The following is a 576,716-nucleotide window of genomic DNA, read 5'->3' on the forward strand; positions in this document are numbered from 1 at the left end:
AATGATACACTGGGGCTCATTTTCAAAGCACTTAAATTAGCAAAGTTGCATAGTAACCCTTAGAACTTTGTAAGTCTAAGTGTTTTGAAAATACGCCTCATTGGCACTTATGTGTCTTTATAAAAAGAGCCTCAAAGACTCAAAGACTCCCCACCTAGGTGACCTCAGATCCCAAGCTGATTCTGACTGTCCAGCAATATCAGAGAAGGCCCTCTAGAGATACGTCTGAAGATAAAAATGCACTCTCTAATCCAGTGTTTTTCACATGTTGCATTGCAACTCAGTACTACGTCAGTACTGTGCTGCCCTGCTTCTCCCCACCCGATTATGTTACAGTTTTCATATGACAGCGGGAGCTGTATTCCAACTCAACACTGGAGTCCCGGACCTGTGCAGCTCACTGTTAAATAGCTGATCAGAGCAACAGCAAGCTTGTTGTTTACTAGTATTGCCTTTCCCCGCTCAGCTACTTTGCAGCAATGTCAATGCCTCACCCTAAGTACCCCCAACTTGTATCAACTTGGATCTTTTATCAACCGTCTTGGCTCTAGGATTGGTAGATGGCTCATTTGAATGGCACAGGACCTATACTATTGCCCTGGAGTTTTGCAAAAAGTAGCAGCTCTGAATGGGCCACTAGGAAGAGCACAGCATGGGAACCATAAGAGTGAGAAAAGGTTAAATGGAAAGAGAAAAATAGGATGCTCGGAATACTGAACTTGGAGCATGACTGGGGGGGGGGGGGGGGGGGCTAAAAAAGTGAACTGTGGAGGAAGCTGAGAAGGAAAAGTAAGTAAGGGGAGAGAGTAAGCAAGTAGGATTGCAACTGGAGAGAATGAGCAATGGGAACTGGGCTGATGCACAAGAAGGGCTGGATGAGTGAAAGCATGAGGAAGGAGAGCTGGGGGAAGGAAGGAGACAGTACTGTGAAGAGGCAGAGAAAGGAAGAAAGTGACAAGAGCGGACCTCATACTAGGAGCTGCACTTTCATCTCTTGAACCAGACTGGAAAGAGATCAGAACGTAAATTAATGTGAAATGACCTGATTTTATTTTTTGCCACATTTATATTGAGAGCAATTCTATAAAGGGTGCAAAAAATTAACTGGTCGATATTCAAAAACGTTTAACTGGCCAGAAACGGCCACTGACTGGTTAAATCGCTTGTTTGCAGCTATCCGGCCACTGCCAGTGGCACTTATGTGCTCGTGTCACTTTCTTCCTCTTCACCGTGCTGTCTCCTTCCTTCCTCCAGCTCTCATTCTTTCACCAACGCTTACAAGATGTAAAAGGCAAGTGTAAATGTCAGCACCTAAATGTTGGCACTTAGGTACACAACTTACACTATTCTACAAGTTTGACGCCAAAGTGTATGGCCTGCTCCCTTTGCAGTTAGGCGCTATTCTATAAGTGAGCACTTATGGGCTTTAGCACCTAAATGCCATTTACCCCTTCTTGGGCAGCTAATCTGTGGTGTACTTTATAGAATTAGGGAGATTGGGGCCGATATTCAGACCACGGGAGTTAGACCGGCTAACTCCCATGATCAGCGCTGAACCTGGATATTTAATGCTGGGCTGTTTCCAGTGACTGGCACTGAAGATCCGGTTAATTTCTGGCCGGTTTAAAGATAACTGGCTAAGTCAACATTCGGTCGCTAAACCGACTTTAAAAATCAGCAAATAGCCAGTTATATTAGCCAGTATAACCAGCTATCTGCTAACCATGGATATTCTGCAGAGGATAACCAGTTACCCTCCTCTGAATATCAGCGGATAGCAGGTTAAGCGCTATTTAACCGGTCAGCGGCCATTCTGGTCAGTTAAATAGAACTGAATATCGGGTGGGGGGGGGGGGGGGAGGAATTGTATTTAAAATAGTTTAACTTCTGCATCTAATTCCAGTAATTGCTTGACATGGCTTGGTTATAGCTGGTAAATACTACCCCTTCATCTTTATGGGGAGGCGCTGTCTTCCACTGAGACCCCAGACAAACTGTTGATTTTCCACTGGCCCCAAGAAAACTATTTCTCTAACCTACATACATCCTGTCTATCCCTAGAACATACCATATTTTCCCTACTCTTCTGTAAGGTCACTTTTTTATACCCTTATTTAATTATTGGAGAAGACAATTTATGGAATGTGTTCTTATATGCTGTGGCATCATCAAACCATTACAAATGCCATCAAGGAATATCCAGGTACTGTTATGTTTTGATATGAGAAAGGAATAGCTTCCTTATAGGAAAATGGCATTCCATTGACTGGGCCATAACAGTAATGATGATGGCCATTTTTCTTGGTGTGCTATTAGTATGTGCAGCACAGTAAACGATACTTCAGAAGGTTATAATGTCCTTTTTGTAATCAACTGGAAAACGAGGAGATTATGTGACCTCCCTGAGTCACACAGTGAATGAAGCCAATGTCTTCAGCTTCACAGCTCTATTGCATTATAGTGAGTCAGGCTCACTTGAAATCCAGTGATTTTCCCTGTGTGTACTCAACATTCCCAATTTTGTTTGTTGTTTTCTGTAAATTGTACAACAATGAAACACATTTTAACCTTGATAAACCATTTCTCTGTGCATTAACAGTGTTTAAAAAGGTAACTTTGATGCCTCCATCCAGCTATTTTCAGCCCAGCCTTTCTCAGAATATATGAAGGTCTACAAACACACTGTAAACAGGCTCCACAGAGCAGATTTTCTGCTTCACTGTATAAATTTAAGCCTTGCAACCAGTCTCAAAATAGGTAGTACCATACAGTATGTACAGTAAAGAGACAACAGAAAGTCCAAAGTGTGATCTTCAAGGATCAGAAACTTTACAGCTGTGGCACAAGCAATATGGGAAGAAGGGAAGAGAGGATTCTCACTACTGAAGGGAAGGCCATGTGTGCAAGCAAGTGAAGAAAGACGACTTCAGAGGAGCGCCTTTCAAGGCTTCTCACAGATAACCGTTTCCACCACAAATGTGTTTTCAAAGTGACGGATACGGCTGCAGTTTTCAGTCTGACGTTTGTTCATACCTACAGGAAAGGGACAAAAAAAAAAATGACTGCAGGTGCAATATCTGGGTGCAATGAAAGAAAATTAGAAAGAGGGAAAACTGTTTAGTAGGTCTGAAAGATGAATCTTCAAATTGATACTGGCAAGGAGCCCCTGAGCAACACAGAGAAGATCTGCCAAAATATACCCCCATCCCCCTTACTTCACAAGAATACTTAGATAGGAAGTTATCAATGTGGGCTACTGATAAGACGTGTTATTTTACTGTCAACCCCAATTATTAATAACTAGGTCTCATGACATAAAACGGAACCTGTGCTAAAATGGCACGAGTTAATGGTAAAATAAAATATCTTAAAAGGTAGCTCTCATTGATAAATATGCGCCTTAATTTGGCAGTCAGAGAATATCTTCTCAAATAGTTTAAAAGGAAGATCTCCGTTTACAATCTCTTACCCTGCACATTTTGCTGGATATGCAGAGTAAACCAGCGAAGAGCACGCACAAGGATTTTGAAATAAAATCCTCATGACTGCTACTGTCAGGCCATGGCCCTCACTGACTCACAGAGAGTCCCTCTGAAAAAAGCCTTCTATATTCATATAAAAAGGAGGCCAGAATGTCCATAATGTTCAATTTTCAACTGCCTTTCTAGCAGGGATCAGAGGGCAAAGAGTCAATCTGGCTTCCCTGTGACACTATGAACTATGGAGAACATGTTAACCAGATCCGTGGTTTTAACCACTTCAAGCACTGCATATGACAAGGATCTTCAAACTATGACCCATGGCTAAATTTCACATAGCAGGATAAAGAAAAAGCCAACCAAAAAATAAATTTTCTGTGAGTTATAAATTCTAATGAGTAGATAAAAGAAAAATATCTGTAGCCCTTACGTCTCTTTGTGGTCCTGCGCTTGAGCCTGTAGGTCTCTCTTCCGTTGCACAAGTGGTAGATGAAGAAGCCCAGCTGCTCCTTGTCATTCACTTGTTCTGTGACAATCATCTCCTCCTGGATTATGTAAGTCTGAGGCAGGTATGTTCCCTTCTGTAAATACGTTTATTCAGAAAGGAAATTAGGAAACAGAACAAACTGATCCAAAATTTGAAGCCATATTTTGATCAATTTCATGCATATTCATTGTGGCGATCTTAAAAACCCAACTGGTTTGTGGCCTTCGGACTGTGGTTGCCCACCCCTGGTCTAGAGCAAAATCCTGTGAAAATTTAGATATGACAGAAAATATTCCTACTTCGATCACTTACTATGGACCTTTAGCAAATCACATAACATCCCTTGGACCATACTTACATTATACACTATCCCCTCATTCTATAACATATTACCTAAAGTTAGGCGTTAATTGTACATATTAAGTTATAGTATACTCCAAATATCAAACACAAAGAGACTCCATTGAATCACACTATGTAATGCTTTAAATCCAGTCAAAATATAAATCTTGTATAAAGGAAGGGAAAAGCCTCAGACCCCTCTTCTTAAGTTCTAGACAATAATTCAAAAGTGATTATGTCATCAGCTTAAAAAAGTATCCCTTAAGCATTACTCAATGGAGTCTTTAGTGTGTGATATTTGATATATTTCACTCCATTCCTTCTGGTTTAATTAATACCTTTACAGAATACTAGCACTTCTGCAAGTAAATGTTATGGTTATCCCCTGCATTCTATATATGGCACCCGAAGTTCCACGCTGAAATTCTGGCGCACACCGATTAATGAGCTCTTCACTAGCAATAATTAGGCTCCAACAACCAATCATTTCAACTAATTGGCATTAATTAGGATCTGTGTGTGCAACTAGCTGCACACTATTCTATAAGGCTCAGCGCCTAACTCTAGTGCGTATCTGAAAAGGGGTGTGTGGCCAGGGGGCATATCGGGGACACTCTGAAAAGTTGCACATGGAATTATAGAATATTGCCTTATCGCGTCTAACTTGGGGCTGGCATTTACACCACATTTTAGCAGGTATAAGTTCACCTAGGGTACTGCTTTATATATCCTAGGTGAACCCCATGCTTAAATAGAAAACAGCAGGAAAAGAAAATAAGCAGGACACCTGACTCAAAAGCACACAGCAATTTATTTTTTAAAATAATAATCATATAACCAGAAAGAAACAACTTCTTTACATCAAATTGCATTGATTCTGAAATTTTATACTGATGAACTTCTCAGTCAGAAGCAATTAAAATGAGCTGCTTCATTAAAGTTGTTAGCTAGCAAGGGCTCCATCCTAGTTATTAGAGATTTCATCATACTTCCTTAATGATTTCATGACATCAGTCAGTAAAAACAATGTCATTTCAACAGGGTAGCCCAGTACAGCCACGGTTCAGAAAAAAGGCTTGCTTACTGGCTCACTTCACACCTTTCTAACCCCCCCTCCCAAATCCTGTCATCATGATCACCAACTCAGAACTTAAGATGAGGGGTCTGAGGCTTTTCCCTTCCTTTATACAAGATTTATATTTTGACTGGATTTAAAGCATTACATAAGTGTGATTCAATGGAGTCTCTTTGTGTTTGATATTTGGAGTATACTATAACTTAATATGCACAATTAACACCTAACTTTAGGTAACATAGTATAGTAACATAGTAGGTGACGGCAGAAAAAGACCTGCATGGTCCATCCAGTCTGCCCAACAAGATAAACGGTAATATGTTATAGAATGAGGGGATAGTGTACAATGTAAGTATGGTCCCAGGGATGTTATGTGGTTTGCTAAAGGTCCATAGTAAGTGATCGAAGTAGGAATATTTTCTGTCATATCTAAATTTTCACAGGATTTTGATCTAGACCCAGGGGTGGGCAATCACAGTCTACCTTAAAGCACACTGAAACATCACAGGTCTAATTAAAGTACTCCTGGGCAAAAGAAGCCACAATAAAAACAGAGATAAGCAATGATTAAGTTAACTATGTCCTTTTTTGGATAGTTCAGCAGTTTGGGTAATCGTGCATACTTTAGTTTTTACCATAATCCATTATTGCAAAGCCATGTATATTGGACTTCGAAGTACAATTCTAGGGTCATAGAAGTCGGGATTGTAATAGGTTGGTTAGTGCCAGTCCTTTACTGGCTTAGCTGTATTAGCTTCCTATGTAGCCGGTGTCCAGTTTAAAACACTAACATGGAAATTTTGCATCATAAATTAATAGTAGTGTAAAGTCTGTTCAAAAGACTTCAGTCTAACCACAAGTGAAACTTTAGGATTTAAGCTCACACGTGTGTACTAGCCTACTATATCACCCTGTAAATTCAAATATAAATGTTGGCCTAATAGCTGAATAACTTTTATAAACACTGAATGTAACGCACCTTGAGCTACTACTGAAAAAGGTGTGAGCAAAATCCAAACAAATAAATAAAGCGAAGATACTTACCTGTAGCAGGTATTCTCTGAGGACAGCAGGTTGTTCTTTGTTTGTTTATATGCTTTTTGATTAAATTGAGGAGGCACACTCATGCGATGGGTGGGAAGTCGTCCGCGCATGCGCGGTGCGCGCGGTTCGCACACCAGAAGGCTCTGGCAAAACGTTTTAAAATTTTGCTGGTGAAAATTTTGCCGTTTCCTGGGCCGACGCGGACATCGACCCACATGTGAGAACAAGCAGCCTGCTTGTCCTCAGAGAAATAATGTTACCATCTCTAGTGTGGTTTCCAAGACCTGCCTAAACATGATTTGTACTCTAGTCAAGGCCACCTTCTTGCAGTTTCTGACAGACAGATGCTGCGAAGGCTGAGGCCATGTATTTTGGGACACTTCCATAAATAGGTGCTAACATTTTCACATACATTGTGGGGGAAATTCTATAAATGGCGCCTAAAAAAAATAATTCTATAACTATGCACGTAAATTCGAGTAATGCCCTGACACACCTATACTCTTTCACAGATGAATAAGTGCCACTTTAGATATGTACAGGCACTTGCATGAGATATGTTTTAATTCGATGTTTTAACATTATTTCAATACCAAATCGTTATATTCTTTTTTTCTTCCAATATGTTTTCCCTTATTGTAGCATGCAAGCTCCCCTCCCTTTTTTAATCATCCACACATTTATATTTTCACCGTACACGCCTTTCAGTGCAATCACCCATACTCTCATATTTCCACTTCTCCCGTTAATCCTTTTGTTGTACATCTGGACCTCAAATGCCTTTCGTTGCTTTCTTTTTTATTTGGGCAGCCGCATAAGTATGTTTTATTGAGACACTGACTGCTCTAGGTTATGTCGCCTAAAGTCAACTGTATGGCTGGAATCCCTTCCCCAGCGCTTCTGTAGAATGCCGTCTGTAACGTATCACTTTTGAAAAGTAGTTATATCAATGCCGCTCATAATACAGCCGTACATTTTAATGGTTTTCTCTTTTTTTAAAATTGCATTCTCATTACATGACTTTTACTCAGACGTTTTTGCTGTACTTTTTATATATTTTTTTACATTGAATTCTCATTACTTGACTTTCAATTCAGACGTCTTTCTCGCAATTACACAGTGTAACATATCTAATCGCTCTACTTCCTTTTTAACTGTTTTCTTAGAGTGTACCATGAAATATATGTTTAATAGCTCTTTGTGTCCTTGTATATACATGCATTGGACTACATCACCTTTTTTTACAGAACATTGCTATAAATCTCAGTGCACTGATTAGTAAATACATATCATTATATTTGCCAATAGTGGCTCAGGATAGCCACACTGGTAATAGGAATTTTTCTTCACACACCACTGAAGTCTGCTTGTTTTTAGCACACCATCATACTCTTCTTGTTTTTATCCCATTCGTTTACACTTTATAACCACATTAATTATACATATCCATGATTAGGGTTTTCCTATATTACACTGCATTGTTATTCCTATTTCACTCAACAGATATTCATTCACACTTTATCACCATACCCACTATCACACCATTACAGATATAGATTATCTCATTTTCATTATGCTGGATTGTATATTTACACATTGCTCAACATCACTTTGGTATTATTATCCTTTCCATCACATTTCACACCACTTTACGGCAAGTTAGGTCTCATTTTCCACCTTCTTTTTTCAGACCAGCTCATGTTCTTTTCACAAGACAAATCATCAACGATAAATGTGATTATCAAGCATACGAATCAAGGTTTGTTCATTTTTTTAACACTACATATTGTCTATTCTCTGCTATTCCAAAAAACATGTAATGATTTTTTTTACCTTGTCCTTCAGTAATTCATCGTTATTTGTATTTCATTTATCACATTTCCAATTTGACTGCATATATTTTTTTATATTTCATATACTCTTTACCATCATGCATAATTTCAAGATTGATTCCTCATATATAACTAATTTAATTATATTTTTATATGCTTGTTCTACCATTATGCATGATTTTATGATTTTTTTTACACATATCGAATTTGATTAATTTTTAAATATTTGTATATATTTGTGTATGATTTTATGGTTGATTTTTTATTTATGTATTTATCTTACTATACATTTGTTTTTATCTGTATAGACTCCTGAGGCAGGCACGAAACATGGCACCATGTTGAGTCAGCTTAAATAAACATCTATAATTCCATTTCGGCATCCTGAGTCTGTTTCTGAAGAGCCTGATCTAATTCCCACACTTTTTTTTTTAATTCTATCCATCCCGCGGGATGTCTGTGTTCCTTCCACTTTTTTGGTCTTTTTGCACTCCTACACTCCTCCCACGTCCATGCCCCTTTTCAGCTATGCGCGATGGGATTAACGCACGCCTGTTTTTGGAATACGCCTAAACAGAAGTGTGCATAAATTCCAGTTACTGCCAATTAGTGATAATTAGTTTTCAGCCAATTATCACTGATTGGTTCATTACTCAATTGAGTGGCACGGATAAATTGGCCGTGTGCACAATTTAACATGTGCTACTTGCTATGCCTTATATAGAATCTGGTCCCAAGTACCAGTGTTTAATCATAATGAAGTGGAACCTGTGCAGACTACCAGATTCATCTCTAGACACCTTGTTGGGCAGAATGAATGGACCTATGCAGGTCTTTATCTGATGACAATTACTATGTTAGAATACGAAAAGTGGACACCCTGTGTTCCTTTATAGAACAGACTCCTATTGTGTGCCCTCTAGATGCCTAGTTCTAGGTGCCTGGGTGTAAAAGTGCTCCTGTTCTGTGATCCCCCTTGGGTTCTGGAATAGATTTTTGTGGTTCCAGAAGATGGTCAAAGTTTATCTTTATCCACGTAGTGCTTGAACACGAAGATCCCATGGGAAATACAGCAAGCAACAAAGCAGTGGGAAATGGAAGGAGGCTCAACAGACAATGGGACTTGGAAGATAACATAGTAATCTTTAATTATATGAAATACTCTTGGAGCAAACAGTACAGATAGAGGAGTGGAGCCCTCCCCTGTGTTTTGAGTTTTTTTCCAAGAGTTAGTTCCTTTGACGAATTTGGACTTTCATGTTCTTTTTAATGACCCCTAGATAACGCACTTCCTGTTGGTTAACTCTTCTATTTACTTGACTTTGGATACAATTACTGCCAGACTCCTGAGGAAGGCACTCCGTGCCGAAACACAGTGACATGTCAAGTCTTTTATGTTACAATTTACAATATTGGAAGAAGAATACAGTGCAATCCACTTAAGTGCAAGGGTCTGGGACCAAATAAATGCATGCAGTTAACCGGAGCATGCACTTAACCGTTGTGACCCAAAGAAGCTTGACATCTGATAAACATATGTACAGTATGTTTATTATACGTACAGTATACAGTCTCCATTAACTGACGTTATACAGTCTCCGTTAACTGACGTTAGGCTTACTTGAAGTAAATCAGTCATAGTCCTCTGTACACTCTTGTGTCTGTAAGTTCCATAGACTATGTCTGCCAGCCGGTAAAAACTGTCATAGCACTGACATCCAGCGGCCTCCAGATAGGCCTGCACGGTGTTGAGACTCTCCAGCGCTCTTGCAAAAGTGACAGGAGGTTGTTGAATTTCGTTAGCATGTGCCTCGCTGCTCATTTCATCATCTGCTTCATCATCAGCCATTGCCTGCGTGTAGGCACATATCTCGACATCAGTGCTGTTGTCAGCTGTTTGTAGATCGTAATCAACAGCTTACGTAGTGATGAAACTCCTCTTCAGTAACACAGGCTGGGGTGTCAATAGCCTGTTCATCTGACGCGTTTGCAACAGCTGCATCTGTTTCGTCCCTCTCCACATCCTTAACAAAGCTTGCCCGCTTGTAGCAGTTCACAATGGTTGCCTGTGTAACATGATTCCAGGCTTCTTTCTGCATATGTAGGGAATCCAACAGTGATAGATTACAAGCCAGTTCAACAGCATGTTTATCCTTGCCAGTCTGGTCATCCATAACACTAATCAGACAACTTAGCACAAGAGCCCGATAATGTTGTTTGGATCAGAGAGGTAGTGTTTGGTGGCAGGAAGACCACCTTGACATTAGACAGCCTGACACCATCACTGTGTGCAGCACAATTATCACAAAGCAACAAAATCTGACTCTTTTGTGCACGCATTCTAGTGTCTAACTTCTTTAGCCACTGCTTTCAAATTTCCCCAGTCATCCATGAATTTGCGTTAGCCTCGTATGACACAGGAAGTCGCTTAACATTCTTGAAGCAACAGGGCTGTTTGCTCTTTCCAATGACAAGTAGTTCCAACTTCTCACTCCCATCCATATTGTAGCAAAGGAGGATCGTCAGTCGGTCCTTCGACAAATCAAGGTAAGGTGTACACAAAAAGTAGCACATATGAGTTTATCTTGTTGGGCAGACTGGATGGACCATGCAGGTCTTTTTCTGCCATCATTTACTATGTTACTATATGTTTTACCTCCTGTAGTTTCAGCTTGTTTGAATGCAAGTGTTCCATCAGGAATCGCTCGCCAGTAGAGACCGTTTTCGTTAGCATTGAAAATGTCACGAGATGCAAACTCGTTCAAGATGGTAGGAAGAACTGAAACAACCTAATTTTCAGCACCAAAGTCATCAGCGTCTTGTTTTTCACCATGCTGTTTCTTGAATTTTATGTTGTTCCTCTCCTTCCATCTTTCCAACCATCCAACAGTGGCTTTGAATTCAGTTAGTCCAAGACTTTCAGCTAGTTGATTAGCTTTCTCCATAAGCAGTGGACCACTGACAGGAAACTGTCTGCTCCTGACTTGAGAAAACCACCGAAGAAGAGCATCTTCTACATCCTCAGCTTTTCCCGCCCGTTTTCGTTTCCTGTGTGGATTCGTATTGTTTTGCCAGTCTTCCAGAAGCTGATCTTTCTGCTTCAAGATACATGAAATTTGACTGGGATTGACACCATATTCTTTAGCAATAGATGCTTGACTTTGTTTGTTTTCTAATTTTTTAAGAACTTCTATTCATTCAGCCAGTGTTAAAGTCTTACAGTTGCACGACAACGACTCCACTGTACACTCTAACAACATTCTTTTGCTTATTCTGCCTGTGGCAGTTAACCAACAAGATTTCAAATTTACCGCCCCTTTATCACGTGCCAATTGGCTTCCATATTCCGTGCGTGCGCTTATGCGGAGTCTTTCCTGCAGAGGAGCGGTCTTAAACCATGCATATAAGCGAATCTTGCACTTATCAGTGGTGCGCTAAACTGAAGTTTGTCCCCATAGAAATTGATGGCGCCAAAAACGGGACCGAAGTACGGCATGCAGTTAAACAGAGCATGCGCTTATCCCACGTGCACTTAAATGGAGTGCACTGTATTTCATAAAAGTAAAGTACTATTTTATCTTCAAGTCCCATTGTGTGTTGGGCCTCCTTCTGTTGCCCACTACTTTGTTGCTTGAAGGTTTATCTTTTCCAGAGTCAGTCAGTTAGAGAATAGGAATTTTGGGCAGAATTTGTCTGTTGATGTTTGTATTATCTCTATTGTTTATATGTTTTATATTGTTAAATGTCTCAATAAAGTGTCTCAATAAAGTGGTATTCAAAGTTTTTCAATAAATAAATAAAAGTAAAACCTCTACCCTTACTTCCATGATTCTGGCACCATGCCTTAGATCTTGCAATTACAAGCTTTCACTTTTCTTATACCTGGTTCATGAGGACAATGACCAAATATTTCAGGATGATTGAGCCTTTTACTCACTTTGATTTAAATATGGATTATATTTGAACTACAACAGGGCTCTCCAAACTGTGGGTCACAAAGCCTTGTTTGAGGTCGGAATCTGGTCAGTTTGTCTATACAAATGTTATCAGCCCGCACCTTGTAGCCACAATAATGGGGTTGTGACCACAGAAGGTTTGAAAAGTGCTGAACTACAAGCTCTGGTATTTCTGTTGCTTACATTCTGTGATAAGTAATGACATGCCATGAAGGAAAGAGGAAGTTAAATTGCCAGCCTTTGCAAAGACTAAAGATATCGGAATTTGCCGGAATGTTAATAAACCATTTGCAAATTACTTACAAGGAAATACAAAACCCACAGAATTAACTGATCTTTTCTAAATATCTGTAGACCTGATATTTGAATCCAATTAAGTTTTTACCGGTGACCAGTAAACATATAACTGGTCTGTCTGTATATTTTAATATATAGATAACTTCTGACTGTTTTGATTACTAAACAGCCAGGTATTATCCGTATATTTGTGGCCCAATTAAGGGAGTAGCAAGAAAGGTCAAAAATGTATCTAGATAGCAGCAATATCTGGCTACTGAACTGCAGGCCTGAACTCAACATATAGCGCCAGCATGGTCACCACATTGTGACCATAATTTATAACCAGCTGCCTAGACTGGAAGGGCACTGATAGGTTGAATATCAAATAAATAAACCTGCATCCCCAAACTGCCTCCCAAAGCTGCAGAAATCGAAGCTAAAAGGAATCCACAGGCATGTACTCCTGCTTGGAAGCAAGGTAAATGTCTCCATGTACATTATGAACAAATGCACACAGGACTAGATTCTATATATGACACCGTAAGAATAGGCACTGAAAAAAAAAAACAGAAATAGGCGTATTTTATAAACTACTCCTAAGGTTAGGCACGGTTTATAGAATATGCCTAGTGCCCGTCCATGTGACTAAATTTAGTCACAGGTATTTACGCCAAGTAAAACTTGCTGTAAATACAAGTGACTAAGGCTAAGAACTGTATTCCATATCAGTGCGAACAGATTTTAGAAATGCCCATGAACCACCCATTCCACACCCCCTTTCCGGTTCTGCATCTTAGAATTTACAAGCAAAACTTTACAGAACACGCTTAGCACGTTCTGCACATAAATTCTAATTAATGCCAATTAGTGTCAATAGTTGCCTGTGAAGTGGTGATTATCGACGCTGATTGGCTTGCGTGCGCTAATCAAAATACGACCTGATTTGCTCGTGCAACTGCGGTTGCACTGTATAGAATCTGGAGGATAGCATACAAAATGTGCATGTAAGTTGTGATTCCACCCTCACACCACTGAAAATCCATCCCTGAACATGCCTACTACCAAGTCACATTCAAATATGCATGTTCCTGTTGTGGTTCATGCTTGAACATTTGTATGCATAAGCACATTTTACAAGAATATACTGGCATATACTCGCAAAAGTGCCTTTAATAAATTAATAGATATCGATATTCAGCAGTTTAGACAATGAACTGATCAAGTAAGTTGCATGCGGGAGGAGTATTTAACGTAAGCCGATGATCACACTGGCTGAAAGTTGGTCCATGTACTTTAGAGCATAAATACCAGCCGATACTCAGCCAGCGGCGGTCAGCGGTTTTATGTCTGCCGCTGTCTGTATTTCGAGATGTTCAAAGCCAGGTCACCTCCATCCCCAGAACACCCACAAGTTCACTGGTTTCGGCGAAGGCACTAACTGGTTAAATGCCACTGAACATCGGCAGTTAAGAAGCCCTAGGCAATTTAAGTGGGCAGGAGCCTTTCCCATCCAATCACTTTGAATATTGGCCGGATAATATTTTAAATACTTGCACAATTTGTAGCTTTCTTGATAACTATGCAAAACAAACACAATGGAGCACCAAGGGCTGTGCTCCATTACAATGGATCACCAAACATACCTTCACGTTAACCAGCAGCTCCCACAGATTGCGAGGTGGCATCACGACGGTGGTGTTCAGTTCAATAACATAACATTTATCCAAGGCTATGTCATGGTAGGCTGTCAGCCCCTGCAGTTAAACCAGAGAGATCTAGATGAACCTGAATCTTGTGGTATAAGGTGCTAAAGGTAACTGTACTCAGTGCATAGAGGGCCTGATTTCCTAAGGGGCCCTTCTACTAAGCTGCATAAGCGTCTACGAGCGCCAACGCCAAAATGGAGTTACCGCATGGCTCTTGTGGTAATTTATTTTCTGCTGCATGTATCGGACGCGTGCCAAGTGGCATTTGGCGCGCGTAGGTCATTACCACGAGATACTTTACCGCTAGGTCAATGGCTGGCGGTAAGGTCTCAGACCCAAAATGGACGAACGGCAATTTTCATTTTGCCACACGTCCATTTTCGGCAAAAATTTAAAACAGGCCTTTTTTACAGGTGTGCTGAAAAATGATTCTGTTCGCGCCCAAACCCGCGCCTACACTACCGCAGGCCAATTTTCAGCACACCTTAGTAAAAGGACCCCTTAACCTTTTCTCCACTTCTTTGACTACAGAGGAAAAAGGTTTACTAAATCTGACCCGCAATACAGAGTTGGCATGGCATGCATGGAATTTCAGTGTACGATATCATGTCATATATAGCTTAAGACAAATATGCAATCACTGTGCAGTTCCATCATAACTTACTCTTACAATTGCTCATGAAGGTACATTTTTAAACTGGACAGATAATCTCAACATTTTCTTTTCCATCTCATTATCCTTTCCTTGCCCCAACTAACCCAACCTGAAGTTTAAACATTGGAAACCTGAAGTTTAAACACTGAACATCAACAGGCCATTTTACTACAGCACAATAAAGTTCCACTCGCATGCATTAAGGGCTAGATTCTATATATAGCACCCCCAAAAAAATCGACGCTGATGAAAGCGCTATTCTATAAACCGCGCTTAAAGTTAGGAGCAGTTTATAGAATAGTGCTTATGCATGGGAATTGCGTGCACCAACTGAAACATAGTGCAAATCGTCATGATTAAATTACACATCTATCCCAATTATTCTATAACTACGTGCATAAATTTTAGGAACACCTCTATTACGCCCCTGTTCCGCCCATGACCCTCCCATTTCCACGCTCCCTTTTTGACCTTGCACCTAAATTTGCACGCATATATTGCAATTAAATCTAATTAGTGCCAATAATTACATGTTAAGCCAATTATCAGCGCTAATTAGCTCGTCATTCAATTGTGCATACAATTTTTAGCGACTTACAGGATTCAGGGTAAGTGCCCAAATTGCTATGCTGTAACTGCAGAAACTGCTGGGGGCATATTTTCCCATAGTGTTACCTCTGGAGGGGAAAAGGTAAACTTATGTCTTACCTGATAATTTTCTTTCCATTAGTCCCTCAGATTAATCCAGAGACTTGTGGGTTATGTCCCTCCATTAGCAGGTTAGATAGAGAGAACACCGAAGTTCGCCCACAAGAGGGCATGTGCAGACAGCCTCACTTCAGTATACGATACCAAAGCAGTAAGAAATCATTTGAACCATATTTCACTCTCCTGCCTCTCAAAAAGAGCAAATAATCTGAAGGAAAACCCTCCAGCTGCTTCACAGTAACAACTGTTTTCCAAGAACTTGTTGAATCTAAACTTCCAGACCAACAGAAGAACGCGAACCTAAACCACATGAACTATACCAAACTCTGCCATATATACATCATACAGAATCAGCTAATGCGCACCCCAGGGAGGGCCTCTAGATTGATCTGAGGGACTAATGGAAAGAAAATTATCAGGTAAGACATAATGTTACCTTCCATAGCGTCCCCAGATCAATCCAGAGACTTGTGGGATGTACCAAAGCAGTCCTCAAGAAGGGTGGGACTGCATACTCCCTGATGACAGCACCGAAGCGCTGAAAAACGCATCCTGACACGCCGCGACATAAAGTCGGTAATGTCTAGCAAAAGTGTGTACCGACGGCCAAGTAGCCGCTCTAGAAATCTCGTCCGACACCACCGGGTACTCCGCAACGGACGTGGCCTGAGCTCTAGTCAAATGCGCGCGAATCTGAAGAGGAATCGGCTTCCCCGTGGAAGATACACAGAGCCGATCGATTCCCGTAGCCATAGAAGCTATCTGTCCCTTTTGTGTGTCCCGCAAACAGGACAAAGAGCTGAACTGACTTCCGGAAGGAATTAGTAACCTCTAAATATGCGAGAAGAGCCCGTTGACATCCAAACAACGCAGCTGGTGAAAATCCTCCGGGTAATCTTCCTGCTTGAAGGTTGGTAAATGCACTTCCTGATTAAAGGTGAAAACGCGAAATCACCTTCAGCAGAAACAACGGAACCGTACGGACCAAGACACCAGCTTCCGAAAAACGCAGCAAGGGATCCCCGCACGACAGAGTCTGCAGCTCCGATACCCTTCTGGCCGAAGCCATGGCCACCAAAACCACCGTCATCAACATGAGATCCTTCAAAGACGTCTTACTCAGAGGCTCAAATGGGGCCCACTGTAACGCCCTCAGTACTAGGTTCAAACTCCATTCCAGTACCACCGGCATCTGAGGGGGTCGAACATGACTAATGCCCCGGAGAAAATGAACCACATCCGGATGAGCGGCCAATGATCGACCACCTAACTGGCCTCAGAAACAGGCCAATGCTGCCACCTGTACCTTAGGAGAGCTCAAAGAGAGGGCCTTCTCAAGCCCCTCTTGCAAGAAGGCTAAGATGGATGCGAGAGGAGCCGACTCCGGCAAAATGGCTCAGGACGAGCACCAAGCAACAAAGGTTCGCCAGACCCTAGCGTACGCTGAAGTAGATCGCTTGCGCGCTTGCAGCATCGTCCCAATCACCCTCTGCGTCTTAGCTGCGACCGCTCAATAGCCAAGCCGTAAGACCAAATGGAATGGAATCCTGCATGATCACTGACCCCTGAATCAGAAGATCAGGAATGTCCGACAGCTGCAATGGGTCATCTATCAACAGACGCACCAAATCCGCATACCAAGGACGCCTGGGCCAATCCGGAGCCACCAGAATGACCACTCCTGAATGCTGCGCGATCCTGCTGATCACCCGACCGAGCATGGGCCATGGAGGAAAGACATACAGGAGATCCTGCGGCCACCTTTGCAATAGCGCAACTATTCCTTCGGACCCGAATTCCCTGCCCCTGCTGAAAAAGCGAGGCACTTTGGCACTGGAAAAACGGGCCATTAGATCCAGTACTGGCATCCCCCAACGAGATGTGATCCGGTCGAACACTACTGGAGAGAGCTCCCACTCCCCCACATTCAACTATTTCCGGCTGAGGAAATTCGCCTGCACGTTCAGGACTCCTGCGATGAGAGCCGCTGACAAAATAAATTGCCACGTTTCCGCCCAGCGGCAAAAGGCAAGCGCCCCGTTGACAACTGAGCGCTCCGAGTGCTTCCTTGACAATTGACATAAGCTACCGCTGTCACATTGTCGCAAAGGGCTCGTACCGACTGGTTCAGCACCAAAGTCTCAAAGGCTTGCAGTGCCAGCCAAATCGCCTGCAATTCCAGAAGATTGATTGACAACCGAGCCTCCAATGGACTGTGATGAAGCAGGTTGGAACTACAAAACAAAAAGAACAAATTCCCATTCCCCAATTGCAACTGGGGACAGACTCGACTGTGCCTAAAGGAAGAAACGTTGGCAAGGTGGCAAGAACTGCCTGACAGCGTTTGAGCTTGCATGTAGACTCCAAGAAAAATCTATAGTGAAGTCCAGGTTGTAACTGTGAAATAGAAAAACTAAGACACATCTGAGCTGAGGTAATCTTGGTCCACTCCTCCTGAAACCAGCACAGGAGTCCTGCCTGAGGACTGAACTGAGACTCCAGCATTGAAAGATGCAGCAGGCATAGGCTGACCTGGAGTTGAAACAGAGCTCATTCTATCAGCAGCCAGGTGGCTTGTCGTAGTGGAAGTGGAAACCCTGAAAGTGGTTTTCCTGGCCCCACAAAACTTATGACCAAACCAAGTGGATTAAAAATCAGCCTTAAACTCATTCCCTGGCAATCTCCGAGACTTGGAAGTGCCTCAGGTCTTTACCCAACTGCCCTAGATCTTCTCCTGTCCCAAGATTACTTCCAAAAGGCAGGTTGCCAAATGTGACTTGGAAGCCACATCAGTGGTCTGATGCCTAAGCCAGCGCTAACTTCTTACAGATAGAGACAAGAATTGGCTGGTGTGACTGTGCCGTATAACTGCTGTGCATTGGAGCTAACAATTACGGCTGAGAACCAGACAGATGATGTAGTAGAATATGGCTGTTGCACCATTGCATGCTACAAAAAGCAAGCTGCAGTGGGTCGTGAAACAGCAGCCCTAGAGCTCTGTGCTTACTCTCAGCTGATTGCAACAACTATTAAGCTACCTCTACACTGAAGTAGCTCCTGGACCACTCCCCATGAAATTTAGGTAACCCCATACCATGAAAAGATGCCAAAAACACCATAGAAGCAATTAGAAGTGCCGGGTACGCTGCAGATACCAGGTAGCTGAGGCTAATATGCAAAGGTGTGACCAGTATCAGTGTGCAAAGAGAGAGAGAGAGAGAAGGGCAATCTTTAGTACTGAAGAGTTCTGAAAACTGTTACAGTCATGTAAGAACTACTTGGCCAGGCAAGCAATAAGAGAATGAAATAAAATATGCCCCACTGGAAATCTAGCTGAGTCCACAGTTTCTAATAGGATGGATAAAACCAGCCTTGAACCTGTAACCTTCAGGCTGAAAGGCCAGCCACCCTCCTCAATAAAACTAGTTTGATGTAAACAATACACACACACACACCAAATGCCACCAGGGGAGCACAGAGAGTGCAGGATCACCATGGAAACAAGAGAGAAACCTGAGAGGCCTGCACTAGCCTCAAAATGTAACATTTCTCACAGAAACATGGAGTCAACACTCACAGCCCTAAGCCTGACTAACTAAACAAACTGTACTGCCATGCTCTGAGAAAGGGGAAGAGGGAAAGAGTGAAAAACCTAGAGTAGGATCCCTAATCCTGATCCCTTTGTCCCTTCCATTAATGATGTACACACACCCTGAACCTCATTAAGGAGGGTCCAGAAATATTCTTACTGTAAATTTTTAGATTGTAAGCTCTTTTGAGCAGAGATTGTCTCTCTCTATGTTGGATGTTCAGCGCTGCGTGCGTCTGGTAGCGCTATACAAATGAAAATAACAATAATAATAATCACCTAATGAAGCACAGGCATCTCTACCAGAAGACTTTCAGATAGTCAGTACTTTCCAAGCTGCAGCTAAAGGCTCTCACTGCCACAGCACAGCTGCAGGGGACTAATGAATCTCCAACCTCGCCCCTGGAAAGCTGTGGAAGACTCAAAGCTGTGGGAGACCTGAGTACTCCCACAGGAGTCTGCAAACCTCCCCAGGCCTCCTTTCTTAGAAGCCCTTAAATAACCAATCTGAAGAAACTGGGAGTGATCCACACCAGTTCCCCAGTCACATTTCTGAAAAATCTACATATAAAACTGCCTGAATTGCAAGCACATCAGGGCCCAGGGGAGCACTGGGGCTTCAGCATTGCCATGTGGAGTGGCAAGAAAGATGGTGCCATCACGTGCGCACGCAAACCCAAGAAAACAACTGCCCTGCGCCCCCCAAAATGAGCTGAGAGGGAAGGAGCACACCGCTCCACGGAGTTGGGCTGTACAGTGGAACTCCAGCATGGGAAACTGCAGCAGCTCAGTGGCTCCCACACTGGGAGCCGCTTTTGCTCTGCCAACTGGCGCAGATAGGATAGGGAGTACTCACCCCCTGGGGAATCGCTGTCAAATGCCAAGGCGGTCCTCACACCATCCAGCCGGTACTGCAAGCCAGCATGAGCTTGCCGTGCTGGACAAATCTCAGACTGAGATTTTTTTTTTTTTATAGGTAGGAGAGGACGCCAGAGCAAAAGAAACCTCAGACTCATTTTAAAGTCAGGACAGCGAGAACCCCAAACCCCAATCAGGCAGAGAAGAGGGGTTGAAGGGGGAGGAAGGGAGGGACCTGGCACTACCAGGTGTGCACCCAAGCCCCATAACCGGGACACCTCAGACCCCAGCCACTCAACTAGACCCAGGGGACCAGGCCAGGAGCCAATCAATCCAGAGCTGCACAGATATGACCATCCAACGCGCCCCACAGCGCGAACACCTTTTGACGGACTCTGACGCCAACATCGGCCCTAAGACCGGCTCCCAGCCTAGCGCTCACGTACCTCTGAAGCCTGGAACTCTTAGGACTGAGAAAACACTGCTTAGCCTGCAGGGATCTCTGTTTGTGTCTCTGTGAGGTTTTTTTTTTTTTTTAAGAGGCAGGAGAGAAACACCGACAGACGAATCCCTAAGCAGCAGTAGGCTGGTGGGGGGAGATGGGTAAGGGACCTGGCACCACCAGGTGTAACCCCAACGTGCGCAAAGCACCTCAACCCCAAATCTGCTGCTGGTGGGGGGAGACTAGTAGGGACCTGGCACCACCAGGTGTAACCCCAACGTGCACAAAGCACCTCAACCCCAAATCAAGCTCAACAACCCCCGAGGGAACGGGATAGGAGCCAAATCACTTCAGAGCTGCACAGCATGTCTCTTCACCTGCTAGATAGAGAGAATACTGAAGTGAGGCTGGCTGCACATGCCCTCTTGTGGGCGAACTTCGGTGTTCTCTCTATCTAACCTGCTAGTGGAGGGACATAACCCAAAAGTCTCTGGATTGATCTAGGGACGCTATGGAAAAACCTTTACTGTGCATTATGGGGGTGTTTTTCTAAGGAGATGCCCAGTTTTAGGTACTGGGAATGTACACAAATGCCAGTATTTTAGACATTTGCCCCCAAATTCTATAACCTTAGAGGTCAATATTGAAAGCAATTTAACCAGCCAGATCAGTGCCGCTGAAAATGGCTGCTTAGCGCTTAAAACAAAACCGGCTATTTTGGCAGCATCACTTGACTGGTTAAGTGCCATTATTCAGAACTTAATCAGACAAGGTCACCACATAAATAGGACCACATGAAAGTTAGTCCTACCTTTAAGCGGCAACCCATAGCCAGTTAAGTACTGAATATTGTACTCCGGAAACCTGGAAGTTCTATGTTGAAGCCCGGACTTGGCTGGGCATTCAATTTCTGGGCATAACACCGGTGGTCGGCAAAAGATTAAGCACCACCAGATGAATATCAACCCCTATATACCTAAGTGCAATTTGTATGCTAAGATTATAGAATAGTAACACACACGTAGGAGCCAACTTTTCAAAATGATTGAGGTGCTCAACTCAGCACAAATGACCAAGTCCATAGAAAGGAAATTAAAGCATGGTGGGTTGTCAACACAAATGGCCAAATGATGCATATAAGGGAAAACTTGTGGGTAAAAGCAACTGCAAGTCCCACCAGTTTCTCTTCCTCCCCAACCCCAACTCATCACCACAGTTGACTATCTTACTCCCAAAATCAATCCATCTACACCACACTCAGCTATGTCTTCCAGTCCACCCTGGCCCATCTATGCAACCCATATTTTCCCCCTCCCCGCAGTCCTCAATAGGCCCTCTTCCCTACCTAACCCGTACACACCATACACTTTCTTTTCGTTCCACCCAAGATCCTTCCATTTCTACGCCCCTTTTTTTCCTTGCACCTAAATTTACCCTCGTAAATTCCAACTAAATCTAATTTGTGGCAATAACTGCTTGTTAAAATGCCAATTATTGGCACTAATTAGATTATTCAATTAAATTGCATGCACAAATTGGGCAGCGCCAAAATTTGTGCACGCAATTTTTTGTGAGTTTTATAGACTTAGGGGAATAACATTTAAGTGCAATCACTTATTCCAGACATAAGAATATAAGAATAGTCATACTTGGTCAGACCAACGGTCCATCTAGCCCCCCAGTATTCTGTTGCCAACAGTGGCCAGGCCAGGTCACAAGTACCTGGCAGAAACCCAAATAGTGGCAACATTCCATGCTATCAATCCCAGGGCAAGCAGTGGCTTCCTCATGTCTGTCTCAATAGCAGACTATGGACTTTTCCAACAGGAACTTGTCCAAACCTTTTTTTAAACCCAGATATGCTAACTGCTGATACAGCATCCTCTGGAGATTAACTTATTCGTTGAGTAAAAAAAATATTTCTTATTTGTTTTAAAAGTATTTCCATGTAACTTCCTTGAGTGTCCCCTAGTGTTTGTACTTTTGGAAGGAGTAAAATATCAATTTACTTCTACTCGTTCTACACCACTCAGGATTTTGTAGACCTCAATCATATCTCCCCTCATCCATCTCTTTTCCAAGCTGAAGAGCCCTAATCTCTTTAGCCTTTCCTCATACAGGAGGAGTTCCATCCCCTTTATCATTCTGGTCGCTCTTCTTTGAACCTTTTCTAATTCCGTTATATCTTTTTTTGAGATACGGCGACCAGAACTGAACGTAATACTCAAGTTGAGGTCACACCATGGAGTGCTTTTGTTAGCGCCTAAATGCTGCAGATACATGCGTAACTTACAGTATACTATAATTTACAAGCATAATTTGGGTCCTGCCCATGCTTTACCCCTGTGCACACCCCCTTGCAATCACTTGCTGTGTACATTAAGCAAGGATTTGCAGAATAGTGCTTAAGCGGAACACTGGTGTATAGATATATTGGTGTATAAACACCTAGGTTAAAGAATTGCTCCATTAACTAATGTTTCAACTTAAATAATGCACATAACCCTCTCACTAATCTACTCTAATCTACTACTGAAACAGTAGTTAATAGGCAACAAACCATCAGTAACCTAAACCATCAGTAACCTAAACTATCCATTAACTAATGCCAAGAGCAAAAGTTATTCCGTTCCACCCTCATCTTTCACAGTGCATTTTATAACAACTTTACAACACCATTTCTTCAATCCTGGGCAAAGGAACTGCAGAACTTGGCTCCATTTTGCTTGTTTTAAAACTGAGGAACCATTGATGTCAATTCAAGATTTCAACACAAGTTTAATATAACAAGTCCAGAGTTACTTGCCTTGTACATAAACCGTGTGAGTACTGACATGTAAGATCAGTTCCTGCTAATGGTGCTCAATACTTGTTCATGTGATAAGAGTCTGGGGATGTGGTTACATAAAGAACAGTCCAGAACAGCTGAGTCACATTTCCAGTGAAACTAAAGCAGACACAGAGACCAGAAAACCAGCAGTAAAGTTTTTAATTTGTGGTTAACAGCCAAAAAGAGGTACAAGAAAAGAAAAGGAGACCGTTGTGTTTTCTTTTTTTCATATGCACAACTCCTAAAAATTTGCATTTCAGTTTTGCATGTATTTATTAACAACCTCTGTCCTCCTAATAGGCTGAAGTACAATTCTGGTCCAATCTGAATTTATTTCTGTGAATCATTAGCTTGCATTTTATTTTCTAGCTAGTTTAATGTTTAAACTAGCTAGAAAAAAAATTGCAAGCTGATTCACAGAAGTAAATTCAGACTGGGCAAGAACTGTACTTCCACCTATTACAAGCCAATAAAAATTCCAAGTAGGCATTAGCAACACATTTGATTTAGTACACTAGAATATACGTACACCTCTCCTTTCTCCGCCTTCCCCCCATTGTGATTTATAGCCAAGAAACCATTATTTCTTTCACTCTTACCCTTTGGAAATCATGGATTATATCAGCAGGGTCGCTTCTACCAAACTGAGGCACTGGGACATTGATGTACTCATAGTTCTCATCAATGTAGATTTTGACATTCTCTTCCAACTCCATTTGGCCCCTGAATGGTGAATAGATGGTGTCTTCATAAAGAACACTGCATTCAAACGTGTTTTTCCGAGGTAGCTGCAGAAAACGAAAGAACAACAATTATAATCTAAATAAAACAGAAAAAGACATTGAAATAGAGAAAGTATATTCCTTGAGAACACAACTAAACATCACATAGGTGCTTGAAAGAGGAGTAGCCTAGTTGTTAGTGCAGTGGGTTTGATCCTGGTGAACTGGCTTTGATTCCCACTGCAGCTCCTTGTAACTCTGGGCAAGCCACTTAACCCTCCACTGCCCCAGGTACAAAATAATATGTAAACTGTTTTGATTGTAACCACAGAAAGACGGTATATCAAGCCCCAATCCCTTTGAACTACTGTTCTTCTGAAAATATTCTACAAATATATACAAAATAATTATAAGAGCTCTGTAATCTCAATTGTTGAAACAAAACAGCTTAACCATACATTTTGGAAGCACTCAGGAGCCTGTATTATAAAGCTGGAGGACATCTTTCAGAAAATTCAGGAATTTTACAGGTATATTTCTCCAGAAATAGTTATAAAATAAAGATAATTGAGTTAAAACAAAAAAAGTCTAAATGCTCAGATATAAATAAGATGTCAAAACAAAGAGCTTATTCTAAAACAATACAAATAGACACCGTGATCATTAATACACGATGTAGAAGAATCTTGGACGCCCTTGCTCCACTCAGAGCAAAGTCTACAAAGCGGTCTGCTGATGCACCATGGTTTAATGATGATCTTAAACAACTAAGACCACATGCAGAAGACTCGAAAGGGCCTGGAGAAAGCACCAGGACACTAAAAATTTAAATGCATGGAAGACATCTCACAGAAAATATAAATATGCTATCAGACAATCCAAGAAACTTTACTATAAATCTAAAATAGGCCCAGATTACAAAGATTTAAAACAACTCTACTCTTTAGTTAACAAACTAACGGATACTAAAGCGCTCACATCTGTTAATAAAGGTATTCCACCTGCTGCAATTTTGGCCAAGTTTTTCAAAGACAAGCTCATAAAATTAAAGAATTCCCTAACGCAGAGCAGTTTGTGTGTAAGTGATTTTCTTAGTGCCCTGGAACTGAGTTTAGGCGAGCACCCAGCAGACCGATCATTCTCTCTCTTCGCAGCTCTTACAGTAGATTCTGTCAAACAGGAGGTCCACAGGCTATCCAGTAAATTTTGCAAATTAGATGCTTGTCCAAACTATCTACTCAAATGTGCTCCTTCATAGCTGACTTGACGCTGCATCTTAACTTCATGCTTGGTATTAGCTTGTTCCCTGAAACGTCTGGAAACATCCTACTTACCCCGATTCCCAAAGATGTCAAGAAAAACAGCCAGGATCTTGCAAACTATCGGCCGATTGCATCTATTCCGCTTTTCGTTAAATTAATGGACAGCATGGTTTACAAACAGCTCAAGGAGTACTTGGACAAATTCAATATATTGCATGAGTCACAGTCAGGATTCCGTCCACTCCATAGTACCGAAACCGTGCTTGTCACCCTCCCGACCAACTTTAAAAAGGAAATAGCTGTTGGATAGAGAATTCTGCTTTTATAATTCGACATGTCTAGTGCTTTTGACATGGTGAGCCATGACATCCTGCTTCAGCTCCTTGACTACTTCAGTCTCAGCGGAAATGTATTAGCATGGCTGAAGGGTTTTTTAACCACCAGATCATACCAAGTTAGCTCTAACTCAAGCCTATCGCTTCACTGGAAAGCAGACTGTGGTGTGCCTCAGGGCTCACCGCTTTCCCCAACACTCTTCAACCTAATGTTGGTTCCTTTGGCCACAGCTCTTTCCAAACTAGGTCTCAACCCATTTATTTATGCGGATGATATCACTATCTCTATTCCTTTTAAAACAGACTTGAGCGAAATAGCCAGTGAAATACAGCTTGGGTTGCATACAATGCTGGATTTCCCTAGGGAAGTATTTCTAAGTTTAATTCAGTCTTTCGTTCTTAGCCGCCTTGATTACTGTAATGGGATATATGCAGGGTGCAAGGACATGCTTCTGAAAAAATTACAAACTGCCCAGAACACAGCTGCTAGGCTTATTTATGGTAAATCGAGGTTTGAAAGCTCAAGACCGCTGAGTGAGAAACTGCATTGGCTCCCTGTCAAGGACCGAATAACATTTAAAATTTGCGCTCTGGTGCATAAAATTCTCTATGGTGAGGCCCCAGCGTATATGGACACCCTTGTCGGCTTACCACCTCGTAACTCTCACAGATCAGCTCGCTTGTACCTAAATCTGCATTACCCAATCTACAGAGGCCTCAAGTATAAAATCACATACACTTCCACCTTTTCCTACATTAGCACACAACTGTGGAATGGTCTACCTAAAATTTGTGAAAATCACCCCTGATCATCCAACCTTTAAAAAATACCTTAAGACCTTCTTATTTGGGAAAGCTTATGCTCCTGACCCGCCCCACACCGTTGTCTATTGAATTCCATTTCTCTTTCCAAATTTCCTCACCTCTGCTATTACTTACTAGCCTCTTTCACTACAATGCCATTGACTGTTTGTTGTAGACTTGATGTATGCTTTCTGTAAATTCCTGTAAGCCACATTGGGCCTGCCCTTGGGTGGGAATATGTGGGATGTAAACGCTATAAATAAATAAACACTCCAATATTTAAAGAAGAGAGTCATCATCCAATCAGCATCAACTGCCTACATCAGGATATGGCTCCACAGTTGACTGGGGAGATTATTCTTTCAAAAAAATGATTCTAAGCGGAAAGCAAAACCAACAATGGTGTGGCTCAGTAAGAAGAAAGTGAACGTGTTCCAATGGCCCAGTCAAAGCCCAGATCCAAACCGAACAAAGTCTGCAGCAAAACTTGAAGACTGCAGTGCACAGATCCCCAACCAACCTGAAAGAGCTTGAGCTATTTTTACAAGAAGAATGGGCAAACATTGCTCTATTTCACTGTACAAAGTTGGTACATATGAATTAAATGTCTCATTGCTGTTATTGCTGCAAAAGAGGCTTCCAGCAAGTGCTGCATCATGGGCTGTGAAGAATTAATATTTTGGTTTCTTAAGCACTTTTTGAATATTATAGTCCAGGGCTCTCATCGTGCAGACAATTAGCATGTTGAATCCTACTTCAGCAACAGGTCAGGATGAAGAACTTCTCTAGACCCCCCCCCCCCCCCCCCCCGGCAAAAGCATGTGACAACTTCCTGGCCTGCTGTATGCTCCACAATCTCACCATCGACAGGTAGATACCAAAACAAGAGGCACCAATGCTGACAAATGCAGACAGTAACGAGGAGAGGGAGGCTGTGCAGTTCAAAGACTTCACACCTCCAGAGGCCCACCAGTGTGCAGTGGCAGCAAGGAGTGAACTCATGCAGACATATTTCTTATGCAAAAGTGAAACAATATGTGTGTAAGTGTCATTGTGCTCCCTCCCCTATATTTTACTTATTTATTGGCAATTATGAACTACCTTTATGAAGAGACTCACCCAAGGCAGTGTATAACAGGTACAGTTCAACATAAAAAATTTACAATTTTGTTAACAGCATAACAATAATTAAACTGACCACATATAAACATAAATACATGAAGTACACTTGAAAGCAGCAAATTAAAGCTTAATAATAGGACTACCATGAAACAGTATCAAAAATATACACACTTAACAGCACTGAAATTCAAATAAGAGATATAATACAATGTCAGCATAATACTAATGAAACATCTAATAAACATGAATTAGAACAGGGTTGTCCAACCCTGGTCCTTGAGGGCCACAATCCAAACCTTTTGCTCCCCTATTTTTTGAAACAGAATTTTGAACAAACATAATTTATTTAAAGACTTGTCAAATTTGTCTGTTCTGAGTAAGATATCTGACACTCTATGAAGTTTGATACATTTTTTCTTTTTTACAAACAAGTTTTTCTGTATGGTGAAAAGGTAAAAATTTGCAATTTTCTTGTCAACATGTACATTTTATGTTTTTAACATAAGATATAAACCATTAATGATTTGATTTTCACATACAATTTAAGGTTGATTTAAAAATTAAAAATAGCTACCTTTTCCTTTTAATGTTTTTTTCTAAGGAAAACATTTGTTTCATTTTATACCATCAATATATATTATTCTTAAGGACCTATGGTTACAAAAAAACATTTGATTAATTTTTTTGACTAAGTTTAAAATACTTAACTCTGATTATTTAGCCAAAATGTTTTAGCCAGTTTTTTGTTTTATTCTATCATATTATATTATATAAAATACTATTCTATTGTGAATGGACATGAGGTTTAATTTTTCTATACATTCTAAAGGAATGTTTATATATATCATGTGGTTTTTACTAGACTTTGGATGTCTTACATAAAAAATATTTTCATGTATATTTTCATATTTAAAATCCTATGATTTCTTTGGTGTGGTACATTACAAAATTTGTTTAATGCAATATTTTTCTCTAATTAATTATAATCTGTAAGAATACAGATGGTTCAATTTTTTTGTTACTATGTTTCAACTTACTATATATGTCATGATTGGTTTCTTATATAGACTCCTGATGCAAGCCTGATAGACCAAAACACAGCTGTGTTGAGTGAGTCCTGATCACATTTTTTAATTTTATAATCAATAAACGTTTTTTAAATTGATTTCTACAAGGTCATAATTTTTTTTTTTTTATTTTAGTCGTCTTCGCTGTTTTGTTCTTTGGCCAAGGAGCATACCATCCTGTATGACAGAGCTCAATTTAATGCTCTCTATCTCCACCTGCTGGTAGATGGTCACAACCCACAAGTCTCGGGATTCATCTGCTGCTGACAACAAGGAATTTTTTTTTTTTTTTTTTTAATAATATTCTACCATTTTGCCTGGCACTGAAATCAGGCTCACCAGTCTATAATTTCCTGGGTCAGCACTAGAACCCTTTTTAAAAAGCTGATAGTGCACTGATTCTCTCTAATCTTCCGGTACCATGCTCGACTTTGAAGATAAATTACATATTACTAAAAATAGCTCTGCAAGTTCATAAATTCTATCAGTACTCTGAGACGTATACCATCTGGTCCATTTAATTTGCTACTCTTTAATATATCAAATTGCCCCATTACATCTTAGTTTACAGAGATTTGTTTGAGTTTCTCTGATATCACCATTGAATATCATTTCTGGTACCGATCTCTCTCCCACATCTTCCCTAGTTAAGACCAAAGCAAAGAATTTATTTAGAGGGGCATAATCGAAAGGGACGTCCAAGTTTTGATGAGGACGTCCTCGCAAAACTCCCCGTTGAAACAAGATGAGCGTCCATCTTTCGTTTCGATAATATGGTCAGGGACGTCCAAATCTTGAAATTTTGGTCGTCCTTGGAGATGGTTGTCCCTAGACTTGGTCTAATTTTTGGCGATAATGGAAACCAATGACGTCCATCTCAGAAACGACCAAATGCAAGCCCTTTGGTCGTGGGAGGAGCCAGCATTTCTAGTGCACTGGTCCCCCTCACATGCCAGGACACTAACCGGGCACCCTAGGGGGCACTGCAGTGGACTTCAGAAACTGCTGCCAGGAACATACAGCTCCCTTACCTTGTGTGCTGAGCCCTCCAAAACCCACTACCCACTTCTGTATACACAGCCCTTACAGGTGAAGGGAGGTACCTAGATGTGGGTACAGTGTGTTTTGGAGGGCTCGCTGTTTCCTCCACAAATGTAACAGGTAGGGGTGGGGGGGTGGGGCTGGGTCCGCCTGCCTGAAGTGCACTGCACCCACTACAACTGCTCCAGGGACCTGCATACTGCTGTCATGGACCTGAGCATGACATCTGAAGCTGGCATAGAGGCTGGCAAAAAAATATTTTGAACAATATTAGTGACCACTGGGAGAGTAACGGAAGGTCATCCTCGATTCCCTCTGGTGGTCATTTCGAGCACCTTTTTGTGCCTTGGTCGTGAGAAAAACACAACCAGGTAAAGTCATCCAAGTGCTCTTCAGGGACGTCCTTTTTTTTCCATTATGGGTCGAGGATGTCCTTGTGTTAGGCACGCCCAAGTCCCGCCTTTGCTATGCCCCCTAGAACTTTGGCCGTCCCTGTGATGGAAAGCAGATGGGGACGTCCAAAATCGGCTTTCGATTATACCGATTTGGATGACCCTGTGAGAAGGACATCCATCTTCCGATTTGTGTCGAAAGATGGGCGTCCTTCTCTTTCGAAAATGAACCCGCTAGTCTCTTTGCTATGGCCTTGTCTTCCCTGAGTGCCCTTTATACCCCTCAGTTATCTAAAGGTCCATCTGATTCTTTTACTGGCTTCTTGCTTCTAATATACCTATAAAAGCTTTTATTTTTTTTTTTTGTCTCCAGGGCAATTATCTTTTCAAAAAGTCTTTCTTTGCCTTCCTTATTAGTGTTTTGCATTTGACTTGCCATTCCTTATGCTATTTCCTCTTACTAGCATAAAAGAAGGATGTTCTTTTAGCTCTAATAGTTTCCTTCACCTCACTTTTTAAACATGCTGGCTGTCATTTGGCCTTCCTTCCACTTTTTTTTTTAGTACACCATAGACACGATATAACATGGTAGATGGGGGTCCAAATTTTTAAACCACGTTGCGAGTTCACGCATTATATCGGTTCTCTGTTACATGCACTGGCACCCACACCCCAGTTCAGTAAAAGGCTGCACATTTCATTGATAAATCAAATGGACTTTATTAAACATTGTATCCACACATTAAAAGTGAATTTGGTCACAACACAAAAAACACAGGATAAAATTAACATCCTGAATTAGTAAATGATTCTAGAGTCAACTGTTTTAATGCTTCTTGTTTCTTCCATTTTGCAATTCCAATAATCAACTTCAAATGAAGAATATGAATCATTTCCACATTTTCCAATTGAGGCCATTGAAGAACAGTACCCATGGCCGCTAAAGCCAATATAAAAGTTTTGGGGCTGGAGGTAGAGAATCACCTTGATCACTACTATCCTGAGATTGGTTTTCAGTTTGTGCATGACGACTTAAATGCATTCATTGCAATTGCCTGGTCAATCATGTATACCACCTGGTCATGGTGATTTATCACTCTTTAACTTATCGATTTGGCTCGATAAGTCTTCCAGATTCATTGAGATTTCTTTCAGTTCCTCTGTGTCATCACGCTTGAAAACAATTTCCAGTACATCTTCTACCGTAAAGACTGAAGCAAAGAATTAATTCAATCTCTCCACTATGGCCTTGTCCTCCCTGAGTGCCCCCATGGATTCTCTCACAGGCTTTCTGATTCTGATATACCTGAAAAAGGTGTTACTATGAGTTTTTGTCTCTACTAGGACTGGTCATAACATCTGAGGCTATCATAGAGGCTGGTATGTACTGTTTCTTAAACATGTTTGGGACTGGGAGGGGGCCAGTGACCACTGAGGAAGTAAAGGGGGAGGGGTTATTCCTTTATTCCTCCAGTGGTCATTCAGTGCACTTTTTTATGACTTAGTTGTTATTATAACAAGTCTAGCTCAAAACGTCTTAGTTTTAGTCCTGGACGTTTTTGTTTTGTTCCATTATGGCAGAAAAACATTTAAGTGTTTGCATGCTTTTCTGCCATAATGTAACAAAACAAAACCCCCAAATTCTATATAGCGTGTAAGTGTTTGGAACAGCCAAATTCTACCTTTAACAGGCCCCGACATACCCCCCCCCCCTTGTGATTTGAACACACTGCAGACAAACAGCATAGAAAAGCATTTAGAAAATGTGTTTCAAAAATAGCTATTTGAATGTCTTAGCAAGCAAAATATCCAAATGCTGCTTTAAGCCACTTTAAAACATTTTTTTCTTTTGAAAATGAACCCCATAGTGATCTTCCTTTAAATAAGATGCAGGTATTAGTCTTGTGTGTGATGTTTTTTTTTTCTGCAGTCCATGCATAGTTTGTGGTACTCTGTACAATGCTGTTTAAAATTCTTCTCACACAAATTATTGTACAATATTGTAAAGACATTCAAGAGCAGAGTAGTTACAATTATATTTACAATTACTGTGCTCTTCAGTTACCTAAGACACCATGTAAAACATGGACAAATGGAAACTCTTGAAAATAATTGAGTGCTGTTTGAAGACTCTTGAAAAGTTTCAATCAAGTATTATGCTATGGAACTGTTAAAAAGATAAGGTGGAGACGCACTACAAAAAGACAATGTATTCACTCCACAGTGAGACAAGGCTAGCTAAATTTAGAAAAACATTTGCATAAAAAGGGCATTCCTGTAACAGAGTGCCTGGTAGGAGGAGGCTATTTTATAAAGGAACACAGGCAATTACTTTCCTTTATAGAATCCAAAACCAGTATATATGAGCTTATACTTTAGGCATAGGCACTTGTGCCAGCTACAGACCTGGTGTACTTGCATGCATAGAAGTGCAGCAAAGACACGTTTAACTTACAGGATTCTATAAGTTACAAATGTAACTGGTAGCCCCGCCTATATCCCACCTATTGCAGTTTGTCCAAATAACAAGGCAGAATGTTGGGAGCGGGTAGGAGGTGTGTTTTGAGCAGGACTACGGAGTGCCCAAAAACAGGACGTTCAAAAGCGATAACTGAACAGGAAAGTCTTAGATTTAGGATATCCTACAGTAAATTAGAGCTCTTTCAATCATGTCCAGGGTAAAAGAAAGCTGTTCTGATTGAGCAGCTGACCACTGCAGGGATTAAGGCATGACCCCTCCATAATTCCTCAGTGGTTACTTTCCTCCTACCTTTCCCCTGAAAATGAAACTGGAAAGGAATACCAGGCTCTATGACAGCCTCAGGTATTACAGAGGTTCTGACCAAAGCAGGAAGCAAGTGTGAGGAGCAGTCTAGTGGTTAGTGCAGTAGATTTTACAACAAGGAACCCCCCTCCCCCCCCATTCAAATCCCACTTTAACACAATTTCTTTTTAAACTGTGAGCCCTCCAGAAACAGAAATATAACTACTGTACCTGACAATATAAGCCACCTGGAAGCCTGAAAGCTACTGAAGTGGTATATATTTAGGTGCAGTAGATATTTTTCTGCTCCTGGAGGGCTCACAATTACAAAATAAAAGATTTAATGTGGGATTTGAACTGGGGTCCCTTGTTTTAAAGTCCACTGCACTAACCACTAGGCTATCTCTATGCTCTGCCTGGTCATCTGTGTGGCCATTTTTCTCAAAATGATGCTAGACAAATATCCCTACCTCTTGGTTTTGCCATTCATAAGTTTATTTATTTTACACATGTATAGACTGCTTAAATCAAGTTGGACATTTCAAACTGGAAAATGGCTATTCATTTTGGAAGTTCTCAGCATAAACATGTCCATCTCACAGCCATATTCGAACAGAAAATGTGGACATTTTTCCTGTTTGAAACCGACTGCGAGGTAAACTTTTTTTTTTTTTTTGGACATTATGAGCTGGATGTCCCAATTCTGACTTAAGACAGCTTTTCAAAAATGCCCCTCTTACCTTTCTCTGCCAGTTTTAGGGCACAGACCATAGAAGTCTGTTTAGCACTGGTCCTATTGTCCAACTACTGGAGTTGCTGTTGAAGACCACTCCAGCCTTGATCATATTTTAATCATACTTCCTTTCTACATTTGCCCTTATGTGGACTATTGTAATGTACTGTATTTGGATCTGTCCTCTAAACTGTTGACTAAGTTGCAACTTATTCAGAATACTTCAGTTCTGTTGACCTTTAAGATCAAGAAATTTCATTGTCATCTCATCTGAGATCTCTACATCGGCTTCCCATATGTCAAGAGAATATGTTCCAGGTAGTACATGGTTTTTCTTCAAAACTGTTATATAATTTATTGAATACTATTTTACTGATCACTCGATACGACTACATCACTTCTTAATCTCTCAATCTCCTTGCTCTATGGAATTCTTTAAACTTCTGTAATTAGATTGGAACTTTCTTATTGTATATTTCATAAAAATTGAAAACTTTTCTATTTGATAGAGGTGATTAAGTTGGTTCGTGCTGTTTGACATACTTTTTCTTTTTGCTTTGGTGTACTAGTTTTAGATTTGCTTTTATATTTTGTGTTTTGTCTTTCATATCCTGTAAACCGCCTCAAACCCAAATGGGGATTAAGTGGTATACAAGCATATTTTGATATTGATCTCAATCCTGATCTGTTTTTGCCATTTACGGGACCGAGACCATAGAAGTCTGCCTGCCATTGGTCTTAGTTCCCAACTTCTGAAGCTGGCATCAAAGCTTACTCTAGTTATGAGGTCTTAAGTTTTGTTTAACTGGATTCCACCCCTTTTCTATATAGCGTTCCTCTGTGTTTATTCCACGCATTCTTGAATTCAGTCACCGTTTTTGTCTCCACAACCTCCCGCAGGAGGGCATTCCAGGCATTATAAAATGGGATTCTAACTTTTCTCCTTATGAAGCTATATTTGGCAAAACACAACTTTAGGAATGGCATGTTATGTGTTGACAGCTGGGGCAGCCCATGGGACGTGCGGCCATGTGCAGAGACTCACTGCAGGGCGTCATTTCTTTGCCAGTAGGGGTTGAAAACAGGGCCATGTGCAAAAAATACAGCTTGCTCAGTGATAGGGCCAGCCATGGTCGAGATATTATTCTGCTTACAAAGCTAGTCTGCTCAAGAAAAAAAAAATTAAGGTTTGGCTTTGTCAGTGTTAAAAAGCCCTGTGGCAATTCTATGAATGTATCCATCTTGCTCAAGGAAAGAGAAATTCAGTGTGTTAAGATGGCAGCTGTATCCAGTAATTGCTTGAGACCATGCTTACAGAAAATATTTTCAGATCCCAAAGAGGGAATAACCTTTCTCCTGGAAGATAGATGTGAGGTTCTGGATAAACCAGTGGTTCCAAAACCTTCCTGGAGGCAGTGCATACAAATGTATTTCATGAATATTTGTTGCCGATATCCTGAAAACCTGTCTGGGGTCCCACAGGCCAGGATTGGGAACCACTGGGATAAACTATTAGCAAGTGCTACCCTTTACTACAAAAGCATTTAATCCTTCATAAACACGGGAACAGTGAATTCATTTTTTGTAAAGAAATACTGGGAGTTGTTTTTGTTAAAAATGATTTGTCAATAAATAACATTTACTATTTGCCATTGAAAACTTTTTGCTGTATGCCGTTTTTCCCACATATTAAACCGATACACGAGGGGACCAGACTTAATTCTATAGTATTAAGGGGGTCTATTAACTGTTAACACAGGAATGAACAAACAATAACTGCTGCAGGAAACAACTAAAGACAGAAGGAAGCACGGAATGGGTGGAGACTATATATTAAAGGTAATGCGGCAACAGTTAACTTGCAGTAATTAATAACACAGCAGATAATGTGGCGCAGTTAACACCTAAATAGGTGTAGCTAACTGAACTACATTTTCTGTAATGCCGTTAGGGATAAATCTATAAAGGGAGTGCTAAACTTTACGTGCCAATTACATACATGTTTAGAATAACATACAAGCATATGTGTGCACATAACGATATAAATGTGACAAACATGCTCAAGTTCTATTCTCTAAATACGCAAATCTTACATGTGCGCATTTTACAGGTAACATAAGAACATAAACGCTGCCATACTGGGACAGACCAAAGGTCCATCAAGCCCAGTACCCTGTTTCCAACAGTGGCCAATCCACGTTACAAGTACCTGGAAAGATCCCAGAATAGTAAAACAGATTTTATGCTGCTTATCCTAGAAAGAATAAAAAAATAACCTGTATGGCAATGTTCCACCTATATAATCTGTGACAAACACAGTCTGTGGTTTGTGGAAACATAAACAGCAAGCAGTGCTGATTACTTGTTAAGGGGACGTTTCTTCCAGTCACTAAGGCAATTATAATCACGTGGAGATGACCTTGTTAGAGTAGCCCTTGTCTCTCAATTGCACCCTCTCGATAGCCAGGCCGTAAGATCAAATTGGCAGGGATCCTCCAAAGACACCGGACCCTGAACCAACAGGTTCGGCACCAGGGGCAAATGCACCGGAGCGTCCACCAACATCCGGCGGAGATCCGCATACCACGGACGCCTTGGCCAATCTGAAGCGATGAGAATCACCAGACCTCGGTGCTGTCGAATCCGCAGTAGGACTCGTCCTATCAAGGGCCAAGGAGGGAACACATACAGGAGGCCCGAGGGCCAGGGTTGAGCCGGAGCATCCAACCCCGTCGAGTGAGGATCTCTCTTTCTGCAGAAAAAGCAAGGTACTTTGGAGTTCGCACTTGACGCCATTAGATCCATACCGGGAGTCCCCCCATTTGGCACAAATCTGAAGAAAAACGTCTTCTGCCAGTTCCCATTCCGCCGGGTCGATTTGATGCCTGCTGAGAAAATCGGCTTGCATGTTGCTCTGACCTGCTATGTGAGCTGCTGACAGAAGCTGCAGGTGGAGCTCGGCCCAGTGGCAAATCTAAGCTGCCTCCGCGGCCAGGGCTCTGCACTGAGTGCCGCCCTGACGATTTATGTATGCCACCGCTGTCGTGTTGTCTGACAGAACCCGGACAGCAAGCCCCTTCAAAGTCTTTTGAAAGGCCATAAGAGCCTGGAATATCACTCTCAGTTCCAAGCGATTGATGGACCACCCCGCTTCGACGGGTGTCCACAGACCCTGAGCATAGCTTCCTTGGCAATGCACTCCCCAGCCTAGAAGGCTGGCATCTGTTATCACCAGGCACCAGGAAGGAAGCACCAGAGGCATTCCTTGGCGCAGCATCCTGTCGAAGAGCCACCACTCCAAACTGAGCAGGGAGCAACGTTAGTCTGCGTTGATATTCCTGGGACATCGGAGACCACTGTTGAGGCAGGGCAATCTGCAGAGGCCTCATATGCGCTCTTGCCCAAGGCACCACCTCCAAGGTGGCCGTCATCGACCCCAGCAGCTGGACAAAGTCCCAAGCTCGTGGACGAGGCATCCGCAGGAGCAGACGGACCTGATTCCGAAGCTTGCATCACCTTTGGTCGGGGAGAAAGACCAACCCCGATGCCGTGTCGAACCGGACCCCCAAATACTCGAGAGACTGAGAGGGGGTCAGGTGACTTTTGGTTATATTGACCACCCAGCCTAGCGCCTGCAGGACCGCCACCACTCTGGCTGTGGCAAGATGACTCTCGGTTGCTGAGTCCGCTCTGATGAGCCAGTCGACGAGATAAGGGTGAACTCCGATATCCTCTCGCCTGAGACAGGCAGCTATGACCACCATTACCTTGGAAAAGGTATGGGGAGCTGTGGCTAGGCCGAAAGGCAAGGCCTGAAATTTGAAATGCTTTCCCAACACTGCAAAGCGGAGGACCCGCTGGTGTGGAGGCCAGATAGGAATGTGCAAATAAGCTTCTTTTAGGTCCAGAAACGTGAGAAACTCTCCTGGCTGTACCGCTGCAATGATGGAGCGCAGGGTTTCCATGCGAAAATGTCGTACTCTGAGAGCCTCTTTTACTCTTCGTAAGTCGAGGATTGGCCTGAAAGACCCGCCTTTTCGAGGCACGACAAAATTAATGGAATAGCGGCCGCGTTCGGCAGGAGGAACCGGGATCACCGCTCCGAGGTGCAGCAAGATTTGTAAGGTCTCCTCTACCGCCGCCCGTTTTACGGCAGTGCCGCATCAGGTCTCCACAAACACGTCTCTCACCGGGGCACCAAATTCCAGTCGGTAACCTTCTCTGATCAGGTCCAGGACCCACTGATCTGAGGTAATCTTGGTCCACTCCTCTAGAAAGAGGGAAAGACGTCCTCTATTGCAGGCAAGGAAGAGTGGACCAGCATCTCATCATTGTGGAGGACGCCCCTGAACTCCAGGCCTTGAACTGGCCCCTGCAGAACGTTTGTCCGAGCGAAAGGAGTTCCTCTGCTGAAAACGGGCACGTTGAGAAAACCCAGCAGAGCGCCCCGGGCGATACCTTCGAGCTTCATGGAAGCGAGGTCTGGAAGAGGAGGGAAACGCAGAACCCTTGGAAGAAGGCCTCGGCCTATCCTCAGGTAACCTCTGGGGTTTATATTCCCCCAGGTCTTTCACAATCTTCTCCAATTCCTCTCCAAATAACAGAAGGCCCCGAAAAGTTAGCCTCACCAGTCTTTGCTTAGAAGCCATGTCAGATGCCCAATGCCGCAGCCAAAGAAGGTGGCGGGCGGACACCGCCACAAACATCTGTTTAGCCGAAGCTCTGACCAGATCATACAGGGCGTCAGCCAAAAATGACAAAACCAACTCCATCCACAGGGCAACCTTAGAAAGGGGGCCTGCACCATCGGCGGGCTGTTCCACTGCCTGCTGAAGCCAGGAAAGACATGCCCGGGCTGCATAGGAACTGCAAATAGATGCACTCAAGGCAAGGCCCGCAATTTCAAAGGGCCGCTTCAGCGCGGACTGAAGCAACCGATCCTGCATGTCTTTCAAAGCAACTCCTCTCTCTACTGGGAGTGTTATGGTATAAGCCAATCATCAGAATTAAATGTGTAGCATGATGTTGTGTTGGATCAGATACATATATATACACCAATATATTTGTGCAGCTTTTAAAAATACACTGCAGCAGAACTGGCTTTCATTCCAAAAGCCCTCTTCCCTCTCCCTTTGGGGAATATTTAAAAGACAAAGGTACTGCTGCAGTTGCAGGGACCTCACCTTGCCTTTTCTCATTCCTTAAACAAAAGACTTAAGACTGCTTTAAAGTTTTAAATTGACTCTATTCCTCTGATCAACACAACAAAGATTGGACCTAACCAGTAGAGGCAAGGAGACAAGCAAGTGGGAAAGGTGTGAAATCCAACTTAAAGACAAAGGGCACCTGCTGGCTGCCCCAGACAAATCTTATCTATCACAGAGAATCAAGCAGGAAGCCTTTTTACATCAAAAGACCATTTGTCAGCAAGATCCAGACAGCAAGTCTTGTGATGTCATAAGACATGAGACCAAGATACCACAATGCTTTGCAAATGCCCAAGGGTCGTGTGGAAACCAGGAAAAAGATCCACATGGCATATCCTCCTGCAGCTTGCAAGATATAAAAGCAAAAGCTGTTTCCCCAAGATTCAGTTTCTCTTCAACTGCAAGCAACTCAGATCCACTCACTGCAGAAGCCCTCCTGTCCTGAACATGTGCTTACCTAATGCTGTTCATACTGTGTAACAAGGACTTGTAAGTAACATAACTTTTGATCTAGACCTGCTACCTTGCCTTACTTAAGCACAGATTATCTGTAAAGATCTCTTAAAACCTACCTCTCGTGTGCAATTGTATATTAAATCAACCTTTTTGAAGCTAAAAATACGGTCTCTTTGTGTTCTGAGTATATGGTATCTTTTATATATACTTAATTTATTTAATTTATTGCAATTATCACCTTTGGTGATTGGTGGAGAAATTAATATCCTAAAACTTATAAATACAGCACCTGCTCTTAAATTATAAATAGTAGCGAGTGCTCTAGAGCTCTTTCCCCCAAGATAAATCATTTCTTGTAACAGGAGAGTGGTCTTTTTTGTCACCGCCGTGACCAATGCATCCACTTTAGGCATCCCCAAAGGGGCCAAGTGCTCCTCACGCAGAGGGTAAAGCTGACCCATAGCCCTGGCCACTTTCAAAGGCCCATCGGGATTAGACCAATGAGCAGAAATAAGCTCTTGGATGGAGTCATGCATCGGAAAGGCCCGAGAAGGATATGCGCCACGCTCGGGAGAGGAAATAACCTCCGAAGTCATCCCCGGGGCATCAACACCCGGAGGTAAGCCAAGATGCAACGCAGTGTCAGACACCTGCGGCAGAGCTCTTTTCAGCATTATGCATTAACAGCACAAACTCAGGGGAGAAAAACTCACCCTGACCTTCCGCCTCCGAATTAGGAGAAACGGATGTAGTAGCTCCTCTGGCAGCCTCTAAACGAGGCGTCCCCCTGCACTCAGACTCCTCCGTAACCGCGAGGGTCGAGACATGCGGCGCTTCCAAAATGGCGCCCACTGCCAGCTCCATCGAGCGGGAAGAAACATCGCTCGCCATGCTCATACTAGTGTGAGCGTCTAAGAAGCATGTTTTACACAGCCCCGCTGCTGATCTGCGTTTACCACAACGGGAGCAGCGCTTAACTCCTTCAGCAGCCATTATCCGACAGGACGGGAATCCTGCTGGGAGATACAGAAATATTGAAGGCAGTTGGGGCTAGCCGTCCTAGAGACACTATGGTCTTTTAGTGTTCTCTATCTCCACCTGCTGGTAGGCGGATACAACCCATCAGTTAATGAATTCATCTGCTGCTGATGACAAGGAAATATCTGATAGACTATCCTACACTTCAAACCTCCAGTGATGAAGATTCCAGCTCCCCTTGGGTAAGAATTTACAGTGCCCAGATACCTTTACAGTTAAATCAGTTTCTCACAATAAATCCCCCACTGTAAACTAAAAGCCCAGTACCTCTTGCCATTTCCTCTGGGGAGATAGAGAAAACCAATCTTGGTCCTCAAAGTAACTAATCCTCCACCTCCATCCTAACAATTCCCCTATCTTCTCTATTTCAAGTAAATAAACCCAACACCTTCAACCTCTCTTTCCTATTTAGGCCTACACTCATTTTTACTGTTCTCCCCTCTATATTCTCCAGTTACTTTGCATTCTTCTGCAATTACAATGAACATCTTTAGATACTTCAACTCCAGGGCCTGTATTATGTTTGCTTTCTTCAGTTTTACAATTTGGGAACCTCTTTAACATAATTGTTTGATAAATTATACTATATTATACACTAATTATAGCATTAAGTGTGCATTGAAGATAATCAACAGTACCTTTGAAAGCTAAAGAAAGCAGGCTGGGGCTGACCCAGGGGCTGTACTAAGCACTGCCATCTAAAGATCTGATTCAATTTCCAAGTCTTCTTTTTATCAGGTTGGTTAGGAATGTTGCAGAGACAAAATTCAAAACTACTGGGGGGGAGAATTTGAAGCCATTCACTGCACAACTGCATCACCTAATGGTCCAATTTACGACCACAACTACAGGATTCTAGAAGGACCCATAGTTATAACCCTTGTTTAAGGACTATTGTTACAATGACTGGACTTAAAGTTTGGAGTGGGGGGGGGGGAGATAGAAAATGAGGAAAGAAATCCGGACTAATGTACAAATAAAGACTTCCATCACCTGGTTCTGAATGAACTGGAAACCCAATTGATTTTTAAAAAACAACAAAAATCAAGCAGGTTTATATTCTCAATACAGCTGTTTATAATGAAGAAGTTGTAGTTGAAATTTTCTGTGGTACTGTACCTGGTCAATTAGGATATGTCTGTACACATACATGCATGCAAACACGAGTCCCAGGAGTAAGACAAGCAGGCCCACAATCAGATAGCACAAGACACGGTGTGAAGACTTCCGGGTCTGTACAGGTGGAGGCTGTTCTTCCTATTAAACGAAAGATACAGAAGCAGCATTAGTCATATAAAAGGAAGAGATATTGAACTATTAGAGAAGGGAGTCAGAAAAGTTTGAATAATCATGACAAAGGAATTTAATACCATTTGGGATTTTCATGGGGCCTTCATATATTTTAATTATTATGTATAGCTGTGAAACTGTACATGTTGGACAAAAATAACAGACTGGTCAATATTCAGCCACGGCGGTCAGCATTTGACAACCACAGGCAAATTTAGGCCTCAAAATTCAGTGCCAGGCCATATGTAGCTACTGACACCAAACATCCAGGTCTTCAGTGGATCCCAGAAGTTATCCAGTTAATGCTGATATTCTCTCTTGAATAGTTTATTCAAGCAAATTAAGACAGCTCCTTATGGCTTCCTACTTGCCCAGATAACTATTTGTTTGCCACTACTGAATATCAGCAGTGTCCAGGTAACTTCCAGGACCAGACAGTGTCACAGCAATTTGATCTAATATTCAGTGGAACTTTCCAGTTAAGTGCCGCTGAATATTAGATGGGTGCTATCTAACCAGGAAGGAACCTCTCTTACTCAGTTCAATAGCACTAAAAATTGACCCCCCAAATCTTCTACAATTCAGAAAGCCTTTGCTGGTTATGTACCAGAATCTGCTTAACAGCACAAAGAGAAAACTTCCTTACTGTACAGTTCCTTACAAAATAACACAAAGACATTTGCAAGACATTGCTAAAACACATACAACTTTATTACTTCAAGAGGAATGTCATTTACAGATCTCCAGCAATTATTCAAAGTCTTTTAAGTCTTGAGCAAACTTAAAAGAAAGTACATGACATTTTCTACTGTATTGTGCCTGCTCCCTAATATAGCCACCCCCCCAAGTCCCCCTCCCACTTCTCTGAAGTGAATAGCAGGGGAGGAAGAGATGCAGAAGTAACATAAAAGAGAAAGAGGATGGGACTTGATATACGGCCTTTCTATGGTTACAATCAAAGCGGTTTTCAGATTATATACAGGTACTTATTTTGTACCTGGGGCAATGGAGGGTTAACTGACTTGTTTTGTTTTATTTTAGACCCCTGAGGAAGGCCTGCTGGCCGAAACACGGACCGTGTAGGGTCCTATTAAACTTTTCTGGCGCTCTAACTCCCTTGTTTTTGGTCTGTTTTGGGTTGTCTTCCGCCTTTTTTTGTGTTTTGTTTTGTCTTCACGGGAGATTTGGACTTCTCTTTTTGTATGCTTGGGTTAACTGACTTGCCCAGAATCATAAAGAGCTGCAGTGGGAATTGAACCCAGTTCTCCAGGATCAAAGTCTGCTGCACTAACTACTAGAGTACTCCTCTACAATTTAGGGCCTGATATTCAAAAGATTTTTGCTCTTAACTTTGGAGTTATGCTCTTAAATTGGACTCTGGTCAAAATTTCAGCCAGTGACAGTCAGCAGGTTTTTATGCACCGACTGTCAACAGCTAAATTAGACCCGGTACCAGCATTGACTATCCGGGTCTCACGAGATATCTCCTTGGCTACCTGGACTTATGCGGCAGCCATTTTGACACTGCAGCTGGCCTGTGCAGGAACTACTAGACATGTCTCCTGCCTCAAAGACCACCAGGGAATGGAAAGGTGGGGTGGGTAGTGGCCTACCGGGGGTAGAGTGTTACTGTAGGAGGGCATTGTTCATTTGGATGGTGGGGGCAGGAAGGGGATAGCACAGGCAACTGAAGTTAAGTTGGTGCCAGTGGATATTCAGTACTAGCTAATCAGGAAGAGTTAGGACTGATATTTATTTAAAATATTTATAACCCACATGATCCCATTTTATTTGGCAGTTTACTCCGGTTAGCTAAGTGGGCACTTTCACTCAATATTGCTAGCACCCATGTAACTGACAGCTTCTCCCCGACTCTGCCACTGAAAACCCCCCTCTCCTGCCCTCTTTCAAAATGGCCTGTGGCACTGGCCAGTTAGCAGCTGGTCCCCTGAGTGTGATTTAAGCAGGAAGGAACCTTTCCTGCCTGCTTAAATCACTTTGAATATTGGACCCTGAAAATTTAGGGCCGAGTGCCTAAATTTATAATTAAAATTTCACTAAACTTAAGTTTAGGAACATAAACAGTGGACGACAGGGGCACAATTACAGCAGAGGGGAAAAAAAAGTTAGGCGCTTAGGGACTGATTTTCAGCACAATTATAAATCTAGGCAAATGAATAGCAAGCCTAAATTTACAATTATAACTTTTAAACTCCTAAATGCTGATGAATGTTTTGCTGAAAACTTAGTAGCATAAACAGTAATTTAGGCTCTCAGCTTTTCTTGAATATCAGACCCTCAGCTTTTGCCTGCATATTTCTGATCTGTGATGACATATTCTGTATTTGGTGATGGTTTATGTTCTGCAGGCTCGACGGAGGTCAGATATTCTGGTATCATGCAATTTCTGGACAGGTAGAGATCTGTAAGCAGTCTGGCTCGTTCTGTTTGTTCCATAACATAGTAACATAACATAGTAGATGACGGTACAAAAAGACCTGCATGGTCCATCCAGTCTGCCCAACAAGATAAACTCATATGTGCTACTTTTTGTGTATACCTTACCTTGATTTGTATCTGTCATTTTCAGGGCACAGACCGTATAAGTTTGCTCAGCACTATCCCTGCCTCCCAACCACCGGCCATAGGCGACATACTGATGTTTTAGGTCAGTTCTCAGTGTTTGCTTTTTATTTAGGATTGTTGCTGTTTGAATTGTAGAAGCATAGTATTGCTTCAGTACAGCAAGTTTATTATACACTTTGTGAGTGACTTTTTTTGTAAGGTTTTGTGCTGCATCATCAAATATCTGGAAATGGAGGAAGACTGTGGTCACTATTACTGAAGTGGCAACAGAATTAAAATTTTCTTTTATGACAAATAGTCTTGTGAAAGAAAGGAGCTACTGGACAGGGGGTACAAAGGACAGAAAGGGGCAGCAGGTGGACAAGAGGTAGCTGGGGGACAGAGAAGGAATGTTGGATGGCAAGGAGTGGAGAAGATGAAAAGAGGTAATGGAGGGTAAAGAATCAATGAGAAAGAGGAGATCCAGGGCAAGAAATAGGGAGGGACACAAAAAAGGGGAATGTAGAGTAAAACGATGGGGGAGGGGAGGTAGATGGGCGGGGGAGGACTGACAGGGATCTGGGCCCCTGGGCAATAAAAGGGTCCTGGGGTCCCCCACCCCTGAGTCCCATATCTCTCCCCCTCTACCCTTGGGTCCCACATTTCTCCCCCATTCCCCTCCCCCCGATGCATCTCTCCCTCTCATTCTTTCTCTCTACTCTCGATGCACCAGCACTGCCTACTCCTTCCATTTCCCAGATCCAACATCTCTCCCCCCTCCCAACGCCAATATCTCCCCCCTCTCTAGCTCTCTCTACTCGCGTTTAGATCAAATGTCCCTTTCTTCAAACAGGCCCTGGCTGTCTGCCGCTGATCGGTACCTCTCTCTGCCATGGTCCACTCTTGTGGAAGCAGGAAGTTAAATCAGAAAGGGGCGGGCTGCTGCAGAGAGAAGGTTCTGGTCAGCGGTAAACAGGCACATCCCTGTACAGAGAAAGGAATTTCTGAGGTAAACGGGGGGGGGGGGGGGGGAGTGCTGGACATATGGGGAGGAGGGTACTGTGCTCTACAACTGCACTAGGCCATTGGTCACTGCCCAGTTGCCGAAATGGTCAGCCACACCTGATGATGGGTGGGGGGGGGGGGGGGGAAGAGAGAGAGAGAGAGAGAAATGAAGGTATTGCACGAAGCCCCCATCATCAGATGGATATAAGAACATGAGAGTGGCAATACTGAGTGAGACCAATGGTCCATCTAGCCCAGTATCCTGTCCCCAAACAGTGGCCAAGCCAGGTCAAAGTACCTGGCACAAACCCAAATCGTGGCAACACTCCATGCTACAAATCCCAGGGCAAGCAGTTGCCTTCCAATGTCTGTCTCAATGACTCCTCCTCCAACTTTCCTCAAACCCAGATACGCTAACCACTGTTACCACATCCTCTGACACAGAGTTCCAAAGCTTAACTATTTGTCGAGTGAAAAAATATTTCTTCCTATTTGTTTTAAAAGTATTTCCATGACACACACTTTGTTCGTACAGCACATAACAGAGAGATTTTGAGATTGAGTTCCCAAGTGTGCAAAGTCCGTAAACTTTTTGGGCGGACACATCGGGAGGAACACAGAGTTGGTTTAATGGAGCTGCAGGTGGTGCTCAATGAGCATCAAAGAGCCACTAAATTGCTAGCTTATTATAAGTACAAGTTATATAAGCATGGGAATAAAATGAGATGTCTATTGGCGCGACTGGCGCGGCCTAAGGGGTGGAAAGAAAGGGTGCTTCAGCTGAGTGAGGGTCATGGGGAGATGAGACGAACAGATGAGGCTATTTGCGAGGGTTTCTATAAGTTTTACAGCCAATTGTATGGAAAACCGGTGGACCAAGGGATACCGGGAAGCTTGTTCTTGAATAATATCAATTTACCCTCCCTGCGACAGGAGGACCTAGAGAAGTTAAATCGGCCGGTGCAAGAGGCTGAAGTAGCTTTAGCAGTGGCGAAGAGTCCTTTGTTAAAAGCCCCGGGCCCGGATGGACTACGGATAGAGTTTTATAAAACGCTGGGGATACCACGTTTTCTTTGTTTGCTGTTGTTTAAATTGATCTCCTTGTCTTGTTTCACTCTCCCTATTTATTTTGTGGTCTAAGAAAGAGCAAGATTGTATAAAATCCATTTATCTTGTTGAGATTGTTTTCTTCTAATATTGTTTTAATGTACAATCATCTCTGTTTTACTGTTTTGCAAGTGATCCTTGTAAAATGAAAAAATTATAAATAAATGATTAAAAAAAAAATAAAACGCTGGGGGAGGAGATCGTGCCAACATTGACTAGGTATCTTAATAAGGCGGTCGACTTGGAGGAATTACCACCTAACTTGGCTCTAGCGCAAATAGTAGTCCTGGCAAAACCAGGTAAAGATCCAGAGAAGTCGGAATCGTATCGCCCAATTTCGTTGTTAAACGTAGAGGCGAAAATCTTAGCCACGATCATGGCCAACCATATGGCGGGTGTGTTACCTAGGTTAGTACATGAGGCGCAAGTGGGGTTTGTGGAGGGGAGAACGGTGGCAAAAAAGCTCAGGAAGATCTTGACGGCAGTAGAGTTTAGGAGAAGAACTGAGGTACCATCCCTGCTCATAAGTTTCGACGCGGAAAAGGCATTTGACAGGGTGTAGTGGGACTTCCTGTTTGCAACGTTGGGGGCATATGGCTTTGAAGGCCGGTTCTTGTCAGCGGTTAGGGCCCTTTACCATTCCCCGCAGGCTAGGGTCTTGGTAAATGGTATAGAGTCTCGGAGTTTTCCTATACTTCGGGGAACGAGACAGGGATGCCTGCTGTCCCCTCTATTGTTCGTACTTTCATTAGACCCACTAATTTGAGACATTATAGATAGCCCTTCGGTAAAAGGAATAAAAGTGGGTGCATCTCAGTTTAAGATAGCTGCTTATGCGGACGATCTCCTGGTGATGTTGACAGACCCGACGAGGCCCTAATGGAAATATTGAAGGAATTTGGAGATTTTGCAGGATTGCGACTAAATTTGACTAAATCGGAGGCGCTGGCATCCTCCCCGGAAGTACAGCGAAGGATGGGATTGGATTTTCCATTGAGTTGGGCTAAAGGTGTGTTTAAATACCTAGGCATTTGGTTGACTATGGATCCGAGGATGCTATATACACTTAATATTTTGGCCCTCATGGGTGGCACCAAGAGGCAGTTGGAAAGCTGGGGTGCCCTTCCACTGTCTTTGCGGGGCCGGGTGAATCTGGTGCACATGATTATATTTCCGCGCTGGCTATATGTGCTGCAGACATTGCCGCTCCGCTTGCTACAGAAAGACTTAAAAGGTGTTTATGGGATTTTCAGTAAATTCTGTTGGGCAAAGAAGAAGCCTAAATTGCAGTTCTCACATATGTTGGGGGGGTTGGAGACAGGGAGGTCTAGGGTTGCCGGATTTGTCTCTATACAACCAAGCATGTGTTACGTCATCTAGGAGACTGGTTTAATCAAACTAGTGTTTACACTCCGACAGGCATGGAAAAAGAGTATCTTACCCCTTTTGAGTTTTTCTCGCTGTTGAATCAGACACGTAGGCAGCTCCCGAGCTATCTTACCGCGTTTCCCCGAAAATAAGACACTGTCTTATATTTATTTTTCCTCCCCAAAACGCGCTAGGTCTTATTTTCGGGGGGATGTCTTATTTTCTGGGAAACATCGGTCGCCTGGCCCCCCCTCCGTCGCTCCCGGAACTAACCTGAAGCTCCTTTCACCTTCGCAAGTTCGGATTCGGAGCAGCAAGCAACAGCAGGGCAGACCTCTCCTTCCTTCCGTGCCCCATCCTCGGAATGGGGCCACAGGAATGTCAGTGTCAGCACTCCACAAAGCGTTAGTTCAAAGGTGGCCCTCAAAAAGCTATGTAGCTATTAAAAGCAGATGGGAAAAGGAATCAAGGACCCCTTTAACGGGATAGGATGTCGGGCGCACGTTGCAAAGAATACCAACTCTTAGTTCTGATGAGAGGCTCCGGGAGAGTGGATATCGGACAATAATGAGGGCATATATGTCAGGACAACAACTAGCCCATGCGGACTTTCTGCAGGGGGCTACATGTGTAAAATGCGGCCACTTCCCTCACACACTTTTTCATGCTTTCTGGGAATGCCCATGAGTACAGGCTTTTTGGGGGGGAGATTAGGAGGTTCATGTCTCAATTGAGGGGGTCCCCCGTGACGGGAACTTAGGATCACTTTGTGCTTGACACGTACGGGGCGTTCTGTAACCAACCTAAGGGAACTCGACTCTTGAGTTGAAAGATAAGCCTGGTGGCCCGAAAGTGCATATTGCAGTACTGGACAGTTCCAGAGCCACCGGCCTACTGGCAATGGAGGAATCAGGTACACTTGCTGGCATCATGGGAGGCGAGGGAGGCATGGGGGTCCCCGAGGTGCTTGGTGCGGTTTACAAAGATTTGGGGTTCGTACTTGCAGGTGTGTGCAGGTGTTGAGCCCCAGAGGACTATCCGGTGAATATCTCAGAGATACACATTGCTCCACTGGGGGAGGTTCAATGGGGAGGGTAGATCCCGGGACTATCAGAGTAAAAGTCCTACAGATCATAAGGTAAATGGGGGGGGGGGGGGGGGTGGAATGGGAGAAAACAATTGATGGGAGAATGTGGACTCTTATGTTTTTGCATTTTTGTAAATACGCTTTCCATTGTTTGGGAAGCGCAGTTTATATCTAGCATTGTTGTATGTTAAATGCAATGGTTGTGTTGGTTGTTTGGAACAATCAATAAAAAAGTTGAAACATAAAAGCATTTCCATGTAACTTCCTTGAGTGTCCCCTAGTCTTTGTACTTTTGGAACGAGTAAAAAATTTACTTCTACTTGTTCTACATCACTCAGGATTTTGTAGACCTCAATCACATCTCTCTTCATCCATCTCTTTTCCAAACTGGAGACCTCTAATCTCTTTAGCCTTTCCTCATACGAAAGGAATTCCATTCCTTTATAATTTTGGTCGGTCTTCTTTGAACCTTTTCTGATTCCGCTATATCTTTTTTGAGATACGGTGACCAGAACTGAATGCAATACTCAAGGTATGGTTGCACCATGGAGTGATACAGAAGCATTGTAATATGTTCGATCTTATTCACCATCCCTTTCCTAATAATTCCTAGCAGCAGCCGCTGCACACTGAGCAGAATATGTCAGAGTATTATCTACAATGACACCTAAATCTTTTTCTTGAGTGCTGACCCCCAAGGTGGACTCTAGCATCAGGTAACTATGATTCAGATTATTCTTTCTAATATGCATCACCTTGCATTTGCCCACATTAAATTTCACCTGCCATTTGGATGCCCAGTCTTCCAACCTCCTGAGGTCTTCCTGCAATACTTCACAGTCTGCATGTGTTTCAACAACTTTGAATTGTTTTGTGTCATCTGCAAATTTAATCACCTCACTTGTCATTTCAATTTCCATATCATTTATAAATACGGTAAATAGCACCGGTCCCAGTACTGATCCCTGCCCCTGCAGCACTCCGCTGCTCACCCTCCTCATTGAGAGACATGACCATTTAACCCTACTCTTTGTTTTCTGTTCAATAACCAATTCTTAATCCACACCAGAACCTTGCCTCCAATCCCATGACTTTTTCAGGAGTCTCTCATGAGGTACTTTATTAAAAGCTTTCTAGATACACTACAACCGATTCACCTTTATCCACATGTTTATTGATGCCTTCAAAGAAATGAAGCAAATTGGTGAGGCTGAGGAAAGGAAGAAATACTGTGTCATAGTTGCCACTGGTCAAGGGAAGATGGCATGATTCTATCTGACCTGGGCATAGAAAAGGCTGGTCCTCCAGCACTGTCTGGTGTGAAAGATTACTTGTGGATTAAAGGTCTTGGCTCCTTTCTCTGGCAGCATATTCAAAAGGGTAGCCATCATTTTCCTTCACTCCAAAACAATTTCAGTCAAGATGAACTTCTGCCAGTCATACATCAGAGCATCAGGCTGCAAGGACTTCCAGTAAGAACAGATAACAGAGGCAGAGTAAAGGTCTGCTGGAGGGTAGGGCTGCAGCAGCCTATGATGAGTCAGCAGGTGTATTGCAGATGACAATTCAGCAGCGTGTGTCCGGTATATACACTGCCTAGCTTTTAGATGTTGCTGACTGGGGCTATTTGTGGCAAAACTGCAATCCTTTAATATTGAGAGCATTAACAACTTTAAATTTACTTTTGTAATTACTGTACATGGCAGCAAAAATGCTGGGAATAGAGCAATTTGTGCATTTACAATTCAGTCCTTTCCATCAGTATTCAGTGCTGCTCCTCACAAGGATGAGGAAATGAGGCCACCTGTCACAGTCAGCTTGGCTTACCCGTGCCCTCTTATGGCAAGGAAAAGTGTACAAGCTAATATTCAGTCTCCATGGTTGTCAATTTTTGTTGTTGTTGCTGTCCTAACTTCATCTGGATAGTTATCCAGTTAGCAGACTAAATATGGTTTCTAAATGGATAACTTCTAGCTCCGCTTTTAATCTGCGCCCATAGCTCCAGGGCAGATTATAATGATTTCAGTAGCATCATCCATGTAAGGAATAATTCTTTAACTGTGCACCTATATAGCCACCTAGAGGGCACCTGTTAGAAGCCTATTCTATAAAGGAAAGTAATATAAGGGCTCATTTTCAAAAGAGAAAAACATCCAAAAAGTGTCAAATCACCATTTGGATGGATTTCTTCTCATAATGCCTAAATCGATATTTTTGAAACCGGTTTTGCAGTGCATCCAAATCACAAGGGGATATGTAAGGGGCATTTCAAAGGCAGGTTGGGCTTAGGGCTTGCCTAACACTTGGATGTTTTACAGTCATAATGGAACAAAACGTCTACAGCGAAAACTTCAACGTTTTGGACTAGACCCGTTTTTCTAATGAATAAGACATAAAAAATTGCCCTAAATGACCAGATGACCACTGGAGGGATTCAGGGATGGCCCCCACCTCCTTGTTATTCTCCCAGTAGTCAGCCTCAGATGTTATAGCCAGGTCCATTAAAGCAGCATGCAAGTCCTTGGAGTAATGAAGTGGTGAATGCAGTGCAATGTAGACAGGTGGACCCTGGTCCATACCTCCCCATATCTGTTACACTTGTGGTGGAAACTGTGAGCCCTCCAAAACTCACCAGAAACCCACTGTACCCACATATAAGTGACCCCTTCACCCACAAGGGTTATTGCAGTAGTGCACAGTTGGGGGTAGTGGGTTTTGGGTGGGTTTTGAAGAGCTCAGCAGACAAGATAAAGGAACAAAATGGTAAGAAATGTACCTGGGAGCATTTATATGAAGTCAATAGCACTGCCTCCTAGAGTGCCCCACTGCTCTCCTGGGATGTCTGGGGACCAGTCTGCTAAAAATGCTGGCCCCTCCTACATCCCAATGGCTTGTTTTCTACGTTTTTCAATTGTGTGCTTTTTTTCCTAAAATGGCTTGAAAAAATAAAAACACATAGAGCACAAAACCTTGTTACAAATGGTATTTAAAAAAAAAAAATAAGACGCTTTGCTTTTTCAAAAACAGTTACATTTGCTATTCGGATTTGGGACATTTAGCGCAAAACGTCCAAAGTCTAACTTAGACATATCGACAAGGCCCCTCCACATAACATAGTAGACGATGGCAGATAAAGACCTGTACGGGCCATCCAGACTGCACAACTAGATAAACTCGTACCATAAGGTATGATGTGACACTAACATATCTATACTTGACCTTGATTTGTCCTTGTCATTTTCAGGGCACAGACCGTAGACGTCTGTCTGGAACTGGCCTTGTTCTCAAACTTCTGAAGTTGTCATTGAAGCCCACTCTAGTCCATCCAAATTTGTCCATCCACGATCAGGGCACATACTGTAGAAGTCTGCCCAGCACTAGTCTTGTTCTCCAGCTACTAAAGCTGAATCTGTCCAGCCACGATCTGGATTTGCTTCCAAATTATTGGTTTTGTAATCTAATCACCACTAAGCTTGTTTGGCTCCATGCCTTCTATACAGGATTCCTTTGTGTTTATCCCACATACTTGTGAATTCTGCTACTGTTTTCATCTCCACCACCTCCCGCGGGAAGGCATTCCAGGGACCTACTACCCTCCCTGTGAAAAAGTACTTACATTATTCCTGAGTTGGCCCCCCTGCAACCTCAATTTACGTCCTCTAGTTCTACCACCTTCCCATCTCTAGGCACCTACTTTTCTTTAGAATACTAGCATAACCAGGTATATACAGGCACATGCGGTTAGGCCATAGAGCTGGTGTAAGTGCTCGCATCTAACTGCTGGAAAGGTCTGTGTGACTTGTAAACATTTAATATTTCTTTCACAATAAGAAACAAATCAAGAAATCCAGCATATCACAACAAAAGACCTTATTCTATTAGTTATGTCTGTAAGAGTCCTGTGGGAAAATTAGGTACTTACCATGATTATTTTCCTTCCTTTAGTCATAGCAGATGAAGCCATTACGTATGGGTTGTGTCCATCAACCAACAGGGGGAGATAGAGAGCACTCAACTTTTTACAGTGCCTCATGGCCAGCTAGCTCCACTGCCTCTTCAGTATTTGAAGCTTCCACAGCAGTATGGCAAACCGCAATGGGGATAACATGAACTTTCCTCACAGCGAACGATGGCCCCTTAACAAGGGCATAAACTCAAAAAAGGAGGGAATGAACTCAACTTCCTGGAGGGAATAAACTCGTCCTCCCAAAACATGAACTGGAGGGAATGAACTCATCCTCCTATAACTGTAACAAGAATCCTGAAGACTGTTTTCCGACTCCCCAAGGAAGGAATATAACTTCAGGAAACAAGAACAGCACCTAAAATCAGAATCACTGCAATACAGACAATCATACAGGGAGGGCTCATGGCTTCATCTGTTATGACTAAAGGAAAGAAAATTATCATGGTAAGAACCTAATTTTCCCTTCCTTGTCATCAAGCAGATGAAGCCATTACGTATGGGATGTAACAAAGCAATCCCTAAATAGGGTGGGAACAACCCACACCACGCGCTAGCACCTGTGCTCCAAAACGCGCATCCCTCCTGGCAGCCACAACCAGCCTGTAATGTCGGACGAAAGAGAGCTTAGAAGCCCAGGTTGCAGCACTGCAAATCTCATGAAGAGATAGTGCTCCAGTTTCCGCCCAGGAAGAGGAAATCGCTCTTGTGGAATGTGCCCTAAAGGCTTCAGGCGGAGCCCGGCCAGACAGCAGATATGCTGAAAAGATAGCTTCTTTGAGCCAACGGGCAATAGTGGCTTTAGACTATGAAGACCCTCTGCGAGTACCTGCAAACAGCACAAAAAGATGATCAGAGGTCCTGAAAGAATTTGTAATTCGCAGATACTGCAACAGAGTCCTGCGCACATCCAAAAGGTGCAACTGCCCAAATGAATCTGGAAACTCCACCTCAACAAAGGAGGGAAGAAAAACAGGCTGGTTTAGGTGAAACGCTGAAACCACCTTAGGCATGAAGGAAGGCACAGTCCGAACCGTGACCCCGGACTCTGAGAATTGCAGAAAAGGGTCTCTACAGGACAGCGCCCTTTCTTTCCGAGCACTCTACCAAAACCCTCGTCCACACCCTTGTCACCTCTCGTTTAGACTACTGCAATCTGCTTCTTGCTGGCCTCCCACTTAGTCACCTCTCCCCTCTCCAGTCGGTTCAAAACTCTGCTGCCCGTCTCATCTTCCACCAGGGTCGCTTTACTCATACTACCCCTCTCCTCAAGACCCTTCACTGGCTCCCTATCCGTTTTCGCATCCTGTTCAAACTTCTTCTACTAACCTATAAATGTATTCACTCTGCTGCTCCCCAGTATCTCTCCACACTCGTCCTTCCCTACACCCCTTCCCGTGCACTCCGCTCCATGGATAAATCCTTCTTATCTGTTCCCTTCTCCACTACTGCCAACTCCGGACTTCGCGCCTTTTGTCTCGCTGCACCCTACGCCTGGAATAAACTTCCTGAGCCCCTACGTCTTGCCCCATCCTTGGCCACCTTTAAATCTAGACTGAAAGCCCACCTCTTTAACATTGCTTTTGACTCGTAACCACTTGTAACCACTCGCCTCCACCTACCCTCCTCTCTTCCTTCCCGTTCACATTAATTGATTTGATTTGCTTACTTTATTTATTTTTTGTCTATTAGATTGTAAGCTCTTTGAGCAGGGACTGTCTTTCTTCTATGTTTGTGCAGCGCTGCGTATGCCTTGTAGCGCTATAGAAATGCTAAATAGTAGTAATAGTAGTAGTAGCTCTGACACCCGTCTCGCCGAGGTAATGGCCACTAAAAAGACTGCCTTCAGTGTCAAATCTTTCTCTGAAGCACGCCGAAGCGGTTCAAAAGGAGCCCCCTGTAGGGCCTTCAATACTAACCCCAGGTTCCAAGCTGGACAAGGTGCCCGCACGGGAGGACGGAGCCGAAGCACCCCTCTAAGAAACCGTGCCACATCTGGATGAGCAGCTAAGGACACGCCTTCAACCTTGCCACGCAGGGAGGCCAATGCTGCCACTTGCACCCGCAGGGAATTATAGGCCAAGCCTTTGTGTACACCATCCTGCAAAAAGTCCAGAATCGGCGAGACAGGAGCCCGCAACGGAAAAAGCGCTCTTGAAACACACCAGACTTCAAACTGGCGCCAAATCCTGGCATAAGCCACGGAAGTGGAGTGCTTACGGGCCTGCAGGAGAGTGCAAATTACCTTATTTGAGTAGCCTTTATCTCTCAATTGCGCCCTCTCAATTGCCATGCCATAAGACCAAAGCGACAGGCGTCCTCCATGGCCACCGGACCCTGTGACAACAGGTGCGGAACCAGAGGTAACGGAAAGGGAGCCTCCAACAGCATCTGTCGGAGGTCCGCATACCAAGGCCTCCTGGGCCAACCCGGGGCGATGAGCACCACTTCTCCTGGATGCAGCCGAATCCGCAGGAGCACTCGCCCTATCAAGGGCCACGGAGGGAAGACATACAGCAAACCCAGGGGCCAGGGTTCAGCCAAGGCATCCAACCCGGCAGAGCGAGGATCCCTCCGTCTGCTGAAGAAGCACGGGATTAGAGCTCTGCACTGAGTGCCGCCTTGTCGATTTATGTAGGCCACTGCTATCGTGTTGTCCGACATCACTCGGACAGCCAATCCTTCCAGGGTCACTTGAAAGTCCAGAAGAGCCAGAAACACCGCTTTCAACTCCAGGTGGTTGATAGACCACTCCGACTCGTCGGGCGTCCACAGACCTTGGGCATGCTTCCCCTGGCATTGTGCGCCACTGGCACCAATCGGGGAGTGCCAGTGGCATTCCCCGCCGTAACATGCTGTCCAACAGCCACCACTCCATACTGAGGCGGGCCGCAGGGAGCCAAGAAAGTCTGCACTGATAATCCTGAGATACTGGAGACCATCGTTGAAGTAGAGAATACTGTAGAGGTCTCAGGTGTGCTCTCGCCCATGGCACCACTTCCAAGGTGGCCGTCATCAATCCCAACAGCTGGACAATGTCCCAAGCTCACGGGCGGGGCATCCTCAGGAGCAGACAGACCTGATTCTGAAGCTTGCACCGCCTTTGCTCAGGAAGAAACACATAGCCTGAGGCTGTGTCGAACCTGGCCCCCAAATATTCTAGAGAATGCGAGGGGGTCAAGTAACTTTTGGCCATATTGACGACCCAGCCCAGAGATTGAAGGACTAAAACCACTCTGGCTGTAGCTACATGACTCTCTTTTTCTGAGTCTGCTCTGATGAGCCAGTCGTCTAGGTACGGGTGAACCCGGATACCCTCTCGCCTGAGAAAGGCAGCTACTACTACCATTACCTTGGAGAAGGTTCGGGGAGCTGTGGTGAGGCCAAAAGGCAAGGCCCAAAACTGGAAATGATTTCCCAACACCGCAAACCGCAGAAACTTCTGGTGCAGGGGCCAAATTGGTATGTGCAAGTAAGCTTCTTTCAGGTCCAGAGACGTGAGAAACTCTCCTGGCTGTACCGCCGCAATGACGGAGCGCAGGGTTTCCATGTGAAAATGCCGCACTCTTAAGGACTTGTTTAGCGCTTTTAAGTCCAGGATCGGGCGAAAAGACCCGTCTTTTCGTGGCACCACAAAGTAAATGGAGTAGCGGCCTAGACCTTGTTCGGCGGGAGGCACCGGGGTCACAGCCCCTATCTGGCACAGACTGTGCAAAGTCTCCTCTACCGCCACCCGTTTGGTGGCAGAACTGCATCGGGACTCCACAAACACGTCTCTCGCCGGGGCATCGAATTTTATTTGGTATCCGTCTCTGATCAGGTCCAAGACCCACTGATCTGCGGAGATTTTGGCCCACTCCTCGAAAAAGAGGGAAAGTCTTCCTCCGATGACAGGAAACGAGGAGGGGGCCGGCGCACCATCATTGAGAGGGTCGCCCCTGAACTCCAGGCCTTGAACCGGCAGCTGCGGAACGTTTGTCCGAGCAAAAGGAGTTTCTCTGCTGAAAGCGGGCACGCAAAGTGAACCCAGCAGCACGCCCCGGGCGGTACCTTCTAGCTTCTCGGAAGCGAGGTCTGTAAGAGGAGTGGACCGCCTGACCCTTAGAGGAAAGCTTCGGCCTATCTTCAGGAGAAGGCCTTGAAAGGGCAACTTCACCAACCTTTGCTTAGAGGCCATGTCCGCCGCCCAATGTCGTAGCCAAAGAGTGCGGCGAGCTGCCACTGCTACAGCCATTTGTTTAGTCGAAGCTCTGACCATATCATAAAGGGCGTCAGCCAAAAAGGACAAGGCCGACTCCATCCGCGGAGCCACTTCAGATAAGGTCTCCGCTCCATCACCGGGCAGTAATCAAGCCAGGCAGGCTCTAGCAGCATAACAACTGCATGCAGACGCCCGAACAGTGAGACCTGCCAAATCAAAGGACCGCTTCAGAGCTGAATCAAGCCTGCGGTCTTGAATATCCTTCAGGGCAACACCTCCTTCAACAGGGAGGGTAGTTCTCTTTGTCACAGCCGTGACCAGGGCATCCACTTTAGGCATTGCAAAGCGAGCCAAATGTTCCTCACTCAGAGGGTATAATTGCCCCATAGCCCTGGCAACCTTCAAAGGTCCCTCAGGGTCAGCCCACTGAGCCGAAATAAGCTCTTGGATGGAGTCATGCAAAGGAAAGGCTCAAGCAGGCTTTCTGGTACTAGCCATCCTTGGATTAACAGAGGAGGCTGTGCCACTCCCAGGATCTTCAATCGAGAGGGCTTGTAAGGCTGGCAGCTCCTCGCGGTGGAAAATCCTCACCGCACACGGATCATCAAGCTCCTGTGGCAATTCTGCACCCGACTCCGGCTCCTCAGCCCAAGAAGTTCTGCCAGACCCCTCAGAATCCTCATAGCCCGACCACGGGGAGAAAAAGGGGGGGCGCCACACTCAGAAGGGGAATTAGCCCTTCTGCGTTTATCAGGAGGATAAGAAACAGGCAAAGCCAACTCCAAAAGGCAAGGATCCACCGGGGGGGCAGACAGAGGGTCCGAAGATCCCTGTGGAAGAGCTCTTTTAAGCATGTACGCCCTATTCAGCATTAAAACAAAATCAGGGGAGAAAACAGCTCCCTGACCACCCGGATCCTGCCCAGGGCTATCAGCTCTATTATTAGCCTCACTCAGCGGACCCCCCCCCCCCCCCCGGATTCAGGGCTCTCCGTCGCAACGGAGGCCGCGCCATGTGGAAAATCCAAAATGGCGTCTGGTGCCAGCTCAGAGCGCAAAAGATCGCCGCTCGCCATGCTCGAGCCGGCTCTACCGTCTGTACAGCACGAATTACAGCGCCCAGCTGCTGATTTGCGCTTGCCACATTTAGAACAGCGCTTTACAATCTCCGCAGCCATCGCCGAAAACGGCGGTAAAATTCAAAAATTGCGGTTCGCGCCAAAAACGTCCCGATCGCGGGCCCACTCCAGAGGAGCCAGAAAACACTCTTACCTCACTAGACCGAGTATCACAGCTCCGGACCTGCAGAAGAATCTCAAGAAAAAAAAACTCTTTTCCAAGATCGCTGTGCTAAAGCGCAACGCAATTTTAATTAATTTTTTTTTTTTTTTGAACTCTGTGAGGAAAGCAGAGGCAAAAGAGGTAAATAAAAACACTCCAGAGGCTCAGATAAGTGGGAAAGGCAGGGAAAGGCGAACCAATGTGCCTGCATCCACTGAGTGGGAAAGGCCAGGGAGAAGCAAGCTAATATGTCCACATCCACGGGGGCATGGGTAAGGCAGGGAAAGGGCTGACCTATGTGCCTTCAAAGTGAAGCTGCTATAGCCTCTAACACCCCGGCTAACAACTGGCAAGCCAGGAGCCACCCCCAGGCAGATTTTTGATGGAGCTCGAAGAAGCTGCAGCCACCCTGCTTGGGGCGATAGAGAATACTGAAGAGGCAGTGGAGCTAGCTGGCCATGAGGCACTGTGAAAAGTTGAGTGCTCTCTATCTCCCCCTGCTGGTTGATGGACACAACCCATACGTAATGGCTTCATCTGCTTGATGACAAGGAAAAAGGCATTATAACATCCTTATTTTCATTTACACACTAAATCCTAACTGGAGCCAATTAACTGCAATAATTGGCTAGTGCCCAATTAGTGCTAGTTACCGGCTCATTACTCAATTAAATTGCACGGGCAAATCGGGCACATGTCCAAATTTGCATGTGCAATTTTTGGCGCCATTTATAGAATCCAGGGGTTACTATGAAAGTAATTATATTGTCATTTTTACGCACTACCTGGTGTGTAAATATTAGCACCAGAGTTCTCAGGATTCAAATATGAGTGAAAGAGTAGCTCAATGGTTAGAGCAATGGGACTGAGAACCCGCGAATCCCACTTCAAATCCCATTATGACTCTCTGCAATCTTGAGCAAGTCAGTTAACCGTCCAATGCCTTAGGGACAACATTAGGGGCCCTTTTACTAAAGGGTGTTAAGCTCTAACGCACGTTTACAGCGTTTTGCTGTATTTTGCCTGTTAGTGCATGCTAAGCACACTTTTTTTTTTTTTTTTTTTACTTTTTAGAGGGGAGCATGTCATGGGCAGTAAATGGGCGTAGCAGTGTTAACCAGCTAACACGTTCACATTAGCATGTGCTAACTAGCTCACACTAAATTAACGTGGGTGCATTTAGTGCCTCCTTAAACAGTAAGTGCTGCCACATTAAATTTTTACAAGTCCCACACATTAATGGACAAATTAGCGCAGGACCTGTAAAATAAAAAGAAAGAACAACATAAACCTAAATACTATTGCATTTAATCATGACTTAGAGCAAGGGAAAGTCCTGCGTTAAGATGTGCTAAGGCCAGAGTCTAACGCGCTTTGGTAAAAGGGCCTCTTAGATTGTAATCACTCGGGGACAGGGAAATATCTATTGTACCTAATACAACTGACTTTGAGCTACAACTGAAAAAGGTGTGGGACAAATCCAAAACCTATTTTCAAGCCAGAAACCTCATCTGTAAGCTATGGAAGGGCTCACTTCCCTCCTGTGCTACAGGACTTTTGAAGCACCACAGCAAATCATATTTTATTTATTCAAGCTCATGCTGACAGCTAATAAATTATGAAGAAGAACCTGCTGGCTTACAGTGGGTGGCCCATGTGATATTTTCCCAATTGCTCTCTACCATCTAGTCCCAATTTTAACCCTTGAATTTACTGCTTATGTCTTGATTTTGTTAATCAAGAAAGCCCAAGGTCTAAGACCTCGGACTTGTTCATTTGGAATCCATCAGGAAGAGAGTCTACTCTGTTGTCTGTCCTGCCGAATGGAATAAACTGCCTGTCGTCATAAGGAAACAGAAAAATGTGGCCATATTTAAGAGATTATTGAAACAGCACTTGCTGAAGCAGCCACCAAATTGAACTTGATTTCAGGTGCCAGGATATAATTTGTGAATAGCCTTTTGTGAGCTGCAAGTAGTTATAGTTTATATTTTTATTATTATATGTGTTGTTTTGTACTCTGCTCTGGATAAGAGCAGAATATAAATATTAATAAATGAAATAAGATATACATAAAGCGTAGGCTCTTCAAGTCATGATGTTGTATGGGTAATCGATGGATGAAGATGGTAGAAGCAAACAATGATTTTATTGTGCACTTTAGAAGTATCACTTTAAGCAAACAGCTGGGGAAGGAATCAAGGGAGGAAAGGAGGAGAACTGCATGAGAAAACTAACATGACAAGAGTGCTTGCCATAGAGAAACCTCTAATCAATCACATATCTTGATGGAAGCGTAAGGTAGACCCACAGACTTAAGTTCTGGGACAGCACAGTAGAAAGGCACAAATGTGCCAACTAGGTGGATCAAGTGGTCCTTTTCTGCCAGCATTTTTAGTAGGCTGGTCACACAGACATCCCTTATCTTGTCTGCTGACCCCCCAAAACCCACTACCCCCGACTGTACACCACTACAATAGCACTTATGGGTGAAGGGGGCACCTATATGTGAGTACAGTGGGTTTCTGGTGAGTTTTGGAGGGCTCACAGTTTCCACCATAAATGTAACAAGTAGGGAGAGGTATGGGCCTGGGTCCACCTGTCTACAGTGAACTGCATCCACCACTAGACTACTCCAGGGACCTGCATGCTGCTTTAATGGACGCAAGTATAACATCTAAGGGATGGCATACAGACTGGTAAGTAATGTTTTTATTCACATTTTTGGGGGGTTGGAGGGGGTCAGTGACCACTAGGGGAGTAAGGGGAGGTCATCCCCAATTCCCTCCAGTGGTCATCTGGTCATTTAGTGCACCTTTCTGTGCCTTATTCGTTATAAAAACAGGTCTAGCTCAAAATATCTTAGTTTTAGTCCTGGGCAGTTTTTATTCCATTATGACTCAAAAATGTCCAAGTTTTAGGAACGCCCAAATCCTGTCCTTAACACTCCCGACACGCACCCTTGAGATTTGGACACACTAAACAGCATAGAAAAACATTCGAAAAATAGGTTTCAAAAATACCAATTTGGATGTTTCTGTAAGAAAAACATCCAAATTCTGCTTTATGCCACTTTTTAGATGTTTTTCTTTTTTGAAAATGAGCCCCAAAGTATCTTTCAAGCACCAGTCATCTGGCAACTTATTCCAAACCTTATGAACTTCCCTAAAAAGGCTCTATCCTTCCATTTGACTAAGCACAAAAAATAAGAGGAGAAAACGTCAACAATCAACCCTAAGTAGGGTTACCATATTTGCTCCCCCAAAAAAGAGGGCAAATGCCCCGCCCCACCATACCCCACCCTGCCCCATCACACACCCCTAAGGGTGTACTATCCTCCCCTCCTCTTACTAAACTGCCCTGGTGGTCTAATGACCTCTTCGGGGTAGGAAAGAGCCCCCTCTTTCCTGCCCAGAGCACCTGCATACTGTTCCTTGATGACTCCTGTCTCGGCGCCAATTCAAAATGGCCGCCGAGAGTTGAAGCAGCCTCGCGAGAAACTTCAACTCTCAGCAGCCAATTTGAATCAGCACAGGGACAGTCAGCAAGGAACAGTATGCAGGCACTGGGGGCAGGAAAGAGGGGGCTCTTTCTTGTCTCAAAGAGATCACTAGACCACCAGGGCCATGTCCTTAAAAAGAGGACATGTCCAGGTAAAACCGGACATATGGTAACCCTAACCCAAATGCAGAGGTCTACTAGGTATATAATTTTGTAAAAGTCTAAACAGTATTTGGGAAAGTGCCCAACTTTAATACATTTTATATGTTGTCACATAGGGGCCATGATCACTTGCCAACTTCTGATGTCTACAGCCTTGCAACCTCTTACTCAGCCTTGGAAACTGATTCATGCCCTATTTCAGCTACCTGGAAAACATGAATCTCAGTCCCATGGTGCAAGAGATCCTCCCAGGACAGCAAGGTATGAAATAACAGGAATGATGCAATATCAATGAGGAACCCTGCACCATTTTACTGCAGAAGATCAATCAACGTTAGGCAAGAAAACACACAAAGGGTACAACTGTGAAATGCTTTTGAAAACTTTCGAAATACAAAAATACATCCTTGATATAATTCTCCTCAACTGCCTAAAGACCACAAACAGGATACAGTTTTTAAAATGAAAAGTAGAGGAGTGTGGTAGCCGTGTTAGTCCACTCTTAAGGTTATCAATAGAAATCAAACAAAATAAAACATGGAAAAGAAAATAAGATACCTTTTTTTATTGGACATAACTTAATACATTTCTTGATTAGCTTTTAATAGAACACAGAGGTCCCACGAAGTAGGTACACAACACCAAGGAGTGTGAAGAAGGCGGTTCAACAAACGCAAACAACTTTAATTCAATGCACAAAAAGACAACTTGTTTCGGCACAAATAGTGCTTATTTCAGGAGTCTGCAGGTAAATTTGAGCAGCCACACTGAAAAAAAAAATAGAGGTCTTGAAAAAGACCATGTGTATGGAAAATGCACTCTACAAACAGTACTGGCAGCCACTTGGTGAACCTGCTGAGGTAGGTCTAGTAGTGCACAAGGACCAAATGAACACGATAATCTGTGCAGGGCTGCACAGGGCAGACACTCAACACGTGGGTTCCATGTTACATGCCGTGGCAAGAAAGGGTGAGTGCTCCAGCACTCTGTGCCACGGCATGTAACATGATGTTGGCCCATTCTAAAACATGAGCAGCAAAGTCTAACACACTGCTCACCTTCTTATCCCCCTCTCCCACCAGTATAGCCCCTCCCCCGAAGTAATATCCCCTGCTCTGTCCAATCCCTCTCCCTGTCCACAAAACCAACCCCCTAAAAACAAACCTTAACCCTCCCCAACCCCCACAGGACCTGTCCAGTGGTTGTAATGGTGGTCCAGTGGCCCATGAGGGAAACAGTCCCTCTTGTACTGAGCCAGGATCCAAAATAATGCTAATGCCCCCAAACTGGTACCTTGAGACTGCCACTAGGGAGAATTGGCATCATTTTGTATCCTGGCAGAGGGGAAAAACTCCTGCCATGGGCCACTGGACTATCACTGCAACTCCTGGATTGGGCTCAGGGAAGGATTGATGGTTGGGGAGGGGGATCAGAAGGCAAGGGACGTGTCAAGGGGAGGGGAGAGCCACCACACCACCAAGGCACTTCGTCCTACAGCTGCCACACTGCTGGCCTGTCAACAGCACAGCTACACTTAACACCACCTGTCCTGACAACTAGAGCACAGTACCAGTCCACATACTTGCTGTCACTACCAGTCAATCCCCCCACTCTGCCCTTAACTTGCCCACATACCACCTTTATCCATTTTAAGCAACTAGTGTGGGGATTTTCCATGCTGGTTGTTTTAACACACATTAGCCATCAGCACAGGTATATGTTAACATCTAACACAAGGTAAAACCTGTGCTAGCTACTTAACATTGCTTAGTAAAAAGGCCCTTACATTTCCAGCTGAATGTAGGCCTGAATTCATTTGCCTAGATTTATGAGCCTAATTAAGGCTAGTGATGAAAATCAGGGCTAGGCCCATACCAGGCAATTCTATAGACTGGTGCCTTGAGGTACATGCCACTTACATGCGTCAAAGATGTCATTAATTGTCAGCACGTATTTGTGATATTCTATAAGGTAGCGTCTAAGTGCCATAACACATAACTGCATGGACACCAAGTGCCATAAGGTGTCTAAACTGAGCCACCAATTTATAGAATTGCCCGATAACCATTTTTCCCTACCTTAAGTCCGTTTTTGCTTTCACTCACTCTTTATGCTCCTACATTTAGGAGTTCAGCAAAATTATAAAGTGTAAATTTAGGCACTCAATCCTGTTAAATTTTCAAAAAGGCCAGTTTAGAAGAATAACTTTGAAAGTTAAGAGCATAAATCCTTCAAATATTGGGCCCCAAGTTTACAGCGCAAGTCTGGCCAAGAAAAATAATTATGTAGACAAATCCTGGATGCTTCTGATCAAAACCCAATATCAAGGTTTAAAAAAAAAAAAAACATAAAACAATTACGGTATTGGCCTCATTAGAAGATGACTATCTACATTCTATCTACTGTCATATGACTAGGACTATAAACTTGAACAACCCAGCACTTGATACTAAAACAATGGAATTCTACCAGACCTCAGCATCAATCTTCCTCAGACATTTCAATTTTTTTAAACTTATTTTAAAATTTTCAAAGCAAAAATTGTACTACTTAGCTTTTTCAATAGCTTGTTTAAGCTATAGTAGGACCTTTACCAACTTGGCCCATGTTTCAGCTACTGTGTCAGGATTTGGTCCTAACATATGCCTAAGCTTCTACTTAGGTATATGTTACGACCAAACCCTGATGCAGTAGCTGAAATATGGGCCATGTTGGTAAGGGTCCAACAATTGCTTAAACAAGCTATTGAATAAGCTAAGTAGTCATACAATTTTTTCCCCTTTTTTCCCTTTGTCACCCCCACACTCTAGTTTAAATATCTAGAAACATACCCTCTGAATGTGTCCCCAAGGATCCTTTTTCCCATCACAGAAAGATGTAGCCTATCATTACAGTACAGCCTGTTATTTTTCAACGTATTACCGCATGCTCCTACGTATCTAAAACCTTCTTCTTTACACCAAGACTCAAGCCACTTATTGAATTCCACTGTTTTGCTTAGTCTTTTCTCTCCCTTCCTCCGTGTAGGAATTACTTCAGAAAAAGCCGAGCCGAACCAAAGATTTCAGTCCCTCTCCAAAGCTTCTGGAATGCTCTCTGTGCTGTAAACTTGCTATTGTTGGCTAGGTCATTTGTCCCCAGGTGAATTACAACATCAATATTTGAAGCCTTGCTGTCTTCTCGGATCATTTTCAGTATTTGGTCGGTACATCTGGTAGCTGAGGATCCTGGAAGGCATTTAATTAGGTTGGAAACCTTGAACTCTGTTCCTAAGTTAATGCCTCTGATAATGGAGTCTCCAAGCAGTAAGAATTGTCTGCTTTTCACCCATCTGTCATTGTTTAGGGGATGTTTCTTGGGTTGTGCTACTTTAATTGCCTCTGGTTCCACCATAGTACTTCTTTTTTCAGCATCATAATGATGCAATGCAGCAAAAGAATTAGACAGGGGCAAAGGTTGAGAGGGTGAGTGCTTCTGTGTCACAGAGCTTAGTCTACCAGAGCCTACAAAGGAGCTGAATTAGCACAAGTTTGGTGGCACTGCTCAAAACTATCAATTGACAAGGTTTCAGGTTCAAGGTTCCATGTGCTATGGGACAGCAGGTCTTGTGGCTTAAATCGCTGAAGAATTGTAGCAATTAGCACTATATAATTATTGTTCCTATCTGTACTGTAAAGATCTCTGGCATCTTGTTACACCGAAAAAATGCCAGGATTCTTTTCCTATGGGGGGGTGGGAGTAGAACTGCTGATCTCCAAAATGGAGGAGTGGCCTAGTGGTTAGGGTGGTGGACTTTGGTCCTGGGGAACTGAGGAACCAAGTTCAATTCCCACTTCAGGCACAGGCAGCTCCTTGTGACTGGGCAAGTCACTTAACCCTCCATTGCCCCATGTAAGCCGCATTGAGCCTGCCATGAGTGGGAAAGCGCGGGGTACAAATGTAACAAAATAAACAAGTGGTAAATAAAAACACTCCGGAGGCTCAGATAAGTGGGAAAGGCAGGGAAAGGCGAACCAATGTGCCTGCATCCACTGAGTGGGAAAGGACAGGGAAAAGCAAGCTAATATGTCCACATCCACGGGGGCATGGGTAAGGCAGGGAAAGGGCTAACCTATGTGCCTTCAAAGTGAAGCTGCTATAGCCTCTAACACCCCGGCTAACAACTGGCAAGCCAGGAGCCACCCCCAGGCAGATTTTTGATGGAGCTCGAAGAAGCTGTTGCCACCCTGCTTGGGGAGATAGAGAATACTGAAGAGGCAGTGGAGCTGGCTGGCCATGAGGCACTGTGAAAAGTTGAGTGCTCTCTATCTCCCCCTTCTGGTTGATGGACACAACCCATACATAATGGCTTCATCTGCTTGATGACAAGGAATGCCTTTAACCACTTTTGTCCACTTACATAAGTGCTTGCATAATCATGACAAAGCACAAAGGGCACACGGTCCCTCAAAACAAAATCTCTTTACTTGACAACAGTGGCAAGAAAAAATGTTTATCCAACATTATTTTATTTCTTCTGTTTCAATATCATAACGGACAGATTTCAATCTTTAGACAAACTATTTCAGAATGAAAGTAATTTATTTTCTACAATACTGCTGCTTAATGATGTTTAAATTACAGGCAGTCTTTACAGCAAGGAGAAATTCCAGGGATGTCATTAAAACATTCTTCTGTTCTCCTTCAGCTGAAAGTTGAACAGACTGTATTCATCCCAAAACTGAGGACGAGCCTTCTAAGTCATTTTTTCCCACTGAACATGAAGGTGACCAATGTTTCTCCATGAACTTTCCTATGCCTGGACAAGTTACAGCTCATTAACAGTTTATTTGAACTTCTCTCTGAAACAGCAAATCCCTCTCCCCCAGGGTTCTGTACTTAACCAGGGATCCTTCTCCCCCAGGGATCTGTACTTCTAAACCTAGTGACCAATCAGATCAAGGCTCCCTGTCTCCTTGAAACCTCAAATTCTGACCTCCACTTTACTGCTGCTCTGTTTAACTCTCTCTTTCACAGTGAGTGTAAAGCATGGATATCTTCTTCCAATGTGGTCTATGACTCAGCTCATCCTGTTAACTCTGTCTCCCTCTACTGCCAAAAGCATATTACTCACTTCCAAAAGAAGATGCAAAGCTGGAACATTCCCTGGGTCAAGAAATGTATTTACCTTTTACCAAGACAATTTATGTTATAATATATGTGACATGGTACAGCAGTGCTTATCAAACGTTCTGTGGCTGCAACCCCATTAAAAAGCACAGAACCCTACAAGCCTACCTTTCCATCCATGCTGCTTCTCCTGGCTCTTCTATAGCATTACAAACAATGCCACTGTCATCATCCTTAAAGACCAGACTCTCCCTATTTCAAAGAGCTTAAAACTTCTAGGTGTTGAGCTGGACCCTTACCTTCAACTGGATTTGCAAGTGCGAGCGGTCACCAAGCGGATGTTCTACGCAATGTGGAGACTGCGGCGCATTAGGTTTTGTCTCACCAGAGAGCTCTTCCGCACACTTGTTCACTGGTTAGTTCTCTCTCACCTTGACTACTGCAGCGGGATTTATGCAGGCTGCCAGGAGCAACTACTGCGAAAGTTCCAGACTGCCCAGAACACTGCTGCAAGACTCATCCTGGGCAAATCACACATGGTTCCCACGCAACCTCTACGTCTCAATCTGCACTGGCTCCCAGTTAGAGAGCGAATCGCTTTCAAGATCTGCACCTTAATGCATAAAATTATTTACTGTCTAGCTCCGGAATACATGATTCCTTTAATAGACCTCCCACCTAGAAATGCCATCAACACAGCCCGCACCTATCTCCAACTTCATTATCCGTCTTGCCGGGGTGTCAAATACAAGCTTCTTTTTGCCTCTACTTTTCAGTACTCCAGCCCGAAGACTTGGAATGCTTTACCTCTGAACCTAAAATCTCAATCTGATCATCACCTTTTCAAGAAGATGTTGAAAACGTTCCTTTTTGAAAAAACTTACTCCATTAGTAATTCTGCTTATTAATCACCCTAATTGTTGTTAGTGTTCTCTCCTTATTCTGCTGTAAAATTCATGTGTTGTACTTCTCTACTTTTGTAATTCATGTAAGCCACATTGTGCCTGCATTTGTGGGAAACTGTGGGGTATAAATGAACCATAAATAAATAAATAAATCCTCCAACTTCCTTAGAGCCCATGCATGAGCTTGGGCTCATCTGGAGGCGTGGGGCCCTAGAGGTTTCTTTTTTCAGTCCAATCAGATTGCAACCACAAAAGCAGATTTTGCAACTCTATTTGAAGTCGCAACCCACTGTTTTGAGAAGCCTTGCACTACATTTTGATAAGAAAGTTAAGTCTAGCCAGATAAGATAAGAGACTTCCTAGATGTCAACACAAAAATGTTATCAGTAGAATACAGAATTATCATATTAAATTTTTTTTAAAGTCTATAAAAGAGAAAGCATATACAGAATATGGATGTGTCGTGTCAAGAAGCACAAAAGAGAAGGGAAAGCCTTCACGAATGGTAACTAGCAAGGTCATCCGTTTGAGTGGTGAAATAAGCATCTTCACTTGTATTGCTACTTTTATGTCATTCTCCAAGGAATGTAATAAATAATCAGAGCCAGTACTTGATTGAAGCTACTGTCAATTGACTACAAGATATTCTATTGACCCCTCACAGGCATTTTTATGCCAAAACACAGCTGTGTTGGGTTCACCAGATAGACTGATACTGCCAATAAAGAATCATCTGGTTCCTACATATGACTGTTCTCCACTCTTTGTTCCACCTTTGTGTCTTGTGTCATGCATAGTTAAAATAAATCAACACCAAAAAGGAACTACCAGATCTGAGTAGCTTGATAACAACCTAGAGAACATATTCATACAAGGTTAGAAAAGTTGTACTTGGACAATGCAAACACTAGGGAGTTGAGGAAAACTATAGAAGCAAGGTGCTATTTCAACCCCACTATCTGCATGCGATAAAGGTATAAACGAGAAACTCTGCAGTTTCTGACTTTTCTTGAATATTGTGGTCATCACAACAGTCCACATAAAAGCATAAAAATAAGTGTTAATCAACCCCACCCCCCAAAAAAAAAAAAAAAAAAATCTGTGTTATGTACAGAATTGCACCATCCCCAAAATTCTATAAATGGCGCTTAAAACTGCATATACAGCAACATGCAACATAATTTCTTGATGTTTGGAACCACTGTGGTCATTTACCAATTTTCTGAAGAGAGGACTGCTGTTGTATTAAACTACAATACCTATATCTTGAGCGACAACTCAAGCACATTGTGTTGTCCAAATAGGCATTAGTCATGATGAAACAAGGCCTGTGTTGGGTCATTAATAAAGCACAGCTGTTCCATTCTTGAGAGCCCATTGTGCTTATTATTCTGGACTGCTTAAAACTGTGTTCACAAATTTGGGTGAGAACCCACTTTACACATGCAAATTAAATTGAATGAGCCAATTATCACTAATTGGTTGCTAGTAATTATTGGCACGAACTGGATTTAATTTAAATTTACGTGCGCAGTTTTAGTCGTGCAGCTCCAAAAAGGGGGCATAGCCATGAGAGGGTCATGGGTGGATCTGGGCATTCTTACAATTTATGCATGCAGTTACAAAATAGGGGGGATCTGCGCCTAATTTAGACACAAGGATTTAAACCTGGGTTTACTTGGTGTAAATCCTCGCATCTAAAATTATGCATCGATCCCAGTGCTAAGCATATTCTATAAACAGCATCTAACTTTCAGCTCCATTTATAGAACACTGCTTAGCGTGTTATTTTTTGGCACTATTTATAGAATTTGGTCTTATATGTACGAAGAAAAATATGTGTTGCTACTTTTTTATTGGACCAACGTAATAATCTGCTTCTTCACTAGCTTTCAGAAGCTCACACTCCCTTTCCTCAGGTCTGAAGAGAATGAGCACAAGATGACATTATCAGAAAATATAAGTGAATCATAGAAAGCATTCCAATGACAGTATAAAGGAGAAAGGTGGCGAGAGGTGGGCGTAATAGGTGATCCAAGGGCAACCATTAACAGAATTGTATGGCTCATAATAGCAGCTCCCTAGGCATGCCAGGTTGAAAGGGGTCCTTTCTACTCTGTCCCAGAGTACCTCTGTCTCACAAGCACCCCTTAACCTATGTGGCAGTGTTCCATCAGACACACCCTACTAGAGATACAGGGGCTTTCACAGCACTCTCAACTACAGTCATCGTTAGCCTGCCCCTAAGTCTTTAAAGGGGTGAATCTGATGGGCGTGCTGCTCCTCTGGCTGAGCACTGATTGTGAGCCTACATATAACTAGTGATCTATGAGTAAAGATTCAAAGTACCACAAATTCCAGTAGCAGTCAGAAGCACAAAAAGAGGTCACCATACTAAATAAAGAGAGAGATGTAACTTGCTGAATTTACCAGCTAATTCATGTTTAAAAGGAAGGCTAATTCAGCCCTGGTTTAACCCCTGTGAGGGTAATTTTACAAGGAGCTCCCTGGTTTTACAAGTTAAGAATCTGCATAAACACCGATATTTTAGTCATTTACAGGCTTAAGTGGTCTCTTATAAAAGACTGACTTCTGTGAATGTACACGAGCATACACTGTAGGAATGCACTGGGGCAGAGTTTCAGAAGAGTCCATACTTACACACTTACATGGGGAGAGTATATGCTAGAACTGACACCAATCCATAAGCTGGCGGTGCGTACTTATTTCATAAAATAGGCGTACAAAAGGCATGTGAACTAGGTGTTACTTTATAATTTACATGCATAGACCTATAGCCCTACTTTTCTTAGGCAGTTCTAAACTGGACAAACTGATAACTGTCTTTACCCAGTATTGTGATGGAACAAAACGGTGTGCAAGGAGGATTATTCAGTTTCCATTGGCACAACAAAAACACTGCACCAAAATAAACCAAGCAACAAAGGCTATTCTAAGCTCATGTTCTACATTTGGGATAGTTTGCAGGGTACATTGAAGGTTTCACACAAGTTTGATTTCCAGTGTACGGGAGCATGAAAATTAACCCAGTTCTTAGACCTAATATATAGTAGTTGAGGAATATTCAGTGCAGATATCTTGAAAACAAGATTAAAAACATAAGATACGCCATGCTGGGTCAGACCAACACTTCAATGAACCCAGGATTCGGTTTCAGACAGTGGCTAATTCAGGAAACTAGGAAATACATGGAATCAGTCCTTGTTCACTCTCGCTTTCCCAAGTCTATCTGGTTAATAAACTTTTATGGACTTTACCTCCAAGAGTTTGACCAAATTCCTTCAAACCCACATACCGTTATCACATTCTGTAACAACAGATGTCACAGCTTTGTTCACTGAACTCAAAAAAATAGTTTCTAGAATTTGTTGGTTTCATAGGGTGTCTCCTGTCCTAGTACTATTGTAACCTGCCTAGAATGGTAGGATAGTGTGAGATAGAAAATTTTTAAATAAATACTATGCCATACCACCTACTGTTATTTGAATATTTTTACTGCTATATTTATTTCCTATGATAACAACAGCCATACTGGGTCAGACCAGTGGTCCATCTAGCCCAGTGTCCTGTTTCCAGCAGTGGCCAATACATGTCACAAGTAACTGGCAGAAACCCAAATAGTAGCAACATTCCATTCTACCAATCCAAGGGCAAGCAGTGGCTTCTGCATGTCTATCTCAATAGCAGACTATGGACTTCTCCAGGAACTTGTCCAAACCTTTTTTAAACCCAGATATGCTAACCACTGTTATCACATCCTTCGGCAAATAGTTCCAGAGCTTAACTATTCATTAAGTGAAAATAATATTTCCTCCTATTTGTTTTAAAAGTATTTTCATGTAACTTCATTGAGTCTCCTCTAGTCTTTGTACTTTTTGAAAGAGTAAAAAAAAAAAATCAATTCACTTGTACTCACTGTAAACCACTCAGGATTTTGTAGACCTCAACTGTATCTCTCCCTCAGCCATCTCTTTTCCAAACTGAAGAGCCCTAATCTCTTTACCCTTTTCCTTATATGAGAGATGTTCTATCCCCTTTATCATTCTGGCTGCTCTTCTTAGAACCTTTTCTAATTCCGCTATATCTTTTTTGAGATATGGCGATCAGAATTGAACGCAATGCTCAAGGTAAGGTTGCACCATGGAACAATACAGAGGCATTATAGTATTCTTGATCTTATTTACCATCCCTTTCCTAATAATTCCTAACATCTTGTTTTTTTTGGCCTCCGCCGCACACTGGGAAGGAGATTTCAACATATATGTCGACAGTGACACCTAGATCATTTTCTCGGGTGATAACCTCCAAGTGGACCCTAGCATCAGGAACTATGATTCAGATTATTCCTCCCAATGTGCATCACTTTGCATTTGTCCACATTAAATTTCATCTGCCATTTGGATGCCCAGTTTTCAAGTTTCCTAAAGTCTTCCTGTAATTTCACAGTCTGCATATGTTTTAACATCTTTGAAGAGTTCTATGTCATCTGCAAATTGAATCACCTCACTTGTCTTTATGATTTCCTCATAGTTTATAAATATGTTAAATAGCAGCTTGCTCTTGCTGTACCCCACCTTGGGTAAATTTCTTCAAAAGGTGGAAAATAAATAAATCCTATTCCAAACCACTTATGATTTTATAGACTTCTATCATATCACCTCTCAGTCTTCTCTTCTCCAAGCCAAACAGCACTAACCAGTTTAGCTTCTTTCCATAACAAACAATTCCATCCCTTTCTCATTGTTGTCACCCTTTTCTAGTTGTTCCAGGAGCTCTCCTGATCCCTAGTTCAAAGCTCTAACCACCAAAATAGAGCAAATGGGGCCAAGATCTCTGCACAGATGGTAATGACACAATCTGTAAGCTCCAAAACATCACTTTATCTGCAGAATATGGTATTTAAACTAAGCAGCCTACAATCTGGCCTGGATGCTAAAGACTTCAAAACATTTTCATTGCTTTGATTTAGAAGAGAGAGAAAATATTACCTACAGTTTCCAAGGGAACCAATGTTCCCTTCATGTTTCAAAGCAGAGGACTTTACTAGCAGAATGGGCAAGAGTTTCAATAAACAAACACGCCAAGCTTTTATGACTCTGGCATGCTGGACTCAGGCATATAAACAAGTAGGAAAAGCATGTGGAGTACGGCTCATGTAATTCTTTCCAACCTGACTAAGCTTGTGTGCTTTTATCTGTTCATCGCCACTACTATACACTGAACACCCCATCTAACCTTTTTTCCTTCTTTGCTGTCCTTTCTTCTGACCTTAAGTCTAATGCACCATACTGATTTCTTCACTTTCTATTATCCCCATCGCCTATGTTGCATTTTCAGTAAACGTCTCCATTTTCCATCACCCATTTTCCTATCTACTCATTTCCTTCATGTCACAAAAGGGGTTATGTTTCTCCCTACCAAGTTTCTATGATCACTGAATATGGATGATGCTCCAAGCTGATATTTAAATTTAAGCACCAGCATCTATGAATATGCATATAAGTGGTGATCACACCAGCAACTATTCATTTAGATTTAGGCCTGCTATTCAGCAGACTTAACTCTAGACACAATTTATCCATTCAGGAGCTGAATATTGTAGGTAAACATGTAAGTGCTGCCTTTGTCTTTGCTCCTCCCCAAATGTCAGATTCATCCTATATAATAATTCTCACCTCCAACAGGATGTGCCTGGGACCCTGCCTGCCAGAAGTGGTCTGCTAGGCAGGCACGCACTACTACTACTACTACTTAACATTTCTAGAGCGCTACTAGGGTTATGCAGCGCTGTACAATTTAACAAAGAGAGACAGTCCCTGCTCAAAGAGCTTACAATCTAATAGACAAGTGAACGGTCGGTCCGATAGGGGCAGTCAAATTGGGGCAGTCTGGATTCACTGAACGGTAAGGGTTAGGTGTCAAACGCAGCATTGAAGAGGTGGGCTTTAAGCAAAGACTTGAAGACGGGCAGGGAGGGGGCTTGGCGTAATGGCTCAGGAAGGTTGTTCCAAGCATAGGGTGAGGCGAGGCAGAATGAGCGGAGCCTGGAGTTGGCGGTGGTGGAGAAGGGTACTGAGAGGAGGGATTTATCCTGTGAACGGAGGTTACGGGTGGGAACGTAAGGGGAGATGAGGGTAGAAAGATAGTGAGGGGCAGCAGACTGAGTGCATTTGTAGGTAAGAAGGAGAAGCTTGAATTGAATGCGGTATCTGATCGGAAGCCAGTGAAGTGACCTGAGGAGAGGGGTGATATGAGTATATCGGTTCTGGCGGAATATGAGACGTGCAGCAGAGTTCTGAACAGATTGAAGGGGGGATAGATGGCTAAGTGGGAGGCCGGTGAGAAGTAAGTTGCAGTACTCCAGGCGAGAGGTAATGAGAGCGTGGACGAGAGTTCGGGTGGTGTGTTCAGAGAGGAAAGGGCGAATTTTGCTGATGTTAAAGAGGAAGAAGCGACAGGTCTTGGCTATCTGCTGGATATGCGCAGAGAAGGAGAGAGAGGAGTCAAAGATGACTCCGAGGTTGCGGGCAGATGAGACAGGGAGGATGAGGGTGTTATCAACTGAGATAGAAAGTGGAGGAAGAGGAGAAGTAGGTTTTGGTGGAAAGACGATAAGCTCGGTCTTGGACATGTTCAGTTTCAGGTGGCGGTTGGACATCCAGGCAGCAATGTCGGATAAGCAGGCCGATACCTTTGCCTGGGTCTCCGCGGTGATGTCTGGTGGGGAGAGATACAGTTGGGTGTCATCAGCATAGAGATGATACTGGAAACCATGAGATGAGATCAGGGAGCCCAGGGAAGAGGTGTAGATTGAGAAGAGAAGGGGTCCAAGGACAGATCCCTGGGGAACACCAACAGATAAGGGGATGGGGGTGGAGGAAGATCCATGAGAGTGAACTTTGAAGGTGCGGTGGGAGAGATAGGAGGAGAACCAGGAGAGGACAGAGCCCTGGAACCCAAATGAGGACAGTGTGGCAAGAAGTAAGTCATGACTGACAGTGTCAAAAGCGGCAGATAGATCGAGGAGGATGAGGATGGAGTAGTGGCCTCTGGATTTGGCAAGGAACAGGTCATTACAGACTTTAGAGAGTGCTGTTTCTGTCGAGTGAAGAGGGCGAAAACCAGATTGAAGCGGATCGAGGATGGCATGAGAGGAGAGAAAATCAAGGCAGCGGCTGTGGACTGCGCGCTCAAGTATCTTGGAGAGGAAGGGTAGGAGGGAGATGGGGCGGTAGTTGGAGGGACAGTGATGGTTTTTTGAGGAGTGGCGTGACTACGGCATGCTTGAAGGTGTCAGGGACAGTTGCAGTGGAGAGAGAGAGGTTGAGGATATGACAGATGGAGGGGGTGATAGTAGGAGAGATGGTGTTAAGTAAGTTGGTGGGGAAGGGATCAGAGGAACAAGTGGTGCATTTTGAGGAAGAAAGAAGGCGGGCGGTTTCCTCCTCGGAGATATCAGGAAAGGAGGAGAAGGAGGTCTGGGTTGGTTGGTTGAGGGAGAGGGTTGAAGGGTGAAGAGGAGGAGGTGGCTTGGTAGTGAACTGAAGGTTGATCTTTTGCACCTTGTCGCGGAATTAGTCAGCCAGTGATTGAGGAGAGAGCGAGGGGGGGGGGGAGCGGAGGGCGCTTTGAGGAGGGAGTTAAGGGTGGCGAACAGACGACGAGGGTTAGAGCTGAGAGAATTAGTCAATTGGGTGTAATAGTCCTATTTGGCAAGGAATAGTGAGGACTGGAAGGAGGATAGCATGAATTTGTAGTGAAGGAAATCTGAATGGGTGCGAGATTTCCTCCAGAGGCGTTCAGCAGATCGGACGCAGGAGCGAAGGTAACGGATGCAAGGGGTCAGCCAGGGCTGGGGATTAGTACGCCTTGTGGGACGGGAGGTGGATGGTGCAAGGGTGTCCAGAGCAGAGGAGAGAGTGACATTGTAAGCGGAGACAGCCTCGTCGACAGACTCGGAGGACATGATGGAGGGGAGGAGATTAGAAATACTAGATGATAAGGTGGGAGGGTCAATAGCCTGGAGATTCCTGGAAGTAGTGGTTAATGTTGGGCGGGGCTGAGGGGGAGGGTGAAGAAGTGTGAAGGTGGTCAGGTGATGATCAGAGCGAGGAAGAGCTGAGACGTGGAAATTGGAGGGTGAGCCGGAAGAGGAGAGGACGAGGTCAAGGCAATGGCCATCACGGTGAGTAGGGGTGGTGGAACACAGCTGGAGGTTGAAGGAGGATGTTAGAGTGAGGAACTGAGAAGCGTGAGAGTTGGACGGGTCATCAACGTGTATGTTAAAGTCTCCGAGAATGAGGGATGGAGATGAGGGTTCAGGAAAAACAGAAAGCCAGGCATCGAAGTTGGTGAGGAAGGAAGAGGTGGGATTTATCAGGGGGGCGGTAAATGACTGCCACTCTGAGTGGCAACGGGTAGAACAGACGGATGGAGTGGACTTCAAAGGATGAGAAGCAGTGAGACTGTGGTAGGAGGAGGGGTTGGAAACTACAGGAGGGTGACAGTAGTAACCCGACGCCTCCTCCGCGACCAACTATGCAGGGAGTGTGGGAGAAGAGATAGCCTAGAGATAGCCTCCATGGCATAGAGTCGCAACTGAGGCAGAGTCATCAGGGGAGAGCCAGGTTTCAGTTAGGGCAAGCAGGTGAAGGGAATGAGAGATGAAGAGATCGTGGGTGAAATGTAGAGACAGAGCTGCAGCACAGCCAGTTAATCTGTAAAAAGGTGGATTTCTCAAGAAAAACTGGTATATAAGGCTGCCCCTCTAACAGAGAATCAGGTCACACCCACTAAGTTTGAATTTGTGGGGGAGACTCAGTGACCTCAGTGTCATCAGTAACAGACAATTTGGCAAAGCAAAACAATCTGAATGCTGGCCATTAGGACACAGGGTAGATAGGAGAGTTTTAAAAGACTGAAGGAAACGAAAGTGTTAAACTGGAGAAGGGGGGGGAGTTGTGAATGACTGAAAGACATGCAAATTTGGGACAGGAAAACAATCTCAATGCTGGTCATTAGCACACAGGGTACATAGGAGAGTTTTAAAAGACTGAAGGAACCAAAAGTGTTCGGGGGGGGGGGGGGGGGGGGGGGAGTTCTGAATGAATGAAAGAAATGAAAATTTACGAGAGGAACACAATCTGAATGCCGGGCATTTGTACACAGGGTAGATAGGACACTTTTTTTTTTTTTAAATGAAGGACGTGAAAGTATTACATCTTGGGGGAGGGGTGAGAAGGAAAGCGGTGGGGTATCCGGTTACTGGGCGTTAGGGCCACGGGGGTACATAGACTTTTGAAAGCCTTAAGGAACCCAAAGTCTGGGAAGGAGGAGGAAAAGGAGGGGAGGGAACGGGGTGAGGGGCATTAGGAACGGGAGGGGGCCCTGTCACACACTCTCATTCTCACACACACACTGTCACACAGACAGTCTCACTCTGTCACACACCCGCACATTCACTCTGGCTCTCTCTCTCAAACATACACACTCCCAGGAAAACCTTGCTAGCGCCCATTTCATTCGTTCCAGAAACGGGCCTTTTTTACTAGTCTTATATGATTAAAATCTGGCCATTTAGCAAGTTCAATGGCCCGATTTTTATCCCTATAATGGCTGAAAATATATAGATAAGCAAGATATGCATTCACCACCAGCTGGTGAAATGCATAACTCACTTTGAATATCAGACCCTACGAGTCTTGGATTTAGGTGTTATGGATTTAATACACCACCTTTCTTTCTGTGCTACAACCAAAGTGGTTTACGTCTATTATATTCAGGTACTTCCTCTGCCCCTGGTGGGCTCACAATCTTTTGTACCTGGGCAGTGGAGGGTTAAGTGACCTACCCAGAGTCACAAGAAGCTGCTGTGGAAATCGAGCTTGGTGCCCCAGGTTCTCAGCTCATTACACTAACCATTAAGCTACCCACCACTCCAGTATGCTCAAGGGCTGAACTTGCAAAAACTTTGTATGTGTTTGCCCAAATTCTAAAACAAAACAAACAAACAAAAATACCACTGTATATCCTAATGCTTTGCAATAAAACCCTAGGTATTTTGGCATAGACTTAAAAAAAAAAAAAAAGATTAACTTCAACTCGTTCTACACCTCTCAGGATTTTGTAGACCTCAATCATGTCTCCCCTCAGCCATCTCTTTTTCAAACTGAAGAGCCCTAACCTCTTTAGCCTTTCTTCATATGACAGGAGTGCCATCCCCTTTATAATTTTGGTTGCTCTTCTTTGAACCTTTTCAAATTCCACTATATCTTTTTTGAGATACAGCGACTAGAACTGAACGCACACTAAAAGTGAGGTCACACCAGATATGGCGACTAGAACTGAACACAACACTAAAGGTGAGGTCACACCATGAAGATTTCTTCCATTCTTATGTTTTTGTTCTGACTACAAATAGGTATTTAAAACATTAGAAAGTTCCTGCTACTTATCCATTCTCATGGCTGTGAATTAATATAAATGGTGTGCAATGATGATCCTTATCAGAACCCTGCTATGGCATGTGCCACAGAAATATAGCATGAACAGCAAAATCTGAGCATCAATTTATGACAACAAGGAACATGGTGGCATGCACGTGTATACAGTCATGCAGAAGACCTGTTTTTTATTCCCAGAACAACTTTTGCAGTGCCTAGCAGCAGAGATACCAAGTCACATGTGTTAGGCATGACACACACACAACTGGAGCCCTTCCTCTCATGCTCCAGGGAGCTGAACAGAAACTGAAGCACACGGAGAGGTAGGAGACTGGTTATAGTGCTGGGAGCCATAGAAACAAAAAAGAAAAGACTGAAAAGCAACAGCAAGGGCATGGATACCAAAAGAGCTGAGGGCAGAGCAAGTCACTGGGATGCAGCTGAGGACTGTAGAGGTAAGCAGGTGGAGGCTGGAAAGAATTGCAGAATTGTGTCTGGAGCAGTGGTGTACCAAGGCTGGGGCAGTGGGGGCGGTCAGCCACGGGTGCACGCGGCAAGGGGATGCAGGGAGCAGCCACGCGGCTGTCAGCTCTGCCGGTTCCCTGCTTCCTCTGACGTTACTTCCTGTTCTAAGGCAGGGAACCGGCAGAGCCGACAGACACACGACTGCTCCCTGCACTCCCAGGAGGTGATGCACCAGGGATGATGTGCTGGGGGGTGGGGGGTGCGCAGCAGCGATCCAGCGATCCGCCCCAGGTGGCAGCCGGCATAGGAACGCCTCTGGTCTGGATCTTAGACTACATATCCTGAGGTAATTTCTGTGAGCCTTTACAGGTTATGTTCAAAACCCCGGCGCTGTTTGAAACAGAGCTGCAAAACAGCTCCCCAATGTTCAGCGCTGACATGCAAATATAGGTGTGATGTCAGCACTGAACAGTAGGGAGCTGTTTTCAGTTCTGCGGGAGAACTGTGCCTGGGCATGCGCTCAAGAGCCAAGGCACAATCCTCCTGCAGAAGAGGTTTGACAGGTCTGGAGCTTTTCTTCCGCATGAGAAAAGCCCAGACTTGCAAACCTAAAGCCCTGGTGGTCCAGTGGACCCCAGGCCCCCCACCTCTCCAAACACATAAGGGCCTGGAGGTCTGGTGGAGCACCCCCTCAAACACAAGAGCCTGGAGGTCCAGTGGACCCCCAGTCCCCCTCACCCTTCCAAATGCATAACCACTCCTCCACAACCAATGAAAATATATAAAAACCTGGTGGTCCAGTGGACCCTTACCAGGCCAGGTCAGACCTGACCTCCAACCCACTCACCTGAGGGCTAGCCTGGTAATCCAGCAGTTCCCCCCCCTCCAAAAAACCCATCATAGCTTAAACAGAAGGAGGGACTAGCACTTCCTCCCTCCTCCTGCGGGCGCTGGGCAGGGTGCCCCCATTTTGAGGCGGCGCCCGCAGAAGGGGGGATGGAGTGCTAGCTCCTCCTCCTGCTTTTAAGGTACGAGGGGATATGAGGGGGTTTGGGGAGCGGGCCCACTGTTAGACCACCAGGCTAACCCTCGGGTGGGTGGGAGGTCAGGCCTGGCCTGGTAAGGGTCCCACTGGACCACCAGGCTTTTATGTATTTTCACTGGGGGGAGGGGTCTGAAAGTCCACCAGACCTCCAGGCCCTGCAAAACATGCAAATACATACTAAACAAGGTCACCCCATTCCTTCCCAATGCTGGTATAGGGTTTGCTGCAGGAGCAGTGCCCTTATTTGATGTGCTGCCCGCTGAGCATTGGGGAGGAATACTGATGACTGTTTAGCATGCATTTACATGCAATTAGCATTAAGAGCCAGCAAGCTTGTTGTTTGATGTGCTCACTGGCTCTCAGCATTCCGTGTGAGCAAATGCAGGTGCTAGTCTCGCACTAATGGTCTCTAGCGTCATCATTTGCTTCTAAGCATCAGGGCCTTAGTTAGGGAGGGCACACAAAACGCTAACAAACTGCAGATATGTATTGTATTTAGCGTCATCTGGCAAAAGGCAGACAACATGCCCTCTGCTTCCCCTGGTACAGGGAGCAGACTGAAGAATGTCCAGGAGAACTGCCCCGATTCTAACCACAAGGTTGGGGGAGTGTGGGCAATGCAGAAGACAGCCCCCCCCCCAAAAAAAAAAAGAAAACCACACACACATACCAGCATGCTGAAGGCAGACCATAGACAACCGAAGCAAAAGTGAATTGGACAAGCAACACACCCAACGGCAGCCTATAATTTCAATAAAATCAGAGAAACTTAACTATTATTTTGTATTACTTGTTAAATTGCAAAGAAATACAAAAATTCATGTCTTTACAGATTTATACCCTGGACAAAACACCTAAAAAAATCTTACTCTCTGGAATGGGCCACTCTTGGCATCTCTGGGGGAGGGGGGATTAGCCATCACTCAATGTCAAGACTAGTGCTTTGACTTAGGGTCTATGTTACCCACTTTCTGGAAGAACAGTGGTACATTTTCCCTAGCTGAGAAGTCTTGTGAGGCCGCCGCTGGAAGTCTCGGCAGCCATTTTAAAGAAGATGCAGCAGCAAGGGGGTCAATTCCGGCAGCGGGCAGGAAATACTGGGGATGTTTCCTGCCCTGAAGACTCCACTAGACCATCAGGGTGGCTTTGGATATGTGCCTGGATGGCACCCTGCGGCTCGGGGGAGGGGAGGCAAGGAGTCAGATTGCAATAATGGCGGGGAGCAGGAGAGAGAGGCGTGAGGCCCTGTGCAACCGCCCCTGTTGCCCCTGCCTAAGACCGGTCCTGTATTTCCCTGTCCCTAGAGGGCTCACAATCTAATTTTGTAGGCGTACAGATGGATAGAATTTAGGAGGAGCACGGGCGGAAATCACACTTATGAACATATTTTATAAAATACTATATTTATGTACATATCTCCGGTACTTGGGCATAAGCACTTACACTAGCTCTATGCTTGGCACGAGTCCCACACCTAAATTTTAAGTGTGTATTTCATCCACTAAGCTAGTAGTCTATTAAGGGAAGCAGATGGCTACTTTCCTTTTTTAGCCTAGGATCACAGTTATACAATTACCCCACCGAGCCTAAAATATAAGACTGTGCCCTCAAAGTTAAAAATTAATTTTGAATGGAAAGTTATCTCCATGGTGCTTAAGGGTTTGGAACATGTCAGTAAACTTCTTTCCCATCCCCAACAATACTAGAGTAAGTTCCTGCATGGGCACATATGTAACAGCACCTGCTGACAAAATCCTTTTAATCAGAAATAATTTTCATGTTAAATACCCTTACTTTGGGGGTGGGACTGGGGATTTCCAACATACTACTTCAGTGCTAGACACAAAAATCCCCTTCCCCCCCAACAGTGTGCAACTGCCTTTGAAGTTTCACAATTTCAGGTAGTCTACACCCCAAAGAAAGCAAATTCTTAAGCAAGTCAGACACAAGGAAATATCAAAGTACATCACAGGCAATGCAAATTAATCGGAAAAGCACTGAAATGAGCTCGGAGGTCAAAACAGATGCTTAGAGCAAAGCAAAAATATTAAGAAAATTCAGATGCCCCAATTCTTGCAAATCAAACACTGCAGATTATGAAACGGGTTTTGGTACCACAAACACAATTCACTACAGGGGCAATTCCATAATAGGGCCCCTCTATTTACATAGCTGCCCCAATGATGCACAGTAACAGCATCTGGGCACCCCAATTTCACTATAGAATACTAGCATAAACCCACACTGTAATGTCTAAATATAGGCATTTGCATGCCCTCTTATTAACAACGTTCACATCCTTAAATAAAGAAATAAATAACACGCCACTCTAACTGTGGATTAAATTGTCCGCAGCTTTATTCACCAAATGTAAATGTCCTTTAATTACTTAACACTTACATGATAAATTCAACAATAATGCAATAAACCCCTCTTAGACGGTCTCGTTCTGACATATCAAATTTTCACCAACCCCAAAAGATATGATTTGTGGTTCTGTTGAACCAACACATTCCCCCTCCCAAGTGCTGATAAGAAAAGCTAAGAGGGACTTCGAAAAAAAGATTGCGTTGGAGGCAAACACACATAGTAATTTTTTTTTAGGTATATTAAAAGCAGGAAGCCGGCAAAAGAATCAGTTGTACCACTAGATGACCGAGGAGTAAAAGGGGCGATCAGGGAAGACAAAGCCGTAGCAGAGAGATTAAATGAATTCTTTGCTTCGGTCTTCACCAAGGAAGATTTGGGTGGGATACCGGTGCCGGAAATGGTATTCAAAGCTGACGAGTCGGAGAAACTTAATAAATTCTCTGTAAACCTGGAGGATGTAATGGGGCAGTTCTATAAACTGAAGAGTAGCAAATCTCCTGGACCGGATGGTATCCATCCCAGAGTACTGATAGAACTGAAAAATGAGCTTGCAGAGCTATTGTTAGAAATATGTAATTTATCCTTAAAATCGAGCGTGGTACTGGAAGATTGGAGGGTGGCCAATGTAACGCCGATTTTTAAAAAAGGTTCCAGAGGAGATCCGGGAGATTATAGACTGGTGAGTCTGATGTCGGTGCTGGGCAAAATTAAAGACTATTAAGAACAAAATTACAGAGCATATTCAAAAGCATGGATTAATGAGACAAACAACATGGATTTAGTGAAGGGAAATCTTGCCTCACCAATCTAATACATTTCTTTGAAGGGGTGAACAAACATGTGGATAAAGGGGAGCCAGTTGATATTGTGTATCTGGATTTTCAGAAGGCGTTTGACAACGTACCTCATGAAAGACTCCAGAGGAAATTGGAGAGTCATGGGATAGGAGGTAGTGTTCTATTGTGGATTAAAAACTGGTTAAAAGATAGCAAACAGAGAGAGTAGGGTTAAATGGTCAGTATTCTCAATGGAGAAGGGTAGTTAGTGGGGTTCCTCAGGGGTCTGTGCTAGGACCACTGCTTTTTAACATATTTATTAATGACCTAGAGATGGGAGTAACTAGTGAGGTAATTAAATTTGCTGATGACACAAAGTTATTCAAAGTCGTTAAATCGCGGGAGGATTGTGAAAAATTACAAGCAGACCCTATGAGACTGGGAGACTGGGCGTCTAAATGGCAGATGACGTTTAATGTGAGCAAGTGCAAAGTGATGCATGTGGGAAAGAGGAACCCGAATTATAGCTATGTCATGAAAGGTTCCACGTTAGGAGTCACGGACCAAGAAAGGATCTAGGTGTCGTTGTTGATGATACGTTGAAACCTTCTACTCAGTGTGCTGCTGCAGCTAAGAAAGCAAATAGAATGTTAGGTATTATTAGGAAAGGAATGGAAAACAAAAATGAGGATGTTAAAATGCCTTTGTATCACTCCATGGTGCGACCACACCTCGAATATTGTGTTCAATTCTGGTCGCCGCATCTCAAAAAACAGATATAGTGGTGGACTCGATCCAAGATGGCTGCCTGAGCAGACGTGCGGGAAAGAGCTCCTGACACCCATTGAAAGCTTGCTCAATTGAGTATCCACGGACCGTAATGGGAAAGAGGAAGGGGAAATCCGGTTTGCCTACCTCCACAGGCAGGGTTGAACCCCCTCTCTTGCGGCAGCTGACATTAGAGGAGTCGGGACTCCAAATGCTGGGAGCCGGAGTGATCGCTTCGGGAGGTCAGGGAGAGCAAGTTGACCTGAGCACTGAGGGAGTCTGAGTCCTCCCTCGATAACGGCCCCTCCAAGACCAGGAGGAAAAGCGGCGGGAGTGAGTGAGCAGCACGCTGAGTCCAGAAGTCGGTCCCCAGCGGCTACGTGTGGAAGCCCCGCTGCCGCGTAGATGCCAGTTAGTTTGCCAGCTCAGACAGTACTTCTGTCTAAAAGAAACCTGACGAATCCTCCGTGAGCCTTGGAGTTTTGACTAAACCTGCGACCGTTACATTGGAACTATTGTGGGAGGCAAAACAAGGATTGAATTCCAACCTGCAGCAAATTTCAGGTATTTTGCATGGTGAAGTAGTGGATCTAAAGCGATCGCAAAGTGAGTTAGTAATGAAATTTGCAGAACAATCTACAAAAATGGAGACTTTTGATAAAGAACTTAAAATGGTGAACTCCTCAACGCTTGTCTTGATAAAGGAGAGTAACCTCCAACAGAGAAAGATGGAATATTTAGAAAACCAGATTAGGGGAAACAATTTATGTTTCCTTAATTTTCCTAAATCCCCTCTCACTCCAGCTTTAGATATGTTGAAAAAATACTTTAGTGAAGTACTAGGTATTCCCTCTGAGGGATATCCACCTATTACTAAAGCAGTGTATATTTCAGGAGCTGGAGGGAAAAATTGCCTGTTAATCCCCAATCTGGTTTAAATTTAACAGAATTTCTTGAGACTTCATTGGAGGTTATAACTGAAAGAACTACACTTTTGGTCACCTTTGCTCTGCAATTAGATCGTAATAATATTTTCAAACTTTATTTTCGCCACACGGATTCACCCTTCTTTGGCTCAAAAATTCAGGTTTTTCCAGATTTTGCGCGAGAAACTCAAAGAAAAAGAAAGCAATTTTTATTGTAAAAAGAGAGAGTGCTGCGTATAGGAGGGACCTTTATGTTAAGGTTCCCCTGTAAATGTTGTGTTTCTTTGAATACTATGAATTATATTTTTTTTGAACCAGAGAAGTTAATAGAATTTATTTCACCTAAAGAATAGTACTGCAGTAGTTCTTGATTGCTAGCGCTTAATCCGGCTGCGACACTCTAGGCTCTATCTGCTCGATTATATGTATTAATTTACTTTTATTTTAATTATTTCCTAGTTCTTGAATTAACATTTTGTGGACTAAATTGTAAAAAAAAAAAAAAAAATTCGGTGAATTTTCATGTTAACCTTTCTATAATGTGTAATTTATGTCAATTGCATAAATGCATAATGAATAAATGCATAAATAAAAAAAAGATATAGTGGAATTAGAAAAGGTGCAGAGAAGGGCGACGAAAATGATAAAGGGGATGGGATGACTTCCCTATGAGGAAAGGCTAAAGCAGCTAGGGCTCTTCAGCTTGGAGAAAAGGCGGCTGAGGGAAGATATGATAGAGGTCTATAAAATAATGAGTGGAGTTGAACGGGTAGATGTGAAGCATCTGTTCACGTTCTCCAAAAATACTAAAACTAGGGGGCACGCAATGAAGCTACAATGTAGTAAATTTAAAACGAATTGGACAAAATTTTCCTTCACTCAACGTGTAATTAAACTCTGGAATTCGTTGCCAGAGAATGTGGTAAAGGCGGTTAGCTTAGCGAAGTTTTAAAAAAGTTTGGACAGCTTCCTAAAGTTAAAGTCCATAGACAGTTATTAAATGGACTTGGGGAAAATCCACTATTTTTGCACATTTTTGAGATCTTGCCGGGTATTTGTGACCTGGATTGGCCACTGTTGGAAACAGGAAGCTGGGCTTGATGGACCTTTGGTCTTATCCAGTATGGCAATACTTATGTACTTATGTAAGTCCATGGCGGATACCGCACATGAACCCCCAATTCCTTTTCAATAAACTCCAACTGCTTACTATTGAATTCACACTGATAAAGTCTATGATTGTTCAAATCCCCCACTGCGACAACCAAACCCCCTTTCTCCTCCCAGCCACCTCAACACCACAATAACCTCTCCCAAATCCCATAAAGGAAAAAAAAGGGGGGGCTGGGTGGGTCAGCCAAAAAATTGTCTTTCACCCGCCTGGGCTCATGAAGAACTATGAGCCCGCTCTCAATTCTCCTTGCATTTTCTTTCTTCTCCATTATTGGTTCTCATTCCCCAGCCTTCCCAACCAATCCACTTCCCCTACAATATTAACCCTTCACCACAACTGCTGCCGTTTCCTCCGGGCAGCTCAGCCATGTTTTTTTGCATTGCTATACTGGGACAGATCGAAGGTTCATCAAGCCCAGCATCCTGTTACCAACAGTGGCCAATCCAGGTTACAAGAACTGGCAAGATACCAAAACAGTACAATACATTTGATACTGCTTATCCTAAAAATAAGTAGTGGATTTTCCCCAAGTCCATCTTAATAATGGCTTATGGACTTTTTTTTAGGAAATTAGCCAAACCTTTTTTAAACCCCGCTAAGCTAACTGCTTTTACCACATTCTCTGGCAACGAATTCTAGAATTTAATTACATGTTGAGTGAATAAATATTTTCTCCAATTTGTTTTAAATTTTCTACTTTGTACCTTCATTGAGTTCCCCCAGTGTAAATTCTGCGGTGGATCTAAATATAGACATGACCATTTACAGCAGGTCAGTGGCAGGTGTAAATGGGTGTGCTTCAGTGTGCTATGCATGTAGCCTAAACTGCACACAACTCGGAGACACAGCTATGTGCTGCCACCCTTGCAGACTTGCACATGGCCAGTTACAGAAATGGCTTTCACAGACCCTATATTAAAGATTTGGGTTGAATCGCCCTACTAGTGAGAAAAAAGGAACAAAGTTTTTGGAAAGCTATTCCTAGTTTTACTGTATTGGTTTTATTTGTACATGTTCACTTTGTGACCCACATAGATCTCTTGAAGGGTTGAGTGCAGAACATAAATACTACATTAAATTCAGTCATTTCTATCAATTTCAGGCCAAGTGAACTGTGGTACTATTGTGCTGATCCTCATCAGCAACTCAAGCAAGCAGCAAGCGAATCTCTATATATAAAACGCACTTCCAACGTTCTAATGAAGCCTCAAGCTGGAAACTTGAAGTGGCATGGATATCCGGTTTGCCCATGAGTGTCTGCCCCGCCCTCGCATCAAACATGATGACGTCGAGGGCGGAGCACTGACACTCAACGAAGCCCATTGGTTAATCTCTGTTTCCACTCCACAACGCAGCCGTCATTCACATACACTCAAAACCAAACAAAATCGCCGCTGCACCCCGTCCCCCGCCCACAGTACCCCTCACCCACCCTCCCGCCGCACCCCCTCTCCTCTCCGACTCTGGCCATGCAGCAGGACGATTACTACACACGAGTGGAAGTGACCCAATCAACTACAATGTAAGCAAGGAAGCCAATTGGTTAATCTCTGTTTCCACTCCCCAACTCAGCCATCATTTCCATACACTCAAAACCAAGCACACCTAGGAGCTGCTAATCCATATTGTCGTTTTTTTTTTTCTCTTCTTCCATCTGAAACACGTCTAAAGCTGTTTCTACTGGATAAACTGTGCCTTAACAGGTAAAAGACAAAAGGTTTTTGTTTTTGGTTTCTTACTGCACACCTTTTTAATTTATTTGAAAGCTACCCATCTGTACATATGAATATCATGAAATCTAAATTAAATATCACTAAAACAGCTTTAAAAATTATTCTACCTGGTAGAAACAGCGATTTTAAACTCTGTATTTTCAGATCATTTGTCAACAATACAAAGTTTATCCAGGTAAGTGCCCATGGCTGCGTCAGCCCCGCCGTTGCCTGTCAATGTGTGTCACTGAAAGAGTATGAGGGAGCTCCAGCTGCCTGTGGGTCAGGACAGGACTTAGCTGCTGGATGTCAGTGTCTCCTTAGGTTGACAGCAAATAGCACCCCCCCCCCCCACCAAGCAGAGAGGGGACAGGACCGTGGAACTGGGAGGGAGGGGGAGGGACCCTTGAACTGGTAGGGGGACCTTGGAACTGGGAGGGGGACTATGGAACTGGGAGGGAGGGAGGGAAGGTGATCCTGGAACTGGGAGGGTGGGGACCCTGAAACTCTGAGGGAGGGTGGGGGGGCCCCTGAAACGGGAAGGGACCCTGGAACTCGGAGGGAGGGGGGGATGACCCTGGCACACACTCATTCTCACACACACACACTCTCTCTCACGGACACACTCGCACCCAGTGTCTCACTCTCTCTCTCTCACACACACACACTCGCACATTCACTCTCTCTCACACAGTCAATTTCACAAACACTGTCTCAAACATACACACTCCGAGGAAATCATTGCTAGCGCCCGTTTCATTTCTGTCAGAAAAGGGCCTTTTTCACTAGTATGCACATAACAGGCACAATGGCAAAGCAGACTCAGATAAAGAGATACATATGAAGAGAAGCAAAGTGTGTGCGTGGGGGGGGGGGAGGGGTTAACTTTATAACAGGAAGCCTATGTGAGAACTCCAAAAAAGATGCCTTTTATAAAACAGTAAACCAGAACCAGCCTCAACAGCAAATGCCCAAACGCAAAACCAGACCTCCTCCAATAAAAGGTGTAAATTGTTAAATTTTATACAAGTTTCTACAAAAAAGAAACTCTAAAGCTAAGAATTGAGTAGCACATAAATGAAGCAAAAATCTAGTCCATACTGATAAACACAAATTAATCCCTACCACCCTCAAAATAGATGTAAAATATACAAGTACGTTGCAAGTCTGCCTCTGGTTCTGCTTAAATTATGACCCTTGGGAACACTTATGAACAGACCATGTAAAGCTAGGGGCACTCTTTCTGTCTACATGCTTTTCATATGCATATTATGTGGTCAAGTAATTTTAATAAAGTCCTTTTCTGCATGTAAAATAGGCTTTACATGCTGAAAAAGAGAGAATATGAACCAAAAGGACAGAAAAACAAGGAATAAGCTCAGAAGAGGAAGCAACCGAGCTAAGAGCTGCCTTAAAAGAAAACTTAACTCTCCAGCTCCTTAAAGCAGCAGAATGATAAATGAGTCATAGTTTTAGTCTTCCTGTGTGCTGGGCTGGTATCCAATTTCTGCAACCACAAAAGGGTCTCTCCCTGTTTTCAGAAATCCACCATTACAAAGTAACAATTAATCAGCAACTGAATGCATCTGCAGATGCCCTTACAAACTTACTCAAGAGCCAAGGAAAAGAGCACAATATTTGCTGCCGTCTTCTGCCCAAGGATCCAAAAGACAAGAAACATTTTCAGCTACTTTTTTTTTTTTTGTTACATTTGTCCCCCGCACTTTCCCACTCATGGCAGGCTCAATGCGGCTTACATGGGGCAATGGTGGGTTAAGTGACTTGCCCAGAGTCACAAGGAGCTGCCTGTGCCTGAAGTGGGAATCGAACTCAGTTCCTCAGCTCCCCAGGACCAAAGTCCACCACCCTAACCACTAGGCCACTCCTCCACTTTCTCACCTTCCAATGCAAACCTATCAAAAGAAAGTGGTTAAGTGTGGGATGTGTGTTGGATACACACAATTCTCTAGTGTACGGGGTATTCCTGGACTGACCTCAGCCCTGCATTTCACTTTGCATAGTACTTCTCTACAGTGAAATGTGTGCGTGCAACAAGCCAGCCAGCAGAATTCAGATAAGTAGCTTGTGTTGCTGAACAGACCAGTGATAAGAAAAAAAGCTACTGCAGCCTTTTCACTCTACAGATCTGTGCTTTCCAACCTTTTCGAGCAGCCTAATGACTAGAGCAGAGCTGAGAACCAGGGAAGCCCAAATCAAATCCCACCGTGGCTCCTTGCGATCTTGGGCAAATCACTTAACCACCACCCCCTCCCTCCCCCTCACTGTCTTGCCTCAGGTACAAACAGACCATAAGCTCTCTGGGGACATCTGAATGCAACCTGCCTTGAGCTACAACACAGAGACTTGAGCTAAATCCAAAATCCCTCCAAGTCCAAAGCCATATGCATGTCCAAAATTCTTGTGTGGTACACCAACCTCCACGGAGCAGAGCGTATGCACATGGATGAGGACTCCTTTGGCCAAAATTAAAAATAAAGAAGCCCTGAAGGCCCAATTAGAAACTGAAAGGACTCCAAAAAGGCAGCACAGAACAGGAAGTAGATACTGTGTGCAATGTGTACTGCACAAAGAAAGGCCTGGCCACTTGTGCCCTACATACTGCCTGGTAATTCTCACACTCCATGGCTCATCTAGAAAGAAAAAAAAAAAAGAGGCTCTTACATGGTTTAAGAGCGAAGGTAACTCAATAAAACGATGATGCTGTGTTGATCTAGACTAGGATTTATTGGTCAACAACAATGACTCGGAACGGCCGTGTTTCGGCCCACTGTCCTGCCTCAGAAGTCTTCTTGTGTGGTGTGGACTTGCTGTAGTGAATTATGTTGCAGTTACTTTTCAGATTACTTACAAGTCACAAGTTCTAAAGAAGAGTTCAGAGTGTGATATTTGAGGGCGTGTGGCACAGCACCATTGTTTTATTCAGTCACCTTCGCTGTCTCCTTAGTGATATTATCTCTGCGAGGTTGTTGTTCTTCTGTATTTCTGAGAAGGGAGTATAACATGCAAGCCTAGTACAAGTTACAGTCCATGTTTTCTGACTTAAAACATATTTCTAAAAGTCAGTTTCAGACGGTAAAATTAGTTCTTACCTGGTAATTTTCTTTCCATTAGTCCCATCAGATAATTCCAGAGACTTGTGGGTTATGTCCCTCCACTAGCAGGTTAGATACAGAGAACACCGAAGTTCGCCCCAAGAGGGCATGTGCAGCCAGCCTAACTTCAGTATAAACGATACCAAAGCAGTAAGAAAATCACTTGAAGAATACTCGCGTCTCCTGCCTCTCCAAAAACTGCGCAGATCTAACGGAAACCTGCAAAGCTGCCAACAAACAACAAACTCTTCTTTAAAAACTTGTTTATCTCAAACCCTCCGACTAAAGAGGAACATGAACAGAAGTAACAAGAACAACAGAAAGCATACCAGAATCCCAGGGAGGGCCTCTGGATTGATCTGATGGGACTAATGGAAAGAAAATTATCAGGTAATAACTAATTTTACCTTCCATTGCGTCCCCAGATCAATCTAGAGACTTGTGGGATGTACCAAAGCAGTCCTCAAGAAGGATGGGACCAAACCCCTCCGGAAGCCAAAACAGAAGCACCGAAGAACGCATCCCGACATGACATCTAGCCGGTAATGTTTAGAAAAGGTATGCACCGATGTCCAAGTAGCCGCTTTACAAATGTCCTCCAACGGCACTAGCCGGTACTCTGCAAAGGACGTGGCCTGAGCCCTAGTCGAATGTGCGTGAATCTTAAGAGGGGGGGACTTCCCCATGGATAGGTAAGCCTCCTCGATCGCTTCCCGAAGCCACCGATTGACTGTAGCTTTAGAAGCCATGTCCCCCTTTTTCTGTCCGGCAAACAACACGAACAGATGATCGGACCTCCGGACGGAATTAGTAGCCAGGATCAGACGACCCTCAGGGGGAGGAATGCTGGCTTCGGCCTAACCCCTGGTAAGCCTTTCCTCAGCTGAGAGGTGCCCAGCTCTACCACCGGCTGCCTTTCAGGTGCTGTGGAGGATTTGCAGCTCATCTGCATATCCTTACAGTCTTCTCCGGGGTGACACCCAGGTCCACTCCGATCCACCCAGGGCCTCCGCTCTAGGTGCCCAGCACTCCCACCAGGTGCTGTGGAGGACTTGCAGCCCTTCTGCATTTCCTCACAGCTGTATCCGGGTCCACCCCAAGCTTCCCAGGGCCCTCGCTCCAAGTGCACAGAGTCTCCTAGCTTTTTGACTAGGATTCCTTTAAACACCATCACTCCCTATGCCTTAGTTGCTGCCTGCTGTCCCTGTCCTAGCCTTCCTCCGCTACTCCTATCACCTTAGCCACTTCACATCTACCCGCATCCACCTTAGCCCCTATATATGGCCCCTATACACATTCTCTTCATTGCCCTGTCCCTTCCTAACCTCTTCCCCCCTCCCCTTCCACTGTCTACCTCAGGAACTCACTGCCCACCCTTGTCCCCTCCTGTCCTGCTCATTACTCCCCTACCCTACCTCCCCCCACCCCCTCTTGCCCCCCTCGTCATTCCTAGCTCTAAACCTTCTAAACTTCCTCCCCACCATTAACCCATCCCCTTTCCTCCTTAACACATCCCGTCTTCGTCATCTTCGTCGACCCTCCTCTCCTACCCTCCTCCGCACTCTCTTACTCCTTCTCCTACTTTCCGCAGGTGACATCAATCCCAATTCCAGGTCCCCCACACCTCTCCTCTCCATATCCATGTAACCGATCCCAGAATGCCTCCAATCTCATCTCTATTCCCCTTCTCCTCCCCCCCGCTTCCCTCCCCTTCTCGTGTGCCCTATGGAATGCCCACTCAGTATGCAACAAACTCTCCTTCACCCACGATTTGTTCATCTCCCGTTCCCTTCAACTGCTCGCTTTAACTAAAACTAGGATTACCCCTAACGACACTGCCTCAATCACAGCCCTATGCCATGGAGGATATCTTTTCTCCCACACTCCCCGCCCAGACGCACGCGGTGGAGGCGTTGGGTTTCTTCTCTCACCCTCTTGTAGTTTCCAACCCCTCCCCCTGCCACAGTCTCACTGCTTCTCATCCTTCGAAACTCATGCCATCCGGCTATTCTACCCAACACCACTCAGAGTTGCAGTCATCTACCGCCCCCCTGATAAGCCCCTCTCTTCCTTCCTTACTGACTTTGATGCTTGGCTCACCGTCTTTCTTGATCCCTCATCTCCATCCTTCATTCTTGGTGATTTTAATATTCACATTGACGACCCATCCAACTCCTACGCTTCTAAATTCCTCACTCTGACATCCTCCTTTAACCTCCAACTATGCTCTACCACCCCTACTCACCGTAATGGCCATTGTCTCGACCTCGTTCTCTTCTCTTCCTGCTCACCTTCCAATTTCTGCACCTCAGTCCTTCCTATCTCAGATCATCACCTAATCACCCTCACACTTCATCACCCTCCCCCTCAACCTCGCCCAACTATAGCCACTGCCTTCAGGAATCTCCAGACCGTCGACTCCCCTACCCTATCCTCTCACATCTCCAATCTCTTCCCTTCCATCTCGTCTTCCGAATCTGTCAACACGGCTGTCTCTGCCTACAATGAAATTCTCTCCACTGCTCTGGATACCCTAGCACCATCTGTCTCTCGACCCACTAAGCGCACTAATCCTCAGCCCTGGTTAACCCCTTGCATCCATTACCTTCGCTCCTGCACCCGATCTGCTGAACGACTCTGGAGGAAATCTCGCACCCTGTCAGACTTCACCCATTACAAATTCATGCTATCCTCCTTCCAGTCCTCCCTATTCCTTGCCAAACAGGAATATTATTCTCAATTAACTAATTCTCTTGGCTCCAACCCTCGTCGCCTCTTCGCCACCATCAACTCCCTACTTAAAGTGCCCTCCGCTCCCACCCCCCCCCCCTCACTCTCTCCTCAAACACTAGCTGACTACTTCCGCGATAAGGTGCAGAAGATAAACCTTGAATTCACTTCTAAGACTTCTCCTCCCTGTGACTTCTTAACCCACTCCCCCAACCAACCTAGCCTGGCCTCCTTCTCCGCCTTCCCTGAGATCACCGAAGAGGAAACTGCTCGCCTTCTCTCTTCCTCTAAGTGCACCACCTGTTCCTCTGATCCCATTCCCACCAATCTGCTTAACAACATCTCTCCTACAGTCAACCCCTCAATCTGTCACATCCTCAACCTCTCTCTCTCCACTGCTACTGTCCCTGACACCTTCAAGCACGCTGTAGTCACACCACTTCTCAAAAAACCATCACTAGACCCCACCTGTCCCTCCAACTACCGTCCCATCTCTCTTCTACCCTTCGTCTCCAAATTACTTGAACGCGCTGTCCACAGCCGCTGCCTTGATTTCCTCTCCTCTCAGGCCGTCCTCGATCCGCTCCAATCCGGCATTTGCCCACTACACTTGACAGAAACAGCACTCTCTAAAGACTGTAATGACTTGTTCCTTGCCAAATCCAAAGGTCACTATTCCATCCTCATCCTCCTTGACCTATCTGCCGCCTTTGACACTGTCAATCATAATTTACTTCTTGACACACTGTCCTCATTCGGGTTCCAGGGCTCCGTCCTCTCCTAGTTCTCTTCGTATCTTTCCCAACGCACCTTCAGAGTATATTCTAATGGCTCTTCTTCCACCCCCATCCCGCTCTCTGTTGGGGTTCCTCAAGGTTCTGTCCTTGGACCGCTTCATTTCTTGATCTACACCTCTTCCCTGGGCTCGCTGATCTCATCACATGGTTTCCAGTACCATCTCTATGCTGATGAAACCCAGCTTTATCTCTCCACTCCCGACATCACGGTCGAAACCCAGGTCAAAGTTTCGGCCTGCCTTTCAGACATCGCTGCCTGGATGTCCAACCGGCATCTGAAACTGAACATGGCAAAGACTGAGCTCCTTGTCTTTCCACCCAAACCCTCTTCTCCTCTTCCCCCACTTTCCGTCTCTGTTGACAACGCCCTCATCCTCCCCGTTGCTTCAGCCCGCAATCTCAGAGTCATCTTCGACTCCTCCCTCTCCTTCTCTGCCCATATCCAGCAGACAGCTAAGACCTGTCGCTTCTTCCTCTATAATATTAGCAAAATTCGCCCATTCCTCTCTGAACAGACCACCCGAACCCTCGTCCACTCGCTCATCACCTCTCCTCTTGACTATTGCAACCTTCTTCTCACTGGCCTCCCGCTTAACCATCTATCCCCCCTTCAATCTATCCAAAATTCTGCTGCACGTCTTATCTACCGCGTGAACCGATACTCTCATATCACCCCTCTCCTCAAGTCACTTCACTGGCTCCCAATCCGCTACCGTATACAGTTCAAGCTTCTCCTTTTAACCTTCAAATGCACTCAATCTGCAGCCCCCAAGTACCTCTCTACACTCCTCTCCCCGTATGTTCCCACCCATAACCTCCGCGCTCAGGACAAATCACTCCTATCTGTACCCTTCTCCACCACCGCTAACTTCAGACTCCGCCCCTTCTGCCTCGCATCACCATATGCCTGGAACAGCCTTCCCGAGCCCATACGTCATGCGCCCTCCCTGCCCATCTTCAAGTCCTTACTCAAAGCCCATCTCTTCTCCCTTGCTTTTGGCGCATAACTACCTTCCCCACTCATGATACCTACACTGACTACATAGTTTGTAACCTTTAGATTGTAAGCTCTTTTGAGCAGGGACGGTCCTTCCCCATGTTAAACTTGTACAGCGCTGCGTAACCCTGGCAGCGCTATATAAATGCTAAGTAGTAGTAGTAGCAGCCTCCAAATAGGCCACGAGACCCCGTTTGACATCCAAACACCGCAACCCTCGAAAATCATCTTGAATGTTGGCAAACCAACATCCTGGTTAACATGAAAACGAGACACCGCCTTAGGTAAAAAAGAACGAAACTGTGCAAATCGAGACCCCGGCCTCCGAAAAACGCAGAAATGATGGGAGGGAGAGGGTGGGGGTGTGGCTGGGGGAAATAACATCTATATAAAACCTTTGAAAAATTTTGAAGTTTAATTGGTACTCGTTGTTGTGTGAAAATCTCAGTTTTATGTGTATTGTAAAATGGAACTGTATTATTTTATTCTCTTTGCAAAATTTTGTATTGAACGAATGGCATGCAGATCTATGTGTTATGCTTAAAGTTAAATAAAGACTTCTTGAAATGGGAAAAAAACGCAGAAATGGATCCCTGCACGACAGAGCCTGAAGCTCCGATACCCTTCTGGCCGAAGCCATCGCCACCAAGAACACCGTCTTTAACGTCAGATCCTTCAAAGAGATCTTACTCAGCGGCTCAAAATAGCCCTTGCGTCTGAGCCGAGACCTCCCAATAGCCAAGCCGTAAGCCCAAATGGGACAGGATCCTGCATGATCACTGGGCCCTGACTCAAGAGGTCAGGAATGTCGGACAGCTGCAACGGCTCGTCTATCAGTAGACGAACTAAATCCGCATACCACAGCCGCTTGGGCCAATCCGGAGCCACTAGAATGACTACCCCCGGATGACGCGCTTTTCTGCCAACCACCCGGCCAATCATGGGCCACGAAGGAAAGACGTAGAGAAGATCCTGCTGCCACCGCTGCAACAGCGCGTCTATTCCTTTGGACCCAAATTCTTTGCCCCTGCTGAAAAAATGCCATTAGATCCATGACCGGCATCCCCCAACGGGAAGTAATCTGATCGAAGGCCACCCAGTTGCGGCTGAAGAAATCCGCCTGTACATTCAGAACTCCCGTGATGTGAGCTGCTGACAAAAGCAAGAGATGCTTCTCTGCCCACAAGCAGACGGACGACGCCTCCGTCGCCAATTGCGAGCTCCGAGTTCCCCCCTGGCAATTGACATATGCCACTGCTGTCGCACTGTCGCAGAGAACTCGGACCGACTGGTTCTGTACCAACGCCTCGAAGGCCTGCAGCGCCAGACGAATCGCTCTCACTTCCAGGAGACTGACAATCGAGACTCCATCGGACTCCAAACGCCCTGTGACGTTTGACCAAGACAGTGAGCTCCCCAGCCCGACAGACTGGTATCCGTCGTGACCAATGTAGAAATATGCTAGCCCTTGCTCTCAGTAAAATACAGGCCAATGGCTCAGGCTAAAGAGCTAGGCCTCTGAAAAATCAAAATCATCTCTGATGCAAAATATATTTCACTGTAGCAAGTGCTGAAATGAGGTAATTGAGAACTGGCAAGGGAGGGGGCATTTGCTCTTGACCACCATCCTGAGACTGGCACCTGCAAGAAGTCATGAGCCAAGATGTTTTGATTAAAATGAAAGATAGTAGAGGATCAGATGCAAGTAGAGGGAGGGGGGAGCTGAAGAGAGCAAAATGACCTGTGAAGTCATCTCACAAGATGCACTCTGAGCATATCTTGTTTATACTTAAGCATGAGAACTTGTGAAGTCATTTTGATCAACTGATAAGGGCCAAGAGCCCTGGTGAGAAAGCTGGGGTCCACTGGAATCAATAGGGCCAAAATAGTATAAAAAGGGGAGTCTGAAGACTTCAGAAGACTCCAGAAGGCCAGAGAGAGAGAGGACGTGTCATGTAATGCTGTTTCACCATGTGACTGCCTGATTTGCTTGTACTACATTTGGGTAAGATATCAATGCTAATAAACTATATTTCTTTATCTACTAAATACTGGGTTCCTTTCTAATTACATAGGTTTATACTGCCTTGACTGTGCAACACTGTCATGTGCAGATACAAGGTTGGGGTAATCAGGTATCTAGAGGGGATATGCAATTCTGTCCAGGATAGTAAAGGGGCCATGGCTCCACTGCCCAAATGGAGATGGCAGACCTAATAAATAAACACCACCAGCCACTGCGGGATGGTGAGAGGCATGCCCCGAAGGAGATTCTTCGGCTGGAGCCACCAACGCATGGCAAAACGAGCTCATGCTGTCCACGGGAGTTGAACCACGTAATCCTCTGACAACAGAGACCAACGGCCGCATATGACTCCTGATCCAAGGAACCACGTCCAGGGTCGCAGCCATCGACCCCAGCACCTGAACATAGTCCCAAGCCTTGGGGACTGCAACCTGCAGGAGGGAGGAAATCTGTCGGAGCAGTTTCATCCTGCGCTGTTCCGGAAGGAAAAGTCTGCCCTGCCTGGTATCCAAAAGAACCCCCAGGTACTCCAAAGCCTGGGTCGGCACCAGGTGGCACTTCTGAAAGTTGATCACCCAACCCAATGAACAAAGAAGATCCAGTACTGACTGCGTAGTCCGGGCACATTCTGCCTGAGACGGTGCACGGATAAGCCAGTCATCGAAATACGGGTGTACTTGCACCCCTCTGGCCCTCAAGAAGGCCGCCACTACTACCATTACCTTGGAGAAGGTGCGAGGCGCCGTAGCCAGACCAAAGGGCATGACCCGGAACTGAAAATGCTGCCCCAAAACTGCAAACTATAGAAAGCATTGATGAGGTGGCCAAATGGGAATGTGCAGGTACGCCTCCTTTAGATCGAGGGATGCGAGGTATTCTCCTGGTTGCACGGCCGCCAAGACAGAGCGCAGAGTCTCCATCCTGAAATGATGCACTGAGTGCCCTGTTGACCGCCTTGAGATCTAGCACCAGACGAAACGCTCCACCCTTCTTTGGGACGACAAAGTAAATAGAGTAGCGAACCTGGCCGGCTTCGGATGCAGAAACTGGAACGACTGCCTCTAAGAGCCGTAATTCCGACAGAGTCTCCCACACCGCTGCTCTCTTTAGCGCAGATTTGCAAGGAGACTCTAGAAAACTGTCTGCCAACGGACGGGCAAATTCCAACTTGTATCCGTCCCTTATATTGTCCATTACCCATTCGTCCGCAGTTACCCCAGCCCACTCCTTTCCAAGCTGAGACAGCTGTCCCCCTATTGCAGGAAAGGAATGGACCAAGGCCCCTTCATTGGGCCCCTCTGCCCTCGAGAAGTCGAGGAAAGCTGCCTGCAGTCTGGGCGAAAGGGCTGCTGCTTCTGCTGAAAATGGGACTTCAAAAAACCGCCAGCTCTACCAGGCCTATACCGCTTGGCCTCCTTAAAGCGAGGATGGAAGGGCTTCGCCTGGGACTTACCTCTGTCCTCTGGCAACTGCCCACTAGAGTCCCCTAGTTACTTAACAATCTGAGTAAGCTCCTCACCAAAGAGGAGCCTTCCCTTAAAAGGTAAATGTGCCAAACGGGACTTAGAGGCCACATCTGCAGCCCAGTGCTTCAGCCAAATCCATCTATGGGCTGCCACAGCCAAAGAAACTCCCTTAGTTGAAGCCCGAAGAATGTCATAAAGGACATCCACCAGGTAAGCCAAACCCGACTCTAATGCCGGCAGGCATTCAACTAAATCCTCAGCCGACGTCGCCTTCTGAACCCAGGAAAGACAAGCTCTTGCCGCATAAGATCCGCAAATTGAGGCCTGCAACGCCAATGCCGCCACCTCGAATGACGCCTTCACATAGGCCTCAAGCTTGCTGTCCTGAGGGTCTCTCAGGGCGGTGCCACCTCTACCGGTAAAGTAGTCTTCTTTGTCACTGCAGTAATTAAAGAATCCACCACCGGCAGTCTCAGGGACTCAAAATCCTCCTGCCGTAAGGGATACAACTTAGCTATGGCCTGCACCACCCGAAGGCTGGCCTCTGGAGACTCCCATTGCGCCTTGATGAGGATGTGCATGGCCTCACGAATAAGAAAGGCTCGGGACGGAGTCCTAGTGCCCGACATAATAAAGGGTGCACCACCCAGCTGAGGCGAGTGCTCGGGGGCTGAGATAGTCAATATCTCCATAGCCTGCAAGATAAAGGACGGAAGCTCCTCCTTACAAAACAGCCTAGCCGCGGTAGGGTCATCTCCCTCCCCCGCTGGCAACTCACCATCTTCTAATGCCTCTTGCATGGAATCCCCTGACAATGGCGCCTCATCAGAGTGCCCCGATCCCTCGCCCCCCGGGCCGAAAACCTCCAAAAGGGCCCTTTTAGGTACCCCTTGGCAGAAATCAGGACTATAGCCACCTTGGCTGTCCAAAATGGCGTCCACCGAGCTCCCTCCAGCTGCTTTCAACAGAAACGCTCTATGCATAAGTAACATGAATTCTGGGGAAAACGCCACCTTGTTTGGAGCTCCTGAGAGGAAAGAACCCGAGTCCCCGACCTCTGGAGCTGAAACAGCTGACAGCTGCGATCCTGCTGCTGCGCTTCCTTGCAACTGAGGAGGCATAGAGAAAATGACGCTAGCTGACCCACGCGCCGCAGCCAACAGCGGCTTTCCCGCCAAGCGGGAATCGGCTGGCTCTGCCGCTTCCCCTCCTGACAAGCGGTCTGCCGGTTCTGCCCGCGACTTACTTACGGCCCCGTCACAGCCCTCACAAGCTCTGGATGCCGTCTTACACGCTCCACAGCGCAAACACCTTTTAACAGCCTCTGACACCGACATTGCCCCGAGACCAACTTCCCAGCCTTAACTTGCGCTCACGTACCTCTGAAGCCTGCACCCACAGCAAAGGACCACTGCCTTGAATTTGGGTTTCTCCATTTGTTTTTGTTTTATTTTAAAAGAGGCAGGAGAGAAACACAGGCAGGTACTACTACTACTAAGACAGGCAGACAGACCAACTCCCAAAAGGAAGGAAACAGGCTGGTGGGGGAGAAAGGCAGAGACCTGGCACCACCAGGTGTAGCCCCAAATGTGCCACACGCACCTCAACCCCAAAAGAAGCTCAACAACCCCCGAGGGAACGGGATAGGAGCCATGTCACCACAGAGCTGCACATCATGTCTCTTCACCTGCTAGGTAGAGAGAATACTGAAGTTACGCTTGCTGCACATGCCACTTGGGGCGAACTTCGGTGTTCTCTCTATCTAACCTGCTAGTGGAGGGACATAACCCACAAGTCTCTGGATTGATCTGGGGACGCAAAGGAATTTAGATTTACTCTCATGCTGTGCTGTACTGACTTGGCAAACTGTAGACAGCATTGTGGCTGTATATCTAGAAGGTTATTTAGATACATGATGTGGTGAAACAGGGGGTTTTCAAGCCTGTGAATTGTAATAATATTTTCATGCAGTGTATTTCTCTTCTTTGGCCAGCAGGTGGTGTTTGTTCCGTGTTTTAAAGCTGTTGCAGAGAAAGCTGTTTTCAGTTTAGCCCTGTGGAAAGGCAACCTGCAGTGTCATTGGACAGATGGTGCTCTGGGCTCTGACTGACCCCGGAGTTCAAATCCACCCAGGAGATACTGGATTTTCCCCAGTCACAGATAGGGAGTGCAGAGGGTAAACATCTCTGCCCTGAGGTCCTGATCAGACCTGTGAGCAGTTATTTTCCTGAAACTCCCCAGGTCCAACCCAGATAGTGACAAAGTGTTTAGATAATTTTAATATCGACCCTTATTCAGTTACCCGTTATTGCTTGCTGTTTTTCCACCTGTTTTATATCATCCACTGTTCTATTTCTGTGATAACAAACCCATTAGTTTATTAGCCCTGATATCTTGGACTAAGAATCCTGGTGTTTTCTGTTTTGGGTCTGTGAGTGCTTTCTAGGAACTGTGGGACCCCGGAGAGTGTGACCCCCAGTGTACTAGAAATCACCGGGGAATAACTTGAGAGTGGGAGACTAACCCTGAGGCAAACAGGACCCAGTCTATGCGAGGAGGGTGCAATGTAGAGCACATGCACAGGTGCAGGCGGGCCTAAGCTGTGATGGGAACAGACACTCCAGATGGCTGCAGAGTTAACCCCAGCTGGGTGTTAGGTGTTCCATGACACATTATCTCCTGGATGCAAGTCAATCAGGATTTTGAAAAAATTATAGCACAGAAACATGTTTGATATGTTAATAATTTCCTGAGTTACAGACAGTGGGAGTCTGCCTACATGGACCAGTTTTTAAGGAATCAAATGTTTATCTTCCCTGTCCTTTTAATTAATTTGGCGTTCCTTTCTCACTGTTTTATAAGTAAATTGTAAACCGCTCTGACCTGCATTGTCACAAAGGGCAGTATATCAAGACAATTACTACTACTACTAATCATTTCTATAGCGTTACTAGATGTATGCAGCGCGGTACACGTTATATGCGGGTACTTTCTCTGTCCCTAGAGGACTCACAATCTAAGTTTTTGGTACCTACGGCAATGGAGGGTTAAGTGACTTGCCCAAGGTCACAAAGAGCTGCAGTGGGAATCGAATCCAGTTCCCCAGGATCAAAGTCCGCTGCACTAACCACTAGGCTACTCCTCCACATAAAATATCAGAAAAAATTCCAATAAAGCATCAGGTCAAAGAATTACCATAACCATTTCCTCTGCTCCGAGGAAAGCAGCCACAACTTCATTCAGGACTGGTACACTCATCTAATTTTAGAATGAAGAGGATAAAAAAAGTACCGGGAAAATCTCAGGCTTTCCATCTGCACAGAGCCCATGGTTAATTCTAGAGAGTATAAAATCTGAGGGAAAAAAACTTTTATTTTACCACCCCTTTATCCAGACATCTTCACAGACCTGCCCCTCAGAAAGGCATGCTCAAAGATTGGTAGGGCACCTCCACTAAGACAGCCCCATGCTGGTCACTGTTGAGAGACCACCACTACAATGAGACTTGTGACCAGAGGGAGTGGAAAACATGAAAAGGATATGCAGAAGCTAGAAGAATGGTTTAAGGTTTGGCAATTAAAATTCAATGCGAAGAAATACAAAGTGATGCAATTAGGGAGTAAAAATCCACAGGAGACGTATGTGTTAGGCGGTGAGAGTCTGATATGTACAGAGGGGAGAGGGATCTGAAGGCGACGAAACAGTGTGACAAGGCGGTGTCCGCAGCCAGAAGACTGCTAGGCTGTATAGAGAGAGGTGTGACCAGCAGAAGAAAGGTGTTGATGCCCCTGTATAAGTCATTGGTGAGGCCCCACCTGGAGTACTGTGTTCAGTTTTGGAGGCCGTACCTTGCTAAGGATGTAAAAAGAATTGAAGCGGTGCAAAGAAAAGCTACAAAAATGGTTTGGGATTTGCCTAACAAGCCGTATGAGGAGAGACTTGCTGACCTGAACATGTATACCCTGGAGGAAAGGAGAAACAGGGGTGATATGATACAGACATTCAAATATTTGAAAGGTATTACTCTGCAAACAAACCTTTTCTGGAGATGGGAAGGTGGTAGAACTAGAGGACATGAAATGAGATGGAAGGGGGGGCAGACTCAAGAAAAATGTCAGAAAGTATTTTTTCACAGAGAGAGTGGTGGATACTTGGAATACCCTCCCGCGGGAGGTGGTGGAGATGAAAACGGTAACGGAATTCAAAAATGCATGGGATAAACATAAAGGAATCCTGTTCAGAAGGAATGGATCCTCAGAAGCTTAGCGGAGATTGGATGGCAGCGCTGATGGTGGGAGGCGGGGCTAGTGCTGGGCAGACTCCTACAGTCTGTGCCCTGAAAATGGCAGATACAAATCAAGGTCAGGTATACACAAAGTACCACATATGAGTTTATCTTGTTGGGCAGACTGGATGGACCGTACAGGTCTTTCTCTGCAGTCATCTACTATGTTACTATCTTTGAATGTGATCTCTTTCAACGCTTCCCATCTGTGGATCAGGACCACAAAGAGGTTCGCAAAACTTACATCAGGGATCGTGACCTGGGTGGGCTCTCTATAGGTGCATTATATTCTGAACCTCTGGGGAGTAACACAAATTTTATTTGGCCACATTCATGAGGTCATGAGCATAAAAAGATTGATAAGCACTGTTTTATGTTGTGTAATAATGGCAAACTACCTTGACTGTTGCCTTGTTCAGAGGGGGCGATATATAAGATTTTATAAATAAAAAAATTAAATATGTTCAAATCTTTGATTACAAATAAGGGAAGACGAAGCTGGAGATCAGCAAGAGTCTATACATTTTTAACCAGGGCTGTGGAGTCGGAGTCGGAGTCAGCAGCAATTTTGGGTACACTGAGTCGGAGTTGGAGTCGGCAAAAATGTACCGACTCAGACTCCTCATACATTTGAATAAAGTACTTCTCTGCTGTGAATAAAGCTTAGTACCTAGTTGTTTCACTAGTGTGAAGTCCAGCTAAACTATTTTGCTGGAGAGATTCCCTCTGCATTTACTGACCTGCTGTAGAGCACCTCCTCTCTGACCCCACAGTGAACTTAAGCTCCAACAGAAGCTCATTCAGCACACACAGATAAGGCAGCAGAGAGACTCCACCCAACTTCCTCTCTCTCCGCAAGAAGAGCTTTATATTTTAGTGGAAGTGGCACACCATTCACAATGGCAAAAAGAATGTCAGGAAACATGACAAAGTCTGCTGTTTATGAACACTTTACAATATCAACAGATGGGAAACATTATGTATGTCAATGTATTATAGAAGATGATGATGGTGAAAAAGCATGTAATGCAAAAATTAGCAGTTTCAGTGGTTATGAAAAAAATGCACCTACAAGAGCATCAAATTTAAAAAGACACTTGCAGCGTTTCCATCCTAAAGTGTTAGAAGCTGTGAATGAGAAAGATAGCAATGAAAACATTCCATCTACTTCAGGGTCAATAAAAGATCAGAAATCTACTGGAGGCCAGACACAACTATCAAGATTTTTTACAGCTGACAAAGTTACTATAAGAATGACACCAGAAAAATTCAAAAACCACATCATTGTTTTTTTGTGTGTGTTTTTTTTGTTTAAACTTTAGGATTAATGAATATTTATAGTTTCTTTAATAAATAAAATAAAAAGTCACACTGACATAGATTTTAAACCCAAACATTAACATGCAGCCTTGCATGCTGCACTCTTTCAGTCAACATGCAAAAAAAATACATATTAAAAACTGAGGAGTCGGAGTCGGAGGTACCATAAACTGAGGAGTCAAAGGATTTTTGTACCGACTCCACAGCCCTGTTTTTAACAGAAATAAAACTGAATAGCATAGAAGGAGGGGATTATGGTCTTTTATCTGCTATCACGTTCCAAGTTTTCATTCCAAAAAGGTCAGCAAACTCTGGGTAACAAGACAGCTATATATACACTACAAAGACCCTCACAGTATATACATGGCATATTCAAAATAAAAAAACTGCAATGTTCCTTACATTTCCTTGCAAGTGACGACCTACCTATCACAATCCTATATAATAATTCTCACCTCCAACAGGATGTGCTTGGGACCGTGCCTGCCGGAAGTGGTCTGCAAGGCAGGCACGCACTGACCTCAGTGACAGACAATTTGGCAAAGCAAAACAATCTGTGTGCTGGCCATTAGGACACAGGGTTGATAGGAGAGTTTTAAAAGACTGAAGGAACCGAAAGTGTTAAATGGGGGGCGGGGGGGAGTTCTGAACCACTGAAAGACATGAACATTTGGGAAAGGAAAACAATCTGAATGCTGGCCATTAGGACACAGGGTAGATAGGAGAGTTTTAAAAGACTGAAGGAAACGAAAGTGTTAAACTGGAGAAGGGGGGGGGGGAGTTGTGAATGACTGAAAGACATGCAAATTTGGGACAGGAAAACAATCTCAATGCTGGCCATTAGCACACAGGGTACATAGGACAGTTTTAAAAGACTGAAGGAACCAAAAGTGTTCGGGGGGGGGGGGGGGGGGGGGCAAGTTCTGAATGAATGAAAGAAATGAAAATTTACGAGAGGAACCCAATCTGAATGCCGGGCATTTGTACACAGGGTAGATAGGACACTTTTTTTAAAAAATGAAGGACGTGAAAGTATTACATCTTGGGGGAGGGGTGAGGAGGAAAGCGGTGGGGTATCCGGATACTGGGCGTTAGGGCCACGGGGGTACATAGACTTTTGAAAGCCTTAAGGAACCCAAAGTCTGGGAAGGAGGAGGAAAAGGAGGGGAGGGAACGGGGTGAGGGGCATTAGGAACAGGGGAGGGGGCCCTGTCACACACACTCATTCTCACACACACTGTCACACAGACAGTCTCAATCTGTCACACACCCGCACATTCACTCTGGCTCGCTCTCTCAAACATACACACTCCCAGGAAAACCTTGCTAGCGCCCGTTTCATTCGTTCCAGAAACGGGCCTTTTTTACTAGTACTCAATATATTGATCCTCTGCCAGTTGGGAATGAGGACTGTAAACGTTTACCATCTTAGCTCTATTTCTATCCACTAAAGTATAAATGCCTGCAGTATACCAAATGTGACTGAATCATCCATTATTCATAAGATCATTTGTATATTTGTGGCTCTCTCTCATTTTTACTTGTAAATGTTTAAGCTTGGGTCTCCTGGTAATTGAAGATTTGATCATACATGGATGTCAATGGTGAAATTTAGTCGTATCTGTTAATTTCTTTTCCTCTAGTTGGGCTGCATCACCCTGACTGACAGGTATTATCCCTTCCTGCCAACAAAGGAAGGTACAGAAACTAATCTTTCCCAGTGACATCAGCAGTGTAATGTGATGGTGCTCAAAGGTAAGTTCTAGTACGCCTCAAGTTCCCAGAAAGCACACCCGTGACCCATCAGCTTTAAGGAATTGCAATTTTACTCCATTCTTTTATTTTTTATCTATTTGTTTGTTTGTTTTGGAACAACATTGAAGAGAAAGACAAAGAACCCCAAGAGTCCCAGTAGCCGCAGTCTTCCGTGGGAGGGTCTCAGGATAATGCAGATGGACTAAAAGAAAGGAAATTAACAGTATGACTACATTTCACCCTCCTTATCATCCTAAGCTGCATCATCCTGACTGATGGGATGTACCCAAGCAGAACTCACAGGGCAGGGGAAGACAAGGGAAGGAGGCACATTCAGTCTGTAATGCTTCACAAAAGGAAGGTTGCAACGATCGCATCACTGCCCAACAGATGTCCTATGGAAAGACTGCCTGGGCTTCCGCCCAGGAGGTCGCCAGCAACTGAGTTGAGTGAGCCCTCAACCCAGCAGGCACTCTCTTGTTTCTGCAAATGTAAGCAGCATCAATGTCTGCCTTGATCCAACACACAATGAAAGCCATTGATGTCACCTGACCCTTCCTGGGTCCATGGAAGAGGACAAAAAGATGATCTCCTGCAAGTATCTAAGCAGAATCCTGTGGACGTCCAACATGTGAAGCATCCTGGAAGTAGAATTCAAATTCCCATCCACAAAGGAAGGCAGACTTCCTGATTTACATGGAAGAGGGAGATCACCTTAGGAAGAAAGAAGGAACAGTATGGATGGCCACAGAATCCTCTGAGAAAGATTAAGGTCCCAACTGTTAATATGTGTTCTAGCTTGAGACCTATCTACTGGAATAGTGGTGGGCCAAGCTACATAGCTTTAAACAGCTGAAAAGCACTGACTAGGCCTGATAATCAGCTGATGGCCTTATAGCAGGGAGCCTGCAAGAGCAGGACTGCTTGGTGAGTCTTAATGAAACCTGGTGCAACTTCCAAACTGAGTGTAACACCTACGATGAAGAAATTAAAGACAGAAATGATAGAAGTTTGGTTCATAACATGGAGTCTGTCTTTAGAAGATGACACCCAGATCACAAGATGATATGAGAAAGATTTGCCCATGTTTGGATATTAGTATCCAAGGAGTTGTTGACAAAAAGGGAAATTGCACAATAAATTGCAATAATAAAACGGAAAGGAGAGGTGGGCACCTGACCGGCAGTTGAGTATGATTCAGAGGTTATGCAAGATTAGAGAAAAAAAAGTCCCTTTTCATAGACTTGTATTAGGACCAGATACTATATAAGAGATGGACAGCAGATAGATCGTTGGAGTGTTTCCCCAACGTTTCGTAAGGTGCGGAGCTCTGGCCGGTTGGACCCACAATCTGTCTGCTGAATGTACCTGACTAATACCTGATTTGGTAAGAATAAAAAGACTATTTCTTTAACTGAACTGTCTCTGTCTTCACTTCAATCCATTTTCAACCTTTCATCTGTCTTACAATATAACACACACATAAGTAAGATTTCTAACTGTAACAGCGTTATAGATATTTTATAGATTTAATGCGGGCACATAACTGGCCAAAGATTAACTTAGATCCAAAGAGACAGAAAGCTATGGTCATGGGAATTAGGCTTGAACTGCGCCTTCTGATGCCTCCCCAACAGCGATACCCATGGGAAGGGGTCTCACAGGAATTCAGGGAGGCGGTCCACAAGATCATAGAAGAACAAACTCTCTGTACACCTCCGTGTGGAAGGATCCCACGAGGGTCTATAGAGGGGGGCTTAAAACACAACACAACACAACAGAGCCCGAAGCTCCGACACCCTCCTGGCTGCCGAACTTGCTACCAGGAAAACCATCTTCAGAATGAAGTCCTTAATGAAGGCCAACATTCAGCTCCAAGTTCAAATCCCATGAGGGAACAGAGGGGCACAAAATTCGAGCAATGTCTCCATAAGCAGCAAGGGAGAGACCTAGGATCTTGCCACAAAAACAGCAAAGAGCTGTCTGGTGAACCTTTAAAATGTTCAGTGCCAGCCCTTGGTCAAAATCCTGCTGCAGAAACCAGAGAACCTCAGAAATCTGCAACTTCCAGGGGGAAAGCATGCACTGGGCACAATGATCACCTTAAGCAAGGTGATAATCACAGTGGGTGACAACCCTTCCTTCACTGTGCTGACTCTCAATGGCCAAACGGTAAGCTAGAAGGGATCCAGATCTTCCATCTCCACCAAACCCTGCCTTAGCAATCCCCGACCTCTGGGAAGAAAAAGTGAATCGCACATCAACAGATGAACCAGGTCTGCATATCATGGGATCTGTGAGGCCAATCCGGTGCCACTAGGAGCTCTAGAAAGGAATGACATGCAATCCTGTGAAGTAACTGGCTTGTAAGAGGACGAGGGAAGAAATACAAGAGCTCCTCCCTAGGCCACAGCAGAACCAGGGCATCTATTCCCTGCAAGGCCACTTCCCTCTGGTGGATGAAAAGCGTTCCACTTTGGCATTGCTGCTTGAGGCCATGAGGCTGAAGACCGGCTCCCCCACATGTCCAGAAGTTGCTGAAAGACTGCCTGCCACAGCTCCCATTCCCCTGGATCCAAGAGAGACCAACTGAAGAAGTTTGCCTTAATGTTGTCTTTGCCAGCAATGTAGACTGCTGACAAGGCCAGCAAATTCACCTCCACCCAGCAAGAGGGCAGCAGCATCCAGAGCCACCACTTGACTCCTGGTACCGCCCTGTTTATTGATACAGACCACTGGTGTAGCATTGTCTACCATCACCCAGACCACCTTTCCCTGAAGCAAGGGAAGGAACTCCAAAAGAGTCAATCTGACTGCCTGGGTCTCCACACAGCAGATGAACCAAGAGGCCTCCAACAGGGACCAACAGCTCTGTACCACACAGCCCAAATGGTAAGCTCCACAACTGACTGAGGAGACATATCGGTACTGACCACCACCCAATCCAGCAGGTCCAGAGGAACCCCCTGAAGATGATGACTGGGACTGTCCCACCAGTCTAGAATGCACATCAACCTGGAAGAAGTGGAAGTTGATAATTGAAATCCTGACAGTCCAGCTCCCAGTGAGACAAAAAGCTTTGATAGCAAATTTTGAAAGGTGGTATATCAAAATAAATAAAAGATATGAGTACTGCCCAAGACACCACTTCCAGGGTAACTGCCGTAGACCCCAAGATGGAAGTCCCATGTTTGCATAGGCTGTGCTTCTAGGCCTATAGTTCCGGAAGAAATATACCCCCCATGCAAGCCACTGAGAGGTCCAGCACACCCCTCACTGGGCCCCCCACCTGCACTAGAGGGTCTTGAGTTCCCTGTCCTTTTAGGGCCTCAAAAATAACCTTGTTTGAAGGCACTTCCAGGGCCTGAAACTGAAGCCATTGGATGTCTGTCCAACAAGAAACAACCCCTGCCCCATGAGCTGACCTTAGATGCCAGAAATCACCAGGAGCTCTTCTGGTGCAATTCAGGTAGCCAGAGATGCCATGCCTTTCCCATGTGCTTAACCAACTTCGCCAAATCCAAAGACCCCACTGTCTGTGAGAAGGGAGGCTCCACAGACATCTGGGCACTCCCCCAAAGACCCCCCCCCCCCAACACCACCATTTCCAAAGTTGGAAACAGTCCAACATAGGAGGGGCACAGGAAATTGACAGCTATAGTAAGTTGCCAGCTCCTGCAGATCATGCAGTGCCAACCAGCTGGCATACTTAGCTATGCAGTTGGCGTGCTCAGATCTGCTAGTCCACATGGTCCAACCATGGCCCACGACGCTGGCATTCCTCCCACCCCTTGCTTGCTCCTCTAGATGTGCTGTTTTTCTAAGGCAGCTACAGCTTAACTTCCTATGAAGAGGAAATGCTAAACCAGTCAAATCCAGCCTGTTTGCCTAGAGATGCAGGGGAGGCGGAGGAGCACCAAAGAAGGTGCAAGGACGGATGGAGACCCATTCCCCCCTATGACAGGGACCCAAAGGGCTGAACTGTAAGCCTCACCCAGTGGTTGCACACAGGAGATGACCGGAGGCAGCAGAAACAAGCTCCACGCTCAACTAGGTCTGGTCTATGGATCTGGAAACCTAGGAACCAGCCTGGGTCCATGCACTGCTGGGAACTAACCCAGGGATCAGAAGCACCAGTCTGCACAACCGACCCTCTGCTGGAGGTAAAGAAATACTGGAACTTTCTTATGAGCACCAGCAGCTTATATTAATGATGTCACTGGGAATGATCAGTATATCTGACTGTGATAGCAGGAAGGGATAATACCCGTCAGCCAACATGATGCAGCCTAGCGAGTTAAGGAAGAGTTGATTCTTAACATGTTGCTGTTTTATTCTTTTTTCTGTACACCAGAAAAAGGAAAAAAAAACACCTTAGGCATAACAAGTCAGAAAAAAAGTAGGGATTACTACTACTTAGCATTTCTATAGCGCTACTAGGGTTACGCAGCGCTGTACAAGTTAAAACATGGGGAAGGACAGTCCTTGCTCAAGAGAGCTTACAATCTTGACAAATTACCTTCCAATAGAACCCAATGCGAGGCTTTTAGGTATAAATTAATGTATTTTTTGAAGCACCAACTGTAAAAGGACTCAATGTTCACTGAAGAATTAAAAAACTCGAAACACAGCCATGTTTCAGCATGTAAGAACCTAAATCAGGAGTCATGCAAATCTTATTAAATCTATCTCTCTATGAGTGAATGTTAAAAAAGAACTTGAGAGAAACTGGATATCATGTAGAACGTGTTAGCCAAACTGTTTAGACTAAAAACATGTGTCTCAAACCCACACCAGCGTCTAGGAAAGACCAGTTCTACGATATATTCAGTTGCTGTGATATTTATACCTAGAAGCCTCGAATTGGATTCTACTGGAAGGCTGTTTGTCCATCCCTATTTTTTTTCTGACTTACTCTTTTTTCTTCCATTCTATGGGATTTTCTTGAAATTTACATGTAAAGATTTATAAACTTTTTTTTCTTTTTAATACAGTATTGAATGATTGTATTCTGTTCACTTTCTTCTCTGAATATGAGCATCAAATCTTTTGGCCAAATCAGAAGCTGTGTTTTTTTTCTGATTTATTATACTAGTCTGATTATTTCTGATTATGGTATGATGGAAGAAAAAAATTGGCTTTGCTTCGTGGTGCACTAGTTGTAGAGCAGTTTGCAAGAGCTTTTAACTCGTGGAGAACAAGGAGGTGCCAAGAAGTCTGGAAGCGCACACTCACACAGCACACAACTCTTGTTATTCTCTTTCACGGTCCACAGGCAATTTCATGTTGCAGGACTGATTCAGCAATGTGTAGAAGGTCAAATTTAGTGCTGTCTATTACGGTCTATATTCACACACAGCTGGGATCCAGATTTGTTACTAAATATAAGATAAAACAGCAGGATGACCTTTCTTTGGGTCAATGCAGAAACACCTGAGCACCATGAGCCATGGCATTTACCCATCAACTCAGCCTATCCGTAATACCTGATCTCCAGGGGTAACATCTGTACCTGGTCTACATCCTATAAATTTGTGCCATTATATAGTGAAGTAAGGAAAAGAAACAGGCAATGATTAAGATGTATCACGCTTCTCACAATCCTGTCAAAAAATGTTAAATTACAAAAAATAAATAGGAAAACCTGAACTGTAACCCTATACCTCTTATTACTAACACATTAATATAAAGGTATAAAAATGACTAAGAAAACAACTACAAAAATTATATAGTTATATTTTTACATAAGTATTGCCATACTGGGACAGACCAAAGGTCCATCAAGCCCAGCATCCTGTTTTCAACAGTGGCCAATCCAGGTCACAAATACCTGGCAAGATCCCAAAAAAGTACAAAACATTTTATACTGCTTATCCCAGAAATAGTGGATTTTCCCCAACTCCATTTAATAATGGTCTATGGACTTTTCCTTGAGGAAATAAGAAATAAATTTTAAATTATAAAATTAAACTGAAAAGTGCTCAGTTCACACATCAGTCAATATAAAAGTGACCGGCTGAGTAGAGAACTGAGCACTTTTCAAAAATGTTAAAGGAAAAATTAGGTTCTTACCATGATAATTTTCTTTCCTTTAGTCATAGCAGATGAAGCCATTACGTATGGGTTGTGTCCATCAACCATCAGGGGGAGATAGAGAGCACTCACCTTTCACAGTGCCTCATGGCCAGCTAGCTCCACTGCCTCTTCAGTATTTGAAGCTTCCACAGCAGTATGGCAAACCGCAATGGGAATAACATGAACTTTCCTCACATTGAATGATGGCCCCTTAACAAGGGCATGAACTCAAAAAAGGAGGGAATGAACTTATCCTCCTAGAGGGAATAAACTCGTCCTCCACTTTGTATAAACGGAGGGAATACTTGCATCCTCCTGGAGGGAATAAACTCATCCTCCTATAACTGTAACAAGAATCCTGAAGACTGTTTTCCGACTCCCCAAGGAAGGAATATAACTTCAGGAAACAAGAACAGCACCTAAAATCAGAATCACTGCAATACAGACAATCATACAGGGAGGGCGCATGGCTTCATCTGCTATGACTAAAGGAAAGAAAATTATCATGGTAAGAACCTAATTTTCCCTTCCTTGTCATCAAGCAGATGAAGCCATTACGTATGGGATGTAACAAAGCAATCCCTAAATAGGGTGGGAACAAGCCACACCACGCGTTAGCACCTGTGCTCCAAAACGCGCATCCCTCCTGGCAGCCACATCCAGCCTGTAATGTCGGGCGAAAGAGAGCCCAGGTTGCAGCACTGCAAATGTCATGAAGAGATAGTGCTCCAGTTTCCGCCCAGGAAGAGGAAATCGCTGTTGTGGAATGTGCCTTAAAGGATTCAGGCGGAGCCCGGCCAGACAACAGATATGCTGAAAAGATAGCTTCTTTGAGCCAACAAGCAATAGTAGCTATAGACGCTGAAGACCCTCTGCAAGGACCTGCAAACAGCACAAAAAGATGATCAGAGGTCCTGAAAGAATGTTGCAGTATCTGCGAATTACAAAGAGTCCTGCGCACATCCAAAAGGTGCAACTGCCCAAATGAACCTGGAAATTCCTCCTCAACAAAGGAGGGAAGAAAAACAGGCTAGTTTAGGTGAAACGCTGAAACCACCTTAGGCATGAAGCCTGGAGCTCTGACACCCGTCTCGCCGAGGTAATGGCCACTAAAAAGACGGCTTTCAGTGTCAAATCTTTCTCTGAAGCACGCCGAAGCGGTTCAAAGGAAGCCCCCCTGAAGGGACTTCAATACTAACCCCAGGTTCCAAGCTGGACAAGGTGCCCGCATGGGAGGACGGAGCCGAAGCACCCCTCTAAGAAACCGTGCCACATCTGGATGAGCAGCTAAGGACACGCCTTCAACCTTGCCACGCAGGGAGGCCAATGCTGCCACTTGCACCCGCAGGGAATTATAGGCCAAGCCTTTGTGTACACCATCCTGCAAAAAGTCCAGAATCGGCGAGACAGGAGCCCGCAACGGAGAAAGCGCTTACGAGCCTGCAGGAGAGTGGAAATTACCTTATTTGAGTAGCCTTTATCTCTCAATTGCGCCCTCTCAATCACCAAGACCAAAGCGTCCTCCATGGCCATCGGAACCTGTGACAACAGGTGTGACAACAGGTGCGGAACCAGAGGTAATGGAAAGGGAGCCTCCAACAGCATCTGTCGGAGGTCCGCATACTAAGGCCTCCTGGGCCAATCCGGGGCGATGAGCACCACTTCTCCTGGATGCAGCCGAATCCGCAGGAGCACTCGCCCTATCAAGGGCCACGGAGGGAAGACATACAGCAAGCCCAGGGGCCAGGATTGAGCCAAGGCATCCAACCCGGCAGAGCGAGGATCCCTCCGTCTGCTGAAGAAGCACGGGACTTTGGCATTGGAACTGGTCGCCATAAGATCGATCACTGGCTTGCCCCATTTGGCACATATCTGCAGGAATACATCGTCTGCTAGTTCCCACTCTGCTGGATCGATCTGATGCCTGCTTAGATAGTCGGCTTGCACGTTGCTCTGACCTCCAATGTGAGCTGCTGACAAGGACTGTAGATGCAGCTCGGCCCAGTGGCAAATTTATTCGGCCTGCGCAGCTAGAGCTCTGCACTGAGTGCCACCTTGTCGATTTATGTAGGCCACTGCTGTCGTGTTGTCCGACATCACCCGGACAGCCAATCCTTCCAGGGTCACTTGAAAGGCCAGAAGGGCCAGAAACACCGCTTTCAACTCCAGGCGGTTGATAGACCACTCCGACTCGTCGGCGTCCACAGACCCTGGGCATGCTTCCCCTGGCAATGTGCGCCCCAGTCCTTCAGGCTGGCATCTGTCACCACTAGGCACCAATCGGGGAGCGCCAGCGGCATTCCCCGCCGCAACATGCTGTCCGAGAGCCACCACTCCATGCTGAGTCGGGCCGCAGGGAGCCAAGAAAGTCTGCACTGATAATCCTGAGATACTGGAGACCATCGTTGAAGTAGAGAATACTGTAGATGTCTCAGGTGCGCTCTCACCCATGGCACCACTTCCAAGGTGGCCGTCATCGATCCCAGCAGCTGGACAATGTCCCAAGCTCGCGGGCGGGGCATCCTCAGGAGCAGACGGACCTGATTCTGAAGCTTGCACCGCCTTTGTTCGGGAAGAAACACATAGCCTGAGGCTGTGTCGAACCTGGCTCCCAAATATTCTAGAGATTGCAAGGGGGTCAGGTAACTTTTGGCCATATTGACGACCCAGCCCAGAGATTGAAGGACTGAAACCACTCTGGCTGTAACTAGATGACTCTCTTTTTCTGAGTCTGCTCTGATGAGCCAGTCGTCTAGGTACGGGTGAACCCTGATACCCCCTCTCGCCTGAGAAAGGCAGCTACTACCACCATTACCTTGGAGAAGGTTCGGGGAGCTGTGGCGAGGCCAAAAGGCAAGGCCCGAAAAGGGAAATGTTTTCCCAACACCGCAAACCGCAGAAACTTCTGGTGCGGGGGCCAAATTGGTATGTGCAAGTAAGCTTCTTTCAGGTCCAGAGACGTGAGAAACTCTCCTGGCTGTACCGCCGCAATGACGGAGCGCAGGGTTTCCATGTGAAAATGCCGCACTCTTAAGGACTTGTTTAGCTCTTTTAAGTCCAGGATCGGATGAAAAGACCCGCCTTTTCGTGGCACCACAAAGTAAATGGAGTAGCAGCCTAGACCTTGTTCGGTGGGAGGCACCGGGGTCACAGTCCCTATCTGGCACACACTGTGCAAAGTCTCCTCTACAGCCGCCCGTTTGGCGGCAGAACCGCATCGGGACTCCACAAACACGTCTCTCACTGGGGCATCGAATTCTATTCGGTATCTGTCTCTGATCAGGTCCAAGACCCACTCCTCGAAAAAGAGGGAAAGTCTTCCTCCGATGACAGGAAACGAGGAGGGGGCCGGCGCACCATCATTGAGAGGGTCGCCCCTGAACTCCAGGCCTTGAACTGGCAGCTGCGGAACGTTTGTCCGAGCAAAAGGAGTTTCTCTGCTGAAAGCGGGCACGTGAAGTGAACCCAGCAGCACTTGGGGAGATAGAGAATACTGAAGAGGCAGTGGAGCTAGCTGGCCATGAGACACTGTGAAAAGTTGAGTGCTCTCTATCTCCCCCTGCTGGTTGATGGACACAACCCATACGTAATGGCTTCATCTGCTTGATGACAAGGAATACCATGATGTTGCAGGTAATGCTTAGAACTGTGTGGCAGGGTGCCAATCTTGCAGTAGGTGGCTTGCTGCACACCCCTTGCTGGCCTGCGATCAGACACTACATGTACCCAGACTTTCTACTTGGTACCATTTGGCTGTGCCACTGAAATATCACAGTAGCCTGGGCATTAGTTTAAAGTAGCCAAAAGAATTCCAGTGCCACATCCTTGCATCCTCAGCCAGGAACAACAGGAAAGAATTGTAGCAAGTACTGCTGGTGCTCCGAGGCTACATAATCAAAGGTGTTGATGACTTTTGGGCTACATTTGGACTCATCTCATTAATCAGTCTATTTTATAAAGACATAAGCACCTTTGAGTCTCTATAAAATACTAGGCACAAGCAGCAGAAACTGCAGCAAGACTGATGCTGTAGACACTTATACCTGCTTGGGAGCAAGCCTAAATGCTGTATTTTGCAAGTATGCAGAAACCATTTCACTTCCTGCATTTCACCCCGACTCTGGCCCCAACATGACTACATGCAAGTCACATAACAGTACATGTATTCTTATCCACCCCCCCCCCCCCCAATTTACTTTTATATGCATACTTACTGGAGCAGTAATAGCCCTTTACACATGAGAAATTCCTTATAGAATCACTGTAAATGCACGACCATAGTAAGTTACCAAACAGACCCAGGAAGTTACACATTGACCTAGGCTGATGGAGTGTTTAGGTTTGCACCAACAGGTATTTTATGTCCCTGACGCAGCCTGTATTCTTTGTGAAACATGACCATGTCAGGCATTTGAGTGTGAACCCTGGGAGCATCGACACGATTTATTAAAGACTGCATTTTCTTCATCAAGGTCTGTTTCTTGTCTTTTGTTCCATGGTGGATACTGTGGACCAACTGCCTTCTTATTTTCTTAACAGCATTTAGGAACACCTAAGCCATTATAGAATACTAGTATAAAACCATGTTGGCACATCCATGTATGATGGGTCAATGGCTGGCATAGGTGTCACTTAAAATGGCATTCTGGTTCATATACTCCAATGGAATTTGACCCGGAGCCGCAGCAGCAGATTTAAATCCTGGCTGCAGGCTGCCCACTACAGGAGTGAACGTGCAAGAAGTGCCCCAGCATGCTCTGCAGTAGCAGTCTCATGAGGTTGCTGTCAGCCCCATCCCCAGATCACCTGCCACTGCTGTCACTAACATGGACGGGTGTAAAGCAGAGAGAAGTTGCAGGACCTTCCATCTTGCATGTGCTGCTAAAGGCTCTGCTAGACCCGGTCCCACCCTCTCTGAAATCACATCTTTGAGGGGCAGAACCAAGGCCGGAAAAGCCTTTAACAGTGCACACAAGATGGAAGGCCCTGCAGCTTCTCTCTGCTTTACTGCTGTCTGAGTTAGCAGCAGCAGTGATGGGTGATGTGGGACTGGGGCACAACCAAATGTGACTGTCACTGCAGACTGCCAGAGGAGGCATCTGGTAAAAGACAGGTGTGATACTAGTTTGGGGCCAGCCGGCCAGGGAAGGAAAGGAGAGATGTCGGATTGGGGGAATGGGGATAGAAAGGAGCTATGGTTGTTTGGGGAGGGGAGTGAGAATAGTGTGACAGAAGGGAAATGATTGATCAGGATGAAGGAAGAGAGTTGCTAAAACTGGGTGGGGGTCGGGATGGTGGGGGACAAAGTGGGGTGGGGGAGGGGAGAATAGTGACGAGGAAATAAAGGGGGATGCTGGACCTTGCAGGAAGTAGGGAGGCAGGGAAAATGCTAGACAGTGGAAGGGGGAGCAGAAAGTGAAAAGGAAGATGCTGCACCTGAGGTGAGAAGTAGAACGCCAAAGGGGAGATGCTAGGGATAGAGAGTGGGGGAGGAAGACAGAAGGGATTATGCAGGGCTTAGGAGAGAGTAGGGAGACAAGAAGATGATGTGCTGGATAAAAGATGGAAGGGGGGAAAGAAAGAGGAGATGATGAATCAGGGAATATTCTTGCTCAGGAAAGGGGGACATAGTAGAAATGGGAGAAGTAGGGTAATAGAAAAGGAGATGCTGGATTAGTGTAACCCTATGGGTTAAATTTGAAAAGATTACCTGGCTCCTTCTAGATCTGGTGTAGAGACAGTGAGCAGTGCAGTGAAACTGAGTAGTCTGTGTGCATGCGCTGAGTGTTCCGCATGCTGATGGAACTCTCAGGAGAGTTACAAACAGCTCAAGCTGGCAGTTGGGAGAGAGCTGTATTGGGGAGAACATGTTACTAGGAAAAGACTGGAAGAAAGTTGATGCTGGAGATCATCACCTGAAAGAAAAGGCGCCCACCGTTCAAGAGAGCCAGAGAGAGAAAACAAAGAGGGCAGCTAAGTGACTGGAACTATTTTAAAAAGAGCACATAAGAGAAAATAGTAAAGGAAACCTGAACAATAAGCGAGAGATAACTAGAAGAAGAAAAAAAAGAGTAGAGGAAAACTTCATGTTGGGATCCTTGGGGGTCTCCAGGGGTCTGAGGGACAGGAGAGGGGAGTCTTTGAAGAGTCTAGTGTGTTGCAAAATTGAATGTACTTAAATGATTTGTGTAACTAATATTTCTACTTATCTGAAAATGTTCCCAATGTTTCTAAACTGATTTGTATTGCAAACCTGTAATTGAAATACATATGTTAAATTTGCAAGTTGGTAAGATTTCATTAGCATTTAAATATAATTCAACTAATAAAAAAATATTTTCTTTTTACTGTTAAACTCCCTGGTTGGCGTTGAGTCATTTTGGGGAAACACTGTGACATATTTGGTACCATCATTATAATACCTTGCTCTGCCACCAGGGGGTTTACATTAGGAAGGGGGGAAGTACTACAAAGGAATGGGGAAGATGCTGTCTGAGTAGGGGGAAAGAGGAGATACTACATCAAGTAGAGAGAAAAAAGGAATATGGAAGGATGCAGGACATGGGGGTTGTAAGTGAAGGAAAATAATGGACATGGGGTGAGTAGGAAGACAGAGGAGATGCTTTATATGAAGTGGAGTAAGAAGACAAAGAGGGGTGCTGGACACTGGACAGGGATGGGGACAGAGAGGAGTACAAAGACAGGGGAGATGTTGACACTGAAGGGAGAGAGGGACACAGAGGGATGCTGGATACAAGGACTGAGTAGGGTGATGGGGAGATATGCTAGTTGGAAGAGGGGAGAGAAAAACAGAAAAGAAATACTGGTCAGAGGAGATGCTGTACGAAAGCGAGGAAGGTGCTGGAATGGGAGAAGAGGGGAGAGTTAGCAAAAACAAAATTGGAATAATAGCAGTGAGGAAGATAAGCTGCAGGTATATGCAGTAAGAAAAAAAATAGGAAGACTGAAAACTGGAAAGAATGAATAAAGTCTGCGCAGATAGAGAGGCAGAAAAATAAATGAAGAAAAGTTGAAAGGAAAAGATCAAATTCAGAGATGGGATGTAGGAGAAGACGTGAGAGAAGTGGCAGATGGACTGGAGACCTTGGAAAGTAAGCAAAAAAAAAAAAGGACAGAAAAGGTGAGAAGTGGAGAAATAGCATGTGGCAGGAGGAAGGGGTTAGGGAGGCAGGAAGACCATATTACTCTCTTTGGATCATCAGTCACTCCAGTTTCCGTTACCTTGGGATCATCTGGGACTCCTCTACCCTTTCTTCCTTAAATCTCACATCTCTCCAAGATTTCCTTCTTTCTGTTCCAGCAACTGCATACTGTACACCACCTGTTTCATCATGATCATTTTCATGCTCTTATTATTTCCCTTTTTACTTCTCGTCTTGACTATTGTAAGGTTGTCTATGTAGGTCTACCTCATTCCTCTTTAAAAAATGTGCAATCACTTCAGAACATTGACATAAAACTGCTCTGCCATGCCCGCCTTTAGACCATGCCACCATTACTAAAACTCTATCACTGGCTACCCGTTGAAAAGTGGATTACTTACAAGAGAGCTCTTCTAACATTTAAAGCATTCCAAGTAGGTCTTCCAGATTACCTTGCACGTCTCACCATACTCTATGTTCCAGCAAGGGTCCTTCGCTCCATTAATGACCACTGCCTCATCCTTCCTAGTCCTAAATTTGCTCATTATAAATCTACCATAGTGCTTTTTTTCTTCCTTTCCCCTTTTATTTGGAATTCTCTCCCATTTTCATTACACAGTGATTTATCTCAGAAATCCTTTAAAGCAAATCTGAAAGCCTCTCTCTTTAAGCAGGCTTCAAGGAACCGGGTTGACTGGATTTCCAGCATGAAATTTAATCTTACTCTATCCATCTCTCTGCCTGTCCCTTTCCTCTGCTCTTTGTATGAACAGTTACCTTTACTATTGAAATTGGTGTTCCTTTCTTGAGTTCTCAAGACATAGGTTTGTAAACTGCTCTGCCTTGGAAGCTAGAGAGGTCTAGCAAGTCTAAATAAATAAACTATAAAACTTATCAGTAGGGACAGGGTGAGAAGGAAAGTGGATTCTGAATTTAGCTCACACTTTTTCAGTAAAACACAGAAACACAGAAAAATGTAGGCAGATAAAGACCTTATGGTCTATCCAGTCTCCCCATCCATGCCACCTACTCTCCCGTTCACTCCCTTTGAGATCCTATGTACTTGTCCCAAGCTCTCTTGAATTCAGATATTGTTTTTGTCTCCACCACCTCCACCGAGAGGCTGCTCCATGAATTCACCACCCTTTCAGTGAATAACTATTTCCTCAGGTTACCTTCATCCTATACCCCCTCATTCCAGAGCTTCCTTTTTAACTGAAAGAGACCCTCCCCTCCTAATGTTGAAGCCCAAGTTGCAACGAGTACAGAATGCTGCAATGTGAGTAATATTTGCTACTGACAAGTACGAACATATTGGCCATTTGGGAAAATAGTTCTATTTTTTTTTCTCCTGGCTTAAAAGAATCTATTTGTAATCTCTCGATTTTTCAGCCTTAGTAGCTTTGTGCCGCCTTTCTCTCTCTTGGGAGAACAACATTTTTGGTTTATACAGTTAGTCCTAATATTTCTCTTTTTCTTCTCACTTTACTCTTGTTCACTTTAAGCATTCATTTCTCATATTTTTCTTCACATATATATTCAATTAGTTTTACAATTTATTTTACACATATTTTCATATTCACAACTAAGTAAATGCAACTTTGCACAATTTAAAAAAATTATCAATCTTTTAAGCACTTATTTAGTGCAGTAGCCGCCTAATGGTTAGTGCAGTGGACTTTGATCCTCGGGAACTGAGTTTGATTCCCACTGCAGCTCCTTGAGTCTCTGGGCAAGTCACTTAACCCTCCATTGCACCTGGTACAAAATAAGTACCTGAATATATGTAAACCGCTTTGAATGTAGTTGCAAAAACCTCAGAAAAGCGGTATATCAAGTCCCAAGTTACACTATAGTTTTTTTTTTGTTTTGACTATGTTTTGCATGTGAGCCTAAAACACTCTATATGTTTTTTGTATTATTTTACATCATGTATCATTTTATATTTTTAATATTTTATAAATGTATTTTGTAAATATAAAGACTTTGACTCCTGAAGCAGGCATATTACTGCCGAAACACTGAACTGTTTCAAGTCCACTGAACCTTTTTGTGGCAATAAACAACTTTTACTTCATTAACCTCTGGAATCCTGTTTGGATTGGTTGCCTAATGTCCCTTCCCTATATCCAGTACACAAAATTCAGTATCTTAAGGTGAGTTACATTCAGGCACGGGTGTAGCCAAACACCTAATTCTGGATGGGCCTCAGCCCAACATGGATGGGCATGAGAACCGCAACCATGAATCTCTACCTCCACACCCTCAGGAGACCAACTGTCTCTGAATTCCACCCCCCCCCCCCCCCCCGGTACCCTTTCAATCATTCAGTGCTTTGTTGGCAGTGAGCAGTGATTCATACCAGAGCCTTCCCTCTAACTGTTTCCATGTAAATGGAACCAAGTCAGAGGGAAGGCTCTGGGCTGGTGCAAGCCAGGGGTGTAGCCAGACCTCGAAGTGGGAGGAGGCCAGAGCCCAAGGTGGGGGAGCACATTTTGCTCAATTTCACTAAAGGGAGCATGCCTGACGAGGGGAAGATAGAGCAGGGCAGGCAATGTGGTGGCACCGCTGCAAACCAGCACTGGACGAAGTCTTCAGTTGGCGGGGGTTGGGGACCCCTGCCAGACAACCAGGGGCCCTGAGGAAACTTGGGGGGGGCCAGGCACCACCTAGTTACGCCACTGGTGCAAGCAGAGGGTATAAATCACTGCTTGCTGACAGCGAAGCACTGAAGAGTTGAAAAAGTACGAAGGGGTTTGGAAGCAGAGTAGAGATGCTGGAAGGCCTGATGCTGGAGTCTTCAGCTGGGAGCCCTGCCAGCCACATCAGGGATGACCCACTTATGGGTAGAACTAAAGTCTTTATACTCCTCAATTAGTCAACAAGTGTAGCTAAACAAATTCAAACAAATATCAGCTACCACTCGATTTCTTCACAAGCTGAGCTCACTCAGACAGGCTAACATAGCATCATATATAAACTTAGCCTGTGCCCATCCATATCCGTTAGTGGCTATGTCACTGCATTCACGTGAAGTAGATATTTTTCTGTCCCCAAAGGACTTACAATCTTAAGCTTGTACCTGAGGCAATGGAGGGTTAAGTGACTTGTCCAAAATCACAAGGAGTGTCAATAGGATGTAAATGATGGCTTCCCTGATCAGCTGCTGCTGTATTAGCAAGAAGAGCCTCTAGACAAAGGAAACAAGGAGGGGAGAAGGGAGCAGGTATCATGGAGGAAAAAGAGTGAAGGGGGCAAAAAAATAGAGGAAGAATGTCTGGAGCAGAAAAAAAAAGGACAGTAGCATATGAATTGGGCAAGAATGAAGGCAAAGGTCTCTAGAGATGTAAGGAGAGGAAGAGTATCTGGAGGAAGGGAAAGACAGTGTGAAGGATGAAGGGATATGAAGGGGTTGACAGGAGTGGAAAGAGGTGGAAGACTGGAGTTGAAAGAGGGGGAATGGGGCTGGATTCCAGGAGCAGTGAAGGAGCTGGGGCTAGTGAAGGAATGGCTTAGTGGAAGGCACATGAGGTCATGGGAAATGGTGAGTATGAGAATGGAAATGGACTAGAGAGTGAATATAAAACAGGGGGAATAGGAAGCTGGGAAAGGAGAGGAATTGGGAAGGAGTAAGAATGGGAAATGGAAAGAGCTGGTAGGTAGCTGACAGATAAATAAAGAGATCGAGGACTAGAGGGTGAGAGAAAGTGAGAATGAGGGAGAAAAGTGAGCTATGAAATGGAAAAGAAAAAAAGATGAAAGGTAAGGATTGTGAAAAGTTACAAGAGGACCTTATGAGACTGGGCAACCAAATGGCAGATGACATTTAATGTGAGCAAGTGCAAAGTAATGCATGTGGGAAAGAGGAACCCAAACTATAGCTACGTAATACAAGGTTCCACATTAGGAGTCACCGACCAGGAAAGGGATGTAGGTGTCATAGTTGATGATACGTTGAAACCCTATGCTCAGTGTGCGATGGCGGCTAACAAAGCAAATAGTGTGCAATTCTGGTCACCGCATCTCAAAAAAGATATAGTAGAATTAGAAAAGGTACAGTGATGAGTGAAGAAAATGATAAACAGGATGGGATGATTTCCCTATGAGGAAAGGCTAAAGCGGCTAGGGCTCTTCAGCTTGGAGAAAAGACAGCTGAGGGGAGATATGATAGAGGTCTATAAAGTAATGAGTGGAGTGGAACAGGTATACGTGAATCGGATTACTCTTTCCAAAAATACCAGGATTAGGGGGCATGCAATAAGCTACAAAGCAGTAAATTTAAAAGAAATTGGAGAAAATATTTCTTCACTCTACATGTAATTAAAGTCTGGAATTCGTTGCCAGAGAATGTAGTAAAAACAGTTAGCTTAGCACGATTTTAAAAAAGGTTTGGTTAACTTCCTCAAAGGAAAGTCCATAAACCATTATTAAGATAGACTTGGGGAAAATCCATTGCTTATTTCTAGGATAAGCAGCATAAAATGTATTGTACTGTTTTGGGATCTTGCCAGATACTTGTAACCTGGATTGGACATTGTTTGAAACAGGATGCTAAGCTTGATGGACCTTCGGTCTGTCCCAGTATGGCAATGCTTATGTTCTTATCAGTATCAGACAGATGTAGAGAAGGAAGGAAAATGAGAAAGAAGAAATGAAAAGGAGATTGTGGGAGACAACTTAGGAACAGATCAACACAAAGAAAGCAGAGAAAATGACTGGAATCAATCTGCAATGCCCAGAGAATAAAGGTATAGGTTTTTTTTAGGGAATGGAATGTGCTGCTTTGGGAAATGTACATCCTTTCTGTTGTACTTTTCTAGCATTGCACTGCTGATGGAAACATCAGGAAAGCCAGATTCTATTTTAACTTTTTGTCTATAATTTTCCATATGGCTCCTTACTCTGTATTAGTTGAGGGGCCGGGCTTTGTTTTATGTGATGAGTTATGTATGTACTAGCCGTTAAGCCCGTACCAACGGGCTAGTTTTTTGTTTTCCTATGGCCTCCCCCACCCCACCCCCGTCCACCAACCCTGCTCTCTCCCCTGCCCTCCCCCCAGCGTCTGTTTCCCTCAGTTCCACCCCCCCCCCCCCCGTTTCCCTCCCTGCTCCCTCCTCCTCTGATTTCCATGCCCATGTCCAACCCCTCCTCCCTATTGGGCTGTACTGCTGTTGGAGGCGGGGCTTGGACTTCTACACTCTCAGCGTTCCGACTCTACTGCGCATTTGTAGGTGAGTCGGTCACTTGCCGTTTATATGTTTGATATGTAGCTTTTATCGAGGGATCAATAGCAAAGCAGTTTGTTCAAGATGTATTTGGCAATCAAGGGCACGCTGTAATATTTACAGTGCATTCTTCTCATAGGCAGGGTTGTTGCAGTTTGAGTACTGGGAATTAGAGCTGTTCTGGTTTGAAAAGTTTGCTTTATAGGGTCCAAGTCTCTTTTTGCAGGGTTTTGTGCTATTTCAAAAAGTGTCTGGCAGTGAAAGAAGACTGTGTACCTGTTCCTGAGATTATACCACAATCTAAATAATATTTTTGTATGGCGAGTTGTATGGGGAAAGGTCCTAGCTACACTGTTGGGGACTGTGGAGTATGTTATAAAACTGAAGGTTCAGGATCTATACTGAGATTCTCAGATCTGCCAAGTTACCCAGTTCCAACTGGGAGACTTTAGACCAGTTCTGGCATTCTGAGAGCAGTGCTTTGGGGTGTAATTTTAAACCAGGACTGGCCAAAATGTTACTTAACATCTCTGGATTCTGTCCAGTCTTGTGTGGAATCCAGATTTCACTCCCATATAGAAGAATTTGTGAAATAATGCTATTAGTTACCATGGCAGTTTTCGGGATCGCTGAAACTAACTGACAGGATTCTTTATAAATAAAATATCCTTAGGACTTTCTTACATAGTTTTTTATAGCTTACTTAAAGGTGTGGGAGGGAGGAAATGACTTTGATGTATGGAAATGTCACTTTGGACCCCCCCCCCCCCCCCCACCATCACAAATATTACTGTCTAGAGATGCTACTGATGGCTGGCGTAAGTTGGAACACCTAAGCATTCTATAAGCTGTGCACGTTGCTTGGCAACACGCTCATGCTCTGCCCACAAGTATGCATGCGCTAACCCCCGAATTCTAAAGAAGTCACCAAAATCTGTGTGTGCAAATTTGCACATGCAATTTCATTAAATAAGCTAATTAGCACCAATAATTGACTAACAAGCAACTAACTAATTAGATTTAATTGGCATTTATGTGTGAGTAAAAAAAAAACGGAACATGAAATGGGAGGGTCATGGGCAAAACAGAGGCGTTCCTACCATTTACTACTACTATAAATCATTTGTATAGTGCTACCAGTCGTACGCAGCGCTTCATTATTTAACATGAAGAAAGACAGTCCCTGCTCAAAAGAGCTTACAATCTGAATCAATTTACGTGAGTTGTTAGAGAATAAGGGGGGGATATATGGCTAATTTAGGCACATACATCTGCACCGAGTTTCAATGTGCACCTAAAGTTAGGTGTGATACCCAGGCATAAGCGTTATTCTATAAACCAGGCCTAACTTTAAGTGCAGCTTATAGAATAGCACTTTTTTGGCACCAAATTCACCCCTAAGTAAGTTGTGTACTTCTGTTATAGAATAGCGTTTAGCAATTATTGGCACCAATTACCCACAAAAGTGCTAGCATTCTGTAATATACATTGCCTTAACTTTGCTCTGCACCTCAGCCTTTTCTAACTCCTGAATAACACTCTGTATAACTTCCTTCCTTTTTTCATCATCAACTATAAATTTAATTTTCTCTCCCCCCCCCCCCCCCCCCACTAAATCTCTTGGTATATGGCCATGGAGTGCTTTTTGAGTGGCTGACAGTGCGGGTATGCATTTTTGGTTTGCATACAGTCAAAGTTTCATCAGAGCATGTCCTCCACCTATTTTCAGATGTTGGCGACATTAGCAATTATCAACAAAGGGATAAATATTAACAGTTATACATTTGTAATGTATTACTTCAAGGGTCTAGGTCCCAAAACACTTCCCCCCGGCTCCTAATTTGGGTGCCCAGTTTTGCAGTCTCCCAAACTCCTCCTGCAATTTCTGACAAGAACATGCGATTTAACCACCTTGAATAAATGTGTGTCATCTAAAAATGTGACCACTTTACTCATTGTTGGACCATTTATAAATATGTTAAAAGCACCAGTCCCAGTACAGATATTCCTGTGATATGCCACAGTTCACCCTTCCTCCATTGAGAGAGCTGGCCATTTAACCTTACTGTTATCTATCTTTTAACTAGTTCCCAATTCACAATCCTCCTATTCTATGGATTTTCATTTCTATTGCTATCCATCTTGGTTTTACTTGTAAGTCTTTCTGGTCTATCCTAATATATTGTATTACCCTCTCTTACAAAAACAAATGGGAGAAAACATGCATCTTATATAACCACATCCCTTTTTTGTTAAAAATAAATAGGATTTTTAAAAACTTAACATGAACGGAGAGCTGAAGTGTGATCTGTCTCAACTGCTCTCATAACCTGTCTGCTTTTCATATTCTCTGCAAATGTGGTGGTTAAGAAAATAAAGATTTAAGAAAAGACGCGTATGCTTGCTTTCTTATATTGTCAGGATTCTTTTTACTATGACATGATATTCCTCTGACTACATAAGCAGGAGCAGAAACAAAGGCACCCAATCCCAATGGACATGTGACCCGAAAGTTTAGTTAGACCAAATTTATCATTCATACACTTGCAGATTTAAAATTGTTGTTTTTTTTGTACTCTAAATAAAAATGTGGTTTTGTTGGCATATAGTGTGTAGAATCTGCAGTTTTGCATTTTGCTGTACTGCATATGAAGATAAACATCAGTGCTGAACTGCATATGGAGTTTGTGTACTGTGAAACAGGGCTTTAAGGGGTATCTACAGTAAATTGCTATGAATATAGTACATATGGATGAAACCTACTTGCTAATGTACCAGCAAAATATGCTTGTACTATGTGCACCTTAGCACCCATGTAGTCTTGATAACTCCTTGTGTCATGAATGTGTGCTGCATTTCAGTACAAAGAGTATATATGTAAACATCCATCTTCCATGTGGGTATAAAGTATGACTAATGGTTGAGTTTGAGGGCCTGTCAGAAGATGTTGCCCTAACAGACCACCTGGTCTAATGATTAAGCCAGTTCTGATCATGCCAATGATTCAAAGTGTCCTCCTTTTCTGCTAGAACATCAGAAGTGGAGGAGGACAAGGCCCAAAGGCTCTGTGTTGCCACTATCCTTCTAGCCAGGTAGGGATTGACCCAAATGAAAAGGGAAGGGATATTGTTTGTTCAAGCCAACTTTCCTATTTTTGAATGCATGAAAAGGAAATGTGTCAAAATTTCTCCCAAAGGAAGCGGAAGAAATTGCATAGCTTACAACAATTTCAAGCCGGAGTAAATATATTTGAGTCCAAGACTCCACGAGGAACTAGCGAGTATGTATGTGTTTAAGTGACTGGGTTTGTATGAGCAAGTCTGTGAGCAAAACAAAGGGTACTAAGGGTAGTGTCTTCTTTAGCTCCTCCTCCTGCTGTGATGTGGATTTCAAAGTACTTTTTCAGGATAAGCCATTTTTTTTGCCAAGTATCTCCTGCTTTTCTGATTCTGCTACTGTATTTGGAAGGAGCCCTAAATTAACTGAGATGCTCCAACTATGTATAGTCTTTCCATGCATCTCTATATAATTTGTTTGTAAACCATGAGCCCTTAATTATGAAATTCAGGTTAGCAATTAACAACCAAGAAACAAAGGTAATATTTTCCTCACCTTTTGTCAGCAAAACCTGCTGTCCAACCAGAAAGCAGATGTTATAAGGCAGTTTTGTTACTGCTGGTCACAGGATGCAGTTGCTTTTTGATTGGTTGATTTTTTAATCTGAAGTTTAGCTAAATGAAGGAAAACTAAACTGCTTTCCTGAGCTTTCATTATATCCCCCAAAAGAAAAGAGAACAAAATTACTCACTGCCTTTACAACAAAACTTTGGAAGAACTCAACCTACTTAGATAATATGAAGACCAAAGACAGACCTGTTTTAATCTATGGGCAGAAGGACTTTTCTAGACATGAGCAGATGGAACTGGAATAGAGACTAGGAGCTTCCAGCTACTCCCAGATGTCACCATGGTTGTTCACAGGCCTACAAATTCTCACATATTTGCTCATCCACATGAAAAAAAAAAGCTGTTTTGGAATGGAATGTCCCAACAGAAAACTGAACTGAATTGTCACAAAAAAAAAAAAAAAAATCACCCAGGTAGAGTTTCAGGCTGTATCTCTTTGTAAGTAGCATGTGTGAACTGCAAAGTCTATTGCATAAACCTGTGGCCTCCAAGACTCTGTACCAATTATACTTATCTACAGTTTTTCCAGAGGCCACAGTTTTAAATATTGTTTGAAACATGGCCAAGGAAAATCTGCTAAGCAACAGCACAGCACCTAGATTCATGATATGCAAATACATGCGCCACAGTACTTTGTATTGAACTGACTGTTCCAAATCCAAGTTCAAAAAGGTGAAATAAGGAGACGGTGATTTTGCCTCCATACTAATATGGCAACAAACAACTCATACAGCACAGCAACACTGAAAAGCCCTACAGACAAAAGACAAAGAATGTTCTAAAAAATATGAACAAAAAATTAGTGCAGGGATGAAAACATGACCACAAGTAACACACCTAGCACATAACTGATTACAAGTAGGGAGGTACTTCTGTTTTGGTCATTTTTGCCTCATTTTAGAATGCACCGGTTTTGGCCCATTTACAAAGCACATAGACTTACAAAGTTGCATAGGTTACTATGAGGGGAATTTCATATGATATCTAAATCCAATTTTGGACATCTTGCGGAAAACGCCGGTAGCAAACATGGCTGTTTTCAAAACAGAAAAATGTCCAACTTTTTGTTTTGAAAATGGCCATTTGATAGATGTTTTGTGCTCAGTGTGTCTATCTTTTTGGATCACCTAAAAAAAACCCACAGAAAAACAAGTCATTGAGATGTAGGGGGGGGGGGAGCAGCATTCTTAGTAGACTTGACACAAAGACATCCCAGCAGAGCAGTGGGGCATCCCAGGGGGCACTGCAGATGACTTCATATAAAAGCTCCTAGGTATATATCTCATTATTACCCCTTTATATTGTATGGTGAGCCCTCCAAAGCCCACTAAAAACCTACTGTATCCAACTCTACACCACAATAGCCCTTACGTCTGCAAGTGTCACCTATATGTGGTTACAGTAGGTTTTTTGTGACTTTTGGAGGGCTTACACTTTCCACCACAAGTGTAACAGCGAGAGTGGGATATGGGTCTTAGTCCCCTTCTCTCCAGTGCACTGCACTGACCATTAGATTACTCCAGGGACCTGCTTGCTGCTCTAATAGGACTGACTATAACATCTGACTCTGTCACAGAGGCTGTTATGTACTGTTTATTTCATATCTATGAGGGATGGGAGGGGGTAACTGACCACTGGGGGAGTAAGTGGATCACACTTTAATCCTTCCAGTGGTTACTTAGGGCCCTGTTTACTAAGCCGCGCTGTAGGCGTGCAAACGTTTTTGCGTGCGCTAACGCTAGAGACACCCACAGGAATATAATGAGTGTCTCTATCGTTAGTGCGCCTATAGCGCAGCTTTGTAAACAGGGCCCTTAGTCATGATTGAAACAGATCTAGACCAACCGTCTAACATTTAGCCCCTTATGTTTTTGCTTTGTTCCATTATGGCAGAAAAACATCCAAGTTTTGGGCCCCCCCAACACGCCTCCTTGTGATTTGGATGCACTGCATATTAACTACATAGAAAACCATCTTGAAAATGGATTTTAAAAATAGTGATTTGGATGTTTTGACAAACAAAATGGTCCATCTGACACTTTGTGACGCTTTCTGGACGTTCTTCTGTTTTGAAAATGAGCCCCTATGTAACTTTGTAAGTCTATGTGCTTTAAAAATAAGCACTTTAGCATACAAAACAAAATAGCACATGCTATATTGAAATGAAAATACAAAAATTTTTACCGTGCAAACCTCCAATTATTAAAACCCTCAAGTATAGCAAATTCAACTTACGTAACTCCATCTAACCACCCATCTTATTAAAAAAAAAATATATATATATACACATCAAGTCTCCACTCATTCCAAAACTAAATTAATCCTGCACCTCCTCCCAAAGCCCTCTCCCAGTAGTTCCCAATAGCAAGGGACCAGGACACAACCTTATCTTTGACCAGCCTGGTGTCCAATGTTGCTGTAGTACCACCCACAAACTTCAAATAGTTGCATGTAGTTACTTTGATCAGAAGAGTAACGGGAGCAACCAGAAGATGGAGGATATATTTTCTTCTGATTGGTGGATAGGGCCCTTTTATTCACATGTTGCAAGGAAGGCTGAGGCATAGCCCCCCACCCCTAAGAAGTAAACTGCTAACCTGCTAAATTAGTGTGATGTTTGCTACTGCTTTTTGGCCGAAGCAACTTTTACCAAAAATGCTAAAAGGCAGGGACAACCCTGCTGGTAGATATCTAGGACGGCAAAATCTGGGACTGGCGCCCTGGCTCCATTGCAGTAGGACAATAGTCAATACTGCATCAGCACAGCATTCTACTATTTAGCATTTCTATAGCGCTACAAGGCGTACGCAGCGCTGCACAAACATAGAAGACAGACCGTCCCTGCTCAAAGAGCTTACAATCTAATAGATCAGGCCTTTCAGAACAGGCCCACACTCGAGCGCTGCCCCAGCCTGTCCCTTCAGATTGGAAGTCTGCTTTAGAGGAGATGGGACTAGCAGCGCTTCAGCATGGCCATGTACTGAAAGTTCCACCTCCACAGGTGAGTGCCATTATCACTTTGGGCCCCGGAGAAGGTAGTGTGGCAGTGGCAGTCCAGGCAGAGGGAGGACACAAAGAGATAGGATGGTGGAACCAAGGGATCAGGGGAGATGAGAAGCTGGACACCCTGAGGAGGGGTACAGAGATGTTGAATATCTTAGAGGAGGCAAATAGGGATAGGAAGGGGAAATGCTGGACATCTTAGGGCAGGCAGAGAGGGCAAGGGGAGGCATTAGTCACCTGGTATGTTGGAGGGGAAGGGGAAAAGCTAACCACCAGGATGGGGAAGAGAAACGGAGATGTTGGACTATAGGGGTGCACGGCCGAATGTGTGCCTAGATTATCTGATATTTTGAGGCTGGTCCTGCCTAAAGGAGCTTTCAATTTAGCTTCTTCTCAAGAGGACCCTAGTACACAGCACCCTGGTGACTAATGACATCATTAATATGCTATGCATGTTTAGCATACACCACTGTACAGTTAATGCATTATATTAACTGACTTGCACCTGTTATCTGGAAGTTAGAGCCTTTGTACACAACATATACATTGCATACATAGGCCTCTTTAAATACAATACAAATTGTGGCAGCAGACCACAATATAAAGCAATATAAGGCTAATTACACACTGGAAAGCCCATCTATGAGCTCCATTGCCACAGATGCTACGTAACCTCTGAAATTTCATTTTTCCTGCACCTAGAATATTTCGTAGTTACCCTTATCCCTTTGTGAAGTTCAACACTATTTTTGTTCCCCATGGTAGGGGTCTCCAGCAAACAATAGGCTGCTCCATGTACCCTTCAGGTAAGCAAGCATTCTAAAATGAACAATTAATTTTTCTTCACATATATAAGCATAGGAATTGCATATCCCAATGTTGGCAAATGCCCAAAGCCAGGGGGGTAATACAATGTTGGCAAAATTGCTGTGCCAGAATTGTTATACAATTAGCCACAGTGAACATCCCTGAGAAAATGGAAAATAAATCATAAAGATTTGCACATAGCTTATAATCCACTGCAACTGCCACTGAGAAAATGCAAATGCCAGTAATATAAATGATAAATGTGAATGTGTAAATATCTAATATTCGAAGTATCTATCTCTGGACGGTGTTTTTCTTTCCTTCCGTACAATTCTCTGATTAATGATTACATAAAAAAGACAATGTGATGCTATGGTGGCCATTATTAACTCCAGCGCCTCGAGCATATTTGGATGCTCAAAGAATTTACTCAATCTGTGCTGTTAATGAATGGCCCTAAATGAAATTACTGCCCTTTTAGATAGATCCTGGCATCTCCCTGTAACAAATGCAAAGCTCATTCCAGTGCCAGTCATCCAATTATGTGCTGTGTCTCTGCAAGCAGGAAACCCCTTCTTTGTCCAACATATCAGTTCATTTCATGCCTATGCCCCCGATATGTTTAGTCTTGCTATATTATTCACAAGCCATGGCATTTCAGGGGTCCCCCCAAAAATGATGTACAAGAAAAAACAGGCCGTCTAATATATTATTTACAAGGCAGGGAGCTTCAAGATGAGAAATCTAACGCAACTGCAACATGAATCATTCGGAAGAGTGGACAGTGCAATCTGCAAAAACAAAGAGCGATCAGAACTATCAGACGAATTAAAAAAAATAAGAATCATCATCATAATAACCATATAGCGAAGTAGATACTTCGAGAACAAGCGTTCGTTGGTTCACGCCACATAAGTTGTAAACATGACGATCCGGGCGAGCTCCGACCGGGCTTGCCCTTGAGATCGGCTGCACCTTACCCTGAGCCATCGCCCGAGCGGGGACCTACTGCAGCTGCTACTTTCTCGGGCCACAGCTGGACTCCCGCCAACCCCGACACTCACCGCAACCTCCTGCGGCAGCAGGATCTCCGCGTTGCTCCCATCGCCTGCTCCTTTGTCCGTCTTGAGCCCAGCGGGCGGCTGCTGAAAGCTGATCTTCACCATTGCTGCGTAGCTACTAGCTCTCCTCTCTCAACACAGGCTTTTGTTTTTTCTGCGCCACTGTGCAGCGCCGGAAGTTTCACAGCTGCTCTCGCTCTGACTGTTTTTTTTTTTTCTTCACATCCCTGAAGGAGTTAATGACCCTCTGTGTTGTTCCTGCTCCTTCCTTCCTGCTTTCCCTGGGCTTTGGGTCTCCTGCCACAGGTGGCTGCAGTGCCATCCACAGGTAATTTACCAGATCGGCAGAATAGGGTGCAGGCTGCTGCTGTGCCTTCATTCCCTTTCAGGGAGGTGCTATTTGGTTCAGCCATCTGCCTCATGCCTAACCTGTAGTCTGTCATTTATATTGCGTTGCTCACTTTCCTGCTGATGCTAATAAAGGTTAACCGATAAATTAAATAAATAAAAAGAGATAGTGATATGGATCGTTAGTCCAAATCAAATGTAACAAAGAGGCACAGCACTTGCACTTCGTGAAACAAAAGCAGGGGGTGAGATCTGGACACCCCCACCCCTGGATAAATGGAGTCATGGGCCCCTAGTCATAGGTTAGGGGGAGAGTGGGCCTCTGGGCAAGTCACTTAACCCTCCATTGCCCCGGTACAAAATAAGTACCTGAATATATGTAAACCGCTTTGAATGTAGTTGCAAAAACCTCAGAAAGGTGGTATATCAAGTCCCAGTTCCCTTTCTGCTGTTGGCCCTCAGGCACTGCCCTATTATTCCACTGGTCAGTCTGCCCCTGCACAAAAGAGCAAGCAGGGTGGACTGACAGTGGCTGCCCCCACTCCAAATCCCCTTCCCACACACTACAGACCCCTGAGCTAAAGTGGGCCCTCCCTGGTCCTACCTTTAAGGACCCCGGTGGTCTAGTGGTTTCTTCGGGGACAGGAAAGAACCCCACTATTTCCTGCCTGCTATCACTACGGTAACAGTGCCGCCGTGCTTTTCTACGTTTTGTTTAATTTCTGTTTGTTACCTTTAAAAGTGGAGTAACATGGCTACCACACCACTTAGGATATCAACAAAAGAATATGTGAAAAAGAACTTTGAATGCATTGGAGGTAGTGCATATAACTCTGTCTCTTGAATATTTGTTGTGGATATCCCTGAAAATGTGACTGTCTCGGGGTCCCCCAGGACAGATGTGAGAACTACTAAATGACAGTATAGCTACTTTTTTTATTATTATTATTGCTTAGTACACCTATTTGATATTCAGTGCTACTATCTGGATTGCAAGTGGTGTTGCCACCACGATTTGGACAAAGCTGCTCTCTAGATAACTTCTTAATCTGTCCTTTCACCTCCCCATCGCTATTCAGATAGTGGTGATGAAACAGGTGGGAAATCAGAAGACGAAAGGCAAATTTTTGGTTCCAAACAAGGCAACTTTATTGCTAGCAAGTGAACAGCACCGAGTAGTCTCGGGACACTGTGTGTCATAAACCATCTGACACTTACATTTATACTTCCCTACGGGGCCTGCGCATTTGGCCCCTTACACGTCATAACCGACATGCGCAGTAACCATTTGTAGTTCTTACAGTACAAAATTGTAGTCCCAGTACGTACACACGTCATAACACTGAAATGATACTGGCAAGAAAAACGAGACTTAGCAGCTTATTCTTTACACACACACAATGCTCCTTTCTAGCACAGGAGATAAGGTTCGGCTCAGGAATGCAGGGCGGGGTGTTAACACCCACCAAGGTCGTCTATTCAGATGGCGTTGCTACATGCAAGCTGGTCTTGTATAGGCCTTGCAAACTACTGTTACAAGCTATATGTCTAATAGCCCTGCATTCTGTCTGTACATTAGTAAACAGCAAACTTCTTTTGTTAGTAAACAGTAAAACTGGATAAGGCACGAATGTCCAGTGCAGTAATGAAGTATGGCTAAAAAGGCCAAAAGCAGAGGTAGAGTCCATAAGTATAAGTCCATCAATAGGCACAAAACATGAGGTTGTTCTGTTGGTCAGTAGTATTCAGGTAGTACCGGCGTTCCACTCCTTCATTCCCCCCTTTTGATACTTGAACATCCATTCTGGTGGAGAGTATCACCTCCATGTACCCTGAAAAGGAAAGAAAGGACAAGGATAGTCAGCAAGGGAGGCAACAAGCGAGCCCTAAGCCCTTGCGCAGCCGTTGGTTGCTTCGCCGGGGTTGAGACGGAGGGCCCCTAGTGGAATCCCCCCCCCTTTGTATCCGGTCTTATGCTGACACAAGGGTAATGGCCCCTTAAGTGACTCAGGAGGTGGTGCACGTCAGCCACAAGGTGCGTCATCGTCAGCTTCATCAGACTGGGGAATGGGGGAGTACATCTGGAGAGCCATAAGTTGGGCAGCAGCACGGCGATCAGCGATGCTCTCCATGGTGGAGCGGAGACACCTGAAAACAAAGGGAAGAGATAAAGGAATTAGTAAACAGGACATCAAAAACAGGCCACCCATAACGAGGAGGCCTTGTAGGCTTCCGGAGGTTGGCAACCAGCTGGTTAGGGAGGAAGTCCAGTCCCACGCGCTGTTCCAGGTCTGGACGGGGACGTGGGCTAATTTGACCATCCGGTCAGTTATCTCTTTGATGACCTGGCTCTGGTCATCAATCTGTAAGCAGCAATTACTGAGGTTAAACTTGCCACACACCCCGCCCTCCTGGGCTAGGAGGTAGTCAAGAGCCAAGCGATTTTGGTAAACTGCGGTAATAAGCTTAGTGTTTTGTCGGGCAAGGATATTGAGGGCAAGGGCCGAATCGTTAGTAAGGATTTCGAGCACAGCCTGTAGGCGAATAATGCGATTCAGCATGTAGATAGGGGTCCGGTACCCGTATGTACCATCTTCAGCCCATGTGGCCGGTCCATAGTAATGAATGATGCGTTCTGGCGGCCACTCGTTGTCTTTCCAGTCTCCAATTTGGACTTTGGGCTTGGTGTTTAGAAAAGACCGTTTACGTCTGATAGGGTTATCTGGCCCCTTTTCCACGTATAGGGGGATACCTAAAGTTTCGCCGACTCGCAGGGGCAGAAGGAAAAAGCTAGGTCGGACAGTGCCCAAGAGACAGGTGCCGTACCAGCGGGCCGGGAGCTGTTCGTAGGCCCTGCGCCCGCAGATATAGTAGTAGCCCGCTGGGGCTACCCACTTGAGGGAAGCGTTGCCTCCGTATGTCCATGTCGTGTTCAAGGTGGGTTCTGTCCAGATAGGCTCCGGGGCGGGCAGGTTATCCGTTTGCCACCAGGTCGTCCGGCTTCCATTATACTGAAGAACCCCCGTGCACGCAGAATCTCCCACTGGTACAGAGTAACGCTTCGATGGCGCTCGACTAGCGCAGAGGGAGCCTATGATATTTGTTCTTAGGGCCCATTCGTACGGCTTCGGCCGTTGGGGAAAGGTAATGTTAGTGGTGTTGAGTGCATCCCATGTTTGCTGTCGGATCTCTCTCGCTTCCCAGGGCCATTGTTCACCCATGTCGGTGCCTCCACAGACGAAACAGTTGGCAATTCCCAGGGAGAGGGCAATGTTCTCGGCCAAGTTGAGGAACATATTCCGAGCTTCTGGGGAAATGGGGAATTTAGTCTCTGTTTGCTCCGCACGAGCGATTTCATCGAATACCTCCTGGTAGCCGACGACAGTAGTCTGGTGGTGCGTAGGAGGCTTTGTTTCGAGGCTCTGATATATGGTAATATATGTCAAAGGATCCATTCCTCCACCGTCAATGCCAAGGCCCCACGTCCCTCTCCAAGGCATGTCGTGTCCTCGAATGGGCCAGTCGAGGGATACATAGTTACCAGAACCTCGACGAAACTCGCCCAGACCGGCGCATCCAGCATATCCTCCTCCCGTATAGGCACATACTCGGTCCCAGCCCGAGGCTCGAGTGTCACCGGCGCATGGAAGCCAAACCCAAGGGGAGCAGCATCTCATGTCTGGACTGAAGGGGCAGACATACTTGTGGTCGTTAACGTATGCTTTACGCCAACTCTGGCTGCCACACTTACGAGACCAAGGGTGTTTGTCCATGGCGGCACAGACGTCGAAGGTTAGGGTTGCTATAGTTTGGATGCCACCGACAAGGATGCGAGTGGAATTAATGTAATACAGAATGCCATCTCCTTCGACTCCCGGAGGTCCGGCCACATACGCGGGGAGTCCTACGCTGAGGGTGACATTGTAGTATCTTGGTTTGGTAGGGCTGTGGCAGATAGTGAGATTTCCTTGGAGGCATCTGTGGAACTGTTGGAGGCCGTTCGGAGTGATGAGGGCACAAGTCGGGAGAAGCTGGCAATCGCCTTCCGGGGGCTGCGTCTGGTGAATGAGGGTAGTGACTAGGTGATATCCTCCCTCTATCCGGTGGCGCACGAGGCGCAAGCATTCAGTGCAATTCAGGCTCAAAGTGGCAGGATAGCTCGGGACTGCACACAGGAGAAGGAAGATGGTCAGCATTATATATGTGGTGGGAGGTATCCGAGCTTTTGCAGCAAGAAGATAATGAGGCCCACGATAAAGGCTGCGATGAACAGAGAGCCAAAAACGCAGTGGGTCCAGAAGCTGATTTCCTGTTGTTGAGCAGGCATGAATCTGGTGGTTCACGTCTTTCTCAGAGTCAGCCGTAAGGGAGCGTCAGGATGTTGGTGCGCAGTCCAACGCTTCAGGGTGCTGCTAGAGGGAGCAGCAGGTTTCAGTCGGGTCCAATGTATCCACACTGGGCTTCCTGCAATTTTAACAGCGGTTGAGGTCGTTAGGAGAACAAGGGAGGGCCCCTTCCATTTGGGCTTTAGGCAGTCAGATTCATCCCACTCTTTTACCCAGACCTCGTCTCCCACCCTGAACCTATGCGTAGGACTGGTGAGGACCAAGGGAGCTACTCTTTCAGTGTACTGCTGGATGTCTTGCACTACCTGGTGTAAGGCTCTCATCTGTTTCACTAAGGAACTCTCACCCTGTATCTGCAAGGAGTCGGGAAAAGAGGGTAGGGGTGGTGGCCTAGCATACATCATCTCGTAAGGAGTAAGGCCGGTAGCCTTGGGGGTACACCTAAGATGCAGCAAGGCCAGTGGAAGCAGATCGGGCCATTTGGCTTTTGCTTCTTGGCATAGCTTGGCGAGCTGGTTCTTCAGGGATCGGTTAGCCCTCTCCACCACTCCACTGCTTTGGGGTCTCCAGGCACAATGCAACTTCCAATCGAGGCCTAGTCTGGTACTGAGCTGTTGTGTTACTTCGCTAGCGAAGGCGGGACCGTTGTCAGAGTTTATTTGTTTGGGGAGACCGTATCTGGGTAGAATTTGATGAAGCAGTAGGGAGGTGACTTCTTTAGCCATTTCCGTTCTAGTGGGCTGGGCTTCAATCCATCCGGTGTAGGTACACACGGCGACGAGGATAGCTTTGTAGCCTCGCGCCGGGGGCATATGTGTGAAGTCAATCTGGCACACGTGGAAAGGGCTGGTGCCCCGAAGAACATGTCCTGGCATAGGGCCGGGCCCCGTTCGAGGGTTGTTCCGGGCACAAGTCGCGCATCGGCTGGAAGCGTTTTTTGTCCACAGGGATAGTTTGTTGATGTAGTAGGTCTTCTCAAGTAAGCGCCCCAGCGCGTCCCTTCCCAGGTGGGTACGGTCGTGAGCCTCCTTGGCCACCGTCCAGGCCAAGGCTTCGGGTATCCATATGCGCCCATCCTGCAGTATCCACCAGCCATTGCGTGACTGTAGACCCTCTTGTTGGGCCCATTCCGTTTCTTGGGGGGTGTAGATAGGGGTCTCCGTAGGGAGCTGGACGACGAGTACGGGGTCAGAAGGGTGAGAGGAGTGGGGGAGCTGACTTGCCCTTTTTGCAGCGTCGTCTGCCCGCTGATTTCCCCGGGCGATAGGGTCCGTTCTTCCAGTGTGGGCCCTGCAGTGCATCACAGCCACCTTCTTCGGCTTCCATACTGACTCGAGTAATTGGCAGATCTCAGCGGCATTTGCAAGTCCTTTCCCCTCAGCTGTCAGAAATCCCCTCTCCTTGTACAAGGCTCCATGCACCTGGAGGGTGAGGAAAGCGTATTTGGAGTCGGTGTAAATGTTAACAACTTTTCCTTCAGCCCACAGAAGGGCTTTGGTGAGGGCGATTAGCTCCGCTTTCTGGGCTGACGTTCCGGGCGGCAGGGCCATAGCCTCGATCACATGGTCCTCAGACACGACAGCATAGCCAGCTCTTCGAATTCCCTCTATCACCTGGCTGCTTCCATCGGTAAAAAGGGTAATGCCCCCTTGCCAGGGTTGGTCCTTCAGGTCAGGTCTGCTCGAGTGCACAGTGGCCATTACTTCCTCACAGTCGTGGAGTGGTGATTCAGGGGCCGGAAGAAGGGTGGCGGGATTGAGGTTGGTTGTGTCCAGGATCCGCACCTCCGGATTTTCGCACAGGAGGGCTTGGTATTTAACCAATCAGGAGTTGGTCATCCATCTGGGTCCGTGGCTCTCGAGTAGGCCGCGGATGGTGTGGGGTGTGGTCACAAAAAGGGTTTGGCCAAACGTGAGTTTATGGGCCTCGTGTATCAGCAGGCAGGCCGCTGCAATGCTTCGGAGACAGCCCGGCCATCCTCGTGCCACGTTGTCCATTCCTTTGGAGAGATATGCTACAGGGCGTTGCCAGATGCTGACCAGTTGGGTGAGGACTCCAAGTGCCAGTCCCTTCTTTTCGTCGACGAACAAGTGGAACGGCTTAGTCACATCTGGCAGTCCGAGCGCTGGTGGGGCCACAAGGGCCTCCTTGAGGTCCTGAAGGGCTTTCAGCTCGTGTTTCTCCCACTGGAGGTCTTGGCCCTCGAGTTCAGGCCCCTTCAGTTTGGCATACAAACTGTGGGTCAGGATAGCAAAATTGATGATCCAAATCCGGCAATATCCAGCGGCTCCGAGGAGTGCCCGTAATTCCTTCTTATTTGCAGGAGTGGGTTGGTTGCGGATAGCTTGGGTGCGGGGGGTACCGAGCCTTCGGGTTCCTTCTCGGAGGCGGAAACCCAGGTATTCGACTTCGATCTCGCATATCTGGGCCTTCTTGCGACTGGCCCGGTACCCCTGGGCTTCCAGGGTTTTCAAGAGGTAAAGGGTAGCTTCTGCACAGTCCGTGTACGTTTCACGGGCCACCAACAGGTCATCCACGTATTGGACGACCGGCCCATACTCGTCCTGATACGTCTTCAGGTCCTGAGCGAGTTGGTCGCCGAAGAGGGTGGGGGAGTTCTTGAACCCCTGGGGAAGCCGGGTCCACGTATATTGCTGCTTGGTTCCCGTCTGTAAGTCTTCCCACGTGAAGGCAAACAACTTCTGGCTGTCGGCAGCAAGAGGGATGGAGAAGAAGGCGTCCTTCAGATCAATGACACTGTACCACTTGGTCTGAGATGGCACTTGGGCTAGGATGGAGTAGGGGTTTGGTACGAGGGCAACTATATCGGCTACCTGGTTGTTGACTTTCCTCAGGTCCTGGACGGGTCTGTATTCGGATGTTCCTGGCTTCTTAACGGGCAACAATGGGGTATTCCATGCGGATCTAATTGGTTTAAGGACCCCTTGTTGGAGGAGTTTCTGTAGGTGAGTTTGCATACTATGCCGAGCTGCATAGGGGATGTGGTATTGTCCTTGGTTAACCACTTGAGCATTCGGTTTGAGCTCAATCCAGATGGGGATAGCGTTAACGGCCAGTCCTCCTGGGTTCGCTTCTGCCCATACATCAGGCACCGCATCCATTATGGCTCGCCTCTGCTGGGCGAAAGGGGTGTTCTGGTCGTAATGGCAGTCGCCAGGTCCTACAGTTGGGGGAACGTGTAGTCTCCATTCTTCTCTCACTGGGCAGATAAGTGTTACTGGCCGATCTTCGAAACGAGCTTCCACTTCACCCGTGGTCTTGAACTTCAAGGTGGCCTGGAGCTTACAGAGTAGGTCTCGACCGATCAAGGGGACTGGGCATCCGGGGATGTGTATAAACTGGTGAGACACCATCGTCCCTCCAATCTGGACTTGGCGTTCCTTGAGGAGGGGGGCTGCAAGGGATTTCCCGGAGGCTCCCACAATTGGTATAGTTTCTTTCGTGGCTGGGGCTATGGCAGTGGTGATAACAGATCGCTGGGCCCCCGTGTCTAGTAAGGCCTTCATAGACTCTGTCCCCACCCGAATTTCCACCAGAGGGTCAGTGGGGACTCTGCCCTCCCGGTCTCTTCATGCGGTACTATCTCGGGTAGCCTCCACAGCCATCTGCCATTCCCTCCGGTCATCCCGTCCCCTGTCTCTTCGACCCCGGCTCCGGCCTCGTCTGGGGGCCCCTTCACGGTCGTCCGTCTCCTCCTTTCTGGGCCGGTCCCATGGTTCTTCTTCTCTCGGGTGGTCCCGTAGCTCCTCTGGACAATCAGCCCACCAGTGTCCTTCTTGTCGACAATTTGCACACTGGTTACGTCCTAAGGGGGACCGTGCTCCTCGTGTCTTTCTGCCCCTTCCCCTTGGTCTAGGCCTCAGGCGTTCTTCCAGTACCGTGGCCAACACATCTGCCTTCTCCCGCATCCGCCTGGTCGATTCCTTTCGGGCCTCCGTCTTCTCTTCCTGGTCGCGATATCCGAATACGCGATCAGCTATAGCTTTCAGTTGGCTGAGGCTCATCCCTTCGAACCCCTCCGTTCTCTGTAGCTTTCTTCGTATATCCGGTGCTGACTGGCTAACAAAACTCATAACCACGGTTGGGAGGTTCTTGGGGTCTTCGGGGTTTATCGGGCTGTGCCTTCTAAATGCCTCCATAAGTCGTTCAAGAAAGTCCCCTGGACTCTCGTCCTTTTGTTGGACTACACTGTGGATTTTCCCCATATTTGTAACCTTCTGCTTCCCCTTCTTTAAGGCAGCCAGGTACACCTGCTGGTATCGGCGGATAAAGGTTTGGCCTTCAGCGGTTCGGTAGTCCCACGTAGGAGCAGAGATGGGCGCCTCCGTTTCTATTAGATTCTGTAAGTTGGCATGGGCCGGATTAGCATCCCGGATGGCTTGCTCCATATTTTGTTGTAAAAGGCGGCGTTCTTCAGTGGTCAGGATGTGGGCGCTCAACTGCCTGAGGTCTGCCCAAGTCGGATTATAACTGTATATAATGCCTTCCACCAGCTCTACCAACTGCTCGGGTTTCTGGTCGTAGGACGGCCCATGGAATTTCCAGTTATACAAGTCGGCACTTGAGAAGGGAACGTGGCTATAAACTGTTGATTCAATGGGCTGGCCCCCCCCTTCCGCCGGGTTAGGGGTATAGGTGGTAGACTGTCGAACTGGGAATAAGTGGGAGGTTCCCCCTTTTCGGCTGGACGGGAGGGCCTGATGCGGACTCGATTGGGGGAACCGAGTAATGTTCTTCACAACCCGTTTACTCTTCCGTATGGTTGCGGGGCCAGGTGACTCAGGTGAGTCTGGACGGGACATCTCTCCGGCATCCGACTCTGACCCGGAAGCCTCAGCGTTATCCGGGCCCTCCTCCAGGCTCGCGATGTCGGGGTATATCGGGGCATATGGCGGTGGCGCGATGTCATCTTCGTATGCTTCCGCCGTAGCAAGTATCGGGGCTTTTGGAGGCTTCTTTTCGGGCGAACCCTGAACTTTCCCTACGGTTTTCTTTGGGGGTTTCTTTCTAGAAAGTGTGTTGGTAGTACTGGGCGTGGTTCCTGCCTTGACTATGGTAGCAGGGGGCGTGGTCTCAGTGGCTTCAGCGCTAGGGGCGGTAGGCCGTATGGGGGCGGTCCCTGCGGCCTTCGGAACGGCAGCGGTTGCCGAGCTTTGGAGAGCGAAGGCATGGGTCGGCAGGGTTTTAAGTTTAGTTTTCCGGCCTTTTCTCTGCTTTACCAACATGAGGGCGGCCTTTTCTACCTTTCGTTGGGCCCAAGCCGGCGGATCCCGGACTACATCCAACCACGCTTCTATGTATGGAATGTCCTCGGGACAGCCTGGGTTCCCCTCAACTATAACAATATTCATGACCGCCGCCACTTTTTCATACTCGAATGACCCTTCCGGGGGCCATTCAGCAATTCCTAGCCCTGGCCACATAAATTGACATCTCTGTATCATCCCGGCCCTGCTACATTTATCCAGGTCGAACACTTCGCTAAAGTGTTCCGTCATTAAATCTAACGGTGAAGACCCGCCCCCGCCCATCCTAACCTGAGTGCCAAAGGACAGGTGACGGACAAAGGGGGAAAGGGGAGGTGGAGGAGTAAGGGGTCTCGTTCCACCAGATACAAAAGGGTCAACACTCGGCCTGACCAGGACGCGGTCGCCCGGCCTGGAACTGCAAGCCCATTCACACACTTTCATACACCACAAGAAACCCCCCCGTTCGTTCGCCGCTCGGTTTCGTCGCCAGAGCCTAGTGAGTTTCGGGACCTAGTCATATACCAATAGTCCGTATTAGTCACTGGCTAAAAGAGGGTGATCACGCCTCTTCTTCGGTCCTTACTGGGCCGGTCACTACGTAGAGTATACTCGCCTGTCCGCCGTGTTCGCAGGCCGCGCCGTCGTACGCGCCTCTCCAGAGAGGAAAAAAAGAAAAAGGAAAAGGTGCCTTGCCAGAACCACACAGCCCCCCCTACAGTCGGGCAGAGTTGATCGACCCTCCTCCGGGAGATGGACGCTGAAATCAGCGGTGGCCACTCACCACCTTCTCAGGTGGGGATCGATGACCCGATCCGACCGCAGTGGGGGAGGGGAAGAATATAATCCGATTCCCCTTTCTACTTCCGTCCCATCTGGGTCGCCAATGAAACAGGTGGGAAATCAGAAGACGAAAGGCAAATTTTTGGTTCCAAACAAGGCAACTTTATTGCTAGCAAGTGAACAGCACCGAGTAGTCTCGGGACACTGTGTGTCATAAACCATCTGACACTTACATTTATACTTCCCTACGGGGCCTGCGCATTTGGCCCCTTACACGTCATAACCGACATGCGCAGTAACCATTTGTAGTTCTTACAGTACAAAATTGTAGTCCCAGTACGTACACACGTCATAACACTGAAATGATACTGGCAAGAAAAACGAGACTTAGCAGCTTATTCTTTACACACACACAATGCTCCTTTCTAGCACAGGAGATAAGGTTCGGCTCAGGAATGCAGGGCGGGGTGTTAACACCCACCAAGGTCGTCTATTCAGATGGCGTTGCTACATGCAAGCTGGTCTTGTATAGGCCTTGCAAACTACTGTTACAAGCTATATGTCTAATAGCCCTGCATTCTGTCTGTACATTAGTAAACAGCAAACTTCTTTTGTTAGTAAACAGTAAAACTGGATAAGGCACGAATGTCCAGTGCAGTAATGAAGTATGGCTAAAAAGGCCAAAAGCAGAGGTAGAGTCCATAAGTATAAGTCCATCAATAGGCACAAAACATGAGGTTGTTCTGTTGGTCAGTAGTATTCAGGTAGTACCGGCGTTCCACTCCTTCAGTGAGGCAGTTTGGAAAGATACTACATTTGCTCACCTATAGCAGCTGTTCTCCGAGGATGGCAGGATTAATATTCTTATATGTTGGTGACATCATTCCAACACAACCCACACAGGCATACAGCCCAGCTTTTCTTTTCCTCAAAGCTTTTGGAAGCATTGCACTGTACATGTGCACATCTTCCCACCTGCTGCCATCATGTAGGACCTCGCCAGTCTAATATATAGCCAATAGAATTCAACTACTACGGGAGGTGGGCAAGTATGTGATTATCCTGCTGTTCTCAGAGAACACTTGGTACAGGTGAGTAACTGTGTTTTTTTTCCAAGGACAGTGAAGAATTTAGGAGAGAGGATCTGAAGCACACTCAAAAGAGTGGAAAACCACAAAGCAGGGGCATAGCCAGACTTCGCAGTGGGAGGGGGCCAGAGGGGCACATTTTGTTCTGCTGCCCTGCCACTGTCACTGCCCCCCCCCCCCCCCCCACTGCCTTGCTGTTCCCCATCCACTGCTGCAGCAAATACCTTGGCTGGTGGGGGTCTCCAACCCCCACCAGCTGAAGCGTTGTCCAGCTCTGGTCTCTGGCACTGCCACGTTGCCTGACCTGCTCTGTCTTCCCCTCACGTCCTGCATGCTCCTTTTAGTGAAATTGCTCATTTTCACTAAAAGGAGCATGCCGAAAGTGAGGGGAAGCAGGGCATGCAACATGGCGATGCCGGAGACCGACACTGGACAATGCTTCAGCTGGCAGGAGTTGGGGACCCCCACCAGCAAAACCAAGGGCCCAGAGGAAATTTGGGGGGCCCAGGCCCCCGTTGCCCACGTAGCTGCGCCACTGCCACAAAGAGTACATACTGATGTTGCTGCTGCTTAAATGTTAAGTAGTAGTAGTAGAGAAGCTGTTTAAACCAGTAGGTGAAATTTTCTGACTATACCACTGGGACCCCCGACGCAGGCGGTTTCACTGACACACAGACTGTGTCAGATCAGATTAATACATTTGAGTTGATGCCCCTGCTCTGGAAGGCTCCATGTACACTTTGTGGTTTTCCATATTTTTTCCCAAGGACAAACAGAACGATCCTATTCTTAAATGTAGGAAGCACTAACCAGGTGGCCTTAAACAAAAAACTAGAGAATACAGACATCCACAAGAGGCAAAGCTCATGAATTCTGAACAGGAACCTGATAACTGTATATCTCATTACAACTTCTCTGTATTTTTTTAAGGCATCCTGGAACAGAAAGAAGTGGACCTGGGGGAAAGGGGAGGAGTTGGATTCTAGATCCCCCAAATAGATTCTGAAGGATTGTCTAACCAAACTGTCACAGCAGGAGTCCTGTTCCAAATAGTAGTGAAATGTGAATGTGTGGATCGAAGAGCACATTGTAGCTCTGCAGATTTTCCTATGGAAGCTGATCTCAAATGGATTACCAATGCTGCCATTGCTCCAATATTGTCTGCCCAACCTGGATGTAAGCAAAGGAAATGCAGTCCACTAGCCAATTTGACAGAGTGTGTTTGCCGATGGCAGCCCCAATCCTGTTTGGATCAAAAGAAACAAAAAGCTGGGTGGACTTTCTATGTGCTTTAGTGCATTCTAGATAAAAGCTAAGACTCTTGAAGTCCATAGTGCTCAGTGTGCTTTCACCTTTGTGGACATGAGGTTTTGGGGAAATTGGTGGTAGAAAAATTGACTGGTTAAGATGGAATTCTGACACTAGCTTAGGAAGGAACTTAGGATGACTGCACAAGATCAGTCTATTGAAGGATAGGAAACAGAGAGTGGGGTTAAATGGGCAGTATTCACAATGGAGAAGGGTAGTTAGTGGGGTTCCTCAGGGGTCTGAGCTAGGACCGTTGCTTTTTAATATATTTATAAATGATTTAGAGATGGGAGTAACTAGCGAGGTAATTAAATTTGCTGATGACACAAAGTTATTCAAAGTCGTTAACTCGCGACAGGATTGTGAAAAATTACAAGAGGACCTTACGAGACTGGGAGACTGGGCGGCTAAATGGCAGATGACGTTTAATGTGAGCAAGTGCAAGGTGATGCATGTGGGGAAAAAAGAACCTGAATTATAGCTACGTCATGCAAGGTTCCACTTTAGGAGTTACGGACCAAGAAAGGGATCTGGGTGTCGTCGTTGATAACACACTGAAACCTTCTGCTCAGTGTGCTGCTGCGGCTAGGAAAGCGAATAGAATGTTAGGTATTATTAGGAAAGGTATGGAAAACAGGTGTGAGGATGTTATAATGCCGTTGTATCGCTCCATGGTGCGACCGCACCTTGAGTATTGTGTTCAATTCTGGTCGCTGCATCTCAAGAAAGATATAGTACAATTGGAAAAGGTGCAGCGAAGGGCGACTAAAATGATAGCGGGGATGGGATGACTTCCCTATGAAGAAAGACTAAGGAGGCTAGGACTATTCAGCTTGGAGAAGAGACGGCTGAGGGGAGACATGATAGAGGTATATAAAATAATGAGTGGAGTGGAACAGGTGGATGTGAAGCGTCTGTTCACGCTTTCCAAAAATACTAGGACTAGGGGGCATGCGATTAAACTACAGTGTAGTAAATTTAAAACAAATCGGAGAAAATTTTTCTTCACCCAACGTGTAATTAAACTCTGGAATTCATTGCCGGAAAATGTGGTGAAGGCGGTTAGCTTAGCAGAGTTTAAAAAGGGGTTGGACGGTTTCCTAAAGGACAAGTCCATAAACCGCTACTAATCAGACTTGGAAAAATCCAAAATACCAGGAATAACATGTATAGAATGTTTGTACGTTTGGGAAGCTTGCCAGGTGCCCTTGGCCTGGATTGGCCGCTGTCGTGGACAAGATGCTGGGCTCGATGGACTCTTAGAGGCTCATTTTCAAAGCACTTAGCCTCCCAAAGTTCCATAGAAACCTATGGAACTTAGCCTCCCAAAGTGCTTTGAAAATATGCCTCTTGGTCTTTTCCCAGTATGGCATTACTTATGTACTTATATTGTTGAAAAGCCCTCCTTAAGGTGGATCAGTTACTAGAGCCTGAAGCTCACTGACCCTGTGGGCTGAAGTAACTGCCACCACAAATAGGACCTTCCAGGTACTTCAGGTGACAAGTATCCATTGGCTCAAAGAGAGCTTTCATTAGCTGGGTTAATACAGTTGAGATCCCATGACATTGCAGAGGCTTTGATGGGAGGCTCAACAGAAGTAAGCCCCACATGAAGTGAACATCTAAGAGCTGGGCACAGATTGTTTTACCTTCCATCCGATGATGGTCAGTTGCACTAAGGTGAACCCTAATGAATTTGGTCTGGAGACCTGATTCTGAAATGTGTAAAACGTATTCAAGTAGCTTTTTGTAGGATAGGAAAAGGGATCTAACATACTGCCCTCACACCAGACATCATCCTATATAATTTGCACCATAAACGTTCCATGAAGCTGCCTGGGCCCGTGTCTCCATTCTGATTGGCTGTGCCTGGGTCTGAAGCCTCGGATGACGTAATCCAAAGAGCCCAAGCAACAGCAGCACAAGTCGACCTGCGGCCCGCCACCCCGCACGCCAACACCAGCCCGCCCGCCCAGCAGCACAAGTCGACGTGCAGCCCGCCCCGTCAAAACAAATAGCACAGAAACCGCCAGCTCGCCCACCCACTGCCAGTCAAAAACGGCACCCATAGCAGCCGGAAAGAAAAACAAAGGACAGAGTCCAACAGAAACCACGCCCACTGCCCATCAAATTGAAAGCCAGACCGCCCGCCCAGCAGTGCGAGTCCACCTGCAGCCCGCCCCACCAAACCACATCGCTACGAAACCGCCAGCCAGACCGCCCACCCGCTGCCAGTCAAAAACGGCACCCACAGAAAAATGAATCACAACTGCACACCAGGTAAGAGGAAACACGATCTTTACCCCCACACACACTCCAACAAACCCATCACCTCAACCCCACCCCGTCATTCTGATAGAGAAAAAAAATGTAACCCCCTGTCAGAAAACCTCCCCTGTCTCACACACACACACACGATCTCTCTGTGACACACAACACACACAGTTCCCCCCCACACACACACAATTAATGACTCACACATACACTCATGCACCATCTAATATCATCAAACACACCCCCACCACTGTCAGTGACAGACACAAACACACACAGAACATAAGTCTCACGTACACAGACACTGTCTGTCTCATAGACACACACAATGATGAAGCCTTGAACTTCAGACTCAACTACCGCTCCTCTGTCAATAGAACAGTGATATCCAACAATTCTAAACTCCACTCAAACCCCACCATAACCCCTTACCACTTCACCAACTACATCCCCCCAACCCCCCTCTGTGATTATGACAGACACAAACAATCTGTACAACACACACACATACAGTCACCCCTATCCTCTCCGTTCCCACAATGCCCATCAAATTGGAAGCCAGATAACCTGCCAGCCTGATGTGCCCACAGAAAAACACATTACAACAGCACAACAGGGAAGAGGAAACACAAAAAAAAACCCTCTCAGACATTCTGACACACACACAAAATCTCTCTCATGCACTCACACTCGCACCCACCCTCCCACTAACGCCCCCCACTCTTACTTTCCAAAACACCCACTATCTCTCTTTGAGAAACACACACACACACATTTTCTCTCTGTGAACCCCACTACAAACCCCCAAGCAAAAACTACCACTACAACCCCCCCCAAACCCCCTCTGTCTCATTATGATACACACACACAAAAAATCTGTAACAGACACAAAGAGACACTCACCCCCCACCCTCTCAGTAACCCTCCCCTATCTCAATAACACATACACACACAATCTCTCTCTGTGACACACAATACACACAATTCCCCACCCACATAAAAGCCCCCCCCCCCTACGGTGACTGTCACAGACACACAGAAAACTGACACACACAGAGACTGATGCACCCTCTCAGTTCATCAACCACACCCCCACCACTGGCACTGTCAGACACACACATACACACAATAACTCTGTCACATACACAATCACTGTCTGTCTCATACACACATACACTGACCCCTCCTTGGAGAATACAACACAGATGATGAACACTTCAGAACCCCAATACAAGCCCAACACTAACACAGACCACTTCACCACACCCATCACCCCAACCCCCTCTCTCATTCTGACAGAGAAAAACAAATGTACCACTGTCTTATAAACCCTCCTCTGTCTCACTTACACATAAACACATGATCTCTCTCTGTGACACACAACACACACAGTTCCCCAACCCACCCCCTCACAAGGTAACTGTCACACACACACACACACACACACTCATGCACCATCACAGTTCATCAAACCCACCCCCACCACTGTCACTGTCAGAAACACACAAACCCACACAATCTAGCTATCACATACATAGTTACTGCCTGAACCATAGACACACACACTGAAAAAGCCAAGAACTACACAAACAACTACCCCTCCTCTGTCAATAGAACAATGATGTACAACACTTAGGAACTCCAATCAGACACACCCCGCCACCCCATACCACTTGACCAACCTCATCTCCCAACCCCCTCTATCATTATAACAGACATAAACAATCTGCACACCACACACACATACAGTCGCCCCCATCTTCTCAGTTCCCACCCACATCACTTTCAAACACACACATACAAGATCTCTAACTGTGGCACTCACACTGTCTCTCTCACGCAGCCACACACACAGATCCAAACACACTATCTCTCATACACTCAGACTTACTTTCATACACAGACTGTATCACACACTCAGTCACTCTCTCACATATACACTATCTCTCTACTGTGTTCCACTTTTACAAACTATCAATAAAAAAAAAAAACCCACATACATTAAAACAGTTCAGGTCGAAAGAAACACAAATAGATAAAAACCTTGCTAGCGCCTGTTTCATTAGTTTGAGAAACAGGCCTTTTTTACTAGTAAGTATATAAGTATTGCCATACTGGGACAGACCAAAGGTCCATCAAGCCCAGCATCCTGTTTCCAACAGTGGCCAATCCAGGTTACAAGTACCTGGCAAGATCTTAAAACAGTACAATACATTTTATGCTGCTTATCCTAGAAATACACTATACAACGTTGTCCCAAACAACTATAACATTTTTTGTAATCTTATTTTCTTTTACTCAGTGTATATTTACTACAATCCTATAACCTTCTGTAGCAATAGTTTTCAAACATTATTGTATTTTTTTTATTTAAGGGGATCATCAGATAATAATGCTGCTCCCACCATATGAACACAAGGTTCAATATTTCCAAATCCATCCAAGCAAAAATGGTTGAGGCGCAAATCTTCCTAGATCAACCCACTTCAGTTTTTTATATATATAAATACTTATTCCTTATTTTTCAATAGATATTTTCCAGTCTTTTTTCTTTAAAGTTAAGAGTTCATGTTAACACTTACCTTTCATATTGGCACCATTCTTACAACAGGAGAACCTCCGCCAACATGGCCAAGTTTCGATATCTTCCTCAGGGAAGAGGTTCCCTGAAAAAACAGAAGCAAAATTGTACTTTTCATCTAATCCAATCTTGTACCTTTTTAAACATGATAAACATATCTTTCCCCTATTAAATAATTTTACTCACCGCTACAGAACAGTCCTGCTCCTGCACAAGTTTGAAAAAATGGCTGCGGTTTGTCTGTCGGCCCTAAATCATTAATTTAAATAGTCCACAGCTGATCACAAAGTGTGCATTCTGATTGGATGTACCAAAACATCTCTCATCCAATCATATAAGAGACCACCAGTCGAGCTCCGAATTAAGCCCAGCTGGATACAAAGTCTGTAATTGGAAAATCTACCGTTGCTCTTTGAAATTCAAAAGTTGATGCACATTTCCACCCTCCCATCTCAACTGTATATGATCCAAAATTCTCCATTTGATATCAGTGAGCAAATGTTGATGTTCCGTCCAGTGCTGTACCAACAGTGCTGTTATAACATTATTCTTAATTCTGGATTTGTGCTCGTTCAACTGAGCCTGTGCTGATCTGTTCGATCTGCCAATGTATATTTTCTGGCAGGGACATAGTATTGCATACACTATATTATTTGTCAAGCAGGTGGTGTGAAAGCGAGCCTAGATTGAAATGCCATTCACCGATGTTGTCACATATGGCCTTCAATGGTCAAATCACACCATTGGCAGGATCCACATTAATAATGTCCCAGATCAACCTGTAGATTATCCAAATAATCTAATCATTTATAGGTGAGAATCTCTCCTAGTGTTTTAAATCTGTCCCTGGAAGGCTTACAATTTAAGTTTTGTACCTAAGGCAGTGGACGGTTCTACATGTTGGTGTTCTACCGTTGCTTAGGTTGTTGTCTGTTTGATGGGTTGTGGTGTGTCTGATCAGTCTTTGATGGTTGTGCAGTATTCGTATGGTATACTGTCTGCAAGAGGGATGGTTAGTGTAAGGTGGATCAGTGATAAGGAGTAAATTATTAGGAGTAGTTTGGGGGGTATTCATCTTGGTTTCTGATCACTGTGGATTAGTAGTGGGGTTGTTCCTGATGATTGGGTGTGTGGGAATAGTTTTGTCCTTTGGTATGAGTTCGGTGTTTTGATCTTGTGTGTTATTTCAGTTAGCTAGAATGCAGATCAGTCAACCCAATCTTCAATCAAATAGAGGAACAAATGGTTACACTTAGCATCTCTGTGTGAAATTCCCGGAGCCAGTGCGTAGGCTTCCTTTAGTTCCAAGGAATCCAAACGATTGAGAGTTATAGGATTAGTTCAGTTAGTTAAGGAAAGTTTCTTTACTCACAGATTACAGGTTTGACCTTTAAGGTCCCTGGGTGACCCAACTGATGCAGGTTACTGTAGGCTTTTCACTATTGTCGCATTGGAAGGGTAGATGTAGACAAGGGTCCAGTGTTTCGGATTGAAATCGCCAGCAGATGTTCCCGGTTTCTCCGGTCCGTTTCCCTGCTCCGCAGCTCTCTCCGCTTCAGACTTGTGCTCTGGCAGGAAGACACATCCATCAGGCAGGACACAAAGGGCCAGTGATCATCTGCCAGACTCCCGCATGTCTAGAGCGATGCCTTGCGATCCTCGCGTTCCGCAGCTCCTGGATGAGTCCCGACCAGGCCAACACTGGCTGGGCGATGCAGACGCCCACGGCCTCCGGTCACGAGAGGTCAGGGCAAACGAGGAAAAGACCCCCGCTGGGGATCAGGGAGGTCGCTGGAGACTGGAGCGCCCCGCTGGCTCCGAGCCAGTTCCCCTCCGGCCCTGATCTGCAATAGGACCGTGGGCCTCAGTTAGAGATCTGGAGAGAGGGGCTGCGGGGCTGGAGGCCTCAGTTATAGATCCGGAGAGGGGGGGGTGCGGGTCCATCTCCCCTCCAATCCCAGCCTGGGAGCCCAATGCTGCTGCATGCTCAGTCCTCCACTCCGATCGGGGTTCGGGTGCAACATGGACCTCTGGTCCAGAAAGGGCTAGAAGGCCGGCCGCTCGGCTCCAGACAGCAGCGAGTTCTTCCGCAAAGCCCAGGTGCTACCGTTGCCGTGACCTGGGACTACCCTGCCCTGCCATTCTGCTCCGGTGCTTGTAGTCCCACCGCACGGACAGGTCCTCGGCTGGTCATCCAACAGGTCGCCAACTAGGTCCTCGGAGCTAGCTGCTCCCGTGACCTTTCAGTCAGTGGCCACTTTTTCCAATTTCCAGATCATGTATAAATATGTTAAACAGCATCAGTCCCAGTACAGATCCCCACTGCACTCCACTATTCACCCTCCTCCATTGTGAAAAATGGCCATTTAACCCTACCTTCTGTTTTCTGTCCAATAACCAATTCCTAATCTACAACAGAATTTTGCCTCCCATCCTATGACTTTAATTTCCTTAGGAATCTCTCAAGAGGAACTTTGTCAAAAGCTTTCAGAAAATCAAGATAAACTACATCAACTGGCTCACCTTTATTGGCATGTTTATTCGTGCCTTCAAAGAAATGAAGCAAATTGGTGAGGCAAGATTTCCCTTGGCTGAACCCATGCTAACTCTGTCCAATTAAACCATGTTTTTCTCAGTATTCTGTAATTTTATTCTTTATAATAGTTTCCATTAATTTGCCCGGCACTGAAGTCAGGCTTACCTGTCTGTAATTTCCCAGATCACCCTGGAACCCTTTTTTAAAATTGGTGTTACATTGGCCACCCTCCAATCTTCAGGTACTATGGACGATTTTAATGACAGGTTACAGATCAATAACAGCAGATTAGCAGTTTCACGTTTGAGTTATTTCAGTACTCTAGGGTGCCTGTCATCTGGTCCAGATGATTTACTACTCTTTCATTTATTGATTTGACTCAGTACATCTTTCAGGTTCACCAAGATTTCTTTCAGTTCCTCTTCATCGTCACTCTTGAAAACCATTTCTGGTACAGGTATATCTCTTGCATCTTCTTCTGTAAAGACCAAAGCAAAGAATTAATTCAGTCTCTCTGCTATGGCCTTGCCTTCCCTGAACGCCCCTTTTGCTCCTTCGTGATCTAATGGTCCCACAGATTCCTTCACAGGCTTTCTGTTTTTGATGTACCTGAAAAAGTTGTTACTGTGAGTTTTTGCCTCTGCAGCAAGTTTCTCTTCATACTCTCTTTTAGCCTTCTTTATCAATGCTTTGCATCTAATTTGCCAGTGCTTATGTTGCTTCTTATTTTCTTCATTCGGGTCCTTTTTCCATTCTTTGAAGGATGTTCTTTTGGTTCTAATAGCTCTTTCACTTAACGTTTTAACCATGCTCACTGTCATTTGCTCTTCTTTCCACTTTTGTAAGTATATGGAATGCGTCTGGTCTGGCCTTCCAAGATGGGATTTTTTAAAAATGCCCATGCCTGATTTAAAGCCCTAACCTTTGTTGCCAATCCTTTTAACTTCTTTTTAACCATTATCCTCATTTTATCATAGTCACCCTTTTGAAAATTAAATGCTGCTACAGTAGATTTCCTTTGTGAATTCACTCCAGATATTAGCTCAAATTTAATCCTGTTATGATCACTGTTTCCCAGCAGACCAAACATCTTTACCTCTCATACTATTTATTTATTTATTAGGATTTATTTACTGCCTTTTTGAAGGAATTCACTCAAGGCAGTGTACAGTAAGAATAAATCAAACATGAGCAGCAGACAATTACAGCAGTAAAAATATTCAAATAGCAATACATATGGCATAGTATACTACTTACAATGTCAACACAATACATAATAGAACATTTTAATTGACAGTGTAGGGTACAAGCAAAGATGGATTATATAGATAGGTAAAAGAGTAAGAGGAGTTAGAAAATAAGGTAATTAATTTAAAGAAAGTTGCACATGAGGTCAGAGAGATGGTTAACATATAGATAGGTAGGAGAGTAAGAGGAGTTAGAAAATAAGGTGAATAATTTAAAGAAAGATGCACATGAGGTCAGAGAGATGGTTAATTATCATCTCAGCTAGGGTAGGAGTGGATAAACATATCCTGCTATAGTATGTGCAGCCCCTGACACTCCCTGTGTGTGTGTGAGTGAGACTAACAAGTTAGTTACTTCTTCCATTAAAGGCCTGGTTGAAGAGCCAAGCTTTCACCTGCTTCCTGAAGTAGAGATAGGTTCCACTTAACACAAGACTTTCAGGCAGTGCATTCCAGAGTGTGGGGGCTACTCCGTTGAAGTCTCACTTGCGGGTATCACATCGTGTAATGTCTTTTGGAGAGGGTGTAGTTAGTGATAGTCCTTGAGAGGACTTTCGTTAGGGTTACCATATGTCCGGATTTATCCGGACATGTCCGGGCAACCGGGCAGGTTTAGCCTCCCCTTCCCTTACTATTGCCCTTGTGGTCTAGTGACCTCTTCCGCCTTCGGGGCAGGAAAGAGCCCCCTCTTTCCTGCCCGGAGCACTGCCCTGCATGCATCCTTCCTGTTTGTGATCTTGGCGCCGATTCAAAATGGCCGCAGAGAGTTGAAGTGACCTCGCAAGACTTCAACTCTCGGTGGCCATTTTGAATCGGCGCAGAGATCACAAACAGGAAGGATGCATGCAGGGCAGCGCTCTGGGCAGGAAAGAGGGGGCTCTTTCCTGCACTGAAGAGGTCACTAGACCACCAGGGCAATAGTAAGGTAAGGGGAGGGGGGTGATGGAGAGGGGGAGTGATGGGGTGTGTGACATGGGGGAGGGGAAAATGTGACAGGGGGCGAAGCGAGGGAGTCAAAGGGGTCGGGGTGGGGCGTGAAAGGGGACGGGGCATGTGTCCTCTTTTTTGGGGGACAAAATATAGTAACCCTAACTTTACTGTCCTTGGAGGTGTGTAGAGGATCATTGTATTCTTCAGGTACTCGGGGCCATTTCCTTTAAGGGCCTTGAAGATCAGAGATAGAGTTTTAAATGTAGCCCTGTATTGTACTGGTAGCCAGTGAAGTTTTTGCAAAAATGGTGTGATGTGGTCACATCGCTTGCAACCTTCTATTAGTCTTGCTGCAGCATTCTGAATCAATTGGAGCTGGTGCAGGCCATTTGTAGTCAGACCATTGTAGAATGCATTACAGTAATCCAGTCTTGATATTCTCATAGCATGCACAATTGGGATAAGATTTACCTTCTCATTGTAAGGAGAGGCAGTGTAGCTGTTGCAAATAGTAGATGCATCTCTTAAAGGTTGCTTGGATTTGGGGAGTCAGAGTAAGTGTTGAATCTAACTGTATTCCAAGGTTGCTGACTTGTGATTTGAGGGTGCCTACCACTAAGGTCTAAATCTAAAATATCCCCACCTGTTGTCAGTTCCTGTACCAGTTGTTCCAAGAAGCAGACATTTATTACGTTTAGGAACTTTACCTCCCTAGCATTCCCTAATGTAACATTTATCCAGTCGGTATTTGGGTAATTGAAATCACCCATTATTATACTGTTGTCCAATTTGCCAGCTTTCCTAATTTCTGTAAACATCTGTCTGTTGGTTCGGTCCTGGCGGACAGTAGTACAGTCCTACCAAAATACTCCTTCCCTTCACATGGAATTTCTATGCATAAGGATTCCACGCTGCTATCTGTTTCATGTAGAATATTTATTTTAACTCAATTTCCTCTTTAACATATAGAGCGATCCACTCTGACATTGCTATATAATTTGTACCCTGTTAACACAATTTCCCATTGATAGGCATCTCAAAGACCTGGTGGAAGTAGGACAATTATATCAACCTCTTCATTTTGTGCTGTATATTCTAACTCTCCCATCTTATTTTTTAGGCTTCTAGCACATGTATATAGACACTTCAAATTGTGTTTTTTCCTTGTATCTACAAGCTGCTTTGAAGTTGACAGGGATAATGTGCATCCTTTACTCTGCTCTCTTCTTAAACATTCCTGGCTTTGTTTCACCATTATTGAAACCTCTCGATTGGGATTCCCTAAATGTCCTGTTTCAATAGTATCCTTCAGGGATACTCCACATCGAACCATGCGCCCCTGGGCAACTGTCGGCTCCCCCCCCCCCCCCCCCCCCCCCCCATTTTAGTTTAAAAGCTGCTCTTTCTCCTTTTTAAATGTTAGTGCCAGCAGCCTGGTTCCATCTGGGTTAAGGTGGAGCCCATCCTTTTGGAATAGGCTCCACCTTTTCCAGAATGTTGCCAGTTCCTAATAAATCTAAACCCAACCCCTCATCCCTGCACCATCATCTCAACCACGCATTGAGACTTTGGAGCTCTGCCTGTTTCTTGGGTCCTGCGCATGGAAAAGGGAGCATTTATGAAAATACTATCCTGGAGGATCTGGATTTCTGCTTTCTACATTTTTTAGTAGCGCATTGTTATTTTCCTGCAGCTCATTTGATTTGATCTCAGATCATTCCCAGACAAGTCTGGAGAGGTGCCAGACAAGTAAGAATCATTTAAACTTTTGGAGGCGTGTTAACTCCAAAGTGTCTAGATTTACTAGTATGTTGGGTGGGTTGATCTTGATCCATGACTTAATATTTACTCTCTTACTATGTCCAAGTGTTCTTTAGTTAGGTCTTTCCTATCTATTTTTAGCATTCCTTTTCTGCACTTGTTTTGCATTTATTGTTATTTACCACTCTGATTTGCCTGCAACACGGGTGGTATAGCAAGCTCGATAAATGATAAACGATAAATACTGTGGATTGTCCAGGCCTCTGCCAAGCAGATGGTATTCATGGATATCTTTTTATCGGGAATTCAGGATTTGTTAGAAGACTGTATCCAGTCTCACCGGTTACCAGCTGTGGTGTGGTGACACAGTGACAAGCAGAGCTGTGACCACTAGTGGCAAGGTTCAGTAGCCAAATGTAATTTCAGATTTGATTTGGGAAGTTGTGAAGAAGAAATGGGGTGGGGTTTAAGGGACTGGTTCTTGTTCGGTACATAGACCTTTGGGGGAGGACAAATGCAGGATCTTGAGTTACTGCAGATCACATCATTTAGATTAACTACAATTAATCAGATATGTATTGTTAATTTGCTACCAACTAAATACAAGCGCTGAGATTTGATGAGTTGTTATGTGTTTTACTACATACAAAGAAACAAAGTTAAAACTGTTGAAGCATTATGGTTATTCAATAAATTTGTGACCAGTTTTGCCAATCAATTGGTCTGTCTGGCTTATTTGGCATGTTAGTGGAATGTAGAGGTATGATGTGCGAGTGCCTATATTATGAGTACTCCCCCCGCTGGAATTAAGGGGGGGGCACCATAACATGGTCAAGCCAGGTAACCTATTTAATTAGGATCAGTTAGGTAAGGGGGGAGGGACATGAAAAGGCTGGGATGGAAGGAATTAAGTAAGGGGCCTTGGAAGATAGCAGTAGAAAAAGGGAGCAAAAAAGGAGGTTAGAGACACAGAGAGTGAAAGATATTGGAGCAGGGGAGTGTGATCATGCTGCAATCAGCTCAGTGTGTGGCAGCAGCCAATGCTAGGAATTATTAGGAAAGGGATGGTAAATAAGACAACAAATAATAAAGCTTCTGTATTGCTCCATGATGCAACCTCACCTTGAGTATTTTGGTAGCCGTATCTCAAAAAAGATATAGCAGAAATAGGGTTCAAAGAAGAGCAACCAAAATGATAAAGGGGATGGAACTCCTCTCAAATGAAGAAAGGCTAAAGAGATAAGGGCTCCTTAGCTTGGAAAAGAGACGGCTGAGGGGAGATAAGATTGAGGTCCACAAAATCCTGAGTGGTGTAGAATGGGTAAAAGTGAATTGATTTTTTTACTCTTTCAAAAGGTACAAAGACTAGGGTACAGTCAATGAACTTACATGGAAATACTTTTAAAACAACTAGGAGAAAATATTTTTTTCACTCAAAGAATAGTTAAACTCTGGAAAAGAGACAGCTGAGGGGAGATATGATTGAGGCAGTGGCGTAGCTACGTGGGGCCTGAGGGGGCCTGGGCCCCCGTAGATTCCAGCCTGGACCCCCCCTCCTGGCGAACCCGCCCCCACCGCCGCCTACCTTCACTTTTGCTGGCGGGGGACCCCACTCCTCGCCAGCCGACGTCCTCTCCGTCTTGCTCCTGCTGTTGCATGCATTGCTGACGTCCTGCACGTTGTACGTGCGACGTCAGACTCAGAGAACAGAGTTCTGTTCTCTGAGTCTGACGGACGTCAGCAATGCATGCAGCAGGAGCAGGACGGAGAGGACGTCGGCTGGCGGGGAGTGGGGTCCCCCGCCAGCAAAAGTGAAGGTAGGCGGCGGCGGGGGCGGGTTTGCGGCGGGAGGGGGGTCAGAAAAGACGTGGGGGGCGGCAATGGCGGGGGGGGGGGGGCGGCGCCGGGGGGAGGGCTAAAATGTGCCCCCTCCTCTCGGGCTTTGGACCCCCCCCTCCCACGGAAGTCTGGCTACACCCCTGGATTGAGGTCCACAAAATCCTGAGTGGTGTAGAACAGGTAAAAGTGAATCGATTTTTTACTCTTTCAAAAGGTACAAAGACTAGGGTACAGTCAATTAACTTACATGGAAATACTTTTAAAACAACTAGGAGAAAATATTTTTTCACTCAAAGAATAGTTAAGCTCTGGAACTTGTTGCTGGAGGATGTGGAAAGAGCAGTTAGCATATTTGGGTTTAGAAAAGGTTTGGACAATTTCCTGGAGGAAAAGTTCATAGTCTGTTACTGAGATTACTACTACTACTACTACTATTTAGCATTTCTATAGCGCTACAAGGCGTACGCAGCGCTGCACAAACATAGAAGAAAGACAGTCCCTGCTCAAAGAGCTTACAATCTAATAGACAAAAAAAAAAGAAAATAAACATGAGGGAAGCCACTGCTTGCCTTGGGATTGGTAGCATGGAACGTTGCTCCTGTTTGAGTTTCTGCCAGATACTTGTCTCCTGATTTGGCCACTGTTGGAAACAGGATACTGGGCTAGATGGACTATTGGTCTGACCCAGTGTGGCTATTCTTATGTTCTTATGACGGAGATTCAGGGGTTAGTAATAAATTTTGGCAGGAGGGAGTTCCGTTAGGGATCCAGGGCCTGTGGGGGACTTTTCTTTCTGGCAGGAGGGCTGGCTTGGGCATTGTCTCAGCAGGGTTTGGTAGCCAAATGTAAGTTCAGATTTGATTTAGGAAGTTATGAGGCGGAAATGGGGGTGGGGATTAAGGGACTGGTTTATGTGCAGCACTGTAATGGAGCTTTCAGGGGCGAGGACAAATGCCGTTACTACAAATGCCCACCTCTTCAACATTGCTTTTGACTTGTAACCACTTGCACCTCTCGCTTCTACCTACCCTCCAATCCTCTTTCCTCTACACATTAATTGATTTGCTTACTCTATTATTTTTGTTTATTAGATTGTAAGCTCTTTGAGCAGGGACTGTCTTTCTTCTATGTTTGTGCAGCGCTGCATACGCTTTGTAGCGCTATATAAATGCTAAATAGTAGTAGTACTAGTTTTTCCCAATAAATTGCTTTAGCTGGCTTATTTTGTATGTTAGTGGAATGGAGAGGTGCAGATGTATGAGTGCCTTTGTTATGCATTTGCTGGCAGTCAGCTAACATACCGTAATTGCTTTTGAATATCAACTTGATAGTTTTTGGGGTAACGTGGTGTCACTCATAGCTTTTGCTTTGTGTCCACTGCCAATCCCCATGAAGTCAATGGTCTACATTTGAACTGTCTGGTTCCTTGGAGTATTATTGACAATGTTTAATGAGTCAAGAGTACAGGGTGTGCATTCCTTAGAAACTCTTTGAGAGTTTCAGCATTATTAACACTGCCAGTTGATACACAGCTATGTAAGAGAGCCTTGGCAGCTAAGCCTTCAATTCCACCAGATAGGACCTTCACTGCTTCTTGAGGATTATCACCTAAATTGCATCTCACAGTATGAATTTTATTAATTAAAATATATATAACTTGCTGCAGCATGGCATTTGTGTTTTCTTAATTGCTGTAAGTCCTTATCCTTACTCCAGTCTAATTTCTAGCTCTCCTGAGAATGCAATAAATAGGTTAATTTTGTGGTAGACCCCCCTACAGCATGAAAGAAATAGTAATTAACATGAAATTTGCTTCACTTAAAGCTAAGAATACTTTGCTCACAGTGTATAAAATGTTCTGGTACAGTATTATATGTTCCAAAGCTTTGTGGGTGGATTTATTAGTCTGTTCAAGATTCTGAAGTGATGAAATTAATTAAAGAGTACTGTCAGTATGAATACTTGCAAGTGTGGAACAGTGCAGACCATGGAACAGCTGCTGGTTTGCTAGCACTTGGAAAGACTTCTGTGAAAGAGGATCTTGCTACAACAACATCTTTTGTGCATGGTTCTGGAATATAGTTCTTGGATGTTGCAGTGCCATATTATTCTGTCAGATTTTATTTTGAGAATTTAATGTGTTCGTTATGTCTCAGTTTTATTGTTTTGTTGATTTTATGTTTAAAAATCATTTTAACTAGTAAAGCCACCAACAAGGAATACAAGCATAAATCCTGCAGTTTTTGCAAGAAAGAGCAAACGAAAAAAATAGATGTTACATTAACAATCACTCTCAACAAGAACAGCATCAAGATCCCCCTCCCCCTTTCCCCCCAAATCCCTTTCCACCCTCCCTCTCCTAATCTGAGTGTACCGCAGTGACTCCTCAGGCGGAATTTAAAAAAAAACCATCTCAATTAAGCATTCGGTTGCAAGCAGCTGGTTGTAAGGTGTCCCCAAAACGTTCCCATTCCCGTTGAAAATGAAGCCCTTGGGGATGGACAAATCTGTTGTGGCACAACGTTGCATAAACAACAAAGATATCATTTGAATACGCCAAGAGGCAAATGTGGGGGGGGGTGGGGGGGGGGAAAGATTCCAGTCTAGTAAAATCGCTTTCTTCCCCATTAACAGGGTTCATCAGAGAAAGCCCTGCATCCCAGGCAAAGCGGGTGTTTTGTTGATTTTATCCTATATAATAATTTGCACCATGAACGTTCTATGAAGCTGCCTGGGCCCGCGTCGCCATTCTGATTGGCTGTGCCTGGGTCTGAAGCCTCGGATGACGTCATCCAGAGAGCCCAAGCAAGAGCAGCGCGAATCAACCTGCAGCCCGCCACCCCGAACGCCAGCCCGCCCGCCCAGCAGCACGAGTCGACGTGCAGCCCGCCCCGTCAAAACAAATAGCACAGAAACCGCCAGCTCGCCCGCCCACTGCCAGTCAAAAACGGCACCCACAGCAGCCGGAAAGAAAAACAAAGGACTGACAGTCCAACAGAAACCATGCCCGCTGTCCATCAAATTGAAAGCCAGACCGCCCGCCCAGCAGTGCGAGTCCACCTGCAGCCCGTCACGCCGAACCACATACTATGAAACCGCCAGCCAGACCGCCCGCCCACTGCCAGTCAAAAACGGCACCCATAGAAAAACGAATCACAACTGCACACCGGTAAGAGGAAATGCGATCTTCACCCACACACACACTCCAACAAACCCATCACCCCAACCCCCCCCCCCCCCCCCCGTCATTCTGATAGAGAAAATGTAACACCCTGTCAGGAAACTTCCCCTGTCTCACACATACACACACGATCTCTCTCTGTGACACACAACACACACAGTTCCCCCCCCCCCACACACACACACTCATGCACCATCTAATAACATCAAACACACCCCCACCACTGTCACTGACAGACACACACAGACATTGTCTGTCTCATAGACACACACAATGATGAAGCCTTGAACTTCAGAATCAATTACCGCTCCTCTATTAATAGAACAGTGATATCCAACAATACTAAACTCCACTCAAACACCACCGCAGCCCCATACCACTTCACCAACTAAATCCCCCCAACCCCCCTCTGTGATTATGACAGACACAAACAATCTGTACATCACACATACATAGTCGCCCCTATCCTCTCAGTTCCCACAATGCCCATCAAATTGGAAGCCAGATAACCTGCCAACCTGACGTGCCCACAGAAAAACACATTACAACAGGGAAGAGGAAACACAAAAAAACCCTCTCAGACATTCTGACACACACACAAAATCTCTCATGCACACACACTCGCACCCACCCTCCCACTAATGCCCCCCACTCTTACTTTCCAAAACACCCACTATCTCTCTCTGAGAAACACACACACACACTCTCTCTCTGTGTGAACCCCACTACAAACCCCCAAGCAAAAACTACCAATACAACACGCCCCCCAAACCCCCTCTGTCTCTTTATGATAAACACACACAAAAAATCTGTAACAGACATATAGAGACACTCGCTGCCCACCCTCTCAGTAACCCTCCCCTATCTCAATAACACATACACACACAATCTCTCTCTGTGACACACAACACACACAATTCCCCACCCACATAAAAGCCCCCCCCCCCAACGGTGACTGTCACAGACACACAGAAAAACTGACACACACACAGACTGATGCACCCTCTCAGTTCATCAACCACACCCCCACCTCTGGCACTGTCAGACACACACACACAATAACTCTCTCACATACACAATCACTGTCTGTCTCCTACACACACACACTGACCCCTCCTTGGAGAATACAACACAGATGATGAACACTTCGGAACCCCAGTACAAGCCCAACACCGACACAGACCACTTCACCACACCCATCACCCACCCCCTCTCTCATTCTGACAGAGAAAAAAAGGTACCACCCTCTTATAAACCCTCCCCTGTCTCACACATAAACACACGATCTCTCTGTGTGACACACATTCCCCACCCCACCCCCTCACAAGATAACTGTCACACACACACACAATTACTCACACACACACACTCATGCACCATTGCAGTTCATCAAACCCACCCCCACCACTGTCACTGTCAGAAACACACAAACACACACAATCTATCACATACAGTTACTGCCTGAATCATAGACACACACTGAAAAAGCCAAGAACTACATAAACAACTACCCCTCCTCTGTCAATAGAACAATGGTGTACAACACTTAGGAACTCCAATCAGACACCCCATACCACTTCACCAACCTCGTCCCCCAACCCCCTCTATCATTATGACAGACAGAAACAATCTGCACACCACACACACATACAGTCGCCCCCATCTTCTCAGTTCCCACACACACAAGATCTCTAACTGTGACACTCACACTCTGTCTCTCTCACACAACCACACACACAGATTCAAACACACTATCTCTCATACACTCAGACTTACTTTCATACACAGACTGTATCAGACACTCAGTCACTCTCTCTTTCACATATACACTCTCTCTCTACTGTGTTCCACTTTTACAAACTATCAATAAAAAAACAAAAAAAACCCCCACATACATTAAAACAGTTCAGTTAAAAAAAAACACAAACAGATAAAAACCTTGCTAGCGCCTGTTTCATTAGTTTGAGAAACAGGCCTTTTTTACTAGTTATATATGTTTCTATTGTAATTTCACTTTGACTGGTAGGATAGTGTGGGTAATAAATGTTTTAAATATAAATAAATGAATAAAAGGTCTTTGAGGGTCCCTTCTGATACTGAGATTGAACTGAAGGGAGCAAATTGCTGAATTGCTGAGTGTTTGTTTGGTTTCACTTGTTATTGTTCTTGTTTTCAAACAACCCCCCCCCCCCCCCACCATCACCATCACCATATTCAGTTAGCAGCAGGCAGCATGGTTAGCTGCCACCATGGCGTTGACCCTGAATATTCATTGCCAAGCCATATCCGACGACCGGCATTGAATATCCAGTTTCAGTTTTGGCTGTGGCAACTTAAGCGGCTAAGCGAATATTTAACATTAGCCAGTTAAGTTAATAGTGGTTAAAGAAAGGCCGTTTAACTAGCAGGTCTATCTTAACCATTCAACTTATCCAGTTTAGCACTGAATATTCACACTTAGCTGGCTAGCGGCTAAGTGCTAACATTCAGCAGAGATATTCATCTATCTCACACTGAATATTAGTGGCTAACCAGCTAAGCGCTATTTAACCAGCCAGGAGCCATTTCCGGCCGGTTAAATAACACTGAATATTGGGCTCATTGTTCTTATGTGTTTGTATTTTATACATCACCTTGGGTGGAGCTTTTGGATTCAGAAAGGCATTTAATAAATTTGTATAAATAAACAGCAGTAAGAGGATCCCCCTTTGATGCCAACAAAAGATGAGGAGAGGGGTCCCCCACTGATAACAGGGTTGGCAGTCTATTTTTGCTTCATATGCAAACAATTATTATGCTTCCTCCCTCACTTGTTGCATTCGAATGGAGCCCTTTATAAGCTTCTCTATTTTTCAACAATCAATCTTAGTGTCGGAATTAAAGGGGGGTAGTGTAGTGGGTTATGTGATGCTGTCAGTTGAACAAATCTTGTATAGTTGTTCCTCATAGTGCCAGCTGTGAGCAAGTAGCTTATTTGGGAGTGGTGTGTTAATTACTAGACTGTCCTTATGGACAACTATAGAAGTTTACCTTCAGAATTTTGTGGGTGATTTAGAGGGGATTTTACACTTATTGCAATCTAAAGGGCCCTAACGCTATTTGACTAAAAATACGGCGACAATATTTAAGTTGCTGCAGGTTAGGTAATAATGATATTCAAAATATGCAAATGCATGTTTTGCATCTCATTACTATGCAAATATCCTAACACAACTTGGTGATACAGTACAAGTCACGTTAGGGCTCAAAACCCACGGTAAAATATCCCCTATTTTCTGCTGGGGTTATTTTACTATCCGGGAGCATTGGGCAGCAAAGCCATAGCCTGATGCTCCCAGGCCGCCAATTCAGGGTGCCCCAAAGGATTGGGCCCCTCCAACTTAAATCCCCTACCACAAGCCCCTCCTCTGCACCCCAAAGGGCTACCTTATCTCATTGGTGGCCCAGGGGGCTCTGGGGTGGGTATTCAGCCAGGATACTTCATGCTCATTTAAGCAGCAAATTGCTGCTGTTATTAAAACTGTATTTGTTAAAATATGATTAGTCGCAAGGCATAAAAATGTAATGGCTGCAGAAAATTTTCATTCTGTGATGCAGAGATGTTATGCCCCATTTGGACTACTGTAATGCTCTCTTTTGTGGTCTTTCTCAAATGTCTTTGAGGGCATTACAGGTGGCCCAAAATTCTGCAACCCAGGTAAATTGGAAGTATGAGTAGGATTGATCATATTACTCCACAACTTATCAAGCTCTATTGGCTTCCTATCATTTGGCATATTAAGTTTAAAATGTTAATCTTAGTCTTTAAGGCTTTACTGCCCCTTTGGGTTTGAATTGGTGTCAGTTTTATCATTCAATTAGCAATTTAAAATTTTGTGTGTTTAAAATGATTTGTAAAGGGTGGAGATATTGAGTCAATTTTACTTAGAGAGGAACAGAAGTGGATATTTCAGCTAAATACTGTTCACCCTAATGGTTTAAATGCTGAAATAGATTATAGACCCTTCTTATAAATGGTACATTTCATGTTTTTATTTCTCTTTTCAATATATCTTTTTTGTTTTAACCTGTTCACTCCATATGCTTAGATTTTTTTTAAGTACATTTTCTCTAGTTTCACATACATCACCTGTGTTTTTATTATTGACATTTTTTATTCACATTTTTTTATCAAAGTTTTTTTTTAAACCATGGCTAGACACTTTAGTTTCAGTTCTATATTTCTTTTTTTTTTTTTTTTATATATATCATTTCAGTGGCACTTTTAGCTTTCATTTTTTTTCTTGGTTTCAGCCAGGGGCGTAGCCACGGGTGGGGCCTGCCCATTTCCACCCAAGGCCCACCCAAAAATAATGGATCAAAACCGCAACCGCGATCGCAACCGCAGTTTCACTTGAGTCTTCTTTTCTCTTTCCCCTCCCTCACCCCTGCCATAAGCAATAGCATCCGGTTTAAATTAAGGGCGGAGCCAGCAGTGATTCGCTGAGCACTCCAGAGCCTTCCCTCTGCCACGATCTGCCCTCTGGGAAACAGGAAGTTGCGCTGAAGAGAGCTGATCGTGGCAGGGAAGGCTCTGGAGAAGGTCTCTTCATCTGTTATCAGCGATAGTGAGGGAGGAAAACGGAGTGAGTGGCTGTACCTGTAGGGTGGGAGAGGGACAGGCTGGGAGACAGTGGCTTCACCTGCGTGGGGGTTGGTGGGTGGGGGGGGGGGCCTTGAGGCATAGGGAAGGGATTGGAGAGAGGTTCTGGACCTTCAAAAGGGGGGGGGTTGGCTGGAGAAAAGGGAGAGAGATTCTGGACCTGCAAATGGGGGGAGATGGCTGGCTGAAGGGAAGGGAGAGAGGTTTGGGACCTGCAAGGGGAGAGGTTGCTGCTTGGAGGGTAGGGAGAGAGTTTTGGATCTGCAAAGGGGGGTGGTGGCTAGCTGGAAGGAAGGGAAGTTCTGGACCTGCAATGGGGGGGGGGGGGGGTGGCTGGCTGGCTGGAGGCAAGGTAGAGAGATGCTGGACCTGAAAGGGGGGGAGGAAGATGGAGGGAAGGATGAGAGGTGCTGGACCTGCAAGGGAGAGAGGCTGGGGACTGGAGGAAAGGAAGAGAGTTGTTAGACCTGCAAGGGGGGCAGGCTGGAAGGAAGGGAGAGAGGTGCTGGACCTGTGGGGAGGGGGCTAGAGGCTGGAGGGAAGGCCTGCAGGGGAGGCTTGAGGGAAGGGAGAGAGGTGCTGTACCAGGAGGAGAGATTAGAGGGAAGGGAGAGATGGCAGATCAAGGGGATGAAGGAAGAGGAAGACAAATTGTTTAACCCACAGTGGGAGAAAGAGCCAAAAGCTGGAAGAGAGAAGCAGAGTAGCTGGATAGGTGGGATCGGAGAGCAGAGAGAGGCATTGGTGTGAGTGAGGAAGAAAGGGGAGATACAGAAACAGACGTGAGATGCTGTATTGGAATAACATATGAACACAGAGGGGTAATGCCTGACAGAGAGGGGGGAATGTGAGAATAGAGAGGCTATGCTGGACACTTGGAGGGAGGGGTATATGGTCACAGGGGAGAGATACTAGACATAGGGGACAATAGGAACTCAAAAGGGAGATACTGGGCATGTGAGGGCATAGGGACACAAGGGGTGATGCTGGACACAGGGGTAGGGGATAGAAGGGTGGTGATGGATGCAGGAATTTGAACATACTGGAGATACTGGACAAGGAACTATAGGGACACAGAGATGGGAGATGGATGGTGAACATGGAGAGAGAAGAAATGACAAATAGACAGGAGACCCTGGTAAGTGAATTAAGACAGAAGAAAGCAGAAACCAGAGACTAGAACCAAGCTGATTTGAAAAATAAAATAACCAGACATCAAAAGGTAGAAAAAAAAATCATTTTTTTTCAATTTTGTGATTAAAATGTGTCACATTTGGAATGTACATCTTGCCAGAGCTGGTGTTAGACATGGCTGGAGCCCAGGCCATAAATTTGGGAGGGAACCCCAAAGCCCATCACCAGACTGCACTGCCTTCAGCTTCCATCATGCTTGTGACTCTCTCTGGCCAGGGGACCAAGAGCAATTGCTCTAGTTGCACTCCAACACCATCCCTGGCACGTACTATGTTTATATTTTGCACCGGAGGAAATGCATTTCTTTCTGTATCTCTGGTATTGTATTATATGTAAGTTTTGGCTTTTTGGGGTTTTGGTTATATTTATGTTTATACATTTTAGTCAATTATTCTATATTTGGCATTTTTATTCCGTGTGTGTGATCGAGGTATTCTGTTAGCATTAATTTTCTATGTAGCCTTCTGTAGTAAGTTTGGTTTGTTTAGTTTTCCCAATAGATGTATTGATATTTTACGGCCCCACTGTAATATGTAGGGCAATGCCTTTTTCATAGATAGGATCCTTCTTTTGGAAGTTAGTGCTGGCATTGTAGATTTGCATTAGGTTATGAGTGACATTTTGTTTTAAAGATTGTTTAATTTATTATATGGCGGCTGTTGAGATTACGGTGAGTTTTATGGGGAAATGTCCTAACTCTGCTCTGTACCCATTGGGGGAGGGACCGGGGGTTCTGTGGATGCAGAATATATTTGCCTTTAATACTAGACTATACTTTCTGGGATCATTTCTATAGCGTGTAACTGGAAAGATATGTTGAAAAGTGTTTGGTCTTGCTATACAGGCTAATTATGTGTGTTAGGGACCCGAGGCTCAATGGAGGCGGAAGAGTGCAATCTCTTGTACTTCCCCCTGAAGCCTGCACTGCTACCCTTATTGAAGTTATTGGGAGTGGAGTAGAGCTGGAGCATGGGGTGGGGTATCAGGTGGCAAGTTTTTCAATTTCAAAAAAGTTGGCAACCCTGGTGCCCACCCATCTGACTTGTTGGCCCACCCAAAAATTTCTTTCTGGCTACGCCACTGGTTTCAGCCTTTTTTTTCTTTATTAATTTTTTTTCTTTTTTTCAGCTTTTTTTTTAAACTTTTTGTTTTTGTTTACACTTATTAGTGCTGCTTTCCTAATCTTTTCACAGGGCCAGTTCAACCCAGTAAGCATGGCAGGGGGGTGCCGACCTCTGGGGGGCGCCACAAGCCATGCTTACCGCTGCCGGGAGACTCAGGCAGCTTGCGGTTCTCATGATCCTCACCTGCCCACCCTCAGCTTCCCACAACAGCCCTCCTTTCCTTCCTGCTGCCCTGCCTTTAAAACGTTTATTTTACTTCAAATCGCAACGGCGGAGGTGGCAGCAGCAGGGAAAGCAGCCAGGCTTAGCTTGCCTCCAGCCTTCCTTTCCTCTCAGTGTCCTGCCCTCCTCTGATGTAATGTCCTGTTTCCATGAGGGCGGGACACTGAGAGGAAAGGAAGGCTGGAGGCGAGCTGAGCCTGGCTGCTTTCCCTGCCGCCACCACCACCGTTCCACTTCAGGTAAAATAAATGTTTTAAAGGCAGGTGAGGGCTGGGATTGGAACTGGAATGGGGGCTTTAAAAGGGGGGGCAGATGGGATTGGGGTGAGTCACTCGACATGGATGGGAGGGGAGGGGAGGGCAGAGAAGTATTGCTGGACATGGATGGGAGGGGAGGGGAGGGCAGAGAAGTATTGCTGGACATGGTTGGGAGGGGAGGGCAGAGGAGAAATTGCTGGACATGGAGGGGAGGGCAAGGGAGAGAGGTGAATTGCTGAATATGGATGGAGGAGAAGACAGGAAAAAGAGGAGAGTTGCTGGACATGGATGGATGGAGGGGAGGGCAGGGGAGAGAGGATAGTAGCTGAACATGGATGGATAGAGGGGAGGGCAGGAGAAATGCTGGGCATGGATGGAGGAGAGGGAAGACAGGAAGGAGATGCACATGGATGGAGGGAAGAGAAGAGAAATGTTGGACAGGGATGGAGGGAAGGAAAGACAGAGAAAGGAGATGCATACAGATGGAGGGGAAGGGAGAGAGGAGAAATTCTGGACTTGGATGGAGGGGAGGGAACGCAGAGGAAGTAGATGCACATGGATGGAGGAGAGAGGAGGAATGCTGGACATGGATGGGAGAGAAGATAGTGGAGGAGATGCACATGGGTAGAGGGGACAGAGGAGAAATTCTGGACATGAAGGGGAGGGCAAGAGAGAGAGGAAAATTGCAGGATATGAATGGAGGAGAAGACAGGAAAGAGAGGAGAGTTGTTGGACATGGATGGAGGGTAGGGCAGGAGAGAGAGGAGAGTTGCTGAACATGGATGGATGGAGGGGAGGGCAGGAGAAATGCAATGCATGGATGGAGGAGAGGGAAGACAGGAAGGACATGCATATGGTTGGAGGGGAGAGTAGAGAAATCCTGGACATGGATGGAGGGGGGGGGGGGGGGGGAAGAGAGATGAACATGGATGGAGGGGAGGAGAGAGAGGAGAAATGCTAGACATGGATGGAGGAGAGGGAAGAAAGAGGAAGGAGATGCATACTGAATGGAGATGAGAGAAAAGGAAGACATAAATGGAAAGGAAGCCCTGGAAATGGAGTCAAGAGAACAGAGAGCAGCAGAATCAGACTAGGACCAACATGATCACAAAAACTAAGTCACCAGACAATAAAAGTAGAAAAAAAATAATTTTATTGTCATTTTAGTGTTTGGAATATGTCCACTTTGAGAATTTACATCTGCTGTCTTATTTTGCAATCTATAGCAATATGTTTCTTTCTGTTTTTCTGGTATTGTGCTGCATGCAGAGTCTAGCTTCTTAGGATTTCAGGTTACATTTGAAGAGAGGCTATCTCTGTTCTGCATGTGTGACTGCAAGGCCAAGTGTGTCTGAATAGGGATCTGTTTGTTAGGTTCTGAGATTTTGATAACATATTGTTTCAGGTTTGGCAAGACTGTTTTCCTAATTTCTGGTCTGTATGCTAATTTGGTTTGTGTCATTTTGGGTATACTGGAGCTGAAAGCTTACGGAAATTATTTATAATGAAAAAAAATTATTTTTCTTCTATACTGGTGTAATATATTCATTGATGCCTGTTTATATGCGCCATGGCTGGTAAAAGGATTATAGCTACTATGAGGTATGGCTACTATAGGGGCAGAGCCACAGTGACCCCACCCCCTGCAGGAAGGCGCCAGAAACCCTAGCATCGGCCCTGTCTTTTCAGATAGAGGCTTGGTTTTAGTGCTATTTTGTTTCCACATTTTTTCAGATGGAGGTTTGGTTTGTGTTACACCGAAGCTTGATTTTAGTTCTTTTAAACTCAGGGGTCTGTTTACTAAGCCACGCTAGCAGCTTCCACGCTGCTTTGCCAACACAGAACATAAGAATAGCCATACTAGGTCAGACAAATGGTCCATCTAGGCCAGTATCCTGTTTCCAACAGTGGCCTACCCAGGTTACAAGTACCTGGCAGAAACCCAAATCATGACAACATTCCATGCTACAAATCCCAGGGCAAGCAGTTGCTTCTCCAAGTCTGTCTGAATAGCATACTTTTCCTCCAAGAAGTTGTCCAAATGTTTTTTAAACCCAGATACGCTAACCGCTGTTACTTCATACTCTGGCAAAGAATTCCAGAGCTTAACTATTTATTGAGTGAAAAAATATTTGTTTTAAAAATATTTCCATGTAACTTCCTTGCATGGCCCCCTAATCTTTGTACTTCTGGAATGAGTAAAAAATTCATCTACTTCTACTTGTTCTACACCACTCAGGATTTTGTAGACCTCAATAATATCTCCCCTCTTCTGTCTGTTTTCCAAGCTGAAGAGCCCTAACCTCTTTAGCTTTTCCTCATACGAGAGGAGTTCCATCCCCTTTAACATTTTGGTCGCTCTTTTTTGAACCTTTTCTAATTCCGCTATATCTTTTTGGAGATATGGCAACCAGAACTGAATGCAATACAGAGGTATTATAGTATTTCCAGTCTTATTCACTCCATCTCTTTCCTAATAATTCCTAGTATCCTGTTTGTTTTTTTTGGCTGCCACTGCATACTGAGCAGAAGATTTCAGCGTATTATCTACAATGACACCTAGATATTTTTCTTGAGTGCTCAACCTGAATGTGGGCCCTAGCATCAGGTAACTATGATTCAGATTCTTCTTTCCAATGTGCATCACCTTGCATTCGTCCACATTAAATTTCATCTGCCATTTGGATGCCAAATCTTCCAATTTCCTAAGGTCTTCCTGCAATATTTCACAATCCACATGTTTTAACCATGAATAGTTTTGTGTCATCTGCAGATTCAATTGCCTCACTCATCATTCTGATTTCCGTATCATTTATAAATATGTTAAATAGCACCAGTCCCAGTACTGATCCCTGCATCACTCCACTGTTCACCCTCCTCCATTGAGAGAAATGACCATTTAACCCTACCCTCTGTTCTCTGTCCAATAACCAATTCCTAAACCACACCAGAAGCTTGCCTCCTATCCCTATTCATTTTCTCAGGAGTCTCTCATGAGGAACTTTATCAAAAGGCTTTTTTGAAAATCTAGATACAAGTCAAATACCTCACCTTTATTTGTATTTTAGTTACATTTGTACCCTGCGCTTTCCCACTCATGGCAGGCTCAATGTGGCTTACATGGGGCAATGGAGGGTTAAGTGACTTGCCCAGAGTCACCAGGAGCTGCCTGCGCCTGAAGTGGGAATTGAACTCAGTTCCTCAGGACCAGAGTACACCACCCTAACCACTAGGCCACTCCTCCACTCCACTTTATCCACATATTTATTCACATCTTCAAAGAAATAAAGCAAATTGGTGAGGCAAGCTTTCCCTTGGGTGAACCCATGCTGACTCTGTCCCATTAAACCATGTTTGTCTAGATTTTATTGCTCCTTCATTGCCCATTTATTGTTCAATATGGTTGTCTCATGCAATAGATGCAGTATTATTTGTGTACTTAGCATTTTGGACTCATAATATTCATAGGTATGCCATCCATTTTTTTATCATCAGTATGTATTTATATTTCTGTATTGTTAATGTGTTTTACTCTGATGGTCTTGCAACAGTCCTATTTATCTATTTACTTGCTTACTTATGATTAAAAAGGCCCGTTTCCGAAACCAATGAAACGGGCGCTAACATGTGGTTTTTTGTGTGTGTGTGTGTGTATGTGTCACAGAGTTATTTTGTGTGTGTGTGTGTGTGTGTGTGAGTGTGCGGTGTGTGTGCAGGTTGTTGATGTGTGTCTTTTTTTGTTTTGTTTTTTGCTTGGGGGATGTGCTGTGCTGTCAAAGTGGGTTGGATTGGTGTGTGGCTTTGAGGGTGTGTTTCTGTTGTATTGTGTGTGTGTGGTTTTGTCTGTCAAGGAGGTTTGTGGAGGGGGGTCTTTCTGTTGGTGAAATGTAAATGTGGTTGTAGGGGGGGGGGGGTCAGCCTTTGTTGAGTGTTGTTTTTTTCCATGTTTTTTTTTTTTTGTGTTGTGCTGAGGCAGCAGTGTTGTTTTAGATGGGCGGAAGGTAGAGGAGCACGTTCTTGGTCTGTCGGTATTTTTTGGCCGTTTCAGGGCTGCTGTAGGGGAATGCTGGAAAAGAAATGTGCTGTTGGAAGCAGCGCCATCTTTTTCCATTGGGCTGGGGTTCTGGGCATCCTGGAGGTGGGTGACGGCTTGCCTGAGGATGGGGATGGTTGTTTTAAGTTGGCGGAAGGGACAAGAGCACGGTCTCGGGCCGGTGGGGGGTGATCCGGTATGTTTGGTCCATTTGGCCGGCTGCAGGGGAATGCTGGAACATTTATGCGCTGCAGGAATCAGCGCCGTCTTTTTCCGGGTGCTTGGGGAATCCCCGAGGTGGGAGACAGCTTGCCTGAGGCTGGGGATGGTTGGTCACGTCCTTGGCCGCTTCGGCAAAAGGGGAAGAGGAAGGGGTGGGGAGTTACCTGCAGCCGCCTGAGAAACCATGTATTCTTTGTTTGTTTTGTATTATTAGTTTGCATTTCTGTTGAAGAAAGAGTGGATGCCTTTCGAATGATGGAGGTGGTGCGTCGGTGTGCGGTTGTTTCGTTAGTTTGGCAGCCAGTCTCCAGCGATTCCTAGGCAAGGAAGGAGTACTCCTCCCCCTTCCTTGGTCGCTGTTTGCTGCTGGCTGGGTCGCGGGTAATCCTTCTAGCTGGGCCGCAGCTTGTCCTGTTCGCCCACGTCCCAGATGGTGACGGGCACGTTGTTTTCCGGCTCCTCTGACTCCATGTCAAGCGATCCCAAATATAGTCTGTGCTATAGGCCCTCTGGCACTCTTCAGTACTGGCATTAGGCATTTAAAAATTTCTTCCCCTCCCTCCCCCGGTCTATTTTTGCACATACCCACAGCAGGAATATTCTTCTCTCGTTCCAGCGGTGGTTCTGTGCTCTCCGTCCTGCACAGATAATGAGCCATTCTGCTGGTGAATGCTCCTCCCTTATTGTCACGTAGTTTCCTCTGTCTTACGTTGCCTAGTGTTGCCTGGGAACGGTGTTGTGATGGTCCTTTGTGTTTCAGAATGTTGAGGGTGTTTTTTCTGATTGGTCCGTCATGCGAGGGCGGGGCAGAGAGACATGGTCAGTGTTGTGGCTTCACCACCATGAATCCATGAACCCTTCAGTGAGTGACTGAGTGACTTCAGAACGTTGTCTTCAGAACGTTGAGGGTGAGTTTTATTATAGTAGATATTATTTATTATGTATTATTATCAAGATACATTTGTTATGATGTTTGTGTTATTTTACAGAAATTGTTTTGACTCCAGATGCAGGTGCATTGTGGCACCAAAACACAGACTGCATCAAGACATTGTAATTTTACTGATTACTGAATTTTGATTCATAAATATCCTTCGTTGGAACCACTTAGTCTTTAAGGCTTTACATAATGATGCTCCATTGACCATTGCACAAAGTTTGAAAGTTTATCGTCCCTCAAGTGGTTTGAGATCCCAAGGTCAGTGTCTTTTAGATGTTCCTTCTTTTTGGCAAGTTCATCTTTAGGAAGATCGTGCACACATAATTTTTATAGCTGGACCAATGTTGTGGAACACCCTTCCTTTGAAAATGTGCCAAATGACTTCATTATTAATGTTTGAAAAAAAACAGCTAAAACATATCTCTGTTTCATGAGGCATTTTATTGAAGAGTTCAATTAAGCCTCATGTAGGGTTATAGGATGTTACATATTTTTGTAAAATTGTATGTTATGGTTTTACGACTGTTATGTGGAACAGATCACACTCTTGTGATGCATAAATGTAAAATCAGTGCTCAAGCATTGTGCCCAACCTAAATAAAGAAACAAAACATGCAATGTTCAAATTCAAATGTTTACAACTGACTGACTCAAAACACAGCTAAGTCTTTTTTTTGGACTATTATGGGACTATCTACAACACTGTCCAATATACAGGGAACAATCCAAGCGTAACGTGGAATGAGAAGGACCCAACGAGCCTTGTTTCTTCTTCTTCAGGAGTCCATTAATAAACAATTTATCTGCTATAAAAAGACCCTGAAAATATTTGACTTATACAAAGGGAACTTGCACCAAAAGAAGTTACACAAGAGACTTATACAAAGAACTTATCTCCTTTTTCCTACTGGCCATTCTTTTCTGTGCATCCAAGCATCCTTCTGACTTTTGCTGTCACATTTTCTATGTGTTTACCTGCCTTAAGATCATCAGATACAATTACCCCCAGGTCCTACTCTTCTTCGATGGACAGAAGAGCGAGGTGCTAGATCATCAACCATCATCTCCATCTTCTGGTCGGTCACCTGCCTTGTCTTCTCTAAGCTTTTCATTAATACCTTCATCCTTTCTTCTGTTTTTAAAGAACACTTTTATACACTGTCCAGATGATATTCAGCACTATTTATGGCTGGTTAAATAGCATTTTTTTTTTACATTTGTACCCCGCGCTTTCCCACTCATGGCAGGCTCAATGCGGCTTACATGGGGCAATGCAGCTGGCTAACCATGAATATACGGCAAAAGCCAGTAATCGCTGCTGAGTATTCACAGTTAGCGCATAGCAGCTAACCAGCTAGATTGTACAACAGAGCCAGCTATCAGCAAATATTCAAGTGCTGGCTTGCTAAGTTTAGCAGCCAAATCAGACCACCTAAATAGCAGTCCCATCTTTGGCCACTTTAAATTAACTGGCTAGTGCTGAATATTCACTTAGGTTAACAGCCAGCAATGCACAAAGGGGATTGATTGCAAATAAGCTACACGGATCCCCATTTGTACATCCTCGCTGTTTGTGAATTTGAGCTATCAAATGGACCCCACACTGTTTTTTAAATTTTACCGTGGTGGTCTAGTGGACCCTGACCACACCAATCTTTTTTTCAAGTGAACCATGACCTTCCCCCTGTAACTCCCCATGACCCCACAAATCTTTTTTTTTTTTTTTTTTTAATTTCCATGGTGGTCCAGTGGACAGAACCCCTTCCCCCTGAGCATGCAGACACCCCCCTCCCGTACCCGACTCTTTACAACAAGGTGGAGGCAGGAGGGCAGGAGCAACAGCTCTCTTTCCTGCCTCGGGCCCGCCCAGAACAAAATGGTAGCACCTAGGCCCTGCCAAGTGCATCCCAGAATGCACTGGACAGGGCCTGGGTAATGCCATTTTGTTCCAGGTGGGCCTGTCCTGCCCTCCTGCCTCCACCTTGTTGTAAAGGTATAGGGAGAGGTGGGATTGTGCGTCAGGTGTGGAAGGGAAAGGTGTGTGCCTGTGGAGGGGAAGGATTTTGGTCCACGGGAACACCAGGGAAAATTTTTAAAAAGGTTCTGGGGTCACGGTAGGGTGGGGGCCATGGTCCACTGGACACCAGGGAAAGTTTAAAAAAAACATTGGGGTGTCGAGGTCCACTTGACCACCAGGGAAATAAAGAAAAGATGCAGGGGGTGGGGTGTTGTGGTCCATTGGACTACCAGGGAAATTTTAAAAAAATTCAAGGGGGTGCCGGGAGGTGAGAGGTAGGGAGCACAAGTACGCAGCCTTTATAGCTTCCTGCTTGTACTTCTCTCCTTTCCGACAGCTCCAGAGAAGCCGTAAAATTTGCTCATTAAATTAGGGCTGCTCTGGAGCTGTTCATCCCCTGGAACACACATTAGAGTACTAATGAGCTAATTGTAATACATTTGCATGGGGTTCTCAGTGGCTGCTAACGGACCATGTTAGAGCCATGGAAAACTCCTTTGTGCATTACTAGCTATGTAAACATTTGCTTTAGACTAGCCAGAACCAGTCTAAACAAACGTTAATAGCAAGGTATGGTTTGTGCATCTGGCCTTAGCCGATTAAGTTTGAGATGAAGATCCAGGTCCTGTGGACTGCCTTCCGCGGTCTGAATATTGGGCCTCTTCTTTTTGGAAATGCAGGGATTGTAATAGGGATGTGCATTTGAAATGTAATTTCCCATGTTACTTCATGTCATTTTTATCCTAAAATGTTAAGACTCCTCCCCTTTCCCCAAATGTATGGTTTTCTTTCCCTGTGTCAAACAGTGCACACTGGCTCTTGCTAGTACACACGATACCAGGAAACCCTGTATACTTGTTGCACACACTTCCTACCATGGTCTCCAAAACAAAATAAAATAAAAAATACAAAACCAAATGAAACATCACATAAATGACACATAAAACTTAACCAAACAAAAGGGTTTGGGCTACACATCCATAGTTTGTAGCATAACAATAACAGCATACAATCTAATGTTTACATCCAGAAGCCCTGTTAGCTATAGTAAATTCTCTCATCTTCTGCTGCAATTGGTCACCAAAAGCCTATAGCTACAAGGTATTACCTTTACCTGAAGTAGCTCTACTATCACTTCCTCCACCTTTAACCTTATTGCTTAAAATAATGGTGGGTATTCTTATCATGGGCAACAACAGATGGGGTTGTATATAGGGTTTTTTTTTCTCCTTCCTGCCATACTTAAGTTGGAGTTGTCATCTTGCCAATATACCAGGTGTTTGCTGTATAGGTCCTATACTTGAATCACCAAAGGAAAGCATCAAGTCCTGGAGTGAGAACTTTACTCTTTCGCCTTAGAGAACACAGAAGTATTTATCAACTCCACTGATGGCATTTCATCCAGTGATCACCAGGTTCCACAGACAAGCTGCTCTAGAATTTCATCAATAACTGGGATTCTCCAGAAGATAAAGCAGTGTTAATGAGATGTAACTGAATATGCAAAAGCTTACATTTTAAAACACAGAAAAAATACTTAAAAACAGACAAGCAAGAAAAGCATGCAGATGCATTATTGTTAAGTGCTTTCCGAAACAGATTCGTTTAAAGAGGGGTGTGTGCACACATGATGGCTATAAAGAATTTGTGGGTTGCATGTCGTATTGAGGGAATAAGGGAGATAGGTGGTTGGTTATTGGTGTGTAGGAATGTGTCTGGCAGGTTGAGACAGGTGCAATAGGACTTGGGGTAGGTATGTGACAACATTTCATAGTTTGGAAAGAATACAAAGATATGGCTTCCAGAATGCTTTCTAATGTACATTTGTAGAAGGGATTCCTGTGGGTTTGGGGACATAGATGTTTGTGGTGGGTGTAGATAGGGTATATGGCAAATGTACTGTATGTTGGTAGGTGGGATTGTTTGAATATGGGAATATACATATGTTAATATAGGCAGCTTGTAGGTTTGTGGTTTGAGTAGAGGTATGTGGAAGAATAGAGGAACAGGTTGGTAGAGGAAATAGGAGTGAGTATAATTTGAGATGTGTTTGAGGATGGTAGGTGAGGTATAGTATGGGGAGGTGGGGTGCGTGAGAGCTATATGGTTGTCTCTACATGGGGGCATAAAAGCATGTGCGTTCTGGGCTTGCATAAGGGAGTCTGATTATGTGTTAGATGTGTGTAAGTAGTATAGGGTGAGTGTATGGACTTTGTGAATGTATACGTGAGATGGTGAGTGGTGATGACTATGGGAAAATTAGGTTCTTACCGTGATAATTTTCTTTCCTTTAGTCATAGCAGATGCAGCCATTACAGATGGGTTGTGTCCATCAACCAGCAGAGGGAGATAGAGAGCACACTTTTTTCAGTGCCTCATTCCAGCTTGCTCCACTGCCTCTCTTCAGTATTTGAAGCTTCCAAAGCAGTATGGCAAACCGCAATGGGAATAACATGAGCTTTCCTCACAGCGAACGATGGCCCTACAACAAAGGGCATTAACTCAGAATGGAGGGAATGAAACATCCTCCCGGAGGGCATAAACTCATCCTCCACTGAGACATAACTGGAGGGAATAAACTCATTCTCCAAAACATGAAACTGGAGGAAATTAAGTCATCCTCCTTTAATTGAACAAGAATCCTGAAAACTGTTTTCCGACTTTCTCCCAAGGACGGAATCTCCAGGAAACACGAACAGAACCTGAAATAGATTTACAGCAGATAGCAATCAGACAGGGAGGGATCATGGCTGCATCTGCTATGACTAAAGGAAAGAAAATTATCACGGTAAGAACCTAATTTTCCCTTCCTTGTCATCAAGCAGATGCAGCCATTACAGATGGGATGTATCAAAGCAATCCCTAGATAGGGTGGGAACAAGCCACACCACGGCCAGCACTTGCGCTCCAAAATGTGTGTCCCTCCTGGCAGCCACATCCAGCCTGTAATGTCGGGCAAAAGAGAGCTTAGAAGCCCATGTTGCTGCACTACAAATCTCTTGAAGAGAGAGTGCTCCAGTTTCAGCCCAAGAAGAGGAAATTCCTCTAGTGGAATGCTACTACTACTACTACTACTATTTTTTTTTTGTTTCAATAATTTTTTTATTGAAGTACTCATCAATACATGGTAACAAGCAAAAGAATACAATATCCGACTCACCCGTCGGACAAACAACACACCAAGTGAACCCTCCATAACCCTACATCAACAATAACACCACCCCGACTTCAATCTTATTTTTTTAGTTTCCCCCCCCCCCCCCCAATACTTCCCAATTCAAACAAACAAATTTTTTTTTTTTTTTTTTTTATATTAAAGAATCCCAAACTCCTACATAAAGATATCCCTCAACCACTTGCTCCTGCTCATCTAACCGGTTGCAATACACCACAACCCCCTTCCCCTACTCCCCCCCCCCACCCCCTTACCCCTTAAGCCAATGATAACAACTTGCCCTCCAACAGTTTCCACCCTCTTTGATGGATCCAAAAGCAATCCCTTCGTACAGCTGTTTGTCTCTCCAAGAAAAATAAATACCTCACCTTCTCCTTCCATTGATCCATGCTAGGCGGAAGAGAAGATTTCCAAGAGGCTGCAATCAAACACTTCATTGCCGCTAATCCCCACCGGAACATCCTCTCCCGCCACCACTCCAACTTAATCGGGCTAAGCCCTAGTAAGCAAACTTGGGGAGACAAAGGTATAGGCACCTGAAGCAATGCAGAAAGCACCCCCACCACCGACTCCCACACAGACAATAATCCCTCACATTCCCACCATACATGCAAAAACGACCCCCGTACCTCCCCGCATCTCCAACATATGTCAGATACCAAAGGAAACATTTTATGAAGTCTATCCGGCGTATAATACCACCGAGTAATTATTTTGTATGCATTTTCCTGAATTAGCACACATACTGAACTCGCTCGCACACCCCCCCAAATCCTTTCCCATTCCTCATCAGTAAAAGTCTTCCCCAAATCCCTTTCCCAAGCCCGCATAAACTTATGCTTAGTCCATTTCCATCCTCTTATATACTTATATATGATCGATATGGGCCTAGGATGTTTTCCCACCAACAACCAAAGATTTTCCAAGCACTCCCCTTTAATCGGATCTCCCCGTAACCAACCCTGCTGTATAGCGAAATGCCTTATTTGCATATAAGCAAAAAAGTCCCCTTCCGGTAAACCAAACCTTTCCCTCAGCACATCAAACGATGCCCACTTCCCCCCTTGAAAGCCATCCCGAAATCTAACCAACCCCATTTGAGCCCACCTAGAGAAGGTTCTATCCCATTTCCCCACTCTAAACTTCCCCTCCCAATTCAAAAAGGCCAATGTAGAAACCCTCACTCCCCCTCCCCTTCTAGCCACCTGCCAAATCTTTAGCAAATGGCTCAGAAAGGGATTGGTCACCCCTCCTTCCCCCTCCCTTCCTCCCTGTGAATCCCAGAGCAACGTAGCCAGGGGTTGCAACCCGGAAAGCTCCTGTTCAATTACCACCCCCGCCTTTCCCTGTGCTATATCCCAATCCAGAATAATCCTCAATTGCGCAGCCAGATAATACCATTCTACATTCGGTACTGCCCTGCCTCCCTGCTCTAATGCCCCCCACAAGACTTCTCGCCCTATACGGGGCCTTTTGCCTCCCCAAATAAAGCTATAGATCATCCTTTGAATTTTACTCAGTACCTTTTTAGGTATAGGCACTGGTAAGGTCTGAAACAAGAACAACAACCTCGGCAAGACATTCATTTTTACCACCGCAATTTTTCCCCACCACGACAACCAAAGCCCTCGCCACCTCATCAAATCACCCTTAATCTGCTGCATTACCGGATCATAATTCACTCTAAACAAATCCTGGACCTCCCTGGGAATCTGAATCCCCAAATACCGAAATTTGTTAGTAACCCATCGGAAAGAAACTATTTCTTGCAACCTAACTCCCTCTATATCCGAAATATTAACCCCCATCAATTCACTCTTGTCCATATTAATTTTTAGTCCCGCTACCCGTACAAAATCCTGGAAGATCTCCACCACTACCCTCAATGTATTCCCCGGATTCCTAAGATACAATAGCACATCATCTGCGAATAATGCCCCCCGATGTTCCTGCCCCCCAACCCACAACCCTTGCAACTCTCTATGCTCTCGAAGACAAATCGCCAAGGGCTCCATATACATCGCAAATAACAAGGGCGAAAGAGGACACCCCTGGCGAGTTCCCCTCTCAATCTCAAAGAATGAGGTAAATTTATTATTAACCCTTATACACGCCCTTGAATTTGTGTAAAATGCTGATATCCACGCACTAAAATTCCCCCCCAGCCCCATTCGTTGTAGCACTTCTTCCAAATATACCCATTTCACCCTATCAAAAGCCTTTTCAGCATCTAATGCTAAAAAGGCCACAGGATCTGTCCGCTGATGAGCTAACCACAATAAATGAATAGTGCGTCTGATGTTATCTCCCACAGTCCTCCTAGACACAAATCCAGATTGATCTTTATGAACAAGATTCGGCAACACCCGTCTCAATCTATTAGCCAACACTTTAGCCAAAATTTTGGCATCCACATTAAGGAGAGAAATGGGTCGATATGCCCCACACAACGTGGGATCCTTCCCTGGTTTCCTCAAAACTGTAATTCCAGCTTCCACCATGGACTGTGGCAACTTTTCCCCTTTTAACACCCCATTCCCCACCCGGACTAAAAGATCCCCCACGTCCCCCTGAAATAACTTATAAAATTTCCCCGAAAACCCATCCAACCCCGGAGCCTTCCCGTTCTTCAAATTCTTTATAACCCCTATAACTTCCTCACCCCTAATGCCTTCATTCAGCTGCCCCTGCTCTACCTCAGTAAGCCTAGGTAACTGAATTTTATCCAAATAATGCCCAATCTCTACCCTTGAGATCCCACCCTCCTCCCTATATAACTCCCTATAATAACCAAGAAAACAATCCTGAATTGCCGAATCCGTATAACACCACTCACCCCTCCCATTTTTAATTTTTTGTATATTTAACCTAATCCGCCTCCCCCTCAAATATCTAGCTAACTTTGCTCCTCCCTTATTGGCGAATTCAAAAAATCCTTGTCTCAATTTAGCTATTCCAAACTCCACCTCCCTCATCTGCAACCTAGAAAGTTCCTGCCGAACCTTACAGAGATCACGCCAATCTCCTGGATCCTGCGACCTCTTATGTCGAGTTTCCAAATCTACTAAACGCCGCCTCAGATCCAAATCTAACTTGGCCCTCTCCCTCTTCCTTCGGGACCCCCATTGGACAAAAACTCCCCTAATCACAGCCTTCATTGCATCCCACAAAGTTCCATCCTTCACTTCTCCATTATCATTAATCTCCCTATATTCCCCAATGGCCTTCCTAACTGCCTCTACGACCTGCACATCCCCCAAAAGTGATTCATTCAATCTCCAAAACCCCTTCTTTGCTCCTCCTAAAGAACCCTCCAAAGTGACCCAAGTTGGGGCATGGTCCGAAATCTGGATATGCTCTATCTCCGCCTTCCTCATGGCTCCCCACAAATTACGATGCACCCATATACCGTCAATACGAGTATACGAATTACCCGCATGAGAGTAAAATGTATAATTCCTCTGTGTTGGATGCATCAGTCGCCAGCTATCCACCATCTCCAATCCTCGAAAAAACTCTTCCAATGCTCTCCTACTTCTCTTACTACAGTACCCGCCCCCCAAGGAGTGATCCAACCGCGCATTAGGCGTAACATTAAAATCACCTCCTACCACAACCAACCCCTGCACAAAGTCTTGTAATTCCCCCAGAAGCTTTCTAAAAAACCCTGCCTGACCAGAGTTAGGAGCATACACATTAACCAGCGTGATTCCCATCCCTTGCCACTCCCCTCGAACCGCCACACACCTCCCAGTTGAATCCTTAAATTGTTGATTAACCACTAACCCAAACCCTTCCTTCACTAAAATAGCTACCCCCCCTACCCGCCTGTCATCCTTCCCCTGATGGGCCACCACCAATTCAAATGCCTTCCTATTTAGCATCGGAAGGTCTCGTGGACGCAAATGAGTTTCTTGGAGGAATACAATATCCCACTTAAGTCTGCCCAATTCTTTGAAAACTATGCTTCTCTTCCCCTGATTATTCAAACCATTAACATTCCAGGAACCTACTGTCATTAATTCTGGCACATCCCTTCCCCCTCCCCCCCCTCTGTCGCCCCAAACCCACCCCCCCTTGACCCCCTCTTCCCCCCCGTCCACCCACCCTCCCTTTCCAACTGGCTGACCCACCTCCAGATGAGCCTGCCATCCCCTGAGGAATAAACGTCTCCCAAATGGCCCAGAACCCCTCTATCGATTCACCCCTAACCCCCCTCCCCCCTTACATCAAACTCCCCTCCCCCACACACTTACTCCCTCTCCCCCACCCCTCAACCAACCTCCACAGCCATCCAAAACCCCCCCCACCCCTCCTCCCTGCCACAACACTCCACATAAACCCTAACCCACCCCCCCCAAACAACTCAGAGTGCCTACATAAATCGCAAACCGTGCCAACTCTGTAAGCCCCCCAAAAGGTTACTCCTCATGTCCACACCTAATCACTTTAATAAATATTATTGTCCCTTCAAGTAGCACTCTGTGGTCGTTTTCGTCCATCAGCCCTCACTGTACGCCACTGAGATGCCAATTTCTGAGAAGACGATCTCAACTCCTTTCCTTGGATAGTGGACTCCCCCATCAACGGCAGATCCTGGCATCCCATCTCCTTCAGGGCCACCCAAGCCTCCGATACCGATTTTACTTTCCTTGATTTTCCATCCACCGACATCCACACTGCAAATGGAAACATCCAGCGATAACGCAGCCCACGACCTCGCATAAATCTTGTGACCTCCTGGAAGGCCCGCCGCATCTGAAGTGTGGCCCATGCCAAATCCTGGAAAACGCTGACTTTACAGTTCCGCCAGTCCCATGGTTGCTGCTTTCGTGCGGTAGCCAATATGCGCTCCTTAGTTGGGAAATCCGCAAAGCAATTATATCTCTCCCAGTGCCCTCTCTCATAGGGCCCAGACTCCGATGAGCCCGCTGTATCTGCCACGTGGTGGACTCATTTTCACCACCAGGCCCCATCACAAAATTACAAAAGTCCTCCACCACCTTAACACAGTCACGAAACTCTGCAGTCTCAGGAATACCTTTGAATCTGAGGTTATTCCTCCTAGACCGGTTCTCAAGCTCTTCCAGCTGATCTTTTACCTCCTGCAGAGCCTCCGACTGCCTTGCATCAGCTCCTTTCACTGAAGACAACTCCTCCCGGATCTCTTCCACCGCTTCCTCCACTGTCTCTATTCGCGTGCCCAACTCACCCAGCTCATTCTTAATATCTCGCAGGGACTCCTTCACATCGCTCCTGACTCCTGCCATGTCCTCCCGGAGCTCCTTAAGCCACTGCACCAACTCGCGCTTCGTCACCTCTTCCTCCAGCGCACGTTCCCACACGCCCGCGCTTTCTTCCTCCGACTCCGATTGTACCGCTGCCATGTTCCCGCTCTCCTCCGCTTCGCTTACAGAACCGGCTCCTGCTTTCTCCTGCTTGCGTGCCGAAAAGCGGAACTTTTCTAAACTTTTTCTAGGCGGCATCTACTTTCCTTCCCGATATTTTCACAGCACTTAGAAGGCTAATAACGGCGAATCGCTAATTTTTTAAATAGTCCTGAACGGAGCTATTCACTCAAGCTGCCATTTGCTCGGATGACGTCACTTCCTCCTCCTACTACTACTACTATTTAGCATTTCTATAGCGCTACAAGGCATACGCAGCGCTGCACAAACATAGAAGAAAGACGGTCCCTGCTCAAAGAGCTTACAATCTAACAGACAAAAAATAAAGTAAGCAAATCAAATCAATTAATGTGGACGGGAAGGAAGAGAGGAGGGTAGGTGGAGGCGAGTGGTTACAAGTGGTTACGAGTCAAAAGCAATGTTAAAGAGGTGGGCTTTCAGTCTAGATTTAAAGGTGGCCAAGGATGGGGTAAGACGTAGGGGCTCAGGAAGTTTATTCCAGGCGTAGGGTGCAGCGAGACAGAAGGCGCGAAGTCTGGAGTTGGCAGTAGTGGAGAAGGGAACAGATAAGAAGGATTTATCCATGGTGCGGAGTGCACGGGAAGGGGTGTAGGGAAGGACGAGTGTGGAGAGATACTTGGGAGCAGCAGAGTGAGTACATTTATAGGTTAGTAGAAGAAGTTTGAACAGGATGCGAAAACGGATAGGGAGCCAGTGAAGGGTCTTGAGGAGAGGGGTAGTATGAGTAAAGCGACCCTGGCGGAATGCACCTTAAAGGCATCAGGCGGAGGCCGGCCGGCAAGCAAATAAGCTGAAAAGATAGATTCTTTGAGCCAGCGGGCAATAGTGGCTTTAGACACGGGAGACCCTCTGTGAGGACCTGATAGCAAAACAAACAGATGATCAGAGGTCCTGAAAGAGTTAGTAACTCGCAGATACTGCAGCAGAGTCCTGCGCACGTCCAACAGGTGCAATTGCCCAAAAGATTCTGGAAACTCCTCCTTGACAAAGGAGGGCAATAAAATAGGTTGGTTTAGGTGAAACGCTGAAACCACCTTAGGCAAGAAAGAAGGCACGGTCCGAAACGTGACCCCGGACTCTGAAAATTGCAGAAAAGGGTCTCTACAGGACAGCGCCTGGAGCTCTGACACCCGTCTCGCCGAAGTAATGGCCACTAAAAAGATGGCCTTCAGTGTCAAATCTGTCTCTGAAGCACGCTGAAGCGGTTCAAAGGGAGCACCCTGAAGGGCTTTCAGCACTAGCCCCAGGTTCCAAGCTGGACAAGGTGCACGCACGGGAGGACGGAGCCGAAGCACCCCTCTAAGAAACCGTGCCACATCTGGATGAGCAGCTAAAGACACGTCTTCAACCTTGCCACGCAGGGAGCCCAACGCTGCCACTTGCACCCGCAGGGAATTCTAGGCCAAGCCTTTTTGTACACCATCCTGCAAAAAGTCCAGAATCGGCGAGACAGGAGCCTGCAGGGGTGTGATCTCTTTGGAAGCACACCAGACTTCAAACTGGCGCCAAATCCTGGCATAAGCCACGGAACTGGAACGCTTGCGGGCTTGCAGGAGAGTGGTAATTACTTTATTGGAATAGCCTTTGCCTCTCAATTGCGCCCTCTCAATCGCCAGGCCATAAGACCAAATCGGCCAGCGTCCTCCATGGTCACCGGACCCTGTGACAACAGGTTGGGAACCAGAGGTAACTGAAGGGGATCCTCTACGAGCATCTGTCGGAGGTCCGCATACCAAGGCCTCCTGGGCCAATCCGGGGCGACGAGAACCACTTCTCCTGGATGCAGCCGAATCCGCAGGAGCACTCGCCCTATCAAGGGCCACGGAGGGAGCACATACAATAGGCCTGGAGGCCAGGGTTGAGCCAAAGCATCCAACCCCACCGAGCGAGGATCTCTCCGTCTGCTGAAAAAGCACGGGACCTTGGCATTGATGCTTGTCGCCATTAGATCCATCACGGGCTTGCCCCACTTGGCACATATCTGCAGGAATACTTCGTCTGCAAGTTCCCACTCCGCTGGATCGATCTGATGCCTGCTTAGATAATCGGCTTGCATGTTGCTCTGACCTGCAATGTGAGCTGCCGACAGAAACTGTAGATGCAGCTCGGCCCAGTGGCAAATTTGTTCGGCCTGCGCGGCTAGAGCTCTGCACTGAGTGCCACCTTGTCGATTTATGTAGGCCACTGCTGTCGTGTTGTCCGACATCACTCTGACAGCCAGTCCTTCCAGGGTCACTTGAAAAGCCAGAAACGCCTGAAACACTGTTTTCAACTCTAGGCGGTTGATGGACCACTCCGACTCCTCGGGTGTCCATAGACCCTGGGCATGCTTCCCCTTGCAATGTGCGCCCCAGCCTTTCAAGCTGGCATCTGTCACCACTAGGCACCAATCGGGGAGCGCCAGCGGCATTCCTCGCCGCAGCATGCTGTTTGAGAGCCACCACTCCATACTGAGTCGGGCCGCAGGGAGCCAAGAGAGTCTGCACTGATAATCCTGAGATACTGGAGACCATCTTTGGAGTAGAGCATACTGTAGAGGTCTCAGGTGTGCTCTCGCCCAGGGCACCAGTTCCATTATGGCCGTCATCGATCCAAGCAGCTGGACAATGTCCCAAGCTCGCGGGCGGGGCATCCTCAGGAGCAGACGGACCTGATTCTGAAGCTTGCACCGCCTTTGCTCGGGTAGGTACACATACCCCGAGGCTGTGTCGAACCTGGCCCCCAAATATTCTAGAGACTGCGAGGGGGTCAGGTGACTTTTGGCCAAATTGATGACCCAGCCCAGAGATTGAAGTACTGAGACTACTCTGGCTGTTACATGCTGACTCTCTGCAGCAGAGTTTGCTCGAATGAGCCAGTCGTCCAGGTACGGGTGAACCCGAATACCCTCTCACCTTAGAAAGGCAGCTACTACCACCATAACCTTCGAAAGGTGCGTAGAGATGTGGCGAGGCCAAAAGGCAAGGCCCGGAAATGGAAATGCTTTCCCATCACTGCAAACCTCAGAAACTTCTGGTGCGGGGGCCAAATTGGTATGTGCAAGTAAGCTTCTTTTAGGTCCAGAGACGTGAGAAACTCTCCTGGCTGTACCGCCGCAATGACGGAGCGCAGGGTTTCCATGTGAAAATGCCGCACTCTCAGGGACTTGTTTAATTCTTTTAAGCCCAGAATAGGGCGAAAAGACCCTCCTTTTTGCGGCACCACAAAGTAGATGGAGTAGCGGTCGCAGCCGTGTTCGGCGGGAGGTACCGGGGACACGGCCCCTATCTGAATCAGACCTTGCAAAGTCTTCTCTACCGCCGCCCATTTGGCGAAACACGTCTCTTACAGGGGCGTCGAATTCTATTCTGAAACCGTCTCTGATCAGGTCCAAGACCCACTGATCTGAGGAAATGTTGGCCCACTCCTCGGCAAAGACGTCCTCCGATGACAGGACTCGAGGAGAGGGCCGGCGCACCATCATTGAGAGGGTCGCCCCTGAACTCCAGGCCTTGAGCCAGTGGCTGTGGAACATTTGTCAGAGCGAAAGGAGTTCCTCTGCTGAAAACGGGCATGAGAAGTGAACCCAGCAGAACGCCCCGGGCGGTACCTTCGAGCTTCATGGAAGCGAGGTCTGTAAGAGGAGTGGACCGCTGCACCCTTAGAGGAAGGCCGAGGCCTATCTTCGGGCAAGTGCTGGGGTTTAGCCTCACCCAGGCCCTTCACAATTTTCTCCAACTCCTCACCAAACAGGAGAAGGCCTTGAAAGGGCAACTTCACCAACTTTTGCTTAGAGGCCATGTCCGTCGCCCAATGCCGTAGCCAAAGAAGGCGGCGAGCCGCCACTGCTACTGCCATGTGTTTAGCCGAAGCTCTGACAATATCATAAAGGGCGTCAGCAAGAAAGGACAAGGCCGACTCCATCCGTGGAGCCACATCTGAAAAGGGCTCCGCTCCATCACCGGGCTGTTCCACTGCCTGTTGCAACCAAGCCAGGCAGGCTCTAGCAGCATAACAACTGCATGCAGACGCCCGAATAGTGAGACCTGCAATTTCAAATGACCGTTTAAGTGCTGATTCCAGTCTACTGTCTTGAATATCCTTCAGGGCAACACCTCCTTCAACAGGGAGGGTAGTTCTCTTTGTCACAGCTGTGACTAGGGCATCCACTTTAGGCATAGCAAAGCGAGCCATATGCTCCTCACTCAGAGGGTATAATTGCCCCATAGCCCTGGAAACTTTCAAAGGTCCCTCGGGGTCAGCCCATTGAGCCGAAATAAGCTCTTGGATGGAGTCATGCAAAGGAAAGGCTCGAGCAGGCTTTTTGGTACTAGCCATCCTAGGATTCACAGAGGAGGCTGTGCCACTGGCAGGGTCCTCAATAGAGAGAGCCTGCAGGGCATCAGAAATAAGCGCTGGCAGCTCATCACGGTGGAAAATCCTCACCGCGGAGGGATCATCCAGATCCTGAGTCACTTCTGCACCAGACTCTGGCTCCTCAGACCATGAAGGCCTGCCAGAGTCCTCCGAATCCTCGCAGCCCGACCACGGGGGGGGGGGGGGGGGGGGGGGGGGAATGGAGGTGCAGCACTCTCTGAAGGGGAAAGAGCCCTTCTGCGCTTCATATTCTGCCAATTATCAGGGAATAACGCCTCAGTGGGCATACCCAGGCTAGAATCCACCGGGGGGGCATTAGAAGAGGCCCCTGCAGGGCTTTGTGGGAGAGCTCTTTTAAGCATGTATGCTTTATGCATTAATAAGACAAAATCAGGGGAGAAAAACTCACCCTGGGCACCCGGTTCTCTGCCGGGGCTAGTCGCTCTCAGGTCAGCCTCACTCCGAGGCCTCCCCCCGGGCTCAGGACTCTCCATCTCAGCGGAAGTCCGCCATGTGGTAAATTCAAAATGGCGTCTGCTGCCAGCTCAGAGCGCGAAGAATCGTCGCTCCCCATGCTCGGGCCGGCTCTAACGTCTGTACAGCACGATTTACAGAGCCCCGCTGCTGATCTGCGCTTGCCACACTTGGAACAGCGCTTTACTGTCTCCGCAGCCATCGCTGAAAACGGCAGTAAAATTCAAAATGGCCGTTAGCGCCAAATCGCCCTGATCGCGGGCCCACCCCGGAGGAGTCAGAAAACACTCTTACCTCACTGGACCGAGTATCACAGCTCCGGTCCCACAGAAAAAGGCAAGGAAAAACCTCTGTTCCTTTTTTTTTTTTAACGCTGTGAGGAAAGCAGAGGTAAATAGAACTCCGGAGGCTCAGGTGAGTGGGAAAGGCAGGGAAAGGGCGAACCTATGTGCCTGCATCCACTGTTGGTGGGGAAGGACAGGGAAAGCTAAGCAATGTGTCCACATCCACGGAGGTATGGGTAAGGCAGGGAAAGGGCAAACCTATGCGCCTTTCAAGTGAAGCTGCTATAGCCTCCAACACCCCTGCTAACAACTGGCAAAAGCACAGGCGCAACCTCCAGGCAGATTTTAGATGGAGCTCGAAGAAGCTGCAGCCACTCTGCTAGGGGAGATAGAGAATACTGAAGAGAGGCAGTGGAGCAAGCTGGTATGAGGCACTGAAAAAAATGTGCTCTCTATCTCCCTCTGCTGGTTGATGGGCACAACCCATCTGTAATGGCTGCATCTGCTTGATGACAAGGAAGTAAGGTTTTAGGTGTGGGCACGAGTATAGGACTGAGTGTGTTGTGGGTTTCTGCAATAGTGTGTGTGTATGACTGCAAATATAGTGGAGTGGCTTTCAATCTTTTGGTGCCATCCTTCACCAGCTGCTTCAGTGGTTGAATTGTCACTTGGCTTGGATTTTTTTTTAATTAAAATGTTTTATTGCATATTGTGTTGATATTATAATGTAGCATACTATGCCATACTTTGAATAGTGGTTTGAATATTTTTACTGCTGTAATGGTCTATTGCTTATGTTTGACTTATTCTTGCTGTACACCACTTTGAGTGAATCCCTTCAAAAAACAAAAAACAAACAAACTGGTAAATAAATCCTAATAAATAAATAATGTCAACATGCTAGAAGACAGCGAGAGGACTTTGGAATGGAACACTGGTCAGCATTCTAACAGCCTCTAAGTTTCCCATGGAAAACAATGCATATTTTCTGAGAATCATGATTCTCTGAAAATATTGACCCTATGTTTCTGGTTTTAAAATTTACCCATAATATTCACCTTTTCCACATGCCAAATTGTAATGGCTAAAAAGTGAAGGGATCATTAAGTGAATTTGAAAGGCTCAGAGAAAATACTAATCTACCTGCAACTGCCTACCAGCAGTGGTGGTAGGAACCAAACACAGGGAAACAGGAAGAGCGGCAGAGGGAGGGAGAGGATTGGAGACCGAGTATGGAATATGGGTTTCAAAAGTCTTTTCCGTTCTCCTTTACATATTTGTCACATGTTCACATATTTTATTAATTTTGTAAACTGCTGAGACTTTCAGTATATTTGCAGTATATCAAATAAACTATGTTGCTCACCTGTTACAGGTGTTTTTAATAAACAGCAGGACTGATGAGGCACACTAGTGGATGATGTAATCTAGCGGTGCAAGGATAAAGCAAAGTTACAGGTAGCAGGTGTTCTCCGAGGACAGCAGGCCAGGTATTCTCACGTGGATGATGTCATCTGACAGAGCCTGGTGTGAACTTTGGCTAATATATAGATGTTTCAAGAAAATTCTAGCAGCATTTTTTCTGCGCATGCGCGAGTACCATTCCGCACAACACGCAAGTGCAGGTCCCTCAGTCAGGCAACATAACTAAAGGACTACAACGCCTAGGGGAGGTGGCAGCATATGTGAGAATACCTGGCTTGCTATCCTCGGAGAATGCCTGCTGTCCTCGGAGAACACCTGCTGCAGGTAACTTTGCTTTCTCAGAGTACAAGCAGGCCCAGTTGTATTCTCACACATGGAAATCCCCAGCTACCAGGCTCACCAGGACAACAGGGACTCGAAATATCGAGGCCTCAAAGTAAATTAAACAAACTATATACATACTAGTTGTGAAGGTGCAGCCTGGAACATAACAAAACGGGGCCTATTTATTTATTTGATACATTTGTATCCCACATTTCCTCACCTTTTTGCAGGTTCAATGTGGCTTACATTGTACCGTAGAGGCGTTCGCCATCTCCGGCATAGAAACAGATACAATGAGTTAATGTGGTCGGATAAGGTTCATGTGTTATAGATACATTGGGGAATTACAAGGGGAAGAGTTATATATAGTCTGTAACAAGCTTTGATTTCATTGAGTTGTTGAGTATAGGCACTTAAGTTGGATCGATGGGGTATGCCTTTTTGAACAGGTAGGTTTTTTAGTGGTTTCCGGAAGTTTAGGTGGTCGTACGTTGTTTTCACGGCTTTTGGTAGTGCTTTCCACAGTTGTGTGCTTATGTAGGAGAAATTGGATCCATAAGTAGATTTGTATTTGAGACCTTTGCAGATTGGGTAGTGGAGATTTAAGTTTGTGTTGATCTGGTTGCGTTTCTTGTTGGTAGGTCTATAAGGTCTGTCTACAAGGGTGGAGTAGGATTCTAGACACTTAACAGATTTGCAGGACTGTCTGACCAAACCAGCTGTCATCAGGAATCCTGCTCAAGGCAGTAGTGAGATGTAAATGTGTGGACCAAAGACCACACACATTGCAGCCTTACAAATCTCCTCTATGGATGCTGACCTCAAGTGGGCTACCGATGTAGCTGTGGCTTTGACATTATGAGCCTTGACATGATCCTCTAGAGTCAGCCCAGAATGGATGTAAGTAAAGGAGATTCAATCTGTTAGCCAATTGGAAATTGTGCATTTGACAATGGCTACTCCATCCTTTTTGGGTAAAAAGAAACAAATAGCTGGGTGGACTGTCTATAGGCTTTAGTCCGCTCCAGATATAAGGCTTAGACTCGCTTGCAGTATAAGGTATGCAGTAAGCTTTCACCAGGATGGGCATGTGGTTTGGGGAAAAATGTATTCAGAACAATTGACTGGTTAAGATGGAACTCCATTACCACCTAAGGATGGAACTGTGTGTGTGTGTGTGTGTGTGTGTGTGTGTGTGTGTGTGTGTGTGTGTGTGTGTGTGTGTGTGTGTGTGCAAAGACCTACTCTATTATGAAACGTAGTGTAAAGTGGATCAGCTGCTAAGCCTGAAGTGACCGTCACCAAAGCACAACTTTCCAGGTCAGATACTTCAAATGACAGAAGTCAAGCAGCTCAACAGGAGCTTTCACCAGCTGGGTGAGGACAACGTTGAGATCCCATGACAAAGTGAGAGGTTTGACAGGGTTCTTTGTCAACTGCAAACCTCTCATAAAATGAACTATAGACTGTACAGATAGGCTTACATCCTACACAGAGATGGTAAGCACTAATTGTACCGAGATAAATCTTTAGAGTTGGTTTTCAAACCAGACTCAAGAGAAGTGCAGGAGGTATTCAAGCAGTTTTTGTGCAGGACAAGTAAGAAGATCTAGGGCCTTGCCCTCATACCAGACAGCAAACCTCTTGCACTTAAAAGAATAACATCTCTTAGTGGAGTATTTCCTGGAAGCAAGCAAGCTTCTGGAGGCACCCTCAAGCAGATTCAAGGACGCAAACTCTATGCTCTCAACATCCAGGTTGAGATGCAGAAGGGATCCCTCGTGCTGTGTGATGAAGGTTGGAAAACACTCCAATCTCCACAGTTTTTTGGAGGGCAACTTCAGAAGAGAAGGAAACCCGATCTGTCTCAGCCAGTAAGGGGCGATTAGGATTATAGTTCCATGATCTTGCTTGAGTTTCAGCAGCCTTATCTATGAGAGATATTAGAGGATACACATATAGAAGACTTGTCCCCCAATGTAGGAAAAAGACATCTGATGCTAGTCACCATGTGACCTGAGCCCGGAACAGAATTGGGGGGCTTTGTTGAGTGGTAAAAAGATCCTCCAAGAGAGTGCCCCATTCTCAGAAGATCTTTCAGACTATGCCCATACTGAGAGACCACTCGTGAGGATGCATTACCCTGCTCAGTCTGTCCAACAGGCTGTTGTCCTTTCTTGCTAGGTACGTAGATCACAGGACCATCCTGTGAAGGAAGGCTCACTGCCACATCTCTATTGCTTCCTGACACAAGAGGTAGGAGCCCATATCCCTCTGCTTGTTCACATAGTACATTGCAACCTGATTGTTCGTCTATCTGGATGAGTATAATTTGGTACTGCAACATCTCTGAAAGCCTTTAGAGTGTTCCAAATGGTCCTTAGGTCAAGGAGGTTAATAATGAGGTCTGTTTCCTGAGCATACCATATCCCTTGGTGTGACAAGAGCTCCCTATCCGAGGCTGGATGCATCCATTTTAATTGTCCACCAGAGATTCCCAGCTGCCTGAGACCACTGGGAAGCTAGGGATCCACTGTGCCTCTCTCAAATGAAGATGAGCTATGGGCAAAACATTCTCTGTGGAGGCCATGTGGCCTAACAATCTCAACATCTGCTGACCTGCCCACCTGCTGCATTGGACATGTGAGAAAATTGCTACCAAGGCATCTGCTCTCACTTGAGGCAGAAAAGCCCATGCTTCCACTGTTTTGAGCAGAGCTCTATGTACTCCAATTACTGTACTGGGAGAAGTGGACTTGGGGTGGGAACCCAAATAGTTCTCTGCGTTGACTCTTGTGTCCCCTCTTGCAATCTGCTCTTGAACAGCCAATCGTTCAGGTAGGGAAACATGAACTCACAGTCTGCATAGCAATGCTACAACTACTACTAGACATAGCTGACACGAGGCCAGAAAGCAGAATGTGATACCGATAGTGGTGTTTTCCTACTTAGAATCTGAGATATTTCCTGTGACTGGCAAATATCGATATATGGGTATAAGCATCCTTCAAGTCCACAGAGCATAGTCAATCTTTTTCCTGAATCATAGGAAGGAGGGTGCCCAGGGAAATCATCCTGAACTTTTCTTTGACCAAGAATTTGTTCAGAGTCTTTGGGACTAGGATAGAATGGAATCCCCCCATTTTCTTGGGCACAAGGAAGTACCTGGAATAGAATCCCTTCCCTTCTTCCTTTGGTGGCATGGGTTCAACCGCTTATAGAAGGGTGGAGATTTCCTCTACAAGTACTTGCCTTTTGCAGAGAGCTGAGGTAAGATGCTCTCAGTGGGCAATTTGGTGGTTGTCGGCACCAATTAAGTGCATAACTAAGATGGACTATTTGAAGAATCTACCAGTTGGAGGTTACAAGGGGCCAGCTTTAATGGAAAAAATATCGAGCCTCCCTCCTACTGGAAGGTCATCTGGGATGGTTACTTTGATTGCAGCTATGCTTTCCTGGAGCCAGTCAAAAGCTTGTACCTTTTTTTGATTGGGGAGCCAGCTGGGATTTCTGAGGGCAGGACTGACTAGCGTGAGAACGCTAGGACTCGAGCTGCTGAGCAAAGCAAGAAGATGGTGAAAACCTACACCTTTGAGAGTACTAGGTTTGTCACCTAGGCCCACTCAAAAATCTCCTAGTAGAGGAGGATGCAGTTAGAGGGTGCCTAGAGAGGGCCTGGATGGTGTTAATGTGCTTCTTAATGAGGTCAGCAACCTTATCCACCTTGTCTCCAAAAAGATTATCTCCATAGCAAGGTACGTCCACTAATCTCTCCAGAACCGCTGGTTCTGGGTCACAGATATACAGCCATGAGAGTCTGTGCATCCCCACACCCATGGCAGAGTCTGGATACAACACCAAAAGTAACTTAAGTGCCCCTGACCAGATACTTTCTGCATTACAGCTGCTTAATGGCCAACTGGCGAAGGTCAGCAGACTGCTCCTGAGAAAATCCATGAGACTAAGAGTACTGCGTAGCAAAGATATCAAATAGATGCTCAAGTAGAGCTGGTAGGACTGGATGCAGGCAATAAGCATTGAGGCCTGATAAACCTTCCTTCTAAATGAGTCTAATGTTCGAGCCTCTCTACCTGAGGGAGCTGAGGCATGAGTCCTGGAACTTCTGGCTCATTTGAGGGCAGATTAGACTACCAGAGTGTGGTGAGGCAGCTGAATCCTCTCAAATCCAGGAGCCTTCTGGATACAGTACTACATATCCACCTTCTTAGATGTGACCTGCACTGAGAGGGAAGATTCCCAGTTCATCAGTGTATCTTTATGGGTAGGGTGTAATGGAATTGTGACCCCTTCCTTAGGAGATGACTCATAGTCCCATATTCCAGGACAGATAAGAGTAGCCATACTGGGTCAGACCAATAGCCCATCTAGCCCAGTATCCTGTTTCCAAACAGTGGCCAAGCCAGGTCATGAGTACCTGGCAGAAACCCAATTAGTAGCAACATTCCATGCTACCAATCCTGGGGCAAGCAGTTCCTTCCCCATGTCTGTCTCAATAGCAAACTATGGACTTTCCCTCCAGTAACTTGTCCAAACCTTTTTTTAAACCCAGATACACTAACTGCTATTACCACATCCTCTGGCAAAGAGTTCCAAAGCTTAACTAGTCGTTGAGTGAAAACATATTCCTCCTATTTGTTTTTAAAGTATTTCGATGTAACTTCCTTGAATGTCCCCTAGTCTTTGTATTTTTGGAATGAGTAAAAAAATCGATTTACTTCTACTTGTTCTACACCACTCAGGATTTTGTAGTCCTCAATCACATCAATTATCATCACTGCCCTGTGTTCCTCCTCCATCTCCAACTTAAATGGGATGGCAGAAGCCATCTCCTTCACAAAACCTATGAAAACAATCCTCAGGTGGAGATTTACATTTCTCTTGAGGTAGGGATGGATCAGAAGGGACTCCATAAGACTCCTCCTCTGAGGAGCTTTCAAGGAGCCAAAACATCACTCCTGCTGGACCTGATGCACCCTGTGTCTTCAACTGCATTTTTAAACAGAAAGAACAAGAGTTAGGCTCATGGTTAGGCCAAAGGCACCAAGTGTGCAGGTCAGTCACTGAAATCACCTGACTACATTGGAAGCACCTTTTGGGGTCACTGGGGGTCATCTTGGACATCGCAAAAAGTATCACAGCTAAATTAAATGTCTCAATTTTGAATAAAAAGGTGGAGGTTTCCAGATTGAGCTCAGTGTTAAAGCCTAAGTGGGTCAATTGAGCCGTGAAAAAGAAAACCTGAAGGGCTGAAAACACTAAAAACTAAAAGGGGAAATAAACAAAAAGAGAAATTAGAGAAAATAATGGAAAAATTAGGGAAAACACCCTGTACAGAATGGCACTGTAAAGGCAGAGAAAAAAAAAAGCATTGAGGGAAGATTGTGAAGACATGTTTTCCCTGCTCTGTGGAAAAACGAAGACTGAAGGATCCGCGTTTACGCATTGGGCAGGAAAGCACCCACACATGCAAGGAGGGATGCTGCTAGAATTTTCTTGAAACATCTATACACTAGCCAGCATCCGTACCGGGCTCCGTCGGATGATGTCACCAACATGTGAGAATACAACGGGGCCTGCTTATCCTCAGGGATGTTCTCCTAGAGCTCAGAACATAGGTTGTAATTCTATAATTGGGAGCCTCCATTTAGGCACTCCAAGGTCACATGTAAAGAGTCTTGTATAACAGAACTAAGGTGCCTAGATTCTGTTATAAAATACTAGCATAACCCAGTTATTAGCATGCTTAAGATTTAGACACTTGGACTTATACTAGCCATAGAACTCTTTGGAAGTTGCAAGAGATTGTTTGCCTTATCAATCCTGCTGAAAACATCTGCTACAGGTGAGCAATATTGCTTTTTCTGTCAACATACAGGACAGAGTAATGCACAGAAGTGAGTGACTCCCAAGCTTAGGGCTGCTCAGTCTTAAATTGTCTGTCTTTTTGAACAGCCTGCAGAGTCAAATGAGAGACTTGTTAGCTCATAGGGACAGAATGGCCACTAGTACTTGACCAAAAGCACTGTCCTGTGCTGAAGCTTGGTCCAAAAAATAACGTGAAGAGATGAGATGGTATGTAGTGAGGCAACTTCAGGAGAGCCACTGTGGTTGCCGTAACTGCTGAAACCTGACCTTGTAGTTAAGAGGAATATTTGCTTGTTCACAGCAGAACTGTAAACAGGAGACCAGCTTGTTTGCTAAGTTTTGGTTTTGGGTTGTTTTTATTTTTTATTTTTTTGCAACTAGCATACCGGTCCTATTTGGATGAAATGAAATTACTACTACTACTACTACTTGACATTTCTATAGCGCTACTAGGGTTACGCAGTGCTGTACAATTTAACAAAAAAGGGGCAGTCCCTGTTCAAAGGAACTTACAATCTAAAGGACGAAATGACAAGTTGGGGTAGTCTAGATTTCTTGAATAGTGGTTAGGTGCCAAAGGTGACATTGAAGAGATGGGCTTTTAGCAGGGATTTGAAGATGGGCAGGGAAGGGGCCTGGCGTATGGGCTCAGGGAGATTATTCCACGCATGGGGTGAGGCGAGGCAGAAAGGGCGGAGCCTGGAGTTGGCGGTGGAGGAGAAGGGTACTGAAAGGAGGGATTGGATGGAACAAATAAAAAGTTGAATTGATTTTCTGAATGATGCAGTTATGGCTGCCGAAGGAATATCTGGGACTCTATCAGAAACATTTTAGAGCACGGACACACACACTGCACCGGCAGCACTAACATAGAGAGAGAGCAAACAGGACCTGCAATAAGATAAGCAAAACTAAATCGTTTTGTAGAAATCTATGTATATAAAAATCAGTATAGTGGAAGGGAGGCAGGATCCAGTGCAATGATGTACCAACATTAGTAGTGCTATAAGCTGGTTCTGTGGAACACTAAAAAAGTTTGACACTCTAACACACTGAGCACTGCAAAATAAAATAATAAAAAATTGTATTTAATATTGGATGGACTGGTATACAATATATAAGAGTTCAAATTTAATGCCAAGAAGTGCAGAGTGATGCATTTGGGGTGTAGAAACCCAAAAGAAAGATATCTAATAGGAGAAGAGAGATTAGTAATCTCAACTCAGGAGAGAGACCTTGGGGTGTTGGTGTCGGAGGATATGAAGGTGAAGAAACCGTGTGAGAAGGCGATGGCCGTGGCCAAAAGGATGCTAGGCTGCATAGAGAGGGGTATAACCAGCAGAAAGGAGGTGTTGATGCCAAGTAGTTGGTGAGGCCCCACTTGGAATATTGTGTTCAGTTTTGGAGGCCGTATCTTGCTAAAGATGTAAAAAGACTGGAAGCGGTGCAAAGAAAAGCTACAAAAATGGTATGAGATTTGCGTTGCAAACCATATGAGAGACTTGCTTACCTGAACATGTATACCTTGGAGAAAAGGGGTGACATGATACAGACGTTCAAATATTTGAAAGGTATTAATCCGCAAATGAACCTTTTCCGGAGATGGGAAGGTGGTATAACTAGAGGATATGAATTGAGGTTGAAGGGGGGCAGACTCAGAAGTAATGTCAGGAAGTATTTTTTCACGGAGAGGGTGGTAGATACGTGGAATGTCCTCCTGCGGGAGGTGGTGAGGAAAATGGTAATGGAATTCAAACATGCGTGGGGATAAACACAAAGGAATCCTGATAGATACATGGAAATGTCCTCCTGCAGGAGGTGGTGATGAAAATGGTAATGGAATTCAAACATGTGTGGGGATAATCACAAAGGAATCCTGTTTAGAAGGAATGGATCGATGGAATCTTAGCGGAGATTGGGTGGCGACACCAGTATTTGGAGAGTAAAATCAGTGCAGGGCGGACTTCTACGGTCTTTGCCCTGACCATGACTGAAGATATGGATGGCCTGCAGTGTAAATTTTAAGATATTTCCTGTGTCTGGGATGTATCTGAATGTGGGTATAAGCATCCTTTAAGTCCATAGATCATATCCAGTTTTGCGCCAGAATCATGAGTAAGGTGACCAAGGCAACCATCCTGAACTTTTCTTTGGCCAGATATAAGGGGCCCTTGGGTCTAGGATAGGACAGAATCCTTCTGTTTTCTTGGGGTCTAAGAAGTATTTGGAGTAAAATCCTTTCCCTTTTTCACCTGGAGGAGCGGACTTGACTGCATTAGCCTGCAAAAGGGGAACACAGCTCCTGAAACAGCAGTTTTGTCGTCTTGGGGGAGGGAGGGGGAAGAGAGCTTTGGACTAACTGAGAAGGATGTGAGGCAGGAGATCCCCTACACCTCAAAGTAGTAGGGCCTCCTGAGGCCTGCGACTGAAAACCTCCTGGAAGAGGAGGGTACAGTGGGAGTTGGCAGGACAGCAACTTGATGGTACCAACATGTTTCTTGATGAGGTCGGTGATCTCCTCCACCTTGTTGCCAAAAAGGTTACCTCTCTGGTAGGGGAGGTCTGCTAGCTGCTCCTGAACTGCTGGTTCTAGGTTGGAAGCACACAGGCAGGCGAGTCTATGGCGGAGGCACTGGATAACATGTCAAAGTCATCAAAGGCTGGCTGGGCAACATGCTTTGAACACTCCTGCTGCTTGGCTACTATTTGGTGGAGTTCTCAGGTGAATTCAGTATCAGGTGAGTTCCCACCCACCAATTCCCCCCCGGGACAATTCTCAAGGGGGACAATTCCCACCAAGGACTTCCCCCCCCTCCCTAGGCTTTTTTTTTCTTTTTACCAACCGTATCAGGTCCCATAAATCCTGGCAGTGCTTTTTTTTTTATGCCATTTGGAACAAGGAGGTTAGAACAGCATATGGATGTACACAGAGGACATATAATAACAAAAACTTTTCATAGGCAGAGTAGTAATTTGTTATAAATCGTAATCAATGCATCATTTTGAGGGACTGAATTAGGTTAAAACCTAGTTTGGGGGGTATAGGGAGCATTGCCCCCCACACATGAACTGCATGTCTGGAAAGGGAAGTGTAAAAGATAATGTTGTGGGGGGGGGGGGTGAAGGGGTACTGCCCTCCCCCCAAATGATCTGGAAGAGAAAAGAGAGGGAGATTACTTGCCTTGTTTGTTTTGTATTTTTTGGGTTATGGGTGGGAATTGTCCTAGGTGGGTACTGGTGGGTAGGAACTGTCCGGTGGGAACTTAGAACCGTAAAATTCCACCACACTGTTCACTAAGAACCGCAAGTCCATGCTCATGAAGAGTTGGTAGGAATGTATAGAGAGGATAGCATAGCATTCTGGTAAATCATATAAGTACATAAGTAATGCCATACTGGGAAAAGACCAAGGGTCCATCGAGCCCAGCATCTTGTCCACGACAGCAGCCAATCCAGGCCAAGGGCACCTGGCAAGCTTCCCAAACGTACAAACATTCTATACATGTTATTCCTGGGATTTTGGATTTTTCCAAGTCCGTTTAGTAGCGGTTTATGGACTTGTCCTTTAGGAAACCGTCCAACCCCTTTTTAAACTCTGCTAAGCTAACCGCCTTCACCACATTTTCCGGCAATGAATTCCAGAGTTTAATTACACGTTGGGTGAAGAAAAATTTTCTCCGATTTGTTTTAAATTTACTACACTGTAGTTTAATCGCATGCCCCCTAGTCCTAGTATTTTTGGAAAGCGTGAACAGACGCTTCACATCCACCTGTTCCACTCCACTCATTATTTTATATACCTCTATCATGTCTCCCCTCAGCCGTCTCTTCTCCAAGCTGAATAGCCCTAGCCTCCTTAGTCTTTCTTCATAGGGAAGTCGTCCCATCCCCGCTATCATTTTAGTCGCCCTTCACTGCACCTTTTCCAATTCTACTATATCTTTCTTGAGATGTGGCGACCAGAATTGAACACAATACTCAAGGTGCGGTCGCACCATGGAGCGATACAACGGCATTATAACATCCTCACACCTGTTTTCCATACCTTTCCTAATAATACCCAACATTCTATTCGCTTTCCTAGCCGCAGCAGCACACTGAGCAGAAGGTTTCAGCGTGTTATCGACGACGACACCCAGATCCCTTTCTTGGTCCGTAACTCCTAACGTGGAACCTTGCATGACGTAGCTATAATTCGGGTTCTTTTTTCCCACATGCATCACCTTGCACTTGCTCACATTAAACGTCATCTGCCATTTAGCCGCCCAGTCTCCCAGTCTCGTAAGGTCCTCTTGTAATTTTTCACAATCCTGTCACGAGTTAACGACTTTGAATAACTTTGTGTCATCAGCAAATTTAATTACCTCGCTAATTACTCCCATCTCTAAATCATTTATAAATGTATTAAAAAGCAGCGGTCCTAGCACAGACCCCTGAGGAACCCCACTAACTACCCTTCTCCATTGTGAATACTGCCCATTTAACCCCACTCTCTGTTTCCTATCCTTCAACCAGTTTTTAATCCACAATAGGACATTTCCTCCTATCCCATGACCCTCCAATTTCCTCTGTAGCCTTTCATGAGGTACCTTGTCAAACGCCTTTTGAAAATCCAGATACACAATATCAACCGGCTCCCCTTTGTCCACATGTTTGTTTACTCCTTCAAAGAATTGAAGTAAATTGGTCAGGCAAGATTTCCCCACACAAAAGCCGTGCTGACTCGGTCTCAGTAATCCATGTCCTCGGATGTGCTCTGTAATTTTGTTTTTAATAATAGCCTCTACCATTTTCCCTGGCACCGACGTCAGACTCACCGGTCTATAATTTCCCAGATCTCCCCTGGAGCCTTTTTTAAAAATGAGCGTTACATTGGCCACCCTCCAATCTTCCGGTACCACACTCGATTTTAAGGATAAGTTGCATATCACTAGCAGTAGCTCCGCAAGCTCATTTTTTAGTTCTATCAGTACTCTAGGATGAATACCATCCGGTCCAGGAGATTTGCTACTCTTCAGTTTGCCGAACTGCCCCATTACGCCCTCCAGGTTTACCGTGAAGTCAGTAAGTTTCTCCGACTCGTCCGCTTGAAATACCATTTCAGACACCGGTATCCCACCCAAATCTTCCTCGGTGAAGACCGAAGCAAAGAATTCATTCAGTCTCTCCGCTACGTCTTTGTCTTCCTTGATCGCACCTTTTACCCCTTGGTCATCCAGCGGCCCAACCGATTCTTTTGCCGGCTTCCTGCTTTTAATATACCAAAAAATATTTTTACTATGTTTTTTTGCCTCTAATGCTATCTTTTTTTCGTAATCCCTCTTGGCCTTCTTTATCTGCGCCTTGCATTTGCTTTGACACTCCTTATGCTGCTTCTTGTTATTTTCAGACGGTTCCTTCTTCCATTTTCTGAAGGCGTTTCTTTTAGCCCTAATAGCTTCCTTCACCTCACTTTTCAACCAGGCCGGCTGTCTTTTGGAGTTCCGTCTTTCTTTTCTAATTCGCGGAATATGTATGGCCTGGGCCTCCAGGATGGTATTTTTGAACAGCGTCCACGCCTGTTGTACAGTTTTTACTCTCTCAGTTGCCCCCCTAAGTTTTTTTTTTTACCGTTCTTCTCATTTTATCATAGTCTCCTTTTTTAAAGTTAAACGCTAATGTATTTGACTTTCTGTGTACAGTTACTTCAAGGTCGATATCAAAACTGATCATATTATGGTCACTGTTATCAAGCGGCCCCAGTATCATAACGTCCCTCACCAGATCATGCGCTCCACTAAGGACCAAGTCTAGAATTTTTCCTTCTCTCGTCGGCTCCTGCACCAGTTGCTCCATAAAGCTGTCCTTGATTTCATCAAGGAATTGTATCTCTGTAGCGTGTCCCGATGTTACATTTACCCAGTCTATATTTGGATAATTGAAGTCACCCATTATTATCACATTGCCCATTTTGTTCGCGTCTCTGATTTCTTTTATCATTTCTGTGTCTACCTGCTCATCCTGGCGAGGCGGACGGTAGTACACTCCTATCACCGTTTTTTTCCCTTTTATACATGGAATTTCAACCCACAATGATTCAAAGGTGTGATTTGTGTCCTGCTGAATTTGTAATCTATCTGAGTCAAGGCTCTCGTTAATATACAATGCTACCCCTCCACCAGTCCGGTCCACCCTATCACTACGATATACTTTGTACCACGATATACTTTGTACTTCCTACCAAAAGAATCCAAAGTCTGAGCATCTCTCCCTGGGGTGCAGAGACTCAGAACTCTTGGCTCTTTTATTTATTTATTTTTATTGCATTTGTATCCCACATTATCCCACTTATTTGCAGGCTCAATGTGGCTTACAGAGTTTTGTTATGACATGGATATTACAGGGTATCAGATACAATTGGTAATGTACAGAGATTAAGTAATGGAAGAGTGAAGGAGGTGTTAGGGAGGATAGTATATAAAGGGAATTGGCATAGCTAGGTAGATTGATGGGGTAGTTTTGTAAGGCTCTGGGTTCTCTTTGTAAGCTTTGTTGAAGAGATGTGTCTTTCAAGATTTGCGAAAGTCAGTTATTTCGTCGGTAGTTTTCAGGGTTGTGGGTAGTGCATTCCACAACTGTGTGCTCATGTAAGAGAAGGTGGGTAGAGTGTATCAGCTTGTATTTTAGTCCTTTACAGCTGGGGAAGTGCAGATTGAGAAATTTGCGGGATGATCTTATGGCGTTTCTGGGAGGTAGGTCCACAAGATTTAGCATGTAGATTGGGGCATCTGTGTGAATGATTTTGTGTACCAATGTGCAGATCTTGAAAGCAATACGTTCCTTGAGTGGGAGCCAGTGAAGTTTCTCTCTTAGGGGTTTTGCACTTTCATATTTAGTTTCTCCAAATATAAGTCTGGCGGCGGTGTTCTGGGCTGTTTGGAGCTTTTTGATAGTTTGTTCTTTGCAGCCCGCGTATAGTGCGTTGCAATAGTCCAGGTGACTTATTACCATTGATTGTTCCAGGGTACGGAAGATGTGTCTCGGGAAGAAAGGTTTTACTCTTTTGAGTTTCCACATGGAGTAGAACATCTTTTTCGTTGTATTCTTCACGTGGGTATCGAGTGTGAGGTTTTGGTCAATGGTAACTCCAAGAATTTTTAGATTTTGTGAGACGGGAAGAGAGCAGTATGGTGTGGTTATGGTGGAGTATTTGTTTGTGTTGTGAGGTGAGTACAAGACATTGTGTTTTTTTCTGCGTTGTTTTAGCTGGAATGCATCCGCCCAGGAGTGCATGATTTGCAGGCTATAGTTGATTTCGTTGGTTATTTCGTTTAGATCTTGTTTGAACGGTATGTAAATCGTGACATCATCTGCGTATATGTAGGGGTTGAGGTTTTGATTAGCTAGGAGTTTGGCTAAAGGTATCATCATGAGGTTGAAGAGAGTTGGTGAGAGAGGGGATCCTTGGGGAACTCCACATTCAGGTATCCATGGGGGTGATATGTCAGCATTCGTTGTAACTTGGTATGATCTTGTGGTCAGGAATCCTTTGAGCCATTCGAGAACTGTGCCTCCTATTCCGAAGTATTCTAGTATATGTAATAGTATTTCATGACTAACCATGTCAAAGGCGCTGGACATGTCAAATTGTAGGAGGAATATGTTATTACCAGTTGCAATTGCTTGTTTGAATGAGTTCATTGCAGACACTAGTACAGTTTCGGTGCTGTGATTTGACCGAAATCCTGATTGAGACTCGTGTAGAATTGAGTGTTTATTTACGTATTCAGTGAGTTGTTTTGTCACTATGCCCTCCATGAGTTTGGTTTTGAGCGGAATCAAAGCTACTGGGTGATAATTGGTTAGGTCCATTGTGCTCTTCTTAGCATCTTTTGGCAGTGGAGTAAGTAAGATGTTCCCTTTATCCGTGGGAAAGAGACCATTTTGAAGCCTGTGGTTTACATGATTCGTGAGTTCTTTTTTGAATTGTTTGGGGGCTTATCTTATTAGGCTTGTGGGGCAAATGTCTAATTTGCATTGTGACTTGGCGTATTTTCCGAGCCATTGTGAGATTTCATCTGACGATAGTGTACTAAAGTTGGTCCATGAAGGATCTGCTGGGCATTCCCCGGGTTTTGGGTCTAGACATTCAAGGATGTTTGTATACTCATTACTGTTAGTAGGTATCTTGAGATGTAGCTTTATAATTTCTTCATTGAAGTAGTTCGCGAGATTGGTTGCGGATGGGGTGTCTGTATTGTTAGATGTGACCGGTGTAGTATTTAGGAGTTTGTTTACGAGTGAGAAGAGTTTGTGTGTGTCCTTGTAGTCTGGTCCTATTTTGGTTTTGTAGTACGTTCTTTTAGTTTGTCTGATATTGTATTTGTATTTTCTTTGTAGCTGTTTCCATTCTTTGAGTGAGTGTTCATCTTTTTTCTTGCTCCATGCTCTTTCTAGTCTTCTGACCTATGTTTTTAGTTCTTTCAGTTCTTCGTTAAACCATGGTATTGAGTTTTTCTATGTGAGGTTCTGGTTTGAATTGGTGCTATGTTGTCAACTACTGTTTTGCATCTCTTGTCCCAATCTTGGAGAAATTGGGGCGAGTCTGTAGGTGTTGTCCATTCGTCGGTATAGAAATTTTGCCAGAATGTTAGTGGGTCTATTTTGCCTCTGAGTCATTCCGTGTCAAGTGGACCAATTTTAAAGGTCGTCCCCACCTCACCATCTCAGATTTTGATGAAATTTGGTACATAGTTTCTTTATGATAAAAAACTAAGCTGTGAAAAATTTTAGTTCAAAAGACTAAAAATTGGAGGTTCTAGGGGACCTCAAGTAAAGGGTTGCAAAATGTCGCCTGAGCAAAAATGACATTTTGGGCCAACTTCCAGAAGTTGTAAAACTGGAAGTTTTAGTAGTACAAGGGGGATATTTGGAGAACCTGCACTACTTTTAGGGCTTAATGAACTGGCAAAACCCCATGTTCCTAGTCCTCTTACTTTTTGAATGGTTTAGGCTCAAACTTTGCCACAAAAACTGCAAAAACCAATTTACAGCGATGTTGAGGCTGCTGTAGTTTCTAAACTAGTTGGCCTTTCAGGTTGATTTTTGGTAGGTGTACTAAATGTACGGCTGTAATGAGGCCTTCCAATTTGCAGCACCTTCCTTCAAATGGTTAAAAAATTATAAGCGTTCAAAGTTGGTATAAAAAGCATTTTTGCCCATATTGGGCTATCTTTGATGCCCTTGATCTCCAGTGGGACAGCTTCAATATTCTTTCTTTTAGCACCATTAGAAAGAGCAGATTTCCTTCTATCAGAATATGTAGTTTTCAATTTGGAGTCTCTCCATATAAGGATTGCAAAAAAAGTGTTTTTTGGCCAGTATTGTTGAATGATAGATGAAATGGATATAGGGCCCATCGATGTGTCTAATTGCTGTATAAGTCACTCAGTTGCTTTAAGCATGCGTTGGTCCATGGTGGCTACGCCACTACCAATTCAATAGGAAGTGGCAACCTCATCGCCAAGAGTTCACGCCCGATAGCCAGGCAAGTCCAGCCACTTGGCACAGGTTCCCAAGCCTGAAGGTGGGCATCTTACTTGAGGTTCCCAAGCCTCATTTGGTTGTCTTTGCCTAGTTTCTCAAGCCTAATGGGGGTGTCTTAATGGTTCCCAAGTAAACCCTCAGTGCTGAAGTGACAAAAAGTTTTCACTGATAAGTTTCACTGCTGTTTCTGGAAATGTATACTGTCGTCCAAGTGCTGTAGTTGCTGGTACTGGAAGAACTGCTAGAATATGCTGTTCAGAAATCCAACAAGAATCTTTTCTGCTAGGCCAATGAAATGATCGTGCAGGCCCGCATGGATGCATAAAGTTGACCAAGGCATCATGTTCTTCAAATGATGTGTCACAGACATTGCCTATCCACCATTTGTTGTCATAAACACAGGCAACATACTGCCCAGGCTGAAGTTGAGACACATTTATGCCAGGTACACTCACTGGGTCATCTGACTGACAAAGTTTGACAACAAATGAGGAGGAATCATTTGACACTCTACTGACTGAAATTTGGTTCAAGTCAATGGGAATAAATTGGTGATTTTCACGAGTTCCAGCAACTGTGGAAGCTTTACTGAATCTTTCCTCTTGTGCAGATCTTGAAGATTAAATTTCATCCTTGGAAACAAAAATGAACTTGATTTTATTTATTTTTTGATCACAAAATTCAAACAAGCCTTGTGCTGTGAGAATTTGGCTATTTTTAGGTCGTTGCAAACTAGCCTGAGCAGCTAGTCGCTTTGTTGTACCACCTATGGCATCACATGGTGACTTGCCATGGCTTGTGCCAAAGCAATTCCACTGTGCACTTATTCCAAATTCTGTTTGATGATAGCACAAGTTGGCAAAGTTTTTGAAGTTCTTGTATTGTGCAGCTGAGCCATCACTAAAGTATGTTACATATTTTATTTCTCCAATTTTGCTTTTCAAGAACGCGATTAATTTTTCCAAGAATGCATGTACAGCAACTGCATCATGCCGCAAGCTGTCACTTATTATGCAAACACTTATGCACTGAATTTCACTTGAAGCATCACGGAAGTACACAACAAATGGATGCAGTGTAGCTTGACTGTTTTCCCAGTGGAAACCTTGAACAGCATCTTGGACAATAAAGGAGTAGTTTTCAGCAAAGTCCAAGAGAACAACAATTTCACAAGGATTTAGGTTTTCTTTAACAGTTTTTAAGTATTGTGTGTGATGTTTGGAAATGTAATGGTGAATTGACAGGTTTGAAACTTTCAATGCAAGCTCAGATACAAAATCATCAACATACATCTGTTTGGTCTCCAGTGTGGTGCGATCTGTATGAACCCACTGCTTAAACTCGATTGTTTCACCTGGGTCAGCATCACTGAACACTTCTGTCAGGTAATTTTCAAGCACATCTTTACCTGGACATATTTCACACCTGTGAAGCATGCATTCTTTTGCATTCCAAATTGCACACAGTTTTAGCCATCAGTGCTTTGTAATCTTCGTTCAGCAGATGGCTTCCAGCAAGCATAAGCTTCACATTTTGATGAATGACACAAACACACACTGAATGCATACCAGATGAGCCAACAGTGACACACCATTTTGGCCTTAGCTCACAAAATTTGGAAAAACCCCATTTCGAGTATGATATGCAACATACATTTCTTTTAGATTGCTAAGCAGCAAGCGCTTTTGCATTTTAATTTTTTCTGTGCCAGTTCTGACAGAGACAAAATCTTTTTTCCCTGGGCACAGTCTACTGAATTCATCATCTTCAAAAAAGCCAAGAATTTTTTTTTCTGTTTCTTCTGGTAAAACTTTACCTTTCTTCTTGTCTGGTTTTGCCAGAATTCCACAAACTGATTTCAGATTTCTTGCTTTTTTAACCATTCTAGTTGAAACCATGAATTCTGAGGCAGTTCTTTCAATAGACCAGCTTTTTGGTGCTAAAGTTAGTATTTGCAGTTTTTCTGCATGATTTGCTGAAACTTGGACTTTGTTTTTCAACTCGTTTAGCAGGTCATCATAATCAGAACATTTGTCACATTTCTGACTGGTAGAAGGTTGAGTTTCAAACTCATTTAGGTCTAAGCCACCAGCAACTGCAAGATGATGACTCAAAGTATTTTGCACTTGCCTGATTTTGCGCTTGGTGTAGCCTCGTACATCACGCTTGCTGACATTTTTGAACTTTAATGGAGAAATACCAAGAGATGTCAAACTTGTGTTCAACTTGCCAGAAATGTCACTGTGTTCATCATCTGCTGTTGATGATGATGATAAAGAATCAGCAGCTCTGTTACTGACGTCTTTTCGACAAGATGGACATAGTTTCTGACCCGGCACAAATATTTTGCTTGTTAAGGCCTTTAGCTGGGCTACTAGTGTGTCATCCAGCACTCTTAAGCCCCTTTTTGCATTATGACCACCTTTGGAAAATGGGTTACAGCAGGTTCTTTGCAAAAATTCAAACTTTTTCAATAGTAAGGATTCATGATGAAGGCAAATAGTTGATCCAGCATCGAAAAGTTGACCAGAACGCTCTTGTAACAACTTCTGTTGATCAGGCAGAAGCTCTTCAATTAATTTCAAACCTTTATTTTTATTGTATGTCAGTAAATGACACTCTGATGTACTTGAACAGCCAACTGAGCAAAGTGGAAATTCATCTGATCTTTCTGGATCCATTGATGACCGACCATTAGCATCAGTTCAACAAACGCATTTATTCTTGCAATCAGGTTTTCAATGGGTAAAATTTTACTTCAGTCTAAAGTGATTAATATCTTCATTTGTGGCATTTAATTCAATATAAATGAGCCTGTCGGTGCAGGTGCGAGTTTCTTCAACAAGAAGTATGTATACAATGGTTTCCACCCTGTTTTTTAGTTTACTTGAACACTGTATTATAACATAATGTTTAAAGAAAACTTCTTTAGCCAGTTAGACTTGGCCAATTATGATTGGTGAACCCTGTTGCAAGGCAGAATTGTTTGTTTCATTGCCCAATTGTATGCTTCTGGTACCTCCTGGCTCCTGAGTGTCTGTTGCTAGGCTTACTTTGATGCCTACAGTTCACTAAGAGGTCAAACTGTAGCAAGGGTGAAGAAACACCAGCAACAGACACTCAGACGCCTTGCAACAGGGTCCACCAATCATAATTGGCCAAGTTGGTCATCCTAACTGACTGCAGTTTTCTTTAAACCTGTTATGAAACCTGGCCTCATCCTTCCACATCCTAAAAAACATTCCTGTTTTTTAGCTTTCTTGAATACAGTTTTATAACATAATGTGTTCTTAATTTTAAAAAACTGGTGCTTTTTCAAAGAAGAATCACTTTTACTACACTTGTATCAAGGGTGTAGTGAAGAAATCACAGGCTGCTGCCCGCAAACATTTGAGGGCATTTTTGCAATCCTTATATGAAGAGACTCCAAAATGAAAACTACATATTCTGATAGAAGGAAATCTGCTCTTTCTAATGGTGCTAAAAGAAAGAATATTGAAGCTGTCCCACTGGAGATCAAGGGCATCACAGATAGCCCAATATGGGCAAAAATGCTTTTTATACCAACTTTGAACGCTTATCATTTTTCAATCACTTGAAGGAAAGTGCTGCAAATTGGAAGGCCTCATTACAGCCGTACATTTAGTACACATACCAAAAATCAACCTGAAAGGCCAACTAGTTTAGAAACTACAGCAGCCTCAACATCGCTGTAAATTGGTTTTTGCAGTTTTTGTGGCAAAGTTTGAGCCTAAACCATTCAAAAAGTAAGAGGACTAGGAACATGGGGTTTTGCCAGTTCATTAAGCCCTAAAAGTAGTGCAGGTTCTCCAAATATCCCCCTTGTACTACTAAAACTTCCAGTTTTACAGCTTCTGGAAGTTGGCCCAAAATGTCATTTTTGCTCAGGCGACATTTTGTAACCCTTTACTTGAGGTCCCCTAGAACCTCCAATTTTTAGTCTTTTGAACTAAAATTTTGCACAGCTTAGTTTTTTATCATAAAGAAACTATGTACCAAATTTCATCAAAATCTGAGATGGTGAGGTGGGGACCCCTGGTCCACTTGACACGGAATGACTCCTCTTGTAGTATAGGTTTTTTTCTCTTGCTTTTGTTGTGAAGGTGGATATCACAACCATGGTGTGGTATGGCAACTGAAGGTTCTCAAATCCAGGAGCCTTCTAGACTCTATACATAGAGTTGGCCTTCTTGTGGTTAGGTTGAAAAGAGAGGGGGACATTCTCATCTGCACAGCCTCGAGGATGCTATGAACAGGCACTATCAAAGCTTCCATAAGACAGGCATCAAAGTCAAGCATATCCAATATTTCGGCCCTGGGATCATCCTCAACCTCCAACTTAAATGGGATGGCTTCCGTCATCTCCCAAACAAAACTGGCAGAGAACTAAATGGGATGGCTTCTGTTGTCTCCCTAACAAAACTGGCAAAGGAGTACTCGAACAGAGACTTTCTCCTTTCACATAGTAGGGAAGGATCTGAGGGAGGATCCTCTGGCTCCTCCTCAGATGCTCAAGTGTGATCTGACTCAGGATAGTATAGTAACATTCTGTTTGAGTCCTCACTGGCAGGCTGAGGATGAGACCACAGAGGCATAGTGCAGCTTTTAAACTAGAAATGGGGGGGAAGGCCGACAGTCACTCAAAAGCGCATGGTTCGGGATAAGGTATCTTTCAAAGATATCACCAAAACAGGGAAGACAGGGTATCCTGATAGTGAGGTTGCAAAAGAGACCATAGTAGATCAAGTGTCCTTAAATAAAAATAAAAATCAGACAAAAGATTGCAAATTAATACTGTCAAGTACTAAGCATGATGTACATAGGAACAACAAACGAAGTGTGAAATGGAGCGCATGATCTGGTGCGGGAGGTAATGGTGCTGGGGCTGCTTGATAACAGTGATCATAATATGACTGGATTTGATATTAGCTTTGAAGTAAGTATACATAGGAAATCAAATACGTTAGCGTCTAACTTTAAAAAAAGGAGACTATGATAAAATGAGAAGAACGGTGAAAAAAAAAAAACTTAGAGGAGCTACTGCGAGGGTCAAAAATTTACATCAGGCATGGATGCTGTTCAAAAACACCATCCTGGAAGCCCAGGCCAAATATATTCCATGTATTAAAAAAGGAGGATGGAAATTGGAATAGAGATTCAAGTGTTTGTATTGTTAAATAATTTCTGGTTTTAAAAGAGAAAAAAATGAAATCAGGTGTATTATTTCCACTAATATTGGACAATAAGTATGTTTCCAACGAAATTAATTGACTATACACTGTCTTGGGTTTGAAGAAGCCAACCAGACGATCAATGTGGAATAATAATTCAGATAAATAATAACTGGGGATAATCAGGTTAATACCACGTTTTCTTTGCTTACTGTTGTTTAATTGATCTTCTTGTCTTGTTTCACTCTCCCTATTTATTTTGTGGTCTAAGAGAAAGATTGTATATAATCCATTTATCTAGTTGAGATTGTTTTCCTCTAATATTGTATTAATGTACAGTCATCTCTGTATTACTGTTTGCAAGTGACCCTTGTAAAATGAAAAATTATAAATAAATGATTAAAAAAAAAAAAGAGGAGGATGGAAGACCAAACGACAGCCAGCATGGTTATAAAGTGAGGTGAAGGAAGCTATTAGAGCTAAAAGAAAATCCTACAGAAAATGGAAGAAGGAAATGACTGAAAATAATAAGAAACAACATAAGGAATGTCAAGTCAAATGCAAAACGCTGATAAGGAAGGCTAAGAGGGACTTCGAAAACAAAATTGCATTGGAGGCAAAAACACATAGTAAAATATTTTTTAGCTATACTAAAAGCAGGAAGCCGGGGGGGGGGGGGGGGGATGGGGGGGATGGGGTCGAGGGCAGGGTGTATAAGATGAAGGAACTGTTTTAGTTGTTCTTTGTCAGAAGGGAACCCTAATAGATGTAACATCTCTGTAATTTGTGCAGGCTGTATGCTGGCTGGCATTAGCACTTACACTTAAATCATGCAGGAAGGGAAGGTGGTGGTGGAGGGGGGGGTTATTGGGGGATAAAAGAGAAAATGACATGACGTTATGTAAAAGGATTGCTAGTACTTTGTTGTATTTGCAATGTTATTGGTTAAAACTATAAGATTGTACATTTTCATTATTGCATCAATAAACAGATTTAAACTTAAAAGCAGGAAGCCGGCAAAAGAATCGGTTGGACTGCTAGATGACCGAGGAGTAAAAGGGGCGATCAGGGAAGACAAAGCCATAGCGGAGTGATTAAATGAATTCTTTGCTTCGGTCTTCACCGAGGAAGACTTGGGTGGGATACCGGTGCCAGAAATGGTATTCGAAGCTGACGAGTCGGAGAAACTTAATGAATTCTCTGTAAACCTGGAGGATGTAATGGGGCAGTTCTACAAACTGAAGAGTAGCAAATCTCCTGGACTGGAAGGAATTCATCTCAGAGTACTGATAGAACTGAAAAATGATCTTGTGGAGCTATTGTTAGTAATATGTAATTTATCCTTAAAATCAAGCGTGGTACCGGAAGACTGGAGGGTGGCCAATGTAACACCAATTTTTTAAAAAGGTTCCAGAGGAGATCCGGGAAATTATAGACCGGTGAGAGTCTGATGTCGGTGCCGAGCTAAATGATAGAGACTATTATTAAGAACAATATTACAGAGCATACTCAAAAGCATGGATTAATGAGACAAAGTCAACATGGATTTAGTGAAGGGAAATCTTGCCTCACCAATCTACTACATTTCTTTGAAGGGGTGAACAAACGTGGATAAATCTGAGCCAGTTGATATTGTGTATCTGGATTTTCAGAAGGCGTTTGACAAAGTACCTCATGAAAGACTCCAGAGGAAATTGGAAAGTCATGGGATAGGAGGTAGTGTTCTACTGTGGATTAAAAACTGGTTAAAAGAAAACAGAGAGTAGGGTTAAATGGTCAGTATTCTCAATGGAGAAGGGTAGTTAGTGGGGTTCCCCAAGGGTCTGTGCTGGGACCGCTGCTTTTTAACATATTTATTAATGACCTAGAGATGGGAGTAACTAGTGAGGTAATTAAATTTGCTGATGACACAAAGTCATTCCAAGTCGTTAAATTGCGGGAGGATTGTGAAAAATTACAAGAGGATCTTATGAGACTGGGAGTCTAAATGGCAGATGACGTTTAATGTGAGCACGTGCAAAGTGATGCATGTGGGGAAAGAGGAACCTGAATTATAGCTGTGATGCAAGGTTCCACGTTAGGAGTCATGGACCAAGAAAGGGAGCTAGGTGTCGTCGTTGATGATACGTTGAAACCTTCTGCTCAGTGTGCTGCTGCGGCTAAGAAAGCAAATAGAGTGTTAGGTATTATTAGGAAAGGAATGGAAAACAAAAATGAGGATGTTATAATGCCTTTGTATCGCTCCATGGTGCGACCGCACCTCGAATATTGTGTTCAAGTCTGGTTGCCGCATCTCAAAAAAGATATAGTGGAATTACAAAATGTGCAGAGAAGGGCGACGAAAATGATAAAGGGGATAGGACGACTTCCCTATGAGGAAAGGTTAAAGTGGGTAGGGCTCTTCAGCTTGGAGAACAGGCGGCTGAGGGGAGATATGATAGAGGTCTATAAAATAATGAGTGGAGTTGAACGGGTAGATGTACATCGTCTGTTTATGCTTTCCAAAAATACTAGGACTAGGGGGCATGCGATGAAGCTACAATGTAGTAAATTTAAAACGAATCGGAGAAAACCTTTCTTGACAACGTGTAATTAAACTCTGGAATTCGTTGCCAGAGAATGTGGTAAAAGAGGTCAACTTAGCAGAGTTTTAAAAAGGTTTGTATGGCTTCCTAAAGGAGAAGTCCATAGACCATTATTAAATGGATTTGGGGAAAATCCACTATTTCTGGGATAAGCAGTATAAAATGTTTTGTACTTTTTTGGGATCTTGCCAGGTATTTGTGACCTGGATTGGCTACTGTTGGAAATGTTGGCTGCTGTGCTTGATGGACCTTTGGTCTTTCCCAGTATGGCAATACTTATGTACTTATGTAACCTGGACCTCAAGGGGGCTCTCTCTCCAACCCACCCAGGGCTGGACATCGACACTATCTCAGCCAGCCTTGACCTTGACACCCCTTTGGGAACTGGTGTCGATGCACAGCCAAGAGAGCAAGAGCATGGGCCTCAAGTATGGGCTGGACCAACATTGGGCCTGAAACCAATGACCTTGATGCTATGGCATCTCATCAAGCAAGAAGTTGCCCCAGCTGTGCTCCTCAGTAACAGGCAGCAGCAAAGGTTAAAATTGTTAAGTACACAGAACATATTGGGGCCGAATCAGAAGACTGATCCCTACCCAGTGGAGGGTGGATGCTGGTGCATTGGCATGGATTCCCTGGAGGGAGAGCTGCCCTTACAGCGTATGCATTCCTTAGAGGTCAGAGACATTGATGCCCTGGTGCTCCTGGCACCATGCTTTGAGGGGGACTGATGTCAGTGCTTCTTGGTCTCCGCCTAATACACAGAATCAAGGTCCCTCAGCACCAAAGAGGATGATGTTGAATCTGAGGATACTTGGCTCCATTGGGCATTGGCGACACTCACTGTCAATGCAGGGAAAGACCTCCTTGAAGTCAAAGCATCCCCAGTGTACGATGCAGCTCCCTGGGCCATTGGGACAAACACTTCCAATGCTGGTGTCAATGGAACAGACTTCTTGGCACCATAAATAATTTTGCATTGTTTCAATCTTGATGGTTCTTTGGGACATCTGGTGACAAAGATGGTCGAGCCTCAAGCATGCCAGGCACCAGTTGTTAAATCAGTATGCAATATGATCCTGGAACACCGGGTGCGTCTCTTAAAACCACTGGAGGTTTCTGGGACATGTTGGGGAAAATAGCTGAAGCAAAATCAAACGGCTCAATGATTGAAAAACAGAAAAATATACTACCCTGACTGGCACACTCAGGCCAAAGCAGGCCAACAAGCCATGGGAAATAAAGTAAACTTGAAGAGCCAAAAAATCTAAAGACACTAAAAGGGGACAAATTTGGGAGTCTCCAAAGGGAGAATGAAAGGCAAACATGATTAAAATAGCATTGGAAAACACAGGGGCTGAGGAGACTGCTGCACACAGGAAGGGTTGTGCATGCTCAGAACTTAAGTTCTAAGCTCTGGGAGAGCAATTCCATACCAGTGCTGTCTGATGTCACCCACTTGTGTGCCTGACTCAATCCTGCTTACTGAAGGAAACAAAGCATATTTTAAGCAGGGTTGCACATTTAACATATTAACGTAATTAACACATTCAAATTTTAGCTTGTGTTAATGGCCCCACCCTTCTGCTCCCTGCAAAGTACACTGTCTCTCTGGGTCTACATCATCCACCCCCATCCATCTAGCATTACCAGTCTCTCCCTTTCCTTTCCTCTCCTCTTCCTATACTCCTTGTGATTAAGAATTTTAATTGTGATTAAATGAGCGATTACAATTTTTAATTGATATGCAGTCCTAATGTGTAAGCATGGAGAAGCATAAAAAGATAGTCCTACAACTATTGGAAGAAGCAAGCTATAGAAATTTGGGGAAGAACTGAAAGCAATCAAATATGCTTGCTTTGATATATGGCTGATGCTTTTGTACTTTAAATTCACTACTGATTCAATTGCATTGGCTTTCTATTAAAGCCAGGGTTGTTTTTAAGCTCTGTGCTCTCATATTTCAGACTTTATATGACACTGCCCCTGATTATACCTTGCCCCTTGTCACTTTTCCTTCTCGCAATGCTACTTTATGGTGCGAGAGACTACCTGCATCTTCATTTTCCTCCCTTAAGAAAGTAGTCTATAAGTCAATTTATTCTGCTACTTTTTCTTACCAAGGAATTCTTTGCTGAAATATATTAGATCCCAGCATGTTTACTTAGCTTTTAAGTGTTTGCAATCTTTCCTTTTTAATAAGTTTCTGTTAATTGATGCTGATGCCTAGTTTTATTTCTCCCCCCCCCCCCATGACGTATGTATTTACGATTCTTTTCTTTGCTGATGTATGGAATTATGGTTTTTATTTAATATTTTGAACAGTGTTCTTGTAGCTTGTTAGCCACATTGAACTCAAATTTGTGCAGGAAAATGTCGCGTATAAATGTCATAAACAAATACATAGGGATACTTTTACTAAGCTGCAGTAAGCACTAGTGTGAGCTTACCATGGAACACACTCAATCGTCCTGTAGTAAGTTCCTAATCAGCAGGCTACCCGCAAATGCCTATTTGTTGAAGGGCGGTTGTCTGGTGGTAGAAAGTGGGCATTCCTGTGCTAATCATTTAGTGCATCTGCATTACCATATGCTATCTGATTAGTGCAGGATTACCGCATGAGCCCTTACTGACAACAAAACAGGTGTCTGTAAATACTCCCGTGATAAATCTTTTTAATGGCTGTGTGCTAATGGCAACTTTACTGCATGACCTGCGTATGAAGCGCAGAGCCTTAAAAGCTAAGTCATTTTGCTTTCAAAATTTTTTGTTGAGAAGTTTTTTAGATTACGTTGACTGATTATGAGCAAGATGTAAAACATAATAAAAAAAGTAAAATAAGAGACTATATCGATTTGAAAAATAATAAAAGAATAGGAAGTTTTTGGTCTGTGATGAGCCATACCCTAGTGTGCGCCTTGAGATGATATTGATGACTAAGTTCGTCCTGGCACCCGAGCATTTTGAGGCCTTTTTCTCCTAATTTGAATTTTGATCCTTCAACATACAAAGGGAGACTATGTATAGTCGATTGTTGAACTTTACCGCATGGCCATTAGAAAAAAAAAAAAAGTAGTAAATTGGCCATTTCCCGGCTATGGTAAAAATGGCCTTAGAGTGCAGAAAGAGCTTACAAGGGTGCACTAAGGCCACGTTTTACCATAGCTTAATAAAAGGACATAGATTATTTTTGGTGGCAAGCAGAAATATTCCGGTTCTTATTGTAAACTGCTCTGAATTCATGTTTGGAGTGATATATATATATATATATATATATATATATATATATATATATAAAATCATTATTATAACAAAATTTAAAAAGGCACCCTAATATTTAAAATGCACTGTGTTTTGAGCCCTGTGCTCTAGCTATACCAAGCAATAACACACAAAAGTTCCTTTCTTCAAAATTTTATTTCAGTTTAAATTATGGGGGCCAGTCTGATTTATGATAAGAAATGCACTTTTCTTCAGGAGAAATTAAATGCTTTATGTGGAAGAGCTATGACTGTATACATCTCCATTAAAAAAAGATTACATTAATTTTTGTATGTCTTTCTAATGTTTAAAGTCTTTAAGCCAATAAGAAACTGCTTCCAGTACAATAGTTATATATATCTATACTTCTATATACACGTACATTTATGAACATATATGTTAAATAACTTTAAATACTTTTTCTTGCATGCCAAGGTTCAAACATGTCGACATAAAAATAAATCTTACCCACTGGTTTCTATGACCTGTGAAATCAGTTAAAATCAGTACCTCAGAAAAACCCTTATGTATTTTTGCATGTATGCATACATAGTGCTTCTAATTTCTGCGTGCACTAATATTTCCAAAGTTTACAGTATAATTTAGTACATCCCTTTTTAATGACTTCACCCCCAATCTGTTGCACACGGGAATAATTCTTGTTAAAACAAGTTCATAAAAAACTATCTTCCTAAATCTCAGATTTTCTTCTCTAAGCTTGTAGGAGTAGAAATTTACTAAACAATAAGGCTTAGTTTTAACACTGAATAGCCCACATAATATTTTCTTAAGACACAAATACGGTAATTTTAAAAGACACATGACTACTTGAATTTACTGTCTGTTCAAGAATTCAACTAATTTACAATCTGGAGTGTTATTTTAAATTACAGCAAGTTCAAATGCCATCTTAAGCCAATATTTTTAAGCTAAATATTAAGATGTTAGTTGAGACATGTTTCAAGAAGAATTAGTTTGTAGTCATTGACAACATGGCTTTAAGATGAATGAATTCTTTGAGCATAGTTCCCAGGACTTCAGGTTTTACTATTCTGCAGGAATATTAATGAGCTATGTAACTCACTGCAATTAATGAGCTATGCCACTCACTGCAAAGTGCTAATCTTTAAGTATGAATGGCAACATTCCAAAACTATTCATAATATGCAAGACACCAGGTGCAAGTCTCTAGTGGTTTACAGGTAATGTCTCAAGGTCTTATACATGACTAGACAGTGGGTAACTCTCTCTAAGTTGGCTATGAAAATGACTTTTTAGAACTCAAAAGACCAGTTCTAGCACAGAATGCAGACTCGGTAAACAAACAAAAAAAAGGCTGGGGAATTTCCACAAAACAGTATCAAATTGCCTGCACTTAGCTACTTTTGGAAACATACTATCATTCCACATCAAAGATGTTCTTATAATGATTCAAGGAAACAGCAATATGAGAATTCCAATAAAATGATACCAAACTAAGGGCCCTATTTACTAAGGTGTGCTAGTGTTTTTAGCACATGCTAAAAATTAGTGCGCACTAACCGGGTAGACACCCACAGGAATATTATGGGCATCTATATGGTTAGCACGCACCCAATGGTTAGCGTGCACTAAAAACGCTAATGCGCTTCTAGTGTGGCTTAGAAAACAGGGCCCTAAGAGAAGAGTTTGCTAGAACCCAATAGTAACCAATTATGAAAGTCTCTCAAGTTCTCAAAATACTGTTTTATATTAGTTTAGGGAAGATTTGAACCTACATAATTCCAAATGAATGTCACCAATATGCAAGGCCAGGTGTATGTCTCACTAAAATCTGAACATGAGACATACACCTCATTAAGGGCCTTGTTTACTAAGCTACACTAAATGCTAAGTCGCCCATAGCAACATATGGGTGATTTTAATTTTGTAAACAGGGCCCCAAGTCTTCTCTACAATATCAGGTCCCAAGTTTTTGAAGACATTGTGACGTAAACCATGGCTAGAGTCTAAGTCGCCACAGCAAAGGAACATGCAAAAAAAGAAGCATAACAAGGGATGGTAAACCAGAGACTACACCAAAATCTGGATTAAGCAAGCAGAGCTTACCATGTCAAACTAAAATGCATATTTTGGATTAGTTGCAATACAAACATTACTATAAAACATACTATAGCAAAAACAACTCCGTTTTAGATGTAGACTATTAAATAATGGGCATAGGAACCAATGGTGCAGAAATCAGTGTATGCCAAAAATACTGATAATTTGCAGCACTAAAGAACAAAACTTGAAAATAAGAAAGAAAAAGTAACACACTGACATATGGCAAACAAAAATGCCTCAATGTTTCTTAAATAAACCAAAAGATGGTTTCAAACCATTCATCTGTTTCACAACTATTGTACTGGATTACTTTACGGCAAAAGTGAATGTGGTGCTCTACAGAGAAAGGAAGCAAAGAGATGATCATAAACTAAAACAATATGTAAATCGTGTGGCATTTTCCAATTCAGGCTTTCAAACAAATAAGGCCAATATTAACCAATACATTTCTCTGGGCTGCACATCTAAGCTTTTGCCTACCCTAATCAATGGCACCCCACTGAGCCGTGAATAAAAATCATTTGCTAGCTTGTTTTCTCTTTTAATGCTACACTACTTTAGAAATAATATAATCAGCATTTCCATGAGATCCAAAGTATTCCATTACACATGGGCATTCATTTTTGCAAAAACTCAATATTAGGTAATAGTTACAGACTAATACAATAACATTCCTCTGCTGTACAAATTAAAACTTTGTTTTAAAGAAATGAGCAGTCTAAGAGTTATGTACAAAAGAAACCAGCAAGCATATTTTAAGTGAAATGCAGTGTATCACTGCCAGCTGTCTGAAATATCTTCAATGTCGAATTAACAAGGAAAAAAACAAAATCATTTAGAACAGATTTCCATTCTGAATTCTCAGGAATATCAAATCATGTCAAAGGAGAAATTCTAGAAAGCAGTGAAAGGCATATATACAATTTCCTTAGAAACCCTGGTCAGGCTCCACACTTTTAAAGTTGCTAAATTACAATATTGATTTATTTTAAAACTGCAAGACAACTCTGTTTTATCCGAAAAAGCTCACATCTTTGTTATAGTTCCTGCCTTTTGATTACAAATAAAGCACTGCACAATTTTATTTTTTGGGGGTTATTTGTTTGTTGTTGTTATTGTCATTTAAGTCAAGGCATACAATCTTATACTATGGTGCCAAGTACGCACTGGTTGCTTTGTGCTCATCTCTCAAACAAGTGCAAACGTATTTTTTAATCAAAATTTGCAGGCATGCAACTTTTCCCTTAAAACTACATCAATACCTTCTTTTCCTTAAATCAAACTAGTATATGTTTGCTTTCATTAACCTAGAATCTCTTTGCTTTAAGGACTCCTAAAACAAGCAGTGTCTTTGTATTCTGAAATGACACAAATATAAAAAAGACCCCCCTCTCAAAAAAAAGTCCACATTGTGCTCTAATGTGCAAGAAAGCAGCAGCTATTTTTTCAACTTGAACTAAATTAAAATAAAAAATAAAGGGGAAAACCGTTCACTGAACAGCAGATTAGCAGTAATGTTCCTCAAAAATTGATTATGAGTGCCAGATGCTGAATATTTAACAGCGAATGCTGAATTTGGATTTAATATTTTAGGGTTTTACTGCAGATCTAAGCTTCTTGCTGTGCTGGTCTCTTCAAATCCCTGATCTGTTTCACTAAGTAGGTCTTCTCATCGTTAAATTGTTCATCCTCGGTCCTGTCATTCTGAAACTTGCTGAGAAATTCAATTAATTTGGTTTGGTTCTTGAGAAGGATGTCTAATATGGGCTGGGTCTTGTTGGGATTGGCTACAAACACCTGAAAAAAAAACCCACAAAAAAACACAAGAGAATGAACACTGTGCCTATACATGATTTTTTTTTCTTAACATAGAAACAGAAAAATGTAGGCAGATAATGAACACATGGCCTATCCAGTCAGCCCTTTTCAACTTGGACTCTATTGATGCTCAGCTTTATCGAATCAAGGACATACTTTTAAATAGAAGTTTTTGAAACTGAGGCTCAATTACCAACTGCACCCCTGTTTAGATGCTAAAAATGTTAATATTATGACATAGTGCTATCACACACAGACCCTTCTCATCAGCATTTCCAGGGGAAAAAGAATACCCCTAGAAATTGCTAGCACAGCAGTCTATTTCCTCAGCACACCTGGAAAAAAAGCATTTTTTTGTGCCCGAAAATGGACATGCAGCAAAATTAAAACCAGGGTACATCCATTTTCAGCCCGAGACCTTACTGCCAGCCACTGACTTAGCAGTAAAATCTCACGCACTAATCGTGCGGTAAGTGTTCACCGCGCATCAACTGCCAATTACCACTGGACAAGCGCCACGCAGTAGAAAATAGAAAATATTTTCTACTGTGTGTATTCAGCATGCACCAAAAATGGAATTACCACCCGGGGCATGCGGTAGCTGGGCGGTAATGGCAATTTGACTTGCATTGGATGCGCGTAGGCACCTACGTGCCTTTGAAAAAGGACCCCTCAGTGCACAAACAATCAACACGTGTTAATCTATTAATACACAAAATCAATTTGCTTATATTATTTCTTTTTAATTAACAAACCAATTGAGTAACCCAATCCTGTTATGGTTAACATTTGCATAACACATCTTGATAAGCTTTAACATATTTTAAAACTTTAATCAACCAAACCTTAAATAGGGCCGATCTTGCTATTGCTGCCACATGGGATTTATGTGAGAAAGATTTGTCGACAGTACCCCTAAATTACCTACTTCTTTTTGCACCCAAACCTTCTATTAACTGAACTGTTGCCCCCTCTGATCTACTACTGGGACTTCTGGGGAAGGGTTTTCCCCCACATTGTTTTTGCCTATTATAAAGAAACCAGTCCTGCACTTAATATAACACAATTCCTACTCTACTTAACACAAGTTGAGTGTTATCTGCATAAAGCCTATAGCCTACTCCTAGTCTTTCACCAAATACCTAGGGATGGAATACAAAGACTAAACAGAAGAGGTGGTAAGATGACTCCTGTGGGACCTCTGTTTCCATGGAAAAGCAGTCAGAAGATATTACCTATCCAAATCAGTTGAATTACATCCAGTAGAAAAAGGTTCAATCAAACCAGATCTCTAAGTGCTTGAACAATCGCCCATAACTAACCGTATCAACAGCTGAAGACATATCCAATTAATACTGGTCACTACTTACACTTAGTAGCTTGCAATAACCACCCATTGTCCAGGAAAGAGATCAAGGTATGGTAGCAAGTGCCATGACTACATCTGATGGGCATCCCATTTAAGATAATGTTAGATGACAGTATATATTGCTGGCTCCCTCGGAGATAAAGGGCTGGCTTTATGGTCTCCATGTTTAGTTACAGTGACGTTTCGGTGCTTCTAGTGGGATTTGATATGAGTTATGACTGAATGATAAATCTAACAAACATACATGAGTTGAAACCTCTCTTAGGGCCCTGTTTACTAAGGCACACTAGCGTTTTTAGCGTGCACTAACATTTAGCATGCGCCAACACTAGAGACGCCCATATATTCCTATGGGTGTGTCTAGCATTAGCGTGCACTAAAAACAATAAGTGTGTCTACAGTGTGGCTTAGTAAACAGGGTCCTAAGAATCAGTGATGAGGACATGGAGGATTTATATTGCTACTTATGGGAACGGAGTGGGGAGGATCCATATGGTTTTTGGCATTATATTTGGCGAACTTCAACCAGACAGCAATGTGAACTCAAGAATTCATTATATATAAGATTTGGTGGACCAGAATATACTGTGCTCCTAAGCAAGAGATTCTGTGCTCCAGACTACTTCATTTTACAGAAGAGAGTGGATGTGGACAGTATGGACACCAACACTGTATTAGAAAAAAAAAAAAACAACAACTAAGAATACAAGAAGGCAACAGGTCCACTAGATCCAACGTTGAAACAGAAAAGGAAGCAGACCTTTTGAAGAAAAAGTCTTTTATTGGTTGTTCACAAACAAGCACCTGACATGGCCATGTTTCGCCAGAAGTACAGGCTGCGTCAGGGACAATGGAAACTGCAACACTGAACATATACAATCCAATAAAATACATAAAAATCTATGAACACTAACCCCCCCCCCCCCCCCCAATATATGTAAATAGTAACAATAAAATCTAAATAAATAATTAATAGAATCAATAAATAATTAAGACAATGCAAATAAATATGTAAATTGATACAAAACTAACATATAAAAGTCTAACTTGGTGCAACAAGTAAAATGTAGAGGATGGCTTACCCAGCTGGTGTAAAACTACAAACTTCACCAATGCTGATTACAGCTAAAAAGAAGTAAAATATCACTAAATTAGAATCTCTTACAGACCGTGTGCATTTAAAAATAGTGGTGATACCACATACACACATAAAATGGACAAGGAAACAAAGATAAATCTACTGACTTACATGTGTCTCTTCCTGAGTCCGTTTGAAACCATAAAAACAAACTTGCTGTGACAGCCTACCTTATATCCTGTAGTAATGTAAATATTCACAATCTGCTTATAAAAAGTAAAAATAAGGTACAAAAAAATCTATACAACCTCCTCAAAACATTCTAAAATGCTGTCACCAAGTTATAAAAATTGTGGAAGATAAATAAATACAGCTTTAAACAGGTCTCAAACTCATGCTGTGTGCATATGGAGGTCCATGGCAGTGCTGTAAGTTAAACTGTCCATTGGGAAAAAACCATTTTCAAAACTAAAAGCTAAGAAGAAAAAATTGATTCTGAGATATTTGCCTTTCCATACTCATCAAAATTGCTGCAAAATTGTATTGAAAAAGATCTCAGAACAGCTTAAAACCTTTAAAAATATGGTAGAACGCATTGAGACTGATTCTGTGTTCCAATGATGTCACAGTGACATCACTGCAACGCACAGAATTTGGTCTCAATGTGTTCCACCATGTTTTTACAGCACTAGACGAACCTCCATTTGCACACAGCATGATGAAACCTTTTTAAAGCTGCTTTTATTTTATATTCCACAATATTTATGCCTTGGTGACAGCAATTTAAAATGTGTTGAAGAGTTTGTATACATGTTTTTAATCTTATTTTTACTTTTTAGATCATGAATATTTACATTACTAGAGAATATAAGGTAGGCTGTCACAGTAAGTTTGTTTTTATGGTTTCAAACAGACCCAGGAAGAGACATGCAAGTCAGCAGGTTTATCTTTGTTTCCTTGTCCATTTATGCATCTATGTACCTGGAGTGAAACCACCACTATTTTTAAATGCACACTTTCTCTAAGAGATTCTAATTTAGTGATATTTTACTTCTTTTTTTTTTTTTTTGCTGTACTCAGCGTTGGTGAAGTTTGTACTTTTACACAGCTGGGTAAGCCATCCTCTAAATGTTTTACTGGTTGCACCAAATTAGACTTTTTTGTGTTTTGTTTTATCAAATCGGATTACATATTTATTTGCATTGTGTCAATTATTTATTGATTCAATTAAATATTTATTTAGGGTTTTGTTTGTACTATTTACGTATATTGTTTCACAGATTTGAATTTTTAGATTGTCTATCATTTTATTCTTATGTTCAGTGTTGCAGTTTCCATTGCCCCTGACACAGCCTGTACTTCTGGTGAAACACAACCATGTCGGACACTTTTTGAGTCCAGGGAGCTTAGAACAACTAATAAAAGACTTTTTCTTCAAAAGGTAACATTTTGTAAAAACATAATAGTGATCTGAATCTGTATGGTTCCTTACATCTATTATAAGGTTAATTGTTGTGCTAGAATTTCTCTTGTTCCTAGACCCAGCTTAGAGAGCCAGGGATAGATTTTTTTGAAGGGGGGGGGGGGGGGGGCAGGAACTTATCTGAAAGGGAATGGAATGTTATAGCGAATGCTACATACCTGTAGAAGGTATTCTCTGAGGACAGAAGGCTGATTGTTCTCACTGATGGGTGACGTCCACGGCAGCCCCCTCCAACCGGAAACTTCACTAGCAAAGGCCTTTGCTAGTCCTCGCGCGCCCATGCGCACCGCGCATGCGCGGCCGTCTTCCCGCCCGAACCGGCTCATGTTCGTCAGTCCGGTATGTAGCAAGACAAAGACAAGGGAAGACACAACTCCAAAGGGGAGGCGGGCGGGTTTGTGAGAACAATCAGCCTGCTGTCCTCGGAGAATACCTTCTACAGGTATGTAGCATTCGCTTTCACCGAGGACAAGCAGACTGCTTGTTCTCACTGATGGGGTATCCCTAGCCCCCAGGCTCACTCAAAACAACAAACATGGTCAATTGGGCCTCGCAACGGCGAGGACATAACTGAGATTGACCTAAAAACTCATCCAACTAACTGAGAGTGTAGCCTGGAACAGAATAAACATGGGCCTAGGGGGGTGGAGTTGGATTCTAAACCCCGAACAGATTCTGAAGCACTGACTGCCCGAACCGACTGTCGCATCGGGTATCCTGCTGCAGGCAGTAATGAGATGTGAATGTGTGGACAGATGACCACGTCGCAGCTTTGCAGATCTCTTCAATAGTGGCTGACTTCAAGTGGGCCACTGACGCAGCCATGGCTCTAACACTATGAGCCGTGACATGACCCTCAAGAGCCAGCCCAGCCTGGGCGTAAATGAAGGAAATGCAATCTGCTAGCCAATTTGAAATGGTGCGTATCCCCACAGCCACTCCCCTCCTGTTGGGATCAAAAGAAACAAACAATTGGGCGGACTGTCTGTTGGGCTGTGTCCGCTCCAGAGAGAAGGCCAATGCTCTTTTGCAGTCCAATGTGTGCAGCTGACGTTCAGCAGGGCAGGAATGCGGACGGGGAAAGAATGTTGGCAAGACAACTGACTGGTTCAGATGGAACTCCGACACTACCTTCAGCAAGAACTTAGGGTGAGTGCGGAGGACTACTCTATTATGATGAAATCTGGTGTAAGGGGCCTGGGCTACCAGGGCCTGAAGCTCACTGACTCTACGAGCTGAAGTAACTGCCACCAAGAAAATGACCTTCCAGGTCAAGTACTTCAGATGGCAGGAGTTCAGTGGCTCAAAAGGAGGTTTCATCAGCTGGGTGAGAACGACATTGAGATCCCATGACACTGTAGGAGGCTTGACGGGGGGCTTTGACAAAAGCAAACCTCTCATGAAGCGAACAACTAAAGGCTGTCCTGAGATCGGCTTACCTTCCACACGGTAATGGTATGCACTGATTGCGCTAATGTGAACCCTTACCGAGTTGGTCTTGAGACCAGACTCAGACAAGTGCAGAAGGTAGTCAAGCAGGGTCTGTTTAGGACAAGAGCGAGGATCTAAGGCCTTGCTGTCACACCAGAAGGCAAACCTTCTCCATAAAAAGAAGTAACTCCTCTTAGTGGAATCTTTTCTGGAAGCAAGCAAGACACGGGAGACACCCTCTGACAGACCCAAAGAGGCAAAGTCTACGCTCTCAACATCCAGGCCGTGAGAGCCAGAGACTGGAGGCTGGGATGCAGAAGCGCCTCTTCGTTCTGTGTGATGAGGGTCGGAAAACACTCCAATCTCCACGGTTCTTCGGAGGACAACTCCAGAAGAAGAGGGAACCAGATCTGACGCGGACAAAAAGGAGCTATCAGAATCATGGTGCCCCTGTCTTGTTTGAGTTTCAACAAAGTCTTCCCCACCAGAGGTATGGGAGGATAAGCATACAGTAGACCTTCCCCCCAATCCAGGAGGAAGGCATCCAATGCCAGTCGACCGTGGGCCTGAAGTCTGGAACAGAACTGAGGGACCTTGTGGTTGGCTCGAAAAGCAAAGAGATCTACCAAGGGGGTGCCCCACACTTGGAAGATCTGGCACACTACTCTGGAATTGAGCGACCACTCGTGAGGTTGCATAATCCTGCTCAACCTGTCGGCCAGACTGTTGTTTACGCCTGCCAGATATGTGGCTTGGAGCCACATGCCTTAACGGCGAGCCCAGAGCCACGTGCTGATGGCTTCCTGACACAGGGGGCGAGATCCGGTGCCCCCCTGCTTGTTGATGTAATACATGGCAACCTAGTTGTCTGTCTAAATTTGAATAATTTGATGGGACAGCCGATCTCTGAAAGCCTTCAGAGCGTTCCAGACCGCTCGTAACTCCAGGAGATTGATCTGCAGATCGCGTTCCTGGAGGGACCAGCTTCCTTGGGTGTGAAGCCCATCGACATGAGCTCCCCACCCCAGGAGAGACGCACCCGTAGTCAGCACCTTTTGTGGCTGAGGAATTTGGAAGGGGCATCCCAGAGTCAAATTGGTCCAAATTGTCCACCAATACAGGGATTTGAGAAAACTCGTGGACAGGTGGATCACGTCCTCTAGATCCCCAGCAGCCTGAAACCACTGGGAAGCTAGGGTCCATTGAGCAGATCGCATGTGAAGGCGTGCCATGGGAGTCACATGGACTGTGGAGGCCATGTGGCCAAGCAATCTCAACATCTGCCGAGCTGTGATCTGCTGGGACGCTCGTACCCGGGAGACGAGGGACAGCAGATTGTTGGCCCTCGTCTCCGGGAGATAGGCCCGAGTCGTCCGAGAATCCAGCAGAGCTCCTATGAATTCGAGTCTCTGTACTGGGAGAAGGTGGGACTTTGGATAATTTATCACAAACCCCAGTAGCTCCAGGAGGCGAATAGTCATCTGCATGGACTGTAGAGCTCCTGCCTCGGATGTGTTCTTCACCAGCCAATTGTTGAGATAAGGGAACACGTGCACTCCGAGCCTGCGAAGCGCTGCTGCTACCACAGCTAGGCACTTCGTGAACACTCTGGGCGCAGAGGCGAGCCCAAAGGGTAGCACACAGTACTGGAAGTGACGTGATCCCAGACGAAATCGAAGATACTGTCTGTGAGCTGGCAGTATCGGGATGTGTGTATAAGCATCCTTTAAGTCCAGAGAGCATAGCCAATCGTTTTGCTGAATCATGGGAAGAAGGGTGCCCAGGGAAAGCATCCTGAACTTTTCCTTGACCAGATATTTGTTCAGGGCCCTTAGGTCTAGGATGGGACGCATCCCCCTGTTTTCTTTTCCACAAGGAAGTACCTGGAATAGAATCCCAGCCCTTCTTGCCCGGATGGCACGGGCTCGACCGCATTGGCGCTGAGAAGGGCGGAGAGTTCCTCTGCAAGTACCTGCTTGTGCTGGAAGCTGAAGGATTGAGCTCCCGGTGGGCAATTTGGAGGTTTCGAGGTCAAATTGAGGGTGTATCCTTGCCGGACTATTTGGAGGACCCACTGGTCGGAGGTTATGAGAGGCCACCTTTGGTGAAAAACTTTCAACCTCCCCCCGACCGGGAAATCGCCCGGCACAGACACTTTGACATCGGCTATGCTCTTTTGGAGCCAGTCAAAAGCTCGCCCCCTGCTTTTGCTGGGGAGCTGTGGGGCCTTGCTGAGGCGCACGCTGCTGACAAGAGCGAGCGCGCTGGGGCTTAGCCTGGGCCGCAGGCTGTCGAGAGGGAGGATTGTACCTACGCTTACCAGAAGAGTAGGGAACAGTCCTCCTTCCCCCATAAAAACATCTACCTGAAGAGGTAGATGCTGAAGGCTGCCGGCGGGAGAATTTGTCGAAAGCGTTATCCCGCTGGTGGAGCTGCTCTACCACCTGTTCGACTTTTTCTCCAAAAATGTTGTCCGCTCAGCAAGGGGAGTCCGCAATCCGCTGCTGGATTCTATTCTCCAGGTCGGAGGCACGCAGCCATGAGAGTCTGCGCATCACCACACCTTGAGCAGCGGCCCTGGACGCAACATCAAAGGTATCATATACCCCTCTGGCCAGGAATTTTCTGCACGCCTTCAGCTGCCTGACCACCTCCTGAAACGGCTTGGCTTGCTCAGAGGGGAGCTTGTCCACCAAGCCCGCCAACTGCCGCACATTGTTCCACATGTGAATGCTCGTGTAGAGCTGGTAGGACTGAATCTTGGCCACGAGCATTGAAGAATGGTAGGCCTTCCTCCCAAAGGAGTCTAAGGTTCTAGAGTCCTTGCCAGGGGGCGCCGAAGCATGTTCCCTAGAACTCTTAGCCTTCTTTATGGCCAGATCCACCACCCCAGAGTCGTGAGGCAACTGAGTGCGCATCAGCTCTGGGTCCCCATGGATCCAGTACTGGGACTCGATCTTCTTGGGAATGTGGGGATTACTTAGAGGCTTGGTCCAGTTCGCCAGCAATGTCTTTTTTAGGACATGATGCATGGGTACCGTGGATGCTTCCTTAGGTGGAGAAGGATAGTCCAAGAGCTCAAACATTTCAGCCCTGGGCTCATCCTCCACAACCACCGGGAAGGGGAAAGCCGTAGACATCTCCCGGACAAAGGCCGCGAAAGACAGACTCTCAGGAGGAGAAAGCTGCCTTTCAGGGGAGGGAGTGGGATCAGAAGGAAGGCCATCAGACTCCTCATCAGAGAAATATCTGATGTCCTCCTCCTCCTCCCACGAGGCCTCACCATCGGTATCAGACACAAGTTTGCGAACCTGTGTCTGAAGCCGTGCCTGACTCGACTCCGTGGAAACACGGCCACGGTGGAGCGTCGAGAGGTAGACTCCCTCGCCAGCACCGGCAAAGCTCCCTCCACCGACGTCATCGGGGAGTCTTCCTGGGAGGCGGCGGCAACCGGTACCGCAAGCGGTACCGATGTCGGAGACCTCACCCCGGGCAAAGGGCCAACCGGCGCCTCGCTCGACGGTACCGGTGGCGCAAGCACCCCCGGTACCGGAGGGGAAGGGCGCAACAGGTCTCCCACGATCTCTGGGAGAACGGCCCGGAGACTCTCGTGCAGAGCGGCTGTGGAGAAAGACATGGAAGCCGATGCAGGCGTCGAGGTCAGAGTCTGTTCTGGGCGTGGAGGCGGTTCCGGGCTGTCCAAGGTGGAGCGCATCGACACCTCCTGAACAGAGGGTGAGCGATCCTCTCAGTGCCGATGCCTACTGGGTGCTGACTCCCTCGGCGACCCAGAGCTCTCGGTACCGACGCGGGAAGGAGACCGGTGTCGATGCTTCTTTGATTTCTTCAAGCGAAGCATGTCACCGGAGCTTCCCGGTACCGACAAGGAGGACGTAGAATCCAGCCGTTGCTTCCTCGGGGCCGAGGCTGAAGAAGGCCGGTCTCGGGGGGGGGGGGGGCTGTACCGCAGGAGCTCTCAGGGCAGGAGGAGACCCACCTGAAGGCTCACTGCCACCAGCAGGGGAATGGACAGCCCTCACCTGCACTCCAGTCGAAGCACCACCGTCCGACGACATCAGCAACAGCGGAGGTCCCGGTACCACAGACGCCGACGCAGCCTTCCGATGTCTCGGTACCGACGATGCAGAGGGTCGAAACCTCAATGACGTCGATGCAGTCGATGCCGAGGTCGAAGACTTCGATGTTGTCGACGTCGATGCACTCGATGCCTCCGGTGCTGTTGTCGACGAAGAGCCAGAGAACAACACGTTCCACTGGGCTAATCTCGCTACCTGAGTCCTCTTCTGTAAAAGAGCACAAAGACTACAGGCCTGCGGGCGGTGCCCAGCCCCCAGACACTGAAGACATGAAGCGTGCCTATCAGTGAGCGAGATTACCCGGGCGCACTGGGTGCACTTCTTGAAGCCGCTGGGAGACTTCGATGACATGGGCGGAAAAATCACGCCGGCGAAATCAAAATTCGTGATGGCGACGAAGGCACCAAAAATAAGGGAGAGAGAAAAAAACCCGTACAGAGGCCACGAAACAGGCCTACCCCGATAGCGAAAGGAAACTTACGCCGGGGAAAACAAACTGGACACACGGGAAGGGACAAAGACCAAAAGGTCTCTCTCTTTTTTTTTTTTTTTAAACGAAAATCGCGAAGACGCGCAAGGGTCAACTTGAGGGGCACGAAACGGCGGCAAAACACGACCGTCCCAAGCGTGGACAAAAGAAGACTGACGAACACGAGCCGGTTCGGGCGGGAAGACAGCCGCGCATGCGTGGTGCGCATGGGCGCGCGAGGACTAGCAAATGCCTTTGCTAGTGAAGTTTCCGGTTGGAGGGAGCTGCCGTGGACGTCACCCATCAGTGAGACCAAGCAGCCTGCTTGTCCTCGGAGAACAATATCAATATTGGAGAACATTGTAACAGCATTGGACAGGGCTGGGAGGGATCAAGTTAGCTCCGTACATCACACTTTTGGACTTAATGCTATAACAGATAGTTGTTTTGAAATTTCAGGTTATATAACAGCCATATTGGGTCAGACCAATTGTCCATCTAGTCCAGTATCCTGTTTCCAACAGTGGCCAATTCAGGTCACAAGGACATGGAAGAAACTCAAATAATGCACTAGGATTATTTGTTCAAGCTATGAGATGGTTTGGGATCAATAGTCAATTTATTGCTATGGTCAAACTGCTATATCAACATCTTGTAGCAAATGTTTTAGTGAATAGATTAGGAGTCCAGTCACTGAGCAAAGAACAAGATAGGGATGTCCTCTTTCATCCTTATTGTTTGATTTAGCTTTCAAACCCTTAGTTCTGGCTATAAAAGACTACCCCTACCATAAACGGGATAAAGTACAAAGACCTGTAAAGAAAGATCTCGGCCAATGAGGATCTACTTTTATATCTTACATGCAGTTCCCATCATGTTAAGATAGATGATTTCTCCAAAATTTCCAAGTGTAGGATTAACTGGATGAAATCAAGAATACTTCCCATCAACAAATATGTCACGCTGAAGGAAGTGGTTCAATACCCTTTCAAATATCATTGTGATATTTTAAAATATCTGGTAATCCTGCTAGCCCCAACACTAAAAGACATGGTGGATAGGAATGTGGAAGCTATGATTACAAATGTACAGGATTTGAGTGAACAGTGCTCTCCACTGCATCTTTTTTGGTAGAGACAGATACTATTAAAATGATTGTCACCCCAAAAGTGAATTCGTTTTTTTTTTTTTTTTTTAAAGTCTGCTGCCATTATGGTTACTACCTACTTATTCTTTTAAAGCTTTAGAACATTCTGGTATGCTTTCTATGGAAAAATACAACTCCAAGAATAGTGTTAAGAATGTTGCAAATGCTTAAACAGGAAAACAAAAAAATAAACAAAAACCCAACTATCTGGCTGAACTAGTAAGGAAGATTAGCACACCTGAGCCTGTTATGGCTATTGCTGGGTATGCACACTTACCCTTAAAGCCAATTTGGTTTGTTTTTTTCCAGCAACTATTAAAAAACCTTCTACAGTTCTAATACTACTTTTGAATCTGAGAATACTTTTACTAAAGAACCTCTCTGGTATAGTCAAAGAATTTTAATTGGTAATAAACCAATGCAATGGAAACTATAGCAATACAGGAACATAGGGACCATAGATCAGTTGATTTTAACTGAGCAATATAAAACCATTCAGGAGCTCCAGTAAGAATTTGTTTTCACTTCTAAACAATACTTGTGCAGCTTTAAAAAGTTTTACAACCTGGGGGGCAGGGGGCGGTGGCTACCACCCATTCAACAATGGAATCAGATTTGGATTTAGAAACTATTTCTAAACTATGCTCCATTGTAGGCCTACACAGAAAGCTGGATTGGGTTCAATGCAAATTTGAGAGCATGATTTCGAAGACACATTACCACTAAATAAACAACAATAGTTGTGGTTAAAATAGCACCACACTCGGCTCACATAACTCAATTAATGTGCTTTTGGCATTATAGGTCACTCATCATCAGCTATTACAGCAAAATTTGCTAAGGATAAGGACAATAAATGCTGGATTTGACACAAAGAGCTGAGTACACTTTCACATCTGTTATTGTGAAACTGTACAGTAACTGGTGTGAGGTTTGACAAAGAATAAGCTGGGTCTTATACTCCATTTTCCAATATTATATAAAGAGAAATTACGTCTTAGCTAATAATTTCTTTTCCTTTAGCCAGCTACACTGTTCTACATAAGTGGGTATTATCCCCCTCCTACCAGCAGATGGAGGTAGAGAAAAAAACTGAGTTCTATTGGTGACATCACTGGTATTAGCAGCATCAGCCAAATTAGGTCACTTTTTGTAATGCACCCATGCCTCATCAACCACTGCAGCTATAATGATAAACAGGCAAGCCTAACACTAGAGAGTGGCACTCACTACCCTGCATACTCCAGGATAAAGCAACCTCACAGGAAACCACTCTTGCTATCATTTGTGGCTTTATTGATTTGTCTCTTTTGTGATTCTTCTCTCATAGCTACAAAGGGAAGCACAGAGCACACAAGAGTCCTGGGCCCAAGTTTTCCTAGGGTGGGTTGCAGAACAGAGTAGCTCACTAAAGGAAAGAAAATTATCAGGCAAGACAATTTCTCCTTCCTTAGTGTATAACTACACTGTTCTGCACAAGTGGGATGTACTGAAGCATATCTACTGGGTGGGGGAAGAGAAGGCCCCCGAATGATGGCTCTGCCACAGTCTGAATGGACTATCATAGCCAATCTATAGTGCTTGACAAATGAACGGAACGGTGACCATAACACCACCTAAAAATCTCTGCTAGAGTCACTGCCTGGGCCTCTACCCAGAAGTGGCCTAAGTCTATGTGGAGTGGGCCCTTTGGCCCTGAGGCCCCATGTGATTCTTGAAAATGTACATGTACTCAATAGCAGCCTTGATCCACCTCACAATGGTGTCCTTTGAGGTTGCCTTGCCCATCCTAGGGCCATGAAAAAGGACAGAGGTGATCGGAGAGGCGAACGTCATTCGTCTCCTTCAGGTACTGGAGCAACATCCTCCAGACATCCAGCTTGTGGAGCTTCCTGTCCACCGGAGTGAAGTCCTCCTCCACAAAAGGCAACAAAAGCAAACCTCCTGATTAATACGGGAAAAACCACCACTTCAGGGGAAAAAACACCACTTTTGGGGAGTGGGGGGGGGGGGGGGGGGGGGTGGAGAAACTGTGTGAAGGGAACAGTCTTACATAATGGAGCAAAACGGGTCCCTACAAGACAGAGCCTGCAGCTTAAAAACTCTTCTAGTGGAAATAATTTCATCCAGAAAAATTGTCTGGGTGATATCCTTGAGATTGAGTATAGAGGCTCAAACAGTCTCAGCCAACATACGAAGAACCAAATTGAGATCCCACAAAAGAAAATGAAGGATGTACTGGGGGGGGGGGGGGGGGGCGCAGATGCATTACGCCTTTAAGAAGACAGGCCACCACCCCATGCAAAGCCAGGGAGGTGCCCTTTACTTTACCATCAAAACTGGAAATGGCAGCCACCTGCACACTCAAGGAGCCCAACACCAGACCCTGCTCCAGGCCTTGCTGTAAGAAGCCCAAAATATCCTGGCACTTGAGCCTTCCAAGGTGACAGGGCCCACCCTTCACACCAAGTTTCAATCACCTTCTACACCCTGACATAAGGCAGAGATGTGGAGGACTTCTGCAAATGGAGCACTGCTTCTCTATGTGCTTCCTCCCAATGGCTGCACTGTAAGCCAGAAGGGATCCAGATCTTCCATTTCTACCAGCCCTTTTTGGAGTAGGCCCTGACCTCTGGGCAATGGGAAAGGATCAGTCTCCAGGAGCTGCATGAGGTTGGCGTACCACAGCCTGCGAAGCCAATTCGGAGCCTCAAGCAAGACCAAATGTGGATGACACCCAATCCTGCACAATTGACGGATGATTAGTGGCCAAGAAAGGAACATATACAGATGCTGCTCTAGCAGTCATGGCTGACTAGGGCATCTATCCCTTGTGAGGCTGGCTCCCTACGGTGACTGAAGGAAATCTCCACTTTCCCATTGGCTCTGGATGCCAACAAATCAAACCGCAGAGGGCCCCATGGTCTAGCTCAGGAAGCCGAAGAAGCCTAGCTTCCCTCATGTTTTTTTTTTTCCTTATTCAAAGGTAAAGCAATACAATGCAGTAGAAAAAACACAATAGTAAGTACATTTTGTAAATACTTTCCAGTTTTAACACTATTATTCCCCCCCCCCCCCCCCCCCCCCCCCATTCCAAACATGCAAATGGTGCCAGAACAAGGTCGGAGCCCAAAATAGAACTAGAAAAAGTAAAGAGGAAGCAAAAGTCTTTGAGATATGGGCAGCTACCCTCTAATTTGTTTAAATATCCCAAATCTTATGATCAGATGTAATTTGATCATGGTTTTGAGCCGTGAGTTGGGGCATCAAGCAATAATAACCTACCTTTTAAAAAACAGTCTCATGCGGTCGAACCGCAGATTGCTTCCAAAGCTGCCCCAAAACTGTTCTGGTTGCTGTGAAAACATGTATCAAAGAATGTATTTCCCTTGGAACACCAGTAACCTTGTGATGTAATAGGCAGCAATCAACTCAGATGGGATAGGTAACCAGCAGAAAAGTATTAAGTTCCTGGAGCAATGCTGACCAAAATAACTTGAACTGCTGGACAAGTGTGCACTAAGTGTGCAAAAAGATTCCTTGCTCACCACAGTTATGTCAACATAGTGGCGAGCCAGACTTGTAGATCCAAAAGAGTTTCATAGGAGTGTAATGCCACTGATAGAAAATCTTATATCTGTTATCAATCATGGGGGTGGCAATAGACACTTTAAACAGTGAAAAATATTATCCCATTGTTTTGGATCGTAAGTCCGTGATAGAAGTGTTTCCCATTTAGTCTTCCCCCATGTTTTTAAGAGCTTCTCAAAGTCCTCTCCAAAAAAAAAAAAAAAGAGGTGTCCCTGAAAGAGCAGCTGACTAAGAAGCTTTTTGGAGGCTGAGTCTGCAACCCAGCCAGTGATAGCACACTACAGCCGAACACAGCGACTGCTATGCAGATGGGCCAAATCATAAAGGACATCTGCCAAGGTGGCCATCCCCAACTCTAGCTGGGAGACTTCCACAGACTCTGGAAGCTGCTGCAGCCAGTGCAGCATGGCACGTGCCATGTAGTCACCACAAATGGCAGCATGAATACTGATTGCTCTTACTGAAAAGGCCAACTGCATTGGTTGCACCACCCACTTGTCATGGAGCTCTTGAAGGGATACTTCCAATATTTGTCCACCTCCTCAGCAGCAAAGAAATAAAGGTGGGCAAGAGCCCAAGACCACTCGAGGGTTCCATTTAAGGATTCCCATTCCGCCATCATCATGTAAACCAGCGCTTTGTGCAGTAGCAAATGCTTCTGGGGCCGAGCCAGGCCCTCTATCAGGGATTCCCCCTTAGAAAGGTCCACTGAAGGAGACTTGAGCATCCCCAGAGTTTCTGTGACCTCATCAATAAGCCGAGAAAAGTTCATGGCAAGAGAAGAGCCAGATCACATGGGACCGCTCCTCTTCAAATCAGAGTCCAAGAGGAACATGGGGTCAAAGGCACCATCCCGGTCCCTCTCTAGATACCCTGGAACTGGCCAGAGAATCCGCAACCCCCCGATCCCCCAAGCAACACTTGATCCCTAAAGTTTTGTCCTCGCCCAGGGGCCCCACCACTAGACAAGGGTCCACTGTCCTCCTGCAAGGTCTGCCTGACCATCTGGGTCAAAGCTCTGATGTTAAAAAAAAAAAAAAACAACCCTTAGGGCCTCAATGCAGCCCCTCTCCTGGAAGGGGACCTGAGGTGGGTGAGAAGGAAAAAGATTTCCCTCCAAGCCCTGATGGGGTTGAGAGGCATCCTACTGCTACAAACCCAATGCAGCAGAAGCAGCAGCCCAAGGTAAAAAGGCTGTTGTTCCTGCAGAGGACATTGGGGCCATGGGTCCCGATGTCTCAGCATAGGAAGAGAGTGAGGAAGCTCCAGTAGCCAGCGCATGGTCCTGTTTACGAAGTCAGAAATGGTCCACTGCAGGAGAGGCAGACAGAGCCAGCAGAAGGACCAATTTGTAAATCACACTTTTCCTTAGCATCTAGCTACACCACTCTGCACGAGTGTGTTATCTCCTCCCACAAGCAGATTGAGGTAAAGAAAAAAAAACCTGGAATTCTACCAGTGACATCACTAGTATTAGCTGGTGGCGCCCCCTGGAAGGATCCAGTATTTTCTCTAACTCAGCAGATAGTAGGTCATGCTGTGTGGTGCTCCTGTCCCTGGCCTAGCTCCCTGCTCATGGCCATGCAGCATGGTTGTTCATAAGGGCTGCTCCCAGGTTATCAAGTCTCCAGAATGGACCTGGATGAGCACAGAGCTTGGCTGTGCCACCACCAAGTTTCGCTTCTTAGCATCTTCTGGGTGAAGCTGGCGGCTCAGTCCTGTGGGACTCTGCCTTAGGGGTGTGGGTGCCCATCCCCTCACCCCTCCTTGCCCAGTCACCCTGTTTGAATGAAATTCCCCCTGGGCTCCCAGACTTAAAAAAACAAAATCAATTTTAATTGGCTTGCCTGATTAAAGCTTTTTTTTCCCTTTTGTAGGAAATAAAGCTTGCCCTAGGAAAAAAAAAAGGGCTCAATTGGCCTGATTACAAAAAGGGTTCTGAGGCACCTGAGAGCACCGGGGTGGGGGGGGGGTGGGGGGTTAGTGGAGCCATCGACAAGAGTGGGGAGCGAGGGGAAGGGGAAAAGGAGATGCTGCCCATGGGCGTGAGGGGAAGGGGAAGAGGAGATGCTGCCCATGGGCGTGAGGGGAAGGGGAGATGTTGCCCATGGGCGCGAGGGGAAGAGGAGATGTTGCCCATGGGGGCGAGGGGAAGGGGAGATGAGATGCTGCCCACGGGGGCGAGGGGAAGGGGAGAGGAGATGCTGCCCACGGGGGCGAGGGGAAGGAGAGAGGAGATGCTGCCCACGGAGGAGAGGGGAATGGGAGAGGAGATGCTGCCCACGGAGGAGAGGGGAGGGGGGAGAGGGGAGGGGGAAGAGGAGATGCTGCCCACGGAGGAGAAGGGAGGGGGAAGAGGAGAGGAGATGTTGCCCACGGAGGAGAAGGGAAGGGGAAGAGTAAAGGAGATGTTACTCACGGAAGAGAGGGGAAGGAGAAGAGGAGAGGAAATGTTGCCCACGAAAGAGAGGGGAAGAGCAGAGGAGATGTTGCCCACGAAAGAGAGGGGAAGGAGAAGAGGGGACGAGGAGGAGAGGAGATGTTGCCCACGGAAGAGAGGGGAAGGGGAAGAGGAGATGTTGCCCAAGGAGGAGAAGGGAAGGGGAGGAGTAAAGGAGATGTTACTCACAGAAGAGAGGGGAAGGAGAAGAGGAGAGGAGATGTTGCCCACGAAAGAGAGGGAAAGAGGAGAGGAGATGTTGCCCAGGAAAGAGAGGGGAAGAGGAGAGGAGATGTTGCCCATGAAAGAGAGGGGAAGGGGAAGAGAGGGGAAGAGGAGAGGAGATGTTGCCCACGGAAGAGAGGGAAACGAGGAGAGGAGATGTTGCCCATGGAAGAGAGGGAAAGGAGAAGAGGAGAGGAGATGTTTCCTATGGAGGAGAGGGGAGGTAGGGCAACAGAAGAGATGCAAACTAGACAGATTTCAGGAGGAAGAAAATGGATACAGGACAGGAAAGAAAAGAAATAATGCCCTGGAAACAGTGTTCAGAGCACAGAGGGAAGCAGAACCCAATGCATGGAAAAGTGATTAGAACAATAAAAGCACAGGACAACAAAGGTAAGAAAAATTGATTTTATTTTCAGTTTAGTAATTGAAAATGTGTCAGTTTTGGGAATTTACATCTGCTGTCTATATTTTACACTTTACAGGAGGAAATGTGAGGGGGACAATATGTATTAATTATGCAACTAAAATTTTTAATTGAATGTGCAGCCCTAGTTAATAGGGGGTTAAGTCAAGATAGGTTAGGAATTAGTGAACAACTTCACTTAATTCCTAACCTATCTCGACTTAACCCCTTATTACTAGGTTGTTTGGAACCAGGAAACGTTAAAGGTTTTATTAAGAAGGGTGGGAAAGGGAAGATTTTGAATGGTGACTTCAATTGTGAACTGCTTTGTTTGTTTTCATTAACAAGTGGTATATAAAAACTTGTATAACTAAATACATAAATAAATAAAACCTTTTTTATTAAAGACAAAATTAATTATGTAAAATTACCTTAAAGACATGAAATGCTTCAAACTGGATGTTGCGACTCTTGTCTCGTAGAAGGTTCATCATTAGTTTAAGATTTTCAGGTTTACTAATATATTTTGTCATAATTGTGAAGTTGTGCCTGTCCAAAAGCAGTTCACCAAGCAACTAAAAGGAAGAAACAAATACATTAACGATGAAAATGGCTTCTTACTTTGCTGTTCTGTAAATTTTGAGTAGGAAAAATAATTCTTCACTGCTCTCATCTATGATGAGCTGAGAGTATGATACAATATTTTATATAGTTATTCTAAAAGAGTTAAAGGAGAATATGTGAGGAAGAGCACAGTATAGAAAGACATTTTATAATTCTGAATACATCAATAAGATATTTATAGTTATATTCATTCAAACAACAACAAAAGAGACCTTAGAAATATCCAGGATATCAGTGACATTTATCTGCTGGCACTCAAAGCACATTTTAAAACAATCAAATTTGTTCTTGTTTTTTTTTTTTTTTGTAGCTTAAAGCTCAGGAGTAATGGGCAATTCTTGCAGCCCGTAATAGGGAAGTATTAATTCCCTTTTATGGGCTGCAAGAATTGCCCATTTCTCATGAGTCTCCAGCTGATTACTATCAGATTCTACCTATGGAGATACCTGTGCAAATCTGAGTTATCACATCTATTTAAAAAAGGTTTACTCTTAAAACTAGCATCTTGTACATAATTAAATCAGCAGAAAATGCTTCTCCTATGATGCTCTATCAAAACTATGTATTCTGTGTAAAAAAAAAAAGTCAATTCAAATTTTACTTTTAAAACTCTTTATTGCACATCTCAAAAGTACCTTTTTTTTTTTTTAAACCAGCAAAGTTGAACGTTCAAGATCACACAGATCACTTCGTCAGCTAGTACTTTAAAAAGTAACACCGTCTACAAACCCGTCTCTTAAGGGTCGGCAGAACTAGCTTGTAGCCGTCTCTGATGACTTCCAGCACCCAAGCGTCTGAAGTTACCCTGGTCCACTCGCTCAGAAACGAGGATAGGCGTCCTCCAATCTGCTCTGAGCCATGGACCAGGGCCCCGTCATTGGGTACGAGACCCTGAGGGAGGACCGGAGGACGCACCTCCGGGACGGCGGTCTCTGCGAAAGGGAGAAGTTCCTTTTGAAGGAAGAGGAGGCAGAGGAGCTCGACTTACCCGGACGATACCGACGGGCTTCATGAAACCGTCCTTTGGAGGGACAGGGGCGGGCACCACTGGCCCGAGCCCTGACCTCCGGTAACCTCTTGCCTTTAGACGTGCCAAGATCGGTCACAATTTTGACCCCAAAGAGCAGCTTGCCTTTAAAAGGCAACTTAGCCAGGCGAGACTTAGAGGCGTGGTCAGCAGACCAATGCTTCAGCCAAAGCCAGCGCCGTGAAGAGAATGTCTGAGCCATACCTTTTGCCGAGGCTCTTAAGACATCATACAGCAAGTCTGCCAAGTAGGCCAAGCCCGATTCCAGGGCCGGCCAATCAGCCCTCAAGGAAGGATCCGAGGGAGAAGCCCGCTGCACAATCGTCAGGCACGCTCTGGCCACATAGGAGCCGCAAACTGAGGCCTGTAAAGTTAAAGCAGCCGCCTCGAAGGACGACTTTAAAGCCGCCTCCAATCTTCTGTCTTGGGCGTCCTTTAGGGCCGTGCCACCTTCCACCGGCAACGCCGTTCTCTTAGTCACTGCAGTTATTAAAGAATCCACGGTAGGCCAAAGAAAGGCCTCCCGCTCACCTTCAGGGAGAGGATAGAGGCGGGACATCGCCCTAGCCACTTTAAGGCTCGCTTCTGGGAAATCCCATTGAGCCGAAATCAAGGTGCGCATGGCATCATGCACGTGGAAGGTTCTAGGCGGGCACTTCATCCCCAGCATAATGGCAGAGCCAGCAGAGGCTGAGGGAGAGACGTCCTCCGGAGAGGAAATCTTCAAAATGCTCATGGCCTGCACTAACAGGTTGGGCAAATCCTCTGAGCGAAAAATCCGCGCTGCAGAGGGGTCATCCGCTCCATCCGAGCGGGAATCCGTCTCCTCCAAGGAATCCCCAAAGGACCGTTGGGAGAACTCAGATACGCTGCCCTCATCTACATCAGAGGAGACCGAGTCCTCTATCTGGAAATCCACCCAAGGGCGTTTGCTTCCGAAGGCCTCAATCCCTTTATCAGACAGGGGGGCAGGGGCAGTGTTTTGCATAAGAAAAGCCTGTTGCAGCAGCAAAATGAACTCAGGGGAGAACCCCCCCCCCCCCGAACTGTGCACTTCTGCAGTTTGGGCCACGGCCCTAGACGCACCCTCAACCGGCGCTCGCAAGAGCGGGGGAGAAACGTACTGCGCATCCAAAATGGCGTCCGGCGCGAAACTCCGAGAAGGAGCCGCACGGGAAGAACGGCGCTTAACTTTGGCCGCTTTCTTACCGTCGCCCGAATCAAGGGCGACCATAGTATTAACATCTCCCAGCTCGAGGGCGGCCCAAGAAGAAGCCGTCCGAGCAGAGTGGCCGGCCAACATGGAGTGGGCGAGCAGCGGGGGATGGGCGCTTATGGCGGGAAAAACCGCCGCACCGGAGGAAGAACCGGGACACTGACCGGACTCCAAACTGATGCCCAACAAGGGCGAGTCAGGCTTTGAAACCCCCGCATCCCCGCTAGACGCACACACGCGGTCCGGGGAGCGAATCTTCGTGCCCTCGCCCTCCGACGCCATAAGCCACGTGGAGACCGAATGGGGAACCCCCTGCCCGCTATAAAAAGGTAAAATTACCTGCTTCTCGCTCCGAGCTGTAACGAACTGGTGTCCCAGTGAGCAGCTGCAATAAAGGCTGATATAAACATTGAAATAAACGCCCTTAAAGGATGTCCAAAAAAAAAATATTTTTTTTTAACGGAGCCAGCGGGAGGGGGGAGAAAAGGAGGGACCTGGCACCACCAGGTTTGCACTTGCTCAAGAAGAGCCCTCAACCCCAGGTACTCAACAAAACTTAAGAATTAGGCTTGGAGACCTAGCCAGAGCTGCTGCTGTGTGTGACCACCACCTGCTGAGATAGAGAACATACTGAGGAGTTTCCGGCAGCACATGACCACATATAGGGAGGCAAAAGGATTGCTCTCTATCTCCACCTGCTGGTAGATGACACAACCCACCAGTCTATGGATTGATCAGCATGATGATATGGAATTGTGATATATCAAATGCCTTGAATAAATAAATAAATAAATAAATAAATAAAATAAAATAAAATAAAATAAAATAAAACTAAAGGGCAGCAGAGCTGGTAGTGTTTGGAAAACCTTAAGCATATATAAAAGACTTCTTCAAAGATCCAGAAGAGCCCTTTGACTCTGCAGAGGATGCAGATTATGGGAGTTTTCAAAATGATACCAAGGTAACAAAAAACTAAAGGAAACTCACTCAATGAATGTCAAACAACTCAATTCACAAAACAGAGGAACACCCTCTGTATAGTCAAACACCATAAAGAAATGGTGGGGGGAAAGACCTTAGATGATTGCAGTATCCTTATAGATGTCAAATAACAAAATCACAGCATCCAAGCCACAGTTCACAGCTACTATCATCAGTCATAACGCACCCCCCCAACCACACCAATAGTCCATTTTTAATGAAAAAAATCCTTAATGATGCAAAACAATTCCATCAAAAATTGTATAGTGTCATTTATGCAACCCAATCAAAAGGGAACGAAAAGTTGAACTTAACTTATATAGCAGTAAGATCCTGGTCCCAACGGAGACCCGTTTCACCATACAGCTTGGCTTCCTCAGGTAACTAAATACTGCAAGACCTTCTTTGATGTAATACAGACCGTTCAACTACTCAGCTGTGGCGGCGATATGGTGAGGTGACCTAGAGGGCCCAAGAGAGTCAAAGATCAATAAAGAACCTCGGAGGGGTCTGATGGGGAACCTGGCACCAGGAGGATCGTTCAAAATAGATGTCATGTCACCCAGAGTGAGAACACATGACCAGACTCAAGGACTAGGCAGGAAAGGCTTCCCCAAACTAGGGTGTGATGCTTGCTGATAAGCACCAGAAAAAATGGCTCTCTCAAGGCCATGTTGAAGATTACTCCGCGATACCCCAAGACTTGTGTTGGAAACAATTGATTCTTGGTTTAACTGTATATCAATCCTGAGGAGCGAAAAAGGGTAGCTACTGAAGATGAAACGTGCAAACTACCTTAATAAAAGAGTCCCAAATCAGTCAATCGCAATATATGGATAAAAGCATCCACAGAATGCCATCACAGAAAACTCCTGTGGTAATGTAAAATGGGCATAAAACAGCACAATTCCATGAACTGCAGGAAGGGCAGAAATTTCCCCTGCGGAACTGAAACTGCAACCTACTGCAATGTGGCCAAAAGAAAAGACAACCTTACTGAACTCCATGGGTAGGTGGAAGAAATCTCCTTTCATGGAACTACCAAGGAAACAGAGTAACGTCTTGTTCCCCTCCAGACTCACAGGAGACAGTCTCAACCGTGACCCCAAGAAGAAAGTCCACCAGGCAGACAGAACTGCCTGCGAGATGAACTGGAGCCTACAAAGTGAATCCAAGCAAAAATCTGCAGTGGAATGGGAGAACTCCAACATGCAAGACCGCTGAGGTAATGTGGACCATTTCTCAAGCCCTTGTAGAGGTGTATTGCTACTGTGAAACCTGAGGGCATACTCGATATCCCTTCCTCAAACAGCATGGAAGGCCATGGTAGCACTGGAGCTTGAAGACGAGTCCTGCTGGACAGCATGCACAATGGTAGACACACTTGAAGCAAAAAACCTGAAAGTAATAAAAATTATTATTTTTTTTTAATGAAGCTTGCAAAAAGTGACCTAGGTAGTGGACAGTTGAAGAGGTTTCTAAGTCAGAGAGAACTGCATGTTCAGAGTGGCAAGAATCGGCCAGTGAGGCTGAGCCCCAGAAAGACTGACAGGACAGCACCTGGGACCAAACTACGGTGGCTGACCACCTAGATATCTGGTGCAACAGAATCTGGCTGTATGAACCATAGTGCAGTATTGAGATCAAGCTGCAGTGGTTGTGGACCCGCAACTTGCCTGGTTTTCACTTCCAGCTGGTGATAGACACCAGTAAGCAGCTCTGCAATAAACCACTGCTGTCCAATGCCATAAACAAGGAATCCCAGTACAAGAAGTCCCAGGACAGCCCATCTGCAGGTTACCTGTGGATCTCAGCCCTCACTCTCAGATGGTTATTCCAACCAGGAAACCATGCTACTACCTTGAATCCACTCTGCAAGAGTCGCTATTTGGCCTAAGTCCAGCAAAGGAATACAAGAGGCAACAAAGGCATTGGTAGACCCAGCAGCAGGGTACCATACCCGAGAGCAGAGATCCTGTGGAAAGCCAACAATGGAAGTGGAGCATAGAAATGGAGGTGACAGTGCCGTTGTATAAGTCTCTGGTGAGGCCTCATTTGGAGTAGTGTGTGCAGTTCTGGAGACCGCACCTATGGAAAGATATAAACAGGATGGAGTCGGTCCAGAGGGCGGCTACAAAATTAGTAAGTGGTCTTGAAAGCAAAAATTATAGGGACAGGCTTATGAACCTCAACATGTACACGCTGGAAGAGAGGAGGGAGGGAGAGAGAAGACATGATAGAAACATTTAAATATCTCAAGGGCATTTATGTACAGGAAGAGAGCCTTTTTCAAATGAAGGAGAGCTCTGGAATGAGGGGCATACAACAAAGTTAAGAGGGAATAGGCTTAGGACTAACCTAAGGAAGTATTTCACAGAAAGGGTGGTGGAGGCGTAGAATGGCCTCCCGGTGGAGGAGTCGAGGACTGTTCCAGAATTTAAAAAGGCATGGGATAAGCATGTGGGATCGCTTAGGAACAGGAAGTATTAGGGGTTACAGAGGATGGGCAGACTGGATGGGTCATATGGCCTTTATCTGCCGTCATGTTTCTAAGTTATCTGTACTGAGCAGACGGTATCCTAGGAGTGAGAACTGAGGAGGGGTAGCCCTTACATGCTGTTTTAAAATACATGCATACAAAAAGCAGGTATAAAGTGGGCACACATACCTCCCACAGAAGACTGGTATAACTTATACATAAGTGACCTGTTATAAAATTACCCTCTTAGCGACACCATCCTTTCAAGTACAAATCATATGGAACCTTTCACAGAACTATATACCTCATACATATATCATGCTGCTTCCATGTCCCACTGGGTAAAGTGGAATGCGGCTAGACAGGGACAGATTGGATGCTTCTCCACTGCAGTCGGGGCACTCATGAAAACATCTTCAGAGCTCCACCGGGACCTTAACCAACAGGTCCCCAGCAAAAACAGATTCCTGAACCAGGAATCCCAGAAGAAACATCCCGCAAGCGGTGAGCTCCAAGTGGTTCCGCCAACTGCGGACACAGCTGCGGCCCTAAAACTGGCGGTGACCTTCCACAGGAATGAAAAGGGATGCACGAGTGACTGCCATAGTGTCACTTACCTGCCACAGAGTACAATCACTGGCCTCCATACCCAAGGAGGCGAAGTACTACGCAGTAAGTAGAGACTGCAATACCAATATATGGGCCAAGAGCAGGTACCGAAAAAGGTAACCCTGGAGGAGCAGGAAATGAGCACCTCATTGGGTCCCACTGATGAGGCACTGCGTGGCAGCAAAAGCCTTCCAAGAGGATAACAAGGGTCCCAGAGACTAATATAGGAGCCATATGTGAAATCCAATCGCTTTAAGTACAGGAGTGCTGACCAGTCAGTTCTCAGCTAGCTGCAGAATCAGATTTCCCCCAGAGTAACTTCTATCCTCTGAGAACTGCGGAAAAATCCGCTGCAGGAAAGTAGCGTCCTGTGCTGCTATGCCTTGTTCACGCGCCCTAAAGTAGCCGCCAATAGACTTTGCATGGTAAGCAACAAAAAGAAGCAAGGCCCGCATAAGCAATGTCGCAGTACTCAGCTGTGAACTTACCCCAACAGCTGAGAAAAGGAATTCCCACCGCACGTTGCGGCAACAGTGGGCACACACTCCCACAGCAACTGCCACCAAAAAACGCAAAACTTTGGGATAAAGCATATATGCACAACAAAGAGTAGACTCACTCAGAGCACCAACAGCAGCCCTGTAACAGCACAGGCATACATCTATCTTCTCCTTGCATAGCCCTGATACTGGGGTCACCAGTATCTCTCCCGAACCCAGGTGAATGTCCAAGTCAGCAGGGCTAAACCATCTGACCCTAACTGGGTTCTTTTATTTTCGGGTTTTTGTGTGTGTGTGTGTGTGTGTGTAGCTGGATAGCCACCTCTTGGAGAAGGGTAGGAGAAGGCAGAAGGGTGGGGGAGGGATCTGGGGTGACCAGGCAACACCACTCAGCCAAACACCCCAGACCTCAACTAAATCGGGAGGCCCAGAATAGGAGCTGCCCTAGATGAGACCAGGAGCTTGTGGTGAGACCATCCATCCGCCTGCTGGAGATACAGAATACTGACTGACCAAGGAGCATTCCATCCTGTAAGGAGGTACAATTCAGTGCTCTTTATTTCCACCTGCTGGTAGATGGACACAAACCACAAGTCTCTGGATTCATCTACTGCTGACTAAGGAAATGTGGTTTATTGTAACTGCTTCTCATCAGTGAGAGATGAAAATGATTCACAGTGAAATTTTCTCACTATTCTATGCCTACCTCTGCTGAACTAAAAGGACAATAAGGCTTCTTCTCACATTTCTCTAATTGTGCTCCATCCTCTACAAATCTGTCTGTGGCTTATTACTCATAAGCATCTCCAGTTCCTCAGCGAATATGCCCATAATAAGAGAACACTAACAGTAGAAAAAAATACCATAAATGTACTTTGTTTTATACTTCAAATCTGAGTTGTACAAGATAATGAACATCTAAGATTGCTGCCACTTTAAAAGGTTAAAAAAAAGGCTTACCTTCAGAGACTGCCTTTTTGTCACATAGTTTTCTGAATGTAGCAACTTCTCATATTCACTAAAGAACTAGAAAGACAAAGACACAATTAGCATTACAAACTATATCTTTAAGTTTAGATGTTTATAAAATTCACATTGTAAACAAATTCAGTGTAAACATTCACCTAATCTTTTCATTTATGAGAGAAGTTTATTCATGACCAAAAACATTCAATCAGTAGTAAGAAATAAATTTTGGGAATGACCAGTAGATGGAACTCTTCAACTGAACTATTTCTAGATAGATAGATGCCATGAAACATGCTCCTCTTAGTGGAGAAAGATCAACATGTATTATTGCTAATGCTCAATTTTCCACATCATGTGTGTGTTCCAATTACTTATTCATTTAAATTTATTAATTGCTTCCCTAAAAAACTTGAAGCAATTTACAAACAAAATACCTAGCACTACCCCCACCCAACCCATTACAACATCGCAGAGGCACATCCTAACATCCATACAACTATATAGCTTGTGGATAACAATTCCAGCCCAACAGCACACAACTCCTTCCCTTCATCTAATAAACTACAATCTTGGCAGTGAACCCATTCATAGCACAAATGAGTGCCCTAAACAACCAAGACTTCACTGAAACGTCAGAACTGTAGGGAGCAAAAATAAAGGTGAATATCCTCATGACCAGCATTCCTGAGTGGCACAGAATGAGTAAAAGCGAATCGATATTTTACTCTTTCAAAAAGTACAAAGACCAGGGGCCACTCAATGAAATTATATGGAAATACTTTTAAAACAAATAGGAGGAAATATTTTTTCAAAGAATAGTTAAGCTCTGGAACTCATTGCCAGAGTGGTAACCACGGTTAGCTTATCTGGGATTAGAAGATTTGAACAAATTCCTGGAGGAAAAATCCATAGTCTGTTGGGCATGGGGAAACCACTGCTTGCCCGTGGAGCTGTACAATAACATCATTAAAATGAAACAATTAACAATGTGTCAGAATTTTGCAGTCACTGTGAATGCTCAAAAGTGTCCACCCCCAGCTTTTAAACCTAAATTACTTCATCAGTCATTTTGGAAAATTTTTAACAGTCTTGTGGATCAGTCCCAGTGGCAGGCTGTCCCAGATCATCTGCTGATACCTTGCCCATGATTGTCATTCCAATCCAAAATAATTTAAAAGGAATTATTCAAATTATTGTTTACAAAAGTCTGTCACTATGATGTCAACAACAGTAAACTGGTAGTTTTACAGTGCAAACATTTCTGAACACATGAAAATCACCGGGTGGTCACGCTAAAAAGTCTGTAACTTCGTCATGTTTAAAGATAATTTCATTCCACATGGCACACAAATGTAGATAGTAACAAAATAGAGTTATAAAATTTCACATTGAAATTCCAAGCAATTGCTGAGAAAATAGCAAAAAACTATAGGTTTTTTTTTTTTTTTGCTTCACCCTGTATAGACACTCAGATTTGTAACTGCACTCACAAAAGTACTTCCAAACATTTTTAAACCATAAATATATTCCAACAAATTTCACCCAACACAGATAAATAAATGGAAAAAAAAGAAAGAAAAAAATAAAGGTCTGATGACCTGAGAACACTGAAAAAATTTTTGGACTTGTGTTATGTATCATCAAGCCTGATCCAGAAGGGATTTCCATAATACTTCTAGGCAGATCATGAATTTAAATAAAGAGATTTTAAAGTTTCAATACCCGCACTTAGTGCCAACTCACTTCAAGCTAAACCATACGCCCAAGTGATTAAATACTATAATACCCCTTAAAGCAGTAGTTCCCAAACCTGATCCTGGAGGAAACCCAACCAGTCAAGTTTTCAGGATATCCACCATGAATATTCATGAGAGACATTTGTATGCAGAGGAGGTAGTGCATGTAAGTCTCTCTCATGAATATTCATGGCGGATATCTTGAAAACCTGACTGGCTGGGGCCAGAAGAGGAGCCAGCAATCAGTACAGTGAGGTTATAAACCCGGAACCCAGAGAACAAATCCCCCACTAAAAGTCAAACCACCTATTCCCTAATTAACTTCACTCTGCTGAGAGAAGTATCATGATTAATTCTACATCTAAAAGGAGAAATTAGACCTTACCTGCTAATTTGCTTTCCTTTAGTCCCTCCGGACTGGCCCAGAATGTGACTGATGGGTTGTGCACGCCTTCCAGCACGTGGAGACAGAGAAAAAAACTGTGACTCTAGAGAGAGCCAATAAGAGCCCTTGGCAACAAGAGAAAGATCCAGTAACAAAGTACCAAAGCAGAAGGAAGTAAAACAATACGTAAATGGTCTGTTCGTACGAAAGCCTGCGCAGCTACCGGCACATTGCCAACACAGGGTGTGTGCCACCAACAATAATGTGACCAATGATATGCCCCTGCATATCATGCACAAAAGATTACATACTGAACCATAGAATTTGTGTTGGGTTTTTTTTTTAACAATGAAACCAGCAACACAGCTCACAAGAAAACAATAACACTTAACTCTTGAAGACACAGAATACCTAAAAGGAGGGATCTGGGCTGGTCCAGAGGGACTAAAGGAAAGTAAATTAGCAGGTAAGGTCTAATTTCTCCTTCCTTAGCGCCCCTCCGGACCGGCCCAGAATGTGACTGATGGGAAGTAACAAAGCAGTAAGATTATGGGAGGGACCCTAACAGCCCCGCTGTCAAAACGTGTGCCCTGAAAACAACTTGCTGATGACTCAGGAGGTACAATCGATAGTGCTTTGAAAAGGAATGCAAAGAAGACCAAGTCGCCGCCATACAAATGTCCTCCAGAGGCACCAGACAACGCTCTGCTGAAGAAGTAGCCTGACCTCTGGTAGAGTGAGCCTTAACTCCTTCTGGAACAGCTTTCCCAGAAAGAAGGTAAGCTGATGCAATAATTTCCTTAAGCCAACAAAAAATAGTGGGCTTAGAAGCCATAAACCCTGTGCGTGAACCTCCGATGAGAATAAAACAAACGATCGGACCGACAAATCTCCTCCGTAGACTTCACATAATGCTTCAGAACTCTTTTGACATCCAAACGCTTCAAGAGACGCTGCTCCTCTGACCCGGAGAAAGAACCTAGAACAGGCAACACCACCGGTTGAGATGAAAGAAAACGAGTCAATACCTTGGGCAGAAAAGAAGGAACTGGTCTTAAAACACTCGATCCAAGCTGAATTCCAAAAACGGAGACCTACACGAAAGAGCCTGCAACTCCGAAAATCTCCTAGCTGAGGCAATAGCCACTAAAAACAATGCCTTCAGGGTTAAGTCCTTCAAAATACAAGAAGATAAAGGCTCAAAGGGAGGCTTGGTAAGAACCGAGAGTACCAAGATCCCAGCGGGGAAAAGAACAGCGAGACAGAGGATGCAGGAGGTTAACCTCTCTTAAAAAACGGAACACATCCAGGTGGCTAGCCAGCGATCTTCCTTGAACATGACCTCGAAAACACGATAGAGCTGCAATCTGCACTTTAAGAGAAGCCAAAACAAGGCCTTTGTCGAAACCATGCTACAGAAAATCCAAAATCTGCAAGACGGACACGTGAAAGAGAGCTATCCCGAGCTCCTCACACCAGGCCTCAAAAATCCTCCAGGTCCGAACATAAATCAAAGAGGTAGAACACCGATGAGAGCGAAGCTGAGCCAAAAGATCCTGCCTGACCGGGTGCTTGAACGGATCCTCTACTAGAAGCCACTGAAAATCAGCGTACCACGGTCTGCGAGGCCAATCCGGCGCCACCAAGATCAGACGGCCCCTGTGCATCTCGACTCTCTGAAGTAGACACCCTATCAATGGCCAGAGAGGAAAGGCATAAAGAAGACCGGACGGCCAGCGAGCAAACAAGTCCATCTTGGGGAACCCCCCCAACGGTTCAGCACCGCCCGATACACCACAACGCTTAGAGCCCACTCCCCAGGATCTAGCATGTTTTGATTGAGAAAGTCTGCCTGAACATTTTGAACTCCTGCCACATGAGCCGCTGACAGCGCCACCAGATGCACCTCCAACCACTGTAACGGCTGTAACGCTTCTTGCTCCAACTGCCGACTCCTCGTTCCTCCTTGCCAATTGATGTAAGCCACCGCGGTGGCATTTTCTGACATCACGTGGACTGCCTCACCCCTCAACAGATGGACAAAGGTCTGGATTGCTAGTCTAACTGCCATGGTCTCTAATAGATTTATTGAACAAGATCTCTCCTGAGGAGACCACAGGCCTTGAGCATACTGTCCCTGACAATGAGCTCCCCACCCCTGGAGACTGGCATCTGTCATAACCACCCTCCAGTTGGGCTGATCCAGAGGCATTCCCTTGGTCATACTGGCATCTCACAGCCACCAATGTAGGCTGCTCTTCACCTGAGCCGGAAGTGACCATTTCTGATGTAGAGAGTCCTTCTGTGACGACCACCGAGAAAGAAGCGACCTCTGAAGTGGCCTCATATGAGCCCTGGCCCAGGGCACTGCCTCAATCACCGCCACCATGGAACCCAGGACATGAAGATAATCCTTGGCCGCTGGCCTCGGTGACTGCAATAAGTGACAAATCTGAGACTGCAGTTTTGAGGACACGAGCCGGCGGAAGAAAAACACGGCCCTGCAACGTGTCAAAACAGATTCCCAGGTACTCCAATGACTGAGATGGCTGCAGACAGATCTTTTGTGCACTGACTACCAAACCTAGGGACTTCAAGAAGTCTACTACTCGAGCTGTCACCTGAACGCTCTCCTGGTAAGACTTTGCTCTGATCAACCAATCGTCTAAATAAGGATGGACTAGAATGCCTTCAATTCTGAATGCTGCGGCTACTACGACCATGACTTTGGTAAATGTCCGAGGAGCAGTCACAAGCCCGAAGGGAAGAGCCCAAAAATGAAAATGCTGGCCGAGCTCCGCAAACTGAAGGAAACGTTGGTGTGCCGGTCGAGTAGGGATATGCAAGTAGGTTTCTGTGAGGTTGAGCGACGTCAGAAACTCCCCAGTCTGCACCGCCACAATGACCGACCGCAAAGTCTCCATATGAAACGAGGGCACCCTGAGGGCCCAATTGACCACCTGGAGATCTGAAATCGGCCTGAAGGAACCCTCTTGCTTGGGAACCAGAAAGTTTATGGAGTAACACCCTAGAAGCTGCTCTGACAAAGGAACTGGACAACTAGCCTGAAGGTTGAGAAGTCTGCGTAGAATGTCCGACAGCCCTGGTTTTCAGCAGAGAATGGCAGGAAGACTCCACGAAAGTGTATGACAAAGTACGAGCAAACTCTAAGGCGAACTCCATCACAAATAACCTCTAGAACCCACTGGTCTGAAGTAATTTGGGCCCATAAAACTGCGCCAACCAAGCTCCTACCTGAACCAGAGGCTGGGCCCGCAAACCTTCACTGCTGAGGACGGGAGGAAGACAAGAAAGAATTTCCTGTTTCCCTGACTGCTTCTACGACCACCCAAAAGGAGAGAGTCCTCTGAAAAAAAACTTGGATCGTTGAAACGGAACTACTCTGCCTGGTCTATACCGAAAAGCACGGCTCCTACCACAGTCGGTAAAAAACACCACGTCCAGGCCCCCTGGGATGATTCTCAGGAAGCCTTGGAACTTTAGCCTCACCTAGGCTAGGAAATTTACTAAACTTGGACTTAGAGCCCGCATCCGCAGACCAGCTACAAAGCCAAAGAGAGTGACGGGCCGCCACGCAAAGAGCCATAGACTTAGAAGAGGCCCAAAGCAAGACGTAAAGAGCATCTGCCAAAAAGGCCAAACCCATTTCCAACTTAGCCACTTCAGGATCTATCGCTGAAAAAAATCAGAAGAACGGTCCAAGACCTTTTTAGACCAACGAAAACAGGCTCTCCCTACTAAAGAACCACAGATAGCAGCCTGCACTGCCAGAGCAGAAACATCAAAACTATTCTTTAACAAGGATTCTATATGGCGATCCTGAGCATCCCTCAAAACCATCCCGCCATCCACGGGAACCGTATTTCGTTTAGTGACTGCAGACACTACGGCATCCACCACTGGAGGACGTAAAAGATCCCTATCTAAACCCAGAACAGGATAAAGCCTGAGCATGGATCTGGCAAGATGAAAGGCAGAATCCGGCACCTCCTACTGTGCCTGAATGATGTCCCTAATATATCCTGATGCATTGGAAAAGTCTTACCTGGCCTACGAATACCTTTCTGGACTCCGCCACTGGAGTCTCCTGCTCCTCAAATCGCAAGGTTGTGGAAACCTGAGAAATAAGCTCCTGTAGGTCATCTTTATGAAAAATTCTCACCACTGAGGGATCCTCCCCCGCAGGGAGAGGCTCCGCATCATCTTCCAGTTGACCGAGGTCCTCAGGAAAATGACCTTCCAGAAACACCTATGTCTCCTCCAAGGATGGCATTTCCTGGTCCAAATCAGAAGAAAAATCCTCTTCTAAATCCCAAAACTGCCTGGGCCGCTTAGCAGCCGCTGCTTGGCCCTCCTGAGACCTCTTCACTGAAGCCTCTCCTGGAGCAGCTTTGTGCAATAAAAAAGCTTAGTACATTTGTACCACAAAGTCAGGCGGGAAGCCACCTTCACCTGCTGAATTAACAGGAGTCTGAGGCAGAGCCGGTAGAGAGGCCGGTAAAGCAGACAGGGATGCAGCATTTAGAGGAGGAAGACAAAATGGTGGCATTTCCCGCCGAAATTGGCGCTGCCAACTAGGCTGGCCCGACCACACTTAAAACTGCTGAATCAGACCCCCCCCCCCCCTGTTAACAGCGCCGACATTTTTACAGCCCCTGCTCCCTGCTCAGATGAAGCATCTACCGCGGTGCAAAACTTACAAACACCGCTCGAGCCAACTCCCTGCCGCTGATAGACTGAACAGCGGCGGACCTTCTCTGCTATCGCGTCTGCCTAAGCCAACTGCAAACCAAAACAGGAGGCAATAAAAACAACAGCAAAGCGTCACAGAGAGAAAATAGAAGCTGTCTTGCTCGTTTAAAGAGAAAGTAAAGGGCAGAGAACCAAAATCAAAGCTTGTCTTTTTGGTGTTTTTTTTTTCCTCGTGGCTGCCTCTCCCTGCCTCAAAAGCTCTTCCCCTGAAGAGCTTGAGGAAACTGCCTTTTTGTGCTGAGATTTCCTCTTATTTTTTTTTTTTTTACTCAAGCACAGCTTAAAAGAATACCACGAAGGACATGGGGGAGAGGGACCCGGCCACCCAAGTTTGACACCCCCGAGGCACCAAGAGACCCCCACGGGCTTCTGCCTCTAAATAACAGGCTTTTATATATATATATATATATATATACTAGACTTTGAGCCCGTAAAAACGGGCTATTATAGGAAGGGGGGGGTTGAAAGGCCCGCCCCCACCGCCGAGTTCGCGCCCCCCCACCGAGCCGTCACCACCCACCTTCCACCCGGCCGGGCCCTCGCTCCGCTATTGAAACAGCGAGGGTCCGGGAACGCAGCACTGAGCTCTGCTGAGCTGCCGTCGGCCTTCGTTCTTCTTCTCTGCCTGCAGCTGCCTGTCCCGCCCTCGTGTGACGTAACGTCGTCGAGGGCGGGACAGAGGCAGAGAAGAAGAAGGAAGGGCGATGTCGGCAGCTCAGCAGAGCTCAGTGCTGCGTTCCCGGACCCTTGCTGTTTCAATAGTGGAGCGAGGGCCCGACTGGGTAGAAGGTGGGTGGCGGCGGCGACTCGGGTGGGGGGAGCGTTAGACGGCGGTGTCCCTCCCTCAGCAATGCGCAGTACAGACCCTCTGTGTTCCGCCCCCCGTCATCACGTATTGACGTGGGGGCAGGGCAGAGAAGGTCTCTACTGCGCATTTGCGAGTGAGTACGGTCACTCGCCGTTTATATGTTTGATATATCCGGATGCACAGAATAAATAAATTAAAACCAACTAAAAGAATTACAGCAAGAAATATAAAGTATATAATACAACATAAATATACTATAAAGAATGAGACTGAAGGGCTCACCACCTTCCACCTGCTGGAGACTGAGATTACTGGACCTTTTTCTTGTTGCCAAGGGCTCTTATTGGCTTCTCTAAAGTCACAGTTTTTTTCTCAGTCTCCACCTGCTGGAAGGCGTGCATCAGTCACATTCTGGGCCAGTCCAGAGGGATGCTAAGGAAATCAGCAGATGATCTGACTTTTCAAAATGCAACGTTGTAAATATGAAATTAATTTTTTTCTTGAAAATCTAATTCAAAATTATCTGTGTGTGAATGAAGTGAGAGAAATGCTAGAACTAATGCAATATGTTCATTAAAACTGAAGTGCTCTATTCTGCTTTTTCCAAAATCTTTTATGTATTTGCTTTAATCAAAAGAGGCACAAACACCATGTGCCTAGAGTACCAAACCTGTATTTGGCTACTAATTAGCAAATTTTGAATGTGGACACATGTTCGGTATTACACAAATAAAAATTGCATTTCTAAAAATTCTTTAATTAATTGACTTACCCTATCGTAATGTTGCTCCAAAAATTCTGCACTTAGTAACTTGTGTCTCGTAAGCAGATCCTGAAACAAATAAGAAAGGTCAACAAACCCAGGGGTTAAAGCTACTTCACTGTTGTTCAGCACCAACTTATGGACAGCTCCTGTAACAACCAGCCAGCTTGGAATTAACAGCACTTTTCAAATTTTGGAACACAAAAGCACATTTAATAGCAGTACAAATGTCAACTATTTTATTTCATTACACAGTTGAAAAAGTGATTACATGAGAAGTTTTGAAAAATATTTTTATACCATGTCAAAATATTGGATACATTTTCTGTTTTTTTTGGCCTAGTAGATAACTTCATCTCCCTTTTTCTTCTAGTTGATCAAAACCAGTGCTGCTGGATCTGGCTCCATGAGCCTGGGGATCTTCCAGTGGAAGAGAAGCCTAGTGGTTAGTGCAGTGGACTGAGAACCTAGGGAATTTGATTCAATTCCCATTGCAGCTCCTTGTGACTCTGGACAAGTCACTTAACCTTAGACTGTGAGCCCACTAGGGACAGAGAAAGTACCTGCATAAAATAAATGTAAACAGCTTTGATTGTACCACAGAAAGACAGTATATCAAATCCCATTACCCTTACTCTTCCTCCCACTTTTCCTTGTCTGCAGCAATGGATTTCAGGTTGGGAGCCACAACTTCCTTTTCTTCCTTCCACCAGGGACGGAATACTGGTGGAGTGGAGGAGTGGCCTAGTGGTTAGGGTGGTGGACTTTGGTCCTGGGGAACTAAGGAACTGAGTTCGATTCCCGGCACAGGCAGCTCCTTGTGACTCTGGGCAAGTCACTTAACCCTCCATTGCCTGCCGCATTGAGCCTGCCATGAGTGGGAAAGAGCGGGGTACAAATGTAACAAAAAAAAAAATACTGTCACCCACAACACCCACTACCAACCAACGATGTAGAAGCAGTGGATCCAGGAATTAAACCAGAGACCTGCTATGAGAGACCATGCCATTGGATGCATTTTTATATAAATATATTCTTCAAACCTGGTAACTCAGTGGCAATGTTATGAACTGTCATATGGAGCACCTGGGGTTAATTCTTGAATTAAGGCTACTGCTCCCAGTCTTTATGCAATAGCCTAATGGTTGACCCTGGAAATCAAAATTTAAAGGTTCTTGAAGGAGCACAGGATATGGCTTCAGGCAGAGGACTGCCACTGCAATGACTAGACTAAGTGAGTTTAGAAAGGGTTATAAAATATGTGTGTGGAGGGGGGGCAGCTGCAAATGAAGGCTCATAGCACAACCATTTTCAATTCTGCCAGAAGCTCAAAGGAGAAAGAGCAAACTGCCAGACCCGGAAGAAAAACAAGTTTCTTTAACTATAAAAAGAAAGAGTAGTGACAGAATGGAAGAATTATGAAAGGAGAATATTTGACAATGGGAAAACACTGAAATGTTATTGTAAAGTAACAGATTTATGTTGTAATAGCAATGTCAAAATGAAAAAAAAAGCCCTTACATAAATGGTATCCAAGACTAACTGATAAAACATTTATTGCCCTACTTTACCAATGACCATTCAGAACTCAATTTACTTTATTACATTTATCTAGTCTTCACTTTTAGATCTATTTTTTCCTGACGTAGCTACTTTGAGAAAGCTGACAGGCATACACTCTGACAACTATCTTTGTGAGAGAGGCAAAGCCATATAACTGATATTTAATGGTTATTTAAACTGTTGTGGGAAGGCTTTTTGTGAAAATTTAGAAAGGTCCAGAAAAAACTGCTGTTGTTACATCTCACTATAGACAAGAAAAGCTTTTTTTTTTTTTTTTTTTTAGTGCAATATTCTTGAAATATGGCTGTAACCATCCCTTCCTCCTCTGTCAGGGCTGGTAGGGTTTTGAATTCAAATGGGAGGAATGATAACTCTACAGCTCTTGAAAAAGTCATCAGACTACTGAAACACAAAGCTACGTACTTGTAAGCAGACAGCAGGATAAATATTCTTACATCTGGGTGACATCATCCAACAGAGGCCACATAGGAATGCTCACCAGCTTGTATACTACAATTTTTTTTTTTACAGCATTGCACCATGCATATGTGCCTTCTTGTCTGCTGCTGTTGCAGGGGACATAGCCAGTCTAGTCTCCAGCATATAGAATTCAACTCCAAGGGGAGTCCTTAGAGAATATCACAGGCCCCTTTTGCAAAGGCATGCTAGCATTTATAGCACGCGTTAAAAATAAGCGTGCACTAAATATTAGAGACACTAGTGTATCTTTATAAAAGACCCCCCAAACACACTGTCGCGTCCCTCACCTGAGCAGAGCAGCGCCCGCCGAGGACACGCTCCAGAATTGGCCGCTTTTCCTCGTGCCATTGGCCGGCCTGTCTAGTTCCCTCTCCAGATCGCTGGCCATCTTGGCCACGCTGCTCCCGATAGCCAGCCATTGGGCCCACGTCAACGAAGTCGAAGAATATGGCGCCGGAGTTCGCGGGCCGGCTTCTCTTCCAGATGTGGAGCCCAGGAAGCGAAGCTGCGCCTTGTGGTTTCCTGATTGGCTGGTTGAAGCGGGGCTCCGCCTTAGGTATGACGCTACGCCTATCCTGGATGCTCCTCGGATGACGTCTCCTGTGGTCCCTGCGCTCCCCAGCTGACTCTCGGCTCCCTGATGGGGAGGGCTATTTAAGGAGCAGCGTTTCTCATGATTCTTGCTTCGGCTTCTTGTCTCAGAGGAACTAAGCTTCCGTGTTGTGTCTCCAGACTTCTCTTCTGATTGACCTGACTTGCTTGACCTCTGCTAGTTCCTGATACTGCTTGCTTGCTGCCAGCCTGTCTGCTGCTCGGTCCCAGTCCTCCCTCCGCTTGGCCGGTCGGCCAACCCCTGCAGTTCTGGAAGTCCCGTTGGCCGCCTGCTGCTGGGAGCTCAACTCCCGGTGAACGGCGGTCGCCATGGGTGAAGTCTAGGGGTTGTTCGGCTGTCCTTTGGAGGGCTGCGGTCACCTTCACCTCCGCCCTCCAGTAGGATCCAAGGGCTCACGGGATTTCCATCCAGGACACACACACAAACAGATAAGTAACTTTGCTTGCTCAAGAGGAAAAGCAGGAAAATATATTCCTACATCTGGGAATCCATAGCTACCAGTCTGCCTTAAACAAAAAATAGGCAGCAATTATTGGCCCGGAACAGGCAGGGCCAGTTTGCTACAAGTTATTTACTTTTTTCTTGTTTTTAGGCAGTCAAGGACAGAAAATGGACCTAGAAGGGTAGAATTAGATTCCAAAGGTTTATCTGAACAAACTGTCACGTAGGGAGTCCTGCTCCAAACAGTACTGAGATCTGAATATGTGGACTGAAGACCATGTTGCAGTTCTGGATCTCTTCTGTAGAGGGTGATCTCAAGTGAGCTACAGGAGCAGCCATAGCTTTGACATTACGAGCTGTAATGTGATTTTCTAGACAGTAGTTCTCAAACCTCTCTTGGGGGACCACCCACCAGCCAGGTTTTCAGGATATCCCTAATGAATATGGATAAACAATTACCTCCTACTGAGTACATTAATTTCAATCTAGTTACATTTATCAATACCCTATTACAAAGTAACTACTCCTAATTTTGTTTTAATCTGTTACCTTTATTTCAAACCAATTCCTAAAACATTGTTTAAATGAATACACCTCATTTTATTTTATACTCTCTCACATTCTCATCATACATACTCTTACATACCCACCATTAACAATTCTCTCACCACACATTCATACATTCACCATTAAAACTACTTTTCACCTTCTCTACACAAAACGATGATCTTTACATGGACATAAAAATCATTCAATCAATCACAATACTCCTGCAACACTCTTTAAAGATGCATGAAGACTCATTTGTTTATACAAGTGTCTATAATCAATTTATTGTGCAATGTAAGAGATATATAGATGACATTTTACTACTATGGAGTGAGAGCAGAGAAAAGTTGGAAGAATTCATACAGTACTTGAATCATTCAGATGAGAACATTACCTTAACAGTAAATATAGGTGATTTAGAAGTGGAATTTCTGTCGGGTTTGATGCCAGATTTGAAAACTCTAAGACAGAGGACAGAAGCTGAGAAAGGAATAGCGGTTGTGAAGTATCTACAACACTACATATGAGATTTTTTTTTTGCTCTGCGTCCAAAGGACTTGATGGTTACTGGATGATTATTAAATGGACAAGGATGCTGGTATGAACATTTGATATTATCGCAGGATTCAAGATGTTTTGAAATCAAAAATTAATCATCAGTTAAGATTGGTTATGGGAGGTGGCGTAGCCAAATGAAAAGCTTAGAGTGCTGCAGGAGTATTGTGATTAATAGAATGATTTTTATATCCATGTAAACATCATTGCTTTGGGTAGAGAAGGCGAAGAACAGTTTTAATGGTGAATGCATGAATGTGTGGAGAGAGAATTGTTAATGGTGGGCATGTATGACTAAGTATGATGAGAATAAAAATAACATGAGGAGGTGTATTTAATTATATCATTTAAACAATGTTTTAGGAGTTGTTTTGAAATAAAGGTAACAGAGATTAAAGCAAAATCAGTAGTAGTTACTTTGTAATAGGGTAATGAATATGCATGAGAGAGATTTGTAGATAATGGAGATGACAGGCATGAAAATCTCTCTCATGCATACTATTATGATACTAAATGAGTTATCGTACCCAAACTGTGCATACAATTTATATCTTACTTCTAATGCCAGTCAGAAAATCACAAATTTCATTAAACTTTTATAACATTTTCCTCTTTACTGAAATATTTTATGCAATAAACACTTTCTTGTGGAAATATTTCCTGTTTTTACTGCATAGACACAAATCAACCTATATATGTATGTTATAACATCATACTTACTAAACACCAAGCATACCACCATACATACTTCAATGGAGCTAATTGCCACCACTCTTTTTTTACTCAAAATACAAATGCAATACAAAAAACCATCCTAAGCATAAACAAATGTCCTGAACCAATCTGTAACAAAGTTACACTTTTAAATTAGCAAGGAGTCTTCTGAAAAACAGTGCTGCAGAGTGAGCAGCGATTGATACATGATTGGAGAACAGTGACACCTACGGGTTTGAACGAAGAAGTGGAGTGGGGGAATCTATAAAAGATAGCAACAGGGTAGGAGAGAGTATAACCTGTATTGCGGTAACACCGCTTTGCTGATGTCACTTCCGGCATGCCATGGAGGGAGACATCTTGGCAATTGCCCAGAGATATGAGAGCTTAGAGAGTGAGGTGAATATAGCTTTTAAGTATATTGAATGTGGTATATTGTTGACATGTGGGGAGGGAATTTATATTCCTGTTTTGCTATTGTGCATAGAATTGGAGCCCCTGAAGACGCCTAGAGCGAAACGCGTTGGGCTTGAAGAGGTTTATGTTAAAGAGATAATGCTGTGTTACAGCATCACAGAGTTTGGACTGTGAGGCTTATCCCTGTTCTTCAGCCAACCATGAAGCCGATAGAAAAATAAGGAGCCTACCAGATTGCACTGCTCAAAGATTAGTCTTTTTGGGATTACAAATGCAGCACTGTTTTTCAGAAGACTCCTTGCTAATTTAAAAGTGTAACTTTGTTACAGATTGGTTCAGGACATTTGTTTATGCTTAGGATGGTTTTTTGTATTGCATTTGTATTTTGAGTAAAAAAGAGGTGGCAATTAGCTCCACTGAAGTATGTATGGTGGTATGCTTGGTGTTTAGTAAGTATGATGTTATAACATACATATGTAGGTTGATTTGTGTCTACGAAGTAAAAACAGGAAATATTTCCACAAGAAAGTGTTTATTTCATAAAATATTTCAGTAAAGAGGAAAATATTATAAAGTTTAATGAAATCTGTGATTTTCTGACTGGCATTAGAAGTAAGATATAAAAAGCATATTCATTAGGGATATCCTGAAAATCACCACTCTAGAGACACCCAGCCTGGGCATAAGTAAACAAAATGCAGTCTGCTAACCAATTAGATTATGTTTGCTGATAGCAGCTCCCATTCTGTTTGAGTCAATACAAAAAAAAACAGTGGACTTTCTATAGGTATTTGACAAAGTACCTCATGAACAACTCCTGAGGAAATTAAAAAGTCATGGGATAAGAGGCAGTGTGCTATTGTGCATTAAAAAATGGTTAGGAGACAGAAAATAGAGTACGGTTAAATGGTCAATAATGGAGAAGGGATCTGTGCTGGGACCGCTGCTTGTTAATATATTTATAGATCTGGAAACAGGAATAACAAGGTATTCAAAGTTGTTAAATCATAAGAGGATTGTGAAAAATTGGAAGAGGACCTTATGAGACTGGGAGGCTGGACATTCAAATGGAAGACATTTAATGTGAGCAAATACTAATTGATGAAACTATAGCTACATGATGCAAAAAGCTTCCACATTTGAAATCATTACCCAGGAAACGGTTTTAGGTATCATTGTTGATATATTAAAGCCTTCTTCTCAGTGTGCAGAGGCAGCTAAGAAAACAAATAGAATGTTAGGAATTATTAGAAAAATAATTATACTCCTCTTAAAACCCTGGGGAACTGAAGTTTGTGAGCTAATAGAGATCTTCTGAATGTATCTAAATTACTGGAGACTTATCGGATACAACTGAGAGAGCTAGTTTGGTGGTATTGTTCGTCTTCAAATAGGATTTGAATGTAATAATGCAGCTTTATTTTCGCAATTTGAAATCTCTTTTTTGTGGGAAAAGAATATTAATTTACCCAGATGTTACAAGGCAAACGAGAAAAAGAACTTTCTAGCTATGAGATCCGAGACATTAGCTTTGGGTGCTACTTATTAGCATATCATATTCTTGAAAATGTATAGTTAAATATCTTGGAGTTAAATATATGTTTTTTCTTTCTCTAGAACAACTGAGAACGTTCCTTTATATGAAGAAGTTGGTCAGAGGAAGGACCTAGCCTCTATTTGTTGGGATAAAATTATTGTGGAGGTTTGATTCATATTAAGCCTTTTTCTTTTTTGGATCTCCTTATCCTCTTAGGTACTCCCCCCCCCCCCCCCCCCCCCAATACTTCTTTGTGGCTTAATTAGGATTGAAATATGTTTCCTATTATGGTTATCTAATATAATAAAACGCACCGTGAACGTTCTAATGAGGACAACGTTCTGAAGTCACTAAAACACTCTCTGAAGTGAAGGGTTCGTGGCGTTCGTGGTGTGAAGCCAGCCAGCCAAGTCTCTGCCCCGCCCTCACGTCAAACGTTATGACGTGAGGGCAGAAAAGTTACAGTGAACTGAAGGAAGGGATCAAGACGTTGCCAAGCAACGGTAAACCACAGAAGATGCATGACGGACCAATCAGGAAAAAGCAACCTCTAACAACGTAACCAGGCAACCACAAGGACCTATCAGAGACAACAACAAGGTAAGAAGGGAGGAGCACTCACCAGCACGACTCATTATGAGCAACACAGAGAACAGAGGACCGAGACGTCAAGGGGGGAAGTAACACGTACACAGCCTCATTGTCTGTGCAGCAGTAGAATCGCTGGCAAACTCCATCATTACCACACAAAAAAAAACAAATATTTCACATGCCGATGCAGAAAACTCCAACACCCCCCTTCCCCTTTTCACGGACTGACCGAGGACATACAAAAACATCCCTCGCCTCAGCAAACCCCATCACCCACCACTCACAACTAATTCTTCCTGCGAGCCTTGAATTTCAGGGAGGAAACCAGCACACACAGTCAGCTCTGGTGTCAAAGCATTCCAGAGTTCCCCATCATTCACAGTCAAGGATTAAAAAAAAAAAACCGGGTGCCTGCAAAACGCGGCTTTCAGCAAAGCAAAACAAAAAGAAGCAGCTGTCAACTTCTACCCTTTCAGTGCAATTAAAACAATAAATAGTTTCCACTTCGTCGAAACTATTTGACTTTGGCTCTTCTGAGCTCACCTGCTCAGTGTCAGTAAAATGTGAGCACCGGCCGTAAACAGCTTTTCATTGAACAAAAAGATCGTGCAGCTAAAAATCTATACTTTTCAGAACAGCAGGGATCCTGCGGAGAGGAGATCAGATGTCACTTCAGAGGAATTGAAAGTGTTTGGAATTCTTTGTATTCTCTTTGTTTTCTTCTCTCTCTCTTCCCCCCCATCCCCTTTCCCAGCTTATGTAAGGTTAAATTACTTGCAGGCAGCATTTCAAATACTAAGAGCTGATTTTATTTATTATTTAAAAAATTCTGCACAGTAAACCAAGACTGATATATAGCATTAAATAAAACTGGATTTCAAGTAAAAATAGTTTTGGACAAGCCACGTAATAATTTCTTGATGATTAGTTAACTGTTAGATATATTACACTTCAAAGAGTGATACAGTGGGTCTGCTTTAATGGGCTAATAACATACTACTCTTTTATTTATTCATATATTATGATTTATCTATCACCTTTTTAAAGAAAATCACCCAAAATAGTATACAGCAAGAATAACATGGACATAAGCAAGACATGTTTACAGCAGTAAAAAAAACAACAACATTCAAATAACAGTGTACCTATTACATATATAGTACGTCCAATATCAACATAATACATTAAAACATCTTAATAGGGGTAAGCAGAGGTGGAACACACAGATAAGATACAGCAATGCTTCTCAACTCTTTCCTGAAGGCAGACCTACACAGTTATCACACTGAATATGCATTTTTCAGCACTATAACTGCGGCTCTCCCCCATCTCAATAGAAATTCAGATGTTTGCTCCAGCTTTCTCGCTTGCGGTTTCTCTATGGGAAATGGGAGGAAGGGGGGGCCCTGCCACATAATTTCATTCTCACATACACACTCGCATCCAGTCTCTGTGTCACGCACACACAAACACACATTCACTCTCTCTCACACAGACCATCTCACACACACTCTCTCAAATACACTTTCCAAGGTTGATTCAAAGTATGTGACCCTCAAAGCCACACTCTACTCCATCCCACTTTCCAAGCATGGGGAAGGGGGGGAACCCCCTGCAACTGAGATAAAGACCACGGAACTGGGAGGAAGGGGGGACCCTGCCACATAATCTCATTCTCACACACACACTCGCATCCAGTCACTTATATCCCTTTATATCAAACACACAAAAAAAAAATGCTAGCGCCCGTTTCATTTGTTTCGGAAACGGGCCTTTTTTACTAGTATTATTATATATTTCTTTATTCTTATCAGATGCCTTTTCAAGTGTTTTTCACTTGTAAATTGTTGTCTGAACTTATAAATAAATAGTTAAAAAAAAAAAGAGAGAGAAAAAGGAATGGAGAATAAAACCAAGATTAAAATACCTTTGTATTGCTCCATGGTGTGACTGCACCTCGAATATTGTGTGCAATTCTGATGACCATCTCAAATACAATATAGTTGAATTAGAAAAGGTACAGAGAATGGCAACAAAAATGATAAAGGGGATGAGACATGATACAGGTCCATAAAATACTAAGTGGAGTAGAATGGGTAGATGTGAATTGTTTGCTTACTCTTCCCAAAAATACAAGGACTAGGGTACACATAATGGAGCTACTAAGTAGTAAACTGAAAACAAATCAAATAGTTCTCCATTCAACATGAAATTAAACTCTGGAATTCATTGCCACAGAATGTGGTAAAAAGTTAGTTTTGCAGGGTTTAAAAAAAAGTTTGGCTAATCTCCTAAAAGAAAGTCCATAAGCCATTATTAAAGATAGATTTGCTTATTCTTAGATAAGGAGCACAAAATCTGTTTTACTCTTTTAGAATCTTGCCAGGTACTTCTGACCTGAATTGATCAATGTTGGGAACAAGATACCAGGCTTGATGGACCTTCGGTCTGTCCCAGTATGGTAATACTTGTGTACTTATGGGCTTTATTCACTTCAGATTGAGGGCCAAGACAAACTAGATGGGCCATGTTGGCCTTTATCTGCTGTTATCTACTACATAATTATACATTTTGATCTGCTCTTCACCAAAGGGTTCTGCTGCAGAGTCTTGTTACACTAATAAGAAATCCTGAGATAAGGAAAACTATGGACTACATATTGAAAATTAAAAGAGCTAACATTTCATTTTAAATAAGCTTAGTATGTTCAAATTATCAGCAATAAAAATAGGAGAAGCTTGGGTTTCAAATTACCTTGAATGTGGCAAAGGCATCTGAAGCAATGTCAAATGTTGACATTTCCACATATCTGAAGAAATCATAGAACTGCTCTGACCACAAGATGATTTTAGCCAGTGGCTCATGTCTGATACATTCTCTCAACATTATTCCGCAATTTAGAGCGATTTCTGGGGATTCATACCTAAAAATGAGACAAACTGCTAAGAAAAAGAACCGCACACAAGCATACTACTAATCTAGAAAGTAAAAGTATTAAGTAGGTACAATAGCAATACAATTTATATAAGCACTTTTTATACATGTATGATTTCCAAAGCAAAGTACCTGTAGTCCCCACATGCAGCCATCTCTTCAGTGAATGGACAAATACTACATAAAAGATTAACTACCTAATTTTAAATAGGAAAAGTGAGAAACAAGGAGATAAATTACACTTGAACAAAAGCACCATATACACTCACACACTACAATAAAAAATCTAGACTGCTCCTGCTCTGAGTAAGATGGTTTGAAGTATTAGCCATTACTGTAACACAGAACCCAAGTTCTTATAGTTCTCCTCATTCGCTATTTACTCATGTAAAACTTACAAAGAAAGCAATGTTGCTTACCTGTAACAGATATTTTTCACAGATAGCAGGATTGATAAGGCACACAAGTGGATGACATCATGCGATAGCACTGGGACAAAACTGCTCTCCCACAGCTCAAATTTAGTGAAAATATTGTTTGGAAGTGTACAACACTGTTCCCATAACCCTACTGAAGCTGGGTGAATGTGACTTTTGGAAATTGATAAGAAATTGCAGAGACTGAAGAAAAGCAACTTTTTCTCAGGAGAGTTAAAGCCTCTGACTGCTCCATAAGAAGTCAGTCATCTAGGCATGGGAATAGTAAAAGACCCTTGTTTATGAAGGCAGGGAACCAACAGCACAAGACATTATGAAAATATCGTCAGGACTGATAAATAGCCTAAAGGAAGGACTTGAACTCGAACTGGTTAGACGTCTGAGATACTCTAATGGGGATGTAAAAGTACACTTATCTATCTATATCCTTAAGATTCAATCCTGTTTGATGAACAGAAGAGAAATGGAGGGGTAGTAGTTATTCTGAAATTTTCCTCGAGAAGGAAACTGTTGACATCTCTGATATCTAGTGTGGGGAATAAGCCTCTCATTTATTTCTGAATGCAAAAAGTACCTGGAGTAGAAGCCTCGATTTCCCTCCTGTGGTGTAGCAGGTGCAATGGCTTTCTCCACCATAGGATTCCTTCTTCCAAGAAGCTGAGATGGTCAGAGGGAGGTCCAGACTATGATAAAGTAGATCTGGGGAACAGATGATGAAAATACAGTGGTAGTGGTTTGGGATATGGTGCCATATCCCACTCTGGCGAAACATGCAGCATGTTGGGAACGTGTTAGCACTGAGCATCAGTTAAGCGCTAATTTTGATGGACTATAGCACGAGCAAAGAAAAAAAGAAAGAAAAAAGATAACAAGAATGCCTATGGACTAACAGCCATCTTCTTCGCTGGGACACCTAGCAGCTCAGCACGATACATCTGATACAAGGAGCTAAGTACCATCGTTATTAATATAATTACAGTATTGATCAGATAATAGACTGTGCCTTTATGGTTCTGGCTCCATCAATTGGTAGGTAGGGAGGGCTGTGCAATGATGGTGGTCCCCAGTGGCATATTATAAGCTGTTTTATGGCTGAGTTTCATGCGTGGCATTTGCTAATTTGGTAGGTTTCTAATATTCTGTCTATAGTTAAAATGTAATGCCAAGAAGTGTAGAGTGATGCACTTAGGGTGCAGAAACCCAAAAGAGATACCGATCAGAAGGGGAGAGATTAGTAAGCTCGACTCAGGAGAGAGACCTTGGAGTGTTGCTGTCTGAGGATCTAAAGGTGAAGAAACAATGCGACGGCTGTGGCCAGAAGGATGCTAGACTGCATAGAGAGGGGCATAACCAGCAGAAGGAAGGAGGTGTTGATACCCCTCTATAAGTCGTTGGTGAGGCCCCACTTGGAGAATTGTGTTCAGTTTTGGAGGCCATATCTTGCTAAAGATGTAACAAGACTGGAAGCGGTGCAAAGAAAAGCTACAAAAATGGTATGGGATTTGCATTGCAAACTGTACGAGGAGAGACTTGCTGACCTGAACATGTATACCTTGGAGAAAGGAGAAACAGGGGTGACATGATACAGACGTTAAAATATTTGAAAGGTATTAATCTGCAAATGAACCTTTTCCGGAGACGGGAAGGCGGTAGAACCAGAGGACATGAATTGAGGTTGAAGGGGGGCAGACTCAGGAGTAATGTAAGGAAGTATTTTTTCACAGAGAGTGGTGGATATGTGGAATGCAAAAGGTGATGGAGATGAAAACAGTAATGGAATTCAAACATGCGTGGGGTAAACAGAAAGGAATCCTGTTTAGAAGGAATGGTTCCACGGAATCTTAGCAGAGATTAGGTGAGGACACCAGTAATTGGGAAACGAAACAGGTGCTGGGCAAACTTCTACGGTCTATGCCATGATCGTGACTGAATAGATAGGGATTGGCTGGAGTGTAAATTTTAAGGGGTTTTGATGTTAGCTTCAGAACTTAGTACAAGAAGAGTGCTGGGCAGACTTCTACGGTCTATGCCCTGATAATGGCAAGGACAAATCAAACTTGGGTATACATATAAAGTATCACATACCAAGTAAAATGAGTTTATCTTGTTAGGCAGACTGGATGGACCATACAGGTCTTTTATCTGCCATCATTTACTATGTAACAAAACTCATGGGTGACAAAACCAAGACATGAAGAGATTTTGCTCTTCTGTATTTACCACTAAACAGAATCATCTCTCATGACACTGTGCTAACGAATGGTATAAATTAAAAGATAGTCAAAAAAATCTTTGGGTCTGTTTGGGCTACACTGTATATTTTAGGGACCGCATTAAAAGTGTTTTTTGTTATCAGAAACTTCCTCAGTTTCTTCAGTCCAATATTGTCTGTAATCCACCACACTTCTTCGGCACTGAGAGTAGGGACCACTGCTAAATCCTACTTTGCCCGAAGGACTCCAACAGCAGCTTTCGTTTTCCCAAGATCTAACTATGACCTTCAATTCCTCTCCAAGTCATCACTTCAAATTCTGGGGGTAAAGAACTTTGTGTTTGGTAGGGTACAAAGTTCCATTTTGTAACCTCCTTTTTTTCATTTTCTTCTTTATACCCATCTATCCCAGATTTTCTAACACCTCTAAAGACTCTTCCCTAATGGCTCCCAATCCAAGCTCACTGCTGGAAATGTCAGCAGCACTGTTTGAAGGGAGCCTCATCAGCTCTGGATTGCCTTTCCTTGTTTAGAAGATGGAGAATTCATGACTGAGTGCTACTATAAGATTTAAGTTAAATCTCTTCCTGTAATACCTATCAAAAAATCAACATAAAAAGCTTGAGGTTCTCTCCGATATAAAAGGCAATTTTCTTTCTGCCAAATCCCTGATAATTTCATCACAATACGAGTCAAACAGATGATCTTTTTGAAAGGTAACCCCATCTAATGTGACTTTACTGACACAGCTCACTTAATCAGAACTGAAGTGGATTTTGTCAGTCCTGACAATGAATTACCAACCTAAGGGCCTAACCTTCTAAGATCTATCAGTAAACTTGGATAGGCATCTTGTAGTTCTTTCTGGACCATCAATACTCACCAGAAACTATTACAAAATTAATCAAATTCATTTTAACTCACAACTACTTCCGCTTTAACAATGATATCTATCTACAAATAATGGGCACTGCGATGGGCACCAGGACAGCACCCCACTATGCCAACCTTTTTATGGCTGAGCTGGAAGAGACATTTCTGAATACACACCAGACCAAACCTCTAAAATACTACCGGTACATCGATGACATTTTTATGATTTGGATGGAGGGTGAAGAAACTCAAACAATTTTATTCTGCCTTCAATACATACCATCCTACAATCAGATTCAAAATTGACTACTCCCCAGAAAAAGTCAATTTTTTGGACACCACGGTCTCAATCAGTGATGGCTGTATACAAACATCTATATACAAGAAACCCACAGACAGATGCAGCTATCTCCACAACTCCAGCTTCCATCCTTCACATACAAAAAGATCCATCATTTACAGCCAAGCCACAAGATACCACAGTATCTGCTCTGACCCAGGGGACAGAGACAGACACCTTAAAAGCCTGACTGCATCCTTCTAACAGAAAGGCTACAACCCCAAAATAATCTCCAAGAATATTGCCTCCTCCCTCAAAACACCCAGGGAGAATCTGCTATAGTACAAGGAGAAAAAATACACAGACAGAATCCCCCTTGTAGTGACATACAATCCAGAGCTGGAAAAACTGAGGAAAATCATAAGAGATCTACAACCTATACTCCAGGAGGATGAATTACTGAAAGAGATATTCCCTTCCCCACCAGGGCCTTCCGACAGCCACCCAACTTAAAACACAAGCTAATCAGAAGTAAACTTCCATCACAGACTGAAAAGGAACAGAAGGGCACACTTCCCTGTAATTTATCCAGTTGCAAACTATGCCAAAATATTTCACAGGACCCCACAGTCATCCACAAAGGAAAGATATTCAACATAAAGGAATCTTTCACTTGCTCATCTTCCAATGTGGTATATATCATTCAGTGTAAAAAATGTAACGAAGGATGCTATATTGGAGAAACAGGCCAAATGCTTAAGACAAGATTCAATTTACATAGACATCACATGAACAATACTGGTGCCAGTAGGGTTCCCACCCCTGTTGGTCAGCATTTTACAGGACCAGGACATTGTTCCAGTGACTTCACAGTGAGAATCCTGAAAGGTAACTTTAAAACCATACAAGAACGTAAGACCTTTGAAGTCAGAATGATTGAATATTTTAACAGCCAACATAAAGGACTTAACAAGGATCTGGGGTTCCTAGCCCATTATAAACCATAAAGCTGTATTTCTCTGTTGATCACTCCACTCCTCACCTATCCACACCCATCCTGTTAGAATATCAATGATATGCTTTGATGTCCCCATGCATACCTCCTACCCACCCCGTCAGACTGCCATAGCAATGCTTGAATGTTTTCATTTATATATACTGTCAGCTAGCACATTTGCTTATTTCCGATCTGACGAAGAAGGGCAACCTTCGAAAGCTAATCAAGAAATGTATTAAGTTATGTCCAATAAAAAAGGTATCATCTTATTTTCTTTTCCATGTTTTATTTTGTTTGATTTCTATTGATAACCTTAAGCGTGGACTAACACGGCTACCACACTCCATTGGCTAAAGGGAAACTCCAAGGTCTACCATTACTCCTTTTCCAGACATGGTCCTTACAAGCAGCTTTCTGGTAAAGACCAGGACTTTCCCCAAGTGCTCTTTGAACCAGTCCAATTGAAAAGGGCCCCCAATTTTTATTTTTAGTCTCTCTGACTTCTAGTGGACTGATCACTGGGGAGTAACCTAAAGATTTGAGTAAGCAAATTACCAGGAAAACCATCCAAATCGAGCTTCTCTCACTTATGACTCCAGTGTTACTCTGAAGTGAGGTGAACTCAAGGAGGATATCAAGAAGTCTTTAATATAAGCAGCATACAAACAACCCTACACAGGGTCAGGTGACTCTCCTGTGTTATGGTGGAAAAGCTTAACTCAAGAGTAAAGTCAAAGTTCTGGCTACCGAACCTCTGTAAAATCCTCAGTAGAAAAGACGCTGGGCTGCAAACACAGTCTAACTGGCAAACGTCTTTGTTGATAGGGTATGATACATACCTGTAGCAGTTGTTCTCCGAGGACAGCAGGCTGATTGTTCTCACGACTGGGTTGACGTCCGCGGCAGCCCCCACCAACCGGAAGAAGCTTCGCGGGACGGTCGGCACGCAGGGCACGCCCACCGCGCATGCGCGGCCGTCTTCCCGCCCGTGCGCGACCGCTCCCGCCAGTTGAATGACTAGCAAAAGATGAAACACACAACTCCAAAGGGGAGGAGGGAGGGTAGGTGAGAACAATCAGCCTGCTGTCCTCGGAGAACAACTGCTACAGGTATGTATCATACCCTTTCTCCGAGGACAAGCAGGCTGCTTGTTCTCACGACTGGGGTATCCCTAGCTCTCAGGCTCACTCAAAACAAGAACCCAGGTCAATTGAACCTCGCAACGGCGAGGGAACAACAGAAATTGACCTACGAAGAACAACTAACTGAGAGTGCAGCCTGACCAGAATAAATTCGGGTCCTGGAGGGTGGAGTTGGATTTACACCCCAAACAGATTCTGCAGCACCGACTGCCCGAACCGACTGTCGCGTCGGGTATCCTGCTGGAGGCAGTAATGAGATGTGAATGTGTGGACAGATGACCACGTCGCAGCCTTGCAGATCTCTTCAATAGTGGCTGACTTCAAGTGGGCCACCGACGCTGCCATGGCTCTGACACTATGAGCCGTGACATGACCCTCAAGAGTCAGCCCAGCCTGGGCGTAAGTGAAGGAAATGCAGTCTGCTAGCCAATTGGAGATGGTGCGTTTCCCGACAGCGACCCCTAGCCTGTTAGGGTCGAAAGAAATAAACAATTGGGCGGACTGTCTGTTGGGCTGTGTCCGCTCCAAGTAGAAGGCCAATGCTCTCTTGCAGTCCAATGTGTGCAACTGACGTTCAGCAGGGCGGGTATGCGGCCTGGGGAAGAATGTTGGCAAGACAATTGACTGGTTAAGATGGAACTCCGACACCACCTTCGGCAGGAACTTTGGGTGGGTGCGGAGCACTACTCTGTTGTGATGAAATTTGGTATATGGAGCATGAGCTACCAGGGCTTGAAGCTCACTGACCCTACGAGCTGAAGTAACTGCCACCAAGAAAATGACCTTCCAGGTCAAGTACTTCAGATGGCAGGTATTCAGTGGCTCAAAAGGAGGTTTCATCAGCTGGGTGAGGACGACGTTGAGATCCCATGACACAGTAGGAGGCTTGATAGGGGGCTTTGACAAAAGCAAACCTCTCATGAATCGAACGACTAAAGGCTCTCCAGAGATGGCTTTACCTTCCACACGATAATGGTAAGCACTAATCGCACTAAGGTGATTCCTTACTGAGTTGGTCTTGAGGCCAGACTCTGATAAGTGCAGAAGGTATTCAAGCAGGTTCTGTGCAGGGCAAGAACGAGGTTCTAGGGCCTTGCTCTCACACCAAACGACAAACCTCCTCCACTTGAAAAAGTAACTCTTTTTAGTGGAATCCTTCCTAGAGGCAAGCAAGACCCGGGAGACACCCTCAGACAGACCCAACGCAGCGAAGTCTACGCCCTCAACATCCAGGCCGTGAGAGCCAGGGATTGAAGGTTGGGGTGCAGCAACGCTCCGTCGTTCTGCGAAATGAGAGTCGGAAAACACTCCAATCTCCACGGTTCTTCGGAGGACAACTCCAGAAGAAGAGGGAACCAGATCTGACGGGGCCAAAAGGGCGCTATCAGAATCATGGTGCCGCGGTCTTGCTTGAGCTTCAGTAAGGTCTTCCCCACCAAAGGTATGGGAGGATAAGCATACAGGAGGCCGGTCCCCCAATGAAGGAGAAAGGCATCTGACGCTAGCCTGCCGTGTGTCTGAAGCCTGGAACAGAACAGAGGCAGCTTGTGGTTGGTCTGAGAGGCGAAAAGATCCACCGAGGGGGTGCCCCACTCTCGGAAGATCTTGCGTACCACTCTGGAATGGAGCGACCACTCGTGCGGTTGCATGACTCTGCTCAGTCTGTCGGCCAGACTGTTGTTTACGCCTGCCAGGTACGTGGCTTGGAGAAGCATGCCGAACCGACACGCCCAACGCCACATACCGACGGCTTCCTGACACAGGGGGCGAGATCCGGTGCCCCCCTGCTTGTTGACGTAATACATTGCAACCTGATTGTCTGTCCGAATTTGGATAATTTGGCAGGACAGCCGATCTCTGAAAGCCTTCAGTGCGTTCCAGATCGCTCGGAGCTCCAGGAGGTTGATCTGCAGATCCTTTTCCTGGAGGGACCACAGACCCTGGGTGTGAAGCCCATCGACATGGGCTCCCCACCCCAGGCGAGATGCATCCGTCGTCAGCACTTTCGTGGGCTGCGGAATTTGGAATGGACGTCCCAGGGTCAAATTGGTCCGTATGGTCCACCAGAGCAGTGAAGTGCGGCAACTGGTGGAGAGGCGGATGACATCCTCTAGATTCCCGGTGGCTTGGAACCACTGGGAAGCTAGGGTCCATTGAGCAGATCTCATGTGAAGACGAGCCATGGGAGTCACATGAACTGTGGAGGCCATATGACCCAGAAGTCTCAACATCTGCCGAGCTGTGATCTGCTGAGACGCTCTGGTCTGCGAAGCCAGGGCCAAGAGATTGGTGGCCCTCGCTTCGGGAAGGTAGGCCTGAACCGTCTGGGAATTCAGCAGCGCTCCTATGAATTCCAGAGACTGAGTTGGCTGGAGATGGGACTTTGGGTAATTTATCACAAACCCCAGCAGCTCCAGAAGTTGAATAGTGCACTGCATGGACCGGAGGGCTCCTGCCTCCGAGGTGTTCTTGACCAGCCAATCGTCGAGATATGGGAACACGTGCACTCCCAGCTTGCGTAGGTAGGCCGCTACCACCACGAGGCACTTTGTAAACACTCGTGGGGCAGAGGCGAGCCCAAAGGGCAGCACACAATACTGAAAGTGCCGTGCACCCAGGCGGAATCTGAGATACTGTCTGTGAGCTGGCAGTATCGGGATGTGAGTGTATGCGTCCTTTAAATCCAGGGAACATAGCCAATCGTTTTTCTGAATCATTGGCAGAAGGGTGCCCAAGGAAAGCATCCTGAACTTTTCTTTGACCAGGAATTTGTTCAGGCCTCTCAGGTCTAGGATGGGACGCATCCCCCCTGTTTTCTTTTCCACAAGGAAGTACCTGGAATAGAATCCCTGCCCTTCCTGCCCGGGTGGTACGGGCTCGACCGCATTGGCGCTGAGAAGGGCGGAGAGTTCCTCTGCAAGAACCTGCTTGTGATGGGAGCTGAAAGACTGAGCTCCCGGAGGACAATTTGGAGGCAGGGAGGTCAAATTCAGGGCGTATCCGCACCGCACTATTTGGAGAACCCACTGGTCGGAGGTTATGAGAGGCCACCTTTGGTGAAAGAATTTTAACCTCCCTCCGACCGGCAGGTCGTCCGGTACGGACACTTGTAGGGCGGCTATGTTCCCGTGGATCCAGTCAAAAGCCCGTCCCCGGCTTTTGCTGTGGAGGCGCAGGGGGCTGCTTAGGCGCACGCTATTGACGGGAACGAGCGCGCTGGGGCTGTCCCTGTGCCTGACGAGGCCTTCGGGCCGGCTGGTTGTACCTACGCTTCGCAAAAGAATAGGGTGCAGCCTGCCGAGCCCGGGAAAAACGCCCGCCCGCGGGGGCGGGTGCTGAAGGCGCCCGGTGGGAGAGCTTGTCGAGAGCGGTTTCCCGCTGATGCAGTTGGTCAACCATCTGCTCGACCTTCTCGCCAAAAATATTATCCCCCCGGCAAGGGACGTCAGCCAGTCTCTGCTGGGTGCGGTTGTCCAGGTCAGAGGCACGCAGCCATGAGAGCCTGCGCATCACTATACCTTGGGCCGCAGCACGAGATGCCACGTCACAGGTGTCAAAAATCCCCCTGGACAGGAACTTTCTGCACGCCTTCAGCTGCCTGACCACCTCCTGATATGGCCTGGACTGCTCCGGCGGGAGCTTATCGACCAGGTCCGCCAGCTGCTGCACATTGGTCCGCATGTGGATGCTCATATAGAGCAGGTAAGATTGGATGCGGGTCACGAGCATGGAGGATTGGTAGGCCTTCCTCCCAAATGAGTCCAGAGTGCGAGACTCCCGCCCCGGGGGCGCCGAGGCGGTATCCCTCGAACTCCGTGCCCTCTTGAGAGCAGAATCCACGACCGCTGAGTCATGGGGCAACTGGGGCCGCATGAGCTCTGGGTCAGAGTGGATCCTGTACTGGGACTCTGCTTTCTTGGGAATGGTGGGGTTAGTTAGTGGTCGCACCCAGTTCCGAAGCAGCGTCTCCTTCAGGACATTGTGCAGCGGTACCGTGGAGGACTCTCTAGGTGGTGATGGATAGTCGAGGACCTCGAGCATCTCGGCCCTCGGCTCTTCCACAGAGACCACGGGAAAGGGAATGCTTATAGACATATCCCGCACAAAGGAGGCAAAGGAGAGACTCTCAGGAGGGGAGAGCTTCCTCTCCGGTGACGGCGTGGGGTCCGAGGGAAGGCCCGTAGACTCCTCTGAGGAGAAATATCTCGGGTCCTCCTCTTCCCCCCACGAGTCCTCATCCTCGGTATCGGACATTAGCTCATGTAGCTGAGTCCGGTACCGGGCCCGGCTCGACGTCGAGGCACCGAGGTCTCGGTGTCGTCGAGCGGTGGACTCCCGCGCCGGCGGGGACGGAGCTCCCTCCATCGACGTCGACGGGGACTCCACCTGCGTGGCGGTCGAGACCGGCACCGCAAGCGGCGGCGGTGTCGACAGCCCCGGCGCCGGGCTAGAGCTCGCCGGCGCCACAGTCATCGGCGCCGGGGGCGCAAGCACCCCCGACGCCGGCACAGCCTGGCGCATCAGCCCTTCCAGGATCCCCGGAAGGATGGCTCTGAGGCACTCGTCCAGGCCCGCTGCCGGGAAAGGCGGTGGGGCCGGTAAGGGTGTCGGTGCCAGAAGCTGCTGGGGGCCAGGAGACGGCACCGAGGTGCCGGAACCCCGACGCGTCGGTACCTCCACCACCGACGGAGATCTCTCCTCTCTGCGATGACGCTTCGGCGTCGACTCCTCTTCAGGGTGCACCGAGGGCTCCCGGTGACGGCGCTTCTTATCTTTTTTCCGGTGCACGTCACCGGCGCCGGAGGGCATGGAGGAGGAGGAGGTCGATCCCCCTCGGTCTCGAGGTACCGGGTCCGACAGGGTTCGGTCCCGTGGCTCACGAGCTGAGGGAGTGACCGGGGCCGACTGCCCACGCGGCCTCTCAACCCCACTCTCACCGGCGGACCGGTGGGCCGACGGGACCTGTTCTCCTGGGGTCGCTGCCATCGGTGCCGATGTCTCGGGCATCGATACCGGTACCGAAGACCCGGACTTCGATACCGATGCCGTCGAGGTCGACGTCGAGGGGCCGGCGCAAGTTCCAAAAAGACGGTCCCGCAGAACTTGCCTCGCAACCTGAGTCCGTTTCCGGAGACCGAGACACAGCGCGCACTTGAGATTGTGCTCCGGCCCGAGGCACTGGAGGCACCAAGCGTGGGTGTCGGTCTGCGAGATCGGCCGGCCGCAGCGACCACACTTTTTAAATCCACTCGGGACCTTCGAGGACATCGACGGAAAAATCACGTCGGCGAAGTCAAAGTCGGCAATGGTGGCTAAAATCACACCACGAAAAAATTAGCCGACCGAGCGGCCACTAGGCCGCAACGAGGCGTCCCTGCTGGAAGCGAGGGAAAAGGGGAGCGCGTGCTCCACACGCGCGAAAATCTTTTTTTTTTTTTTTTTTTTTTTTTTTTTAACAATACAAAGAAAGAAAAGAAAGAGGAACCGAACGGGAATCCAAGCAACGATCCGCGTAAACGCGGTCGAAAAATCCGGCGGCTGAACGGAGAGAGAGGCAATTGCACAACTCTCTCCAGTCGCGGAAAAAAAGTAACTGGCGGGAGCGGTCGCGCACGGGCGGGAAGACGGCCGCGCATGCGCGGTGGGCGTGCCCTGCGTGCCGACCGTCCCGCGAAGCTTCTTCCGGTTGGTGGGGGCTGCCGCGGACGTCAACCCAGTCGTGAGAACAAGCAGCCTGCTTGTCCTCGGAGAACCAGTGTTACTCTTACAGATTAGGGTCCCAAAAAACAACAAGGCAAGCGATCTGCAAAATCAAATATGGAAAAAGAAGCCAGCAGATCAATATAACATCAGAAAGATTTTATTGAAGATACCGCATGTAAACAAATTGCCCGACAAAGGCCGTGTTTCGCCCACCAAGGGCGGCGTCAGGGGCTACAATAAACAAACAGATTGAATTATAATAAATAAAACATCAAATTTAAAATATAAAAACAACATACTTAACATATAAAAATACCACCATAGTTTCTCATATATTCATGAGCAAATAGATATGTTCAAGTTCTAATGCTGTATATCAGTGCCCTTGCTTTGCTGTTTTTATGTATATGTTCTTATATAGATATTTATTATTTATTATATATATGTTGGGAATCGTATACATACTTGTATATATATACAATTTTTAAATACATATAATGCGTTTTTTGTGATGGGATGATTTATTTATTTACTAGTTAAAAAGGCCCGTTTCTGACACAAATGAAACGGGCGCTAGCAAGTTTTTCCTCATAGTGTGTATGTTTTGGAGAGTGTATGTGAGAGTGACTGTGTGTGAGAGAGAGAGTGAAAGTGCGAGTGTGTGTGTGTGTGAGAGAGAGAGTGAGTCTGGGTGTGAGTGTGTCTGTGAGAGAGTGTGTGTGTGAGAATGTGAGTGTGTGCAATTGCGTATGTGAGACACAGTGTGATAGAGAGAGAGTGTGTTTCACACAGATACAGTGTGTGCGAGAGTGTGTGTGAGACACTGATTCTCTGTGAGACTGAGTGTATGAGACCAAGCGAGTGTGTAAGTGACTGTGTGACACAGAGAGTGAATGTGATACACTGTGAGACATAGAGTGTGTGAGAGTGAGAGACAGAAAGACATTGTCTGTGAGAGAGAAAGTGTGTGTGAGAGAGAGAGTGTGTGTGTGACAGATACCTCCCTCCCTCTCTCTCTATGGTGTCAGGCCCCCCCCTCTCTCTCTGGTGTCTCAGATTGCCGCCACTGCACCTAAGCAATTGGTGTGCTGGAGGAGGGGGAGAGAGAGAGTGTGTGTGTGGGGGGGTGGATGTGTTGGAGGGGTTCAGCTTGGAAGAAGAGGGGTGTGGGGTGTTCAGGAAGCGCTGGCAGATGAGACTGAGAGAGTGAGTGTGTGTGTGTGGGTGGGGGGGTTCAGGAAGCAATGCCAGATGACATTGTGAGTGAGTGGGGGGGGGGGGGGGGCAGGGGGTTCAGGAAGCGCTGCCAGATGAGAGAGTGAGTGTGTGTGTATGGTGTTTCAGGAAGCGCTGCCAGATGAGAGAGTGAGTGCATGTGTGTATGGGGTTTCTGGAAGCGCTGCCAGATGAGAGTGAGTGAGTGTGTGTGTGTGTGTGGGGGGGGGGGGGTGTTGGGGGGTTCAGCTTGGAAGAAGAGGGGTGTGGGTGGTTCAGGAAGCGCTGCCAGATGAGTGAGTGAGTGTGTGTGTGTGGGGGGCGGTTTTTCAAGCATTGCCAGATGAGAGTGAGTGTTTGTGGCGTGGGTTCAGGAAGCACTGGCAAATGAGAGAGTGAGTGTTTGTGTGTGTGTGTGTGTGTGTGGGGGGGGAGATGGGGTTCAGGAAGCGGGGCCAAATGAGAGTGAGTGAGTAAGTGTGTGTGTGGGGGGGGGGAGTCAGGAAGCGTTAGCAGATGAGACAGTGAGTGTGTGTGTGTGTGTGTGTGGGGGGGGGGGGGGGTTCAGGAAGCGTTGGCAGATGAGATTTTGAGTGAGAGAGTGTGTATGTTGGAGGGGTGTGTTGGTTGTGTTGGGTGGTTCAGCTTTGAAGAAGAGGGGTGTGTGGGGGGTCTGGAAGCGCTGCCAGATGAGTGAGTGTGTGTGTGGGGGGCGGTTTATCAAGCGTTTGCAGATGAGAGTGAGTTTGTGTGTGTAGGGGGGGGGGGGGGGGGTTCAGGAAGCGCTGCCAGATGAGAGTGTGTGTGTGTGTGTGGTGGTGGTGGTGGTGGGGTGGTTCAGGAACGGCTGCCAGATTAGTGAGTGACTGTGTGTGGTTGTGGCAGGGGTTTCAGGAAGCGCTGCCAGATGAGAGTGAGTGAGTGTGTGTGTGTGTGTGTGTATGGGGTTTCTGGAAGCGCTGCCATATGTGACAGAGTGTGTGGGGGGGAGGGGTGTGGGGGGGGGGGTTCAGGAACCGGTGCCAGATGAGTGAGTGTGTGTGGGGGGCAGGGGTTTCAGGAAGCGCTGCCGGATGAGAGAGTGAATATGTGTGTGGTGGGGAGGAGAGGGCTTTGCCAGATGAGTGAGTGAGTGAGTGTGTGTGTGTGGGGGCAGGGTTTTCAGGAAGCGCTGCCAGATGAGAGAGTGAGTGTGTGTATGTGTGTGTTGGGGGGGGGGGGGGGTTAGGAAGTGTGGCCAAATGAGAGTGAGTAAGTGTGTGTGTTTGGTTGGGGGGGTTCAGGAACCGCTGCCAGATGAGTGAGTGTGGGGGGGGGGGGGGGGGCAGGGGGTTTTGGAAGCGTTGTTTTGAAGATGAGGGAAGGTAGCACTGCCAGATTGCTGGTTTTTTTTCGTTTATTGCCGTCATTGCCTCCTCCGTGTGATGTCCCCCCCCCCCCCCCGCCGCCATCCCACCCACCGTTCGTTACGTTGTTTTGCTGGCAGGCGACCCAAAATCCCGCCAGCAGAAGTCCTTTGTTGTCTGCTGACTCCGCTTGTTCTTCGGCATTGCTAGCCTTTGCTGGGCGGGGTTCTGTGCGTCAGACGTCCTGCACGTGCATGACGTCAGACGCACAGAAGCCCTGCCTGCATAGGCTAGTAAATGCTGAAGTTCACGCCAGAGTCTGAAGAAAGGACTTGTGCTGGCAGGGTTTCGTGTCCCCCGCCAGCAAAGCTACGCGACGGTGGGTGGCGGCTCGGGGTGGTTGTTGCACCTCCATCATTTTGTTGGCTGGGCTTCTTTTCTTTTGATGTGCTTTGTTGGTTGTTGCGGTGGGGGGGGGGGGGGGGGGGTGTTGTTCCTCGGTCATTCTGTGTGCGGGGCTTCATTTTAACTCCTTAGCTTTTGGGTGGTTTGCGAGGTTGTTTCCCAGCGTTTCCTAGGCAGGGGGAGGAGTGTTTCCCTACTCCTCCCCCTGCCTGAATGCGGTCCCTTCTTTCGTTTTTCCGCCCTCGACGTCATTATGTTTGACGCGAGGGCGGGGCAGCGAGTCTTGGTCAGTGGCTTCACCACCACGAACTTACGAACCGTTCTGGGAGTCTGAGTGACTTCAGAACGTTGTCCTCAGAACGTTGAGGGTGCGTTTTATTATATTAGATTTGTATTAAGTGGTCCTTTCTATGTATACCACATACTTATTTATTCATGTTTAGATTTTATATACATGTATGTATAACATTTTATTATCATTTTATAGCTTATACATTATCTATTTGCTCATGAATATATGAGAAACTATGGTGGTATTTTTATATGTTAAGTATGTTGTTTTTATATTTTAAATTTGATGTTTTATTTATTATAATTCAATCTGTTTGTTTATTGTAGCCCCTGACGCAGCCCTTGGTGGGCGAAACACGGCCTGTGTCGGGCAATTTGATTACATGCGGTATCTTCAATAAAATCTTTCTGATGTTATATTGATCTGCTGGCTTCTTTTTCCATACTCTTACAGATTATGCACACTTCCAAAATCAATAATACATCTAATTTTAAACACAGATATAGTCTTTAATCAGTTTCACATGCACTGGTGTGTCTCTGAATGGAATCCTACTCTCTCTCAGCAGCACCTTTATTCAACTGACAATAGGATTCAAAAAACATTACACCACACAATCAAATAATAACACCATGTTTGCTGCATACCTCATGTGAATACCTACCCTTTTAACAACATAAAGAGTATGTTCTGTTGGGTGCAGATGTACTCCACTGTGGGCGTTCTTGTACCAATTTGCCTTCTTAGAATGTTGTTAAAGATCTGTGCAACATCTTTTTTGCCCTGTTAAAGTGAGAGCAAGCTGGTTAAATGAACTGTCCAGAATGGATAGATGCTGCATGCTCCAGTCTGACCAATGAGTTAAAAAAAAATTATTTCAAACATCAAGACTCCTCACATAGTTTGTAACAACTTTAAATTGTATACACACATAAAGATAAAGAAATAGTCTATTAATGCTTCAGTCTGGGACTTTAAAATCTGTATGTGACAATGTCTATTGCCATAATACTGACCATCTTTCCTTGCGAGTCTTCTGACATACATTTGATATGAAAAAGTAAAGTTGGTGTTATTAGAAAAGATGCACATTTCCAACTTACATTTCTGTAATGTATAAGACCAATAAAATGCACAAGACACAATGGGCTCCCTAGAAGCAGCATATTTACAGTGAAGTCAATAAACATGGTAAAATTATGTATAATCATACCTGATAATTTTCTTTCCATTAATCATAGCTGATCAATCCATAGACTGGTGGGTTGTGTCCATCTACCAGCAGGTGGAGATAGAGAGCAAACTTTTGCCTCCCTATATGTGGTCATGTGCTGCCGGAAACTCCTCAGTATGTCGATATCAAAGCTCCATCCGCAGGACTCAGCACTTAGAGAATTACACCCACGAAGGGACACTCTGCCCAGCTCACCACCGCCGAAACGGGGGAGGGGAATTAACCCAGCTCATCCCCACACAAGTGGGGGAGGGGAATCCGTCCAGCTCATCCCCGCGGAGCGGGGAGAGGGACACCACGCCCGCCGATGCGGGGGGATCTGGCTTATCCTGCAACCGCAACCGCGGGAGGAGCTGACTGACCCCAACACCGCCGAAGCGGGAGGGGTACAAAGCTGCCCTACAGCCGCACGAAGCGGGAGGGAGTGCCGGCAGAATTTATGTCTCAATCCAGCCCCGTAAAACGGGGGGGAGAGGAATGCAGCAGCTCACTGTAACACAAACTCGTCTCAACTCTTGAAGAATCCAAGTGAAAAAACTTGAACACGAAGTCTTTCTGAAGTAACTGAAGACTAAACTTGCAGCTGAAATGCAATCAGAATAAAAACAGTACAGATATCTGGGAGGGGCTATGGATTGATCAGCTATGATTAATGGAAAGAAAATTATCAGGTATGATTATACATAATTTTACCTTCCATATCATCAAGCTGATCAATCCATAGACTGGTGGGATGTACCGAAGCAGTACTCACCCAGGGCGGGACATTGACATCCCTGACCTCAACACTGAAGCTCCAAACCGGGCCTCCGCCCGTGCAGCCACAGTCAAACGGTAATGCTTGGAGAATGTATGAGCCGAAGCCCAAGTTGCCGCCTTGCATATCTCTTCCAAGGAGACGGATCCGGCCTCTGCCATCGAGGCCACCTGAGCTCTTGTGGAGTGAGCCTTCAGCTGGATAGGCGGCACCTTCCCCGCGGCCACATAAGCCGCTGCAATGGCTTCCTTGACCCATCTTGCCCCTGTAGGCTTAGCAGCCTGCAGACCCTTACGAGGACCTGCAAACAGGACAAACAGATGATCCGATTTCCGGAAATCATTGGTCACTTCCAAGTATCTGATGATGACTCGTCTCACATCCAGATATTTAAGAGCAGAGTACTCCTCTGGGTAGTCCTCCCTACGAAAGGAAGGGAGACAGAGCTGCTGATTCACATGGAAGCGAGAACCAATCTTGGGCAGGAAGGAAGGCACTGTGCGAATAGTCACTCCTGCCTCAGTGAACTGCAGAAAAGGCTCTCGACATGAGAGCGCCTGGAGCTCGGAAACTCTTCTGGCTGAAGTGATAGCCACCAAAAAGACTGCTTTCAACATCAGGTCTTTCAGAGATGCCCTCGACAAGGGTTCCAAAGGCGGCTTCTGCAATGCTCTTAGCACCAGGTTGAGATTCCACGCAGGCACCACTGAGTGCAGAGGAGGGCGCAGGTGATTAACTCCCTTGAGAAAGCGCACCACATCTGGCTGCGAAGCCAGGGAAACACCCTTCAGGCGGCCCCTGAAGCAAGCCAGAGCCGCTACCTGGACTTTAAGGGAACTGAGCGACAGGCCTTTCTCCAGACCTTCTTGCAGGAACGCCAACACTGAAGAAATTGGAGCAGTGAAGGGAGAAAGTGAGCCTGCTTCACACCACGCTGCAAAGATACGCCAAACCCTGGCGTAAGCAGTAGAAGTAGAGCGCTTCCTCGCTCTCAGCATAGTGGCGATGACCTTGTCTGAGAAGCCCTTCTTCCTCAGACGCTGCCGCTCAATAGCCAGGCTGTAAGACCAAAGGGAGAGGGATCCTCCATCACCACGGGACCCTGATGTAACAGGCCCTGCTCCACTGACAGCCGCAGAGGATCGTCGACTGAGAGCCTGAACAAGTCCGCATACCAGGGACGTCTGGGCCAATCCGGACCCACCAGGATTACCCTGCCGGGATGCTTTGCCACCCGGTCTAGCACCCTGCCCAACATGGGCCAGGGCGGGAACACATAGAGGAGCTCTTGTGTCGGCCACTGTTGGAGAAGAGCATCTACTCCCAGGGATCGAGGGTCCCGTCCTCTGCTGAAAAAGCGCGGCACTTGGCCATTGGCCGATGACGCCATCAGATCTAGGCTCGGCTGGCCCCAGCGCTTCGTGATGTCCAAGAACGCCTGAGCAGATAGTTGCCACTCTCCGGGCTCCAAGGTATGGCGACTGAGAAAGTCCGCCTTGACATTCATGACTCCGGCAATGTGGGCCGCTGAAAGCTGCTCCAGGTTCGCTTCCGCCCACTGGCAAAGACTCATAGCCTCCTTGGCTAGAGGGGCGCTCTTGGTACCTCCCTGGCGGTTGATATAGGCCACAGCCGTGGCATTGTCCGACAGGACCCGTACAGGCTTCAACACCAGTACCGGGATGAACTCCAATAACACCAACCGAATGGCTCTGAGTTCCAGGAGGTTGATAGACCACTTGCCTCTGCAGGAGACTAGAGCCCCTGCGCTGTCCTTCCCAAGCAGTGGGCTCCCCAGCCCATCAAAGAGGCGTCTGTCGTGACGACAATCCACTCCGGGGTCACCAGAGGCAATCCTGCAGACAACTTGTCTGTCTGCGTCCACCAGCTCAGCGCCTTGCGCACTGCTGGGTCCACGGGAAGGCGCACAGCATAATCCTCCGACATCGGAGTCCAGCGCAGCAGCAGAGATAGCTGTAGTGGTCTCATATGAGCCCTGGCCCAGGGCACTACTTCCATCGTGGCCGTCATAGAGCCCAACAGCTGCACGTAGTCCCAAGCCCGAATAGGAGAGGCTACTAGGAACTAGTCCACCTGAGCCTGAAGCTTGACAATCCGATTGTCTGGCAGGAACACTCTGCCCACTTGGGTGTCGAATCGAACTTCCAGATACACCAGGGACTGAGTCGGGCGCAGCTGGCTCTTCTTCTTCCAGTTGATGATCCATCCCAGGGAGCTCAAAAGAGCAATTACCCGGTCCATAGCTTTGCCGCACTCTGCATAAGAGGGGGCTCGGATCAACCAGTCGTCCAGATAAGGATGGACTTGTACTCCTTCCTTTAGCAGGAAGGCCGCTATGACCCCCATTACTTTGGAAAAGGTCCGCGGAGCAGTAGCCAACCCGAAAGGGAGGGCTCTGAACTGGAAGTGTCGTCTCAGGACTGTAAAACGCAGAAAGCGTTGGAGAGGAGGCCAGATGGGAATATGCAGGTACGCTTCCTTGATGTCCAAGGAAGCCAAGAACTCTCCTGCCTTCACTGCCGCTATAACAGAGCGGAGAGTCTCCATGCGAAAGTGCCTCACTTTCCAGGCCCGATTGACCCCTTTGAGGTCGAGGATAGGCCGGACAGAACCTCCTTTCTTTGGAACCACAAAGTAAATGGAGTAACGTCCCTTGCCAATCTGATTTTTTGGCACCGGAACGACCGCACCCCGGCGGATCAGGTTGTCCAAGGTCTGCTGCACTACCACAGCTTGACCGGAGACTTGCAGGGAGAGAGTACAAACCCGTCTCTTAAGGGTTGGCAGAACTCTAGCTTGTAGCCGTCTCTGATGACTTCCAGCACCCACGCGTCTGAAGTTATAGTGGTCCACTCGCCCAGAAACGAGGACAGCCGTCCTCCAATCTGCACTGGGGCGTGGACCAAGGCCCCGTCATAGAGTACGAGACCCTGGGGGAGGACCGGAGGGAGCACCTCCGGGACGGCGGTCTCTGCGAAAGGAATGCTGCTTGGGGGAGAAATTCCTCTTGAAGGAATAGGGGGCAGAGGAACCCGACTTGCCCGGGCGGTACCGATGGGCTTCCTGCAACCGTCCTCTGGAGGTATCGGGACGAGTACTAACCCGAGCCCTGACCTCTGGTAATTTCTTGCCCTTAGACGTGCCGAGATCGGTCACGATTTTGTCCAGCTCGACCCCAAAGAGCAGCTTGCCTTTAAAAGGCAATCTAGCCAGGCGGGATTTAGAGGCGTGGTCAGCAGACCAATGTTTCAGCCAAAGCCACCGCCGCGCAGAGACTGTCTGAGCCATGCCTTTAGCTGAGGCTCTCCAGACATCATACAGCAAGTCTGCCAAATAGGCTAAGCCCGATTCCAGGGCCGGCCAATCAGCCCTCAAGGAATGATCCGAGGGGGAAGCCCGCTGCACCATAGTCCGGCACGCCCTGGCCACATAGGAGCCGCAAACTGAGGCCTGCAAACTTAAAGCAGCTGCCTCAAAGGACGACCTTAAGGCCGCCTCCAATCTTCTGTCTTGGGCGTCCTTTAGGGCCGTGCCACCTTCCACCGGCAACGCCGTTTTCTTAGTCACCGCAGTGATTAAAGAATCCACGGTAGGCCACAGATAGGCCTCACGTTCATTCACAGCCAAAGGACAGAGGCGGGACATAGCCCTAGCCACTTTAAGGCTCGTTTCCGGGACATCCCATTGAGCCGCAATTAAGGTGTGCATGGCATCATGCACGTGGAAGGTTCTAGGCGGGCGCTTCGTCCCCAGCATAATGGCAGAGCCAACAGGGGCTGAGGGAGAGACGTCCTCCGGAGAGGAAATCTTCAAAGTGTCCATGGCCTGTAACAACAGGTTGGGCAAATCCTCTGGGCTAAAAAGCCGCGCTGCAGAGGGGTCATCCGCTCCATCCGAGCGGGAATCTATCTCCTCCAAGGAATCCACAAAGGATCGTTGGGAGACCTCAGACACGCTGCCCTCATCTACATCGGAGGAGACAAAAGTCCTCCAAGGCCTGGAAATCAACCCGAGGGCGTTTACCTCTGGGAACCTCAACCTCTTTATCAGAAGAGGGAGCAGGGGCAGCGTTTTGCATGAGGAAAGCCTGATGCAGCAGCAAAACAAACTCGGGGGAGAAACCCCCCAGACTGTGCACTTCCGCAGCCTGGGCAACAGCCCTAGACGCACTCTCAACCGGCGCTCGCAATAGCGGGGGAGAGACATGCTGCGCATCCAAAATGGCGTCCGACGCGAAACTCCGTGAAGGAGCCGCGCGGGAAGAACGGCGCTTAACTTTAGCCGCTTTTGTGCCGTCGCCCAAATTAAGGGCGTTCATGGCATTAATGTCTCCAACCTCAAGGGCGGCCCCGAAGAAGCCGTCCGAGCCGCGTGGCCGGCCAAGATGGCGGAGGCGAGGAGCGGGGGATGGGCGTTTATGGCGGGAAAAAACCGCCACGCCGGAGGAACGACCGGGACATTCATCGGTCACTAAACTATCACCCATCAAGGGCGAATCAGGTTGTAAAACCCCCGCATCCCCTCTAGAAGCGCTCCAGCGATCCGGGGAGCGACCCTTTGCGCCCTCGCCCTCCGACGCCATTGCCACGAGGGGAAGAATCGGGGAACCCCCTGCCCGCTATAAAAAGGTAAAATTACCTGCTTGCCGCTCCGAGCTGTAACGAACTGGTGTCCCAGTGAGTAGCTGCAATGAACGTTTAAAGAAACGTCGAATTAAACGCCTTTAAAGACGTTTAAAAATATTTTTTTTTTTTTTTTTTTTTTTTTAAACGGAGCCAGCGGGAGGGGGGAGAAAAGGAGGGACCTGGCACCACCAGGTTTGCACTTGCTCAAAAGAGCCCTCAACCCCAGGCCTCAACAAAACCTAAGGATTAGGCTTGGAGGCCTAGCCAGAGCTGCTGCTGTGTGTGACCACCACCTGCTGAGATAGAGAACATACTGAGGAGTTTCCGGCAGCACATGACCACATATAGGGAGGCAAAAGTTTGCTCTCTATCTCCACCTGCTGGTAGATGGACACAACCCACCAGTCTATGGATTGATCAGCTTGATGATATGGAAATGCCTCCTGCAGTCTTACATAGCTGGCATTAAATCGGTTGAAAAGTTACAACTAAAAACATAACTTGAACAGCCAACAATAACTTGTACTTAGCATAAAGGCAGCTATAAAGATCATACTGGGAAATCGCCAATCAGATATGCTAGCATAGAATTTTCCACTGTGCTAACACTACCTAATGAAATAAAGTCCTGGTACCAGGACAGCGCAGGAGTTCTGCTCTCAGAATACTGCAACAACATACATCAGTGGTGATTCAAACTGCACATGTATAGTCACACGTGTCTCTATTCTTCCTATAAACCAGGGGCGTAGCTACGGGTGGGCCTGGGTGGGCCCAGGCCCGCTCAATCTGAACTCAGGCCCGCCCAATTTATCCTGATAGGTGCAGGTTAACAGTGGGAGTACACAGCCTTTCTGTGCTCGCTCATCCACATGCAGCCTGCACTGCAGCCAGAAGCTCTCCTCTGATCCTCCTCCTCCACAGAAGTACAAACCTTCTTTTTTTTTTTTTTTTTTTAAAGTGCACCGATCCAAAGGTCTGTTGCAGCGGGGTGCCACACGCCTACTGCCCTTCCTGGCGTAGTTTTAATTAATCTGCTTCTGTATCTCTGTGTGAAATCTGCTGACAATTTATGGGGCTGCCGTGTTTTTAAATTATTTTTCCCCCCGTAGGTTCACTAGTTCGTGCCTAATTTTATATCCTTACAACTGAATCATACAGTAATGCCAAGGAGAAGAATATTAGCTGTGAAATAATATTAGCTTAACTAGAACTTTCTGATCAAATGCTCGACTTTTTTTTTTTTACCCAGACCCCCTCCCTGTAGAACGAGGTACCGGAGAACGCCTAAAAAGCCCTCTGAGGATGGGGGGGAGGTGAAAGCGGGGTGTCTCTATGCACACTAAAAGCCTGCAGCCCGTGACACAAGGCACCAGCTTCTTGAAGGGGAATGCAATCGCCTGTCTGGCAGCATTCTTAGGTCATGCTGGACAACTGACGGGAAGGTGTTTAAGGTGGGTGTAAGAGTGGATGAGGCTGTCTCAGAAGCTTTTCCTTTAAGCAATTGTATTCCATTGTGCAATAAAACGTTACTGGGAGCAAGAGATTAGGGCTTGTAAGTACTTCCTGAGAACTGTACGCTTCTTTATCTGCCTCCTGTCCTGTTGACAAAGAGACACCCCAGCCGGCCCAGCAAAGACAGACAAAACTGTGCAGAGGGTTGCTGGCTGTTTCTCAAGATATGGTTACTGGTCTGCTATAAGAATTAAGTAGATCTAGGCTATCAAAAATCTTTCCCTATCCCTATTTCAAGATGCTTTGAGATCATTTTGAATCAAAAGTTAATTACTATTGTAGAAGTTTACTTAGTGAGCCCATGCTGCAGGAAGTGACTGCAGCAAGCAGAAAACTCGGAGCCAAGCATGTTTTGTTTTGAGGAGGGTTCCGTGCCCCACCTGCAGGGCTCTGGGGCAAATCCTGATATTCCTTCTGTGACACGACTGCCTCCGAGCTGGGTCTTCTGCTTGCACTTCCAGGTGCTGCTCCATGTCATGCAGCTCCCTGGCTCTTGATATGTCCAGTGAGCCGGCTGACTGCTCTCTACCTGGATTTTGCAGGTAAGTGTGCCAGCTGGCTGCCTTCTCTGCCCCTGATGACTGAGAAAATGGCACAGCTGGTCTTTGCTTTGGTGCCTTGGAAAAGTTTGCTTTGAAGCACTGCAGAAGACTTTTTGGCCAGAGCTGACTTTGTGTGGAATTTATAGTCTTTGATTCTACCCATTTAAATCTATGCTGCAGGTCCCATAAAGATATCCCGATAAGGTTGTTAGAAAGCCAGGACTGATCTGAAATCGCTTTCTTGGAACTGGGTAACTTGGTAGGTCTGGGTGCAGCAGACAGTGTTATCAAACTTGGAAAGTGCCAGCGTTCTTGAAAAGGTTAGGGTCAGTAATTCAATCAAGTGCATTCAAAGGCATTATCCCAAGAAACACTATTCATACCTGTATACATAGTGCCCACCCATATTAGCTCTGGGCCCACCCAAAATGTCAGGTCTGGCTACGCCACTGCTATATACAGCATAAGGTCATGAGTGTGGAAATTAACAAACAGCATATGGACCACAGATAGCCAAGACCTGCTGTGTCACACATATGACACATGTACCTCTTCCTATGAGCCCTTCCAGCCTCTGGTGGGACTTTCAGTGCTTCCTTAGCTTTTGTTTTAGATGTATAAGCCATTCCTCATCCCCATCACACCCACAATGCCTGGGGTTCAGGGAGAGAGAGGGGCTGTACAAGATTTTTGTAACTGTAAGTGTATCTTGGGCTTCAAAAGGTTGAGAAATACTATCCTAGTGTTCTGAGTTATATACCTCATCACAGCTGTGCTTTCAGACTGGTGCACAGCAACCACTTCATATTTTAGCACTATTTCATTATGAAACCAGAGCTGAAATGTGCAGAAACCACACATTTTGCTATCATAAGATTTTAAAACTTAAAACATTTCTGAAAGAATTTATGGTATACTGAATATGGACATTCTGAATTTTTAGGTAAAAGTGCACTGGACCCGAGTTCAATTCCTGGGCTTTCACTGGGGTTGCTGTGGAGTTGAAGTTTACAGCTTTTTCTGGAGGGCGAGTCTAAGCTATTGTACAATTGTAACCCCTATTCTCCAGGCTCAACTTGCACACATACTGAATTTCAGACATCACTGCAGTAGCTGGGATAGAGGTAGACAGAGGGCTAGAATGGCTATAAAATAGGAGGAAAAGTTTAGGTAGTGATGCATGAATGTTCAGGGTGCCACTGTTTAACAGAGGTTAGCTCCAATTGAATAGGAAGCCCACAGGAGGAGGAGAAGGAAACTGTGGTCTAAAAATAGAAAATAAATGAAAAAAACAACAACATATTTTATGCCTCTCAGAAGTTTGTTGCCTTACCTCAAAATCAATAAGTTGTAAATCAGCCACGAGAGTGCTAAGGAGACCACTGTTGTATAATTCCTGAGCAAGCTGTGCCACAGATTCTGTCTGTGGCTCTTTCTCATTGGTTCCATACAAGATGTCTTTCATGGCCACCAGATTTTTTGAGACTTCTTCTGTAGCCTGATGAAGATAACCAATAATTTAGAAAATGGAAAACTCCAAGAATGCTTTCATTTCAGTTTATTCTGGGAAACTCCCTCTACTTTAATTAAAAAAAACAAAACAAAACAGAATATACAAACATCTGCAATGGTGACAATCAACCTTTCTGGGGAAAGAATGAAAACAAATCTACGCTCACAAGCTGAGATGCATCTTCCAACAGACAAACCACAAAAGAAGCAGTCAATTAATGAATTAACCTAACCTAGATATGTCACACAAACAAGTTAGGGGGCTCTGAACTATGCAATAAGAATGAATCAGAGTCCATGATAGTTGGCTTCTGATAGAAATCAAGGCCACTTTTCATTTTTAGGCTAAGAGAAAGTAATAAAATGCATTACAGAGAGATTGTGTCCATCTACCCTGACATGCATACAACTGTCTGCTATCGTCATATTAAATAGTGAGGCAGGGCAAACAGCATGTGAGGCACAAAATTCATTAAGAACTTTTGTGTACTCCAGAAAGGAATACACTTTTCTAAAACTTGCTTCTTTACTTATAAAATTGGAGGAATACAGAAAGATATGCAGAATTTCACTTTTCTCTTAAGGGAAGACTAACTTTAAAGTCAAATGTTTCACAGGTTTGTTGAAGAATTTGAGAAAACTAAACTTTTGACCAATAAAAGTACTTATAAATTAGAAAATGTTTTTTATTATTACCAAAAACAAATCAAGTGCAAGTGAACCATAGCATCTAAGCATGAACTTTGTTTTCCATACATTGCCCTAGGCAAACATAATCTATGGAATTTTGAATGCGAAGAATTACATAACTGGGAAAGTAATGACTCATGTTGGTCTCTCCTTCTCATCTTTTAAAAGAAATGCTAGATCCAACTAAGTCACTCAATGGGCCAAGGCAACTGATACATTTAGTTCCCAAATATCAAGGTTGTCCAGTCCCCATTGCAGAAGTCAAGAAAAACAGCTGGTCACACATCTCATCATAGAAACTGTAGTGTCAGACATTATACAGTTATCTTCCTATTGTTTAGTTAAAAGAGGAGCTTTGATGCCGAGGCAAATCTGAAAAAGAGGACGAAACAAAACCTTGACACACGTTATCCATATTGAGTTTTTGCATCAAAACTAATTACTGAAAGATACTATATTCAAATAAAGCGCTACCAATTTTAATGTCTTAGCTGCAATGAGGTCGATCTTCTTTGTACATGGTACCACAGGACTGGACTGATTGGGAAATGGTGTTACGCTCAAATATTTTCTCCAATTGTAAGACTTCTTACAATATCTACTATTAAAGAATATTCCACTTAAAAAGAATTCACCATTGTCTGAAAAATCCTTGCAAGAGAAATCCATGATTTTGTTGTGACATGCAGAAATGTACTTGTAGAGTGTGCCGGAGATGTCTGTATCCCATCATATTTGCCCAAACTGATGTGCAGTGATGGACCACTATAGTTAATGCAGATCACAACAACAGAATAAAAGTATTTGCTAGTGGCATGAAAGCTCTTCTTTAATCTAAACATCCTTAGTTTACAGTCAACTGATAAAAAAATGGGTAAATAAAATTTTTCATGGAAACAGAAATATTAGTAAGTAGGTGAAAATATGACTGCACCAATATGGTATGATGATTATGATTTTTCCCAAGAATGAAAAGTACTAAAGAAGTTAACACAATGGCTAAACACACTTCAACTATATTTAGACAGTTTTCTGAACTGCACAGTTATAAATATCAAAGAACCACCAAAGATATTCTAGCTCTCTTCTTCTCAACTCTCTCCTTGAAGTACACTGAGCAAGGCAGATTTTCAGGATCATAAACATGCCCATAAAAATGTAGGAAATAGATTTGCATACACTGAAGATTCATTATACGCAAATTTCTCTCGTGCATATTCATTGTGATAATACTGAACACGTGACTGGCTAGGTGTTGCCTACAGGAGAGGGTTGAAAAAGCTGTGAAGATGGGAAAATTAGGTTCTTACCATGATAATTTTCTTTCCTTTAGTCATAGCAGATGAAGCCATTATGTATGGGTTGTGTCCATCAACCAGCAGGGGGAGATAGAGAGCACTCAACTTTTCACAGTGCCTCATGGCCAGCTAGCTCCACTGCCTCTTCAGTGTTTGAAGCTTCCAAAGCAGTATGGCAAACCGCAATGGGAATAACATGAACTTTCCTTGAGCGAACGATGGCCCCTTAACAAGGGCATAAACTCAACAAAAGGAGGGAATGAACTCATCCTCCTGGAGGGAATAAACTCGTCCTCCACTTTGTATAAACGGAGGGAATACTTGCATCCTCCTGGAGGGAATAAACTCATCCTCCCAAATCATGAACTGGAGGGAATGAACTCATCCTCCTATAACTGTAACAAGAATCCTGAAGACTGTTTTCCGACTCCCCAAGGAAGGAATATAACTTCAGGAAACAAGAACAGCACCCTAAAATCAGAATCACTGCAATACAGACAATCATACAGGGAGGGCTCATGGCTTCATCTGCTATGACTAAAGGAAAGAAAATTATCATGGTAAGAACCTAATTTTCCCTTCCTTGTCATCAAGCAGATGAAGCCATTACGTATGGGATGTAACAAAGCAATCCCTAAATAGGGTGGGAACAAGCCACACCACGCGCTATCACCTGTGCTCCAAAACTCGTCGGGCGTCCACAGACCCTGGGCATGCTTCCCCTGGCAATGTGCGCCCCAGCCCTTCAGGCTGGCATCTGTCACCACTAGGATCCAATCGGGGAGTGCCAGCGGCATTCCCCGCCGCAACATGCTGTCCGAGAGCCACCACTCCATACTGAGGCGGGCCGCAGAGAGCCAAGAAAGTCTGCACTGATAATCCTGAGATACTGGAGACCATCGTTGAAGTAGAGAATACTGTAGAGGTCTCAGGTGCGCTCTAGCCCATGGCACCACTTCCAAGGTGGCCGTCATCGATCCCAACAGCTGGACAATGTCCCAAGCTCGCGGGCGGGGCATCCTCAGGAGCAGACAGACCTAATTCTGAAGCTTGCACCGCCTTTGCTCAGGAAGAAACACATAGCCCGAGGCTGTGTCGAACCTGGCCCCCAAATATTCTAGAGATTGCGAGGGGGTCAGGTAACTTTTGGCCATATTGACGACCCAGCCCAGAGATTGAAGGACTGAAACCACTCTGGCTGTAGCTAGATGACTCTCTTTTTCTGAGTCTGCTCTAATGAGCCAGTCGTCTAGGTACGGGTGAACCCGGATACCCTCTCGCCTGAGAAAGGCAGCTACTACCACCATTACCTTGGAGAAGGTTCGGGGAGCTGTGGCGAGGCCAAAAGGCAAGGCCCGAAACTGGAAATGTTTTCCCAACACCGCAAACCGCAGAAACCTCTGGTGCGGGGGCCAAATTGGTATGTGCAAGTAAGCTTCTTTCAGGTCCAGAGACGTGAGAAACTCTCCTGGCTGTACTGCCGCAATGACAGCGCGCAGGGTTTCCATGTGAAAATGCCGCACTCTTAAGGACTTGTTTAGCTCTTTTAAGTCCAGGATCGGGCGAAAAGACCCACCTTTTCATGGCACCACAAAGTAAACGGAGTAGCGGCCTAGACCTTGTTCGGCGGGAGGCACCGGGGTCACAGCCCCTATCTGGCACAGACTGTGCAAAGTCTCCTCTACCGTCGCCCGTTTGGCGGCAGAACCGCATCGGGACTCCACAAACATGTCTCTCACCGGGGCATCAAATTCTATTCGGTATCCGTCTCTGATCAGGTCCAAGACCCACTGATCTGCGGAGATTTTGGCCCACTCCTCGAAAAAGAGGGAAAGTCTTCCTCCGATGACAGGAAATGAGGAGGGGGCCGGCGCACCATCATTGAGAGGGTCGCCCCTGAACTCCAAGCCTTGAACCGGCAGCTGCGGAACGTTTGTCCAAGCAAAAGGAGTTTCTCTGCTGAAAGCGGGCACACGAAGTGAACCCAGCAGCACGCCCCGGGCGGTACCTTCTGTAAGAGGAGCGGACCGCCTGACCCTTAGAGGAAGGCTTCGGCCTATCTTCGGGCAAGCGCTGAGGTTTGGAATCCCCCAGGCCTTTAACAATGTTTTCCAGCTCCTCACCAAACAGGAGAAGGCCTTGAAAGGGCAACTTCACCGACCTTTGCTTAGAGGCAATGTCCGCCGCCCAATGTCGTAGCCAAAGAGTGTGGCGAGCCGCCACTGCTACAGCCATTTGTTTAGCCAAAGCTCTGACCATATCATATAGGGCGTCAGCCAAAAAGGACAAGGCCGACTCCATCCGCGGAGCCACTTCAGATAAGGTCTCCGCTCCATCACCGAGCTGTTCCACTGCCTGCTGTAACCAAACCAGGCAGGCTCTAGCAGCATAACAACTGCATGCAGACGCCTGAACAGTGAGACCTGTCAAATCAAAGGACCGCTTCAGAGCTGAATCAAGCCTGCGGTCTTGAATATCCTTCAGGGCAACACCTCCTTCAACAGGGAGGGTAGTTCTCTTTGTCACAGCCATGACCAGGGCATCCACTTTAGGCATTGCAAAGCGAGCCAAATGTTCCTCACTCAGAGGGTATAATTGCCCCATAGCCCTGGCAACCTTCAAAGGTCCCTCGGGGTCAGCCCATTGAGCGTTTATCAGGAGGATAAGAAACAGGCAAAGCCAACTCCAAAAGACCAGGATCCATCGGGGGGGCAGGCAGAGGGTCCGAAGATCCCTGTGGAAGAGCTCTTTTAAGCATATACATCCTATGCAGCATTAAAACAAAATCAGGGGAGAAAACCGCTCCCTGACCGCTTGGATCCTGCCCAGGGCTATCAGCTCTATTATTAGCCTCACTCAGAGGACCCCCCCCCCCCCCCCGGATTCAGGGCTCTCTGTTGCAACGGAGGCCGCGCCATGTGGAAAATCCAAAATGGCGTCCGCTGCCAGCTCAGAGCGCAAAAGATCACCGCTCGCCATGTTCGGGCCGGCTCTACCGTCTGTACAGTACGAATTACAGAGCCCCGCTACTGATTTGCGCTTGCCACATTTAGAACAGCGCTTTACAGTCTCTGCAGCCATCGCCGAAAACGGTGGTAAAATTCAAAAATGGCGGTTCGCGCCAAAAACGTCCCGATCGCGGGCCCAGCACGGAGGAGTCAGAAAACACTCTTACCTCACTAGACCGAGTATCACAGCTCCGGTCCTGCAAAAGAATCTCAAGAAAAAAACCTCTTTTCCAAGATCGCTGCGTTAAAGCGCGATGTGACTTTAATTAATTAATTATTTATTTTTAACGCTGTGAGGAAAGCAGAGACAAAAGAGGTAAATAAAAACACTCCGGAGGCTCAGATAAGTGGGAAAGACAGGGAAAGGCGAACCAATGTGCCTGCATCCACTGAGTGGGAAAGGACAGGGAAAAGCAAGCTAATATGTCCACATCCACAGGGGCATCGGTAAGGCAGGGAAAGGGCTGACCTATGTGCCTTCAAAGTGAAGCTGCTATAGCCTCTAACACCCCGGCTAACAACTGGCAAGTCAGGAGCTACCCCCAGGCAGATTTTTGATGGAGCTCAAAGAAGCTGCAGCCACCCTGCTTGGGAAGATAGAGAATATTGAAGAGGCAGTGGAGCTAGCTGGCCATGAGGCACTGTGAAAAGTTGAGTGCTCTCTATCTCCCCCTGCTGGTTGATGGACACAACCCATACGAAATGGCTTCATCTGCTTGATGACAAGGAAGACAGTGTTTAACAGTCAAAACTGAATGCTATTTGCCCTGAAGCCAATACCTAGACTTATAGTTACTCTGAAGCCAACATCCAGACTTCTACAGTTAGAAGCACCAGCTTCCATACATGCATTTTTACAATGCATCACCTCCATTTTGAGTAACCACTAGACAAGCTGTGTGGTTTTTACATGCCATCACTTTTTTAATGATTCTATTGGAAAAGGGGGTCATAAGACTGACTCTGAAGTAGAGGAAGGGACTTGTAGAGCTCAGTCATCAGCATAGATGGGCAGAATTTTGAATTGTAAATGACCATGTGGTCTTTTATTTGCCATCATTTTTCTTCACTTCTAAAATGATTTTAGCCAGACATGCATAACATCAATAAACCAATATTTCACTAACTTGATTGAGGTTTTATGCTAAGAAAAGAGTATTTCCTGTACGTACAAAAAAAAAAAAAAACAACAACAACAAAACAAAACAAAACTACTAATGTATGGGGAATTCTTCATCCCTTACATCTTCAGTGTGTTCAGCCATTGCAATGATACAAAAAGACTCTTAGATATGAAGGTTTCTACCTAATTCTGTTGGCATCAGAATAATTTCAGCTAATATTGTAGTAAGATTTTAAGAAAAGTAGGGTCTACTTCAAAGTAAACGTACATGTGGAGTTAGTTGATTGAAAATATTTAGGGTTAGTAACTCCATCAGATAAGTGTTTTCCGCCACCAGGGAGTCCTAAAACAAAAGTTTTTAGGGGTGACAAATATTAACTGATAAAATAGCTGTTCGATCCATCTTCTTTCCAGCAACAAATGAATGCCTCTTGGACCACGGCATTTTCTTAGAATCCTTGCTTTTAATGCTGATCTGTATGTCATCAGAAGAGTAAGTGGCAGAAGAAATATTCTGCCTTGAACCTAAGGGGCTAAAAGAACTGTTTTGCAAGTCAGAAGGGTTTGGGGTATAAGACAAGCCTTCCATGGACTGTGAAGAGAATAGTAAAGAATAAAGCAAGGGAAATAAAAGTTAATATTAGTCAAAATACAAGTTAAACATTAAGTTGAAATCTGTAAAAGTAAAAAAAAAAAATGAATTTTATAAGTAAACTTTTAAACATACATCCAGTTTCATCTACTATTGTAAGGAGGGCCACTGGAAAATGCCAGCACTATGTAACTGCAAAACATTTCAATCTTCAAGCAGCTTAGCAATTTTCTGACTGCATTTCTCTGGGGGGAAAGGGTGAAAGAGATCTGTAAATTAACTACCTAATAACTTCCTTGTATGTGTAGCTAAAAGAGCAATATTGAAAACAAAAGGATCCCTGATAGAAGAACTAAGCAATTCCAGTTCTATAGCAAAACATTCTTGTAAATGGATCTCAATAGATTGACAGACTTTTTAAATTTTTATTTTTACTAGCATTATACAATAACCATTCAATTCAAATAAAAAGAAATATGGCTTACAAATAAATTTCTAAAAAAGCACACAAAACAAAAATTACATAAAAGGAAAAATTAAATGAAAGAGAATTTGTCTATCCTTTGTCAAAATTTCACATAATTTTCTAGTTGTCCTTGTTACAAAAAGGTTTAAAAACTGGATGATTTCCCTAACAGAAAAAGTATTAAGAAAAACTGATCTAAATACAGGCATACTTTGGATCTATATTTTTAGTTTTTTTCTATAACTAACTTTTTTAGAATTTGATACAGTGAAATTTGTTCTAGCTAATGTGGTAAGTGAAGTTACCCAACTGTAGCAGATGTTCTCCGAGGACAGCAGGACATACTTTTGCACGTGGGTGACATCTGAAAGAGCCTGGTGCAAACATGCTGTTCTTTAGTTTCTAATAATAGTACCTTTTGGAAACAGTACCATGCATGTGTGTGTACCTTCCCGCCTGTATGTGGCATGCGAGACCAAGGCAGTCTAGTATAATAGCTGAGAGAACATAACTCCTAGGGTAGGAGGGTGGGTATGTGAGAACATCTGCTACAAGTAACTTTGTTTTCTCCGAGGACGAGCAGAACATCCTATCCTCATATGTGAGAATCCCTAGCTTCCAGGCTGACTGAAATAATTAAAAAAAAGGGGGGGGGGGGGGGGACGGGAATATCAGGCCTGCAACAGGCTAAGGCCTAGAACTTTTTTTTTTTCAGATTAGCCTGGACAACAGCAAAATGGGCCTAGGAGGGTGGCGTTGGTTGTCAATTTAGACCCCAAATAAATTCTGAAGTACTGACTGACCAAATCGGCTGTCACATTGGGAATTATGCTCAAGACTATAAGGAGATGTGACTGTGTGGACAGAAGACCACGTTGCAGCCTTGCAGATCTCCTCAATAGAGGCTGATCTCAGGTGGGTTACCAGCACAATCATTGCTCTGACACTGTGAGCTGTGACATGATCCTCCAGAGACAGCCCAGCCTAGGCATAAGTAAAGCATATGCAATGCTAGTCATCTGGATAAAGTGTGTTTCCCTAATGGCTGACCCATTCTGTTTGGGTCAAAAGAAACAAAAAGCCTGGTGGACTGTCTATACGCTTTAGTTCACTCCAGACAGAAAGCCAAGGCTTATTTGCAGTCCATGTTGTGCAGTGCGCTTTCATCAGGATGGGCAAGAGGTTTGGGAAAGAATATTAACAGGACAACTGACAGGTTAAGATGGAATTCCGACACCACCTTACAGAGCCACAGAGAGACAAAGCCGTACACAGGGCAGGGCAGGCAGGCAGGCCGCCCCCCCCCCCCCCCCCCCACACACACCCAGGCCGCCACTGCCTCCACCACCAGGTCCCCTCCCCCCACTCACTGCATCTGCTCTCTCCCTCGGTCTCTCTCTTTCTCCTGCTCCTGTGTGTCGGGACCCGGGTTATCATATTAACGCAGCTCTGCCACCATAGGTCCTTCATCCTGCCACATCCCCTCCCGCCTATGCGGAAACAGGAAGTACTTTACACAGGAGGCGGCGGGACAAGGCAGGAAGGGGGACCTGTGGTGGCAGAGCTGCGTTAACGCATTAGCGCAATAACCCAGGTCCCGGCACACAGGAGCAGGAGAAAGACAGACCGAGGGAGCAGAACCTTCCGTGTGCCTGCCACCGGAAACCTTGCCAGCGCTGGGCCCCGAGGAACCTTGCCCCCTCACCTCACCCTCTCAGCGATCCTGTCATCTTAGGAAGGAGCTCAGGCTGCATGCAGAGAACTACTCCGTTGTGATGAAATCTAGTGTAACGTGGATCAGCTACTAGAGCCTAAAGTTCGCTACACCCGTGTGCTGAAGTGACCACAACCTAAAACAAAGACCTTACTGGTCAGGTACTTCAGATGACAAGTGTCAAGTGGCTCAAAAGGTGCTTTCATCAGCTGGGTGAGAGCAAAGTTGAGGTCCCATGACATTGTAGGAAGATTGATAGGGGGCTTTAATAAAAGCAAACCTCACATAAAGCAACTGAAGGCTGTACAGAGATCAGCTTACCCTCTAACAAATGGCAGCTTGTACATCCTGCAGCACCTGGGTGAAAATCCAGGGAACTTCTCCAGCCTTACGACTGGCTGGGTGTAAAGCCCTGCCTTTGCTTGACTGAACAGAAAGAAAATAAACGAGTTTTTTTGGGGGGTGGGGGGAGAAGGGGGAACAACAGACTGCACTGAGTTATCCTCTGCTGAAGGCTGCATCCAGAAAAGCAGCCTGAAAATTACCTCAGGTGGGTGAACTCAGTTGGCAGGAAAGGCCAGTGCTTCAGTCTAGTCATTCTGAACAGTGCAGTTTTCCAGTCTTGAAGTGAGAAAGCAACTTCCCATCCAAAACATAATAAAAATGATTATATATAGGAGGAAGCATAAAACAGTGCAGTCAGCTTTACTTAACTGGCGATGAAACAATCCAATTTAACTAGCTGAAAAAAGTCCACTTGCTTAACAACTCCAATTCTTGCTGTCTTCATTCTTGGCAAAGAGCCCGTTTCACATAGCTGACTCAGGACGGGGAACACTTTGTGAACAATCTAAGCAATCCAAGATGGCAACGAGATTTTAAAAGAACACCAATATACTGCACCAATCAGTTGAAAGAGTCCATTCAACAGCACAATACCCCAAAATTTTAGCTATAAAAAGTGTCCCATTCTAAAGGGCAATTCAACCCTTAGGTTGAACGGTCTGCAATTTATGCATCCAATGCTGCTCCCATCGGCAAAGAGACTTCGAAATTTCCCCTCTATGTACGGTAACAGTGATTTGGTCAATTGCCATGCATCTTAAATCAGTAAACTGATGATCGAAATCCATGCAATATTTTATCACAGGAGCAGTGATACATTCAGACGTTATACATAACTTATGTTCCACTAGTCTTGTTTTAAAAATTTCCTTAGTCTGCCCTATATACAGCAGATCACAAAAGCAGCGAATCATATATATTACTCTCTTGGACTGACTTGTGGTAGAACAATGAATCAAAAAATTTTGCTGGCCATTAGGCCACCAAGTTACTTCACAGGTCTTGCAATTATGAACTGGCACAGGCAACACTAAGATCAAGGCTTGACACTGTGGCTTTAATACCGGTGCCAAACTCCTTGTCATCTTAGTATGGGTCTCAAATACTGGTTCTGCTGGCACCACAGTTAGAACATAAGAAAAGTCATACTGGGTCTGACCAATGGCCCATCTAGCCCAGTATTCCGTTTCCAACAGTTGCCAAATCAGGTCACTTGCCAGAAACCCAAATAGTGGCAACATTCCATGCTATCAATCCTAAGCTTCCCCGTGTCTGTCTCAACAGCAGACTATGGACTTTTCCTCAAGGAACTTGTCCAAACTTTTTTTAAACCCAGATACGCTAACTGTTGTTACTACATCCTCTGGCAAAGAGTTCCAGAGCTTAACTATTCATTGAATGAAAAAATATTTCCTCTTATTTGTTTTAAAAGTATTTCCATGTAACTTCCTTGAGTTGAAGCCAATGTACACGCCAATACAATTCACATACTAGATGTGCCAAGTTTCAAGTATCCTCCTCTCCAACTCTTGTTCATAAGCCTTCATATATAGTATGCTAATAAAGAAGGAAATTAGCATACTATGCCTAAGGTTCAAATAAGTGGATGCATTGATATTTACTACAGCTGCATATGCACTCACTAGTGCACATTTCACCCCAGATTTGGAACACATTGCCCAAAGGGATTAGGAAGATGCAAAATTATTTGTTTTGGAACGCTTTAAAAACATTCCTTTTTAAGAAATAGGAAAATTGTTTTAAGCTTTGTTTATTCCCAGAGGTGTCTGGCTTCTTTATGCTGTTATCCACTCTGAACTTAAAGGGGTATGCACGGAATATAAGAGCATTTGTATTTGTTAATATGCAACATGTTAATCGATGCATGCTTCAGTAGCAGTCTATCTTATTTGAACACATTTAGTATTTATGCTGAACATTCTCATAGAACATTTCAGCCTGATACAATTCTCAGTTACACTAAAATGCTTCTAATGTTTGCATTTCCCACATCCTCCTTGCAATAATTTATGAACAATGCTATCAGCTATGTAAAAAAAGGTAAAATTATGTATCATACCTGATAATTTTCTTTCCATTAATCATAGCTGATCAATCCATAGACTGGTGGGTTGTGTCCATCTACCAGCAGGTGGAGATAGAGAGCAATCTTTTTGCCTCCCTATATGTGGTCATGTGCTGCCGGAAACTCCTCAGTATGTCGATATCAAAGCTCCATCCGCAGGACTCAGCACTTAGAGAATTACACCCACAAAGGGACACTCTGCCCAGCTCACCACCGCCGAAACGGGGGAGGGGAGTCAACCCAGCTCATCCCCACACCAGTGGGGGAGGGGAATCCGTCCAGCTCATCCTCGCGGAGCGGGGGAGGGACACCACACCTGCCGATGCAAGGGGATCTGGCTTATCCTGCGACCGCAACCACGGGAGGAGCTGGCTGACCCTAACACCGCCGAAGCGGGAGGGATATAAGGCTGCCCTACTGCCGCACGAAGCGGGAGGGAGCGCCGGCAGAATTTAGGTCTCAATCCAGCCCCGTAAAACGGAGGGGAGAGGAATGCAGCAGCTCACTGTAACACAAAATCGTCTCAACTCCAGAAGAATTCAATCGAAAAAACTTGAACACGAAGACCTCCTGAACAGGAACTGAAGACTAAACTTGAACCTGAAATGCAACCAGAATATAAACAGTACAGATATCTGGGAAGGGTTATGGATTGATCAGCTATGATTAATGAAAAGAAAATTATCAGGTATGATACATAATTTTACCTTCCATATCATCATGCTGATCAATCCATAGACTGGTGGGATGTACCGAAGCAGTACTCACCCAGGGCGGGACATTGAAATCCCTGACCGCAACACTGAATCTCCAAACCGGGCCTCCGCCCGAGCAGCCACAGTCAAGCGGTAATGACTGGAGAAGGTATGAGCCGATACCCAAGTTGCCGCCTTACAAATCTCTTCCGAGGAGACGGACCTGGCCTCTGCCATCGAGGCCGCCTGTGCTCTAGTGGAGTGAGCCTTCAGCTGGATAGGCGGCACCTTCCCCGCGGCCACATAAGCCGCTGCAATGGCTTCCTTGACCCATCTTGCCACTGTAGGCTTAGCAGCCTGCAGACCCTTACGAGGACCTGCGAACAGCACAAACAGATGATCCGACTTCCGGAAATCACTGGTCACTTCCAAGTATCTGATGATGACTCGTCTCACATCTAGATATTTGAGAGCAGAGTACTCCTCTGGGTAGTCCTCCCTACGAAAGGAGGGTAGACAGAGCTGCTGATTCACATGGAAACAAGAAACAATCTTGGTCAGGAAGGAAGGCACCGTGCGAATAGATACTCCTGCCTCAGTGAACTGCAGGAAGGGCTCTCGACATGATAGCGCCTGGAGCTCGGAAACTCGTCTGGCTGAAGTGATAGCCACCAAAAAGACTGCTTTCAACGTCAGGTCTTTCAGAGATGCCCTCGACAAGGGTTCAAAAGGCGGCTTCTGCAAGGCTCTTAGCACTAGATTGAGATTCCACGCAGGCACCACTGAGTGCAGAGGAGGGCGTAGGTGATTAACTCCCTTGAGAAAGCGCACCACATCTGGCTGCGAGGCCAGGGAAGCACCCTTCAGGCGACCCCTGAAGCAAGCCAGAGCCGCTACCTGGACTTTAAGGGAACTGAGCGAAAGGCCTTTCTCCAGACCTTCTTGCAGGAACGCCAACACTGATGAAATTGGAGCAGTGAAGGGAGAAAGAGAGCCTGCCTCACACCACGATGCAAAGGTATGCCAAACCCTGGCGTAAGCAGTAGAAGTAGAGCGCTTCCTCGCTCTCAGCATAGTGGCGATGACCTTGTCTGAGAAGCCCTTCTTCCTCAGACGCTGCTGCTCAATAGCCAGGCCGTAAGACCAAAGGGGGGGGGGGGATCCTCCATCACCATGGGACCCTGATGCAACAGGCCCTGCTCCGCTGCCAGCCGCAGAGGGCCGTCCACTGAGAGCCTGATCAAGTCCGCATACCAGGGACGTCTGGGCCAGTCCGGACCCATCAGGATTATCCGGCCCGGGTGCTTTGCCACCCGGGCTAGCACCCTGCCCAACATGGGCCAGGGCGGAAACACATAGAGAAGCTCCTGTGTCAGCCACTGTTGGAGAAGAGCATCTACTCCCAGAGATCGAGGGTCCCGTCCTCTGCTGAAAAAGCGCAGCACTTGGCAATTGGCCGATGACGCATCAGATCTAGGCTCGGCTGGCCCCAGCGCTTCGTGATGTCCAAGAACGCCTGAGCAGATAGCTGCCACTCTCCGGGATCCAAGGTATGGCGACTGAGAAGTCCGCCTTGACATTCATGACTCCCGCAATGTGGGCCGCCGACAGCTGTTCCAGGTTCGCTTCCGCCCACTAGCATAAATTCATGGCCTCCTTGGCTAGAGGGGCGCTCTTGGTACCTCCCTGGCGATTGACATAGGCCACAGCCGTGGCACTGTCCGACAGGACCCATACTGGCTTCACCGCAAGTACCAGGAGAAACTCCAAAAGCGCCAACCGAATGGCTCTGAGTTCCAGGAGGTTGATAGACCACTTTGCCTCTGCAGGAGACCAGAGCCCCTGCGCTGTCCTTCCCAAGCAGTGGGCTCCACAGCCCGTCAAAAAGGCGTCCGTCGTGATGACAACCCACTCCGGGGTCAAAAGAGGCATTCCTGCGGACAGCTTTTCTGGCCTCAGCCACCAGCTCAGCGCCTTGCGCACCGCTGGATCCAAGGGAAGGCGCACAGCGTAATTCTCCAACACTGGAATCCATCGCTGCAGCAGAGAGTGATGTAGAGGTCTCATATGGGCCCTGGCCCAGGGCACTACTTCCATCGTGGCCATCATAGAGCCCAACAGCTGCACATAGTCCCAAGCCCGAAGAGGAGAGGCTACTAGGAACTGGTCCACCTGAGCCTGAAGCTTGACAATCCGATTGTCTGGCAGGAACACTCTGCCCACTTGGGTGTCGAAACGAACTCCCAGATACTCCAGGGACTGAGTCGGGCGCAGCTGGCTTTTCTCCCAGTTGATGATCCACCCCAGGGAGCTCAAAAGAGCAATCACCCGGTCTGAAGCTCTGCCACACTCTGCATAAGAGGGGGCTCGGATCAACCAGTCGTCCAGATAAGGATGGATTTGTACTCCTTCCTTGCGTAGGAAGGCCGCGATGACCACCATTATTTTGGAGAAGGTCCGCGGAGCAGTAGCCAACCCGAACGGGAGGGCTCTGAACTGGAAGTGTCGGCCCAGGACCGCAAAACGCAGAAAGCGTTGATGAGGAGGCCAGATGGGAATATGCAAGTAAGCTTCCTTGATGTCCAAGGATGCCAGGAACTCCCCTGCCTTCACTGCCGCTATAACAGAGCGGAGAGTCTCCATTCGGAAGTGTCGAACTTTCAAGGTCCGATTGACCTCTTTGAGGTCGAGGATAGGCCGTACAGAACCTCCTTTCTTTGGCACCACAAAGTAAATGGAGTAACGTCCCTTGCCAAGCTGATCTTCTGGCACCGGAACGACCGCACCCAGGCGGATCAGATTGTCCAAAGTCTGCTGCACTGCCACAGCTTTGACCGGAGACTTGCAGGGAGAGTGCACAAACCTGTCTCTTAAGGGTCGGCAGAACTCTAGCTTGTAGCCGTCTCTGATGACTTCCAGCACCCAAGCGTCTGAAGTTACCCTGGTCCACTAGCCCAGAAACGAGGATAGGCGTCCTCCAATCTGCTCTGGGCCATGGACCAGTGCCCCGTCATTGGGTACGAGACCCTGGGGGAGGACCTGAGGACGCACCTCCGGGACGGCGGTCTCTGCGAAAGGAATGCTGCTTGGGGGAGAAGTTCCTTTTGAAGGAAGAGGGGGCAGAGGAGCCCGACTTGCCCGGGCGATACCGATGGGCTTCCTGAAACCGTCCTTTGGAGGAACCGGGGCGGGCACCACTGGCCCGAGCCCTGACCTCCGGTTACCTCTTGCCCTTAGACGTGCCGAGATCGGTCACAATCTGGTCCAGCTCGACCCCAAAGAGCAGCTTGCCTTTAAAAGGCAACTTAGCCAGGCGAGACTTAGAAGCATGGTCAGCAGATCAATGCTTCAGCCAAAGCCAGCGCCGTGCAGAGACTGTCTGAGCCATACCTTTAGCCGAGGCTCTCAAGACATCATACAGCAAGTCTGCCAAGTAGGCCAAGCCCGATTCCAGGGCCAGCCAATCAGCCCTCAAGGAAGGATCTGGGGGGGGAGAGCCCGCTGCACAATCGTCAGGCACGCCCTGGCCACATAGGAGCCGCAAACTGACGCCTGCAAACTTAATGCAGCCGCCTTGAAGGACGACTTTAAGGCCGCCTCCAACCTTCTGTCTTGGGCGTTCTTTAGGGCCGTGCCACCTTCCACCGGCAACACCGTTTTCTTAGTCACTGCAGTGATTAAAGAATCCACGGTAAGCCAAAGAAAGGCCTCCCGCTCACCTTCAGGGAGAGGATAGAGGCGGGACATCGCCCTAGCCACTTTAAGGCTCGCTTCTGGGAAATCCCATTGAGCCGAAATCAAGGTGTGCATAGCTTCATGCACGTGGAAGGTTCTAGGCGGGCGCTTCGTCCCCAGCATAATGGCAGAGCCAGCAGAGGCTGAGGGAGAGACGTCCTCCGGAGAGGAAATCTTCAAAATGCTCATGGCCTGCACTAACAGGTTGGGCAAATCCTCTGAGCGAAAGATCCGCGCTGCAGAGGGGTCATCCGCTCCATCAGAGTGGGAATCCGTCTCCTCCAAAGGACCGTTGGGAGAACTCAGATACGCTGCCCTCATCTACATCAGAGGAGACAGAATCCTCTAGGGCCTGGAAATCCACCCGAGGGCGTTTGCTTCCGGAGGCCTCAACCCCTTTATCAGACAGGGGAGCAGGGGCAGCGTTTTGCATAAGAAAAGCCTGATGCAGCAGCAAAATGAACTCAAGGGAGAAACCCCCCAGACTGTGCACTTCTGCAGCCTGGGCTACGGCCCTAGACGCACCCTCAACTGGCGCTCGCAAGAGCGGGGGAGAAACATGCTGCGCATCCAAAATGGCGTCCGGCGCGAAACTCCGAGAAGGAGCCGCACGGGAAGAACGGCGCTTAACTTTTGCCGCTTTCCTGCCGTCGCCCGAATCAAGGGCGACCATAGCATTAACGTCTCCCACCTCGAGGGTGGCCCAAGAAAAAGCCTTCCGAGCAGAGTGGCCGGCCAAAATGGGGAGGGCGAGCAGCAGGGGATGGGCGCTTATGGCGGGGAAAACCGCCGCACCGGAGGAAGAACCGGGACACTGACCGGACTCCAAACTGACGCCCAAAAAAGGCGATTCAGGCTTTAAAACCCCCGCTAGACGCACACACGCGGTCCGGGGAGCGATTCTTCGCGCCCTCGCCCTCTGACGCCATAAGCCACATGGAGACCGATCGGGGAACCCCCTGCCCGCTACAAAAGGTAAAAATTACCTGCTTCTCGCTCCGAGCTGTAACGAACTGGTGTCCCAGTGAGCAGCTGCAATAAACGCTGATATAAACGTTGAAATAAATGCCCTTAAAGGACGTCCAAATTTTTTTTTTTTTTTAACGGAGCCAGCGGGAGGGGGAAGAAAAGGAGGGACCTGGCACCACCAGGTTTGCACTTGCTCAAGAAGAGCCCTCAACCTCAGGAACTCAACAAAACCTAAGAATTAGGCTGGGAGACCTAGCCAGAGCTGCTGCTGTGTGTGACCACCACCTGCTGAGATAGAGAACATACTGAGGAGTTTCCGGCAGCACATGACCACATATAGGGAGGCAAAAGGATTGCTCTCTATCTCCACTGCTGGTAGATGGACACAACCCACCAGTCTATGGATTGATCAGCATGATGATATGGAAAAGCAAATTGCTGAGAGGCAATGGAAACTAGGTTAAAGAGAAAAGGTTCAGCATAATAATGCCATTAAAACTGCAGTCCATATCCAGCCCCAACCTACAATCTAAAAGTCTGTATGCAAAAATAAATAAAAATAACAACAAAAAAGGGGATGGGAGAAGAGAAACAGGACTGCTTAATTTAGGCATTTGTACTGGGGAATTTTTGACATGCAATGCCAGAAAATAGGCACACTGATTATAATGTCTGTGATCAAAATAGAGACCATTGCATTTTTTAAAGACGATATTTGGATAGTTATATTCTCTCAGGTTGGTGAGATTTTTGCAGTTGTGCAAATTGTTTCACTATGGTTGATTTGTGGAGCCTGGCCATGTGAAAGTTAACAACTTTGTTGTTTTATTTTGACATTTTATCATTATATTAATTGTTTATGTCTTCAGTTAACATCACTGGTCATCTCTTTATGGGAATCTGTCACATCATAATTGCTTATTGATGTTTTATCACTTCAGCATCCTCTATTTCTGTTATGTTACATAAGTACATAAGCACCGCCATACTGGGAAAGACCAACGGTCCATCAAGCCCAGCATCCTGTCTCCGACAGTGGCCAATCCAGGCTTCAAAAACCCGGCAAACCACCCTCCCCCCCCCCCCCCCCAAAAAAAAGAAAAAATTAATAATGTTCAATGGACTTTTCCCTTAGGAATCTGTTCAAACCCCCTTTAAATTCCGTAAGGCCAGCTGCTGTCACTACATTCTCTGGCAATGAGTTCCAGAGTCTAACTACACGCTGAGTAAAGAAAAATTTTCTCCTATTTGTTTTAAATCTACCATATTCTAGCTTCATCTTGTGTCCCCTGGTTTTGTTGTTGTTTGAAAGTATAAACAATCGCTTCACATCCGTCTGCTCTACTCCGCTCATTATCTTGTAGACTTCTATCATATCACCCCTCAGCCCGCCTTTTCTCCAAGCTGAAGAGCCCTAACCTTCTCAGCCTTTCCTCATAAGGAAGTCGTTCCATTCCCTTTATCATTTTCGTTGCCCTTCTCTGCACCTTTTCTAATTCCTTTATATCTTTTTTGAGATGCGGCGACCAGAATTGGACACAATACTCGAGGTGCGGTCGCACCATGGAGCGTTACAATGGCATTATAACATCCTCATGATTGTTTTCCATCCCTTTCCTAATAATACTCAACATTCTGTGCGCTTTCTTAGCCGCCGCAGAACACTGGGCAGATGTTTTTAATGTCTTATCAACAATTACTCCCAGATCCCTTTCTAGGTCTGTAACTCCTAACGCGGAACCCTGCATGACATAGCTGTAATTCGGGTACCTCTTACCCACATGAATCACTTTGCACTTGTCAACATTGAACTTCATCTGCCACTTGCACGCCCAATCCCACAGTCTCGCAAGGTCCTCCTGTAATCTTTCACACTCCTCCTGCGACTTGACGACCCTGAATAATTTTGTGTCATCTGCGAATTTAATTACCTCACTAGTTACTCCCATCTCTAGGTCATTTATAAATACGTTAAAAAGCAGTGGTCCCAACACAGACCCCTGTGGGACCCCACTATCTACCCTTCTGCAATGAGAATACTGACCATTTAACCCTACACTCTCTGTTTTCTATCTTTTAACCAGTTTTTAATCCACACTATCTCCTATTCCATGACTCTCCAATTTCCTTTGGAGTCTTTCATGAGGTACTTTGTCAAACACCTTTTGAAAACCCAGATCACAATATCGATCAGCTCACCTTTATCCACATGTTTGTTCACCCCTTCAAAGAAATGTAATAGATTGGTGAGGCAAAATTTCTCTTCACTATATCCATGGTTGATTTTGTATCATGAATCCATTTTGAATATGCTCTGTAATTTTATTCTTTATAATAGTCTCTACCATTTGGCCCGGCACCGACGTTAGGCTCACTGGTCTATAATTTCCCGGATCACCTCTGGAACCTTTTTAAAAAATTGGTACTAACAATAGCTCTACAAATTCATTTTTCAATTCTATCAGTATTCTGGGATGAATACCATTTGGTCCAGGAGATTTGCTACTCTTCAATTTGTCAAATTGCGCTATTACATCTTACAGGTTTATAGAGATTTCATTCAGTTTTCTGTGACTCGTCAGCTTTGAATATCTTTTCTGGCACCGGTATCTCTCCCAAATTTTCCTTAGTGAAGACCAAAGCAAAGAATTAATTTGATCTCGCTGCTATGGCTTTGCCTTCCCTGAGTGCCCATTTTCACTCTGTGGTTATCTAGTGGTACAGCTGATTCTTTTGCCAGCTTCTTGCTTTTAATATACCTAAATATAACATGATTAGCAGTGGTGCTAATTACAGTATATTTAAGTAACATTTATTCTTGTCAGATATGAAAGCTCTCTATAGTAATTAGGTATTTATGGGAGGAATAGACATTTATTATTAAATACATCCATCCATCCATCTATATATAAATGGTGATACATATGGGCACCTGATGTTTGTCAGTGGTTGTGCTGCTGCATATGCAAGTGCAAGTAGAGAGCACACAGCACAAAGCAGTATGTGCAGTTTAGTGGAAGCACTGAGCAGTGTTGATGGTGAGGAGCCCAGGCTCCACTAGGTAATGTAGTGAAACTGATGATGGGACAAGTGCAGTCCCACTACCCCAAAGCCCCAATTTCAGACACATTGGGTTAATTTTATAAAAGTTTTTCCATGTATAAAGCTGGTTTTACACGCAGAAAAGGCCATGTCTCGTATATCTATATTGCACTGCATTTGTCTAGTAAGGCAGTAGAAATCAATAACAGCAGTCTCCTGACCTTTAGCATATATTTTTTGTCTCATTTCCCCAGCCTTTTGGAGATAGCAGATGTGTCCCACCGTATTGTGTCCACTGCCTTTGTTTTTAAACCTGTTCATTTGTATAGTTTGCCCTTCAATTTTGCATCATGAAATGGCTGGTTGGGTTTATGTGGAAAGGATAAGGAGTGAGGGACCATTAGATTGAGGGTGTCCGACTTTTTACACTTGAAATGAAACTGGAAGTCAAGATATTTGTAACCATAATACACTGTTTTGGATGGGGTTTTAGAATACATCACTTTTGGAAGTTGGGGAGGGCTTCCTTTCTTCCCATTCCTGCCTCTGGCTCCCCAAAGAAATGGCCAACTACCTCCTTTTACTCATCCTCCACTTGTTTTTTTTCTCATTCTTATCTCTGTCCATCTAGTATCTTCCTTTTCAAATCCTTCCCATCCAGTCTTCCTCTCTCGTGTTCCCCTCACCCTGTCTCATTCCACACAAATCTCTAGCCTGCTTCCAAGCCCCCACCCCATTTCTGTCATCTGGCTTCTCTTTTCCTCTTTCCAAAAACCTGGAGACTCCATGCTGCTGATACCCTGAAACAATTTGCAACCCATTGTCACAGGCTGGCTACTGCTGATGCTGTTATAACACAGCAAAAAAAGGAGTGGGAGACGGATCAGAGCATTTCAAAGACAAACCAGGGAGTATTCAATGATGAAAACTTTTATTAAAGACTCTTAATTTCGACTCGACACAGTACCATGTTTTGGCACACAAGTGCCTTCCTGCCTCAGGAGTCTGTCTTCTAAGGTCCAAATGAGCAAAAAATATGGGGGTGTGTTACAGAAATTAAAATGTTAGAAAAAGTCTTGAAAAAGACCGTTTTTTTTTTTTTTTAAGGAATGATAATCTTTAAAGCATGCGCTGTCAGCGCATACAGATTAGCAACGTTAAGAGATGCTGTTAACTCCCATAACCTCACCTAGGCTGAAGACTGCAGACCCGACTCCTTAATCTGCATTTGTATTTGTGACCTGGATTGGCCACTGTTGGAAACAGGATGTTGGGCTTGATGGACCTTTGGTCTGTCCCAGTATGGCAATACTTATGTACTTATGTAACTTGATTGTGTGCGTGCAGGATCTTAAGACTACACAGAGCAGAATTGGCTTTGGCTTTGTTCTTGTTGTTCTGCAGCAGACACTCCTCTCCTCCAGTACTGGCCCATGACTTTTGAAAAAAGATAGATGGAAAACAGCAGCAACAGGAAGATTTCTGCTTCTGTGGGTAGATTTGCAGCACTTGCGGACACATTTTAATGGTGGCTATGTTACTCCAGTGTGGGTATTTGTGTGTGTTCTTTTTTCTCCGCGGTTAGGTGCGGCAGTGTTTTCGCTGCGCTCCTTCAGGCCCAGGAAGAGACCTACTGTTCGCGACTGATTTTCGCTTCCATTTTCTTTTTTCTTAAAAGATTTTTTAACAAAAGAAAGAAGTTTTCCCATAGTTTCTTATCTTTTTGTCCACTTCTAAAGCTTCCTTTTTCGACGCAGCCAGCCTTTGGGCCGCACGGTCAGGTTTTTCCCTTTTTTGTGTTTTTTCTTTCTTGGCACAATCACGTCGTTTGATTTCGCCGAAGCTGTTTTTTCTTCCATGTCATCAAAGACACCCAGCGGCTTCAAACATTGTACTCAGTGCAACCGGACCATCTCAGGTACAGATACCCACGCTTGATGTATCCAGTGCCTTGGGCCTGACCATAGCCCAGCCGCTTGTAGTCTGTGTCTTTGTAAGAAGAAACGGACCCAAGCGTCTTGAGAGGCACAACGAGAGAAGCTTTTTGAGGCTCAGTCCGGTCCTTCGACATCGACAGCAGCATCGATGTCGAGGAGAGAGGTAATGGCTGCTGAGAGACCAACTCGCGCTGGGAGCAGTGAGGTGTCAAGTGGGTCTCCACCTGTCTCGGGGCCTCCTGTTATGCAGGCCTCCCGGGAACGACCTTCGTCTAACCCGGCCCTGAGGAGACGTGAGGATTCCACGTCCTCCCCATCGGTACCGAGGAGTCTCGATGACGGGCGTCGAGCGAAGACTAAGAAGCATTGCTATTGTTCTCCTTCGATGCACGATACCGGGAGCTCCAGGGCATCGAGAGTCGGCACCCGAGAAGCGTCGGTGCCGAGAGGACCACTCCCCCTCGGTACAGGAGGTGCCGATGCGTCGGTCTCTTGGCAGCCCGGTACCTGCTTCCCGAGCCTCCACGGATTCTGACACCACCTGTTCCACCGGCCCCGCAGCCTTCTCTGATGGCGGCTCTTGACAAGCGTATCTGGGCCTTGTTTCCAGAACTTCTGGAAGGCTTACTTCGACAATCAGCTTCAGTGCCGGGGGTGCTTGCGCCTTCTGTGCCATCTGCTGTAGCGGTGTCTGGCTCTTCTCCTGTGGTCTGGAGTGCTGCCTCGATGTTGATGGAGGGAGCTTCGCCGCAGTCAGATCGAGTGTCGACTTCTCGACATCACCACAGAGGACATCGTTCCTCGGCATCGAGGCAGGTCCAGTGTCAGAGTACCTTGACACGTGTTGTATCTGACACTGAGCAGGAGTGCTCGTGGGAATCAGAGGAAGATCCTAGGCACTTCTCTTCTGATGAGTCCTTTGGGATTCCCTCTGACCCTTCTCCGCTGGAAAGAAGACTATCTCCACCCGAGAGTCTGTCTTTTTCCTTCTTTGTCCGGGAAATGGCTACGGCTATTCCCTTCCCTGTGGAGGTTGAGGATGAGCCCAGGACTGACATGCTGGACCCCACTAACTACCCTTCTCCACTGAGAATACTGACCACTCAACCTTACTCTTTGCTTCCTATGTTTCAACCAGCTCTTAATCCACAGTAATACCCTACCTCCGATCCCATAACTCTCCAGTTTCCTCAGGAGTCTTTTATGAGGCACTTTGTCAAACGCCTTTTGAAAATCCAGATACACAATATCCACTGGCTCCCCACTGTCCACATGTTTGTTCACCCACTCAAAAAAATGCAGTAGATTGGTGAGGCAAGACTTCCCTTCACTAAATCCGTGCTGACTTTGTCTCATCAGCCCATGTTTTTGTACGTGCTCTGTAATTTTATTCTTTGATAATAGCCTCTACCATTTTGCCCAGTACCGACATCAGACTCACTGGTCTATAATTTCCCGGATCTCCTCTGGAACCTTTTTAGAAAATCGGCGTAACATTGACTACCCTCCAGTCTTCCGGTACCACACTTGATTTTAGGGATAAATTGCATATTACTAACAGTAGCTCTACAAGTTCATTTTTCAGTTATATTAATACTCTGGGATGAATACCATCAGGTCCTGGTGATTTACTACTCTTCAGTTTGCAGAACTGGCCCATTACATCCTCCAAGTTTACAGAGAATTCATTTAGTTTCTCCGACTCGCCTGCTTCAAATATGCTTTCTGGCACCGGTGTCCCTCCCAATCCTCCTCGGTGAAGACCGAAGCAAAGAATTCATTTAATTTCTCCGCTATGGCTCGGTCATCCCTGATTGCCCCTTTAACACCATTTTCGTCCAGCGGCCCAACTGATTCTTTAGCCGGCTTCCTGCTTTTAATGTATCTAAAAAAATTTTTTACTATGTATTTTCGCTTCTAACGCTAACTTTTTTTCAAAGTCCTTTTTTGCCCTCCTTATCTCCGCTTTGCTTTTGGCTTGGCATTCCTTATGTTTTATCTTGTTACTTTCAGTCGGTTCTCTTCTCCACTTTCTGAATGATTGTTTTTTGGTTCTAATGACTTCCTTTAACTTACTGTTTAGCCACGCCGGCTGACATTTGTTTTTTTTTTTCCCCCTTTTTCTAATACGCGGAATATATTTGCCCTGTACCTTCAGGATGGTGTTTTTAATCAGTATCCATGCCTGATGCAAGTTTTTTACCCTGTGAGCTGCACCTTTCAGTCTTTTTTTCACCATTTTTCTCATTTTGTTGTAATCACCTTTTCTAAAGTTAAACGCTAGTGTATTTGATTTCCTAAGTTCACTTACTTCAATGCCAATATCAAAACTGATCATATTATGATCACTGTTATCAAGTGGCCCTCGCACCGTTACCCCCCACACCAGATCATAAGCTCCAGTAATGACTAAGTCTAGTATTTTTCCTTCTCTTGTGGGCTCCTGAATCAGCTATTCCATTAAGCTGTCCTTGATTTCATCAAGAAATTTCACCTCCCTAGCATGTAGAGATGTTACATTAACCCAGTCTATATGTGGATAATTGAAATCACCCATTAATAATAATTGCCCAATTTATTCGCTTCCCTAATTTCCTTTGACATTGCTGCGTCCGTCCGCTCGTCCTGGCCAGGCGGACGGTAGTACACTCCTATCACCGTCCTTTTCCCCTTTTCACGTGGAATTTCAATCCACAAAGATTCCAATAGGGGTTTTGTCTCCTGCAATATTTGCAGCCTGAGTCAAGGTTCTCATTTACATACAGTGCTACCCCTCCTCTTATCCTATCCACCCTATCGCTATGATATAATTTGTAGCCCAGTATGACTGTGTCCCATTGGTTATCTTCCTTCCACCAGGTCTCAGAGATGCCAATAATATCCAATTTTTCATTGTGTGCAATGTACTCCAGCTCTCCCATCTTATGTCCCAGGCTCCTGGCATTTGCATATAGACATTTCAATGCATGCTTGTTCCATTTTATATTACGTTTAATACATGGCATTATTAATATGTTATCTTCTGTCTGGTCATTATTAATTTTATTTAAGGCCATCTGATCTACTACGATTTCTTTGACATCCTTACTTACAAGTAACCTTTTCTTCCCTGTCTAGGTGATATCCTCAAAAGATACCTTATCCTGAACCATGCACTTTTGTGTAACTGTCGGCCTTCCCCCCCCCCCCCCACCCCCCCGTTTCTAGTTTAAAAGCTGCTCTATTTCCTTTCTAAAAGTTGACACCAGCAGCCTGGTCCCACCCTGGTTAAGGTGAAGCCCATCAGATCGAAATAAGCTCTCCCTTCCCCAGAATGCTGACCAGTTCCTCACAAATCCAAAACCCTCTTCCCCACACCATCGTCTCATCCACGCATTGAGACTCCGGATCTCTGCCTGGCACTTGGGCCCTGTGCGTGCAACAGGTAGTATTTCAGAAAATGCTATCCTAGAGGATCTGGATTTGAGCTTCCTTCCTAAAAGCCTAAATTTAGCTTCCAGAACCTCTCTCCCACATTTTCCTACATCACTGGTACCCACGTGTACCAAGATGGCCGGCTCCTCCCCAGCACTATCTAAAATCTTGTCTAGGTGCCTCGTAAGTTCCGCCACCTTCGCACCAGGCAGGCAAGTCACCAGGCGATCCTTATGTCCACCAGCCACCCAGCTATCTAAATGCCTAATGATTGAGTCGCCAACTACAACAGTGTTCCTATCTTTTCCCCTGTGGGCTGTAATCGGAGACATATTCTCAATGCGAGAGGATAATACATCCTCTGGTGGGCAGGTCCTGGCTACAGGAGTACTTCCTACTTCACCAGGGGAATGCTCTCCTTCCAGGAGACCTCTCTCCTCCAAAGTAGCACAGGGGCTACCTGACTGGAGGTGGGACCTCTCTACAACATCCCTGTAGGTCTCATCTATGTACTGCTCTATCTCTCTCATCTCTACCAAGTATTGAACTCTAGCCTCGCGAGAACGGACCTGTTGTCTGAGAGCTAGGAGCTCTTTGCACCGGGCACACACATATGACTTCACATGTTACCTTTACTCACTTTTTTAAACACTGTATGTATGTACATGTTATGAAATAATGTTACATTTTGATCTTTTATGTAGATTTGCATATGTCTATCATTTTTAACAGTCAAAAATTAATTAGGTACTCAAAGAATTAATTACTTCAAGCAAGTACTCGTATCTTAAAGAGGAAAAAGGCCTCGAGAAACCCCTTGACAGCTAAAAAAGTCAAACTGGGGTTGGACTTCCTCATCATCGGCCCAAAAACCTCTATACGCAGACTTTATTGGCTAAAGAATATCAGAACAAAACTTAGCTCAAGGACGAGTCAGTCTCTGTGCTCCCTTGTTGGTTAAGACAGTGATGCAGTTGATCACTGTCTTAACCAACAAAGGAGCACAGAGACTGACTCGTCCTTGAGCTAAGGTTTGTTCCGATATTCTTTAGCCAATCAAGTCTGCGTATAGAGGTTTTTGAGCCGATGATGAGGAAGTCCAACCCCAGTTTGACTTTTTTAGCTGTCAAGGGGTTTCTCGAGACCTTTTTCCTCTTTAAGATACGAGTACTTGCTTGAAGTAATTAATTCTTTGAGTATCTAATTAATTTTTGACTTTCAACCGATCAACCTAGGTAACTTACCCCATTATATAGATATCATTTTTAACAGACACAGGCATAGATGCCGAAACACGGCCCATGTCAGGTCCCATAATAAAGACCTTCTTGTTATCCCAGCTCCAGAAGCCTCTAGTGCTTTTTGTATTTCTTAGTTTGTACTTTGGTTTCCCTCTCTTTGTCATTGGCTATGATGACCAGGGACATACTTGTATACAAACCAGGACGAATTAGGGCTGAGTACAGGTATAGTCATGAAGTATGCACTTAGGTTATAACATACACACACTAAACAGGTATGTCAACCAGAGCTGGGGTAAACAGATGTAAATGCATTTTAGCCACAATTTTGGCTGCTTTTCTACTGGTATTTTATAAATACACAGGCACCTATGTGTCTTCGTAAAATAGATACTTCCTTGGCTTCTTGACCTAAGCGAATTGTTATAAAATTGCCTTCTTTAAGCAGACTGCTTGTGTGGTAACTCTCACAAAAGCATATTGAACAATTAAGCCAGTGACTTTGCTGAACATTTAATTTTCAGAAACATGATACATACCTTTTCTGCCTTCTTGTCAGAGATGTCTTGCTTTTCTAGAACTGACATACTTTCTTTTAGGTTCTTCACTATGTCTGCAGGAGACTTGTGGGACTTGCCAAAAGGGAATGGCATGATTATAAGTTATACAGGTTGTCACGCTCAGGCTCCTGCTTTCACCTACACAGAATAAACCAAGAAAGTCTATGATGAAAATATCCAAGCTTGTATACAGGGACAAAGATGACATTAGTAATGAAGTATATACTCGATGTAGGGCACAGTGGAACTTATGTATTGAGGACACCTGCTCATGCAGATCATTTGGTCGTAACACTGGGTATGTACTAAGAATTTTTCTCACAGATACAAAATGGACAGTGCATATGATCCTTAACATCCTTTCTAAAGTAGTAATGTGTGAGGACGTTAATCACAGTCTACTTAAGGCAGCCTTAATAAATCCAACCCTGATCAAACAAGCTGCATTAGATAGCTTCTTCTGCAACACAGGTTTCGATTGCAATAGTTACAGGTATTTTATGCAACAGGGCACTGCAGCTGTTCATGTTAAAACAGGGTTTCTCAATCCTGTCTTGGGATCCTACAGCCAATTGAGTTTTCAGAATATCCATGAGAAATCTACATGCACCAGAGACCCAGTATATGCAAATCTTTCATATGCATATTCATTGTATGAAAACTCAACTGGCTGTGGGATCACCAGGACAAGTTTGTGAAGCTCTGAGAAAACTGAACCTGGGATATCATAGGTACCAGAGATATGCTTGTGCACTACTTTTTGCTCAAGAGAATAAAGATGTTCCAGCAGATACAAAAATAATCACACTCAAATTTGGTTAAAATGTTTAGTTAATAGATGTTGGAAATATTAAATACACTAAAGATGGGTATTTGTCGATATCCAATTTCGGATGTTTCGCTGAAAATGTCCAAAAATCAAGTGGCGAACATAGTGATTTTCGAACCAGAAAAATGTCTTTTTGTTTTGAAAATGGCCATTTGCTAGATGTTTTTGTGCTTATATGTCTATCTTTTTGGAACATTTTTGTGTGTGTGGAGGGGGGGGGGGGGGGGGGGAGACCATCCAAGGGAAAAACAAACCATTGGGATGTATGGGGGTCAGCATGCTTAGCAGATTGGCCACACAGACATCCAAGCAGAGCAGTGCCCTAGAGGCACTGCAGTGGACTTCACATAAAAGATCCCAGATACACATCTCACCATTATCCCCTTATACTGTATGGTGAGCCCTCCAAAACCCACTAAAAACCTACTGTACCCAACTATACACCACTACAATAGTGCTTATGGATACAGGTGTCACCTATATGTGGGTACAATAGGTTTTTGGTGGGTTTTCGAGGGCTCACACTTTCCACCACAAGTGTAACAGAATTGTATGTGGGCCTAAGCCCTCTTCTCTACAGTGCACTGCACCAACCACTAGGTACTCCAGAGACCTGCATGCTGCTCTAATAGGCTAGCCATAACATCTGAAGTTGTCATAGAGGCCAGTATATATTGTTTCTTTCACATCATGGGGGGGGGGGGGGGGGGGGGGGAGTCAGTGACCACTGGGGGAGGGTCATACCTTAATCCCTCTAGTGGTCATTTGGTCATTTAGTGTGCCTTTTTGTGACTTAGTCATGATTGAAACAGTTCTAAACAAAAGTCTAAACTTTTTGCCCTGGACGTTTTTGCTTTGTTGCATTAGGCAGAAAAACATCCAAGTTTTGGGAACACCCAAATCCCGCCCCCACTGCATACAAACTGCACAGAAAAACATCTTTAAAATGGGTTACAAAAAAAAGTCCATCTTCCACTTTTTGGATATTTTTCTGTTTCGAAAAAGAGCTCCTAAGTGTAGAGACACAAAAGAGTATATTAATTTTATCTGTAATTTTGGACCAGAGGAAAAAAATATGGGAAAATTAGGTTCTTACCGTGATAATTTTCTTTCCTTTAGTCATAGCAGATGCAGCCATTACAGATGGGTTGTGTCCATCAACCAGCAGAGGGAGATAGAGAGCACACTTTTTTCAGTGCCTCATACCAGCTTGCTCCACTGCCTCTCTTCAGTATTTGAAGCTTCCAAAGCAGTATGGCAAACACCAATGGGAATAACATGAGCTTTCCTCACAGCGAACAATGGCCCTACAACAAAGGGCATTAACTCAGAATGGAGGGAATGAAACATCCTCTCGGAGGGCATAAACTCATCCTCCACTGAGACATAACTGGAGGGAATAAACTCATCCTCCCGTAGGGAATAAACTCATCCTCCAAAACATGAAACTGGAGGGAATTAAGTCATCCTCCTTTAATTGAACAAGAATCCTGAAGACTGTTTTCCGACTTTCTTCCAAGGATGGAATCTCCAGGAAACACGAACAGAACCTGAAATAGATTTACAGCAGATAGCATCAGACAGGGAGGGATCATGGCTGCATCTGCTATGACTAAAGGAAAGAAAATTATCACGGTAAGAACCTAATTTTCCCTTCCTTGTCATCAAGCAGATGCAGCCATTACAGATGGGATGTATCAAAGCAATCCCTAGATAGGGTGGGAACAAGCCACACCACGGCCAGCACTTGCGCTCCAAAATGTGCGTCCCTCCTGGCAGCCACATCCAACCTGTAATGTCGGGCAAAAGAGAGCTTAGAAGCCCATGTTGCTGCACTACAAATCTCTTGAAGAGAGAGTGCTCCAGTTTCAGCCCAAGAAGAGGAAATTCCTCTAGTGGAATGCACATTAAAGGCATCAGGCGGAGGCCGGTCGGCAAGCAAATAAGCTGAAAAGATAGATTCTTTAAGCCATCGGGCAATAGTGGCTTTAGACGCTGGAGCCCCTCTGCGAGGACCTGATAGCAAAACAAACAGATGATCTGAGGTCCTGAAAGAGTTAGTAACTCGCAGATACTGCAGCAGAGTCCTGTGCATGTCCAACAGGTGCAATTGCCCAAAAGATTCTGGAAACTCCTCCTCGACAAAGGAGGGCAAGAAAATAGGTTGGTTTAGGTGAAACGCTGAAACCACCTTAGGCAAGAAGGAAGGCACGGTCCGAACCGTGACCCCAGACTCTGAAAACTGCAGAAAAGGGTCTCTACAGGACAGCGCCTGGAGCTCTGACACCCGTCTCGCCGAAGTAATGGCCACTAACAAGACGGCCTTCAGTGTCAAATCTTTCTCTAAAGCACGTAGAAGCGGCTCAAAGGGAGCACCCTGAAGGGCCTTCAGCACTAGCCCCAGGTTCCAAGCTAGACAAGGTGCACGCACGGGAGGACGGAGCCGAAGCACCCTTCTAAGAAACCATGCCACATCCGGATGAGCAGCTAAATACAAGCCTTCCACCTTGCCACTCAGGGAGGCCAACACTGCCACTTGCACCCGCAGGGAATTATAGGCCAAGCCTTTTTGTACACCATCCTGCAAAAGGTCCAGAATCGGTGAGACAGGAGCCCGCAAGGGTGTGATCTCTCTGGAAGCACACCAGACTTCAAACTGGCGCCAAATCCTGGCATAAGCCACGGAAGTGGAACGCTTGCGGGCTTGCAGGAGAGTAGTAATTACTTTATTGGAATAGCCTCTGCCTCTCAATTGCGCCCTCTCAATCGCCAGGCCATGAGACCAAATCGGCCAGCACCTTCCATGGTCACTGGACCCTATGACAACAGGTTGGGAACCAGAGGTAACTGAAGGGGATCCTCTACGAGCATCTGTCGGAGGTCCGCATACCAAGGCTTCCTGGGCCAATCCGGAGTGACGAGAACCACTTCTCCTGGATGCAGCCGAATCCGCAGGAGCACTTGCCCTATCAAGGGCCACGGAGGGAACACATACAGTAGGCTCAGAGGCCAGGGTTGAGCCAAGGCATCCAACCCCGCCGCGCGAGGATCTCTCCGTCTGCTGAAGAAGCACGGGACTTTGGCATTGGTGCTTGTCGCCATTAGATCCATCACGGGCTTGCCCCACTTGGCACATATCTGCAGGAACACTCCATCTGCAAGTTCCCACTCTGCTGGATCGATCTGATGCCTGCTTAGATAATCGGCTTGCACATTGCTCTGACCTGCAATGTGAGCTGCCGACAGAAACTGTAGATGCAGCTCGGCCCAGTGGCAAATTTGTTCGGCCTGCGCGGCTAGAGCTCTGCACTGAGTGCCGCCTTGTCGATTTATGTAGGCCACTGCTGTCGTGTTGTCCGACATCACTCTGACAGCCAATCCTTCCAGGGTCACTTGAAAGGCCAGAAGCACCTGAAACACCGCTTTCAACTCTAGGCGGTTGATGGACCACTCCGACTCCTCGGGTGTCCATATACCCTGGGCATGCTTCCCCTTGCAATGTGCGCCCCAGCCTTTCAGACTGGCATCTGTCACCACTAGGCACCAATCGGGGAGCGCCAGCAACATTCCTCGCCGCAGCATGCTGCCTGAGAGCCACCACTCCATGCTGAGTCGGGCCGCAGGGAGCCAAGAGAGTCTGCATTGGTAATCCTGAGATACTGGAGACCATCTTTGGAGTAGAGCATACTGTAGAGGTCTCAGGTGCACTCTCGCCCAGGGCACCAGTTCCATGGTGGCCGTCATCGATCCAAGCAGCTGGACAATGTCCCAAGCTCACGGGCGGGGCATCCTCAGGAGCAGACGGACCTGATTCTGAAGCTTGCACCGCCTTTGCTCGGGTAGGTACACATACCCCGAGGCTGTGTCGAACCTGGCCCCCAAATATTCTACAGACTGCGAGGGGGTCAGGTGACTTTTGGCCAAATTGACGACCCAGCCCAGAGATTGAAGTACTGAGACCACTCTGGCTGTTACCTGCTGACTCTCCGCAGCAGAGTTTGCTCGAATGAGCCAGTCGTCCAGGTACGGGTGAACCCGAATACCCTCTCGCCTTAGAAAGGCAGCTACTACCACCATAACCTTCAAAAAGGTGCAGAGAGCTGTGGCGAAGCCAAAAGGCAAGGCCCGGAACTGGAAATGCTTTCCCATCACCGCAAACCTCAGAAACCTCTGGTGTGGGGGCCAAATTGGAATGTGCAAGTAAGCTTCTTTCAGGTCCAGAGACGTGAGAAACTCTCCTGGCTGTACCGCCGCAATGACGGAGCGCAGGGTTTCCATGGGAAAATGCCGCACTCTCAGGGACTTGTTAAATTCTTTTAAGTCCAGAATAGGGCGAAAAGACCCTCCTTTTCGCGGCACCACAAACTAGATGGAGTAGCGGCCGCAGCCGTGTTCGGCGGGAGGTACCGGGGACACGGCCCCTATCTGAATCAGACCTTGTAAAGTCTCCTCTACCACCGCCCGTTTGGCGGCAGAACCGCATCGGGACTCCACAAACACAGGGGCGTCAAATTCTATTCTGTAACCGTCTCTGATCAGGTCCAAGACCCACTGATCTGAGGAAATGTTGGCCCACTCCTCGGCAAAGAGGGAAAGACGTCCTCCGATGACAGGACTCGAGGGGAGGGCCGCCCCTGAACTCCAGGCCTTGAGCCAGTGGCTGTGGAACGTTTGTCCGAGCGAAAGGAGTTCCGCTGCTTAAAACGGACACGAGAAGTGAACCCAGCAGAACGCCCCAGGCGGTACCTTCGAGCTTCACGGAAGCGAGGTCTGTAAGAGGAGTGGACCGCCGCACCCTTAGAGGAAGGCCGAGGCCTATCTTCGAGCAAGTGCTGGGGTTTAGCCTCACCCAGGCCCTTCACAATGTTCTCCAACTCTTCACCAAACAGAAGGCCTTGAAAGGGCAACTTCACCAACCTTTGCTTAGAGGCCATGTCCGCCGCCCAATGCCGTAGCCAAAGAAGACGGCGAGCCGCCACTGCTACTGCCATGTGTTTAGCCAAAATATCATAAAGGGCGTCAGCAAGAAAGGACAAGGCCGCGGAGTCACATCTGAAAAGGGCTCCGCTCCATCACCTGGCTGTTCCACTGCCTGTTGCAACCAAGCCAGGCAGGCTCTAGTAGCATAACAACTGCATGCAGACGCCCGAATAGTGAGACCTGCAATTTCAAATGACTGTTTAAGTGCTGATTCCAGTCTACTGTCTTGAATATCCTTCAGGGCAACACCTCCTTCAACAGGGAGGGTAGTTCTCTTTGTCACAGCTGTGACTAGGGCATCCACTTTAGGCATAGCAAAGCAAGCCATATGCTCCTCACTCAGAGGGTATAATTGCCCCATAGCCCTGGAAACTTTCAAAGATCCCTCGGGGTCAACCCATTGAGCTGAAATAAGCTCTTGGATGGAGTCATGCAAAGGAAAGGCTCGAGCAGGCTTTTTGGTACTAGCCATCCTAGGATTCACAGAGAAGGCTGTGCCACTGGCAGGGTCCTCAATAGAGAGAGCCTGCAGGGCATCAGAAATAAGCGCTGGCAGCTCATCACGGTGGAAAATCCTCACCGCGGAGGAATCGTCCAGATCCTGAGTCACTTCTGCACCAGACTCTGGCTCCTCAGACCATGAAGGCCTGCCAGAGTCCTCCAAATCCTCGCAGCGCGACCACGGGGGGGGGGGGGGGGGGGGGGGGGGGGGGGGGGGGGGGGATGGAGGTGCAGCACTCTCTGAAGGGGAATGAGCCCTTCTGCGCTTCATATTCTGCCAATTATCAGGGAATAACGCCTCAGAGGGCATACCCAGGCTAGAATCCAACGGGGGGGGGGGGGGGGGGGGGGGGGGCATTAGAAGAGGCCCATGCCGGGCTTTGTGGGAGAGCTCTTTTAAGCATGTATGCTTTATGCATTAATAAGACAAAATCAGGGGAGAAAAACTCACCCTGGGCACCCGGATCTCTGCCGGGGCTAGTAGCTCCCATATCAGCCTCACTCCGAGGCCTCCCCCCTGGGCTCAGGACTCTCCTTCTCAGTGGAGGTCGCGCCATGTGGTAAATTCAAAATGGCGCCCGCTGCCAGCTCAGAGCGCGAAGAATCGTTGCTCGCCATGCTCGGGCCGGCTCTAACGTCTGTACAGCACGATTTACAGAGCCCGCTGCTGATCTGCGCTTGCCACACTTGGAACAGCGCTTTACTGTCTCTGCAGCCATCGCCGAAAACGGCGGTAAAATTTAAAATGGTGGTTCGCGCCAAAATCGTCCTGATCGCGGGCCCACCCCGGAGGAGTCAGAAAACACTCTTACCTCACTGGACCGAGTATCACAGCGCTTTTTTTTTTTTTAACACTGTGAGGAAAGCAGAGGTAAATAGAACTCCGGAGGCTCAGGTGAGTGGGAAAGGCAGGGAAAGGGCGAACCTATGTGCCTTTAAAGTGAAGCTGCTATAGCCTCCAACACCCCTGCTAACAACTGGCAAAAGCACAGGAGCAACCTCCAGGCAGATTTTAGATGGAGCTCGAAGAAGCTGCAGCCACTCTGCTAGGGGAGATAGAGAATACTGAAGAGAGGCAGTGGAGCAAGCTGGTCTGAGGCACTGAAAAAAGTGTGCTCTCTATCTCCCTCTGCTGGTTGATGGACACAACCCATCTGTAATGGCTGCATCTGCTTGATGACAAGGAAAGTACATATATTCAAATCAGCAGCTTATAAAATTAAAGCATATAATTTTGCTTATCACAAATCCTGCTGCTTTGTATTTTTAGACACACACAAAGATATCTATATTTATCTATATACATCTATATACATATAGGCTACATTTCAATTACAATTTTTAATTGCGATTAATCATACAATTAAAGGTGGGACACAACCAGCAGTCCGGGGTTGGGGGCATGCACTTCCTCTCCTTTCCCACATTAGATATCATACCTTTGCTGGTGGGGATGCTGAAGCCTGTCAGTCAAAGAAATCCACTGCTAAAGTGCCCCCCCCCTTCCTACTCATGCTGCCTCAGTAGATAATGAAACGGGGACGGGAACCCATGGTAACTGAGGGGATGGGGTCAGATTCTATGGGGATGAGGAAAGAGACTGTGGGTTCTGGGTGAACTTTTGTCCCTGTGTCATTCCCTACTTTGAAGCCAGTTAATGAACTGGACCGTTATTTATGTTTGAGTGATGCAGACGATATTTTGATATTTTTGAAAAACATGCTGGCCACAACTGGCAAAATTTGCATGGGGGATCCTGTATATTCCTGCTACCAGCACATCTTCTAAGAAGACATCTTCTATTGCAGGAAGGATTGTGGGAGACAGAAGAGATAGAAGGAATCCTGAGATTGTTGATGACATTCATCCACAGATTAAAAAAACCGTAACAGTGCTTCATAGGGCATATTTCTCCCCTCTAGGGCATACTGAACAGGTTGTATTTTGTACCCCTGGACATTTTAACAGGGTGGAGGATTCCTTGGGGTAGTAGATGTCAGCTATTGTTGGGGTTGGAAGGGTAGAGGGTGGTGGTGTTGGAGTTATTATAGCTACTCGTAGTTATTATTGTTTTCTATTTGTGATTTATAAACAACAGTTGCACAGAATATTGTTCCTTCTTATACTTTAAGAAAAAGATTTATATATAAAATTACAAGTGTTTGAGGCTTCTGCAGATGAGGCAGAGCCAGGGCCCACAGGGATGGAGACAGAACCCACGGGGACGGGGCCAAACTCTGTTCCCATGTCATTCTCTACTCAGTAGCAAGGAAGTCAGCAGGATGCATCCAGTCACTGATGTCGGCACTTCCCGAGCACGCTCAGTTTATGCATGAACTGAGCATACTTGGGAAGTGCAAACATTGGTGGCCGGAAGCACCCCACTGACTTCCTTGTTCCTGAGGCAGTACAAGGAGGAAGGGAGTGACTCAGGCAGTGGATTTCTTCACCTGACCTGGCTTCAGCTACCCCACCAGCCATTGAACAGGTACTGCAGCTTTGGAGGGGGCCTCAGCCCATTCTCTCTCTCTCTCATATGCTCTACCCACCATCACTCATTCTCTCCCTCTCTCATATGTGCCCCCTGTGCCTTCACCCGTTCTCTCTCTCTCAAATGTGATGTGCCTCCCCTACCTCCCCTCCCACAGTTCTCTCTTGATGCCCTTCCCCGCCCACCCACACAGTCAGTCAAGCATCTCTCCCTCCCCGCCTGGACTACCAGTGGCTCTCTCTCCCCTTCCGGTTACTTTTTTATTTCTCCCAGTAAGTCTTCTCCCTGCAGAGGAAGCTGAATTGAAACGGTGCCTTGGCCTGCATCAGGCCTTTCCTTCTGACCCATCCTGCTCCCTTCCGAAAACAGGAAGCTGCATCAGAAGGGGGCGGGAAGGAAAAGGCCCACTGCAGACAGCTGCTGCAGGGAGAAGACTTACCGGGGGGGGGGGGGGGGGGGGGGGGAGTAAACCAGGAGGGGAGCACATTAGATTGTAAGCTCTCTGAGCAGGGACTGTCTTTCTTCTATGTTTGTGCAGTGCTGCGTATGCCTTGTAGCGCTATAGAAATGCTAAATAGTAGTAGTAGTAGTAATTTCGCCAGTGGTCTGGGAGGAGAGGGAGATATGCTGGACCAACCGTGCATGCATGCGTGCAGGCAGGCAGGGGAGGGAGGACAGTTTATTAGTGATTAAAATTTGTAATCGCAATTAATAATTAACACGTTACTTGCAATTGATGTGCGGCCCAAGCATATAACACACACACATATATAGCTTATGGAATACATGGACAAGTTCTCAATACTACACGACTCACAATCAGGATTCCGTCCCCACCATAGTACTGAAAGTGTCCTAGTCACTCTCCTGGCCAAATTCAAGTAGGAAATAGCCACAGGCAAAAGCATTCTTCTCCTCCAATTTGACATGTCGCGCGCATTCGACATGGTAAACCACAATATACTACTAAGACTCCTTGGCCACTTTGGGATTGATGGAAATGTACTTAACTGGATCAAGGGCTTTCTAACCACCTGAACATACCAAGTAAAATCAAACTCAAACGTATCACCACCATGGAAAGCAGCCTGCGGAGTACCCCAAGGATCACCAATACTCTCCAACATAATAGTAACATAGTAGATGACGGCAGAAAAAGACCTGCACGGTCTATCCAGTCTGCCCAAGAAATGTGCCACTTTTTTGTGTATACCTTACCTTGATTTGTACCTGTCTTTTTCAGGGCACAGACCGTACAAGTCTGCCCAGCACTATCCTCGCCTCCCACCATCGGCTCTGGCACAGACTGTATAAGTCTGCCCAGCACTATCCCTGCCTCCCAACCACCATCCCCAACTCCCAGTACCGGCTCTGTTATCCAATCTCAGCTAAGCTCCTGAGGATCCATTTCTTCTGATGATCCCACTGGCAAAGTCCCTATCCAATCGAGGCCTCAACCCGTTCATCTATGCAGATGACGTTACAATCTACATTCCCTTCAGACATGACAACAGAAATAATCAATGAAATTAATGACAGCCTGAACATCATGGACTCTTGGGCAAATTCATTCCAACTGAAACTGAACACTGAAAAAACACACTGCCTCGTCCTCTCATCTCAACATAAGTACAAACCCACATCCATAAACACCCCAGGACACACCCTCCCTACCTCAGACAGCCTAAAAAATACTTGGCATCAAACTCAACAGCAAACTTACCCTTGAGAGCCAAGTAAACTCCGTAATTAAGAAAATATTCTATTCAATGTGGAAACTTAAACGAGTAAAACCTTTCTTCACGAGAGAAATTTTTCGAAACCTAATACAATCAATGGTCCTAAGCCATGCAGATTACTGCAACGGAATCTATGCGGGATGCAAAGAACAACTCGCAAGAAAACTCCAGACCACCCAAAACATAGCAGCCAGGCTGATATTTGGTAAAACACGATTCGAAAGTGCTAAACCCCTCCGAGAAAAGCTGCACTGGCTCCCAATCAAAGAACGGATCATCTTAAAAATTTGCACCCTGGTCCACAAAATTATCTACGGCATAGTCCCAGGCTACATGACAGACCTCATAGACCTACCAACCAGAAACAGAATCAGACCATCACGATCATACCTAAACCTACATTACCCAAATTGCAAAGGACTTAAATACAAAACAACTTACGCATCCTGCTTCTCCTACATAAGCGCACAACTATGGAATGGACTCCTAAAAGCTGTGAAATCAATCCATTACCACCTAAACTTCAGGAAATCACTAAAAACCAATCTCTTCACTTAACCCACCGATCCACCATAATCCCCCACACCCAGCAACACCGCATAACCAATGATCGTACAGGACAATATACAATCTTCATTCCCCCTTCAACCCTCATGGTGCCTGATACACACCTATCTCATTCGATCACAATATAACCTTGTATTTGTTAGAACGCCTTTACGGTACTATGTAAGCCACATTGAGCCTGCAAATAGGTGGGGAAATGTGGGGTACAAATGTAACAAATAAATAATATATATAGGTATGTGTGTTTGTGTATAGCGAAGATACTTACCTGTAAGCAGGTATTCGAGGACAGCAGGCTGATTGTTCTCACATGTGGGTCGACATCCACAGCGGCCCAAGAATCAGCAAAAAATTTTACAAGCAAAATAAAGACAAAGTCTTTTCAGAGAGCTCCGTCGCGTGGGCAGCGCAAACTGCGCATGCGCGAACGGTTTCCCGCCCGCAGCGCGAGCGTGCCTCCTTAATTTAATCAAAAAGCATAAAGACAAATAAGCAACAACTCCAAAGGGGAGGAGGGCGGGTTTGTGAGAAAAATCATCCTGCTGCCCTCGGAGAATACCTACTTCAGGTAAGTATCTTCGCTTTCTCCGAGGACAAGCAGGCTGCTTGTTTTCACATGTGGGGTATCCCTAGAAACCAGGCTCACTCAAAATAATGAACATCGGTCAATTGGGCCACGCAACAGCGAGGACATAACACAGATTGACCTGAAACCAAACTCAACTGAGAGTACAGCCTGGAACAGAACAAAAATGGGTCTAGGGGGATGGAGTTGGATTCTAAACCCCGAACAGATTCTGCAGCACTGCCTGCCCAAACCGACTGTTGCGTCGGGTATCCTGCTGAAGGCGGTAGTGAGATGTGAATGTGTGGACTGATGACCATGTTGCAGCCTTGCAAATCTCTTCAATGGAGGCCGACTTTAAGTGGGCCACTGACACAGCCATGGCTCTAACATTATGAGCCACGACATGACCCTGTAAAGTCAGCCCAGCCTGGGCATAAGTGAAGGAAATGCAATCTGCTAGCCAATTGGAGATTGTGCGTTTTCCGATGGCGACTTCCCTCCTGTTGGAATCGAAATAAACAAACAATTGGGCGGACTGTCTGAAGGGCTGTGTCCGCTCCACGTAAAATGCCAATGCTCTCTTACAGTCCAAGGTATGCAAACTGCGTTCGCCAGGGTGGGTATAAGGATGGGGAAAGAAAGTTGGCAAGACAACTGACTGGTTCAGATGAAACTCCGACACGACCTTAGGCAGGAACTTAGGGTGCGTGCGGAGGAATACTCTATTATGATGAAACTTGATATAAGGTGCATGCACTACCAAGGCCTGAAGCTCACTGACCCTACGAGCTGAAGTAACAGCCACCAAGAAAATGACCTTCCAGGTCAAGTACTTCAGATGGCAGGAATTCAGTGGCTCAAAAAGAGCTCTCATCAGCTGGGTGAGAACAACATTGAGATCCCATGACACTGGTGGAGGTTTGACAGGGGGCGGCTTTGACAAAACAAACCTCTCACGAAGCGAACAACTAAAGGCTGTCCAGAGATAGGTTTACCTTCTACACGACGATGATAAGCACTAATCGCACTAAGGTGAACTCTTACAGAGTTGGTCTTGAGACCAGACTCTAACAAGTGTAGACGGTATTCAAGCAGGGTCTGTGTAGGACAAGAAAGAGGATCTAGGGCCTTGCTGTCACACCAGATGGCAAACCTCCTCCATTTGAAAGAGTAACACCTTTTGGTGGAATCTTTTCTGGAAGCAAGACTCGAGAGACACCCTCTGAAAGACCCAAGGAGATGAATTCTAAGCTCTCAACATCCAGGCCGTGAGAGCCAGAGACTGGAGAATGGGATGTAGAAGTGACCCCTCGTTCTTAGTGATGAGGGTTGGAAAACATTCCAAACTCTACGGTTCCTTGGAGGACAACTCCAGAAGAAGAGGGAACCGAATCTGAGGCGGCGAGAAGGGAGCTATCAGACTCATGGTTCCACAGTCTTGCTTGCGTTTCAGCAAAATCTTCCCTATTAGAGGTATGGGAGGATATGCATACAGAAGGCCTGTTCCCCAATGCAGGAGAAAGGCATCTGGCACTAGTCTGTCGTGGACCTGAAGCCTGGAACAGAACTGAGGGACCTTGTGATTGATATGAGTGACAAAAAGATCCACCGAGGGGGTGCCCCACACTCAGAAGATCTTGCGGACTACGCCCATGTTCAGTGACCACTCGTGAGGTTGCATTACCCTGCTCAGTCTGTCGGCCAGACTGTTTACGCATGCCAGATAAGTGGCTTGGAGAAACATGTTGAAACAGCGTGCCCAAAGCCACATCTGGATGGCTTCCTGACACAGAGGGCGAGATCTGGTGCCCCCCTGCTTGTTGGTATAATACATGGCAAACTGATTGTCTGAATCAATATGACTTGGTTGGACAGCTGGTCTCTGAAAGCCTTTAGAGCAGTCCAGATCGCTCGCAACTCCTGGACATTGATCTGAAGACCTTTTTCCTGAAAGGACCAAGCTCCTTGAGTGTGAAGTCCATCTACCTGAGCTCCCCACCCCAGGAGGGATGCATCAGTCATCAGCACTTTTTGTGGCTGAGGAATTTGGAGTGGACGTCCCAAGATCAAATTGGATTGAAACGTCCACCGCTGCAAGGAATTTTGAAAGTCGGTGGACAGTTGGATCACATCCTCTAAACTCCCCGCAGCTTGATACTACAGGGAAGCTAGGGTCCATTGAGCTGACCTCATGTGTAGGCGTGCCATGGGAGTCACATGAACTGTGGAGGCCATGTGCCCCAGAAGTCTCAACATCTGCCGAGTCGTGATCTGTTGAGATGCTCGAACCAAGGACACTAGAGACAGGAGGTTGTCTGCCCTTGTCTCGGGGAGATAAGCACGAGCTGTCTTTGTGTTCAACAGTGCTCCAATGAATTCCAATTTTTGAACTGGGGTGAGATGGGACTTGGAATAATTGATCAAGAACCCCAGTAGTTCTAGCACCTGAATAGTCATTAACATGGACTGTAGAGCGCCCGCCTCCGAGGTGCTCTTCACCAGCCAATTGTCGAGATAAGGGAACACATGCACTCCTAGTCTGTGTAGCGATGCTGCGACTACAGCCAGGCACTTTGTGAACACCCTGGGCGCAGACGCCAGACCAATGGGCAGTACACAGTACTGAAAGTGCTGTGTTCCTAGCTGAAATCGAAGATACCTCCTGTGAGCTGGAAGTATCGAGATGCGTGTGTAAGCATCCTTTAAGACCAGAGAGCATAGCCAATCGTTCTCTTGAATCATGGGAAGAAGGGTGCCCAGGGAAACCACCCTGAACTTTTCTCAAACCAGATATTTGTTCAGGCCCCTTAGGTCTAGGATGGGACGCATTCCCCCCCCCCCCCCCAACCCCACCATTTTCTTTTGCACAAGAAAGTACCTGGAATAGAATCCCAGCCCTTCTTCCCCTGGTGGAACGGGTTCGACCGCACTGGCCTTTAGAAGGGCGGAGAATCCTCTGCAAGTACCTGCCTGTGCTGGGAGCTGTAAGAATGAGCTCCTGGTTGCAATTTGGAGGTTTGGATTCCAGATTGAGGGTGCATCCTAACCGGACTATTTGAAGATCCCACCAGACGGAGGTTATGAGAGGCCACCTTTGGTGAAAAAACATCAACCTCCCCCTTACCGTCACGTCGTGGGGTACGGACACTTTTACAGAGGCTATGCTGAACTGGAGCCAGTCAAAAGCCCGTCCCTTGCTTTTGCTGGGGAGCCGAGTGGGAGTTAGACGCATGCTGTTGATGAGAATGAGCGCACTGGGGCCGAGCCTGGGCAGGCTGCCGAGAAGCAGGAGTGTACCTACGCCTAGAATAGGAATAGGGAGCACTTCTCTACCCTCCAGAAAACCTCCTAGATGAGGAGGCTGTAGCAGAAGGCGCCCGGTGGGAGAGAGAATCCATAGCATCATTATGCTTCATAATCCGATTAACGAGATCCTCCACTTTTTCTCCAAAAAGGAACATCCACCATCTGCTGCTGGACAGAATGATCCAGGTCAGAGACACGCAGCCATGAGAGTCTGCGCATCACTATACCTTGAGTAGCGATCCTGGATGTCACGTCAAAAGTACCCCTGGCCAGGAACTTGCGAAATGCCTTCTGCTGCAGACCACCTGGCAAAAAGGCTCAGCCAGCTCCGTAGGGAGTGTCTCAACCAAGCTGGACAGTTGACGTATTGAGTCCCGCAAGTGTACACTCGTGAAGAGCTGGTATGACTGGATCTTGGCAGCGGCCTGATATGTCTTTCTCCCAAAAGAGTCAAGAGTCCTAGCTTCTCTGCCTGGGGGCGCTGAAGCATAGTCTCTAGTACTCCTAGCTCTCTTGAAAGTGGAATCCACCACCATGGAATTGTGGGGTAATTGGGACCTCATCAATCTAGGTTCACCGTGGATCCTGTATTGGGACACAGAGGGACGGACCAGTTTTGCATAAGGACTTCCTTCAGTACCTTATGCAGAGGGACTGTCACAGCCTCTTTAGGTGGAGAAGAATAATCCAGGACCTCCAGCATGTCAGTCCTGGGCTCATCCTCAACCTCCACAGGGAAGGGAATAGCCGTAGCCATTTCCCGGACAAAGGAGGAAAAAGACAGACTGGAGATAGTCTTCTTTCCAGCGGAGAAGGGTCAGAGGGAATCCCAAAGAACTCATCAGAAGAGAAGTACCTAGGATCTTCCTCTGATTCCCACGAGCACTCCTGCTCAGTGTCAGATACAACACGTGTCAAGGTACTCTGACACTGGACCTGCCTCGATGCCGAGGAACGATGTCCTCTGTGGTGATGTCGAGAAGTCGACGCCCGATCCGACTGCGGCGAAGATCCCTCCATCAACATCGAGGCAGCACTCCAGACCACAGGAGAAGAACCAGACACCGCTACAGCAGATGGCACAGAAGGCGCAAGAACCCCCGACACTGAAGCTGATTGTCGAAGTAAGCCTTCCAGAAGTTCTGGAAACAAGGCCCAGATACGCTTGTCAAGAGCCGCCATCAGAGAAGGCTGCGGGGCCGGTGGAACAGGCGGTGTCAGAATCCGTGGAGGCTCGGGAGCAGGTACCGGGCTGCCAAGAAACCGACGCATCGGCACCTCCTGTACCGAGGGGGAGCGGTCCTCTTGGCGCCGACGCTCGGGTGTCGACTCTCGATGCCCTGGAGCTCTCGGTATCGTGCATAGAAGGAGAACAATAACAATGCTTCTTAGTCTTCGCTCGACGCCCGTCATCGAGACTCCTCGGTACCGATGGGGAGGACGTGGAATCCTCACGTCTCTTCGGGGCCGGGTTAGACGAAGGTCGTTCCCGGGAGGCCTGCATAACAGCAGGCCCCGAGACAGGTGGAGACCCACTTGACGCCTCACTGCTCCCAGCGCGAGTTGGTCTCTCAGCAGCCATTACCTCTCTCCTCGACATCGATGCTGCTGTCGATGTCGACGCCGACAACCTCAGTACCGATGTCGAAGGACCGGACTGAGCCTCTGTGCCTCTCAAGACGCTTGGGTCCGTTTCTTCATACAAAGACACAGACTACAAGCGGCTGGGCTATGGTCAGGCCCAAGGCACTGGATACATCAAGCCTGGGTATCTGTATCTGAGATGGTCTGGTTGCACTGAGTACAATGTTTGAAGCCGCTGGGTGTCTTTGATGACATGGAAGAAAAAACAGCTTCGGCGAAATCAAACGACGCGATTGTGCCAAGAAAGAAAAAGCACAAAAAAGGGAAAAACCTGACTGTGCGGCCCAAAGGCCGGCTGCGTCGAAAAAGGAAACTTTAAAAATGGACAAAAAGATAAGAAACTATGGGAAAACTTTCTTTTGTTAAAAAATCTTTTAAGAAAAAAGAAAATGGAAGCGAAAATCAGTCGCGAACAGTAGGTCTCTTCCTGGGCCTGAAGGAGCGCAGCGAAAACACTGCTGCACCTAACCGCGGAGAAAAAAGAACACACACAAATACCCACACTGGAGTAACATAGCCACCATTAAAATGTGTCCGCACGTGCTGCAAATCTACCCACAGAAGCAGAAATCTTCCTGTTGCTGCTGTTTTCCATCTATCTTTTTTCAAAAGTCATGGGCCAGTACTGGAGGAGAGGAGTGTCTGCTGCAGAACAACAAGAACAAAGCCAAAGCCAATTCTGCTCTGTGTAGTCTTAAGATCCTGCAAGCACACAATCAAGTTACATAAGTACATAAGTATTGCCATACTGGGACAGACCAAAGGTCCATCAAGCCCAACATCCCGTTTCCAACAGTGGCCAATCCAGGTCACAAATACAAATGCAGATTAAGGAGTCGGGTCTGCAGTCTTCAGCCTAGGTGAGGTTATGGGAGTTAACAGCATCTCTTAACGTTGCTAATCTGTATGCGCTGACAGCGCATGCTTTAGAGATTATCATTCTTTCAAAAAAAAAAAAAAAAAACGGTCTTTTTCAAGACTTTTTCTAACATTTTAATTTCTGTAACACACCCCCATGTGTGTTTATTAATCAACATTTAAGATATTTTTTGCTCATTTGGACCTTAGAAGACAGACTCCTGAGGCAGGCAGGCACTTGTGTGCCAAAACATGGTACTGTGTCGAGTCGAAATTAAGAGTCTTTAATAAAAGTTTTCATCATTGAATACTCCCTGGTTTGTCTTTGAAATGCTCTGATCCGTCTCCCACTCCTTTTTTTGCTGTGAGTTAACAGCATCAGCAGTAGCCAGCCTGTGACAATGGGTTGCAAATTGTTTCAGGGTATCAGCAGCATGGAGTCTCCAGGTTTTTGGAAAGAGGAAAAGAGAAGCCAGATGACAGAAATGGGGTGGGGGCTTGGAAGCAGGCTACAGATTTGTGTGGAATGAGACAGGGTGATGGGAACACGAGAGAGGAAGACTGGATGGGAAGGATTTGAAAAGGAAGATACTAGATGGACAGAGATAAGAATGAGAAAAAAAACAAGTGGAGGATGAGTAAAAGGAGGTAGTTGGCCATTTCTTTGGGGAGCCGGAGGCAGGAAGGGGAAGAAAGAAAGCCCTCCCCAACTTCCAAAAGTGATGTATTCTAAAACCCCATCCAAAACAGTGTATTATGGTTACAAATATCTTGACTTCCAGTTTCATTTCAAGTGTAAAAAGTCGGACACCCTCAATCTAATGGTCCCTCGCTCCTTATACTTTCCACATAAACCCAACCAGCCATTTCATGATGCAAAATTGAAGGGCAAACTATCAGTGGCTTAGCAAGGGCGGGGTGGTGGGGGCGGTCCGCCCCGGGTGTCCGCGGGTGGGGGGTGCTCCGTCGCGTCTCTCTCCTGCCACCGCCTGCCTTTTTCTTTTCTTTTTAAATCCGTGCAGCCACGCAGGCAGCGCTTCGCGTCTGCCCTGTGTGTGCTGTGAAAGAAGTAAATCGCCAGCGCTAGCTTTGGGCCTTCCCTCGATGTCCCGCCCTCTTGTGAGGTAACTTCCTATTTCCTCGAGGGCGGGACATCGAGGGAAGGCCCGAAGCCAGCGCTGGCGATTTACTTCTTTCACAGCACACGCAGGGCAGACGCGAAGCACTGCCTGCGTGGTTGCACGGTGGCAGGAGAAGAGGGCTCTGTGGCTCTCAATGGAGGGGGAACGGGACTAGGTCAGGGGGGGTCAGAGGGGAGAAGGGGATTGGAGAGGGTGGGGTGCTCAGAGGGGAGAATGGGGATTGGAGAGGGGGTGGGGGAGTTCAGAGGAGGGGTGCTCAGAGGGGAGAAGGGGATTGGAGAGGGTGGGGGTGCTCAGAGGGGAGAATGGGGATTGGGGAGGGGTGGGGGTGCTCAGAGGTGATTGGGGAGTTTGGGGGAGCTCAGAAGGGTACTCAGAGGTGAGAAGGGGATTGGGGATGGGTGGGGGAGTTCAAAGGAGGGATGCTCAGAGGTGAGAAGGGGATTGGGGAGGGTGGGGGTGCTCAGAGGGGATAAGAGGACTGGGGAGGGAAGTGTTCATGGGAGAAGGGGTCTGGAACTGGGGGCTGAAAAGGGGCAGGGGCTGAAACTGTGGGGACTGGGGGCTTTAAAGGGGACAGGGAGAATTGGCTGGGGCTGAAGCTCGGGACTGGTGAGAGAAAAGGGCTGGGGTTGAAACTAGGGGCTGAAAAGGGGACAGGGAGAAGTGGCTGGGGGCTGAAGCCCAGGACTGATGGGAGAAAAGTGCTGGGGACTGGTGGGATAGTGGGGCTGAAAAGGGTGGCAGGTGGGAGATGTGGGCTGGAACTGGAACTAGGTGCAGGTGGAAAGAGGGGGCTGAAAAGAGGGGGCAGAGAGAGGGGACAGACCCTGGATGGAAGGGGGGGTGCGTGAGGGAGGGCTGACCCTGGATGGATGGGAGAGGGAGGGCGGACCCTGGTTGGATGGGAGAGGGAGGGCAGACGGATCGAAGGGGCAGAGAGAAAGGGCAGATGGTGGGTGGAAGGGGGAGAGAGAGAAAGAGGGCAGATGGTGGATGGAAGGGGCAGAGAGAGAGGGCAGACACTGGATGGAAGGGACATTAGAGAGGGCAGACACTGGATTTCAGAGAAAGAGCGAAGACAGATGCTGATGGAAGCAAGACAGTGAAAAGAAGATGAGGAAAGCAGAAACCAGAGACAACAAACTGTAAATAAAATTTTTTTTATTTGTTTGCTTTAGGGTATAGTATTGTATCTGTGTTTATGTGTTAATAAATGTTTATAAATAGAACATATAAATAAGGTAATCATTTTATTGGACTAATTTTTAATACATTTTGACTTAACTTTCAGAAAACAAAACCCCCTTCCTCAGGTCAGGATAGGATACTATAACAGCACTATACTGTATTGACCTGAGGAAGGAGGTTTTGGCCTCTGAAAGCTAAATGTATTAGTCCAATAAAATGGTATTTTATTTTCTATATGTGTTTTATTTCTATTTGTTAATTTGTAAAGTGATGATCGGATTTGTTAGTTTTTTCAAATGTTATATTTTGCACAGTACTAGGGGACATTTTCTGTTTCTGTGGTGTTGCATTGTATGCAGAGTCTGGCATCGGGGGTTCAGTTTAATTTTTGTCTAAATAGAAAGTTTATGATTACTTATTCTATAGTGGATTAGGGTGTATCTGTGTTTGTGAAAAAGACATGGCTTTCGGTTGGCATTGACTGTGCAGGATCGACGATCTGTACTAATCTGTCTGTTTTCATTTTACAATAGGTGAATTGATGTTCTAGTGCTCACTGAAGCGTTTAAGATGCTTGTGTGACTTGTAGAAATGATTGCTTATGGTATGGTAGAATTGCGCTATAGGTCCTGAGTGTTTTGTATTCTTGGTATGCCTAGTACTGGATTTGGGGGGGGGGGGGGGTTAAAAAATGACCGGCCCCGGGTGTCAACTACCCTAGCTACGCCACTGCAAAATATACAAATGAACAGGTTTAAAAACAAAGGCAGTGGACACAATACGGTGGGACACATCTGCTATCTCCAAAAAGCTGGGGAAATGAGACAAAAAATATATGCTAAAAGTCAGGAGACTGCTGCTATTGATTTCTACTGCCTTACTAGACAAATGCAGTGCAATACAGATATACGAGACAAGGCCTTTTCTGCGTGTAAAACCAGCTTTATACATGGAAAAACTTTTATAAAATTAACCCAATGTGTCTGAAATTGGGGCTTTGGGGTAGTGGGGCTGCACTTGTCCCATCATCAGTTTCACTACATTACCTAGTGGAGCCTGGGCTCCTCACCATCAACACTGCTCAGTGCTTCCACTGAACTGCACATACTGCTTTGTGCTGTGTGCTCTCTACTTGCACTTGCATATGCAGTAGCACAACCACTGACAAACATCAGGTGCACATATGTATCACCATTTATATATAGATGGATGGATGGATGTATTTAATAATAAATGTCTATTCCTCCCATAAATACCTAATTACTATAGAGAGCTTTCATATCTGACAAGAATAAATGTTATTTAAATATACTGTAATTAGCACCACTGCTAATCATGTTATACTTAGGTATATTAAAAGCAAGAAGCTGGCAAAAGAATCAGCTGTACCACTAGATAACCCCAGAGTAAAAATGGGCACTCAGGGAAGGCAAAGCCATAGCAGCGAGATCAAATTAATTCTTTGCTTTGGTCTTCACCAAGGAAAATTTGGGAGAGATACCGGTGCCAGAAAAGATATTCAAAGCTGACGAGTCACAGAAAACTGAATGAAATCTCTATAAACCTGTAAGATGTAATAGCGTAATTTGACAAATTGAAGAGTAGCAAATCTCCTGGACCAAATGGTATTCATTCCAGAATACTGATAGAATTGAAAAATGAATTTGTAGAGCTATTGTTAGTAACATCTAATTTATCTTTAAGATTAAGCATAGTACCAGAAGATGGAAAGTGGCCAATGTAACACCAATTTTTTAAAAAGGTTCCAGAGGTGATCCGGGAAATTATAGACCAGTGAGCCTAACGTCGGTGCCAGGCCAAATGGTAGAGACTATTATAAAGAATAAAATTACAGAGCATATTCAAAATGGATTCATGATACAAAATCAACCATGGATATAGTGAAGAGAAATTTTGCCTCACCAATCTATTACATTTCTTTGAAGGGGTGAACAAACATGTGGATAAAGGTGAGCTGGTCGATATTGTGATATGGGTTTTCAAAAGGTGTTTTGTTTTTTTTTGTTACATTTGTACCCCGCACTTTTTCCCACTCATGGCAGGCTCAATGCGGCAGGCAATGGAGGGTTAAGTGACTTGCCCAGAGTCACAAGGAGCTGCCTGTGCCGGGAATCGAACTCAGTTCCTCAGTTCCCCAGGACCAAAGTCCACCACCCTAACCACTAGGCCACTCCTCCTCATGAAAGACTCCAAAGGAAATTGGAGAGTCATGGAATAGGAGATAGTGTGGATTAAAAAAACTGGTTAAAAGATAGAAAACAGAGAGTGTAGGGTTAAATGGTCAGTATTCTCATTGCAGAAGGGTAGATAGTGGGGTTCCCCAGGTGTCTCTGCTAGGACCACTGCTTTTTAACATATTTATAAATGATCTAGAGATGTGAGTAACTAGTGAGGTAAAGTTATTCAAATTTGTTAAATCACAAGAGGATTATGAAAAATTACAAGTTATTCAAAGTCGTTAAATCGCGGGAGGATTGTGAAAAATTACAAGAGGAACTTACGAGACTGGGCGTCTAAATGGCAGATGATGTTTAATGTAAGCAAGTGCAAAGTGATGCATGTGGGAAAGAGGAACCCGAATTATAGCTACGTCATGCAAGGTTCCACGTTAGGCGTCACAGACCAAGAAAGGAATCTAGGTGTCATCGTTGATGATACGTTGAACCCGTCTGCTCAGTGTGATGCTGCGGCTAAGAAAGCAAATAGAATGTTAGGTATTACTAGGAAAGGAAAACAAAAATGAGGATGTTATAATGCCTTTGTATTGCTCCATGGTGTGACCGCACTTTGAATATTGTGTTCAATTCTGGTCGCTGTATCTCAAAAAAGATATAGTGGAATTAGTAAAGGTGCAGAGAAGGGCGACGAAAATGATAAAGGGGATGGGACGACTTCCCTATGAGGAAAGGCTAAAGTGGCTAGGGCTCTTCAGCTTGGAGAAAAGGCGGCTGAGGGGAGATATAATAGAGGTCTATAAAATAATGAGTGGAGTTGAATGTGTAGATGTGAAGCGTCTGTTTACGCTTTCCAAAAATACTAGGACTAGGGGGCATGCGATGAAGCTACAATGTAGTACATTTAAAACAAATCGGAGAAAATATTTCTTCACTCAACGTGTAATTAAACTCTGGAATTTGTTGCCAGAGAATGTGGTAAAGGCGGTTAGCTTAGCGGAGTTTTATAAAAAGGTTTGGACGGCTTCCTGAAGGAAAAGTCCATAGACCGTTATTAAATGGACTTGGGGAAAATCCACTATTTCTGGGATAAGCAGTATAAAATGTTTTGTACTTTTTGGGATCTTGCCAGGTATTTGTGATCTGGATTGGCCACTGTTGGAAATGTTGGATGCTGTGCTTGATGGATCTTTGGTCTTCCCCAGTATGGCAATACTTATGTACTTATGACCTTACGACACTGGGCATCCAAATGGCAAATGATGTTTAATGTGAGCAAGTGCAAAGTGATGAATGTGGGAAAGAGGAACCAAAACTATAGCTACGTAATACAAGGTTCCACATTAGGAGTCACAGACCAAGAAAGAGATCTAGGTGTCACTGCTGATGATACACTGAAACCCTCTGCTCAGTGTGTGGCAGCAGCTAAGAAAACAAATAGAATGTTAGTTACTATTAGGAAAGGAATGGAAAACAAAAATGAGGACTTTAATAATGCCTTTGTATCACTCCATGGTGTGACCACACCTCAAATATTGTGTGCAATTCTGGTCACCACATTTCAAAAAAGATATAGTAGAATTACAAAAGGTACAGAGAAGGGCGACAAAAATGATAAAGGGGGGTGGAACGACTTCCCTATGAGGAAAGGCTAAAGCGGCTAGGGCTCATCAGCTTGGAGAAAAGATGGCTGAGGGGAGATATGATAGATGTTTATAAAATAATGAGTGGAATGGAACTTGTAGATGTGATTCGCTTATTCACTCTTTCCAAAAATACTAGGACAAGGGGCATGCGATGAAGCTACAAAGTAGTAAATTTAAAACGAATTGGAGAAAATATTTCTTCACTCAACTTCTAATTCAACACTGGAATTTGTTGCCAGAGAATGTAGTAAAAGCAGTTAGCTTAGCGGGGTATAAAAAAAAGGCTTGGATAGCTTCCTAAAAGTCCATAAGCTATTATTAAAACGACGTGGGTAAAATCCACTGCTTATTTCTAGGATATTGTACTGTTTTGGGATCTTGCCAGGTACTTGTGACATGGATTGGCCACTGTTGAAAACAGGATGTTGTGCTTGATGGACCTTTGGTCTTTTCCAGTATGGCAATACTTATGTACTTATAAACCAAGAGGAAATAATCTTGAAGTGTCTGTTTTATGTAGTCTGCTCAAACACTTTGAGGCCAGAAAGGAAACCAAGGGGAATAACTGTTCAAGAAGGAATAGTAAATAAAAACAGTTGTGATTCAGAGCTGGAGAACAGATTACACAGAAAGCTGAATAAAACAGGCAGCATATGAGCTTTTAATATGGCATTTTTGGGCCTGGCCTACTCTGAGCCATAGAGTGCATTAACTACTTCATTTCATTATGCATGAACTTTATTATCCCTTAATGAATATGCAAAAGCTGCTCTGATACTAGTCTCCTATAGAAAAAAAATAGAAACGGAAAAAAAAAAAAAAAATCAATCTCAGTCCTTGGCATCAGCACAATCTAAGTCTATGGGAGATTTAGTCGTAGGCTCTCTGCCAACTGCAGTTTCTGCTTTACTCGATACCGAAGCTGTCCTGGGAAGCAAATATCTTTCTGTGTCTTAACAACCTGGCTTTAATTTAGAGACTGTCCTCGCTATTGTCTTATCTTGACAGGTGTGGGAGCATACTCCATCCATTACCCTTCCTGTCATCTCGGGGTTGGGCGTGCCGCCACTTGACATGCAGTCTATGGCGCAAGCCAAAGGCACACACTTTAGTGCAGCACCTGGTTCAGCAACTGATCTAATATGCCAAAATCAGAAAATCTTACTACTAGAATTCGATATGTCGAGTGTGTTCGACCTAGTAGATTGCACAATACTAATGACTCTGCTCAACAAGATGAGAATTAGCAGTGCAGTGGCAACATGGTTCAATGGTTTCCTAAGGTCCAGATCCTACATTGTAAAGATGTTCACCCAACTATCAGCCTCTTGGACCTCAAAATGCGGGGTAGCACAGGGCTCATCGCTATCACCTAATAGCATTTTGTAGATGAGGGTGCTTATTTTGAAGAATAGCCTTACCGTGATTGGCAGCCAGTGTAGCATCACAAGTAGTGGGGTTGCTTTCTCATATTTTGATTTTTTTTTTAATATCAGCCTTGCTGCCGTATTTTGGACAGTTTGCAATGATTTTGTATTTTCTTTGCATCCTGCATAAGCTGCATTTACAGTAGTCTAGTTTTGATAATACTGTTCTAGTATTAGCCAGAATGATTGTCTAGGAAAGTAGTCCCTGAGCCTTCTCAGTTTCCATAGTGTTTTGAAGCATTGTAATGTAACTGCTGATACTTGTCTGTCCAGAGATAGGTGTTTATCAAGAATTATTCCCAGTATCTTTAGTTGTGTTTTGATTTGGTATGTTTGGTGAACGATTGTGAAGTTTTGGTGAGTTGTAGGGTTGTGTGGGCTGGATAGGACTAAGAACTGTTTAGTTTGAGTTTGAAGGTTGTAGCCCAGTTTTCCATAAGGTGCAGGCCTTTTTTGACCTTGTCTAGTATTTCTGTGATGCTGTTGTTAAAAGTTATGTAGATGGTGACATTGTCTGCGTATATGAATGGATTGAGATCCATGTGTTCCAGTTTTTTCCTAGTAGGGCCATCATGATATTGAACAGAACTGGAATGTCTCCTGAATATATGCTAGACTTAACCAAACTATCCCCAAGAAATGAAAGCCCAGAAACCAGAGTACTCTGACAGATTCAAGTTTCTGGGCTCCAAATGGTGGCACTCAATACCCAAAGCCATATCTCCAGTTCACAAGACCTGAAAACCTACCTTTTCAAAAAATTCTATAACTAAACACAAACTACAGATGCTCCTCATAACTTTGTAACTGAAAAACACTATTGTAACTTCATCTAACTGTAAATTTGTGAGCCACTTTAAACCGAAACCTGTTTTTGGAAAATCCTGAGATACAAGAATACATAAATAAAAAATAAAAATCAATAAAAATGAGAGAATACTGCTGATTTATATGTTGTTTTAGAATTAACATAGTAGTTGTATCAGGGAGGTAAAAGTGTGTTAGTTAAAAAACTGTGACCATCAGTGCCTGAGTGTTGTATCGTGAACGTGCTGCACTATCATGCTGTTTGCCTTCAAGGAGTTCAGGGAGTTAGGCAGTTTGACATATACCCCACCTTTTTAGTGGCCTGCCGTTTTGACAGGTCTTTTTTATAGGCAATTTTGTGGAAAAACTGTGTGGTTTTAATATGTATGAATCATTGTTTTCCCAACTCTATGATTGTTTTGGAAATTAAGATGTTAGTGTTATAGATGACAATTATAGACAGCTACATTATTGCAGGCTTTAGATTGTTTGGTAATTTATACTAGAAACTAACCATGAAGTTTTATTTTCACATGTTATTTTTGGGTTTTATGTTATAGGGGGAACTGATTTTGTTTTAGCATATATTTCTAAAGAAAGGAACATTCCTGTTCAACTATCTAGCAGAGGTATCTATAATACATGGTTTAAAAAAACTAATTTAGATAATCTTATTTTTTAACTGAAACATGGTATTGCATTGAAAATAATCCAAGATTGAAATGACTCTCCCCTATAGGGTATAAGATCTTGTACATTCCTAGGCAAGAAAAAAGGGGTGGGGGTTTAGTAGTTCTGTATATATTTTTTTTCTGTGAAATTGTTGGATAAACTTTCTACTACCTCAGTTAAGACGCATAGTTGTAGTTTTGAACATTCAGCATTTTTAGGGAGCTTATGTTGTATAGTTTTATACTGCCCTCCTAGCATGTGGCAGAGTTCTAAAGACTACAAAGTGATCCGCCTTGGAGAATAGTACTAAGGTTATTTACTCCAAGCTGAGATAATTTATTTATTTATTTTTTTTGTTACATTTGTACCCCGCGCTTTCCCAATCATGGCAGGCTCAATGCGGCGGGCAATGGAGGGTTAAGTGACTTGCCCAGAGTCACAAGCAGCTGCATAATTCTGATGAAAACACTAGGTAGCTAATGAAGGTATTGTTAAGTTGGCCATGAAAGACGAGAAATTTCCTTGTCAAAAGCAGAGAAGGGATTATCTAGGTGAATAGTGAAATTGACTACAAACAATAGCAGAAAACAGCTCTTCAAGTGAGAGAGCCAAAGATGGGGGTGTATGCTAAAATCAGAATAATGTCAAATGAGGGGTCAAGTGGTATTCAGAATAAGAGGGCCTGGGGAACTAAGGATCTGAGTTCAATTCCCACTTCAGGCACAGGCAGTGACTCTGGGCAAGTCACTTAACCCTCCATTGCCCCATGTAAGCCGCATTGAGCCTGCCATGAGTGGGAAAGCGCAGGGTACAAATGTAACAAAAAAAAAAAAAAAGAGGGCCTTTCTACCCCCATCTCCCTTTTTCACATTCAGGAATAGATGTGCAACAGAACCTGGAGGAGGAAAAAGAAGAATGGAGGCTGCCTGCTGTGTAGCTAAGGAGAAGCCAGTACAGAAACAACAAAAATAATGGGGTGTTCAAGAGAAACAAAGGATGAAGTGAGAGAGTACTAGGAGCAATAGTGTTTCTCAGTGTTCATCCAATAAACATCGTCTTTCCTTCTTTTTTCTACCAGGCGTTTTTATCAATGTTTACTACTGAAAATCTAAAAACAAACTCTTATCAAAGGTAAGAAATAAAGAGGCAGATGCACTAAAGCTAAATGAGCCTTTAATGACTCTCCAACGAGGAAAATTTGATCCGTTGCATGCATCAAAGGGCTTTTACCGAGGAAGCCAGCAGCTAACGAAAACGGAATGGAGATGAGCAATTAGTGTGAAAACCCCATTGAAACGACATGCACTAACCTTTTCCGATTGCCTTTACGCAGGAAAAAGGCAGGAAATCTAACGAGAGGTCTGGACCACTCGTTAGGACAGCTCTGTGCCAGGAAAAATCATTAAGTAAAAAAATAAACAAACTTTGAGCCAATCCCAGCGCATTAGCAGAGCTAAAAGCGCTGTGATTGGTCCAAAGGACGTCAGAAAACACATAAATAAATAAAAATTAAAAAAGGATCGGGAGGGGGCAAGGGCGCTCATCAGGAGCGTCCTGTACGGATGGCCTTGCCCCCCCCCCCCCGCTGCTCCCCACTTTCCGCCGCTCCCCCCACCCCGAAAAAGCAAAATTCAAGCAGCCCCTGCCCCCCTCCCTTCCTCACTACTCTCTCACCTCAGCTCCGCCTCCCGACATCCTCCGTCCTGTGCCCCGCCCCCTTTTGGGGTTGTCGCCGCCATTCCCCTCCTCCATCGGGCCCCCCTCCCTCTTACCGGGCCCGTGCAGCGCCTCTCTCCTCTGTCCGAAGGCGCTGCACGGGCAAGAAGAAAGCTGATGCCTGCCTTCGCCCAGCTTCGATGGCGCGTCTTTCTCCTGCTGGGCCTGCCCCTGTCTGACGTCAGACAGGGGCGGGCCCAGCAGGAGAAAGACGCGCCATCGAAGCTGGGCGAAGGCAGGCATCAGCTTTCTTCTTGCCCGTGCAGCGCCTTCGGACAGAGGAGAGAGGCGCTGCACGGGCCCGGTAAGAGGGAGGGGGGCCCGATGGAGGAGGTGAATGGCGGCGACAACCCCAAAAGGGGGCGGGGCACAGGACGGAGGATGTCGGGAGGCGGAGCTGAGGTGAGAGAGTAGTGAGGAAGGGAGGGGGGCAGGGGCTGCTTGAATTTTGCTTTTTCGGGGTGGGGGGGAGCGGCGGAAAGTGGGGAGCAGCGGGGGGGGGGGGGGGCAAGGCCGTCCGTACAGGACGCTCCTGATGAGCGCCCTTGCCCCCTCCCGACCCTTTTTTTTTATTTTTGTTTTGATTTGGGAGCCATGTGCTTGTGATTTGACTGTGTTTTGACTGTTTGTGGCATGCGCAGAGCAGCTAACATAACGCTTGGCTGCTCTGCGCATGATTTGGGGGCCGATTAACGATGTGTATTGTGATTCTTTGATACATTGTACGTTTCAATACCGATCTCAGCATGTGTGACTTTTTTTTTTGGTGCATTTTTCGTTATTTTAAAATCGTTAGGGACTTTAACGATTTAGATTTTTTTACGTTTGGTTGCTGCATCTGCCTCTAAGGCAGGTAATGTATAATTACACAGAAAAACCACCTGCTACTTTAAACTCCTGAGACAGAAATACATGGATCTGAGCAGCAAGTTAGATAAATAAAGCTTAAGGGATTTTTGTCTTCTTAGTCTTCATTTAAAACATCAGTTTATTCAGCTAAATATGAGCAATCTGCTACACAGGAATTTTAACATCTACACTACAGTAACACAGTAGCATAGTAGATGACAGCAGATAAAGACCTGAATGGTCCATCCAGTCTGCCCAAAAGTCACACTCATCAAATCATGATTGGATAACTTTATCTGCCATCATTTACTATCTACTATAATAAAACTCACCCTCAACGTTCTGAATACAACATTCTGAAGTCACTCAGTCACTCCCTGAAGGGTTTGTCAGTTCATGGTGGTGAAGCCACAACACTGACCATGTCTCTGCCCCGCCCTCGCATGATGGACCAATCAGAAAAAACACCCTCAACGTTCTGAAACACAAAGGAGCATCACAAAACCGTTACCAGGCAACGCTAGGTGACGTAAGATGGACCTAACAGAGGAAACTACGTGGCAATAAGGGAGGAGCATTCACCAGCAGAACGGCTCATTATCTGTGCAGCATGGAGAGCACAGAACCACTGCTTGAACGAGAGAAGAATATTCCTGCTGTGGGTATGTGCAAAAATAGACCGGGGGGCGGGGGGATTTTTAAATGCCTAATGCCGGTACTGAAGAGTGCCGGAGGGCCTATAGCACAGACTATATTTGGGTTCGCTTGACGTGGAGTCGGTGGAGCCGGAGAACAGCATGCCCCTCACCATCTGGGACGTGGGCGAACAGGACAAGCTGCGGCCCAACTGGAAGAATTACCCGCGACCCAGCCAGCAGCAAACAGCAATCAAGGAAGGGGGAGGAGTAGGGAAACACGCGGAGCAGGTTTCCCTACTCCTTCCCTGCCTAGGAATCGCAGGAGACTGGCTGCCAAACTAACGAAACAACCGCACACCGACGCACCACCTCCATCATTCGAAAGGCAAACTAATAATACAAAACAAACAAAGAATACCCGGTTTCACACGCAGCTGCAGGTAACTCCCCACCCCCTTCCTCTTCCCCTTTTGCCGAAGCGGCCAAGGACGTGACCAACCATCCCCAGCCTCAGGCAATCCCACCTCAGGGATTCCCCGAGCACCCGGAAAAAGACGGCGCTGCTTCCCGTAGCACATAAATGTTCCAGCATTCCCCTGCAGCCGGCCTGAAATGGACCAAACATACCGGATCACCCCCCGACAGCCCCAGACCGTGCTACTCTCCCTTCCGCCAACTTAAAACAACCATCCCCGTCCTCAAGCAAGCCGTCTCCCTCCTCCAGGATGCCCAGAACCCCAGCCCAACGGAAAAAGACAGTGCTGCTTCCCACAGCAAATTTCTCTTCCAGCGTTCCCCTACAGCAGCCCTGAAACGGCTAAAAAATACCAACAGACCAAGAACGTGCTCCTCCACCTTCCGCCCATCTAAAACAACACTGCTGCCTCAGCACAACACAAAAAAAAAAACCTGGAAAAAACAATCCACCACTCAGCAAATGCTGACCCCCCCCCCTACAACCACATTTACATTTCACCAACAGAAAGACCCCCCTCCACAAACCTCCTTGACAGACAAAACCACACACATACAATACAACAGAAACACACCCTCAAAGCCACACACCAATCCATCCCACTTTGCCAGCACAGTACATCCCCCAACCCCCCAAGCAAAAAACAAACCAAAAAAAAAACACACACACACATCAACAACCTGCACACACACCCCACCCTCACACTCACACAAAATAACTCTGTGACACATACACACACACCAGTGGCGTAGCCAAAGTCAATTTTTGGGTGGGCCAACAGGCTGGATGGGTGGGCACTAGACAGTGGTTTGCTGGTAAATGTTTAACAACAGGCTCTCTCCCCGGTCCACCTCTGCGCCCCCCCCCCCCCCCCCCCCCGGTCCACCTCCCCTCAAAATTGCAGAGCTGGCTATAGCCGGGGAGAGAGCCTGGGGGGGGGGGGGGGGAGGCAATGCATTACTCTCACCAGGAAAAAAAAATTAAATGACCCCAGGTGCCAATCTAATTCATGTTTAATGTGGGATAAAATGCCATAAATAAGTAAATAAATATAAACTTTTAATGTTGAGCACCTGATTCTCAAAGTGGACATATTCCAAACACTATAATGAAAATAAAATGATTTTTTTCTACCTTTGTTGTCTGGTGACTTTGTTTTTCTGATCATGCTGGCCCAGTATCCGATTCTGCTGCTATCTGTCCTCTTAACTCCGTTTCCAGGGCTTCCTTTCAATTTATTTCTTTCCTTTCCTCCTTTCTTCTTCATTTCTGGTCCTCCGCAGACTTGACTGTCCAGTGGATCCAGCTTCTGCCTATTTTCTCCATCCATGTGCAGTTTTTCTCCTCTTTTCTTTTCCCCTCATATCATCTCCTTCCTCTCTCTTCCCTCACCTCCATCCATGTCAGCATTTCTTCTCTCATCCTTCCGCTCCATCCATGTGCATCTCCTTTCTCTGTCTTCCCTTCCTTCACGTCCATCCCAGACCAACAATTCTCTCCCTGCCCTCTCCTCCATCCACCCATGTCCAGCAACCCTCCTCTCTCCCCTACCCTCCCCCCAATGTCCAGCAAGTTCTCCTCTCTCCCTGGGGGCCCTGTCCTCCCATCCATGTCCATCGATGCTCCTCTCTCCCCTTTGACCATCTCCCTCTCATTCCCTCTCCAGCACTCCTAGTCCCCCCTCTGTCTCTCCCTTACCCAGTCTCCTAAATTCCTCCCCCCATCTTTCACCCACTTCATTAGTCCCCCATTCCCCATACTCTGTACTCACCACCCCTCCCAATACCATCCTTCCCTCTGCTCACCAACAATAAAGAACGACAACGTGGACACAGGCAGCAGATCACAGGTTTGCTTCCTGTGATTTGAGTGAACAGCTACGGCTGCGCGGGGGAGTAGAAAAAGATTTTCTAAATGGCTTCCAGTTCCTTCCCTCCTTCTCTAGTCGCAGCGGTGAACTGGCGCGGGCAGCCAGTAAAAGCATAAAGCAGCCAGGCTCTTCGACTCCGTCCTTCGCTTCCCTGCCCTCTCAGCGCGTCCTGCCCACTCGAAAGGAAATGACATCAGAGGAAGGCGGGATGCGCTGAGAGGGCAGGGAAGCGAAGGACGGAGTCGAAGAGCCTGGCTGCTTTATGCTTTTACTGGCGCCGCCCACACAATTTCACCGCTGCGAGTCTGGAGCGATCAGATGAGCCAGAGCGGGTACTACTTCTGCTGCAGTGTGTGTGTGCTTGGGTGGGCAGGTGGCTGGGTGGGCCTGAGCTGAAATTGGGTCACCCATAGCTACACCCCTGACACACACAAAAAAAAGCCACATGCTAGCGCCCGTTTCATTGGTTTTGGAAACGGGCCTTTTTTACTAGTGTTACTATGTTATGTTACATGATAAGATGGGCAAGAATGAAGACTGAGCTAGGTCCTGCTGTGCCTTCCAGAGGATACCTGTTAATGCTGTAGCAGAAAGTTCTACTTTAAAACTAAGGGGGGAAAGGTTTTACACTATGGAAATTAGTTAATAAAATTTGCTTTTTAAATTCAAACAATCTTTCATCAATAAACCTATAATTCCTCTTGTATCCCCAATCTTTAAATAACCAAAGCCCGCGACGCAAACGTGCAATTCTCAGTTTAATAAAAAGCATAACAATATAAGTGAAACAACTCCGACGGGGAGGAGGGAGGGTTGTAAGAATATTGAGCCTGCTGGCCTCGGAGAACACCTAAAACAAGTATGTATTTTTATTTTCTCCGAGGACAAGCAGGCTCAATATTCTTATGTGTGGGGTATCCCTAGCCCCCAGGCTCACTCAAAACAAAGAGCATTGGTCAATTGGGCCTCACAACGGCGAGGACGTAACAGAGATTGACCTCAAAATAAATTCAACTAACTGAGAGTGCAGCCTGGAACAAAACAGAAATGGGCCTAGGAGAGTGGAGTTGGATTCTAAACCCCGATCAGATTCTGCAGCACCGACTGCCCAAACCAACCGTTGCATCGGGTATCCTGCTGAAGGCAGTAGTGAGATGTGAATGTGTGGACTGATGACCATGTTGCAGCCTTGCAAATCTCTTCAATAGAAGCTGACTTCAAGTGAGTCACTGACGCAGCCATGGCTCTGACATTATGAGCCGTGACATGGCCCTCTAGAGTCAGCCTACCTTGGGCATAAGTGAAGGAAATGCAATTTGCTAGCCAATTGGAGATGGTGCGTTTTCCGATGGCGACTCCCCTCCTGTTGGGATCAAAAGAAAAACAACAGGGCAGACTGTCTATAGGGCTTTATCCGCTCCACGTAAAAGGCCAATGCTCTCTTACAGTCCAAGGTGTGCAACTTGTCCTCACCAGGGCGGGTATGTGGACGGGGAAAAATGTTGGCAAGACAACTGACTGGTTCAGATGGAACTCCGACACCACCTTCAGCAAGAACTTAGGGTGAGTGCGGAGGACTACCCTGTTATGATGAAATTTAATATAAGGTGCATGGACTACCAAGGCTTGGAGCTCACTGACTCTATGAGCTGAAGTAACAGCCACCAAGAAAATGACCTTCCAGGTCAAGTACTTCAGATGCCAGGAATTCAGTGGCACAAAAGGAGCTTTCATCAGTTGGGTTAGAACGACGTTGAGATCCCATGACACTGGTGGAGGTTTGACAGGGGGCTTTGACAAAAGCAAACCTCTCATAAAGCAAACTACTAAAGGCTGTCCAGAGATAGGCTGACCTTCTACACGTTGATGGTAAGCACTAACTGCACGAAGGTGAACTCTTACGGAGTTGGTCTTAAGACCAGACTCTGATAAGTGTAGAAGGTATTCAAGCAGGGTCCGTGTAGGACAAGAAAAAGGATCTAGGCCCTTCCTGTCACACCAGACGGCAAACCTCCTCCATTTAAAATAACACTTTTTCGAGGAATCTTTTCTGGAAGCAAGCAAGACTCGGGAGACACCCTCTGAAAGGCCTAAAGAGGCAACTTCTAAGTTCTCAACATCCAGGCCATGAGAGCCAGAGACTGGAGGTTGGGATGCAGAAGTGACCCCTTGTTCTGGGTGATGAGGGTTGGAAAACACTCCAATCTCCACAGTTCTTCGGAGGACAACTCCAGAAGAAGAGGAAACCAGATCTGACGGGGCCAGAAAGGTGCAATCAGAATCATGGTTCCGCGGTCTTGCCTGAGTTTCAGCAGACTTTTCCCTACTAGAGGTATGGCAGGACACGCATACAGAAGGCCTGTCCCCCAATGTAGGAGAAAAGCATCTGACGCTAGTCTGCCGTGGGCCTGGAGTCTGGAACAGAACTGAGGGACTATGTGATTGGTCTGAGTGGCAAAAAGATCCACCGAGGGGGTGCCCCACGCTCGGAAGATCTTGCGGACTACGCCCATGTTTAGTGACCACTCATGAGGTTGCATTATCCTGCTCAGTCTGTCGGCCAGACTGTTGTTTACGCCTACCAGATACGTGGCCTGGAGAAACACTGTGGTGGTGAGCCCAAAGCCAAATCCTAATGGCTTCCTGACAAAGAGGGTGAGATCCGGTACCACCCCCCCCCCCCCCCCCCCCCCCCCCCGCTTGTTGGTGTAATACATAGCAACCTGATTGTCTGTCTGAATTAGAATGATTTGGACAGCCGATCTCTGAAAGCCTTGAGAGCGTTCCAGATCGCTCTTAATTCCAGGAGGTTGGATCTGAAGACCCGTTTCCTGAAAAGACCAAGCTCCATGAGTGTGAAGCCCATCTAGATGAGCTCCCCACCCCAGGAGGGATGCATCCGTCATCAGCACTTTTTGTGGCTGAGGAATTTGGAATGGACGTCCCAAGGTCAGATTGGATCAAATGGTCCACCACTGAAGGGAACTGCAAAAGTCGGTGGAGAGATGGATGACATCCTCTAGATCCCCTATGGCCTGGCACCACTGGGAAGCTAGAGCCCAATGAACTGATCTCATATGTAGGCATGCCATGGGAGTCACATGAACTGTGGAAGTCATGTGTCCTAAGTGTCTCAACAACTGTGGAGCTGTGATCTGCTGATATGCTCGAGCCAAGGACACGAGGGCCAGGAGATTGTCTGCCCTTGCCTGGGGAAGATAAGCTCGAGACGTCCAAGTGTCCAAGAGAGCTCCAATGAACTCTAATTTCTGAACCGGGACAAGGTGGGACATGGGATAATTGATTACAAACCCCAGTAGCTCCAGCAGTTGAATAGTCATCCGCATGGACTGTAGAGCCCCTGCTTCTGAGGTGCTCTTCACCAGCCAATTGTTGAGATAAGGGAACACATGCACTCCCAGCACTTTGTGAAGACCCTGGGCGCAGATGCTAGGCCAAAGGGCAGTACACAATACTGAAAGTGCTGAGTTCCCAACCGAAATCGAAGATACTTCCTGTGAGTTGGGAGTACCGAGATGTGAGTATAGGCATCCTTTAATTCCAGAGAGCACAGCCAATCGCTTTCCTGAATCATGGGAAGAAGGGTGCCCACGGAAACCATCCTGAACTTTTCTCGGACTAGAAATTTGTTCAGGGCCCTTAGGTCTAGGATGGGACGCATCCCCCCTGTTTTCTTTTGCACAAGGAAGTACCTGGAATAGAATCCCAGCCCTTCTTCCCCTAGTGGAACGGGTTGGATCGCATTGGCCTTTAGAAGGGCGGAGAGTTCCTCTGCAAGTACCTGCTTGTGCTGGGAGCTGAAGGACTGAGCTCCTGGTGGGCAATTTGGAGGCTTGGATGCCAGATTGAGTGTGTATCCTAACCGGACTATTTGAAGAACCCACTTGTCAGAGTTATAAGAGGCCACCTTTGGTGAAAAAATATCAACCCCCCCCCCCCCCCCCTCGACAGGCAAGCCGCCCGGTACGGACACTTTTACTGCGGCTATACTGCACTGGAGCCAGTCAAAAGCCCGTCCCTTGCTTTTGCTGGGAAGCCCTAGGGGCCTTGGGAGCATGGTATTGACGAGAACGCGCATGCTGGGACTGAGCCTCAACCGGCTGCCGAGAAGCAGGAGTGTACCTACGCCTATTATAGGAATAGGGAGCACTCCTCCTCCCTCCAAAACCTCCTAGAAGAGGAGGCCGTAGCAGAAGACGCCCAGTGGGAGAGAGAATCCATGGCATCATGATGCTTTTTCATCTGATCGACCATGTCCTCTACTTTTTCTCCAAAGAGATTATCCCCCCAGCAAGGAACATCCGCTATTCGCTGCTGGGTCTTCTGATCCAGGTCAGAGACACGCAGACATGAGAGTCTGTGCATCACTATACCTTGAGCAGCTACTCGGGATGCTACATCAAAAGTGTCATAAGACCCCCTGGCCAGGAATTTGCGACACGCCTTCTGCTGCCTGACCACCTGGTGAAAAGGTTCAGCAAGCTCCTGAGGAAGTGCTTCAACTAAACTGGACAGTTGCCTCACCGAGTTCCATAAGTGAATGCTCGTGTAGAACTGGTATGTTTGGATCTTGGCGGCGAGCATTGCAGCCTGATACGTTCTCCTCCCAAAAGAATCCAAGGGTCTAGACTCTCTGCCTGGGGACGCCGAGGCATAGTCCCTAGTACTCTTGGCTCTTCTGAGAGAAGAGTCCACCACCATAAAATCGTGAGGAAGTTGAGCCTTCACCATTACAGGCTCTCCATGGACTCTGTACTGGGACTCGGACTTCTTGGGGACCACTAGATTAGAGAGAAGACAAGACCAATTCCGCATCAGCACTTCCCTGAGTGTATTGTGCAGGGGGGCTGTTGCAACCTCTGCAGGTGCAGAAGGATAATCCAGGACCTCGAGCATCTGAGCCCTGGGCTCATCCACAACCTCCATAGGAAATGGAATGTCCTTAGACATTTCCCGCACAAAGGATGAGAAAGAAAGACTCTCAGGTGGAGACATCCTTGCTTCAATCGGTGGAGTAGGATCAGAAGGAAGCCCATAAGACTCTTCCTCCGAAAAGTACCTGGGGTCTTCCTCTGCTTCCCATGAGCGCTCATCTTCGGTATCGGACAGAAGCTCCCTAAGAGCAGCCCGAACCCAAGCCTGCCTCGACGTCGAGGATCGATGACCTCGTGGGGGGGTGTCGAGAAGTTGACCCCTGCCTAGACTCCGGTGAAGCTTCCTCCACCGACGTCGAGGGGGAATCGACCCAGGTGGCAGCCAACTCCAGCACAGCAAGCGGTACCAAGGATGGAGACCTCCTCACAGGTGATGGCCCAGATGCCGCCTCTACAGTAGGTACAGAAGGCACAAGCACCCCCAACACTGTGGCAGACTGGTGAAGCAACCCTTCCAGAAGCTCCAGAAGAAGGGCCCTGATGCACTCGTCGAGAGCTTCCATCGGAAAAGGCTGGGGGGCCAGTGCAGGAGTCAGTTGCAGAACCTGAGGGGGATCGGGAGCCGGTACCAGGCTGCCAGATGATTGACGCATCAGCATCTCCTGAATGGAGGGTGAGCGGTCCTCCCGGCGCCGACGCTTCTCGGGTGCCGACTGCCTCGGCTCCCCGGAGCTCTCGGTACCGTGCATAAAAGGAGATCGGATGAAGGTGCTTCTTCGCCTTCGCTCGATGCCCATCATCGAGACTACTCGGTATCGAAGAGGAGGACGTGGAATCCTCACGACTCCTCGGGGCCGGGTCCGACAAAGGTCAATCCCGGGGGGCCTGCATAGTAGTAGGCCTCGAGACAGGTGGAGACCCGCTCAATGCCTCGCTGCTCCCAGCTCAATATGGTCTTTCGGCAGCCATTACCTGACCTCCCGATGTAGATGCTTCCCTTGAAGTCGACACCGCCGACCTCGGTACCGATGTCAATGCTGATGTTGAAGGACCGGACCGATCTGAAAAACGTTTCTCACGCTGAGCCTCTCGAGCCACTTGGATCCATTTTTTCATAAGCTTACACAGCTTACAGGCAGTTGGAAGATGGTCGGGCCCAAGACACCGGAGACACCAAGCGTGGGGGTCGGTACTGGAGATGGTCTGGTTGCACCGAGTACAACGCTTGAAGCCGCTGGGTGTCCTCTATGACATGGAGGGAAAAACAGCGGTCACGAAATCAAAAGGCTCGATTGTGCCAAGAAAAAAGGGCACAAAAAAAGGAGAAACTGCCCGACCGAGAAACAAAAGAAGAAAAGGACAAAAATACAAAGTTGGACGATAAAACGCCACGAACCAGATCTCCTGAGGCGAAAAATGGGAACGAATCAAAGAAACAACTTTCCCAGTCGCCGGACACACAAAAAAATGAGAACTGCAAGTTCGCGTCATGGGCGGGAAGTTGCTCGCGCATGAGCAGTGAGTCAGCCCACGCAACAGAACGTTCGAGAAGATTCCTGAGCTTTTGAAGTTTTTCCGGTCTCCTGGGACGTCGCGGACGACGACCCACATGTAAGAATATTGAGCCTGCTTGTCCTCGGAGAATAGGGAAAAACACTAATTAAATCCATGTACTCTCACTATATGCTATATAATCCAGCATAGCATACAACTAAATACCCTAACACACACACAAATATGCAATACAAATGTGCTCAGTTCATACAACTACAACCACAATAAATGTTGGTTGAACTGGTAGAACCATCACTGTACATTCATTGTTCCAATTTACATAGAGCTGGACACAACACCGGGCGTCTAATAAACAAAATAGTAATACAACATTAATTAACCCATCAGTTCTTAAACCCTGAACTTATCTGATAATTAATGTCCACAACATCCTTGATGAAATGTCCAGGAGCATGTCCACTCTTGTGAACAAAACTCTCTTGAAATGTGAACAAATAAGTTCCAACTGGTCCACTCCAATACACACCCAGTGGGACAACTCCCCCTTGAACAGCAATTTAAAACTTATTGCATCCCCTCAACTCTTGCTGAGTTTCACTATAATGCTTCATCAGAAGGAAATGCTGCTACAAAACAAAAAGTACTTAATATACCTACTAACTGAACAAAAATGTATCTAATGTATCAAACACCACTAAACATTTTAAATCAATTGAGACAATACCATCAACAAAACTAATGGTCGCTCTCCTGAAGGAAAAGCAAATCCAGCGTGTGTTCACTCCAATGCTACATACCATCGTAATGCTGGGTGATGGATTTAAACACAGCCAATCAACATAGATGGAACCCAGTTGATTCCACCCATTACTATCCAATCACAGTCAATGTTCCTGTTCAAAACCTCCAGATATATAATGTTCCACAAAAACATGAATCTTTGTTCTTTCTGCACAAGTATGTCCACCAAAAAGCCCCCCACCCCCACCCCGTGGTATTGTATCATGCAATAAAACTGCGAACTGTAAATCCTTGATGACTGCACTCTCTCCAACTGTGCAGTTAATGGGGCTTCTGGTTTCCACATGGGCGGTATATATAATACACCACACCTGCAGTATTGTAATCAGTCTTAGATCGCAGAGGAAATTAACAGGTCATATGAGGAACCACAATTACTGATGTTTCCATGGTATACTAACAATAAATACAGTTCCCAAATCCAACGATTGAGTTCCTGAACTGGACAAAAGCTCACCCAAATTTCTGAGTACAGTTTATATCTTATACAGCAAACATTAAAAGCATTTGCACTGCTATGTATGAACTGTATATCCTGCACCATGGTAAAGAATTCATTGAAAATGCTGTAAATTTGTCAAGTGAGCAGTCTCTCAGCACCTCATATTCCTTTCTCAATTTACACGTATATTGACTGCAATTAGACATACCTAAGGAATCTTCATTTTTGGTTTTTATTTTATGCTTTCCTGGAATTTATCCATGTTTATTAAGAAAATAAAATCAGAAGAAAATCCTTAATAAAAATAAACTCAGCATTTTCCAGGTAAATACAGCAGTTTATTTTAGCAAACAGATGCTAACACAGCAATCATATCTTCCCCCACTCCACCCCCACTCAATCATCCTCTTTACCCCACCCTCCTGGCAAAATTCTCTCTCGCCTCCCCAACCCACCACAACCGTTTCTCCCCCATTCTCCTGGCACTAATCATAATTTTTCCTCCACTCCTCCTTGCACAATCATCTTCCCTGCCTCTTGCTGCTTTGGCTACTGGCACAATCATCTGTTCTCTCTCTCTCCCCTTGTGATTCTCTTCCAATAAAACACACCCTCTCCCTGTGTTATTCCCTCAAGCATGCGACCAGAAGCAGCGGGCTGAGCAGTAGTTCTCATCTGTTGCTACTCCTTCCTATTCTAGGGGTTTCCTTCTGCAAATCAGAACTACATAGGGCACCATGGTCTGATGACATTACAGGTCCTGCAGCTTCATGTTTATTTGAAGCTTGATATACTGCCTTTCTCTGATTCTCTAAAGAGAGAGGCCCACAGAGCAGAATACAGCAGCAACTAAGACATGCTGGTTACTGACACTTGCTGCTAGCTAGAGGAGTTAAACCAGGGGACGGTGAACAAGGGAAGATAACATGCTATAGACAGTAGTAATTTTGGCCTGTACTTCTTTATGCCAGTAACCTATAACACCTGTACTACTACTGCACAAAAACTGGAAACTATTGCTCTAAACTGCCTTTGCCAAAATCCAGGAATTATGGGAGAAAAATCTAAATAAAAAAAAAATAATAATGTAGGATTCTATTAATACCCAAATATTCATTAGCATACAAAAAAGGCAGGCAGACTTATAAAAAAAACATGATAGAATATTACCAGCAAAAAAGTTTTGAAATGATTCAGTTTAACAACAAAACCCAGTAAAGATTTCCTTTTCTGAGGAGATTATTTCTTTAACATCTCGACCAGTTTTACTATTAGGGCAGAGGCAGAGTACAAATGTAAAAGAACATAAGAAAAGCTTTTTCATACATCATGTTCCATTTTGTTTATAGGAAAATTCTTAGTTTCACATACAAACTCTATTCCATGTGCATTAACTTACTCTCAATTCTGGATTAGATAATTTAGCTTGCTGTTCAATTCACACAGTATAACTACTCCAGGATTACATATTAAACTTCGTTTTTGTTCAGAAATTTTTACTAGCGTTCACTTCAAATATCCATTTACATACATTCAAACTAAAACTAGTCCATAAAAGAAACAAGATTCCTAGACAGGATTTAATTATTCCAGGTTAATGAACTGCCTCTATGGTCTCCCAAGAGAGAGACTAATGTGAACGCTAACTTACTACTGGATGAGAACTATATGAAAACAATTCAAGTAAATCAAATATTGTTACACTCTCTCAGGAGAACTACATGCTTACGTTTACACTAGACTTCTGTAAGGCACAAAACAGATCTTCTGAACCTTAATCTTCTAATGTCTAGATAACTACTTGGTTGATTTTCTTATATTAATTTTAGTTTGACAAAACTAAGTTCTATTTGAGAAACTGTGCATCTGAGACTGCAGTGAACAATAAACAGATGATTTTCACTATTAAAACGATATTCCACAAACACATACCTGTTAATATTTAGCTGTAGAGATTCGGTTTAATCAGCCTCATTAAACCTAATCTCTACAACTGCAAGTTATACCACTTGAAATTAATGTTGCATTATTTTTTTCGGTATCTATGTAAATTCCTCTTACAAGTTTTAGTGGCTAGCACATCATGCTGACAAATCAAAGACAAAACATGAACTCCTGGGACCTCTTGCTCCTCCTTAGATTGAATTTGGAAACAAATGCTGTCTTCAGTATTATTATTCCTGTCCCTTGCTATCCAACTCATATCATTGATCCAAACAGTGTACGACCTCAAACATTTCCTCTAGTCTCCTTCTGTCACTGTGCACCCCCAAAGCTTGTCATCAAGAAAGCTTCGAAATAGTGTCCATTCATGGACAAGCTCATAAGAACATACGAGTAGCCAATGGTCCTTCAGCCCAATATCCTGTTTTCAAACCATGGCCAAGCCAGGTCACAAGTACCTGGCAGAAACTTAATTAGCAGCAACATTCCAAGCTACCAATCCCGGGACAAGCAGCTGCTTCCCCATATCTGTCTCAATAGCAGACTATGGACTTTTCCTCCAGAAATTTGTCCAAAACTTTTTAAAACCCAGATACACTACATCCTCCACCAAAGAGTTCAGGAGCTTAACTATTTGTTGAGTGAAAAAATATTTCCTGTTATTTGTTTTAAAAGTATTTTCATGTAACTTCAAGTGCCCCTAGTCTTTGTACTTTCAGTATGAGTGAAAAATCAATTTACTTCTACTCATTCTACGCCACTCAGGATTTTGTAGACCTCAATCATATCTCCCCTCATCCATCTCTTTTCCAAGCTGAAGACATCTAACCTCTTTAGCCTTCCCTCATACGAGGAGTTCCATCCCCTTTAACATTTTGGTTGCTCTTCTTTGAACCTTTTCTACTTCCACTACATCTTTTTTGAGATACGATGACCAGAACTGAACACAATACTCAAGGTGCGGTCATACCTTGGAGCGATACAAAGGCATTATAGTATTTTTGGTCTTATTCACCATACCTTTCCTAATACCGTATTTTTTGGACTATAAGACACACTTTTTCCCCCCCAAATTTGGGAGGAAAATGGGGGGTGCGTCTTATAGTCCGAAGGTAGAGAAATTTAGCAGGCCGCCCTCCCTCCTGCCGAGTTCCGGGATCACCCGCCCTCCCGCCGAGTTCCGAGATCCCCTGCCCTCCCTCCCTCTGAGGTCTAAAAGTAATTTTACCTATTCGGGGCTGCAGCGAAAAGCATGCAGGCTCAGCACGTCACTCTTCCCTTCTGTCTCTCTCAGCTCTCTGGTCCCGCCCTCAAACACGAAATCAAGGCGGGACCAGAGCTGAGAGAGACAGAAGGGAAGAGTGACGTGCTGAGCCTGCATGCTTTTCGCTGCAGCCCCGAATAGGTAAAATTACTTTTAGACCTCAGAGGGCAGGAGGGCAGGGGATCTCGGAACTTGGCGGGGCGGGGCGGGAGGGAGGGAGATCCCGAACTCGGAGGGAGGGATTCGGACAAGATGCACCGGACCACCTAGGTTTTAGAGGAGGAAAAAGGTGCGTCCTATAGTCTGAATTTTTTTTTCCTATTTCCCTCCTCTAAAACCTAGGTGCGTCTTATGGTCCAGTGCATCTTATAGTCCGAAAAATACGGTAATCCCTAGTGTCAGGTTTGCTTTCTTGGCTGCTGCTGCACACTGAGCAGATTTCAGCATATTATCTACAATGACACCAAGATTTTTTTCTTGAGTGCTGACCCCCAAGGAGAACCCTAGCATCAGGTAACTATGATTCGGATTATTCTTTCCAATGTGCATCGCCTTGCATTTATCCACATTAAATTTTGTCTGCCATTTGGATGCCCAGTCTTCCAATTTCCTAAGGTCTTCCTGCAATATTTCACAGTCCACTTGTGTTTTAACAACCTTGAATAGTTTTGTATTATCTGCAAATTTGATCACCTCACTCGTGGTTCCGATTTCCATGTCATTTATAAATATGTTAAATAGCACCGGTCCCAAAACAGATCCCTGCGGCAGGCCACTATTCACCCTCCTCCTTACCTTGGTAATTTTCTTTCCTTTAGTCACAGCAGATGAATCCATTACAAATGGATTGTGTCCACCTACCAGCAGGGGGAGATAGAGAACACTGAAAACCACAGTGCCTCTAGGACGGCTAGCTCCATCTGCCTCTCAGTATTTTGAAGCTTTCAAAGCAGTGTTAAACCGCAAAGTAGCATAACATGAACTTTCCTCACAGCGAACGAACGCCCCAGAACAGAAGCAATAACACAAAGGAGGGACAAACTCAACCTCCTGTAGTAGAACAGAAATTCTGAAGACTGTTTTCCAACTTCTCCCAATGAGGGAACATGTCTGCAGGAAAAACTGAACACAAAACAGAGTCAATCAGGGAGGGATCATGGATTCATCTGCTGTGACTAAAGGAAAGAAAATTACCAAGGTAAGAATCTAATTTTTCCTTCCTTGTCATCAGCAGCAGATGAATCCATTACGAATGGGATGTATCAAAGCAATCCCTAGATAGGGCGGGAACAAGCCACACCACGCGAACAAGCACTTGTGCTCCAAAAAGTGTGTCCCTCCTGGCAGCCACATCCAGCCTGTCATGACGGGCAAAAGAGAGCTTAGAAGCCCAAGTAGCTGCACTACATATCTCTTGAAGAGAGAGTGCTCCTGTCTCAGCCCAAGAGGAGGAAATCGCTCTTGTGGAATGTGCCTTAAAGGCGTCAGGTGGAGGCCGGCCAGATAGCAGATATGCAGAAAAAATGGCTTCCTTAAGCCAACAGGCTATAGTGGCTTTAGACGCTGGAGACCATCTGCGAGGACCTGACAACAATACAAAAAGGTGATCAGAGGTCCTGAAAGCATTTGACATCTGCAGATACTGCAACAGAGCCCTGCGCAAAAAGATTCCGGAAACTCCTCCCTAGTAAAGGAGGGCAGAAAAATAGGCTGGTTTAGGTGAAATGCTGAAACCACCTTAGGCAGGAAGGAAGGCATAATATGTACTGTAACTCCGGACTCTGAAAATTGCAGAAATGGGTCTCCACAGGACAGCGCCTGAAGCTCAGACATCCGTCTCGCCAATGTAATGGCCACCAAAAAGACTGTCTTTAGAGTCACATCCTTCTCCGAAGCTCGCCTCAGCGGCTCGAAGGGCGAACACTGAAGAGCCTTTAATACTAGTCCCAGGTTCTAAGCCGGACAAGGGGCCCACACGGGAGGCCGGAGCCGAAGCACCCCTCTAAGAAACCGTGCAACGTCCTGATGCGCAGCCAGGGAGAGGCCCTAGACCTTCCCCCGAAAACATGCCAACGCTGCCACCTGAACACGCAGGGAATTATAGGCCAAGCCTTTTTGTACACCATCCTGCAAAAAGTCAAGTATCGGCGAGACAGAAGCCCACATGGGTGTGATCACTTTAAAAGCACACCAAGCCTCAAACTGGCACCAGATCCGAGCATAGGCCACGGAAGTGGAACAGTTGCGGGCCTGCAAGAGAGTGGAGATGACCTTGTTAGAATAGCCCTTGTCTCTCAATTGCGCCCTCTCAATAGCCATGCCGTAAGACCAAAGCGGCATGGATCCTCCATGGTCACCGGGCCCTGCGTCAACAGGTTCGGTACCAGAGGCAAGGGAAGGGAAGCCTCCACCAGCATCCGCCGGAGGTCCGCATACAACGGCCACCCTGCCGAGCGAGAATCTCTCCATCTGCTGAAAAAGGATGGGACTTTGGCATTTGTGCTTGAGGCCACAAGATCCGCTACGGGTGTTCCCCATTTGGCACAGATCTGAAGGAACACTTCGTCTGCCAGTTCCCACTCCGCAGGGTCGATTTGATACCTGCTTAGAAAATCAGCTTGCACGTTGCTCTGATCTGCTATGTGAGCTGCTGACAGAAGCTGCAGATGTAGCTCGGCCCAGTGGCATATCTGAGCGGCCTCTGCGGCCAGTGCTTGGCACCGAGTGCTGCCTTGACGATTTATGTAGGCCACTGCTGTCGTGTTGTTTGACAGAACTTTGACAGCCAGTCCCTCCAGAGTCTTGAGAAAGGCCAGAAGAGCCTGGAATATCGCTCTCAGTTTCAAACAATTGATGGACCACCCCGTTTCCTCGGGTGTCCACTGACCCTGGACATAGCTTCCCTGGCAATGTGCTCCCCAGCCCTTCAGGCTGGCATCGGTTACCACCAGGCACCAGTCAGGGAGCGCTAACAGCATTCCTCGCCGCAGCATGCTGTCTGAGAGCCACCACTCCATACTGAGTCGGGCCGCAGGGAGCCACGTGAGTCTGCGTTGATAATCCTGGGACATAGGAGACCATCATTGAAGCAGGGCAATCTGCAGAGGTCTCATGTGCGCTCTCGCCCATGGTACCACTTCCAAGGTGGCTGTCATCGACCCCAACAGCTGGACAAAGTCCCAAGCTCGCGGGCGAGGCATCCGCAGGAGCAGACGGACCTGATTCTGAAGCTTGCACCACCTTTGGTCGGGTAGAAAGACAAACCCCGAGGCCGTGTCGAACCGGACCCCTAAATATTCTACAGATTGAGAGGGGGTCAGGTGACTTTTGGGTATATTGACAACCCAGCCCAGAGATTGCAGTACTGAGACCACTCTGGCTGTTACGTGACGACTCTCTTCTGCAGAGTCTGCTCTGATGAGCCAGTCGTCGAGGAACGGGTGAACCCCGATACCCTCTCACCTGAGAAAGGCAGCTACTACCACCATTACCTTGGGAAAGGTTTGGGGAGCTGTGGCGAGGCCAAAAGGCAAGGTCCGAAACTGGAAATGTTTTCCCAACACTGCAAACCAGAGGAACCGTTGGTGCGGGGGCTATATAGGAATGTGCAAGTAAGCTTCTTTCAGGTCCAGAGACGTGAGGAATTCTCCTGGCTGAACCGACGCAATGACGGAGCGCAGGGTTTCCATGTGAAAATGCCGCACTCTTAGTGACTCGATTTTCTTTAAGTCGAGAATGGGCCGATAAGACCCGCCTTTTTGCGGCACCACAAAATAAATGGAGTAACGACCGCAACCGTGTTCGGCGGGAGGCACAGGGATCACTGCTCCAAGGTGTAACAAGACTTGTAAGGTCTCCTCTACCGCCGCCCGTTTGACGGCAGTGCCGCATCGGGACTCCACAAACACATCTCTCACCAGGGCACCGAATTCCAATCGGTAACCTTCTCTGATCAGGTCCAGGACACACTGATCTGAGGTAATCTTGGTCCACTCCTCGAGAAAGAGGGAAAGGCGTCCTCCTACAGCTGTAAAGGAGTGGACCGGCGTCCCATCATTGTGGAGGACAGCCCTGAACTCCTGTCCTTGAGCCTGCTGCTGCAGAGCGTTTGTCCAAGTGAAAGGAGTTCCCCTGCTGAAAACAGGCACGTTGAGTAAACCCAGCAGAGCGCCCCGGCCGATACCTTCGAGCTTCACGGAAGCGAGGTCTGGAGGAGGAGAGAACCACCTGACCCTTGGAAGAAGGCCGTGGCCTATCCTCAGGTAACCTCTGGGGTTTAGCATGCCCCAGGTCTTTAACAATCTTCTCCAACTCCTCTCCAAATAACAAAAGGCCCCGAAAGGGCAACTTCACCAGCCTTTGCTTAGAGGCCATGTCAGCCGCCCAATGCCGTAGCCATAGAAGGCGACGGGCATACACCACCACCAGACATCTGTTTAGCCAAAGCTCTGACCAGATCATAGAGGGCGTCAGCTAAAAATGACAAGGCCGACTCCATTCGCGGTGCAACCTCAGCAAGGGACTCCGCACCATCCACGGGCTGTTCCACTGCCTGTTGTAATCAAGAGAGGCAGGCTCGAGCAGCATAAGAACTGCAAACAGACGCCCTTAAGGCTAGGTCCAAAATCGCAAAGGACCGTTTTAGCGCTGATTCCAGCCGCCGGTCCTGAATGTCCTTCAGGGCGACCCCTCCCTCTACTGGGAGGGTGGTCTTTTTTGTCACCGCCGTGACTAAGGCATCCACTTTAGGCATCCCAAAACGGGCCAAGTGCTCCTCACTCAGAGGGCAAAGATGCCCCATCACCCTGGCCACTTTCAAGGGCCCCTCAGGGTCAGCCCATTGAGCAGAAATAAGCTCTTGGATGGAGTCATGCAAAGGAAAGGCTCGAGCAGGCTTCTTAGTACTCACCATCCTTAGATTACCAGAGGAAGCCTCGCCTTTAACAGGATCATCAATAGAGAGGGCCTGTAAGGCATCAGAGATAAGTGCTGGCAGCTCATCGCGGTGTAAAATCCGAACCGCAGTGGGATCATCCAGATCCAGTGGCAAACCGGCACCTTCCTCTGGCTCCTCAGACCACGAAGGCCTGCCAGATCCCTCAGAGTCCCCACAGCCCGACCGGGGGGGGGGAGGGGGGGGAGGGAGGTGCGCCACTCTCCGACAGGGAATTTAACCGTCTATGCTTAGCATGCATTCAACGCTCAGGGGAATCCACATCTGACATCAGCCCCGGGCCATCATCAGTCAGTCGGAGGGGGACCAGGTAGCAACGCAGTGTCAGACACCTGCAGCAGAGCTCTTTTCAGCATGAAGGCTTTATGTAAAATAAGCACAAACTCGCAGGAGAAAAACTCACCCTGACCTCCCATCTCCGAATTAGGAGCCATGGGGAACGGAGCTCCTCTGGTAGCCTCGGCCCGAGGCGCCCCTCTGCTCTCAGACTCCTCCGCAACCGCAGGGGTCGAGCCATGCGGTGCTTCCAAGATGGCGCCCACTGCCAGCTCCATTGAGCGGGAAGAATCATCACTCGTCATGCTTGTACTGTCTCTACCATCTAAACAGCACGTTTTACAGAGCCCAGCTGCTGATCTGCGCTTGCCACAACGGTAACAGCGCTTAACTCCCTCAGCAGCCATCGCTGAAAAACGGCGGAATAAAATTCAAAATGGTGGCCTTGCGCCAAAATCACCCCGATCGGAACGCCATCCGCGGGCCCTCCCCGGAGGAGCTCAGTACCGCTCTCACCTCAAAGGACCGAGTCCACAAGCTCCAGTCACGCTGCACAGACAGGAAAAGCCTCAGAAATAGCAGCGCTGTCAAAGCGCGATTGTTTTTTTTTTTTAACGCTGTGAGGAATGTTGGAGGCAAACAGCTACAGAGGTACTCCGGAGGCAGAAAAGGGTGGGAAAGACAGGGAAAGGGCGAACCTATATGCCTGCATCCACACAGGGGGAAGGGTAAGGCAGGGAAAGGGCGAACCTATGTCTTTAAAGTGGGCTCCACTTAGCCACAACACCCCTGCTACAACTGGCAAAAGCACAGGAGCCACCCCAGGCAGAATCTTCAAGGAGCTGAACAAGCTGCGTCCCACCCTGCTGGGAGATAGAGAAATACTGAGAGGCAGATGGAGCTAGCCATCCTACAGGCACTATGGTTTTCAGTGTTCTCTATCTCCCCCCGCTGGTAGGTGGACACAAGCCATTCATAATGGATTCATCTGCTGCTGATGACAAGGAAATGACCATTTAACCCTACCCTCCGTTTTCTGTCCAATAATCAATTCTTAATCCACACCAGAACCTTGCCTCCTATCCCATGACTAGTTTTCTCAGGAATCTCTCCTCGAAACTACTTTTACAGTGTTTTTTAAGACAGCAGATAGATACTTCCAGGAAAGATTGGAAAATATTTCTAAAATCCTATTTAAATATCCAGCCCTTTATAAGGTCCAGGTAGTTACAAGCAGCCTAGGGGTGGTGAGTCCCAAGCATGTGGCTAGATTAGAAACTGCAAATCAACCATGCTGTTCAACAAAAACAAATAATTCTTTCAGTAAATTTTACAAATAAACTGCAATGTTAATTTGTTGAGTCAGTAGAATACATGAAAAATTAAGATCATAAGTTTTTATTTATCTAATATAATCTATGACTAGCTTTCAATAGCTACATCCTTCATCGGGTCAGACCAAAAGTATAAACTGGGGGTAGGGTGAGGCACAGCAGTAAAGTCACTAAGATTCTCTGTGTACGTACGGGTCATATGGCAAAGAAAGAATACTGCTGTTTGTTGTCATATTGCAAAGAGAGAATTCTGCTGTTGATCTTAGCACTAGGAGCCTCCCTTTGTAGGAGGTACGCAGTTGTGCAACAGTCAGTTTGCATAGGGTGTGCTGTTTGCCTTGCAGCTTTAACATCTGGTACACCCTTACTGCACTTGGATCTGTTCAGAAGTATAGTATGCCGGTCTATATTTTTCTTTGCGTGTCAGGCAAAGGCTATGCATACATACAACCTAAGTGAAATGCAATGTTTTCTTTTTTTAAATTAGATTTTAAAATTAAAAAAAAAAATTTCAGTTAAAAGATTTTTCTTCAGCATAGAAACAGAGAAAAATGCAGGCAGATAAAGACCATATGTCCTATCTAGTCTGTCCATCCATGCCATCTACTCTCCCTATCACTGCCTTAGAGATCTTATGTACTTGTCCCAAACTCTCTTGAATTCAGATACTGTTTTCATCTCCACCACTTCCACTATGAGGCTGTTCCACAAATTCATCACCCTTTCCATAAAGTAGTATTTCCTTAGGTTACTTCTGAATCTATTCCCTTTCACCTTCATCCTATGTCCCCTCATTCCAGAGCTTCCTTTCAATTGAGAGACTTGCCTCCTGTGCATTTATGCTGCATAGATATTTATAAATGTCTTTATCAAATCTCCCCTCTCCCACTTTTCTTCCAAAGTATACATACTGAGATCTTTAAGTCTGTCCCCATACACTTTATGATGAAGACCACTGACCATTTTAGTAGGTGCCCTCTGGACCAACACCATCCTGTTTACCTCTTTTTGAAGATGTGGTCACCAGAATTGTACACAATATTCTAAATGAGGTCTCACCAGAGTCTTATATAGGGACATCATCACCTCCTTTTTCCTACTGGCCAATCCTCTCCCTATGCACCCATGCATTCTTCTAGCTTTCATCGTCACCTTTTCTTCCTGTTTGGCCATCTTAAGATCATCACATATGATCATACCCAAGTCCTGCTCCTCTTTCATGAACAAAAGTTTTTCATTCCCTAAATTGTACCGTTCCTCTGGGTTTTTGCAACCTAAATCCATGACCCTGCATTTTTTTTAGCATTATGACCATTCCTCTAGCTTCACTAAGTCCTTCCTCATGTTATCCACACCATCAGGGGTGTCTACACTATTGCAGATTTTGATTTCATCCGCAAAGAGGCAAACCTTACCAAATAGCCTTTCAACAATATCGCTTACAAAATTGTTAAAAAGACCAGCCCAAGAGCCAAACCTTGTGGCACATCACTGGTAACATCCTTTTCCTCAGAATGAGTTCTATTTACCACTAACCTCTGTCTCCTTCCACTCAATCAGTTCCTAACACAGTCACTTTAAGGATCATACTGAGGGCACTCAGTTTATTAGTCATCTATGTGGAACTATGTCAAAGGCTTTGCTAAAAATCTAAATACACCACATCTAGCGCTCTCCCTTGAGCTAATTCTCTGGTCACCCAGTCAAAGAAATTAATCAGATTTGTCTGACAAGACCTGCCTCTAGTGAAACCATGTTGCCTCAGGTCCTGTAATCCATTGGATTTCCAAAATCTTTACTATTCTCTGTTTTTAAAAGTGTTTCCATTAATTTACTTATCACACAAGTCAGACTTACCGGCCTGTAGTTTCTAACCTCTTCATTACTTCCACTTGAAGATACTCTCCTTGTCACCACCACCTTCACTAGGAGGCTGTTCCACAGATCCACCACCCTTTCTGTAAAGAAGTATTCCCTCAAATTATGCCCGAGTCTACCTCCATTCACCCTCATCTGACATCTCATTCTAGAGCTTTATTTCAATTGAATAAAGGCCTGCCTCCTCCCCAAAGGCATTTATACCACAGAAGTATTTAATCGTCTCTATCGCATCTCCCCTCTCCCACCTTTCTTCCAAAGTATACTTATTTAGATTTAAGCTGTCCACACATGCTTTATGATGAGCTAACCATTCTCATATCCCAGAACCATTTTAGCTGCTGCCATTTGGACCAGCAGTACGTTGGCAACATTTCTGTCTACTGACTGAAAAAAATGCACTTAGTAGGGGTCTGGGGGTGGAGATATTAGGGGGTTCACTTGGGCCCCCAGTATATTTTGTTGAGGGAGGAGGAGGGGGTCTATGGGCCACAACAGAAATCTTTGGAATGGGGAGGTTAGGGACCAGAGGCCACCAGGTACCTTATTGTCAATCAAAACAAAACATTACATATACTAAAAAAAATAGCTGTATACAGAAAAAACATTTACATAGATTAAATGTTTGTTAATAGCAAATTGATTGCCAGTTACAGGACCAAACAATTTACATAAATAATATAGTGCAAACCGAGACCACTACCATATCAAAGAAATTGTAGTAAAACAATCTTACCAGAAAGATCTTATAGGTATAGTCATGGAAATTTGGGGAAAAAAAAACAAACAATCAGGATATATTGCCTAATGTGAAACAGAAAAGAAGGGGGGAAGGTTTTTGTCATCCATTGTAAAAGATAATTTTTCTAACTATTTGAAAATTGGGAATACCATGAGACCATTCAATCCCCAACTGTTAATAAACGATATATACAAAGGCAGCTCTCAATCAAATGAACGCGATGTGAACCCATAGATTAGATGTGTCCCTTAGCTAAAAGAAACTAATCAGTTACATGAAGGAGCTTAAAATGCAAAATTGGCCACGAGAAAACAGGGCAGATGGAACCCATACAATTCTAAAGTGCAGTATATGGAAAGTAAAAAAAAGTCTGAGACATAGGAAAACATTCTTCTATGCAGTGTCATAAAAGAACATCATATAAAAAGCTAAGACATAAGATAGCATTCTTTCAGTGCAGTGCAAAATCATAAAAGGACATCATATAAAAGTATTCCATACTGTGCAGCGTCATAAAAGGACATTGTGTAAAAACATAAAATATATAAACTGCTTTCATAACAGAGTAAACAGTTTAAAAAACGCGCGCTCAGCTGATGCATAAAATTCATCATCTCATTTAAAATACAGATAAATAGCTGCCACAAAACGGATATATAGAGACAATATTGTTAACTGACCCAAAATTAAGTAAATCTGTCCAGAGTACTTGCGCAATGCATATTTAGTTATGTATATAGATGATATTAACCAAACAAAAAAAGAATCTGTCCAGAAGACGTGATCAATATGTAAATAACTATTGTGTTAATCAAAGCATGTCTGAAGCGCAAATTTAATCTAGTGTGCATATAATATAAAATCCTGTATAGCAGAATATTGTAATGTATATGGTTGTAAATATACAACAAATAACACCACATTCATATGGTAAACATAGCAAAAGTTTCAGTCAAATTACATACATAAAAAGTCCAATAATAAAACATCCACAAAAAAATATGACCTGTTATAGGATAACAGCATAGAATCAGCACATATATGGCAAACATAACAAGAGTACTCAAAATCATATTACATACATTAAAAGTCCAATAATAAAACATCCATAAAAATATATAATCTGTTGTAGGATAATAGCATGGAATCAGCCGTGCAAACATATGTCCTTAAACAAACTAAAGAATTCAGGGTGGTTATTCTATGGGAAAACAGCCTTCCTCAGTGTCAACTGCAAAATTAAATCAAGAATAGTATAATACCTGCGTTCGTAAAAACCATAGTCATTGATAAGGTACATCATACTCATTGTGGAATGGTATTATAAAAAAACTGATAAATCTATCTCCTCATTCAGTCCAGCAGGGGAGACTATTTAATTCGAAAATGGAACTTTGTTCTTGCTGTAATAAAATCCTCTCTGTGTTGTTTCCCCACCATGATGCCTTACTCAACTTAAAGGCTAGAAACCGGAGGTCAGAAAAGCTATGGGAACGGTCGATACAATGTTGTACTAGAGGTGCTGCTATATTTTGTCTCCTGATGTTACTTCTGTGTTCGATCATTCTTAATTTTTCTGATGGTTTTGCCTACATAAATGAGTTCACAGGGGCAGAGAATGAGATAAACAACGCCCTCCGTATTACAGTTTAAAGAGTGTTTTAGAAGATATTCCTTCCCTGTCCGTGGGGATGGATGAACACTGAGATGGTCATGGAAGATGAACATACGGAACATGAACCACAAGGTTTGTGTCCAGTGAATGAAGATGTCATGGGTATAATGTAACAGGGAGAGCCGAGGGGGCTAAAATCTCGCTTCATGTATGAGCCATTTATCTTGGAAGCAATGATGACCCTCCCTGATGTGCCAGTGTTTACGTAAAATTCTCTTGATGTCTTTAGAGAGACTGTAAAATTTCATGCTGCATACGATATCAGGCCTCCTTCGTTCTTCATGCCTTGTGAGTAATTTGTCCCTGTCTGCAGCCACAGCTCTCTTGATGCCTTTTGAGATGGTAAAATTATATCTTACCTGATAATTTTCTTTCTTTTAATGCAGCAGATGAATCCAGGAACTAGTGGGTTAAGTCCGCCTACCAGCACATGGAGATAGAGATAAACAAACTAAAGGCAGTGATGCCAGATGGCCAGCTCCTTCCTCAGTTAGTATGTCATTCGCAAGCATTTGCCAAGGCCAAAAATATGAAACCAATAACAACCAGAAACCATCCTCACTATGAAAAACAGAGAGCCAAATAAGAACTTCGAAATAAATGCAACTTGATCAAGAAATCGGAATTATTTCCATGTTCCCATATCTGTCTGAACTCTGCAAAAGAGAACCCGGAAGGAAAAAATAGCCACACCGTGGAAATGAAAAAACTGTCGGCTGAACTAGGGAGGGATCCTGGATTCATCTGCTGCATTAAAGGAAAGAAAATTATCTGGTAAGACATAATTTTACCTTCCTTGTCACTTGCAGCAGATGAATCCAGGAACTAGTGGGATGTACCAAAGCATTCCTTAAGTAGGGTGGGAAGCCGACACTCCCAGCGCCAACACTCCCGCCCCAAAACTCGCATCCTCCCGAGCAGACGCTTCTAGCCTGTAATGCTTCGCAAAAGAATGACGGGACGCCCAAGTAGCCGCCCGACAAATTTCTTCCAGAGATAAGGCCGACGCCTCTGCCCAAGAAGCCACCTGTGCCAGAGTAGAATGCGCCTTCAGGGTCACTGGAGACGCCCGCCCTTGTAGCAGATACGCTGCTCCAATGGCTTCCCTAATCCAGCAAGCAACGGAAGCCTTAGAAGCCGCCTCACCTCTTTTCGATCCCGACAAGAGCACAATGAGATGATCCGAGCGTTGAAACTCATTAGAGATCTGCAAGTACTGAAACAAGGCTCTCCGCACATCCAGGAAACGTAGTGAGGCAAACTCCCCCAGATAATCCTCTCTTCAAAAAGACGGAAGATAAACCGCCTGATTGACATGGAAAGCCGAAACCACTTTAAGTAGGAACGACGGCACCGTCCGGATCGACACCCCTGCTTCAGAAAACTGCAAAAAAGGATCTCTGGAAGACAAAGCCTGAATTTCAGAAATCCTCCTAGCCGAAGCAATGGCCACCAAAAACACTGTCTTAAGTGTTAGATCCTTCTCAGAAACCTTATTCAACCACTCAAATAGTGGGGCCTGGAGGGCTCACAGTACCACATTCAAATGCCACGCCGGGCACGGCTGCCGCAGAGGAGGCCCACATCAGAGTGAGCTGCTAAAGAGGAACCGTCCAGTTTGCCCCTACAACAAGCTAGCGCGGCCACCTGCACTCGAAGGGAATTATATGCCAATCCCTTTTGAAGACCATCCTGAAAGAACTCCAGAATAACCGGAATGTCCGCCCAGAAAGGTGATTCAGCACGCAAAGCACACCACGCCGAGAAAGCTTTCCACACTCGTGCGTACGCTGCTAAAGTAGACTGCTTCCGTGCCCCCAAAAGAGTGGCAATGACTGGTCCTGAAAATCCCTTCTTCCTCAGCTGCCACCTCTCAATAGCCAGGCCGTAAGACCAAAGCGGGAGGGATTTTCCATCTGAACTGGCCCTTGATGCAGCAGATCGGGAGTCACAGGAAGTCGCAATGGTTGCTCTGAGAGCGCTCGAATGAGATCCGTGTACCACGGCCGTCGGGGCCAGTCTGGGGCCACTAGAACGAACAGCCCCCGATGCTGCCCTATGCAGCAAAAAACTCTCCCTATCAGAGGCCACGGAGGAAAAACATACAGTAGCTGTTGTTCCGGCCATGGCTGGAGAAGAGCGTCCAATCCTGCAGATCCTGGCTGCCATTTGTGGCTGAAGAACTGGGGAACTTTGGCATTGCAAGCCATGGCCATGAGATCCATTACTGGGCTTCCCCAACGTCGACAGATCAACCGAAAAGCCGAGTCCGACAGCGTCCATTCCGCTGCGTCCAAAACAGCCGCCTGAGAAAATCCACTTGAACATTGTCTTGACCCGCAATGTGCGCTGCCAACAGACTCTGAAATTGCGCTTCCGCCCATACTAGAAGACGAGGCGCTTCCACTGCCAAGGGAAGACTGCGAGTGCCCCCTGCCGATTGATGTAGGCCACCGTCGTGATGTTGTCCGAGAATACACGAACCGCCTGCCCCTGCAGAAGGTCCTGAAAACTCCGCAACACATTCACGACTGCTCGCAACTCCAGACGATTTATCGGCCAAGTCGCTTTGAGAGGGGTCCACGATCCCTGGACTACTCGATGAAGACAATGGGCTCCCCAGTCTGCAAGGCTGGCATCCGCCATGACTACCACCCAACTGGGAGATGCCAGATAAACACCCTTCTGCAAATTGGCTGACCGGAGCCACCACGCGAGACTGTCCCTGGTCCGGCTCGACCAAGGAAGGCGTTGTTGATAATCCAGCGACGTCGGCGACCATCTGCTCAAAAGGAAATTCTGAAGAGGCCGCATGTGAGCCCTTGCCCATGGAATGACCTCCAAGGTCGCCGTCATGGAACCGAGGAGCTGAACATAGTCCCACACTCAGGGAGCGCGACGACTCAATAAGGTCCGTACCTGAGAAAGCAATTTGATCCTTCGCCCCTCGGGAAGAAACACCTTCCCCCAACTTCGTATCGAATTGCACTCCAAAATACTCCAGACTCTGAGTAGGAACCAGATGACTCTTGTCCATATTGACCACCCAACCTAAGGATTGCAACACTGCAATCACTTGGTCGGTGACCACTCGACTTTCCTCTGCTGTCGTCGCCCAAATCAGCCATTCGTCAAGATATGGATGCACTCGAATCCCCTCCTTCCGCAGGAACGCCGCCGCCACCACCATGACCTTGGAAAAAGTGAGTGGGGCAGTGGCCATTCTAAAAGGAAGGGCCCAAAACTGGAAGTGCTGACCCAGCACCGCAAATCTGAGAAATCTCTGATGGGGCTGCCAAATGGGAATGTGCAGGTAAGCTTCCCTCAGATCGAGAGCCGTCAAAAATTCGCCTGGTTGAACAGCAGCAATAACTGCCCTTAATGTCTCCATGCGGAAGTGACGAACCCGCAAAAACTGGTTTACTTTTCTGAGATGAAGAATAGGCCGAAAAGCCCCTCCCTTCTTTGGAACCACAAAGAAAATGGAATACCGACCTGTGCGCCTTTCGAGAGGAAGAACAGGCACGATAGCCCCTATCCTTAGCAGGTCTCGCAAACACTGCAGAACCGCTGTCCTCTTGGCCTGTGATACACAGCGGGACTCCAGAAAAAAGTCTGTGACGGAAGAGAAGAATTCTAGCTTGTAACCTTCTCGCACCACATCGAGGACCCACTGGTCCGAAGTAATTCTGGCCCACTCTGGAAGAAACAGAGAAAGCCGACCACTGATCTGCTCTCCTCCCGAGTGGACCTGCGCCCCATCATTGGGAGGCCCGAGAAGGAGCCCCCTGACGAGAGAGGGGTCCAGCCAAACGCTTCTCGTTGTGAAAGGAAGAACACTGCCCAAAACGAAGACGTTGAAAGGCTGCGTTGGACCGCCCCAGGCGATCCTGTCGAGTCTCTCTGAAACGTGACCTCGAGGCTCCCTGCCTGGAAGTAGACTTGGGTCTATCCTCCGGAAGACACTGAGAATTGGAATCAACCAAATCTTTAACAATCTTTTCTAGGTCTTCCCCAAAAAACAATTTCCCTCGGAAAGGCAATTTAATGAGCCGTTGATTAGAGGCCATATCTGCAGCCCCATGACGAGCCACAGAAGACGCCGAGAGGAAACGGTCAAGGCCATAAGTTTGTTCAAAGCACGGACCAAATCATACAAGGCATTCGCCAAGTACGCCAGCCCAATATCCATCAGCGACATCTGAGGAGTTCCCGGCTTACCAGACTCCGAAATCGAATCCATGACAGAATGTAGCCAACTGAGACAAGCTCTAGCCGCATATGAACTACAAACAGAAGCTTGAAGTGTCAAAGCGGCCACCTCAAAGGCACGTTTTAAAGAGGCCTCTAGCCATCTGTCTTGCATATCCTTAAGTGCCACACCACCTTCCACTGGAAGAGTAGTCTTCTTAGTGTCCACCGTCACCAGGGCATCCACCCTAGGAAGAGCAAACTACTCTAAACGGTCCGCTGAAACCGGATACAGCCTGGCTACTTTCAGCCCCCCACCCGGATCTGCCCACTGGGCCGAAATCAACTCTTCAATAGCTTCATGTACCGGAAAGGCCTTAGAAGGTCGTCTGGTACTAGCCATCTTGGGGTTGACCACATAAGAAGCCGCAACCTCAGGATCCTCTATATTCAGGGCTTCCAGCACCTGAGAGATAAAGGAGGACAACTCCTCCTTATGGAAAATCCTCACGGCGGAAGAGTCCTCCGGTTGGTCAGCGAGGACACCGTCCTCCACCCCCGTCTGCTCTGAAAGAGCCACCACGGAGGAAGCTGCAGGCGACCGTATGCAGGACCCCTCCTCAGACCCCAAAGAAAGCCTAGGCCTTTTAAGGGAGGAGAAATCTGAGGAAAAACCCCAAATCTCTTGGTTACCCCCAGACCCCCTGAGAGAATCAAAGGCTGAAGCTGTCGCAGCCACGTGAGGGGGGGGGGGGGGGGCAAGGCCCTTTTCAACAAAAACACCTGATGGAGTAGCAAAATAAACTCTGGCGTAAACCCCTCCCCCGCAACAGAGGTCACAGCCATGGCACCCTGCACTACCACCCACAATGCCTGACGCCCCCCCCCCCCCCCCCCGACTCCCCTACCAGCGGAGAAAAAGCTTTGTCCAAAACCGCTACCGGAGCCGGCTCTGCGACTGATCGCAAAATGGCACGAGAATCGTAAGCTCTGGGCGGGAAAGCACGCTCTCGGGGGGGGGGGGGGGGGGGAGGCACCGCTCCGTCGAGTCCTGCAAAATCAGCGCACCCCGCACTGCAAAGGCCCGCCACCGAACGCCATTTCCCACATCGGGAACAGCGTTTTACCGCCTCCGCTGCCATCACCTGTTCCCGAACAGGAACCCAGCAGGACTTACCCTGGACTGGCAAAGCGCGGGAACTGACAGCTGAGCCGAAGAAAAAAAAACTCTCCGACTCCGCTTCGAGGCAGGCTCTGACAAGCAGGCAACAGAAAACAGGACTCGGACAGCAGTAACACAAACCTGCTCTCAGCAAAAACACACTTCCCTGTGCTTCTCTGTTTCTCTTTTAAATAAATTCTATGGTTCTCTCTTTTTTATTTAGTGAGGAGGCAGAAACAAACAGGGAAGGAAAGGAACAGCAAAAGCCTGTTCAGAGGGAATTTGAGGTGCAGCAGGAATCCAGCAACTGCTTATGCTGCCAAAGGGGACACCACCAGTCCGCCACCCCCAGCTCAAACTGGCCACTGGCCCAAGAGTGCCTTGGACCCAGGAGCTGGAGAAAAAGCCGTCCACCACCTGCTGAGATACAGACATACTGAGGAAGGAGCTGGGTCTGGCATTACTGCCTTTAGTTTGTTTATCTCTATCTCCACCTGCTGGTAGGCGGGCTTAACCCACTAGTTCCTGGATTCATCTGCTGCAAGTGACAAGGAAACAATCTTCTGGGTAACCCTGGTCTCGAAATCTCTTTGCCATGAGTACACTTGGTGTTCAAAATCAGTATAATTGCTACACACTCTTCTCAATCGCAAGAATTGGGACAGCGGGAGATTCTCCTTGAGATTTCTATTATGGTAACTTTGAAAATGAAGGTAATGATTCTTATCAGTGGGTTTCATGTATATTGTAGTATTTAAACTGTATGTGTCTTTCTTGATGAGGATGTCCAGAAAGGATATAACCACTGCCATTTACAGTATTCAGTGGCAGACTATAACTACTACCTCTAAACAAAGCTCATTTTCAGAGTCATTCATTGGGCATCCTGTACTGAGGAAGTTATTATTACTACTAGTAAAAAAAGGCCCGTTTCTGACACAAATGAAAGGGGCGCTAGCAAGGTTTTCCTTGGAGTGTGTATGTTTGAGAGAGTGTGTGTGAGAGTGACTGTGTGAGAGAGAGAGAGTGTGAATGTGCGAATGTGTATGTGTGACAGAGAGTGAGTGAGACTGGGTGCGAGTGTGTCTGTGAGAGAGAGAGTATGTGTATGAGCATGAGAGTGTGTGCCAGGGCCCCCCCTCCCTCCCAGTTCCAGGGACGTCCCCCCCCCCCTCCCTCCGAGTTCTAGGGTTGTTGTCCCCCTCCCTCCCTCCGAGTTCCAGGGTTGTTGTCCCCCTCCCTCCGAGTTCCAGGGTCGTCCCCTCCCTCCCTCCGCATTCCAGGGTCGTCCCCTCCCTCCCTCCGCATTCCAGGGTCGTCCCCTCCCTGCCTCTGAGTTCCAGGATCGTCCCCTCCCCGCCTCCCTCTAAGTTTCAGGGTCCCCTCCCTCCCCTGCATTCATCCATATGCAGGCAACGTCTCTGTGCCCTGCCCCCTCCATTCATCCATGTGCAGCATCTCTCCCCTGCCCCTCCACCTCCCTCCGACTTCCAGGCCCCCCTCCCCCCTCCGAGTTCAAGGGTCCCCCTCCCTCTGTCCCTCCGTCCCTCCCTCCCAGTTCCAGGGTCTCATGGAACTGGGAGGGAGGGGGAACGCAGAACGTTGGAGGAGTGACGTCAGCAGGTGGTTACAATCCCAGTGACACACATTGGAACGTTGGAGGAGTGATGTCAGCAGGTGGTTACGATCCCAGTGAGAGACTTTGGAATGTTGGAAGAGCAAATTATTATATTAGATTATGATTATTATTACTGGTGTGCTTCAATAAAGAGCTGGTGTGCAAAGAGTCCTGAAAAGAGAAGACTAGAGAACTCTTTCTACAGAATAGAATTCTATCTTGTTGTCTTAAACTACTACAGCATTTTGGATAGTCTCCCTGAAATGTAAGTGGGCTACTATAAAGATATCAAAGGGGTCCTTTTACAAAGGCGCACTGAAAAATAGCTTGCGGTAGTGTAGGTGCGGGTTTTGGGCACATCCCAATCGATTTTTTTTACTGCACCTGTAAAAAAAGTGCTGCTTTTTTTTTTTTTTTTAACCGAAAATGGACATGCAGCAAAATGAAAATTTCTGCGCATCCACTTTGGGTCTGAGACCTTACCGCCAGCCATTGACCTACCGTTAAAGATTCACACGGTAACCGGGCGGTAATGACCTACGTGTGCCAAATGCCACTTGACATGCGTCCGCTATGTGCGCCTGAAAAGAAAAAATATTTTTCAGACGCGCGTATCGGACGTGCGCCAAAAATGAAATTACTGCAAGGGTCACGCAGTAACCGGGCAGTAACTCCATTTTGGCGCCTAAGCAGCTTTGTAAAAGGACCCCAAAGTTTCTTTTTATTTGCTATACTGTTCAAGGGCAAACCATTCAAGCGGTTTACAATATCTATAACTGTACAAAAGAATAACCAAGAAACAAATACAATTGAACAGAGCAAAAAGAGAAAAAAAGCAAAACAAAAAAAAACTATATATATATATATATATATATATATATATATATATATATATATATATATATATATATAGTACTCATTTTAAAGGCAGGTTTAACTACCCTAGTTTAATAGTTCCAAACCAAATAGATGGGACCATTCAATCTATAAAAAGAATTGTGTTTACTAATCATACCTCAGACTCACAGCATCATTCACTGTAACAAGACCCTGTTGTTTAAGGCAGAAAAAAAACATTCTTAAGTGATGAGGTAATCACAAATAAAAGTTACAACATATTTTCATTGAAAGTCAAGAACATCAAAACAGTTATTCATGATATCATTGGTCAATTACAGTTAAAAGCTAGGCACCTAATTGCCTAAAAATCTTTGCCGCTAAAAGGCAACTGTTTTCCTTTCCTCCCCCAATATTAAGACTCAGCACAGAAAAACAACAATCTAATTATAAAGTTCTAGTTCCTTCTACCCACAGAAATGCTATGAGAGAGAAATTGACCAGAAAATTTTTAAACACTCCAGTTAACGAAATACATTATATTTTGACAGCATCTTCTATCTACTCAGACCATGTGAATCGGTCTCTGGCAAGTGAACAAAACCACTAAAAGTTGTTCTTAGGCCCAAGACAAATATTTGTGTCCCCAAGATGGTCAAAATCACTAAGTTCCATAAGCTCTCTTACTGCTGCTACGATTGAGTAGGGGACCCTGTTCATACTCCCTTCTCCAAGCAAAGAGGCAAAGAGCAGAAGATGCTGTATTTTGCTACTCCATTAACTGAAGCTCTGTTTATCTGTTATTTTGTTGTAAACAAACAAAAAAAAAAATCATCAAGAAAGGTATTGATAGGCGTTGATAGGCGTTGGTGGTATAGTGGTGAGCATAGCTGCCTTCCAAGCAGTTGACCCGGGTTCGATTCCCGGCCAAAACAGAATTTATGTCTTTTGCATTGAGTGTCACATGTATGATTATCTCCCAGTTGGTGAGATGTCATATGTTTGCGCCCGATGCAAAGAGCTCCTAGCTCCTAGAGAACGTGTCCGTTCTCTTGAGGCTAGAGTAGCAGACTTGGTGGAGCTGAGGGAGACAGAGAGGTACATAGAGGAGACCTACAGGGATGTTGTAGAGAAGTCCCACCTCCAGTCTAGTAGCCCTTGTGCTACCTTGGAAGAGGGAGGTCTCCTAGAAGGAGAGCATCACCCTGGTGAAGTAGGAAGTACTCCTGTAGCCAGGACCTGCCCACCAGGGGATGTACTATCCTCTCGCACCGAGGATATGTTTCCAAGTGCTGCCCGGGAGGGAAAGGTTAGGACAGCTGTTGTAGTTGGTGATTCGATCATTAGGCATATAGATAGCTGGGTGGCTGGTGGACGTGAGGATCGCCTGGTGACTTGCCTGCCTGGTGCGAAGGTGGCGGACCTCACACGTCACCTAGATAGGATTCTAGATAGTGCTGGGGAGGAGTCCGCTGTCTTGGTACATGTGGGTACCAATGACATAGGAAAATGTGGGAGAGAGGTTCTGGAAGCCAAATTTAGGCTCTTAGGTAGAAAGCTCAAATCCAGATCCTCTAGGGTAGCATTTTCTGAAATGCTACCTGTTCCACGCGCAGGGCCCAAGAAACAGGCAGAGCTCCGGAGTCTCAATGCGTGGATGAGACGATGGTGCAGGGAGGAGGGTTTTAGATTTGTTAGGAACTGGGCAACATTCTGGGGAAGGGGGAGCCTATTCCGAAAGGATGGGCTCCACCTTAACCAGGGTGGGACCAGGCTGCTGGCGTCGGCATTTAAAAAGGAGATAGAGCAGCTTTTAAACTAGAAATGGGGGGAAGGCCGACAGTCGCTCAAAAGCGCATGGTTCGGAAAAAGGTATCTTGCAAAGATACCTCACAAACAGGGAAGATAGGGTTTCTGGATAGTGAGGTTGCGCAACAGACCGTAGGCCAGGTGCCCTTAAATACAACTAAAGATCAGACAAAAGATGGCAAATCAATAGTGTCAGGTACTAATCATCATGCAAATAGGAACAATAAACATACTCTGAAATGTCTATATACAAATGCTAGGAGTCTAAGAAATAAGATGGGAGAGTTGGAATATATTGCACTAAATGAAAAATTGGATGTAATAGGCATTACTGAGACCTGGTGGAAGGAGGATAACCAGTGGGACACTGTCATACCGGGGTACAAAGTATATCATAGTGATAGGGTGGACCGGACTGGTGGAGGGGTAGCATTGTATATTAACAAAAGCCTTGACTCAGATAGATTACAAATTCAGCAGGACACAAGTCACACCTTTGAATCATTGTGGGTTGAAATTCCATGTATAAAAGGGAAAAAAACGGTGATAGGAGTGTACTACCGTCCACCTCGCCAGGACGAGCAGGTAGACGCAGAAATGATAAAAGAAATAAGAGACGCGAACAAAATGGGCAATGTGATACTAATGGGTGACTTCAATTATCCAAATATAGACTGGGTAAATGTAACATCGGGACACGCTACAGAGGTACAATTCCTTGATGAAATCAAGGACAGCTTTATGGAGCAGCTGGTGCAGGAGCCAACGAGAGAAGGAAAAATTCTAGACTTGGTCCATAGTGGAGCGCATGATCTGGTGAGGGACGTTATGGTACTGGGGCCGCTTGATAACAGTGATCATAATATGATCAGTTTTGATATCAACCTTGAAGTAACTGTACATAGAAAGTCAAATACATTAGCGTTTAACTTTAAAAAAGGAGACTATGATAAAATGAGAAGAACGGTAAAAAAAAAAACTTAGGGGGGCAACAGAGAGAGTAAAAACTGTACAACAGGCGTGGACGCTGTTCAAAAATACCATCCTGGAGGCCCAGGCCATACATATTCCGCGAATTAGAAAAGAAAGACAGAAGTCCAAAAGACAGCTGGCCTGGTTGAAAAGTGAGGTGAAGGAAGCTATTAGAGCTAAAAGAAACGCCTTCACAAAATGGAAGAAGGAACCGTCTGAAAATAACAAGCAGCATAAGGAGTGTCAATGCAAATGCAAGGCGCAGATAAAGAAGGCCAAGAGGGATTATGAGAAAAAGATAGCATTAGAGGCAAAAAAAACATAGTAAAAAAAAATGTCGGTACATTAAAAGCAGGAAGCTGGCAAAAGAATTGGTTGGGCCGCTGGAAGACCGAGGGAGGGGTAAAAGGGGCAATCAAGGAAGACAAAAACGTAGCGGAGGGACTGAATGAATTCTTTGCTTTGGTCTTCACCGAGGAAGATTTGGGTGGGATACCGGTGTCGGAAATGGTATTTCAAGCGGACAAGTCGCAGAAACTTACTGACTTCATGGTAAACCTGGAGGACGTAATGGGGCAGTTCAGCAAACTGAAGAGTAGCAAATCTCCTGGATCGGATGGTATTCATCCTAGAGTACTGATAGAACTGAAAAATGAGCTTGTGGAGCTACTGCTAGTGATATGCAACTTATCCTTAAAATCGAGCGTGTACCGGAAGATTGGAGGGTGGCCAATGTAACACCGATTTTTTAAAAAAGGCTCCAGGGGAGATCCGGGAAATTATAGACCGGTGAGTCTGACGTCAGTGTCGGGGAAAATGGTAGAGGCTATTATTAAAAACAAAATTACAGAGCACATCCGAGGACATGGATTACTGAGACCGAGTCAGCACGGCTTTTGTGTGGGGAAATCTTGCCTGACCAATTTACTTCAATTCTTTGAAGGAGTAAGCAAACATGTGGACAAAGGGGAACCGGTTGATATTGTGTATCTGGATTTCCAAAAGGCGTTTGACAAGGTACCTCATGAAAGGCTACAGAGGAAATTGGAGGCTCATGGGATAGGAGGAAATGTCCTATTGTGGATTAAAAACTGGTTGAAGGATAGGAAACAGAGAGTGGGGTTAAATGGGCAGTATTCACAATGGAGAAGGGTAGTTAGTGGGGTTCCTCAGGGGTGTGTGCTAGGACCGCTGCTTTTTAATCAAACCTATAAATGGCAAGTGACCGACTCACCTGCAAATGCGCAGTAGAGACTTCCCTCTCTGTCCCGCCCCCGCGTCAAGACGTGATGACGGGGAAGGGGGGCGGGACAGAGAGGGAAACTGCGCTGAAGGGGAGGGAGGGAACCGCTGACGTCGCTACCGCTCCCCCCCCCAAGGTAGCCGCTACCGCCCCCCCACCCCCGGAGTCGCCACCACCCCCCCTTCACCCGGCCCGGGCCCTCTCTTCGTTATTGAACTTACAGCAGCGCCGAAACAGCAGCAAGCAGCTCAGCTTCAGCTCCCGTCGGCCTTCCTTCCCTGCCTGTGCCCCGCCCTCGCCGACGTGACGTCACACGAGGGCGAGGCACAGGCAGTGAAGGAAGGCCAACGGGAGCTACTGCTTGCTGCTGTTTCGGCGCTGCTGTAAGTTGAATAACGAAGAGAGGGCCCGGGCCGGGTGAAGGGGGGGGTGGTGGCGACTCCGGCGTGGGGGGGGGGCGGTAGCGGCTACCTTGGGGGGGGGAAGGGGACATGGGACGTCTCAGAAGGAGGGGGGCCTTGGAGCTGGGAGGGAGGGAGGGAAGGAAGGGGGCCTGGGGAGCTGGGGGGGCCTGGGGCCTTGGAACTGGGAGGGAGGGAAGGGGGCCTTGGGAGCTGGGGGGGCCTTGGGAGCTGGGGGGGCCTGGGGCCTTGGAACTGGGTGGGAGGGAGGGCGGGGGGACTTGCAGCTGGGAAGGGGGAGGACTGGAGCCTTGGAGCTGGGAGGGAGGGCAGGGGGGCCCTTACAGTTGTGAGGGAGAGCAGGGGGCCTTGGAACTGGGAGGGAGGGAGCTGGGGGGGCCTTGGGAGCTGGGGGGGGCCTGGGGCCTTGGAACTGGGAGGGAGGGCGGGGGGCCTTGCAGCTGGGAAGGGGGGAGGACTGGAGCCTTGGAGCTGGAGGGCAGGGGGGCTGTTACAGTTGTGAGGGAGAGCAGGGGGCCTTGGAACTGGGAGGGCAGGGGGCCTTGGGAGCTGGGGGGAGGGCCTGGGGCCTTGGAACTGGGAGGGAGGGAGGGCGGGCAGGCAGGGGGCCTTGCAGCTGGGAAGGGGGGAGGACTGGAGCCTTGGAGCTGGGAGGGAGGGCAGGGGGGCCCTTTCAGTTGTGAGGGAATGGGGCCCCTTACAGTTGTGAGGGAGAGCAGGGGGCCTTGGAACTGGGAGGGAGGGAGGGCAGGGGGCCTTGCAGCTGGGAAGGGGGGAGGGCTGGAGCCTTGGAGCTGGGAGGGAGGGACAGAGGGGGCCTTGGAGCTGGCAGGGAAGGAGGATGGCAGGGGCTTTGCAGCTGCAACGGGAGGGGGGCCTTGGGGAAAAAAACATTCCAATACCCGCCCGTTTTTACGGGCTTAACGGCTAGTATATTTATAAATGATTTAGAGATGGGAGTAACTAGCGAGGTAATTAAATTTGCTGATGACACAAAGTTATTCAAAGTTGTTAAATCGCGACAGGATTGTGAAAAATTACAAGAGGACCTTACGAGACTGGGAGACTGGGCGGCTCAAATGGCACATGACGTTTAATGTGAGCAAGTGCAAGGTGATGCATGTGGGAAAAAAGAACCCGAATTATAGTTACGTCATGCAAGGTTCCACGTTAGGAGTTACGGACCAAGAAAGGGATCTGGGTGTCGTCGTCGATAATACACTGAAACCTTCTGCTCAGTGTGCTGCTGCGGCTAGGAAAGCAAATAGAATGTTGGGTATTATTAGGAAAGGTATGGAAAACAGGTGTGAGGATGTTATAATGCCGTTGTATCGCTCCATGATGCGACCGCACCTTGAGTATTGTGTTCAATTCTGGTCGCCGCATCTCAAGAAAGATATAGTAGAATTGGAAAAGGTGCAGAGAAGGGCGACTAAAATGATAGCAGGGATGGGACGACTTCCCTATGAAGAAAGATTAAGGAGGCTAGGGCTATTCAGCTTGGAGAAGAGACGGCTGAGGGGAGACATGATAGAGGTATATAAAATAATGAGTGGAACAGGTGGATGTGAAGCGTCTGTTCACGCTTTCCAAAAATACTAGGACTAGGAGGCATGCGATGAAACTACAGTGTAGTAAATTTAAAACAAATCGGAGAAAATGTTTCTTCATCCAACGTGTAATTAAACTCTGGAATTCGTTGCCGGAGAAAGTGGTGAAGGCAGTTAGCTTAGCAGAGTTTAAAAGGGGGTTGGACGGTTTCCTAAAGGACAAGTCCATAAACCGCTACTAAATGGACTTGGGAAAGATCCACAATTCCAGGAATAACATGTATAGAATGTTTGTACGTTTGGGAAGCTTTCCAGGTGCCCTTAGCCTGGATTGGCCGCTGTCGTGGACAGGATGCTGGGCTCGATGGACCCTTGGTCTTTTCCCAGTATGGCATTACTTATGTACTTATGTAGTTATGTACTCATGACATAAGGGCCACTGATGATTTAACAACCCATAATTTTTTTAATTCCAACAGGTTTGGAAGACTTACAAAGAAACATGGAAAGTGCTATCAATTTGTGATGTTTCAGAAGCACTAACTTTAAAGAAAAAAGAAATGAAAAATGTTCCAGATCTGTACTACTTATAACAAACGCAATTCTTCGTAACTGTTCAGAAAATCAGCAGAGTGGCCAGAAAGAACTGGATAACAATGATAAAAAGGCATTGTACACAATATCTAAATAATAATAATAGCAATAGTTGGAAAAGAACACCAATAAATGAAAGGGCAGAGACAGAGGGAGAGGGGAGGAGAAATTCTGAACAGGAGGCTAGTGGATTAGGTGGGAACCATCTGTGTCTGGGCGAGTGGAAAAGGCCATTTCAATTACATAGGTCTTCAAAAGAGTATTAAATTTAGGGTAGGAAGGCTCTAGGCAAATGGGGACAGGAAGGGAGTTCCATAGGGAGGGAGCAAGCCAGAAAAAGGTATGAGAACGAGTAGAATCTAGGTGGGGTTCTTTCAGAGAAGGAATTTGGAGGCAATTGTCATTAAGTGAATGAAGGAGTCTGGAGGTGGTATATGAAATTAAAAGAGGGGAGGGGGAGAAAATCACATGATGGCTGGCTGAGAGCAGATGCCCTAGCCTCAAGCTCCTGTGCAGAGACTTGCTTTTCTACTAATTATATATATCACCAGGGGAGATAAGACTTACCTAACAGCAGGTTTCATGTCTCAGATCCGGCAGGAGTTTCAGAGGTCTTCCAGGGCGGTGCTATCCCTGCCAAAATCCGACAAAACTACTCGACAGCATGCATGCCCAAGATGGCAGCGGGGTGTGCTCGGGTCCAAATTCACCATCAGCCCTAGGCCTATTGGAGCATAATATTAATGCACTGCCCACCTTGTCAGGGAGCTCTGACTCACTACGATCTTCACTGGACACAGAAATGATACTGACCACGATTAAGAAGAGAAATGCTTTCATTCAAGTAACACCCAAATTCAGACAGACCTGGGAGGGGTGCACACAGGACTGAGGGAAATGGCAGAGCGCGTGGAACACTCAGAGCAACGAATCTTGGCCGTTGAGAACAGAGTGCATGGAACACTCGGAGCAATGAATCTCGGGCATTGAGGATGATTTGCAGGTCCTCAGACAAGACTCCGGAACACATGATTTAATTATCAAGTTGTCAAATAAAATTGACAATCTTGAGAACAGATCTAGACTGAGTAATATAAGGATTCTGGGAGTCCCAGAGGGGCAGAAGCGTAATAACATAGCAGACTGTCCAGCAACTTTTCAAAGAACTATTGCCATCCCTGGCTCTCCCGGAAACTCTTGTGGTAGAGAAGTCTCAACTCCACAATCCCAATCAAGGCCTCTGCTAATAAAGCTGCTAAATTTTAGACACAAAGAGCTCCTTTTGCAAAGAGCAAGAAAAGAGGGTCTGATGAAATACAAGGACAATAATGTTTGGCTTTTTCAAGATTACAGCGCTGAACTTGATAAGAAACACACAGGAACGTTAAGCGAAGATTGCATTCTCATAATATCCAAATGGCGCTGTTGTGCCCAGCTAAGCAAAAGATTTGATGGAAAGGATTGTTTTCCCAACGTCTGTGAAGCTCAAAATTTATAAAAATGAACTTCCCAGATGATCCACCATTTGAGACCAGTGAGAGGGACAGGAAAGAACAAAGCTGGGAAGGGGCGAGGAATAAGACATCTTCCAAAAGGAAAGGAGAAGAGATGGATTGCACCTATAATGAAAATATTGGGCAGATGCCTGGAAAGCTGCCAAAGGCTGAAGGGCTTTCCATGGTTTTGCAGGCCAGTTTCTGAGCAAAGAGGTTCCCCCTTGGTTATTTCCTTTCTCTTTGCGGGAGATGAAGAGACAGCAAAGTGTGATTTTTACTTTCAGTGGTTTGCCCAGGGTCTATCACTGAGCTTTCTGCCTGAGTACACTGCAATATCACATGGAGAGGGTTGCTGCAACAACCTGGGTGATTCAAAGAGCCCAGATATTTACTGGCACTTCCTCTGGAATGCACCGTCCCAATTTGGGAGTGAGCAATCAACGAGTCTGTGTATGTGTTCTGTTGGATTGATTAAATATTTTAAAGATGTAAGCAAGTGACCTTTTTTGCAAAACTTTATCTAGAGAAGATGGCTGCCGGGGGGGGGGGGGGGGGTATGCATATGTGAGGAATTCTGGAAATGTATGGATGTTAAGGGATACTGTGTGGGTTATGGGTTCCTTATTGGGGGGGGGGGGGGGGTTATGAGCTTATAGCGGGGTTTGCAAACCCAACATAAACAGAAAAGAAATGATGTTGAAATTGGATAAACTAAGACCTGACATTATCTTATTCAGGAAACACATTTGGGTAGAGGGGAACTGAAGAAGCTGTACGCCGGCTGGGTGGGGGAGGCATATCATTCAGGAGGGGTTTCCAATAGTGTGGGGGTAGCTATACTTTTTAGGAGATATAGGGTGGAGAAAACTCTGGCTTTGGAAGTAAAACTGGAGGGAAAAGATTTGTGCCTCATAAATGTCTATGCCCCAAACAAGGTCAGCTTTCTTTTTTTAGGACATGGCTCACTAGCTTATGGGGTTGGATACAAGTACCCATCCTCGTGGGCGGGGATATTAACTGGGTCATGAGCAGATGGATAGGTCAGAAGATTCAGGGAATAGAAAGCTGATTAGTTCTGCTTTCAAAGACATTTTTCAGGAATTTTGCCTGATTAATATTTGGAGACAACTCCATCCACACCAAAAAAGATTATATGTGCTACTCCACTTACCACAACTCTTATTCCAGGATAGACTTATTTTTGATTGACTATAGTCTTCTCACATACATGCAAGTCTTGTTCAATTGGCACCATTGTTGCCTCAGACCATGCCCCTCTATCGTTACTGCTACGGGCTGGGAAGGGGGGGATATTGCTTGGAGAATGAATACATCACTCCTGGGCAATGCAGACTATATTAAGGAAATGGAGCGGTGTCTGGCAGAATATTTTAAGCTAAACGATTCAGAGGACGTAAAGCCCTAGGGTACTTTGGGATGCTATGAAAGCCATTTTAGGAATAAATGCATAGAACTGGGGACCAGATACCAAAAGAACAAATTTGATAAATTAGAACATCTGAGTCGCGCATTGAGGGCAGGAAAACATTAAAAGGATCCTTCGGAAGATCTTACATCCACAGTTCTGGAATTACATCGGGAACTTAATCAACTGGCATTTGAGGAAGTAGAAAGGTTATATTAACAAAATGGGGCTCACACAATACCTATCGGGAGGGGGCAAACAGATCAATTCCTGGCTTCCCAGGAGTGGAGCAGTAGCCTAGTGGTTAGTGCAGTGGACTTTGATCCTGGGGAAATGAGTTCGATTCTCACTGCAGCTCCTTGTGACTCTGGGCAAGTCACCTAACCCTCCATTGCCCCTGGTACAAAAAATAAGTACCTGAATATATGTAACACGCTTTGAATGTAGTTGCAAAAACCTCAGAAAGGTGGTATATCAAGTCCAATTTCCCTTTCTCCTTAAAAAGTGGATGGCAGAAAATACTATACAAGGCATCGTCTGATACTGGTACCCATCACACAGAAAGGGAGAGTACTGCTCAATGTTTCACTACGTATTATTTTAAACTAAACTATACTCCTCGGATTCTTGGGATCTGAAGATCAAATTAATGCCTTTGTTTCCATTATGGAGGCTAAGAGACTCTCTGAGGATTCTAAATCCAAACAAGATGCCCCCATTCAGGGCAAGGAATTGTGGGACACGGTTCAAACTTTATCCTCAGGTAAGGTGGCCGGACCTGACAGTCTACCGATTGAATTCTATAAAACGGTTTGGCCTATCATTGGGGGGTATCTTTTGCAGGTACTCAAACAGGCTTTGGAAGAGGCAGTAATTCCTGAATCTTTCTTACATGCTAACAACTATTTTACATAAGGCTAGGAAGGATTCCAATTTTTGTAATTCTTATCGCTCTACCTCACTACTTAATGTGGATGTCATACTCCTTACTAAGGTACTGGCCACACTGTTAAATGGGGTGGTGAGACTGGTTATACATAAAGACCAGACAGGCTTTATTAGTGGCAGGGATGCAGACGACAACGTTCGAGTGTTTAATATAATTCATCATGTTAACTCAGTACAACAGGCCCCCACTCTGTTCCTGGCTTTAGATGCCGAGAAGGCCTCAGACAATATGGAGTGGAAATTTCTGCATGCCCTGTTGGAGGTCTTGAACTTTGGCCCAAAATTCAGAGATGTGATCAAGGTCACTTATAGGGCCCCACAGGCAAGGTTAAAGATTAATGACATCATGACCAATTCATTTGGCCTAGGGTATGGAACGAGTCAGGGGTGACCCCTATCCTCACTGCTTTATGCCATATCTTTAGAACCATTTGCAGAAGCTCTCCGGCAATACACACTCATACAGGGAATCAGGGTGGGCAAGGTCAAGCATAAATAGGCCCTTTATGCAGATGATGCTCTGCTGTTTATACAGAATCCTGAACAGTTGCTCTTGGCTTTTTTACAACTATGTGACAAATATAGTCAGATATCTGGATATAAACTAAACACCACCAAATCCAGAATACTACAAATTCACATCCCAGCCGAAATGAAAGGAAGCTTACGTCTGTCATTCCCTTTCCAGTGGCATTCTAGAATCAGATATTTGGGAATTGAGGTCATGGCTAACAAATGACATATCCATGACATTATCCCCCAATGTTAGAGACTATCCAGGCGGATTTGGAACGTTCTGCCCAGACTACTGTTCCTTTTCATGATGCTGCCCTGTGAGATTGTGGATTCACTCTTCATTCAACTACATTCTCTAATCTCCTGATTTCTTTGGAAGAACAGGAGTCCAAGGACAGCATTAAGGCTACATAGGCTCCCCATTTCGGGAGGGGGGTTGACCCTGTCACACTTTAAATTATTATCAAGCAGCCCAGATAAGAAATATAGTTTACTGGCTTCAGGAACAAGAGGACCTGCATTGGATACAGATGGAGAGCAGGAGCAAGGGAGTTGGTCATACTTCATTGCTATTTCAGAGGCAGGACTTTCTCCCAAGGGGATGGCGGGGACACAGACTGGTTGGCCCTAATCTGAGTATGTGGTATCGCATGGCCCACTTGTTTCTGTTTGATCCGGTGAGCTCTCCAACAAAAGATATACTGAGTGACCCGGTGTCTCAAAAAGGGATGAGGGACCCTACAAGATTCCAATAGATGGGGGAGCAGTTAGTGTATCTGGGTTTAAAAAAAGGTTTGGAAAAGTTTCTGGAGGAAAAGTCCATAGTCTGTAATTGAGATGGACATGGAGGAAGCCACTGCTTGCCCTGGGATTGGTAGCATGGAGTGTTGCTACTAACTGGGTTTCTGGCAAGTACTTGTAACCTCAAATGGCCACTGTTGGAAGCAGGATACTGGGCTAGATGGACAATTGGTCTGACCCAGTATGGCTGTTCTTATATTCTTATAGAAGGGGTTGACATAAGTGAGGGACTTTGTAGAGCAAGGAAGGTTTTGACACCGGGAAGAACTGTTTAACGGGGGGGGGGGGGGGGGGGGGGGGATGGGAAACCCTTGGGTTTTTTTCCATTATTCAAGTCTATCACTACCTGCACTCTAATCAGTAGAATTTTCTTAGGGATCTCAATCCCCTAGAATTACTATATAAAGGACATCAAGGAAGGGGTCTGTTGGCATTGCTTTATAAGATACCAGAAGAGAGAAGGGATGAGTCAAGAGCTCCAATACAAAACGCTGTGGGAACAGGGTGGGGAGAGATGGACAGATGCTTACTAGAATGCATTGTGAGTCATCATCCCAAGAATTACAAAGTGCTTAGCCTACTTGGATACCCAATACAAAATTTTATTCAGAATTACCCCACTGCACCTACATAAGATACAGGGGGATATCCCAGATACTTGTTGGAGGGGATGCGTGGATAGAGGGGTATTTTGATCATAAGTGATAGTTGTGTTATAAAATTCAATCTTTCTGGTTCAAAGTCAAATGTGAGATTCATGGACTTACTGAAGAGCAGCTCCCAATAGACAAGGCTTTAATGCTACTGGGTATCTAGGCATCCACTGAATTTAGGGTGTTATCGAAAATGAACTTATTCTCTTATCATCAGTCAAGCTGCAAGCAACAGATAGCAGCTCAGTGGAAACATCCAGAAGCCCACTCTGAACAGCTGGTGGATGAAAATGGGGTATATAAAGGACATGGAGAGAGCTACAGCACAATTTCATCACAGACTGAGAAACCTTTTACCTTACTTTGGCAACCATTCCTGCAGCCTCAGGAACAGGATTACAGTGCAGTTTTTGCCACTATGGGACAGCATGGAAACTTGGATACTTATCTATTTATTTATTTGGATTTTGTTCACACCTTTTTCAGTAGTAGCTCAAGGTGAGTTACATTTAGGTACACTGGGTATTTCTCTGTCCCTGGAAGGCTCACAATCTAAGTAGTTGAGTCAATGAAGGGTTAGGTGACTTGCCCAAGATCACAAGAAGCAGCAGTGGGATTTCAACCAGCCACCTCTGGATGTTAAGACTGGTGCTCTAACCACTAGGCTACTCCTCTACTCCACCAGGATATATAATTTATGGCAGTGCCTCCACTTGTCCTCCTTCTCCCTTTCTGCATTCTGTTCTTCCTTCCATATGCTTGGTTATTTTTGTTCTCCAGGTGAGAACAGGCAACATACACTTGCTTGTTTAGCTTCAGATTATAATGTTATTTGAGGTTAAGTTCACTGTTTAAAGCATTTGTTATAAGCATTCTATATAAGCTCATGGTGCAGTACTGGCTTAAGGACTGTATATTCATTTATCTTCTTAGTGATGTATGTATGATGTCTGGAGACAGTACTGCACGACTGCTTTTCTTGTTCTTATTTAGAATGTAATGCAAAAAATTGACAATAAAAATAAAGATTTAAAAAAAAATTAAAGGAGAGGTAGGATGGGAGACCCAAGTAGAAAACCTTACGAGACAGAACCAGAATTTTATAACCGATGTGGAAAGAAACTGGTAACCAGTGAAACTGGGTACAAAGGGGTGCGACACTGTCAAATCTTGAAGTGTGAAGAAGGATCTTAGAAGTGATATTCTGAATAATTTGAAGTCAGTGAATAGCATGTTGTGGAAGATCAACATAGATGGTATTGCAATAGTCAAGGTGAGAAATCAAAAGTGCAAAGAGAAGTGTCTTTTGTGAAAAGAAATCTAAGTAGGTTCTGACAGTTTTGAATTGATGTAATGTGAAGAAGCATTCTCAGGCATGAGAAGTGATATGGTGAGAGAAGGAAAGTTCCTGGTCTAAAATGATGCCTAAATAACCGAAATGATACACTAGATAGATAGGAGAGTTAGAAAGTAACAGGGAGAAAGATGGCGATTGGGAAGAGTCAGCTATCCAGCATGCAATAGTTTTTGTCTGATTAAGCACAAGATGATTATCGAATAGCCAAGATTCAATTGAAGCAAGAGCTGGATTGCTAATAGACGATTAAAAAAAAAAAAGTCATCATCTACATAATAGAAAGCGGAGATATCAAGACTTTGAATCAAAAGTGCAAGGGGGGGGGGGCTGAGAAAAATATTAAGGAGGAGAGGAGCTAGGATAGAGCCCTATGAAACACCACAATCCAAGGGATAGGGTTTAGAGGACAGACAAGACTGGGACACATGAAAAGAACAGTTACTGAGATATGAGGAAACAATGCCAGAAATGCCAAAGGAGTGAAGTCTAGACAGAAGGATGTTATGCAACCTCCACGAGGGACTCCGCACCATCCACAGGCTCCTCCACGGCTTGTTGCAACCAAGAAAGGCAGGCCCGGGCCGCATAAGAAATGCAAACAGATGCCCTTAAGGCTAGGCCCGAAATTTCAAAGGACCGTTTCAGAGCGGATTCCAGCCGCCGGTCCTGAATATCCTTGAGGGCAACCCCTCCCTCCACTGGGAGAGTGGTCTTTCTGGTCACCGCGGTGACTAAGGCATCCACTTTTGGCATACAAAACCTAGCCAAGTGCTCCTCACTCAGAGGGTACAGATGCCCCATAGCCCTGGCCACTTTTAATGGCCCCTCAGGGTCATCCCATTGAGCAGAAATAAGCTCTTGGATGGAGTCGTGCAAAGGAAAGGCTCGAGCAGGCTTCCTGGTACTCGCCATCCTCGGATTACCTGAGGGGGTCTCACCATTAACAGGATCATCAATAGAGAAGGCCTGTAAGGCATCCGAGATCAGCGCTGGCAGCTCATCGCGGTGGAAAATCCTAACCACAGAGGGATCATCCAGATCCAGTGGCAAAACTGCACCTACCTCTGGCTCCTCCGATGACGAGGGCCTGCCAGAACCCTCAGAGTCCCCACAGCCCGACTACGGGGGGGGGGGGGGGGGGGGGGAGGGGGAAGGGGGGAGCACCACTTTCTGACGGGAAATTAACCCGTCTATGTTTAGCGTGCATTCAACGCTCAGGGGAAGCCACCTCATCACTTAGCCCCGGGCCATCCTCACGCAGAGGGAAACTAGGTGGCAACGCAGTGTCAGATACCTGCGGCAGAGTTCTGTACAATATAAAGGTTTTATGTAGCAAAAGCACATATTCCGGGGAGAAATACTCGCCCTGACCTCCCGTCTCTGAATTAGGAGCGACGGAGAAATGAGCTTCTCTGGAAGGCTCAGCCCAAGGTGGTTCCATGCCCTCAGACTCCTCTGTAAACGCAGGGGTCGAGACATGCGGCGCTTCCAAGATGGCACCAGCTGCCAGCTCCAATGAGCAGGAAGAATCATCGCTCGCCATGCTCACGCTGGCTCTACCGTCTGAACAGCACGATTTACAGAGCCCTGCTGCCCATTTTCACTTGCCACAACGGGAACAGCGCTTAACTCCCTCAGCAGCCATCACCGAAAAACGGTGGAAAATTCAAAATGGCGTCTTCGCGCCCAAATCACCCCACTCTAAATGCCGTCTACGGGCCCTCCCTGGAGAAGCTGAGTACCGCTCTTACATCAAAGGACCGAGTACAGGAGCTCCGGTCAAGCTGTAACTCAAGAAAAGCCTCAGAAATAGCAGCGCTGAAAAACATGGTTTTTTTTTAACGCTGTAAGGAAAGTTGGAGGCAAACAGCTACAGAGGCACTCCGGAGGAAGGGGGGGGGGGGGGGGAGGCAGGGAAAGGGCGAACCTATATGCCTGCATCCACACAGGGGGAATGGGTAAGGCAGGGAAAGGGCGAACCTATGTGCCTTTAAAGTGGGCACCACCAGCCACAACACCCCAGTCAGAGACCTAACACAGAGCTTTCTGCCTTGGCCTCTCAGAGGGATTTCTCTCCACCCTCCCTCACCCTGTTCTTAAGCTTTAGAGTAGAGAATGACACGGGGACAAAGTTTGTTTCGGTCCCCGCAGGTTCTGTCCCTTTCCCCGCCCCATCCCCGTGAGCTCTGTCCTCATCTGAAGACGCCTTGAACACTTATGATATTATATTTAAATCTTTTTATTAAAGTTTAAAAAGGAACAATGTGCTGTGCAACTGTTGTGTATAAATTACAAATAGAGAACAATAACAACAATGAGAAGCTATAATAACCCTCCTTCCCACCACCACCCTCTACCCTTCCAACCCCAATAATAGGCGATTTCTACTACACCAAGGAATCTAATTCATACTGTTAAAATGTCCAGCGGTATAAAATACAACCTGTTCTATATGCCCTAGAAGGGAAAAATATGCCCTATGAAGCACTGTTATGTTTTTTTTAATCTGTGGATAAATAAGAAGTAATCAACAATCTCAGGAATCAATTTAGCTCTCCCGTCTTCCACAGTCCTTCCTGGAATAGAAGTTGTCTTCTTAGAAGATGTGCTGGTAACAGGATGACCAGGATCCCCCATGCAAATTTTGCTAGTTGTGGCCAGTAAGTTTGCTTGTTTTTCCAAAAAATCAAAATATCTTTGTAGGCATCACTTAAAGCGAATGCTACATACCTGTAGAAGGTATTCTCCGAGGACAGCAGGCTGATTGTTCTCACTGATGGGTGACGTCCACGGCAGCCCCTCCAATCGGAAACTTCACTAGCAAAGTCCTTTGCTAGCCCTCGCGCGCCCGCGCATGCGCGGCCGTCTTCCCGCCCGAAACCGGCTCGAGCCGGCCAGTCCAGTATGTAGCAAGACAATACACTTCAAGGGAAGACACAACTCCAAAGGGGAGGCGGGCGGGTTTGTGAGAACAATCAGCCTGCTGTCCTCGGAGAATACCTTCTACAGGTATGTAGCATTCGCTTTCTCCGAGGACAAGCAGGCTGCTTGTTCTCACTGATGGGGTATCCCTAGCCCCCAGGCTCACTCAAAACAACAACATTGGTCAATTGGGCCTCGCAACGGCGAGGACATAACTGAGATTGACCTAAAAAATTTACCAACTAACTGAGAGTGTAGCCTGGAACAGAACAAACAGGGCCCTCGGGGGGTGGAGTTGGATCCTAAAGCCCAAACAGGTTCTGAAGAACTGACTGCCCGAACCGACTGTCACGTCGGGTATCCTGCTGCAGGCAGTAATGAGATGTGAATGTGTGGACGGATGACCACGTCGCAGCTTTGCAAATTTCCTCCATGGTGGCTGACTTCAAGTGGGCTACCGACGCAGCCATGGCTCTAACATTATGAGCCGTGACATGACCCTCAAGAGCCAGCCCAGCCTGGGCGTAAGTGAAGGAAATGCAATCTGCTAGCCAATTGGATATGGTGCGTTTCCCTACAGCCACTCCCCTCTTGTTGGGATCAAAAGAAACAAACAATTGGGCGGACTGTCTGTGGGGCTGTGTCCGCTCCAGATAGAAGGCCAATGCTCTCTTGCAGTCCAATGTGTGCAGCTGACGTTCAGCAGGGCAGGAATGAGGACGGGGAAAGAATGTTGGCAAGACAATTGACTGGTTTAGATGGAACTCCGACACAACCTTTGGCAGAAACTTAGGGTGAGTGCGGAGGACTACTCTGTTGTGATGAAATTTGGTGTAAGGGGCCTGGGCTACCAGGGCCTGAAGCTCACTGACTCTACGAGCCGAGGTAACTGCCACCAAGAAAATGACCTTCCAGGTCAAATACTTCGGATGGCAGGAATTCAGTGGCTCGAAAGGAGGTTTCATCAGCTGGGTGAGAACGACATTGAGATCCCATGACACTGTAGGAGGCTTGACAGGGGGCTTTGACAAAAGCAAACCTCTCATGAAGCGAACAACTAAAGGCTGTCCTGAGATCGGCTTACCTTCCACTTGGTAATGGTATGCACTGATTGCACTAAGGTGAACCCTTACGGAGTTGGTCTTCAGACCAGACTCAGACAAGTGGAGAAGGTATTCAAGCAGGGTCTGTGTAGGACAAGAGCGAGGATCTAGGGCCTTGCTGTCACACCAGACGGCAAACCTCCTCCAATGAAAGAAGTAACTTCTCTTAGTGGAGTCTTTCCTGGAAGCAAGCAAGATGCGGGAGACACCCTCTGGCAGACCCAAAGAGGCAAAGTCTACGCCCTCAACATCCAGGCCGTGAGAGCCAGGGACTGGAGGTTGGGATGCAGAAGAGCCCCTTCGTCCTGCGAGATGAGGGTCGGAAAACACTCCAATCTCCACGGTTCTTCGGAGGATAACTCCAGAAGAAGAGGGAACCAGATCTGACGCGGCCAAAAGGGAGCAATCAGAATCATGGTGCCTCGGTCTTGCTTGAGTTTCAACAAAGTCTTCCCCACCAGAGGAATGGGAGGATAAGCATACAGCAGACCTTCCCCCCAATCCAGGAGGAAGGCATCCGACGCCAGTCTGCCGTGGGCCTGAAGCCTGGAACAGAACTGAGGGACCTTGTGGTTCACTTGAGATGCGAAGAGATCCACCAGGGGGGTGCCCCACGCCTGGAAGATCTGTCGCACCACACGGGAATTGAGCGACCACTCGTGAGGTTGCATAATCCTGCTCAACCTGTCGGCCAGACTGTTGTTTACGCCTGCCAGATATGTGGCTTGGAGCACCATGCCTTGACGGCGAGCCCAGAGCCACATGCTGACGGCTTCCTGACACAGGGGGCGAGATCCGGTGCCCCCCTGCTTGTTGACATAGTACATGGCAACCTGATTGTCTGTCTGAATTTGGATAATTTGGTGGGACAGCCGATCTCTGAAAGCCTTCAGAGCGTTCCAGATCGCTCGCAACTCCAGAAGATTGATCTGTAGATCGCTTTCTTGGAGGGACCACCTTCCTTGGGTGTGAAGCCCATCGACATGAGCTCCCCATCCCAGGAGAGACGCATCCGTGGTCAGCACTTTTTGAGGCTGAGAAATTTGGAAGGGACGTCCCAGAGTCAAATTGGAGCAAATCGTCCACCAATACAGGGATTCGAGAAAACTCGTGGACAGGTGGATCACGTCCTCTAGATCCCCGGCGGCCTGATACCACTGGGAGGCTAGGGTCCATTGAGCAGATCTCATGTGAAGGCGGGCCATGGGAGTCACATGAACTGTGGAGGCCATGTGGCCCAGCAATCTCAACATCTGCCGAGCTGTGATCTGCTGGGACGCTCGCACCCGCGAGACGAGGGACAACAAGTTGTTGGCCCTCGCCTCTGGGAGATAGGCGCGAGCCGTCCGAGAATCCAGCAGGGCTCCGATGAATTCGAGTTTCTGCACTGGGAGAAGATGGGACTTTGGGTAATTTATCACAAACCCCAGTAGCTCCAGGAGGCGAATAGTCATCTGCATGGACTGCAGGGCTCCTGCCTCGGATGTGTTCTTCACCAGCCAATCGTCGAGATATGGGAACACGTGCACCCCCAGCCTGCGAAGCGCCGCTGCTACCACAGCTAGGCACTTTGTGAACACCCTGGGCGCAGAGGCGAGCCCAAAGGGTAGCACACAGTACTGGAAGTGGCGTGTGCCCAGCTGAAATCGCAGATACTGTCTGTGAGCTGGCAGTATCGGGATGTGTGTGTAGGCATCCTTCAAGTCCAGAGAGCATAGCCAATCGTTTTGCTGAATCATGGGGAGAAGGGTGCCCAGGGAAAGCATCCTGAACTTTTCTTTTACGAGATATTTGTTCAGGGCCCTTAGGTCTAGGATGGGACGCATCCCCCCTGTTTTCTTTTCCACAAGGAAGTACCTGGAATAGAACCCCAGCCCTTCTTGCCCGGGTGGCACGGGCTCGACCGCATTGGCGCTGAGAAGGGCGGAGAGTTCCTCTGCAAGTACCTGCTTGTGCTGGAAGCTGTAGGACTGAGCTCCCGGTGGACAATTTGGAGGTTTTGAAGCCAAATTGAGAGTGTATCCTTGCCGGACTATTTGGAGAACCCACTGATCGGAGGTTATGAGAGGCCACCTTTGGTGAAAAGCTTTCAACCTCCCTCCGACAGGCAGGTCGCCCGGCACTGACACTTGGATGTCGGCTATGCTCTGCTGGAGCCAGTCAAAAGCTCGCCCCTTGCTTTTGCTGGGGAGCCGCGGGGCCTTGCTGAGTCGCACGCTGCTGACGAGAGCGAGCGCGCTGGGGCTTAGCCTGGGCCGCAGGCTGTCGGGAAGGAGGATTGTACCTACGCTTGCCAGAAGTATAGGGAACAGTCTTCCTTCCCCCGAAAAATCGTCTACCTGTAGAGGTAGAAGCTGAAGGCTGCCGGCGGGCGAACTTGTCGAATGCGGTGTCCCGCTGGTGGAGAGACTCTACCACCTGCTCGACTTTTTCGCCAAAAATGTTATCCGCACGGCAAGGCGAGTCCGCAATCCGCTGCTGGATTCTATTCTCCAGGTCGGCGGCACGCAGCCATGAGAGCCTGCACATCACCACACCTTGAGCAGCGGCCCTGGACGCAACATCAAAAGTGTCATAAACTCCTCTGGCCAGGAATTTTCTGCACGCCTTCAGCTGCCTGACCACCTCCTGAAAAGGCTTGGCTTGCTCAGGGGGAAGAGCATCAACCAAGCCCGCCAACTGCCGCACATTGTTCCACATGTGAATGCTCGTGTAGAGCTGGTAAGACTGGATCTTGGACACGAGCATAGAGGAATGGTAGGCCTTCCTCCCAAAGGAGTCTAAGGTTCTAGCGTCCTTGCCCGGGGGCGCCGAAGCATGTTCCCTAGAACTCTTAGCCTTCTTTAGGGCCAAATCCACAACTCCAGAGTCATGAGGCAACTGAGTGCGCATCAGCTCTGGGTCCCCATGGATCCGGTACTGGGACTCGATCTTCTTGGGAATGTGGGGATTAGTTAATGGCTTGGTCCAGTTCGCAAGCAATGTCTTCTTCAGGACATGGTGCAAGGGAACAGTGGACGCTTCCTTAGGTGGAGAAGGATAGTCCAGGAGCTCAAACATTTCAGCCCTGGGCTCGTCCTCCACAACCACCGGGAAGGGGATGGCCGTAGACATCTCCCGGACAAAGGAGGCAAAAGACAGACTCTCGGGAGGAGAAAGCTGTCTCTCAGGAGAGGGAGTGGGATCAGACGGAAGACCCTCAGACTCCTCGTCAGAGAAATATCTGGGATCTTCCTCTTCCTCCCACGAGGCCTCACCCTCGGTGTCAGACACAAGTTCACGGACCTGTGTCTGCAACCTCGCCCTGCTCGACTCCGTGGAACCCCGTCCACGATGGGGGCGTCGAGAGGTAGACTCCCTCGCCCGCATCGGCGAAGCTCCCTCCGCCGACGTAGTCGGGGAGCCTTCCTGGGAGGTGGCCGCGGTCGGTACCGCACGCGGTACCGACGTCGGGGACCTCAACCTGGGCGATGGGCCAGCCGGCGCCACGCTCGACGGTACCGGTGGCGCAAGCACCGCCGGTACCGGAGGGGTAGGGCGCAACAGCTCTCCCACAATCTCTGGGAGAACGGCCCGGAGGCTCTCGTTTAGAGCGGCTGCAGAGAAAGGCTGAGAGGTCGATGCAGGCGTCGACGTCAGTACCTGTTCCGGGCGTGGAGGCTGTTCCGGGCTGTCCAGAGCGGAGCGCATCGACACCTCCTGAACAGAGGGTGAGCGGTCCTCTCGGTGCCGATGCCTGCTGGGTGCCGAATCCCTCGGCGACCCAGAGCTCTCGGTGCCGACACGGGGAGGAGACCGGTGTCGATGCTTCTTCGATTTCTTCCGAAGCATGTCACCAGAGCTCCCCGGCACCGACGAGGAGGACGTCGAATCCATCCGTCGCTTCCTCGGGGCCGAGACTGAAGAAGGTCGATCTCGGGGGGGCTGTACCGCAGGAGCCCTCAGGGTAGGAGGAGACCCACCCGAGGGCTCACCGCCACCAGCAGGGGAATGGACAGCCCTCACCTGCACTCCACCCGATGCACCACCGTCCGACGACATCAGCAGACGAGGTCCTGGTACCACCGACGTCGATGCAGCTATCCGATGTCTCGGCGCCGATGCAGAGGCCCGATGCCTCGATGCACTCGATGCAGGGGCGGCCGAGGAAGATGGTCTGGACGCTGACGACGTCGATGCACTCGAAGATCCCGGTGCCGATGCCGACGAAGAGCCCGAGAACAACACGTTCCACTGGGCTAGTCTCGCTACCTGAGTCCGCCTTTGAAGCAGGGAACACAGACTGCAGTTCTGAGGGCGGTGCTCGGCCCCCAGACACTGAAGACACGACGAGTGTCGATCAGTGAGCGAGATAACCCGGGCGCACTGGGTGCACTTCTTGAAGCCGCTGGAAGGCTTCGATGTCATGGGCGGAAAAATCACGCCGGCGAAATCAAAAGCCGAAATGGCGAAATTTGAAGCACCAAATTTAGAGGGAGAAAAAATCTCGACCGAGGCCGAAAAGAGGCCTACCCCGACGACGAAAGAAAACTTACCGGGGCAAAAAAGCTGGAAGTACGGGGAGGATTTACACGAAACCCGGCGGGGGGTTTCCGGAGCACTTCCCGACTAGGACAAAGCTTTCCCGAAGGAAAAAAACACGTTCAAAACAAATTGGACGCGCGAGGTCGACTTTCCGGGGCTCGACACGGCGAAAACACGACCGTACCGAGTGCGGACAAAAGAAGACTGGCCGGCTCGAGCCGGTTTCGGGCGGGAAGACGGCCGCGCATGCGCGGTGCGCGCGGGCGCGCGAGGGCTAGCAAAGGACTTTGCTAGTGAAGTTTCCGATTGGAGGGGCTGCCGTGGACGTCACCCATCAGTGAGAACAAGCAGCCTGCTTGTCCTCGGAGAAACATAAATAACAGTCCGGTTCATTAACAAGTTTCAAAGCAGAAAATGACACGGGGACAAAGTTTGTCCCCGTCCCTGTGGGCTCTGTCCCCATCCCCGCCCCCGTGGGCTCTGTCCAAGACTCACTTTAAGTGGAGGATATGAGAGGAAATGGCACAAAATCCCACCATGCCAGAGGCAAAACTTCTGACTGTAATTAATTTCTAGGCACTGTGAGGATATTTGAGCCTTTCATTCAATACTGGTGGAACCATGTAACTTCAAAGAAAATGCATAATTATGTGGATTCTGATGTAGTTCTGAGAACTGAAGGTAAATACATGACATTAATCCAGAGTATTTCTTCATAGAAAAACAATTATAGGAGGGTGGAGATCCCATCATCCAAACACTCCAATAATAAACAAAAATCAGCAGCAATTCTGAAACCTGTACTCTCAAAACACTGGGCTCAAAAGAAATCTTTCACACCAACAATGTCTTTGTCCCAGTGGGCTCCAAATCTTCACAGCTTTAAAACAGTGCTCCAATTAAATCAGTGTTTTCCCCAAACAGCATACCATAATGCACTAATTTACCTAGACCTGATCATATAGGCTTAATGCTCACATCCAGACCAGCACATGAGCTCTACTCTCAGCAGTCTGTAGCAACAAGAGACACAAGCAGTGACTCTTAAATATGCCTATGTCCTTACTAGCTACCGAATGAGCCCTGGAGTGTAGGAATCCACAGGCTGCATTGTAGGGTGTGGTATCCCGTTCTTGCTTTGTGCTACACACACTGCATAAAATGCCGTCTTTGTTCCTTTGCTTTTGGCCACATCAGTCCACTTTCAACACAAAGGATGGTGTGCCTTACAACATATTTGAAAATGCTTGCATGCCTTCGACTTGAAAAAGGTTGGCAAACACTGACCTAAGTAAACATTATTCCCCACTAGCTGTCCAAGGAGGCTGTTCAGAATAATCCTATTCTCGAATACTAATGTAGATTGCTTATACGTGAACAGAGGATCCCCATACATACACAATAACGTACCATTATGTTTACTACTATAAAGATCTTGTTTATTGAAAGGCAGTGTAGGTATATGGGTGGGGAAGTTTTATACTATACTGCTGGATAAACATATGTATCCTTTATTTTGCAATGGTTGTGTGGGCACTAAGTCAACTTTTGTATTGCAACATGTAGTACTTTCAATAAAAGACCTTGTTAATTTAAAAACTACATTCTACAACATTCTGTCCAACAAACCAGACTCACCACATTTTCCAGTTTCTAACCTACACTATCCTAGTCAACTTCTCTGGGATATTTTATAGTTCTCAAAGTCCACTTTGCGACTATTTTTTTCTATTTTGGATGCTCCTTTATAACAGGCCTCAATAAAAATTTTCACTAAAATCTAGAAGCCAGCCTTAACATTTAGGAGCCAATAGCTGAGACTTCTTACCCAACCCTCAGACATTGTCCCCTGTGAATTAGGGGAAGGGAGAGAAATCCCCTCCCAGATCAGCAGTAGCTATTTAAAAACAAAACAACAATTTACTAAGGCTTTTTTCCTGTTCGGTGTCTGTAGGCAAAGAAACTTTAGTAAATCAGTCCATTAAGGTGTCTCTGCAAATCACTGGCAGAAGCCAGCAGTCTCCCTCACAAAGAAGGTTGCCTCTTTGTTTCTCATATCACCCTGGCCTGGGTCCCCACCTCTCTCTCTCATACTCCCCCAATCTTCCTCCCATCTCTTTCACTAATTCTCATCCCCACCCCACCCAGCCTCTCTCTTATTTACTCATCCAAGTGGCAGATGAAACAATGTAGACAAGTGCAAACTGATGCAAATTGGAAAGAATAACTCAAATTATCCTACAAAACAATCCTATATAATAATTTGCAACTCCGTCTGGATGCCTGGGTTCGTAACACAGTTCCCATTGGTCCGCCCTGGGGATGACGTCACAGGGCAGACCAATGGGAAGTGATAGGGAAGGGAACCCAGCACCAGCCACCAAAGGTGAGTAAAGAATCCCCCCCCCCCCCCGAGTTCCATGACCCCCTCCCTCCCTCCCTCCACTCCCGTCCGACGACCCCAATCCCATCCGAGTTCCACGCCCTCCCCTCTCCTCCGATTTCCACCGCCAAGCGCCTCCCTCCCTCCCTCTGGCTCTGTGGCCTCCGAGTGCAAGCAGGACGTGTGCGGCTGCCCCTGTCCTTCGTAAGTGCCGGCTGTTCTTTAAAACTTTTTACCTCCTGCTCCGCCGGCAACAGTGAAGTCCAGCACGCACGGACGCTGCTTCAGACTGCCTTCGCTTTCGCTTCTGTTTCAGCTGTGCCTCTGGTCCCGCCCTCATTAACTGTTTGCAGAAGCTGCGGAAGCAGTTGCCACAGTTTTTACTACATTTTTTGATTAGTGGATTATATTTTCTAATATGTGACAGAAGGAAACCCACAATATGATGGTTTTATGGGACTGGAAAGAATCCAGGGTACTCGAAATCATTAATATTTTGAAGAGTGAGGACAACAAAGCAAAGCAATGGGCAAGGCCTATGAAGTTGCTCTTTGGGATCACCCCTTAGTGCAGAAGACCTGAGTTCCAGTTTCCTGTGCTACTGTTACTGTAATAACCCCTACAAACAGAAGAATGCCAAGGGGTCAGGCCCTGAAGAGGTTTCACTGAATCCAACAAAGAAACTTGACCTTGTCTGAGATCACCATTCATGATGGGGGTGGGAATAAAATGTATACAGAATGGAAGAAAAAAAAAATACACTACTATAATATGAGCTTTATTCAGTAACAGTTACAACTATTTCAATTTTGATTTAGCTCATACCTTTTTCATTAGTAGCTCAAAAAAAAAAAATCAGTAAAATCTAGAAAAACTCAGTTGCCAATCCTAACCTCCTGAGTCCTGAGCATATAAAACATAGTATAATAGTAAATGACAGCAGATAAAGACCTGTACGGTCCATCCAGTCTGCCCAACAAGATAAACTCATTTTACATGATATGCGATACTTTATATGTATACCCGAGTTTCATTTGTCCTTGCCATTTTCAGGGCACAGACCATAGAAGTCTGCCCAGCAATGTTCTTGTACTAAAATTTCTGATGCTAACGTCAAAGCCCCTTAAAATTTACACTCCAGCCCATCCATATCTATTCAGTCATGATCAGTACCCAGCACTGGTTTTGCATCCCAATTACTGGTGTTGCCATCCAATCTCTGCTAAGATTCTAAACAGGATTCCTTTGTGTTTATCCCACGCATGTTTGAATTCCATTACAGTTTTGACCTCCACCACCTCCCGCGGGAGGGAATTCCATGTATCCACCACCCTCTCCGTGAAAAAATACTTCCTGACATTACTCCTGAGTCTGCCCCCTTCAACCTCAATTCATGTCCTCTAGTTCTACCACCTTTGCGTCTCCGGAAAGGGAAAATTAGGTTCTTACCTTGGTAATTTTCTTTCCTTTAGTCATAGCAGATGAAGCCATTACGTATGGGTTATGTCCATCAACCAGCAGGGGAGATAGAGAGCACTCAAACTTTCACAGTGCCCTCTTGGCCAGCTAGCTCCACTGCCTCTTCAGTATTTGAAGCTTCCAAAGCAGTATGGCAAACCGCAATGGGAATCACAAGAGCTTTCCTCACAGCGAACAATGGCCCATCACAAGGGCATGAACTCATAAAGGAGGGAATGCACATCCTCCTGGAGGGAATAAACTCATCCTCCTTATTGTATAAGTGGAGGGGAACACACGCGCCTCCCAACACACTGGAGGGAATGAACTCATCCTCCTATTTATAGAACTGGAGGGGAACACACGCGCCTCCTGGAGAGAATCAACACATCCTCCAAATAAAAACATGCTGGAGGGAATGAACACATCCTCCTAAATTTAAACTGAACATGAATCCTGAAGATTGTTTTCCAACTTTCTCCCAAGGAAGGAACTTCAGGAAATTAGAACAGAACCTGAAAAACAGATTCACAGCACACAGACAATCATACAGGGAGGGCTCATGGCTTCATCTGCTAAGACTAAAGGAAAGAAAATTACCAAGGTAAGAACCTAATTTTCCCTTCCTTGTCATCAAGCAGATGAAGCCATTACGTATGGGATGTAACAAAGCAATCCCTAGATAGGGTGGGAACAAGCCACACCACACGCTAGCACTTGTGCACCAAAACGCGCATCCTTCCTGGCAGCCACATCCAGCCTGTAATGTCGGGCAAAGGAGACCTTAGAAGCCCATGTTGCTGCACTGCATATCTCTTGAAGAGAGAGTGCTCCAGTTTCAGCCCAAGAGGAAGAAATCGCTCTAGTGGAATGTGCCTTAAAGGCTACAGGCGGAACCCTGCCGGCCAGCAGATAAGCTGAAAAGATAGTTTCTTTGAGCCAGCGGGCAATAGTGGCTTTAGACGCTGGAGACCCTCTGCGAGAACCGGATAGCAAAACAAACAGATGATCAGAAGTCCTGAAAGAGTTAGTAACTCGCAGATACTGCAGCAGAGTCCTGCGCACATCCAAAAGGTGCAGCTGCCCAAAAGATTCTGGAACCCCTTCCTCTGAAAAAGAGGGCAAGCAAATAGGCTGGTTTAGGTGAAAGGCTTAAACCACCTTAGGCACAAAGGAAGGCACGGTCCGAACCGTGACTCCGGACTCTGAAAATTGCAGAAATGGGTCTCTACAGGACAGCGCCTGGAGCTCTAACACCCGTCTCGCCGAGGTAATAGCCACCAGAAAAACGGCCTTCAGTGTCAAATCTTTCTCCGATGCTCGCCGAAGCGGCTCAAAAGGAGATGCCTGCAGGATTTTCAAAACTAGCCCCAGGTTCCAAGCTGGACAGGGTGCTCGCACTGGAGGTCGGAGCCGAAGCACCCCTCTAAGAAACCGTGCCACAACTGGGTGAGCAGCCAAAGACACGCCTTCCACCTTACCACGAAGGGAGGCCAACACTGCCACCTGCACCCGCAGGGAATTATAGGCCAAGCCTTTTTGTACACCTTCCTGCAAAAAGTCCAGAATCGGCGAGACAGGAGCCCGCATTGGAGCAATGGCTCTGGAAGCACACCAAGACTCAAACAGGCACCAAATCCTGGCATAAGCCACGGAAGTGGACCGCTTGCGGGCCTGCAGGAGAGTGGAAATAACTTTATTGGAAAAACCTTTATCCCTCAATTGCGCCCTCTCAATAGCCATGCCGTAAGACCAAAGCGGCCGGCGTCCTCCATGGCTACTGGTCCCTGAGTCAACAGGTTCGGTACCAGAGGTAACGGCAGAGGAGCCTCCAGGAGCATCTGTCGGAGGTCTGCATACCAAGGTCTCCTTGGCCAATCCGGGGCGATGAGGACCACTTCTCCTGGGTGCAGCCGAATCCGCAAGAGCAGATCAAGGGGCCATGGGGGAAACACATAAAGTAGACCCGGAGGCCAGGGTTGAGCCAAGGCATCCAACCCCGCCGAGCGAGGATCTCTCCGTCTGCTGAAGAAGCACGGGACTTTGGTATTGGCACTTGTCACCATTAGATCCATCACGGGCTTGCCCCATTTGGCACAGATCTGCAGGAAAACTTCGTCTGCTAGATTCCATTCTGCTGGATCGATCTGATGCCTGCTCAGATAATCGGCCTGCACATTGCTCTGACCTGCAATATGAGCTGCCGACAGACACTGAAGATGCAGCTCGGCCCAGTGGCAAATCAGTTCGGCCCGCGCGGCTAGTGCTCTGCACCTTGTTCCGCCTTGTCGATTTATATAGGCCACCGTTGTCGTGTTGTCCGACATCACTCTGACAGCCAATCCTTCCAGGGTCACTTGAAAGGCCAGAAGCGCCTGAAACACCGCTTTCAACTCTAGGCGGTTGATGGACCACTCCGACTCCTCGGGTGTCCATAGACCCTGGGCATGCTTCCCCTTGCAGTGTGCGCCCCAGCCCTTCAAGCTGGCATCTGTTACCACCAGGCACCAAACAGGGAGCGTCAGCAGCATTCCTCACCGCAGCATGCTGTCCGAGAGCCACCACTCCATGCTGAGTCGGGCCGCAGGGAGCCAAGTAAGTCTGCATTGGCAATCCTGAGAAATAGGAGACCATCTCCGGAGTAGGGAATACTGTAGAGGTCTCAGGTGCGCTCTCGCCCAGGGTACCACTTCCATCGTGGCAGTCATCGATCCCAGCAGCTGGACAATGTCCCAAGCTCGCGGGCGGGGCATCCTCAGGAGCAGACAGACCTGATTCTGAAGCTTGCACCGCCTTAGCTCGGGTAGGAACACATAGCCCGAGACTGTGTCGAACCTGGCCCCCAAAAACTCTAGAGACTGTGAAGGGGACAGGTGACTTTTGGCCATATTGACGACCCAGCCTAGAGATTGCAGTACTGAGACCATTCTGGCTGTAGCTTGTAAGCTCTCTGTTGCAGAGTCTGCTCTGATGAGCCAGTCGTCTAGGTACGGGTGAACCCTGATACCTTCTCGCCTGAGAAAAGCAGCTACTACCACCATTACCTTCGAAAAGGTTCGGGGAGCTGTGGCGAGGCCAAAAGGCAAGGCCCTGAACTGGAAATGTTTTCCCAACACCGCAAACCTCAGAAACTTCTGGTGCGGGGGCCAAATCGGTATGTGCAAGTAAGCTTCTTTCAGGTCTAGAGACGTGAGAAACTCTCCTGGCTGTACCGCCACAATGACGGAGCGCAGAGATTCCTTGTGGAAATGCCGCACTCTCAGGGACTTGTTCACTTCTTTTAAGTCCAGAATAGGGTGAAAGGACCCACCTTTTCGCGGCACCACAAAGTAGATGGAGTATCGGCCGCAGCCTTGCTCGGCGGGAGGCACCGGGGTCACTGCCCCTAACTGAATCAGACCTTATAAAGTCTCCTCCACCGCCGCCCGTTTGACGGCAGAACCGCATCGGGACTCCACAAACACGTCTCTTACTGGGGCGTTGAATTCTATTCTGTAACCATCTCTGATCAGGTCCAGAACCCACTGATCTGAGGAAATCTTGGCCCACTCCTCGACAAAGAGAGAAAGCCGTCCTCCAATGACAGGCATCGAGGAGAGGTCCGGCGCACCATCATTGAGAGGGTCGCCCCTGAACTCCTGGTCTTGAGCCACCGGCTGCGGAACGCTTGTCCGAGCGAAAGGAGTTCCTCTGCTGACCACGGGCACGTGAAGTGAACCCAGCAGAACGCCCCGGGCGGTACCTTCTAGCTTCACGGAAGCGAGGTCTGTACGAGGAGTGGACCGCCTGGCCCTTAGAGGAAGGCCTCTGCCTATCTTCGGGCAAGCGCTGGGGTTTTGGATCACCCAGGCCTTTCACAATTTTCTCCAACTCCTCACCAAATAGGAGAAGTCCTTGAAAAGGCAACTTCACCAACCTTTGCTTAGAGGCCATGTCCGCTGCCCAGTGTCGTAGCCACAGACGACGGCGAGCCGCCACTGCTACTGCCATTTGTTTAGCCGAAGCTCTGACAAGGTCATAAAGGGCATCAGCCAGAAAGGACAAGGCCACCTCCATCCGCGGAGCCACATCCAAGAAGGGCTCCGCTCCATCTCCGGGCTGAGCCACTGCCTGTTGCAGCCAAGCTAGGCAGGCTCTAACAGCATAACAGCTGCATGCAGACGCCCGAACAGTGAGGCCTGCAATTTCAAAGGACCGTTTCAATGCTGTTTCCAGCCTACGATCTTGAACATCCTTCAGAGCAACACCTCCTTCAACAGGGAGGGTAGTTTTCTTTGTCACCGCAGTGACTACGGCATCCACTGTAGGCATTTGAAAACGAGCCATATGTCCCTCACGCAGAGGGTATAACTGCCCCATAGCCCTGGAAACTCTCAAAGGTCCCTCGGGGTCAGCCCACTGAGCCGAAACAAGCTCTAGGATGGAGTCATGCAAAGGGAAGGCCCGAGCAGCTTTCTTGGTACTAGCCATCCTGGGATTACCTGAGGAGGCCATGCCACTGTCAGGATCTTCAATCGAGAGGGCCTGCAGGGTATCTGAAATAAGCGCTGGCAGCTCATCACGGTGGAAAATCCTCACCGCGGAGGGATCATCCAGATCCTGTGGTAAATCCGCACCCGACTCTGGTTCCTCAGACCAAGAACGTCTGTCAGAGTTCTCCGAATCCTCACACCCCGACCACGGGGGGGGGGGGGGGGGGGGCGGGAAGGTGCACCACAATCTGAAGGGGAATTAACCCTTCTGCGCTTATCTTTAGGCCAAGCATCCAGGAAAAAAGCCTCACTGGGCAGTCCCAGGCCAGAATCCATCGGGGGGGGGGGGGAAATCAGAGGAGCCTCAGGCAACCCTTGAGGAAGGGCTCTTTTCATCATGTATGCTTTATGCAGCAAAAGCACAAAATCTGGGGAGAAAATCTCACCCTGGGCACCCAAATCCTGTCCGGTGCTAGCCACTCCTGAAATAACCTCATCTCGAGGTGCCCCACCCGGCTCAGGTCTCTCCGTGTCCACGGAGGCCGCGCCATGTGGTGTAAGCAAAATGGCGCCCGCTGCCAGCTCAGAGCGGGAAGAAACATCGCTCACCATGCTCGGGCCGGCTCCTACGCCAGTACAGCACGATTTACAGAGCCCTGCTGCTGATTTCCGCTTGCCACAAGTGGAACAGCGCTTTACATTGTCCACAGCCATCGCCGAAAAACGGCGGTAAAATCCAAGATGGCGGTTTCGCCAAAATCGCCCCGATCGCGGGCCCACCCCGGAGGAGTTGGAAAACACTCTTACCTCAAAGGATCTAGTGTACAACTACGATCCTGCTGAAAATCAGGTCAAAAACCTCTGTTCCAGCGTCTCTGCGTTTAAAAACGCGACGCGACTTTTTTTTTTTTTTTTTTTTTTAAGCTGTGAGGAAAGCAGAGGTATTGAAGACTCCGGAGGCTCAGATGAGTGGGAAAGGCAGGGAAAGGGCGAACCTATATGCCTGCATCCACTGTTGGTGGGTAAGGACAGGGAAAGCAAGGCAATATGTCCACATCCACAGAGGTATGGGTAAGGCAGGGAAAGGGCTAACCTATGGGCCTTTAAAGTGAGGCTGCTATAGCCTCCAACACCCCGGTTAACAACTGGCAAGCCAGGAACCACCTCCCGGCAGATTTTTCTGGAGCTCGAACAAGCTGCAGCCACCCTGCTAGGGGAGATAGAGAATACTGAAGAGGCAGTGGAGCTAGCTGGCCAAGAGGGCACTGTGAAAGTTTGAGTGCTCTCTATCTCCCCTGCTGGTTGATGGACATAACCCATACGTAATGGCTTCATCTGCTTGATGACAAGGAAAGGTTTGTTTGCTGATTAATACCTTTTAAATATCTGTATCATGTCACCCCGGTTTCTCCTTTCTCCAAGGAATATATTTTCAGGTTGGAAAGTCTCTCCTCATATGGTTGGCAACGCAAATCCCATACCAATTTTGTAGCTTTTCTTTGCACCGCTTCCAGTCTTTTTACATCTTTAGCAAGATACGGCCTCCAAAACTGAACACAATACTCCAAGTGGGGCCTCATCAATGACTTGTAGAAGGGTATCAAAACCTCCTTTTCTTCTGCTGGTTATACCACTCTCTATGCAGCCTAGCATCTTTCTGGCCATGGCCGCCGCCTTGTCACATTGTTTCTTCATCTTCAGATCCTTGGACACCATCACCCCAAGGTCTCTCTCCCGAGTCGCACTTACTAATCTCTCCCCTCCTATCTGATATCTCTCTTTTGGGTTTCTGCACCCAAAGGGCATCACTCTGCACTTCTTGTTCATTAAGAGATCATTCAAGTGGATGTTTTACACTGCAGATATTTTAGCTTCATCTAGACAGTTGTAAATTATTCGAAGATGTTGTGAAACTACAAGAGTATTGTTGTAAATTTATAATTACAATAAATGTGTACTATATTAAGATATATTGTATTGTATTGAATGTTATCCCTTCTCAGCATATTATTTATCGTACTGCATTCATTTGACATACAATGTTGATTGTGTAATTTTGTGTACCTCTGATTTGGAAAGCTTGTAATCACTTTAGGCACAGGTGGTAATTTAGGTGGGATTCTCCCGTTAGATTTTTATTAAATTTTAACTGCTAGACCCTCGACCATTCTTCTAATGTTTTGAGACGCCTTCTCATTGTTTCTACTCCCTCCAGGGTATCCACTCTACTGGCTATCTTTGTGTCATCCGCAAAAAGGCAAACCTCTCCTTCCAACCCTTCAGCCATATCTTTCACAAATATATTAAACAGAAACGGCCCCAGTACCGTCCCCTGAGGCACTCCACTGCTCACCTTCCTTTCCTCCAAGTGGATTCCATTTACCACCACCACTCTCTGCCACCTGTCAGTCAACTAGTTTCCTATCCAGTTCACCACTTTTGGTCCTAAGTTCAGCCCTCTCAACTTATTCACGAGTCTTCTGTGGGGGACCATATCAAAGGCTTTGCTGAAATCCAAGTAGATTACATCTAGCGCAAGTCCCCAATCCAGTTCCTTGGTCATCCAGTCAAAGAAGTCAATAAGATTTGTTTAGCAGGATTTTCCTTTGGCAAAACCATGTTGCCTCGGATCCTGTAACCTGCTGGCTTCTAGAAAGTTAACCATTCTCTCTTTCAGCAGTGACTCCATTATTTTTCCTACCACCAACGTGTCATACCGGTCTGTAGTTTCCCACTTCTTCCCTGTCTCCAAGCTTGTGAAGAGGGTCCACATATGCTGATCTCCAATCCCGCAGAACCTCTCATGTCTCTAAAGATCTATTAAATAAATCTGTAAGAGGTCCCACTAGGACCTCCCTGAGCTCTCTCAGTATCTTGGAATGTATCCCATCTGGCCCCATAGCTTTGTTCACCTTCAGATTCTCAAGCTGTTTATAAACTCTTTCTGAGTCAAACACAGCGAGGGTGACAAAGGACAGACCAGCAGACGATGGCCAAATAAATGTCTTTATTATAGCATCCAAGACTCGACACGAGTCGTGTTTCAGCCTAAGAAGGACTTCCTCAGGAGTCTAAAAACACATATATACATAATAAAATAAATGACATATACAAATATCATAATAAAACAATGACAGTATCACTATATTGACATAAAAATGGCATATATGATCCAAGAGCAATTTGTATATATACTCTCTTAATATAGAAATAGACTGGGAAATAATAAAATAATGAGAATAATTCTAGACACCATCACATTAATAAAATGAATTTAAAACCATGTAAAAATAATATAATGAAAATATAATAAAAAAGGTATTTTTGTAAATCCAGTATATATAACATAAGTGCAAAAAAAGTAATGTAATCTATTGTACAAAAAAAGTTGATTATGAGCTAGTTTTAATAGAATACACTTGATGTCTGAAACCTGAAAGAGGAATAGCATTTTATTTTTATCTTTTTATAAAAAGAAGTATAAATGTCACATACTAAAAGAATATATAATGTAACATCTATATTGAGGAAAAACATAATACCTGACTCTAAAAAATATATATCTATGTAAAAAAGACTTATATGTGCATGTATACGAAGACCATACATAGTAACATAGTAGATGACGGCAGAAAAAGACCTGCATGGTCCATCCAGTCTGCCCAACAAGATAAACTCATATGATCAATTAAATAAACATACTGCTATAGTTAGGCTGCGCCAAAGGAAAAACGCTGGTCAAAAACCAGGAACAAAAAGAGAAAACCTCGTGTTGCAACATGAAAAATGTAAAAAGAAAAAACTGGTATCAATAAACTATGCTCTAAAATAAAAGATATTAAAAGAGGCACATGTGAGAAGAAAAAAGAAAAATATATACTGTAAAAGGAGCATTCAAAACAAACTTGTTGAGGGGAGCATAATAATAATTAAAAAAAAAAAAAGAGTTACATAAAAATATATCGTTAAGATGTGACGCTATGTACAGGAGCGGTCGCTGGTAGCTCCGCTCCATGTACCTCCCGTAAATCCCATCTTTAATCCCCCGAGAGCAATTATTTTGGGCAGACGGAGTAGCGAATCCTTTGTAAAGGCTTACAGCGTTGGAATTTGAGCCTGCAGATAATAAAGGCAAGGCGCTGGAGGACAAGATGGCAGCTCTGGCCAGCCCACCGACCTCAGCGGTTGGATCAGCGTGGGCGGCCGAGATAGTGGGCGAAGTGACAAACGCGATGGAGGTAATATTGGACAGGAAGCTGAACGGCCTGGACTCTAAGCTGGAGGAGTTGCAAAGCAATATAATGCAGCTGAGACATGTCTTTTCAACAGTGTACTGGGGTCTTGAAGGACCAGGTGGTGGCCGTCGAGAAAAACTATTCTAAGCTGCTGAAGATGGTGGAAACTCAAGCTGAAAAGATTGAAGACCTGGAAAACAGGTAATAATTTGCATCTGGTTGGCCTCCCCGAGGATTTGGCGGACAAAGAGCTTTGCATGTTTTTAGAGACTTGGCTGGTAAAGGAACTTAAACTGCCCACGGAAATGGGGCCCCTGCTTATTGAGCGGGCACATCGTGTAGGCCCGCTGAGACCGGACTTTACTAGACCGAGGGTGGTGATCTGCCGACTACTCAACTTTGCCCAGAAGACAGCGATCTTGCAAGTCATGAGAGGAGGAGCAGGACTAAATTATAACAAACACAAAATACTCTGCTTTCAAGATTACTCAGCGGCAGTGGTAACACAGAGAAGAAACTTTTCACCGATCTGCTCACAGTTGGCACAGCGTAAGATCAAGTTCGCACTATTATATCCGGCGAAACTGAAGATTAATTACCAATCATCTACAAAAATCTACAACAGTGCAGGAAGCGCAGCAGTTTATGAAACAAATTCTAAGCGGCAGAGATGAATGAAGAGTGATTGTCAATGGCTGATAAAAGCCTGCTAGTTCAGATCGTTTTGGATTACAATTGCTGGATGAGATTTAATCATATAATGTTGGTAAGAGAGCTTGCCTTCTGCTGCGGACCATAGTGTTGGCCGGAGCGGGTTTGTTGCTGAGCTGCTGTGATTTTGGCAGATAAAGACTCGGAGATCTTTTGAATGACTATATTGAGAAGCAAGGAGCTCGTTATGTTAGCGGGGCCGGAGAGCCCATCCCACGAGGTCATATATCACAGAGGATATAGACTGTTGGCCTGTTGGGGGGGGGGGGGAGATTCCAGTGTTGCGGTTGGGCTGGCTTTGACTTGGTTAAGTCTTATTTGGCCGCCCCGACTACCTTGAGCGGATGGCAACCCGGACCTAGGTCTATGCGCCTGGGCAAGTCACATAAAACCTTAACTCTCAATTAGTGGGTGCGTTACTGGGATGATTGCGGCGACGCTGGGCATTGAGATGCTGCCTACCTCTAATTCTGTTGAAAGTTTTAAGAGTGTGTTCCTGTAGTTCTGCGTACCGAAGTGAAATTGAGTTTGTGAGTTGTTGTGACAGATTGACAGGTGAATGTGAAAGGTGTGAGTAGTACATGCTTGGACTAATCCTCTTGGAAGACAGTGATCAGTTTGGATACAAACGGGTGCAAGATATGTATGATGGGATGGGAGTTGTCTGGGGATAATGGGTGGTTTTGTTTTCTTTCTGAATGCAAGTCACTATTAATAAAAGGTTAGATGTTAATTGTTTACATTAACACTGGTTAGTAGGTTTGCTGCAGGTTGTAACTGCCGTTTGGGATAGAGAAAGGAAACGGGGTGTGGTATGGGTGGAACAGTGAGCTCACCATGGTTGGGGTACTTTGGAGGGAAATTTGACGTTCAATATGCATTGATTTAACTGCCTCTAAATGTGACATGAAAGTTGGCAGTGTTGTAGCTCACAGATTCTGTATACTTTATGGTATGGTTTCACGATTCTGCTTGTATTTGTGGGTTTATATGTGGGGAAGAAACTGGTTAATTATAGATGTGACCTTGGAGGGGATGTTGGGGCACGGATCCTGTTTCTTAGGGGGTTACTGTTTGAAAGTACATAACATTTGGCGGAAATTTGTGGGGGGGAGCGTTAAACGTGACTAGTTCCATTGGAACTGCGAGTTGGGGGACCACGGAGGGAGGAAGGAAGGGGCAGGGTGAGGGGGGGATACTGGGGGGGAGAGTTAGAGAGTTCAATGGGGAGGACAGCTCAAAAGGGAGGTTTTGGTAATAATTGGGTTTGGAGGAATGGTTCCATCCAGATTGCGTTTAAGGGTATGCCACGCACCACAAGGGAATGGATGGGGAGGCCATAGGCTGGGGTGGTCTCTTCCGATGGATAAACGCTTTTTGTGGCAGATAGGATGCCATCATATTCCTTGAGATAGTTAGAATAGTCACATGGAATGTTGGAGGTATCAACTCGCCTATAAAGCATTCTAAAATATTGAAATATCTGCAAAGGATTCATGCGGATGTGGCCCTTTTACAAGAAACCCATCTGTCAGACACAGAGCATGATAAGTTGGCAAAATGGTGGGTAGGAGAGTGCATCGCCGCGCCTGCTAAGGGAAAAAAAAGGGGGAGAGCTATCCTAATTAGAAATGTAATTAAAGATCAAGAGGGCCGTTATATTTTTTGTAAAGCACTGGTGGCTAAGCAAAAAGTATTGTGCGGCAGTATCTATGCGCCTAATCACTTTGAAGCCAAATTTTATAAGAAACTATTTGGTCATCTTATAAAAGAAAACTCAATCCCATTGATTTGGGGAGGGGATTTTAATATGGCATGGGACCCACATCTTGATAGATCTCACGTCTCTCCCATAGCAGGCAACTGGTCATCAAGAGGCCTACCAAATTTTTGTTCGTTATTGGATCTCTTGGACGTGTGGCAGGTCTTGCACCGTCAAGACAGACTATACTCACCTGTGGAGGGCTCATAATACCCAATCCAGAACAGATTACTTGTTGATGTCGCGAACGCTTTTGGGGGGTATAGGGGAAGCTCGGATAGGACCATATGCAATTTCTGACCATGCGGAAGTCTGGGTGACCTGGCACCCGATTGGTTTGGGAGCGAAAGTAAGATCATGGTCCTTCCTGAGTTACCTTGTTAGAGACGTCAGATTTCGAGAGCGCTTGATGGCTACTTGGACTGAGTACAAACTTTTTAACGCGCAATCGACTTCTAGTGCTACATTATTCTGGGAAGCGGCTAAGGCGGTATTGAGAGGCGAAATGATCAGTTATGTGAGCCACTTTAAAAGGGCAAGAGACAATGAAATTTTGAGATTGGAGACTCAAGTAAGAATTTTATGTAAGAGATTTGGTGAGACGCTAAGTGTTCGTTTGAGAAAAGAGCTCATCAGTCCAGGTGGCCCTAAATTCGCTAATTCATGAACAAGAGGTGAAGTCACAGTCTTACTACAGATTCCAATTATACAAATATGGAAATAAGGGAGGGAAGATGCTAGCTCGGTTGATAGCTCGGAAACAGGCCTCTCGGGTTGTGGTGTCTCTGAGAGATCATGCGGATAAATTATGTCACTCTGATTTCGAAATTCGAGATATCTTTAAAGGTTTTGACCAGTAGTTATATAAGGGGGAAGAAAATTCAGGCCTTTCGGGTAATCTTTATTTGGACGGGGTGGAGTTCCCAAAACTGACTGATAAAGAGAGGAAAATGTTAAATGCTCCCATAAGTTCGGATGAAGTTCGGCGGGCAATTGGCATCAGTCGGGGAAGGCACCTGGACCGGATGGGCTCCGGGTGGAGTTTTATAAAATGATGGGCAATGCTCTTGTTCCGTCACTGGTGGAGGCATTTAATGACTGGGCTGAAAAAGGACTGCTCCCTAGTCAGCTGAATCTGGCTCAAATCATTCTGATTCCGAAAGCAAAAAAAAAAATCACCCACAGTCAAGGCCTAAACTCTGTATGAGAGTTGCTAAAGAAGCTAAGAATAGGTTAAATAAGGTTGGGGCCAAGTTAGTTCCTTGAGGGACACCACAAGGAAGATCACAGGATTTAGAAGAGGCAGCACCCAGATGTACCATATATTTGTGGTCATGAAGCTAGAAGCAGAACCAAGACAGAACAGTATCTTTTAATGCCAAGTTAAATAAAAAGTAATGCCTACACCTCCATAGCTTTTAAATGAAGATATTCTAATTAATAAAAAATGAAAATAATGCTTGAAGTTGCTCAATTACACATATTTACTTTTCTTTGTAGTCTCCACCATTCACCACATATTTTTGTCAGTGATGGACAAGTTTTTGAGAGCAGCCACAAAAGAACTGTACATCTTGCCTCTTCAACTAGTCGCTCACAGTCCTTTCCACCTCTTCATTTGGGTGAAACAGATGCTCCAGAAGGTATTCTTTCAATTTTGGAAAAAGATGGAAATTGCATGATGCTAAGTTTAGGCTATATGATGGATGAAGTAAGACAGATCCATCTTCACAATTGCCTTGGTGGTGTTTCATGGGGGCTATTTCTCCAAATGGGCTAGTTTTGTGCATACCATGACAGGAAAGAACCTCACTCCTAAACCAGGGTTTGTGGAGTCTACTGGGTGGGGCCTAGCACAGTCATGTTACAACAAAAATTCCTTCCAGTGCTTCCAAACTCTTCTCAACTGTTTTTTCAAAGTTTTCAAAGTTACAACATAATGCTTTGAGTGATCCTCCAATTGCCCTTTCTGAGTTCATCAACCTTTCTTGTACGAGACTCATCCATTGCCATTATGGATCATCCAACTTTGTTTTTTGATCACACAAAGCAGCCTTTTCTCAGCCCACAATCTTAACATTTTTTGACCTAGTGATGCACACTGCTCACTTCAACACAGTCATTGCCACAAACAACCTGAATGCAGTGGTGAATTTCAACTGGAGGGACTCCTTTAACAATTCAAAATTCTATCACAGCACATTGCTTAAATCGTACTGATGAGTGCTCACTGAATGCTTCTATTACACAAGCAATAACAGACACCTCACCAACTGAAGTGAAGGAAAAGATTTATTTCAAAGAACAAGTGAACACATGTAGCACATCAGTGCTGCCATCTGTTAATGAATTATGGAAGCGGAGGCATTACTTTTTATTTATCCTTCATCGTTGTGTACAACCTTGTCAGATTCTACAATGTGTTTGGGCTCATTCATTAAGCAAAGGAGAAGGGATTCACTGAAGTGGTGCAGGTGAATTCTTCTCGTCATAGATGGTATTAGTTTTTTTGATGAAAGTAAACAATTGGAGGCAAACAATTTTTTCTAGAACTATTGACATTAACAGATGGTTAGAAATAGGGTAGTAGTTTGCTACAGAGGAAGGATCTAATGAAGGTTAAATATTGGGCAAATGATAACATGCTTCAAAGAAGAAAGAAAACAGGCTTGTTGAGAGCCCATTGTTAATTAGTAGTAGAACAATTGGGTGTAGTCCGTTTTTAAAAACAGAAGGTGGGAAATATCTACCCTCTATACACACACCCCAGAAGCACGGGTTACTGGGGTACAGATTGCTGGGTCATTTGGGTAAGAGGCGTGCAGAAGGATGATGGACAGGAGGGGGATAGGCGATGGTCAGAGGCTGAGCCTGCTGGTGTGTACATAATTATTACAACCATTCTTATATCTAGCCCCTAGATTTTTGGTCTGGCTCCCAGATCCTAAGAAACTTTGTCAAGGCCTGCCCTAATTCATATTTGACTTCCCCAAGGAAACTCCTAGATTCTGTAACTGCAACTCTAGATACTTTCTTTTTTTAGATGACTGAATTATGAACATATATGAAAGAGGCATAAATGGCCTGAAGTCAGGGTGAAGCTTTAACTCTAGCTACTAATCACAAGTTTCAAACTTGTGCTTATTCAGCCCCTTTTTGTTTGTTACCATGTGACCAAATACACGATACATATTTTTCTGTACATTAATATTGAAAACTTATCTGGTACAAAAAAGAAATAAAATTCTCCATTCTTCACTAAGAAATTCACACAACAAATGTCAAACACAATCATTAAATATAAAAGATGTTTTAAAAAATGGAGTCTTCAGGAGACCACAGTCACCAATACTAAAGACAGATATAAAACTGCACAAATGTATTCTGCCTGACCTTACTGAGATTCCAAATTCTCTGATCTGTTTCTCTAGAGAAAAGAAGGGAAAATTAGGTTCTCACCATGATAATTTTCTTTCCTTTAGTCATAGCAGATGAAGCCATTACGTATGGGTTGTGCCCATCAACCAGCAGGGGGAGATAGAGAGCACTCAATTTTTCACAGTGCCTCATGGCCAGCTAGCTCCACTGCCTCTTCAGTATTTGAAGCATCCAAAGCAGTATGGCAAACCGCAATGGGAATAACATGAACTTTCTTCACAGCGAACGATGGCCCCTTAACAAGGGCATACACTCAACAAAAGGAGGGAATGAACTCATCCTCCTGGAGGGAAAAACTCGTCCTCCACTTTGTACAAACGGAGGGAATACTTGCATCCTCCTGGAGGGAATAAACTCATCCTCCCAAAACATGAACTGGAGGGAATGAACTCATCCTCCTATAACTGTAACAAGAATCCTGAAGACTGTTTTCCGACTCCCCAAGGAAGGAATATAACTTCAGGAAACAAGAACAGCACCTAAAATCAGAATCACTGCAATACAAACAATCATACAGGGAGGGCTCATGGCTTCATCTGCTATGACTAAAGGAAAGAAAATTATCATGGTAAGAACCTAATTTTCCCTTCCTTGTCATCAAGCAGATGAAGCCATGGGATGTATGGGATGTAACAAAGCAATCCCTAAATAGGGTGGGAACAAGCCACACCACGCGCTAGCACCTGTGCTCCAAAACGCGCATCCCTCCTAGCAGCCACATCCAGCCTGTAATGTCAGGCGAAAGAGAGCTTAGTAGCCCATGTTGCAGCACTGCAAATCTCATGAAGAGATAGTGCTCCAGTTTCCGCCCAGGAAGAGGAAATCGCTCTTGTGGAATGTGCCTTAAAGGCTTCAGGCGGAGCCCGGCCACACAGCAGATATGCTGAAAAGATAGCTTCTTTGAGCCAACGGGCAATAGTGGCTTTAGACGCTGAAGACCCTCTGCGAGGACCTGCAAACAGCACAAAAAGATGATCAGAGGTCCTGAAAGAATTTGTAATTCGCAGATACTGCAACAGAGTCCTGCGCACATCCAAAAGGTGCAACTGCCCAAATGAATCTGGAAACTCCTCCTCAACAAAGGAGGGAAGAAAAACAGGCTGGTTTAGGTGAAATGCTGAAACCAACTTAGGCATGAAGGAAGGCACGGTCCGAACTGTGACCCCTGACTCTGAGAATTGCAGAAAAGGGTCTCTACAGGACAGCGCCTGGAGCTCTGACACCCGTCTCGCCGAGGTAATAGCCACTAAAAAGACGACCTTCGGTGTCAAATTTTTCTCTGAAGCACGCCGAAGCGGTTCAAAGGCAGCCCCCTGAAGGGCCTTCAATACTAACCCCAGGTTCCAAGCTGGACAAGGTGCCCGCACGGGAGGACAGAGCCGAAGCACCCCTCTAAGAAACCGTGCCACATCTGGATGAGCAGCTAAGGACACGCCTTCAACCTTGCCACGCAGAGAGGCCAATGCTGCCACTTGCACCCGCAGGGAATTATAGGCCAAGCCTTTGTGTACACCATCCTGCAAAAAGTCCAGAATCGGCGAGACAGGAGCCCGCAACGGAGAAAGCACTTTTGAAACATACCAGACTTCAAACTGGTGCCAAATCCTGGCATAAGCCACGGAAGTGGAGCACTTACGGGCATGCAGGAGAGTGGAAATTATCTTATTTGAGTAGCCTTTATCTCTCAATTGCGCCCTCTCAATCGCCATGCCATAAGACCAAAGTGGCAGGCGTCCTCCATGGCCACCGGACCCTGTGACAACAGGTGCGGAACCAGAGGTAACAGAAAGGGAGCCTCCAACAGCATCTGTCGGAGGTCCACATACCAAGGCCTCCTGGGCCAATTCGGGGCAATGAGCACCACTTCTCCTGGATGCAGCCGAATCCGCAGGAGCACTCGCCCTATCAAGGGCCACGGAGGGAAGACATACAGCAAGCCCAGGGGTCAGGGTTGAGCCAAGGCATCCAACCCCACCGAGCGAGGATTCCTCCCGTCTGCTGAAGAAGCACGGGACTTGGGCATTGGAACTGGTCGCCATAAGATCCATCACTGGCTTGCCCCATTAGGAACATATCTGAAGGAATACATCGTCTGCTAGTTCCCACTCCGCTGGATCGATCTGATGCCTGCTTAGATAGTCGGCTTGCACGTTGCTCTGACCTGCAATGTGAGCTGCTGACAGGGACTGTAGATGCAGCTTGGCCCAGTGGCAAATTTGTTTGGCCTGCGCGGCTAGAGCTCTGCACTGATGCCGCCTTGTCGATTTATGTTGGCCACTGCTGTCGTGTTGTGAAACATCACTCGGACAGCCAATCCTTCCAGGGTCACTTGAAAGGCCAGAAGAGCCAGAAACACCGCTTTCAACTCCAGGCGGTTGATAGACCACTCCGACTCATCGGGCGTCCACAGACCCTGGGCATGCTTCCCCTGGCAATGTGCGCCCCAGCCCTTCAAGCTGGCATGTCACCACTAGGCACCAAACAGGGAGCGCCGGCGGCATTCCCCGCCGCAACATGCTATCCGAGAGCCACCACTCCATACTGAGGCGGGTCGCAGAGAGCCAAGGAAGTCTGCACTGATAATCCTGAGATACCGGAGACCATCGTTGAAGTAGAGAATACTGTAGAGGTCTCAGGTGCGCTCTCACCCATGGCACCACTTCCAAGGTGGCCGTCATCGATCCCAACAGCTGGACAATGTCCCAAGCTCGCGGGCGGGGCATCCTCAAGAGCAGACGCACCTGATTCTGAAGCTTGCACCGCCTTTGCTCGAGAAGAAACACATAGCCCGAGGCTGTGTCGAACCTGGCCCCCAAATATTCTAGAGATTGCGAGGGGGTCAGGTAACTTTTGGCCATATTGACAACCCAGCCCAGAGATTGAAGGACTGAAACCACTCTGGCTGTAGCTAGATGACTCTCTTTTTCTGAGTCTGCTCTGATGAGCCAGTCGTCTAGGTACGGGTGAACCCGGATACCCTCTCGCCTGAGAAAGGCAGCTACTACCACCATTACCTTGGAGAAGGTTCGGGGAGCTGTGGCGAGGCCAAAAGGCAAGGCCCGAAACTGGAAATGTTTTCCCAACACCGCAAACCGCAGAAACTTCTGGTGCAGGGGCCAAATTGGTATGTGCAAGTAAGCTTCTTTCAGGTCCAGAGACGTGAGAAACTCTCCTGGCAATGACGAAGCGCAGGGTTTCCATGTGAAAATGCCGCACTCTTAAGGACTTGTTTAGCTCTTTTAAGTCCAGGATCGGGCGAAAAGACCCGCCTTTTCGTGGCACCACAAAGTAAATGGAGTAGCGGCCTAGACCTTGTTCGGCAGGAGGCACCGGGGTCGCAGCCCCTATCCGGCACAGACTGTGCAAAGTCTCCTCTACCACTGCCCGTTTGGCGGCAGAACCGCATCGGGACTCCACAAACATGTCTCTCACCGGGGCATCGAATTCTATTCGGTATCCGTCTCTGATCAGGTCCAAGACCCACTGATCTGCGGAGATTTTGGCCCACTTCTCGAAAACGAGGGAAAGTCTTCCTCCGATGACAGGAAACGAGGAGGGGGCCGGCGCACCATCATTGAGAGGGTTGCCCCTGAACTCCAGGCCTTGAACCGGCAGCTGCGGAACGTTTGTCCGAGCGAAAGGAGTTTCTCTGCTGAAAGCGGGCACGCAAAGTGAATCCAGCAGCACGCACCAGACGGTACCTTCTAGCTTCACGGAAGCAAGGTCTGTAAGAGGAGCAGACCGCCTGACCCTTAGAGGAAGGCTTCGGCCTATCTTCGGGCAAGCGCTGAGGTTTGGAATCCCCCAGGCCTTTAACAATGTTTTCCAGCTCCTCACCAAACAGGAGAAGGCCTTGAAAGGGCAACTTCACCAACCTTTGCTTAGAGGCCATGTCCGCCGCCCAATGTCGTAGGCAAAGAGTGCGGCGAGCCGCCACTGCTACAGCCATTTGTTTAGCCGAAGCCCTGTCCTTATCATAAAGGACGTCAGCCAAAAAGGACAAGGCCGACTCCATCCGCAGAGCCACTTCAGATAAGGTCTCTGCTGTATCACCGGGCTGTTCCACTGCCTGCTGTAACCAAGCCAGGCAGGCTCTAGGAGCATAACAACTGCATGCAAACGCCCAAACAGTGAGACCTGCCAAATCAAAGGACCGCTTCAGAGCTGAATCAAGCCTGCGGTCTTGAATATCCTTCAGGGCAACACCTCCTTCAACAGGGAGGGTAGTTCTCTTTGTCACAGCTGTGACCAGGGCATCCAGTTTACGCACTGCAAAGCGAGCCAAATGTTCCTCATTCAGAGGGTATAATTGCCCCATAGCCCTGGCAACCTTCAAAGGTCCCTCGGGGTCAGCCCACTGAGTCGAAATAAGCTCTTGGATGGAGTCATGCAAAGGAAAGGCTCGAGCAGGCTTTCTGGTACTAGCCATCCTTGGATTAACAGAAGAGGCTGTGCCACTCCCAGGATCTTCAATCGAGAGGGCTTGTAAGGCATCTGAAATAAGCGCTGGCAGCTCCTCGCGGTGGAAAATCCTCACCGCAGACGGATCATCAAGCTCCTGTGGCTCCTCAGCCCAAGAATTTCTGCCAGATCCCTCAGAATCCTCATAGCCCGACCACGGGGGGGAAAAGGGGGGGTGCGCCACACTCAGAAGGGGAATTAGCCCTTCTGCGTTTATCAGGAGGATAAGAAACAGGCAAAGCCAACTCCAAAAGGCCAGGATCCAACGGGGGGGGGGGGGGGGGGGGGGGAGGCAGGCAGAGGGTCCGAAGATCCCTGTGAAGAGCTCTTTTAAGCATGTACACCCTATGCAGCATTAAAACAAAATCAGGGGAGAAAACCGCTCCCTTTCCGCCTGGATCCTGCCCAGGGCTATCAGCTCTATTATTAGCCTCACTTAGAGAAGACTAAACTTGAACCTGAAATGCAACCAGAATATAAACAGTACAGATATCTGGGAAGGGTTATGGATTGATCAGCTATGATTAATGAAAAGAAAATTATCAGGTATGATACATAATTTTACCTTCCATATCATCATGCTGATCAATCCATAGACTGGTGGGATGTACCGAAGCAGTACTCACCCAGGGCGGGACATTGAAATCCCTGACCGCAACACTGAATCTCCAAACCGGGCCTCCGCCCGAGCAGCCACAGTCAAGCGGTAATGACTGGAGAAGGTATGAGCCGATACCCAAGTTGCCGCCTTACAAATCTCTTCCGAGGAGACGGACCTGGCCTCTGCCATCGAGGCCGCCTGTGCTCTAGTGGAGTGAGCCTTCAGCTGGATAGGCGGCACCTTCCCCGCGGCCACCTAAGCCGCTGCAATGGCTTCCTTGCCCATCTTGCCACTGTAGGCTTAGAAGCCTGCAGACCCTTACGAGGACCTGTAAACAGGACAAACAGATGATCCGATTTCCGGAAATCATTGGTCACTTCCAAGTATCTGATGATGACTCGTCTCACATCCAGAAATTGAGAGCAGAGTATTCCTCTGGGTAGACCTCCCTACGAAAGGAAGGGAGACAGAGCTGCTGAATCACATGGAAGCGAAAAACAATCTTGGGCAGGAAGGAAGGCACTGTGCGAATAGTCACTCCTGCCTCAGTGAACTGCAGAAAAAGCTCTCGACATGAGAGTGCCTGGAGCTCGGAAACCCTTCTGGCTGAAGTGATAGCCACCAAAAAGACTGCTTTCAACGTCAGGTCTTTCAGAGATGCCCTCGACAAGGGTTCAAAAGGCGGCTTCTGCAATGCTCTTAGCAGCAGGTTGAGATTCCACGCAGGCACCACTGAGTGCAGAGGAGGGCGCAGGTGATTAACTCCCTTGAGAAAGCGCACCACATCTGGCTGCGAAGCCAGGGAAGCACCCTTCAGGCGGCCCCTGAAGCAAGCCAGAGCCGCTACCTGAACTTTCAGGGAACTGAGCGACAGGCCTTTGTCCAGACCTTCTTGCAGGAACGCCAACACTGAAGAAATTGTTGCAGTGAAGGGAGAAAGTGAGCCTGCTTCACACCACGCTGCAAAGATACGCCAAACCCTGGCGTAAGCAGTAGACGTAGAGCGCTTCCTCGCTCTCAGCATAGTGGCGATGACCTTGTCTGAGAAGCCCTTCTTTCTCAGACGCTGCCGCTCAATAGCCAGGCCGTAAGACCAAAGGGGGAGGGATCCTCCATCCCCACGGGACCCTGATGTAACAGGCCCTGCTCCACTGGCAGCCGCAGAGGATCGCCGACTGAGAGCCTGATCAAGTCCGCATACCAGGGACGTCTGGGCCAATCCGGACCCACCAGGATTACCCTGCCGGGATGCTTTGCCACCCGGTCTAGCACCCTGCCCAACATGGGCCAGGGCGGGAACACATAGAGAAGCTCTTATGTCGGCCACTGTTGGAGAAGAGCATCTACTCCCAGGGATCGAGGGTCCTGTCCTCTTCTGAAAAAGCGCGGCACTTGGCAATTGGCCGATGACGCCATCAGATCTAGGCTCGGCTGGCCCCAGCGTTTCGTGATGCCCAAGAACGCCTGAGCAGATAGCTGCCACTCTCCGGGCTCCAAGGTATGGCGACTGAGAAAGTCCGCCTTGACATTCATGACTCCGGCAATGTGGGCCGCTGACAGCTGTTCCAGGTTCGCTTCCGCCCACTGGCATAGATTCATGGCCTCCTTGGCTAGAGGGGTGCTCTTGGTACCTCCCTGGCGGTTGACATAGGCCACAGCCGTGGCACTGTCCGACAGGACCCGTACAGGCTTCAACACCAGTACCGGGATGAACTCCAACAACACCAACCGAATGGCTCTGAGTTCCAGGAGGTTGATAGACCACTTGCCTCTGCAGGAGACCAGAGCCCCTGCGCTGTCCTTCCCAAGCAGTGGGCTCCCCAGCCCATCAAAGAGGCGTCTGTCGTGACGACAATCCACTCCGGGGTCACCAGAGGCATTCCTGCAGACAACTTGACTGTCTGCGTCCACCAGCTCAGCGCCTTGCGCACTGCTGGGTCCAAGGGAAGGCGCACAGCATAATCCTCCGACATCGGAGTCCAGCGCAGCAGCAGAGATTGTTGTAGTGGTCTCATATGAGCCCTGGCCCAGGGCACTACTTCCATCGTGGCCGTCATAGAACCCAACAGCTGCACGTAGTCCCAAGCCCGAATAGGAGAGGCTACTAGGAACTAGTCCACCTGAGCCTGAAACTTGACAATCCGATTGTCTGGCAGGAACACTCTGCCCACTTGGGTGTCGAATCGAACTCCCAGATACTCCAGGGACTGAGTCGGGCGCAGCTGGCTTTACTCCCAGTTGATGATCCACCCCAGGGAGCTCAAAAGAGCAACCACCCGGTTCACAGCTTTGCCGCACTCTGCATAAGAGGGGGCCTGGATCAACCAGTCGTCCAGATAAGGATGGACTTGAACTCCTTCCTTCCTCAGGAAGGCCGCGATGACCACCATTACTTTGGAGAAGGTCCGCGGAGCAGTAGCCAACCCGAACGGGAGGGCTCTGAACTGGAAGTGTCGGCCCAGTACTACAAAACGCAGAAAGCGTTGATGAGGAGGCCAGATGGGAATATGCAAGTACGCTTCCTTGATGTCCAAGGATGCCAGGAACTCTCCTGCCTTCACTGCCGCTATAACAGAGCGGAGGGTCTCCATGCGAAAGTGCCGAACTTTCAAGGCCCAATTGACCCCTTTGAGGTCGAGGATAGGCCGTACAGAACCTCCTTTCTTTGGTATCACAAAGAAAAAGGAGTAACATCCCTTGCCAAGCTGATTTTCTGGCACCGGAACAACCGCCCCCAGGCGGATCAGATTGTTCAAGGTCTGCTGCACTACCACAGCTTTGACCGGAGACTTGCAGGGAGAGAGTACAAACCCGTCTTTTAAGGGTCGGCAGAACTCTAGCTTGTAGCCGTCTCTGATGACTTCCAGCACCCAAGCGTCTGAAGTTATTGTGGTCCACTCGCCCATAAACGAGGACAGCCGTCCTCCAATCTGCACTGGGGCGTGGACCAAGGCCCCGTCATTGGGTACGAGACCCTGGGGGAGGACCGGAGGGAGCACCTCCGGGACGGCGGTCTCTGCGAAAGGAATGCTGCTTGGGGGAGAAATTCCTCTTAAAGGAAGAGGGGGCAGCGGAACCCGACCTGCCCGGGCGGGTACCGACGGGCTTCCTGAAACCGTCCTCTGGAGGTACCAGGGCGAGTACTAGCCCGAACCCTGACCTCTGGTAACTTCTTGCCCTTAGACGTGCCGAGATCGGTCACGATTTTGTCCAGCTCGACCCCAAAGAGCAGCTTGCCTTTAAAAGGCAATCTAGCCAGGCGGGATTTAGAGGCGTGGTCAGCAGACCAATGTTTCAGCCAAAGCCACCGCCGCGCAGAGATTGTCTGAGCCATGCCTTTCGCTGAGGCCCTCAAGACGTCATACAGCAAGTCTGCCAAATAGGCTAAGCCCGATTCCAGGGCCGGCCAATCAGCCCTCAAGGAAAGATCCGAGGGGAAAGCCCGCTGCACCATAGTCAGGCACGCCCTGGCCACATAGGAGCCGCAAATTGAGGCCTGCAAACTTAAAGCAGCTGCCTCAAAGGACGACCTTAAGGCCGCCTCCAATCTTCTGTCTTGGGCGTCCTTTAGGGCCGTGCCACCTTCCACCGGCAACGCCGTTTTCTTAGTCACCGCAGTGATTAAAGAATCCACAGTAGGCCACAGATAGGCCTCACGTTCCCTTTCAGTCAAAGGATAGAGGCGGGACATAGCCCTAGCCACTTTAAGGCTCGCTTCCGGGACATCCCATTGAGCCGCAATTAAGGTGTGCTGGCATCATGCACGTGGAAGGTTCTAGGCAGGCGCTTCGTCCCCAGCATAATGGCAGAGCCAACAGGGGCTGAGGGAGAGACGTCCTCCGGAGAGGAAATCTTCAAAGTGTCCATGGCCTGTACCTACAGGTTGGACAAATCCTCTGAGCTAAAAAGCCGTGCTGCAGAGGGGTCATCCGCTCCATCCGAGCGGGGATCCGTCTCCTCCAAGGAATCCGCAAAGGACCGTTGGGAGACCCCAGATACGCTGCCCTCATCTACATCGGAGGAGACAAAGTCCTCCAAGGCCTGGGAATCAACCCGAGGGCGTTTACCTCTGGGAACCTCAACCTCTTTACCAGACGAGGGAGCAGGGGCAGCGTTTTGCATAAGGAAGGCCTGATGCAGCAGCAAAACAAACTCGGGGGAGAAACCCCCCAGACTGTGTACTTCCGCAGCCTGGGCAACAGCCCTAGACGCACCCTCAATCGGCGCTCGCAAGAGCGGGGGAGAGACATGCTGCGCATCCAAAATGGCGTCCGGCGCGACACTCCGCGAAGGAGCCGCGCGGGAAGAACGGCGCTTAACTTTAGCCGCTTTTGTGCCGTCGCCCAAATTAAGGGCGTTCATGGCATTAATGTCTCCAACCTCAAGGGCGGCCCAAGAAGAAGCCGTCCGAGCCGCGTGGCCGGCCAAGATGGCGGAGGCGAGGAGCGGGGGATGGGCGTTTATGGCGGGAAAAATCGCCACGCCGGAGGAAGGACCGGGACATTCATCGGCCACGAAACTGTCACCCAACAAGGGCGAATCAGGCTTTAAGACCCCCGCATCCCCTCTAGAAGCGCCAAAGCGATTCGGGGAGCGACTCTTTACGCCCTCGCCCTCCGACGCCATATGCCACGTGGAGATAAATCGGGGAACCCCCTGCCCGCTATAAAAAGGTAAAAATTACCTGCTGTCCGCTCCGAGCTGTAATGACCTGGTGTCCCAGTGAGTAGCTGCCATAAACGTTTAAATAAACGTCGAAATAAACGCCTTTAAGGACGTTCAAAAAATTTTTTTTTTTTTAACGGAGCCAGCGGGAGGGGGGAGAAAAGGAGGGACCTGGCACCACCAGGTTTGCACTTGCTCAAAAGAGCCCTCAACCCCAGGCACTCAACAAAACCTAAAAATTAGGCTTGGAGGCCTAGCCAGAGCTGCTGCTGTGTGTGACCACCACCTGCTGAGATAGAGAACATACTGAGGAGTTTCCGGCAGCACATGACCACATATAGGGAGGCAAAAGTTTGCTCTCTATCTCCACCTGCTGGTAGATGGACACAACCCACCAGTCTATGGATTGATCAGCTTGATGATATGGAAGATAGAGAATACTGAAGAGGCAGTGGAGCTGGCTGGCCATGAGGCACTGTGAAAATTGAGTGCTATCTCCCCCTGCTGGTTGATGGACACATCCCATATGTAATGGCTTCATCTGCTTGATGACAAGGAAAAAGTGATTTTAAAGTGTCAGGGATATCAACAGCTCATGAAAATTACAAGCCAGGGGTCACCAAAAGTTCTTCAATCTGTGGCACAAATTTGGATAAAGTTGGGTTAATTGCCTCTACCTCTGGCCATCACCCTCCCACCCACCATTCTACCCATTCACCCCTGCAGCCTCTGGCCATTGTCATCTCTCCCAAACCCCATATTTCGAGTTCAGGTTGCAGACACATATAGGATGATTATATAAGCCAGAGGTCAACTAGATTTCTGGCCAGAGTGCCACCAAGTATTACTGCTTGCAAAACAAAACTGATGGAAGGGGTACATAATGAGTTGCTCTGCATGTTATTACAGTTAATAATCAAATAATGTGCTTTGGGGGGGCACAAGGGCTGCAGGAAGATTAAAAATTGTAATCGTAATTAATCGCATTATTAGAAGAGGCCTGTTGGTATCTTATTTCTGCCTCTCTTCCACCACCCCCTCTGTTTTAAGGCAGATAGGGAACTTTCTACGTATAAGAAACATTGTCATATGCACAGAAATGATAAATGGCCAGGTGCTCTCTTGAAATCTTGGGTTATACTGTACATGTGCCCACATCAGTATTCCCTGAAAATGTTTAAAGTAAGTGTAATAATATCACTGAAGAAAACTTGTAAGTTGATGGGTACAAAGTTAAAATTCAAGAGTCTGTCTTACAAAACCTTAGTTATTGCATACAAGCAAGTATCGGTCCCCAGCTCGGTGTATTTAAAAAAAAAAAAAAAAAAGAACCTTGGGTATCAAAAGACTGTGTGGTCTAAAAGTAGCTTCAAGAAGAAGGGATAGATTTATTTCAGAATTTAAACCAAGCATTCCATTTATATAATAAAGATTTTATAATTAACTATAAAGACACTAGGTAGACCTCTGCTTAAAATATTAATAATGTATTAAATGTAGGAGTAATAATCCCAGTAGTTGCTCCATTCCTGTATTAAAAGCTTTTAAACTGAGACCCAACCAACAAGCTATAAATTCATTACGCACTAGATGGCAACACAGTAATAAGGCTACTTCTAGAAATAGGCAAGAATATAAAAATAACATACTGTAAGTTGTAGTTATGTTTGTTATTTTACCTGGTTTCCTGCTTCTGTGCTGGAGCCACTGCTTCTCCTGGTCTGAACAACAGCTGCAATGTCAGCAGTAGGCAGAAGACTGGTTCTTCCAGAGCCAGAAGAGGAAGTTACATAAAGCTCTGATTGAGAATTATGCAGAAATTCTACAGCAAACATTTTTAAATTATGTGGTATGTCTGTAGTATTGTTTCAAAACTTGGGCATACAATTCACACTATGTACCTTGAAGTAATTTTGGGAACAGGAATAGATGGCCAGTTTTTTTAATTAATAGCGATTAAAATTTTTGATGCATGTTCACATTTTAGAGCATTGATCACGTTATCACGATAAATCTGCAGCCCTACTTTTTTTTTTACATATCAACATTTCAAAAGAATATGTATTCTCTAACCTGTTTCTCTAGAGGAAGGGAAAAGTGATTTTAAAGTGTCAGGGATTTCAACAGCACATGAAAACGTAAGCCAGAGGTCACCAAGGAGCATATTTTCAAAGCACTTAGCCTTCCAAAGTTCCATAGGTTTCTATGGAACTTTGGAAGACTAAGTGCTTTGAAAATATGCCTCCAAGTGTTCTTCAATCTGTGGCTCAAATTTGGATACAGTTGTTAAATACCTCTGCCTCTGGCTACCATACTCCCGCCCACCATTCTACCCATTTGTTTATAGTGGCCGTCCGAGTTTTGGTTATACATTGTAACATACATAGTAACATAGTAGATGACGGCAGAAAAAGACCTGCACGGTCCATCCAGTCAGCCCAACAAGATAAACTCATATGTGCTACTTTTTGTGTATACCTTACCTTGATTTGTACCTGTCCTTTTCAGGGCACAGACCGTATAAGTCTGCCCAGCACTATCCCCACCTCGCAAACACCAGTCCAGCCTCCCACCACCGGCTCTGGCACAGACCGTATAAGTCTGCCCAGCACCATCCCCGCCTCCCGCCACCGGCTCTGCCACCCAATCTCAGCTAAGCTCCTTAGGATCCATTCCTTCTGAACAGGATTCCTTTATGTTTATCCCACGCATGTTTAAATTCCGTTACCGTTTTCATCTCCACCACCTCCCGCGGGAGGGCATTCCAAGCATCCACTACTCTCTCTGTGAAAAAATACTTCCTGACATTTTTCTTGAGTCTGCTCCCCCTTCAATCTCATTTCATGTCCTCTCATTCTACCGCCTTCGCATCTCTGGAAAAGGTTCGTTTGCGGATTAATACCTTTCAAATATTTGAACGTCTTATCATATCACCCCTGTTTCTCCTTTCCTCCAGAGTATACATGTTCAGGTCAGCAAGTCTCTCCTCATACGTCTTGTAACGCAAATCCCATACCATTCTCGTAGCTTTTCTTTGCACCGCTTCAATTCTTTTTACGTTCTTAGCAAGATACGGCCTCCAAAACTGAACACAATACTCTAGGTGGGGCCTCACCAACGATTTATACAGGGGCATCAACACCCCCTTTCTTCTGCTGGTCACACCTCTCTCTATACAGCCTAACAACATTCTAGCTACGGCCACCGCCTTGTCACACTGTTTCGTCGCCTTCAAATCCTCAGATACTATCACCCCAAGATCCCTCTCCCCGTCCGTTCTTATCAGACTCTCCCCGCCTAACACATACGTCTCCCGTGGATTTCTATTCCCTAAGTGCATCACTTTGCATTGAATTTTAATTGCCAAACCTTAGACCATTCTTCTAGCTTCTGTAGGTCCTTTTTCATGTTTTCCACTCCCTCCGGGGTGTCCTCTCTGTTATAGGTCTTAGTATCATCCGCAAATAGGCACCAAGTAAGCCAAAATCCAGTTCCTATCCAGTTTTGGCCAAAAGGCTATATTAATTTTTGGACGTTTTTGGTTTCAGCCAAAAATGACTCTTTGTTGGAAGCCAAAAATTTGTGCTTTGTCCCATTTGTCTCCTTCCCTCCTGCCCTGATTACACCACTAGGGATTGTAAAGTAGTCCTGGAGGGGGGCTACAATTTATATTTTCTTTCATACTGTAGTTATGAACTTGAGTTTATATGGTAGAGTGTTCCAGATAAATGTTTTGGATAAAAAATTGTAGCCAGAATTTAAGTCTGTAAATTTGCCTCGCTGTGGAGTTATGACATCAGCTGTCACTCCAACTGTGGTGCACGGTCAGCCAATAATATAAAAGCACTGTGGCTTTTAGTTTCAGTTTTCATTAGCAGCAGTCCCTGGGTGGTGGCTATTTTGCTTGGCAGTAAAATACAGTCTTTCATTGTTTAACTTATATTCTGGTTAGATACTGTAGGTTTAGCAAAGGGATGCAGACTGCAAGCTCTGAAAATACCCAGCAGCCCTCACTGGTTCACATTCATACAACCAAACTTGAGTTTCAGTTGAATTTCAATTTGCGGCCAAAAGCTTTCAGACAAAACTAAAAAGAGCAGTTTTGGTCAGCCTCTATTGGTTTATATAATCCACACTGTGATTTATAATAGAAGGTGGAATCCTATATAATAAAAACCAACCTCAACATTCTGAAGCTGACTCTGTGGCTTCAGTGAAGGGTTTGTAACCTCTGAAGCTCAGGCTCCATCTCTGTAAGGTTTGGACAAGTTCCTGGAGGAAAGGTCTATAGTCTGCTATTGAGAAAGACATGGGGGAAGCCACTGCTTGCCCTGGTATTGGTAGAATGGAATGTTGCTGCTATTTGGGTTTCTGCCAGGTACTTGTGACCTAGACTGGCCACTGTTGAAGCATAAGAACATACGTGTTGCCATACTGGGACAGACTGAAGGTCCATCAAGCCCCGCATCCTGGGCTTGATGGACAATTGGTCTGACCCAATATGGCTATTCTTATGTTAAATCAGAGGTCAGAATCTGAACCCCATGAAAGTCTGTAGGCACCAATATTTAAAAAAAAACAAAAATGTCAAAAAAGACCAAGCTTTTTTTTTTTTTACACTCCTCCCTTTACTATTAGTAACCTAATATCATATTTGACCTATGTGTTGCTACAAAGGTCTTTCATGTTAGTAAAATGCTATGTGGGATTTGAGGATAGCACTCTAATAAACTTTCCCCTCCCAATGTGGTCTAGGATACATGTTCCCGGGAATATCATGCTGTGATAATCCTCTTGGCTGTTGCTGCCAAATAGTTGCTTCCTTTGTATTTGGACTGTGCAGCTCTAAGGAAGCCCAAGTTACACACACCCAAATTCACATGCTGGTCTCATAAGGTGAGCACCAACAACCTTGACAACTATCCAATGTAGTCCCCTCCACAAAAAAAAAAAAAGCCTGCTGTTTGGCACCATCACGTCACAATGGCAATCTCCTCAACTGGCAAGAGCATGAGACCACAGGAGCACCAAAAACCCACAACATGTACCAGTCAGTTTGCATCAAGCATGGCGAGGGTAGCTGGCTGGCTCAAACAAACTAAGGAATGACTGTGGGAGAGGAAAAATGACTGGCGGGGGATGACAACAGTAGGAGAGGCTGGCTGGCTTCCACATCAGCCATCTCCCTCCACCTTGTACAAACCGAGTCAACAACCCTGTATTCAGATTACATGCTCTACTTGGCCTACTAGTTACAGCAGCAGACTGTGAACCAAGTAGGCATGGCCGTAATCTCACCTGCTCCTTATAACTTTAGGGAAATCATTTCACCCTCCCTCACAGAAGCCAATATTTCAAAATGAGTGGAAAGGACCTAGCCACAGTACTTGAACTGTGACTCATCTAGAGCATGAGTCTGTAAAGGCATGTAATCTAAAATCTAAATCCACTGCAAGACAAAATCCTTGAAGTAGCATTTAAATAAACTTAGCCACAAACCCCTCTTATGCAGTGGAGGTGATGAGATGTCATCACTTAGCTTCCAATCCTCTTTTTCTAAAAAGAAAAAAAAAACCACTAAGCCTATTTTAAGTTTCTCACCCACCAGGTGATAATTTTTCAGCACATTTTGCATCTTCTGTGTAGGTTTAAGAAAAAGCCCTAGCACAATGGCTATGCACTGTCATTTTTAAATATTTTCTGACTTAATGGACTTCAGTCCTTCAAATCCATTACCCTATTCTAACTCTCATTCCCTCTACAACAGGGTTATCAAGAGTTTTGCTCTGACTGAACCAAAGGAACAGAGACAGAGACACCGTCCAACCGGTGTGTTCTTAATTCGCTCTTAACTAAGGAGAAATTAGACCTTACCTGCTAATTTGCTTTCCTTTAGTCCCTCGCCCTTCCCTGCACCAAAGGGAGATAGGGAGGAAGTGGGGGAGGGACCCGGGACCCCTGAGATTAGCACCCCAGAGGCTGGAGATGAAAAAATTGCTCTCTTCCTAGCCTCTATACTGGATTCCCCAGGCACAGAAGGGTATTTTTTTTTTTAAGTAGAGAAAGAGAGAGACTAATGGGCTCACCTTCTACCGACTGCAGGAGACTGAGAAAATATTGAGGCTAGGATCACATGGTATTGGCTCTCTAGAGTCAGAAGTTTCTCAGTCTCCACCTGCTGGAAGGCATGCACAACCCATCAGTCCAACCTTGGGCAGGTCCAGAGGGACACTAAGGAAAATAAAATTGGGTGTAGACCATCCACTACTATAAGTACCATGCTGCCTCTTAATAATGTATGAGGTTTCACTCACATCACCATTATTTAATGTGACCTTCAATAAAGCTCTCTTGGCAAAAGCAAAAAGTATATCACACATATATAGCACGGGACAAAACTGAATACCCCTGCTCTTGAAACCCCACTCTTTCCGTACCAGGGCCTCGCATCAATCCTATGTGTTTGCCTGTAACAAAAGTAAAAATGACACAAGCTAAATACCTCAGCATTAAGGAGAGTCTTCAACTAAGAAGCGGTAACATTTTTAGCTTGCAGTAGAAACCAGCTGGTGGTAAATGCCGAGAAACCCATAGGAATATAATGGGCATCTCACTACCACAACTTAGTTAAAGGTCCCCTAAAGACTTAGGACCCCTTTTACTAAGCCGCGTAGGTGCATACGCATGCCCAATGTGCCAAAATGGACTTACCGCCCGACTACTGCATGGCTGTTGCGGTAATTTCATTTTTGGCAAGCGACTGGAAAATAATTTTTATTTGCGGTCTCGCACCACATGGCATCTGACGTGCGTAGGTCCTCACCACCCAAATTCTTTACTGCTAGGTCTATTGGCTGGTGGTAAGGTCCGAGACCCAAAATGGACACACAGCAATTTTGATTTTACCGCACATCCATTTTCAGTAAAAAAACAAAAGAAGAAGAAAAAGAGGCCTTTTTTTACAGGCACACTGAAAAATGAATCTGCGTGCACCCAAAACCCACGCCTACACTACTGCAATCCACTTTTCAGAATGCTTTTGTAAAAGGGTCCCTTAACATCTGGAGTATGCGTTTTATTCTCTCACAGCTTTCTTTCTTATACCACCTACCATTCTCTAATCCCCCAATAAGGAGTACATACAGTTTCCTGAATCTGAATTAAATGTATAAATAATATGCTAAGAGAAGCTAACTAGCTGTAACTCCTCTGCACAAAGGAGAAATTAGATCTTAACTGCTTTAGTCCCTCTGGACTGGTCCAGGGATTGAATGATGGGTTATGCACCTCCTTCAGCAGGTGGAGACTGAGAACCTTGAATCTAGAGAGCCCATAAAAGCCCTGGCCACGTAGCCGTAGACTCAGTATACCAGTAAAAAAGCAGGAAAAGAGAAAGAAAAGGCAAGCGTACCCTTCTGTGCCACTGAGCATCCAAGCAGCCATGCAATGGGGAAAGCGAGACACCACCACCTCCGTGCCGGTCCGCTAGAACGCTTTTTTTTTTTCCATATATGTCTACAAATAACAAAACAGCTCCAACCGAAAACACGAAAAACCCAAAACTCGAACTGAAAACCCCAAAATGAACATACCTACCAATTTTCTATGGTATTCAGCAAGGAAGGGTGGGGCCTGGACCGGTTCGGAGGGACTAAAGGAAAGCAAATTAGCAGGTAAGATCTAATTTCTCCTTCCTTAGCATCCATCCGGACTGGTCCAGGGATTGATTGATTGATTGATGGGAAGTAACAAAGCAGTGCTCTTAAAGGCGGGACCCCAGCAAACCAGCACTAGCTCCAAAAACAGCATCCTGGCGACACTGCAAATTCAACCTGTAATGCTTCGAAAAAGAATGCAATGAAGACCACGTCACCGCTTTACAGATCTCCAAAGGAGGAACCAAGGAGCGTTCCGTCCACAAGGCCACCTGACCTCTAGTAGAGTGGGCCTTGATTCCCATCGGAATTTGTTTGCCCAACAGAAGGTAAGCTGACACTATCATCTCTTTTAGCGACCGAGACAAGGTTGGTTTAGACGCCGCTAATCCTTTACGAGATCATCCAATGAGAAGAAAGAAACGATCCAACCTCCTGAACTCCTGCGTAGCCTTGAGATAGCGCTTCAAAACTCTCCCAACATCCAAAATCCGAAGCCTGCATTGTTCATCAGAACCTGAGAAGGAACTGAAAACCGGTAGGACAACAGCTTGAGACATATGAAAACGGGAAACGATCTTAGGAAGGAAAAAAGGAACCGTCCACAGCACTACCCGTTCCCTCGAGAATTCCAGAAAGGGAGACAGAGGAAAGAGCCTGCAACTCTGAGACACGCTGGGCCGAGGTGAGGGCAACTAAAAAGACCGCTTAAGCGTCAAGTCCTTCAGAGAGCAAGAAGATAAGGGCTCAAAAGGAGCTCTAGTAAGGACTGAGAGGACCATATTAAGGTCCCAAGCTGAAAAAATGGATCGAGAAGGCAGATGCATTAGGTTTACCCCCTTCATAAAATGGGACACGTCCGGAAGGCTAGCCAAGGACCTGCCCCGAATGCGACCCCGAAAGCAGGACAAAGCCGCAACCTGGACTTTAAGAGAATCGCAAGGTAAGCCCCTATCGAAACCATGTTGCAAAAATTCCAACAACTGCAGGAGAGAACACCATAATGGAGAAATGTTCCGGTCCACACACCACGCCTCAAAGATTCACCAAGTCCTGATGCAATTAGGAGAAGTTGATTGACGACGAGAATGAAGCATGGTGGAAATGACCTTTACAGAGTAACCCCTCTTTTTTAACCGGGCCCTTTGAAGAGCCAGGCCGCCGTAAGACAAAACCGAGCCGGGTCTGGATGACAGATTTGTCCCTGAAAGAGAAGACCGGGATTGACCCGAAGCCGGAGGGGAGGAGCCACAAGAAGACGCATGAGATCCGCAAACCATGTTCTGCGAGGCCAATCCGGAGTCACCAGAATCACTGAGCCTCTGTGCTCCTCAAGTCCCTGTATGAGGTGACCCAGCAGCGGCCACAGCGGAAACGAATAAAGAAGACCCACTGGCCACGGGTGAAGAAGCGCATCCACTCCGTCCGCTCGCAGGTTCTTTCTGTGACTGTAAAAACGAGGTACTTCAGCGTTCAGGTGAGTGGCTAAGAGATCCATGACTGGCAACCCCCACTGACCTACTATTGCTCGAAAGGCCTCCTGACCGACAGCCAATTCCCCTGGATCAAGACTGTGACAACTTAGGAAATCTGCTTGCACATTTTCTGTCCCTGCTACAAGAGACGCTGAAAGAGCTACTAGGTGAGCCTCTGCCCAAGACAGGAGCTTTGATGCTTCCCGATGCAACAACTGGCTCCTTGTGCCTCCCTGCCGATTGACATACGCCACTGCTGTTGCGCTGTCCGAAAGAATGCGAACCGACTTGCCCTGAATCAGGACCGAAAAGGCCTCCAGTGCTAGGCAGACTGCCCTGGTCTCCAATAGATTGATGGATAAGGACTTCTCCAGGGGAGACCACTGGCCTTGCGCAAACTGACCCAGGCAGTGAGCACCCCAGCCTGTAAGACTGGCATCCGTCGTTATCAGTGTCCATTGAGGCGGATCCAGCGGCATGCCCTTGGTCAACTTGGACGACCTTAGCCAGCCAGCACTCCAGCATCTGTAACGGTAATCTCATCTGTAAAGAGTCTGTCTGAGGAGACCACCGAGACAGCAAAGACACCTGCAGACACCGCATGTGCGCCCTGGCCCACAATACCGCTTCTATCGCCGTTGCCATGGACCCTAACACCTGCAGATAGTCTCAGGCGCAGGGAACGTGTCTGCTCAATAAGGTCTGAATTTGCAACTGCAGCTTGTGGATTCTGGTGCGAGGAATGAAGACCCGACCCTCGGCAGTGTTGAACAGTACTTCCAAGTACTCGAGGGTCTGGGAGGGTACCAGATGGCTCTTGGCAGAGGTGATCACACATCCTAGAGACTGCAGGAATTGAACCACTCACTGTGTGACTTGTACACTCTCCTAGTATGACTTTGCCCAAATTCACCAGTCGTCCAGATAAGGGTGAACTAAAATTCCTTCTTTTCTGAGAGCCGCCACTACCACTACCATGATTTTGGTGAACGTACGTGGAGCCGTGGCAAGACCGAACGGAAGCGCTCGAAACTGAGTGATGGCCTAGCGTGGCAAAGCGAAGGAATCGCTGATGTGCAGGTAGGCCTCTGTCAAATCTAGAGCCGTTAAAAACTCTCCTGTACGCACCACAACAATGACTGATCGAAGGGTTGCCATTCGAAAGCTGGGGATTTTGAGTGAGCGATTTACCGCCTTGAAGTCCAAAATCGAACGAAAGGTGCTCTCCTTCTTTGGGACCACAAAGTAAAGGGAATAGCGGGCCTGTCTGATTTCTGCATGAGGGACCGGACAAATGGCCTGGAGCTGAATTAATCTGCATAGAGTGTTCCATACCGCCTCGATATGAGAGCGGCAGGGAGACTCCAGAAAAATGTCAGAGAGGTCGAGAAAATTTTAAGGCATACCCATCTGAATAACCTCCAAGATCCACTGATCTGAAGTAATCTGGGCCCACCTCTGATAAAACTGAGCTAGGCAAGCACCTACCAGAATCAGAGGAGTGGCCCCGACACCTTCATTGGGCTGGACGGGCTGGGGATTGGAAGGACGAGCTGGCCTCTCTACCCCCTCTCCGAGACCCTCGAAAGGACTGATTTCTTTGCCAATAACAAAACCATTGCGTCTAAACCCCTCTGCCTGAACAAAACCTGCGGAAATCTCAGTCCCAACCACGACCCATAGGAAAGGATTGTGGCGGACCCCTAGGTCGATCCTCCAGAAGGCAAGGAATTTTGGTATCCCCCAGGCTACGGAGCAGCTTATCCAACTCGTCTACGAACAAGAGGGCACCTCTGAAAGGGAACTTACTTAACTTAGACTGAGACGCTGCGTCTGCGGACCAACCCCTCAAGAGAATGGCGAGCCGCAACTCCTAGGGCCATGGATTTTGAAGAAGCCCTCAGTAAATCATACAGAGCATCTGCCAGAAAAGCAGAGTCCATCCCAATCTTAGCTACTTTGGCGTCTACAGAACTCAAATCATCAGCAGGCCTGTCTAGGACTTTCTCTGCCCACCGGAAACAGGATCTAGCCACAAATAGCCAATTGCACAGCCAGAGATGAGACATCAAAACTAATCTTTAAAAGGGCTTCAACCCTGCAGTCCTGACTGTCCTAAAGGGCTGTACCTCCATCCACGGGGACTGTACTGTGCTTTGTGACCGCCGACACTACCGCATTCACTACAGGTACTTTGAGCAATGATTTGTCTTCATCTGGAACTGGATACAGTCAAACCCTAGACCTGGCCAGCCTAAAGGAAGAGTCAGGAGCGTCCCACCAAGCCTGGATGATCTCTCTAATGTCTTGATGCATAGGAAAGGTCTTACCCGGATGCCTAATGCCTTTAACCAGCATATCCACTTTACGTTACTCCATAGTCCCGGGCTGCTCTTCCTCAAAATGCAACATGTTAGCTACCAATGAAATAAGCTCCTGCAGATCGTCTTTGTGGACGATACGGACCACCGAAGGATCTGCCACTGCTTCTGAATCGTCCGGATCCTCAAACTGCGGGTCCTCAAGCATGTCTGTCTCCCACAGAAGGGACGTCCAAGGTCCTGTTCAAAATCCTGACCATCCTCCACTCTCTAGGACTCTCTCTGCCTCTTAGCAGGAACTTCCTGCCTAGCTCCAACCTCAGCAAAAGAAACACACGAAGGACCTGCTTGCATCAAAAGAAATGCCTGATACATTTGTAACACAAATTCTGGAGAAAACCCTCCTTCCTGCACCCCCCCCTGGAGCAGGAATTACCAGAGCGGGCTAAGCTTGCGCAGAAGTAACAGCTCTGTCCTCCATGCTGGACGGAGCCGACAAAATGGCTGCCGTTCCCGCCCCGCTTCGGTGCGAGTCCCGTTTCCAGCCTCTGTTCAAGCGGGACCGCCAGAGCCGCTAATGGCACCGTCACCAGCAGGACCGAAAGAGCAGCCGCCCCCGAATCCTCGATCGCCGTGCAAAATTTACATGCGCCGGAGGCTCCCACCCCCCAGTGCTGGAAGATTAGACACCAGCACAGCTACTCGCTCGTGGCATGGTTCCGCTGGTTTTAAAGTCAAGCACGCACACCTCCGCCCAAGTCAACAAGGGAGAGAGAGACCAAAAACTACCGCAGTTCCAGAGAGCTGCTCTGCCGTTCGCGTCAGGTTTTTTTTTTCCCCCATCTGCCTTCTCCCTAGGCTGAACTACTCTCCTGCCGGAGACAGGGAGCCCTCCCCTGCCAACTGAGCGAACGGTACTGCTGGCTGGGGGAAAGTAGGAGGAAAGCTGAGGGAGGGACCCGGAGCCTCCGGGTGTAGCACCTCCGGGCTGACTAGAGTGTGCATTGCACTCAGTCCCACCAAGCCAAAATACTCTGGGCACAGAAGGGAAAGCATAATGAAAAAAAATCCTCATGCAAATTATGAAAAGAAGAACAATTTCCCTGAAGAGACTAAAAAGGCTCTCACCGCCTTCCACCTGCTGGAAACTGAGAATACTGAGTCTAGGGCTACATGGACATGGCTTTTATGGGCTCTCTAGATTCAAGGTTCTCAGTCTCCACCTGCTGGAGGAGGTGCATAACCCACCAGTCAACCCCTGGACCGGTCCAGAGGGACGCTAAGGAAATACTGGATTATATTTAAATTTAAAAATGAAACGTGCATATTTCTCTTTCTTGGGTCCAAACATATACCAGAAAAGAAAAGAGACATATAACCTGTGCAGACTGTGCCTTTGGATAAAATGGGAAATCATACTTACCTGTCCAAGTGTCAGTAACTTTGTAACTGACAATGCATCTCAGGTCCTGATTTAGCAAATCAGACTGTGAACATGGCTAAGCATTCATTTTAGTGCCTCAGTGCTTCAAGCAAATGTACAAGCTAGACTTCACAATATTAAATTGCCATTTCCTTAGTTTTATTACTTTTTCTTTTAGAATTATTTCTAAACTTTATGTCCTAAGATGCGTCATGTTTTGCATCTTCACATTTAAAGAATATAAAAAATGTTCCCAACCAGATGTGTTTGTAAAGGTTCCTGTACTAAAAGGGCTTTTAACGGTTCCTCTATTTATTTATTTTTAATAGTCATGAAATGAGTTCACCTTACAATTAAGTCCCAGGTAGTGCAACATATAACATTTGCCCCGCCCCTCTGTCACTGCCTGAGTGAGCCACTGTGAGGAACCCTTGCAGAAGTTCCCATCACAGCTTAATATTACTCTTAACTCTGGTGGCAGTTCTTCCCTCTTCCCTTCCTCCCCATTAGCTGCTGTCATAGTCTTGAGCTACTACTGAAAAGGAGGAGTAAGTTAAGGGGGTCTTTTACTAAGCCACGGTACTGTTTTTACCTCACAGTAGAAATCAGCTGGCAGTAAACACCAGGATGCCCATAGGAATATAATGGGTGCCTCAGCTTTACCGCCAGCTGATTTCTACCGTGGCTTAGCAAAAGACCCCCTAAGTCTAAATAAATAAATAATAACTGTGTCAAGACACTATAGAACAACTTCACATTCAGAAAATGTTCTTAGAGATAAGCTTTCCTCATTAAATGTTTTCTTTTTTCTTTTTATTTTCTTGTACTGATGTGATATATTCCGTGCTAGGAAATAAAGGCTTAGGTTTGATTTCATATAGCATGCCCTATAGGTTGCTATATGTATTGTTGCTTTTTTTTTTTGGAGGGCAGGATTTTTAGCTCACATCATTTTACAGTAGCTCAAGGTATTCCCTGGCACCAGAGCACTTACAATCTAAGGGCTCCTTTTACAAAGCCATGCTAGTGATTCTGGCACGTTCCTCACACTTGCTGCACCGGAATGGTTAGCATGGTTTTGTAAAAGGAGTCTTAAGTACCTGAAGCTCATTGCTAAGATATTAACTATACAGCAATGAGCTGCACAATTAACTTAGGAAATCAGCTGAAGACTGCATCCCCTGCCAATTTCCTGTTTCTCTCTAGCTTTGCTCTAATTAGTATCTGGACAACACTTCAAGTCAAGGGCAACTGTACCTACCAGCCAAGCCCTGTCAGTGAACTTTCATTTGCCAAACCTTTTAACAATCACTCTTCAGCTGAGTTATGATCATACAGACTTCAAACCATGTAACTTGTTGAAAGTGAATCACTTGTAAGCTGTCTCACATTTTCTGGTGTGTATGAAATACAAGAGAAACTATTGTATTGCTCATATGCGAAGTATACATATACACCTTGATGCATCCAAGTCTCTGTTTCTACTTTGCAACTGTATAGTGTGTCCCGGAGCACAGAAAACAATGAATTGTTCACTGTGCTATTGAAGAGCTCTTAATTATATGCTCAAACCTAAAAAAAAGAAAAAAGTTAAATGTGGAGGAGTGGCCTAGTGGTTAGGGTGGTGGACTTTGGTCCTGGGGAACTGAGTTCAATTCCCAGCACAGGCAGCTCCTTGTGACTCTGGTCAAGTCACTTAACCCTCCATTGCCTGCCACATAGAGCCTGCCATGAGTGGGAAAGTGTGGGGTACAAATGTAATAAAAAATAAATAAATAAATAAATAAATTGGTGTGATGTACTTTCCACTATAATATTAGTTATGCAACCCTGAGAATAATGCTACGTGTAAGAATTTGAATTTGTATGTAAGTTCGTTCTCATTTGATGCAGTGTTATGTAAGTTTTTGACATGCTGTACTATGGTTACTTAATAAAGAATAATGATTAAAAATATACTTCTACTATTAACTACTCACATACTTGCACCCTTATAAAAAGGTTTTATTCACAGGTACAAACATGCAAACAGAACTTGGTTTTACAATCTGTTTACCAGTTCAGTAGCAACATTAAGTAAAAGCTCCACAAAGTAACATTTTAACTCTGCTAATGATGCCAAGGATTCTAACAGACAATGATAAACTTAGAAGAGTGGCCAACATCTGTCCTTGCCCTACATAGAGAAACTTATGTGCTACCAGTAAATAAGTAAGGCAAGGGTCACAGTCAGAGATCCTGGAGCATTAAATTACTTTTTGATTACTTCTGGATGAATTTACTGGCGTTCAAATTTGTAAAAGCTGATCTAATATTTAATGTAATTGACCTCCAAATTCATACAACTAGTAGAAGAGGATATACTTGCCTACCACCATCAAGTAACCCCTAAAACTACAACTAACAGACCAGTAGTTGGAAACTTGCTCCTAGTAAATGCCAGATCAACCAATAAAAAAATTTCCTGTGATCTATGATGTCATCAGTGAATACCATCTTAGGAATAACCGAGACTTAGCTGGATGAAAGCGGAGGAATACCATTGGTTGAACTATGCCCCACAGGATTCACTATCCTGCACCAACCAAGACAAAGGAAATGGGGGAAGGGGTAGCAGTCATGATCCAAGAGACAAACTTCATAATCTCTCTATCCCCCACCGGTCTGAGTCAGAATGCCTCCTAAACCAGCAGGGAAATAAGGAACCAGTGTGGCTGCCCATGGTCTAGAGCACCTTGCAACAACACATCTGTGCAAGAACTGCTGAATCTGCTGACTAAGGTAACCCTGAGCTACCCTAGGTTACTGATCATGGGAGACCTTAACCTACACACCAAAACTCCAGACACCACTATTGCTGCCTTCCTTGATATGATGGCAACTCTAGGATTCATTCAAGTGATCAAATCTCCAACCTATGAAAAGGGCAATATGCCAGACTTGGTGTTCTGCAAAAAAGTCGACATCTTTGAACACAAGGCTGGTAGCATCGAGATAACACCCCTATCATGGGCTGATCATTTTCTAATCAAATTTTCTATTAAGGACTACATAAAACAGATGGGCCAAATCAAAGTTTGTAAAGAAATCCGAGACAAAAGAAATTTGACTACTGATAACTTCCTGGGGGCCTTGTCCTACCCCCATGTGGATGAAAAGATGATGACAGTGTCAGAACAGATTGATATCTAGAAAGCATGCTTAGCAATGGCATTAGAAAAAAACAGCCCCTCTAAAGAAGGTCCTAAGGTCTACAAACGTTCCCCATGGTCTTCCAGAACTACGGGTCCATAAGCATCAAGGGACGTCAACTTGAAAGAAAATGGCAAAAATCTTACCAAGATGAAGACAGGCTCAACTGTAAGAAACACATGGCAATGCACAGCCAGGCTTTAACAGCAGATAAACAACAACATTTTTCTCAACACATAGAAAAAGCTGCAAATTCAACCAAGCAACTATTTAAAATAGTAAATAGCCTACTGCAAACCCCACAACAGAACCAGCCTTCCCAGTCATAACTAACCAGCAATGATTTTGCTACATACTTTGACAATAAAATTAAAGGTACCCATCAAAGCTCCCACCAGCTAATGAAGAGAACACTCTTTCTTCCCCACCATGCACATCCATCTGGGACTCATTTATCATTAATCCTGAAAGGCCTAGAACCTGCCCAGCAAAGATAGTACAACGAGAGAGCACAGGACTCATTGAAGGGGGCCACTAAAATTAACACCTCTCTTGTGGAAGGGCAGCTGCCAACAACACTAAAAAGAGCTGTGGTGCACCCCCTACTGAAAAAGAGTTTGCTTGACCAGGACAAGCTCATAAACTACAGACCAGTCTCTAACATTCCTTTCCTGGCAAAACTTATAGACCAGACAGACTGTATTCAACTCAATGACCAGCTAATTGAAAGTAACTGGCTAGACCCATGTTATTCTGGCTTCAGACCTGGGTATGGAACAGATTTCTTGTGTCCCTTCTTGATGATCTCAATAGAAACTGTGACAAGGTATCTGCTTGGATACTAGTGTTGCTGGATTTCTCAGCAGCCTTCGACACTGTGGATCATAATATTATGCTTACAAGACTGGCAGAAACAGGTATCAGTGGCACAGTATTTATATGGTTCAAATCCTATTAGGTCAGGCAGACAACAATCAGTTCTGTTCAGCAACAGCAATTACCTTGGGCACTAAACTGTGGGGTGCCACAGGGATCCATACTGCCTCCTGTTTTATTTAATATCTACCTTAAGCCTCTGGCTGAGCTGCTTTGGTCAATGGACACAGAATTCTATATCTATGCTGATGATGTGCAGCTACTCATACCCATGGAACAGATCTACCCACAGCTCTGAATAAACTGAATGTCTGCCTAGCCGCAAATCAGGAATGGGCAAACAACAACAAACTCTGCCTGAACCCAAGCAAAACAGATTCTTTGGGTACCTAACAAGTAGACAAATACCGGACTTCAAAATACCTTTTGGAAAGTATGAACTCCCCATAAAATCGCAGGTTAGGAGTTTTGGGGTACTGCTAGACTCACTCTGATCCCGTAAATTCAAACAACCTTTAAAAACTGTCTCAATCACCTACGGCAGCTACAAAATATCTTCATATATTGAAAAGACGAGTCTGACAAAAGTGGTTCATGCCATGATAATATCACGAATAGACTACTGAGCAGCTCTGAGAGAGGAGGACATTTCTCTAGATAAAAGTGAACATTTTTTGTACTCTGTGCTTTGGTGATTTAAAGATTGGGGTTTAAAAGAGGTAAGGTAGATTTATTGATAAAGACAGTTAGAATTTAAAAAAAGCAAACTTTATTAACTAGTCTCCCTACACTTTCCCCCATAATTCCTAAAACTTGAACCACAGCATACAGCATTAACAGATAACATCCAGAAGACACAGCAATAACTAGTTCAGTCTTTGACTTGGATTGGCCACTGTTGGAAGCAAGATACTTGGCTAGATGGACCATTAGTCTGACTCATTATGGCTATTCTTATATTCTTACTGTAATGCCCTGTACACTGATCAAACCAAAAAGAGTTTGCATCACCTCCAACTTATTCAGAATGCTGCAAGCAACGTGACCACATCACACCCTTCCTGCAAAACCTACACTGGCTACTAGTACCTTGCAGAGCTAAATTTAAAACTATGTTTGATTTTCAAGGCCATCGGACAAAATGGGCCAGAATACTTAAAGAATAAGTTCACCCTTCACACACCTTTGTGACTGCTAAGGTCCTCTCAAGGATCATCACTATCTGTCCCCTCATCAAAAAAATTGTACAATGCGATACCCACCAGCGAACCTTCTCAGAAGTAGCCCCCACACTCTGGAATTTACTTCCAGAGAGGTTACGTATAACTCGAGACTACCTCTACCTTTCAGGAAGCAGGTAAAAACCTTGGCTCTTCTCCCAAGCCTTTAATACACTGAGTGACTGACTATGCACTCATTCTGCACCTGGAAGACCTTGGCCCCAGGGAAGGAGAATGTATTGTGTGTCAACCTGCAAGCCATCAATCTCAAGAACACAGAAGATACTTTGCATTCTCTAGAGATGCAAAGGAGATCTCTATCTGGGATCTTCCATTTAACAAATAGGGTCCATACCACGGCTCAGTTGAAAGACCATTTGTGGGGATTCAAATTGCAGCTGAAGGAATTGGATCTGGTTGTTGGTCACACTACAAATGTCGTACCCACTAAGCGACAGAATACCCACAACAAGGTGCCAAATCTTCAGAGCTTCCCTGTAGAGACAGAGAATCATTGCTTGTTTATATAAATCATGGTCACTTGGTTATCTATGTAGAGAAAGCTCACCTTCCTCTTAAGCCACTCGCTGAAGAGTTGAGTGTATCAGCCTTCATGCCGCCTTTTAATATGAAGTTGGTTTGTGACCTCCCCAGCCCGGAAGGAATGTGTCCATTGTCAGTGTGATATGAGGCTGTGATGTCTGCAACCTGAAGCCAGATTATAGGGATCCTGCCAGCAGCTTAAGGTCCCTTTCATCAAAGAGGTACATCAAGCCCAGTATCCTGTTTCCAAAAGTGGCCAATCCAGGTCACAAGTACCTGCAAGATCCCAAAACAATACAATACATTTTACGCTGCTTATCCCTACCTCAACTAGGGGAGTGAGGGTTATATATAGATCTGCCTGGAGAGAAGTTGTATGCACTGATTTCAGTGGTGCCTGAGATTTATTTTTTTTATTAAAAAATATATAGGACACAGTTGCTTACAATGACATACACAATCTACTAAAAACATTACTCAAACATAATACCATAACAAAATCCTAAGCAACAAAAATATCAAAATCAATATCACAGAGGTCATACTACTAGTGTGATCAACAGAATTACATAGTCTCAGCCATCAAGTTGTCATCTTGCTTGAAATGTCTGCTTAAACACATAAGTTTTTAATGGTTTCTTGAATAAATCAAAATTCTTTATAATTCACAACTCAAATGATAAAGATACCACTGAAGACCATTCCTTTGCAATCTGGCAAATGGGACCATATGTATTGAAGCTGCCGTGTGTCCCAGGAGCTTGTACACAAAGGGAAATGAGGGCCTGGACCCTGCCCTGTGGGAGATAATGGCAGTAATGACCTATACCCTCACCCATATACAGGATGCATTGAATCAGCTGGAGCTTGGTTTCATAATGTTATGAAGAACATGATAAATCACTGCCAGCTTTCCCTCAACTTCCACAGGCATGAGGCCTGATACATGCCAGACATCAAAGGAGGGGCAGACAAATAGACCTATTGCAAGGCATTTTGTAAAGATTCTCACAGAGAAAGACAAGCCTAACAGCACTGGCGATCTAAGAAGATGAAGAATAGGAACTTCCAATGATCTGGATATATGGGAAAGTGGGTGTAGGCATCCTCAAGGTTCAGGAAAGCAACCAAGTCATTGCAATTGAGGAGAGGCAGGGCAGTTGCTGGAGGTGTTCATCTTGAACGTTTCCTTCTTGACATAGCAAAGGAGTCTTCACATTCTGATGTCTTTGAGGAACTTCTGCAGCAGGTTCCTGGAATAGAACTTGAGGCATATCTAGACAGTATATATGCAGGGTGTTTGTTCCTCAGGTAATCTCCCTCCTAGATTGGATCATGGCGAGGAGGGGTGTTCTGCTAGGAATCCTCCACTCTTCCCTCAATGAGCACTTTCTGCCACAGCAAATCGGTTCCTTGTGACTCTGGGTAAATCATTTAACCCTCCATTACCCCAGGTACACAATAAGTAGTTGTATATAGTATATAAACCGCTTCAATTGTAACCACAGATAGGCGGTATATCAAATCCCATCCCCTTTTTTCAAATAGGTCCCCCCTCCCAAACACCCTGCTACTTAGTGTCCTTATACAAGATGTGCTTTTGTTTAGAGCCGTGCTTCTTATGCACTACCTCAGCTAGGGGAGAGGCCATATAGTGTGGTGGACTCATGGGGCAGGGGCAGGAGCAGTCCCTGCCTATTGACTGTAGGCTCCATTGGTCTGTGCTGTAGATCATGTGGGTGTCATACCCAATGGCAAGACCCTTTACTCTTAGATTTTACTTCCACTCCCACCAGTACTTTTCCTCAGCCTGGGGGTGGGGGACTCTTTATACTGCTTCAGCTCCACCCCTCCACATGCCTGGATTAGCCCTGAGGAGAGGGGAGTGGAGGAAGGATGGAGCAGACATACCTCTAGGAAAGTTCACCATCTTCTCAAATTCTTTGCTGCTGCTGCATGAGGAGGGGAGGAGTGGTACCAATCTAGTAGAAAACAACTGGAGGGAGAAGGAGCAGCTACCGATATAGGAGGATACATACATGCTCAGTGGCCTGGAAGGAAAATGTGACATTCTGGGTGGAACCAGCATTCTGTGAATAGCTCAAGAAACAAGCAAATGTGCCTGCACAGTCTCCTGCCTGTTGATACAGAAACATTCATTCTTCTACCCTAGTGTTCCCCTTTATGAAACTCCAATCTGAGGGCCCTTTTTACTAAGGCGTGATAGCAGATGTAGCATTCGCTAACGATTAGTGTGCACTAAACGATAAGATGCCCATAGGAATATAATGGACATCTTAGCGTTCAGTGCTCACTTAGTAAAAGGGACCCTGAGTGAGGGATTAATGACTTGAAAAACGGGAAAGTAAAGACTGCACAAATCACTTATAAAAACCATGTTAAGTGTACATAATTAATAATTACATTAATTATAATTTTCAGATACGTTAACATAAGTCATCAATACTAATTCACTTAATTGGTTTCAAAAATTACAATTTCTCCTTTTCAATCTGATTTTTGAACAGAAATATTTAAATTTTTGGAAAGTTCTTCCTAATTGGACACACCCATTATTATGAATCTACATAAATGTCTACTCATGTGATGCTTACTGGCACAAAATTGACAATTGCACTGTTGCTCTACCCCAGAAGTAATAAATCCAAGCATTACTGCATTAGTACTGACCAGAAAAAGATGAGACAGAAGAGACTAAGTACTGGTAACCATAAACATTCTGAAGAAGCAACTGAAGGGCGATAGTATAAATTTATTGATTCTACCGTTAACATAATTGCTCTCATCAGAACCTCAAGCAGATATAACAGCAACTCATGTAAAATTTGAGCTTCTTCAGGGAAAGAAATATTTTAAACCAATAGTCCCAATAGAATGATGTACAAGTTTTCCCCAAATTGACTGAAATATATATTAAGAAAAACAAAAAAGAATGTTTGGATTAAATCGAAAGAAGAAACAAACAAGCAGATTGTTTTATACAATCTATATAATATGGCTGCTTTCAAGCGAATAGTGCCATTTAAACAAGTGATACAGGAAGGGATAGTATTATGTACAGTAGTTCCTGGTTTAAACAGCATTAATATTTGTGCTTTTCTTACAAACAGATGACTGCAGTCACAGTTTTCCAGCAAACAGTAATGATGGATGCATGCTTTCCTGCACTGTACTGCAAGTAATAGCAATCAAGGAAATACAGGAGGCATTGTTCTTGCAAAGTATTCATGTTACAAGAAATTCTACCCACTTCTCCAGCAATTAATATGTTGGAAGAAATGAGTTATTTTGGGGAAAATAGCTCGAGAGCAACTCGCTACTGTTTATAATTTAACCCAAATGGGATTATACATACTCTTGGCTGTGCCTGATAATGTCCCAGGGGTATGATTAACATGCAAAACCAGGCTGTCTTACATTAGCACTTAATTAACATACTTAGAAAATACCTTACATTTACTATCATTTGCAATATACTGTATTTTGATCAACAGTACGATCAGGACTCAACAGTCATGTGCCACTTAATTTCCTATTCTCCCTAGCTGTATTGGTGTAATAAATCAGCTAATTATCTGCTGATAATCAACAAGCAAGAACACAATCAGCCTAGTCAGAGTGAAACTTAAGTTGCCTTTTATGTTAACAAAGTGGACTTTTCAACTTATTCATGGCAACCTTTTGTACTGCACTTAACGTGTGTAAATGAGTGTATGTTGCCCTTCTCTGGGCTAAGGGAAGACAGAGTAATGGACTTCAGAGAAAAGTCCTTACAACAAGAATTTCCAATATTTTATGAAAAAAATTAATTATCTAGTATCATTGCTTTGACTTGTGAACTGCACACATATAGTAGATGACGGCAGAAAAAGACCTGCACAGTCCATCCAGTCTGCCCAACAAGGTAACTCATATTTGCTACTTTTTGTGTATACCCTACTTTGATTTGTACCTGTGCTCTTCAGGGCACAGACCGTATAAGTCTGCCCAGCACTATCCCTGCCTCCCAACCACCGGCTCTGGCACAGACCGTATAAGTCTGCCCAGCACTATCCTCGCCTCCCAACCACCGGCTCTGGCACAGACCGTACAAGTCTGTCCAGCACTATCCCCGCCTCCCGATCTTGACTAAGCTCCTGAGGATCCATTCCTTCGGCACAGGATTCCTTTATGCTTATCCCACGCATACCTGACTGCAGGAAGTCTGCTAGAAAAACTTTATAAAGCATCCATTCACATCAGATTGCTAATAATGCTCTTTCACAAAGCTGTATGCAAGTATCTCTTACATGTTAAAAGGAATAGATTTGGACTGAAAGAATGATTCACTGCCCAGTCTGCTCACTGAAACTTTGAAACAGCAATTTCTAAAATGACATCACAGTACTTAACTAAACAAATGCATTCACTTGCTGACAATGGCCTATACACCATATGACAGCATAAGAAACACAACCAGATTAAAAAAAAAAAGTTTGTCTTTTCTCTCAGGGAATGTAACACTGCTAAGAGATTTATTACACAACCAAGGTGCACAAAAATAAAACTGGGCCAGGTTTCTTAACTTTCCTGTAAGACTAGGATGGACTAGACTTTTCTGAACGTCTCAATAATATATGTTAAATGGCTTGAAAATCCCAGAAGGAATGCATTTAAGAAAATATGTTTATGCTATACTTCCTCAGGGTTTCAAGGCAGTTTACAATCATAATTATGATGAGAGGAAACAAAATAAGAATATTGTCTCACATTAGGGAAACCAAAAGAAAAGGAGACCATCTCTGAAAAAAGGTGACCAAAGTACCAGATTCAAAATGTTGAGAAAGGCTGATTTTTCATGTCATGGATCCATAAAGCAGTCTGCAAAAGTTACATTTTCAAATTATGTAACATTTTATTTTTTCATATAAAAGGATGGGGTTTGGACTGTTACATTACAAATTGTTTGCTCTGACAGAATTCATTAAAACCTCAGTTTTTGTTTCTAGTGACTTTATTTACCTTTTCCCAAAGATGTTTCAAACCTATCTCAATTTTGATTAAATAAAAAAAAAAAGCACCTGCCCAAAGATAAGGAGAAACCGAATTCCATAATGTTGAGACTAGGTTAAAAAAAAACCACCCTTGATATATTAAATGAAAAGCACTTTAGAATATTCATGTACAGTGAAGTCATATCATGAGTAAGTTGAAGTCAGAATAGAAGATAAAAGTTTACTAACTTTTGGAACTAATGGAGAACTATTCTAGGCAATATCTTAAAAGCAACATTAATTTATCATAAGGGTTTTGCAACATTCTCCAATTGTAGAACTGACATCAAAGTCAATATTTTTAACACAAAAAATAAATGCAGGTAATGGTTGTATGTAAATGTGGCTGTCTACTGCTATGTATTATGGTACATAATTCATTAAAAATGCAGCAAACGAGGAAAAAAAAACACTTCAAGATCTGGACAATACCATTTGACATAACTAGGGCAATCAAGCCGTATCAAAGTTTTAGTACCACCAGTAAAATACAAAGATGTTCTTTTCTTTTAGAAATTTGCTTGATTTACCTTGAAAATATTACAGTAACTCGAGCTAGGTTCGTAAGGGTTTACAGATCCCCGCCCCGCAACAAGAAAACTCATGGTATACAACATAAATATAATCTGAATTATTGAAATCAATCTAACACTGTACAAACGGAAGTTCAAAGCCTTCGTCGGCCTGCATGCTAAGAATAAACAGCTACATAGCATGAAGAACTAAGACGACAGAGAGCCTATAGTATTCGACCTTTAGCCTGTAAATAACTTCCCCCTCACACCGGGGTCACCGACCCCTGTTTGGTCTCATTTTGTTTTTACACCAGAAAGTTTCCCGGGATCTGAACTGCAGCGACTGAGCACGAGAGTCTTCGTCAGGAAGGGCCCAACGAAGAGCTCTTACCGCCCCCTCCCTCTCTAAGATCCAACAGTACCCTCAGCCCAGAGCATTTCACCCTCTTCCCTCTCCTGGTATCCGTACTCCTTCCAACCAATCTCTACGACCCGAGGCAACTAGGTCTCTTTACACCACCGTTCCCTATGCCCCTACATAGCCCGGGATAGTTCCCTCTCTCTTCCACTTGCTCCCCTGTACGGCAAATTCATTTCCATTCCCCTCCTCAGTACTGCGTGGGGCAGCGCCACCACCTCCCTCCCAGACGCCGAAGTCTCTGTTCCTAACCTTCTCCCGGCCGAGTGAAGGCCGGGTCAGGGCAGGGATTTCACTCACTTACTTGTTCGCTGCTGCTGCGGCGACGGCTCCTCGGGGCGGGCTGGCGGCTGCGGCCTTCCTTGCGCTCCGTCCTCCCTCCTCGGTCCGTCCGTCAGCTGGTCAGTCTTTGGTACACCGGCAACTCCGTCCTCCCTGGAAGTACTTGCAAGATTCGGCCGGGCAGGGGTCCTGGGTTCGGAAGTTCCGGCTGTGCGAGGCGACAACGGACAGGGGGGACTGGCAGCCAGTCTCCAAACTCGGCGTCTCTCTCTCCTCCCTCTCGCGCGGTGCAGAGGCACTGCAGGCCTCCCGCGCTGCTGCCCCACGACGACTCGGCGGTGTCACTGCAGCCGCTCGGAACAAGGCTACTTCAAAAAGCTACGGTGCTGAGGAGGTCGTCCCTGTCTGCAGTTGCAACGTCGTGTAAGCCGTCAACCCTTCCCCTAGGTTCTGTCTCACTCATGAGCGCCCCCTAGCCAGACAGGGTGAAAATGAATACAGTTATGCCAAACTAAACCTTCATCATATCAACCTGACAGCATATGGCGTGCGGTCAAGGTATTCACGGATTCTCTGAATTCCCCACAATTTTCCAGCCCAATTTGTGGCCAAAAGTAGCCCAAAAAATAGCACAATATTAATATTAAGAAGATTAATACTAATAAGGTTGATATAAATATTAATAAGATTGATAAGAAAAGCATTGCCATACTGCGACAGACCAAAGGTCCATCAAGCCCAGTATCTTGTTTCTAACAGTGACCAATCCAGGTCACAAGTACCTGGTAAGATCCAAAAACAGTATACATTTTATGCTGATGATCCTAGAAATAAGCAGTGGATTTTCCCAAGTCCATCTTAATAATGGCTTATGGACTTTTAGGAAGATATCCAAACCCTTTTTAAACCCCGCTAAGCTAACTGCTTTTTACCACATTCTCTGGCAACGAATTTCAGAGTTTAATTACAAATTGAAAGAAGAAATATTTTATCTGATTTTTTAAAAATGTACTACTTTGTAGCTTCATGTCACCTAGTCCTAGTATTTTTGGAAAGAGTAAATATAAGAACATAAGAGTAGCCATATTGGGTCTGACCAATGGTCCATTTAGACCATGTATCCTGTTTCCAACAGTGCACAACCCAGGTCATGAGTACCTGGCAGAAACTCTAATTGTGGCAAGATTCCATGCTACAAATCCCAAGGCAAGCAGTTGCTTCCCCATGTCTGTTTCAATAGCAGATTATAGACTTTTTCTTCAGAAACTTGTCCAACCCTTTTTTAAACCCAGATATGCTAACCGCTGTTACCACATCCTCCAGCAGAGAGTTCCAGAGCTTAACTATTCATTGAATGAAAAAATATTTACTCCTATTTGTTCTGAAAGAATAAAAAGCATTCCCGTGTAACTTCCTTGAGTGTCCCCTAGTCTTTGTACTTTTGGAAAGAGTAAAAAATTGATTTACTTCTACTCGTTCTACACCACTCAGGATTTTGTAGACCTCAATCATATCTCCCCTCAGCCCTCTCTTTTCCAAGATGAAGAATTCCATCCCCTTTATCATTTTGGTCGCTCTTCTTTGAACCTTTTTTAATTCTGCTATATCTTTTTTGAGATACGGCGACCAGAACTAAATGCAATACTCAAGGTGCAGTCGCACCATGGAGCGATACAAAGGCATTATAGTATTTTTGGTCTTATTCACTATCCCTTTTCTAATAATTCCTAGCATCCTGTTTGCTTTTTTGGCCGCCGCTGCACACTGAGCAGAAGATTTCAGCTTATTATCTACAACGACACCCAGATCTTTTTCTTGAGCGCTGACCCCTAAGGTGGACCCTAATATCAGGTAACTATGATTCGGATTATTCTTTCCAATGTGCATCACCTTGCATTTGTCCACATTAAATTTCATCTGCCATTTGGATGTCCATTCTTCCAATTTCCTAAAGTCTTCCTGCAATATTTCAGTCCACACGTGTTTTAACAACCATGAATAGTTTAGTGTCATCTGCAAATTTAATCACCTCACTTGTTGTTCCAATTTCCATATCATTTATAAATATGTTAAATAGTACTGGTCCCAGTACAGATCCCTTTGGCACTCCACTGTTCCCCCTCCTCCATTGAAAGAAATGAACATTTAACCCTACCCTCTGTTTTCCACCCGTTCCACTCCACTCATTATTTTATAGACCTCTATCGTATCTCTCCACAGCCATTTTTTCTCCAAACTTAAGAGCCCTAGCCACTTTAGCCTTTCGTCATAGGAAAGTCATCCCATCCCCTTTAACATTTTTGTCACCTTTCTCTGTACCTTTTCTAATTCCACTATATCTTTTTTGAGATGCAGTGACCAGAATTGCACCATGGAGTGATACAAAGGCATTATAATATCCTCATTTTTGTTTTCCATTCCTCTCCTAATAATACCTAACATTCTGTTTGCTTTCTTCACCGCCGCCGCACACTGAGCGCCCAATCTCCCAGACTCTTAAGGTCCTCTTGCAATTTTTCACAATCCTCTTGCAATTTAACAACTTTGAATAACTTTGTGTTGTCATCAAATTTAATTACCTCACAAGTTATTCCCATATCTAGATCATTTATAAAAATGTTAAAAAGCAGCAGTCCCAGTACAGACCCCTGAGGAACCCCACTATCAACCCTTCTCCATTGAGAATACTGACCACTTAACCCTACTCTCTCTTTTCTATCTTTTAACCAGTTTTAAATCCACAATAAAGCACTACCTCCTATCCCATGACTTTCCAATTTCCTTTGGAGTCTTTCATGAGATACTTTGTCAAATGCCTTTTGAAAATCCAATATCGACTGGCTCACCTTTATCCACGTGTTTGTTCACCCCTTCAAAGAAATGTAGTAGATGGGTGAGGCAAGATTTCTCTTCACTAAATCCATGTTGGTTTTGTTTAATTAATCCATGCTTATGTATATGTTTTGTAATTTTGTTCTTTATAATACTCTCTACAGTTTTACCTGGCGCCGGTCAGGCTCACCAGTCTGTAATTTCCCGGCTCACCTCTGAAACCCTTTCTAAAAATCAGCATTACATTGGCCACCCTCTAATCTTCCGCTACCATGCTTAATTTTAAAGATAAATTACATATTACTAACAATAGTTCTGCAAGTTAATTTTTCAATTCTATCAGTACTCTGGGATGTATACCATCCAGTCCAGGCAATTTGCTACTCTTCAGTTTGTCAAATTGCCCCATTACATCTTCCAGGTTTACAGAGATTTGATTCAGTTTCTCTGACTAGTTAGCATTAAATACCATTTCAGGCACCTGTATCTCTCCCACATCTTCAGTGAAGACTGAAGCAGATAATTCAGTTAATCTCTCCACTATGGCCTTGTCTTCCCTGAGTGCCCCCTTTACCCTCGGTCATCCAATGGTCCAACTGATTCCCTTGCCTCTTCAAGCTTTTAATATACCAAAAAAATGTTTACTATGTGTTTTTGCCTCCAACGCAATCTTCTTTTCAGTCTTTCTTTGCCTTCCTTATAGGCGCTTTGCATTTGGCTTGCCATTCCTTATATTGTTTCCTATTATTTTCAGTTGGATCCTTCTTCCATATTCTGAAGGATTTTCTTTTAGCTCTAATAGCTTCCTTCACCTCACTTTTTAACCATGCCGTCTGTTGTATAGTCTTCCTGCCTCCTTTTTAATACATGGAATATATTTGCCCTGGGCTTCCAGGATGGTATTTTTGAACAGCATCCACGCCTGATGTAAATTTTTGACCTTCGCAGCTGCTCCTCTAAGTTGTTTTTTTCACCGTTCTTCTCATTTTATCAAAGTCTCCTTTTTGAACATTAAATGCTAATGTATTGGATTTCCTGTGAATACTTACTCAAGAGCTTATAACAAATCTGATCATATTATGATCGCTGTTACCAAGCGGCCTCAGCACCATTACCTCCTGCACCAGATCATGCACTCCAATAAGGACTAGGTCTAGAATTGTTCCTCCTCTTGTTGACTCCTGAACCAGCTGCTCCATAAAGCAGTCCTTGATTTCATCAAGGAATTTTATCTCTGTAGCTTGCACTGATGTTACATTTACCCAGTCAATATCAAATCACCCATTACTATTGTGTTGCCCAGTTTGTTAGCCTCCCTAATTTCTGATAACATTTCTAAATTTGTCCGTTCATCCTGACCAGATAGACGGTAGTACACTCCTATCACTATCCTTTTCCCCTTTACACATGGAATTTCAATCCATAGGGATTCCAAGATGTGTTTCGTGTCCTGCAGAATTTTTAGTTTATTCGATTCAAGGCCCTCCTTAACATATAATGCTACCCCTCCACCAATTTAATCTATCCTATCACTGTGATATAATTTGTATTTTGGTATGACAGTGGCCCACCAGGGCCGGCCCTAGGGTTTCTAGCGCCCTCCTGCAGTCTATTAGTCGGCGCCCCTACCCATCCAGAGGCGGGATCACTATGGCTCCACCCCCACAGTAGACACACCCCTTTTACCAGCCATGGCATCATTGAAAATATTATACCAGTATAGAAGAAAAATAACTTAGCACACAGACCAGGAATTAGGAGAACAGACAGTCTTGCCAACTCTGAAAAACTATGTGTTATCAAAATTTCAGAATCTAACAAACAGATCCCTATTTAGACACTTGGCCTTGCAGTCACACATGTAGAACAGAGATAGCCCCTCTTCAAATTCTTCAAAAATTAACCTGAAATCCTAAGACATTAGACTCTGCATGCAGCACAATAGCCTTCCCATTGAGCACAGCTTAGGATCTAACTAGGACAGACTTAATCAGCATAAACTAACATATTCTACAATCTGAGTTGGACAGACTAACAGGAGTTACTGAAGTGGGAATGAGAGATAGGTGATGGTTAGGAATTGAAAGCAGGCATCTAGCCCTCCTGTCCTGTGAGTTGCTGTGTTGGGGTTGGGGGGTGGGGTGGAAAAGGGTGGGTCAGGTGCAGCACTAAACAGCAGTCTCTGACAAAACAAGGGTCCAGGCTCTGGTGTGCTGTCTCTGTCTGAGCCCTCTCTGGGCAGAGGACAGAGGTTAGCTGAGCTCCCACAAGTTATTTCAGAGCCAGATTCAGTTGGAGGGGGGAGGGGACTGGACCGAGAGCTGACAGCTTTGGAGCCAGACTGAGATGAGCAGCAGAGATTAGATACTCAGCTTGCAAAGTGACGCCCTTGAAGGCAGGCGCCCTCCTGCAGTGCTTACCCTGCTTACCGGGTTTGACCGGCCCTGTGGCCCACTGGTTTTCCTCCTTCCACCAGGTCTCAGAGATGCCTATTATGTCTATTTTTCATTTGGTGCAATATATTCTAACTCTCTCATCTTATTTCTTAGGTTTCTGGCATTTGCATATGGAGATTTCAAGCTAGGGGACCCTTTTACTAAGGTGCATAGGTAATTCTATTTTTGACGCGCGTCCAAAGCACACGGTAGAAAATATTTTCTATTTTCTACTGTGTGGTGCTTACCCAACGGTAATTGGCAGTTTTTGTGCACTGACACTTACCACCTGGTTAGCGCGTGAGACCTTACCGGTAGGACAATGGGTGGCGATAAGGTCTCAGGCCGAAAATGGACGTACGCTGGTTTTAATTTTGCCACACGTCCATTTATGGCCATAAAAGAATGGCCTTTCTTCCAGGCGTGCTGAAAAATGGATCTGTGCGCGTCCAAAATGCGTACCTACACCAGCGCAGGCCACTTTTTGGCATGCCTTAGTAAAATGGCCCCTATGTTGGTTGTTCCTATTTACATGTTTCTCAGCAGTTGACAGTGATAATGTGCAATCTTGAAAATCTGTCTGCTTTTTATTTAAAGACACTTTGGGGGGCATTTTCAAAAGAAACGTCTAAATCAGAATTTGGACGTTTTACAAAGACGTCCAAATTCCGAACAGGAAAGAAGGTGATTTTCAAAAAAGATGGACGTCTATCTTTTGCTTTCAAAAATACTATGGACGTCCTGTGATTTGGATGTTATATAATTTGGGCGTCTTTGTTTTTCAGCCATTTTCAGAAAAAAAATATCCAAGTGTAAAACGTCCAAAATCAAGCCATTGGGACATAGGAGGAGCCAGCATTTTTAGTAGACTGGCCCCCCTGACATCCCAGGACTGCAATAGGGCACCCTAGGGGGCACTGCAGTGGACTTCATAAAATGCTCCCAGGTACACATCTCACCATTGCTTCCTTACCTTGTGTGCTGAGCCCCTCAAAACCCACCCAAAACCCACTACCCCCAATTGTACACCACTACCATAGCCCGTACAGGAGAAGGGGGCACCTATATGTGGGTACAGTGGATTTCTGGTGAGTTTTGGAGGGATCACAGTTTCCTCCACAAGTGTAACAGGTAGGGGGAGGTAGGAGCCAGGGTCCACCTGTCTGCAGTGCACTCCACCCAACACTAGACTACTCCAGGGACCTGCATACTATTCTAATGGACCCGAGTATAACATCTGAGGCTGGCATAGAGGTTGGTAAGTAATGTTTTTCATCACATTTTTTGGGGGTGGGAGGGGGTTAGGGACTGCTTTGGGAATAACGGGAGGTCATTCCTGATTCCCTCCAGTGGTCATCTGGTTATTTAGGGCACCTTTTTGTGCCTTATTTGTAATAAAAACAGGTCTAGCTCAAAACGTCTTTTAGTCCTGGACATTTTTATTTTGTTCCATTATGGCTGAAAAATGTCTAAGTCTAAGGAATGCCCAAGTCCCACCTTGAACACACCCCTGGCATGCCCCCTTGAGATATAGACGCACTTCTGATGGACTTCAGAGAAAAATGTCTAAAAATAGGTTTTGAAAACCAAACAAAAAAACAGCACCACGGGCCTTTAAAAATGGAACACAGTTCTTTAATAAATGAGCCTTGACAAAAAGACCCGACACGGGCCGTGTTTCGGTGACTAGCACATGCGTCAGGGGTCTACATAGAATGCAAAACACAGAAATAATATATTTTTAAAATTTTTTTAACATATTTGTTTATTGCATTTGTATCCCACCTTTTCCCACCTATTTGTAGGCTCAAAGTGGCTTATAATGAATAAAACCAAAGATTAATATTTAGACTCATCAAGCATACATATATAAGCCTATATAAACACCTAAAGCATTTAATACTTTAACATTCTCATATATTATTATATAGTAATTTGAAAATAAATGGATAATTAAAACAAAAATGGTAACTCACCACAGTGATGATGTTGAAAACTTGGGGAATAACTCGAATATATTCCTCTACAATATATTATTCCTTACTTTTGGACAAAAATAATTAATATATTAATATTATACAGTGGGGGAAATAAGTATTTGATCCCTTGCTGATTTTGTAAGTTTGCCCACTGACAAAGACATGAGCAGCCCATAATTGAAGGGTAGGTTATTGGTAACAGTGAGAGATAGCACATCACAAATTAAATCCGGAAAATCACATTGTGGAAAGTATATGAATTTATTTGCATTCTGCAGAGGGAAATAAGTATTTAATCCCTCTGGCAAACAAGACCTAATACTTGGTGGCAAAACCCTTGTTGGCAAGCACAGCGGTCAGACGTCTTCTGTAGTTGATGATGAGGTTTGCACACATGTCAGGAGGAATTTTGGTCCACTCCTCTTTGCAGATCATCTCTAAATCATTAAGAGTTCTGGGCTGTCGCTTGGCAACTCGCAGCTTCAGCTCCCTCCATAAGTTTTCAATGGGATTAAGGTCTGGTGACTGGCTAGGCCACTCCATGACCCTAATGTGCTTCTTCCTGAGCCACTCCTTTGTTGCCTTGGCTGTATGTTTTGGGTCATTGTCGTGCTGGAAGACCCAGCCACGACCCATTTTTAAGGCCCTGGCGGAGGGAAGGAGGTTGTCACTCAGAATTGTACGGTACATGGCCCCATCCATTCTCCCATTGATGCGGTGAAGTAGTCCTGTGCCCTTAGCAGAGAAACACCCCCAAAACATAACATTTCCACCTCCATGCTTGACAGTGGGGACGGTGTTCTTTGGGTCATAGGCAGCATTTCTCTTCCTCCAAACACGGCGAGTTGAGTTCATGCCAAAGAGCTCAATTTTTGTCTCATCTGACCACAGCACCTTCTCCCAATCACTCTCAGCATCATCCAGGTGTTCACTGGCAAACTTCAGACGGGCCGTCACATGTGCCTTCCGGAGCAGGGGGACCTTGCGGGCACTGCAGGATTGCAATCCGTTATGTCGTAATGTGTTACCAATGGTTTTCGTGGTGACAGTGGTCCCAGCTGCCTTGAGATCATTGACAAGTTCCCCCCTTGTAGTTGTAGGCTGATTTCTAACCTTCCTCATGATCAAGGATACCCCACGAGGTGAGATTTTGCGTGGAGCCCCAGATCTTTGTCAATTGACAGTCATTTTGTACTTCTTCCATTTTCTTACTATGGCACCAACAGTTGTCTCCTTCTCGCCCAGCGTCTTACTGATGGTTTTGTAGCCCATTCCAGCCTTGTGCAGGTGTATGATCTTGTCCCTGACATCCTTAGACAGCTCCTTGCTCTTGGCCATTTTGTAGAGGTTAGAGTCTGACTGATTCACTGAGTCTGTGGACAGGTGTCTTTCATACAGGTGACCATTGCCGACAGCTGTCTGTCATGCAGGTAACGAGTTGATTTGGAGCATCTACTTGGTCTGTAGGGGCCAGATCTCTTACTGGTTGGTGGGGGATCAAATACTTATTTCCCTCTGCAGAATGCAAATAAATTCATATACTTTCCACAATGTGATTTTCCGGATTTAATTTGTGATGTGCTATCTCTCACTGTTACCAATAACCTACCCTTCAATTATGGGCTGCTCATGTCTTTGTCAGTGGGCAAACTTACAAAATCAGCAAGGGATCAAATACTTATTTCCCCCACTGTATGTTTAAAACGCTTATTTTAATTATTTATAATATATTTTATAAAAAGGTCATATTATATAATACTGGCTATAACGAACAGAAAAGTCAAAAATAATTTTTTTAAAACATTTTAAAATGTACAATACATTTCAAAAAATAGGTTTTGAAAATACTGATAGGGAAGCCATCCCATCTCCTGTAGCATCTTTGTTGCCCTTCTCTGCACCTTTTCCAATTCCACTATGTCTTTTTTGAGGTACGACGACCAGAATTGAACACAATACTCGAGGTGCGGTCGCACCATGGAGCGATACAATGGCAGAATAATATCCTTATTTTTTTTTCCATCCCTTTCCTAATGATACCCAAAATTCTATTTGCTTTCCTAGCCGCAGCAGCATATTGAGCAGAAGTTTTCAACGTATCATCAACGACGACACCTAGATCCTTTTCTCGGTCCGTGACTCCCAACGCTGAACCTTGCATGATGTAGTTATAGTTTGGGTTCCTCTTTCCCACGTGCATCATTTTACACTTGTTCACATTGAACGTCATCTGCCATTTAGATGCCCAGTCTCCCAGTCTCGTAAGGTCCTCTTGTAGTTTTTCACAATCTTCCCATGATTTGACTACTTTGAATAACTTTGTGTCATCGACTCATCAGCAAATTTGATTACCTCACTAGTTACCCCCATCTCTAGGTCATTTATGAATATGTTAAAAAGCAGAGGTCCCAGCACCAATCCTCGAGGGACCCTGCTAACTACCCTTCTCCATTGCAAATATTTACCTTTTAGTCCTACTCTCTGTTTCCTATCTTTCAACCAGTTTTTAATCCACAGTAAGACACTACCTCCGATCCCATGTCCCTCTAATTTCCTCTGTAGTCTTTCATGAGGGACCTTATCAAACGCCTTCTGAAAATCTAGATACACAATATCAACCAGCTCACCTTTGTCCACGTTTGCTTACCCCTTCAAAGAAATGCAGCAGATTGGTGAGGCAAGACTTCCCTTCACTAAATCCATGTTGACTTGGTCCTATTAGTCCATTCTTTTGAACGTGCTCTGTAATTTTGTTCTTGATTATAGTCTCTACCATTTTGCCCGGCACCGACGTCAGACTCACCGGTCTATAATTTCTCAGGTCTCCACTGGAACCTTTTTAAAATATCGGCGTCACATTGGCCACCCTCCAATCTTCCGGTACCACGCTCCATTTTAAGGATAAATTACAATTCAATAACAGTAGCTCTGCCAGCTCATTTTTTAGTTCTATCAGTACCCTAGGGTGAATACCATCCATTCCAGGAGATTTGCTACTCTTCAGTTTGCAGAACTGCTCCATTACGTCTTCCAGATTTACAGATATTTCAATAATTTTTTCCAACTCTTCAGCTACAAATACCCCGTCTGGCACTGGTATCCCACCCAAATCTTCCTCGGTGAAGACTGAAGCAAAGAACTCATTTAGTTTTTTTGCTATTTCTTTGTCTTCCTTGATCGCCCCTTTTACACCCCGGTCATACAGCAGGCCAACCGATTCTTTTGCCGGTTTCCTGCTTTTAATGTATCTAACCATTTTTTACTATCAGTTTTCACCTCTAACACTATCTTTCTTTCAAAATCCCTCTTTGCTTTTCTTATCAGCGCTTTGCATCTGACTTGACATTCCTTATGCCGCTTCCTATTTTCCTCATTCGGTTCCTTCTTCCATTTTCCGAAGGATTCCTTTTTAGCTCCAATAGCCTCCTTTACCTCACTTTTTAACCACGCCGGCTGTCGTTTGATTTTCTGTCCTCCTTTTCTGATACGTGGAATATGTTTGGCCTGGGCCTCCAGGACGGTGTTTTTGAACAGCATCCACGCCTGTTGTAGGTTTCTTACCCTCTCAGTCGCTCCTCTAAGATTACATCTGGATCCCAGATCAGATTGTTATGGTATAAGTTAATTGTCAGAATTAAATGTGTAGCAGAATTATTGATTTTACTGGATCATATACCAATATAAAAATACAGCTTTAAAAATGTATTGAAACTGCAGCAATGAAACTGGCTTTCATGTCAAGTCCCTCTTTCCCCTCCCTTTTCCTGGGAACTTCTGATAGCAGGACTAGTCAATTACAAACACTTAACAGAAACAAAAGGTACTGGCTTCATAGAGATATAACTTCCTCTGCCCTCCCACCTAAAAGACCTAACAAGGACTGGTAACAAAAGCTGACTGGATGGATCCCCAAGACATCTCCAAAGATCAAAGATACAAGGAGACAGAAAGTCTGGAGAAGCCATTGAAGACAAAGGCTTCAGAGGAAACCATAAACAAAACATTTGCCTGTCATCAGATGTATACCTGCCCCCTCCCATCAGCTATCAGACAGGAAGATGCCAGGACATGTGCAGAAAGGAAAGACTTATAATGTAATCATGTGAACAGACTACATTAACCATAATGCCTTGCAAATTATCCAGTGCAAACCAGGAAGCAAGTACAGAGGTTCATGTGATCATGTCCTCCTGCAACTTGCAATGTATAAAGGGCACAGCTCTCAGATCTCTTCTACCCTGCTGCAGCCCTTATTGTCCCCCTGTCACTGCTACAGAGACTCTCCCTCCTCCTGCAACCATGTGCTTACCTCATGCTGCTCATGCTTTGTAACAAGGACTTGTAAGTAACTTATAACTATAATTCATATTTAAACCTGTTGCCTTGCTTTAAAAGCACAGATTCTCTGTAAGAACTACCTCTCATTTGCAATATTATTTACATGATTTGTATTTTAAATAAACCCTTTTGAAGTTAAATGTATGGTCTTTATGTCCTGAATACATGTCTTTTTAAAACTTGCACTGCAGGTTAATGCACAATAGTTAATTCCTCTTATCATTGCAATTGTTAGTCTCATCACCTTAATAGGTGATTGGTGGAGAATAGAATTAAAATATATAACATTTCTTACAGTACCTGTAATAGAAATACATTCTTTTTAAAGTTAAATGTGCACAGCCTTTGTGTGAAACCACATGGTCAGACCACATGCTCTTAAAAGCTTATAAATCTTAGCGAGTGCTCTGGATCAATATCCCCAAGTATAAATTATTTCTTGTTACAAGATGTATTATATAAAAAAAGTTGGAAGGAAGGTCAAATGACAGGTTAAAAGATGAGGTGAAAGAGGCTGATAGAGACACATGAACGTCTTTCAAAAAATGGAAAAAGGATCCAAATGACAATATTATGGGTTATATTACTGCAGCGCACATTGTTTTTTTAAAAACAGATTTATGATTAAGTGTTGATTTAACTCAGTTGGGTTTTTTTTTATCTGTGATGTATGCCAAATTGGATTATGCCTTTAGGTTGCCTGGACCAACTACACATTGATTGTATAAAGTAGAGAGTATCTTTTTAAGATAATGTATAACATAGAATATTCCATACCCTTCAGTATCTCAGTATCAATCAATGCTTTATTATATTAATTGTTGTTCTATGCATTCCCTCCTCTTGTCTTTATTTTTGTAAATTGTTTTGTGTTGTTTTTGTTAAATCCATTATTATATTAATATGTAAACCGGTTTGATGTAGTGCTTGAAAGGCGGTATAACAAAATGTACTGAAATGACGGAAGCAACTTAAGCACTGGCAAGTTAGATGCAAAGCATTGATAAGGAAGTCTAAAAGAGAATTTGTAAAGAAGTTTGTCATAGAAGCAAATACTTATAATATAAACGTCTTCAGATACATTAGAAGCAGAAAGCTTGTGATGGAGTCAGTAGGAACATTAGATCATCACAGACTACAAGAGGCACTCGGGGAAGACAAGGCCATAGCAGAGAGACTCTCATGAATTCTTTGCTTCGCTGCTTTTCTTTAAAAAATTATTATTTAACAAAAGGCCTTTATGAAACTACAGAATGCACTTACAATTCAAATGCGTACAAAAAAGAAACATAAGCCAAAGTTGTACAGACAGCATCAAATAAGTTCAGCCTTATTAAACCTCCATATTTTAACAATATTTCTTGTATATGTGAATTGATTTTTCACTCTTTCAAAAAGTACAAAGACCAAAGGACATTCAATGAAATTACATGGAATTACTTTTAAAACAAATAGGAGGAAATATTTTTTCACTCAAAGAATAAGCAACAAAAAAGCAAGATTACCTATAGCAAAAGCACCGTGTTACTGGGAATGGACAAAGAACGATGCACCCTCACCTCAGACTTAATTCACTTCCTGCTACTAGCAGCGAGACTTGTAATTGCAGTCAAATGGAAACATCACCAAGCCCTAATCATTGTAGACTGGATAAACAAAATAAAATGGATACAATGCATGGAAGAAGCAACCGCTAGATGGCGAGACAACTTACCTAAATTTCAAAGACTGTGGAAAATACTCTACCGACCCAACATAAATGCCTACACTCTGCAACACAGCAAAACCAAAGCTCGTAATGGACACTATCCAGCTTATAATCGAAAGAGAAAAACGCCTATATTTCGACCCAAATCGGGAGATGGGCGTTTTTCTCGCAAAGTCGCCCAAATTGGTATAATCGAAAGCCGATTTTGGGCGTTTCCAACTGCACTCCATCGCGGAAACGAATAAAGTTGACGGGGGCATGTCGGAGGCATGGTGGAGGCGGGACTGGGGCGTGGTTATCAGCCGAGGAGAGATGGGCGTCTTTAGCTGATAATCGAAAAAAAAAGGCGTTTTTACCGCGATTTTGGGTCACTTTTTTTTTTACCCTTTTTTTTCACGAACAAGTCCCAAAAAAGTGCCCCAACTGCCCAGATGACCACTGGAGGGAATCGAGGATGACCTCCCCGGACTCCCCCAGTGGTCACTAACCCCCTCCCACCAAAAAAAACCCCACTTTAAAAACTTTTTTTCCAGCCTCTATGCCAGCCTCAAATGACAGCAGAATATGTTTGATCCTGTCACAGCCTTTCCCTGGGTCAGATGTGGCTCTTGGGTGCACTACAGGGTCACATCAGCATTGCATTGTGGTGGGTGTAGGGTATTGGGCTCCGTGATTTCATTAGCTTCTGTTACAGCCTCACGATGTTGGTAGTTGGTAGGCTCTTCTCCCATGGTGCTTTTCCCCCTGCCTACTGGGTCAGAGTGTGCCCTGTTGTGTTTCCGGTAGTCCATGAGGTAGTGGCCATTTTTGTAAGCCAGTTTTAGATCCCTTCCATGTGTTAGCCACGTTAGAGAACTTAGTTCTTACCTTGAATGTGGCTGAAAGAGGGCATTGTACAACATTCTGCCAGCTCTGACCAGCTAATCTCACTACCAGGGAGATTCGTTGCCAGTGGTGGGCACAACCTCTGATCTGCAGTTAACTGTGAGTAAGCGTGCTTATTCCAATAAAGGACGTTTTCGGAGAGATTAGTCTTCAGGTGTAAACTGGTGTGCCAATGTTATACAGCAGTAACAAGTCCTAGAGGCCTGCTTGTATGCAGGTCCCTGGAGCACTTTTAGTGGGTACCGCAGTGCACTTCAGCCAGGTGGACCCAGGCCCATCCCCCCCCCCCACCTGTAACACTTGTGCTGGTAAATGGGAGGCCTCCAAAACCCACTGTACCCACATGTAGGTGCCCCCTTCACCCCTAAGAGCTATGGTAGTGTTGTACATTTGTGGGTAGTGGGTTTTGGGGGAGGGGGGTTGGGAGCTCAGCACCCTTGGTAAGGGAGCTATGCATGTGGGAGCTTTTTCTGAAGTCCACCGCACTGACCTAGGGTGCCCAGTTGGTGTCCTGGCATATCAGGGGGGTGAGTGTACTACGAATCGTGGCCCCTCCCACGACCAAATGGCTCGGATTAGGATGTTTTTGAGCTGGGCGTTTTTAGTTTCCATTATCGCTAAAAAAAAGAAACGCCCAGCTCAAAAACGTCCATTTTTTCGAAAATACGGTTCGGCCCGCCCCTTCATGGACCCATTCTCGGAGATAAACGCCCATGGAGATAGGCGTTTCCGTTCGATTATGCCCCTCCACATAACCTCTCCTCTCTTCGATCCCCATTGTGCCTGAACCTTAATCGACAACAACATCACCATGTATTTGTTTCTCTACCGGACTTGGTGAACGCCTTTACGGTACTATGTAAGCCACATTGAGCCTGCAAATAGGTGGGAAAATGTGGGATACAAATGTAACAAAGAAATAAATAAATAAAAGACTCACCCCAACTGCAGTAGGAAAGAAGAGACAGGAGATAAAGACCAGAAACTGCAACCTCCCTCCCCCCCCCCCCCCCCCCCCCCCCAGCAATGTAGATGTGAAATGTAGCTTAGGCATAAGAGGGCATGCAGATCCCCTTTGTAGATAAGTAATTGTGTAAAATAGTAACGAAGTAAGACCCAGGTTCAGATGGTATATAACAATAAAACAACAACAGAACATTTATGTCTTACATGAAAAGTTTAATAGCATCAACCCGAGCATGACATGTTATTACAGATCTGTAACCTTTGTAAACAAAATGTTTGTTACTTAATAAAAAAATAAAATGAAATAAATAATAGATAAAAACAAATTTATATAAAATACTCATAGTCATCTAGAAAAATGACAATCAACAGCATGATCCTCATTTTATAGAAAACACCCCCCTCCTGCCTACATTTCTGTAAGCACCCATACAAATACAGGAATCCACCAAAAGTGTTCTAATTTCCATACTGTATAATTCCTTGTCAAAGAATAAAACCTTTGTGTATAACAACCTTTGATGCTTGTGAAATTTTTATTACAAAGAATGAGTGTCTGTGTTTGAGTTTGCATCCCTTCCTATAGCCTCTCAATGAATTTTGATTTTGTTAAAAAATTCAGCTTGACTAGTACTCGGGACACATATGATTGCTTATGTCAATTCAACCTCCTCTAAAATTATTTGTACAAACATATATCTCCCTTTAGGATCTCATTTTACTTTTTGTATCTGTAATCTAAGATCCTTATGGAAAAAAGGACCACCCCTTTCTTCTTGGAATCTTGTGTATCAGAGGTGAACACTTTATAGGGCTAAGCTCTATGATGCATCAAATGCTCATATCTTTTCAGCAAATGTATCTCTTGTACAAAAACAATATGTGCTTTACAGTGCTTTTTTTGTAGAAAAAAAGGTGCCGGTACTCATTGTGGGTGGAGTCACCACATATGACTCCACCCCTATTATAGCCACACCCACATTTGCCACACCCCTTATATCAGCCATAGCGCATATAAGCAGACATCATTGAAAATATTATACTAGTATAGGAGAAAAAAAATAACGTGATTTTTTTTTCATTATAAATAATTTCTGTAAGCTGTTACAGCTCCAGTATACCCAGTGCAAAATAAGACAGCAGATGTAAATTCTCAAATTGGACATATTCCAGACACTAAAATGAAAATAAAATTATTTTTTCTACCTTTGTTGTCTGGTGACTTTGTTTTTCTGATCATGCTGGCTCAGTATCTGATTCTGCTGCTATCTGTCCTCTTAACTCCGTTTCCAGGGCTTTCTTTCCATTTATTTCTTTACTTTCCTCCTTTCTTCTTCATTTCTTGGCCTACATCCGTAAGTAAAAGCTGGGTCCTCCGCAGACTTGACTGTCCAGTGGATCCAGCTTCTGCCTATTTTCTTCATCCATGTGCAGTTTTTCTCCTCTCTTCCTTTTCCCTCATCTCATCTCCTTCCTCACTCTTCCCTCGCCTCCATCCATGTCCAGCATTTCTTCTCTCTCCCTTCCCTCTCCTCCATCCACCCATGTCTAGCAGCCCTCCTCTCCCCTGCCCTCCATCCACCCATGTCCAGTGACCCCCCGTCCCCCCTGCCATCCACCCATGTCCAGTGATTCTCTCTTCCCCTGCCATCCACTCATGTCCAGCAACCCCCCTGCCCTCCACCCTGCCATCTACCCATGTCCAGCAACCCCCCTGCCCCCCTGCCATCCACCCATGTCCAGCGACCCCCTGTCCCCCCTGCCATTCACCCATGTCCAGCAACCCCCCTGCCATCCACCCATGTCCAGCAACCCCCCTGTCCCCCCTGCCATCCACCCATGTCCAGCGACCCTCCTGTCCCCCCTGCCCTCCCCTGCCATCCACTCATGTCCAGCAACCCCCCCTGTCCCCCCCTGCCATCCACCCATGTCCAGCGACCCCCCGTCCCCCTTCCATCCACCCATATCCAGCGACCCTCCTGTCCCCCCGCCCTCCACCCATGTCCTGCGACTCTCCTTGTTTCCCTGCTCCCCTTCCCTCCAGCCACCCATACCCATCTGAGCCCCCCTCCCCGACCAGTCCCCACCTGCCTACCAGCTCCATGCCGACGACCCTCTTCTCCTGCCACCCGGCACCGTGACCCAGCCTTTAAAAATATCTACGAAGCGGCAGAGCGGTGCCTCGCGTCTGCCTGTAAAAGAAGAAAAATTGCCTCGTCGGCCGGCCTTCCCTCACTGTGTCCCACCCTCTAACGTAACTTCCTGTTTCCGCAAGGGCGGAACACAGTGATGGAAGGCCGGCCGACGAGGCAATTTTTCTTCTTTTACAGGCAGACGCGAGGCACTGCTCCGCCGCTTCGTAGATTTTTTTAAAGGCTGGGTCACGGTGCCGGGTGGCAGGAGAAGAGGGTCATCGGCATGGAGTTGGTAGGCAGGTGGGGACTGGGTCAGGGAGGGGACCTACAAAAAAAGGTGCCGGTATGCCGTACCGGCGCATACCAGCACAAAAAAAGCACTGGTGCTTTATATCATAACACCTCCTGAAACAGTAAGTGTTGTTTTCTAGCTGAGTTGAGGCCTTTGACATTCAAAGCGAATGCTACATACCTGTAGAAGGTATTCTCCGAGGACAGCAGGCTGATTGTTCTCACTGATGGGTGACGTCCACGGCAGCCCCTCCAATCGGAAAACTTTACTAGCAAAGGCCTTTGCTAGTCCTCGCACGCCGATGCGCACCGGCCATCTTCCCGCCCGAACCGGCTCGTGTTCGTCAGTCCCATATGTAGCAAGACAAAAACAAGGGAAGACACAACTCCAAAAGGGAGGCGGGCGGGTTTGTGAGAACAATCAGCCTGCTGTCCTCGGAGAATACCTTCTACAGGTATGTAGCATTCACTTTCTCCGAGGACAAGCAGGCTGCTTGTTTTCACTGATGGGGTATCCCTAGCCCCCAGGCTCACTCAAAACAACAAACATGGTCAATTGGGCCTCGCAACGGCGAGGACATAACTGCGATTGACCTAACAATTTATCCAACTAACTGAGAGTGTAGCCTGGAACAGAATAAACATGGGCCTAGGGGGGTGGAGTTGGATTCTAAACCCCGAACAGATTCTGAAGCACTGACTGCCCGAACCGACTGTCGCATCGGGTATCCTGCTGCAGGCAGTAATGAGATGTGAATGTGTGGACAGATGACCACGTCGCAGCTTTGCAGATCTCTTCAATAGTGGCTGACTTCAAGTGGGCCACTGACGCAGCCATGGCTCTGACATTGTGAGCCGTGACATGACCCTCAAGAGCCAGCCCAGCCTGGGCGTAAGTGAAGGAAATGCAATCTGCTAGCCAATTGGATATGGTGCGTTTCCCCACAGCCACTCCCCTCCTGTTGGAATCAAAAGAAACAAACAATTGGGCGGACTGTCTGTTGGGCTGTGTCCACTCCAGATAGAAGGCCAATGCTCTTTTGCAGTCCAATGTGTGCAGCTGACGTTCAGCAGGGCAGGAATGAGGACGGGGAAAGAATGTTGGCAAGACAATTGACTGGTTCAGATGGAACTCCGACACTACCTTCGGCAAGAACTTAGGGTGAGTGCGGAGGACTACTCTGTTATGATGAAATTTGGTGTAAGGGGCCTGGGCTACCAGGGCCTGAAACTCACTGACTCTACGAGCTGAAGTAACTGCCACCAAGAAAATGACCTTCCAGGTCAAGTACTTCAGATGGCAGGAGTTCAGTGGCTCAAAAGGAGGTTTCATCAGCTGGGTGAGAACGACATTGAGATCCCATGACACTGTAGGAGGTTTGACGGGGGGCTTTGACAAAAGCAAACCTCTCATGAAGCGAACAACTAAAGGCTGTCCTGAGATCGGCTTACCTTCCACACGGTAATGGTATGCACTGATTGCGCTAAGGTGAACCCTTACCGAGTTGGTCTTGAGACCAGACTCAGACAAGTGCAGAAGGTAGTCAAGCAGGGTCTGTGTAGGACAAGAGCGAGGATCTAGGGCCTTGCTGTCACACCAGACGGCAAACCTCCTCCATAAAAAGAAGTAACTCCTCTTAGTGGAATCTTTCCTGGAAGCAAGCAAGATGCGGGAGACACCCTCTGACAGACCCAAAGAGGCAAAGTTTACGCTCTCAACATCCAGGCCGTGAGAGCCAGAGACCGGAGGTTGGGATGCAGAAGCGCCCCTTCGTCCTGTGTGATGAGGGTCGGAAAACACTCCAATCTCCACGGTTCTTCGGAGGACAACTCCAGAAGAAGAGGGAACCAGATCTGACGCGGCCAAAAGGGAGCAATCAGAATCATGGTGCCTCGGTCTTGCTTGAGTTTCAACAAAGTCTTCCCCACCAGAGGTATGGGAGGATAAGCATACAGCAGACCTTCCCCCCAGTCCAGGAGGAAGGCATCCGATGCCAGTCTGCCGGGGGCCTGAAGTCTGGAACAGAACTGAGGGACTTTGTGGTTGGCTCGAGATGCAAAGAGATCTACCAAGGGGGTGCCCCACACCTGGAAGATCTGGCGCACTACTCGGGAGTTGAGCGACCACTCGTGAGGTTGCATAATCCTGCTCAACCTGTCGGCCAGACTGTTGTTTACGCCTGCCAGATATGTGGCTTAGAGCAACATGCCGTAACGGCGAGCCCACAGCCACATGCTGACGGCTTCCTGACACAGGGGGCGAGATCCGGTGCCCCCCTGCTTGTTGATGTAATACATGGCAACCTGGTTGTCTGTCTGAATTTGGATAATTTGGTGGGACAGCCGATCTCTGAAAGCCTTCAGAGCGTTCCAGACCGCTCGTAACTCCAGGAGATTGATCGCGTTCCTGGAGGGACCAGCTTCCTTGGGTGTGAAGCCCATCGACATGAGCTCCCCACCCCAGGAGAGACGCATCCGTAGTCAGCACTTTTTGTGGCTGAGGAATTTGGAAAGGACGTCCCAGAGTCAAATTGGACCAAATCATCCACCAATACAGGGAGTTGAGAAAACTCGTGGACAGGTGGATCACGTCTTCTAGATCCCCAGCAGCCTGAAACCACTGGGAAGCTAGGGTCCATTGAATAGATCGCATGTGAAGGCAGGCCATGGGAGTCACATGAACTGTGGAGGCCATGTGGCCCAGCAATCTCAACATCTGCCGAGCTGTGATCTGCTGGGACGCTCGCACCCACGAGACGAGGGACAACAAGTTGTTGGCTCTCGTCTCTGGGAGAAAGGCACGAGCCGTCCGAGAATCCAGCAGAGCTCCTATGAATTCGAGTCTCTGTACTGGGAGAAGATGGGACTTTGGATAATTTATCACAAACCCCAGTAGCTCCAGGAGGCGAATAGTCATCTGCATGGACTGTAGAGCTCCTGCCTCGGATGTGTTCTTCACCAGCCAATCGTCGAGATAGGGGAACACGTGTACTCCCAGCCTGCGAAGCGCCGCTGCTACTACAGCCAAGCACTTCGTGAACACTCTGGGCGCAGAGGTGAGCCCAAAGGGTAGCACACAGTACTGGAAGTGACGTGTGCCCAGCTGAAATCGCAGATACTGTCTGTGAGCTGGCAGTATCTGGATGTGCGTGTAGGCGTCCTTCAAGTCCAGAGAGCATAGCCAATCGTTTTCCTGAATCATGGGGAGAAGGGTGCCCAGGGAAAGCATCCTGAACTTTTCCTTGACCAGATATTTGTTCAGGGCCCTTAGGTCTAGGATGGGACTCATCCCCCCTGTTTTCTTTTCCACAAGGAAGTACCTGGAATAGAATCCCAGCCCTTCTTGCCCGGATGGCACGGGCTCGACCGCATTGGCGCTGAGAAGGACGGAGAGTTCCTCTGCAAGTACCTGCTTGTGCTGGAAGCTGTAAGATTGAGCTCCCGGTGGGCAATTTGGAGGTTTGGAGGCCAAATTGAGGGTGTATCCTTGCCGGACTATTTGAAGAACCCAACGGTCGGAGGTTATAAGAGGCCACCTTTGGTGAAAAACTTTCAACCTCCCCCCGACCGGCAGATCGCCCAGCACTGACACGTTGATGTCGGCTATGCTCTGCTGGAGCCAGTCAAAAGCTCGCCCCCTGCTTTTGCTGGGGAGCCGTGGGGCCTTGGTGAGGCGCACGCTGCTGACGAGAGCGAGTGCACTGGGGCTTAGCCTGGGCTGCAGGCTGTCGAGAAGGAGGATTGTACCTACGCTTACCAGAAGAGTAGGGAACAGTCTTCCTTCCCCCATAAAAACGTCTATCTGAGGAGGTACATGCTGAAGGCTGCCGGTGGGAGAACTTGTCAAAAGCGGTATCCCGCTGGTGGAGCTGCTCTACCACCTGTTCGACTTTCTCTCCAAAAATATTGTCCGCTCGGCAAGGGGAGTCCGCAATCCGCTGCTGGATCCTATTCTCCAGGTCGGAGGCACGCAGCCATGAGAGTCTGTGCATCACCACACCTTGAGCAGCGGCCCTGGACGCAACATCAAAGGTATCATATACCCCTCTGGCCAGGAATTTTCTGCACGCCTTCAGCTGCCTGACCACCTCCTGAAACAGCTTGGCTTGCTCAGGAGGGAGCTTGTCCACCAAGCCCGCCAACTGCCGCACATTGTTCCGCATATGTATGCTCGTGTAGAGCTGGTAAGACTGGATTTTGGCCACGAGCATAAAAGAATGGTAGGCCTTCCTCCCAAAGGAGTTAAAGGTTCTAGAGTCCTTGCCCGGGGGCGCCGAAGCATGCTCCCTAGAACTCTTAGCCTTCTTTAGAGCCAGATCCACCACACCAGAGTCGTGAGGCAACTAAGTGCACATCAGCTCTGGGTCCCCATGGATCCGGTACTGGGACTCGATCTTCTTGGGAATGTGGGGATTACTTAGAGGCTTGGTCCAGTTCGCCAGCAATGTCTTTTTTAGGACATGATGCATGGGTACTGTGGACGCTTCCTTAGGTGGAGAAGGATAGTCCAAGAGCTCAACCATTTCAGCCCTGGGCTCATCCTCCACAGCCACCCGGAAGGGTGGGCCGTAGACATCTCCCAGACAAAGGCTGCAAAAGACAGACTCTCGGGAGGAGAAAGCTGCCTTTCAGGGGAGGGAGTGGGATCAGAAGGAAGGCCATCAGACTCCTCGTCAGAGAAATATCTGATGTCCTCCTCCTCCTCCCACGAGGCCTCACCATCAGTATCAGACACAAGTTCATGAACCTGTGTCTGAAGCCGTGCCCGGCTCGACTCCGTGGAAACACGGCCACGGTGGGAGCGTCGAGAGGTAGACTCCCTCGCCAGCACCGGCGAAGCTCCCTCTGCCGATGTCGTCGGGGAGCCTTCCTGGGAGGCGACCGCAGTCGGTACCGCAAGTGGCACCGATGTCGGAGACCTCACCCCACGGAAAAATCACGCCGGCGAAATCAAAATTCGTAATGGCGATATAGGCACCAAAAATAGGGAGAGAAAAAACCCGTACCGAGGCCTCAAAAAAGGCCTACCCTGAAAGCGAAAGGAAACTTACGCGGGGCAAAAGCTGGAAACACGAGAAAGGGGCAAAGACCGTAAAGATCTTTTTTTTTTTCCAGCGAAAATAGCGAAGTCGCGCGACGGTCAACTTTGAGGGGCGCGAAACAGCGCAAAACATGACCGTCCCGTGCGCGGACAAAAGAAGACTGACGAACACGAGCCGGTTCGGGCGGGAAGACGGCCGCGCATGCACGGTGCGCATCGGCGCGCGAGGACTAGCAAAGGCCTTTGCTAGTAAAGTTTTCCGATTGGAGAGGCTGCCGTGGACGTCACCCATCAGTGAGAACAAGCAGCCTGCTTGTCCTCGGAGAATGTAATGTAACCCTGAAGGGTTAAAAGTTTTTTTACCTGTAGGCTGCTGGAGGGAATTCCAGGGCTGAGTGGTGGGTTCCGGGTATCGGGGGGGAGGAGAGAGCGTCAACGGCATCGGGGGATGGACCGGCGGTGGTGGGAAGTTTGGGCCGGCGGTTGCGGCGTCAATGTGCGTCAGCATGGCGGTGGCGGGGCCACATTGAGCAGCCAAGAGGCGACGGCAGGAGCGTTGGGGAAGTCCAAGGAAGCCCTGTCCTGTGTGCATGGGCGGCTGATGTCGTCGCTGACGTCAGGGATGGCCGCGCATGCGCAGGTACAGGAAATTCCGGTCCCTGGAGGAACCGGCTCATTTCAATAGGCAGAGCCGGTTCCTGAAGAGGAGGAGAGACCGGCATGGGACCGGGGAAAGAGGGAGAAGTGCTCCGATGCACTCTCCCAGTATTTTTTCTATTTTTGTAAGGTGGTCAGGTGTGGAGGTCTGGTGCTGGGCACGCACCAAAACAGAGGGAGAGAGCGACGAGAGGAGAGAGTGGAGACAGCATGAGCCAGGTGCCGGCTCATGGCAGAGCCATGCAGCGAGCGCGTGCTGAAGATTGAAGGGTAATTTTCATGCTTTAAAGAAATCTAAAGGTATGGGAAGTGTTTTTATTTTAATTTGTTGAAAAAATGTATATGGTAAAGTGTTTAATATCAGTTTAAAACTGTGTTTTTGTGTTGTGGGTGGGGTTGTTTTAGTGCAGGAGCTCGTGGGTGAGCTGGAAGTAGTAATGACATATGTAGTGTTCTAAACGGTTGTTGTCAGTTGGGTGGGTATTTAGCTACTGGAAGGACGTATGTGACTGTGTCCACCCAGAAAAGTTAAAAATTGTTTTAAATTTTCAGAAAAATTGTAATTTATGATATGTAATGGTGTCAGAATGAAAATTAGTGCTAGTTAATCTCAAAGAGCCCCGCTGTTAATTTTGGCTATAGGGTGAGTGAATGGGAGAAGGTGTCTGAGAAATTTTACTGAGTTTAAAGTATTTTTAAATTAGTAAAATTCAGTTACCAAAGACTCATATAAAAATAATTATTATTATTATCATTAGGAATTAATGAGATTATTAATCTAATACTATAAGTTTATTGAGAAGTTTTACTGTGGCAGCTGACTGTTTAATATTGCTGAAGTCTGCTGATATTATCAGAAGAGAAATAAAAATTAAAAATTAATTGAAGATTAAATAAATAATAGCACGTCAGAGTAAGGCTGTGCTATTAAAATTTCAGAGCGAATTTAAAGTCCTCTGAATTATATTTTGGACGCCTGAAATCTAAGAAAAGTTGGTATCAGGCATACAAATATTAAATAAATAAATAAATAAATAAGCACCAGATTAAAAACTGGCTTAATATATTTATTTAATTATTAAAGATACCAACTTGGAGTTTCATTAAGAATTCATTTTGAAAAGATTAATTAAGGGTGGGTTAAAGCATAGAGATCCTTAATTATCTATTTATTTTTCTGGGGTAGCTAGTAAAGGAATAAGTTTCATTTAAGTTCATAAATAGGGAATAGGTTCTCTCCCTTTGAGTTATTTGAGTTAGCGTAGTAGGTGTTTGGACCCGATCTACTATCAATGTTATACGGACAAGGTTCAAAAGCTAAACCTTGAATTCTCTACCTCGCCACCTCTCCCTCCACTAGTCCGTTCCCCTCGCTCTCCTTCCCCTCATTCCTTTTCCTCCTTTCCTGAAGTTACTATAGAGGAAACTACACTTCTCCTTTCTTCCTCAAAATGTACCACCTGTTCCTCTGATCCCATTCCCACCCACCTTCTTAATGCCATCTCACCTGCTCTTATTCCTTTTATCTGTCACATTCTCAACCTCTCACTTTCCACTGCAACTGTCCCTACTGCCTTTAAACATGCTGTGGTCACATCTCTCCTTAAGAAGCCTTCACTCGACCCTACTTGTCCCTCTAATTACCGACCCATCTCCCTCCTCCCTTTTCTCTCCAAATTACTTGAGTGTGCTGTTCACCACCGCTGCCTTGATTTTCTCTCCTCAGATGCTATTCTTGACCCACTACAATCTGGTTTTCGCCCTCTCCACTCAACCGAAACTGCACTTACTAAAGTCTCCAATGACCTATTACTGGCTAAATCCAGAGGTCTCTATTCCATCCTCATTCTTCTTGATCTTTCCGCTGCTTTTGACACTGTCGATCACAGCATACTCCTCGATATCCTGTCCTCACTTGGATTCCAGGGTTCTGTCCTTTCCTGGTTCTCTTCCTACTTCTCCCTCCGCACCTTCAGTGTTCACTCTGGTGGATCCTCTTCTACTTCTATCCCTCTGCCTGTCGGCGTACCTCAGGGTTCTGTTCTTGGTCCCCTCATCTTTTCTATCTACACTTCTTCCCTTGGTTCATTAATCTCAACCCATGGCTTTTCCTACCATCTCTATGCTGATGACTCCCAAATCTACCTTTCTACCCCTGATATCTCACCTTGCATCCAAACCAAAATTTCAGCGTGCTTGTCTGACATTGCTGTCTGGATGTCTCAACACCACCTGAAATTAAACATGACCAAAACCGAACTTCTCATTTTTCCCCCCAAACCCACCTCCCCACTCCCCCCGTTTTCTATTTCTGTTGATGGCTCTCTCATTCTCCCTGTCTCCTCAGCTCGAAACCTTGGGGTCATCTTTGACTCTTCTCTCTCCTTCTCTGTTCATATCCAGCAGATCGCCAAGACCTGTCATTTCTTTCTTTACAACATCCGTAAAATCCGCCCCTTTCTTTCCGAGCACTCTACCAAAACCCTTATCCACACCCTTGTCACCTCTCGTTTAGACTACTGCAATCTGCTTCTTGCTGGCCTCCCACTTAGTCACCTCTCCCCTCTCCAATCAGTTCAAAACTCTGCTGCCCGTCTCGTCTTCCGCCAGGGTCGCTTTACTCATACTACCCCTCTCCTCAAGTCGCTTCACTGGCTCCCTATCCGTTTTCGCATCCTGTTCAAACTTCTTCTACTGACCTATAAATGTACTCACCCTGCTGCTCCCCAGTATCTCTCCACACTCGTCCTTCCCTACACCCCTTCTCGTGCACTCCGCTCCATGGATAAATCCTTCTTATCTGTTCCCTTCTCCACTACTGCCAACTCCAGACTTCGCGCCTTCTGTCTCGCTGCACCCTACGCCTGGAATAAACTTCCTGAGCCCCTATGTTTTGCCCCATCCTTAGCCACCTTTAAATCTAGACTGAAAGCCCACCTCTTTAACATTGCTTTTGACTTGTAACCATTCGCCTCCACCTACCCTCCTCTCCTCCTTCCTGTACACATTAATTGATTTGATTTGCTTACTTTATTTTTTGTCTATTAGATTGTAAGCTCTTTGAGCAGGGACTGTCTTTCTTCTATGTTTGTGCAGCGCTGCGTACGCCTTGTAGCGCTATAGAAATGCTAAATAGTAAATAGTAAATAGTAAATAGTAAATAGTAAATAGTAAATAAATAGTAAATAGCTCTAACCCTCGTCGTCTCTTCGCCACCCTTAACTCCCTCCTCAAAGTGCCCTCCGCTCCCATCCCCCCGTCACTCTCTCCTCAATCACTGGCTGACTACTTCCGCGACAAGGTGCAAAAGATCAACCTTGAGTTCACTACCAAGCCACCTCCTCCTCTTCACCCTTCAACCCTCTCCCTCAACCAACCAACCCAGACCTCTTTCTCCTCCTTTCCTGATATCTCCGAGGAGGAAACCGCCCGCCTTCTTTCCTCCTCAAAATGCACCACTTGTTCCTCTGATCCCATCCCCACCAACTTACTTAACACCATCTCTCCTACTATCACCCCCTCCATCTGTCATATCCTCAACCTCTCTCTCTCCACTGCAACTGTCCCCGACACCTTCAAGCATGCTGTAGTCACGCCACTCCTCAAAAAACCATCACTAGACCCTACCTGTCCCTCCAACTACCGCCCCATCTCCCTCCTACCCTTCCTCTCCAAGACACTTGAGCGCGCAGTCCACAGCCGCTGCCTTGATTTTCTCTCCTCTCATGCCATCCTTGATCCGCTTCAATCCGGTTTTCGCCCTCTTCACTCGACAGAAACAGCACTTTCTAAAGTCTGTAATGACCTGTTCCTTGCCAAATCCAGAGGCCACTACTCCATCCTCATCCTCCTGGATCTATCCGCTGCTTTTGACACTGTCAATCATGACTTACTTCTTGCCACACTGTCCTCATTTGGGTTCCAGGGCTCTGTCCTCTCCTGGTTCTCCTCCTATCTCTCCCACCGCACCTTCAAAGTTCACTCTCATGGATCTTCCTCCACCCCCATCCCCTTATCTGTTGGTGTTCCCCAGGGATCGGTCCTTGGACCCCTTCTCTTCTCAATCTACACCTCTTCCCTGGGCTCCCTGATCTCATCTCATGGTTTCCAGTATCATCTCTATGCTGATGACACCCAACTGTATCTCTCCACACCAGACATCACCGCGGAGACCCAGGCAAAGGTATCGGCCTGCTTATCCGACATTGCTGCCTGGATGTCCAACCGCCACCTGAAACTGAACATGTCCAAGACCGAGCTTATCGTCTTTCCACCAAAACCCACTTCTCCTCTTCCTCCACTTTCTATCTCAGTTGATAACACCCTCATCCTCCCCGTCTCATCTGCCCGCAACCTCGGAGTCATCTTTGACTCCTCTCTTTCCTTCTCTGCGCATATCCAGCAGATAGCCAAGACCTGTCGCTTCTTCCTCTTTAACATCAGCAAAATTCGCCCTTTCCTCTCTGAACACACCACCCGAACTCTCGTCCACGCTCTCATTACCTCTCGCCTGGACTACTGCAACTTACTCCTCACCGGCCTCCCACTTAGCCATCTATCCCCCCTTCAGTCTGTTCAGAACTCTGCTGCACGTCTCATATTCCGCCAGAACCGATATACTCATATCACCCCTCTCCTCAGGTCACTTCACTGGCTTCCGATCAGATACCGCATTCAATTCAAGCTTCTCCTTCTTACCTACAAATGCACTCAGTCTGCTGCCCCTCACTACCTCTCTACCCTCATCTCCCCTTACGTTCCCGCCCGTAACCTCCGTTCACAGGATAAATCCCTCCTCTCAGTACCCTTCTCCACCACCGCCAACTCCAGGCTCCGCTCATTCTGCCTCGCCTCACCCTATGCTTGGAACAACCTTCCTGAACCCTTACGCCAAGCCCCCTCCCTGCCCATCTTCAAGTCTTTGCTTAAAGCCCACCTCTTCAATGCTGCGTTCGGCACCTAACCCTTACTGTTCAGTGAATCCAGACTGCCCCAATTTGACTGCCCCGATCGGACCGACCGTTCACTTGTCTATTAGATTGTAAGCTCTTTGAGCAGGGACTGTCTCTCTTTGTTAAATTGTACAGCGCTGCGTAACCCTAGTAGCGCTCTAGAAATGTTAAGTAGTAGTAGTAGTAGTAGTAGTAGTAGTAGGATGATAAGAGATGGTACCCAACTAAAAGAAAGGCCAAGAATGAAGATCTATACAAGAAAGCTAGAAGCCCAGCTAAGTTGCCTACATAATTTGAGAGTGGTGGAAGGAGGAAGAAACCAAAGATTTAAATTTTTTTTTTTTTTTTTACAGAAGTAAAGGAAACGTACAAGGGAAACAAATACAATAAAAGGTTTATATACTCGCCTGTTTCAGCTGAAGTAACTGGACTGCCTATAAAACAAAAATATATACACAAAGTATCATTCTTATGATTTAATTTTAATTTATACTACGTTAATTGAAAAGGTTTTATGTAGTACATATTCATACTTATCTGATGAAAGTTTTCTTTGTGGAAAATCCGTTATAATTATCTTGTTACTCTATTACTTGAAATCTACAAAGAACAATAAACGTTAAATTTTACTGTATAACTAATTTTCATCTCTGAGTTTAAATGTTTTTTAGAACATTTCCTACCCTATTTAATAGAAATAGAGGTTCAGGGTTAGTTTAATACTTGTGAATCTTATTTCCCGTTTTAGTTTAAACTCTTCTGAGGTAATCTTATTGGGTACAGTAGGGTGAGTTTAAACTATTGAGAGTGAGGTCACAGTTAGAATTTTGATATCAGTTGTCATAATCTAATAACCTCCACAACAGCTCACTTTCATACCCAAGGAGATCTCCCAGAATAACATAACATTCAGCATAGTCCCCACTTTAACAAAAATAATAAAATCAACATATCCCCACCTACTACCACAACCAAAGCCATAGAACAATCCCAACTACACCCACCCAATCCCCTCCACCCTCCTTTCCAATCAATCCCTTCCCTATCACCAGATCGTCAAACTCCCAGTAACTCAGAATCATAAATCCCAGTTGAGAAGAAAAAGAGAGGAAGCAAACCAACCTCCCCTCAGACTTCCTGCCACTCACAACCAGTTCCCCAGTTCACTCAGAGCAAAAAAGTACCTAATAGGAAGATACCAGTCAAGCTGCACAGCTTAAACCAAACCAAACCAAGTCCTCCAAGGGAATGGTAGGGTCAGATGCACCCAGCCCAAAGTTCCCAGTTATACCGTCACCAGACCAACTTTAGTGCCATTCTCACTCAGAAAATAGGAAACAAATCCACTCAATGCTCAGGTCCAAAAATAAAGTCCAATCAGCATCAGAGCTGCGTGTAAGTCTCTTTCCCTTGTGAGGAGGTCTTGCCCAATACCTGAATTTCACCGCAGATAAGGGGACTCACTTGTCCGATGATTAATCTGACACAAAGTTAGCTTCTCTCAATGCCTTCCATCCATCATCTGGTCTCCCTTCACTAGGAAACACAGCACAAACGGGAATGCCCAGCAGTAATTTGTTTTCTCTTTCTGTAACACTTCAAGCACCGGTTTGTATTCATGATGTTTTGCTAATGTAAAGGCTGATAAATACTGGTGCATCTTGGAATCGCAAGGCTCAGGCTTTCTGCAGAATTAATTTCATGCCTGCATAATGGGAAAATTGTACTATAATATCGCAAGGGCAGTTATCAGCTGCAACACACAAGGTCCAGTGCACCCAATACTGCTCAACATCAGGTGCAGTTTCTCCAGTATTCATCCACTGAGAACATAGTGCCTGCACAATTTTCTTTACATCCTCCTGATTATTATTCTCCAGCATCTCCCCCGGAAGGGAGGTTGTTCCTGGGGTCCCTATTTTCAATATCATTCATCTTATATGGCAGATCTTCATAATGTGCCTCCAAGAAGGAATATTTAGCTTGTAAATCAAGAACTGTTTTACATTGTACCTTAACTTGAGCCTCCATGCCTTCATTTGAGCCCCATGGTCTCAGATATCTCAATGTAAGGTATCATTCCGCGTTGCCAATTCACCCCTCATCTATTTCAGCTCAGCCCACAGGTCTTTAAAACAGTGTTTAACCTCTCAGCTCAAGCTTAGCAAATTGATCTGCTCCATCTCTTCTATGTCTTCAGAGGAGCTGGGAGACATCCTTTTTCGTCCTCAGTCTGTGGAGTTAGGCCACAAGGCCTCATCTGCTCCTGGTCGGCAAAACTGATGAAGTGGTTTTAAGTTTGTTAACCATATCTATGAAAGGCCACACTGTCTGCCTGTGTGAGCAACTTCTAAAGTCTTGATGTTGTGAGATAATAGCTATTATTTTAGGAGTGGAGTCAGGAGTCCAAAATCCAGGAAGCTGACGTGTTTGTTTTATTTTTTACTGAGGAGGATGTAAGGGAGCTATCTGTGCCAGAAATGGTATTTAAAGGTAATGACATGGTAATTCCCCCTTGAGTACTCCATTCTGTAGATAAATCTCTCTTATCCGTCCCTTTCTCCTCTACTGCTAATTCAAGACTCTGTTCCTTTTTATCTCGCTGCACCTCATGCCTGGAATAGTCTTCCCGAGCCTGTACGTCAACCCCCGTCTTTAACCGTTTTCAAGTCCAAACTCAAAACCCACCTCTTTACCACTGCTTTTGACTCCTAACTCACTTACCCTGTCCTTTATCCTCATCTCTTTATTCCCTTACCCTTAATTGTTCTATCTGTTTACCTGTCTTATCTAGATTGTAAGCTCTTTGAGCAGGGACTGTCTTCTGTGTATGGTGTACAGCGCTGCGTATGCCTTGTAGCACTATAGAAATGATAAGTAGATAGATAGATAGGAACTAAAACAAATCTCGGTATACCTGGGAGATGTAATAAGCCAAACTGACAAGTTAAAGGACGGAACTCTCTTCTATATGATGCAACTTATGAGTCCCGTTGGCTGACAATAGACTGACATAATTCAGATGTCTGGCTGTTTTTTGAGTGCTTCAATTCAATTGCCACCATAAGTTGCGTCGTATAGAAGAGGGTTCTGTCCTTTTCTCAAGAAAATTGCATAGAAAGGGATCTGTACACACCAGGAGAGATTGTATTGTGCATACTGACAAAGTGAATAAGACAAAGAAAATATATATAAAAAATAAAAATCTAAAAACATTTAAAAATTTGAAAAATTAAAATTTGGTAGGAAGGGGATTAGTCGATGGTTACACGAGGACACCACTGGGCAAACACCCTAATATTGGGTACACAAAGTTATTTGATAGCCCATGGAGATTATATGAGACCTGTTCCTTCCCCCTCAGATCAAATTTGAGTTGGTATTGTAACATATGGCTGTGAACTTCTGACTATCACTGATTTTTTTTTTAAGCAATTGCTTTTTGGCGATAGGTCAGCACTGTGTTTCATGTAATTTTGTTGAAAGCATGAATAAATATTTTATTTATTTATTAGGATTTATTTACTGCCTTTTTGAAGGAATTCACTCAAGGTGGTATACAGTAAAAATAGATCAAACATGAGGAATAGGCAATTACAGCAGTAAAAAATATTCAAATAACAATACAAAGTATGGCATAGAGGGGCATAATCGAACACGAACGCCCATCTCCATGGACGTTTATCTCCGAGGATGGGTCCGTGAAGGGGCGGGCCAGACCGTATTTTCGAAAAAGATGGGCGTCCATCTTTTGTTTCGATAATACGGTTTGTGCTGGGCAAATGCATTGCATTTGGGCGGATTTGAGTTGGGTGGTATCAGTTTTCAGCGATAATGAAAACCGAAGGCACCCAGCTCAAAAACGAACAAATCCAAGGCATTTGGTCATGGGAGGGGCCAGGATTCGTGGTGCACTGGTCCCCCTCACATGCCAGGACACCAACCGGGCACCCTAGGGGGCACTTGTAACAATTAAAAAAAAAATTTTAATACCTCCCAAGTCCATAGCTCCCTTACCTTGGGTGCTGAGCCCCTCAAATCCCCCCCAAAACCCACTGCCCACAACTCTACACCATTACCATAGCAGCTGAAGGGGGGCACCTAGATGTGGGTACAGTGGGTTTTGGGGGCAGTTTGGAGCGCTCCCATTTACCAGCACAAGTGTAACAGGTAGGGGGGAATGGGCCTGGGTCCACTTGCCTGAAGTCCACTGCACCCACTAACAACTGCTCCAGGGACCTGCATACTGCATACTGATGGATTTGAGGCTGGCATACAGGCTGGAAAAAAAAAGTCTTTAAAGTTCTTTTTTTTGTGGGAGGGGGTTAGTGACCACTGGGGGAGTCAGGGGAGGTCATCCCCGATGCCCTCCGGTGGTCATCTGGGCAGTTGGGGCACTTTTTGGGGACTTGTTCGTGAAAAAAAGGGTCCAAAAAAAGTGACCCAAATTCTCGCTTCTGGCGCCCTTCTTTTTTTCATTATTGGCCGAGCGAGCCCATCTCTCCTCAGCCGATAAACACGCCCCAGTCCCACCTTCACCACGCCTCCAACACGCCCCCGTCAACTTTGTCCGTTCCCGTGACAGACTGCAGTTGGAGGCGGCCAAAATCAGCTTTCGATTATACCGATTTTGGCGCCAATGAGAGATAGGCGCCCATCTCCCGATTTGGGTCGACATATGGGCGTCTTTCTCATTCGAAAATAAGCCTGATAGTATACTACTTACAATGTCAACACAATAAAAGGGGAGCCAGTTGATGTAGTGTATCTAGATTTTCAGAAAGCTGTTGAGAAAGTCCCTCATGAGAGACTCCTGAGAAATTTAAAAAGCCATGGGATAAGAAGTAATGTCCTTTTGTGGATCGGGGCTGGTTAAAAGAAAACAGAGAGTAGGGTTAAATGGACAGTTCTCTAAATGGAGGAAGGTGAATAGTGGAGTGCCCCAGGGATCTATACTTTTTAACATATCATGATAAGGAAATGGGAATGATGAATGAGGTGATCAAATCTGCGGATGACACAAAGTTGTTAAATCACATGCAGATTGTGAGAAATTGGCATGAGGATCTTAGGAGAATGGAAGGCTGGGCATCCAAATGGCAGTAGAAATTTAGGGCTCCCTTTATGTGGTGGTGCTACTGATTAGTATGTGCTGAATGCAAAGAAGCCTATGGGAATTTAATGTGCTTCTTCGCATTCAGCACACACTAATCAGTAGTGCTGCTTCATAAAAGGAGCCATTAATGTGGAGAAGTGCAAAGTGATGCATATTGAGAAGAATAACCCAAATTATAGCTACATGATCTAGGTTCCACATTAGAAGTCAATGTAAGAAAATATATTGAAATCTATTCAATGTGTGGTGGTGTTCAAAAAAGCAAACAATATTAGGGAAGGAATAGAAAATAAAACAAATAATATTATAATTCCTGAAAAAGCTAATAGAAGCAGGAAAAGCTGTCAGGAAAGTGAAGAGGCAAATGGAAGAAAAGATAGCCAATACAGTAAAATTAGGGGGACAAGAAGTTTTCCAGATATGTAAGTGACAGGCGGAAGTGCCATAATAACATTGTAAGGCTCAAAGTTGAGAGGGAAGACTACGTAGAAGCCAATAAGGATAAAGCTGAATTGCTTAACAATTATTTCTGTTCTGTGTTCACAGATGAAAGGCCAGGGGTAGGACCTCAGAAAACATATGCTAAAGAGAATGGATGTATGGTAAGCCAGGACTGATTCTCAGAAGACTGTGTTCGTGAGGAGCTAGCTAAATTAAAAGTGGACAAAGCGATGGGGCCTGATGGAATACATCCAAGGGTACTCAAGGAACTCGGAGATGTTCTGGTGGCTCCATTGTCTGACCTCTTCAATGCTTCCTTAGAGTCTGGAGTGGTCCCGAAGGACTGGAGAAGGGCGGATGTAGTCCCTCTGCACAAGGGTGGAAGCAAGGAGGAGGTTGGAAATTACAGACCTGTCAGTATTACCTTGATGGTGAGTAAACTAATAACACTTCTAAAGTGGAGGATTGTGAGGTTTCTTGACTTGAACAGACTGCAGGACCCGAGGCAGCATGGCTTCACTAGAGGCAGGTCGTGTCAGTGTCGGACGAGTCTGATTGATTTCTTTGACTGGGTGACCAAACAGTTGGATGTGGGAGGGGTGCTAGATGTGGTTGTTCTGTCCTCTGGCAGTATTACACTAGTTTTATAGTGTGGCCGTAAAATGTGCTTAATGCCTTTACTGTTGTTCTCACTTCTAAGGATTTTTACTGCTGCAGTCACTCACCGCAAAGATATATGAGCAATGCATTGTGTGTAATGTAGTCTCACATGTAATGCAGTCACCCCTGCTTGTTTGTATAAAGTCTGTTACTAGTGGTCTATTCTCCTGCTAGACTCCCTCTTCTTCTCAACCAAGCTTGGCTCCTTTGTTTACTTACTGTTATTTCCTGGTCATTCCTACTATCTCTGTCCTGAGAGGTCAGCTGGGTATGACCTTTCCCTCCAATCGAGGACTACCCTCTAGGACCACCCTGCTACCTGATGGCAGGTTCTGTCCCTATTGGTCCCTTTACCTCCCTGTACCTAGGCTTGTGTGGGCCCTTTCTTGACCTCCCCTTTTCCATCAGATATTCTCCATCTTGCTTCAGACAGCACATGTCCTGCTACCCCCCTTCCCCTGTAATGAACTCATTTTTTACCTTATTTATTCTTTCTCTCAAGATATTGTACAAATCCAGCACTCCATCTCTGAACTGCTTTTGCCTACCTGACCACTATCCCACCTCTGCAATAAACTTCCTTTCTTCAGATTTCTATCTCCAACCACTGATACAGCACTCAGAACTACGAAGTCTCTTGCCTCAGGGCAACACTTCTGAAGATTTGCTAACTGTGAGTAAATTGGCGACATTTATTCAATAAAGTAGATTTTAGAAAATAAAGAGGCTTCAGGTATGTGCTGATGTGCCGAGGTTATACTTCTTGGACATTAAAGCTTTAAATATATTATGCTTTTAAAGGCCTTGACAGTGGTGTACTTGGATTTTTGCACAGCCTTTGACACGGTCCCGCACTGGCGTCTGATGAATAAACTGAGTGCCCTCGGTATGGGACTTGAAGTGACTGACTGGGTTAAAAACTGGTTAAATGGGAGGAAACAGAGGGTAGTGGTAAATGGAGCTTGCTCTGAGGAAAAGGATATCAGTGGTGTACTGCAGGGGTTGGTCCTTGGACTGGGTCTTTTTAACATCTTTGTGAGTGATATCGTGGAAGGACTATCTGGTAAGATTTGTCTCTTTGCGGATGATACCAAGCTCTGTAATAGGGTGGACACTCCTGAGGGTGTGGGTGGCATGAGGAAGGATCTAGTGAAGCGTGAAGAATGGTCCAGAAAATGGCAACTAAGATTTAATGTTAAGAAGTGCAAGGTCACGCACTTAGGTTACAAGAATCCAAGGGAACAGTACAGTATAGGGGGTGAAGTGCTTCTGTGTACGAAAGAAGAGTGGGACTTGGGGGTGGTTGTGTCTGATGACCTTAAGGTGGCCAAACAGATAGAAAAGGTGACGGTTGAAGCCAGAAGGATGCTTGGGTGCATAAGGAGAGGAATGACCAGCAGGAAAAAAGAGGTGATAGTGCCCTTGTATAAGTCTTTGGTGAGGCCCCATTTGGAGTATTGTGTGCAATTCTGGAGACTACACCTACAGAAAGATATAAACAGGATGGAGTCAGTCCAGAGGGCAGCTACAAAACTGGTAAGAGGACTCTGCTATAAAACATATAGGGACGCTGGAAGACAGGCGGGCGAGAGGGTATATGATAGAGACGTTTAAATACCTCAGTGACGTTAATGTATAGGAGGTGAGCCTTTTTCAAATGAAGAAAAAATCTGGAATGAGAGGGCATAGGATGATGTTAAGAGGAAATAGGCTTAGGAGGAATGTAAGGAAATACTCTTTCATGGAAAAGGTAGTGGAAGCATGGAATGGCCTCCCGGTGGAGGTCTTGGAGTTGACTGTGTCAGAATTTAAGAAAGCATGAGATAGGCTCGTGGGATCCCTTAGGAAAAGGAGGAGTTAGTGGTTGCTGAAGAAGGGCAGACTGGATGGACCTTTTGGCCCTTATCTGCTGTCATGTTTCTATGTTTCTATGATCTAATTTTTAAATGATGGTGGCCCTCACTTATGTTTATATTTATGTGTATGTTTATTAGATTCTTGAAATACAGCCTTTCCTTGGTACAACTACGCTTTACATATTACATACTGAGCTATGCTAACATTTTGCAGTTACTATGCACCAAAATTAATGAATGGTAACTGCGAAGCCTGCACATTAATTGTTGGGAGTGTGTATTAACTGCATTGCAGATAATGGGATGCACTTAATGCCATCGTACCGTGTATTACCCGTTTCTGCTCATTTGCTGACCCTTTCCATGTCATGCAGTTAATGTAGAATTAGTACTTGCTAACTACTGCATTATTAGCTCAGGTCTGTGCCAACATTTAACTTGTGCTAATTCTCATAGTATCTGCTTAATAAACTTTAGTAAAGGGGGGGCTTTGTGCACTTTCTTGCCATACACTTTGGACCTCTTTTATCAAGCCACTCAGCAATGCCGATGTAGCCCGTTCAAAGTGAATGGGCTTTGTCGGCATTACCACACTGGGAGTCACTAGTGCGGCTTGATAAGAGGCCATTTGTGTTATTGAATCCAGTGCCACTAGAGGTGCTGGGAGAAAGGAAGCCAGAGATTACTGCAAAGAAGCTAGTATTTTTATGTTAACAGTAAAAGTTTCTGTTTTACTGAACTGACTCCAGTTTTCTGTAAATGAATGGCCAACCATCATGATAATAGTGTCAGAAGTGAACTAAGTATAAACTGGTGAAGATGGTGAAATTCAACACTAGTAAGCTTGTGAATTGACCTGGAAACAATTCTTTACTGTACATCTTTCAGGTCTGCCACAAAAATGAATGCAAAATCACAGGAAGTTTAGGCTTGGTCTCTGATTTATGCAGTAGAGTAGAGAATATTTACAAATCACTTTTGCTGCAGAGACAAATAAAAAATATTGTGTTATAATGAAGAAGTTTGAGCATTTCATTTCAAAATGCAATAGCATGTGTGGAGACTCATGTTTCTATCAGCAAGTTCACAGAAAAGGGGAGACAATAGGCCCTGTATGAGCTTTTATATATATGTGAATTTAAAGAGGCAAATGACAATCAGGGATTTTGCATAAAGAGTTATTCCCAACTGCTAAAACTGCAAACAGATCTTACTCTAGAAAATGTACATGGGCTGCTGCTTGTTCCTTTCTGTCAATTGCACTGGTAAGCAGCATTTTATTACAAACATTACAAGTGATCAGAGGTCTGCAATATCATGGTATGATCTCCAGGAGATGTAGACTTTCAGCTTTCCTATCTCCCTTCTAGAGGATTAACATAGCATGATGGGGGCAGGGTGTGCATGTGCAACCCACCTGCACAGATAAACAGATGGACAAACCTGCTGGAGAGGGCTTACAGGGCCTCACACAAGCCTGTGATTACCCACAGGCTATAGTTTGTCTTTGATGCATGGCTTGGAAATAGCCTTGGGATCACAGCAGAATGCACAGCATAAGGGAGGGGCAATGTTAAAAGTCAATGAAGTGGCAATTTGAACCAAAAAGCCAGAGATGAACATTTAATAGTTCTAGCCATTCACATATCCTGCAATACAGATTCACCCATAAAGGGGTATACATGGCATGATTTCTTCCACACATGCAAGTTCAGCACAGGCTACATTTTGTTTTACATATATCCTTCCTATTTGTGCCCACCAGAGAGCGCTCTTAACCAGCTTGTGCACATGTACTGAGGCCAAACAGCTGCGCCCGGTGCTCTTCAGACCTCTCATGCTGGCATCACACATACATTAGAGACAAAGTGGCAAGAAATGGCAAGTCTACCTTTGGTTAACTATATTTTGCAGGAATTTTACTTGCTATTTGAAACATTGTGTAAAACTGTCCACAGAGAAGGTATTAGTGCCTGACGTCCTTGTTTTATATTTTACAATCAAGTGTGGAATTTAAAAAAATAATCTATTTGCAAAAAGCCTATTGGCTTTATTGGATAGCTCAATGCATGGTGGTAGTACAGGGAACTCATATTCCAGTGCTAGGTCCAGCACCTGGCTCCCCAGCTGACTGGGAGTGAGGGAAAGAAATGGCTGAAGTGTCTGAAATTCTGCAGCACCTGCTCAACTAGAAAAAACAGGCCTGAATTAATCTCAACATGCAGTTTGGCACACAGGGAACACAAGAGAAACTCCAGGAAGACACTGCCTAAGGTACAAAAGAGTTATTATGAAGAGGCCTCATTTGTAAATTCGAATGACTGAAGCAGATCCAACATACTTTCGCTCAAAAAGGAAGACCATGCTTGTCATGTTATGTGTAGAAATAATGCAATCATTCTATACAAATGTATTTATTTAAAAATGTTTAATTACCCATCCACAACACTACTCAAGGCAAGGTACAATCATACAAAATATTTATGTAACAAACATAAGCAACATTTTTATAATAGATAATGAGCAGCAACAGTAAATGACCAGACTCAATACCCAATGACTTCCCGGAATTAGCAAGATTTTATATGTAGTTGAAAGTATGTACTCCCATCCCCGATATATACTGTCCCTCCCCCAAAACAATAAACACTCTGGCCACAAAATCAGGGTTCCTTTTACAAAGCAGTGCTATCACTTAGCAATGTGCTGAATGCGAAGAAGACCATTTAATTCCCATGGGCTTCTTCGCATTCAGCGCACGCTAATTGGTAGCACCGCTTTGTAAAAGGGGCCCTCAGTTTATTGACAGTAAAGCTCAGGCTCCGAAAATCCAATCTAACAGCTCATTGGCCCATTCCAAGCAGGAGTTGGAGAGATGGCTGCATGTTGGAGAATACTCTGTAGAACCACTTCTTGCTTCTGCAGCCCTTCCTGCCCACAGCTCTGAAGCTAATTTGGGGACTGGGTAAAAACCAGATCCTCCAGGGTGGTCTTTATCTGCTGTCACTTACTATGTTACTATCCCATGTTTTCTCTCCTAAAAATGCTAGCATCTGGAGGATCTAGCTTTTACCTATTTGTTATTCCAGAATGCAGCTGAGCTGGGGAGGGGTCAAACTGGTTTATCTATTACTAAGAAGAAACCTAAAGGCAGATCCAGAGGATTTGGGAAATCCTGAGATCTCATCTGGATCTTCCGGATCTGATTTTAGGTTTAAGAGTAAGTGTGACAGCCTGTCCAGTCATGAGAAGCCCCCCCACCGGCTCACTTCCAATCCCTTCCTAATTTTTGTTTTATTTTCCTTCCTATTGCTTTTTCTTGGCAAAGAGGTAAAAGCCAGGCCCCATGGATCCGCCGGCATCTTTAAGGTGCATAATGTGGGTTCCTTGTGTATTCCTGGATACTGTAGGGTGGGACTGCTCACCAAGAATTTATTGGTTTGGGACCAAGGCTGGGACCAGCAGAAACCAGGAAGGTGTAGGCAGTTTAACCACACATACAGCACACTCCTTTCAGTTAATAAGGTAGACCACTCCAAGTTTGGTGTTCTGAACCAACACATTTACTTATAAGTCTCTTTAAGCAAATAACTAGATAGCAGATGCAGTATGCACAGTATTTACAAAGACTTTTTAATCTTTCTTTTTGCATTCCTTCTCATTTATTTTTCTCTTATTCTCCCCTTATTTTACCCACCTCAGGAACAGTGATGGCGTGGAGGCGTATTTTCAAAGCACTTAGACTTACAAAGTTCCATAGTAACCTATGGAACTTCATAAGTCTAAGTGCTTTGAAAATGTGCCCCATAGTTAGTTTCAAAAGGTATCACTTACAGATTTTGTCAGAGATGCTGAGGGACTCAGAAATTGGCTCCAAGGAAACGATTCATATGGCTTGGTCCTGAGCAGGAAGTGATCCAGAAGCTGAAGAAAAAGAACTGCTTACAGCTACATGTCTCCCGGTTCTTTTTCTTCAGCTTCTGGATCACTTCCAGGATCCTGCACAGATGATAGATGTTCTTGGGCACCCTGTTGGAAACACATAACTATGCCAAGCCTCTTTCCTCCTTTGTCCAGTGGGTTCCCTATTTCCACTGTCTCAGTAACAGTACAGAGCTTAAGCAGTTGCTGTTACTGCTAAATGCTTGGAGTGTGAAAGCTAGTGTAGCCAGAGCTCTCTTCTATATTTTTGCTGTAACTAGTTGGCATAGCCTTTGGGCTGGATGGGCTCTCTTCTCATATACAGGTCAGCGGCTGGGGAGGCAGGAGACAAAGATTTGAACAGTGCATAGGGTTTTATACCCCTAACTAATTCCCTCCCCTGACTGTAGTACTAGTCAAAAGGGATCCTCTTTCTTTCTAGAACCAGTAAGGTAATAAAAAAAGTCAAAAGTGTATTGCTTTAGTAGAGCCACTAGGTGTCACTGTAGGTACCCTTAAAGCAGGACCCTAGGGTGACTACAGGTGGAAAGCATGGGATCCAGAGGATCTAGCTTTTACCTATTTCCGCTGACTTGAAAGCGTAGCAAGTGGTCACAGGGAAGCAAGCTAGCATTTCATTTCAGCACAGGACACACACACCAGGCTGTACTGTGGGCAGAGGGCATGCCCTCCCTTCATTCTCCCCTCACTTTTGTGCTAGAGACAGTCTCGGGGTGCCATTCTGCATAAGCCCTAGTACAGCTGTCCCCTCAGTATGTCCTCCCCTGCACAGGGGATCTAATTGATTGCACAGACATTCAGAGCTGGCTCCACTGCACAGATACTGGTCTGCTGAAAATTGATTGGGCCAGGACCCAAGTAGCTCACCCATCCTGTTCTAATGCCTATGCACCAACAAGACAGTCAAGCATGCTGGCCAAGCCAAATGGATATTCCTGACTTGATTCTTATGTGAACAATGACGGGCTGTCAGCTTCTTACCAAGTGCTCCTCATCGGTTCACTCATTAGGGTTGCCAACTTTTTGACAGAGAAAAACTTGACAGTTGCCCTGTTCAATGCCCCATCCTGGCTCCACCCATGCCAAGCACAACTCTGGAGTTCCACCCTCCAGCCTGATTCCTCAGGAGCCCCTCCCTATGTACATATTATTCCTACTGTTCCAGACATAAAGCCCTCCAATGTCAATATTACACAAACCTGATTAACAGGTCTTCTAATCATCCTAGGAAATCGTTCTTTATTCTATCTCAGTTTTCCTCTGTTGCTCCCATGAGTTTTTACCCTACTAATCTTTCTGCTTCTGGCTTTGCTCAGTATTTCTCCACAAAGATTATATATCACTTCAGTCATCCCTCCCCCTCCCCTTCTTCTTTTGTCATTACTGGTCCTGTTCCATCCTTCCTTCTTTGACAACATTTATCAAACTAGTGATTTCATCCATACAGACCAACTGCCTTCTAGACCCTATCCAATCCACTTGGTTAAAGATCCCCGCAGTTCCTCTTTCACTCTCAATGATCCACAACAGCTTATCTATTGCTTTTTTTTCTTCTTCTTCCTCTTTGGAAAACCTGTTAAAACTTTGATGTCTCCCATTAGCCAATTACAGGCCAATTTCTAACCTTTCTTTTCTCTTAAAATTGATGTAGCAGGTTCTCTTTTCCCAGTTACTTCAACATATAGACTTCAGGCTTTAGCCCAGGTTACCCCATGGAAACAGTAATTACATTCCTTTTGAGGGATCTATACTCTGGTTTTGATCATGGTGATGCTGCTTATATAATGCCACTAGATTTAACTGCAACTTTTGACCTCTTCAATCACCCTTTTCTACTTTCTAGAATCTAGTCCATAGGCATCTCTGGTGTAGTTCATAATTGGCTCATATACTTTCTCTCTGATTAGTATTTCAAGGTTTCACTGCCTAATTCCAAGTCAACCCTGCACTCATTACCTTTCAGTGTTTCTCAGGGCTCAATTTTATCACCCTTCCTCTTTAATCTATTTCTTAGTTCTCTTGCAACCGTGATTCAAGAGACCTGTGCTTAAACTCTGTTGACACTTGGTTATCCTCTCATCACCTTATCTTAAATCTTTCAAAAACTATAACCCATATGGATCACATGGTAACCCTCTAACTTTCAAATATTTCAGATTGATTCTTGACTCTTGGTTGTCCTTCAACTTCCAAGTGACTTCACTGATTAAATCATGTTTTCTGGCTCTGCACTATTTTTGGTCAGTTTGTAGTTACCTTAATGAAGTCGCTTGTGCCACTCTTCCATATTCTCTGTGGCATTCTGGTTGGACTATCTTAACATCATCTATGTTGGTCTATCCTCCTTACTCCTCAAAAGATTGCAGTCTATTCAAAATACTTCAGTTAGGACACTCACATACACCCATCATTACAATCACATTACACACTTAGTTCAACATCACTGGCTCCCCATTACCTATAGGATCCAGCATAAGAACTTAATGCTAGCCCACAAGGTTCTGTACTCAGGGAATTCCTCTTATCTTTCTTCTGTAAACAGGTTAAATAAACTCACCTGGGGGTATACAGGAGGGGAGGCCGATGGCTGCTGGTGTCCTGCTTGCTGTGGGGCTCCAAGAGTCATGCCATATCTGTACAGGTGCTACCTGGAGCAGCTGGAAAGCTGCTGGGGTGACAGCAGGCAGCCAAAGTAGAGCAGTGGATCCTGCTACAAACCAGAAGTGCTCACAGTAGGAGCACTTCAGGTTTGGCAGGGCTCAGGCTCATTGAGAAGGCAGGCTCTCTGGATTCCAGCGGCTGCACTCATCTGGGCAGTGTGCCAGGAGAGGCAGGTCAGTTTTGGTGCATGCAGAAGATGTTGTGCATGCACAAAGAAGATATGCAGGGGCCTGGCTGCAGGAGAGCATGTGCAGAGGCGGGTCCTGGGAGCATAAAGGAATGAGAGGGAAGCTCTGGAAAGCTACCGTAGGCGGCAACAGCCAATATTGGGGTCCTGGTAAGATACAGGGGGTAATCTAGTCCTATAAGGAGGCTGGCAACATGATTGAGCTTTAGTATGTGCGTGGAAGTTCTTGGCACAGTGAGGCATGTGGTGTACTTGAGCAGGGCCCTGACAAGGCATGATTAGACTTGGGGAGGGGAGACTGGGCAGAGCAGTAAATCCACAAGTTGCGGCGGATGGCAGCATCTGTTGGAGCTCTGGGATAAAGGAGAAGGGGGAAGGGGAAATGGGACTTGATACTCCGCCTTTCTGAGGTTTTTGCAACTACATTCAAAGCGGTTTACATATATTCAGGTACTTATTTTGTACCAGGGGCAATGGAGGGTTAAGTGACTTGCCCAGAGTCACAAGGAGCTACAGTGGGAATTGAACTCAGTTCCCCAGGATCAAAGTCCACTGCACTAACCACTAGGCTACTCCTTCAGAGAAGGAGCCAGAGTTGGTGAGAAGGTGCTGTAATAGGGTTGGCTGGCTGGACATTAGACTTCGAAGTGTGTAGGAAGCTGGGCAGGAGCATGCAAAGCTTTGGGCAGCTTTAAATAATATTGGTTCAGGTGTGTGCATACATGGGTGACCCTGGCAAGGTGAACTGGAGACATGGAATGCTGGCACGGGCCTCCACATGTTGGGGAGCCATGGGATGGCTAAATCCGCAGTATGATTTTTAAAGTAATTTTGAGACCCAAAATATCAACAATAGGGTATAAACCATTATTTACAGAAAATATCCAAAAAGATTTAAAAAAAATAGTGGAAATGAGGAAAGTATCCCAGAGTGAACAAACAAATAAAACTGATAAATTCCTAAATGAGAAGAATATCGGTTTCATACTCAAGGACTTTTTTTTATAGGTTATTAGGCCTCTTTTGAGCCATCTCATTTCAGGCCTCAACCATAAGCCCCACAGTCTTCAATCATTTATCCTTCTCATATAGTATAACCTAACCAAACATTTGTATTATATCAACCAAAACAACTTTCTTTAAAAACAAAAAATGTGGCAGAAAAAGGAGCACTTAGCTTCAAAAGAGAAAACAGATGTCCATCTTCACAATTTACAGGACTGATATTCTTCTCATTTAGGAATTAATCTGTTTTATTAGTTTGTTCACTCTGGGATACTTTCCCTATTTCCAGTATTTTCTGTCTATTTCTTTTGGTTCTGATTTCCCCATTGGAATCTCTAAGAAAAGCCAGGTTACAAGTCCCTGCATGCATTGGGGAAAGCCCAGGACTGAATCAACCCTGTCAGGTGACTCTGGACCTAGTTGGTAACCCTAATTATGGATATCCTAAAAACCTGACTGGCAAGGGGGTACTCCAGTACCAACTTGGGAAACATTGCATTATAGATCTTCACGATCATACCTTAACCTGCACCTTCCCAATTGCAAAGGACTAAAGTACAAAACCTACCATGCATCTAACTTCCCCTACCTGGGATCCCAACTCTGGAATGCTCTGCCCAGATACATTCGGTCAATCAGTGAATATCTTCCCTTTAGGAAACTATTGAAAACCCATCTATTCAAACAGGTTTACCCGAATGCAATCCATCTATTTCCCGGTTCAACTAATTGTTAACAACGATTCAGAAAATATCTCCTACCAACCTTCTTACCCTCCATGCTCTTACCAACTTCTCCTTTATCACCCACTTCCTTACCTATCCCTATCCATTCTCTCACATCTCTTCTATTCCATTTACTCCTTGTTCATTTGTTCTATCACATACCTCCTTTGTTGATTCTGATACTACAGGTTGTATTTTCTTGTTACTATGTAAGCCGCATTGAGCCTGCGATGAGCGGGAAAGCGCGGGATAAAAATGTAATAAATAAATAAATATAGCACAACACTGAGGGAGATAGCCTTCTTTTATTGTTTTCTAATGGAAGGGAGTAGGTACTTATCTGACCTGGTGGAGAAGCTCCTAATGGAGTGCCTCGGGGATCCATACTGGGACCGGTGCTATTTAACATATTTATAAATGATTTGGAAATTGGAATGAGAAGTGAAGTGATTACATTTTCTGATGACATAAAACTATTCAAGGTGTTTAAAACACATTCAGACTGAAAAGTTTTAGGAAGACCTTAGGAAACTGGAAGACTGGACATTCAAATAGCAGATGAAATTTAATGTGGACAAATGCAAAGTGATGCACATTTATTTATTTATTTGTTACATTTGTATCCCACATTTTCCCACCTATTTGTAGGCTCAATGTGGCTTATATACAGTGGTGTGCTGGAGCCGGCTCGCTCTGGCTCGCAAGATCCGGTTGTTAAATTTTGGCCGGACTTGCGAGCTGGTTGTTGGAAAGGGCGAGCCGGCTCTCCCTCCCTCTGCCCTCCGGATCCGGTCCCTCACAGATCCTACCTTGACTATCGAATTCTTTGGGGCAGGCAGTGTTGCCTGCCTGCTGCTATTGCTGATTTTCCTCCGCTGCCTGTTTGCGCTTTAAAAATGGCCACCGAGACTTCCAGAGGCGGCCTCGCGAGACTTCTGTAAGTCTCGGTGGCCATTTTGAAGCGCGATCGGGCGGCGGAGGAAAGTCAATGATGGCAGCAGGCAGGCAACACTGCCTGCCCCGAAGAATTTGATGGCCAAGGTAGGGTCGGTGAGGGACCGGATCGGGAGGGAGGGAGGAAGCAGGAGAATTTGTGAAACAAGTCGGGAGGGGGTGGCAGGGGAGAGAAGGAAGCTGCTGGACATGGGTGGATGGAGGACAGGGGAGAGGAGGGTCACTGCTGGGAATGGGTGGATGGAGGACAGGGGAAAGGAGGGTCACTGCTGGGCATGGGTGGATGGAGGGCAGGGGAGAGGAGGGTCACTGCTGGGAATGGGTGGATGGAGGACAGGGGAGAGAAGGGTCGCTGGCCATGGGTGGATGGAGGGCAGGGGAGAGAAGGGTCGCTGGGTATGGGTGCATGCTGGGCAGGGGAGAGGAGGGTCACTGCTGGCCATGGGTGGATGGAGGGCAGGGGGAGAGGAGGGGAGAGAGAATAAATGCTGGACATGGATGGAGGGGAGGAAAGAGTGAGGAAGGAGATAAGATAAGGGAAAAGGAAGAGAGGAGAAAAACTGCACATGGATGAAGAAAATAGGCAGAAGCTGAGGACCAGAAATGAAGAAGAAAGGAGGAAAGGAAAGAAATAAATGGAAAGAAAGCCCTGGAAACAGAGTTAAGAGGACAGATAGCAGCAGAATCGGATACTGGGCCAGCATGATCAGAAAAACAGTCACCAGACAACAAAGGTAGAAAAAATCATTTTATTTTCATTATAGTGTTTGGAATATGTTCCCTTTGAGAATCAGGTGCTCAACATTAAAAGTGTATATTTATTTACTTATTTATGGCATGTTATCCCACATTAAACATGAATTAGATTGGAACCTGGGATCATTTAATTTTTTTTTCCTGGAGAGAGTAATGCATTGCCCCCCCCCACCCACTGGCTATAGCCAGCTCTGCAATTTTGGGGGGCGCAGAGGTGGACGGGGGTGGACGGGGGGGGGCGCCGAGGTGGACCGGGGAGAGAGCCTGTTGTTAAAAATTTACCAGCACACCACTGCTTATATAGTACCAGAGAGGCGTTTGCAGACTCCGGTGAGAACAAATACAAAGTGATATAGTGGTAAAATAAAGTTTATGTGGTATAGCCACATTAGGGAAGAGTTGAGTTTTGTCCATTACGTACTTTAGTTTTGTTGTGTTGCAGCGATCAGGCATTTAAGTTGGATCGGTGGAGTATGCCTTTTTGAAAAGGTTAGTTTTTAGTGATTTCCGGAAATGTAGGTGGTCGTACGTCATTTTCAAGGCTTTTGGTAATGCGTTCCACAATTGTGTGCTTATGTAGGAAAAGCTGGATGCAAAAGTCAATTTGTATTTAAGTCCTTTACAGCTTGGGTAGTGCACATTTAGATATGATCATGTTGATTCTGATGTGTTTCTAGTTGGTAGGTTGATCAAGTCTGTCATGTATCCCGGGGCTTCACCATAGATAATTTTGTGGACCAGGGTACAGATTTTGAAGGCAATGCGTTCTTTGATTGGGAGCCAGTGCAGTTTTTCGTGGAGGGGTTTTGCGCTTTCAAATAGCGTTTTTCCAAATATAAGCCTAGCTGCCGTGTTTTGAGCGGTCTGGAGTTTCTTTAAGGTTTGCACTTTGCATCCTGCATAAATTCCATTGCAGTAGTCTACATGGCTTAGCACCATTGTATCAAGTTGCAAAATGTTTCCCTCGGGAAAAATTGTTTCAAGCGTTTGAGTTTCCACATTGAGTGGAACATTTTCTTTGTTGTGGATGCCACTTGGCTCTCTAGTGTTAAGTTGCAGTCTATTGTAACGCCGAGGATTTTCAGGCTGTCTGATATAGGAAGGGTGTAATCTGGGGTGTTGATACTTGTGGGGTTGTCGGCGCTGTGTTGGGATGAGAGGATGAGGCAATGAGTTTTTTCTTTATTGAGTTTTAGTTGAAATGCATTTGCCCATGAATCCATGATGTTTAGGCTGAGCTTGATTTCGTTGGTGATTTCTGTCAGTTTGGTATTGTACGGAATGTATATTATGACGTCGTCTGCATATATGGAAGGGTTAAGGCCTTGGTTGGATAAGGTCTTGGCTAGTGGGGTCATCATTAGGTTGAAGAGTATCGGTGATAGCAGTGATCCTTGTGGTACTCCACAGTCTGCTTTCCACGGTGGTGATATGTTTGAGTTTGATTTTGGGGAAGAATAACCCATATCAGTTACCTGATGCTAGGATCCACCTTGAGGGTCAGCATCCAAGAAAAAGATCTAGGTGTAGTTGTAGACAATACACTGTAATCTTCTGCCCAGTGTGTGGTGGCGGCGAAAAAAGCATACAGAATTCCAGGAATTATTAGGAAAGGGATGGTAAATAAGACCAAGAATACTATAATGCCTCTGTATCGCTCCATGGTGCAACCTCACCTTGCATATTGCATTCATTTCTGGTCATTGTGTCTCAAAAAACATACACAGGAGTTAGAAATGGTTCAAAGAAGAGTGAGCAAAATGATAAAGAAGATGGAACTCCTGTCATATGAGGAAAAGATAAAGAAGTTAGGGCTAGCCTCTTCAGCTTGGAAAAGAAACAGCTGAAAGAAGCTATGATTGAAGTGTAGAACAAGTAGAAGTGAATCGATTTTTTACTCTTTCAAAAAGTACAAAGACTAGGGGACGCTCAATGAAGTTACATGGAGATACTTTTAAAATAAATAGGAGAAAATATTTTTGCCATTCAATGAGTAGTTAAGCTCTGGAACTCAATGCCAGAGGATGTGATAACAGCAGTTAGCGTATCTGGGTTTAAAAAAGGTTTAGACAGGTTCCTGGAGGAAAAGTCCATAGTCTGCTATTGAGACAGACTTGGGAAGCCACTGCTTGCCCTGGGATTGGTAACATGGAATGTTGGTACCATTTGGATTTCTGCCATGTACTTGTGACCTGGATTGGCCACTGTTGGATCAGGATACTGACTAACTATGGCTATTCTTATGTTCTTATGTAAGTCCTCAGTCAAGAATTTGCAATATAGTTGCAAATGTGATTAGCACATCATTGAAAGAAGTTTACACATAGGTGTGGCTTTTATAGAAATCTGTTTATATTTTTAAAGAATTTTTAATTGCTTCATGCATTTTATTGTCCCAAGAACACATTTTACAAGCTGAGACAATTGAACAGTTTAACTCATTCTTGTGCAATAAATATAGATTGAGCAGAAAGTTTGTACAATCTCTTCCTGTGTATCACCTGCAAGGGGTTAAAATGCATACTCTTAATAGCCATGCTGCTAAATTTTAAATGACTGCAGCACTTTAGATCAATGTGTATCACAATTTAGGGAAAACCATCATTTAACCACTGTGACCAACAGCAATTTAGTTATTGGAAGCTAAACTGTGATAGCACGGAAGCCACAAGGGGGCATTACACTTACCCCTTATAGGCTAGATTCTATACATTTAGGCACAGTTTATAGAATACACCTAAATCTATGCATAGCTCATAGAATATGGCCAACACCCACTTTCTGCGACTATATTTAACCATGGCCATTTACGCCAGTGAAAACCTAGTGGATAAAAAACAACAAAGCAGTGGAATCAAATGCATTTATTGGAACAATACCCGACATGGCCATGTTTCGCCCTCAGGCTGCGTCAGGGGTACAAACTATCAAAAGTGTATGTAAATATATCATACACACTAGTAGTTCCAAAAATCTAGTTCCATTTATCTGCTACTTCCAACTGAACTGATATGCAGTTGGAAGTAGCAGATAAATGGAACTAGATTTTTGGAACTACTAGTGTGTATGATATATTTACATACACTTTTGATAGTTTGTACCCCTGACGCAGCCTGAGGGCGAAACGTGGCCACGTCGGGTATTGTTCCAATAAATGCATTTGATTCCACTGCTTTGTTGTTTTTTATCTACTGTTTTGTAAGCAGTTGTGTGCCTTTTTGTTTTTTTTGTAGTGAAAACCTAGTGTAAATGCTGACCCCTAAATTACACATGGATCAGGCATATTATATAACAGTGTGTGTAAATTCTAGGAACATCCACGACTCATCCGTGTCCACTCTTCCTTTTCAGATCTGTGTCTTAGAATTTAATTGCATCATTTTATAGAATACTAGTAAAAAAGGCCCGTTTCCGAAACCAATGAAACGGGCGCTAGCATGTGGTTTTTGTGTGTGTGTGTGTGTGTATGTGTCACAGAGTTATTTTGTGTGTGTGTGTGTGTGTGTGAGTGTGTGAGGGTGCGGTGTGTGTGCAGGTTGTTGATGTGTGTCTTTTTTTGTTTTGTTTTTTGCTTGGGGGTTGGGGGATGTGCTGTGCTGTGCTGGCAAAGTGGGTTGGATTGGTGTGTGGCTTTGAGGGTGTGTTTCTGTTGTATTGTGTGTGTGTGGTTTTGTCTGTCAATGAGGTTTGTGGAGGGGGGTCTTTCTGTTGGTGAAATGTAAATGTGGTTGTAGGGGGGTCAGTCTTTGTTGAGTGTTGTTTTTTTTTTCCATGTTTTTTTTTTGTGTTGTGCTGAGGCAGCAGTGTTGTTTTAGATGGGCGGAAGGTTGAGGAGCACGTTCTTTGTCTGTCGGTATTTTTTGGCCATTTCAGGGCTGCTGTAGGGGAATGCTGGAAGAGAAATGTGCTGTTGGAAGCAGCGCCATCTTTTTCCATTGGGCTGGGGTTCTGGGCATCCTGGAGGTGGGTGACAGCTTGCCTGAGGACGGGGATGGTTGTTTTAAGTTGGCGGAAGGGAGAAGAGCACGGTCTCGGGCCGTCGGGGGGTGACCCATTTCATGCCGGCTGCAGGGGAATGCTGGAACATTTATGCACTGCAGGAATCAGCGCCGTCTTTTTCCGGGTGCTCGGGGAATCCCCGAGGTGGGAGACAGCTTGCCTGAGGCTGGGGATGGTTGGGCACGTCCTTGGCCGCTTCGGCAAAAGGGGAAGAGGAAGGGGGTGGGGAGTTACCTGCAGCCGCCTGAGAAACCATGTATTCTTTGTTTGTTTTGTATTATTAGTTTGCATTTCTGTTGAAGAAAGAGTGGATGCCTTTCGAATGATGGAGGTGGTGTGTCGGTGTGCGGTTGTTTCGTTAGTTTTGCAGCCAGTCTCCAGCGATTCCTAGGCAGGGAAGGAGTACTCCTCCCCCTTCCTTGGTCGCTGTTTGCTGCTGGCTGGGTCGCGGGTAATCCTTCCAGCCAGTGGCGTAGCCAGACTGCCAATTTTGGATGGGCCTGAACCTAAAGTGGGTGGGCACAAAATTTTCTCTCTATTCCCCCTTCCCCAGCAAAATTTAGTCACACTAATCAGATGCATTTGTCACATAGGGGTAAAGTGCTGCTTTTCAGTGTATCAGGTTTCAGAAAATTTATTTAAAAGCCTAACACCCTTTTCAATGAGCTTTCAGAGGCCAAAACCTCCTGCCTCAGGTCAGCATAACGCTGTTATGGTATCCTCTCCTGACCTAAGGAAGGAAGTATTGGTCTCTGAAACTTTATTAACACAGGTACCATATTACTTTATCCTAAATTAAAATAAAATTATTTTCTTTACCTTTGTTGTATGGCCATTTACTTTTTCTCACTGTGTTGCTCCCAGTCTCTAGATTCTGCTTTCCTTTGTCTTTCTCTTGCCAGGGTTTCCTGTCCATTCACCACCTATGGCTTTTCATCTTTTCCTCACCATTGTTCTCCACATGCCCCTTCCTCTTATTCTCCAGTCTTTCCCTACTCTGTCCTCTCCCTCTTTCTATCCAGCAGCTCCCCTCTTTCTTTTGCATCCAGCGTCTCCTTTTTCTCCCTACCCTTCCATCCAGTGTCTTCCCTCTTTCTCTCCTCATCCTTCCACCCATCTACCCTCTCTCCTGATACTTCCATCTAGTGTCTCTATCTCTCTACCCTTTTCTGTTCAGTCTCCCCTCTCTCTCTCTCTCCACATCCTTCCAGTCTCTCCCCTTTCTCTCTGCATCCTTCCATCCATCTCCCCTCTTTCTCTCCCTATCCTCCCATGTCCAGCGGCTCTCTCCCTTCCCTCCTGTCCCTTCTTCCTCTCCCTCCCATGTCCCAGCGGCTCTCTCCCTTCCCTCCTGTCCATTCTTCCTCTCCCTCCCATGTCCCAGCGGCTCTCTCCCTTCCCTCCAGTCCCTTCTTCCTCTCCCTCCCATGTCCCAGAGGCTCTCTCCCTTCCCTCCAGTCCCTTCTTCCTCTCCCTCCCATATCCAGTAGCTCTCTCCCTTCCCTCCAGTCCCTTCTTCCTCTCCCTCCCATGTCCCAGCGGCTCTCTCCCTTCCCTCCAGTCCCTTCTTCCTCTCACTCCCATGTCCCAGAAGCTCTCTCCCTTCCTCCTCTCCCTCCCATGTCCCAGCAGCTCTCTCCCTTTCCTCCAGTCCCTTCTTCCTCTCCCTCCCATATCCAGTAGCTCTCTCCCTTCCCTCCAGTCCCTTCTTCCTCTCCCTCCCATGTCCCAGCAACTCTCTCCCTTCCTTCCAGTCCCTTCTTCCTCTCCCTCCCATGTCCCAGCAACTCTCTCCCTTCCCTCCAGCCCCTTCCTCCTCTCCCTCCCATGTCCCAGCAGCTCAGCCATTTTTCCTCCAGGTCCGCCCATCCGCATCCTTCGCGCTGTCTCTATCCCTTTTGTCCCACGGAGGCAGCGCTTCCTTCCTGCCCTGTCTTCTCCCGAAGCTCCGCTGCATCGGTCCCTCCCTGCAAGTAGAATCCTCCTTCGCCGGTCGCGCAGCTTCGCTCCTCCCCCTGCCACGTTCATCCAGCCCTAAACAGGAAGTGCATCACAGAGGGCCAGATAGACGCGGCAGGGGGAGGAGCGTAGCTGCGCGACCGGCGAAGGAGGATTCTACTTGCAGGGAGGGAGTCGGGACCGATGCAGCCGAGCTTCGGGAGAAGACAGGGCAGGAAGGAAGCGCTGCCTCCGTGGGACAAAAGGGAGATAGCAATGCGGATGGGCGGGCCTGGAGGGAAAATGGGTGGGCTGCTGGGACATGGGAGGGAGAGGAAGAAGGGACTGGAGGGAAGGGAGAGAGCTACTGGATATGGGAGGGAGAGGCCCACCCAGGCCCACCCGTGGCTACGCCCCTGCTTCCAGCTGGGCCGCAGCTTGTCCCAGATGGTGATGGGCACGTTGTTTTCCGGCTCCTCTGACTCCATGTCAAGCGATCCCAAATATAGTCTGTGCTATAGGCTCTCTGGCACTCTTCAGTACTGGCATTAGGCATTTAAAAATTTCTCCCCCCCCCCTCCCCCGGTCTATTTTTGCACATACCCACAGCAGGAATATTCTTCTCTCGTTCCAGCGGTGGTTCTGTGCTCTCCGTGCTGCACACATAATGAGCCATTCTGCTGGGGAATGCTCCTCCCTTATTGTCACGTAGTTTCCTCTGATTGGTCCGTCTTACGTTGCCTAGTGTTGCCTGGGAACAGTGTTGTGATGGTCCTTTGTGTTTCAGAATGTTGAGGGTGTTTTTTCTGATTGGTCCGTCATGCGAGGGTGGGGCAGAGAGACATGGTCAGTGTTGTGGCTTCACCACCATGAATCCATGAACCCTTCAGTGAGTGACTGAGTGACTTCAGAACGTTGAGGGTGAGTTTTATTATAGTAGATGCTTAGATATTTGTACGTATAAATTCTAATTAATGCCAATTAGAGTCTATAATTGCTTGTTAAGTTCAATTATCAGAGCTGATTTGCGTAAGCTAATTAAGTTGCGCATGCAAATCCAGAATATGACCGGATTTGCACACACAAATCAAGTCGCACTATATAGAATCTGAGGGTATACACCTTCCCATGCTTTTCTCTTCTGAACATCACCTCTCCATTCCCCCAATCTGCTGCTCTCTATGTGAGTCCATCAGTCATTCAACTTTTTTTCTATATTGTTCCCTCCCTCTGGAATCTTCTACTCTTGTCTCTTTGAACAAAACAGTCCTACCTAAAATGTAGGTCCTTTTGTGAAGGCTCAACGTTTAACTTTGACCTTCTATGACATGATGTAGAGATGAATGTCTTGGTAGGCGGCGATGGCAGTAAGCTTTCTTCCTTCTTTTTTTTCTTCCTGGTCTCTTGCTCTTGGTTACTTTATTCTCTTTTCAGATTTCCTGTCAGTACACTGTAATTGTTTACCATTTCTAAAGATACTATTGTTTACCATTTCTAAAGATACTAATTTAGGGTCCTTTTACTAAGCAGCACCAAAATGTGGCCTGTGGTATGACTAGCGCATGGTTTCCCCATGTGCTAAGGCTAGTTTTAATGTGGCAGTAAAATGGCCTCATTTTCTATTTTCTCCATTAGTGGCCACACACTAATTCCCCAATCAGTGCGTGGCCATTAGTGTGGCAGCCCTTACCACCACCTATTTACTAGACAGTAAGGGCTTACGCGCTAACCACGTGCTAATTGGTTAGCATGCAGTGATGCAGCTGCACTAACTGATTAGCGATGGGCATGCCTACACCCCAAAACATGGTCCCAGCGCTAAAAAATATTTTCTATTTCTAGCACATGAGTAGCACATGCTGAACACAAAATATCACAGGACTGCTCCACGCTAGTGGATTTTAACCTGCAGTGAGCATGCATTAGTACTTACCACAGCTTAATAAAAAAAACCCTTAGATTGTTAACTGCTTTGATTTTTTATGATTGAAAGGTGGTATATATCACATACCTAATAAACATAAATATATTCATCTCTCCTCTTTTCTCCCAATATTCACTTTCTCTTGCACTGTCCCACTCAAACATTCTTCTCTTCTCATCCTCCTTTTGTCATTTTTCTCCTTTCCCTTCCCACAAATTACTAACAGGAGTCACAGATGAGTTAGTTTATGGTTTATAGTTTATTCTGAGCTTTATATACTGCCTTTAATATATTATATAACAAAGCGGTGGAAAATCAGTTAATAATTACCAAAAGGAGCACCAAAATTATTAAAGGGCAGGAAAGAACTTAAACCAAACAAAATAAAATAGACTAAACAAAATAAAATGTAATTAAAAGCAACATAAAATATAATTAATAAATGCTGGGCCATTGCAGGTATCACTCCCCCTGAGCACTGTCTTAAGAAACATTAGGAAAAAAGTTGTTGAAATAAATATATTTTGAGTAGAGATTTAAACTTTACAAAAACCAGCTCTGTTCTAAGATCTTGAGGCAATGAATTCCACAAGTGAGGAACTAAAAAGTAGAAAGCACAACTATACTTTCTAAATGGACAAGAGATGGTCCAGGTAGAGAGAGTAACACTTCATTTGAAGATCAAAGATGGCAAGCAGGTTTATAATGGCAGATATGTGATGACAGCTTCAGCGTATAATGATTTATGAATTAACGTAAGCATTTTAAATTGGATCCGATGATGTACAAGTAACCAATGATGTCGCATAAATAACGGAGAAACATGGTCATATTTTCAAGCATGACAGAGGACTTTAATTGTTGTATTTTGTACAGTTTGAATTCTCCTGAGGGATATTTGGGGCAAACCTGCAAGTACCAAATTATAATCGTCTGGTCTTGAAAGTACAAGTACACATAAAATTATTTGCTAAGCAGAGTACATAAGTACATAAGTATTGCCATACTGGAACAGACAAAAGGTCCATCAAGCCCAGCATCCTGTTTCCAACAGCCAATCCAGGTCACAAATAACAGGCAAGAGAGGGTTAGAAAGTTATGTACTGATCTAAATTAGCATAATATAAGAAAACATCTCTTAACAACTGAGATAATATGGAAATGATGAAATGCTTACTAAAATGCGCTAGCGTTTTTAGCGCGTGCTAATGCTAGAGAGACCCATAGGAATATATGTGTGTGGAGGAGTAGCCTAGTGGTTAGTGCAATGGACTTTGATCCTGGGGAACTGAGTTCAATTTCCACTGCAGCTCTTTGTGACTCTGAGCAAGTCACTTAACCCTCCATTGCCCCTGATACAAAATAAGTACCTGAATATATGTAAACTGCTTTGAATGTAGTTGCAAAAACCTCAGAAAGGCGGTATATCAAGTCCTATTTCCCTTTCCCCTCTAGCGTTAGCACATGCTAATTTTTTGTTGTGTGCTAAAAATAGTAGCGCGCCTACAGCATGGCTTAGTAAACAGGACCCTAAGTGAGTTTCAAGAAATACAACTAATGCTTCAGTTTACTAAGCAGCGCTCACGGCTGTCCATGTGCTCGTGCCAACAAAGTCCATTCACTTTGAATGGGCCTTGTTGGCACTAGTGCATGGACAGCCGCTAGCGTTGCTGCTTAAACAGATCCCTAAATATTTTAAAAGATTGACAACTGGTGTTGTTCAAATTATTAAGGGGTCCATTTACAAAGCTGCAGCAAAAAGGGACTGTGCTGGTATTGCGCATGTTTTTGACACATGTGGATGCCCCCTTTTACCGCAACAGATAAAATGTAGGTCTTTGGGTTTTTTTTCAAGAAATGGCTGTGCGGCAAGTGAAGCACTTACTGCGGGACCATTTTAGGGTAGGGGGAGCACTTACCGTCACACATCAGTGCTACAAAAATTTAAATATTTTTGCAGCGCTGGAAACTGCGCTCGCTGGGGGAGGGAACTACTGCCGGGCTGCTGCGGTACTTCCCTTTTAGCAAGTGGTAAGCTTGCATTGGCTTACTGCCGTTTTGTAAAAGGGCTCCTAAGTCACAGTACTTAAGATAAAGTAAAAATAAATGCATGTTTTAATACTTAGTAAACATAAAAGTATAGTGAAGAACACATTAACATTTTTACTTAAATGAAAGTAAACAAGTTATTGCCTAATATAATACTTATAGAGTAAAAGTAAAAAGTACTGCATCTTCAATTAATGCAGCTACTTTTCATATTTTTATCCCAACAACTTTATTGCTTTACAAACCACTTTGCTTTTAGTAAAACAATTTTTTTAAATGAGTGTCAGTCATATGGGTACACATGAGTCATTATTAAACCAGCACAGCTAAAGAAGCATTCAATAACTGCAATGGAACGTTCAGTCTGGTAAAAAAGAAAATTCCTTAAACTTAGGGCAGGCTGCAATTTTATTGATGTCTTGACTGGGCCTGCAGGTATTGATCAAGGGAATCATCAAGTCAGAAACACTTGACTTTCTTAGCAAAGACTGTTTTATCATCATTGTCATCACCATCTGCATTAGAAGTAGTGTTGTCTAATTCATCACTTGCATCTTCATCTTTGTTATCATGGCCAAGACCGAGCTTATTGTCTTCCCACCCAAACCCACTTCTCCTCTCCCTCCACTCTCTATCTCAGTTGATAACACACTCATCCTCCCCGTCTCATCTGCCCGCAACCTCGGAGTCATCTTCGACTCCTCCCTCTCCTTCTCTGTGCATATCCAGCAGATAGACAAGACCAGTTGCTTCTTCCTCTATAACATCAGCAAAATTCGCCCTTTCCTCTCTGAGCACACCATCCGAACTCTCATCCACTCTCTCATTACCTCTCGCCTTGACTACTGCAACCTACTCCTCACTGGCCTCCCACTTAGCCATCTATCCCCCCTTCAATCCGTTCAGAACTCTGCTGCACGTCTTATCTTCCGCCTGGACCGATATACTCATATCACCCCTCTCCTCAAGTCACTTCACTGGCTTCTGATCAGGTACCGCATACAGTTCAAGCTTCTCCTGCTAACCTACAAATGCGCTCAATCTGTAGCCCCTCCTTACCTCTCTACCCTCATCTCCCCTTACGTTCCTACCCGTAACCTCCGCTCTCAAGACAAATCACTCCTTTCAGTACCCTTCTCCACCACCGCCAACTCCAGGCTCCGCCCTTTCTGCCTTGCCTCACCACATGCTTGGAATAAACTCCCTGAGCCCATATGCCAGGCCCCCTCCCTGCCCATCTTCAAATCCTTGCTCAAAGCCCACCTCTTCAATGTCGCCTTCGTCACCTAACCACTATACCCCTATTCAGGAAATCTAGACTGCCCCAACTTGACATTTCGTCCTTTAGATTGTAAGCTCCTTTGAACAGGGACTGTCCTTCTTTGTTAAACTGTACAGTGCTGCGTAACCCTAGTAGCGCTCTAGAAATGTTAAGTAGTAGTAGTAGTAGTAGTTATCATTGTCATATTGTCTAATTGCACACCAGGCTTTCACGAAGTTGGAATCGTTCTATCAATTTCTCATCTGATGGCAAATTCCATATGAATATCTTTGAGAACTGATGCAAGAACATCAAATGTGTGGAACCGTTCAGTCTGGCCAGACAAAGAGACTTCCTTTCTAAAAGAGTCCTGTAAAATTTTCCATAGGATGACCAGCAGTCTGTTGTGGTAGAGACATATTTATTTATTTTATTAGGATTTATTTACCTCCTTTTTGAAGGAATTCACTCAAGGTGGTGTACAGCAAGAATAAGTCAAACATAAGCAATGGACAATTACAGCAATAAAAATATTCAAACAATACAAAGCATGGCATAGTATGCTACATTACAACATCAACACAATGCATAATAAAACATTTTCACAGACTGCTTAGGGTATAAGCAAAGAGGGAGATAGATAAGAGTAACAGGAGTAAGAAAATAAGGGGATTAATTTAAAGAAAGTTGCAAATTTGAAATCTACAATAAGTAAATAGTCCTTTGTATTGACGATGGTGACTTTTACAGTGCTCTAATGCAGAAACTGATTTACTCCATCTCCAATGTCATTCAGCTTGTCTGATTTGTCTTTTATGCAATCAATTTTTAAATTATATTATATATTTGAATTTGGAGGAAAAAGATAACGTGTATACATAAGACACATTAAGGAGTGCATTAAAATGGGGGTCTAATACCCTGAGCACTATCAGCTAAGGGAGAGACTTTCTGGTTGGATACACTATAGACATGTAACATATTATGGTCATTGTTAACATTGTTTCTCTTTTCCTTGATATATGTCTGTATATCAAGAATTGCAACCAGCTTCAACTTCCTTTCTGCTTCAAAATGACCCAACTCATCACTGTTCTGTTTGGCTGGAAAACAGTAACACAGGCAACTCCACTATTCTACATTGTATTCCCTGAACAGCAAAATTTAACATGAGATGATCCACTGTTTGTGTGTCAATGTTTGCATTAGTAAAAATCCCTTTCTAGTTTTTGCTGCTTCATTTGGCTTACCAAGCAATCATCATTTACATCTCGCTCTCACTTTTACTTTTAACTTCAAGCCTCAGAAGTAACTTGGTAAAAGCAGTAAAAATCAGTAAAATTATTACTTTGATAATAGTAAAGTAACCAATGTTATCCCTTACTTCTTTACAAGTAAAAGTGACAAAATGTGTGCTTAAGTACGGTAACTAGTTACTTTTACTTAGTTACTATACAACACTTTTGACAAGTTGATTGGTGTACCAGAAAAGACAGGTGTGATCATAGGTGGTGGGAGACAATTTGAAAACCACATTGCCACAGTGTTAGATGGATTTAGAACTAAAGGGTGTTTGCTCAACCAGGTGCTAACAGATGTAAGACAGTCTTGTAATAGAGCAATGTCTGGAGAGTGAGGATCAGCAGTATGTGGTAGTTGGATATCATCCGCAAAGCAATAAGTGGAGATACCAGCATCCTGTATAATTGTAGACAAAAAGGCTTAGAAAGATATTGAACAGCAGAGGTGATTGAATAGATCACTAGGGAACATCATAGGTTAGATTCTGGGGATTGGAAGTAGTATGTTGAAAATTTATTTATTTATTTATGTATTTATTATATTTGTACCCTGCACTTTCCCACACAATGCAGGTTCAATGCGGCTTAAATTGACCACAAACAAGTGATTTTCCAAAAAAGATGATCAATAGAAATAAAATAAAACAAAGAAAGGAAAATAAGATGAGACCTTTTTTTATTGGACTAACTTAATACATTTTTGATTAGTTTTCAAAGGTAACCCTTCTTCATCAGATCGGAAATAAGCAAATGTTGATAAACAGCAGTATATATAAGTAAAACATCAAAACATTCCAGTGACAGTCTCACAGGATGAGGGTACTAGTAAGAGAGATGTGCCTTAATCTCTCCAGTGGTCATTTGGTCATTTATGACATCTTTTGGTCACTTACTCGTATTTGAAACAGGCCTAGCCAAAAATATCTTAATTTTGGCCCTAGACATTTTCATTTTGTTTGTTTTTCTTTCTGGGTTTTTTTTTTTGTTCCTGTTATTATTGTACACCACTCTGACAGTTTTCTCATGAGCGGTATATTATATACATAATAAACTTGAAACTTGATTATTGCAGAAAAATGCCTATCTTTTGATGTCACCCAGGTCCTACCCAAAACATGCCCCCAACACACCCCCTGAAATTTGGACAAACTATGGAGAAAAATGTCTAAAACCGGAGTGTAAAAAATCACAACTTAGACGTTTTGGAGAGATAAACATCCATCTACCAACTTACGACATTTTTTGGACATATTTTTGTTTTGAAAATGAGCCCCTGAATGGCCCAAACCCCCACTCATAGGGTTATAGATAGAAATAAATTACCATAATTTTTAGACATTCACATAAAAATAAAATAAAAAGTTTAGTTGATTATTCAGTAACAAGAAACACTCTCCAGATGTCTTTATCCCTGGGCTGAAGAATTGTGTTAAGTCTACCTCCTAGAGCTGGAAAGGCTTTTGCTAGGATGGAACTCCACCCCTTCAAGAGATAGCTACCAATCACTGGTTCACTGACACTTGTAAGTGGATGGCAATATAGGCACCAACATTTCAAACTGATTGGAGGTGCCAAACACAATACAAATTACCCCTCCTTAGACTCAGTGAATGACCTTGCTCAATATTGGGGGTCCTCCACTCCCATTAGCACTCACAGAGCTATGGATGACAAGAGGGCTCATTTTCGAAAGAGAAGGACGCCCATCTTTCAACATAAATCGGAAGATGGGCATCCTTCTTACAGGGTCGTCCAAATCGGTATAATCAAAAGCCGATTTTGGACGTCCCCAACTGCTTTCCGTTGCAGGGACGGCCAAAGTTCAAGGGGGCGTATCGGAGGCATAGCGAAGGTGGGACATGGGCGTGCCTAACACTTGGACGTCCTTGACCCATAATCGAAAGAAACAAGGATGTCCCTGACGAACACTTGGACAACTTTACCTGGTTGTGTTTTTCTTACGATCAAGGCACAAAAAGGTGCCCGAAATGACCAGATGACAACCGGAGAAAATCGGGGATGACCTCCCCTTACTCCTCCAGTGGTTACCAACCCCCTCCCACCCTCAAAATATATCTTTAAAAATATTTTGTGCCAGCCTCTATGCCAGCCTCAGATGTCATACTCAGGTCCATGACAGCAATATGCAGGTCCCTGGAGCAGTTTTAGTGGGTGCAGTGCACTTCAGGCAGGCGGACACAGGCCCATCCCCCCTACCTGTTACATTTGTGGAGGAAACAGTGAGCCCTCCAAAACCCACCACAAACCCACTGTACCCACATGTAGGTGCCCCCTTCACCCGTAAGGGCTATGGTAGTGGTGTACAGTTGTGGGGAGTGGGTTTTTGGGTTTTTTTTGGGGGGGCTCAGCACACAAGGTAAGGGAGCTATGTACCTGGGAGCACTTTATGAAGTCCACTGCAGTGCCCCCTAGGATGCCCAGTTGGTGTCCTGGCATGTCAGGGGGACCAGTGTACTACAAATGCTGGCTCCTCCCACAACCAAATGGCTTGCATTTGGTCGTTTCTGAGATGGACGTCCTTGGTTTCGATTATCACCGAAAATCAAAAAAGACCACGTCTAGGGACGAACAAATCTAGGGATGACCAAATTTAAGGATTTGGACATCCCTGACAGTATTTTCAAAACAAAAGATGGAAAAATGAAAATATGGTTTCCCCGCCCCTAGATCGGGACGTTTTGCGAGGACGTCCATATCAAAACATGGACGTCCCTTTCGAAAATGCCCCTCAAGATCATTTAATTTCATTTTATTGAACTTATGTATCTATAGTTAAGCAATACATGAAAGTAAAAGTTAGCAGAAAAACAAAATAAAGACGTGAAACAGAACTATAACTAACTGTAACCCAAGGGTTGTATAATTTAAGTGTAGCAGAAAGGGAGGCCACTGTTGATGTAGGGTATTCCGTCCCCCCCAACACACCAAAGGTGTATATTAGTCCCAGATACTCAAACCCTGCAAAGGAAATAGTGTACAGTAAAGCCAGTTTAATCTGAAAATAGCCATATGACCGTGAAATACAAACAAACAGCAATTCTTACAATGCAAGTAGACAACATGTCACGCTTAAGTTAACAAGACACAGAATAGTTCAAGTAGTGGACTGATTTGTGTTCTTCGTGCCCTGGAAAAAGTATTGCACCACTTGGGATGTCTCAAAAGTGTGCCAGGTGCCCTGGTAAATTTTTAAGAGCGCAGGGTATATAAGCATGAAGTGAATTTGTGCCTCATGTAGAACAGAGCAAATAGATGAAAACTGTTGACGGCGTTCTTGTAACGCAGTAGAGTAATCCTGGAAACTTTTTACTGGGGCACCTTCATATTTCAAAGTGTCTCTTTTTTGCCTGAAGCCTCTTAGGATCTCAACTTTATCCACATAATTGTGCACTTTAATTAGCACAACACGTGGCCGGTTGCTGCCATCTTACTTACGACCCACTCTGTGCTCTCTCTTCAGGCAAAGGGGGCCTGCACTATCTGTCAGGGCAAACTCCAACGACAACCAGCGTTCTAAAAGAGTAGATAAGTCTGGTCTGGCACCATTCTCCGGGATGCTGATTATCAGAAGATTATTTCACCGGGACCAGTTTTCGAGCTTGTTGAGTTTGTATGCCTGTTCTCTGACCCTTTTTTGGAGCGCTACCATCTGTGCAGTTGTGGAAGATCCCATGTCCTCTACTGCAGACACGCTGTGTTCAAGGCCTCCTGTACGACGAGTGGTGTCTGTAAGTAATGCCTCAACATTGGCAAGTTGCCCTAACAGCTGTCCGAGCTTGGGCTCTAAAACACATTCCACCTGTTCTGTAAGCTGAGAGAGTTGTGTCGCAGTGAAAGTCTCGGTAGTGGTATTTAATGCTGGCGCCATTTTACTGTCATTACTGCCTCGCATCTTGTCAGAGTAATTTTTTTGGTGTTGTTCCCGGTCATTGCTGAGTCTACTCAGGTGACGAAGTTGTCCATATACCTGCAAGTCTAAGATGAAATACTGATGGATTTTATGCCTTTTCCTGCAGGGATCATTGTTAAAGAGGGATGGGAATCCCGGTGAAGATCAGACACACGTCCGATCTCTTCAGCATATCACGTAGTCTCATCACAGGCTTTTATATAATTTGGAAGCAGAAGGAAGCCCATGCAAGCCTTTAAGTGCTGGTAATGAGAAATGAATGTTTGCAAGTCAGAGCAAACTCAAACATGAAAGCACACATTGCGCCTGTTTCCTGCGTTTAAATATAAGCATTCCAAGTTTTTTAAAAATTGAAATGCTTATATTTAAAGGTGCAAAAAACAGACACCAATGTGTGATTCATGTTCAGGTTTGTCAGACGCATGCACACAGGAGCTGAGCTTACAATGACTCTTCGTCTCTTCCGTGCATGCGCCAAGCTTGTTTCCCTCTTGCTTTTGCTTTTACAGAGTACATATAATTTGAATATCATTTCCTTTCAGCATTAATGAGCTACGTTTCTACCCTGTTCTGGCGGTATGGTTTCTGCGCTTTTGCATTACCGCAGAATTTCTGAGCATCAGCCTGTTGGAATTCAGTTTCTGGAGCAGATTTAAAACTTTCTTTAATTAAAAAGTGTCCAGCTGTGCAGAGAACGTTACCTGACATATGCTGAAAAGTGTACATTTTTCAAAGCGGACAGGAGGATGTGCTTGGGGGAGTGGTTGAAACTGGAAACAGAAAGTGCAGTTCACTAAATAAAGCGCTGTCCTTCTCCTAGGCTTTAAAATGTGAAAGCTGGCATCAGTTTAGGCTTTTTTTCCCTTTCACTGTTTGTGAGTGTTTCACACTCTTTAGAGAGAAAACAACTTTTAACATCTGTTCCTGCATTATTTGAGAGGGAAAGAAAGAAGTCTGGAAAATGGGCAGAGTGTGGCAGATGTTGGCAGATCCCCTCCAAGGCAGATGTCCTGCTCTGAAAAAGTTTCTTTAGGAAATCATGGCCACAGCCTCCTTTTGACTTAAGACACGCGACTGCTTAGCAAAAGAAAGGACGTGGGAAAGCAGCACAGCACAATAGAGTGTATTCAAGCAACCCTAATAACCATGAACAATCTAATAACCAGCCGAAAAGTGGACAGCAAGCCTACAAGGAAGGCGCGAGGTGGGAAAGGAAAGCTTTTTAACCCCTTCGATTTCCCCTGCTGAAATTGACTAACTACTGCAAAGTTCCTTCTTTGGAAGTTAATTTAATGAAGATATTTTCAGTAGGGGCAGAGTGGAGAGGAGTTTGTTTTAAATAAGGCCCTTAGGCGCGTTCACTTGCTGGAGATTGTGACATTGGTTTGCAGTTGTTAAGGGCAGTGGTGTGGCCATAGGGAAGGAGGCCCTTCTTTGGGTTCAAGCCCCCCCCCCCCCCAAAAACAAACAAACAAACTGAGGCACAGCTTGCTGCTTTGGCTGCTTTGGCCCTCATCCTGGCAAAGTCAAGCAGTTAGTAGCACTTTTCCTGACCTGCCACTGCACTGGCCAACTGCCCCTTCCCTCGCAATCCTTGGCTACTGTGAAACTGAGCAAGCATGAGGGAGGCCCACTCCCTGTGCATGTTCAGTTTTTTGCGCATGTATGGGGGGAGGGTCTCCCTCGTGCATGCTGAGTTTCACAAAAAAACAACAACCATGTGCACAGCAGGGAAGGGGGATGTACAGCCAGCGTGGCTGTGGTGGCCCAGGAAAAGTGCCACCAACTGCTTGGCTTCATAAGGATGGCTTCAGCTAGTGAGGGGACCCCCACCAGGTATGTAGATGTGGGTGGGGCAAAATTTTGTGCCCCCCAACTTGGGCTCAGGACCCCCAAAATCTGATTGCTACACACCTGGTGAAGGGGCAGGCAGCTAGCCCTTCTGCCTCTATATTGTGTTGTATCCCTTCTTCAGGCTCCTTTAAGGAGCTTCCCCTACATGTTTACAGATGTGCCAAAGATTTTAAGCATATTTGATGTCCACTGCTGTCTTGGAGTGGAGGAGTAGCCTAGTGGTTAGTACAATGGACTTTGATCCTGGGGAATTGGGTTCAATTCCCACTATAGCTCTCTGTGACTGTGGGCAAGTCACTTAACACTCCATTGCCCCAGGTACAAAATAAGTACCTGTATATATGTAAACCACTATGAATGTAGTTGCAAAATACCACAGAAAGGTGGTATATCAAGTCCCATTTCCCTTTCCCTTCCCTTTTTAAAGAGAGGGAATGGAAGGAGGCAGTTGTACATGTACTGTTAGTCATGGTAAAACAGTGGTAAAGGGGTCCTTTTACAAAGCCGTGGTAAAAAGTGACCTGCAGTATTGTGGGCCCATCTTTTAGGTGTGTGCGGGGCCATTTTGTTACCGCGGTGGGAAAAAGGCTATTTTTTAATGGGTTGGGAAATGGGCCTGCGATAATATTAAAACTAGCGCACCCCTAGTTTTGGCCTGAGCCCTTACCGCTGCTGGTTAGCGCTGGGAACGCCCCCGCAGTAGAAAATAGAAAATTCTTTTCTACCACAGGATTTGTCATGCATCAAACTCAGAATTACTGCCCCCAGCGGTACTGTCGAGAGACGCCTGGTCGCCATTTTATCCCAGTCCCAGCGAGTGTTTCTCCAGGGCCGGTCAGCATGTATAATTAGAATATAGTAATAAGCGAGCTAAAGTCACTACCCCTGAAGACGCATTACAGCGAAACACAGTGTGTAGGGTGTGGCAGGAGTTCGGATTTATACCTCAAGTGGGAAGAAAGAAGGAGAGATCACTTGAGAAGGATAACTGGAAGATAAATGGAAGAACAGATAAGATATAAGAACAAATGAACTTTGATGGAACAGGAATTTAAATTAAGTTGGAAAAGTTGGAACTCACTTTGAATGCTCAATTCAACAAATGAGAATAGAGGAAACATAGTGACACTGTATAGACAATTGCACTGATAAATGGAATCACACAATCTTTGTGATTGAATTTTTGTCATTGAAGACATTTGAGGGCTATTACACTAGTGCACTTAAGGGGAAGAACGGAATTATAAAGATGTGCATTTTGAGTTGGTATGTTAAAATGCTATCAGAAAATCGATGATGATGATGTAAATTGGAGTTTAAGAGCTATTGAGGTTAGAGCATTAAGAGAGACAACCGTGTACAACATAACTGGTAGGAAGGAGTGTGAGCACTGAATGAATGTGGTGAGGTTAGGGCCAGAGAGTTTTAGAGAAATGTCACTGATGTATGCAACTTAAGTTTTCTAAAGTATATGTCTAATAAAGAAGTTTGATATTATATATATTGATAACAGTGATTACTCCAATAAGTAGATAAATATTTGTAATCAGATTGAAATCAGGGAACTCAGCTAAGATTTAGAGTATAGTTTAATGTATATTTATTGGGGATATCTTGAAAATCCACTGCCTGGTTAACTTGCCGCATATAGTTAGGACTGCTGTTTTGCTGTCCTAACTTTATTTGGTTACTTAGCCAGTTAGGGAACTGAAAATCTCTGCTAACCAGTTAAGTTTCCTCTCCACCCTAACTCTGCCTCCAGATCACCCACAAACTAGCCGGTTTCAGCATAGGCGGTTAGAGGGAATATTCATCAGCATTATCCAATTAAATGCCGGTGGCTATCCCCATATAGCACCATACAAGCAATTTAAATGGCTAGGAGCTTCTCCTGGTCATTTAAATTGCTTTGAATATCAACCCCATAGCTTTTACATTTATTATCTAATATAATAAAACGCACCGTGAACATTCTGAAGACAACGTTCTGAAGTCACTCAAACACTCCCTGAAGGGTTCGTGGATTCGTGGTGTGAAGCCAGCCAGGCTGCCAGCCGTCTCTGCCCCACCCTCGCGTAAAACGTCATGACGTCCAGGGCAAACGTCATGATGTCGAGGGCGGAAAAAAAACCAAACAAAGCACAGCGTCAGGGAAGGAGGCGGCGCTCCCGACGTCTCTAGCCTTCCCTTCGCTGTGTTCCGCCTTCTTCTGACGTCAAGGATGACGTCAGAAGAAGGCGGAACACAGCGAAGGGAAGGCTAGACGTCGGGAGCACCGCCTCCTTCCCTGACGCTGCGCTGCCGGAACCGCCGCCACGGAGGTAAATTTAAAAAGAAAAAAAAAAAGGGATGTTGGGGGAAGAGAAGAGGGTGGGCAGTTGAACAATGGGAGCGGGAGGGCAGAGGAGAAACGACAGCAAGGTTGCGAAGGGGGGGGAAAGAGGGCGGAACAGGCTGGGACATGGGAGAGAGAGGACCATGGATGCGAGGGGGGGTCATGGAAGGGAGAGAGGGGAATTGCTGGAAAAGGATGAATGGAGGGGGCAGGGGACAGAGGAGCATGGATGGATATGGATTGCAGGACAGGGCTCAGGGAGAGAGGGGAATTGCTGAATACACTCCGAGGAAAACCTTGCTAGCGCCTGTTTCATTTGTGTCAGAAACGGGCCTTTTTTACTAGTAATCATATATTTGCCTATTGATACCTAGGATCTGGACATGTGTATGAAATGTGATCATTTCTATTTTATATTTCTTGTATAATTAAAGTTTCATTAACCTCTAAGTTGTAAATCATTCTAGAGCTAATGGTCAAGACATTTATAATATGTACTTTGTTTATAATTATATTATTATTAAGTATAGCTCAATGGGATGCTTTGTGTGATAAACTGCAAACATACCAGCATTTTTACATCTTTGTGAATTTGCTGGCATTTTTAACCTATTATAATGTGACACCCCTTTTGTGATTAAAAAAAATTAAGTGTGAGAATTGGACCAATCATTACATAATAATATAATTTGGATTTCAAGCCCATCTTTCCAAATAAGGATCAGGGCAGCACAGAGCATTAATAGTAATTCAGGTACAAAAAGCCCTTAGCTTACAGTCTACGTGGAGGTACTTGAAGCAACAGGGGATAAAGGAGTCCTTTTACTAATCTGTGGTAAGAGTTGGCCTTAGCACATCTGTAAAACCCCCAGTTTTCTATGTTTTGCATTAATGGCCATGCGCTAATGTTGTCTTAGTGTATGGCTATTTTTTTTTTAATTACCGCATGAGCAATTACCACTACTCATTTTGTAGGCAGCAAGGACTCCTGTGCTAGGTGGAGATTCTATATATAGTGCCTAAATTTGCGTGCCAAAATCCAAGTGCATTCTAAAACTACACGAATAACGTAATTGGCTCAATAAGCCAATCAGCATTTTTAACAGCACTTAACAAGCAATAATGAGCACTAATTGACAATAATTTACGCGCACAACTCAGTAAGTGCATTCTATAATGAACTGTACCTAAATGGTGAAGCAAGCAGTTCAAAATAAATGTACGCAGTTCAAAAGGGGTGTGTTTATGGGTGTTTCATGGGTGTTCTAAAATTTACATGTGTAGTTATAAAATATGGCATAGTCCGCTTAAATCTACATGCTGGGATTTATGCCAGGTTTTCGCTGGTGTAAATGGGCGCGTGATTTAGGGACAATGATATCAACTAAGCGTATTCTATATACCATGCATAAATCTTATAGAATACGCTTAGGTGAAACTGAGTTCCATGCGGATTTTTTAAGCACCATATATAGAATCTGGCCCTCAGGGCCCTGATTACAAAGGTATGCTAGTGTTTTTAATACACGCTAAAAATTAGCACGCGCTAACTGTGTAGATGCCCATAATATTCATATGGACATCTACACGGTAGACGCATGCTAAAAACACTAGCACGCCTTTGTAAACGTAGCCGTAAATTGTTAGTGCACAGTAATGTAGATGTGCTAACTGGTTAATGCAGGAATGCCCACTCTTTGCCCCTGATAAGTCCTCTCAAAAAATTAGAGAAACTGTAGTCAGGGCCGCCGAGGGGGGGGGGGCAAAATTCCCCGGGCCCGGGACTCCAAGGAGGGCCTAGTGGAGGGGTCTCTTGCCCTCTCCTGCTCCCAGGCTGCCACTGGCGCTGCAGTCCCCAGTCTCCACCTACCTTCCCTCAGCTCCCCTCTGTCTGCCATCGAACCCCTTCATTAAAAAAAAAAATCTCGAAATCAGCAGCGCAGCACCTTCTGTATGAAAGCAGCAGATCGTCTCGGGCTGGCCTTCCCTCACTGTGTCCCGCCCTCCTCTGATGTAACTTCCTATTTCCGCAAGGGCAGGACACAGTGAGGGAAGGCCCGCCCAAGGCGATTTGCTGCTTTCACACAGAAGGCACTGCGCTGCCGATTTCAAGATTTTTTTTTAATGAAGGGGTTCAAATGGCAGACAGAAGGGAGCTGAGGGAAGGCAGGTGGAGACTGGGGACTGCGGCACCGGCGGCCTGGGAGCAGGAGAGGGAGGTGACAGCAGTAGCGATTGGGAGAAGGTGGAGGCGGGCCTGGCTCAGTCTCTTGACAGCCCTGATTGTAGTGTGCAGTTAGTGTGCACAGATTTCAAAATTAACACAGGACGCCTAAGTGCATCCTGCAGTATGCCATTTTTTGCTGTGCTGGGTGTGCATTACCGCTTAACGCAGCTTAATAAAAGGACCCCTAAGTGACTTGCCCAAGGGCAGAAGAGTTAGTAGTGAATTGGGATTTGTACCTTGGTCTGCATGCTTCTCAGATTATATGAATCTTCCCCCTATAGCAGCTACTTAGTCATATAGGACTCAATTCTATAAATGGTGCCCATCTTTTGAGTGCCAAAATAATGCAAGCTAAGCACTGTTCTATAATAAGAACATTAACAATAAACTTATATTCTGCCTTATGCCTCGCGGTTCAATGTGGATTATAATCAGAAATGGCTTGCGGTAGTGTAGGGGCGGGTTTTGGGCATGCACTGATCCATTTTTCAGCGTGCCTGTAAAAAAGGCCTTTTAAACATTTTTGCCAAAAATGGACATGCGGCAAAATCAAAATTGCTGCATGTCCATTTTGGGTCTGTCACCTTACCGCCAGCCATTGACCTAGCAGTAAAGCCTCATGCGATAACTGGGCAGTAATGACCTACTCGCGTCAAATGCCACTTGGCGCGCACCTGATATGCGTGTCTGAAAATAAAAATTATTTTTCAGCCACACGTATCTGATGCGCGCAAAAAATGAAATTACCACACGAGCCAAGCAGTAACCAGGTGGTAAGGGCACACGTAGATACTTACGCAGCTTAGTAAAAGGGCCTCTAAAAAGCTGGGCATTTCCAGGAAGTACAAAATTTATCAAATAATGCAATAAAATGAACTGCTTAGTTAAAGAAAATAAAAACATTACTAATCATTAGAATTGAAGACAAACTTTCTGAATAAATAAGTTTTGATTTTCTTATGAAACTGGCTATAGTTTGCCTCAGAAAGTAATAACGCTTGGACATCCTTTTCCAAATGGGCTGCTTGATACAAGAGACTATAATAATCTAGTTCTTTTTAAGTTCTTTAATGAAGAAAATGTGAATAATGCTTATGTCCTAGTGGCTCTAGGTTTCTGCAAAAAGACTAGGTCCAAAAGATAACGTGGAGCTAATCCATTAATTAGTTTGTAGGCAAAGCAAAAAAGTTTGAATGTAATCCTAATGTGCACTGGAAGCCAATGAAGCTTTTCATAATACAGAGATATACTATCACATTTTTTAATGAATATATCAAACGTAACACAACATTTTGAATAGTATGGAGTTTCTTTAGTACCTGTTTTGAAACACCTAGGGCCCTGTTTACTAAGCCGCGCTAGAGACACGCGTGCTAAATGCTAGAGACACCCATAGGAATATATGGGTGTCTCTAGCATTTAGCATGCGCTAATTTGTAGCACATGCTAAAAACGCTAGTGCACCTTAGTAAACAGGACCCCTAGACAGATAATGTTGCAATAATCTAATGAACTCAGAATCAAGGATTGAACAATAAGCCTAAAATGCTCTTGATCAAAGTATTTCCGTATACGTCGTAAATTGTGCATCATAAAGAAAGATCTTTGAATAAGGCTGTTAATCTGAAGCTTCAATGATAATTTACTATCTAATAAACCCCCCAATAATCTTATAGAAGGAGAAAATTGATACAATGTCTGATTTATCATTATACTATTTTCTTCTACATCATTAGAATGATTAATTAGCAAAAATTATAAACGGTGTTCAAAGTTGGATGCCGTTTATAGAATAGCACTTGGCACTGGGATCCGTGCCCAATTTTCAGCAGGAGGATTTACACCAACTGAACCCTGGTGTGAATCCTCGTGCCAAAATTAGATGTGGTGTGGATCCCCTAAACTCTGTAACACTGCATGAAAATCCTAGAAAACACCTCTGACCAGCCCATAGCCCTCCCATGACCACGCTTCCTTTATGGATCCACGCAGACAAATTTATGCACATATCTTTAGAGAATAGCGACTATAAAGATGTGCATGTAAATTCAATTAGTGCCAATGAGCACTGATAATTGATTGTTAGCACCCAATTGTCAGTGCTAATTGGCTCATTAAGCAGTTAAATTGTGTGTATAATCAAATTTGCATGCGTTATCCCCCCCCCCCCCCCCCCGATTCTATTTATGGCACCTAAAAATCTGTGCAGAAACTGAAGTGTTTTCTGTAACGATGCGCATAACTTAATTGGTTAACTAGACAATCAGCACTGTTAATTGGATGATACCAAGCAATTATCAGCACTAATTGGCATAAATTGAGATTTATGCACACAACTTGCTAAGTGTATTCTATAAATTCTAAGTCGCATAGTTGAAAAGGGGCATGGCCAGGGGCGGGGCATGGGTGTTTCTATAATTTATGCACATTATTATAGAATACACCCAATCTGCGCCTAATTTAGGCGTAGGGATTTACACCAAGTAAAATGTGGCCTAAAAGGAAGTGACCAAATCTAGTCATTTCTGCCGTCATCTACTATGTTACCATCCTGCTTATAATCGAACGAGAAAAACGCCCAAGTTCCGACCTAAATCGGGAGATGGGCGTTTTTCTCACAAAAACAAATAAGCGGTATAATCGAAAGCCGAACTTTGGACGCTTTCAACTGCACTCCGTCGCGGATGCGGACAAAGTGACGGGGCGTGTCGGAGGCGTGGTGAAGGCGGAACTGGGGCGTGGTTATCACCCGAACAGAGATGGGCGCCTTTCGCCGATAATGGATACGTTTGTAGCTAGAATTTAGGGCACTTTTCCTGGACCCTGTTTTTTCAAGAATAAGGCCCCCAAAAGTGCCCTAAATGACCAGATGACCCCCAGAGGGAGTCGGGGATGACCTCCCCTGACTCCCCCAGTGGTCACTAACCCCCTCCCACCACAAAAAAAATGATGTTTCACAACTTTTTACTTTCACCCTCAAATGTCATACCCTCCTCCCAAGCAGCAGTATGCAGGTCCCTGGAGCAGTTGTTAGGGGGTGCAGTGGACGTCAGGCAGGTGGACCCAGGCCCATCCCCCCCCTACCTGTTACAATTGTGCTGCTTAATGCTTAGTCGTCCAACCCCCCCAAACTCACTGTACCCACATGTAGGTGCCCCCCTTCACCTCTTAGGGCTATAGTAATGGTGTAGACTTGTGGGCAGTAGGTTTTGAGGGGGATTTGGGGGGCTCAACACCCAAGGGAAGGGTGCTATGCACCTGGGAGCTCTTTTACCTTTTTTTTTGTTTTTGTAAAAGTGCCCCCTAGGGTGCCCGGTTGGTGTCCTGGCATGTGAGGGGGACCAGTGCACTATGAATCCTGGCCCCTCCCACGAACAAATGCCTTGGATTTATTCGTTTTTGAGCTGGGCGATTTCATTTTCCATTATCGCTGAAAAGCAAAAACGCCCAGCTCACACCTTGGCGAATAACACATGGGCGTCTATTTTTTTTTAAAATACGGTTCACTCCGCCCCTTCACGGACCCGTTCTCGGAGATAAACGCCCATGGAGATAGGCGTTTCTGGTCGATTATGCCCCTCCATGTCATGTGGTGAGCCACTCAGCATGTTCTATATACCATGCAGAAATTTAAGCCTATTCTATAAAATGTAGTTGTACTTTACAGAATACGCCTAGGAATATTTTTTTAAAGCACAGACTTTTCAGGTGCCATATACAGAATCTGGCCCTATATATAGAAATAGGGGGATAGTGTTTGTCTGCTTTCTATCCTTTTTTTTAATCTTAGTAAAAAGTCTTGCATCTCATATCAGGTCAACCAAACAATTTGATCCAGTCCTTGCTTTGCCCATTGATTGCATGTTTTGTTTGTCTTATTTTTTTTATTTGTACCCCATGCTTTCCCACTCATGGCAGGCTCAATGTGGCTTGGGTACTTATTTGTACCTGGGGCAATGGAGGGTTAAGTGACTTGCCCAGAGTCACAAGAAGCTGCCTGTGCCTGCAGTGGGAATTGAACCCAGTTCCCCAGGATCAAAGTCCACCACTCTAACCACTAGGCCACTCCTCCACTAGGGAAATCACTGAAAAAGTCTAAGCAAGCAATGGAGCCACACCAGGACTTGATCAGTCTTTTTGGCTATCCGGGGTGAGGTGGTAGCTCCACTTTGAACTCAGCAATCCCTTACTAGAGTTGCCAGTTGATGTGATTATTTTGGGTCTTGCAGATCTAGTTCTGGCTTTACCCTATAGCATGAACTGCCTTAGAAAAATCAAATCTACATGTCTGCACATGGAAACAGGTAAATGTAAGACTTATCCTGAACAAAAGAAGCCAGCTGGCAATGCTATTTCTACCCACTTCATAAGTAAGGCATAATGGAATTTGACAAATGCAGTGGAAACTCTGGCCCAGATGCGCAAAACTTACCCTGCTATTATTGTTTCCTTTAGACTGTCTCTAGCCAGTCTAAAGCAAATGTTTATGTAGCTAGTAGGAATGCACACAGGAGTTTTCCGTGGCTCTAACGTATGCCGTTAGCAGCCACCGACAGCCCTATGCAAATGTATTACAATGAGCTTATTACTGTTCTAATGAGCTCATTCATAGTCCAATATATATTCTGAGCACGTTTTACGGCTGCTCTGGAGTTGTCAGAGAGGAGAGAAGCACAAGCAGGCAGGTGCAAAGGCTGCCTGCTTGTGCTTCCTACCTGTCACCTCCCTGCACCCCCTGAATTAAAAAAAAAATTTCCCTGACCACAACACTCCCCCGCCCCGCATCTTAATTTCCCTGGTGGTCCAGTGGACCTTGACCCCCTCAATCATTTTTTTTAACTTTCCCTGATGGTCCAGTGGACTGCAGCCCCCCTTCCCTATGACCCCTGAACCTTTTTTTTAATTATTTCCCTGGTGGTCCAGTGAACCGGACCCCTTCTCCTGTGCATGCACACCCCCCTCCTGACCCCGATCCCACCCACAGCTCTCCTTGTACCTTTACAACAAGGTGAAGGCAGGAGTGCAGGGGCAACAGCTTCTCCCTCCTGCCTCAGGCCCGCCCAGAACAAAATGGCGGCACCCAGGGCCTGCCCAGTGCATATAAGGAGTTTTTTTCCTTATATGGTGCACAGAATAGCAATGGTACAACTTTCTTTAAAGTATACAGTTATGTGCGCCAGTCTTTCAATGGAATCTGCTTCTTTGTGAATTGCTCTATGGGGTCCTTTTACTAAAGGGTTGCTGTGTGGCAACCAGAACTACTTCCAGCCCAATGTGGTGCTGGAGGTAGTTCCCCCCCTCCCCCCACCCCCCCCCCCCCCCCCCCCCCCCCCCCCCCGTGTGCACCATTTTCGGCATTAGCAGAAATATTGAAAACATATTTCTGCAGGAGGTTACCAGTGGTAATTGGGCAGCTTCGTGTGCTGCCCAGTTACTGCCGGGTTAGTGCGGGGGCCCTTACTGCCACCTCAATGGGTGGCAGTAAGTGCTCCCCCCAAAATGGCCGCATGGCAAGTGCAAACTTAGTGCCCAGCCATTTCATTTTTGGCTATTTTCACCCGCTGCGGTAAAAGGGGCCCTCACGCACAGCAAAAACGGCTTCCGCTGCTATGACAGGGCCCCTTTTTCTGCAGTTTAGGACGAACAAAGCACAGGCTGCACATTTCTTAACTGCTTCTTTAATCATGGCTCCAAGCTGGAATTTAAAGGGGTGGAGCTGGTTTTCTATTTTATTTTCACCAAGCAGTAAGTACTTCAAAGACAATATAAAGAAAATGTGTACGAAAAAAATCCAAAAAAGCAAAGCCTGTCCTTAAGTGTAACTGAAGTTGTTTTTTCCTGGGATTCTGCGGGCTGGGCAGAGCCCTGTGATCTTTCTTGATTGTCCCTTCTGTTTTACCAAAAAAAAAAACTTTCTGCAGAGCGGAGCATTGAAGGCCGGACATCTGTCGCTGTTTGGGCGGGTAAGTTAGCCATTCAAAGGAAGCAATGACCTGTCAGGCCTGATTGATGGTCACAAGCCTCTGGGCTCGGACCTTCGTGTGGGAAAAGAAGCCTCAGCCAAAGGAAGGCATTCATTCGCATGCTAATTCAAGGCTATAAATAGGAGAGATCGGAGGGAAGAAACCAGCTTCATCCCTTCATCTCCAGTTCCTTCCCCTGGATTACAATGACTGCCGCGGCTCTGGGCAGCAATGTGCAGAAACTAGCTAGCGCCAAAGAGGAAAGGAAGGTAAGTGAGGCTTCAGATCCCATACGCAGCAGCTCAGGCTCAATTAGCATCTGGACGCGAATTTATTCGAAGAGTCCTAAGGGGTTTTTTTTACGGGCTTTTGTGGAAATCCTAAATACAGTGATCGACGGGTAAAGAAGGATTAAAAAAAAAATAGATCCAGATTGCTTTAACATGTAGGCGTGTGGGGAACCTGCCCTCGCTGAGATTTCCTTACGGAACATACTATTATTATTATTAGCATTTGTATAGCGCTACCAGACGCACGCAGCGCTGAACACCTGACACAAAGAGACAGTCCCTGCTCAAAAGAGCTTACAATCTAAAGGTATGAAAATATCGTTGCGCTGATCTCTGAAATGTCTGTTTCCTCCATTGTTTTGCTTTGTAGTTAAGGAAACCTTTGATAGAACGAAAAAGGAGGGAACGGATAAATAATTGTTTGGACCAGCTGAAAGAAACTGTCGTGGGAGCTTTTCGTTTGGATGTAAGTGCAGAACTGTGCTGTTCCGAGATTTTGTCGGGTTTTTTTTAGAATGACGTTTAATGATAATTTGTTTGTTTCTACTCACATAGCTGCTAACTCTGTAAGTGCCCCCGGTATTGAACGAGAACCTCAGTTGTGTGCAGGAAGGGCTATTTAGTACCCCAAATCATTCTGAAATGTTGGCACTTAAGCAGGGGTGTGCTGGTAAAATTTTAACAACGGGCTCTCTTTCCGGACATAGCTGGCCCTGAAATTTGGGGGGAGGGGGGAATACGTGCCTTTCTCTCCCCTCCCTTGTGCGGGCACACTAGGCATACCTTTGCGGAGCCCCCACCAGCAAATAAATGGACTGCCACCATTCTCTGCTGCTTGTTTCTGGCTCTGAACAGCATGATGGAACCTTCTTGTGCTTGCATGAAAAGTCCCAGCCTGATGCTCAGAGTCAGAAACAAGGAGCAGGGAGCAGCAGCAGTCTATTTACTTGGCTGGTGGGGCCAGCATCACTGCCAGCAAAGTAAAAGAGAATTCAGGAGGGGGCCCAAGCCTACATTTTGGGAGTCAGTTGTTAGAATAGCCATGGGGAGGACTACTTTAACAACCGGCTCCCAAAATTCTTAATAACTTAACAAACGGCTCTTGCGAGCCCGTGAGAGCCCGCTCCAGCACACCACTGCACTTAAGTCTACACCAGCATGCTCATTGCTCAGTTACTATCGCGTGAAACGTTTAAACATTTTTTTACAGCAATCTAAACTGGAAAAAGCGGATATTCTTGAAATGACTGTAAAACACCTTCAGAACATCCAAAGTAACAAGTTGATGGGTGAGTGTCCCTTCGGGGAGCCGTTTTTTTCTGGGGCCCCTGGGATTTGTTTTCGGGCTTCACACAGATGGATTTCGGATGAAGTAAAAACATTTTCGTCCGCTCTTAAGATATCAGCTTGGGCATTGCTTGACTTTAGATCACCTTCTGTTAAATTTTCAAGGAGTTTTGTTTTATTCTGTCCTCATATTTTTATGCACGTTTATATTTTGTTGTAATAATAATAAAAAAAAGGCCATCTATCAGCATCTTTCCCTAATGCAACACTTACCCCCTCGAAGTAATTGTGTAGTTCCTTACCCTGCACTCATACACTGCATGCAGTATGTGGAAGATATCATTCCTGGGAGACCTGGGCTCAGTTCAAAACTGGCAGAGCAGCATCACCTAATTTTCCAATGGAGGAGCCAGGGATGGGTATGCAGGAAGAGTTTATGAAGAGATGCCAGAATAAAATAGAACATAAATTATTTTGCATTGTTCTAAATGCTGTATGGAAAACTAATAACTGAGCCTCCCCTCCTCCAAAATGATGCTCCTGCTTTTAAGTTATGAGGCAAAAAATGTCAGTCTTGTAGAAAGTGCCTGCAAATCTTGTTGGTTACCACTAGAGGGGAGTCTGGAGCTGAAATGCTTCAAAATCCTGGTTTTGGAAAAAGTATCTGGCAGTGCCCCCCCCCCCCCCCATATTCAAAACTGACCAGTTAAAGGCACCCAACAGCTAATATTCAGCTGGAGATAACCGGTTATCTGCACTGAACATTATCTGCACTGAACATTACCGGTTAGCATCTAGGACCAGATTCTGCACAGAACAAATTTCCACCTAAGCATATTCTGTAAGCGGTGCCTAGATTTTGGCAAGGTATATAGAATATGCTTAGTTGATATCCCAGTGCCTAGAACTACCTGCATCTTTTTACACCAAGGAAAACATGGCGAAAATACTGGCATGTAGATTTAGGCATACAGGGGCATATTCTACAACAGTGCGTGTAAATTTTGGAACGCCTACAAAACACCCATTTCCCTGTCCATAACCATGCCCCTTTCTGGTTGTGCACATTAGAATGTGCTTAGCGATTTGTGTGCATAAATTCTAATTATTACCAATTAGTGCTCATTATTTCTCGTTAAGTGCTGTTGGCAACATTGTTTAGCTTGTTAAGCCAATTAAGTTATGCGTGTGTTGTTATAGAATATGCTTGGATTTCAGTGCAGAACACTAGGCGCAATATATAGAATCTGGGGGCTAGCACGTAACCGGCTATATTGCACAACTTATCCAGTTAGACACTGAATACTGGTTAGGTGCTGAATATTGGCGCCTAACCAGATAAGTTTAGCAGTCAAATAGGACCACATATATAGCTGTCCTATCTTTAACTGCTAAAAGTTAACTGGTTAGTGCTACATTGTAGTGGTTAAAAAATGGATATTCGATGTCAGTCACCAGAAATCACCCAGCATTGAATTGGGTTTAACACCAGCGGTAGACAGCAAAAGCGCTGCCTACCACCAGCCTGGCCTAATATCAGGCCTTATGGGTTTCTGTTTTTTTCAATATGATGGGGTTCTCTACTTGAAGGGTAATACACCAAACTCTTCCTAATGGTCTGTTATAAGCCTTTCATATTCACTGAATTTAATTCATTAATGTATTAATTTACTAGAGACCTCTATAACAGTCTTTGTTATAGGCAGGGTTCTAGGAATTTCATTTTATTTTAAATGTATTTTTATTGTAACCAACAAACAGCATGGTTGTATGCAATGACACAGATTTCCCCATAGTACAATGCATGCATAAGAGACATAAACAACCATTATAGAAATAATATACAACTTTATTTTATTTCTCCTTAACTAACCTAAGTTCACTTTCCATTTAATGCAGCAGATTCCAAAGTGGGTTTGGAAGCACAGCAGAGATACAGCACTGGTTACATCCAGTGCATGCATGAGGTACACAACCTTCTCCTGACCTGCGAGTGGATTGACAAGGCCTTGGGAGCCCGTCTGCTTAACCACCTTTTGAAGTCCTTGCCCAGATCCAGTGTGGAGAGTGGCAAAACCACACCGAGGTCCTCTCCCCCTGATCCACAGTCACCAGCAACAGAAAACTGCCCTGCCCCAAAGCAGGAGAAACCTGCAGCTTCTGGCCTATCTCCAGACCAGCATTTCCATGCCGAGAACAAACAGCCTTCGAAAGCCTCACCTCAGCCTCACCCACAATCTCTCTCCAGGCAGCCTGGTGTAGCCCCTCTCAGCCAGATCCAGCAACCCACTTACTCTCGTTTTTATAACCCAAGTATGGGGTCGCTGGACATGTGGAGACCATGGTAACCTATCTTTACAGACAGACAAACTTTATTTCTAATCTGTAGTTACCTCTTTATATGTATCTTATAGATATGCTTATTGAAAACACTTTTGGAGCATGACTGTTCCTGTAGGTGTACTAAAGACCAGGTACTTCAAGCCGAAGTAATCCTAAATTGTAGCCTGTATTGTAGAAGGCTGCCTGTTATTTGTATTTATTTAATACATCTAAATTATTGTATATAACTTTTTCTTGGGCTTTTAGTGTACAGTAATTAAAAAAAAACTTTTTTTCCCACTTTTAATATTAAAAGAATTAACATTGTATTAATAAAAATGAAATTTCTATATGTTTGATGTCTCCTGCTTTTGATAAGGTTAGAAGATTTTAAGATATCACAGTTAAAATGTCATCCTAAAATAAAAATGACATGTTTAACTTATCTGAATAAGTGCAAAATAGACCCCTCCCCAATTCTATAATTTTGCTTTCCAATTATATGCTTAGCATCAGGGCTGCCGAGAGACTGGGCCAGGCCCGGGACAAGGCTGGCCCCGGCTCCCCCCCCCCCCCACCAGAGGTCACTGGGCCCCACCTCCACCCGCCACCGGGCCCTCTCTCCACCTCCGGGCCCTCTGCACTGACCTTAAGCGCCTCACCTTCGAAAGCGCAGCAACAAGCAGCAGCAGACCACTCCTTCCTTCCATGTCCTGCCCTCGTGGAAGTTATGTCGGGCGAGGGTGGGACACGGAAGGAAGGAGTTGTCTGCCGCTGCTTGCTGCGCTTTCGAAGGTGAGGCGCTTAAGTTCAATGCCAGGGAGTGCCGGAGGGCGGGCCGGACTGCGGTGGCGGTGGCGGTGCCGCCCCCCCCCCCCCCCCCCCCCCGAGGCCCGGGCCTGGGGAATTTTGTCCCCCCTTCTCTGCGGCCCTGCTTAGCATGCAAAATCATGTGTGCAGGTTACAGAGCATCTACAGTTATGCAGATAATTTGATTGATAAATTAGCTGCTAATTGACACTAACATCCAATTAAAGGTCATAATTGGTGTTGGTGCTAAAATGCACTGCCCAGAATGCCAACAGTATTGTGTGCAACTGTAACATTTAGGCACAGACATTTATACCAGCCAAGACATGGTGTAAGCAACCATGCCTACATTGCACATAACTGTGGTCTTACATTACTATCATATGACTGCAATTATTGCCAATATCGAATTGGTGCTTAAGCGCACAGCATCTTTATAGGTATACTGAATTTCTCTGTAATGTGCAGTCAGGCTTTTCCTTCCTTGGTTAATAATATGCATAGTATAGGAATGTTTTCCTTTATTCATGAATAAAGGTTTCTTGTAAAATACTATTAAATAAACACTACAGCTGTGTTGCTTGCATGTGGCAGTACTGTGCCATCCAGGTGATATCTGCTCACTTAAGGGTCCTTTTATTAAGCTGTGGTAAAAAGTGGCCTGTGCTAGTTTTGGTGTGTGATATTGGCACATGTTGGGCCACTTTTTACTGCAATGGGAAAAAGGGATTTTTTAAAATGGGGCAATTAGTGGCCGTGCACTAATATTAAAAATTAGCATGCGGCTATTTACTGCCTGAGCCCTTACCGCCACCTACTTAGAAGGTGGTAAAGGCTCACACACTAACCCCACAGTAATCGGGTAGCACATGGCAATGTGGCCTCACTGCCGATGATTGCCGGAAACAGCCCTGTAGTAGAAAATTATTTTCTACCATGGGAAACTGTGCGCACCAACTTCAGAACTACCGCCGGGCTCCCGCACTACCCTGGCAGTAGGGCTGATTTGGCGCGTGCTACCCATATGATAGCCCTACCGTGCCTTTGTAAAAGGGCCCCTTAAATAGACAGCACTTCTGAGCCTTTAAAAAATGTTATTTGGAGACTGTTTTCTAAAACATATTGATTGGTGTTGTTAACAGCAATGGTGATCCTAGGTCGGCTGCCACCCGGGGCGGATCGCCACTGCGCACCCCCCCCCCTCTTGGGTGCAGCAGGGTCCGTCCCCCCAGGGTGCAGCACGACACCCCCCCCCCCCCGGCGCAATGACACCCCCTCCCCGGCACATCAAGCCCCCTCTGGCTCAATGACACCCCCCTCCCCGGTGCATCAAGCCCCCCCCCCCAGGTGCATTCTTGGCTGCTGGAGGGTGCAGAGAGCAGCCGCGCGCCTGTCGGCTCCACTGACTCCCTGCTCCCTCTGCCCCGGAACAGGAAGTAACTTGTTCCGGGGCAGAGGGAGCAGGGAACCAGCGGAGCCGACAGGTGCGCGGCTGCTCTCTGCACCCTCCAGCAGTCATTTCTTTATATTTAATTGCATTTTACTGTATTGTAAACTGCTTTGGTCTTTCAAAGTTAAGCAGTATACTAAATTTTAATAAACATAAACGTTAGCAGAAAGTAGATTTTAAAACAAGAGCTGTATTAACCCTGCTGTAGCCATGTTTGTAAAGTAATCATCTCCCGCATGATCAGATGGCAGCCCATCCTTATACTGTACATCCTATACAGGTCTGCAGTTTAGACCATCCTCAGCTCACATCTCAGACACTGCACTTAATCTTGGCCAAAAATTGGCTGAGAAATGATCTGAGTTGAAAGACTGGAGCACCTACATACACTGTAATGAGCGAGGTTACAGGTATCTTTATTACCAGCTAGCTGACAGAGTGCTTTAAAATTACAATAGCTGTTCATTGTGTCTAACAGTGCACACAGAGGAGGCTTGACCCTAAGGAATTCTGTTTAGCCACACCAAAAAGTCCACATGCAGCAAAAATCTGGTTGGATTTTTATGAACATTTGGCTACCACCGTCAAGGCAAAGGCAGTGCATTTAAAAGAGCAAGGGTTCCTTAAAAGTTAAGAATCTGCATGCTAATTAATGATGCCTCAAGAGTCTTGAAAGCCATGATGCAGCCTGGTTTGTTTGAAGAGGTGTTGAAAGGGAGGCAGGTGGTCTGGCCTCCTGCTCTGCCTCTGAGAAAGAGCCGGCCTCTTTTATCTAGAGGTCTTGAAAGCTCCCTAGAAGGAGAAGCACATTGATGCCGGAAGAAGCAGCTGAAAGTAGATTCAACTCAATAGAGACCAGACAGAAAATGGCAAGGCAAAGCTGTGACACTAGATAATGACTACAAAGAATGCGACCCTGTGGCTCTGTACCAGGAATGGTTTAGCTGTATTCAATTGGTTAATGCACTAACATCATTTTTCCCCAACCTTTTTATTAGTATTTGCAAAATTAACAGGTAATAAATAGACAGATCAGAATGCTGTAATGGAATGAACAAATAACTATGAAATTTCCTCCCAAAATAACCCAACCCACCTAATTAAAGGGGTCCTTTTACTAAGCTGCGATAAAAGGTGGCCTGTGATAGTGCGAACACGTCTTTTGGGAATGCACTGTGCCATTTTTTTAAGGGGCCAGAAAATGGATGTGTGCTAAAATTGAAACCAGCGCAGCGCGTCCATTTTCAGCCTGAGACCTTACTGCCACCCATTGACCTAGCAGTATGAGAAGCCTGGTTTCTTATAACCTCCCACCTAAACTACTAAAATCCATCCCCCCCCCCCCCCCCCAAACACCTCACCTACCCCATTAATGAGCAAAGAGGTACCATTTCTATAAACAAATAGATATAAAGGGAGTAAAACATACAAACAAACAAAAATCTCTACCATTATAAGATCAGCTACTTTAATGTACTAAGTATCAAGCTGCAAGCCCGTGGTGATTGAAGTAAGGCTCCGAAATAAGTGAAAATAGTTTTTTCTGTCGAATATAGGAAGCCCCTCTAGACTCCCAAATCAATAATTGATGTAAATGGTTCCTCCATGTCCAATATGATGGGAGGGTTGATGATGTCCAAGAGTGAAATATACATCTATTCAGAGGGTTCCAGGTGTCCAAACTTTCCAGTAAACATGTTAAGGGGATTCTCTGATGTATAACCCTTTCTAAGAACTCCTGAATACTCCCTCAAAGACTCTGACTAGTGAGACAATTTCAAAAAGCATGACAATAGTTATGCCCATTATTGCATTTAGGACAAATTGGTGTAGCCAGGGACCCAACCCGAAATAGCTGTGCTTGGGTAAAATATACTCTATGGATCACTCTATACTGACATTCTCTAAGATCTGCATTGTGAACTAACTTGGGTATGGTTGCTAAACATCTTCTAATATCCTATGTGCTCAATGACAATCCTAAGTCCACTTTCCACTGTGCCTTCAACCAGGAATACTTCTGGAGACTCATCAAATGCCACAAGGCTTTACAGGTCCCTGAAATTGTGACCCTATCACAAGCAATGGCCACGCAAACTCTCACCATTTAGTGACTGAATATAATGCTTCACTTGACTATATGCAAATCTATCTTCCCTACACCTCTTCCCGTGCACTCCGTTCCATGGATAAATCCTTCTTATCTGTTTCCTTCTCCACTACTGCCAACTCCAAACTTCGCTCCTTCTGCCTTGCTGCACCCTATGCCTGGAATAGACTTCCTGAGCCCCTACGTCTTGCCCCATCCTTGACCATCTTTAAATCTAGATTGAAAGCCCACCTCTTTAACTTTGTTTTTGACTTGTAACCACTCGCCTCCACCTACCCTCCTCTCCTCTTTCCTCTACACATTAATTGATCTGCTTGCTTTATTTTAGTTTTTTTGCCTATTAGATTGTAAGCTCTTTGAGCAGGGACTGTCTTTCTTCTATGTTTGTGCAGCGCTGCATATGCTTTGTAGCGCTATAGAAATGCTAAATAGTAGTAGTAGTAGTGAAAAGATATACACTACTGGAGTGGAGGAGTAGCCTAGGGATTGGTGCGGGGAACTGAGATCCTGGGAACTGGGTTCAATTCCCACTACAGCTCCTTGTGACTCTGGGCAAGTCACTTAACCCTCCATTGCCCCAGGTACAAAAACTTAGCCCCCTGTTTACTAAGCTGCGCTAGCGGCTGTTGCACAGTAATGCCAACACAGCCCATTCAAAGTGAATGGGCTGTGTCAGCATTAGCACATGGCAGCTGCTAGTGCAGCTTAGTAAACAGGGGGGTTACATTGTGAGCCAAATAGGGACAAAGGAAGTACCTGCATATAATGTGTATAGCACTGTGTATGCGTAGTAACACTATAGAAATGATTACTAGTACATTAAGATACCATTCATTTAGGGTTACCATATTTGCCCTAAGAAAAAAATGTCCTGGCCCCTATTGCACCCCACCCTGCCCCCTGTAACACCCTGCCCCACCCCCTGTCACATTGACCCCTCCCAAAGAAAGTCAGATTCCCTCTCTCCCCACCATGTAGATCCCCTCCCCAATTTTCCAGCCTCCCTCCACCCACATGACTCCATTCACTACCCCTCCCCTCTTTTGCCTTAGCGTGGTGTCCTGGTGGTCTAGTGACCTCTTTGGGGCAGGAAAGAGCCCCCTCTTTCCTGCCCGATGCATCTGCAGTCTGTCTTTCTCCTGGCGCCAATTCAAAATGGCTGCCAAGAGTTCAAGCAGTGACCTGTGTTAAATATATAATGAAAATATGTACATTTCCAAAAACAACAAATGTCCATGAGCATGTCCCCCTTTTCTTTTCCTCCCATTCATGAGTAGCATATCCCCCTTTCCTCTCATCTCCTCCCCTCTCCTTTCCATTCCCTTCTCCTTATGCTGTATTTCCTCCTTTTCCCTACCCCCATATATGTCCCCCTCCCCAATCGTTTTTCCAGCTCCCCGCACACCCACACGATTTCATCCACCTTCCCTCCCTTATCTTGTCACAACCCTGGTGGTCTAGTGGCCTCTTTGAGCTTTCAGAGCAGGAAAGAACCCCACTCTTTCCTGCCTGGCGCCGCCACGGACCCGCTTGCTGCCGGCACTGCTTCAAAATAGCTGCCAAGACTTCAAGTAGTGACCTCGCAAAAGTTTTGCAGTGATGATAGGGTACGTGAGGGGAGGAGGACACCCCAAGGCCCGCAAGCCAGCCAGCGTCTCGGACAAACAGGCAGACTAGAAAAACCTGCCCGGATGCCCCGCGGTGCCTCCAAAAAGAGGACATGTCTGGGGAAACCCGGACATATGGTAACCCTATCCCATCATGCTTAGTTCTCTAATGCTGTTGTAGTAAGAGGAGTCTGTGAGAATGCTGCTTTCAGCACTGGTAAGCAGGATACTGGCTGAATTGATAGTTTTTTATTCTCTAAGAATGAGATCCAAGTATTGGTTGGGTACGCCTGTTTGTTTTTAGAGGATAGTGAGTTTTGACATCTTGTTTAAGTTTGTTATCCATTGTGACACATAGAGGATAGTGAGTTTTGACATTTTGTTTAAGTTTGTTATCCATTGTGACACATAATCCATATAAGTTCTATGAAACTTTCCGGCTATTTCTGAAATTCCAAATAACAAGGAGTGAAAAATTAAGGTGTGTGGTGTAGCAGTATTCTCACAGTCACTTGCTTTATGACTTGGGGTGATCCCTTGGGCCGCAGCCAAGTTGATGCAATCTAGCCAACCCAAGGGCTGGCTAGGCCCGACTGGTGGCAGGGAAGACACCAAGGAAAGGCTGGACTGAAGATGGCTGTAGCTAGCTTGGAGACAGGGCTGGAGCTAGAAGAAAGGGCTGGAGCAAGACATGAAGCAGGGCAGGAGCAAGTCTGGAATGCTGCTAGCTGGAGACCACAGAGAAAAGCAAGGCGCTGTGCCCCGACGGGGATGCGCACTAGCCCAAGCGGGGTGCGAGCGGGACGAGGTGGGCTCGTTCCCGCCCCTCAGAGGCACCCCACTGGGAAGGGTGGGGAAAGAGGAAGGGGTTTAAAACCCCTGGACTGATCCCGGACGTCCTCTTCTGGCGTCCTGGCATCAGCGTGCGGCCAAGTTGTGCCATGTTAAGAAAATGCCATGTGTCTGTTATTCTTTGAATATCTTGTCTGTTATTCTTTGAATATCTCGAATATCAGCAGGTCCGAGTGGTCTCGGCTGCCTATGTTACTGGTGAGGGGCATGATACTTGCAATGCCAGCCACAGAATTGAAGGTGAAAGGGCTGTGGTTGGGGGAGGAGCTGGGAGGAGACACAACACATAAAGCCCATGCAATCTCATAGACGCGCACCAATACACTCTCTGAACCTCAACTCCCGCGCTTAAACCCTACCTACTGACCAGATTTGTCAGACCTCCCTATTCCCTCGATTATGTTTCCCCCCTCTCAACTCACCCCTGTTATAATCCACTATTCGATCCCCTAAGAATATCTTGAACTTACTCTGTCTTATATAATTCTTCACAATGTAACCCATAATTGTACTGCAACCAACTGCACTTCCATTTTTACAATGTATTGTAAGCCACACTGAGCCCGCAAATAGGTGGGAAAATGTGGGATACAAATGCAAATAAATAAATAAATAAATAAATACAGACAGCAGGAAAACCTAGAAATTGTCCTTGTAACTGTGCTGTCTGGTCTGGACCCTGCAGCTTTATTTTGCTATTATTCTTTGTATTTTGTAAATTAGTTTTTCTCTTTTAATCATTCCAGTGACAATTTTGTAATGCTACATTAATGACTAGTGCACATACACTTTCACTGTGTGGGTTTTAATGGAGTTTTTAAACAAAAGTATATGTATATATTTATTTTATATTTTAATCTAGGAAAACCATGCATGCACATTTACACCTGCTTTCGGGGCTGTGCAAATATTCATTATTATTATTTGTAGCATTTGTATCCCACATTTTCCCACCAATTTGCAGGCTCAATGTGGCTTACATTTGCCATAATGGCGGTTGCCATTTTCGGGTAACAGAAATTACAAATAGTATTGCGTTAAGGTGCTTACATTCATGGTAATCGAACATGGTGCTTACACACATGGTAAACAAACATGGAATATAACATGAATGGAACAGATTATGGTGTATATATACATCACGTGGTTACATAAATGGTGGAGAAGAATACGTTATGGTATTTCAAGTAGGTACTGAGTAATAAATAGGGTTGTAACATTTCTTGGGTCATCGACTATAAAGAGATCCTATTCGACCCATGGTTTAAAGTGGTCTTACTTGATCATTAAATTCAACGATTTTAATCATGATTTTAATTCATGGTTAAAATACACATATACATTTGAATTTTGCAAAGTGTGCATACAAGTGCAAACCCGTCCTTAGCCCCACCGAACAAGGCTTCTGCTCCCTATCCAGCTTATTTTCGAAAGAGAAAAACACCTATAGTGCGACCTAAATCGGGAGATAGACGTTTGTCTCGCAAAGGCGCCCAAATCGGTATAATCTAAAGCCGATTTTGGGCGTTTCCAACTGCACTCCATCTCGGAAACGAATAAAGTTGATGGGGCGTGTCGGAGGTGTGGTGGAGGCGGAACTGGGGCGTGGTTATCAGCCGAGGAGAGATGGGCGTCTTGAGCTGATAATCGAAAAAAAAGGCGTTTTTACCGTAATTTTGGGTCACTTTTTTGGACCCTTTTTTTTCACGAACAAGTCCCAAAAAAGTGCCCCAACTGCCCAGATGACCACTGGAGGGAATCGGGGATGACCTCCCCGGACTCCCCCAGTGGTCACTAACCCCGTCCCACCAAAAAACCCCACTTTAAAACCTTTTTTCCCAGCCTGTATGCCAGCCTCAAATGCCGTACCCACCTCCATGACAGCAGAATGTGTTCAATCCTGTCACAGCCTTTCCCTGGATCAGATGTGGCTCTCGGGTGCAGTACAGGGTCACATCAGCATTGCATTGTGGTGGGTGTAGGGTATTGGGCTCCGTGATTTCATTAGCTTGTGTTACAGTCTCACAATGTTGGTAGTTGGTAGGCTCTTCTCCCATGGTGCTTTTCCCCCTGCCTACTAGGTCAGAGTGTGCCCTGTTGTGTTTCCTGTTGTAGTCCATGCGGTAGTGGCCATTTTTTAAAGCCAGTTTTAGTTCCCTTTCCTGTGTTAGCCACGTTAGACAACTTAGTTCTTCCCTTGAATGTGGCTGAATGAGGGCATTGTACAGCATTCTGCCAGTTCTGACCTACTGCTCATCTCAGTACCAGGGAGACTCGTTGCCAGTGGGGCACAACCTCTGATCTGCAGTTAACTGTGAGTAAAGGCAGTTATTCCAATAAAGGTGTCAACTGGTGTGCCAAGGTTATATAGCAGCAACCAGTCCTAGAGGCCTGTATGTATGCAGGTCCCTGGAGCACTTTTAGTGGGTACCGCAGTGCACTTCAGTCAGGTGGCCCCAGGCCCATCCCCCCCCCCCACCTGTAACACTTGTGCTGGTAAATGGGAGGCCTCCAAAACCCACTGTACCCACATGTAGGTGCCCCCTTCACCCCAAAGAGCTATGGTAGTGTTGTACATTTGTGGGTTTTGGGGGAGGGGGGTTGGGTGTTCAGCACCCTTGGTAAGGGAGCTATGCATGTGGGAGCTTTTTCTGAAGTCCACCGCACTGACGTAGGGTGCCCAGTTGGTGTCCTGGCATATCAGGGGGGCGAGTGTACTACGAATCGAGGCCCCTCCCACGACCAAATGGCTCGGATTAGGACGTTTTTGAGCTGGGCATTTTTAGTTTCCATTATCACTAAAAAAAACAAACGCCCAGCTCAAAAACGTCCATTTTTTCGAAAATATGGTTCGGCCCGCCCCTTCACGGACCCGTTCTCGGAGATAAACGCCCATGGAGATAGGCGTTTCCGTTCAATTATGCCCCTCCACGGGTCCCAATTTTTGAGAGGGAGATTTTAGTTCACGCCCCAGCCCCGCCCCGCCCCGCCCCACTTTGCATTGGCTCCACCCATTCTACATGGCTCCGCCCCCTAGCACACCTCAAACCTGCAGCCATTTCAGAAAATATTTTATTTAATAGCCTAATATCCTTTTCAATTAGCTTTCAGAGGTCAAAACCTTCTGCCTCAGGCAGGGGCCCTATGTGCGTGGGGCCACGGGGGCCTGGGCCCACGTAGATTTGGCCCTGGACCCCCCTGCCGACGACCCTCTCCACCCCCTCTCCCACCACCAACCTGCCGTCACCTACCTTTGCTGGCGGGGGACCTCAACCCCCGCCAGCCGAGGTCCTTTCTTCCGTTGCAGCAAAGCTTCCTGTTCTGAGTCTGACGTTCTGCACATACAACGTGCAGGATGTCAGACTCAGAATTTGAAATTGAAGGAAGCTTTGTTGCAATGGAAGAGAGGACCTCGGCTGGCGGGGGTTGGGGTCCCCTGCCAGCAAAGGTAGGCGACGGCGGTGGGGGAGGGTTGGCGGCAGGAGGGGGTGGAGAGGGTCAAAGTTGGCTGCAGGGGGGTCTGGCAATGGCGGGGGGGGGGGGGGGGTCGGCGGTGTCGGGGAGGGCCTAAAATGTGCCCCCTCACTATGGCTCTGGCCCCCCCTCCCGCCGAAGTCCAGATACCGCCTCTGGCCTCAGGAAGGAAGTGTTGGTCTCTGAAAGCTAATCAAAAATGTTTTAAAATCAGTGAAGGTATCACCTTATTTTCTATTTTATGTTTTATTTGCATTTGTTAAACTTCATTAACACAGCTAACACATTACTTTATCCTAAATTAAAAATACAATTATTTTCTTTACCTTTGTTGTCTGGCCATTGACTTTTTCTATCAGCTGGTGGTGGTCAGTGTTTGCTTACTGCTTCCAGCTTTATTCCCAGATATTCACTGCTGAGTCATGTCTGGGCACCGGCATTAAATATCCAGGCATACGCGGCCAGATAAAACCTAGCCGGTTAAGTACGATATTGAGCACTTGACTGGCTAATAGGGAATGACACTGGGACAGGGACGGGGTGGGGACAGAGCTTGACGGGATGGGGACAGATCCTGAAGGGATGGGGTGGGGATTTGGACATATCCCGTGGGGACGGGGTGGGGATGGGGATGAACTTTGTCCCCATGTCATTCTCTACTATGAAGCCTGTTATTTATGTTTGAGTGATGCAGATAATGATACTTTGATTTTTTGGAAAAACAAGCAAACCTGCTGGCCACAACTGGTAACATTTGCATGGGGGATCCTGTACATTCCTGCTACCAGCACATTTTCTGAAAAGACATCTTCTATTGCAGGAAGGACTGTGGAAGACAGGAGAGCTAGACTGAATCCTGAGATTGTTGATGACTTATTTATCCACAGATTAAAAAATGATAGCAGTGCTCTATAGGGCATATTTCTCCCCTGCTAGGGCATACAGAACAGGTTGTATTTTTGTACCCCTGGACATTTTAACAGGGTGGATTAGGATTCCTTGGGGTAGTAGAAGTCAGCTATTGTTGGGGTTGGAAGAGTAGAGGGTGGTGGTGGGGTTATTATAGTTTCTCGTTGTTATTATTGTTTTCTATTTTTGATTTATAAACAGTTGCACAGTATATTGTTCCTTTTTATACTTTAATAAAAAGATTTAAATATAAAATCATAAGTGATTGAGGCTTTTGCAGATGAGGACAGAGCATGCAGGGATGGGGTGGGGACGGGGACAGAACCTGCGGTGAAGGGGCTGGGACAGAGACAGGGCCCGCAGGGATGGGTCAGAGATGGAGACAGAACCTGTGGGGATGGGGTAGGGATGGGGACAAACTTTGTCACCATGTCATTCACTATTGGCTAAGATGAACCACGTAAAGATAGGACTGAGTTTTCTGTGGATACTCTATCCAGTTAAGTGCTGAATATTGGCACTTAACCGTCTAAGTGCCAACTCCATCCCAGAATGAACACAAAGTATCTGGTTTGGGCATTTTCAACGGTTCTATACAGTTAGGTGCCACTAAGTATGCCTGGTTAGCTGTGGATAAGTGATCTAAATGGCCAGGAGCCACATCTGGTCATTCAACTCGCTAAGAGTATTGACCCATAGTTATCTGGTGGGAAATTTTATATAAATTCACTTCCATAAAAATGTCCTTCCTTATGCATTATTTCGATGACACACGTAAAATTGTTATGCTAATAAAGTTATGTGAATCTGAGCTAATATTAGGAAGACTCTTCCAGCTAGCCCTGCACTTCAGAAAAGAAGAGGGAGACAGGCTAAGGGAGAGACAGAAGAATTAAAAAGAATTAGAAAAATAAAGTGGAAAGAAGAAGCCGAGAGGAAGAAAGGCAGAGGTGCCAGGCTGGAGAGCTGTTAAATCTCCAGTCTAGGTGTAAGAATGACTGGGCTCCACTATGTGGATGGCAGAGAGCCATTAATGTCTACTTCAAAGCTGGCTGACAGAGCCTTGAAGCTTGTTAGGTTTTATTACACTGCTATTCCTTCCTTGTTGAATTACAGGCAGCAAATGTAATGGTACTTGATCCAAATAGACTGCTAAAGACAGAGGCAATTTGCTGGCATTGCAGACAGTTGATAACAGTGGCCTCCATTCTGCAAAATTCCCAGGCACTCTGGAAAGCTGAATATCCAAGCCACCATATTCTTCCCATTTCACAAAATATGTCTGGGCCAGCTGGTGGGGGTGGTGATGATATTTGGCTCTGTTATTTTGCATACCTCTGACTTTTGGAGAAAGCAAGTCAGTACGCACTATAGTTAGTGCATGCATAAACCTGCCACACCCATGGAAAACTGCAGAAGGGTTGGTAAAAGTGACCAGCATTCTTTTAAGGAGTACTCTATGATGCCGTAGTATGTCTTATTTCTCTTAGTTCATTGTATCATGTAAACCAAGATTGGTCAGAGATGTTTTGCGTGCTCCAGTGATGTAAGCAAAGTTATGTAAATAAGCATCTGTTTTCAGCTTTCTTTCTATAGCTCCTATTGGACATAAAGATTACATTTATTTATTAGGATTTATTTACCGCCTTTTTGAAGGAGTTCACTCAAGGTGGTGTACAGTAAGAATAGGTCAAACATGAGCAATAGGCAATTACTGCAGTAAAAATATTCAAATAACAATAAAAATGTGAGCAAGTGCAAAGTGAAGCATGTGGGAAAGAGGAACCCGAATTATAGCTACGTCATGCAAGGTTCCACATTAGGAGTCACGGACCAAGAAAGGGATCTAGGTGTCGTCGTTGATGATATGTTAAAACCTTCTGCTCAGTGTGCTGCTGCGGCTAAGAAAGCAAATAGAATGTTAGGTATTATTAGGAAAGGAATGGAAAACAAAAATGAGGATATTATAATGCCTTTGTATCGCTCCATGGTGCGACCGAACCTCTAATATTGTGTTCAATTCTGGTCCATAGACTGTTATTAAATGGACTTGGGGAAAATCCACTATTTCTGGGATAAGCAGTATAAAATGTTTTGTACATTTTTCAGGATCCTTCAGGCACAGGCAGCTCCTTGTGACTCTGGGCAAGTCACTTAACCCTCCATTGCCCCATGTAAGCCGCATTGAGCCTGCCATGAGTGGGAAAGCGCGGGGTACAAATGTAACAAAAATAAAAAATAAAAATAAATATTGTGACCTGGATTGGCCACTATTGGAAACAGAATGCTGGGCTCTATGGACCTTTGGTCTTTCCCAGTATGGCAATACTTATGTACTTATGTAAACGTATGGCAGAGTATGCTACTTACAATGTCAACACAATACATAATAGAGCATTATAATTGATAGTGAAGGGTAAAGCAAAGATGTAACATATAGATAGGTAAGACAGTTGGAAGAGTTAGAAAGTAAGGTGACTGACTTAATAAAAAAAAAGAATCTTTTCTTGTTGGTCATACCAGTTAGGAGCGATTCAGTACTATGTCCTTGTTAAAATCCTTTCTGCCTAGGGTAAAGAGCCAACCATTTATCCAGAAACAATGTCAATTGTGAAATCACCAATTTTTCTACAATTTTAGAGAGAAAATGCAAGATGTCAGGAGGATGAATATTTGTCTTTTTAATTGTGGGGTGAATTATCCCCTGCTTTCAAGAGTCTGGTAAATAGCTCAAGGCCATACTGATTTTGATGATAACAACAAGAGAAGGGAGAAGACCCTAAGCCAATTTCTTTATCAGAATTTCAGAGATTGTATCCAGAGCTGAAGAGGTAGACCCAGTGCATTTTTTCTAGTGTAAAAGGTGCCGGTACTCAAATGCCAGGCCACCCTTCAGGGGTGGGGTGATCACTGAGGGACCTACCCCACAACAGCCAGGACCCCTGCAACCAGTCACAGAATCTATGGTAAAGCAGAATTGGTAGGTAGAGCCTGAGCTCTTTCATTAAAACTTGGGGTCCATGGGTCAATTTTAGCAGGCAATGGAAAAGGTGCCGGTACTCTGTACCCCCTCAAAAAAGCCCTGGGTAGGCCTAACAGCTGCCAGTGTTATTGCCACACCACACAAAATAAGAGAGGCAAATTCATTCCATGTCCCCAGAAATGATGAACCATTTACTTTGGCCAAGGGAGAAGAAAGAAGGAGAGAAGGTGAAGAAACGGTAAAGAAGGTGGTCTGTGAGAAGGCAGAAGGGCTGCATAGTATCAGAGGGGGCATGACACATCAAAGACTTCCTTACATCAAACTTATCCAAAAAAAGAAAGAAGCAAATTGATCAGAAGAAAAACAGAGGAGCACCATTAGCAGGAATAGAGGATGGGACAAAAGTGGAGAAAACCTTAGAGTTTCTTAGGATGGGTGGTGCCTACTGACTTAATTAGCTTAGATAACAAAATGTTGCTTTACCAGGCAAAAGTAGCCTGAGAATAAGATTTATGCCAGCAGCACTCAGCATGATAAATCTGCTGCTCTAAGATCCACAGCCCAGGATGATACCAGGGATGGTCTTGTTTGACATGACTGTATTTCCAAAAAGGGGCCATAATATTCTCAGTGGTGGAGGAGGTAATATTGTACCATACAGAGCATTCAGAGTGTCACAAACTCAAGAGGGAAATCCAAAGCATTTCTTAGCCAACAAACCTAAATCTAGCCGGTGCAATCTTCTTTGGATTGCACCGATTTTGGATGATTTCTGAATATAAACAGGGCACAATGGTTGATTTGAGAGTGAAAGACAAAATGTGGTTACATAATGATCAGTCCCAGAAAGGGGTAAAAAGAGAAACTCTTCTTTTCATCAAGATGGGAGGTCAGTAGAAATAAACACATTCAAAGAATACTTGGCATTGTGCATGGCATGTCAGTTGGAGAAAGCCCAGATTGTCTATCGAGGACAGAAAGTCGTTCACTAGGTAATCAGAAAGAGAGTGCACAGATACTAAAGTCACCCAATATCAACCAGTTAGGTTCAGAAGAAGCAAAGTCCACAATTAAAATAGATAGCTCTTTTGAAGAAAATACAGATGGAGAAGGAGGATGATAAAAAAGAAAAGAAACACTAATAACACCTCCAAATATAATTAAAATACAGTGTAGAGAGATGAATGTTTAGAAAAATAACTAACACCTCCTTATAACTTCCTATAATAATCATGATAATAAAAATAGAAGTTAGGAGAGCAAGACTTCTCAAGATAAACCAACTCTCTTGATTTCAGCCAGGTCTGTGTCAAACAACAAATTTGAAGATCTAAATTAGTTATATGCAGGGCTTTTTTTGAGGGGGTACTTGGGGGTACTTGGGGGGCCTTTTCTATTGTGTGCTAAAAGTGACCCATGGTCCCTAAGTTTTAACGAACGAGCTCAGGCTCTACATACCAATTCTGTCTTGTCATAGATTCTGTAACTGACTGCAGGGGGCCTTGCTATTGTGGGGTGGGTACGTCAGTGATCACCCCACCCCTGAAGGGTGGCCTGGCATTTGAGTACCATCACCTTTTTCGCTAGAAAATATGCACTGGTTATATAGTTCAGAATCAGCAGGGATTTAGTTTGAAGAAACCAAAAATTCAGGAGCTCTAGAGAAGGAGGAAGAAGCAATGCTACATATTCAGGCGAGAGTCCCTGGGTAGGGGCTCGCATAATCGAATGAAAACGTCTATCTCCATGGGCGTTTATCTCCGAGAACGGGTCCGTGAAGGGGCGGACCGAACCGTATTTTCGGAAAAAAATAGACGTCCATGTTTTATTCAACAATGTGTGAGCTGGGCGTTTTTGTTTTTCAGCGATAATGGAAAATGAAAGCGCCTAGCTCAAAAACGAATAAATCCAAGGCATTTGTTCGTGGGAGGGGCCAGGATTCGTAGTGCACTGGTCCCCCTCACATGCCAGGACACCAACCGGGCACCCTAGGGGGCACTTTTACAAAAACAAAAAAAAAAGGTAAAAGAGCTCCCAGGTGCATAGCACCCTTCCCTTGGGTGTTGATCCCCCCAAATCCCCCTCAAAACCCACCGCCCACAAGTCTACACCATTACTATAGCCCTAAGGGGTGAAGGGGGGCACCTACATGTGGGTACAGTGGGTTTGGGGGGCGGTGTGGAGGGCTCCCATTTACCAGCACAAGTGTAACAGGTGGGGGGTGGATGGGCCTGGGTCTACCTTCCTGACGTCCACTGCACCTCCTAATAACTGCTCCAGTGACCTGCATACTGCTGCCAGGGAGGTGGGTATGACATTTGAGGGTGAACATAAAAAGTTGTGAAACGGCATATTTTTGTGGTGGGAGGGGGTTTGTGACCACTGGGGGAGTCAGGGGAGGTCATCCCCGACTCCCTCCAGTGGTCATCTGGTCATTTAGGGCACTTTTTGGGGCCCTATTCGTGGAAAAACAGGGTCCAGGAAAAGTGCCCTAAATTTTCGCTAAAAACGCATATTTTTTTTCCATTATTAGCGAAAGGCGCCTTTCTCTGATCGGCCGATAACCACGCCCCTTCACCACGCCTTTGACACGCCCCCATCAACTTTGTCCGCATCCGCAACGGAGTGCAGTTGAAAACGTCCAAATTCGGCTTTCGATTATACCGCTTTATTCGTTTTTGTGAGATAAACGTCTATCTCCCGATTTGGGTCGCAATATAAGCGTTTTTCTTTTTCAATTATAAGCTGGATAGTGGTGTAACCTCTACTTGCCCACTGAGCATCGGGTAGGCTATTTTTTTAGTAAAATTTAAGAATTTGTAGGTGGATCATGGCCAGGACCAACTTGAGCTGTGAGGCTGATGGCATAATAATCCACTCACTCATCACTCTGTCTTTCATCCAATAAGACAGTCCAGGCCAGAATTTAAGTTCTGAACCAAAAGGGTTTACTTAATTTGGATTTTTCTGGCAACAACAACAAAAAAGGGACAACGCACAGCATCGACTAAATAAAGGCAAAGATTGAAATTCAGGTTTCAACACTTACAGCCTCTCTCAGATGGACCTTTTTTTTCTTGGTAGAGGTCCTTGGCAAAAGTTCTTTCACTTCTGCACTGTCTGAGTCCCTCCCCAGAGGGTAGCTTCTCTGTGAGTGTCTTAGGAGTGGAGGAGTAGCCTAATGGTTAGTGCAGTGGCTTGAGAACCAGGGGAACCAGACTGGACTGCCACTGTAGCTCCTTGTAATTCCAGGGCTGCAGAGAAGGGGGGGGGGCAGAGGAGGTAAGATTCCCCCGGGCTCAGCCTCCAAGGGGGCCCGGCGCCAGAGTCTCTCTCTCTCCTGCTGCTGACGGGACATGTGTGATCACATCCCGACAGGAGCAGGAGAGAGAAAACTCCAGCACCGGGCCCCCCCTTAGAGACTGGGAAGGAGCAGAACAGGGCTTCAGGACCTCTGCTTTGACTGGCTAGTAGTCTCTAGGCCCCATCAGCAGAAGAAGCCTTCCTCCAGCGCTGTTCTTCACTCCACTGCATTGCCTGCCCTGCCACTGTGGCTGCTTTTCCCGTTAGATTGTGCATGCATGGTTTTGATTAAATTAAGCATGCGCGACGTGAGGGGAAAAGCAGCCACAGAGGCAGGGCAGGCAATGCGGCAGAGTGAAGAACGCTGTAGGAAGAATTTTGCTGGTGGGGCCCCTGACAGCTAAGGTATGTGGAGATGTGGCGGGGGTGGGGCGGCAGTGGTTTTCCTGGGGTGGGTCGGTGGTGGCGGCAACAATCCTGGGGGAGGGCAGCAGCGGCAGCAGCCCTGCCCCAGGCCTGACTCAGTCTCTCGGCGGCTCTGTGTAATTCTGGGTAAGCAACTTAACTTTTCATTGCTCCAAGTACAAAATAAGTACCTATATATATTATGTAAACTGTTTTGACTGTAATCACAATCAAATATCAACTCTCTTTCCCTTTATCCATTTTGTGAGGCTCTTTAAGCCCTGTTTTACAAAGTCTGTGGTAGGTGACTCCTTTCCTGATGAGAACTCAACCACTGGAATTCTTTGTCCTTGTGGATCTTAAGGGCCTGTCCTCTAGCCCCTCCACTTCCTCTAGGCTTGATCTCTCAGCATTTCTCTTCTTTCTCCTTAGAAGGATGGGATGGTGAGATGGGTCCCCGCTCCAGCTACCATAGTGGCTCCATTACTGCTCCGCCTCCTACTCCTTCACTCTCCACTAGCCAAAAGACTCTCTTCCACTCACTGGTATAATGGCTGGGAAAGCAGGAGCCAATGATAAGGAAATTCCCTTCGGCTAGGTATTTATACCACAAGAGGCGTCTCTTCCTTTCATTGTTAAACACTGGCAGGAGACCATCTCTTTGTTCCAGAACTGTTAGAATTAAAAAAAATAAAATAAAAAGGTCACATGTCAATACTCATGTAGAGCCACTAGAGGGCTCTGCAGTTCCCTATGGAAACAGAATCATAGGGTATGTATATTGGTTATGGGGAGGAGTGACCAAGAACGCTGAGGAAATTGCAGGAGAAATCTTCACAGTGCGGTTTTTGGTTTTGTTTTGCCAAGGGAAGTAAATGGGAGCTGCGGAATACTGTTTGCAATTTGAAAACAAAACAAAAATACAAATGAACAAAAACCTTGTTTTTCTGTTGAGTTATTTTCAAAATGAGACAAATTTTGTTGAGATTACCTATTTGTTTCAAGAAGAAGTTTGTTCCTGTAATGTGTCTGTCCTTCAGAAACTTGTCTAAATCTTTTTTTTGAAACTCTGCTATAATTCTAGACTTGACCACATTCTCTGGAAATAAATTCCACAGGTAAATTGTGTATTGAGAAAAAAAGAAAAAGGAAAAAAATTAAACTTGTTTTATAACTGCTGTCAGTTAATTTAATGCAGTGTTCCCTAGTCATTATTTGAAAGGATAAATAACTGTTTCTTATTAACTTCATCACAATTTTTTAAGTCTCTAAGTTGAAGAGCCATAACCTCTAGTTCTCCTATACTCAAGATATGATCTCACCAGAGCAGTGGTGTAAATACTGCCCAAGCAGCCCCAGCAATACAGGGAAGCACAGTAAACAAAGGGGCACAGGCATAACCCTTGAACTACAGGGGTGGGGGCAGAGCATGGCACGCACTTTACTTTCCTGATTTTGTCTTCAGTTACTTCATTTGGCCCAGCAGCACCAGTTCCTGATGCCGCAGGGCCATGTTTCACAATAAGATCCGCATGCTTTTTTTGGCAGCATGGAGGAGCAGCTTAATGGTTAGAGCAGAAGGCTGAGAACCAGGGAAATCAGGGTTCAAAGCCCAGTAATGCAAGTCACAACCCTCCATTGCTTCAGGAACAGATTTATATGGCAATATTCAGCTGTCAGCAGTTCTTTAAACATTGAGGGCTCTGTTTACTAAACTGCACTGTAGGTGCGCTAGCATTTTTAGCACGCGTGAATGCTAGAGACACCCATTTATTCCTATGGAAGTCTCCAGCATTAGCGTGCGCTCATTTTTAGCTTGTGCTAAAAATGCTAGCACACTTTAGTAAACCGGGCCCTGAATGAATTAAGCTTGGATACGCTGTACCAGCACTTATCTAAGTATCAGCACTGAATATACAGGCACATGGGGCCCGTTATTCAAAGCGATTTAAGTGGACAGGAGAGGATCCTGCCCGCTTAAATCGCCTGTTGCTGCCTAACCAGGGGGATGGCAGGGGAGATCAGAGGGATAAGAGACCTTTTTTTATAAGGGTCCCGCCCCTATATTCAGCTGGGACCCACATAATTGTCTTATGTGGGTCTAGCTGAATATTGGCTAGACCCACATAAGCTCCAGGTGGTCAGCCCATAAAATGGTAGCCCCCGATATTCAGTGCTGGTGCCCGGTCATGGCCTAGCACTGAATATCGGTGGCTAATTTAGACAGTAGCAACCAGTGTTTAAAACAACGTTGACCACTGCTGGCTGAATATCGGTGGCATATTGACTGTCAATTTTCAACTGTGGTAACCAAGTTAACTTTGAATAGCCTTTTTGCTATTCTAAATTAACCGAATAGTTATCCAAGTACTGCTATTTTAATATCAGCAATGCCTGGGTAACTCCTGGCTCCACCTGCAAACTGCCCCAGCGCTATCCTGATAGTGCTGCAGCATTCTGCCTGGATATTCAGTGGCACTATCCAGCTATGTGCCGCTCAATATCTGGGTTAAGACTGGTCAGGGGGAGATAACCCAGGTAGAAGCTTCTCCTACCCAGTTATCGCCATTTTAATATCAGCTCCTTAGATTCTAAGCTCCTTGGGGACAGGAAAATACCCAGTGTACCTGATTGTAACTCATCTTTGGTTATTACAAACAAAAATGCACGAGCAAAATCCCTCCCCTTGCCTTTTCTGGCTGCTTCAGCTGCATATTGAGCCAATAATTTCAATATTTATTTATTTGTTACATTTGTATCCCACATTTTCCCACCTATTGTAGGCTCAATGTGGCTTACATAGTACCGGAGAGGCCTTTGCAGGCTCCGGTGTGAACAAATAGAGGGTGATGTTGTGGTAAGATCAAGTTCATGTGGCACATTGGAGAACGGAAGATTTGTGTTATGTCCATTATGTGCTTTAGTTTGGTTGTGTTGCAGAGATTAGGCATTTAAGTTGGATCGGTAGGGTATACCTTTTTAAACAGGTTGGTTTTTAGTGATTTCTGGAAGTTTAGGTGGTCATACGTCGTTTTCAAGGCTTTTGGTAATGTGTTCCACAGTTGTGTGCTTATGTAGGAAAAACTAGATGCGTAAGTTGTTTTGTATTTAAGTCCTTTGCAGCTTGGGTAGTGCAGATCAAGTCGATCAAGTCTGTCATGTAACTCGAGGCTTCTCCGTAGATGATTTTGTGAACCAGGGTGCAGATTTTGAAGGCGATGTGTTTAAACTTGATTCTACTTGTAAGAAGTTGTTCAGCTTTCCAGTAATTGGCTGTGGGGTCACCAATACGGGTTTTGGATGCTCTGCTGTATAAGGCTTCAGCATTGTCCTTGTAGAGTTTGTGAAACCTATCTAGTGAAATATACCCACTGCTATCTTTCTTATGGCGCATGTACTAGATGAGCATACACTATACACGTGTGTGCATATATGAGTTTGAGTAAAGATACAAACACAGCTGCAGAGTAGAAGGTTACTGTCTGTCACACCGAGGCTCTGCATTAAGTGTCCCAGCAATCTAATACAGAGCTGGAAAATAGTAACACACCATATGCTGTTGAGAGGGAGGGGGGGTCTAGGGCAAGGGGGGTTACATTGAGCAGATGGTAATTACTTGTGCCAAAATGAGGAAACGGTTATAGAAATGCTCCTTTCAGAGACGGGGGGGGGGGGGGGGGGGAGTATACATAGCTTCCTTATCTATGCCTTGGGCTCTTCCTATCATATGTCTGTATAAACTGTACTGTAATGTTGATTAGAGGCGCATGAGATAAAGTGTATATATTTTATTTTCTCAGGCAGTAAAGGCATGATATGTACACATTACTAATAACAACAACCTACTGCCCCTCCCGAAATAAATCTAAAAGTTGGAAACAATAGGGAGAGCGAGGGAGCACCTGTCGCTCTCCTTGGGGACTGGCCCTGCTGCTTTTCAGTCTGCAGAGGGGACTGCAGCTGCCAACTGTCGAGGCATCAAGTTACACTCACAAAGCCCCTCTGGCTCGATTTTCTGGTTCTGGGAGAGGAGAAGACCAGGAAATGGCCAGAAGGGAGGGAGAGGCTTTCCAGCCTGTTGGCACGGAGCCAGCTCTTGTGAAGGAGTAACAACTGACCAGAGCAATCAGAGTGCCAGCCTAAATAACATGAAGGGTGATTTTCAAATGGCCAGCATGGTTTGAAACTACATGGGCGCTTTCAAGGCACATATGTTGAACACACATTCAAGAGAAATTACTTATTATGAGCCATAGAGTTCTACTGCCTACTGTCTGTTGATTTATTTTCTTTTGAATACATTTAGTTCACACAATATTTGCCTATCAACCTCCCTTCCCTTGCCCACCATCACTTTCTCCCTTTTATAGCTATCATTGGAGGTTTTTTTTTATTTTAATGATTCGCTTGTATTTTTCTGGCAAAATACCATTTTTTGATCATTCTGTTTTGATCTGAGGAAGTTGTTTTTTTTTTTTAGTTTGAAAACTAGTCAAGAAATGCATTAAATTAGTTCAATAAGAAGGTAACACTTTATATTTATTTTTATTTGTTAACCTTTACTGTGTGCATTTGAAAAACTAACATGTGAAAAAACACACATACTAAGAGTGTCTGTGTACCGAGAACCTGATACATAGGTGTCTCAATATTGACGAAGCTCACAGTATTGATTTTAGCACCCCTGTTCATTTTAAGAAGTTTACTCCTATGAATTAGAAGCAGGTTGGGGGGGGGGGGGCGGGAGAGGGAAGGGGCAAGAGTTCCTGACAATACACATATATTTGAAAATTACATTTTTATTTTATTTATTTATTTAGGATTTTGCACTCACTTTTTTTCAGTAGTAGCTCAAGGTGAGTTACATTCAGGTACACTGGGTATTTCTCTGTCCCTGGAGGGCTCACAATCTAATGGGCCGATGATCAGAACCAAACGCAGGTACTAGAGGCTATTAGCACCATAGTAGTGCCTGTGTTTGCTACCATCCCATGGCCAGAGTCCCTGAGCGTGTAGGGCCGCTTAGAGGCTGAGCCGGGCCCAGGGCAGGGCCGCCCCCGTGCCTGGGGCAGGGCGGCTGCCCCCCCCCCAGGATCATCGCTGCTGCCACCCCCCCCAGGATCACCGCCACCACCGCTGACCCCCGCCCTCCGCAACTGCAACTACCTTGGCTGGTGGGGATCCCAAGGCCCTTCCAGCAGAAGTGGTCTTCCTCCAACATTGCTCTTCTTCACTCTGCAGCATGGCCTGCCCCTGTGGCTGCTTTTTCTCTCATGGCACGCATGCTTGGTTTCAAAACTAAGCCTGCGCGGCCTGAGGGGAAAAGCTGCTGCTTGGCTTGCATGCTCGTTTTAATTAAATTGATCATATGCGAAGTGTCGCGCATGCTCAATTTCACTAAAACGAGCATGCAAATGATGTGAGAGGAAGAGCAGGGCAGGCAATGCGGCGTAGACCAGCGCTGGAAAAATGCTTCAGCTGGCGGGGGTTGGGGACCCCCACCAGCCAAAGTATGTGAGGAGGCAGTGTTGGCGGCAGGGAGGCGAGCCAAAATGTGCCCCCTCCCCTCACTTTGGGCTTTAGACCCCCTTCATGTTGAGGTCTGGCTACACCACTGGGATAGGAACAAGACAGTCACTCATACAAATATCCAATATGCAGTCATGGAAAAGGGAGGAGGAGGATATTGCAGGAAACAGGATGGGAGATAATAAAGCCTTAGGCTGAACTAAATGCTTGGTGAAACAACCAGGTTTTGAGAGCGATTTTTAATTATTTAAATGACGGTTCTGCATGAATAGAAAGCAACATAGACTTACATAAGAATGGAGCTGTGAAAAAGAAGGCCTTATGCCTAGTGGATTCCAGTTGAGTGAAACAGGGACTAGGGAGACTTAACCAGTGGTCATTTAACGATCGAAAAAGACATGCCGGGGAGTAAGGACAGTAAGATTGGCTAAGTAAGAGGGATGACCTACATGATAAGTTCTGAAAGCAAGAGTGAGTGTATCAACAACTTGGAAAGCTAAAGGTGGACAAAGCCATGGGACCGGACGGGATCCACCCCAGAATATTGAGGGAGCTCAGAGAGGTCCTGGCGGGTCCTCTTAAAGATTTGTTTAATAAATCCTTGGAGACAGGAGAGGTTCCGAGGGACTGGAGAACGGCGGAGGTGGTACCTCTTCACAAAAGTGGTGATAGGGAAGAAGCTGGAAACTACAGGCCGGTAAGCTTCACTTCGGTTATTGGAAAAGTAATGGAAGCCATGATGAAGGAAAGGATAGTGAATTTCCTAGACACCAACAAGCTGCAAGATCCGAGACAACATGGTTTTACCAGAGGGAAATCGTGCCAAACGAATCTCATTGAATTCTTTGATTGGGTAACTGGAGAACTGAATCATCGACGTGCTATAGACGTAATCTACTTAGATTTTAGCAAAGCTTTTGACACGGTTCCTCACAGGAGGCTCTTAAATAAACTAGATGGGCTGAAGATAGGTCCCGAAGTGGTGAACTGGATTAGGAACTGGTTGACGGACAGACGACAGAGGGTGGTGGTAAATGGAGTTCGCTCGGAGGAGGGAAAGGTGAGTAGTGGAGTGCCTCAGGGATCTGTGCTGGGGCCGATTCTGTTCAATATATTTGTGAGTGACATTGCCGAAGGGTTAGAAGGTAAAGTTTGCCTATTTGCGGATGATACTAAGATTTGCAACAGAGTGGACACCCGGGAGGGAGTGGAAAGCATGAAAAGGGATCTGAGGAAGCTTAGAAGAATGGTCTAAGGTTTGGCAATTAAAATTCAATGCGAAGAAATGCAAAGTGATGTATTTAGGGAGTAGAAACCCACGAGAGACTTATGTGTTAGGCGGGGAGAGTCTGATAGGTACTGAGGGAGAGAGGGATCTTGGGGTGATAGTATCCGAGGATCTGAAGGCGACGAAACAGTGTGACAAGGCGGTGGCCGTAGCGAGAAGGTTGCTAGGCTGTATAGAGAGAGGTGTGATCAGCAGAAGAAAGGAAGTGTTGATGCCCCTGTACAAGTCGTTGGTGAGGCCCCACCTGAAGTATTGTGTTCAGTTTTGGAGGCTGTACCTTGCGAAGGATGTTAAAAAAATGGAAGCGGTGCAAAGAAAAGCTACGAGAATGGTATGGGATTTACGCTCCAAGACGTATGAACAAAGACTTGCTGACCTGAACATGTATACCCTGGAGGAAAGGAGGAACAGGGGTGATATGATACAGACGTTCAAATACTTGAAAGGTATTAATCCGCAAAAAAATCTTTTCCGGAGATGGGAAGGCGGTAGAACGAGAGGACATGAAATGAGATTGAAGGGGGGCAGACTCAAAAAAGATGTCAGGAAGTATTTTTCCAAGGAGAGGGTGGTGGATGCTTGGAATGCCCTCTCGCGGGAGGTGGTGGAGATGAAAACGGTAACGGAATTCAAACATGCGTGGGATATGCATAAAGGAATCCTGTGCGGTAGGAATGGATCCTCAGAAGCTTAGCCGAAATTGGGTGGCAGAGCAGGTGGGGGAAGAGAGGTTGGTGGTTGGGAGGCGAGGATAGTGGAGGGCAGACTTATACGGTCTGTGCCAGAGCCGGTGATGGGAGGCGGGACTGGTGGTTGGGAGGTGGGAAATACTGCTGGGCAGACTTGTACGGTCTGTGCCCTGAAAAAGGCAGGTACAAATCAAGGTAAGGTATACACATATGAGTTTATCTTTTTGGGCAGACTGGATGGACCATGCAGGTCTTTTTCTGCCGTCATCTACTATGTTACTATGTTACTATGTTTTGAAAACCAGGGCCAGTCTTAGCAACTGCAGGGCCCTGTGCAGATCAGTTCGCTATGCACTGTGCCGCCTTCGCGGAAACTGGAAACAGGAAATTGCATCAGTGCATGCTGAGAGAGAAGGGGAAGGCTTAAAGGCTAGAGGCAAGCCTGCTTTTTCGCCGCCGCCGCTGCTGCCGCTGCTGCAACTTTTTAAACGCAGGGCGGCTGGAAGGAAAGCAGCTGAGCGACAATATGGCAGGGAGTGACAGGAAGCGCCTCGGGGCCCCTGGAGGCACGAGGCCCTGTGTGACCGCTCCTGTTGCCCCTGCCTAAGACTGGCTCTGTTGAAAACAATTCTTTGCTCAACACAGAGTCAATGAGATTTTTTAAAGAGTGGGGTAACATGATCATATTTTTTAGCGTGATGAAGCAATTTGATAGCAGTGCTCTGAAGTGTCTGAAATTTCTTAACGAGTGAGCGTGGACAGCCTAGATATTTAATATACAAGACTAGTAATGAGGATAAATAGAATCAACGCATTAAAAGTGTCACAGTCAAAGTATCTCTGAACTGAGCAAAGTAAGTTAATCATCCTTACTTCTATGAGCCTCCTGTTACTCTACCTTATCTGTCTATATGTTCCATTTCTGCTTACACCTTGTGCTATTAAGATGTTTTCATGTGTATTCTGTTGACATTGTAAATAGTATACTGCGTCATAATGGGAAGTATTTGAATATTTTTACTCAAGGGTCTCCAGCCCCAGTACCCCCCCCCCCCCCAGCATCCCCCCAAGAAAAGCCCTGGTGGCCAAATGGGCTACGAATCAAGCCCTCCCGACCTGGTGGTCTAGCGGCCCTCTTCCCTGCCCTCTCGTACCTTTGTTGGAGGAGGGAGGTAGACTCCCTCCTCTTTCAGCAGCGTTGCCTCAAAAATGGTGGCGCCCAGCCCTGCCCAGTGTATCCTAGGATGTGCTGGGCGGGGCTTCACACCATATAAGGCTCAGGGTGGAGTTCAGTGGGGGCACTAGGCCATCAGGGCCATGCTGTTTGCGGTCTGGTGGTCCCACGGACCTCCAGCCCCTGTGTTTGACAGGTCTGAGCTTTTTCGGCTATGCTTGGCTTATTGTTGCTGTACACTTACCTTGGAAGAATTTATTAAAAAAAGGTGGTAAATAAATCTTAATAAATACATGTGTACGTGTTAATAGTGCCACTTACATGCATAGGCAGCAAAATCAGCACTTATAGATGCATGCACTGCTACTTACACATGAAAATTCCATATGCATGCCTCTCTCTTTATTTTTTTTTTTATATATTTGTTTTGTAATGTGACTTTTCTGACTGTGTACATACAGAAGTATGGCAGCACTATATGTATTTTTTTTAAGTCTCCAGATCTTTTCTAAAATAACAATGTTTTTATGCACACACTGACCTAATGTCTGTTTTCTGATCTAAACAACCTACAAAGTGATCCCCTGCATATTATTTTGGCAACACAAGTAAAAGTGCCATACCAGTAAAGTTATCTGAATCCGGTTCTCCTCTGCTCTGTGAAAGTAGAAATAAACGTCAGGGACTGTAATTTGCTAAGGATATGACCACTGGAACTAGCAGTAATTTCATTGCACCACCTGCATGTCAAGCTTGTGGCTAACAATTTGAGAACTATTTTCCAACATGCCCACATGGCTACAAAGTTCAGGGGTACATTTTTTCCAGCAGACTTTGAACCAGCTTTTAAAGGGACAGTAAAGTCTGTTTTGTTTTGTAAAGTGCTCTGGGAATAAGGAATCATACAGATCTGCATCTGCTTTTTTTCTGTGGGTATTTTTTCCTTTGAACATAATGGTCCAGATTTTATATATGGCACCTAAAAAATCAGCACCGAAAAAAATGCTATTCTATAAACTGCACTTAAAATTAGGCATGGTTTATAGTGCTTATGCCCAGGAATCGTGCCTAACTTTAGGCGCGGCCATTTGCACAAACTGAAACATGGTGCAAATCCTCGTGCCTAACTCCCCTGTTTACTAAGCCGCGCTAGCAGCTGCGGTGTGCTAATGCTGACACAATCCATTCAATTTGAATGGGCTGTGCCAGCATTGTCGCACAGCTTAGTAAAAAGGGGGGTAAATTAGGCGTGGATCCCCTTATTCTATAATTCTGTGCATAAATTCTAGGAATGCCCCCAATCCGTCCAAGACCCTCCCAATTATGTGCCCCTTTTTGGACTTGTTCATAACATTTAGGTGTGGATCTGGTGCCTAAATTTACGTGCATACATTTCAGTTAAATCTAACGTGCTAATAATTGCTTGTTAAAATGCTATTTATCGCCACTAATTATCTTATTCAATTACATTATGCATGCAAATTGGGTGCATTTCCAAATTTGCATGCGCAATTTTTAGCGCTTTTTATAGAATTTGTGGGAATATGTGGCAATGTGAAAATGTAATTTATACTTGTTCCCCTGTTCTGATCTAAACACACCTCCAGGAACACCTATCTACTTTTCATCCAGCTGGGTTCTGGCTGGGCACTTTAGACAGCCATGAATTTACCCAGGTTGAAAATTACCCTCCTCATGAACTGTAAGATTTTAGCAATTACTGAGTTAGCAACAGTAAGCAATTAATAGAAACTGTTTAAGGATTCTGAGGACCTTCTAAGGAAACAGCTGCAGGAGAAGGCATACAGACAGAACTGAACCTAAAAGCCCACAGACACAGCCAAGGCTGGCCCAACCAACAGGCAAACTAGGGAGTCACCTAGGCTAGCAGCTTCTGGGTGGCAGAAAAAAGCAGCTGCAGACAAAGCAAACCAACTCAAGGAATCATTCAGTGCCTACTTTTACCTGCAGGAAGAAAGAACAGTTTTCAAATAGTCCATCTATGCTTTATAAATGGCTTTTGAAATTTACCCTTGTTAATATTTAAAAGTATGATGCTCAAATTTGCATTTTCATAGGATTGTTCTGGAAAGGATGGGGGATGGGATGCTCATGGTTGTTAAATTTAATGATTAAAAGGGATGCAAGACTGAGGATTCGCCTCGGGTGCCAAATATCCTTCCACTGTTCCTGGACACAGAATACAACAGATTCTTCAGATGGAGCAGAAACTGTGATGTAACCACTTCATCTTGTTTGCAGTTTCCACAAATTGGATCTGCCTGGGTAGCAACAACATAAGTAAGGCAGAGACAGGTAATGTATATCGACAAACAGACAAAATCCTTCCCAGAACTGAAAAGGTCAGACTCTAGCTCAGTAGCATACCAAGGGTGGGACAGTGGATGCAGTCCGCCCTGGGTGCAGGCAGTAAGGGGGGTGGTGTATTGAGCAGTCGCAGAGACGCAGTCTACAGGTGTGCGGCTGTCGGCTCTGCCTGTCCCCTGTCCCCTCTAACATCAGCTTCCTGTTCCGGGGCAGGGGACCATCAGTGCCAACAGCCGCACATCTGTAGACTGCGGCTCTGTAACTGCTCAATGAACCCCCTTACTGCTTGGAGGAAGGAGGATAGGGGTTGATACACCTGGAAGAGGGGGTGCTCTGCCCTGGGTGAGAACCAAGCTAGTTCTACCCTGCTGTATCTGGCTGCTGTTTGTCATTAGCAGTCAATTTCAGTAAGAGTCTGTTCTTCTCCCAAGTCTCCTTATAAATCATCTTGATGGAGGAAGGTGAATAATGAATACCAGTTCTGGGTCTGGTGCTTTTTAACTTATTCTATAAAACTGGGCACATAAATCCCATAGTGTGCAACTCAAAATGGGGTGTGACCAGGGGAGGGGCATGGGTGGGTCAGGGGGTATGTTCTAAAGTTGTATGCAGTTTTATAGAACAGCACCATTTAAATTGAGCACCATTTCTACAGAATGTTGGGGGATCCTATAGTTCCGTCAATAGCAAGAGCATTTAACAAGTGGGTGGAGGTTGGCCGGCTACCAGAACATCTTAATCTGGCTCAGATTATAGTGCTACCTAAACAACAGAGAGATCCCACTTTGGTGTCTTCATATAGGCCGATCTCTCTCCTAAATCAAAAGATAAAACTAGTTGCCAAAATTCTAGCTAATAGGTTGAGAAGAGTGCTACAGGGTATCATTCACGAAGCACAGGTGGGGTTTGTTCAGGGGCGATCAGTGGCGCGTAATCTGAGAAGTATATTGGCATTACTGGAGAGATTGGAGACCACTAGAGAATCGGCTATAATGATTAGTTTCAACGCCGAAAAGGCGTTCGATCGAGTGGAGTGGCCTTATTTATTTACAACCTTAGCCAAATATGGGTTTCAGGGATGGCTTCAGAGGGCGATCTCTGCACTATACTCGTCACCTCGAGTCAGGATGTGGGTGAACGGGTTGTACTCGGAAGAGTTTGATATTTGCCGAGGGACCCGGCAGGGATGCCCATTGTCACCTTTACTTTTTGCTTTATATCTGGACCCTCTGATTCGAGACATATGTACATGCCAGGCAATTAAAGGAGTTCAATTTGAGCACCAGGAATTTAAGGTGGCAGCCTTTGCCGACGACTTGTTAATAATACTCACGAAGCCTTGGGAGACGCTAGCTTATCTTTTAGAGATATTTAAAGAATTTGGGTCCTATTCTGGCCTTAAATTAAACTATGACAAGCAGTGGCGTAGCCAGACAGCCAATTTTGGGTGGGCCTGAGCACAAAGTGGGTGGGCACAAAATTTTCTCTCTTCCCTCCCCCATTGTCCAGCATTTTCCCTTTCTCTTCCCTACCATCCACTGTCTATCTTCTCTCCCTGGATACATCTTCCCTCTTTCTCCCCTCCCTCACTTGTGCATCTCTCCTTTCCTCTCCTCTTCTCCACCTTCATGTCCAACTTTTCTCCCTCTCCCTGCCTTGAGCCCCTGGTTTGACATCTCTCTCTGCCCCCCCCCCCCCCCCCCACCACCATCATCATCTCTCCATCCTTCCTTTCCCTCACTGCCATGTTCAACATTTCCCCTCTCACCTCTCCCTTCCACTTCCATGTCCAAAATGTTTTTTTCTCTCATGCCCTTTCTCTCCCTCTCCCCATCCCACCCATATCCAACAATTCTCATTCTCTTTCCCCTTGCAGCATCTCTCCGTCCCTCCCCAGCTCTACCCTGTCTCACTCCCTCATCCCAACAGTGCTCCTGTCTCTCCCCGACCCCCCACCCACACACCACCACCACACACATTTTTCCCTACCTTTCCCCAGCGACAGTCTGGCACCTGGCTGCAGGCCTTCTTTCCCCTCCCCTTCGGGCAGCGCCGCAGTCTATCCCTACAGCTGAGCAAAGCTGCACCGCACCGGGTCCGTCTCCGTCCTGCCGCTACTTCCGCCCTCCGGCTCCGTTGTGATCTTTGTTTGCTCTTCTGCAGCGGTTCCGGATCCGCGCGCTCCCAGGCCTGTCTGTATGCTGCCTGCGACTGCTTCCTCTGCGCTGGCCCTGCCTACTCTTCTGAAGAGGCGGGGCCCAGTGCAGAGGAAGCAGTCGCAGGCAGCATACACAGACAGCCCTGGGAGCGCACAGATCCGGAACCGCTGCAGATAAGCAAACAAGATCACAGAGCTGGAGGGCAGAAGTAGCGGCAGGACGGCGATGAACCCGGTGCGCTGCAGCTTTGCTCAGCTGTAGCGATACACAGCGGCCGAAGGGGAGGGAGGGAGGGAGGGGAAAGAAGGCCTGCGTACCGGCGGGGGATCAATTCTTTTGTCGTCGCTCTGCATCGTCGCTGGGTGGGCCTGAGCCCAAAGTGGGTGGGCCCAGGCCCACCCGTGGCTACGCCCCTGATGACAAGTCTGAAGCGTTAGCTCTTACTGCTGAGACTCGAAGAGCATGGCCAGGACAGTTCCAACTAAGATGGGTGGAGGAATCATTTCGTTATTTGGGTATCCTTCTATCAGCCCGGACAGGGGGGATCTATAGCATAAATATTGTAGCTGGGTCACCCATCCAGGACCCAGCCAGGCTTGACCCTGCTTAGCTGCCTCTTCCTCCACATGACTGTTGCCTTCACTCCACAGCAATCTGACTCCTCTGAGCCTTGGCTCCAGGCCCTGTGAACTCCCAGGACTTCCTCCTCCTTCCATTCCTTTCACAGAGGCACATTCAAAGCCCAATGTTTATAAGTAAGAGCTTTTATTTTCTTGCTTCAAATCAACAATACACCCTTCACTCCAGGTTGTTTAGGCTAGCAGCCCAGAGCACAATTCAGGTTCAACACAGTCAAATTCAGGTTCAAAAACAGTCCATATAACTTCAAACTCAGGTTCAAAAACAGTCCATATGACTTCACTTCACTTTAGCTCAGATTACTTCACTTAGGGAACAGTACATTATCAGAGGGAAAAACCAAATAGCTTGGTAGGTTGCAGCCCAGACCTTTTTAGTATGAAACAGTTTACACAGTCTTTCTTGCACCTTCTTACAGCACGGTTACACAGCTTTATTCCCACCTGGTTCAGGCTGGGGTTTCAATTGTGCCCAGCTCTCTTTCTCTCCCACAGGCTGCACCTGTTTCCTCTTTAGTAGAGATTTCCCCCAGTGCCTCAGCCTCTCTCCTCTGGTCTTCCACCAGTCTCTCCAAGGTACAGCTAGCCACCCTCTTACAGCAGCTTTTTGGGTTTGAGCCAGGGCTCCAATCTCCATCTGTTCCTCTCCTAGTCCTTCAGTAATCTCCATTTTATCCTCCTCTTCAACTTCCCCCGCCCCCAATCTCTCCAGCTGGCCCTCATCACCTTCCTCAGAGACCATTTCCCAATCTTCTATCTCCTCCCCTAACTCTTGCACAGCCGGGTGGGGAAGAGAAGGATTCTGGGACTGGTAGTTCCTCTCCTTCTTCCTTAACCCAGCCACCTCTCTGCCTCCGGTAGCCCAGCTTTCTGAATGTGGGTGTTGTGCACATGAAATCTGCCCCGTTGGGATTCCCCGGCTCCCTGTACCCCCTTTTTTCGTGCCTTCCCGGATCCCCTTTCACCTGCACTCTCACAATATCCAATGGCTGATAGCTAAGACCAAACAGCAGCTGGAAGCTTGGAGAACTTTGACATTATCATTGTCCGGGCGACTGTGCTTAATTCGCATGGTAATCCTGCCAAGGTGGCTTTATGTGCTGCAAACGTTGCCACTGCGATTATTGATGAAGGATATTAGAGTGTTCTATCACATGGTTATGAAGTTTTGTTGGGTATATAAGAAAGCAAAAATTTGTCTGCAGTTGCTAATGGGAGGTTGGAACCAGGGCAGGTTGGGCCTACCTAATATTAAATATTATAATCTCACTTGTTTATTGCGACAAGTGCGGGATTGGGTATTCTCTTTAGTCCCTATCAATTGATTTCTCTTCTGCAGGGGGATAGATCTTCCTTGCCACAGAGGATGAGAGGATCAGTGCTGTTGGGACCCTTACAGGGGGCCTGGAGATTTTTGGGGAAACAATTGGGAGGAGACCCGCAAGTGACAGAATTGCTAACCATACAGGGGAACCCGAAGTTTCTACCTGGAATTGAGAATCCAATATTTCAACATTGGGTACGACGGGGACTCAGTAACTTGAGGGTAGTGGTAGATCGGACTGGTGTGATTAGACCACTGGAACAGTTGATCCCTAATGAGTCATTAGGCTGGGGAGACACGTTTGCCTATTGCCAATTGAAGCATTATGTACAATCTTTAGACAAGGCGTCTCTGAATTACAAATTAGGGGAGAAGATTCAGACACTATTTGAGGAGGCCTCGGAAGAGGCTGCTTTAATCTCTGGCCTCCAGAAGAAATTATGGTCTTTGATACCTGGCAAAGATTTGACACAGCTCTGATGGAGATGGGAAGTGGATGTGGGATGTGATCTCGCCTCCTGGGATATTACAGCACACCTCAAAGGTATTTCGCAAATAATTAGTGGGGCGGGGTACAAAGAATGTGCATGTCGAGTCATACACAGGGCATACTTCTCACAAGTACAGTTGTTTAGAGCGGGGGGAATTGACTCGCCTACCTGTATGAAATGTAATTTAGCTGATAACACACTATACCATGGTTTATGGGAATGTGGGATTATAAAATGTTTTTGGAAACGGGTGGTGGCTTTTCTTTCCTTGATGTTGCCGAGACGGGTACAAGGCACACCTCAGCAGTTGGTGTTGGACTGTCCTGGTTCACTCAGGGGGCTACAGTCCTGCTGTGTAGAAAGCTCTGTTTGCTAGCACGAAAATGTATTTTGCAAAAATGGACTGTTCCGGATAGACCTAAATTCTGGCACTGGCGCAACCAGGTGCATCAACTAATGACTTGGGAGGCACAAGAAGCCAGGGGTTCCTTTAAACGGAAATCACGATTTTTAAAGATTTGGAGTCCCTATATAGCCAAACTCACGCAGAGAGGTAGAAGTCTCATCCTTAACAAATTATGACTGAGGACCTTGAGGTTCCATTGATGCCTTTAGACGGATCATAGGGAGGGTAAAAAAAGGGGGGGGGGATGGGAGGGTTGGGGGGGGAGGGAAAGGTGGGGTGGGAAGATTATGTAAAAGTTTGATGTTACTTTAGCAAAAAGTTTTGTTATGGACTATAGAGATATAAAATTGGTGACTGTTATTGATGATTAAATGTTGTGCATTGTGACATCAATAAAAAAGTTAAACCATAAATTGAGCACCAAAGTTGATTCACAATTAATTCAACAACAGTGATTCAGTGTTCTTAATTTGATCTCTATGGTCTTGTTGAATGGGTGGCTAGTCCGTTATGAAATTAAGCTGAGTTGAGCACCGGCATTTACACTAGGTTCCAGTTGGCATAAATACGAGCGCTCACCTTTGGGTGCAGGAATCTGCTCTAAGCTCACCTCATTCCCAGATCACCCTTTATAGAATAGTGCTTAGCGCCAGTTTTTTCCTGGCACTGATTTTTGAGCACCATTTATAGCATCCCCCTCAAACCCCAAAATGGCAACCAAAATCGGGCGCCTATATTTGAGCACCAATCCAAGATGTGCACCCAACTGAACTGGTTAATGCGCCAATTAATGCCAATAATTGGGTACTAATTGGCACCAATTTGAATTTGTGTGCACATCTTTCTACGTGCTATTCTATAACATTGTGCATCCAAATCCTATAGCGCACAACCTGAAAGGGGACATGGTCATAGGAGGCGCATGGGCAGCTCAGGGGTATTTCTATCATTTGTGCAGTTTTATAGAATACTGGGGATGTGCCTCAAATTAGTTTTAGCAGGTGTAAGTCCAATGCTAGCCTATAATGAGTGCTCATCTGTTCATCTATGAGTGCCCATTATAGAACAGCATTGAGCAATGATTTTTTATCACCGACTTTAAGGTGCTTAGGACCTGCACTGGGGAACTTCTGGATTAGAGAGCAGATTAATATAAAGATAGCAAAGATATGCAAGGGGATGTCCCAATTGCAGGGTAGTCCATTGATGGATTCACACACCCCAGGGTCTCTCCCCTCTTTGTTCTCAGCACACACACACTCTTATCCAACAGAGCAGGTTCTCTCTTGGGGGGGGGGGGGGGGGGGGGAGGACAGGGAAGAAAGTGGGAAGAGATCTCCAAATCAGTCTGCAGGCTATGTGTCTCCTTCAGTTTGAGGCCCTCATGGGGCTCCCTTTGGCATGGGGTGACCCCCTAAAGCTGGCCCTGGAGGGAAGGGCTTTCCCATCAAGGCTCTGGCGTAAAGGTCCCTACAAAACAATGGTTCAGAGCGATCCAACTCACTTTACTGAAAAATATGCACAGAACAATTACTGCTTTGAGATAGTTTTCTGTCCTGAGGTTGTACTGTATTGAATAAACACTGCATCGCCCTCCAGTCTTCTTTTATCGGGGTCTGTGATTCCTTTCAATAATAATCAGTCTTTTGGGTAAAAGGGTTTCCCCAGCTTTTGGTTTAACCTTTTCTCTTCTGAGTCAAAGACACAGTGTCTGTTTTCTGGGATCCAAGCAGATTCTTCCCAATAGGGATAATCTAGTACATAGTACCTCCTCCAGCTGTGCAGCTCCTAAGTGGAGCTTATCTTCCTTGTCCCTTCGGCTTGAGGGCCAGGCTGCTGCTCCACTCCTCAATTAAATAGAAGGTAGAGGGGTGGGTAAAACCTCTGACCTGTTACATTCACTCCACACTGGACACAAGTCAAAAGTCAAGGGAGATGTCACACAAGACACAAACAGCCCACAGGTTGACTCTTAGACACATACGGCTTCCATAAATAAATCGTCTACCACAGCACATACTCTCAAGGAGTTCTCTGGCTTATATAAGGGCAGGAAGTATAATTGCAACCACCCCAGAAGGGGGAGACTCTGACTAGAAGGTATATAATAAAGATCTGCCAAGTCTCCCGCTTTGGCAGGTCATCTCCCGCACTCCCACCAAAGTGGGAAATTCTCCCGCTGGCGCTGAGACACACTACCGCCACTGCTGTTTCTTCCGATGAACAGCAGTGGCAGCAAAACTACAAAGGGCCACCGGAGACTAAGCCAGGCCCGGGGCAGGGCCGCTGGGCCCAGGGCAGGACTGCTGCTGTCCCTCAATCACTACTGCCCCCCTCGGATGGTACCTGCTCCCACCCCCTCCCCCCAGGATCACCGCTGCCGCAACCGAGGTACCTTGGGGCTGGCGGGGATCCCAAGGCCCCACCAGTGGAAGAATTCAGTGCTGCTCTTCATTCCATGCTTGTCCTGCCCCTTCGGTTGCTGTTTTCTCTCGTTGTGCATGCTCGGTTTCAAAACCGAGCATGTGCCTGAGGGAGAAAAGCAGACACTTGGCACAATGGTAGAAGCGAGCAAAGAGCAGCGCTGAAGGGGGACCCAGTGCCAGAGTTTTCTCTTTCCAGCTTCTATCGGGACCTGATCATTCAGGACTCATCAGGAGCAGGAGAAAGAGAGATAGAGAGACCCCGGTGCCAGGTCCCCCTTGGAGGCTGGGCCCGGGGAATTTTGTCCCCCCCTCTTGGTGGCCCTGAAACTACAGAAAGCAAGCATGGAGCCACAGCCTTCAGGCATGCACTTTTGGCTCTGCCGGTCCTCTGCCCCCACTGATGTCAACTTCCCGTTCCAGGGCAGAGGACTGGCAGAGCTGACAGTGCGTGCCTGAAGGCTGCAGCTCCAAATTCAGAGTGCTTTGTGGCAGGTGATCGTCCTCCTTTGGTAACGTGAGGACAGCAGCAAGCCAGGCAGAAGCAAGAGAAGAAAGTGTAAGAATAAACTGGCTTCTGTTCTGTTTTCAACCCTATGTCCTCAGTATCTGTAATTTTGTCTCTTTCCCCACGTTTTTTCTGCTTTATCCTCCTTTCTCTGCATCTGCTCCCACCTGTACTCCAGTGTTTGGCCGCTAAAACAAAATTCTCCCCCACCCCCCCGAAAAAAACATCAGAGTACCTTAAATATGAGTACAAAGTACTGTAATATAAAAGAGGGAAGGACCTTATAACAGTTGTCTTGCCACTAAGTAAAACAGAGTTTAACGTGGCAGATATTTATTATCATTACTTAAAAACATACCAAAATGTGATATTTGAAAGCATGTCCTCTTAAGGGAGGGCAAATTAGAAGCCTGAAAGTTAACCACCTAAAAGGTAAGGGGTGGGGGAGGGTGCTTGAGGCTAAACATTTGCCTAGATCCTAGGATGTTCAGTACTGTTACCCTGGTTCTGTCTGTGAGCGCCACCCGGGCTCTACTGTTTGTTCAGTCAGGGGCTGCAGAATGGCTGTAGGTTTTTGTAATTTTCCTATTAACTTTGATTTGTGATAGGCACTATCTTAATTAGTAAATCCCAGTGATTCAACCAGTACCAGAATTTTGGAGTGGGCTTAAGCTCAATGTGTGGGGGCCGAGATCCCCTTGTGCTAATGCCCCTGAGGGGAATAGATGCTGGATAGGGAGTATAATAGAGTGAGCTGAAACACTCCCTCTTACCCATCCCTGCGGTCACTGGTGTAAATAAAATATTTTCTTCAATGGCCTTGGGATAGAGGTGTGCCAGGGGATGGAGCCATGAGGTATAGTGGGTGGGGCCAATGCAGAGTGGGGTGGGGCTAGGGGCATGCACTAAAATCTCCCTCTCAAAAATCAGGGCCCCTTGGCAGTTCTGATAATATCACTGTGCTCTGGATATAGGAACGTACTGGACTAATGAAGGTCCTCGAAGACTCCTTACAGATGCACATTTCCCAGAACAAAGAAAATCAAAGCGTTCCCACAGAAGAATGAACAGGAAAACCTCTATATAATCCTGGGGGAAGTAGGAGAAACAGCAGCTTTAAAAAACATGGTGTATCCTGCCACCTGGCTGGAAATGTAAACTGACCAGGGCCAATACAAAACAGCACCAAAATCTGGGACTTGTCCTTTTTACTGTCCACGCTGTATCCAATAACTTTATTTTACTGGTATTATTACTCATGTCTAGCATTTCTTTCTGTTCTTTACCTTAACTATTTAGGGAGTAGCATAGGCACCCGGTATAGGAGGCTTGGGGAGGCTAAGCCTCCCCAGCCAAAGCGATGGTGGTGTGCTGGAGCAGGCTCGCACAGAGCCGGCTCTCCTCCCTCCCCCCTTCCCTCCGGATCCGGTCACCAACCTGAATCGTCGAATTCTTTGAGGCAGGCAGTCTTGGCAGCGCTGACTCCCCTCGCTGGCGCTGCCGGCGTTCACACTTTAAAAATGGCCGCCGAGACTTCCAGAGGCCTCGCGAGACTTCTGTAAGTCTCGGCAGCCATTTTGATGCGCGAACACCGGCAGCACCAGCGGGGGAGAGTCAGCGCTCGCAGCGGGCAGGCAAAACTGCCTGCCCCGAAGAATTTGAATAGTCAGGATCCGGAGGGAGGGAGGAGAATTATCGGAACAATTCGGGAGGGGGTGGCAGGGGAGAGAAGGGAGTCTCTGGGCATGGGTGGATGGAGGGGAGAGAACCAAGGGTCACGCTGGGTATGGGTGCATGCAGGGGAGAGGAGGGTCACTGCTGGACATGGGTGGATGGAGGGCAGGGGAAGGAGGGTCACCGGGCATGGGTGCATGCAGGGCAGGGGAGAGGAGGGTCGCTGGGCATGGGTGCATGCAGGGCAGGGGAGAGGAGGGTCACTGGACATGGGTGGATGGAGGGCAGGGGAGAGGAGGGTTGCTGGGCATGGGTGGATGGAGGGCAGGGGAGAGGAGGGTCGCTGGGCATGGGTGCATGCAGGGCAGGGGGAGAGGAGGGGAGAGAGAAGAAATGCTGGACATGGATGGAGGGGAGGGAAAAGTGAAGAAGGAGATGAGATGAGGGAAAAGGAAGAGAGGAGAAAAACTGCACATGGATGAAGAAAATAGGCAGAAGTTGAGGACCAGAAATGAAGAAGAAAGGCGGAAAGTAAAAGAAATAAATGGAAAGGAAGAGGACAGATAGCAGCAGAATCGGATACTGGGCCAGCATGATCAGAAAAACAAAGTCACCAGACAACAAAGGTAGAAAAGATCATTTTATTTTCATTATAGTGTTTGGAATATGTCCTCTTTGAGAATCAGGTGCTCAACATTAAAAGTTTATATTTATTTACTTATGTATGGCATTTTATCCCACATTAAACATGAATTAGGATGTTTTGTGGCTCTACATGAGAATTGTGATATATTATGATCCCTTGTTTCATATTGTTGACAGTCTGCATTTTCCGTATGGGTGGTATATTGGTGTATTAGGTTCTGCTCAGTGTAATATTTATGGTACAGTAAGGTTCTGAGTGTGTTTTTGCACAAAGTTGTGCATAGTGTTTTGCAGTTGAGTGATTGTGGTTAGTATGTGCTTTGAGCAACCACTTTATTATTTGACATATGATACATAGCTAATATCTAAATTTAATAAAAGGTTTTGTGACTTTTATTTTTATTTATTTATTTTTTCTGTGTGTTATCAGACATTTATGGATTTAAGCTCCACCCCTGGCCCCACCCCTAACCCCGCCCCCTTTAGCCTCCCCAAACAGTTGGGCCACCGACCGCCTATGGGGAGTAGTTTTATGTCTGAGCCCAGGGCTGGTGCTCAGATGTGGAGCGCAGGGCAGAAATTTGGGAGGGGGTCCCAAAGTCTGCCAGCTAGATCAAATGGCTGACTTATCCTGCTGTCCATGGAGAATCCCTGTTACCTTACTTTCTTCAGCTCTGGGCTGGCATAGGGCCCAGTGGCACAGAGACTCAGTGTAATAGCCTTGCATGGAGAGGGTGGTCCATGCCTGGAATGCCTTTCTGCAGGAGGTGGTGGAGACAAAAGCAGTAACTGAATTCAAGAATGCATGGAATAAGCACAAAGGATTCCTATACGAAAAGAGAAGGAAATCAGAACAAATTAAACCATGCTTAAGTGGCAAATCCAGTAGTTGAGAAGTAAGGCTAGTGCTGGTCAGACTTCTATGGTCTGTGTCCCGATCATGGCTATATAGATCTGGATGGACTAGAACGGGCTTCAACTGCAACTCTAGTAGTTGAAAATTAAGCCAGTGCCGGGCAGACTTCTACAGACTGTGCCCTGAAAATGGCAAGGATAGCTCAAGATGAAGTATGCATATGTTATCGTATAATAGGAGTCTATTTTTTTGGGCAGACTGGATGGACCGAGCAGGTCTTTATCTGCCGTCATCCACTATATTACTAAGTTTAATTAAAGTTGCTAAATTTATCTCCCACCAATCCCAGCAGCTCTCATTTGGTTACAGAATAATATATGTCA

The 576,716-nt window shown here is 45.5% G+C and overlaps 3 protein-coding genes and 1 non-coding gene across 5 annotated transcripts; 2 read left to right on the forward strand and 2 right to left on the reverse strand.

The window, feature by feature from the left end:
• Nucleotides 1–1,569: 1,569 nt before the first annotated feature.
• On the reverse strand, nucleotides 1,570–133,252 carry ITM2C (integral membrane protein 2C). The gene is made up of 6 exons (XM_030215706.1): nucleotides 132,982–133,252; nucleotides 41,345–41,482; nucleotides 23,882–24,070; nucleotides 14,138–14,248; nucleotides 3,910–4,060; nucleotides 1,570–3,033 (listed from the first exon to the last, which is right to left on the reverse strand). Exons 1-6 carry the CDS (start codon nucleotides 133,081–133,083, stop codon nucleotides 2,942–2,944), a joined length of 783 nt encoding a protein of 260 aa, XP_030071566.1. The 5' UTR covers nucleotides 133,084–133,252; the 3' UTR covers nucleotides 1,570–2,941.
• An 88,972-nt stretch (nucleotides 133,253–222,224) lies between these two features.
• CAB39 (calcium binding protein 39) lies at nucleotides 222,225–457,415 on the reverse strand. Of its 2 annotated transcripts, XM_030215807.1 has the most exons (10): nucleotides 457,118–457,415; nucleotides 319,940–320,098; nucleotides 299,544–299,756; nucleotides 292,867–293,031; nucleotides 283,504–283,622; nucleotides 267,758–267,926; nucleotides 257,553–257,612; nucleotides 249,070–249,135; nucleotides 241,105–241,248; nucleotides 222,225–222,916 (listed from the first exon to the last, which is right to left on the reverse strand). In XM_030215807.1, exons 2-10 carry the CDS (start codon nucleotides 320,051–320,053, stop codon nucleotides 222,728–222,730), a joined length of 1,239 nt encoding a protein of 412 aa, XP_030071667.1. In that variant the 5' UTR covers nucleotides 320,054–320,098; nucleotides 457,118–457,415; the 3' UTR covers nucleotides 222,225–222,727. The 2 variants fall into 2 exon arrangements, with proteins under 2 accessions (XP_030071667.1, XP_030071668.1); XM_030215808.1 differs by lacking the exon at nucleotides 299,544–299,756 and having other exon boundaries at nucleotides 457,118–457,409.
• TRNAG-UCC lies at nucleotides 382,463–382,534 on the forward strand. The gene has a single exon. It is a non-coding gene; the product is annotated as a tRNA-Gly (tRNA).
• Nucleotides 457,416–532,524: 75,109 nt separating the features above from the next.
• On the forward strand, nucleotides 532,525–536,324 carry HES6 (hes family bHLH transcription factor 6). The gene is made up of 4 exons (XM_030215647.1): nucleotides 532,525–532,668; nucleotides 533,060–533,155; nucleotides 533,900–533,978; nucleotides 535,876–536,324. Exons 1-4 carry the CDS (start codon nucleotides 532,606–532,608, stop codon nucleotides 536,322–536,324), a joined length of 687 nt encoding a protein of 228 aa, XP_030071507.1. The 5' UTR covers nucleotides 532,525–532,605.
• The last annotated feature ends 40,392 nt before the right edge of the window (nucleotides 536,325–576,716 follow it).

The sequence above is a fragment of the Microcaecilia unicolor genome, chromosome 10 (genome assembly GCF_901765095.1).
Source record: "Microcaecilia unicolor chromosome 10, aMicUni1.1, whole genome shotgun sequence".
Taxonomy (NCBI): domain Eukaryota; kingdom Metazoa; phylum Chordata; class Amphibia; order Gymnophiona; family Siphonopidae; genus Microcaecilia; species Microcaecilia unicolor.

Coding starts and splice junctions, on each gene's coding strand:
- CAB39 (XM_030215807.1), bottom strand. CDS start 320,053: ATGCCATTCCCTTTTGGCAAGTCCCACAAGTCTCCTGCAGACATAGTG. Junction 299,757..319,939: donor CTGACAAGAAGGCAGAAAAG/GTATGTATCATG, acceptor TTCTCTTCACAG/TCCATGGAAGGCTTGTCTTA. Junction 267,927..283,503: donor CTCTTTATGTTGTTAAAAGG/GTAGGTATTCAC, acceptor TCTCATTTTTAG/GTATGAATCCCCAGAAATCG.
- HES6 (XM_030215647.1), top strand. CDS start 532,606: ATGACTGCCGCGGCTCTGGGCAGCAATGTGCAGAAACTAGCTAGCGCC. Junction 532,669..533,059: donor GCGCCAAAGAGGAAAGGAAG/GTAAGTGAGGCT, acceptor TTTGCTTTGTAG/TTAAGGAAACCTTTGATAGA. Junction 533,156..533,899: donor TGGGAGCTTTTCGTTTGGAT/GTAAGTGCAGAA, acceptor ATTTTTTTACAG/CAATCTAAACTGGAAAAAGC.
- ITM2C (XM_030215706.1), bottom strand. CDS start 133,083: ATGGTGAAGATCAGCTTTCAGCAGCCGCCCGCTGGGCTCAAGACGGAC. Junction 14,249..23,881: donor TAATCCATGATTTCCAAAGG/GTAAGAGTGAAA, acceptor GTTTAACTGCAG/GGGCTGACAGCCTACCATGA. Junction 4,061..14,137: donor AGCTGCTGGTTAACGTGAAG/GTATGTTTGGTG, acceptor ACGTATTTACAG/AAGGGAACATACCTGCCTCA.